At 37.2% G+C, this 461,849-nt stretch overlaps 20 protein-coding genes and 1 long non-coding RNA gene across 32 annotated transcripts; 7 read left to right on the top strand and 14 right to left on the bottom strand.

Moving 5' to 3' along the window:
- Positions 1 to 11,836: 11,836 nt before the first annotated feature.
- Positions 11,837 to 13,970, top strand: LOC131438084 (ubiquitin carboxyl-terminal hydrolase nonstop). The gene is made up of 3 exons (XM_058607882.1): positions 11,837 to 13,287; positions 13,351 to 13,727; positions 13,796 to 13,970. Exons 1-3 carry the CDS (start codon positions 12,103 to 12,105, stop codon positions 13,836 to 13,838), a joined length of 1,605 nt encoding a protein of 534 aa, XP_058463865.1. The 5' UTR covers positions 11,837 to 12,102; the 3' UTR covers positions 13,839 to 13,970.
- Positions 13,971 to 14,767: 797 nt separating this feature from the next.
- On the bottom strand, positions 14,768 to 15,576 carry LOC131438085 (uncharacterized). Its single transcript, XR_009230884.1, has 4 exons — positions 15,306 to 15,576; positions 15,168 to 15,246; positions 15,044 to 15,105; positions 14,768 to 14,990 (listed from the first exon to the last, which is right to left on the bottom strand). It is a non-coding gene; the product is annotated as an uncharacterized LOC131438085 (long non-coding RNA).
- A 54-nt stretch (positions 15,577 to 15,630) lies between these two features.
- On the bottom strand, positions 15,631 to 20,250 carry LOC131433814 (uncharacterized). The gene is made up of 3 exons (XM_058600416.1): positions 19,833 to 20,250; positions 16,121 to 19,493; positions 15,631 to 15,847 (listed from the first exon to the last, which is right to left on the bottom strand). Exons 1-3 carry the CDS (start codon positions 20,248 to 20,250, stop codon positions 15,631 to 15,633), a joined length of 4,008 nt encoding a protein of 1,335 aa, XP_058456399.1.
- An 872-nt stretch (positions 20,251 to 21,122) lies between these two features.
- Positions 21,123 to 22,163, bottom strand: LOC131433813 (uncharacterized). Its single transcript, XM_058600415.1, has one exon. The coding sequence runs from the start codon at positions 22,161 to 22,163 to the stop codon at positions 21,123 to 21,125; it is 1,041 nt and encodes a 346-aa protein (XP_058456398.1).
- Positions 22,164 to 33,867: 11,704 nt separating this feature from the next.
- LOC131438558 (uncharacterized) lies at positions 33,868 to 35,447 on the bottom strand. The gene is made up of 2 exons (XM_058608658.1): positions 35,023 to 35,447; positions 33,868 to 34,966 (listed from the first exon to the last, which is right to left on the bottom strand). The coding sequence occupies exons 1-2, from the start codon at positions 35,329 to 35,331 to the stop codon at positions 34,067 to 34,069; spliced, it is 1,209 nt and encodes a 402-aa protein (XP_058464641.1). The 5' UTR covers positions 35,332 to 35,447; the 3' UTR covers positions 33,868 to 34,066.
- Positions 35,448 to 36,555: 1,108 nt separating this feature from the next.
- On the top strand, positions 36,556 to 37,835 carry LOC131437815 (post-GPI attachment to proteins factor 2-like). Its single transcript, XM_058607405.1, has 3 exons — positions 36,556 to 37,108; positions 37,165 to 37,383; positions 37,438 to 37,835. Exons 1-3 carry the CDS (start codon positions 36,670 to 36,672, stop codon positions 37,572 to 37,574), a joined length of 795 nt encoding a protein of 264 aa, XP_058463388.1. The 5' UTR covers positions 36,556 to 36,669; the 3' UTR covers positions 37,575 to 37,835.
- A 183-nt stretch (positions 37,836 to 38,018) lies between these two features.
- On the bottom strand, positions 38,019 to 39,527 carry LOC131437814 (myoneurin-like). Its single transcript, XM_058607404.1, has 2 exons — positions 38,824 to 39,527; positions 38,019 to 38,766 (listed from the first exon to the last, which is right to left on the bottom strand). The coding sequence occupies exons 1-2, from the start codon at positions 39,421 to 39,423 to the stop codon at positions 38,203 to 38,205; spliced, it is 1,164 nt and encodes a 387-aa protein (XP_058463387.1). The 5' UTR covers positions 39,424 to 39,527; the 3' UTR covers positions 38,019 to 38,202.
- Positions 39,528 to 43,993: 4,466 nt separating this feature from the next.
- LOC131435417 (histone-lysine N-methyltransferase E(z)) lies at positions 43,994 to 47,628 on the top strand. 2 transcript variants are annotated; one of them, XM_058603277.1, is made up of 7 exons: positions 43,994 to 44,272; positions 44,455 to 45,326; positions 45,521 to 45,550; positions 46,059 to 46,159; positions 46,228 to 46,987; positions 47,047 to 47,229; positions 47,301 to 47,628. In XM_058603277.1, the coding sequence occupies exons 1-7, from the start codon at positions 44,148 to 44,150 to the stop codon at positions 47,525 to 47,527; spliced, it is 2,298 nt and encodes a 765-aa protein (XP_058459260.1). In that variant the 5' UTR covers positions 43,994 to 44,147; the 3' UTR covers positions 47,528 to 47,628. The 2 variants fall into 2 exon arrangements, with proteins under 2 accessions (XP_058459260.1, XP_058459261.1); XM_058603278.1 differs by lacking the exon at positions 45,521 to 45,550 and having other exon boundaries at positions 43,995 to 44,272.
- On the bottom strand, positions 47,586 to 68,633 carry LOC131435418 (chromosome transmission fidelity protein 8 homolog). The gene is made up of 3 exons (XM_058603279.1): positions 68,491 to 68,633; positions 48,021 to 48,150; positions 47,586 to 47,950 (listed from the first exon to the last, which is right to left on the bottom strand). Exons 1-3 carry the CDS (start codon positions 68,508 to 68,510, stop codon positions 47,630 to 47,632), a joined length of 471 nt encoding a protein of 156 aa, XP_058459262.1. The 5' UTR covers positions 68,511 to 68,633; the 3' UTR covers positions 47,586 to 47,629.
- On the bottom strand, positions 65,693 to 68,404 carry LOC131435416 (general transcription and DNA repair factor IIH helicase subunit XPB). The gene is made up of 2 exons (XM_058603275.1): positions 67,902 to 68,404; positions 65,693 to 67,843 (listed from the first exon to the last, which is right to left on the bottom strand). The coding sequence occupies exons 1-2, from the start codon at positions 68,297 to 68,299 to the stop codon at positions 65,797 to 65,799; spliced, it is 2,445 nt and encodes an 814-aa protein (XP_058459258.1). The 5' UTR covers positions 68,300 to 68,404; the 3' UTR covers positions 65,693 to 65,796.
- A 2,448-nt stretch (positions 68,634 to 71,081) lies between the features above and the next one.
- On the top strand, positions 71,082 to 82,422 carry LOC131435256 (rho GDP-dissociation inhibitor 1). Its single transcript, XM_058602939.1, has 5 exons — positions 71,082 to 71,460; positions 75,949 to 76,134; positions 76,194 to 76,303; positions 76,368 to 76,482; positions 80,983 to 82,422. Exons 2-5 carry the CDS (start codon positions 75,951 to 75,953, stop codon positions 81,177 to 81,179), a joined length of 606 nt encoding a protein of 201 aa, XP_058458922.1. The 5' UTR covers positions 71,082 to 71,460; positions 75,949 to 75,950; the 3' UTR covers positions 81,180 to 82,422.
- A 6,691-nt stretch (positions 82,423 to 89,113) lies between these two features.
- On the bottom strand, positions 89,114 to 92,506 carry LOC131437691 (uncharacterized). 3 transcript variants are annotated; one of them, XM_058607196.1, is made up of 4 exons: positions 92,082 to 92,506; positions 91,077 to 92,030; positions 90,764 to 91,003; positions 89,114 to 90,704 (listed from the first exon to the last, which is right to left on the bottom strand). In XM_058607196.1, exons 1-4 carry the CDS (start codon positions 92,109 to 92,111, stop codon positions 90,354 to 90,356), a joined length of 1,575 nt encoding a protein of 524 aa, XP_058463179.1. In that variant the 5' UTR covers positions 92,112 to 92,506; the 3' UTR covers positions 89,114 to 90,353. The 3 variants fall into 3 exon arrangements, with proteins under 3 accessions (XP_058463179.1, XP_058463180.1, XP_058463181.1); XM_058607197.1 differs by having other exon boundaries at positions 89,114 to 90,700; XM_058607198.1 differs by lacking the exon at positions 89,114 to 90,704 and having other exon boundaries at positions 90,817 to 90,912.
- Positions 92,507 to 102,020: 9,514 nt separating this feature from the next.
- On the bottom strand, positions 102,021 to 109,651 carry LOC131434691 (glucose-6-phosphate isomerase). Its single transcript, XM_058601686.1, has 5 exons — positions 109,505 to 109,651; positions 109,208 to 109,444; positions 108,227 to 109,049; positions 107,908 to 108,153; positions 102,021 to 102,726 (listed from the first exon to the last, which is right to left on the bottom strand). Exons 2-5 carry the CDS (start codon positions 109,336 to 109,338, stop codon positions 102,244 to 102,246), a joined length of 1,683 nt encoding a protein of 560 aa, XP_058457669.1. The 5' UTR covers positions 109,339 to 109,444; positions 109,505 to 109,651; the 3' UTR covers positions 102,021 to 102,243.
- A 9,783-nt stretch (positions 109,652 to 119,434) lies between these two features.
- Positions 119,435 to 123,385, top strand: LOC131433812 (uncharacterized protein K02A2.6-like). The gene has a single exon (XM_058600414.1). The coding sequence runs from the start codon at positions 119,435 to 119,437 to the stop codon at positions 123,383 to 123,385; it is 3,951 nt and encodes a 1,316-aa protein (XP_058456397.1).
- Positions 123,386 to 126,719: 3,334 nt separating this feature from the next.
- On the bottom strand, positions 126,720 to 127,639 carry LOC131435762 (MRG/MORF4L-binding protein). Its single transcript, XM_058603949.1, has 2 exons — positions 127,140 to 127,639; positions 126,720 to 127,083 (listed from the first exon to the last, which is right to left on the bottom strand). Exons 1-2 carry the CDS (start codon positions 127,513 to 127,515, stop codon positions 126,872 to 126,874), a joined length of 588 nt encoding a protein of 195 aa, XP_058459932.1. The 5' UTR covers positions 127,516 to 127,639; the 3' UTR covers positions 126,720 to 126,871.
- Positions 127,640 to 134,657: 7,018 nt separating this feature from the next.
- Positions 134,658 to 137,122, top strand: LOC131433871 (nuclear pore complex protein Nup75). The gene is made up of 4 exons (XM_058600478.1): positions 134,658 to 134,826; positions 134,889 to 135,707; positions 135,760 to 136,646; positions 136,720 to 137,122. Exons 1-4 carry the CDS (start codon positions 134,797 to 134,799, stop codon positions 137,042 to 137,044), a joined length of 2,061 nt encoding a protein of 686 aa, XP_058456461.1. The 5' UTR covers positions 134,658 to 134,796; the 3' UTR covers positions 137,045 to 137,122.
- Positions 137,112 to 160,102, bottom strand: LOC131433872 (pre-mRNA-splicing regulator female-lethal(2)D). 2 transcript variants are annotated; one of them, XM_058600479.1, is made up of 5 exons: positions 159,972 to 160,102; positions 158,620 to 159,005; positions 144,226 to 144,350; positions 143,808 to 144,141; positions 137,112 to 138,529 (listed from the first exon to the last, which is right to left on the bottom strand). In XM_058600479.1, the coding sequence occupies exons 2-5, from the start codon at positions 158,810 to 158,812 to the stop codon at positions 137,709 to 137,711; spliced, it is 1,473 nt and encodes a 490-aa protein (XP_058456462.1). In that variant the 5' UTR covers positions 158,813 to 159,005; positions 159,972 to 160,102; the 3' UTR covers positions 137,112 to 137,708. The 2 variants fall into 2 exon arrangements, with proteins under 2 accessions (XP_058456462.1, XP_058456463.1); XM_058600480.1 differs by lacking the exon at positions 159,972 to 160,102 and adding an exon at positions 159,451 to 159,925.
- An 8,823-nt stretch (positions 160,103 to 168,925) lies between these two features.
- On the top strand, positions 168,926 to 398,607 carry LOC131436515 (protein king tubby 1). Of its 4 annotated transcripts, XR_009230635.1 has the most exons (7): positions 168,926 to 169,445; positions 207,971 to 208,244; positions 216,751 to 217,152; positions 217,214 to 217,404; positions 217,467 to 217,601; positions 224,396 to 225,243; positions 398,556 to 398,607. XR_009230635.1 is itself a non-coding variant. In XM_058605258.1 (6 exons), the coding sequence occupies exons 1-6, from the start codon at positions 169,401 to 169,403 to the stop codon at positions 224,663 to 224,665; spliced, it is 1,314 nt and encodes a 437-aa protein (XP_058461241.1). In that variant the 5' UTR covers positions 168,926 to 169,400; the 3' UTR covers positions 224,666 to 229,749. The 4 variants fall into 4 exon arrangements, 3 of the variants coding, with proteins under 3 accessions (XP_058461241.1, XP_058461240.1, XP_058461243.1); XM_058605258.1 differs by lacking the exon at positions 398,556 to 398,607 and having other exon boundaries at positions 216,754 to 217,152; positions 224,396 to 229,749; XM_058605257.1 differs by lacking the exon at positions 398,556 to 398,607 and having other exon boundaries at positions 224,396 to 229,749.
- On the bottom strand, positions 280,158 to 282,228 carry LOC131436514 (chromosome-associated kinesin KIF4-like). Its single transcript, XM_058605256.1, has 2 exons — positions 280,780 to 282,228; positions 280,158 to 280,699 (listed from the first exon to the last, which is right to left on the bottom strand). Exons 1-2 carry the CDS (start codon positions 282,110 to 282,112, stop codon positions 280,578 to 280,580), a joined length of 1,455 nt encoding a protein of 484 aa, XP_058461239.1. The 5' UTR covers positions 282,113 to 282,228; the 3' UTR covers positions 280,158 to 280,577.
- On the bottom strand, positions 285,458 to 348,302 carry LOC131436517 (apolipoprotein D-like). 4 transcript variants are annotated; one of them, XM_058605264.1, is made up of 6 exons: positions 348,171 to 348,302; positions 340,771 to 341,052; positions 302,929 to 303,151; positions 302,398 to 302,549; positions 285,899 to 286,105; positions 285,458 to 285,660 (listed from the first exon to the last, which is right to left on the bottom strand). In XM_058605264.1, the coding sequence occupies exons 2-6, from the start codon at positions 340,900 to 340,902 to the stop codon at positions 285,553 to 285,555; spliced, it is 822 nt and encodes a 273-aa protein (XP_058461247.1). In that variant the 5' UTR covers positions 340,903 to 341,052; positions 348,171 to 348,302; the 3' UTR covers positions 285,458 to 285,552. The 4 variants fall into 4 exon arrangements, 3 of the variants coding, with proteins under 3 accessions (XP_058461247.1, XP_058461248.1, XP_058461246.1); XM_058605265.1 differs by having other exon boundaries at positions 340,771 to 341,047; positions 348,171 to 348,274; XR_009230636.1 differs by lacking the exon at positions 348,171 to 348,302 and having other exon boundaries at positions 285,799 to 286,105; positions 340,771 to 341,197.
- Positions 367,814 to 444,723, bottom strand: LOC131436516 (hyaluronidase Tab y 2.0101-like). 2 transcript variants are annotated; one of them, XM_058605262.1, is made up of 7 exons: positions 421,498 to 421,591; positions 407,938 to 408,230; positions 407,716 to 407,855; positions 395,722 to 395,900; positions 395,042 to 395,249; positions 369,228 to 369,316; positions 367,814 to 369,142 (listed from the first exon to the last, which is right to left on the bottom strand). In XM_058605262.1, exons 2-7 carry the CDS (start codon positions 408,194 to 408,196, stop codon positions 369,025 to 369,027), a joined length of 993 nt encoding a protein of 330 aa, XP_058461245.1. In that variant the 5' UTR covers positions 408,197 to 408,230; positions 421,498 to 421,591; the 3' UTR covers positions 367,814 to 369,024. The 2 variants fall into 2 exon arrangements, with proteins under 2 accessions (XP_058461245.1, XP_058461244.1); XM_058605261.1 differs by lacking the exon at positions 421,498 to 421,591 and adding an exon at positions 444,064 to 444,723 and having other exon boundaries at positions 367,816 to 369,142.
- Between the last annotated feature and the right edge of the window lie 17,126 nt (positions 444,724 to 461,849).

Here is a 461,849-nt window from a genome sequence, read left to right as displayed (position 1 = left end):
TTGTTTGATAGTTGTGGTTGAGTCGATTTTGGCTTTGCCAATTGTTTGGCAACGTTGGCATACGATTCGTTAGTTCGATCGGCCTCTAACTTTTGGTATAGTAGCTTTTTGTTCTGAACGCACGATATACCGCTGTGTACAAACTCACTACAGTGACGACATGTTTGCTGTTGACCGTGATATTGTAACGCTGTGCATTCCCCATCTACAGTGACAAAGGATGGTATATTTTTTTTCACGAGCATTTTTGCTACACGAACTCCGGACGAAATACCGCCGAAGGCGTATTTTTCATCCCACATAATCTCGTTAATCGAGAGCACTTCGCCGTATTCTCCTAGGAACTCGATAATTTTTTCGTCGGTTACGTCTTCGGAGAGATCAAACAGCTTCACTTCCACTGCTCCATCCTCCATCGTAATTCTTAGTCTGTATATCTTCCCTTCGATCTCGGTTTCGTGTACGTTGTCGTGTTTTTGGACGGTGTTTTGGGCTATCGTGAGTTCACTGACTTTAACAAAGGCACATCCAAGACTTCGGCTCGGTTGAATGCGAACCACTTGTTCCTTTTTAAGTTCTAGAACCTCATTTACGAAGCAATGAAGTTCTTCATAGGACGGTTTCCGCGGCAATTGCGAAAAATCGATGCGGAACGTGTTTTCGCGACGTCTCATCGCGACGACGCCGACTTGAGAAAAAAAAATAAAATAAAAGTATTGGCGGTTGCTTCACAGCTCTTCGCCGATGACGAAACGTGGTAGTAAATAGCCCGTGCACGACTTCCAGTAAAGTGCGTCTACTCAGCTTGGAAGTTGAGCGCTAACTGTTGATTCGCAACATTAAACTGACGAATCGAAACCACGGCATTTCGTCTATTCGTTCGTAAACGGGAATGGGACATTTCGTTCGTACGAATGATGTTCGAATACACGTATCTTTTGCAGCTAAAATGGCATACATTCTAGCGTTTCGCATATGCTTAATCACAAGAATTGGACTGATTTCATCAAGGTTTAGCATTTATTTGAAGAAGTTTACTGATATTTGAATATTTTGTGGGAAACGAGTCGCATTCAAATTCATTCGAGTGAAAATAAGAATGGCTTATTCGTATTCGTTCGAAAGTACCCGTTCGTCGTACTGCCGATACGGACGTAATCAAGAATGAGGGTGATAGTAATGTAAGTAGAATAATACAGGTAACATAGTTACTGACAGGTAGTAACTGTTGTATCGACTTGAGAAGCCAGGAATATTTGTTGCCTTGGTCATGATTTAATAAAGAAATTGAATTGTTGTTATATATTTTTCAACTTAATTGGCTTGAAATTTTTATGACATTTGTAGAAAGTTCACGATCTCTGATAAATACATGCTACTTTTGATTTAAAAAGGTATGGTAAACCCTTTTCAAGTTCTTTAGAGGCTTTTGTTTTTTCTGCGAAGTGCTCTTTGAACCGCATTTCCAAAGTCCTCTTCATCCTTCAGCTTGAGATTATTCTCGTGCATATCACGCGTTTTTTTGTCGTGAATACGACTTACTTTACTATGGGGCGCCTTTTCAAAATTTACCCTCTGAGAGAGTGATAAGTTTTTGATCGTGAATATCTCCTGTTATATCTAACGAATCAACATAATTCTTGCTACATGCCATCGGAAATATGATCACAATTTTATGATAAAACTTTCAGTTGTGTGACACATTCTTAAATAGTTCACAATTAAACTTTTCTGAAATGTTTGGTATAAACGAGTATCAAAGAGGATAATTCATATGGCGCGTTTGCCTTTCTCGTATTTTGAAAGCTCATAGCTCAGTGATCTGTAGAAGGATTTATATAATCTAACTACCAATAGAATCGAAAATATTCAACTTGAACGTGTATTACAACAATATTGAAGTTTTTCAATAGTACACTATTGAAAAACCTGTTTGATTTAACCCATGACAGCACCAGCCAATCAGAACGCGAGATGTCTGTATCTATACAAGAGCATCCATATAAAAGTTGAATGGTTCACTTTTCCTATCATTTGCTGAGCAACTCTCCCCGAAACAAGACACACGAGAGCAACATCGAGGACCTGTCGTCTCATTGTTTCCCGATATGAATGCACGAGACACCGTCAGCACAATGAAACCGAAAAAGGCAGCCAAAAAGTCCAGCAAGGCCCATTGCCGAAACAAGACACACACGAGAACCATCTCAGATCTCAATATTTCCTACCAAAAGATTCATCAAGATGGGAGTTAAAATAATTTGCACCGTCACTAACACATTCAATTACGAACGGCAATGCGAAAGCGAAAGTGATGATTTTGAACACATCTTTATACTAGTTTACAAATATGCCGTGCGAAACAGAGTTGCCACAGATCAATATGTATTTTTGTCGCGAGTACTTTAGTATGCGGCCGAAAACAAAAATTGTTAGAACAAATGTTTCCACTTGATTTGCGTATTCTACTTTCCAGGCGTATCAGAACTGGCTAAACTTAAAGCAATTCTAAATATTTCTTTATCACAGTGATGTGGTCATCCTGAAAAGGACGGGGTTTTCAACGGATGGCCAGCTGCAGATGGCGAGGGATGATTTTCGTTTTCGTTGTCATGGGCAGCATTACCGGTCAACTCCAACACTTCGGCAACCAAGTACTCCATCACTGCCGCCAGATAGACCGATGCACCAGCACTGACACGCTCGGCGTAGTTCCCCTTCCGAGGCAAACGATGGATTCTGCCGCCAACTGGGCACTTCAGACCAGCACGGTTTGAGCGGGACTTTGCCTTGCCCTTAATTGTTCCTCCACAATATGCTGTGTTGTTGCTCGACGACCCATTCAGTATTACTGGCTGCCGCTCATTTTTTTTTTTTTTTTTGCATAAATATCTGTTTATTAATCTTATTTTTGTGTATTACATCAACATTTTACAGTACAAGTGTTTTGACCCTTTGGCCTTTCATCTTTGTTGTTCATACGATTCGTTATTAATATTAGGTGTTTTAGTTACTCTTGTTTTACATACTAATGTTTAATCATAATATTTATTTGTATTTGGCTGCCGCTCTGCTAACTCTCTCTTTTATATCGTTTCACTGTTTCCCGTTCTGCGTATAGGAAAGGAATTCTAACAAAGGGGACGTCCTACCGTGCTACCACTAGCACGTATAAAAGGAAATGTGATGTGAGAAATAGCGTCATTTAAGTTAAAGCAGCTACTCTGTACGTACGAGACACCGTCAGAACGATGGCTCCGAAGACAGGTAGAAAAGCAGATTTGTACCGTCACTAACACATTCAATTACGAACGGCAATGCGAAAGCGAAAATGATGATGTTGAACACATCTTTATACTAGTATGGGATCGTGTGAAAATATGCCATGCGAAACAGGGTTGCCATATATACAGGTTAATCTGTATTATTATTATTACTATCATTATTATTATTAGAATCACTCTTGCATACCGAAGATCGTAGATACATTTCAGACCAGGCCATTGCAATTGTCTCGTACTGAAATTTCGAGAAGAATCAGATATCTTCGAACTTCATAGCTTCAATAAAAATAAACTACAAATTTGTCGTACCTAGCTTCCTATATTAGCAAATTAAAAAGGAATTGTTTCAAGTTTGGAATATATAGTTGTAGAATAGTAGCTGTTTAATGTAACTAAACTGTACTTTAATGTAGGTAAATCGCTTCAAATTCTATTAGTGAAAAAGAGGAAAGCTTGCACAATTCATACAATCAATCAACTAACTGATATTCGGAAAAGTGATGGGAGCGTGTCAGTTTTTTCGTATTCACGACATCCAGTTATGTCTCTGACATTACTCACCCGCCTTTTTTAGAACGGTCAATAAGCCTCCTGTCAACTTCCGCTTTCGAAAGAAATTGCAAGCGAGCTATGAAAGATAGAGTATTAAATTTAACACCGGACGAAAGAGAAAACCTTTCTCTGCCATTTACTATTATGACTTACTCTCAGCGAGTGCCGAGTCATTCGAAATTACTCTTCAAAGTGAATGTTGACAGATGGCTTATTGGCCGTTCTAAAAAAAAAGGTGTGATATCTTCCATATCACGCCACTCTTGTGATTTTTCCGTTTCAGGCTCGTCTTTCTGTTCGATTCGCTTGATTCTGCAACTAGCCGCATAACCCCGGTTTTTGAGAGTCCTTCTGCGTTGTTTCATACGAACGATCTCGTGACACAGTGATGTGACCATGATAAGTTTACCCCATACATTGTCCAACATATTTTTTCTCGCAATGAGAACACGAGATTTGATATATTCCGGGTTTTCTGAAGATCTCAAGATCATATAGATATCTTTTGTAGATCCTAGTACAGTTTTTAATTGATAGTTTTTACTACTGAGAACCAAATTCAAACCAAACTTTTTCAGTTTGGTTTTGAGCGGATGTGCAACATCTGGGTTAAAAAAAACTGAAATTCTCTCCAAATTTTCTGTTGTTTGGTTAATGTCCTCGGAGGATGCTCTGATTGACCATTGAACTTTCCAATATTGAAGATGAATTGTTTCTCTTTAATTGCAGTATTTTTCTGAGGGGTAAAATGAGCATTCTATGAATCATATGATGGAAGGCCGCCATTTTATGCTGGTGGGAGTGATTTGAAGTTCTTGGTATAATTCTATCCGTATTGGTCGGCTTACTACAAATAGTTTTTTCCTTCCCTTACGATAATAAGATCTAAGGTAAACCATTATCTTTTTCTGTTTCACAAGTGAATTTGATGTTTTTATGAAGCTTGATAACAGTTTCCAAAAATTTTGTTGAATTATCATGTTTGATGATGCAGAAAATATCATCAACGTATCTCCACCAGCAACTCAATAATAATTCCTGTTTTTCCTAACTTTCCTCAAGATTTGCCCTGAACAATTCGTATAAAAACAGTGTAGTAAAGTAAGTCGTATTCACGACAAAACCCGCTTGTGCCCGCTTGTGAGGAATTCTGGCAACCGTCTGAAGGCTGGCTGCATTCCGGCTGCTGTCAAAATTGTCCAGGCGAAATTGCGTCATTATCTCGCCGTACGTGTCTTGTTTATTTCCCTCCTCTTTTTATTTTTTTTATTCGATTTCATTTGATATTCGTCAATCTCGCATGTACAACCAAAAACGAATCTTGAGACGAGGTAAATGAGATTGAAATATGGGTATGTTTGGTAGTGAGAAAGCAATGTTATTGGCTATAACATTTTCCATGATTAGTATACATGAAGGGCAATAACTTATTGCCTTTCATATGTATCTTTTATTGAAAAACTAAAACTAAGACGCTTAAAATGTAGAAACGATTTAAAACGGTTCTGCCAATCTTGTATGGCAATAATCCGACAGAAAAGAACCGTTAATAACCGCTAGGCGAAATTCTCTGCCGGAAACGGTTGTTGCATTATTTCAGACTTTTGCCGGAATTCTGGCAGAATCCCGGCAAAAATGGCTGGCAGACAAAGCCAGCCGTCTGGGGGGAAATCTGCTCGCCGCGTACAAGTGGGAATTAGCGAATATTGAGGTTTCTATACCCGGTGAAAAATGAATGGCGGCCCTACTGAAAAATGGGTGGCCAACACGTTTCCTGATGAAAGCAAAACAATTTGTAAAAGCGATTCACACGCAGCATCAAGCGACCTGCACCTGCATGGAACGATTACGGAACAACAATATTAGTAGTATGCAATTCATATGAAAGGACACTACGTCAAGTCCACGGAACATTTTAACGTCGGATACGTGAGCAACATTCGGCTAAAATAATTAATAAATTCATCTGGACGTCGACCGAAGTTGATTGATCGTCTGAATCGTGTTTAATGCATGCGTTTCCTGATGAAAACAAACCAATCTCATTTGCATTTGTGGTTGTAAGCGAGCTGTCAGAGAGCCTAATTCAATGATATCTTTAATGCCACTGTCAATCGGGTTGATCGAGCGCCCAACTCAGGCGAAAATTTTAACACTAAACCGATCGAGCACTGAAAAAACATGCAGTCGAGTAAGAATTCATTGCTCAGCAGTTGCTTCTGGGCTATTGCGTTCGAGCTTCCATAAAATGGCAAATAATGCGTGTAAAGTCGTACGCAACGGTGATTTTTAACGGATTCTCACTTGTATACTTTACACAGCTTTTTAAAAAAAAAAAAAAGGCGGGTGGGTAATGTCAGGGACATAACTGGATGTCGTGAATACGAAAACAACTGACATGTTCCTTAACACTTCCGAATATCAATTAGTTGATCAATTGTATGAATTATGCAAGCATTCCCCTTTGCACATTTTTCGCAAAAACAAAGAAGGCTTCACTTTTTGTTGAGAGGCTTGTTTCTACCTGATTTCGTTTGTAGCTTTTGCACTAATGGGCGGTCCTAACGGCTATAAAAATAGCCGCATTCAGAATTTTTATGTTGATTATTTCATTTCAGATTTGCATAATTTATTGAAACAAACTATCAATATGCTGAAGGGACTCGTTTCTAGCATTCAGAAAGGTCAAATTGCGTAATTCTCTACGACATTAAACTCTGGAACATTTTTCGCAAAAACAAAGAAGGCTTCACTTGATCTCGTTTACTGTGAGTTTCACACAGCGAAAAGTGCACAAATCTAAGCAAACTGTTCTATATTTGCAGTAAACTGAGGATATTTCCCTACGATTTGCGAACAACAAATCCTAATAGTTCTTTAGAAAACTTTCAGAGCCATTAGAACGGCTGATTTTGTGCAATGCTCTCCACCGTTGTTTTTTCACCAATGCTAATGACTGGCAGCTGTGACGTAATCGCTCTTGTCGAAAGCGAAACTAATTGTGCAGACGACACAAAACACATCTGCTCGCAGTGGCGATACAATCCAAACTAATTCAAGTTTTGTTGAGAGGCTTGTTTCTACCTGTTTTCGTTTGTAGCCTTTTCACTAATGGGCGGTCCTAACGGCTATAAAAATAGCCGCATACAGAATTTTAATGTCGATTATATCATTTCGGATTTGCATAATTTATTGAAAGAAACTATCAATATGCTGTAGGGATTCGTTTCCAGCATTCAGAAGAGTCAAATTGCGTAATTCTCTACGACATTAAACTCTGGAACATTTTTCGCGAAAAAAGGCTTCACTTGATCTCGATTACTGTGAATTTCACACAGCGAAAAGTGCACAAATCTAAGCAAACTGTTCTTGATTTGCAGTAAACTGAGGATATTTCCCTACGATTTGCGAACAACAAATTCTAATAGTTCTTTAGAAAACTTTTAGAGCCATTAGAACGGCTGATTTTGTGCAATGCTCTCCACCGTTGTTTTTTTTTCCAATGCTAATGACTGACAGCTGTGACGTAATCGCTCTTGTCGAAAGCGAAACTAGCTGTGCAGACGACACAAAACACATCTGCTCGCAGTGGCGATAGAATCCAAACTGATTGAATTTTTGTTAAGAGATTTCCTTTTATGTGATTTCGTTTGTAGCTTTTTCACTAATGGGCGGTCCTAACGGCTATAAAAATAGCCGCATACAGAATTTTAATGTCGATTATTTCCTTTCGGATTTGCATAATTCATTGAAAGAAACTATCAATATGTTGTAGGGATTCGTTTCTAGCATTCACAAGGACCAAATTGAGGAACTCACTGCGATATTCACCACTTTTCGGAACATTTTTCCCGGACGATTTGTTGTACAGCAGCAGATATTTTGTTCTCTTCCTTAGAACGCGTTCTGATTGGTTGGTGTTGACATGGATCAAATGAGACAGGTTTTTCAATAGTGTACTATTGAAATACTTCAATGCTTTTGCTATACACGTTTAAATTGAAAAATTTCGATTCTATTGGTAGTTAGATTATATAAATCCTTTCACAGATCACTGAGCTATGAGCTTTAAAAATACGAGAAAGGCAAACGCGCCTTATGAATTATCCTCTTTGATACTCGTTTATACCAAACATTTCAGAAAAGTTTAATTTTGAATTATTTGAGACTATGTCACAGAACTGAAAATTTTATCATAAAATTGTGATCATATTTCCGATGGCATGTCGCAAGAATTATGTTGATTCATTAGATACAACAATAGATATTCACGATCAAAAACTTATCACTCTCTCACAGGGTAAATTTTGAAAAGGCACCCCATAGTAAAGTAAGTCGTATTCACGACAAAAGTTTGTACTAGCTTGGATGTCTGTTCTCTGTGAGATATGAGATTGTATATATCATGTGAGATATGAGATTGTATATATATTGTAAGCTTTGTATGTGCATATAGAGCCGATTTGGAACGATAGAGTCACAAAAAACAGATATACAGGCTCACATATGAACTGTGTGTAAAATTTTCTCAAACTTTATGGCGAACACTTGCAGATGTCACCACGATCGACAAGAGGTGCCACCCAGATTTGGGTGCCGCTTTCACATGAGACACAATTTTTGGTGCAGCATTCACTTCATAACAGATTTTAGTTTTGATGTTGGTTAAAATGACAAGTTTGTTTTTGTTTTGTTCCGATTGAATTGTCGTATGATTTTTGTGACATGAAAAAGTTGCTTTTAACACTTAGAGAAATCGTGTGATAAGTGTTAAATTTGTTGTAGTTGGAACATTTCTATAACAGGCAGGAGAAATTTGTTATCGTTCCGGACGTAGTCGCATAGTCGAGTAGGTAGCAGGAGTGTTTTCAACGTTTGGCAAATTTGAAATTTTTACAGGATTTTGAAGTCTATCTGTTATTTGTTATAGAGTCTTAAACCTGCTTTATATATGTCCACAGACTAACAGACATGACACTATGAGTAAATTATTATAAAAAATGTTTTCGTGATGCACTAGTTCCACCTATATTTAACTGCGCGAACTATTTACTAGCGGTACACACCTTGTGTTATGTAAAAGTTTTTTTACTAGCTGGTTCCCCCTCGCTTGTCAACACCGATCAGATGCTTGCAGGGATGCCTGATTTCATCAAACTTTGTGTAATATTTGATAATTAAACCACAAACTAACAGACAGGACACTCAAATTAGATTCTTCAATCATTTTAACTGTCATTTCGAATATTCTTTTATTTGGGACAGTACTCACATGTGTCATGATGGCGCCACGTTACCCTATCAAAAACATCCTGTCTGTCATCTAGACTGTGTTTATTTTTTTCATTTACCAACAGAGTTGCCATTTATACAGAATTACCTGTAATGTATTGATATGTATTTGCATTTGTATGCGAATTTCATGCAGGATACAGATTTAATACATATTGCCAAAACTATATACAAAATTGTGCCTACCTCTCATCCTTCAACGCAATACAAAATCGAACCCGTTTAGTGGCAATATTTACTTGCTTCTGATCTGCCGCCACTTAATTTCGGGTGAAAATTACCAACACAATAAAAAATAGTCTAGATGAACAATGTTGAGAAAAATAAATGGTTACCTTCCAACATCGCTAAAAAGTTTAATATATTATTAACGTAATATAATAATTTACTGTGACGATTCATTTCCAAATATTATGATGCAATCAGGCATCCCTGCAAGCAGCTGATCGGTGTTGACAAACGAGGGGGAACCAACTAGTAAATTAACTTTTACATAACACAAGGGGTGTACCGATAGTAAATAGTTCGCGCAGTATAATATAGGTGGAACTAGTGCATCACGAAAAATTATTTTTTATAAGAATTTACTCATACTGTCATGTCTGTTAGTCTGTGATTAAACTTCGCAATAAACTATGGGATTGCATTGATAATATATTTATTTTTTTTTTTAGCGATGTTGGAAAGTAACCATTTATTTTTCTCAACGTTGTTCATCTAGACTATTTTTGATTGTGATGGTAATTTTCACCCGAAATCAAATGGCGGCCGACAAGAAGTAAGTAAATATTGTAACGAAACATTTGATTCGATTCGATTTTATATTGCATTGGAAGAGGAGAAGTAGGCACAATTCTGTTTTTAGTTTTAGCAATATGTATTAAATCTGTATCCTGCATGAAATTCGCATGGACGTATACAAATCAATACATTACAAATAATTCAATATGAATGACAACTCTGTAGGTAAATGAGAAATATAAACGCAGTCTAGATGATAGACTAGATGTTTTTGATAGGGTAACGTGGCGCCATCATGTCATATGCGAGTACTGCCACAACTAAAGGAATATTCAAAATGACCGTTAAAATTATTAAAGAATCCAATTAGAGTGTCCTGTCTGTTAGTCTGTGATATATATGTCTGCGAAGCTAATAAAGAATGTGGAGAATTGTAAAAACCACTAGAAATGGGTTTCATGCAAAGAAAATTTGTATTAAAATAGTGACAAAAGACAAGCTGGTTTGATATACGAAATATTACTGCTTGAAACTACAAACCATGGAAATTAATTTTTCTCTGTGGATTAGTTTGTTTTTGTTGAAATCAGGCATGATAGATATATCATATATTTTTTTTATTTTACTCTCCCAACTAAAGGAATCCTAGCAATTTCATGACAAACATTTTCACAGTAAATTTAATTTGAAAAATTTGTTATGAATGAACTAACTTTAGACATCATATTAACAAGATATCCAGCTCTCACATTTCACGAACAAATCATAGGCAACATCCTTATTAGCGAGCATGGTGCCCTCAGGCGAGTCCTCATCGAATCTCGTACATAGAAGTAGGGGAGAGAAATGTCAAATTCGTGCGCGCCAAAAGCACTGTGCGCCCATACAATTGACATAATATGTTGAATGTGATGCCGTGCGGTGGCGTTGCTGGACTAAAGATTGATTTCGCTCCAAGCTAACAGGGTCTGCTTGAAATGAACAAATTTACGAATTGTTTTGTTATTTTAAACATGCTCAATTTCTTTGCTTGTATATTATACAATACACTCTAATAAATATTTACGTTCGAGTTACTTGTAAAAATCACGTAAAATAGTCTCAAACGTCAAATAGAATATTATACGTGATGAAGATGGAATCCTAGAGAAGACCTACCGTTTAATCCCATTGAACCATAGCTGTATTTGAGTTATTCATACATTTCTCCTCATAATATATTCCACATTTGTGCCACTTTTCAGAAATTACAAATCTCAGTAGTTTATTGTAATGGTTTGTAACAAGTGAAAAAATATCCCCGTATAAGTCGAAATAATATATAGGGTATGTTTGATTGTGTTGATGAATTTCACCCGAAATTAAGTGGTGGCAGGCCAGAAGCATGTAAATATCTGTAATTCTGTATGCATGGCAACTATGTTGGTAAATAAAAATACGAAACACAGTCTATTAGATGACAGACTGTATGGTTTTGATAGGGTGACGTGGTGCCATCATGACATACGCGAGTACTCTCCCAACTAAAGGAATACTCGAAATGACCTTTAAAATTATTAAAGAATTCAGTTTGAGTGTCCTGTCTGTTAGTGTGTGATAATATTCCGCAACAAACGATACATTTGCATACTTTTCTTTGTAATATTACACGAAACGGATTATAAATCTCTCAATAACATTACATTATTACTGAACCAACTGGTTCACGATTGCTGACCCAACATTTTTAATTGAATCGTATGAGACATTGTAATCTTGGGTTTATCTTTGCATTTATATAATCGAAAATTACAATTTTTTTTTGCTGTGCAAGGATGTTTTTTCGATAATGGAAATCAATTCTGTTCCAGTGTGAGAATCTTGTTTAATAGATTGAATAGTTTCGTTTGTGCGTGTACAGTTTATTTTCTTGTTTTGTTCTGATGCAAACGTCAACGTCACATTAAATGGTTGTGCTTTGTTGCTGTTGGTGTATTTTAGTAGAATGCGGCTTTCGGCTTTCTAGACATGGTTGGATTAGTAGTCGAATTTACTAATACGAAAATTACAGTACTTTTATGGTTAAATAATTATTTTATGATTTGCTGATTTTGGAATAAGATTTGATGATTTGTACGTCTTGACAGATATATTGCCGGTATGGGATTGCATCAATATTAAGTCCAATTTTTCGAGTAAAAGTCAGAAGTGCGTGTATTCAAATTAGATCAACTATATTAGTTATTTTAGTGATATGTCGGAACACGGTTGCACCCATTTCGTAGGTTTTGTCAAAGAGTTTGGGCTGGAATCGTTCAGCGTTGTACACGCATATTTCAGTGTATGTATTAACAAAGAAGCCCGGCGTAGAAAAGCATTGTCTTGTTTGTGCTACAAGTGCGGCAGTTCTGGTCCGCAACTATATTCGTGTCTGCACTGTATATTTTTCGGTTGCAAAGGCACTCACATCAATGAGCATTGCAAGCTAACCAAGCACTACATTGTACTGGAACTTTGCTATGGTATGATCTTTTGCTATCAATGTAAAGATTTTATCTATGACAACGAATGTCAAGCAATTGCTGAAAAACACATTAAGAAAGAAGCAAAAAGCTTAAACAAGAGTTTATCCTGGCGTCCGTGGTCGCCTTCGAAGCTTGAAATTGATTTGTTGCTGAAGAATCCCAAACGGAGGCACGTGACTGCTTTTACCAGTATTGGATTGCGAGGACTACTAAATCTTGGGTCGACGTGTTTCATGAATTGCATTGTGCAGGCTTTGATCCACACTCCACTACTAAGAGATTATTTCCTATCCGAGCGTCATGAGTGCCCTGCAAAGACGGCAGCCAAGTGTTTAGTATGCGAGGTATCTCGCTTGTTCCAAGAGTTCTATTCTGGAGCCCGAGGGCCACTATCATTACACCGACTACTTCATTTGATCTGGAACCACGCCCGTCATCTCGCTGGGTATGAACAGCAAGATGCGCATGAGTTTTTCATTGCTACTTTGGATGTGCTGCACCGGCACTGTAAAATATCAATGAACGAAATGGCAGCGGAAAAGTCCAAACATGCACAACAGCAACCACATGATACTAACCCAACCCAGTGTAACTGCATCATCGATCAGATTTTCACTGGTGGTCTTCAGAGCGACGTTGTTTGTCAAGCTTGCAACGGAGTATCCACTACTATCGATCCTTTCTGGGATATTTCGTTGGATTTAGGAGAAGCTCAGAATCAGGGATACGGCGGGCCACCGAAATCGTTAATCGACTGTTTGGAGCGTTTTACGCGAGCTGAACATCTCGGATCAAGTGCCAAAATAAAATGCTCCAGTTGCAAGAGCTATCAGGAGTCCACTAAACAACTGTCAATGCGAACACTGCCGATCGTAGCTAGCTTCCATTTGAAGCGGTTCGAGCATTCTAGTCTGGTATGTTCAGATTCGTTTCACTGAAGTACGATAACAGATATTTTTATGTTACTTTATTTGAAGATTGACAAAAAGATCTCCACATTCATCTCATTCCCTTCGGAGCTGGACATGACACCATTTATGTCCAAAAAGAAGTCTGAACAACCTCATTCGTCGTCATCAACGTCATCATCCCCGCCGAAATCTTCAAAAAGCTCTTCGGATCGGAAACATAGCAGCAGCGGGAGCAGTCAGAGTAATGACGAAAATTCTGCCGGTCCATCGCACCACGATGTGGGTGATTTCCGCTACTCGCTGTACGCCGTGATCAATCACGTGGGAACGCTAGACGCTGGCCATTATACGGCTTACGTTCGGCACCAGAAAGACATTTGGGTTAAATGCGATGATCACATCATAACGACTGCCACCCTCAAGCAGGTTCTGGATAGCGAAGGGTAACCACACACTGAGCTACTTAGTAAACCAATTTTTTTTCAATATATTTTTGCTTACATATTTCCAGCTATTTATTATTTTATCATAAGAAGATTTTGGAATACGAGTAATCAATTAAATTGAACATCGTTGGATTCAATGGTGATAAGTACTGCGGTCGTTGAGTCCGAAATCGCTAAAAAAAAGTGTGATTTAGAACATAAATCTTCTGTAATGATTTTGATTAAAAATATACTTTATTGATTAATTGAAAGAACACAAGAAATTTATTCCAATTTGGAAAGGATTTGTCATTCATCGACTAAATCATGCTCCACCTGTACAGTTTGGATGGGGTGGTTGAATTGAACTTTTGGTTGAGAGCAAAACCAGATTGAACATAACGAATTGAATGATTTTAGTATTATTCGTCTCGATCGTCACTCTCTATATGGCAGAGTGGTTTTCACAATTACAAAGTTCTATTACTACTATAGACTCACGTTTTTAACACATTTTGTCCATCTCTTTGACAGTTGATAGACACCATCTCAAATGAAATCGTCATCTTTCATCGAGTTATTTTCGTACATCCTCGAAAGTTGCTCGGCCAATTCGTGTCCCATCGCTGAAAGTTGTGATAAATAGAAGCTGCCAGATCTGAGGAATTGTGCGGTGGAAGTTCATATCAGTTGTATATGGAGTAGCATTGTCATGCTGTAGAATGGCTTTCTCGTGTCTTCGAGCCTATTTTGGCTGTTTTTCAATTAATGCGTTGTTCAAATTGATCATTTGGTAGCGAACCATATGACCTGTTTTGGCGGGTTCAAGAAGCTAGTAGTAAACTACTCCATTTTGATTCCACAACACACATAGCAGGTGTCGCAGCAGTGACGATTACGATCTCGAACACAATCACCACTTTTCTGTACTGATGTAAAAATTTGAATTCTGTAATTCAATCGAGTTATGGTTTTGTATGGAAAACTCGAACTCGATCGAGCTACAAAATGCAAAATTTCGTATTCGATCAAAACAATCCTATTCGAACGAAATACAGAATCGGGGTGAAAATATTGAAAGACAAATCAAACCTCCGTTGACCACACATTAGCTGAGATCATCAAATAGATGATGACGCTGATGTACTCCATAGGCAGCAAAAGGGGACAAAAACAAACCAACGTCTTACGGCAAAGCGGAGAGTGAAAATAGACTTGCTGTGAAGAAAAGCTGCAGCTATTCCAATTTTATAATCTTTATTGCAACGGATTATAAAATTTCTGAAATATATTTTACGTTAGAATACAATACAGATTTCAATCACATTTCTTACGTTTAGTGCTTTTTTTTAACCTTTCAACTTTTCTTGGTTTTGTTCCACGTTTTTTCCACTAGCTGTAAGTTAGGTTAGTTTTATAGCGAAATTATTATCATTCATACTATCGATCAAATATTACCTCTAGTCCGCTTAACGAACAATATACGACGTAGAGAGTATTGTTATATTAGAATCACTAGAGTATATAAATTTCAATCCTACAGTTATTTTTATATAATTAATATTTTAATGTTAAGTTCATGTTTTTCACTTTTACCTTAGTATTTAGAAATATAGGGAGCTTTACAAGCACGACAATTTAGGGTACGAAATAACAATTGTTAGGTTATAATTTAGATATAAATTCAAGATTAATTTGACGATAGTGCATTCCAAAATTAATTATCAGAATAAAACGGAAAGTTGCTTCACTGTTATAGTTCTGTTCTGTTCTATTGAATATCGCTTTATCACTGCTTTCTCAAATGTCACCGTCTATGCAATGACGTTCTATTTTATGTGTCGTAGTGGATCTATGTGGACGAGGGGCTTTGTCGCAACACTCCCCCCCCAGTACACTGTAGTCACGAAATCAGTCTACTCTAAGTTGCCACGATGTCCAGTACTGCAATCTTAACCGCGGGTCGCTCCATTACACCCACTGATGTTTGAACTACTGCGCTGCGTACTTGGCCATCCTTAGATTGTGAAACGGATAGCACTCGACCTTTTGGCCAGCAGCTTCGTGGTAATACGGGATCCACGATTATTACAATATCGCCTTCCTGAATAGGTTTTACTGGCAGAAACCATTTCGTTCTACGTGTAATACTAGGAAGATATTCGCTGAGCCAGCGTTTCCAAAAAATGTTTGCGTATACTTGAGACATTTTCCAATTTTTTCGTAATGTGTTTACACTATCGTCGAATAACACAAAGGGCTTCACACCGTTCGATGTCCCAAAAAGGAAATGGTTTGGCGTCAAGGCTGATGAATACTCATTATCGAGAGGAACATAAGTTAATGGTCTAGAATTTACGACCATTTCAACTTCCATTAATAGATTCCGAAATATTTCATCCGTTGGTAACCTTTGAGGTTTGATCTGTTCGAGTCCTTTCTTAACGGATTGTATCAGCCGTTCCCAACTGCCTCCCATATGCGGCGAGGCGGGGGGGTTGAATACCCAACGCGTTGAACACGTTGTGAAGACTTTCACCATTCGATCCTGGTCTACTGTTTTTAAGGCTTCCTTGAGTTCTCGTTCAGCACCGATGAAATTCGTTCCTCGATCGCTGTAAATTTCCAGTGGTATTCCTCTTCTTGACATAAAATTACGAATTGCCATGATGCAGGAGTCTGTCGTAAGAGAGTGGGCTATTTCGATATGGATGGCTCGAACAGTGAGACACGTTATTAGTACTCCCCAGCGTTTTTCTACTCGTCGTCCTAATACTACTTGTTGCGGTCCAAAATAGTCTATACCTATGAATGAGAAGGGTCTCGCGTAAACAGCCAATCTAGCCGCTGGAAGGTTACTCATCATTGGAGGTTGCGGCATCGCGTTTCGTATTTTGCATAGCTGACAGTTCCGTCTTATACGAGTATACAGAGTGCGTACTCTAGGAATGTAGAACTTTTGTTTCAGCTCGTTCAACACTGTTTGATGGTTTTGATGGTGATAACGCTTATGAAATTCGTCTACTATAAGCGTTGTAATGTAATGCTGCCTGGGCAACAATATAGGGTTCTTCACCGTTTCGCTAACGAACTTGCACTCATCTATTCGTCCTGGGATACGCAAGACTTGTCTTTCGTCCATTATTGGACGTAACTTGTACAGTTGACCTTTTGCGACGTGACGTTCGTACGCATTTAACTTGAAAGAAGGGGAGGCAAACAAATAATCTTCGGGATATATTTCCTTCTGGGCTAATTGATAGATGCAAGCTTCAGCACCCTGTAGTTCTTCACTCGATAGAGGCTCATATTGTAGTTGCTTGTGTCTCACTTTGCTATGAAGATTTACTACGTATCGTTTTGCCCACGCAACCGCGCGCAGCAATCGATTCCAACTCGAGTAACGTTCCCACGAGATTACTGGAGCGCTCACTGTGTGGTGGAAAATACTAGGACGTAACTCTTCAGTTGTTGATCCAAAACCGTTGTTATGTATTGACCAATTAACGGTTTTTGTCCACATGAAATCGGGGCCTTTAAACCAGCGACTGTTCGGTGAAAGGTCGGGCAACTTTTGCCATTTTGTACCTTCGTCTGCCACATTCAATTTCGTCGAAAGCCAATACCATTCGCATGTAATGGTGGATTCGAGTATTTCGCTAACTCGTGCGGCCACAAACTGGCTGTAACGTCGATGGTCCGAGTTTAACCAATGCATGACATCCTTCGAGTCTGTATAAAAGTAGCGCCTTACAATCGTTCGTTTGTGTTGCTCTGCGATGGTTTTAGCCAGACGTGCTCCTAATACTGCTGCCTGCAGTTCAAGACGAGGTATAGTAACGAGCTTTAAAGGTGCTACACGAGTTTTTGCTCCAGCGATTGCGCATTCTACATTATCGCCTTCATGAAACCTGAAATACGATACTGCGGCGTAGCCGTTTTCGCTCGCATCTACAAAGGTGTGAAGCTCAATCATGTTAGTATCATCAGACGCGGAAGTGCATTTGCGGTAGCACCTAGGAACAGAGACTTGTTGTACTTCTGGGAGCACTCGAAGCCATAGTCTCCACTTGTGTAGAAGTATGCCGCTTATTTCGTCGTCCCATCCCAGACCAGACCGCCACACTTCCTGAATTAGCACTTTCAAATACATCAAAAAATTGGCAATTAACCCTAAAGGGTCGAAAATAGTCATTAGAGTTCGAAGAGTCTCGCGCTTAGTGGGAGCTTTCCGTCCCGAAAGTAAATCGCTATCGTGTCGCGGTGACACTTTGAAAGTAAAACAGTCTGTTTTCGTATTCCACCACATGCCAAGTATCTTTTCAAAAGAGGTGTCTGCGTTTATGTTAAGACTTTTCTCTTCGGAATAGACCGTTCCCAGTTTTTTTAAAACGTAATCGGAATTCGAGTGCCAATTCCTTATCTCGAACCCCGCCTGCGAATGGATGTAGTGGACGTCTCTCGCTAAATCAATTGCTTCCTCGACTCGTTCCACACTCGCTAGCATATCATCAACATAGTGTTGCTTCGTAATAGCCTCGAAAGCATCTGGAAATTTATTTGCGAATCTTTCGGCATTGAGGTTCATGCAGTATTCAGTCGTTGACGGAGAACATGTAGCCCCAAAGCTTAGCACCGTCATAATGTATTCGCGAAACTCTCCCTTTTCAGTGGGCCAAAAAAATCTCTGACAATGTTGATCATTTTCATTCATCTTCACTTGATGAAACATCTCTCTTATGTCCCCCGTAATAGCAATTTTATACTCTCGAAACTTGAATAGTACTGAAACTAAGGAGTTCAGTAAGTCAGGACCTTTTAAAAGTTGAGAGTTGAGAGATACTCCTCGAACTTTAGCTGCCGCATCCCAAACAATGCGAAGCTTGCCTGGCTTGTTTGGATTGATGACGGTAAATATTGGGAGATACCATACTCTCGGTCGCGGTATCGTTAGCTCTTGAGGGGTTAATTCTCTTATATAGCCGCTATTTTCGTAATCAATAATTTTGGACCTGAGCAAATGCGCGAGTTCTGGTTCGCGAGTCATACGTTTTTCGAGACATTTCGTTCTTGATAGTGCCATTTCTCTTGAGTTTGGCAAACGAATGTCGTCGTATTTCCAAAGTAAACCGCTCTCATATTTGCCATTCTTAAGCCTAGTGCACTGTTGAAGAAGGTATAGGGCGCGTTCGTCCTCTTTTGATTGCAGGATTTTTCGAGGTGAAATAACTCCCATACTGTCTAAGGCAAAATACTCTTTGACCGCTGAGTGTAAAGCGTCATCATTATTTTTATTACATTCGCAAATATGATATGAACTATGGGATACAGGTTTAATTAAACTGGAATCACTTGAGCTAGAACATGGGCCGTACACAATCCAACCCAGCCTAGTTTTAGCAGCCGATGGCTCAATTTCATTGCCTTCTCTACTGTCCAGTACGTGGCCGAGCCGACAGTTGTTCATGCCTATCAGTATTTTTGGTGTGACTCTTGCATATGAGCGGATCGGAAGTCCTATCAGGTGCTTATATTTCTTAGCCAAATTTTCAATCGACAGTGACTGCTCTGGAAGATTAAGTTCTCCAACTGTATGAATATCGCGCAGGCAAAAACGTTTGTCAGGGTTGTGCACACTGGATATTTCGGCAGTTAGCTTAACCGAGTTCCTTTCCCATCTACTTGTTCCACCTGTCCAGTTTAAACAAAGTGGTTGAGGGGAACCTTCCAGTCCTAGCTCATTATAAAGTTCTTGTTCTATCAGGGTTGATGATGATCCATCGTCTAAGAACGCGAACGTCTCAATCGATATACCTTTTCCGTGTATAATTACCGGCACGTAACGAAAGAAAACAAGTCCTACACCACTACGATGAACATTGCAACAATGATTGTCTGTAGGTGGTGACGGTGGCGAAGGTCCTGAATCTTTATGCTTATTTTCGTTGTGAAGGAGTCTATGATGTAGAAACAGGCATCCGTTTTGTCCACATGGATCTCTGACATGACATGACGAGAAATGCCTTTTAAGACATCTACGGCAAAGTTTATTAGCTCTCAAAGTTTTCCATCGCGCGTCCACGGTCATAGCGCGAAATCGTTTGCAGTTCGCAACCGACTCACAGTCTTCGTGGCAGACCACACAGACTGGATTAGCTGTTTTGAACGTTTCCTCGGACGAGTACTCGGAATGGACGTTTAGGAATCCTTGGATTTTCTTTTTATCAGTTTTCCCGACGCATACGGCAGATAGATCTGGGGTTGTAATTTCACAGGCAGCTTCAACAATGGTTTTAAGCCATTCATTGAAATCCGTAATTTTTACTTTCTGAAGAGGTTTGCGCGTTAACGCCCAACTAAGCTTGATTGTTGGTGGAAGCTTGTCTTCGAGCTCCTGGAGCAGCGTCACGTTGTAGTAGTATTCATCAAGCTCGCAGGCTTGTATGGTTGCGCATAAGTTCTGTACTGAAATACCGAAATCAATCATTGTATTTAATTTCTCGATTTTTAGTGTCGGTTGATTCCGTATCTTCTGAATCATCGCCCCAATTATAAGATTCGGTCGCCCAAATAAAGTTCGAAGAGTGCTCATTACCGTACCTACATTGCCTGGATACAAAAGTAGGCTTCTCGTTGCATCGAGAGCTTTGTCCTTTAAACAGCGTCTTAGACGAAACATATTTTCTTCGTTGCTGTATCCACACATGGTTGTACCACAGACTAACAGACATGACAGTATGAGTAAATTCTTATAAAAAATAATTTTTCGTGATGCACTAGCTCCACCTATATTGTACTGCGCGAACTATTTACTATCTGTACACCCCTTGTGTTATGTAAAAGTTTTTTTACTAGTTGGTTTCCCCTCGTTTGTCAACACCGATCAGCTGCTTGCAGGGATGCCTGAATTCATCAAAATATTTGAAAATGAATCGTCACAATAAATATTGATAAAATATTTAACTTTTTCGCGATGTTGGAAGGTAATCATTTATTTGACTCAACGTTGTTCATCTAGACTATTTTTTATTGTGTTGGTAGTTTTCACCAGAAATTAAGTGGCGGCAGACCAGAAGCAAGTAAATATTGTAATAAAACGGGTTCGATTTTGTCTTGCGTTGGAGGATGAGAAATAGGCACAATTATGTATATAGTTTTGGCAATATGTATTAAATCTGTATCCTGCATGAAATTCGCATGGACGTATACAAATCAATACATTGCAGGTAATTCTGTATGAATGGCAACTCTGTTGGTAAATGAAAAAAATAAACACAGTCTAGATGACAGACAGGATGTTTTTGATAGGGTAACGTGGCGCCATCATGACACATGTGAGTACTGTCCCAAATAAAGGAATATTCGAAATGACCGTTAAAATGATTGAAGAATCTAATTTGAGTGTCCTGTCTGTTAGTCTGTGGTTGTACTACTTTCGAACGTTGCATGGAATAAAGGCCAGTCCTCAGGTTCACCAGAAAAGGTAGGCAGTTCCTTGGGCACAGCTTGACGAGCTGCTAGCTGATACTTTGTAGGGATTCGATTGACTTGAGATGAATCTCTTGTCGTGCGGTGGTCGTTTTCCGTTGTTTCGTTTAAAGTCACGGATAGAGTATCATTACTAGCTCCGGATGTATATGAACAACTTTGATCTCTCAGCCACTCATCTATTTTCTGCTTGCTGCCAGAATCATGTTCATCTTCATCGGTATTTTCATTTTCGCTGTAACTGTTTAATTCGTCACTCAGCTTGAGTTGCTCTTCGAGATGCTTTCTTTCCAGTGCTTGCCGCTCTTTCAGAGCCGCCAAACGTCGTTTTCGGTCTTTGATTGTGCGTTTCGATGATGCACTCGCATTTGATTTTACTGTCTCATTCTGTTGCGTATTAGCAGGCAGGCCCTGACCTTTAAGATTATCTATCTCTTTCTGGAGTTGGCTCTCACGTTCGTTCCATTGTACTTGAAGCCTTGAGAGTTCGTTGTGGATTATAGTGTTTTTTTGATCTTCTAGCATACCGATATGTTGCGCGAATTTAATACGTTGTGCTTCGAACAAGTGACGCAGCTCTTCGATATCTCGTCGAAGTTTAACGTTTTCTACATTGTCAGCGGATGGTGGTGTAATTTCCGTATCTCTGGTAACAAAGTTACTTGCATTATCTCCGGTTTCTGCTACATTGGCTTTGCGACCAGTAAGTATCGCTTTATCTACAATTGGCTCCTGTTTGCTAGGAGAAACAGGTGTCGAAGTTCCTGCCGGCTGGGCTTTTTTAGTCACGCAATCGTCACAGCTCCAATCGTAATCGGAAACTTCGTCATCCACCTGTACGCAGTCGTAGTGGTACCAATCGTTACAGTCGTCGCATTGTACCATCCTGCTATTGTCCGGGAAACTGCATTTTTTACAACTTGTGTTCACCGGCGGCACTACCTCTCGCATCTTCTTTGGTGGCATCTTACGCCGGTAGCTATTTTTTATATGCCGAGTGTGTGATAAACAAATTTTATAATTTTGTGAAGAAAAGCTGCAGCTATTCCAATTTTATAATCTTTATTGCAACGGATTATAAAATTTCTGAAATATATTTTACGTTAGAATACAATACAGATTTCAATCACATTTCTTACGTTTAGTGCTTTTTTTTAACCTTTCAACTTTTCTTGGTTTTGTTCCACGTTTTTTCCACTAGCTGTAAGTTAGGTTAGTTTTATAGCGAAATTATTATCATTCATACTATCGATCAAATATTACCTCTAGTCCGCTTAACGAACAATATACGACGTAGAGAGTATTGTTATATTAGAATCACTAGAGTATATAAATTTCAATCCTACAGTAATTTTTATATAATTAATATTTTAATGTTAAGTTCATGTTTTTCACTTTTACCTCAGTATTTAGAAATATAGGGAGCTTTACAAGCACGACAATTTAGGGTACGAAATAACAATTGTTAGGTTATAATTTAGATATAAATTCAAGATTAATTTGACGATAGTGCATTCCAAAATTAATTATCAGAATAAAACGGAAAGTTGCTTCACTGTTATAGTTCTGTTCTGTTCTATTGAATATCGCTTTATCACTGCTTTCTCAAATGTCACCGTCTATGCAATGACGTTCTATTTTATGTGTCGTAGTGGATCTATGTGGACGAGGGGCTTTGTCGCAACACTTGCGATATGACAAGATGCTGATGGAGGGGTAGCCTAGAGATATGACTATAATTTAATTGACCGAGCACAATGAAGCATGCTCGGTTCTTCTGTTCAATTAAGCTGTTCTTTCAAATATTTCTCATGCAGGGTAGTTTCATTGGATAAAACGATTTTCCGGTATTGGAGCTAGCTAGTCTGTTTTCATTACATAGTTGTAGATAACTTTAAAACGGAAGACTTTTCTAGTGACATTAAACTGCTTCGTCATCATTTGTCGTGTTTGTGTATTATTTTCGTCCAGCAACGATTGCGGTTCACAAATGTTTGGTCGATTTTTGCGTTTTTGACGTGAATACGTCTTACATTACAATAAGAGCCTTTCCAAAATTCGCCCTGTGAAAGAATAAATAGAACTTGATCGTGAATATATTGGGTTGTACTAAACGCAACAACATAGTTCTTTCTCCATTTCATCATCAGCAATTTATGATTAAATTTTCCATAGCGTGAGAAACCATAAATAGCTAGGTTTTCTCAAATTGCTCACACTTTCCAAGCAGTGTGTGAGATCAAATAGAAAACTCATTTGGATGTTGTGATGTTCGCATTTATGGATTACCTAATCAACTGTTGTGGTTGTTTTAAGTGTTAAAAATCAAAATCGAAAATAAAAAAACGTTAAATTTCTTACACGAATTGAAATCTCTAGTTGGATGTCTGTTCTCTGTGCTGAAATTCTAAATAATATATAGAATTTCTCGAGTCGATAACAAAACTTGTTCTTAATTTGACATTATTATCAAACAACTTTGCTTTAAAGAGACATTAGTGACAACTAACAAGTAGCGAGCGTAAGCTCGGATAGTATACGTTTAGGCGATATTTCTTGAATTTCTCATACCCGCGACGACAGTTTTGAAGTAGTTAAGCACATATTAGTTTCGAGATTTAACTGGACGAGTGTAAAAAGTCGATCATTCCTTCTTAAGCTTTACTCGGAATTAGACGTCTTGGAGCGGTAAAACTCGAAATGTGTGTGTAAATCCATAAAAAGCTACTATAACGCTGTTTGTTGTATGGTAGAATATATTTGTCGTTAATAAGTCGTACTTTGATGTAGATGCACCGTTACAATTCTGGACGGGAAGCAGTAAATGTTGCAAATTTCACACAGTTAACTAAAACGAACGATTATCATCTCTACAGGAGAATTGCTACTTGGTAATTGCTTTTTAAAACAACCATTAAATTACTTATACACAAGTGAAAACTTGTATGCTTTACACAGCTTTTTGCCTTTCTCATATAGAAAGGTTATTTATTTATTTATTTATTTATTTATTTATTTATTTATTTATTTATTTATTTATTTATTTATTTTCCATCTGACCTATGTTGGTCTTCATGAAATAGTGTATGGATGGGAAAAGCCCATTTGAAAATCATCAATCTTCAAATGCGCGCAAAAACCCATCACCTTTTCTACTTTTTTACAAACATACATGCTTACATAAATACATTTTCATAGTCTTACATAAATACATTTTCACAATTTTTAATAAATAATAACTAAATAAATAACATATACGTGTTTTAAAATTCGTTAGGTCTAAAAAGGTTATTATCTATTGAAGTCTCTTAAGCCTATTTTTGAAAACGGTACTAGACACGGAGAAATCAAAATGGTCATACACACTATTAAATACATAACACATTGCCCTGATCGGTTCATTCTGACCATACTCTGTACGTTGAAAGTCGAGCCTCAAGAAATTCCACGCTCTAAGGCTTCTCGGAGGAACATTGATATGTATTTGAGAGAGAATCTCCGGAGCATCGATTTGTCCACTTAGTAATTTTGTCTATAAATACCGCTCTGAATATAGTCCTTCGTTTGGCTAGTGTGTCCATACCGAGCAAACAACAGCGATCGGTATATGGTGGCAGTTCTAACGGATTACGCCAAGGCAGAGATCTAAGAGCAAATCGGAGAAATCGTGCTTGTACTGCTTCGATTCTATTGATCCAGACGCTCACGTATGGGCTCCAAATATGTACTGATGCTTCGAGGACAGACCGAACTAGCGAATAACATAATGCTCGCAAGCAGTACGGATCGTTAAACTCTTTGGCGACCCTTACAATGAAACCAAGATTTCTATTTGCCTGAGCTATTATATGAGCGTAATGATGTCTAAATGAAAGTTGGGAATCAAGATGCACGCCGAGATCTTTAAAGACTGATACTCTTTCAAGTGTTTCACCAGAGATGCTGTAGTTCCAAAGTATTGGGCTTTTCTTACGTGTAAAAGAAATTACCGAGCATTTTGACACACTTACAGTCATGAGGTTGAGATTGCACCAATTACAGAAATTGTTTAAGTACCGCTGAAGTTCCTCGCAATTTGCTGTTGATTGTACCACAAGAAATAATTTCAAATCATCTACATACATAAGTCTGTATCCTGGTGGTATGACGAGAGAAACGTCATTGAAAAATAGCAAAAATAGTAATGGACCGAGGTTGCTTCCTTGAGGAACACCCGACATATTGATGAAGTTGTATGACTCAACGTTTCCAAGCTTTACAGACAGAACTCGGCCTACGAGGTATGATTTAAGCCACGCAGAAAAGTTTGATGATACTCCTAAACGCTCAAGTTTTGCTAGTAATAGTGTATGATCTACACGATCAAACGCAGCTTTGAGGTCCGTGTATATTGTGTCTACTTGTGATCCAGTTTCCATATTTTTAATACAATAAGAACAGAATTGTGTCAGATTGGTGATAGTCGATCTGTTTGGGAAAAACCATGCTGATCCTTCGAGATATACGACTTTGTTTCACGAAATAGGACGTCACCAACTAAAATCTCAAGAAGCTTAGATCCGGCACAGAGTGAAGTTATACCTCGGTAATTTGTAACATCTTGTTTGTCCCCTTTTTTGAAGACAGGAAACATAAATGATTTTTTCAAGTTCAAAGGAAATCGTGACTGCGACAATGATAGGTTGAAAATTATTCTCAGAGGTGCACACAATATCCTTGAACATCTTTTCAGGATTATAGATGGAATCCCATCTGGCCCTGCCGATGTAGAGGATTTCAACTTGTTAATTGCCACCATAATATCCTCATCAGAAAAACGAATATTGTCGACATGTATAACACCTCAGGGTACGTTTTGTAGGCAACATTCAACCTGAGTAGAGTTAGCCGAATCGGAGTTGAACACACTCGAGAAGTGTTTTGCAAATAGATTACATGTGTCACTTATGGTGTTTGAAGTTTCGTTCTCAAGGAACATACAGGAAGGAAGTCCATAATGCACTGGTGTCTGAAAGTGTGAGACTTCTCTTAAAACGGGTGTAGAATCATTCCTAGCTTCAGTGGAGCATATACCACTCTTATATTTACCTGACCAAACAGATATTTCCAGTGAAGAGTGGATACATTGTGACATGACAGGTACACTAGTGTCTGCAGCAGTTGGATGTAAGACTGATTGCTACGTGGTGTAGTCAATCCGTTGTCGGGCCCAAGCCAGGCGCTTTTGGAACAATTGACATTCTGCGCTCCAACATGTGTGCTTAATATCCAATTGCTCATCCGGGGGAAGTTTTTGTTGCTGATTTAGGTTGTGACAATTTATACATTTTAGAGAATTAGATTGGCATTCCTGCACTTCATGTTCTCCTGCACATTTTGGACAGCATCGTTGTTTTTCACATGTAGATGCTTTGTGACCATACTCAGAGCAGTTGAAGCAGCGTAAGACGTTGATTGCTTCAATTACTCTACACCTCTCCCAGCCAATGTTAACGCGTTGAAGTTTTATAATTGTTTCAAAAGTGCTAGAATCGGTTTCCAAGACTACCGTCACAACATTATTTTTCCGAGCATTTTTTTCTATGCGAATTATTTGAATCTCGGCGGAATCGGGCAAATTATTTTGTTTTCTAAGCCGATCATCAAGGTTAGTAAGCACAGTGTCTTCGACAAGCCCCAGAATTTTTATTCGTGGTCTGAAAGCCTTCTGAATTTCGATGTCGTAGTTTTCCGCAAGTACCGTCTGTGCTGCAGAAACTAAGCTTACAGCGTTTTCTTTGGTATCACAACGTATTGTAACCTCACCACTGCCTCGGTGGCGGACATTCCTTACTGCGAATTTGACAGGATCAAGCTTGTTTTGTATATCGCGCATAGTAAAATCAGCAGTTTGAGTATTCTTTGGCTTAAATAAAACGGTCTGTTCTAATTTTGCGACAACTCTAGTTTTAGAAAGGGGATGTTTAGCAGGGCTTCGCAGTTTAGTTGGCGATTTTCAAGAGTGTTAGCTGGATCGTTATTTTGTTTATCACACATTAAACGTCTTTTACCAGATCTTAATAAACCACCTTCTTCGTCGGTGAGATTTTCTGTTGCTTTCCGTTTTGGGTTTTGCATGTGAGATTTTGTCACTGAAGCGTACGACTTCTTGGAAGATGTAGCAGAACTAAGAATATTTGAAGTGACCGAGACATTGGAGTTTGAAATTTGTTCGTTAGCAAGCGTTTGCTTGATCGCTGTCAAGATTTTCGTTTCGAAGCGATGTTCGAGTTTTATAAACTCATTCCGCATGCCTACTTTTATTTTATCCTCGAGATTCGTAACGAAAGCGGTGGTGTCATTTATTTTTAAAAGCATTTCCGTACAGGTTTTCTGCACATCATTAAGACAGGTTTGTTTACGTCTGCACGCAAAACACATATACTTTAAAGCAACATTCTCCCGCAAAGCACAAATGCCAGCCGCGTTGATATCCGAGCATTTTACATGGAGAATCTGCTCACAGCCGCCAAAGCAGTAAACTCTATCATTTTCAGACACAATTTTTAAAGCACACACATTACAAGTGACCGACGTCATAGGTAATCGGTTATTAGCCTTCCACCGCTTCTTCACTCAGCGGAGGCACAAAGGCCTGAAGAACAAAAAGGAGATACAGTGCTATTGTGTATCTTTCAATGCACTACGCGACTGTTAGATCTGGATCTGCTAATAACTTTACCGCACTTAAACGAAATGAGTCACTAATTACGGTTACTAAATGCACGTATATTCTACTATTCGTTGGCAGAATTTCGTGTAAATGTGTAATCGGTATCACTGTGAATTGATGATTTATTCGACGGTAACATAAACAAACAATCCATTCCAAATGTAAACAAGACTGAAATGCTATTTTTATGCAATCACATATACCATTCGACTCAGTTTTCGAGTACGCAAAATATCTGTGTGTGTATGTACGTATGTATGTATGTAACGTTTTTTTTTTTGCACTAACTTTTCTCGGTGATGGCTGAACCGATTTTCACAAACTTAGATTCAAATGAAAGGTCTTGTGGTCTCATACAAAATTCTTGAATATTATTTGGATCCGATTTCCAGTTCCGGAGTTATGGGGTAAAAAAATAAAAATATGTGTTCTAAATTTTCTCATAGATGACTGAAAAGGGAGAAAACCCGTAAAAAAATTTATAAACCGACCTCAAATCTTCTCCAATTGATAGTTTTTATCAGTAGAAGGTCAAACAAATCGATTTCGGTAATTTTTTGAAGAATCGAAGAAAATTATTATGAAGAATACCACAGTATTATATATGATAGTATGATTGATATGAGAAAGGCATCATTACACCACTAGGTGGATTAAAACAGGTTTTTTTAAGTTTATACTAGCTTGTTTGTCTGTTCTCTGTGTTTAAGCTTCGCTTAGTCACGATTGTAATCAAGTTTATAGTTCTTCTTATTTAAATTAGAAATTTATCTTAAGCATAAAAAACTCGATTTTCAAAAGTCTGCACAACAAAAACTGTCTGCAGCACTATGTACGAAATCTGCAGATTTACAGACAAATCTGCAGATTTGGCTCCTCTGCGAATGAGAATTGCTACCTGAGCGTTTAAGGTTTTAACCCCGCAGAAGGTGCACTCTCCGTCGCTGTTGTTTGATGACAGGCCGTACCTAGGATTTTATTTCGGGAGGGGCCCAAAGATTAAAAAATAATGTTACTGAATATTGCTTACGTACCTAATTCTCGGTGTGCCTTTTACGGCTGTTTTTAACATACACTTCAAATTTTTCCACTGGAACTGATATTGTATTACATTTCATTACGTTTACTGTCTTGTTATTTATGTAACACAGGTTTGTGACATTCCAAATAATTATTTATGGTTTTGATTTCGGAAGGGGCCAGGGCCCCTCGGGCCCCCCTCTGGATCCGTGATTGGTTGATGATATCGCTCCCTCGACGACCGGAAAGCAAATGATAAATCATTCTCACGACGTCTGCTTCCATCCAACACACAAGAAGAAACCACGGTTCCCCTTTTATACGCATTCAGATGAGGATATGTTCCTGACTACCTTAAAATCGTCGTCCTTGCGCGAAAAAGCCAAGCAAAAGTAAAGAGTTTTCCGCGTTGTTTTCAAAGTTTTAGAAAATTCAGTTTTTGAGTTGTTTGTGGTTATCTCACTCTGTTCAAAATATTATCCTAAATTCCTGATCATATTTTTGATGAAACGGTGAAAGAATTATGTTTCTGCCGTTAATACAAATCGAGGTATTCACGATTAAGTTCTGCCCATTCTTCCATATGGCTATTTTTGAAAAGGCACCCCATAGTAAAATAAGTCGTATTCACGACAAAAACTTTGAATGCAATACCCGGACAAAGCTTTGCCAGTTCTTCCAAAACAAATGCTTTTATTCGGTTTTTGCATTCGAAGATTTAAACTACTGCTGCATGGTTGGCATGGCGTGGAGGCATGGTTTGCTTGTTTGTTGCGGGTAATCTGATCTACGCTGCATTCTCACAGCGGCAATCGGTACTTATCCGATTGTTGCTCTTATCCGTTCAAATAATTAGCCATTCTAAAAAATTTTAATTTCAATTCATTTTAAAGCACTAAAAACCATGACTTTATTAAAAAATCATTTATTTAAAATTGATTTAATTAGTTCAATTATCTATTAAATTATTTGTCAGAAGATTGACAGGAACTTTGTTATTGAAATCGAATGCACAACTACACTTGTTACTGTATATTCCTGCTTATTGTTCCAAGAACAGTATGAAGTCTGATTTTCTTTTTGTCTTTCTCATATAGAAAGGTTATGCAATCATTTGAAAAACCGACTAGTGAAAATTGCCCGCATAGCGTTTTGGCTACCTGGGCAGCCATGGCCACCAGACGGCTACCAAAATTGATTCAGTGACGGTTGTCAAATCCTATTTGACAAAACAATGTCGCCTGTATCTAAGTTAGCCGAGCGTTTTCATCTTCTCACCTTCGCTGAAAATGTCAAAGATTTCAATGTGGAAAAATCCTGGTGGACACGGTTGTATCGTTTGAGTTGTATAACTGCCAGCGGTGAGGCAGTCGGTCACCAGAATGTCTGCCAGCTATATTTTACCAGCTGGCAGCGTTTAGTCAGCCGTCTGACAGCCATGCATATGCGGGTGGCCCGGAGGGCCAAGTGTCATATACCATTCGACTCAGTTCATCGAGCTGAGCAATGTCTGTGTGTGTGTGTGTGTGTGTGTGTGTGTGTGTGTGTGTGTGTGTGTGTGTGTGAGTATGTGTATCAAATAATCTCACTAGATTTTCTCGGAGATGGCTGAACTGATTTTAACAAACTTAGATTCAAATGAAAGGTCTCGTGGTCCCATACGGAATTCCTGAATTTCATCCGGATCCGACTTCCGGTTCCGGAGTTATAGGGTAAAGTGTGTTACATATTGTACACCGTCACTTAAACTGGCGGAACAAAAAACGTAAAAAAAAATCTAAACTTGTCTCAAAACTACACAAATCGATAGTCATTATCAGTAGGCAACTAAAAAAATCGATTCCGGCTATCCTGATTCCCGTTATCCGGTTCCGGAAGTACCGGAAATAGTGGTCATATATACCAAAATGGATGTCACTCACTTTTCTCAGCGATAGTTTGACCGATTTCCACAAACTTAGATTCAAATGAAAGGTCTTACGGTCCCATACGGAATTGCTGAATTTTATAAGGATCTGACTTCCGGTTCCGGAGTTATAGGGTAAAGTGTGTTACATATTGTACACCGTCACTTAAACCGGCGAAACAAAACACGTAAAAAATTTTCTAAACTGGTCTCAAAACTACACAAATCGATAGTCATTATCAATAGGCAACTAAACAAATCGATTCCTGATTCCCGTTATCCGGTTCCGGAAGTACCGGAAATAGTGGTCATATATACCAAAATGGATCTCACTCACTTTTCTCAGCGATAGTTTGGCCGATTTCTACAAACTTAGATTCAAATACGGAATTCCTGAATTTCATCCGGATCCGACTTCCGGTTCCGGAGTTATAGGGTAAAGTGTGTTACATATTGTACACCGTCACTTAAACCGGCGAAACAAAAAAAGTTAAAAAAATTTCTAAACTGTTCTCAAAACTACACAAATCGATAGTCATTACCAGTAGGCAACTAAACAAACCGATTCCGGCTATCCTGGTTCCCGGTATCCGGTTCCGGAAGTACCGGAAATAGTGGTCATATATACCAAAATGGATCTCCCTCACTTTTCTCAGCGATGGTTTGGCCGATTTCCACAAACTTAGATTCAAATGAAAGGTCTTACGGTCCCATACGGAATTGCTGAATTTTATAAGGATCTGACTTCTGGTTCCGGAGTTATAGGGTAAAGTGTGTTACATATTGTACACCGTCACTTAAACCGGCGAAACAAAACACGTTAAAATTTTTCTAAACTGGTCTCAAAACTACACAAATCAATAGTCATTATCAGTAGGCAACTAAACAAATCAATTCCGGCTATCCTGATTCCCGTTATCCGGTTCCGGAAGTACCGGAAATAGTGGTCATATATACCAAAATGGATCTCCCTCACTTTTCTCAGCGATGGTTTGGCCGATTTCCACAAACTTAGATTCAAATGAAAGGTCTTACGGTCCCATACGGAATTGCTGAATTTTATAAGGATCTGACTTCTGGTTCCGGAGTTATAGGGTAAAGTGTGTTACATATTGTACACCGTCACTTAAACCGGCGAAACAAAACACGTTAAAATTTTTCTAAACTGGTCTCAAAACTACACAAATCAATAGTCATTATCAGTAGGCAACTAAACAAATCAATTCCGGCTATCCTGATTCCCGTTATCCGGTTCCGGAAGTACCGGAAATAGTGGTCATATATACCAAAATGGATCTCACTCACTTTTCTCAGCGATAGTTTGGCCGATTTCTACAAACTTAGATTCAAATACGGAATTCCTGAATTTCATCCGGATCCGACTTCCGGTTCCGGAGTTATAGGGTAAAGTGTGTTACATATTGTACACCGTCACTTAAACCGGCGAAACAAAAAAAGTTAAAAAAATTTCTAAACTGTTCTCAAAACTACACAAATCGATAGTCATTACCAGTAGGCAACTAAACAAACCGATTCCGGCTATCCTGGTTCCCGGTATCCGGTTCCGGAAGTACCGGAAATAGTGGTCATATATACCAAAATGGATCTCCCTCACTTTTCTCAGCGATGGTTTGGCCGATTTCCACAAACTTAGATTCAAATGAAAGGTCTTACGGTCCCATACGGAATTGCTGAATTTTATAAGGATCTGACTTCTGGTTCCGGAGTTATAGGGTAAAGTGTGTTACATATTGTACACCGTCACTTAAACCGGCGAAACAAAACACGTTAAAATTTTTCTAAACTGGTCTCAAAACTACACAAATCAATAGTCATTATCAGTAGGCAACTAAACAAATCAATTCCGGCTATCCTGATTCCCGTTATCCGGTTCCGGAAGTACCGGAAATAGTGGTCATATATACCAAAATGGATCTTACTCACTTTTCTCAGCGATAGTTTGACCGATTTCCACAAACTTAGATTCAAATGAAAGATCTTGTGGTCCCAAGATCTTTCATTTGAATCATCATTTCATTTGGATCCGACTTCCGGTTCCGGAGTTATAGGGTAAAGTATGTTACATATTGTACACCGTCACTTAAAACGGCGAAACAAAAGACGTAAAAAAATTTCTAAACTGGTCTCAAAACTACACAAATCGATAGTCATTATCAGTAGGCAACTAACCAAACCGATTCCGGCTATCCTGGTTCCCGGTATCCGGCTCCGGAAGTACCGGAAATAGTGGTCATATATACCAAAATGGATTTCACTCACTTTTCTCAGCGATGGTTTGGCCGATTTCCACAAACTTAGATTCAAATGAAAGGTCTTACGGTCCCATACGGAATTGCTGAATTTTATAAGGATCTGACTTCCGGTTCCGGAGTTATAGGGTAAAGTGTGTTCAATATTGTACACCTTCACTTAAACTGGCGGAACAAAAACCGTAAAAAAATTATAAACTGGACTCCAAACCGTTATTCCCAATCTTAGGGTCAATTGAAAGGTCCTATGGTCCTACCAAAAATTACTGCATATTTTCGGATGCAACAAACATTTAAATCGTAATTTAGTACTAGTAGAGTTTGTATGTCATGTTAGTTGGTGACCGTACGAACCAACTTTGATTATACCGGTTTTCGGGTTCCGGTGCCGGAAGTGCATATAATAGTGAACCCACTTCGTTTTCTTAAGGATTACCTACGCAATCAAATTGAATTTTAAACCTGCTTAACAGTTTAGATTCAACTTCTAAGTGACAAAGGCAGTTCAATTCGAGTTCAATTTGCAACTGATAATGCACTGCTGAGACGAAGACGAAACGCGAAATAAAATAAGAAATCTGCGCTTTTTAAAAACACAATTTTTCATCGAAGAACCAAAAAACTCCCGAATGGTTTTTATAACACTTGAAACCCAAGTTCGATAGAACTTTACTGTGTTGAAAATTTTTATTGGCATGTTATATTCATACCTATATGCCCAAGACAGGTGCGTCGACGAAAAAAAGTTTTTCGAAACATTCATTCTTTCTAAACAGTCACTCTCTTTGTTTATTACGAATAACATTACACAGCAAAATATTTCCAATATTAACAGCAAAAGGTGTCGACAGTTGAAAACACATAATCATTTGGAGCTACGAATGTTGCGATCCTAATTATTTTAAACTTCACGAAATCGTCATTCGAAATCAAAACGATAATCATTCTCATCGGTACAATATCAGGAAGTCTGCGTATGGATCGAATTGCTTTCTGAACTGATCGCATTTAAAAATTCCATGCTGGCAGATGTCTGTGTATGAATAGAAGAAATCTTTTCCGGATCTCGGAAACTGTTGCTTGTTGTGTCCGGTGATTCAAACCGGCTTAAGTTGGTTTGCGTTTCGGCTGAAACTAAATACTCTCCCAAACCATCCCAGTTGGTTTGGGTTTCGATAGTAGCCAATTCGAGTTCCGTAAAGATATCGTCACAAGTTTGCGTATACATGTGCGAGTAGAGCATTGGATCAGCACGGTCCTCGTTGGGGAACATTGTATCGTATATGAGATCTGTTTGCGTTTCGCTGCATACGGAAATAACAGGATCGACAAGTGATGCTTGGAAAAGCTGCTGGTTATTGCAACTTGAGGAGTTGCTATCTTCAAAGCAAGTAGAATCTGCTTTCTGAAAGTAATTTGTCTGGCAGAAGTTATCCACTGTTACAGTATTCATGGCAGAAAGTGAATCAAGTCCAAATTTTAAAGTCTGGGTGGAGCATTCATTTTTTATTCCCATTGCACTCTCGTAGAGATGTTCTGTTTGAGTAGTTTGTGACTTTTTGTCGCCTAAAATTGTTAACACGAAAGTCGATTCCATTTGATCAAGCTGAGATTTGTTGAGTGATGCTTTAAGCGTTTTGTTGAACCTAGATTTTAGATTGGTTTTACGTTTATTAGCTTTTAGAGCCAGTAATTCTTTATAACCATGATTTTTTCGTTTACTATGAGTAAGCAATGCCTCTCTGCTGCCGTACGAATAGTCACAAATTTTGCATATAAACTCATGTCCACAATTTGCCTGATGTGCTCTCAGGAGGGATTCTGTAGCAAAAGATTTTTGACAACGAGTGCACGCAAAGTGCTGTATTGAAAAGAACAAAAATGAAAAAGAATTTCTTTGTGGGAAATAGAGCTTACCTTTTCCGAATGCATTTTCAAATAGTGCTGCTTTAAACTACGGAAACTTGTGAAATATTTGGTTCCACTGGCTCGAATATGATAAACACATGCCTCCGCGGGACAATGGAAGTGTTTTGAAGGTGCATCGCATCCGTAAGGATCAGTAGTTTTTGTCGGGGGTAATTTATGATGACGAGAGAGATGCATTTGCAAGTGAGCTGCATTGGAAAATTGCTCCCTGCAGTTGTTTACCTGACATAAAAACAGCTTGGTTGCAAGTATTTCTTCTGGAGGTAGCGTTATTTTAACTACTACCTCGGGCTCCATTGCAAATCAATGACCAACAAGGCGACTATCAAGTAAATTTTGTTATTGAAATATATATTATCACTTTTGTTTTGATTATAATATTCTGCATCAGAAGACTTGACGTCGACATTGAACAATCCAATCAGCGTGGTCACCACAAGGTAGCGTTATGGTGATTGTTTTGACATATCCCATGTATTTAGAAAAAAAATGACGAATTTTTCAATTTACTTGAGTTTGAAAGAATGCTGATTCACGTGTTGTCATCAAACATATGATTTCAAATTGTCCTATACTCTTGACAATCTAGGATGAAATTTGAAATTTTCAGTTCACATACAGATTTGATTTAGATGATAAAACATGAGTAAATAGACTAGTCATAAAACTTTTGATCATAATTTATCAATTAATCTCAAATTCCAACCCAAAAAACAAAGAATATCCCAGATATGAAAACAGTACCCAACCTCACTTCTTCGAATTTGGTATTTCATGTTACGATTTTTCCATAAATATCAATCAAACATACCACGGAAAGTTACTGAATCATTAATGATCGATTTTTTACCAAATTTTCACACGTTTTTGTATGTTAGTATTCGATTCATAAGAAAAAATAATAAAAACCCTGCATTTTGTTCGAATCTTCAAGCAAAATCTGAAAATTCTCGGTTAATTTTTCAAAAGGGCGTATAAGCAAGTGGCAGTTTCTCTTTGTTTACTATCTCTTCTATTGATTACCAAGCGGTTTCCACGTTTATCACTCAACTGTTTGCATGAAATGATACCCGAAACATTCGACTTTCGAACAGAATAGTGATATCAAAGAAAATCTTTTTAATCACATCACAATAATCGAAAGGGAGAGTGATTGAAGAGAAACTGTCACTTGCTTATACGCCCTAATGAAAAATCAACCGAGAATTATCACCATCGCTTAGTTCAAAGCTCGCCACCCAGGCAGCGCTGCGATCGCAAAAGAGTTGGTTGGATTCTTCAATTAATTACCAAGCGGTTTCCACGTTTATCACTCAACTCTTTGCATAAAATGATACCCGAAACTTTCGACTTTCAAACAGAGTAGTGAAATCAAAGAACATCTTTTTAATCACATCACAATAATCGAAAGGGAGAGTGATTAAAGAGAAACTTTCACTTGCTTATACGCCCTATTGAAAAATCAACCGAGAAGTGAGTGAAAACTGTCACTTGCTTATACGCCCTAATGAAAAATCAACCGAGAAATGTGAAATTTATCGTAAATATTATTGTGGTGAAACGTCATACAATGAATGTTTGTTCTAATCAACTAACGCGACTATCCACCCGTTTCAATTGAAACAGATCTCAGTAATGCTCCCCCAATATGAAAGATTTGGGGATAGCACTACCAGTTCGGTTGATCAAACTGGTCGAAGTGCGGTTCGAATTCGTTTTGGTAAACTGGCAGTGATTACGGTAATGTTTCCTGTGTTAGGATTCCTGTTCTGTGTAATTTGGTCTCTAATGTACAATTTTGAACAAGCCAATTCGACACACTGTCTTGTATATAATTTTTTGCCTTCACTATCGGCGGCGATTGGAAATTATCAGCCACAACGCTTTGTTTGGCAATTTTCCGTACTAGTACACGCACCACCGCGGTACGCAATAGCATTTCTCTACAAAAATTTTCACTTGGGTCTGCTACGCAAACGACGAAAGGAATTGGCCTATTTAGCATGTGTTCTAAATATCACCGAGCTCAGCTCGCTAGTCGGGCTTACTTTGTGGACGTCGATTGATAACTATGGTAAAGTAATGATCAGGATTGTTTTTTTCATTTGATTGAATCGGCTTTATTTGCAGAGGTGCACAAGTTTTGCTTCAGCACGTTTGTAATCGCTTCGATGAGCTACATGATAATACAAATTATCATCAATAAAATAACCCGAGAACAAGACATCCTTTCTACATCAGAACGAAAATCTTTAAAATACAAAAAAAGACTGTTCCTAGCAAATCTATTTTCAATTCTGCTGGCAGTTTATTTTTTTGTTAGGCACAATACTTATTGCGAACCTGGAGGTATTGAAAATTGACTCATGTTCTTTCATTTTAACTAACAATTTCATTTTATAGTCTATTCGCTCTTCGCTCTGAGTGAGTACGTGTACGTATACAGCAATATTGGTTTTCATATGACGGCCTATTGGGATTTTATTAGCGCAAACCTTTACTTCGACTGTAAAAACGGAATACATTTATCGGGCATTTAAACGAAGAATGGAGATAGTCCGTTACAATGGTGCATGCAAAACACTAGGAATTGACTTTTGTATAAAAAATCGTTTTCTCTTCTAAGTATTTGTCTACGTATCAGGTTTTAGCGGTATGTAAATGATGCTTACGCAGTTTGGGAAAGGCATCAGTGAAGAAAAAATGACAAGTATACATTTCGGTGTTGAGCTATATTGTTTTAGCTGTTTTTATTGGCTTTTTAATCAGCTAATAAAATGTTGGATTGTTTTTGCTTGTTATATAGTTGTACCTAGCAAATTTATGTCCGAAATCCTTCACGATATCATTAATTGTTTCGAAAAAATATTTTAAACGTATATTACTTTACCCCTACTGTGCAAATGTAGTCATCACTGACCAAACTATTTTTAAAAAATCACTAATCGTATTATTACTTTATTTATTTACAGAAGCAATTTAGCATCGTTATGAAGAAAAATGCTTTATGGTCTAAACTTACAAAAAAATCAGCATTCAACAGAAAATTCTTGAAAGAAATTGAAAATGTGACTCAATATTTCAGTTGGAAACATAAATCTGGATGCTATAGAGCTTATTCGGAATACTTAAATATGACATAATTTACCTTAAAATAACACGACTTTCCTATGGTCTAGTATTATTCTTTCTTTGTGAAACATAAGGAGCACACTCTTTTCTTCTTGCCTTAGAAAAATCCTCGAAAACATTAAGAAATTTATTCCTTTCGCTATTTCGTGAGTAACCCGATGGGTGATAAATGTTTTTCTGAACTGATAGTGTAGAGTCCGCTGCCTGCTCGGGGTTTGAATTGACTGATTTCAAACCTTTGGCTGCTTCTTGAACCCGGGGTGTAAAATCAATGTGCGTTGCTATGTGAAACTTATAATTTTGTGCATTTTTGCAGTCCAAATTACATTTTGGACAAACATAAATCCCATTTAATTTAATGTGATCAAGAATTTTGTGCACCAAATATCCAATACGGAAAGCATATTGATGATTACACTCGTCACATTGGTAAATTCGATGACCTGTGTGACCATTCAAGTGGTCTCGAAAACGTGCAAAATATTTAAATTTTCCATCGCAACTGTCGCACTCAAACAACTCAGTTTGAAAGTGCATTTTCTTTATGTGGTGATTCCATTCCCGTATGTTGGATAAAATTTTGGGACAATACTCACAAACCTGTTGAAATATAGATAATGAACATTTTGCATTTAGGATAATCAACTTTTACTATACCATGTTCTTCAATTGATCCTCAATCTGTCGAGCATCCACAATATGGTGTTTCAAGTCCTGTAATTCTAATAGGATTAGAATCTCCTGATTGGCAGTGATCAGATCATTCCAGATATCAGATAACTCCATAGGATTGACCTCGTAGTAATCATCTGCTTCTGGTAAGTTTTCCTTTGGAAGTATTATTTCCGTTTGAGATAAAGTCCGATCGATATCAGTTTCTGTTTCAAACTCAGCAGAGTTATGCTGCGATGTAAAACACTGCTCGTAAATTATTTCTGGAACCGCCACATTTTGCTGGGCAGCTCCGTCTTCCAGCTCTTCAATAATAAAAACATCTTGACCATTAACAATTACTGATTCATACTGATCTGGAGCTGACGGTGGAACACTTATTGTCGGGACAGACGGTTCAGTGATCAAAGGTAGCTCATATATATATGATACATTCGAATAAGATGCTGGTTGTCCCTGCTGGTCCTGTCTGATTAGTGTTCCATTGCGAGAGCGTTTTGTAGCTCTACGTGTATAAGGTCCCGGACGAACCGATGGTTGAATTTGCTCCAAATCATCATCGATGAAAATCACTTCTTGTTCCATGATTCATCTAGTTTTAAAACATTATGTTCGTACAAAATTTATTTAAAAACAAAATACTGATATTAACGTTTTATAGGTAGATAATGTTTTTAGTAATGGAAACAAAAATGACATTCTAGTTGCCAGTTTATTAAATCAACTGTAAACAGAGATGCCAGGAATTGTTTACAAAAATTGTATTTACCTCTGTGCAAATCTGTGTTAAAGCCAGAGATGCCAGATTTTTCATAGGAAATTTGTATTACTCTGTATAAAAAATCTGTATTATCTGTATTCTCTAATAAAATTGAATATCAACAATAAAATGATGTTCAAAGATGTTAGTCCAACACATTATGGCTGTAGAATTGTATATTCAATGAGCAATAATACTTTCCAACAGACAGTGTTGGAACAGAGAGGTCAAATTCCATAAAAGGAATGTAATGCCAAGACTTTGCTTCTTGTCACTGCATTCAAATATTAATAGTTTGCTCATACGAAAAAGCTTTTTATTTTGCTTCTTATGAAATCCGTATTAAATTTAGAAAATCTGTGCCAAATCTGTATTTTTTATGCGTATGTATAGAGTGACCATAATCAGAGTGGCGACAGCTGTTCGTTTGGAATGACAGCTCCCAGTTCCAAACGAGCAAACGACCTGTCAATTCAATGTAAAGCTAATGGAATGTTTTGAATTGTTGCCAAAATTACGAATGAGATGTCGTCACTCCGGTTATAGGCACTCTACGTATGTAAAACTCTGTAGAATACAGATAAATCTGTATAAATGGCATCTCTGGTTAAAGCAAAGACATCATATTAACAAAATATCCAGCTAACACGTTTCCCGAACAAATCATTGGCAACATCCTTTTTTGGCAGCACGGCGCCCTCAGGCAAGTTCACATCGAATCTCGTATCAGAGATGCCAGATATTTTCATAGGAAATCTGTATTACTCTCTATAAAAAATCTGTATTCACCAACAAAATTAAATTTCAACAATAAAATGATGTAAAAAAATGTTATTTCAACACATTATTGCTGTCCAATGGTAGATTCAATGAGGCCAAGACTTTGCTTCTCGTCACTGCAATCAAATACTAATAGATTGCTCATACGAAAAAGTTTTTATTTCGCATCTTGGGAGATTCGTATTAAATTTAAGAAATCTGTATCAAATCTGTATTCTGTATGCGTATGTAAAAATCTGTATAATACAGATAAATCTGTATAAATGGAATCTCTGGCTGGCGTATACTTATAACACGCAAAGAAATGGAGCATGTTTAAAATACTAAATTTCTGTTTGAGCTGTTAGTAGAATATTCTCACTAATAATACTGTTGTTGTACCGTTGAATTCCACTATGTCACGTCATAACACTCTCACAAAGTCACTATTTTCACAGTCAATATTTTTCCGAAAGTGTATCAAACGTTATAATACAGATACGTATTTCGGAATGTTATTTACATCCTTCTTCAGTGTATCTTATAAAAGCGTGTAAAACCGAAGAAAGATGTAAATAACATTCTGAAATACGTATCTGTATTATAACGTTTGATACACTTTCGGAAAAAATAGTGACTGTGAAAATAGTGACTTTGTGAGACAACAACTTAAGGAGGAGTGTGAAACTCTTTTCATATTGATTTATTCAGTGGATATAGAAGGAAAGTAATAACATTTGCGTGCCTTTTGAAGATAAACTAACAATTCATCGACTAATCATAAATTGATCTGAGAATATACGATAATTTCTAAACACGATTTGAAAGCAAAGTCGAAACATCATCGATTAATGTTTCGACTTTGGTTTCAAATCGTGTTTAGAAATTATTGTATATTCTCAGATCAATTTATGATTAGTCGATGAATTGTTAGTTTATCTTCAAAAGGCACGCAAATGTTATTACTTTACTTCTATATCCACTGAATGAATCAACATAAAAAGAATTCCGCCCTTTTTCGATTTGTTTACTTTTATGCTTTCTGTGTGAATTATAAAGATACGCTCTTGCGCATTTTTCATGAAATTGGCTGGTTTTCGCGACTAAGACAAATCTGCGAGTAATTTTATTGTCTCCTTTACTATTTCCAGTAGTAAAAGCACAGACTAACAGCAGACCCTGTCAGCTTGGAGCGAAGTCAATCTTCAGTTCAGCAACGCCATCGCACGGCATCACATTTAACATATCATGTCAATTGTATGGGTGCGCAACCCTGCTATTTTGGCGCGCACGAATTTGACATTTTTCTCCCCTACTTCTATGTATAAGATTCGATGCGGGCTCGTCTGGGGGCGACATGCTCGCAAAAAAGGATGTTGCCAATGATTTGTTCGGGAAATGTAAGAGCTGGATATCTTGTTAATATGATGTCTTTGCTAACAGACAGGACACTCAAATTAGATTCTTCAATCATTTTAACGGTCATTTCGAATATTCCTTTAGTTGGGACAGTACTCGCATATGGCATGATGGCGCCATGTTACCCTATCAAAACATCCTGTCTGTCATCTAGACTGTGCTTATTTTTTTCATTTACCAACAGAGTTGCCATTCATACAGAATTACCTGTAGTGTATTGATTTGTATACGTCCATGTGAATTTCATTCAGGATACAGATTTAATACATATTGCCAAAACTATATACAGAATTGTGCCTACTTCTCATCATTCAACGCAATACAAAATCGAACCCGTTTTGATACAATATCTACTTACTTCTGGTCTGCCACCACTTAATTTCGGGTGAAAATTGCCAACACAATCAAAAATAGTCTAGATGAACAACGTTGAGAAAAATAAATGGTTACCTTCCAACATCGCTAAAAATGTTAAATATATCATTATCAACGTAATCCAATCATTTATTGTGACGATTCATTTTCAAATATTATAATGAAATCAGGCATCCCTGTAAGCAGCTGATCGGTGTTGACAAACGAGGGGGAACCAACTAGTAAAAAAAACTTTTACATAACACAAGGGGTGTACCGATAGTAAATAGTTCGCGCAGTACAATATAGGTGGAACTAGTGCATCACGAAAAATTATTTTATAAGAATTTACTCATACTGTCATGTCTGTTAGTCTGTGGTAAAAGGTTCTGAAATTATCTAAAATAAAGAAAATAAATAGTTTCGCCCTTCCTTACTAGCAATTGAAGTATCGCCCTGTTTGTTGGTATGGAACACGGAGGGCGAAATTGGCGTAAACAAATGGAATGACAGTTTCGCCCTTCATAGTTCTTTGTACTGGGTCCGCCATCTAACATTTTTTTGAACTAGCGGTTATTTCGACATTGGTAACCTTAATGTCACTTCTGACATTACTTAGTTTTATCCTTCCGCTGAACGAAAATGGTTGTGTATACGCTTGAGGAACGCGTGAAAATAGTGCAGTTTTACTTTGAAAATCAGCCTGAAGAAAACGCCGATTTTGACCAAAAAATCATCTTCTCGGATCAGGCACATTTTCATCTCGGCGGGTATGTTAATAATCAAAATTGTCGCATCTGGGGGACGGAAACTCCGAACCTTATCATGGAGAACCCGATGCATCCTCAGAGAGTGACGATTTGGTGCGGATTTTGGTTTGGCGGCATCATTGGGCCATTTTTCTTCGAAAATAAGGCAGAAGCCGCCACGGTTAATGGCGAGCGCTACCGCGCCATGATTAGCGATCGGTTCTTCCCGTTACTTGAAGAGGAAGACTTGGACACCATTTGGTTCCAACAAGACGGCGCTCTGTGTCACACAGCCAACGCTACGATCGATCTTCTGCGCACAGTCTTCGAAGATCGAATTATCAGTCGAAATTCGGATATCGTTTGGCCGCCTCGAAGCTGTGATTTGACACCGTTAGACTATTATCTTTAGGGGGCAGTCAAAGATAAGTGTTATGTGGACCAGCCAGAGAAAATTCAAGTCTTGAAGGACAACATTCGTGCAGCCATAGCTGAAATATAGCTGCATACAATCGAAAATGTACTAAAAAACTGGACCGACCGTATGGCGTACTGCAAGGCCAGCCGAGGCAGCCATTTGAATGAAATTATATTCCACAATTGAAGACAAACACGAGAAAAGGTCCTAAATGCAAATGACAGTTTATCTTTGTTTACTTTCTCTTCTTTTTACTAATCTTTCAATCTAACAATTCCCATAGGATAATAGCAAAAACCATCAACTTTAGATATGCACTGTAGAATGTGTTGGAAATTATTGGAATTTGCCGTAATAATTGAAAGAGAAAGTAAACCAAGAGAAACTGTCATTTGCACTTGGGACCTTTTCTAATGATCATCTAGAATTAACCGGAAGGATTGTACTTTAATATGAAAAAATAAATTTTTGTGTTTTATTGCATGTTTAAAAAAAATGTTACATGGCGGACCCTATATTACTAAGAATGAGATTTTTGTAGAATACGAATTTTTAAGCAAAATTGTACGATTTTGAAGCATTTATTGGTAGGAGAGAGAAACTCGATTTGTTTATTTTTGTAAGATTCTTCCTTCTTGAAAATCATCTAATTTGTTTTATTTGCAAAATTAGCCACTTGGGGGAAATAAGATTTGTTTGACAGTTCGATTAGTGCCGGTGAGAAGTAAAGCGGGATAGATTTCAACGAGTCGACTTGAGAGTACGGAAAATGTCCGCGTTTTTGTGCGTTTGTTGGTGATTTATTCTATTTTCTAAATGTTTTAATGATATTCTACTGTATAAAGTGAAAATGGCGAACAGATCGAAATTAACGCTAGATTGGAAGAAACGGGTGAAATCTGAGTACATGAAAATTAGGGCCAGCAAGCGACACAAGCGAGCGGATGAGGTAAAGGCTGCTTGGAATCGAAATCGGTACGTTTATGGCAATTGAATAATAAATTTTGCAAGTTCTCTAGTTTAGAGTATTACGATTCAGATTGTTTTTTTTTTCTATTCATATAAAAACTTAAGCAATGTTTAAGTACGGTAGCTCCAGTTTTCGAAGCAGCTTCATTTTATTTTATCATTGGTTGACTTGTTTATTATTATCTTAGTCAAAAACTTTTGGAGCTTCTGGTAAAGGAAAACGACACTTGGTTGACGACAAATGCCGTTTGGACACAGAATGAAGCTGAGCTTCCGCATGTGGAATGCATGAAAAAAGCAGAAGTCATTAACCACGAAGGAGTTCATCAGACTGTTCCGATCCGGGTGATTAGTGCGGTCACTCCGATACCTACAATGTACACTTGGGCTCCGACTCAGCAAAACTTTATGGTAGAAGATGAAACTGTCCTGCATAATATCCCCTATATGGGCGATGAAGTGCTAGATCAAGATGGTTCGTTTATCGAAGAGCTGATCAAAAATTATGACGGAAAAGTACATGGTGACAAAGAAGGAAGCTTTATTGACGATTCTATTTTCGTGGAACTGGTTCACGCGTTAATGCAGTACACTGGCAGGGATGTTGATTCTAACAGCAATGACAGCTCGAAGTCGGTAAAGAGTACATCGAAAAACACATCGGAAGAAACAATTAAAGACCCACAGCCTTCCAGTTCTCGAACGAAATCGAAACCAGACAAAGACGAAAGTACGAGTGAAGTCTCGAAAGACGATACCCTTCCGAAATTCAAGTTGGAACCATTTGTTGTTGTGAAAAAGGAAGTCATCGACGAGAAACCATTTCCATCGCCGATCATTTTTCAAGCTATCAGCTCTCAATTTCCGGAGCATGGTACACCGGAAGAGCTGCGCGAAAAGTACATCGAACTGACTGAACGTGTCGATCCGGAACGACCCCCAGAGTGCACGCCCAACATCGACGGGAAGCGAGCTGAGTCCGTGTCTCGCGAGCAAACACTCCACTCTTACCATACTCTCTTCTGCCGACGTTGTTTTAAATATGATTGTTTCTTACACCGTAAGTATTGATTTTTATGTTGTTCACTGTGATATCTTTTGGCCAACAATTCACTGTTTATAAGCGTTTTAAAAGTTTTTTGCTCTACTGTTTTGGCTAAACATTTGTATTCAAATTTCGATCCTCCCAAACCTCTCGATCGTTAAATATCACAAAAACACGTGTACTAAAACACTGCTCATGTGGCGCCGCAGGAAACCCACTTGTTGGCGAGCCGCCAAATCGTAAGTTATTACAAAAAAAAACAACGCAAAGATCAGAAAATAAGTTCAATACTTCTAGCAAAATAGTTATTTAGTTTGATCAACACGCGTTTAAAATTTTCGTTTCAAAACTTTGTATCATCTTCCTAAAACAAATCAGTAACAAAAAAAACTCATTACTTTCCTTCAAATGTGCCCTAGTGTCTCGTGTCATCTCAGCGTAAGTCACACAAGCCTCATAACATCCATTTTACTTTACTCAATTCTCTTGATCCTCATGGTTGTGTTTCAATTGGTACACGAATTGAAGTGAATAGGGCAAATCCTTGTCTTTTTGTTTACAAGCACCACCAATACGAGCTTTCTTTGTTTAACCCGTTATCTACCTCTGGTCATGGAAACAAAATTATCATGAAAAGCTATGCACCACACAAAATTCATGCCTGTTACTAAAATTTAGCGCATCTTGCCTTGTTTCAAACAACTTTTAGACAATCGATTTTTATTTGTCATCATTCACGGCAAACAGGTCTGCAAGCGTGTCATCCCGGTCCCAATCTGCAAAAGCGACGCTGGCCGGAATTAAAACAATCCGCGAAACCTTGCAGTGCATCTTGTTACATGCTGTTGGTGAGTATGGGGAATCAAGCTATCTAAGTGTGTCAACCTAAATTCTAAACAAATGCTTTTACTTCTAGGAAGGAATGAAGGAACGTCTGGCGGTGGACAATAAAAACAAAACTCCAATGGATTCCGGCAACGAAGCCAGTTCCGAGGATAGCAACGATAGCAGCCGTTACAGCAAGGAAGCGCCCTTCGGTAGCAAAGAGGGAACCACTAGCGGTTCCAACGGGCAACGTTCCGGCAACGATTCTGTCAACAATTCGGCCAATCTTCTTACGCTGTTGGGTTTAGCGGATGAAGAGTGGAACGGTTCGGACAAATCGTTCTTCCGGACGTTACAGAAAACTTATTTGAACAATTATTGTGCGATTGCCGAGGCGATGTTGATGAAAACCTGTCAGCAGGTGTACATGTTTGCCCAGAAGGAGGCGGCAGACATTCCGTTGATTGAAACCAACAAGGATAACACACCACCACGGAAGAAGAAAAAGAAACACCGGTTGTGGTCCATGCACTGTCGAAAGATTCAATTGAAAAAAGATTCCAGCTCGAACCACGTGTTCAATTTTACACCTTGCGATCATCCTGGACAGTGCGATGCAAATTGTCCTTGTATTGGAGCGCAAAATTTCTGTGAAAAATTTTGCAACTGTAGTAGCGACTGTCAGAATCGATTTCCCGGTTGTCGGTGCAAGGCACAGTGCAATACCAAGCAGTGCCCGTGCTATTTGGCTGTTCGTGAATGCGATCCCGATCTGTGTCAGACTTGCGGTGCGGAGCACTACGAGATATCGAAGATCACATGCAAGAATGTCAGCGTACAACGAGCGTTACGTAAGTCCTACATTTCGCTCAGCACTGGGACAGTGAAGCTAATTTTTATTTTCATTTAGATAAACACTTACTAATGGCACCGTCGGATGTCGCTGGATGGGGTATATTCTTGAAGGAGAGTGCCCAGAAAAACGAGTTCATTTCAGAGTATTGTGGGGAAATTATCTCGCAGGACGAGGCCGATCGACGGGGAAAAGTTTACGACAAATATATGTGCAGTTTTCTGTTCAATCTCAACAATGGTTAGTAGTATTCAGGAAAACATTGAAGAAATTGGCTTTCAAACGAAGTTTTCATTGATCTTTGCTTACAGACTTTGTAGTAGATGCTACACGCAAGGGAAACAAGATACGTTTCGCCAACCATTCCATCAATCCGAATTGCTATGCTAAAGTAATGATGGTCAATGGTGATCATCGGATTGGCATCTTCGCAAAGCGAGCCATTCAGCCGGGGGAGGAGTTGTTCTTCGACTATAGATACGGACCAACCGAGCAGCTTAAGTTTGTCGGCATTGAACGGGAAATGGAATTTCTCTAGTTCGATCAATTGTTTCTTGACAATATTTTCAATTGATTGACTCTCGCAGAGTTGCAGGACTAAAAACGAAGAAATAAACATTTTTACTTTTACATTAACAAGCTACACGTTTTTGGCTACATTAGCGATGATCGGTTTTGGCCGTGCCTTGAACAGTACTTTATGCTTCACCACCGCTCGAACGATATACTCAGTTTTCGGAATAGTTTTGTGTTCGACGGCCAGCGTTGAGTCCAGTACGGTTCGGTTGGACGATGCAATCGTACTGTCAAGGTGACTGACTTGACTTACGTCCAACATCGTTTCGTCTACCTCGTCTACATTGGAACTCTTCGCGCTCAGATCCGTCTTTTCAATTACCAGCAACGGTTTATCTATTTTCTGTAGACGACCATGAAGTATGTGATGACCGATGATGAGGATCTAGTTGAATAAAAAATAGAAGATAGCATCAGGCGAATGTAACATAACAAAAGCATTGAAGTTATTGTACCGGTTGTCCATATTTGTTATAAATTAAATCTCCAATAAATTGGCCTGCCATGACGCGATCTCCACGTACTTCCAAATCACCCTGGAGCTCCACAATGCACCATTCTTCGATATCGCCGTCAGGATTAGGACTGTAAATGAATGAAAGTTATTGTTCAGACATCTGTTAGAACTGTCTCTCCGATACTTTCTCATAATTTCATACTCCTCTTAGCGGCTCTTTAGTATCACTACACGGTGGAAACAAAGTGAAGTGATTGTGGGTCCTTATTACGGAAGTCGCTTGAGAAAAATGTTACTTGGAAGAGTTTGATGTGACTATAAGCATCACGTGACCAACATTTTGTTGGAAAAACTACTTTACTACAAAAAATATAAAATGTGACATGTAAGTAAAGCGAATGTGGAAGTGGAAGTGAGAACGGTAATAAGGGCCAGTATTTAGTTTTCGTCTACAGCCATACAATTTGGACTACTGCAAACGTGAAGGTTATTCTACTTGAGTAACACTTATACCGCGTAGAATCTTTGTTTCGCTCGAGACTACAGCATACCAGGAACATTTTATATGAAGGAGTCTTGTTTGTTTGATATGACATCTGTTAAACATATTAGCCCTTATTACCGTTCTCACTTCCACTTTCACATTCACTTCACTTACATGTCACTTCACTTGATTCACCTATTACCAATATCACGCATAGTGAAGTGATCACTGTGGTGGAAAAAACAAATTTTTTCAACAAAATTTTGGTGGCGTGATGTTCATAATGACATCAAGTTCATCCAAATAATTACTTTTGTCTTTGGAGCGACTTCTGTGCTAAGGACCTAAATTCACTTCACTCTATTTTCACCGTGAAGTGATACCAATAATAAGGGTCACAATCACTTCACTTGGTTTTCACCGTGTAGTGATACCGGTAATAAGGGCCATTTAGTATACATCAAGTTATTGAATAAACAACATTATATATTTTCATCGTGTAAAAAATGTCGAATTTTGTGTTTGAAAGTAGTAACTTTTTATTTTTTTTTCTTAACGTTTCGTTTTCGACTGTTAGGACACCTAACACAAATATTGGATATCCCTAGATGATTATACCAGAATCGGCCAGTATAAGCCAAAAATAACGTTTTCGTTCAGAACGTTAGTAAAGACTTTATGTATGCTCAGCGGTTTATGTTGGACTGGTAGGTGGCATAACTGTTCAACATAAACTGTTATGCACTATGCTCTATCAGAAGCAACATGCAAAAGGTGGTTTGAACGGTTCAGAGATAATGATTTTGATATGAGATATTAAGAACGTGGAGGATCATCAAAAAAGTTTAAAGACGTCGAATTGCAAGCAATACTGGATGAAGATGATACTTCTAGTCAAAAGTGAATGGCTGCAATGTTAAAGGTTGCACAAGGCAACCAAAATTTTGAATAATCAATATTTTCTATTAAACAGATCAATCACTGGTCATAATACCGCATAATTAATGTGCAATTGTACGATGAACACATTTGGTCGATCGTTATTCACAATACAAAGCTGTAAAAATTCGAAGAACTTCGAGCATGCGAACGAGAACTTTTTAACAAAATTTATGTTCAATTTTTCATTGCGTGCAATTAGAATTAACGATTTGTCAGTCTTCCAGGCTTTCGTAGAAAGCAATTAAGTTTGCCTCATTATTACGATAGTCCCACGACAAAAGGGACTAACTACAAATGAGAGCCTCTCTTTGTTTACTTTCTCTTTTGATTATAACGGAGCCGAAGTGAGGCATCAACATAAACTTCATAACTAAATTGTTCCGACAAGAAGACAATACTCTGAGTTTGGTGGGATGTGTTAGCCCGGGGTTGGCCGTTCAAGGCATAGAGCGCAGTTCTTAAAAACCGGTTGTCGTATGTTCAAGTACTAGCCATGCAATGATACTGCACGCTAAGAATCGGCTGCGAAGTCTGTTGAAACAGAAGATTAATCAAACAAGTCAACAGAAAGTTTTAACCAGTAAAAAATAAAACAAAAAAATCTGGTTAATCTATCAGGTGTACATTCTTCTTAAAAAAAAACGACTGACAACCAAATATTCAAATATTTTGGATTTACTATCCAGGGATAATCAAGAAAATTTTCAACCCAGGAAAATCCTTGATCACACCTGATGTCCCTCGCATTGGTTGGTGGGCTTGACGGTATTGCAAACATCATCACATACAATCAATTAGCGTTACAATTTAATAAAGATATGCGTTACAGCTTTTAGTTTCATAATTGAATTAAATGAATAATATATGGAACGACTTGAATAAGATGTTGATTGCATTACGCTCCAACATCCGGGGTTGGAGAGGCCGGTAGGGCTTAACTGAGCTCTTTTTTATGTTTTATTTTCATACTACCGGCCCTTATTACCAGTGTGAAGTAAAAATTAAGTAGAGTAAACGTATCCCAATTGGGTTCCACACGATTACAATAAATGAACGGTAAATCGAGTCCATCTTTGACGTTTATTGGTGGTTTATGTACCATGGAATACTGTGGAATGAAATAGAATATTGTAGAATATAATAAAATAATAATGACCGAACCAATGAGCAAACCACTGATAGCTGTCAAAGGATGTTCATCCAGTTTGTATTGTGAGGATGTATCGTTTGGGACCTGATGGGTGAGATGATGTGTGAATGAAATGTAAGAGTAACTGCATACAAGAACGGTAATAAAGGCCACCGTTTCAGCTCAGGACTAACGATCGACCAATAGAAGAGATAGAAATTGGGTAACGGTACCCCCATTTATCTCAAATCCATTAGTCATTTCATGTACGAAAACCATTAGTTAGAGTGAGATCTGTTATCTCTGTTTGATAGATTAATTTCAAGAGTAAATGAAAGAGTAAAGAAATTTGGAGCATTTTTTATGTTTTTTTCGTTAAAACAGCAGTATTGAATCATTTCCGAACTACTTTTATGTGCCATTGCTTCTTACAGACGAGGCAAAGATTTTGTATTCGATTTTATCTCAATAAATTTATTGAAAGTCGAGTAATCGGTAAAATAACATGGTGACTCTACTATTGAGATGACTAAAGGCACACAAATTTTAGTTAGAATCTATTAGAATAGAAATAGTAACTCAATGTTGTGATGCTTGCTTGTGGAATACATGTAGGTATATATGCATGTGTGTATGCGTGTGTGCCTGTGTGTATGTATGTGTTTTTGTGTGTACAACATATATTATACCGTTCCCTCGGGTGCGTTGTATCAAATTGGTTGTGACACATTTAGATTGTGAGTCAGTGTACACCAGATGTTCAAAACTTGAGCGGAGCGTGAGCGGATGGAAATACTATCAAGGATCAATCGAAGATAACGAAATGTGAACATGCTGTAGCAATACTACTAAAACCCAAGTGTCAATATCATTTAAATAAAAACGCATGTCCTCAGTTCTTATCCGTCAAACCATGATGAGCTGCTCTACAATGATCAAACAAACACTAATTTTTTTTTTTGGAAACGGATGACTGGATGAAGAACAAGAAATACGAAAAAGCTGAAAGAATTAGAAAGGAATATTGGTCAGAACATAAACACCACTGTATACAACTAACTTCTACATTTAAGGCAACAACATAACAAGCCAGCAAAAGTACGGAGTGAAAAATGACAACAAGAAACACTTAAGAATGACAGCTGAATAGAACACTGGAATTGAGGTAAAACAGAATATAAACTATGAACGAAGGTAAGAAAACCAACATGAATAAATAATAGAAACTGTTGGGTAATAATATAATTTCCTCATATTGAAAGAGGCGTTTATATGGCGCGCATGCGCTAATTCGGCCTGATACAAATCACGGGGAGGGCAATACATTTTGGACAGGGCTGTAAAAAGCTGATTGGAACCCTTTCCCCACCAAAATGTAATATAAGGATAAGGATAAGGAAAATCCTGACATCTTTACCAGTATTAGACTGTAATTCACCTGGTCCTTCCTGCCGGACCAGTTCATCGCTACAAATGTCAGCTACGATGGATTAACGAGACTGCGGATGTGCAGAGCCAAGTCTAATTCCATCAAACGTTTGTACACTGAGCAAAAGCAATTAAGAGTCATACGATTAGGATTTATTAACCATGTAGAAATCAATTCCATTGAGAGGTAGGTGTTTTTTTTTTGATAAACAGTCTTATGATTTTTTTAATTGTTATCTATGCATAGTATAATTGTTCGCCTTATATACTTCATCAACAGTCCGTAATGATTTCATCATTGACAAAATGCGAACGAGGAAGGAATTTCGGATCAGAACTTTCCGGTTACTTCAAGACATGCAATAGTAATGTATAAACTGTTCTCGCAAATTTGTTTCACTCCAGCATTGGAACCAACTGTTAAAACTTAGATAGATAATCAGAACGAAAGGATAATGTATCACAACGAAAAGGAAAGAGGATAATGTATCACAACGAAAAGGAAAGAGGATAATGTATCACAACGAAAAGGAAATCAATTTCCTTGTCATGGGAATCACGAGCCATCAAAATTGTAAATAAATGTGATGTGTGATTAGTTCTTTTTAACAGTTGGTTCGTGAAATGTATGTATAAAAACAAGCTCTGAATTGTGGAACAAAATTACGATATTTATAATATGATCATAAAACGTGATAAAAAAAATCATTCTAACATTTGTATGAATTTCAAAAGACTATCCTATAAATATCTAAAGTAAAAGACTTGAAGAATTACCCCTGTATATCATAAAATAAACTTATGGAATACTTTTATAATCATTATGTCTGAAAGTCATAATTCGTTCTTATGACTTTCGAAGTTCATTTTGCCAGAGTGTAGACTGCTCATTATTTTAAACTTTTAAACAACAAAATGAAAGTCCATCATCATTATACCGAACACAGTAACTGAATACATCTTACAATGATGAATAAACACAAAAGAAAATACAATCTTCATATTTACTAGAGATCTGCTTACAAAAAAGATGTGTGAAATACAGAGCTAATAAAAGTCATTTTCATTGACTCAAAATAGACGAAAATGACGAGAAATTACTGTCACTCTCAGCTTCGCTTGCAAACTATGAGAACGAAATCCATGTCCAGTCAATAACATAAGCGGGAGAGTAGTTTCAAAATTGTGTTTTTTCTTTCATTTGCCCTTTCAGTCATTTGCAGTTTTCAGTGAAAATCCCATAGTATGCAGTGTCGATATTCAACCGAAGCTGTGATAATTGAAAATGTCAGTAAAGGTTTCACAATAACTTTTACCTGTTGGTACTCGAATTTGTAGTAGTTTTGGTTTCCAAAAAGGTAATTACTTCTAGTAATTACTTCGATTTGTCATTTTTTAGTCACTATTTACAGCGAAGCGTCACCGATTTTCATTTTTCAATACATCGATGAAAGAATAAGAATTGAAATTCTGCTGATGCTCCCTGAAGACGTTAGTTTGGTTTCGTCTTGTCATAGAAAAAAGAGTGACGTTGGCAATTCGACCGTCCCATGACAAAAGGGCCTAACTGCAAATGACAGTTTCTCTTTGTTTACTTTTTCTTTCACGATTTACCGAACAGATTTTATATTTGACGCTTTAATCTTCGCCAAACTTTCAAGGTAAAACTACAATCTTTCGATTTATATCAGAAACTTTAGAGAATTTGAAATAATGGCTCCGTAATAATCAAAAGAGAAAGTAAACAAAGAGAGGCTCTCATTTGTAGTTAGGCCCCTTTGTCGTGGGACTATCGAATTATTCTCTCTCATTTTTTCAATGAGAAACAAAAATGCTTCGTGTCTCTTTGTTTGTTCTGGTGTCGGTCATTTACGAATGAGACAGTAGAATATTGAAAATGAGGCTGTTGAATTGGATTCTTTCATTGAGAATGAGTGACAATTTTAAGCTCTGGTGAAATACATAACTTTTTGAACACCAACAATTTCGTTGCGCATTTGATCTGCCTTTGCATCGAATTGAAAAAACTTATTCCTTCGGACAATACCGAGTTTTGCGATCTAGTTTACAAAAAAGCTTGGTGTTCTAGCATCAGATGCGGTTCTAGCATTAGACTGACGTAAATCACTTCCTCTTTCAATACGATCACACAAATATCGAGGCAGTATGCCATTTAGGATTTTGAAAATGAATACCATGGATAAGTAGTAAATTCTCTGTTTCACTGAAAGCAATTGTAATGCGCTCATTAGACAACCTGAGGAAGTATATCTACTACATTTTAGAAATTATCGCAGATTTGTGTGTTATTAGCAAGAAACAGATGATTTCAACAATAGTCAAGTTCATGTTTACTATAAATGGTATCGGCTCTAGAATAGTAATATTGAACAGTATATTGTATGAATAACTAATACGATTGAGATGGTTAGGCTAACCATGACCGAATCTTTATTTACATTGTAGTTTTCGCTATAACCAGAGCCATGGTATTTTTAACATTTCACTTCTAGTTATTTCGAAACTAAAGGCAGTGGTTGATTCAACAATGCTGAAGATCAGCAGAACATGAGCTAATGTTAAAAAGTTTTATGAATTTGAATTCTAGAACAAGAACAACAAAATAGTTTCATGGAATTTTATTTTATTTTCACATCATATTAAATGATGACATGCCTAGTGAAATGTTGAATAGCAACGTGGACACTGAGGAGCATTGTTTAGTAGCAGCAGTTGATCAAAGGCTCTGATGTCCGGTGAATTTTTTCCTGAAGCAGGAATGAGCAGCATGAAAGAAATTAATAGCCAAGTCCAGATGTAAACCTCGTTACCCACCTGCGATATGTTGGATGTTATTTCTACAGCGACCGATAATGAATAATAAATCGTATACGAGACGTTGATTTCACTGGAAAACGTAGCCGTTGCCGGAAGAATGGTTGGAAAATTGAATTTCAATGACGAAAACTATTAAGGCTACAAACTTTACTCACCTGCAAGACCTACCAAATTACACAAAGTCATCATATAAAATATTTTTTTCATATCAATCACTGATGTGTTACCCACGTACGAAATTTTCTGTTATATTGTAACTTTATGTGACAATAACATAGAACATTCGTTTATTGACAATTTGTATAGTCAGCACAAATGAAATACATAGTCGGTTAAAAAACAAAAAATACACGATAATGTGATTACTACATAAATTCTGTTGATATGGACTACATGAATAGTGTTTTCAAACTTCATAATCGTCTATCAAACCATGTATCTATTTATGGTAACATTATTATACTGTGAACATATTCACATGGTAGCAATAACTATTTCGCTTCTCATATATCAAGGCTCAAGAGCAATTTCACCTTACTAGAAATTGTGAGTTTAACTATTTGTTCTTATATTTGAGATGACTACCATTGTCAGTATGACCATGCCAGAAAAGTCATTAATACAAATAGTTTAGTCAAGTCGTAGTCTTTGTTGTCTAGTAATTTATACAATACAGATGGTGAATAGTCATATATCATGCTCTTGGCTACTATTTTAACGTATAGTAGAAATGACAATGAAAAACAGTTTGCGGTTACTATGGTTCTTTTCTCAGTGTACGAACGAAATGTCCCATTCCCGTTTACGGACGAATAGACGAAATGCCGTGGTTTCGATTCGTCAGTTTAATCTTGCGAATCAACCGTTCGAACACATTGAAAAAAGTTTAACCGATTTCTAACAAAATTATTTTCGAATCTAAAGGTGATTTGTAATCAAATCATAAATTTGTGTTTTGCATAAAACATTTTGAAAGCATAGCTGTATAGTAAAATGCTGTTTTTTTTCTGGGGAGCCCTTTGAATATATGCGAGGTTCAAAGTTTTTACGCATCAATTTTACATCTATTCAGTACTTCATAAAAAAACGCCATGAGTAAACATGCTTTATTTTATATTAAATGCATGATTTTAACAGTTCGGCTGAAGAGTTCGTATCGTTTAATAGAAACACACATTTTTTGCCAAAATTCGTTTTTATTATTCAACATAATTGCCATCAGAGGCGATACTGCGATTATAGCGATCTTCCAAATTTTCGATACCATTTTCGTAGTACGATTTGTCCTTTGCCTCAAAATAGGCCTCAGTTTCAGCGATTACCTCTTCATTGCTTCTAAATTTTTTACCAGCGAGCATTCTCTTGAGGTCTGAGAACAGGAAAAAGTCACTGGGGGCCAAATCTGGAGAATACGGTGGATGAGGGAGCAATTCGAAGCCCAATTCGTTCAATTTCAGCATGGTTTTCATCGACTTGTGACACGGTGCATTGTCTTGATAAAACAAAACTTTTTTCTTCTTAAAATGAGGCCGTTTTTTTTAAATTTCGTCCTTCAAACGCTCTAATAACGTTATATAATAGTCACTCTTGATGGTTTTTCCCTTTTCAAGGTAGTCGATGAAAATTATATAATGCGAATCCCAAAATACAGACGCCATAACCTTACCGGCCGATTGTTGAGTCCTTCCACGCTTTGGGTTCGGTTCATCGCGTGCAGTCCACTCAGCTGACTGTCGATTGGACTCCGGAGTGAAGTGATGGAGCCATATTTCGTCCATTGTTATATATCGACGAAAAAAATCGGTTTTATTTCGATATAACAGCTCCAAACACTGCTCAGAATAATCAATTCGTTGTTGTTTTTGATCGATTGTGAGCTCACGCGGCACCCATTTTGCACAAAGCTTTCTCATATCCAAATATTCTTGAATAATATCACAGACTAACAGACATGACAGTATGAGTAAATTCTTATAAAAATAATTTTTCGTGATGCACTAGTTCCACCTATATTGTACTGCGCGAACTATTTACTATCGGTACACCCCTTGTGTTACGTAAAATTTTTTTTTACTAGTTGGTTTCCCCTCGTTTGTCAACACCGATCAGCTGCTTGCAGGGATGCCTGATTTCGACAAAATATTTGATAATGAATCGTCACAATAAATTATTGGATTACGTTGATAATATATTCAACTTTTTTAGCGATGCTGGAAGGTGAACATTTATTTTTCTCAACGTTGTTCATCTAGACTATTTTTGATTGTATTGCGTTAGAGGATGAGAAGTAGGCACAATTCTGTATATAGTTTGGGCAATATGTATTGAAACTGTATCCTGCATGAAATTGCATGGAGGTATGCAATTATGGAGGTAATCAATACATTACAGGTAATTCTGTATGAATGGCAACTTGTTTGGTAAATGAAAAAAATAAACATAGTCTAGATGACAGACAGGATGTTTTTGAGAGGGTAACGTGACGCCATCATGACATATGAGAGTACTGTCCCAACTAAGGGAATATTCGAAATGACCGTTTATATGGTTAAAGAATCTAATTTGAGTGTCCTGTCTGTTAGTCTGTGATAATATGTCGAACACGTTCCTTTGATATCTTTAGGGTGTCAGCTATCTCGATCAACTTCACTTTACGGTCATTGAAAATCATTTTGTGGATTTTTTTCACGTTTTCGTCGGTAACAGCCTCTTTTGGACGTCCACTGCGTTCATCGTCTTCGGTGCTCATATGACCAGTACGAAATTTTGCAAACCACTTACGAATTGTTGCTTCGCCCGGTGCAGAGTCTGGATAATACTCATCAAGCCATTTTTTGGTAGCGGCGGCACTTTTTTTCATCAAAAAGTAGTGTTTCATCAACACACGAAATTCCTTTTTTCCATTTTTTTCACAATAACAAAAGTAGCTTCACTCAAAATGCAATATCTCACAAACTAATAATCAGACAGCTGTCAAATTTATACACGTATCTTTTGAAGGTTGGTACTAACTGAAAATGGTATGGATTTAATTCTAGTGGCGCCCTCTCATAGAAACGATACGAACTTTTCAGCCTATCTGTTACCAATGTAATAAATATGAAGGCTATCGAAAACATGACAAAATTGCAAAAAAAAAGTGCAACATATTTTTCGCAGATACTACTGATCGGACTGCTATTTTGAATATTTTTTTTACTTTGCACGAAGCTAAATTTGAAAATTTCATTTACCGACTTAAATAAAGTTGGTCCTGAGCAAGGGTGGCAAAAACTCGCTCATAAGATTTGATTTTTTCTATTCATCAGCTCATCACATGATTTACGATGCAATCCGAAAAATGATGGTAAAGATGAAAATCATCGCTGATTTAAACAAACACACTCACCTATACAGAGCACCGCTGACATCAAATTATGATGGTATTGATGGTTCTCAGTTTTGATTTCATAGCATTTAACTCTCATTCCTAGTTTTAAAAAGTGAGTACTGAGTTTGGCATCACTTTACCGAGCTACACCGGTGAGTGTATTCTTAAACCACAGAGCTGCCAACACAACCCAGATTTTCGGTTTTGTTTTTGCTGGTACTCAAAACGAACACGAGCATTAATGTACGAAAACAAATGTCGAACCGTAGTGTGATGTATACCATAAACGATTGACTTTCATGTCTCGAGCTAAACACAACTGGCTACTAAAACGAATGCGTTCTCCAGCATGCGAGAACATGTCTTGAGAAATGGATTGAAATGGCATCGATTCGAACATTGGCCGCCCATGGCAACTCTGGTGGGTGGGGAATACAAGCGAGACAGTTTCATAAGAATCTGATTTAATGTGTTGATGTGCAAACCCATCAAATCACAACTCACAAATCGTGTCTCAGTGGGTTCTAATATTTGATGAGCAGTCAGCGCTCATCTGCTGATTGCTTGACACTACGATGTTGAGACGATGTTTTCTCTATACGAATGGTTACCCAGTTACTCAACTCGTTCAGTGATGCTTTTGAAACCGATTTGCAGGTGAGCTGAACTCGGTGATGATGAAGTACTGAGTTGATTATTGCCAGCCCTGGTCCTGAGTACGATATTTATTTATTATGTAGCATTCGTCACTTCCTTGATGCTTGGAATCTTCCTTAAAAAAGTACCTGCGCTACCGATCCTTCTTTTGCACAGGAATCGCGTACGTACACGTTCGAGTGAAAACAAGAATGGCTTGTTCGTATTCGTTCGAAAGCATGTGTTCGTCGAATAGTCAATACGGACGTGCACACGACTTTGCATGTATAAATGTCTGTTGGATATCTGTTCTTTGTGATATAATATAACATACAATAATATAATATAATATAATATAACACAGCATAATACAATATAATGATATAGTGAAATGCAGTATAATACCATACAACATAATATAACATAACAAAATATAATATTTCTTTTTTAATAATAATAATAATAATAATGATTAAAATAATAATAACAACAGTGTACAATACAATTTATTATAATTCAATTCAATATATAACAAATAATGCAACAAACAACAGAACCACATGTTGCAATATACTATGATAAATATTGCACATTAGGATGGACTTCAAACTTCAAGCCATTTCGCACCCTGTTATTCTACTACTAACGCAGAAGGCGATAGCACCCAGTCGACGCTGTTCTATTGACCAAATGTCATCATAGACGCTCGGGGAGACATGAGCTAGGAACTTGTGAGGACTTAGTTATCTCACCATTTGACGACCAGAAAAAAAACAGTCTAATGAGATCTACCACATAAATAGTTATCAACCCATTTATGTACCATTCCTCCGATGCCAAAACGTCTTTATGTCTGCAACAATAAAGGTTTAGAATTTGTTCTGAAGGCTCGCTACTGATCCAAGAACACTTCAAAAAATACTCTCATTACCCTCGATTTTCTCTTTCCATATCGCAAATACTAGGTTCAAAGTGGTTTCGCAACAGTATCCCTTTCGATATCATGATTGTTCCGGTATAAGCAAACTATTAGAGCTCAAATAGTTAATCAGCTGATTTTTAACAAGTTCCAGATTTTTCCCAGCGTGTGCAACACGTGTTCTTTGAATCAAGCCAATACTACTAACTACTATAAATTGTTAATAATTGTTTGATTTTAGTTATTAATTATATTATTATTATTATATTATTAGTTTTAGTTATAGGGTGCTATACGATATCTACAAGAAGCGTGAGCTAATTAAGCAAGAAAGTATTCATTATCATATTCTTTACAACGATTGACTTGTGATGCAAGGTTCACAGATTAATCTGTGTTTCACATTTATTTGGGGGGTTTAGTACCTCTTTTCAATATGTTGCTCAGATTTCTGACAGTAAACACAGACTAACACTGAATCTTCAAAATTACGCTCTAACATGACGAGACCTTTTTTTTCTCACAAAAATGATCCTGTGTTACAATGTTAACAAAAAATAGATGCAATATGAAATTATATCGTGAATAGTCAATGACCAAACCCAAAGATTTCCGACAAAAATCGATGCAATTTTCAATTGAATCGATTCGCTCTCTGTATTAGTGAGCGAGTTAGTATATAAGTTTCTTTTCCCCATTACACAATACAAGTAGGTTTACAATGTTCCCTACACAAAAATCACAGAATTGCGGAAGCAAATAATGTCTTCGTGGTAATAACCAAATCATGTATATAATAGGGCTGAAAAGTCACCACTTGTGGCTGAACACCCAATTTGAATCCTAATAATTTAATTTTAACTCATATTCCAATAACCAGTTATTAAAAATAACCAAAGATTTATATTGCTAACAAATGTTTATTCTATGTGAAAATGATGGGAATGGCACATTTCCCCCTGGCAGTCTTGCCCCACCTCACCCTACTAGAACTAAACACCATGCACTTGCTTCTAATAGAGCTTTAATGGAAATGCATGGTTATTTCTAGAAAATGAATGTTATCGTTGAAATTAAAAAAAATGAAGCTAAAGCTCCTCAACGCGTCCAGAAATTATTTATTTAAAACTAAAAAATTCAAAATGGTAGGTTTGTCAAAGTTCTAGGTTATCGAATCGAGGAAATGACTGGTTTGACGGCGAATGTCAGCAGTTGGTCGAAGAGAATAATGCAGCAAGGACGAGGATGCTACAACACCGCACTAGAGCGAACGTGGAACGATACAGACAGGCGCGGAACAAATCCGGTTTTCCCGGAGAAAAAGCGCTACCAGGAACACCAAGATCTCGAAGCGATGGAACAGCTGTACCGCGCAAATGATACACGGAGGTTCTATGAGAAGGTGAACCGCTCACGTAGAGGCTACACGCCACAGGCCGAAAGGTGCAGAGATAGCAGTGGTAACCTTCTCACGAACGAATGTGAGGTGATCGACAGGTGGAAGCAGTACTATGGCGAGCATCTGAATGGCGAAGCACAAGATACAGAGAACGGTACAGGAAACAATCTGGGTGCACGCTCCCCTGATCTGTCGGAGATAAGTGAGGAGATCGGCAAGCTGAGGAACAAAGCCGCGGGCAATGACCAGTTGCCAGGCGAGCTGCTCAAACATGGAGGAGAGGCACAGGCTAGAGCGCTGCACTGGATGATTTCTAGAATTTGGGAGGAGGAGATTCTACCGCAGGAATGGATGAATGGAGTGGTATGTCCCGTCTACAAAAAGGGCGATAAGCTAGACTGTTGCAATTACCGCGCAATCACATGGCTGAACGCCGCGTAAAAGATACTCTCCCAAATCCTTTGTCGTCGTCTATCACCAATAGCTAAGGAATTCGTAGGGCCGTACCAAGCGGGATTTACTGGAGCCCGCGCCACTACGGATCACATATTCGCGATAAGACAAGTACTCCAGAAGTGTCATGAATACAACGTACCCACGCATCACCTATTCATTGACTTCAAAGCGGCATACGACACAATCGATCGAGAACAGCTGTGGCAGATCATGCACGAATACGGTTTCCCGGATAAACTGACGCGATTGGTCAAAGCAACGATGGATAGAGTGATGTGCTACGTCCGAGTATCTCTCTCGAGTCCCTTCGAATCTCGGAGAGGGCTACGTCAAGGTGATGGACTTTCTTGTATCTTGTTCAATATTGCCCTGGAAGGTGTGATTCGAAGAGCGAAGATCGACACGAGTGGCACGATCTTCCGAAAGTCCGTACAACTTTTTGGCTTCGCTGACGATATTGATATTGTGAAAGCTGAAGCTAGGCGTATCGGACTGGCCATAAATGCGTCGAAAACAAAATACATGAGAGGAAGAGGCTCTAGAGAAGAAACAACGCCTCCCACCACGAATATTGATAGACGTTGACCATATCGAGGTGGTTGATGAGTTCGTGTATTTGGGCTCACTGGTGACCGCCGATAATGACACCAGCAGAGAAATTCATAGACGTATTTTGGCAGGGAATCGTGCGTACTTTGGACTCAGAAAAACCCTTCGATCGAGAAAAGTACGCCAACGCACGAAATTGACCATCTACAAAACGCTCATTAGACCGGTTGTTATCTATGGTCACGAGACTTGGACTATGTTGGCAGAGGACCAACGCGCCCCCTTAGTGTTTTCGAAAGAAAGGTACTGAGGACCATCTATGACGGAGTGCAGATGAAAGACGGAACGTGGAGAAAGCGTATGAATCACGAATTGCAACAGCTGCTAGGAGAACCACCTATCGTACGGACAGCTAAAATCGGACGTCTACGATGGGCTGGGCATGTCATAAGGTTGCCGGACGACAGCCCAGTGAAAATAGTTCTTGAATATAATCCAACTGGTACAAAAAGAAGAGGAGCGCAGTGAGCAAGGTGGATCGATCAAGTGGAGGGTGATCTCAGAAGCATCCGTGTCTTGAGTGGCCTGCGACGAGCAGCCATGGACCGAGTTATGTGGAAACGTATGCTTGACACAGCAAAGGACACCCCAGGCGTATAGCTGTTATTACCGTACTGCGCCGGTTGCCTTAGAATAATCCACAACAGCTCGCGAGTTATGAAAGTTGAGCGATGTTGATTGGAATTGACACACTGCATGTTCGACGTGATTTACACGTTGAAAACAAATCTAAAATTATTAAATTTCGATAGCCACGAACGCCACCTGTACATTGGGATTTTTGGATTTAGCAAAAATAAAATGGCATTACAATTTTAACTTTACCACCACACACTTCTCATAAGATGCAACCATTTGACAGAACTTCATTTACAGTTCATTTAAAACAGCTTACGACCATTCTCTGCATGCAGATCTTTGCAGCAACCATTTACAATTTACGAAATTGAAGAATGCGTGAATGCTGCGCATGGCACTGCAATTACTACAACGAATATAACATTTGGATTTCAAAAGACAGGAATTTTTCCTTTTAATCCACAAACATTTTCTGTATCAGACTTTCTAGGAAGTAAATTTACTTACAGAAGCTTTAGCACCGAGAACATCGTCGAAAATTCTAACATTGTTGCTACCATTGATTCAATTCAGTCTGACATGTTCTCTAACATTGACAATATTCCGATGGCATCCATAGTGCCAAAAAGGCAATAGAATTTCTGGTGTGGATTTCTACAAGGACAATCCCAAGAAAACATACGAGGGTTCCCAAGGGTAAACCAAGAAAATGTAGAGCACGAGGAAAAAATATTACCGCTACAGATTCGCAAACAAAGGCAGACAAAGTCATTTCATATATAATACTAAATAAATCTGATTTTTATTAAAAAAAAGAGACATGTTCAAAAATATAACAAAATTTTTTTCATACAGTTCTATGTATATTTGTTCTTTCCTTGACGGTGGTTCAATTATCCCCATGGAGTGGTTCAAGTATCCCCATGCATGGGGATACTTGAACCATCTGACATAATATTGTAAAAAGCTGCTATTTATGTCAAAAAGCGAATTTACATTTATTGATTACATTGTATATCGAAAAGGAAGGTGGTTTGTTTTGATTAATCGTAGGTGAAACATATTTTACCCCAAATAGTTTAAAAGATATATAAATTAACAAAAAAGTGGTACAAGTAGCCCCACTCTCCCCTATGGTATAACGAAATGAATTCCTTTTGGGGTTAGATTTCACATGCAACCCGGCTATCACCCTCATTCTTGTTTACGGCCGTATGCGATACGTTCGAAAGTATATCAAATTCGTATTCCCGTTTACGTTCGAATCCATCACTTTTTTAAACATCGTACATGCATAAAAACAACGCCTATCCATCTTTAAACTATCAGTTCTGTAACAGATTTGAGTTGTAATTAAAAATCTTTGATATCATTTGTTATTTGACTTGTTTTTTCGCTGATTTTGTATCATAATGCTTGCTTACGTCCGTATCGACTATTCGACGAACACATGCTTTCGAACGAATGCAAAAAAGCCATTCTTGTTTTCACTCGAACGTGTACGTACGCGACTCCTGTGCAAAAGAAGAATCGGCAGCGCAGGTAGATTTTTTAGGAAGATTCCAAGCATCAAGGAAGTGACGAATGCTACATAAGAAATAAATATCGTACTCCGGACCAATTTCATTCATGTCGGTAAATGAAATTTTCTAATTAAACTTCATGCAAAGTAAAAAAAAGCTTTTAAAATAGCAGTCCGATCAGTAGTATCGGCGAAAAATATGTTGCATTTTTCTTGCAATTTGTCATGTTTTCGATAGTCTCCATATTTATTACATTGGTAAAATCATGCATTTAATATAAAATAAAGCATGTTTACCCATGGCGTATTTTCCATAAAGTACCAAATAGATGTAAAATTTGATGCGTTAAAACTTGGAACCGAGCATATATTCAAAGGCTCGCCATAGAAAAAGAGCATTTTACTGTACTGCTATGCTTTCTAAATGTTCTATGCAAAACACAAATTTATGATTTGATTACAAATCACCTTTAGATTCGAAAATAAATTTGTTGGAAATCGGTTAAACTTTTTTCAATGTGTTCGAACGGGTGATTCGCAACATTAAACGGACGAATCGGAAACCACGGCATTTCGTCTATTCGTCCGTAAACGAGAATGGGGCTTTTCGTTCGTACGAATGATGTTCGAATACACGTATCGTTTGAAGCTAAACTGGCATACATTCTAGTGTTTCATATATGGTTAATCACAAGAATTGAACTGATTTCATCAAGGCTTAGCATTTATTTGTAGAAGTTTACTGATATTTTAATATTCTGTGTTCGAATTCATTCGAGTGAAAACGAGAATGGCTTATTCGTATTCGTTCGAAAGTATCCGTTCGTCGTATGGTGGATACGGACGTAAACAAGAATGAGGGTATATAGCATTTATGACGGCATATTATTACATTAACATCCTGCAGGAAAATCTAAAGGGATCGCTGATCTAGGCGGGTCGGACCAAATTACATGCAACAAGTGTTGAAGGAATCCGCGTAAAAAAAGGCAAAGCTAAAGAATTGCCAAATGTTTTAGAATTGCATGATACGTTCAGATCTGTGGTCAACTAAATTTCGTTTTGAAAATAATCGAAAATCAGAATTGGTTTAAAAAAATCGGGATAACACCAGATCTCGACGCTTTATACATTCCTAAAACAAAACAAGAAAACCGGATAACTTCGGAAAACCGCGCAAAAAAACAGCCGCGTAACAAAACCAAAAACTAAAACTACGTAAGAAAAGACCTCAGTGTACCAAAGAAGCGATTTTAATTTTTTTTAACCGAGAAATTCAAAAAATGATGAGATGGGCATTTTATTCTGCCAATCCTATATATGATAAATCAAACACCAGAAGTTACTCTGTTCACCAGATTTTATTTTGTTAACAAAGCCTTATCACATTTTCATGCTACTCTAATTTTCTTCAGTTTTGAGGACTCGATTCAAGCCGTTCGATTCTACTACAGAACGTTTTCTCACCCTCTAAATTTCTTAAACAGTGGATGCAAATGCTCCTTTCTTTTCCTGAATTCAAGGTATACAGCATCGTCTGCTCCGGACATAGAGCTAAGTCCTCCCGTGCGCTTGGATCCTCCCGGTCTCGGAACACCTACGCCTTCGCCAGGAATACGTTCATCCTCACAATCCATATCCGAAGCGGAAAGAACCTGCTGCAGCAGTTGTCCTTGCTCTTCTCGTGTTTTGTAAAACAAATCCGGATCACTGTCCATTCCCGCCAGGTGAGTAATAACTTTGTAGCTGTATCCCTGGTTCACCAGGAACCGTTGTCGCTTGCGCGAATAGCCCATTTCCAATGTATCCTGGGAAACGAGTGTATAGAAAAAGGCATTATATTCCTCGGCGATCGCTCCCTTCTTGGCTCGTAGAATTCGACCAAGACGTTGAGCTTCCTGTCGGCGAGAGCCACCGTGGGAGGATATCTGGACCAGCACGTTTGCTTCCGGTAAATCGAAACTGGTATCTGCCACCTTACTTACAAATATGGTATTCACCTTGGGGTTGAACTTGAAGTTTTGAAGGATTTGGATTCTTTCGCTTTGTGAGGTTGGACCGTAGATGTACGGTTTATTCATTTTGATGGCGTAGTGTTTCAAGGCAAACACGTTATCGCTAAAAACAATTGTTTTGTCACCACGTTTCTCATGATAACGGATCAAATACTGACAAGCACGGAACTTAGCCGGATTCATCACGTACAGCAACATTTTCTTGGAGGTCTTAGTTACCAGATATTCACGATAAAATTCCGGTGCCATCGGACACCACACTTCGGCACATTGAACTCGGGCAATGTAACCGCGCTTCTGAAGTTCCAACCAGTTTGCTTCGTACAGTTTGGGACCGATAAGAAAATTCAAATCTGCAATTTTGTCATCCTCTCGAAGAAGCGTAGCCGTAAGTCCCAGTTTGCAATGAGACTGAACGATGGTCAAAACCCGTCGGAACATTTTTGCCGGAATGGTGTGCACCTCATCCAGTACCATAATGCCCCATTCTTGCTCTTGAAGCCAGCGCATAGTTTGCTCTGCTTCCCATGAGCGTTTTTGGGTATGCGTAATCATGGAATATGTCGTTACCAGAATTCCACATCCCATGGGTTTGTCTTTAGCTTCGGACGTGAAACGGCAAATCATGCTATCGTCAGCAGTGGACCACATTTTGAACTGCTGTTTCCATTGTTCAACTGAAACGCCACTGTTGCACAAAATCAAGGCTCGTTTGCGAACCGTGCAACAAGCTGTTACTCCTACAAGTGACTTTCCCGCACCGCAGGGAAGTACAATAACTCCGGAGCGAGCTCGCCCATTGCCAAACATTTTCCGCAAACTTTTCTCCTGATAAGGACGCAACACAGCTGCCGGTTTCAAGTCAATGTTAATATCGGCATTGATCGTATCATTACGAAAATCATACTCCGCTAGAAGTGGGAATTCAATTTCAATGCACCGTTTTTGCAGAACCTCGATTTTCTCTTGGTTTACCTCAAATGAAACTGTGTTGAAATTCGATTCTTCTTCTTCCTCCTCATTATCCATTTTGTCATAAAAATTTGTTATATCCTCCGGAACTGCCACTGCCGTCGCTTCCGGATTTTCAGTTGCTTTCTCACCATCAGCAGCTGCGGCAGGTACCGTAGTTACTGGCCCAATCTTGGTTGTTCCAAACGCGGTTATCCCTTTTGTTTCCATAGTTTGCGTTATGAAGCCATCACCTTCTTCGTTAGTCCGACGCAACCGGCAGGATTGAATTACCGGATCTTTCAATAGCTTTTGCAGTACCTCTGGGTGTGGACTTTCTACAAAATATTTGTTGTGCTTCAAAACTAATTTCACTTTGCCGTAGGAAAGCGTACACAACCGAATGAACTCCTGAATACCATCCGGAACAGTACATTTGCTCAGTCGCTTCAGATATTCAATAATATCGTGTGTTTGAAGCCCGACGGATACGGCAGCGTACAAACTATACGCCGTCAGTTTGTATTCATGGATATGTTCCGGACTGAAATAGGTAAGTAGTTACTCCATCACATCTGAGGTTAATATTTATCGTTACATACCGACAGACAGGTTCTGAAATTGCAATCAAAAAATCGTGTGCATGTTTATAAACAGGGGAAAAAGATTCTAAAAATATGTGCCCATTAGGAGCAACCCATAGCGGCCGAGAATTATTGTCTGGTTTCAGCTCCATCTGCGACCGATAATCCTTGGCTCCATACTCATCCTCTTGGATGGCTTCGTCGATTTTCTCTGCGTTCTTAGTAGCCGCATCCGGAACAAAATCACCGTCCAGATTACTGTCGTCATCATCGGTGGTCAGCGAGGAATAAGCTTCATCTTCTGCCCGACGTTTTTTGTTCCACTTGTTTTCCACAAATCCACCGGCGTTAGCGGTGGATCCACTAGATCCACCGGCCGAACGATCCTTTTTCGATGATTTCTTTGGAGGTCCCATCACGGAACACTATCTATGCCAATTTTTTTTATTTATTACTCGAGTTACGAACTGCTATACGACAGAACGCGAGAACATGCACGAATCGAATGTTGACATTTATTTTCATGTTTGACAAATCGTATTGCACCAACAGTTGGGAGTCTGACAGTTTGGGACCGAGTATATTTTGAGAGTTATTAAGTACTTACTTTTTTATATAGACAGGCATACCGTATTGTTGATACTACGTTTATAAGTGGAATGCACTAATTAAAATAGTTAAACATAAAATTTTTCTACCACAACTTTTAAACACACTCAATGAACTTGTTGACGTTATTATCGTCTCATATTCAAGTTTATTTGGCGCCAAAGGCATCCACAAATAGATCAACTGTATAATAGATCCGCAAGGTCTGTCAATCCCTGGTGGCGTTTTTCAATAAATTGCAGCCCGGTGGCAACAATAAGACGCTCCAGCTAGTGCTATCGTAACCAACATCTCAGTCCTTCGGGGCCATCAAAGCTAGCAAGTCAGTGAGAGCAAAGTAAACAAAATGAAGTAAACTACAACACTTCATTGATTGTGAAAGTCAGTATTACAATTTGGCAGCGCACGTTTCATAACGATATCACATTTATAATCAAACATAAAAAAATCAACTTTCACAGCTAAATATCATAGATATTCAGCAACTACGAACTTATATACTTCTTCGTTGTTTTCGTCTTTGCGGAAAAGATGATGGTCACGAAAACATGGCGGCCTAGCAGGGACTTGAGTAAAACAGTAAAACGCATTATGCCCGCCGATGCATTTTTCCCAATTTATCAAGTCCCTGCTAGGCCGCCATGTTTTCGTGACCATCATCTTTTCCGCAAAGACGAAAACAACGAAGAAGTATATAAGTTCGTTGTTGCTAAATATCTGTGATATTTAGCTGTGAAAGTTGATTTTTTTATGTTTGATTATAAATGTGATATCGTTATGAAACGTGCGCTGCCAAATTGTAATACTGACTTTCACAATCAATGAAGTGTTGTATTTTACTTCATTTTGTTTACTTTGCTCTCACTGACTTGCTAGCTTTGATGGCCCCGAAGGACTGAGATGTTGGTTACGATAGCACTAGCTGGAGCGCCTTATTGTTGCCACCGGGCTGGTTTTACTTGTACCCAGAGATGCCATTTATACAGATTTATCTGTATTATACAGATTCTAACATGCGCATAAGCGACACGATCATTAAAAGTGTCATTACTAAAAAATAATGACACTTTTAATGATCGTGTAAGGTCTTCGAGTTCAGTAATGACACGAGTAATGATGGAATTCCGGATTTCAGTCAATTCAACGACGAAGTTTCATAGTTTTTTTTATCCACAATTAAATTGCAATTCCATATATATATCTAGTTTGAAATTGATGACTTTATTAATGGAATTGCAACGCCCAATATGCAACGTCAAGTCGGCTCATACAACTCTCAGTTTGACAGTAAAGTTCCATGATGCCATTACTTATACCTCAAATAAAGTACTGTCTCTGAGCGTATCTTTTTCCAAAAAATCATCTTTTCTTTTAGTTTTTCATTCATTTGGCTTCTCCAATATATGTTTTCACTCAGTCATTGAAAAAAATTGAATATCAGTTCAAATTGGTTTCAAATTATAATATAAATGGATTTCACAGATTTTCATATTAATTTGTGATTTGTCCGTTGATTGATAGACTTTTATATCGTCACTGGAATCAAATACTAAAAGATAGTTCAGGCAGAAAAGTTAAATTTGTTCTTTCTTACTTTTTGTGACATCTGTATAAATATGTATAAAATTTAGAAAATCTGTACTCTGTATTAAATCTGTATGCGTATGTAAAAATCTGTTTAATACTGATAAATCTGCATAAATGGCATCTCTAGTTGTATTAGATGAGAAAATTTGACAACCATGAAGTAAACATTATCTTCTGAACTGTACGTGAAAAAAAAATCTGGAAATGACAAACCTTAACGTTTCAATGGCAAATAAAATTTATTTTCAGCTAAATGAAGATAAAGCATTTTGCTTATATTCTTTAATTGCTGAGGGAAAGTTATTCTGGTTACAAGCCCCGTGCTGGAATAGTTACAAATACTCATCATTAATAATGAACGTGTAATGCTAAAAAGTAATTTTGTACAGTAATGCAGTAATGACGAGCGTTTGAGCAGAAGTGTCGTTACGTAGTAATGACACTTTTAATGATCGTGTAAGGGCCGCTATACAGATTTCATACAGAATACAGATTTTCTTAACTTAATGCAGATTTATACAGATTTCACAATAAAATTGGAAAAAATTGTTTTTTCATCTGAACTCTCTTCGGTAGCTCGAGACGAGAAAAAACTTTCGTAATCAATGGGCAAATCACAAACTGATCTGAAAATTTTAAAATGGTGTCGATATTTGAAGTTGAGCGCTTAGATCCAACATCAACTTCCCAAGACAAAATTATGAAAGTATATGAAATCGAGATTATTTTTAGTTGATTCTGATTGTTGATGAAAATTTAATGAAAATTTTATTTTGTTGTATATTATTGAATTTCTCATTATTAAACGAAGAAATTTTGGAATAACATTACCTCACCTTATTTTCATTATACAAAATTCGTTTATTTGGTGAATACAGATATATACAGATTTTTCATTTAACGTAATACAGATTTTCTATGAAAATATCTGGCATCTCTGCTTGTACTGTTCTTGCGATGTATTAACTGTCAAGAAACTTGAACTTCGTTGACAGCAAGAAGAAGATAGTCAATCCACCATATTTTTTGCAAACTCCAGCCAGGTAGCGCATAAAAGTGTTCGGAAAGCCGTGTTTCTGGTCGTGTGTTCTTTATTTCGAGTTTAATTGCGTGTATTTTGTTGTGTTTGTTCCATTTTTCGACTCCATCGGTTAGATCGAACCGATTTATTCTGTTGTGCATAGTTTAATTTGCTGACCGGATCCTATAACGGCTGCATTTTTTCTGAGTTTGCGTTTGCCTGGAGCAAAGGAAGAAAAAATCACGCAATACTCGTTGAAAGGAACGGAAAGTTTAATTTTTGGAGCAACTGTGTAGACCACGAAAAAAAGCATATTTCTGATCGAACTGTGTTCGAAATTACTAATAAAGGGTTAAAAAAGTAAGTAACATTACAAGGGAAATCGATTTGCAACGGATATTTCATGATTACTCATCACGGTTGGTGATAGGACACAAGGAAAGAAAAATACACTGATAATCTGCAAGTTTGGGTGGGGTCGAAGCAAGAGGATTGTGGGGGGCTGGAAAGCGTCATTATCTTAAATTAGATCGGTCGGTTTGTGGAAACACATGCCGAAAAATTCACATAGTGTAAAATTTTCTTCGGTTTTAAAAGTGTAGCTATGGTGAATTCCGATAATAGCAATTAATTGCTGAACGCATCAAACTGCTATATTAATCGTGAACATGAATCGATATTTAATGAAACTAGGAGGCATAAGAATTAAGCTGCGTACAACAGCTGTTTATTTCTTGTGTTTGGTTGTACTTCGTTTTCTCGAAAAATTATAAAATTCCAAGATTGATTTCCACATGCGAGGCGCAACCACTTCAAAGGTTGGGTTATGTTGTCCCATTGTCCATTAGTTGAACAAAATTTCAAATTCTACTTACAAAGTCATTGTTAGAAAACGTGAAAGTAATTTCTTCGTTATTGCTAGATAAGTCTTCGTAAAAAAACTTAATTTTAATTAGCAAAACTGTTTTTCAAAGGACGAATCTTACTTTTCTAATGTTGATATGTTCAGTTGATATAGAAGGCAAGCTGGAAAAAATTGCATACCTTTTAAAGATAAACTAACAATTCATCGACTTCTCAAAAATTTATCTAATATGCGATAATTTCTTAATAGGAATTGAAACCAATGTCGAAACATTCGCCGATATTTTTTTCCATTATCTGTTAATAGTTTCTCCCACCTTCGATAAACAGTTGATTTCTTTTTTAAAGTTTTACTCAAAAACAACAGAGAGAACATTTTGAATTTTTCAACATTGGCTGTTTTCCTAGGTTTTTTAAATTGCCTTCTAACGCTGGCTTTTGGTAATAGAATTCAAAATATTCCAATTCACTTTTCTGAGTGTTATCCTATAATTTTATAGTTGAGTAAAAAAAAGAGTCAAAGACGAAACGTAAAAATAATAAAAAAAATAGATGAGTAATTATTGCGAAAACCATTCGAATCGTGTGTATGTGTAAAAACATGCACTTGATTCACTCGATGATGGCTGAAGCGATCTTAAAAAACTTAGATTCGAATGAATGGTCTTACAATCCCATAGAATGTTATGGATTTTTCGTGGATACGACATTCAGTTCTGGAATAACAGGGTGGAAAGTAAAAAAATTGTTTGTTTCACGAGCATCAACGCCCGGGTTGGCGGTTCAATGCATACGGCGCTCGTCTTACAAGCCAGTTGTTCCTGGAAGGATTCATATTGTCAGTAGGATCGTAGTACTAGCCATGCAATGATTCTGTACGCTAAGAATCGGCTGCGAAGTCTGTTGAAGCAGAAAGGCCGAATTCCACAAATGAAATGTAATGCCAAGACTGCTTTGCTTTTACCAACGCAAAATTTTTGGAACTAGCCACTTAAATCTCATATTAAGTGTGTTTTGTTAGTTAAAGGTCAGAATGATTCATTTCCGATATGGCGGTTCCCAGTTCACGGTCCAAAGTTCCGGAAATAGTGGTCAAAAACTCCAAAACGAAAATCATTTAATTTTCTAAGAGATGCCTTAACCGATTTTCACTGACTTAGACTCAAATGAATGGTCAGACTTGCAAGGAAGAGAATTCATGTCACCTCAATACGATCAGAAGACGTGACAAGCTCGTCGTCTTGTTAAGTTAGATGTTTTCGAAGAGTTTTTCACCCTACGGAATTACACGAAGTAGGCACCTAGGACTTTTGATCTTCCCTCTTTACTTCAATGACGTCAATTTTGGTATGGAATGTCTAGGTGCACCGTTTGTCGATGATTTAAAAATGTATTACGAAATGCGAAACAGTGTTCTCCTACGACAACTAGAGAATCTTGGTACTAGTATTGCTCTGTTGTATGGAAACCTCATTATCGGTCTAACGGAGATTTATTCGTTTTGCACTGCGTCGTCTATCCCTACCGTGCATCACTATTTGGAGAAATCAACATTATAGTTTGACCAGGAGCTATTCGTAACAGCGCAAAAGATAACATCGATTATAGGCCGAATGGTGCTATCTTCGAACTTCATAGATCATTTAACCAACTTCGTTCGGATTTGATTTTGTTTTACCGAAAGACGAGGAACCCTTCCGAGAAAAATTGGAGTACGGTAATAATATATAAGGTCTGAGATGGCTACCCTGAGAAATGCCGGAACATGCGAGGAGCTCTTCGGGAGTTTGATCACCGATTTTATTTACTAAACGACGATCCCGGAGATATGACTGTAGCCAACGAAGAAAGATCGAATCGAATCAAAGTCTATCCAAATTCAATAAACAAAAGACAGTATCAGTTCGCGTTAACATCTCATCCAAATCAGTCGACGGAAGAAACCAAGTACAGTATTGTGTAGTGAACAATAGAACGATCTCGAAATGAGTGACCCAAACGAAAAAAAAACTACCGCTGATACGAGAGAATACAATTATTGATGATTTCAGACAGTGCAAAATTCGACCTTCGATACGAGAACTTGAAGGTTTGCTTAAGGAGCAAATGCATCTTGACATTAAACGTGTACATTTACTTCAATGCAATAAGACAAATAATGTTTACATCCAGTTTTATAAAGAGTTGGATGCAATTCAATTCGCAAAAGATAATAACAATGTGCACTATGTGGAGCACGAAAACATTAAGTACAACATTTCAGTATGTATGGAAGATAGTGCTATAGAAGTGCGTATGCATGATCTTCCCTCAAGCGTCATCGATCCTTATGTTCGCAAAACTATGCCCCAATACGGAGAGATTCTCTCTATGGAAAAAGAAAAGTGAAAGAACTTTTTCCCCGGTATTCTAAATGGTGTACGTTTGTTACGCATGCGCTTGAAGAGGTCTATACATTCTTATGTGACTTTCTGTCAGGATTCAAGAATCCCGTGCAAATCACTTGTTACATATGACAATCAGATGGCCACATGTCAATAGTGCTAAAAAGCTGTTCACTACGGTAAGCCATATGATAAACTGAACAAGGAGTCAACTACACCAAAGGACAACGGTGCTTCCCTTAAACCAACCCCAAGCAACCCCAGTACACCTGTGACAGCCACCAACAACAATGAAGCATCCCCTTCAACGAAACCATCAGTATCCCCTATAGAACAAAGTACACCAGCTGCAGCTAATAACTTACCTTCCAACCAACCAGCAACTGCAACCAATGTACAACAAGGCGCATCTACAGCAACTCTCAACGAGCCCAATACTACGATCAAAAAGGGAAACGAAAAGAAAACGGAAATCACACACAACACCGACGATGAAGCAATGGATGATTAGATAAGCCACGGACAAAGTGACCATCGATCCTCGTTAGATGGAAATGGAAGTTCATCTCCCCCTAGAGGTGACAACGAGATCCAATAGCAAAAAAAACAAAATGTAAGCCAATCGGCCACGTAAAGCGCGTACGCGAAAGGGCCTGAATAAAAATTTTTATTAAAAAAAAACAAGAGACAGTGGAAAGATCTGTGGGAAAATCTTTTAACATTGCATTAATCCCATAGGGCAAAAACGACTATTGTTTTGTGATTGTAGAGCGTTTAAATCGAGTTTCGACGATATATTTCTGTATAGGTTCCTTTTTATGGTGTGCTGGTGCTTTCTCGCATAATCTACTTTCCTCTCATCAATTAGTCGCTGACACTCGTAGACGTATCGGTGTTTTGCAACTCGGATCGTACTACGTTTATTCAGTCATCGTTGGGCAATTCAGCACCTGCTTCCATTCGCAATCGGTGTTCTTTAGAGAAGACCGTTGATGATGTGATTGTTGAAAAAAGGACCTTCTTTCTTCAATCTATATGATCGTTTAATGCTTCCCAGTTAATCGCATGATCTCGCAACTTACCCAACACCATGTAAAGCAATTTCTTATCCAGTACGATATTGCTGAGTAGTTGGACTACTCAAAATGTGAGTAGTTGAATATGACGAGCACACAAATTTCGAATTAAAAAAATTACAGGGTTGTGTACGAAACACGACTGGTCGCGATTACAAGCAACCTTCTCCCGCAAGTCGGTTCGATACTGATCTCTGAGAACCTAACAGTTGACAATTCATCGACCAGATAACAAAGCGAATATTTCACCCACCCACTCTGCACAAAGGCAAGCATTGATGGAGTAAAAAATGTGACAGAGTTTTGTGGATTCTTTTTTGTGCGAAAGTTCATACTGTGCAGAACGTTGGGGTATTTTTATATGAATCCATCAACAAACGACTAAGTTATAAACGTTCAAAAATATGACAGAAAAAGGTTACGCGATCAGTTTTGTATTTTTTAATTAGCCGGCCTCGTATAGTGAAGAGTAAGGCATTGATCATGAATTCCGTTTTCATTAATCGATCCATCCTTTCCCACAGCAATGGCCTCTACCAAACCAGCCGTGGACCCGGTGGATGTGGAGAGCGAGGAACATGATGCCAACTATCAACCACCGCCGCAGAAATCCATCGAGGAAATTGTCGCCGCCGATGCAGAGGACGAAAGTTTACGGAAGTACAAAGAAGCTCTTCTAGGCGAGGCTCAAAGCGAGAAAATTATTTACGGTAAGTTTGAGTTTAGTTTGAGTTTTCAGTAGAAATGTGATTTTTTTTCCTATTTTCAGATGACTCCGATCCCCGTAAAGTTATCGTCAAGAAGCTGTCGCTACTCGTGGCCGATCGTGATCCGATGGAGCTGGATCTATCCGGTGATATTTCCAAGCTGAAAAAGAACGTAAATATTGTAGTTCTTCCGAAAAGCTAGATCATGTTCGAAGTTGTTTGTTTAATTTCTCTAGGTATTTGTGATCAAAGAGGGTATCCAGTACAAGATTCGTATCGATTTTGTCGTACAGCGAGAAATTGTACACGGACTGAAGTATGTGCAGAAAACCTACAGGATGGGTGTGCCTGGTGAGTTTTATTAATGTTTTTACATTGACAATTTTTAACATTATAACAATCCAAAGTATGGTGTCAGTTTCCCTAAAGATGAATTGATCGGTGTTAAATCAAACCGAACTAACATACTTTTTAAATGATCAATTGAAAATGAGCTTATGCTATACTGTTGATAATTTGACAAAGAGTTGTCATATAGCGATTCTGATCCAGTTAAAATAGTATTCAAAAGTTGTTTATTTAATTGATTCCGCGTGAAACATATTTGTTGATTTTTTCTTCTTTTTTGTAAATTTGTTGGCATAGTTCATTAACATGTCCCTGAAGATTGAAATTGAATTAACACCGGTCAATTAATATTCCTAACTGCAATGTTCTTAAACTTGTTGTGTTATCGTCTCTTTGTCCGCCATGACAAACGGGAATCGTGATTTTTTTTTTTGACAAATTGTTATTTCAACTCTTCATTGATATACCGACACCTAGCGGTTCATGGTAAGAGAATACGAGAAGTTCGTGTTAGTCTATTGCTTAGTAGTTTACAGCGACTTCCGAATATTTGTAGAGCGTTGTGCGCTAAAGTTTTGATTCTTATCTGTTCGGTTTATGGTTTATTTTATCTTGTTCGATTCTTATAGTAAAAGTCATGTTGATAAGATAATAACGTAATCAGTATTCTTTTCATTTGACACAAAACACAATGAATCACAAACCGCAAATAGAAATAACTAGCTTGGACGCTTCAAGGATTAATTAAATTCGTATTAAATTGAAATCTGCATGTCATAATTTGATATAGAATAAGTGTGCGCTTTGCTTTGTTCGATTTTCTATATTATGGTGACGGTTTAGATCAGAGATTTTACTCTTCATTTTTAAATTTCATAACAAAGCATTGTTTTTAATGATTCTGCAAAATTTAGTAGTAGTTGTAGAAAGGCGGGTGTGTAATGTCAGAGACAGAACCGAATAACGTGAATACGAATAGAATGGATACTTCAGTTTCTTTGATGTCAAAGAATCTGAATTTCGGAGCTGAATGCTAGAACTGAATTCTGGACCTGGATTCAAAAAATGAATTCGGGAACTGCATTCTGAACCTGATTTTCCAAACTGAATATCCAATCAGAATTCCGGACAAGAATTCTGAAACTCAATTTATTATGCTAGATTCTGGAACTGAATCCTGAACCTGAATTCGGGAGCTGAATTCTAGAACTAAATTCTGGATTTGGATTATTAAACAACAAAAGGCCGAAATACGAAAAGCCGAAATACAAAAGGCCGAAAACACAAAAAGCCGTACATCATAGAAAGCCGAAACTCAAACGGCCAAAACTCAAAAAAACGAACCTTTGAAGACCGAAACGATTCTTTCAACGGGCAGGCCGGGTGAACAATTAAATCAACCTTTTTTTAGGCTCCCGGATTCTGGTTCAGAACTGAATTCTAAACTTGAATGCAGCACTGAACTCTGGACCTGGATTCTGCTGTGATCTTGAATTTTAGCCTTTTTATATTATTTATTCCCCGGCTTATGGCCGGTTAACATTACTTAACATTAGGCTCATTTGAAAGCTACTATTGGGCCATTGATCAAGTTCGAAGATCAAATGATTGAGACTTTGGGTTCCGAAGATATGATGATAAGTGACGTAACCGACGAAACGCGTTGATTTTTTACCGCGCAAGTTTCTCGGAGATGGCTGAACCAAATTTAATAAGCTTAGACTCGTTTGAAAGCTACTATTGGGTCATTGATCAAGTTCGAATATAAAATGATTGCGACTCTGTGTGCCGGAGATATGATGGTATAAGTGACGTAACCGACAAAACGTGTTGATTTTTTACCGCGCAAGTTTTTTGGAGATGGCTGAACCGATTTCAACAAATTTATGCTCGTTTGAAAGCTACTATTGGGCCATTGATCAAGTTCGAATATCAAATGGCTGTGACTTTTGGGTCCGGAGATATAATGGTATAAGGGACGTAACCGACAAAACACTTTGTTTTTTATCGCTCTAATGTAATAAGGGTGCCAATATTTTGGGATCACCTCTAATTTCGTTAAGCGCTATTGTTCAAAAGTTTAAACACCTCGAAAAAAGCTAAATGAGCTAAATCAGACATAGGTAAGGTGCTACCCGGCGGTTAAGGTTTGAAGATTTTCGATCTAGAAAAATTACCATATGGAACATGAGATTTTCGAAATTGAAAATATTTTTTTGATGTCAAACGTCTTAGAATTGCATGAAACGTCGAGATTTTGTGTCATCTTAAAAAAAATTGTTTGAAAAAATCGACTTTCTTTTTTTCTAAGTCCCAGAAAGTCGATTATTCGAAAAAAAATTCGCACTAAATCTCGACGTTTCATGCAATTCTAAGACTTATGGCATCAAAAAAAAAATATTCGATTTAGGGGTTTTATGTGGTGATTTTTCAAGATCTATGAAAATTCCATTAAGTGGACTAATAAGGGTGTTTTAGATTAGCATCACTCTTCTCTAAGGCAAAAATCAAAATAAAAAATGAGCCCAAATTGGCTCAGAAATTATTTTATAAAAAGATAAAAAAAAATCATGAGACTATTTTGAAGAAAAAGAAAGGCATTATCACACCACTAGGTGGATTAAGAAGGGTTCTTTGAGATTAGCATCACTCTTCTCATACAAATAGGCAACGCAAATGTCAAGCGCTTGGTTGAAAAAATGATGCCTACTATGTGATATAAACAGTGAAGAATGCTTTTGTGAACTACTCGATTCAATCTGAATCAATTGATGTCAAAAATTAGTGTCACAAAGTATTTAATAAAAAGATAAAAAATGTTTTTATGAGACAGTTTTAAAGAAAGAGAAAGGCATTATCACACCACTAGGTGGATTAAGAAGGGTTTTTTACTGATGAAATGATCGGTCGGGATTAAAGATTTCGTAAATGACGTAAAGAACAATTTCTAGTGATCATTTGCTTCGAGCGTCTTAATTGAAATGAATAGAAATTTTCATGTCAGCTTCTGAAATTAGAGTCATTTATTGTCTGCAAACAAAAAAAACTGATTGGAACTAATTGGTGTATAAAAAAAATTCGTGCCGACTATGAAAAAGTCGAATTTTGTGGTGAATAGTGTTAGCGAATAGTGACATTATTTTAATAATCAAACAGTCGCCGAAAGTCATAGTATTTTGGATGCTGAGCATGCTATAGCTGAACGAATGTGTCGGAAGTGGTTTGTGCGATTTAAAAGTGGCAATTTTGATTTGAAAAAGGAAATTTGAAGATGAAGCATTGCTCTATCAAAATGAAAAGTCTTACTTCACCGGCTGCGTAACTTAGACATTGCTCCTTCCTATTACTATTCGTTTCGGTCATTGCAGCATGACCAGGTAGATTAACACTTCTTTAATCAGATGAATCCAAACAATGTAACGTTTCGCTGCCCAACCGGTCGAATTGTTAATTTTTTTTTTTATTAAACTGAATTACGTTACAAATTAGGTCTATTGTAATTCTTTGCAAATTTGTACTAATTCTACACTATCCATACTCGCATATCAGTCCTATATGGGTGCTGGCCACTTTTGAGTTAGCCACTTAGTTAGGTTAATATGTATTTTTACCCTACTTTCAGTAATCGCAAAATAATTTGGAGTTAGTTCAGTAAAATTTGAAAAAATATCCAGTTGCGTCTGTCCCATATGAAAAATATTCGCATAGTTGTCCCACGCATGAAAAAGTACGTTTTAGTAACTAAAAATGTACAGGTTGAATTTTTTTTTCTTGCCAATGTTTCAATATTTAGCAATGGCAGTACATGCAAAACTTTAAATAATGTAAAATAAACTGTATTTGAATACATCTTTGGATATAGCCGGTAAGATATTTCTTCTTGGATATTTTGCGTTCCTTGCCAAAATAGCGCTCTTGAGAATCACACGTATTGCTCCTATTGATACTCACAATTTCATCTTCCGAATCTGATGTTAATTACAATTAATTACATGATATTATTTAGAAGTCTTTTGGAAGAAAACAGAGAGAAATGTTATTCGGTGAAATGACCCTTTCGGCGAAACGGCTTTCGGCGAAATGACTCTGACCCCTAGGATGAAGTATATTTTTGTGTGTGGACTCAGGTGTATCGTGCCTGGTTGAGAAACATTAGCGATTTCATTATACACAATGTCAAACAGTTCTCTTGACACTCTCGCACTCGACAACCGTCTGCTCAAGAAAGTTGAGTTTAGATCATTGCTTTTACGTAGTTATAAATTACTTGAAAAACATATTGGATCATTTGAGTTTCTATGTGAACAGTTATTGAAAACATCATCATTCTAGTACTACAAACTATCTAACGCAACTAACTAGCTGTAGATCGCTTTTTCGCTGCATGAAAAATAACACAAACACTGCCATTCCTACATTACCGTTTTGTATGCAATTGCAATAAACATTCACCAAGGGTAATTATTTTTCTACCTTTCCTGAACCGGTCACACCTTCAATCAGTGGACAAAATGACCCAGATGGTCGGTTCGTACCCGCCAAAGAAGGAAATCCAGAGTTACACTACCCCTTTCGAGGAGGCACCGTCCGGAATGATGGCCCGTGGAACCTACTCGGTGACTTCTCTATTTACCGATGACGATAAGAACGAGCACCTCAAATGGGACTGGAGTTTCGAGATCAAAAAAGACTGGCAGTAATGAATTTATTTTGAGAGTAAACACACGATGTATAAAACTATCTATCAACAAGTTAATATTATATACAAACTGATTTACTAAGACTAAATTTAACAACTTGTAGTGGAGATTATTGGAAGAGAGACGGGTACTAGGCTTTGTTAAAGTGCGCCTTGAACCGGGTAGGCATATAGTTCGAAAAAGAGGGAATCAACAATATTGTAATGAGCATCCTCGTGATGAGACAATTTTACCGCCGCTTCCAATTGTAGTCAGGAGTAATATACCCAGTGTAAAGTTTATAAATGTATGATAGAAATATGATAGTAAAAAAACATGCGGAGAAAATCGGAACCCTCAATTGCAAGCGTTATGCAAACCCTTGTTAAGCAGCAGCAGCAAATGCAAATTAACTTAAATGAAAATGTGACTGTTATACACCTCGTGTCTATTATCACCATTGCTATAATTCGTTTGCTATGCAAAACCATTCAACAAGCTATGTAATGGGTTAGTAAGTGTAAAAGCTTTCGAAGCGTTTTGTCTTAACGGTATTAAAAAGATGGTATTATTGTCGCTTCTTTTGCTCGTTTAGATTTCTTGACTATATCAGATGTTCCGTGAGTAGGAAACATTTTCGCCGTTTTGAGGTCAGTCTGTAGTAAGTAAATGTTTACGTTTGCTCACATCCCTTTCCTAGGTGCGTGTACCACTACGAGTCGTATAAATGCTCTGCCAAAAGTCTGCTTCATAAAGCAATAAAATCGTTGAACTGTATTCAAAGAAACCTGTATATCCAAAAGTGCTACCTTTTTATATAATATAAGAACTACAAACCGAACAAAATCAATACAATTCAATCATGATAGCAAGATTTGACCTGTTACAACCATGCAAAGTAAAACAACACAAATAAACCATAGTGCTTTTGTCGTATGTTTGTTCATTTTAAAACCAACCATCAACCACCAGTAGATTGGCCAGATGTTGCATTTATGACAATATTATTTTGAATTATCTATAAGCCATTTTAATTAGAATTCGGCCACAATAGTTTAAGCAGAATTGAATGCCATACAACAGGAAACAATCAAACATACAGTACGTTATAAATCATCTGATTGTGCTGCAAGAATTGGTCGCGGTCGAAGTACATCAACCCATACACCAATAGCCTTAACCGAATAGAACCGATAAACATTTGCATTAGTGCATATAATTCAAAGAATAAAGTCAGTTTTGTGCTCAACTTGTTCAAAAGAAAGTAACACTTCTAGTGATATGTTTTTTGTAGCAATCGTAGGTTGTAATATCACTTCCTCTAATCAGTCAGCTGTGCGATCGCCAATAGTGACAATTTTGTTTTGGCTTGTTGCTCATCTAGCTATCGTTCCTTTTTTCTTCACGTTTTTTTTCGAAAACGGCCAATGCCACCGGTCAACTTCTACTTTCGAAAGAAATTTCTAGCGAGTTTTGAAAGATAGAGTATTAAATTTAACACCAGACGAAAGAGAAAACTTTTCTCTGCCGTTTACTATTATGAATTACTCTCAGCGAGTGCCGAGTCATTCGAAATTACTCTTCAAAGTGAATGTTGATGGATGGCTTATTGGCCGTTATCAAAAAAAAAGAGTGAATTATGGCTTTAGCAAGCTATAAAATCAAAATTCAATCACAGAAGAAAAAACGCGTGACACGCAAAGCGAACCGACCGCCGAAATACGACTACTGATTAGTTTAAATATTCAAGCCTGGTACAAATACATTGCCTGGTGTACGTGGAAAAGCTCTTTTAATTTGGTTCGTGCTAATTCTGTTTCCATCATAAAATCAATACCGTTCCTGTCGTGTTCTCTTTTAACTAGATTGTTACATAGAATTTTTCTTAGTCTAGACACGCAGGAAAACATTAACGTGAAAGGCCAATTGGAAACTATTTTATTATATTTCCTCCCAACAATATTCATAACCAAGAATTTGAATAACGCGATTGATTGGGCATGGACGGTAATATGAATACATTTAATATATCTTCCAACTAGAACTATAGCATGCAAAAACAGAAGGTGCGAAGGTATCCGAACAGCTCGAATGCTAATGAGTCGTCTGTGTCTCAATGGGCAGAATGTTTCAGCCATACATTTTGGTTCATTTGTTTTGGCGGTTGTTATGCAAGAATATAGCAGTGTAATGTAGGTCAAATAGTAGCAGTTAAATCAATTCCTCAAATATAATGTTAATTAATTCGCGTTCTTCCAGGGACTGAATTTTGTTAGCGGCTTCTCGAACTAACGATTGGAAAAGCGCACTTCGCTTGTATGATGTCTAACATATCCAGCAAAAAAAAAAACCGTACTGTAGCTATTGTGAAACATGTCAATTTTAACAAGTTTTAATTGCTACCTGGGATATATATATATATATATATATATATATATATATATATATATATATATATATATATATATATATATATATATATATATATATATATATATATATATATATATATATATATATATATATATATATATCGGTAAAGAATTCGAAAATACGTGAAATTTTCGAGATATGGTTTTTTGAAATTTCGCGTTTTCGAAAAAAGAGCCTTTTTTCAACAGCCTATACTGTGAAATCTAATGAAGATACAAAAATTCGTCCAAGACATGAAATGTACGTCTTTGCCTTAGCTTTCAAATAAGCGATTCCATAAAACAACCTTTGAGGTTAATATAATGAAAAAAGTTAAAAATTAATAAACAAATAAAAAAAATTCAAACTTGGGCCAAAATTTTTTTCTTTTTTTGTTGAAAAAAGAAACCTTAGGGGTTTAACTCCATCTTGGCAAAGTTTCAGAGTGGAAAGAGCAATACTTTCGGAGCAGTGAATTTTTCAATTACGACCCGCACGCGCGTAGCGTACCGCAGCGCAATTCGCTCGGATACGTGCTTAGAAGGCTATCCGCATTATGCCGATCCGACCGATCCGATCTCTCCGGTGTTGACTTTTTTTCTGCTTCGGCTATGGCTGAGCTGCACATGCATTCTTTCATTGATCGGAAACAAACTTCATATTTTCAAAATGTGAAAAAAAAATTTGAAGAGTGACCGGAAGTTTATTAATTTGCGATTTTGCGGAAAATTACGCCTTCGTTATTCAAAACACCACAACTGGCTGGAACAACGACCAAGCGACTATTTTCCCCATTGTTTTCTATTATAAAATGAACAGCAAAATCGATCATAAAACATTAGTAATTATTTCTGATTGCAAGAAACATGACGCAATAGCTGTGTATGTTTTCTCGAAGCTCTCAATCAATATTTTTCACAATACTATCCACATATACGCAAGTGCATCCATTTTTCTGACGGCGCTCCTCAGCAATTCAAAAATGTAAAACACTGCGAAATTTTTCATCACGAGCATGATTTTCATCGTTTTTCACAGTGGAATTTTCATGCGACAGTTCATGGAAAAAGGCCATTGGACGGTGCTGGAGGAACTATCAAAAGAATGGCAAGTCGCGCAAGTTTACAAATGATCAATGATTGTCAAATGTCGACCGCGAATGAATTGTACGAGTGGACTAGGAACAAAGATAAACTCAAGATTACAATGTCCCATACGATCCATCGAAAAATATCAGATCAGTAATCGTGAACCAGTGAACTTAGTAATAGTGTAATTTGGTTGACCCTTCGTTAAGAAGCGTCGATAAACATTTGAAAATGACGGTAAATTACCATAGTAACAATACAAGTTTGGAAGGTGTAACCAAAGATAAATAATAAAGACATGTACGTGCTTATAAATATTTAAAAAAAAATGTGGTTCGTTCCCGGTACCTTCTGAAATGACCGCACTCACCGCTTGGTGGAGCGCGAGATTAATTGCATTGTTATCATTTCAACCAAAGTGTGCCATAAAATCTCAATATATACAAATGAGCTACCGAATCGAAAGAGTTCTCACGGTTTGACATTTGCATTATGGATGTATGATGGGATCTCAGCAGTGCAACCAATTTAGCACCATTGGTGCCAGTTTCACGGAGGACCGTAGATGTGTGCCAAAAAAAGATCGTGACTGTCATGTCTGGAAATTCGTTTGTGGTGTAACGATGTGTTAGTTACGTAACGTTATCACTTCATTTTCTGTTGAAATCGTTGCTACTGGCTACACTGGAAGGACTTCGCTGGTATCGAGAGAAGGTTGAGGATACTCAAAGACATCATATTAACAAGATATCCAGCTCTCACATTTCCCGAACAAATCATTGGCAACATCCTTTTTTGCGAGCATGTCGCCCCCAGACGAGCTTGCATCGAATCTTATACATAGAAGTAGGGGAGAAAAATGTCAAATTCGTTCGCGCCAAAATAGTAGGGCTGCGCACCCATACAATTGACATGATATGTTGAATGTGATGCCGTGCGATGGCGTTGCTGAACTGAAAATTGACTTCGCTCCAAGCTGACAGGGTCTGGGATACTTGACTGAAGCGGACGTGTAAGCCACGACAACCGGATAAGCAAGGAATTTACAGAAGGAAGTAAACCTTTGTAAACATATCACACAAAATATTTTGTTACTTCCATTCACTTTAATGCATCGTAAGATAAGATTATAGCTAATTGAATATATTCTTAGTAATAATTTAATTGATTTTTCAAGTACCAAGATCTACTCGATATGCAGCAAAATACCGAGATTTCTTCGATATTGCAGCTTAGGATGGGTACTACATAAACAAACATTGTTATAGTAACAACGCATGTAGCGATTCGACGCTTGATGCTTTGTTTCAAATAATAATTGAACTACAACTGACGGTGAACCGAAATCATCGAGGGGTCGTATTTGAATAGTACATAAGAAATCATAGACTGTTCCATCTTGAGTTTATCTTTGGTTTCACTATGTTGAGCCGCACGGGGAAAAGGAGTTAAAAATGAAAGTTTTCTCTTCCCAGGACACGTTTGAAGTATTGAGTTTTTGTAAACCAGAAAAACCAAATCATAGGAAAATTGAAACTGTGCAAACACTTTATGTCACCATTATTTTATTACTCACGTAAATCCTTTGTCCCAATTTTACTCGTTTTCTGCCTGAAATGTTGCTAACAATAAACTGACAAAGTTAGGATTCGATCTGTGGCACGACATGTGTCGACAAGTTAAGCCCGTATCCGAGCGAATTGCGCTGCGGTACGCTCCACGCGTGCGGGTCGTAATTGAAAAATTCACTGCTCCGAATGTATTGATCTTTCCACTATGAAACTTTGCCACGATTGAGTTAAACCCCTAAGGCTTCTTTTTTCAACAAAAAATAGAAAAAAATTAGGCCCAAGTTTGAAATTTTTTTATTTGTTTTTTAATTTTTAAGTTTTTTCATTATATTAACTTTAAAGGTTGTTTTATGGAATCGCTTAATTTGAAAGCTAAGGAAAAGACGCACATTTCATGTCTTGAACGAATTTTTGTATCTTTATTAGATTTTACAGTATAGGCTGTTGAAAAAAAGCTCTTTTTTGAAAACGCGAAATTACAAAAAATCATATCTCGAAAATTCCAAGTACCATATTGAAAAAAAATACGTGTCGAATATTTTCGAGTAGTAGTTAGATGAAAAAAAAATTTTGGTTGGCTGATTTTGCGTGGAATGCATATATATATATATATATATATATATATATATATATATATATATATATATATATATATATATATATATATATATATATATATATATATATATATATATATATATATATATATATATATATATATATATATATATATATATATATATATATATATATTAAAAATGGTCGGGTCTCGGGTATTTTACCCGAAACCCGACCCGTACTCGTACCCGACGGCTACGATTTTTTTTTATTTTTAATCGTGTACGGGTAAAAAAATTTACTGCTCACTCGGGTACGCGACCATTTGTACTTCACATAACCCGACCATTTGTACTTTTTTTTTTTTTTTGTTTCCATTATAGAGGTTTTAACATTGTTGTCATTCACCTCTTCGGACCAGAAAAGTTTTCTGATCCTATGTGCGGGGTTGGGAATCGAACCCAGGTGGGCTGCGTGAAAGGCATCGACTTATCCATCACGCTATACCCGTTCCCCACCATTTGTACTTATGTTAACACGTTGACGAGAATTTTTTTTGCGAAACAGTTCTTCCGAAAAATAAACAATTTGATTCAAGGGATTTCGACATTTGCGTCTAGGACCAGACGTGACAACTGGCATATTTTTCCCGAAAAAAACATTTCTTTTCTTCATTTAAAAAAAACGATCAATGATAGTTACGTGAAAAATTATGTGAATATTTTGCATACCGCCTTTTTATAACATATTTAATAAGACACACTGCCTTAGCTTTAATACCGTTTTCGGTTTTGAACCTAGACGCGGGCGACTCTGACTCCGAGTAAAACGAACACGTGGTACGCGCCCTAAACAACAACTCATGAAAAAAAGAAAAAATAAAGAAACTTGGATGGATGCGTGGTGCGACCCGAGAAAATTTTCAGAGCGAAACTACGCAATTGGAGTCCGATCTAGAGCGACCGCAGGTCATATAAAACGTTGTTTGGGCGACTCTAGGTCAGCTTTCGGGCTGATCTGATCAATAAACGAAAACAGTACAAGATGTTACGGCCAAACCCTACTTTTCACGAAGGTTTTAAAGCTGTTTAATGCACAATCCAGTAAAAAATATTTGATTCATATATAAAATGTAGGCCCTTATTACTGTTCTCACTTCCACTTTCACATTCACTTCACTTACATGTCACTTCACTTGATTTTCCCTATTACCAGTATCACGCATAGTCAAGTGATCACTGTAGTGGAAAAAACTCATTTTTTTAAACGAAATGTTGATGGCGTGATGTTCATAATGACATCAAGTTCAGCCAAATAATTACTTTTGTCTTTGAAGCGACTTCCGTTCTAAGGACCTAAATTCACTTCACTCGATTTTCACTGTGTAGTGATACCGATAATAAGGGTCACAATCACTTCACTTGGTTTTCACCGTGTAGTGATACCGGTAATAAGGGCCGTAGTGTAGTATTCATATCACATTCAGATACCAGAAAACTGTTATTTTAAATGTTGGTTGGAGATTTTCAAAATTTTCATATAAATTATTAGGATTCTAATCATAAAAACATGAACATTTATTTCAGAAAATCTTCTTATTCTTCACTTCTGGATGGTGTCACCTCACTTGAAATGACACCGATTGATGGTACAGCAAGTTGGGTTATATTGCCAGTTAATTTTCGTTTCTTTTCACTGGACTACAAGTGAAAATCTCAATGCGTGATTTTTCACCGTGTTCACTCGTTGAGGGTTCCACCGGAGGTGGCACAGAAGTTCAATGGTTGTAAAAACCACTGTTTCGTAAAAACCATACCTACCCAAAATTGAATACAACGTGTATCACGACATTTTGGGTAAATATACTTCTCGAAAAATTTGAGTAGATATTACTCCCTTTTGTTGATATTTGTAAATGAGTATAAAGTACCAAAGACATTGGAAATCTATTCATGCTTCACAGTGTATTTATATGTTTAAATGTAAACAAGCATGTTAATATATTTTACTTACCAACTAGAACCTGATACGGCTCGCTATCTAAAACACTTTATTTTTTCCATACTAAATTTTTACTACTCATTCGGGTCGGGTCGGGTACGGGTACAGGTAATTTTTAATCGGGTTCGGGTATAAGAATTTCTATATCCGACCATCTCATAATATATATATATATATATATATATATATATATATATATATATATATATATATATATATATATATATATATATATATATATATATATATATATATATATATATATATATATATATATATACCACTAGGTGAATTAAAACAGGTTTTTCTTTGAATAATTGCAGTCTTTACTTGTATTTTTTCCATTTTTTGCGAATACACCTTTTTTGAAATGGCCAGAATTTCTCACTTTACTAAATAATTGAAAATAAAGTTTTTTTTTTCAATTAAACGAATCAATTAGTCAGTTGTTAGCCAAGGACTTCAGCTTTCCATTGATGTATATATGTCTGCGTAATGTGAACGTTCTTCCCTACTTCTGCCGAATCGTGATTTCTATGACTAGAGAGAATGAGTTAATTTTATGTTTTAATAAAATAAAACTTGGTTCTCCTTCCTTTATGATACATTCTTCATGAATGACGGTTCTCTAAAAATCCTCTGCAAAGCATAGTTTGATAGTTGGATTGGTTGAAATAAAAAAATTGTGAGACTAATACATTTCTAATTATGGCATTTTCACATTACGGATTATTGATGAAACCATGCATAGATAACAAGAAAATCATAAGACTGTCTATTAAAATCACTACCACTTTGGAATTGATTTTCCCTAATCCTAGTCTTATGAAACTCTTAATTGCTTTGTCCTCAATGTAGAAAAATTCAACATTTTCCACAATGACCAATGACATTTGCGTCGATTGGTTGTAGTTCGAACTATTCAGAAAATAATATGGCAGCTCGACTAATAAGATGATTTTTACACTAAGTAAAAAGGCTGTGATAACTGATATCGGAGAAAATCATTCTTTATTTTTGTTGTGTTATCCTGAACATTTTCATTGGTCATTGAGTTGATTGTATTATAACTATCATCTAGCAGTAGCTTGTTATCCTTGCTTGTAAAAGTTCCGGACAATATTTTTGCTAAGAATTTTTTATTTATCTAAGTCTAATAATATCACGCTTTTGTTCATTTCATGTGATATGAACTCTGGTATTCACAAACCTTAAGTGTAATGCTCGAAATATAACGATTGATTCGTCTAGTATGAGCAGTACTTGGACTTGGTAGGGATGAAACTCAATCATTTCTTGACTCTGCAGATGTGATCGATTCTGCTAGAGTTGTCGTAAAGTAGTGTGTTAGAACACTTCACATTAGACCTTAACTGTTTGAATCATGCGAAATGATTGTTTGTTGAATATCGTCTCTCTTCAACAACCGTTCACGTATTCAGTCCAACTGGTAACATTTTCAGCTTACATGTCGTAGATAGAAATCACCTTATCTCACTACTGAATCCTGCATCCCGCTAGGATGATCGGTTAACGAATAAGCAATGACGTGGCCGTTCAATTTTCTAGCACATTGAAATTGTGCACTGCGGGAAAAATGATCTCAATTGCTGATGGTAGAGGCTTCTTTGGTTGCTTTCCATATTTGATATGATTTCAAAGCTTTTGTTAATGGATTCTTCATCCTGCTTTTCTATGTAGCACAAATCCAAAAATAGTTCACTGAGGCCGGGAAAAGGTGTGGTTATATGCTGGATCGTAGGAATGCTCAAAAAACCTTCATGGAAAGTTATTCTTCGGAGGCTGGGTACCACTGAACAGTGCTTCCAAAGTATTGCCTTTGGTTGACAATCGTAGAAAGTTATCGACTTTAGCTTCGTCAGTTTGCCAAGATATCGAAAAGATGTATTTACTAACTTTGAATGTGAAAAAATTTATGTTATTACCCGAAAACAGAACAGCGAATTTTTTTTACCTGTCTGTATAGAATTAATTCCAAATGTTCCAGATTCAGTAAATTGTTGCATATTTTGTTTAAAACTTTATTATTTCGTGAACCAATTGATAATTTTAACGATTTCAGCTCAGAAAGTCCTTTGTCAAACACAATATCCGATTGGTTGCCTATCAGAATAAGACGAGTAAGATTAGGAAAGTTTACCGTTGGTAGAGTCTGGGATTGTGTTAAAATTTTGCAACATTCGAATTTGAGTATCTGTGAGTCAAATAAATAGTTAGTGAATATTAGTTAGCCCAATGCAAAACTATATATATATATATATATATACCTTAATCGACATCGTTTCAACAACTTTGATTTGCTCTTGGTCTATCTGTAGATCAATCAGAGATAACTCTACAAGTTTATTGGGATATTTGGAGAGCCACGTACCCATTCTGAAAAGCATTAGATTGCTTCCTAATTCAAGATTTTTCAATTTGACCATACTTTTTACGAATTGTTCTTCTTTTTCTTCATCAACAAATTTATTACGTGTTCGAGCGTATCGAAGCTGCATGTCTTTATCGTCATGGTCAAATATCTGAGCGTCTAGGTGTTCGAGAGCCGGGAAGCTCAGTGACATCATGTCGTTGACGGTCTCGGCATCGACGAAAGTCACTTTTAGATATTGCAACTGTCTACAGTAAGATTCTATTATCTGATAAGCGGCGCGACAATTCGATTGCAGCTGAAGACTAGTTAAATTTGGCAGTATTGCTTTAAGGGGTAGTGATGCGCAAGGAAGTCTGATTCGGAGCTTTTCAATTTTATCATGCCGAATTACCCACGTGCATGGATTTGATTCTGTATTGTGGTATTCCTCGAACATCAACGCCAGTTGCTTAAGATTTACTATTTGTGGTAAACGATCTTCAAGAACCACTCGACAACTTTCGAATGAACTAGACAATTCCAAACTTTCCAGGTCTATATCCAATCCAAACAATAGCTGTATTAGACGGTTCTCTGAAGTTGGTTCGTACAGATACTTAAATTGAACGATGTCATAATCCGTTCCATCGTTATCTTGTTCGTCGTAGTGCACTATTGAAACATTCCGGTAGCACCGAATGACGTTTTTTTCCAACTCTCCCAAATCATCGTCGAACATATTACCTAGCGATAACTTGCATTTGCGTTGGAATCGAATGCCGTGGAGAATCTCATACCACAGATTGCAGACGGCTTTTGCATTCTTTATATCTTGAATATTGAGGTAGTTGAGAATGTGTTCTATCAGCTACAAAAATAGGCTCGTAAATCACACGATGATGTAGATAGCCAAACTTACCTCTACTGGAAGGTCATTGATGTTATCCATGGTAAGTTCTCTGAATCCTAATTAAATCCTAAATTGAGCTAACTGGAAGATATTAGTTCAATAACTATCCAAAATATGTAAGATTTTTAGTCACTTCAAACAGTTCGGGTCAATTGGTTGAGTACATAAATAACGTATTGCACCATATGTATTAATTCGGTACTATGAGTCACCGGTTGCGAAGAGAATACTATCAAATTATCACAGTGTACGTAGTTCCTTTTTATACAACTATTTTAAACTTTATCTTAATAATTTGGACTTTAGAACTGCCGTTCTGATATATTCTTAGAATTTAACAAATGTATCACACTATAGAACGATGAATTGAACCCGGTCAACCGAGTAAATACAGATCACTCTGTATCTACTGGCCTGCCACGACTGTTCGTGATGAGACGCGAGCGAACAATATTTATTAACGAACTGATATACAGTATGTTTTTAGAAAACACACACACAAACGAGAGAGCGGTGTAATCGAAATGATTCATCCATGCACAGAGACAACACTTTTAGCATGCGTGTGATGGGTTTGTTTGCAGTGACTAGATCAAAAGATATCATAGTCCTTGTTAAAAGTATATAATTATAAAAAACATAGGTAATATTGTTATAATTAATGTTAAAAAATGTTTTCCACGATGAAGCTTATACAAATTTTCTTCTATGAACATCCCGGCTTCCAAGTTTTCTTGATTGTTGTAACAAAGTACTGCCTTTGTTTGTTTGGATAGAAATAGCTGTCATTTGAATTCGCAAATGGAATTTTCATTTTTATCAATATTTAATTTTTTATGTACAGTATTATAAGACCAGCGGAAACCGCAATCGAATTTACAATGCTTTAGAAGAATTTGAAAAGATAAAAAGAGTCATGACATATGCAAAGGGGTTCGTTCCACCCTATTTTCACGTAGTTCTATTCAAAACCACTTCATCCGCTTACAAAGTTAGACGGATTGAAACAACAGGAAATAAACTGGAATAGATTCCAGTGAAGTTGATTTCATTTACATGGTATTTCTCAAAATTCAATTCAATTCATAATTTAAAACTTTTTTTTTTCATAAATACGTTTATTTCATAGGCAATATACATAAGTTTTTCTTCGCCGTGGCATCTACAATACATAGTACTTTAAACCTAATACATTTCGAATATCCTATTAGTATGTTGGTATTCATTAGTTAATCTAAACACTGTTTTTATCAAGCGAGTTGCTATTATAAATTACATTAAATGAAATACATTTATTTTGTACATGATCTTATAACTATTTCAGGTTTGTTTGTATCAGTTCATCACTTTTATTTAATATAAGATAGCTGGCTATTGGTTGAACTCATGTAAGAGAAATCAATCTAACATAAAATAAAATTTAAATTGGAACTCCAATGGACTTAATGAAATAATAAAGAAGTTTCATGTAAGGAACGTCACGACAAGCAAGAATGTCGCGAACTGGGACATTGGATAGTCTACCTTGGGTACGCAAGGAATTTATTAGTTGAGATCTGACATCACGATACTCCACGCATGTCCAAACAACATGGTCAATATCGCGGTAACCTTCGCCACAAGCACAATGATTAGTCTCGGAAAGTCCAATTCGAAGGAGATGTGCATCTAACGTGTAGTGATTGGACATGAGTCTGGACATCACACGAATGAAATCTCTACTCACATCCAATCCCCTGAACCATGCCTTTGTCGATATTTTAGGAATAATTGAGTGCATCCACCGACCCAGATCATCTTTATCCCAAGAAGCTTGCCAGCTGGCAAGTGTTCTTTGGCGAGACGCGCTATAGAATTCATTGAAAGCAATTGGTCTCTCATAAATTTCACCCTCAATAGCACCACGTTTGGCTAAAATATCGGCTCTTTCATTGCCTGGAATGGAGCAATGAGCCGGGACCCAAACTATTGTGATTTGATAATTATTATTCAATATGACGTTCAGGCACTGTTTTATTTTGCCCAAGAAAAAAGGTTCATTTTTGCCAGCAGCCTTTGAGCGAATGGCTTCAATTGCACTCAGACTATCTGTGAAAAGAAAATAATGGTTTGGAGATACTGTGACGATTATACTCAAACTATAATGTACTGCTGCTAACTCTGCTATATAAACAGATGCAGGTTCTTGAAGCCTAAAGGAGACCGAAACATTATTGTTGAACATACCAAACCCTGTCGCTTCTTCAATTCGCGATCCGTCCGTGTAAAACATTTTCTCAGAGTCGATATGCCTGAACTTACTTGTAAATATTTTTGGGATTTCCAACGAGCGTAGGTGTTCCGGAATTCCACGCACTTCGCGCTGCATGGATGTGTCGAAAAATAAAGTTGAGTCAGGGACATTTAGGAGGCTGACACGGATAGGAATATATCTTGAAGGGTTGATTTCCTGTGACATATGGTTAAAATATACAGTCATGAATCTTGTTTGAGATTGAAGCTCAACTAGCCTTTCGAAGTTATTAATAACTAGGGGATTCAGTACCTCGCATCTTATTAGCAGTCGCGACGAAAGCTCCCAAAAACGATCCTTCAATGGAAGAACTCCCGCCAGAACTTCAAGACTCATTGTATGTGTCGAATGCATGCAGCCTAAAGCAATTCGCAAACAACGATATTGAATTCGCTCTAATTTGATAATATGAGAGTTTGCAGCGGAACGAAAGCAAACGCATCCATATTCCATCACTGAAAGTATCGTTGTCTGATACAATTTTATTAGATCTTCCGGATGAGCACCCCACCAAGATCCGGTTATTGTTCGAAGAAAATTTACTCTTTGTTGGCATTTTGTTATCAGAAACCTAATGTGTCCTCCCCACGTGCATTTGGAATCAAACCACACCCCGAGGTATTTGAAAGTCAAAACCTGTTGGATCATTCTTCCCATCATATGAAGCTGAAGCTGCGCGGGATCATGCTTTCTTGAAAAGACGACCTCTGTTTTCTCCGCAGAGAATTCGATACCCAGATGGACAGCCCAAACGGACAAGTTATCTAAGGTATCTTGCAATGGTTTTTGCAGATCAATAGCTTTGGGTCCAGTAACTGAAACTACGCCATCAACTGCCAATTGTCTTAGTGTACATGGGGATACTAGACAGCTGTCAATGTCATTCACGTAAAAATTATAGAGGAGCGGACTGAGGCAAGAGCCTTGCGGTAGACCCATGTAGCTAATTCTGAATGTTACCAAATCGCCATGTGAAAAATGCATGCGTTTCTCTGACAAAAGGTTGTGCAAATAATTATTTATAACCGCTGGGAGTCCATGTTGGTGAAGCTTGTCTGAAAGAACATCAATGGAAACTGAATCAAATGCTCCTTTAATGTCTAAAAATACAGATGCCATTTGTTGCTTTTGAGCGAAGGCAATTTGGATGTCAGACGAAAGTAATGCAAGGCAATCATTCGTCCCTTTATTTCTACGGAAGCCAAACTGAGTATCAGACAACAACCCGTTCGTCTCGACCCAAGTGTCGAGACGTCGTAGAATAATTTTTTCGAACAATTTTCTGATGCAGGACAACATCGCGATGGGTCTATATGAGTTGTGATTGGAAGCTGGTTTCCCCGGCTTTTGAATGGCGATAACTTTCACTTGCCTCCAGTCAGGTGGAACAATATTTTGCTCAAGAAGCTTGTTGAACAATTCCAACAAACGTCTTTTTGCGAGGTCGGGCAGATTCTTCACCAAGTTGAATTTAATTCTGTCCAACCCAGGAGCGTTATTGTTACAAGACATGAGTGCTATGGAAAATTCCATCATTGAAAAGGGGCTATCAATGGAACCATTATTTGAAAAAGATTCCCTAATAATGCTATGCATAGGAACAGAATCTGGACAAACTTTCCTCGCAAAATCAAATATCCATCGGTTCGAGTATTCCTCACTCTCATTTCCTACGTTACGATTCCTCATTCGTCTGGCCGTATTCCAAAGAGTGCTCATTGAGGTTTCTCTTGACAAACCTTCGACAAAATGTCTCCAATAGCTACATTTCTTGGCCCGAAGTATGCTCTTGTACTTGGTTTCTAAAGTTCCTCCTCCTCGTTTTAAAAACGTCTTGAAGGCATTTTGTTTCGCGTGCTTAGCATCTGAGCACTCTTTGTCCCACCAAGGGTTTGGAGGCCTTCTGTTAGACGATGGACCAAGAAATCGTTTGGTTTGGGCTTGTTCTGCGGCCTCCAGAATCGCACAAACGAGGAAGTCATATTCTTCAAGTGGGGGGAGCTCTTCCATTGAAGTTAAGGCACTTGAAATATTACTTTGGTATTTAATCCAGTCAATATTTTTTGTCAAATCATATGGAATATTAACTGAATTAGCAATGCCTTTGTTACTGCTAATTGAGATGATGATTGGTAAATGATCGCTACCGTGTAAATCAGGAAATACTTTCCAGGTGCAATCTAGTCGAATTGAAGTCGAGCAAAGAGATAAATCTAATGCACTTGGACGTGCAGGAGGTCTTGGGATCCGTGTCATGCTACCCATATTTAGTACCGTCATGCTAAAATTGTCGCAAATATTATATATTAAGGATGATCTGCTATCATTGTAAACGGAACCCCACATCATTCCGTGCGAATTGAAATCTCCTAAAATCAAACGTGGAGCAGGAAGGGCTTCGACAATTTCATTAAGCTGTCGTTGTCCAACTTGAGCTCTTGGAGGAATATATACTGAAGCAATGCAAATGTCCTTTCCTTTAATGTTTATTTGACAAGCAACAACTTCTATACTAGAAGTCGAAAAATATATAATCTATAAAAGGAATAACATTTCTTAATTCCTAAAAGCACTCCTCCATACGGAGAGTCTCTATCGAGACGTATAATGTTAAAGTCATTAAAATTTAAGGCTATGTTTGATGTAAGCCATGTTTCGCACAAAGTAAATACATCACATTTTTGACTATGCAACAAAACTTTAAATGAATCAAGTTTTGGCATGATGCTTCGACAATTCCACTGCAGAACAGGGATTGAATCATTTGCGGCGGATGATAAATTATCCATCAAATGATACAAAACCTGAAAGAACTGGCCATTGAGTTGATAACTGTTTCAAAAAAGTTCTAGCTATTGGAAGGAATGCCGTTATGATAGTCTTTAGAGGTTCAGAAATATTGAATGCTGCGAAAATCCATTCTACAATTTCCGAAAACTTAAGTAATCCTGTTGGTGAATGTGAAACGGAGCCCACTGGATTATTGTCTTTTCTTGAGCTAGTTTCTGGATTGGTTTGTGAATTTGACAAACCAGGAGGCACAGTTTTTGGTTTTAAATTTGGCTTTTTAGCTTTAACACGGGGATCTTTTTTTGAAGATGTAATTTTAGGTGTCTTTTTAGGTATTTTGTGGTTTGTTAATCTCCTCTTAACAGACCCTTGAGGAGTGACAAACGAGGTATCTTCACTATTTCCGTCGGAGTCAGATTCCTCTGGCTCCATAAGATTTGAAAAACCGTTTTCGGTTTCCAAGGGGGAGACATGTATGACCGTTTTAAGCATTTCTGCATATGTGCGCATACTGAAAGATCATCATGAGGTCTCTCCCCACAATAAACACATTTTTCAACATCTTTATCGCAAAGATTATCCTTATGAGGCCCTTGACATTTGATACATTTGGACTTATTACTACAGTAAGTAGCTGTATGCCCGAATTTTTTACAGTTCGTGCAATTCATAACATGCGGTACGAAAAGCCGAACAGGAAGACGAATTTTATCGATAGACATGGCTAGGCAACGCAGATCCGGCAAATGTTACACGAAACGAATCTGAGGGACGATACGACTTTTTTCCATCGACAATAGATGCTGAGTACAATTGCTTGCACTCGAGTATCTTAACTCCCTCAAGCATGGAGTTTTTAAAACGACCAACTCCATTTTTAAGTAAATCATTGGCCGTCAGACTTGCTTCAGTCACAACACCGTCAATTTCCACCTCCTTCGATGGAATGTAAACTCGATATTCAACAGAAAATAATTTACAGGTTACAATTTCGTTCGCCTGTTTCAAGTCATTGACAACAACTCGAATTTTATCTCTATTAACTTTACATATTTCTTTAACTTCAGAGAAATGTGATGTCAAATCCTTGGTAATTTGCATCAAATTTAAAATCTTTTCTTTTTTTCAAAGATAGACTATCCATGGCCCAGTGGTACCCTGTGGATAATGTTTAGCCCTCGGAGTATTTAAATTCTTACTAGTATCCGGAATCGGATTCGGATGATCTTCCATGAGATCATCCATTACATTAAATTTTTTTGTAAATTAATAATACCAAAATAAAAACTTATGTTTAGTAAAATTTCAGATATAAGAAATAAAAAATAAATTAAATTAAATCTACCTTGTAGCTGATGTCTCTGTTCCTTTATCGTGAAGAACGACGTGAAGCTCTTCCAACGATTTCCAATTGGCAGTCTTCTGCTGTTTCCAATTGGCAGTCTTCTGTCGTTTACTGCTATCTCAGTTGCTCTGCCGTCGTTGTGAACACCACTGCACTTGCTGTGCTGACTGTACCTGACCCCAGGTACAGTGCTGTTGCTCTTGGTGGCGATCAAATGCGATGCTTGCAGTGTAGCACCTCGCGATATATGCCGTCTCTTTTGATCCTACGCAGCGTACAAATTCTGGTACCTGGTAGATCAGCACTGGGTTGCTTTAGCACCTTTGTGCCTTTGCACCCCTTCGTCTTCGCACCTTTATGCGATGGCACCTCTGTGACTCGTCACTTCTATGCTCTCGCACCTCTGTGTTTCTACACCTCTGTGCGTATGAACGGGATGGCCTTCGTTGCTAGCTTTCCAGTCGGGAAACGCCCCGAATATTGCGTTTGCTATGGGCAGTTTAACTACCTGAAGCTTAGAATTGTCTCGGTAGCAGCCGTTAACTCACGAGCCAGTACAATCGAAACACAACCTCTTCGCTTGAATGGTTTTTACTGAATGATTTAATACTTTGATCAAGTAAGTAAAGTGATATTTTTTTTTTCACTATACAGCATTGAGAATTAAGGGTTAAGGCTTGTTTGCGACAAAATATGGCCAGATTAAATTTGGAATAAAACAAAGGGTGTAGCCGGGTTTGCAGCCTCAAACAGAAATAAAATTGATATAAACTGTTTGAAAGGGTTTGTATTGGAGATGATTTTCCCAAAATTTTAACCCTTTAACTGCCACATTTGGGAAGTTAGGGTGGTTCTTCTGATTTTCATTTTATTTAAATTTTTCAAAAACCTCTTTAGCAAACAAATTGAGGAAGGAAAATCAGGAAAATTTTAGGAGTTATGGGAAATTTTACTGATTTTTTTTTAGAATTTTCCAAAATGTATATCATGAGAGAAAAAATGTTTAAAATTTTCGATTTTTTTTATTCGCACTTACAATTTTTATACCACTCTAGATTTTGCATAAAAAATAAGACATTAATGAGTACATTACTCTGTATTTTTTTTTTCAGATTTTTAAAAAATGTGGACGGGTATAATATCAGACTTAAAACAAATTTTTTTTTGAAAAGCCAAAATATTTTTTTTTGAAAAGCCTCTCCAAGTTGAGTTCAGGGCTTGAGTATTGACGTAATGATAAAATGATAAAATAATCCATATGTTATTTACACACACATCCGCACGCCCGGCTCGATTTACCAAGCAATGCTGTAGGGAATGCATTAATGAACATGTGTGCCAGCGGACGGATGTAATTCATAAGGGAAACATGAATCAGAACTAATGAATTGACAAATATTTAGTTTGTAATACACTAACCTGATAAGTTATTTTTTATAACATTTATTATATTCAAATCAATTCAAGTACACAGTAGTTAACTTTAATCACTTATTTTTGTTATTATTGAATATTATTATTATTTTGCAGACAAAATTATTCACCAGGCACTATGTCCATGCGCGAAGTCAACAAGAATCTAAAACCAAGTGAAATCCAAAAAAACTCTTCAGCTATCAGTTTTAGGGCGACGTTCCGTCGACGTTCTGTATCACATGATATGAATAGCCCAGTCTCCTGTTATTACTCTAGGAGACAATTAAAATCAGACGGCTTAAGATGAAATGTAGCGGAATGCGCGCGTTACGCTTTTGATCAATTATTCAAAAACGAGACCGATTTTCGAAAAATTAAAACCACTTAAGTTTTCGCAATTAAATATATCACAACTAAGTATTCTTAGAATTTTGAAATTTTGCTTTGCCGAGCCGTAATTGGATTTTGAAATGTATAAACGGTTACTGTTCCGTTCCACGGGGATGGTTTCAGAATTGAAAAGTAGTGCTTGTAGCAACTGAAAAACTTTTCCGCAATTTTTTATTGCTTGAATACAGTAAAATGGGTATTGTAAGAAATCGTTTATTTTCGAAGTAACTGTTTTATGATGCTAGTAATGTTCAAGTCTCTTGAGTTCAATGCATTGATGTTACTGAAGCAATAATGCATGGCTGTATAATATCATATAATACTGTGTTACTTCAGACTGTACTGTCAGATACCGAAAATACTTGAATGTCTTCAATTGTTCTTTTGATGGAGAATCCACGCTTGCTACTAAACTCAAGCGTATACATGGTAAGCAAGTGAGTCAATACATATACATATAACCTCATGCTAGTCAATCATAATTACTCATGATTCTAGTGTAATAGTAATCACTAACAATAACGATTGAATTAGGATATATTCAAAGTGTGAAAGATTCAAAAATCTATTACAAATCAATGAGTCATTTTTACAAGCCAACAAAACGAGTGGTAAGCCCACTGCGCTCAATCACTGAAAATATTCCTGGTTTCTATGTGTCGGTTTTTCTTGCTATGATTCGGTCAAATCAAGCGATTAAAATTTTGCGTGCCTTTTCGAGACTACATTTCACATTAAGCCACTATAGACGCACAGTGGAACATGAGGGCGGAAATTATTTGGTCTGGTGGAGCGTTTCACAAGAAGCCTCGTGAAAATCAACGGCAAAATCATGACAGTTTCTACCTTCAACATCTTGCGGGATAGCCTGGAGGTTACGAGGTTAGTTATTGTTAGTCCTAAGAAATACTATAAAACGTGCGAAAAGTGAAAAACATTTTTCACATGAAATACATTTTGAAAAATTCTGAGTAAAATCCGAGGGATTTCCCATAACTCCTAGAATTTTCCTGATTTTTTACAATTTTTTTTGCTAGAGATTTTTGAAAAAAAATAAATAAAATGAAAATCAAAAGAACCACCCTAACTCAAAAAAAAATAGCAGTCTTTTGATATCAAATTCTGATAAACCAGCTGTAAAGTCATGAAAATAAAAATAATGATTCATTTTTACATGCTTTGGGTTGAAAATTTAAGTGAAATTGCGCGCTCCTCCTATTTGCATCTATTGAGACGTAAGTTTACACGATTTTTTCTAAGTGAGAATGGAGACGTAAATTTACACGATTTTTTCTAAGTGAGATTGGAGATTTGAAATTTGAAAAAAAAATCGTTTTTTTTATGCCAGATGTCTTCAAAAAGGATGAAATATCAAGATCTGGTATTATATCGAAAAAAATTCAAATCTCGACTATCGTAGACAAAAATAGTTTTTGACTCCCAGAATGCTTGGGTCTTTAATGTTTATTAGATAACCATATTTCAACGATTCCCGCATTTGGGAGAAATTTGGCATCAAACTTTTTTTTTTCTCAATTCCGTTTTTTTTCGAATTTTCGTAGTTATGCGGTTTTTATACAAATTTTCTAAGTTTTGCTTGCGTTAAGTTCGCCTCTAGACCCGACTGTGATAGTTTCTCAACATTACTACGGTAATGAGTGGACATGACGGTTTACGGAAATGTGATATTCAAATTACTAATACTATGTTCAGCTGTTTTCATCAACATTTGTGATTTAATAAATTTCAAAAGCGTCGCTTTTGTCTACACTGCTATGCATGGAAATATAACCAATTTGCGTTTTGATGTGCTTGTTTATACCATTTTTAAATTAACAATGAAAGCAACTTTTATAGTTATTGTGTGTTTTCTAATCAGCACATATAATTTTGTTAATTTTTCAGTTGATAGTATTATTACTCGTTAAACTTTCGAATTAGTCAACTTTTTCCCAGTTGATTTTGATGAAATTTATTAGACCGTTGGTAGATGTGTCGTGGGAGGTAGTTTTGTTGGGATCTGCCAAATCCGCCTCGATAGCCTTGGCTAGCGCCTTTCCTAGCTCTACGCCCCACTGATCGAACGAATTCACATCCCAGATGACACCTTGGGTGAAGATCTTGTGTTCATACATCGCAATCAGCGCACCCAACGTGAACGGAGTAATTTTCTTGACCAGTATCGAGTTCGTCGGACGATTACCAGTGAAAACCTTATGCGGCAGAAGATTTTCCAGCTGTTCTCCGAACAAACCGGCCTTCTCCAGTTCGGCACGGGCTTGTTCCTCGGTCTTACCAGTCATGAGTGCTTCTGTTTGAGCGAGATAATTGGCCAGTAGAATCTTATGCATGGCACCATTCTCCACCGGGTTGTGAGTGAAGACCGGAGCAATGAAGTCGCACGGAATAAGTCGAGTGCCCTGTGAAAATATGGTATTGTTATTGTTGTAGAGAAACGTAACGGAAATGTATTGTACACAGGCAGAGACATTTTCGCCTTTCAACTTCTTCTTATTACGAGCTACAAGTCACAGGAATGAAGTCGATTTATATTGCATGAATAATCAAAATAATGCGCGATTTGTGTGGTACACCTCAATGTACTATAAATTTGTATGAAATGTAAATTTGGCATTTGTCCATTTCTCTCGCGCTTGTTCCGATGGCAATCGCGATGGTGGTCTACAGATCTCTGAAGAGAAAAAAAACGTCCGACCTTTCACCTTCTTTTGGAAAAGTACACGGTCAAATATACGGTCAAGTTAACATTTGGTTAGTTTTATAGCTTCAGTTCATGCGAGACCACTACGACATTCTATGGAGTAATCCGTCCGCTTGATTTGTTGAAACGGTGTGAGGCTCTTAAATTTTTACTTTAACATTGACGGTGCCCTCAATCACGAAGTAGTACAATGCCCCAGCAGTCATAACACTCCGGTGGGTACCAATAAGAAGCATGTTAAAGTATTATTAATTACCAAATCACAACTTCAGCACACCAGACGGGACCGGCAATAATTAACTTGACATTTAGACACAGCCAAGTGAAATAGAATTATATTTGAATAGAAAATCTCACCTACGAAGATGCGTGCAAAGGACAAAATACGAGTGAAATCAGCAGGTAGGAAAAAATGGAAATGTTTTATGCTAATTCGAACATGAAAATTGCTTTATCGTTTGAGACATAGTTTTTTGAGGGCCATTAGAAGCGATGAAGTGTTTTAGTTAGCTGTTAATTCATCGGCTAAAGGTTCAGAATCTAGAATCTACAAATAGAGGGGCTGGTGGTATAGTTCAAGTTTAATTTGGGTTAACGTTATTTTGTGTGTCGAATGATTTTTCAGTTGTGATGAAGTATTGTCATTCGTCACGAAAATGTTGAATGTGAATAATTTGTACGTTCGTTAACGATTAAAGATGATAACGAATGTCTTCACAGAGATAGAATTATCGAGAATCTCGGCTATTCCAAATTTGTCAAATGACAGTTATATCCGAAATTATCAATAAACGTTTCATTGAGGCGTAAAAATACTGTACGGAATAATCAACACGAAATCCTTCTTAACCGATTCTTACCGCCTCGGGCTTAGGACGATAAGCCTTAGGGTGCGTACTCCCAGTCAATTTAAACTTCTTACAGTGAAAGCAAATTTACAGTATTAGATGATTAAATTTCTCCAGTTAGAACGAAATCTCGAACCTTCCTCTTGATCAGCACCAGCACAGTGGAAACAGACTGTGCTGGTGCTGAATTTCATCCCGATCCGACTTCCGGTTTCGGTGGTATATGACACTCGGTTGGAAAGTCGGTTTTCACAGTAATTACATAGCCGGAAGTCGTATCCGGATGAAATTTGGTAGGATTGTATGGGGTTCTAAGAACTTTCATTTGAACTTACGCTTGTGAACAGAGAGAGAGAAAGAGACATGTGCTCAGTTCGTTGAGGCCTCGGTTAAAAAGTTAATTTTCACAGTGATTGCATAGCCTTTCTGTATGAGAAAGGCAAAAAAATAATTTATATACGACAAATCTAACAGTGCAATATACATACAGTTTCTAATGATTCTTTTGCGAAATTAATAATGCCTATAGTGGCGAGCATGAATGTATTCTATAATAAAATTCTTTACAGTATTACGTTGTTTTCAGTCATTACACATGATATATATACAAACTCCGGATCCCTCCAAATTATCTGGTTATTTGTCAACCTGATAAATACAATAATACTAGTGACAAACCAGGCTGAACCGCTTTTCACAAACTTAGATTCAAATTAAAGATCTCTTAGTCCCATAGGTTGCTATTGAGTTTTACTTGGTTCGAACTGCCAGGGAGTAACGGTGACCCCGTGCAAAAACAAATAAAAAAAGTGCACTCGATTTTGTCAGAGACCGCTTAACCGATTTTCTTCAACTCAGATTCAAATTAAAGACCCTATAGGGTCAGGGTTGCCACATTTAAATCTGTATTTTCAGCAGAAAAATCTGTAAATCTGTATAGAGAGATAAAAAATCTGTATATGTAAACGAAATCGAAGCTCAACGAAATAAAGTAGTCTTTAGAAATCAAATTTAAAGACATCGAAACTTTTCATTGTCTGAATTTTATGATGTATTTATTGATGAAAAACATTTAAATTGCCATCTGAAAATAAAACTTGCTCTGTTTATTTCCACCTTCGTTTATTCGACATAATGTAATCGGTAATATTTATACCTTACATTATGATCGAGGCCATCAACTTCCCATCTTAGAAGAATGTTTTGAAAGCATAGGAAATTAGAATACCGATCATTATTCAATTTTAAATTAATGCTATCAAAAATCTGTAAAATCTGTATTTCTGGCCGAAAATCTGTAATCTGCATATACAGAATCTTGGTCACAAATTTATCTGAAAAATTTTTCCTTAGAGACTGCGAATCCAAATTTCACAAGCTTAGGTTCGAATGAAAGGTCTTACAATCCCATATAACCCTGCCGAATTTCATCCGGATATGACTTCCAGTTCCGGAATTACAGACTGATAAGTATAAAAAATTCATTTTCAGGAGCGTTATTTTTATGCTTGACACGGAAAAATCGAGCAAAATTCTATAAATTAGCATTTCTTTAATTGAACAGATTTGGTTAGATGATGACTAAATATACATTTTGAGTGTACCGGATCTTCGTTCCCGGTTTCGAAAATGCCGGAAAAAGTGTTCGTGTACTCCATGACGGAAATCACTTCAATTTCTCGGGAACAGCAGGACTGATTTTCATCAGCTTAGATTCAAATTAAAAGTATTATGTTCTCATAAGTAAGTGGAGAATTTTGTACGGATCCGACTTCCGGTTCCGGAATTATAGAGAATTGTGGGACTTACAACGAACTGTTACATCTGATATCAGACCACTTAAGCAGTGTATAACCAGTAAATTTTGTCATGAGACGACACTGAAAGAAATCAATAATACGTACCTTTTTGTATATTGATTACAATTCGAAATCAAATTTATCATAACTAAGTATTCTTAGAATTTTGAAATTTTGCTTTGCCGAGCCGTAATTGGTTTTTGAAATGTATAAACGGTTACTGTTTCGTTCCACGGGGATGATTTTAGAACTGAAAAGTAGCAGAATTTCACAAAGAATCTGAAAATTATAAAATTTTAGCCAAAACAACCGAAATTTGAAAAAGTTTACATAAACTTTTCCGCATTTTTTTTTATTGCTTGCGCGCTGCTGTTTCGTATTGAGGTGGTGTGAGAAATGCACGGTGGGCACGGTGGCATTATATCTTGAGCAAAAATTACATATAAAATAATGACGCGAATTTATGCAGCATTGGGTTTTGTGTTGAAATAAAAACGAGTTGAATACAATAAAACGGGTATTGTAAGAAATCGTTTATTCTCTAAGTAACTGTCATTTATAATGCTAATAATGTCCAATTCTGTTGAGTTCAATGCATTGATGTTGCTGAAGCAATAAAGCTTGGCTATGTAATATCGTATAACAGGTATTATTTTAGATTGTAGCAATTTTTATAGCAAAACTAAAACTTCATCATTGACTGAATGAAATGAATACAAACCAAGTATTATCGTTCATTAACCTGATATACAAACAAAGTGATAAACATTGAGGGTCAGCTTCGAGCCAGTCAGCATGGAAAACTTAATGGGATTCATTTGTTTTTCAATTATTATGAATACAATGAATCAACGCTTGATTTTGCTTTCAAAATCGATTGAATAATAATGAGCTACGAAATAACTTTATATTTAATTTCGTGCCCCAAATATGTGCTTGAGAAAAGATTCACTAAATCATTTTAACTGCATGGTAAGATGAACTATTAGTTATAATTGGAATGTATTCCAATAATGTAATCTAAGAAATTATTAAACTATTGATGATTTCTGACACCGGAGGCCAGAGGACATTTGATCTTCGGTTCGTTATCGTTGAAATAGACATTTCTAGACTTATCATGCTATAATTCCGAAAGTCGCTTCCGAAAAAAAGTTAATGGTAGTTTATGGTACTATAAAGTTTGTTCATTTCAATCTAAATTTTCAAAACCCCAGCTAGTGATCTCCGAGAAAATGTAGTGAACTTATTATTGCGCACACATGAGTCGACCTCTTTCTTGGTTTGAAATTTCTTCGGCTGTCTATTTGAATATTTCATCATACCGGTTGCACAAAGTCGCAGTAGCATAAACCTAAGACAAGACCTGACAACTGGCTTCTTATTATTCATTACGTCCAGTCTTTTTTACAAGCCAATATAACGAGAGGTAAGCCCACTGCGCTCAATCATTGAAAAAAGTTCTTGTTTCTATGTGTCCGTTTTTCTTGGTATGCTTTGTGCGACGGTTCGTTCAACTGAAGCGGATAAAATTTTGCGCGCATTTTATGACGCTACATTTCACCTTAAAGGCACCGATAATTCTTCAAGGTCTGAATCGGCAATCTGATCATTTATAGCCTGTAAATCGATCAGTATTTAGAATTCCGAATGCACATTATCCAATAATTAGCTCGTATTGATCCAAAGTTGGTATCAAAGTACTTATTTTTTATAACAATGTTAATATATGTGCGCAAATGTTTTTCGTAGGTGACCAGTAATTTAACTTGAGAAGGAACAAGCATATTTCAATTAACAATACACCATTCAAAATACCAGAAAAAAAGTTCACATTTCTCTTTGATGGAAATAATATCCGTTGTGTGACTTGTTTTCTCGAAAAAGTTCTTCAATAACAAAAAAGATTTAGTTTACTCACTTTTATAACACAATAACTCATAAGCCTCAATATGTTGGAGTTTTTTTTACAATATATATTTTTAGGGCGCACTGCATTAGCTCTAAGAAACCAAAGCTATGCTTAACGTTTGTACGTTCAACTTAGTGAACATTGTTGTTAACGATAGCGCGAATTTAATTGTTTCGTGATCAGAAAAAATGCATACAAACTGAGTAAATAGAAATGTTACTTCAATACACCACAAAATCTTTTTCCCAAGAACTAGATTATTTCTCGGGTAACTCCTTTTCGGTAATGTTTTCACTATGTGGTTAATAAAAAAATCTTACCTGATGAATCAGCTGGTAAAATGCATGCTGCCCGTTGGTTCCGGGTTCGCCCCACACGATTGGACCGGTATTGAAGTCAACCCGTTGTCCGGCCTTGGTAACTCCCTTACCGTTGCTCTCCATGTCACCCTGCTGGAAATAAGCGGCAAAACGATGCAAATACTGGTCGTATGGTAGCAGAGCCTGCGTTTCGGCTCCATAGAAATTCGAGTACCAGATGCCCATCAGTGCCAAAATAACCGGGGCCTGTTGACAGGAGACAAACAAAAGTTGCACACTCTACATTTTCATTCATGCGTTATATATACTGTGAACCTACGTTTTCATTCAATGGAGCGCTCATGAAATGTTTGTCCATGTAATGGGCACCTTCCAGCAGTTTTTCAAAGTTATCGAAGCCGATGGATAACGAAATCGACAGGCCAATGGCGGACCACAGTGAGTAACGTCCTCCTACCCAGTCCCAGAACTCGAACATGTTTCTCGTATCGATCCCGAATGCTGCAACTTTTTCCTTGTTTGTTGACAATGCAACGAAGTGTTTGGCAACATCTTCCTTTTCTCCACAACGCTCCAAAAACCAGTTCTTTGCTGCAGTGGCATTAGTAATAGTTTCCTGTGTTGTGAAAGTTTTTGAAGCAATGATAAAAAGAGTTGTTTCCGGATCAAGCTTTTTCAGTGTCTCAGCTATATGAGTGCCATCAACATTGGACACAAAATGTGAACGAATCCCAGTATTGTAGGCCTTCAGGGCCTCAGACACCATTAACGGGCCCAGATCAGAGCCACCAATGCCAATGTTCACAACATCACTAATTTTCTTATTGGTGTAACCACGCCAAACGCCATTCAACACCTGATTAGTGAATTGCTTCATGTGATCCAAGACGGCGTTGACTTCCGGCATAACGTCCTTGCCATCAACTAGAATGGGATTGTTTGAGCGGTTTCTGAGAGCAATATGCAAAACCGCGCGATTTTCGGTTATGTTTATGCGTTCCCCACTGAACATATCATTACGAGTCTTGACCACATCACGTGACTCGGCCAGTTCGAGCAGCATATTCCAGGCATCATCGGTGATGCGGTTCTTTGAGTAGTCCAGCAAAATATCACCATCGGCTGGAGTGGATAGTTTTAAACTGAAATAAACCAGGAGACAAATCTATATTTAGCTAAGGTCGTCAAGTTCATTTACTTTCACTTTCTAACTGTGTGAGGGTCAAATGTAACAAGTAACAATGCTAGACGCTAAACGAATGCAATTGAATACACAACACCACCATTTGAACTAACTTACCTGAACTTATCAAAACGAATGTCATCCTCCTCAAAAAGTTTTTTGATATTGATTGAAGCACCATTCTCTTTATAATAGGCCTCGATCTGCCGATAGATAGAATCCTGAGACAATAGCACCTTACTGGACATCCTTGGCAATTGTTTGTAACAGCACTCAAAAACACAGGGACTAGCACAATTAGAATAACCTATGCACAAAATTCACCAAAACACGGATCGTCTATCGGCTGTAGATCTGTGGAGCAAGCCAAAGGATAATTCGTGCGAACTCTTGAAGCGTTACCCAACGACTGACCGGCCAGTGAAAGGATATCACGGCGTGTTTGAGTCCAGAAAGGATTATTTGGCACCGTTGTAGAGGTATAAAATTTACTACCGAAATGTCCAGAGGTGATGAAAGGAAACACCTCCGAGCACGGCGATTTTTGCTTGCTTAGTATCGGCAGTGTTCCTCAATGTCAAATGAATATCACACGCAACCGCTCTCTCGAGAAGAGAGATACACATCGCCGATTGCCATGCGAGAGCGAACGCGATGAAAGCCGTGCAACACTATTTATGCAGCTTAAAAAGGCACATCTAGCATGAGTGCGCAAAATCGTTCATGAATGATGAAAATTTCAATTTGGTGTAGAAAAAATTGACATAACAATTATCTACGGAACATGATTTCATGCATGATCTTTTTCAGAATAATTTGATTCGAACATAGAAATGTAGGGTCCCAAAAACCGGGATTTGTATCCAATTTGGGTTGAAAATAGTACACTCAAATAAAAATTCACGTTCGATTCACTTGAAAAATCACGTAGAATGGTTTCAAATGTCAAATTGGATATTTTACGTGACGAAAATGAATGTTATACGAACATCCCCTAAAATGAATAGAGTCATCACATAAGGTTTACATAAATTGACCAAACGTCAAACAATCTACGTGAATTTCCAGTGTGAAAAACTCGATTTTGAAAATGGCGAGCAGTGGCCCTCGAAGTGTAAGTAGTGTAAATATTTGCGAGAAAAGTTATTTAATTACAATTTTTTACTCCATCGACCGGACTATTCCAGTACGAAAGTTTCCATGTGTTCAACTGGACCGAGTGCCTGCGTGAGTCCGGAAGTTTACCCGCTCCTGCCGAATGCTTCAAACAGGCCGTCGGTATGAAGCTAGAGACAATGGAACCATGTAATGCGACTTCAACCTGCATCGGTAGTGTTGTGGGAGTTCTTGGATCTCGACTTCGGCTTCGGTTGGATGGCAGTGACAACATAAATGATTTCTGGAGGCTTGTCGATTTGAGATACGACGTTATTAGTTGCTTTTTAAGCCATTGGAATTATATGACAATTTTCTGAAATAAATATTTTATATTTCATGGCATTTTTCATTTCATAGATTTATATCAAAATCTGGAATCTCCCTTTTGACTTCAACCAATATATAAAATAGTAATTTTCTGGTATCTAAATTTGATATGAACTGATAGATAAATGTGATATGAACAGTACATTACATTTTACCTATGAAACACGTAACTTTTACTGGATTATGCATTAAACAGTTTTCAAATGCCAGTCCATTAAAACCTACGTGAAAAGTAGGGTGGAAAATATTCACATAACTTTTCACGTAATATGATTATTATTTTGAGTGTACATTTTTTAGGAGTGATAGGGTAACGGTGGTATTTTGGCCCATTTTAGGATTGATCTCATTTTGGACCACTTTGTAAAAATATCCACCAAATGTTATAATATCTTTGAAAAACCTTTCAGCAATAGGTCATTGAGATTAGCTTCAAATTCATGCAACATGGGTTACTTAACATCGATAAAATCTGATATAATCGATAAAGTTTGTTAGGTGGGCCAAAATATATGAAGTGGCCAAAATACCTCTGTTACTCTTTACTTGTAACGGAAGGTTGCAATAAAATTATTGAAAATTAAAGGATGTTAGTTTTACATAGGTAATCAATCCAACTTAATTATGATTCACGATTCGAAATAAAACCAATCTAAGATGACATTAGTAGATAAACATATACAGCTTATTATGCACTGATGAGTCAAAGACGAAACGTAAAAATTAGACTAACTATTCGACGCAGGATGATGTGGTGACGAGCTCAATTCGTTAGTTTCTTTTTTCATAATTTTGTTTTCACATGACGATTCGCCAGCAATGCTATGATTGCAAACTTTTCACAAATCTTATATGCGTAAATTTTTGTAGCACATTCGAAATAAAAAAAAAACAATAATTTTTTTTGTGTTTTTCAAATGCATATGTACTTACTCACTTACTCTTTCAGTCGTAGACCACGCGGGTCTCTGCTGTATATAGGATACGTCTCCATTCAACTCGGTTCATGGCTGTTCGCCGCCAGCCTCGGTAGCTGCGAAGGGTCCGCAGGTCGTCCTCAATTTGAGCGATCCATCCGCACTCCGCCGAAGATAGTTCGCAACACCTTCCGTTCAAAAACACCTCGTGCGCGTTGATCCTCCGCAAGCATTGTCCAGGACTCGTGCCCGTAGAGGATAACCGGTCTAATCAGCGTTTTGTAGATAGTTAACTTCGTACGACGGCGAATTTTGCTCGATCGAAGCATCCTGTGCAGTCCAAAGTAAGCACGATTTCCTGACAATATACGTCTCTGAATTTCTCTGCTGGTGTCATTATCGGCAGTCATCAATGAGCCCAAGCAATGTTGCTCGAATATCAAAAATACAACGAATGTCAATGATCATCGCTCGCTTTTCTTCGCCTTTGTTCGATAATCGTTCTGGTATTCGGACTTGTCCGTATATTCGGGCGCGAACGAAGCCGACGCTGCTTCGTTACTTGCACGAATATCTATTCCTTGCAGTTGTTATTCGTATTGCACTTACCCCCGAATGATTTAACGCGAATATCAAACGAATATTCATACAGCGATCATCGCCAAACCTAATTCGCGATGATCGTTCGTGCTGTCTTTGAAACATGCAAATTAATATGTTTCTCCCCGCACTATTACCATAGTCTTATGTGTATGTGATGAACCATATTCCAGCATTCTCCCATTGCTGCTACCCAACGAGATATGATGAATTTATTAGATGAAGAATGCTTCGCGAAGAATGGAAACCAACGATCTTCGCCGTGACGCTATTCGATCCAACTCGAAGAATAAAATAAATGAACGAATGACAAACGAATGTATAAAACGAACATGCACGATGTATACCAGTAGCGAAGAATGTATTAGTATATTCGGGTTCTCTACGATTATTGCTTATTCCTTTTGCACCCTTCTCTCTTTTGAGCAGTGAATAGTTCAACGTTGTTCGAGACTGGCATATTCGAAGGCAGTATAATCACATCGAGGATGCGTGAATGAATTAGTTACACGAAGAATATTTGCAACATTGAGCCCAAGTACACGAACTCGTCGACCATTTCGATTTCATCACCGCCAATCAGAACTCGTAATGGGTGGCTGACATTATCTTCTCTCGAGCCCCTGCTTTTCATGTACTTTGTCTTTGTACTTTTCTTTGTGTGTACTTTGATGCCTAATCCGATCCGCTTGGCCTCAACTTTTAGTCCGATGTACGTATCTTCCATCTTCTCAAAGTTGCGTGCTATAATGTCAATATCATCAGCGAAACCAAGTAGCTAAACGGACTTTCTGAAAATTTTGCCACTCGTGTCTATCCTCGCTCTTCTTATAACACCCTCTAAAGCAATGTTGAATAGCATACACGAAAGGCCCTCTGCGAGTTTCGAAGGGACTCGAGTTTATCCCCGATACTCGAACAACGCACATCTTTCGATCCATCGTAGCCTTAGCCAATCGTATCAGTTTGTCCGGGAATGCATATGTTATGTCGTGAATTTTTAAGCAAACCGGGTCTATTTTTGGTTGTCTTTTCTTATGAGAATGTAAATGCGGTTTTATTTATAATTGAATAAATTGATCACCCTTTGTATCGTTTTATTAACAAGACTCATAGCAAAAGGTCAAAGGTTAGAGCAGGAATTCTCAAGCTGTGGATCCTAGGGGCTGCGAAATAGTTGTTGAGAGACCGGTAACCGTGAATTTAAATATATTTCCTGTTGTACACGCAGAAAAAAATATTGTAAAAATGAAAAAATAATCCCGGGTAATTCTAATGAAATTTTGTTATGGATATAGTGGCAATAACAGTTTTGTTGTGATTCTATCAATGTGAAGCAACCAATATTAGTTTGAAATAACCATTAAAGCAAGCATAATTTGTTTGAATTTACGATATATCGGTTTGAAACTTTTTTGTTTGTTTGATGAACAACTAATCGTTTTGTTGTTTCAAACAACCGGGATTATCAGTTTGCTTTTACATCTCATCCCAGTCACTCAAAACCGCTTACGCTCGGGACGAAAGAAACCAAGTACGTATTGTGTAGTGAACAACAGAACGACCTCGAGAACGAGTGAGCCAAACGAACAAAAGCTACCGCCGACACGAAAGAATACAATTGTTGTTGACTTCAGGCAATGCAAAATTCGACCTTCGATACGAGAACTTCAAGGTTTGCTTAAGGAGCAAATGCATCGTGACATTAAACGCGTGCACAACAAGGCGCATCTACAGCAACTAGCAACGAAATCAACAACAATACCACGGCAATGGATGACGAGACACACCACGAACAAACTGCCCCTCAATCCTCGCAGGAGGGAAATGGAAGCTCCTCCCCCCCCTAGAAAATGGGTGACAACGAGATCCAATACAAAAAAAAGTTTAGCTAAAAACAGCTCAATCGGCCACGTAAAGCTTGTACGCAAATAGGCCTGAATAAAAATATCTTTTATTAAAAAAAAACCGGGATTATGAATGTGACGAATCTTATCAACAATAGAACAATATAACTGAATCCACGCGAGCCTCGATAAAAGGTAATATGTATTTCTCAAGACACTCTTGCTTATACAGCTAAGAGTCCATCGATTTGTCGGTGATGTAAGGTCTTGGGTACACGAGTGTTAATTCCTTGCCAGATATTGGTTTTCGAGTGATCGTCGAATAAATCTTCAAAGTGAATGTCAACAGATGGCTTCTTGTCCGTTATAAGGAAAACGGGTTATATATTTTTGAGGTGCATTTACATTTCATCTCGTCGTCTCGAGGGGTTTGAAAACTCTATCTCTCATTCACGGAGATTCAAACGAAGTGCAATATTCTCTCCCATTGATGTAACTAAATAATTTTGGACGAGTAGCCAATTGATAAGGCTCTGTGAGTGGGCAAACCATTGAAATTGACAAAAACAATTAATGTATAGCAATATCACCAAATGTACCAATAAACACAACCAATTATTTTTCCGCATAAGACCAGTGCTTCATTTCATTATAAAACGATAACCACCTCATCAAACTAAATGATTAGGAATTTACATTGCCGGATCAAGCAAAAATATTTTGCTTAAAATAAAATATTTTTCTTGATTCGACCATGTAAATTCTTAATCATTTAGTTTGATGAGGTGGTTATCGTTTTATAATGAAATGAATCACTGGTCTTATGCAGAAAAATAATTAGTTGTGTTTGTAGGTCTAACGTATAAAACAAATTTCACTTTCAAGGATCAAATATTTGTATCCTGTTATGGGATAATTTACAATATTACGGAACACTACGCAGTAGCTTAGTACATCTTCCTAAATAAAATGTTTGTTCTAGAATAAAATTCTGAAAATGATCGTTCTACTTGCTCTAATACCAATGAGTTCCATAGCCTCACAAATATAGAACCGTTAGTGTTACAAGCAAATTGAGACAAAAATCGATACTATAATCTACTGAATCAATTCGCAGTTCATGTAAACATTAAGTTTGAAAAGTAACCACTTGTGACTGAATACCCAACTTAACTCTTAACAACGGCATATTAAATAATAATTCAAATGAAAATACAGTACAAAAATGATATACTGACTCTTCGATAATATTTACCTATTGAAAGCTTTGTGAAATATCCGAAAGTAAATAATTATCTACTAAATAAATACAATTGAGTTTCAATGTAAAGCTGTATTCTTTTCAATATTTACTACTTACTTAATTAGTATCAATTGTGAAATTAATGTTATATTGTTCACCAACAGTTTTCTCATTTTGATTATACTTCTTAAATGTAGGACAGCTTTTGTCTAATATAGAATAATAGAATTTTTTTTATTTCAATTATAGAGGTTTAACATTAAGGTCATTCACATCTTCGCGGCAGAAAAACTTTCTGACACTATAGTATGTGCGGGGGATCCCAGATGGGTAATAGAATTGTTGGATAAACCGACTTTCGAACGGAGCCTCGGAGACCCATAGTGTTGTATACTTGATATGACACTAGGTGCCATATCCTATCTGACGTCTCGGACGAAAACAAGTGACGACCGACTACCGGCCGCCGCAGAATTTGAACATTTAGGGGATATGGCACCTAGTGTCATATCCTTAAAGGGTCACATAAATAGTGTGGACTTTGCGTCTGCTTAGCGGTTCAAATTGAACTGTTAGGCGGAGATGGCAGTTCAATTTGAACTGATTTAAGCACTGATGAGCCAAAGGCGAAACGCGAAGAAATAGCTACTATTAGGTTATTTGATAAGCTGACTATTGTTCCAAGGAACAAGATAGGCAAGAACTGTTCTTTATAGCAGATTTGATCATAATTCAATTTATTTCCGATTAATACAGCTTCAAGCTACCATGAGTTATTCACTTTAGGTTATGTTTGATAGAGGATTTTAGGACTACCTACATAACACGAGTGTCTCCCAGATGACGATTATATGTATCAATGGGTCCGCGAGAAACACCCCCACGCCACGGAGACCCCGGTTGTTGGCTGGTGGCCCGCATGTTGGTCATCGACTGCAGCAGTATTCCGTGGGCGATGATGGTGATGTTGCCTAGGAGATTGAAAGAAATATAGAGAAGTAATTTTGTGGAAAACGGAGTGAAAAAATGTGGTATGGGAACGAATGACTAAAAACGACAAAGATATAATTAGTTGACATCGAGACGGTAGAGAAACGGAGGAAGGGGGAACGAAAAGTTAGTGACAGCAAAAAGAACTTGTTATTTTCGACAGAGATGGTGGACAGGCGAGGGATTTGGAGAATTGGGCGAATGTTAGTCTCGAACCTGTAGGTTAAGATTATTCTTAGCGTCAACAAGAGAGAGGATACTACGGATTACACTTGTATACTAATGTGTTTAAGGTACTGGTATATGAGAAGCATATATAAACTATCCCGACTCGCCAACACATCCAGAACCGGAACCTTGGGATTCAAGATTTGATGATCAAAGAGATATCAATTTATGTCCTTCTCATATTAAATGCCATCAGGCCCGGATAGCCAAGTGTCATATACAATTTGAATTAATTCGTCGAGATCGCAAAATGCATGTGTATGTTGCAGTTAAATATATTATCAACGTAATCTAATAATTTATTGTGACGATTCATTTTCAAATATTTTGATGAAATCAGGCATCCCTGCAAGCAGCTGATCGGTGTTGACAAACGAGGGGAAATCAACTAGTAAAAAAACTTTCACATAACACAAGGGGTGTACAAATAGTAAATAGTTCGCGCAGTACAATATAGATGGAACTAGTGCATCACGAACAATTATTTTTATAAGAATTTACTAATACTGTCATGTCTGTTAGTCTGTGTTTATGTGTCTGTGTGTTTAACCTATCCCAAGCCCCACTGTCTCACAGCGGTTAGCAGATAAACCTTAAAACACCTATTGTTGGAATGATGGCTTTCTCATATGTCTCATATTATCATATGCAAATGTGTGGTACTATTTAAAATAATTTTCTTTGATTCTTGAAAAACAAAAAGGTTTGTCCATAAACTAGTATCACCTGCAGCACTCAGGTCGGTTAGGCCTTTTCTAAGGAAATGGAGTGATTTCCACTATTACAGGTACTTCCGTAATACCGGAACCAGTATAATCGAAGTTGGTTCGAGAGAAGTTACTGGGATCCATTTTTGAGTCTATGGCTACAATCTCCAGCCGTTAATCGAAAAACAGGAAAGACGAAATTAATTTGTTCGGCCGTCTACTGACAATCACTACCGATTGGAATAGTTTTGAGGCAAGTTGAGAAATCACTTAGTTTTTTACTTCGCTGCTTTCAGGAACGGTATGATTATTCAAACGATCTTCAACCTATAGTTCACCAATCACATCACATACAGACATTTTGCATACTCTGGATTGAATGGTATATGAAGTCGGTTTTCACAGTTATGCAATCACTGTTCTATATGAGAAAGGCAAAAATATGTTTCCATGTATTTTGGTTATACATGCAACTCGAAAACCTCGAGTAAATCCAACTTTACTCGCTATATAGTAGTTCCACTTTTAGCGAAAGTGAGTGAAATTTTACTCACTTTAGAGTAGCATTGAACGAGCGTGTAACGCTAAATATATATTAACAATGATTGCGAGAAAATGTACGAAGGTGCGAGCATCGAGTTAATGTCAATTTGAAAACATATTAAAGTGTTTAAATTCACATCAGCAATAGTACGTCAAGACGAAATAGTTGATCGATTTGAGGGATTTAAAATATTTTTTTTATAGAAGTTATTACATACAAACCAATTTACAACATCTCATTCTGCTACTACCGCAGAAAACGATAGCACCCAGTCGATGCCGTTCTTTTGACCAATACTAGACACACGGGCATGCATGAGATAGGAACATGTGAACACTTAGTTATCTCGCCTTTTGACAACCGCGAAAAGAATTTTCTAAATTTGGCTGAACTCTTTTTCAATTCGTAGGTTATGTTCATCGATGGCTTAACGAACCGACAACTCTTATACCGGTTCCCAGTTCTCGATCTTGTAAGTTCCAGGAACAGTAGTCAGATACTACAAAAAAAAAACAACTCATTTAAGGGGGGTAAGGGATAAACAGTTTCGGAAAATCGTATTTTTTACATTTTCTTGTAATTCAACATTTCAAAAATATTGTGCCAGAAATTCAAATCAATGGGAACAAAATTGTCAAAATACCAAGTCGAAGTCCGTGAACACGAACCTGCAAAATCTACTGAACCGATTGTTTTCAAACTTGGACCATTCTTTCTTGGTATGAAATGCCTTCCCCAACGTTTGTGAAATTTTTCTATTTTCATATTATTTTAGTTCATCACCTAAAGATTACCGAAGAATTTACGAACTGTTAAAAAAAATCAAAATAAAAACTTGAGAACGACGGAGGGGGGGGGGGGGGGGGGGAAACAACTCGTATTTTAAGTAAATTTAAGAACATTTTTGATTTCAGATAATTCTACGTCGAGTTATGGTGTTTCACACATCCCTAATACATAAATTTAAAAATATGGAACTTGAATTTCGACTATGCGTTTCTGAGTTTCGCTCCATCGTTGTCAATTCTTATGACGATGTCGAACATGAATTCTGTGTTTGTTTTTGGGTAACGTCAGACCCTGTCAGCTTGGCGCGATCTCAATCTTCAGTTCAGCAACGCCATCGCACGGCATCACATTCAACATATCATGTCAACTGTATGGATGCGCAGTCCTGCTGTTTTGGCGCGCACGAATTTGACATCTCTCTCCCCTACTTCTATGTACGAGATTCGATGCGAACTCGCCTTAGGGCACCATGCTCACAAAAAAGGATGTTGCCAATGATTTGTTCGGGAAATGTGAGAGCTGGATATCTTGTTAATATAATGTCTTTGGTAACGTGCATCAATAGCAATAGCATTAAACAGTTTCGGTCAAGAAAATTATTCGATCGAATTCAATCCTGTGCGGCCGGGCCAATTTCTTGCTTGACCTCTATCATTCTTGTTGTGATTGGTAATACTAGCAACACGGATATGCGGTCAGTTAATAAAGTGAGCTCCCAACTTACACACGTGGTTTTATTTAATCCCAACATTTTGGCGACGAGGATGGGATTTGTGATTAAATTCGGGGAGAGTCGATTAAATTCGGTGAGGAAATACTAAATTCGGTTCAACGGTACGATTAGATTCGATATTCAGCTGATAGCGGCGGAAAAAATCGTGTTTTCTGTGGAATTAAATCCGAAGTAGAAGCGTAGCACCCAGGGTTTGGTGCTATACGAAAAAAAAAGAAGAAGCGAAAACAGTGAACTCGCCTTAGTTGCGTAAAATTGAATATGGAAAAACCTTCGCTGCAACCTTTTGACATATCGGATACTTCATCGATTGGAACACGGTGGAGAAAGTGGAAAAGATCATTGGATCTATTCTTAGATGTAAGTTGTATCGCCTTGCCATCGAGAAAGAAAGCGTATTTACTCCACTATGCAGGACAAGAAGTTCAGGATATATTTTATGACACGGAAGGCAACGATAATCCCCCACCTCCGGGATCGGATGTTTACAAAGAAGCTATCCGGATTCTAGATGAGCATTTCGCTCCATTTGCGAGCGTTCCCTATGATCGGTTTTTGTTTCGGAGCATCAAACAGCAAGACGCCGAGACTGTCGAGAAATTTACTGCCCGACTTCGGGAACAAGGTCGACTGTGTGAATATGGTGCAGCACTTGATATGCGTATTACAGAGCAAATTTTTGATAATTGTCGATCCGAAGAATTGCGAGAAGTCATCCTAAGAAAAAAACTTATGACGGTTGCCGATATTTTGGAACAAGCACGAATAATAGAAACTGTGCAGAGAAACAGAGAACAGATGAAAAGTCCCAACGTGGTCAATGACACTGAAGTCAATCTGGCGAGAATTTCGAAAAAGGATGTATGCTATCGCTGCGGAAACACGGGACACTTCGCGAGCGACAAGCGATGCCCAGCAAAGGATAAAACGTGCGACCGTTGTAATATAGTTGGCCATTTTCATAAAATGTGTAAAACAAAACCCGAAACTCGACGATCTATGATGAAGAAGCACAAGAAGAAGATCTGGCAAATACGTGACAATTCGGATGAATCATCTCCTGTGGAAGACAGTGAATGCGAGACTGACGTAGAAGGAAGCGAAACCGATGTGCAACAAATAAATACAACTGGTGTGAGCCACGATAAGGTAACTTGCTATATAGGCGGCGTTAAGCTGGATTGGATTGTGGACTCGGGTGCCCACGTCAACGTAATCAGTCGCAAGACGTGGTCATTATTGAAAAATCGTGGATGTACGGCAAACAATCGACCAAATCCAAGGAAGTTTTTGCGTGTGTATGGAAATGGCAAGCTTAGAGTGCATAAAGTAATCAAAACTGATATCGCCACTCGTTCGAAGTCCGTTAATCACAAGGTATACGTTGTTGACCTTGAAGATGGTGCTAACTTGTTGTGCAAAAATACTTCAATTGCCCTCGGCATATTGGAGATTCATGGCGAAGTGTTTTCTGTGTCGAACGGAGAATTACCAGTCGGAAAAGTGAAGAATCTTCAGGTGGAAATCAAAATAAACGATAAAGTCACTCCCGTGCAACAACCATGCCGCCGTCTACCGATTCCTTTACAGAGCCTGGTTCAGGACAAGTTAGACGATTTACTGAAACAAGACATTATCGAGTCAGCTCCGTTGAAAATAACCTGGGCGTCACCGTTGGTAGTCACACCTAAAGACGGAGGGCGAAACGTTCGTCTTTGTATAGATATGCGGCAAGCAAACAAAGCTATTATTCCAGAGCGCCATCCTTTGCCGACGTTCGAGGAGATAATGCCACATCTCGAAGGGGCAAAAATATTCAGCAAGATCGATCTCATAAAGGCATTCCACCAGATTGAATTGGCCCCCGCGTCCAGGGAGATTACAACGTTTGTTACACCAAACGCCTACTACAGGTACAAAAGATTGATGTTCGGCATGAGCTGCGCGGCGGAGATCTTCCAACGCGAAATAGAACGCATTCTGAAAGGCTTACCAGGCACCAAAGTGTTCATCGATGACATACTGGTTTTCGGAGCTACGAAGGACGAACACGACAGGAGAGTCCTTGCAGTAATGACCAGGCTGAAAAAGCATGGCCTCACAGTTAATATGGAAAAATGCGAAATTGGTCAACATTCTGTGAATTTTATGGGACACACGTTATCCGAGAGCGGGATTCTTCCCATGAACGACAAAATAAGCGCGATAAAGTCTTTTCGTCGACCACGTAATGCGGTAGAAATGCGAAGCTTTTTAGGGCTGGCAAACTATGTGGGAAGATTTATCCCAAACTTATCCACGATCTCTTCCCCTCTTCGGGAAATGACTCTAAAAGGTTCTAAATTCCGTTGGACAGACGAAAGTGAACAATCTTTTGACAGGATAAAAACAGCGTTATCAAATCCCAAACACTTGGGATATTACAGTCCTACTTATCCTACCACATTGATAACGGATGCGAGCGACTGCGGATTGGGTGCTGTGTTACTCCAGACTATAAACAAAATGCCACGAGTCATTAGCTATGCGAGCAAGAGCCTTTCCGCCACAGAAAAAAAATACTCAACATTAGATAAGGAGGCTCTGGCTATCGTGTGGGCGGCCGAGCGTTTTCAGATGTATCTAAAAGGCCTCGAATTTATCATCATGACTGACCATAAGCCGCTGTTGAATATTTTCAACGAAAAGTCGACACCGAATCAACGTCAAGAAAGGTGGATTCTAAGAATGCAATCATTTCGATATAAAATTACTCACGTGCCCGGTAAAATTAATATCGCCGACCCGTTGTCTCGGCTCTCCGAAGTTCTGCGAGAAAACACATTTGATAGGCGAACTGAAAAAGAGTTATACTCCATTGTTCAAATTAATAAACCGCCCGCGGTAACAATGAACGAGATGATCATGTATTCTCAGGATGACAAGGAGATTCAAGAAGTAAAACGTGCTCTCCATAACGATATATGGAATGATGTAAAAAAGTACATGCCGTTCAAGTCCGAGCTGTGCTTCGCGGGAGAGGTGCTGCTGAGAAAAAACCGCGTTGTTGTTCCAAGTAATCTGCGAGAAACGGTCTTGTCGCTGGCCCATTGCGGTCACCCTGGCCGTGAGAAGATGAAAAGAAGACTTCGTGTAGCAGTTTGGTGGCCGGGCATAGACGCGCAGGCCGAGCAAAAGTGCAAAGAGTGTTTTGATTGCCAACTAGTAGCACCGTTTGATAAACCAGAACCCATGCGCATAAGAGAATTACCGTCTGCTCCCTGGGTACATTTAGCTGGCGATTTCCTCGGACCACTTCCAAATGGTAATTATTTGTTTGTATTGATCGATCTATACAGTCGTTATGTGCTCGCTGAGCCTATGAAACGGACTACCTCCAGCGACGTCATTCGTGTCCTGAAGCAGAACTTCACTAAGCTGGGATTGCCATACGCACTCACGTTCGATAATGCAAAAAACTTCTCGAGTCAGGAGTTAAAAGATTACTGTGTAGACCGTGGTATAAAACTGCTGCACACTACACCGTATTGGCCGAGTGCAAACGGGGAAGTTGAGAGGCAGAACCGATCGTTTCTTAAAGTACTGAAAATTAGCAGGCAACAAGGAACTGATTGGAAGGAAGCACTCCAGGAATACTTGTACATGTATGCGGTAACGCCGCACTCGGTAACAGGTGTATCTCCCGCACAGCTGATGTTCGGAAGACGTTTTCGTGATGTAATTCCTCATGTTCATGATGCCTGGGACGACGGTGAGTTGAGAGATCGCGATCTATTAGCAAAATGTCACGCAAAGGAGATCAGGGATAAGCGAGTCGGTGCCAAGGAATCCACAGTTACTGTTGGTGACACAGTATTAATGAAAAACACGACACTACAGGACAAACTCGCATCGAAGTTTTTACCGACTCCAGCAAAAATCGTTAGTCGTTGTTCAAACAGTCTAACCCTTGAAACACCAGATGGACAAAGTTACAAAAGAAACACATCTCATGTGAAACCATTTGTAAACACTGCAAAACAGAGAGAAACACGCTACGGGGTCACGGAAATTACACAAGCAGATAATCAGTCCGTAGCGGCATCAACGAAAAACAACATTCTAACACCCGTACGTCAATCTGTACAAGAAGAAAAAGTCCAAGGTAAAATTGAGTTACGACCAAGACGAGAAGTAAGGGCTCCCAAATGGTTTAATGATTACACACCGTAAAATTAAATAATAATTTCATTTCTATGCTTTTAATATATGGATTCTACGACTTTTAATAAAATAAGGAAGATATGTTGTGATTGGTAATACTAGCAACACGGATATGCGGTCAGTTAATAAAGTGAGCTCCCAACTTACACACGTGGTTTTATTTAATCCCAACAATTCTTATAAATGATACCACATTTAAATTTTTCTCTCAACGCTACTTACTATATCCGCTGTTCTTGCGTGACTTGAACGATACATCTTATTATTAGCAATTTATTCTAGTCGATAGGCCCCGTCAGCTCTACATAAAGTTCATATATCTATACACAGAAAATCGGTTTGTCGCTAATTCGCAGGCTACTGAAATAATTTTCCATACAAAAACCGTTAAGATGACCGATTGGTGAATTTATTATCCACACCGTCATGAAATTCGCTACGACGTACAGCAAAAAGGATTATTGAAGGTGTGAGTCAGTTGCGAATTGGTGTAATTAATGTATGCGACGTTTCAGAAAAAAAAATCCAGCTGGGTTCAAGGATGTTTTGATAGCGTGAATTAGGCACATTTCACGTTACAAGGTTTTCAAGAGTCTCACTAATTTACCAAGTTATCCACGAAATTCCATAAGTACTCAAAACTGGGATTTGAATTGATAATAAACGTTTTATCATTTAAATTTAACCACAACGAGGAGAAGCTTATTTTCAGATCTGCAAATAAATTTGGCTTATATTATTTTGATTGTCCTACACTAAATAGCCTGTGATTTCCTTTCCGCCAGCATATTGGGATAAGCAGTTTTTGGTTCACACTAGTTGCCTTTTTAGCTAGATGCAAAACTGATATTGTTTTAATGCCAGTTTTGAAATTAACAGATGGATCAATAAGTCCCGAGACTAAAGCAGAGATGGCGCTCGTAGTAAACCAGTAACCACGTCTTTCTAGAGTACTAACCTTTGCTTGAAACGGGTCAAAATTTTAAGTCGATCCGACCAGAAACAGCTGAGTTATCGAGGTTGGAGTAAAGTCGTTTTGTAGTTCGTTTAAAAAATGGAAAAAACCGAGTTTCGTGTTTTGATAAAACATTGTTTTTTAATGGATAAAAACACCGTGCAAGCGAAACAATGGATTGAAAAATGTTATCCGGACTCTTGTCCATCAAAAGCAACGATTTGTCGGTGGTTCGCCGAGTTTAAACGTGGTCGTACCGACACAAATGACGCGGAACGCACGGGTAGACCTGTGGAAGCCGTTACACCGGAAAATGTGAGTGAAGTGACAACAATTATAACGAAAGATCGTAAAGTGAAACTCCGTGAGATTGCTGAGATGACACAGATATCATATGGAAGTGTATTTACTATCCTTCATGAAAAATTGAGCATGAAAAAGGTTTTTTCCAAGTGGGTGCCGCGATTGCTTTCGATGGAACAAAACGCTCCCTGCCACAAGTCGATGAAAACAATGGCGGAATTGAACGAATTGGGCTTTGATCTTCTTCCCCACCCCCCATACTCGCCAGATTTAGCCCCCAGTGACTACTGGCTCTTTGCTGATTTTAAAAAATGCTCCAGGGAAAAAGATTTGGCTCAAATGAGGAGGTCATCGCTGAAACTGAAGCTTATTTTGAAGCGAAAGATAATTTTTTTTTATAAACATGGTATTGAAAAATTGGAAAAACGTTGGAACCATTGTATCACCCTAAAAGGTAATTATGTTGATGAATAAAAAAAAGTTTTGCAAAAAAATGTTGTTTCCATTGTTAGTCTCGGGACTTATTGATCCATGTGTTAGATTCAACCTAAGTCCAGCTGAATTCGAACTGATTGTTATATCGGGTTTATTCACACCAGAATTTCAACGACTGAATGCAAAAACCGGATAAAAACTTTGAGTATATCTTGCAATGCATAAATCGTTTAATAACGTCTTTTTGCAAGAATTGGACAAAACCTTCAAATGAATAATCCGGATCAAATCTTGTTTGTTTTTTTATCCGGTTCTTACATAGTTTTTTCGTCGACTATCGCAGCGGACGAATCATCGTTTGCTTATTTTTTATTTCACGTTTCGTCTTCGACTCATCAGTGCATAACAGTTAATTTAGAACTGCCATGCCACTCAACAGTTCAACATAAACCGCCTAGCAGGCGTGAAGTTATCTCTACTTGGGAAACTTAATTTGTACCAAAGTATAGAGTCTTTACTGATGAAGTCTCGTAGTTTGCTTGTATGTTACGGGTAGGCATGTCCAAACACTGCACTGCACTGCGTGCTCAATATAACCACTGCCATAGCGTGTATTCAGAATGCCATTGCGTGCCAGTGCACAAAGAGAAACACGAAACGCAATATCCTAAGCCACGGTGCTCGTGGCGCTGTTTTATTTTCGGCAGAGGTGTTTCAAGCTTCGGCATACACCGAAACCGCGTGTTGTCAGTTTCGTTAAACACCGGAACCGAGTGTTTTGAATTTCACGAAGCTAGTTTTTTTTTAATTGAATTCAATCAAACGCGTATTGATGAAAAAAGAATTAATCATTCAAACGCATTTTTCGTCATAAAGTGGCGCTATAGGCGCTTATAGTACAAGCAACGTATAAGGCAAAATCGGAAACACTCGGCCGAAGTCAGGAACACTCAATTTCAGTGCTGCCCGAAAATCCAAGCACCGTTGTTTGGCAATTACACGACTACCGCTACGGGTGCTTTTTCCGCTGAGTTTGGTGTTTGCTATTCAACACGGGCACGAAGCGTAGCATCCAATACTCCAGGTTGTGTGCTCACGAGTGAAGGTGAGTACCGTGCAGAACGGATCCGTGTTTTGCCATGCCTGGTTACGGGTGACCTGATCAAAGCGGCGGCCCCCGCACACAAACCTGTAATCTACTCGTTTGCCCGGTCTATTTAAAGCTAGGAGCTATCCCTTGGTCTCGCATTAGAAAACAGCCTTTAGAATTTATTTTCTAGTTTTAGATCACAACGAGGACAAGGCAACCTGGCGGCGCCAAGCCGCCGAGGTAACGCAGTCCGAGTCGTCCAATCACTAATCGGAAACCCTATAATCCAAGTGTTATCATACCGTTATGTATTTCAACCTTTTAAATTACTCCCAGAATAAAACGAATCAAATGAAAATATGCACAATTGAAATTATGCCAAATGAAAATTATGCCAAACAACAATTATGCCAAAATGAAACAGTATATCTTTTTTATTTTATGCCACACGACATTATGCCAAACAAAAGTTATGCCAAACAAAATTCGGCCAAATAACGTACATCCATCACACAGCTAGGTGGATTGAGAATAGGTTTTTATGAATCACAGAACTATCGTTTCGCTTATTCTACTTTTTTATTTTTATCAATCTACGTTATTACTACAATGGCAAGTATCCAATGACCAAGGAGTTTGCTTAATTTTCAACATTCGTTTTTACAGGAGCAACATACATGAGTTCAATAGGTTCGTTACATCAACATTAAACCTAAATGCGCCTTCGTTTGGTCATTTGCACACTTGGTGGCGTACTAGCTGGATTGCTTGCATTCGGTTCAAGTGACATCGATCCTCGGGTACGTTTCTGAGGCCGTTTGGGCGTACTGTCTACGACATCGAATTTTGTTTTTGTTGTTTTACTGTCTTTCTCTTTGTCATGTTGTTTGTCCTTTTCTTTATCTACTTGTTCCTTCTCTTTGGCTGTAAGTAAATTCTACTGTCAGACCACCTTGTATATTTGAATCATCTAATGTTACCTGATTTTACGACGGGCTCCAATTTTATCTCTGTTTTTTTGTTCTCTTCAGTGCTCTGTTCTTCTACGGATTTTTGTTTAATCACCAGAGAGAATTCAGTTTCTGGTAGACTAAAATCGCATTCTTCATTGGGGAATGGCAATTGCTCTTGTTCGTTCAATGCTTTGAGATTATACATGGTTTTGAGGTGGGACCAAACCGCATCACTGTTGATATCTCGATTTAGTGCTTTTGAAAGCCGGTCTACAACACAAACTATGAAAAAATGACGATTTATTCCGATCGGTTTGAGACCGTCCATAGCAAAGAAAAGCTGGATTTCCTCCTCCGGTGACCATTCTGGACTTTCTTCTAGTTTTTCTTTAGCAGTAGCCATTGATTGGATTTCCAGATAAAGTATTTGAGTAAGTATAGCTCAAAATCTTTTCCACAGGATTACTAAAAAAACGTCAATAACCGAGAAGCTTAATAATTATTATTATTTGTTTTTTTTTAACTTTTTTTTATGTCATAGGCAGAGATGCCATTTATACAGATTTATCTACAATACACAGATTATTACATGCAAATACATAGACAGATTACCTACCATATGATTCGATAATATATTGATGTTATTTGGAAAATAAATAAATTTTAACTGATATTTATGAAAGTTATCACACTTTGACATTTTTTTCTGACTAAGAGATGAATTACCTGACTTAGGCCGCAGACAGAGTGAGCGCGATAAGCTGATTCCGATTGTTGATGAAAAATTACAAAGATTGTATTTAATACTGCTGTGTATATCACCAATGATTGAATTTATCATTCTAAAACCATAGTATGTAGGAATAACGAAAAATGAGACGAATTGCTAACAGATGCAGATACTAGTATTTCAGTAGAATCTGTTACTATTCCGTAACATTCGTAACATCAGTAAAGAAATTTTAGTGTATTTGAATTCAAAGGAATTTATTTTGAAATGTTCATTTCGTTGTGAAATTGTGTACTTATCAGTGAATACAGATAAATACAGATTTTTTATTTAACGTGATACAGTATTTTTTATGGAAATATCTGGCATCTCTTATTCCAATACTTGGGAGGCCACCACGATGGTAAATGGACAGGTGGCGAGATTTCTCTATGTGTGATTGTCGTCATTTTTTTTTAACTAGAAGATAATATTATGGGAAAGAAAGGTGTAAACATCAAGCGGTTTAGGATAATACATCGAATCACTTCCAATTGCTATAACCGACAACAAAGTTTTATTTCATATATACCAAGATGGAAATACTTGATAATTTGGATAAATTCAACTACATATCCGATACACCACAGATGCCGAGATTTGCACAGCCGCCCGCTTGTGAGGAATTGAGCAATTTGACGTCTCATTTACTCACACCGATGCAGAGTGCGCAGATCTATTCATATACGAAATTAGAATGTGTGCGAGCCGAAGTCAAAGTTTGTTGTGGGTTCAATTTTACACTGAGGTAAAACATTTTTGACTCATATTCATACACTGCGAAAAATGCATATAGAATTTCGTAAGCTATGGACTAATAAACCAAGTAGAAGACAGTACCATTACGTGATATAAGCGGCCCTTACACGAGACAATATTATTGTCAATACAAGGAGTATTGACAATACTTTTGATCGTGTAATGGAAACTTTATTGGATTGACGAAAATATTGTCAAAAAAACCAAAACTGCTCATCAATCCAACAATACTTTCTCTCTAGAGAGAAACTGTTAAATATGTGCAATAATCTCTTCTCTCTATATTTTAATATTCATTTGCAATATTTGAAGCTCCAAACGCTTGATTTTCTCGAAAAATGCGGACTCAAGTTATGAAGTCAATTGGATTGACGGTATTGACAATACTTTGGATTGACAATAATATTGTCACGTGTAAGGGCTGCTATAGAGTTTCATGAACGATTTTAGTCGACGTCCAATCCACGTGCGAATGTGTTGGTGTGGCTATTCTCAGCAGTTGAAAGGTTAATGCAAGTGTGAGTGTGTCGAAATAACCCAGTGAATTTTGTCGAGCCGCATCGTGCCAATTATTGAAGACATATATGCAATAAAAAACACTGCAATGCCAAGAGAACAGTTGAGAAAGACATAAAATCGTTCATGAAACTCTATATCACGTAATGGTACTGTCTTCTACTTGGTTCATTAGTTCATAGCTTACGAAATTCTATATGCATTTTTCGCAGTGTATGAATATGAGTCAAAAATGTTTTACCTCAGTGTACAATTGAACCCACAACAAACTTTGACTTCGGCTCGCACACATTCTAATTTCGTATATGAATAGATCTGCGCACTCTGCATCGGTGTGAGTAAATGAGACGTCAAATTGCTCAATTCTAGCAACCACCAGCTGGCTGCATTCCGGCTCACAATGTAAAATACACTGGTGATCACGTTTTTCTATGTGTTAGTGCGGTTGCCATTTTCATTTTGGAATATAGTGGTTTTCAGCTAAGCATAGAATGCGACGGAATCGTCGCAGAATAGCGAAATAATGAGCGTCAGAACCACAGATACCAGATTTGCAGATTGGTATGTAAACTTGCAATTTCGTTTGTTAGCAGACTGCAATTAATTTACGATTTTTTGTAATAGTTTATTTTTATAGTTAAAATCGGCAATGTTTCGAATAAAGCACGAGGTTTTGAAGACCAAGGCGTCGATTAATACTAAAATGAATGAAAAGGAAACATACTAAGCACAAAATAACCATTATGTCAAATAAATAGCACACGTGTTAAAAAATCCGTGCAAGTTGTAGCCGATGGCAGATCACATACGCATTATAAAAAGGAGGTCATTATGATTGAAGCTTACTTAATAATTATTCTGCTAATAAAAATTTGTCATTTTAACGGTCAATTTAAAAAATATTTTTTCTGGCTGTGGTCTCGAAGGGGGTGAATCGATGCGAATGACAGTTTCGCTATCTTTGCGGCATTTTGTCGCTATCTTATCGCAATCTTTTCTAGCCGACAGTGAGAATTACAATGACAAAGAGAGACGTGAAGAAGAAAAAACATAAACAAGTGGCGTTGCGGGATTTGATTTTATGAAAATATTTAAAATTTATTTTGTTTGCGAAAATAATGACAGTAAAATGCGGTGCTTTGTTCCGGGATATTTCAATCGTCGAATTCGAGGAAATGATCCGTCTATTTCATATCATCAGACCCTGTCAGCTTGGAGCGATATCAATCTTCAATTCTTCAACGCCATCGCACGGCATCACATTCAACATATCATGTCAATTGTATGGGTACGCAGCCCTGCTATTTTGGTGCGCACGAATTTGACATTTCTCTCCTCTACTTCTATGTATGAGATTCGATGCGGACTCACCTGAGGGCGACATGCTCGCAAAAAAGGATGTTGCCAATGATTTGTTCGGGAAATGTGAGAGCTGGAGATCTTGTTAATATGATGTCTTTTATATCATCGAGCACCGAAGAACCCGGTTATTAGAAAAAACGTTTATTTTTTGCGGACTGGAGTACAATAGTGTAAAGAACTGGCGCGTATATTCTGCACATTTCAGGACGAAAGATTATCAGTCGAGCAAAATGCAGCGTAAATTTTGTGGATTTCAACGTCGGGTTTTAGGAAAGCATGGTAAGTTCAATATTTTCAATCATCACAGGTAATGAGGACACTCGTTTTAGCTCAACCTTCGATTTGCTGTAAATCCAAGTCGGAGTTGGATTTCATTCCATTTAATAGCACCGGTAAAGACAAATATTCCGAAACGGATTCGGTAGAAGCAAATGGCATTGATGTACCCAGACTTAGTGACCACAGCACCTTCCTTCTTAAAAAAAAACTAACAAGATCAGAAACACGTCGACCATCATTAAAAAGCACTCACGTAATACGGATAGAAACTTGAAATAAACCGTTCGTACTGTGTGTGTTAACGGGCGTACTGAAGCCTGTATCAATATTTTCAATCATCACAGGTAATGAGGACACTGATTTTAGCTCAACCTTCGATTCGCTGTAAATCCAAGTCGGATTTGGATTTCATTCCATTTGATAGTACTCAAACTTCGGCTGGTAACATTCTCCACCGATGGATTTCAGTGTAATTCCAGCGAACAAATGGATCGATTCGCTCGACCTCCATATGAACATCGGTAGTCTGAAATGTTTTCATCTGGTCATCTTCGGTGTTTCACGATGGAACCTGGTTAAGGCACAAATCTCCAAATATCAAGGGGAACGCGCCATTTGAGTCAATTTATTCTGAATTTTGAAGTGAAATCCCGATCTGATCTAGTCGTTTGTTTACGTTCACATGCTTGAATCCCGGTGCGCCATACTTAATTTCGTGAGAAAATTACCAACACAACCAAAAATGTCTTATCACGCCACCAGTGTATTTTACATCGTGTGACAACGCAATATTAACATAACCAGAGATGCCAGATCTGCAGATTAGTCTGTAAATCTGCAGAATTCGTATATCAGCTGTTTTTCAAAGAAGAACGAATCTTACAAAAGTAAACAAATCGAGTTTCTCTCTCCTACCAATAAATGCTTAAAAATCCTACAATTTTGCTTTAAAATTCTCAATCTTAGTAATACAAATTAGAGTGACTATAATCAGAGTGGCGACAGCTGTTCGTTTGGAATGACAGCTCCCAGTTCCAAACGAGCAAACGACCTTTCAATTCAATGTAAAGCTAATGGAATGTTTTGAATTGTTGCCAAACTTACGGATGAGATGTCGTCACTCTGCTTATAGGCACTCTAATACAAATAACTATAAAGGGCGAAACTGTCATTCCTTTTTGTTTACGCAAATTTCGCCCTCCGTGTTCCATGCCAACAAACATGGTGATACTTCAATTGATAGTAAGGAGGGGCGAAACTATTTTTTCTTCTTTATTTTAGACAGTTTCCGAACCTTTCATTACTGGAAATAGTAAAGGAGACAATAAAAATACTCGCAGATTTGTCTTAGTCGCGAAAACCAGCCAATTTAATGAAAAATGCGCAAAGGCGTATCTTTATAATTAACACAGGAAGCATAAAAGTAAACAAATCGAAAAAGAGCGAAACTCTTTTTATGTTGATTCATTCAGTGGATATATAAGTAAAGTGGTAATATTTGCGTGCTTTTTGAAGATAAACTAACAATTCATCGACTAATCATAAATTGAGCGGAGAATATACGATGATTTCTAAACACGATTTGAAACCAAACTCGAAACATTCATCGATGATTTTCTGATTTTTGCTGTCAATGTTAGATTCGCCGTTCTTTTAAAAACAGCGGATATAGTGCTGCAGACATTTTTTGTAGTGACTTGTGCAGACTTTTGAGAATCGTTTTTTGCAGACTTTCGTCAAAATTTACAGACTTTTGAAATTCACCGGGTTTGTAACAGTTTGGGGTAGGGATTTGGGGGTGGTTGGGAAGTGTAAGGTGAAAGATTTATAGGGAAAGGGGAGTTTTTGTACATCGAGTCTGTACATTGCATGGTATTTGATATTTAAATCTTCAGATTTCGTACATAATGCTGCAGACATTTTTTGTTGTGCAGGCTTTTGAAAATCGAGTTTTTCGCAGACTCGTGAAAATTTAAAACCTTTTTTTTTTGCTCTCCAAGTCAGTTTAGCGTATCATCAGACCCTGTCAGCTTGGAGCGAGATCAATCTTCAGTTTAGCAACGCCATCGCACGGCATCAAATTCAACATATCATGTCAATTGTATGGGTGCGCAGTGCTGCTATTTTGGCGCGCACGAATTTCACATTTCTCTCCCCTGCTTCTATGTACGAGATTCGATGCGGACTCGCCTGAGGGCACCATGTTCGCAAAAAAGGATGTTGCCAATGATTTGTTCGGGAAATGTGAGAGCTGGATATCTTGTTAATATGATGTCTTTGGTATCATACTTTATTAGCGGCCCTTACACGATCATTAAAAGTGTCATTACTAAGTAATGACACTTCTGCTCAAAAGCTCGTCATTACTGCATTACTATACATTATTACTTTTTAGCATTACACGTTCATTATGGGAGCGGGTCATATCGCCGAAAGTCGTTTCGCCGAATGCCATTTCGCCGAAATTCGTTTCGCCGAATAGGTCATTTCGCCGAAAGTTGTTTCACCGAATAGGTCATTTCGCCGAAAGGGTCATTTCGCCGAAAGGGTCATATCTCATGCATGTTATGTCTTCTGTATAACTGATGTGGCGCAGCCACATAACCGAAGCCAAGATGGCTTGGCGGCACAAAGTCGGCCGCCGACCCGCCGTCGGAAGCGGCTGCCTCTTGCGTACAAACCTGTAACCGCCACGTTTGCCCGGTCTTCTCAAAGCAATATTCTTTATCGTAGATTAGCTGAAAATAAATTTAATTTCCCATTGAAACGTTAAGGTTAATGAAACATTAATAATTTAAATCTACACTTTGTTATTTCCGGAATTTTTTTTCACGTATAGTTCTGAAGAGAATGTTTCCTTCATGGTTGTCAAATTTTCTCATCTAATACAACTGACGATATTGGGCACTTCCACAAAAAATAATAAAAAGAAATAATTTTGGTAATGATGGAAAATCCGGAATTCCATAATTACTCGTGTCATTACTGAACTCGCAGACCTTACACGATCATTAAAAGTGTTATTATTTTTTAGAATAGAGAAATTATAGTATATTCACATTAGCGCTGATATCAAGTGATATACCGATATACTTGATATCCGATGATATCATCTGATATCCCATACAATTAGATGTAAACGCGTATCACCATTTTGGCATGATATCCGGAATGTCATGTACGATACCATGTCGATTTGTCAAAAATCACAACTAGCAACACGGATAATGGCATTGAACCAGACCCTGTCAGCTTGGAGCGATATTAATCTTCAGTTCAGCAACGCCATCGCACGGCATTACATTCAACATATCATGTCAATTGTATGGATGCGCAGTGCTGCTATTTTGGCGCGCACGAATTTGACATTCCTCTCCAGCTTCTATATACCAGATTCAATGCGGACTTGCCTGAGGGTGCCAATGTTAGCAAAAAAGGATGTTGCCAATATTTTGTTAGGGAAATTTGAGAGCGTGATATCTTGTTAATATGAGGTCTTTGATTGAACGCACTCATTTATGGACTTCACTTCGAGAGTGATAATAAATAATCATTATAATTTCGAATTTTTCAACGAATACTAGCGTTCGGAGACCATTAAAAGGAAGACTTCAATCATTGATTGAATTGTAGGAGAGAAAAGCAATATTATTGATCTTACTCCTTATGGGAACATTCATTATGACAACTTGATTGTTTAACGATATCATTTCGATCATATGTGAACACTTCCACGTGATATGCATATCATCTCGTTGCAGATTTTTTTTCGGAAACAGATTTTTGCAACCCTGTGTGAAAATATTTGAAATTTTTATTTGGCATCTCTGCTGAACATAACCTTGTTCCGCTTACGGAATGAACATTGAGGAGGTACACAAACGCCCGCTTCCATAATTCGTCGGTTTGTTTGTTGTAAATTAACGTAAAGATCACAATATAATTACAAATTGTTGTATTTATTACTCCTCGGATATACCGTTAACGTATCGCCAGAATATGACAACGAGGGAAAATTGTTCTACATTTGTAAGTGTAGAAGAATCATTTTTTCGCATTATTTGTATCGTGTTTTTATTTGCAATTCATAGACTATCCCTTGCGATTTTGGCAAGCGGCACGGTATAACGGCATCTTGGATCACAGAGGATAAAATTTCGGTCACTGCCTACAGTAATCAATTGCTGCAGTCCATCAATAATCGTCAATCAAATACCTCGTCCGTAAATGTGTTTCATCTGTCTTCCAATTTTATATTGGATGAGCCGATCCTCCGCAGCTTAGTCACAGAGTGCAGCAATGTTTTCCTTAATCTGCAACTGGTCAAAAACAGTGCATCCGGTGCGTCGATTGATTATTTGAAAATTTCGCGCAGTTATCGCAGTGCGATAAGAGCTTGTTTGGAAAAGTTGCAGGATCTGCTGACCAACACAAAACTACCTGATTCAGAGCAGTACCAGAACTATGTAACTATTTTCTATTCAGTGGAATGCATTTGGCATTTAATCGAAATACTGATTATTGATACTAGTTCGGTCAATGCCGTGGTACCTAATCTGTTGGATTGGGTACGATTTCACTTTCCGACTGCGGAACGGTTGGCTGCCGAATTGCTTCAGCAGGGGCGGGAGGTTGATTCCAGTGATGATTACTGGCCGGTATTGAAAGGTTTAATCGTTCAGGGACAGCTCAATGTAGCTCGAGCGTTGCTCAAAATGCACACGAATTCGGAAAGTGTTTGCTTCGAAGTAGCCGAACAGGTTCTGCAAACTATGCCGGTATTTAGTGTTTATGGTGGGCTATCAGTGCAAAAGTTTAAATCCCAGTGGCAATATTGGACAGCAAATGCGAGGTCGAAAATTGATGCTGGTATTTTGGCGGTGGAGCCCGAGCTAGAGGAAATTATCAAGGTAGGAGGGTTTGGTTTGATAATACATGGCGGTAACTATTTTCTCGTTGTAGCTTGTTATTGGTGATCGTCAAACATGGGCTGATCAGTGCCAGTATGCTTCATGCTGGTATGAATTTTTCCCAGGATATCTTTTTTACACGGAATCTACGTGCAAGTATTACGAACTGGGTACTTTTGCTAACAACTGGTTATCTCAGTGGATTAGTATTGGTGGGACAAATCCCACATACAAGAACCTAGACAAAATTATTCTTTCGGTCATGGAGAACAATTTGCCACAAGTGTTGCACAACATACAGAACATTTGTGATAACAAATGGTTCGTTACTCATCTGGTAGATTTGCTGTATCACTGCGGCCATCTCACGCTTTCCACCGGTAGCAACGAAGATCAGGATTCGGAAAAATTGTTCCGCGAGTCACTGTTGTACGATTTCGGCTGCCTGCTGATGTCTCGCAACTGTTCCCTGTGGGAAGCGGGTTTGGATTATTTGGAGTTCTCTAGTACCGAAGGTTTGGGCGCACGGGAGGCTCTACTGGCCCGCATTCCAATCAAGAACGAAAAACAAGCGATGAAACTAATTGGTGTGGCCAAGAAAAATGGTTTCGTTTCGGTGGAAAGCGAAATTTGCAAGGTGCTGGTGAAGAAAAATCTAGCTAACAAACTGTACGGAAATGCTCTGGAGTGGTCGATTCGTTCGAAGGATAGTTTTTACGTGACGGCGGTAGCGAACATATTCCTTGAGCACTACTGTAACTATGGAGAAATTCTGTGCGAGGACGTTATCGCAAACATCGGCGCCAAGATGTTCATTTCGCCTAGGTTAATATTTTTGGTTAAATATTACGATTTTCGTCAGTTCTATCTTGAGCGATCATTCGCACAGGCTGCGGAATTGTTAATTAACCTTCTGGATTCAAAGATCACTCCCAGTTAGTAAGTATTGAATTATTTTTATTGGTCATTCTTACGAAGCTTGTATCACTGAAAAAAATCATTCATTTCGCAGTTTCTGGCCGTCACTTTTGGCAGATACTATTCCGTTACTGGAATTTAAGGAACCGGTCATCCCAACCAAGGAAACCTACACAATTCTGCATCATCTGGAGTGGGATTTGGTGCCCATGATGGAAAAACGCAAGGAACAATTAAAGGCTAACAAACGGATGGAAACCGATATCGACATGACCGACATTGACAACCAAGCGTTGATAAGCAAGTTTTCGTCCAATTTATTGAATAACTGTACCGAAGATTTAGTTAAGCTGTTGCGGCTGGCTTGTGCACGTAATTTGGCACGAGCATTTATTATTGAGAATACGGTTGCTGATTAGGTAGGTCGGATGTTTCACGTTTTTTTCTGTCTGAATAAATTCCACTAAGCCATTAATTTGATCTTCTGTAGTTTGACTTTTTCGAAGGAAATTCTCGGTAAATACTGAACAATATTTACGAATAGTTTAGTTCTATTTTCGAAATAATTTAAATTACTACACATTCTTTTTATGAAGTTTTGTTGCTTTTTTTTGCTTGATTTACAATTTTAAAATTATAGTTTCTTATCTCTAAAAATGTTTGACAAACGAAAATAATCCACTGTATTGTTTGCGGTACTTGTTTTGCTTTGTGTCACTATTTCCTTCTTAGATTTTTCGTTTTCACTCTACTACATTTCTCTCGCTAACCGATGGCGAAAGTAGCGGGGCGAAATAACAGTTCACCCGTGTGCTAGGTTTCAATGTTCGCGATAGTTCGACTGTACAATAATTATTATTGTAGTTAATCTTAGAGCTCTAATTTCAATGTGTTTTTGAGTGATTTTATTTTACTTTAGATGGACTTTCATTCTGGCTCTTAATCCTAGACTGCGCGTTTTTTTTTTCTAGGGCATTCTTGGTTTAAAAAAAAACAATACGCCACAGTACACGGTAAGAATGGGAGTCTCACGTCGTTGCGATCGCCTGGTAGGCATCATCTGGTGGTTTCAAGGTGGGATGTTTAGTTTGAACCGTTCGCAGGAAATCCCTCGGCCGTATCGTCGTCTTCGGTTGGTTCCGACGAAAGTACTGACGCCCTTCGCAATTTTTTCACGCTCAACGTTTTGGGTGGGGCCTTACCTTTACCGGACCGGGTCATGCGTTTATTACTGCTCACAATGATTTGTTCCTCTTCATGCTGCTGCTGTTGCTGTTGTTGCAGTTCAAGACTGTCGGGAGCCAACATCTTACCATTGTTGGAACCTTCGTCGTAGTGACCACTGTCTCCCTCATCATCACTTCCCGCTGCTCCTTCGTCGTCTTGCTCGTCAGTGTAATTTCGTTTCTTGCCACCAACCGTTTTCGCAGTCCTGTTGTTGTTTACTTTCTTATTATTACTACCAGTACTAGTGTTACTATTACCGCTAAGTCTACTGCTACTATTGTTGCTGCCACCAGAGACGTTGCCGATCGTTTGATCTTGCTCATTAACTAACTCATCACCACCGTTCTGTAACAACCCGGGGTTACTATTATTGCCACCACAGTGCGTCCGATTCTGATACACCAACAACGATTCTGATTGATCACTTGAACTTTGCATTAACTTATTATTTCCATTCACTAGATAAACCGAATCGGACGGATCCGCATCCATTTCCATCTGGGACGAACCATCCTCGACACTGCCACCTCCGTTGACGTACGTCCGCAACTGCACAACCTCTTTCTCTAGTAGCTCCTTTTCCTCCTTGGTGCTCTTTAGTTCCTGCTGGAGGAACACGATGGTGCTCTGCATTCCTTCAACATCTTCGTCCATTTCTTGCAAAAAATCGTCCAGCTCTGGAATAGAGGAAAACGGTTTGGAATCAGTGATGTTTGAGTTAGAAAGCTTACTGATAGTAATAGCCAATCAAATGAACAATACTCATCCAAATGATTGGTCGCGATTCTATAACATTTCCGATTTATGTTTACAGTCCAGAAGAAGGGTGATAAAAGAGATATAAACAACTACCGATGTATAAGGGCTATCCCTAAGCAGCTAGATAAAGTAATACTGGCTCTAATGTTCAACCATTGCAAGCAGTATAGTGATGATTCCCAACACGTCCTCAGCTACTAATCTCTTATCTCTTACATCTATTATGAACAAAGTCATGTCAAACGGTTTTCAGACAAAACAACCCATGAAATCACACTTGCTAAATTGGATCGACTTGGTTTGGTACAAACGTCCTTTGATGGATTACATTATATCACCGGAATTGTCATTTTGTGGATAAAATTGACGATTATATTTCGGTAGAATTTTTTGCAACATCTGGAATTTCTATGGGGAGTCATCTCGGCCTTTTGTTTTTCTTGCTGTATGTTAACGAAAACCAACTTTTCACTTAGTATTAGAAACAACAACAACAATAGGCCGAAATGTGCAGAGATACCAGTGGTAACGTTTTCATGAACGAATGTGAGGCGAAAAGCAAGATATAGTGAACGACACAGGAATCAATCTTGGTGCACGCTCAGCCGACGACAGTTTCCCAGCACCTGATCTATCGAATACAAGTGGGGAGCTGGGGAACAACAAAGCCGCGGGCAATGACCAATTGCCATGTGAGCTGCTCAAACATTGAGGAGAGGCACTGGCTAGAGGGCTGCACTAGATGATTTCTAAGATTTGGGAGGAGAAGATTCTACCGCAGAGAAAAAACACCATGCCTCCCAACAGGAATATTGATAGACGGTGACGATATCGAGGAGGTTGACGAGTTCGTGTATTCGGTGTATCACTGGTGACTGCTGATGATACCAGCAGAGAAATTCAGAGGCGTACTTTGGTAGGAAATCGTGCGTACTTTGAACTCAAAAAAAGTCTTCGGTAGAATAAAGTACGCCACCGCATGAAATTGGCCATCTACAATACGCTCGTTAAACCGCTTTTTCTCTATAGCCACGAGACGTGGACTTTGTTGGCAGAGGATCAAAGGTGAAAAAAGGTGCTGAGGGACAATCTATGGCGAAGTGCAGATGCAAGCGGAACGTGGAGATGGCGTATGAACCACGAATTGCAACGGCTGCTTGGAAAACCATTTACGGTGCGGACAGCTAAAATTGGACGGCTACGACGGGCTGGGCATGTCACTAGAATGTCGAACGACAGTCCAGCGATAATGGTTTTTGAATCTAACCCGGATGGGACAAGTAAAAGTGGAGCGCAGCGAGCAAAGTAGATCGATCAAGTGGAGGGTGATCTACGGAGCATCCGTGTCTTGAGTGGCTGGCGACGAGCATGTTACGTTTTCTTGAAGATTCAAAAGCCTTCAAAGAGGAAGAGCAATTCTCATCTGCGGAATATATGCGATTTCTACAAAAATGTTTGTGAAACCAAAGAAAGTTTTTACATCAGAAGCAGAATATATGGTTCGTTTGGCATAACTTTTGATATGTCAAAAAACTGTTTTTCACTTACGCGCTCAGTTAACGGAAAAGTACAAAAAACCTTTTGTATTCCTTATATTCCTTGGAATAAGTGATTTATATAAAAGGTGACGAGTGAAAGAACTTTAACTATAAGCTTGTTCTCATAGAAGAATGGGCAAAAATTAGCTAATTTATTGAAAATTCTCCGGTTTATAGGTCTGGTAAGTTGACAACCATATAAGCTCATATCGGATATACCCGAAATCCGGTTCTGGAAATACCGAAAACAGTAGCAAAAAGTCTCCAAAACGGACCTTTACAAAATTCCTGAATTTTGTTCTGATGTGAATTTCGGTTCCGGAATTACAATGTGCTGAGTTTTTTTTTATGTAAAACCGTCGTATAGAGCAAGGATGCAAAATAAGGAAAAAAATCATCTAAATTGGACTCAAAGCTGCTGCCGGCCATACAAATCGACTTCGGCCATACCGGTCACCGGAGTGCATTTCCGGAAGTACTGCAAAATAGGGATCTCAATTGATCGCAAAACTGTTTCAGAACTTTCCTGTTCCAGAAGTACCGAGAACTGTGTTCAAAAGCTTTAAAAATGAACTCACTACTATGGTATTATTCCTAAGAAATCTGAAACTGGTTCCTGAACATAAACCCGCAGGTTTGATATGTCAATATATAATATCAATATAATATGAGAAATTTTATCGAGCAATAGCGAAGAGACTGCTTTCGCGATTTGAACAATGATTGTTTTCCTAAGATTGTAAGTAGAACACCTTAATGTTTCGTCTAGCAGTTGAATGTGAGAAAAAATTGATATGAAATATATACTCATTGTACATATAAAAAAATCCTAAATGTTCAAATTCTGCGGTGACCATTAGTCAGTCGTCACTCGTTTACGTCCGAGACACTAGGAAGCATATTGCACCTTGATGCAAAATCTATAAAGCGTTGCATAATTAGTGTAAACTTTGCGTCTGCTTAGCCGTTTTGAATTGAAATGCTAGACGGAGATGAATTGTTTTATGCACTGTTGAACCGAAGGTGAAACTTGAAGAAATCGATACGTAAAAGTGGGAGGGTAATGTCAGAGACATAACCGGATAACGTAAATACGGATAAAACTAACGCGTTTCTTTACACTTCTGAATATTTTTAATCATTCTCATAAGTTGATTTATTGTAAAATTGTGCAAAATTCCATAAGGCAGAGCAAAAGAAAGTAAAAATTTTATAGTCCCACGACAAAAGGGCCTAATTGAAAACGACAGTTTCTCTTTGTTCGCTTTTTCTTTCGAGATTTACCGGATTGATATTTTCACGTTTTATATCTACCCAGTATGCAAAGTCGTTCACTGCATCAAAAACGTCGTCCAAGCACGAGAAAGACAAACAAGTGTCATGAGTTTTCTTTGATACTCGTTGATACCAAACATTTTAGCAAATTTTGCGTTATTTGTGGTTAGTGCATAGTACTGCAAATTTTATCATAAATTGCTGATCATATTCTCGATAGCATGGAGAAAAAATTATATTGATGGGTTAAGTACAACAAATGATATTCACGATTAGGCCCTACCCAATTCTTGTACAGGATAAATTTTGGAAATGCGCCCCTTAGTAAACGAAGTTGTAATCACGACAAAAAGTCGTCTAAACTGATTCAACATATTGATCATGCTAGCTGATGACTATAAAAACCTACGTGGCTATTCCGAAATTGGAAATAGTGTCAAAACTCTGAAAATGAACTTGCGTCAATTTCTCATATTATTGATTATGAGAAAAGCATAATTACACCCCTAGGTGGAGTAATGAGCGTCAGAACCACAAATGCAGACTTTTAAAGAGGTTTTCAAAGTTTTTGTTAGTAAATCGTCCAATTTACAGACTTTTAAAATTGTGTGGGGTTTTTTGTTTGTTTTTGTCTTCCTCATATAGAAAGGTTATGCAATCACTTGAAAAACCGACTAGTGAAAATTGGCCCGGAGGGCCAAGTGTCATATACCATTCGACTCAGTTCATCGAGCTGAGCAATGTCTGTACGTATGTGTGTGTGTGTGTGTGTGTGTGTGTGTGTGTGTGTGTGTGTGTGTGTGTGTGTGTGTGTGTGTGTGTGTGTGTGTGTGTGTGTGTGTGTGTGTATATATATATATATATATATATATATATATATATATATATATATATATATATATATATATATATATATATATATATATATATATATATATATATATATATATATATATATATATATATATATATATATATATATATATATATATATATATATATATATATATATATATATATATATATATATATATATATATATATATATATATATATATATATATATATATATATATGTGTGTGTGTGTGTGGGGGGGTGTGTGTGTCAAATAATCTCACTAGGTTTTCTCAGAGATGGCTGAACCGATTTTGACAAACCTAGATTCAAATGAAAGGTCTCGCGGAATTTCATCTGGTTCCGGCTTCCGGTTCCGGAGTTATAGGGTAAAGTGTGTTCAATATTGTACAACGTCACTTAAACCGGCGAAACAAAAAACGTAAAAAAATTTCTAAATTAGTCCTAAAACTTCACAAATCGATAGTCACAAACAAACCGATTCCGGCTATCCTGGTTCCCGGTATCCGGTTCCGGAAGTACCGGAAATAGTGGTCATATATACCAAAATGGATCTCACTTACTTTTCTCAGCGATGGTTTGACCGATTTCCACAAACTTAGATTCAAATGAAAGGTCTTCTGGTCCCATACGGGATTCCTGAATTTCATCCGAATCAGACTTCCGATTCCGGAGTTATAGGGTAAAGTGTGTTCAATATTGTACACCGTCACTTAAACTGGCGGAACAAAAACCGTAAAAAATGTTATAAACTGGACTCTAAACCGTTATTCCCAAGCTTAGGGTCAATTGAAAGGTCTTATGGTCCTACCAAAAATTACTGCATATTTTCGGATGCGACAAAAATTTAAATCGTAATTTAGAGTGCGTATTAGTAGAGTTTGTATGTCATGTTAGTTGGTGCCCGTACGAACCGACTTTGATTATACCGGTTCTCGGGGTTCGGTGCCGGAAGTGCATATAATAGTGAACCCACTTCGTTTTCTTAAGGATGACCTACGCAATCAAAGCACTGTTTTATTTTGTATGTTATACTAGTTAAGGCACAAACAATCTCTTGGTTTCTTTCAAAAATCAAAGAAATTTTTTTTGAAAAGAATACCACAATATTATACATGAGAAAGGCATTATTACAGCACTAGGTGGATTAAAACAGGATTTTTTTTCTCGTCATTCTAGCGACAAGAATTATTTGTTTGTTCATTAAAAGCATCAACAAATGTATATATTTATCAGACGACCCATTTTTTCGAGTAGAAGAATTATATTTTCACTCCAGGATTATAGTTATTTGTATGTATAAAAACACATGGGAAAATGATACACAGATAAAAAACTAGTAACTAGTTCGGTTTGACAAACGCAAGTACGTGGTTTGGATTTCGCTTGGCTTGTTAAAACAAAATATATATCACTAATTTAAAAGTGTTATGCTCGCGTCGTTTGTTATACGAGAAATTACTAAAACTGGACCTGATCATCAAATAATTTCACCTAGCCCCAATAATCGACCATTTAAACACTTACCCAGTTGTGACTTTTTCACCTCCTCGTTGTAGCTCTTCTGCAGTGCCAGTTCACCCTCCAACTTGGCCAGCCTTCCGTTGGAGGTCATTTTGCCGAGTTCCTCGTTCTCCTGATACAGCAACCGACATTTCGCCATCAGCCGTTTTCCCGTGTTTGAATCGGGCGTAAACTTCCAGGCCGACAGTTCGTTCTGTGTTTCCTCCAGTTTGGCTTTCGTCTGTTGCAGTTCACATTTGAGCTTCTGAAAAAGAATGTTAACGGCCGGATCCAGCAGGGCCGACCGAAGGGCAGCTTGACCGGGGGCTTGGGCGGTTTTAAGTTCGGCGATTTGACTCTGTGGACGAAAGAGGTCCGAATGTTGTACAACGTCGTAACCCAGAAAATGGAGTTTGCTTTGATCAGAACTGTGGCAACTTACGGCAAAGTCTTGCATTTCTTGCTCCTTGACGGCAAGCCGCCTCGCCAGGATCCGTTCCCGGCGCTGAGATTCGGCATACTGTAGTTTGAGTTTACCTTCCGAGTCCTTTATAGTTTGAAGTTCTTCTGTGAATTTCGAGAGATCAATAGACGATGTTAGACATTCTGTCAGTTTGGTTTCTTCTATCTAACGACAAGTTGAAAGAATTAGAACGAGAGAGGAACAAAGTCTTGGTAGGAAGTTATGGACTAAGAACATCGTGCAAGTCTGAGCCGTTGATTCAAAAGTAATAAGAAAAAATATTAATAGGATATAGGATATTTATACACAAAAAATTTTTTTTCATTGCATAAAATAGCAATCAAAAACCTATTCATTCAAATTAAAAAGTTTGACTTCTTTACAGTGAGATTTAAAGAAAGATGGCTTGTCACTTAGCAAGAATTTTCATGCTAAGCTGAGTAACTATCGTGAAGAGTTCAAATAACTCAGATCAACTGTTATAGTATAATAAAAGAAAGTCAAATCCTATTACGACTACCAGCAGCAGTTGTGCTAGATATATTGATGAATGAGCCATTGTTCGGTCCTTTTGCTGGTTTTCCTTTAATAGTTTTTTCTACAAATGTTGGATTGTTTTGCGGTCTTCGAAGATTTTATTCCTAGTTAAACTTCCAAAGGAAATAATATATGCGCGGATTTTTAGAGTCTATAAGGTGATCTAGAGCCAATTTTTTTCTGCAAAAAGTCATGTCATATAGAAACCCCATGAAACGTTGAGATTTCATATCATTACCAACAAAAAATCCTCTGATATGAATGAAAGAATGTTTTCAACTCGGTTCTGAACAAGTGGTCTTAGAACTCCGATTATTCAAAGGTTTTTCATAAACAGTCCCAAAGTAATGCGAAAATTCGCACTCATGAAAGTCTGGAGAAATATATATGCATTGTACCTACTGCGGTTTCAGTTGTAACCATAACTCATAAACGTCTAGAAGGAAGTTTGTTGAGTTTGAGGGTGTTGCTACTCCGTGACTGATCGGGATTAGCTGAAGTTGTACAGAGAATCTCTAGATGATCAGGCCTGGGACTAGCGAATCATCCTTTAATGTACATCCATCTTCTGGTAGCCCCAGAGTTCTTTGATCAGTACCGGTGCCGGCCAGACCCGAACGTAGATCGACTATGGACTGGGAAGGGATGTTAGTCCAACACTTGTTGTTACTAGAGGCCGTATATACAACTGCGCACTCCACAAATGACACGGGAGAAGGATACACTGAGGTCTTTTTTTATGCGATCTTTTTTTATGCGGTTTTTTTTTACGCGACTTTTTTTATGCGAATTTTCAGAGTTATGCGAAGTTTCAGAGTTATGCGGTTTTTTTTATGCGAATTTTCAGAGTTATGCGGTTTTCCCTTCTGCGGTTTTTTTTATGCGAAGTTTCAGAGTTATGCGGTTTTTTTTTATGCGAAGTTTCAGAGTTATGCGGTTTATGCGGTACGGAAATTCGCATAAAAAAAGACTTTTTGTAAATTTCAATTATGACAGTATTGCAGTAATGGTAGTATTCGCGCGCGTATGTTCCGGTTTCAAGATGCTCGTATGCATCACTAAACTCACAGACTTCCCGAGTGAGTGTTTCAACGATTTTTTGATACTGAAGTCCCGGGAAGTCTTGATTCACAGTTCTTATTCGTGAAAACTGAATGAAAATTTGCGTAACGAAAAAAACTTATTTTTTTCTAAATGGAATTACCTGCTACAACATAAACGAGTGAACAGGATTTAGACAAAACAGTTGATTCGTTGTAGTGACATACCTCATGATAAAAAAAAGAGCCGGAATTTTCATTTTAAAATTCCCGCGCTTGTCCAATCGGTAAAGTTTTATTCTCTCAACGTTGGCAACACTTTTATACACATTCTGTCAAATTTTGACGCATATCGTACGATTAGTTTTTGTTTGGCGTCTATACTGCCCATACTTGCATATCAGTCCCATATGGAAAATCGGCATGTCGAGAAAAAAACGATTAAAATGTTATTTCCGATTTTTTTTATTTATTGTGCTACCTAATGTTAAACCATGGTCTTATTACTTGAAATATCGGTAATACACCTTTACTATTCCAAGATTGCAACAAATGAAATTATTGAAATTTGCACTAAATGGGACTGATATGCGGGTACTTCACATATGGGACAGACATGAGTTGATATTTTTTCACATTTTACTGGACAAACCCTAAACTTTTATTGCAATTTCTGAAAGTATATTGAGGATAGATTTCATTCCTCAAGCTAACTCAAAATTGACGAAAATCGATATGGGACTGATATGCGAGTATAGGCAGTATACAAAAAGTTGAAAAATTTTCGTGTGGCGATTTTTATAATGGATGGTTTCGGCTCGCCTTCAAAGCGCCATTCGGACGCTTAATTGGTGGTTGATATTTATTCAATACACCGATCTATGTTATCTCTGTTATTAACATTGTAATATTGACGGATGTTTGCAATAGTTGATTTTTATCATTCAATTTATAATCTTGAACGACAAGGAATAACATGGAAGAAGAAAAATACCACATTAAACTTTTCTCAGAAGATACCCGGAAATCGATAAATTGAATGAAATGAAATGCTGAAATAATTTAAAGAAATAGGGTAATCAGATGTGAAACGTTGTGAAAATCTGATAACTGAAGGGGAAAAGAAACTCCTGAAAAAACGTTTAAAAGAAAATTTATTGAAAGTTCTAAAGTTTAAATAAAATAAATGAAAACAATGTGCATTTAACACAAATCCGCCGGAACCATTTCGCTTCGGTGTAATTGTAAACTTTTAAATGCACAATGTTGTTTAAAAACTTGAATTTCGTATTTACACGTTTCTGGTAAAATTAAATTAAACCAAGAATAAATCGAGCTTGTGCATTTAGGGGTTAGCTAGTGTTTCTCAAAAAGAATCTTCAAAAGGGTACAAACTAAACTGTTATGTTGCGCACAAGTAGACTAAATTGAACTGCTAATGCATTGATGAGTCGAAGACCAAATGAATTTTTTATTCAAACCGATTCGTTTATGGGGTCGGGTATAGCGTGGTGAGGTGTCTTTCACCCAGCTGGGTTAGATTCTCAACTCCGCGGCACATAGGGTCAGAAAGTTTTCTTAATCCGAAGAGGCGAATGAGCTTAAGGTTAAAGCCTCTATAATAAAAAAAAAAACAAAAAATTATTCGTTTATGTCGAATATGGTTTGGATTTGTATATTCCATCTATTACACTGTTTTTATCTAACATCAAAAGCTCAATTGAATTGCACCACGTTTTTGTCTTAGAAAGTATCGACAGGAAAGGGATGAAAGGCCAACAATGTGATATATTTTCCTTTACTGTGAATTTATTTTCCTATAATTTTACCAATTGTATTGTAACATTTTCAAGCGCGGATGAAATAACAGAATACATGTTTGATGAAGAAGAAAATGTTTGTTTCTGAAGGGATGCGTATATGAGGCGTGTTTCGGTATAAAAAGGGAATACAACACAGCAATCGATTGAAAATCTGAAATCAAATGCACAATGCAGAATATTTGAGCAGTGGATTATCTGCCTTAATTTGTTCTGTCCTTTGTATTCATTAACTATCTAATAATTATAAATCATACCAAAGGTACACCAACCACACACGTCTGTAAGAATTCGTGGAGGTCTCGCGCGGTAGAACAACGGCGTGCGGCGCAGGTTGGCTTAATATTTTTGCGTGATAATCTCAACCAAATCAACCACCGACACATATATCCGATCGGACTCCGACCAGACAGCAGATGGATCAGGGAATCCTCCGGACAGGCTGGGATCGATCCGCTGATATGAAACACTATGATTTTCCGATACTAGCGGTTACACACTGCAGACACTGTTTGAAACTCTCTTGATTAGCTTTTGGACGGTGCACTGATTATCTTCGGGACTCATTTTTTCTCTGCGACTTTCCGTTGAAACACTAGGATGCAAATTTACTATTAAGGACTTTATTACTAAAACGATCTAACACATACGCACACGTCGGTGTGATTTTGATGGATGTCGTTGCTATTTATCTTTTTTTCCACATGCACTGGCATTCTAGGCCACGTATTTGCACCTCATCCCATTTAGCTTTTTCGCACAGTTCATTGGCTTTTCGATTTCACTTCAATTTGCTTATTGATTCTTTTATTTTTTTTTGTAATACTTCATCATATCAAACACAGTTCTGTTTCACCTCTTATTTTTTTCTTTCTTTGCGCTAGCACCGATTACAGCAAAACGACGACCGTTGGATCAATGGAAGCATAATTCTCTTCAAGCATTCTAACGTAAAGATGGAATTCAATGAACTAACGTCGCTACTATTGGGTACACTTCTGGTGTGGAACCAAATTTTCGTTTCATTCGGAAACATTTTGGAACGACACCCGACACAACCCGAAAACCACTCGACGTAATAGAAATGTTCACGATGGCTTAATATCATTGTATCGAGCACAACAATCACACGTCACTGTATTAGCTTTTACAAATGAAACATGGAAGGTTGGATGCAGTATTGCTTCCAAGTATTTCCGTCGTTCGTTGCTCCCCAATTTAGCTCGCTGGCGAAACACTTTCTTTTACGTACGGTTTGGTGCTTGCTAAGTCTCTACCTTCTACACAATCGAAATCGAATCGAAGCCAAAGTACGGATGCACTATTTGACATTCCTTACGTCGTCGCCGGGAGAGTTGAATAATGCTTGGCGTTGGTGGTGCACTGAACCGATACCAAGTTACACTTACCGGAAGTTGTCGAGTGTGCTATTGATTTAACTGGTAAGTTACTAGAGATACTAAGATTGTGCATTTCTGGAGTAATTGAGGGATATGAATGCGGTTTCAATTGTACCGAAACGACTATATGAACATTTTGGTGTTAGTGTATTGCTAGATTTGGTAGGTTCCAGTCAAGTGTTGTTATCTGTATCGATCTTAACAGAATTGAAAATAATATCTTTAGCTTATATCACATATTGCAAGAACACTGTCCAAAACGCCGAAACCCTGTGGACTGTTAGACGAATGAATTTGCCGAGATATCAGAGTATCAGGAAATTTATAGCCTTTGGAAATCGACTCACTCAGCTAGAGTTCAGTACGATTACCGTACAGTACGTGCAGTAGAAGTAAGTTATTCAGTACAACAAAAATTGGCGTTGCGTTTGAACTCAGTTTTTCAAAAACTATTCAGAACGCTAATAGGCACTGAGATCCCTACAATTTTGCTTGATTAGATCTCAGATTTCCATCGAAACGATGATCAACAGTCTTAATGATTGCTTTCAATACTCAATTATTTGAGCACCATTGGGGTAATAAGAGTTCCTAAGAACAGTGTATTCCGAATTGAAAAGATATTTCTTTGGTCGTTAATTTTACGGCCATTACACTTCATACTATTCCTAGAATATTGCTAATTGATAGAAGAAAGATAGTATCTTCTAAATTGTGGACTCTCCAAAGACAGTAACATCGTTGAAGTACAGTAAGAATATCAGACGTCCCAGAGGGCTCCTCTGTGGAATTCAAGAATATGTGATGTCTTATTTTTTCAACAGACACGATGCAGTCCTGATGATGATTTCTGATAAAAAAAAACATTCAAGAAGTACACCATCTTATGCTTATTTCAGTGCATATTCAGTATCTAACGAGAAAACCCAATTGCAACAACAAAATGACAAATGCAACAGGGTAAACTGAAATCTATGCGGCGGATATGTAGCGCACAAAGAATACGCGATAAACATCAGCGAAAAACCGCAAAACTATAGGAATGTTTTTTTGCCAAATGTTGTCAAAAAATCATTTCTAAAACAAAACAAGAAAATCGTAGAACTTTGAAATTTCGCATAAAAAACGCTTAACTTCGGAAATCCGCGGTCAAAACTGTATTGAAAAACCGCATAAAAACAGTGTAAGGTAAATTTAGCAAAAGTTACCGCTGAGACGTTCAGGGAGAACGTTTTATCAATTAAAGCACTCGATGAAATCAAGCACACTCCGATTCCGATCAGTTCCGATTATCTACTGGACGAGTATAAAAAGTAAACTATGATCAAAAATCGTTCATTTCATTGAGTGCTTTAGACGGAGCTGGATGTCGAGGTGAGATTTCCCACCAACACCAGTAAGAACAAACCAAGTATAAAGCGTGACACGCTTAGGTCGTGCATTCATTTGTACATCGATCGTCGGGAGCAGCAGTGGTTAGTAATGATAACAGACCTCTGGCGTGGTACAAAACCTCAAACGCTCAGGTCGTGCTCTCATTTAGATTTTTGTCGCCAGGAGGAGCAATCGGCAATGAAAGTAGACCTTTTGCGTTGTATAAAGCCTGAAACGCACATGTCACAGAGCCAGTTTCCTTTCAAAGAAGATCGATTACATCATCCTGCTGCTGGTCGTTTGTATTGGAGCAAAATACAACAAAAAACATTGTGCAATATCAACCCTTCTAATGGCTCCAAATGTTATTCAAAGAACTATAAAGATTACTTCTTTGCAAATCAGAAATTAAAACCATCAGTTTAGTGCAAATCTAGGATAATTTGATGAGCTTTGTGCAAAATTCGCAACAGTGTTTAATATCTTAGAGATTTACACAATTTGGCCCTTCTAAATGCTAGAAATTAATCCCGTACAGCCTTTTGATAATTTCTTTTACTGAAATATTCAAATCCGAAATGAAATAATAGACATCAAAATTCTGTATGTTGCTATTTAGAACCAAAATTGTATACCCAAATAATTATGCGAAATTTTACTTCACTATACTGTATACGGCCCATTTTTCAGCTAGTTGTAGTTTGTAGTAGAGCTTGTTGCTGATTTGCTATTTAAAATGCATAGCACCGATTCAGAAGTCATTCATTTCGAATTTGGCTGTCGTTGTCAACGTGCTGATTATGGCGCGATCGAAGCATCTCCAAGCGAAATACAAAGCTTGCTACCGCAAGCGGAAGAAGCAGGAGACTCCAACGGAACCCATATCAGTATCGCACCCATGGACAACAGGTCAACCTGGAAATAGATGACGGGATTCGACGGTGTCCATCGGAATTCGAACTGAACTCGACACTCCCACAACGCCTTCATAAAAGGTTCAGAACCACCATTATTTTATCATAAAGAACTATACTGATTATTTCGAAATATTTATTTGTATATCAGAATGTTTAATGTAACTAATCTGTACTTTAGTTCAGATGTATCGTTTCATATTCTATGATATTCGGAAGTATAAAGAAAGAATGTCAGTTTTATTCGTATCCACGACATCCAGTTATGTCTCTGGCATTACATACCCGTACTTTTTTGCTATAATCACCATAGTTCATCTCCTCCATATTTCATATATTTTTCAATTAATTTACTACAATTCTATAGTTCTAATAATTTGAACTTACCCGCCTGTCCCACATACATTTGAACAAATAGGCATAAGTAGGGATGACAAATGCTATTATATGATTAGCAGAAATGTGCAAGTGCCGCATGATATTTTTTGCCTTTCTAATATATAAGGGCTATGGTACCACTTCGAAAACTGAGTTTTTATCTGAGGCTCGGATGGCCGAATGTACCATTCGATTCAGCTCGACCAACTGAGCAAAAACTTTTCTCCGATTTTCACAAACTTAGATTTAAAGTCTATTGGTCCCATAGCCTGTTATTGAATTTCATTTGGATCCTACTTCCGGTTTCGGAGTTGTAGGGTAATATGTGAAAATAAGGAGAAAAACAATTTTCTCGATTTCTAGGATATGGCTTATGCATACTAACGAAGTCCCAGGTAAAGACCTAAAACGTTAGATATCATCTGAGCTCAGATCAACATGGGCCACCGACTGGTGGAAAAACAGAACCCTTTTCATACGGAAAATCAAAAACGATGTCGAGCGTTGGGAAGACGTCGGAGACAAAAAGCAACAAAAAATCTTATCCCGCTTACGAACAGGACACTGTAGAGCATCACACAACATGGGGACCGAGGGTCCCTTCCGGAAATCTTGCATCGTGTGTAATCAGCATAACTCAGTAGAACACTTTATATGTCACTGTCCACAATATCAAGGCGCCCGAACGCAATGGAACATTTCAGAAAACATCCGAGAAGCTCTGAGTAACGATCCTACTTCCTTAGCCGCACTTATAAACTTCCTCAAGGATACACATTTATTCGAACAGATTTGATTTAAGCAGTGACATACTACATGTACTATACACACCTAATTGTTTATACCACCTAGCTTCTAAGCAGAGACGAACCAGCCACCGGCTGAAAGTCTCTTTAATAAAGAAAACTAACTAACTATGGCTTATGCATTCAATTTTCTCGAAAATGGCTTATCATCACAAAAAAATAGATTCAAATGTAAGGTCTTGAAGTTCTGTAAAAATTTTCATCCGACTTCCAGTTTCGGAACTAAAGCGCGAATAATTGGAAATTTTCAATTTCATGAGTCTTTTTTCACAAACGATGGCAAAAACAGATACAAATCCAATAAAATTGACTTATAAACTGTTCAAGTTTGCAGAACTTGTTAATTTGTGGGCATATAAACTTAATTCGGCACTACTGGTCCCGCATTTCCTGTTCCGGAAGCACCGAAAAAAGTGAAGAAAAACTCCAAAAACAGAACTCATTTCGATTTTCTCAGAGATGCATTACAAATCTTGATTTAAATTGAAGCTCACATTACCTCGAAAGCTACTGCGAAATTTCATTCGGATCCGACTCCCGGTTCCGCAATTACAGGGCGATGAGTGTTAAAGCTTTTAAACCGTCATATAAAATGACGATACAAAATACAACTCGCCTTTACCAACAATGCACACAGCGTGTTTTGTTCAATTTCGTATACACTGTAAGGAAAACGAAAACCACCACCGAAGCTGATTACTTACTCACTTTTCTTAGATATAGCGTGACCTTCACAAAATTAGGTGACCTTCACAAAATTAGGTTCAAATAATAGGTGTCATGGTCTCATACAAAACTTTAGAAATTCATCCGTATACAACTTACGGTTCCGGAAAGAATGTTAAAAAAAATTATCGGCACTTAGAACGACGAATCAAAAAACGTAAAAAGATTTCTAAACTGGACTCGAAACTATTCGTATCGTTAGTCATTTTAGTTACCTATTCTGGTTCCCGATTCTCGATTCCGGATGCACCGAAAATAGTGTCTAAATACTCCAAAATGAAACTCAGTCTATTTTCTCAGAGATGGTATGACCGATTTTCACGAACTTAGATTCAAGAAGGAAATCTTATGGTCCCATAAAAAAATTTGTTTGAATTTCATCTGGATCGGACTCTCGGTTCCGGAACTACTGGATTAGGCGTTAAAAATTTCAATCCACCTCTTAAAGCTACGAAATGAAAAAGCAACGATCGATCCTTTGCGCACAGTCTTCGAAGATCGAATTATCAGTCGGAATTCGGATGTCGTTTGACCGCCTCGGAGCTGTGATTTGACGCCGTTAGACTATTATCTTTGAGGGGCTGTCAAAGATAAGTGTTATGTGGACAAACCAGAGACAATTCAAGCCTTGAAGGACAACATTCGTGAAGCCATAGCTGAAATAAAGCTGCATAGAATCAAAAATGTACTAAAAAACTAAACCGACTTTATGGTGTATTGCAAGGCCAGCCGAGGCATCCATTTGAATGATATTATGTTCCACAATTAACCGGAAGGATGGTACTTTAATATGAGAAAATAAATTTTGAAATCGGATGAACCGTTTGTGTTTTATTGAATGTTTAAAAAAAAGTTCCATGGCGGACCCTGTAGATTCAATCTAAAAGTCTTGCGGTTTCATACGGAATCCCTGAATGTGTTGTAAATAATACTTCCGGTTCCGGAACACTATTTTTTAACAGTCTTATGATGGTATGAGAAATTTGAGAAAGGCATCATAACACCACTAGGAGAATTAAAAGTTTTTTTTTGTATTTTTTTACATAAAAGTCTTGTTGATATACCATCTACATATGATATTTTTATATCAACATATAATATTGTTCGAACTTTCCGCCCCTGATCACGCAGATCAATCAATAGTCCATACCCGTACGTTCTCACACATTGAGATAAATGAAAGGTAAAATTGTCCTGTGCAAAATTCCCGAATTTTATTTCGATCCGACTTCCGGAGTTACAGGGTGTAAAATTGGCGCGACAAATTTCAACAAACTTAGGTTCAAATGAAAGGTCTCATAGTTCCATACAAAACTTACAAATTTCATCTGGATCCGATTTTCGGTTCCGGAATTATAGGGTAAAGTGCGTTTAAAATTCGATACCGTCGCTTAAAGCGGCGAAAACCAAACAAACCGATTTCAGCTATCCTAATTCCCGGCTTCCGATTCCGGAAATAGACCTCACTCACTTGCCTCAGCGATTGCATGACCGATTTTCACAATCTTAGGTCCAAATGCAAGGTCCTATATTGAATTTCTGAATTCCATTCGTATTCGACATCTAGTTTCAAAATTACAGGTTGAAGATCGTTCTAATAATTATACCGTCAATGAAAGCGACGAAGTAAAAAACGTAAAATAATTAAATTAAGTTTACGTTTCGTCTTCGACTCATCAGTGCGTCAGCAGATTATGCTGACGCAAACCCCCGGATCAACATAATCCGCTGAGCAGACGTAAAGTTAATGCTATTTGCAAGACACTTTTTTTGTACACAAGAAGTGTAACGTCTAAACTGACGTCTCGAACGAAACAAGTTTCGGCTTACTGGCCGTACAGATTGTGATAATTTGAAGAGGAAAAAGCTTGCTTTTACCCCCAAATTTATGCTAGGTGCACATAACCATTTTAAATTAAGTTTACGTTTCGTCTTCGACTCATCACTGATGAGTCGAAGACGAAACGTAAACTTAATTTAAAATGGTTATGTGCACCTAGCATAAATTTGGGGGTAAAAGCAAGCTTTTTCCTCTTCAAATTATCACAATCTGTACGGCCAGTAAGCCGAAACTTGTTTCGTTCGAGACGTCAGTTTAGACGTTACACTTCTTGTGTACAAAAAAAGAGTCTTGAAAATAGCATTAACTTTACGTCTGCTCAGCAGATTATGTTGATCCGGGGGTTTGCGTCAGCATAATCTGCTGACGCACTGATGAGTCGAAGACGAAACGTAAACTTAATTTAAAATGGTTATGTGCACCTAGCATAAATTTGGGGGTAAAAGCAAGCTTTTTCCTCTTCAAATTATCACAATCTGTACGGCCAGTAAGCCGAAACTTGTTTCGTTCGAGACGTCAGTTTAGACGTTACACTTCTTGTGTACAAAAAAAGAGTCTTGAAAATAGCATTAACTTTACGTCTGCTCAGCAGATTATGTTGATCCGGGGGTTTGCGTCAGCATAATCTGCTGACGCACTGATGAGTCGAAGACGAAACGTAAACTTAATTTAAAATGGTTATGTGCACCTAGCATAAATTTGGGGGTAAAAGCAAGCTTTTTCCTCTTCAAATTATCACAATCTGTACGGCCAGTAAGCCGAAACTTGTTTCGTTCGAGACGTCAGTTTAGACGTTACACTTCTTGTGTACAAAAAAAGTGTCTTGCAAATAGCATTAACTTTACGTCTGCTCAGCGGATTATGTTGATCCGGGGGTTTGCGTCAGCATAATCTGCTGACGCACTGATGAGTCGAAGACGAAACGTAAACTTAATTTAAAATGGTTATGTGCACCTAGCATAAATTTGGGGGTAAAAGCAAGCTTTTTCCTCTTCAAATTATGTAAAATAATTTCTTAACTTGCCTCAAAACTTTTCCAACCGGTAGTCATTTTTTTTTTTTTTTTATTTAAAAGACATCTTTATTCAGGCCTATTTGCGTACAAGCTTTACGTGGCCGATTGAGCCGATTTTTTAAATAAAAAATTCTTTGTATTCGATCTCGTTGTCACCCTTTTTCTAGGGGGAGAGGAGCTTCCATTTCCCTCCTGCGAGGATTGAGGGGCACTTTGTTCGTGGCTCGTCTCGTCGTCCATTGACGCATCGGTGGCATTGTTGATTTCCGTCTTCTTTTCGTTTTCCTTGTTATTCGCAGTCTTGATCTCGTTGCTAGTTACTGTAGAAGCGCCTTGTTGTACATTGGTTGCAGTTGCTGTTTGGTTAGATGGTGAAGGTGATTTTGAAACAGGAGCACTGCACTCACTAGTTTCCGTTGTTGAGCGGTTGTCCTTGTTTTTGTTTGTTTTGTTTGTTTTCGTAGTTTCAGTGCAAGGTTTGCCGTAGTGTGCAGGTTGTTCACAAAACTGACATGTAACCAGTTGATTTTCATACGTAATCAGCGATTTACACGGATGTTTCCCGTCTTGATTAAAAATGATGTAAGATGGAATTGCTTTACGTAGTTGCATACGTACCACTCGCACGCCATTCCGGATACCCGGAAAAAAATTCCGCCATACTTCCCTTTCGATGGAAAGAACTTCACCGTACTGCGACATACCTTCCCGAACATACTCTTCGGTGCACTGCGGGGGAAGGTCATGCACGCGTACTTGTATGGCATTGTCCACCATGTGCACAGGAATTTTGTATTTAATGTTGTCACACTCAACGCTGTGCACCTCGTTGTTAACCGAAGCGAATGCAATTGCATCGCTTTCACGTTTAAACATAATGTACACACAGTTAGACGCCTTGTTGAATTGAATCTCAGTTACATTATTAGCGTCTAGATGCATTCGTTCTTTAAGTAAGATTTCAATTTCATTTGCTGCTGGTCTAACTTTGCAACGCTTGAAATCTATGCAAATTGAATTTGGCCTTGTTGGCCAAGTTTCAGGCTTTGTTAAATCGTATTTGACCATTCCGTACACTCTATTGTTCACTGCACTGTATTGTCTTTGTTTCTTTTGCTTCGACCGCAAACGATTTTCGACTGCGTTGGCTGAGATGCGAGCACGAACTGACCGGTAGTCATTGTCAGTAGATGACCAAACATATCAATTTTGGCTTTTCTGGTTCCCGGGTTTTGATTAACGACTGGAGATTGTAGTCATAGACTTAAAAATGGATCCAAGGTACTTTCCTCGAACCGACTTAGATTATACTGGTTCCGGAAGTATATACAGTAGTGGAAATCACTCCGTTTCCTAAGAGATGACCTAACTGACATCTTTTTATTTCAATTTGTTAAGTAGAGACTTTGCTGATTAACAATTTAAACTGTTTCAAACCGTTTTCTGATAGTTTATTGATAGGTAAAGAAAGTTTCTTGCTGATTGATATTCAATCGTTTAATTCAAGTCCAGAGCGTTCTAATGCAATTGAGTCGGGGATATTTCGTCAAGTACGTAGTAAACAAATTTTCTTATAAACGAATTGTTGAATTTCATAGACACTTCAGAAATGGAAATTGCGACAAAAGCTTAAACGAGAGTTGTATAGTAATATATGATCACATGAGAAATAAATGAATCAAGACTACAAATGAAAAACGATAATAACAAAAACGAAAGATTAGAATAGATGATTTTGATTACATTCCGAACTGAAAAATGACAAGCACTTTAGAAAAGAATTGATGATATACGAAATAAAGAAACTACGAGGGTACATAAAATGTCATTGAACTCTTGTAGAAGATCGCCGATAGTCAGATTTTTTTTGTGTTACTTGTGTCTGTAAATCATGTTCATATAGTACTTGTGAGAAATTAACATTGAATTTCGCCAACCCGATAGCAGTTGACCCACATCACAAATTACTCCAGAATTTAAATGCACGTAATACGCACCCACCTACTTACATTCAATTACTTAATTGTACAGAAGTGTATCGTCCAAAGTGCCACAAGTTCAGCATAACTAGAGTTCAAACTGTGTCCACGCATGTATACCCCGTTCGTTTAGTTACCGTTTAGTTTCACATCACATGTTCGCTGCTGTTCAGTGATAAGGTTTGATTGTAGCATACGCGGTTACCACACTGCCGACCGCCGAACCGCGGTATGATTTCGTTCTTTCGCTAGAAACAAACCGGCACCCCCGCGGATTTTTACCGAACACTGACCAAACTTAAATTGAAAGAGAAAACAAACCGAAAACCGCGATACTGTTCTCAATATTTGTCTAACGGCTGAGGAAGTGGTTTTCCCTGTATGGCTTAAATCATACAAAACAACGATTATACCAGGGAGGTAGTTTTTTGTTCTGTTAAAAATGTCAGAAGGCAGATGATTATAGTTTTGTTCTGCTCTTTAGATGCTTAAAGAAGAAAGATAGTGATTTTGCGAGTCTGTTACGAGGCTCGACGGTGGGTACCTTCCAGCATGCGGCAGTGGTATTCCAACGATTCAACGGTACGACCGGTTGGTACGGCACCGGCTATTGCACCGGATCCAATTGTTCCTGCTGGAGCCGTCGGAGCGGCACAGTTTAGCGGCGGCGATGACGCACACAACGACGCATTGCGATCGGTGTCCATAAGGTTCGAAGTGTCTTCGGCACTCTGCATTGCCGTCTGTTAACTATTTTTTTCTCTTTCGGTGAAGCTGCTATTGTTCCAGCTTCTCAATGATTTGTTTTGACTTTAAAATGAGACACTACTATATTCACTTGTACTTTTTTTCTCCGATGCACGGCACTACATGTGTTGCTTAGCTGATTGCGTTTGAGCGGATTCGTACGTAATTAATTATTTTGGTGATCTGTAAATGAGAGGATGAGACATTTAAACATTTGTTTTTATTAATAGTTGATTGAATTTCTAATGAATTAGAGAAGATATTTCTAAACCACAAAGAAACTTATAAATTGCGAATTAGATTGATACTAAACTAACCACGAAAAGAGGTGAAATAAACAAAAAGTCGGCACATTCTACATTCTCCCGGATTCGAAACGTGCATCAAATTAAAGCATATTAAGTGATCAATTTTGCGCTAATATGTAAACAAAAATGATCGTCTACAAATTTTCCAGAATAGACAATATTTCTATATTGCAAAAATATCACAGTGAAAAAACTTAAAAAAAACGTTTATTTTAACCGTTTCACAAATTCAAAACCAAAATTGCCAAACAGTAACTGTTCAGATAGCAACAAACACCTAACAGCAAACAAACAAATGAAAATATTCTGCAAATTCTAACACATAATACACATTTTGAATTGGTTCACTGCAAGTTGTCCGAGTCTGATAAACATTTCACTTATAATCACATCAGGTTTGCACATCGAACAAGTCACGTTGGCATGTTGGCGTTCGCATTACACGGGTTTCGCTGTGATCACTTTTTTCTCTGCTTTTGTCATGCCCTAGTTACGCATGAAAATGGTGACGCCTTGCGAAAAATTTCCATTTAAGCCACATCACAGCGTAAATTTGATTACATCCGAAAATTTCCTATGTTGGTATAATTTTTGCACTGTTAGCTGCCAAAACTTTCGCTAGCAATTCACAAACGGCAACCATTTTCTAAGCCACTCTTAGCCAGAGTAGACGGGATACGTTTTTGACTTGAGCACCACCAACCAACCATCAAGCACTTCGAACGGATCCCCCATTTTAATGTGAACTGAACTGCCTTCACTGGGCATTACTAATTTGTCGAATTTTGGTTCAAAATAAACTTCTCAGTGATGGAAAATACTCAATTTGAACGTTTCTCACCTTTCACTTCACTTTATGAATGTTGCAAAACGCTTTTTCGCTAGATTTAGTCTAGAATTTTGCATAAAACGTACCACCGTTGGCTCAGCGTTGAAGCCACTTTTACCATTTTCAGTTCGCGATTGATTTGATTGCTCTTTCTCGCCTGTACCGATTGAACAGGGAACAAAAATTTCCCTTGTGAACATGTTGGTATATGTGAGCTCGTTATATTATATCAAAGACATCATATTAACAAGATATCCAGCTCTCACATTTCCCGAACAAATCATTGGCAACATCCTTTTTTGCGAGCATGTCGCCCTCAGGTGAGTCCGCATCGATTCTCATACATAGAAGTAGGGGAGAGAAATGTCAAATTCGTGCGCGCCAAAATGGCAGGGCTGCGCACCCATACAATTGACATGATATGCTGAATGTGATGCCGTGCGATGGCGTTGTTGAACTGAAGATTGATTTCGCTCCAAGCTGACAGGGTCTGATTATATCTAACACGCGACACGATGTATAATAAAAGGTAGTTTTAGACATGAACATAATTTCAGATGAATTAAGTGATTATTTCACCAATTTATCAAGAAATTGTTTTGTTATCAACATAAAATACCAGATCGACTCAATACAGTGTACACACTCGTATCAATGAGCCATTGCGAGAAAATGAATTCGAAAGTAAATGAAAAATTTCACCTCTTTTTTCCATCGTATTGTACAGTTACGTTATTAATACGAGCGACGTTTCATCACACCCGAAAGAATAGCACGGGTGATGACTACGTTTGGCAGCATTTGGTTGATGTTTTGTTGCTATCCTGCTCTCTCTCTCTTTCAATTCAAATTTAGAGCACCTGACAATCGAACGCATACATTTAACTCTTTGCAGGAATGTGCGTGTTCGAAAACGTGAGAAAGTGGTGTCGTGAATCAATTTGATCCTCTGTATCTTTAGGTACCCATGAAGCATAAATAGAACAGTTCGACAGTCCAACGGCAAAAGTACCTAACTGCAAATGACAGTTTCTCCAAATACAAATTATAATACGGAGTACTCCGACAAATTTTCAAGGACACATTTTGCATCGTGCGGTACATTGTCATGATACACTGTCAGAGTGACAATGTACTTTAACGAATTTTCTATAAAACTAGCAACACTGAAGGGTAAGAACAAGTTCACTATAGTTACTGTTTATTATAGTGAAAAATATGTAAACATATTACTTACATATTTTGATCCTTAGGAAAACTATGAAGCGAAATTTCGGACGACCCTGTTCGTGTGTCACATCCCTCTACTAAGAAACTTCTCACCATTTCGAAAGCTTCTCGGTTTATTAGCCGGCGATATTTAGACTAATTGTTGCAGTTTAATACAGCAACGATAAACAAACAAGTTTGTTTTGCACCGTAGCAACTAGCATAAAGCGTTGCCAGAAACGATCTCCTTTCACATTTTCACGCTATCGCAACGAAAGGGAGATATTTGCTAGGCTTACTTGTTCATGCTGTGAACCAAACATTGGCGATTCGTTTATATGGGACTTAGGGGTATTATTATTTGTATTTGGTTTCTTTTTGTTCACTTTTACTTTCACGCTAAGACAAGACCTGACAACTGGCTTCTTATTCTTCCTTCCGAATCATCCTTCTCGTCATTTTCGCCCTGTGGAATAAATAACGATTTTTTATTAACTATGATAGGAAAAATGTTACATTTAAATTTTTAGACTTTAGGTTTTTGATTAGAAATGAACATGAAAAATGTTTTGGTGAATGCATTTCTTTATTATATATTAATGCTTAAAAACAATTAATTTAGTTTTGATGACAAAACACGAAATATCTCATGTTTACACTAAAAATATCCGAGTTTACACTAATTTAACAAATCTTTTTTGGTTACACTTTAATTCACTAAAAAGAAAAACGGTTGATGTCTATTTTAATTACACTGTGCTGCCGACGACACGACGTGCCACTCGTTTTTAAAACTGTATCGCAAATCGAGCTACCCCTCAGTAACTGGTAATGTCAAAATGATATCTTATGAAAAAAGTTTGAAATTGGGAACGCGGTCAGAGAAATTGTTGTTTTCGAAATAACAGTTACAGTAACCCTAGTTACCATTGTTTATCTTTTCAAGGTAATCGTTCTCGGTTTCATTATTGCACATGCTCAATCTAGAGCATCTCAAAAGTTCTCATCGTCGACTGCAGATCTAAATCGGAATTGAGAGTTTTTATGGCTTGCTAATTTTGTATTTAATTATATATTCTGTTCACTAATAATATGTATTCTTGTAGCCTCTCTTCAAAGTGCGTAAAAACCCGAAACTAACCGCTTTTGCGTTTATCTACGGCGTGATGCTTAGAGGGTGAAGAAAATCTCACCGTGAGACCAGAATGATCTTCAACCCATTGCATTGTAGTACTCAGATGAACAGTATGACCGCGAATGTTGGTGTTATGCTGCAATTTTGATGATGTTGCTACTTGTTAGATCATTTCGATCGTGATTGCAATTATTTATATACTTTCAAATGTACTAATCAGCATTCACAAATTTTATATGACTTTTTCACCAAAATTTCAATTATATAAAAGTCCTACACAAAATAAATGTTTAGTTACCGGTGAAATATGCTGCGACAACAATTTCATTCAACTGTGATCTGCGCTTCGCTGACATGGATTGCATTTAATGATATATGTACGTAGCTACATGCCGTTGTGTGAAAGAACCAAAAGAAGTGGACGAAACCGTAGGTCGAGTGGCCTACGCTAAAATGCGGAAACGGAGTGTCCCTTTTTAATTCTTCCCTTATATCGAATTCATATAATGAGGCCCTTATTACCGGTATCACTTCACGGTGAAAATCAAGTGAAGTGAATGTAGGTATTTATCACGAAAGTCGCTTCAGAGGAAAAAGTAATTACTTTTATGAGCTTGTGGTTATTACGAACATCACATCATTTTTTTTTGGAAAAATGAGTTTTTTCACTACGTGACTACTTCAGTGTGCGTGATACTGGTAACAAGGAAAATCAAGTGAAGTGATATAAGTGTGAAGTGAAAGTGAAAGTGGAAGTGAGAACGGTTATTAGGACCTGAAATTCTTTTTAAACACCAGTAGAAGACGAGACAATCCGTGGGAACGACTTGACAGGGTATTTTGATTATTAGAATGAAATGCAAAATCGCGATTCTGAACATTAAGCAAAAAATCAAAATCCCGAAACGACATTATCATTCCTGTTGTCATTCAAATATTTTTGATAGATACATAGATTGCAAACGAAAAATTCAGTGGCAAATATATACGGATATGTTCCATTTTGCTCGATCCTCATTACATCGCTTTATTGTTAGCGCCATGAAAACTGGTTTATTCCTGCAATCAATATAATAAGCCTAACTTGAAATATACTGTTTTACTTATAATACATCTTTTAAAGTATTACCTGTTTGTTTATTATGCTGTGCATGGTGACTATTTCGTAGCAACCACAGCAGTGATACTTGTAAATTATATTTTTATTATTACCTAGGGGTCTTTCAATACTTCGGTAGCTGATAGTGATCACGCATGAACACTTTTTATTGCGATTTTTCTTCGAAGTGCCTGGTCGTGTCGTCGGTGCTGCCACTATAAACATTTATTACCAATGAGATTGAAAAAAAGTGACATTCTCCGAAAATTTTCATTTTCATTGGTGAGCTAAAATCAGAGATGTCCATCTCCTCTGTGTGACGAAGAGCAAGCAAAATTTCTCCCCTCGCACTGATGGTTATGTAATGTATACAACTTCAACGAGAGCTCTGCTCTTTCACATAAATACACCACTGTTGTATAAAGTGTGCACGCATCATGAGTGCGTTTGTTTATTTCCTTTTACCACAGACTAACAGACAGGACACTCAAATTAGATTCTTCAATCATTTTAACGGTCATTTCGAATATTCCTTTATTTGGGACAGTACTCACATGTGTCATGATGGCGCCACGTTACCCTATCAAAAACATCCTGTCTGTCATCTAGACTGTGTTTATTTTTTTCATTTACCAACAGAGTTGCCATTCATACAGAATTACCTGTAATGTATTGATTTGTATACGTCCATGCGAATTTCATGCAGGATACAGATTTAATACATATTGCCAAAACTATATACATAATTGTGCCTCGTTCTGCCTACTTCTCATCCTCCAACGCAATACAAAATCGAACCCGTTTTGTTACAATATTTACTTGCTTCTGGTCTGCCGCCACTTAATTTCGGGTGAAAACTACCAACTCAATAAAAAATAGTCTAGATGAACAACGTTGGGTCAAATAAATGGTTACCTTCCAACATCGCGAAAAAGTAAAAAAAATTATCAACGTAATCCAATAATTTATTGTGACGATTCATTTTCAAAGATTTTGATGAAATCAGGCATCCCTGCAAGCAGCTGATCGGTGTTGACAAACGAGGGGAAACCAACTAGTAAAAAAACTTTTACGTAACACAAGGGGTGTACAGATAGTAAATAGTTCGCGCAGTACAATGTAGGTGGAACTAGTGCATTACGAAAAATTAATTTTATAAGAATTTACTCATACTGTCATGTCTGTTAGTCTGTGCTTTTACCTCTTCCACTGAATCGCACCAAAGTGCTAGAGCATTAGCTAATAAATTCTCTTAGGTGGATGCAGATACTTTCACGAGGTGAGCACTCTGGTGTATGGTTTGCTTAGAAGAAGCGTGGACACGCAAAATCAGCAAAATAAAATAATTTATCTTAAAATTTTCGGTTTTCCTTGCAAATTTTTCATAGCAAGGCCAGATCTACTCTCTATTAATTGAAGTTCACAGAAGTGTTCGCTCACCATCACGCGCCAGTGGTCACTTGGGTGTATTTAGACGAGAGCGCGTGTGAGCGATTCATGCGAAGAGAATGTGTTTCACTCGCACCAGCTGCTTTAACCACAAGCACACACATAAATGCTTTCTATTCGACACTGAGAAGAAGTGCGCTTTCCTCTTTGTGCGATGCTTCGTTTTTTGCATCCTCGGTGTGGACAAGAATCTGACGCCAGCGCGTATCACTCTGGTGAAATGCCATCTCTGGCTAAAATTATACATTTTAATAAACTTGTTTTCTGATTTTCTTTATACTTGGCATCATTGCTCGCGTACCCTGCAAAAGTTTTTTCTTTTCACAATGTGCAGGTAGCAACATCAAAATCAGCCAATCAGAAACTGGTCCACTTTGGAACAAAAGCAGTTTTGTTGTTTTTTTGCTGGTTAGAAATATTACCATGGTGACTACGTTGTGATCACAATATTTTCTAATGTGGGCCTTCAAATTCGAGCGTATGTCAGCTATTTTTTTCGTCTTTTCATCCGTTGTGCCAGGTACATAAGAGAGGTCGCTGTTTTGGAATTTCTGGAATAAATTATATAAATTTGAATACATACTTACATCAGAAAATATCGATACCACGCGATATCACCAATTACAAATAATAATACCCCTAAGTTCCAGCGGCATACGACACAATCCATCGAGAACAGCTATGGCAGATAATGCACGAATATGGTTTCCCGGATAAACTGACGCGATTTGTCAAAGCAACGATGGATAGAGTGATGTGCTATGTCCGAGTATCTGGGACGCTCTCGAGTCCCTCGAATCTCGGAGAGGGCTACGTCAAGGTGAGGAAGTCCTTGTATCTTGTTCAATATTGCCCTGGAAGGTGTGATTCGAAGAGCGAGGATCGACACGAGTGGCACGATCTTTTGAAAGTCCGTACAACTTTTTGGCTTCGCTGACGATATTGATAATGTGACACGTAACCTTGAGAAGATGATGGAAACCTACATGCTGAAGCTAGGCGTATCGGACTGGCCATAAATGTGTCGAAAACAAAATACATGAGAGGAAGAGGCTCTAGAGAAGAAACACTACGCCTCCCACCACGAATATCGATAGACGGTGACGATATCGAGGTGGTTGACGAGTTCGTGTATTTGGGCTCACTGGTGACCGCCGATAATGACACCAGCAGAGAAATTCATAGACGTATTTTGGCAGGGAATCGTGCGTACTTTGGACTCAGAAATACCCTCCGATCGAAAAAAGAACGCCACCGCACGAAACTGACCATCTACAAAACGCTCATTCGAGCGGTTGTTCTCTATGGCCACGAGACCTGGACTATGCTGGCAGAGGACCAACGCGCTCTCAGTGTTTTCGAAAGAAAGGTACTGAGGACCATCTATGGCGGAGTGCAGATGGAAGACGGAACGTGGAGACGGCGTATGAATCACGAATTGCAACAGCTGCTAGGAGAACCACCCATCTTACGGACAGCTAAAATCGGACGTCTACGATGGACTGGGCATGTCATAAGGATGTCAGACGACAGCTCAGTGAAAATGGTTCTTGAATCTAATCCGACTGGTACAAGAAGAAGAGGACCGCAGCGAGCAAGGTGGATCGATCAAGTGGAGGGTGATCTCAGAAGCATCCGTGCCTTGAGTGGCTGACGAAGAGCAGCCATGGACCGAGTTATGTGGAGAAGTATGCTTGATACAGCAAAGGACACCCCAGGCCTATAGCTGTTAGGTAAGGTAAGTAAGTCCTATACAAACGAACCGCCAATGTTTGGTTCACAGCATGAACAAGTAAGCCTAACAAATATCTCCCTTTCATTGCGATAGTTTGAAAATGTGGAAGGAGATCGTTTCTGGCAACGCTTTATGCTAGTTGCAACGGTGCAAAACAAACTTGTTTGTTTATGTTTATCAGTCTAAATATCACCGGCACTAGCACAAAAGATGAAAAATGAACACAAATACCCACGAATCTACAAATATCAATACAATCGAATATACATACAATCCGCTAAAAGTATATTCATGGTGGCTTAACCGTTCTAGATTATTGTTTAACTTACATTTCGCTTGTAATCTTGATTATCAGATAAAAACTGTTTGTTTATTTATTTTGCACTATAATGTTGTTACCCTTCAGTGTTGCTAGTTTTATAGAAAACTCGTTAAAGTACATTATCACTCTGACAGTGTATCATGGCAGTGTACCGCACGATGCAAAATATTTCCTTGAAAATTTGTCGAAGCTGCCGATGCTACATTTTAAGCGTCTTAGTTTTATTTTTTCAATATAAGATACATATGAAAGGCAATAAGTTATTGCCCTTCATATATACTGATCATGGAAAATGTTATTGCCAATAACATTGCTTTCTCACTGCCAAACATACTCATATTTCAATCTCATTTACTTCGTCTCAAGATTCGTTTTTTGTAAGTACATGCGGGATTAGCGAATATCAAATGAAAATAGGAAAGGAGGAATAGGAGGGAAATTAACTTGTAACAAACTTGTAACAGAAAATATCAAAACTTTCTTGGCCACCCGGCCACATTGAGAGTCATTTTGCACATTTGCGAGAGAGCATGGAGGGATATGTAATACGCAGAACGAGCCACGTGGTTATATGCGACCTACTGGCCTCAGCCCTTAAGATAACATTTGGGGACATTAGAACGGCTGATTTTGTATAATGTTCTCCATCGTTGTCCACTTTCGCTTTCTTTTTATCCAACGCAAACGGCCAGCAACTGGTTGACGCAGTCGCTCTTTTTTTGAAGCGAAATTCACTTTGAATTCAAATTGAAGAATTCTTAGTGTCAGTAGAACCTGGAAGGATTCTTAGTGTCAGTAGGATCCATAGTACCAGCCATGCAATGATTCTGTACACTAAGAATCGGCTGCGAAGTCTGTAGAAACAGAAAGGCCAAATTCCACGGAAGGAATGTAATGCCAAGACTTTGCTTTACGTAATAAATGTGGTATTAACAACAATCTTACACTTTCTTCTATTATACTTTCGTGTTTTGAAATTTTGAAAATGCACAAAGGTGAGCATAGCATATAAAGACGTAGTTCTACGTCGAAAAGAAACAGCCACCCAGCAAATACGCAATGTCGGGAACTGATATCCGAAGGCGAAGCCTAATTCTGCCATTATGCACTCGTCTGAATTACAGCCAAGTGAAAAATTTCGCCAAGATTGCCATTGCTGGAACTTTTGCATCGTGGCACCGAAAAACTGATCAAGTACACAACGTATACATTAGCACTGCCTTACAGCATGTTGGATACCGGTGAGACCGTTTCATTAGCTTCCACTCTTGTGTGTATATACGTTATTATATATTTAAACTCGAAATTTGAATATATAATAGATGGTAAATGGTCCATCACTAGCCTAGAGCGAATCCTAGATCCCTTGCCTATTCATATCTTTAACTCCGCGACCCCTACGGAAGAGAAAGATCGTCGTCTTACGGAAAGTAGGTGAAGTATCAACATTTCCTCTCTTCCGTAGTAGGTGAAGCATCAACATTTCCTTCCTATCCCTCCCTGTGAACGATGGGAAAGGGGGTGGCCGGCGAAAGTGGCTATCATGCTATTGCAATGTTCAAAACGAGTTGGAATGGCCTCAATTCCCAATATTATTTCCTAAGCCACTCTTATTTGTCAATCTGCTGAAAATGAGATAATATCAGTGTGCAATCCGCCAAGATCATCGTCACAACGCAACGCAACGTCACGCAGTATGCTGTCAATGTGAGTTTCGCCCTCCTTTGAAAAACAGCGATGTATCGTGAACAGATTGCACCAAACCAAATTTTATTTCTCTCCGTGCTGCCGTAATGCATGACGTTTCTCCATAAACTCAGCCAGAATAGAATGATGGAAAAAGAATACACAGCACTCAGCCAGTGTGTTTGTTGTGGACCGGTTTTTTACAGGTGAGTCCAAATAAAAGCTCATTTCATTCCGTTCATTCTATCACTCTCTCGACATTTACCGTTCTCCAGTCGATAGACGCTGTATAAGTGTTTGTTGCAGAACCTTCGCGCATTGTTTGAAAAGGCGTGCATCCGTAAGGACGCAGAAAACGGGCTGCTCCGGGTTTGGTTTGCATTTTGTGTACCGTTTGGTGTGTGTAAATAACTGGCTGAGGCACAGTAGTAAACTAGCAACAACAAAAATAACTAGTTTTATATAATCTCGATATACTCCTGGTGCATATGGAAATGGTTAAATCACCTCGGAAGAGACTGTAAAAATCTCCGGTAGATTTGTACCACCGCGAATGCGTTGTCCGTTTGACTTATTGACAAAATACAATTGAGTTCGATTTCGGTTTCGCGTGTCCACAAACGTTTGGATAGCTGCAAGATTGTGCTGGTGCGACGAAGCTAGGGTACAACCGGTGTGGACGCGGTGTGAAAGTGTTTTTAATTGCGGAGCGAACAGGGCTCTGCAGAGGTTTTATTCATATACATAGAGGCAACATTTGCCTTTCTGGCGATAGACAGCTGTGAATTTTTACTGGTGAACGAGCAATGAGTACGATCAATAATAGTCGACATCAGAAGCTGGAACAGCAAGTAAATATGCAAGAAATGGTTTACTTTTTTTCTTTACATAAAAGTAGCCTTACGGAGGCATTTGTTTTGGTACGGTCGGAATCGAATATTCAAATGAGTAATCATCGCTGCTGCGTCAAAACAAATAATGCGTGGATTTGGCCGAGTATGAGAATGAAACTGTCGAAAAGGAAATGAAAACGAGCCGTCGGTACCACGACGTTTCGCTATCAGAGCGGACTGTCCTGCATAGCCATTGATTGGATATTAAACCCATAGCTCATCCTGCAACTGTCTGTTCTTCCTGTCATCGTTGCACATTCAAATTTGTTGGAAAACGGTCCCACAAATGGGTCACCGTAATCGATTTTTTTCACAGCCGTGTACATCCTGAATTTCTTTTTTGTGTAACACGAATATTTTTTATATATGTAGAATGATAGTTCTAACGGAAAAATCGTTGCAGTAATCGAGACAACTTGTATGTGTAATGACGATGACATGAATATGATGTACCTTTCATGAATGAAAATGATGAAAAGGTGTACTGTATAGGTATTGCATATGTTTTGTTAATTTTAAAATCAGATTGAATCAGCTGTGTATAAAACTACAAGGGACATTTATATGAAGTTTTCCGTACTGTTGATGTGATGCTTAAACTTCAAAAAATGAGCTATCTTAAACTGTGAATATTTAAATAATCTTGGATTATCAATAAACTTTATCCGAAATCAAATATATATTTATTTCAATTTAATTTGTAGTTTTTTCGAGAAGAACAGTTGATCTTTATTCTATATTCAAAGAATACACGTTTGGTTTATGCGATTTAAAAAAGCATTTGGCGGTGATTTTTCAAGATCGAAAATTACTTTGACCGCCGGGCGGCACCATGTACCTATGGTTTAGCGCAAATGTTGCTCACATTATCAATTCAGAATCAATTCCGAATCAAATTCTAGTGGACGAAATATTTTTATACAGCAGTCTATGTGCAATTCAGTATAAATTGCACCATTCAATTTCATAAGAAGTACATTTAGGTAAAATCTGAAAATACCTCAACTTACTAAGTCTTGAGTTAAGGAAGAAGCTTAGTTAAAATTTGAATTTGACTTAAATTGATAAGTGTCGTAATTTTTACTCGAAATAGAGAAAAATTGTTTTCCTTCAATTTGATTGAAATTTAACACAAAATTTGCATTCCCAAACTCATAACTAAGCATTCCTTCTTATATCTGAGTATATAGTTCATAGAAAGTGCATTTGAAGAAAGTGCAACGTGAGTAATTCAGACGATTTCATCGAAGCCGAAATATAAAGAGTATGCAAACTCGATTATGTTATTAACCCTAAACACAAAAATAGACTAATCAATAAAAATCATTCATTTTTTTGTTTCATACAGATCTAGCAAAAGTTTTAATGACCTTTTTGGAATAAAATGTGAATGATGATGGTTGAGAGGATTTAGAATCGCTACTGGAAAACAATTTGAATCGATATGTACTTGAGTTCTTGAATTCGATTTGTTTATATTCCGTGAATAAGAACGCACCGAAAAACACCATGAGATTGAAGCTTATTTTTCATTCAAAAGTTTGAAAGCTTAACGGTTACTATACTGCTGTTCCAAGTCTAACTACCCCATATACATAAGAAATCCCATTGAATATAGGACAGTTATGCGTAGAAGGGCAGTATAATGCATTAAATGTGGACTTGAGTAAATTTGTCAATAATACTCAAATTGTGATATACAGTTTATAAATTTGAGCAATCGCAACGCAAATCATGAGTTATGCTCTATGACCGAGTAATTAATCGGTTCTTTCAAGAACCAGTAAATCAATCCCAAAGAACTAATTAAAATATTTGGTTTTTCGTGTGTTAGCAGCTCATATAACTGCTAGCGTGACTCAGCAATGCAACATAAACCGTAAAGCAGATGTGAAGTTGATGCTTTCTGCAAAATACTCGCCTATTGCTCCGAAGTGCAATGTCTGACGTGACATCTCGAATGAAACAATGGCAGTATTTTTTCCATTGTATTAGCATCTAACGAGAACAACAGTTTGTAAAAAAGACCTTGAATAACTATGTAATGAAAATTGCGAAAAAGTTAGTTAATAATTAGATATTTTGATTATTAAATTCGTTTCGGCCCACTTTAGCTTCTCTATTTACGATACTTTCGGAATCGGAATTCGGAAATCGGTGTATCAAAAGTCAGTTAAATTCACCTAATGAATTGTTAACCATTTCATTAGATTCGGAGCTTTTGTCAGTGTAGCCATCTTGAAGAAACCGTAGTGCGTTCCACATAAAGTTTTTATGTAGGGGAAGATGTTCGGTTGCCGGCACCCCACCGTAACTTTTGACAGAAAGCAGATAGTATCATTTTTTTATAGTAGCATAAGTTGAAGAGCATCAATCGGAAAGGTGAGTGGATTAAATATTCATGAGGTGAAATCGATCTATTTCGTGATTTAATACCGGATCCTATCAACATTTTCGCAACCAAAAATTTGTTTTGTCATTTTCAAAATGGCACCCCAAGGTGTTCGATTACCGGCACTCCATTTTTTTCGACAAATCGTGCAAAATTGTCAGAGATATGCAGGCTGCTGTCGAGACAAAGCAAGTCAAAGTTTTGGCCAAACACCTAGCTGCTCATACAGCTGATGGACCGGCTAAGAAAAATCGTGGAAGACCGGTCAAATCTACACCAAAGGCTTCACCTTACAAATCATCGACCAAAAGAGCCAAGGCGAAGTCATCATCGGACAATGAAGACTTTTGTCCAAAACGCTTCCAAAAAGAAAAAAAATCTGTTTTTTCTTTGAATAACTGCAGTCTTTACTTATATTTTTTTCCAATTTATCGCTTTACTAAAGTGATAATTTTTGTTTCAATCAAATGAATCAACTTAGTTTCTAAATCAATCGTTAGCTAGGGACTTTAGCTTTCCATTGATTCCATGACTTTTGTCCAAAACGCTTCCAAAAAGAAAAAAATCTGTTTTTTCTTTGAATAACTGCAGTCTTTACTTATATTTTTTTCCAATTTATCGCTTTACTAAAGTGATAATTTTTGTTCCAATCAAATGAATCAACTTAGTTTCTAAATCAATCGTTAGCTAGGGACTTAGTGTGCACTAAGTCAGAAGTTATGAGCTTAACACAAAAGGGTGCCGGTAACCGAACACTCTTCCTTACCTTTCAGGATCGAAAACCGAATACCGGTAAAACTGAAATAAGCTTATTTGGTCTTTGACTCTCAAAATCTGTGAACCCGATAAACACGATAAATTTATGTGAAATTTTTACACTAATCACACTGTATCTCCTGACCCGGAAGTCGGATCTGATAAAAAACATGCAGTTTTTATGTTTTATCGGTTCAGCCATCTACTAGCAAAAAGAGTGACATTATTTTAATTTCATTACATATATCATACTGTTGTTTCGGAACCAGAAGTCGGATCCAAATGAAACTCAGAAACCTTATGCGGGAGCATGTTCATATGAGTCTAATTTTGTAGAAGTCAGTTAAGCCTCACACAAATTTGCTTATCTTGAATGGTACAAGGGTGTAAGAAGTTGTGTTCTTCCAGCAATTATTTCTGCAAGCAGTATAAATCAATAACAATATTAAATTGTTTTGAATTTGAAAATACTGTCATCTTTCTAATAAATATCGCATGTTCGAATGATTATATTACCAAAAACGAACCGTGCTAAAATTGAAACGTCATGAAAAAGAGTGCGGTGCATAGTCTTATAGGAGTTAAGAAACAATTGCATAAAACAGTATTGAAAATCGTGTTTCACTTTCACTACTGGAATAAGACGAAAAGTCGCTTAGACAAAACTATCGAATCCTCGTGAAAAATGGTCGGATTTTAACAATTTAAATCTGCGTAATCTAAGTCTAAAAACCAATTCTGCTTTCAAGATCAATTGTGCATTCCCTCCGGGCGCTACGTTTTTTTAGGGGGAGCGGCAAACCAATCCTTGTGACCTTTTTTTGTACAAATCATCATTCTGGAGATGGAGTTCAGCTTTTTTTGTTTTTGTTCACTAAACCGGGCGCCAAATTTCCTCGGTACACCACTGTCCGTAAAAAGCACTCACTAGAATATTCAACGTGGAAATTTTCAATGACAATAAATATATATGAATATGTTCAAATTGGTTTAAAATTGTAAAATAAATGTTTGTCAGTGTTCTTCATAAAATATCTGCACAAAAGTTTTCCATTTTAACATGTGATTTGTCTGTTGATTAATAAACTTTTAAAAAATCACTACAATCTAATACTAATAGATACTCAGAGAGAAAAGTCTAATATTTTACTTTTAACTTTTTATGAACCTGTACAAATCTGTATTAAATTTAGGAAATCTGAATTAAATTTGTACTCTGATTTAAATCAGTATGCGAACGCAAAAATCAATCTATAAAATACAGATTAATCTGTATAAATGGCATCTCTGGCTCTGCATTTAGATTTTTTTAGAAGGGCTTATGCCTAAATAGTAACAATTCCTTTTTTTTTTGTTTTTTTTTAAGTTTACCAACTGCACAATAAAATTTTGAATTTAAAACGAAAGGCAACGAAAACAACCCAAAAACGTCGAAATTATTCAAAACTGGTTCTAATCGTGTGTTGTCTTATAGTTGGCATTAGTCTGTCATTTTGAACCGGAGTTTGGAATAGTGCATTGTTTTGTTTTAATTGCTGTCGCCATTACTATTTAATATAATGATCTAGATGATATTTTGAATATTACTTTAATTTCCAAGGAATGTGAATCAGTTCTCAATGTGAAGCAAGACGAATGAAGCAGAAATATGAAAAAACCATTGTGATTTTAGTGGGTAAATCAGGTTTTTAAGATAACGTTCTCACAAATGAGATGAAATAGGAAGCCCTTACCCTACAAATTTTCTGATTATCGTTAGGAAGTAATATTAGGATTTTTTCTTCACTATATAAGTCAATATAGAAGCTCCGTTATGGCAATTTTCATATATTTTTGTGTGGTTTCACATGTCAAGTATTTCAGATATTAGCAGGCAGTCTTTAAATCCAAGTATCTGCACTGGATTGTTGTTCGATTAGAGTATGATGTTATTTAATCATGATAAAACTGCATACAATAGTCAAAGGATCAACCGTCATTGCAGTTTAGATTCTATTGAACTTTCATCCCAATTGTCTTATGTTCGTAACCAAATAAACTGTGATGCGTCACACTTCTCCATTTTGTACTAGCAATTTTCCACTGGTACACCAAACATCACCCAAGTTGAAAACAATGAACGTTGATTGTTCACATGTTTGTTTAGACTTCAGTAGCACAGGGACCGGTTGCTTTGAAGAAAGCATTTATCTAATATTCTCATTCATAACATTAATTCTTTTGTTGACGTCGAGGTGCCTAACTCCCGCTTGCAGTTTTGATATCAGCGTCGTCAAAACGACAGTGTTTTACCTGTTTTGCATAGGAAATGGGAAAAAAGGGGGAATACGGGAAGCAATCAACCCTCAAGCCTGCCTTGGTTTCCATCTACCGATCGATTTCCGTTGGGGACTGAATTTCTATAAGCAACAACAAAACTAAAACAAATATGGGTAGACGAGGCAAAGCGTGCCTCTCCTGTTGTTGAGGATGCCTGTTAGTTTCGACGAAACTAACAAAACAAGAAGAAAGTCTTATTCACCTCAGCTCTGCAATTTATCTCAACTTTTAAAATCATCAGTTAGAGTGGAATTTGTTATTTCTGTTCAATTTATGATCGGTTCAAATGACACGACGTGAACATTTCAAATGGTTCTAAACGCCAATGTCAGAATCTCTTTGTTTACTTTCTCTGTCGATAATTTCTGCACGGTTGAGCAAATTCTCGTTAACTTTTTGGTATTGATAGCGAAATGAAAATTCATTTTAGACAGAGCGTTAGGAAGTAAACGTGAAAATTGATGTTAACAAAAGAGAAAGTCTACATAACAGAAGCATTGCTCATTTTGCCCACATGTTTTTGCAATATTGATTCTTAAAACCAAATCGAAGATATGAGATAAATTATTGGTACAACAGCCCTACGTCTTTTTACTTTTATGTCTATAATTATCCGCATAACTGTAGCAAAAATATGACGTTATTTGATTTGGGGTGTGTGCATTTTACCCCCCACTTCCGATTGAACGGAAAGCGACGGAGAATCACTTGGCAGCGGTCCAAACAACTATTGGAGTATTGACGATTCGGATGGTTGGTTGCAGCCTTGTAGGCTGGTTGAGTATGAATAAAATAGAGCAAGTGTTCGTGAGAATAAATATTTTATTAGTTATTATATTGGTTGGTGGAATGGAATGAAATTGCTTTATTTTCGGCGTAATCCACCATCATTTGATAAATATAGACTGCTGAGAGATTTGCTCGATAAAATTGTATAATACCAACTAAATGCAATAATGAATGAATCCTTTCATTCGAGATAAACCCAAGACGTTTATCACGTACACTGTGAATTGGCAGCCAATGTCTAATCTTAGAACATAGTAACGAAGGGTATAAGTATTTCAGTTATTCGAGTTTTCATGCTCTTTGCATTGTTGTCGTTTACGTTTGAAGCCAACGCTAATCCTGTTCCATACCTAACTACTGTCAAATATCGAAACTGGGTTGGGGTTTGTTTCAAATAAAAACGCCCTATGTTACTGTTGAAAATAATAACGTGTACTACAGTAGGGTGGGACAAATATTGATTTCTGTGCCACTAAACTTTTCGTGTTCCTTTTGGGTCCCATAAGCACCATGCAAAATTTAACATCGATAGGAGAAACTATATTTTCGCGCCCGAGGTTTAAAGTTTGTATGAGATTTAGTATGGAGAAATTCACTCTTTACAAAAGAAAAATCACCTAGAGATCAGCTTATGAACTCTAAAAATCAGAGTGTATGAACTTTTGTAGGAAATTTAACGAGGAAGAAAAACTTCGAAGACTTCAAAACAATGCGACATTTGTAAAAAAAGTTATTGACGGAAAACCGACACAAGGTCCGAACGATGGATCATTCCTTAATATGCTAGATCCACTGCTAGATGGTTTTGCATGGTGCTTATGTGACCCAAAAGAAACGCGAAAAGTTTGGTGGAGCGATAAAATAAACCTTTTCATCTTTTTCTCATAAAACCTTGTCCCACCCTAGTGTACAGCGTAAAGCATCAAAAACGTCAAATGCCAGATTTCAGTGCGTGTTGATGGCGGGCTGACGCGAGTACATGATACTTGTTCAACAGTTAACGAAGTATTTGTTTGTGAAGCATGAAGAGATACTTCCATAAAAAAGGACGCATGTCTCTCAATTTTCTTGATTTTCGTATTTCGTTCTTATAATATCCTTATAAAGTGGTACTTATAAAACCCTTATAAAATTAATTTTTACTGATCGCAAAACAATGAAAGCTTTGTATGTTCGGGAAATATTAGAAATACGGATTAAGGGGTTATATACAAAGTTGAGAGGAAAAAGTGAGCCAAGTATGCTAATTTTTTCAGCTATTTTTTTTAACAAGCGAACGACGATTTGTTGATAGTACACTAAGGTCTTTTTATGTGGTTTTTATGCGATTTTTTATGCGAATTTTCAGAGTTATGCGGTTTTTTACACTGAAGTCTTTTTATGCGAGTTTACGTACCGCATAACTCTGAACATCCGTATAAAAACGGCATAACTATGAAACTTCGCATAAAAATAACCGCATAACTCTGATATTCGCATAAAAAAAGTCGCATGAAAAACCGCATAAAAAAGACCGCATTAAAAACACCTTAGTGTACTGTTGAAGAATAAAAACAAGTTGATTTGTAAAAAAAAAACAGCATGTTTTTCTTGCCAACAGAGCAAAAACCGAAACCAAAAAAGTTAAAATAATCTTTAAAAAAAGTATTTTTGTGTACTTGATCAAAAACATTTTTCCCAATTAAAAAGTTATGTTGAGAAAATCGATTTTAAAGGTGTTCAAAATTGAAAAATATTTTTTGCATGCGATCGAAAATTTTCATATGAAATAAGAATCTTCAAGTACAAGAGCATGTAAATACGAACCATTTTTAAACGAACAAAGATAAACATATTTTGTGAATTTACATTTATTTTCATGCACATATTTGGAGCAGGCAACTGAATGGAAAGTCACATTACAAAACTAAGCAGTTTGTAAATATACAGTCTTATTCAATGAAAAACTAAATGAATCTTAATGTAATTTTACATCAATCACGGTTTTAAATCAGATTTTCGTTTCAACTGATGTATATTTCATAGTCCTATCGGTTTACATGTCGTGTAAGTTTCATATTTTCTTTTTGTGAAGTTCATAAAAATCGGTTTGAAGTTGAAGTTTTGCTCGGCATATGCCTATGGGTGGAACCAGCGCACTAAGAACTGCTGTCATTTAAAATCTAGCGCTCCGATCTGGATGAAATTTTTCACAGCTATTTTCGAAAGTATGTTTTTTCAGAGTATGCAATTTAATTTCGTTTATGTTTTATTCGAATCATTGTATATAATCCTTCAAATTATTTTTTTTGGTTCAGGCATCAGAAGTTGTTGTGAACTCAGTTTTCACTGTCAGCCATAAACAGACTGGAAGAAAAGACAGATAGTGTTTTGCGCTGCTTAATCAGGTTGCCTTCTAGAACATGTTTTTTCAACCAGAGTTTAAGGAATCGATTGGAAAAAGTGACCAGCTGTTTCGTACGGGATACAATCGTGCATCAAACTAAAAACCAAGGCGGTCTGTCGATTTATAAGAATTACGATTACGATCGTGGAAGCTGGACATGAAGATGGTGACGAAATATGATTACGTGCAATAGAATGTTGACACCTACGTCAATACAGACATTAATCAGTTTCCTGGAATATTTTACGGAATATTACACGGCAGCTGTAAGAGGAAAGATGGGCAAGATTTTCATACACAATAAGTTGTCGAAGTTCGCATTTAAATATTTGAAATTATAAGTGCCTGAAAAATCGTCTGTTGCCTTTATTTAAGCAACACAATTGTACAGTTCTATTGTAGTCGGCTTTGACATCTTGCCGTTACGGAAAAAAAACGAAGGAACACGACATGTCGCGAACAATATTCAGGTGGCACCTAATGACATAAATTCTGCCCATACGCCAGAGAATCGCTCGTTCAGGTTCTAGAAGAAGATGCGACTAGACAGCTGTTAGTGAGATACAATTCAAAGTGACGGTAAAGACTGTCTCAGAAAGTATGGACGCACTTTGATTTCGCTGTAAATAATTCACAAGTGTTAGATATTCAAATTTTATTCGATATACTGATAATATTAGATTACAACAACAGCATATTATTCTCAACATTTGCAACTTAGCCATTGTAGACTAGCTGGCGCACCTTCTTGCGAACGTTTCTCATTAAATTTCGTACAGACTTGGCGACAAGTTTTGACACTTTTTTCCAATCTTTTTCGAACTGTTGAATGGTTTCGTCTGCCGAGACATGTTTCCTAAGATGTGCCTTCGTTAATGCCCAAAATTCCTCAATTGGTCGAAGTTGTGGTCAATTTGGTGGATTCATGTCTTTTGGGACGAAAGTGACATTTTTGATAGTATACCATTCTACCGTTGATTTCGAGTAGTGGCAAGAAGCAAGATCTGGCCAGAAGATAACAGGATCCTTGTGGCTTCGAATCATGGGTAGAAGTCGTTTTTGTAAACATTCCTTGATATATATTTCGCTGTTCATTGAAGCAGTGGTGATGAAGGGTTTCGAAATCTTAACGCAGCTACAAATTGCTTGCCAGACCATAGCTTTCTTACCAAATTTTTCGACTTCAATCGATGTCTCGGACTGGTTTAACACTTGCCCTTCTCGCACTGTATAATATCGTAGTCCCGGCGAGGATTTGTAATCGAGTTTCACGTAGGTTTCGTTGTCCATGATTATGGTTATTCTTTAGCACGAAGAACATTTGACTTCGAAGTGTCCACTTTTTTGACCACATCCCGAACTGAAACCTCCTTCTTTTGCTCGAACGCCTTCAGTATACGTTATCCAACTGAGGGTTAGCAGGACCTATTTTTCGAACCGTTTTCGGTTTGTCCTCAAAGGTGTTATTCTCACCGAACTTCCTGATTGCATTTCGTACGGCTTTTTCACTTACTCCTTCCATTGTTGCTATCTTTCTCAGTGACAGTCCGCGTTCTGTGCACCATTTGTACACAATTTGCTGAAAGGCCACGCATTTCGAAACAAACCAATGAAAACGAATAAACAACAGCACAAGTGGTTAGAGAAGAGTGTAAACAACAGGACGCAGCCATAAAAATTGACAGATTCTGAACCATTGCGAAATGGCAGCGGTTTTTGGTTACGCCCATACTTTCTGGGACAGTCTTTATGAGCGAACCACAACTGAGATTCCACTTACATATTTCTTCAAATAAGTCTGAATATATCACGTGAAATAGCTACTGCAATTGAATAACATAATCTTTCATGGAATGGAACAAAATTTCCGATGTAATATGAACTCTAATGAGAGTTTTGTGGAAGAGTTATGCTATCTTTATTTTAATTTTTTTTTCAATATTTCAATTTTTTCATCCACTTCAAAAGTTCAACACGTTTTTATCACTTTTTGGAGTGAGCAATTTTCACAACAGTTTAATCGATCGTTCTTTACAGATTAATTTACCTTTAGTGATGAAATATTCTGCATGGAAAGATTGGAAGACTCATATTTGTGCTTTTGAATTTTTCCAACAATCCATATATCAAAAACGGATTCATTTTTAATTCATTACGCTTCGATATTATGGAAACTAACGAATCTAAACTACTTTTGAACAACTACATTTCAAACTTCATAGTTTTTGAAAACAATGAAAACATATTTATCTAATTCTCATCTCAAACATTATTTCCGCTCCAAGTTATCCGTAACTCTATTCCCTTATCTACCGTTGTCAAAGAATGTAAGAAAAAACTGCGTGATTTATGAGTGCGTTTCGGCTAGTCGATACGTGCGGAACTTAACAGTAGCAGTTGGTGAATTACCGGTCCAAAACAGTTTTGCTACAGAATTTACACGCCAAAAAATAAAATGAATACGATGCAAATCATAGAGATCTAATTGGTCAAAAGACGGAAAATTCCATTTGTAATGACTGGATGTTGGACTACACTGAATTTCACTGGTTCCGACATGTGCAACTGTATGAATTTATATATACCATTTTCCAGCCAAACATATGTGTGCTTCTGTGGCTCAGTCGAATAAAGGACGTACTTTGTGATTCAATGATTCTTGGTTCAAGTCGCCACTGTCAGTATTTATTTTATTTAATTCAATAGATTTGTGACCCACCACTTATGTGCAATCTAATAAGATGTAAAATCACAAAGTTTTTTCGAAGTGAGAGTTTTCTTTGAATTTGAAGTTTCAAAATTGACTGATAAATCATTTCACATTTCAAGTCAAATTTGCATTTTGCATCGAGAGAAGTAGGCTGTGCAAAATGGGATTGTAAGAGTGAAACGAAAGCCTTGGCAATTCGTTTTCACTAAAATAAAAACTTGAGTGATTATTTTTTCTCCTTATTCTGTAAGCATGACTTTATTTTTCAGTAAAAAGTTTAATCGCGTTATACCCATTCTAGATTGACCAATTTTTGATCGTAACACTCTTTATACAAAAACGCATCCTTAAAAACCGTTGACACGTTAATAAACGAGACTAGTGATTGGCAGTTTCGATAAATAGAAGTACATAATAGAGAAACGGAATTCGTTGCTAAGGGGTGCAGTAGGGTACTCACACGGTCGGAACTACTGCTTGAGTGACTTGTACAAAGCACATGCAGGGCCTACATTGTACGTCGATGACACCAGCAGACTTGCTCACGGCCGCTGTTTTGAAATGCAATGCGTGTGGATGCAGCACTTGCTGTACTTACAGGTACACTGTTGGGCAAAATAAAGTGCCCATCTTATGATATTTTTAATTTCTATCATTTATTATATTTTCGGAACGAATTTGAAAAGTAGATGCTGGAAAACTATGTTTGAGGTTGTTTTGAATTCCATTATGGTGACTTCCGATTTATCGGATGTTCTTTGAAAACCCTTACAATGTCAGTAAGGGCTTTCAAGAAATGTCTATAAACTGGAAGTCCGATTTATCGGTGTTCTTTGAAAACCCTTACAATGTCAGTAAGGGCTTTCAAGAAATGTCTATAAACTGGAAGTCATTATATTGAATTTCGAAACGAATCGAATCCGTTCCTAAAATACCCTTATTATAAGGGTTTTCAAAGAATATCGAAAAACCGAAGGTCGTCATCTTGTAATTCGAAACGACATCAAACATCGGTATCTGCTCATTAAACCCCTTCCGAAAATACAATAATTATAAGTTACATTCGGTTTACTCAGTTGGTTTCCTATGAAATCTGGGCACGAGTAACCGATTTTTTAATTAAACTCTTTTAGTATGTCATAAGTGAAACGTTAAAAAAAGGAACAACAAAACTACAGTATTTTCACTTCAACTGCTCCGGGTTCATTATTCCGTCTATCACTGTAAAACTACTACCGGTTACATGGTGTGATCAAAGCGCCTGAATATCGTCAACCACACTCGACTTTCAGGCAGTTGGCTTTGTAAGGCTATGGAGAAATATGCTTGTTTGTTTAGGATGCTCTTTTGTGGATAGGTTAGATTTGAAAAGGGTCCGACACTGAAGAGCTTTTTTCACACTTACTTGGCTCTCATTTTTTCTTATTTTTGTGGTACTGCCGCGTGTCAATATTAGTGCCACATTCTATTGATTTATTAAACCTGAAGATTTTAACGTCAATGCTTGAAATCGTCTCCATAATGAAGTTGGGGTATGGAGTTGGGACCTTAGTTTTCATGGATGGAATAATGGATCAAAAAGTGTATTTAGATATATTGAGATAAAATCTTAAATCAAGTACCGAAAAAATGGACTTAAATAATCGTTTAAATATTACTAAGACAACGATTCCAAGCATGAGGCTTACAATGTCCGATTGTGGTTGTTACACAACTGTCAAAAAGTTATAGAAACTCCACCACAATGAACCGATATCAATCCCATTGAGAATTTATGGAAGCAATTGGATAAAAAGATTAGAAATCATCAGGTTTCTAATAGAAATTTCATAAAGAAGCATTTACTCAACGAAATGAACAATATATCTACTAAATACACTAAAAAACTAGTAGACATCATCTCACGACGTTTGAAGGCAGTTTAGTTTAGTAAAGGATATCATACTACATACTAAAATCCTAGGTAAAATACTGTACCACTGTAGAGTTCAAATGCACTGGAGACAATTGCTTGAAATGGCTTGCATGTGAGTTGTTGTGGTTATCATCAACTTGCAAGATCTGTGAACTACAGAATTTTTTTACTGGTTTTTTAGAAAATAGCATATATTTAAATCTTTATATAGAAAATTATAAAATTAACCGATTTTTGAACTCTTCGATCTGTAATTCCGGAATCGATATGAAATTCAGCATAAATTCTATTGGGTAATAGTGCATTTCATTTAAGCCTAAGTTTGTAGAAATCTGTTCAACCATCTCGGAGAAAAGAGAGTGCATATTTTAATCACATACACACACGTATACACCTACAATAGATGGTCGGGTAAAAAATTTCTTGAACCCGAGCTCGAACCCGACCTGTATCTATCCGACCTGTTTTTTATCCGTACCCGACCTGAACCCGAGGATATTTTTTCTTCCAAACTCATATCCGACCCGTACCCGATAAAAAACAAATATCTTCACCCGTACTCGACCCGAAGCCAAAAAAAATCCAATATTTTTTGCGTTTTTTTGCATTATCGACAGGTTGCAATTTCATACATACCACCCTATATTTCCGGAACCGGTAGCCGGAACTGGATAAAACTTTTGGAAATATTTTTTTATTTAAAAGATATTTTTATTCAGGCCTATGTGGCTTTATGTGGCCGAATTAACCGAATTTTTAAATAAGAATTTTTTGAAGTGGATCTCGTTGTCACTCTTTTTCTAGGAGGAGAAGAGCTTCCATTTCCCTCCTGCGAGGGTTGAAGGGCACTTTGTTCGTGGCTCGTCTCGTCCTCCATTGCCGCATCGGTGGTTTTGTTGTTGATTTCCGTCTTCTTTTTGTTTTCCTTGTTGTTCGCAGTCTTGAGCTCGTTGCTAGTTGCTGTTGAAACGCCTTGTTGTACATTGGTTGCAGTTGTTGGTTGGTTTGATGGTTAAACAGGAGTACTACGCTCACTAGTTTTCGTTGTTGAACGGTTTGACCTTGTCTTTGGTTGAAGATGTTCTTTTCGCAGTTTCAGTGCAAGGTTTACCGTAGTGTGCAGGTTGTTCACAAAACTGACATGTAACCAGCTGATTTTCATAGGTAATCAGCGTTTTACACGGATGTGTCCCACCTTGACCACAAATGATGTAAGATGGAATTGCCTTACGTAGTTGCATACGTACCACTCGCACGCCATTCCGGATACTTCTCTTTCGATGGAAAGAACTTCACCGTACTGCGACATGATCTCCCGAACGGACTGATCGGTGGCCTGCGGGGGAAGGTCATGCACGCGTACTTGTATGGCATTGTCCACCATGTGAACAGGAATTTTCTATTTAATGTTGTCACACTCAACGCTATGCACCTCGTTGTTAACCGAAGCGAATGCAATTGCATCGCTTTCACGTTTAAACATAATGTACACACAGCTAGACGCCTTGTTAAATTGAATCTCACTTACATTATTAGCGTCTAGATTCGTTCTTTAGGTAAGATTTCAATTTCATTTGCTGCTGGTCTAACTTTGCAACGCTTGAAATCTATACAAATTGACTTCGGTCTTGCAGGCCAAGTTTCAGGCTTTGTTAAATCGTATTTGACCATTCCGTACACTCTATTGTTCACTGCACTGTATTGTCTTTGTTTCTTTTGCTTCGACCGCAAACGATTTTCGACTGTGTTGGGTAAGATGCGAGCACGAACTGTACTTTTGGAAATATTATACTTTCCATTTGAATCTGGTACCGCTTTCGTTTTTGAACCTAGACGCGGGCTACTCTGACTCCGAGTAAAACGAACACGTGGTACGCGCCCTAAACAACAACTCATGAAAAAAAGAAAAAATAAACAAACTCGGCGTGGTGTGACCCGAGAAAATTTTCAGAGCGAAACTACGCGATTGGAGTCCGATCTAGAGCGACCTCAGGTTGCGAAAACAAACATATCAAACGTTGTTTTGGCGACTCTGGGTCAGCTTTCGGGCTGCTCTGATAAATAAACGAAAACGGTATGAGCTTGCAAAGATCGGTCTAACCGAGTCGGAGAAATTGGAGTGATATCCGGTTTGGAGCATACGAGCACTTTGCCGAAACTTCCGGAAACAGGAACGATGATCCAGTACATCCAAAATCACCGTATTTGAACAAAAACGCTCCATACCTGCCCAATTGACAAAAATATACGGCAATTTGATTGTATTTGACTCAATTTTCTCGTGTGATGTGTAAAAAAACCCGCTCTTGAACGTGAAATTTTTTTACCTATCTGTCTGTAATTCTGGAACCGGAAGTCGTATCCGGATGAAATTCGGTTGGGTTTTATGGCATTGTAAGATCATTCATTTGAATAAAAGCTTGTGGCAATTGTATGAGTGGTATCTGAAAAAATCGATTGCACCTTGTAAGTTTATTTTGTATATTTTAGTCCGTAACTCCGGAACCTGACGACGAATTCTTATAAAATTTAATGGTAGGCTATGGGTAAAGTGTTATAATATCCTCCCTTAAGAAAACATTGAGATATTACTAAATTTGCTGATATATTTTTTTCGAGAATGTTGGTATTTCTTTGCGATACAATTGAGGAACATAATTTTCAATGATTTTGGTAGAAATGATGAGAATTGATTGATACAAACACATTTTCCAGAACTTGTCGTAGGTACAATGCCCCAGAAACCGTATAATATGCCTCACAACAAATCAGCGGTATGCCCCTCAACAATGATGCCATATGTCCCTTAAAAAGTCGATATAGAATAAATGCAGATAAAGAAGATATTATTTGCATCAGAAATCAATTGCATCAATTAATTACAATTGGAAATCAACACTTTTGATCCTCTTAATGCTACATTTTGTTTTAATAACCGTTATAAATTTCGAAAATTCGTTTATCAAAGAAATGGCTTTGTTTCTCTGGATTTTTAAACTGTAAATAGAGACATTAGCACTGCTAAAAGTTAATTACTAAGCAGCAACCGACCATTACACGGTGAAAATACTAGTTTATTCGAAGCAAAACTTTACATCGAAAAGCTGCCTCATGATTTTTTCAGTTCTTTCATACTTTTCAGCAAACGACAACTGCCAAACTTGCATAGCAGAAAGATCTTACGAAAAGATAGTGTTAGTGATAAAATTTCTGTTTAGAAAAATTTTGAATACTTTAAAAAGGAAGAGGCGTTTTGGCCAGCAGGGACGCTTCACACTTAAAAAATGTTGCATCTTCTTTGATGCACATAAAAGGAGCGTCGCGATTCACTTACATTCACAATACATAGCATGTAAAGATAAGTCATATCATTAACTTCACAGTTATTTTAACTGAAGTTTAGATCGATACAGACGCAAAATTTATATTTACATGTTAGTACATGTAATATTGTGTCATCACCGAAGAAATTACGGCATAGTTGAATTTACGTCAAGCGTAAATTTCATTTTTTCTAAGAGTGTTTATAATACTTTCCCACATAAGATCCTTAGTTTGAATCTTAGTTGAAGAAAATCGGTGAACTTTTTTTAGAATTTTGTTGCACATTTTTGCCCGTTACTCCCGAACTGGACGAAAGGACCGATTCTCTCTGAAAGAAAAATCTAGTGCTCATTTTTGTTACATACACACATGCACATACAGACACATTTCCCGTACTCGATGAACTGAGTCGAATGGTATATGAAACTCGGCCATCCGGGCCTCGATTTAAAAGTTGGTTTTCACTGTGATTGCATAGCCTTCCTATATGAAGAAGGGAAACACGTAATTTATTTCTTGGGCAAGATCAGAAAACTCTGTATCAGCCAGTTTTGAACCTGCTCGCGATTGGCATAAGGTACTAGACCAAAACCTAAATTTACGCGCCTTATATATGTATATATGTATCCATGTAGACACGTATTTATTAAAAAACGCAAAATTTCAATTTTTTTTTCAAGTTTATTTATTATCGCCTTCAAAGTACTCTCCTCCTGCGGCAATACATGCATGCCAACGCTTGATCCAATTTTCCATACAAGTTTTATAGGCCGCCAAAGGTATGGCCTTTAGTTCACGCAGCGAATTCTCTGTTATGGTCTCTATGGTCTCAAAACGCGTTCCCCACAATGGCAATTTGAGTATGGGGAAGAGGAAAAAGTCACACGGGGCCATATCTGGAGAGTACGGTGCTTGGTTAATGATATTGGTTGAGTTTTTGGCCAAAAACTGCGACACAACCAACGCTGTTTTTGAATGAATTTCAGCTTTTTTGGCACCAGCCGAGAAGCGACGCGTTTCAAACCCAAAACATCAGTTAAAATGTGTTCGGCTGATCTATAAGAGATGCCCAACAACACAGCAATCTCTATAATCGGTACAAAACGATTTTGCAACACGATTTGCTTCGCCGATTCAATGTTTTCTTCAGTAACAGATGTTGTTGGGCGGCCAGGGATCTCATCATGATCCAAGCTTGTACGACCACCTTTGAAGCGTTTATACCACTCGTATGCCTGTGTATTTCCTAGACATGATTCACCAAAGGCCGTTTCTAATATTTTCAACGTTTAGGAACACTTAAATCCATTTGCAACACAAAATTTGATGCACGCACGTTGTTCTAAATTTTCATCCATTATAAAAATCGCCACACGAAAATTTTTCAACTTCTTTGTATAGACGCCAAACAAAAACTAATCGTACGATATGCGTCAAAATTTGACAGAATGTGTATAAAAGTGTTGCCAACGTTGAGAGAATAAAAGTTTACCGATTGGACAAGCGCGGGAATTTTAAAATGAAAATTCCGGTTCTTTTTTTATCATAAGGTACATGTATATGTACATATACATGCATATAATAATACATATATACATATATAAGGCGCGTAAATTATGGTTTTTGTGTACTCGACTTTTAAATTAATGGTACTGCAGATATAAATAAGTGTGTGGTCATGTCTAGGATTTGTTTGACCCAATGTGTGTGAAATCGAATTGTCTTGGTGAAAAATTATTCTTTTTTTCTTACCTATTTTTTGAAAACTTCTGGCAAAGAAATGGTTTTGGACAATTTAGAGCTGATGGTTCTACGTTACTATAATGAAGCGGTGGCGTTATGCTCGGTTCTCCCAAGACAGACAATCATTTGCTTCTAAGTTTGCGAACATTTTTTGTTGAATTTGGTTCGTCTTCAGACCCCCTACTGTGGGCTCGAATGTCAAAGTGCTCTGAGCACGCATATTATTGGAAATTCAGTTATACGATTGAAAATTCAGTTATACGATGTGTTGAAATAAATATTATCTTATCTCAGAACGCATAGAGGAAAACACAATTTTAAAATAAGCGTTAATATTAAAATTAGTACTCGCAAAGTGTTGCATTATATCTCTGAGGGCTTGTGCTGGACGATTTTAACAGTTGGTAGCAAAAAGTAATAAATCGTTGTTTAGGTCCTTAACTGCAAAACCATTGATAAAAAATTCATTAAGAATTTGTATCTTAACGTCTGCAAATTAGTTCGGTTTTTCCTACTGAAGTGGGGGCTTCAGTCCGTTTACTACAGGTAGGAGTCAAATACGGTTTAGCCGAAGTTCAAGGAACAGTCTTGAACTTCGCGTGAGCCACGCAAAATCAATCAATTTAATTGCATGTTTCCCCCCTCACAATCAGGTCTACGGCATTTGCATATCTGAGATACCTAAAATTGCTTCCAGTATAGTACGACTAATGTTTCCTGAACGGACTATGTGTGGTGACATAACATATGTACCTCCTTGAAGAACAAGTTTTTTTGATTGCTATATTTGTTTTAGTAATTTCAAATGCTTTTGGAAGTACTTTTCGGTGTTGCAAAAAGTTCAGTGAAATAAATCCAAAATATATTAAATCATTTTTATTGATCGTACAGATTTCCTCGACAGCGAAGACGATAGAAAAATTACAGTTCCTCATAGTACCTCATAGTAGTTATCTTGTCATTGACAAATTGCATGCCACGTTGGTTCTAAAATTCACACAGGAACATTCTCACCTCCCACCTCCGGGAACGACATGCTGAGCAAGACTTTTGCCAATTAACATGTAGCACTGAAGAATGAGACTTGGTGTGCTTCACTGAGTCTAACTGCAGCACAGAGAGGCACAGCAGCAAACTAAATCCGAACGGTTGCTAGCGTTACAAAGTACACTGTCAAACTTACAAAGTATAATCAAACATTCTGTTTGTAGCTTAATTGGCCTACTGTGAACCAGAAAGCATAAGAAGGGAAAACATAAAACACACGTCCAGGATAACATGATGACTAGTCTCACTTGTGTCCTAGTTGATGCAGGAGTTGGTTAAAAATAAATGGTAGCCTTGAAGGAACAGCATTCGTTCCTTTGCCTAAAATTATGTAACCCAAGTATTTATGGAGTACAGTGCACTTAAGTAGTAAAATGAACTCGTTGTGTTTTTTTTTTTTCAAAAGTTGTTTGGAGTGTTTTACAATATACGAAATAAAATTACAGTCCAAAGTTTCTATTAATCGTCATTGTTTACATTTCAATCTATAACTGTGGCTTTAGTTTTCATGGAAATGTAAAGCTTTTTTCCGAAAAAAGCACACTTGTAACATGCACAAATGATGCCCTAATTCCAATGTTCACTGAGTGGACTGGTGAAAGCTGAAGGTATGAACATCGGAGCAGTTCGTAACGCGATTCATGTAAATCTGACAAATCCAATATGAAGCTTAAATTTTCCAACATTACTGAAGAAGCTCAAAACCCCGAAGAAATCTTCGATTTGGCGACACTGAGGTAGATTTATCGGGTTGTGGTTTTCGGGTACAAATGATATCGAATGGGTGTTCAGGAACGATTGTGTTTTTTGGCGCAATGCGATGACGCTTCATTCGGCCAAAACACGTATTGTCCATCAGCATGATGGTTTTTAAAAAAACGGAATCAAAACCTTCTACAAACATTCGTTCTGGCACACATCTTGATTGATTGCCAACCCAGATTGCTTGAACCATGGGGCCATACTCGCAAAAAAGGATATTCCCAATGATTAGTTCGGGAAATGTGAGAACGGGATATCTTGTTAGTATGATGTCTTTGATGAATTTGAATTGTTATGCTCTGATGAGTTGAAGTCGAAGATGAAATTAGAGCAATACAAAAAAATCAAGTTTACTTTCAAATCATATCAGTTAATATTCTGAAATTCTAAATCCAATAATCCACTTGTTAATCGCTGACGGTTGGTAGCATTTGTGGGTTTTCAGTTGCCCCACGATGTCGTGATTGTCGCTCGCTTCACATGGCTCGGCTAGACAAAGTGTTAACCCGTTTACCGTAAACCTAATACCTAGCATAATTGAAAAGCCGTAAAACACATACCTGATTGAACCTACACACAGGTGTAATATCGTATTACCGAAGCAACGCCATCGACTAGCATCCGTTGCCGGTGTTTATCTACCTAATCTCGTAATTATAATCGCGTAGAATAGAGCCCTATTCATGACGTGTTTCGCCCGTTTGCTTTAGCCTTAATATACGCAAACCATTTCATAGAAGGGGTTTATCCGATTAAGTGTACTCTCATTAGGTCGGGTCAGTCGAGATTTATTCCATTATAGTGCACTGACCCTAGTACAAGTGGGACGTCTCGTATAGTAATATGAAGAATTGTTGCATTGAATGTAATCAATAAGCTGGTTTGAAATGAGTTTAGAACATGGTGTAAATAATCTCTTTTAAGTTAATCTAGAATGGTTTAGAACCAAATCTTATGTTCATTTCAATATAAATGTCAATTATATAGCACTATTGTGTAGACACCTGCTGTCAAATTTTGGCCATAGAAACGGAATAAACTTGTTGCAACTACAGGGTCCGGCACTCGAAGTGTAACCAATTAAAAAGGCCATAAATTCAGTTTGGAAAATTACTTTTACTTAATTCAAAGTACAAAGTGTGTAAAAATAATACAAAATTCAGAATCAATTCACTTTTGATCGATATGACCACCTTTTGCCTTGACTATGGCCTTGAGACGGTCAAAAAACGAATCGCAAGCTGCCCGAATGTGACTTGCAGGTATTTTGGCCCACTCGCCTCGAGACTGCTGTATCTTTTAGTTCGGACTTTGCTCTCCAAAATGGCCCAAAAAGAATAATCCATTGGATTCGCATCTGGTGAATTCGAGAGCCATTGTGTGGACGTGATGAAGTTCGGAACGTTGTTTTTCAGCCATTCTTGGTTCACTCGAGCTTTGTGAGACGGTGTCGAGTCCTGCTGAAACGTCCATGGTCTGCCACCGAAATGTTTGTCTGCCCACGGCTTCAAAGCAACCTCCAGAATAATTTCCCGATAATATGTCGCATTTAAGTTGACGCCAGGCTCGAAGGTCTGAAGTTAGTTACACTTCGAGTGCCGGACCCTGTATTGATACCTGGCGACATGACAATTCAGTACTACACTTACTTACGTTATCTATCAGCTCTAGTCCTTTAATGGTTCTTTGCAGTATCAGGAGTATTTGGATAACTTGGTCAATGGCCAGTTCGTTGCCATTTGGCTCGTCATTCTCATTGCACTGCTTTTCTTCTTGTATCAACAGGTTAAGATTCAAGAACCATTTTATCAGGTAATTAGTAGTGATTCAGAATTACAATAGCTAACCTGGAGAGTACGAACAGGTAACGTTTGCATTAACAGGGTGACAAGTTACCGGGAAAATCGGGAGAACCGAGAAAAGTTGGGAATTTGATTTCACCGGGAAAATGCCGGGAATTTTAATGAAAAACCGGGAGAAACATAACTAGCTCAAATATGAGTATCAATTGTTAGCATTATGATTTTTTTATTCAACAAGTAGGAGACAATACCCAAGTTAGCGTTTAGGCGAAATCTTCAATCAAAGTGTTGAAACAACTTATTGTCCCACACAGGTTCTATGTTAAACAATCCATTGAAAATTGGACCAACACCGCAAGTCTCGTCCAACGATTTTTAAGGACGTTTAAGCAGTTTTAAATCAATCAGAAAGCATCAGAACTTTCTTAGCTGTTTTCAAGAATAGCACAATGAAAGTTCGTCTTGAAAAATAAACACAATTTGGATGCTTCTGTTGGATTTATTTGGTTTTAGAATACGTATTCAACACACTTGGCAAAGTCAAAAATTTTTTATAACATAATTCACAATCCTTCATGTTTAAAATTTGCTGATGATGATCAACTTGAGACAATACTTGTGTTATGCTCATATTTGTGTGCGATTTCAATAGGACTCACAAAATTGGAAAAGTTATGACCATATATTATGATTTTATCCACCGTTTGCAGGGAGTGTTCGATTACCTTCTATGAGAGCTGATACTGGTTTCTTAGGACCAGTATAGAATCTTAAAAAGATTTAGAATATGGTTTGATTTGTTCAGTGAATCTGTTTAATTTTCTTTTGAAGGTCCCAAACTATTCCATAGTAGAATCACAAGAACGTTGATGTTGATGTAGAAGAAGGAGAACTGAATTTAGTTTGAGCTTTTGGAACTGATAGACACCTAACTTCAATAATGTATAACTGTATCGATATTTAAAACAAATGGTTCACATTGCTTCCGATATGAGATCTGTATCCTAGCCGATTAGTTCTAAGGTGGTAGAAAATATAACTAATTGAATTAATCATTGCTTCATTTGAAATCCTGAATGTTATTTGTAGATGATCTGAATTATAATCAGTTCTCTACAAATGTGACATTGATCTTCTAGAACTAGATCAATTGTAGAAGGATTTCTCATAGAAGATAAATTAGTTGGGCCATTTGAAAACAAAACTGACTAAAAACCAGCGGAGAGTTAATGAAGAACTCCGGAACCTTCTGGTTATTTTTTGAGAAATGTTTAGCATATAGCAGCATGTTATTAGGAAAAAGTAGATCGATATCTTGTGCGTTTTTGCAGTTATCATTTGATTTATTTGCTCATCAACGCATTGAAATCGTAAACATGTTGCATTAAAAAAGGGTTTGATATGACGGATGTACCTATTGTTTATTGATTAACAGATACATTAGAAAAAAATTGGGGTTTTAGAAGAGCCAGTCGTTTATAGAGCTGTCAAATTTTGTCTACTGACTCATTGGTTACTATGATTGATGTTGCATGGGTAGTTTCGCCTGTGCGGATGCGGTTGAAGCTATGAATAATCTTTGTTAAATAAAACCTTAATTTTAAATGAGAAAATACAATATTTTTATTGGATTCTGCACATTTTGACCAACTCTTTGTCACCTGAGCCAATTTGTTCGTTCATAACCTTATGACTGGGTTAAGGCCAAGGTTCTCGAAATCGGAAATAAATTAAATGAATTATTCTAAACACTAAATTGAATTGTTTATTTTTTGTCCCTGAAAATTTGGTGATAATCAAATAAAAGGTCAAATTATGGGGAATGAATGTTGTGTGTACAGATTTTAAATGGTACACCTTTAAGGGGCGGGTAGGGTTCAACATGTTTGAAAAATCATTTATTATTTGCTTTGCATTTTCGTATAGTAAAACATTTCAAGAATATTCTGTGAAATTTTCAAGCCTATCGGAATAAAACTTAGCAAGTTATGGGCCTTTATCTTTACAGGCCCAACATTTCTGCTTCGATTGACTTATAAAACTTGACAAAACTCCCTTGAAATGTTTCATTATAATAAGTTATAAAAGATAAAATATGATTTTTTGAAAGTGTTAGACCTTACCATGAAGTAATAATTTTTTCCATAGATTTTATAGACAAAAACCTGTTTTAATCCACCTAGTGGTGTAATGATGCCTTTCTCATATCAATCATACTATTATATATAATACTGTGGTGTTCTTCAAAATAATTTTCTTCGATTCTTAAAAGAATAACCGAAATCGGTTTGTTTGACCGTCTACTGACTATCAATTGGAAAAGATTTGAGGTCGATTTAGAAATTTTTTAAAGGTTTTTCCCCATTTTAAGTGATGGCATACAATTTATAACACACTTTACCCTATATTTCCGGAACCGGAAGTCGGATCCGCATGATATCTAGCAATTACGTATGGGTCCTCAGGATCTTTCATTTGAACCTAATTTTGTGAAAATCGGTAGCGCCATCTATGAGAAAAGTTAGAACCCATATTTTCTTTTTTTTGCACATTTTACCCCATAACTCCCGAACCGGAAGTCGGATCCAAATAATATTCAGGAATTTTTTATGGGACCTCAAGACCTTTCATTTGAATCTAAGTTTGAGAAAATCGGTTCGTCCATCTCTGAGAAAAGTAGTGCACTTATTTTTACAATTTTTTACACATTTTATCCCATAATTCCGAAGCCGGAAGTCGGATCCAAAAATATTCAGGAATTTTTTATGGGATCACAAGACCTTTCATTTGAATCTAAGTTTGTGAAAATCGGTTCAGCCATCTCCAAAAAAAGTTAGTGCAAAAAAACGCTACATACACACATATGCACATACACACACAGACATTTTGCGTACTCGACGAACTGAGTCGAATGGTATATGAAACTCGGCCTCGGTTCAAAAGTCGGTTTTCACAATGATTGCATAACCTTTCTATATGAGAAAGGCAAAAACTTTAAACGCGTTTTTCTCGAAAGCAGGTTTTGAAAGTCCGTGTCCATCGTCATTAAAAACTACTGCACCAATTTTTGCCATTCTCATATAGAAAGGCTATACAATCACTGTGAAAACCGATGAACTGAGCAAATTTCTATGTGTATGTAGGTAACAAAAAATGCACTCACTTTTATCAGAGATGGCTGAACCGATTTTCACAAACTAAGATTCAAATGAAAGGTCTCACGGTTCCATAGCCTGCTATTGAATTTCATCCCGATCCGACTTCCGGTTCTGGAGATATAGGACGATATGTACCAAAAAAAAATGTAAAAAATATGCACTCACTTTTTTCAGAGATGGTTGAAACGATTTTCACAAACTAAAATTCAAATAAAAGGTCTAATGGTCCCATAGCCTGTTGTTGAATTTTATTTGGATCTGACTTCCGGTTCCGGATTTACATGGTAATATGTGGAAATTAGACAAAAACTGCGCACTCAATTTTCTCTGCAACGGCTTAACTTATTTCCACAAACTAAGATTCAAATAAAAGGTCTTATAGTTACCTGAAAATTTCTAGAACATTTTATCCGAATCCGTCTTCCGGTTCCGGAACTAAAGCGTGATAAGTGGAAAATTAACAATTTCATTGGTATTTTTTCAAGAAAGATGGTCAAATGGGCTGTTGATAAACATTTTAGTTATTTTATGACAAGTGCAACCGAAAGAATAAAATAATGTAAAGCCGGTGTAAAATAAATTATATAAAAAAATTTAAGAATGATTTACAGTTTATTTGAAAAGTTAGTTTCGTTTGTTAAATTTTGTTTCATTGGTTTAATCGAAATAGAGCATGAGATAGTAAGTCTAGGTTTAACTATGTTCAAAACTGTTCCAATTTGGAGGCCATATTTGTTACTGGCATACTTCGGCTATTCCGGTTTCAAATGAATTGGAAATGGTGATTAAAATAAGCAAAAAGGATTTCACTCACTTTTCTTCAAGATGGTCAGATCGATTTCCGCAAACTTATAGGTTCAAAGGAAAAGTCTTAAAGCTTGCTTCAGACAGAATTGGAACAAAGACAATTGGCTGTATTTCAGTTATTTATTATTCAATTGAAGATCTTTTTTTCTACAAATGTAGCGTTTTCTTCATACTTTTAAGAAAAAATACATAAAATTATTCGTCACGGTTTCGAAGGAATTCTCGAATTTTTCCTGTAACACGTCTAATTAGGCGGTGCACACCTTCTTCGTCCATCAATTTAGCTATCTTATTCCACCAGGTCGTCATCTAATTAATGTCTTTGACAACCTTTCCCTTTGCCTTGAGTCTCCTCTTCATGATTGCCCAGTATTTCTCAATAGGGCGGAACTAAGACTAGTAGGGTGGGTTAAGGTTTTTCGGAACAAACTGGACCCCTTTCTCTGCATGCCATTCTTGAACGACTTTGCTGTAATGACAGCTTGCCAAATCTGGCCAAAACATTACGGGATGGTCGTGGGATCGAATGAACGGTAAAATTCGTTTTTGGAGACACTCCTTTTGGTATAGTTCCGATGTCATTGTCTTATTTGTAACAAAAACTTTCGTTTTTTTTGCCACAGCTGCGATATCACAAATTTTCTTGCAAATTTGTCGGCAAAAACAAATTTAAATTTGGCTGGAACATCCCCTCGAGCCGTTGACCAGTAAATTTTGTTACCTGGAATTTGCTCGAAGACAGCCTTGATATAGGTTTCATCGTCCATCAGAAGACACCCGTCGAACATGGTCAGCATCTGGTCATTGAGTTTCCGAGCACGAATTTTGACCACGATACTTGATTCCTTCCCGGAGTTGAGCTCTCCTCACGGTACTATGGGCAGCACCGAATTTTCTGGCCAAATCACGGTCCAACATATTAGGATTCCTCTTAATCGTCTTCAAAATCTTACCACGCAGTTTCCGGTCGACAGTTCCACTCCGACGATTGGCTTGAGGCTTCCGAATCGTCGTCAATGTTTGATAACGCGCCTTACGGTATTTCTGAGCAATTTCAGCTGTTTAGCTAGCCTAGATGCAGACCAATTTTCCAAATAACTGTGCACAATTTTTTCCCTTCTTTCGGCTTCCATGTTGATTGTTTACAAAGTGCAGTCGATTTGCGGAATGTCAAAAATCATACGTGAAGCTGATAAAATTTCCGACACGTGGGCGCCAAGAACTTCCAAATCCGTCCTCCAGAAGCGCCACAATATGAGCAAAAGTTTGTTCCAATTCTAAATGAAGCAAGCTTTATAGTTTCATACGGAATTCCAAAATTTGTTGTGGATACTACCTCCGGTTCCCGAACTGCAGGGTAATCAGAATTTGTAGAGTTTGTTAGATTAAGTCCGAGCAATAAGTAGTATGAGAAAGGTATCATTACACCACTAGGTGGATTAAAACAGTTTTTTTAATTTTGCACACACTTTCTACATAAAAAAACCAGACCCCAACGTTTTCCTTTTCGTTGTTTGTTACTTTGGGGAGATTTTACAGCTACAAAGTGGCTGATTTTTTCGTGAAAAATCGTAGTTTTGACTATAAACAACCGCCAAAAATACAAAAAAAAAATTAAAAATCAAACAGAAACGTTGGGGTCTAGCAAAACATTTACTCTATCTATGCCTCTTTTATTTGTTCACTTCTGATTAGTCTGCACTGAGATACAGTGGACACCGAAAATAATGATTTTTGGAAGCTTTCTCAAAAATACCTTTTCACCGACTTATTTCTCAATATTTTTCCACAAAAAATTACAAAATGTTGTTCGAATGATGCCTGTTATCATGCAAAACAATTGAATTTATTTTGTTGAACGATAATTCTAAAAATTTTTCAAAAATGATGACTTTTTTCATCGCTTAGACCGAATGAAATGAAATCGGATGAAATTCCATGTTATGTCGTTTTTGCCTGAGAAATTTACAACTACCCCAGGGTAGTTGACGAACTCGATTAATAATGAGAAAAACTTTATGGCTTCAACCGAAATCGCGGAATGGTAGTAATGGTAGAGAAACTTAAGGCTATAAAAATAACTACGTGCATACAGGACTTGAATGTACAATCAAATCCGTATCGCTAGTATGTACAAAGATATTATGCAATATTTGGGATATTGATGTAATTTCGTCGGTTACAAAATCAAGACAAACCGAGTCTATATTCTGGGTTCGCGTGTTCGGTGTTGGTTCCTAATAAAGATCTCGTGCAATTGCGGACTCAAAAGTGTGACGATTGATTGAACTGTTTGATTGAAAATGTCGATCATTAGAAAATTTTGGTTGCCGTGTTCCATATCAATGACTCGAACAACCCCATGGGGCTCGATTTTGAGAATTTAAGAAATATATCATAGGTCGGTACAATCCTAGTCCGAAAGAGTATCGTGTATGTTTGTTAGAAGGAATGGGTTCTACTGGAGTACACGGAAAGAAATCCGTTACAATCATTTTAATTTACCATGAAACCATGAGCAATAACTCTTCTTCCATGAAACTTAATCATGGTTCGAAAATGCGTTACCTGAAGAATGCATTTCTTTCAAAGCTCGTAGCTATATCATTTTGAACCCTCTGCCTCAAGTGATGTGATAGATTGCTTAATAGATTAATGGTAAAGCAAAAAGCAGACATTGAAAAGCAAGACCTACTGAAAATGTTTACTTGATCCTGAAGCATGTTCATTTAATAATCGTGTTGTTTTACCCACCGGCTAATAGAGAATTAAACATAACATACAAATAAAGATAATGAACCGAAAATTGACATCATAAGATACTAAACACGGCTACGCTTTTCATTTGACAAACATCAATGTTACATTTTGTTTGAATGTATTCTTACATTTTTGATGTGACCGTTGTTGCTAGAATAATATTCCGAGAGCTAGCGTAAACCAAAAAATAAATTTGATTGTGAATTTGGAAAACCATCTAACGAAAATCAGAAAAATATTTTTTTGGATTAATTTGTTTTATAGATATAACAAAACAAGCTGTATTGATTTACCTAAATATTATAAATAAGACGATTTTTTTGCAAGAATTCGACATAGAGTTTCTTTTCAAGAGGTTTGATTCACACGTGTTTTTTCATGCAGTTCGTTTAAGTGTTTAAATTCTGAAACACAAATTCAAAACTGGAGCAATGAACGCAAGTAAACACGTTATTTTAGGCGTTGTCGTTTTTCAAAAATATAATATTTTAGTTGTTAATGATTCTAATTAGAAAAAGTTCGTCGTGCTTTTCACTGAATTTATGTTGCAAAAATTGACATCGTTGCAAAAATCACACATAACGCCTGAATTTATGTTGCAAAAATTACCATCGTAGCAGAAACACGCTGAATTTATACCCAACAACTTAAAGTGCGTTACGTTCAAATTTCAGCGAAATCAGTCCAAATAGATCATGATCCGAGAAGTTTTAATCGTGGTGTATTATCATAGCATGAAAATATATTATTTTTTCCAAATCAAGACTCGTTTTGCTCACTTTTAGAATCGGAATTTTGCCCGTGTAGTATTCTTCTATTGTTAGCCCTGGCCATACTTCCTTGCTGGATACACCAATGAATTTTTCGAAGTACACGAATTTTGCTATGCTGAATTCGAATTGGTCTCTCCATACATGGAAAACCAATGGTTTTCCACATTGAAAATGTGGAATATGTGAACTCTAATGACTTGCTCTCCATTTCTTGGATTGCTCTAATGAACACAGAAATTCGAAAATTGATACTTTCTTGGACAGGAAAAATTATAAATTACAACAAAATTGAATGTAAATTAAAGTAATAATATGAATTGCGCATAATTTAAATTTTTACTGAATTTCGTTTTCGTCTTTCTCTCAGAGGTAGGCGTACTCACCACTATCCAGCTATGGGCGAGGGGTAGTTGGTGTTGCTATAGCGAATCTAATATTCACATGGAAGGCCTTTGCTTCCTTGTTTTACAGCTGAAATTTTTGTCGAATCATTTTTCCATGCGGCACATGAATCAGTTACCAAACCACGATGTGTCAAAGCATCGCACAGTGCTGCTTTTCGGAAGGGAAATAGTTCAAGGTATTATCATTTTTAGAGGTTTTTTCTGTTATTTGGTACCTTGTTCTGTGTACTACTCGCATGCTACACGGTGTCCTTTCAACGGTCATCCACTCGGTATCGATTTTTATTCGCCTCAAAATCGGACCGGGTGCGTTCGTTCGGTGAGAGTGCCTTTGCTGATCATTATTTCCCCGATTGCGCGACTAGAGAACTGGTTTCGTCATTAATGGTGTGAAGTAATGTTGTAGGGTACAACACGACCCCGTTCCTTTGATGGAAGATCCTTTCGAGGTAAGCTTTACATGGTAATGTGTGTTGTCACCATTCGCAATGGACCAATAACATTGATCGAACGTGGTTGCCTTTCTCATATAGAAAGGTTATGCAATCACTGTGAAACCGGACTTTTAAACCTGTGTGTGTGTGTGTGTGTGTGTGTGTGTGTGTGTGTGTGTGTGTGTGTGTGTGTGTGTGTGTGTGTGTGTGTGTGTGTGTGTGTGTGTGTGTGTGTGTGTGTGTGTGTGTGTGTGTGTGTGTGTGTGTGTGTGTGTGTGTGTGTGTGTGTGTGTGTGTGTGTGTGTATGTGTGTATGTGTGTGTATGTGTATGTAACAAAAATGTGGCGAGTTATGGGGTCAAATGTGCAAAATGAACTAAAAACGTGCAATCGATTTTCTCAGAGACTGCTCATCCAATTTATATAAACTTTGATTCAAATGAAAGGTCTTACGGTGCCATACGGAATTTCTGAATTTCATTCGGATTCGATTTTCGGTTCCGAAGTTATAGGGTAAAGTGTGTTAAATATTGTGCACCGTCACTTAAACCGACGAAATATTTTTTTCCCATAAATACGTTTATTTCATAGGCAATATACATAAGTTTTTCTTCGCCATCACCACAATACAGAGTACTTTAAACCTAATACATTTCGAATATCATATTAGTATGTTGGTATTTTTTAATTAATCTAAACACTTTTTTTATCAAGCGATTGGGAATTATAAATTACATTAAAAAAAATACATTCATTTTGTACATGATCTTATAACAATTTCAGGTTTGTTTGTATCAGTTCACCACTTTTATTCAATATAAGAAGCTGGCTATTGATTGAACTAATGGAGGAGAAAGGAGTCTAACATAATATAAAATTTAAATTGGAACTCGAATGGACTTAGTGAAGTGATAAAGTAGTTTCATTTAAGGAAGGTCACGACGGACGGAATGTTGCGAATTGGAACATTGGATAGTCTACCTTGGGTACGCAAGGAATTTATTAGTTGAGATCTGACATCACGATACACCACGCATGTCCAAACGACATGATCAATATCGTGATAACCTTCGCCACAAGGACAATGATTAGTTTCGGAAAGTCGAATTCGAAGGAGATGTGCATCTAACGTGTAGTGATTGGACATGAGTCTGGACATCACACGAATGAAGTTCCGCGGCGAAATAAAAACCGGAAAGAATTTTCTAAACTGGACTCAAAACTCCACAAATCGATATCCATTATCTGTAGGCAACTAAACAAACCGATTACTGCTATCCTGGTTCCCGGTCTTCAGTTCCGAAAGCACCGGAAATGATGGTCATATATTCCAAAGTGGATCTCACTCATTTTTTCAGTGATGGTTTGACCGATTTCCACAAACTTAGATTCAAATGAAAGGTCTCACGGTCTACGAAATTCCTGAATTCGATTTCCGGTTCCGAAGTTATAGGGTAAAGTGTGTTAAATATTGTACACCGTCACTTAAACCGGCGAAACAAAAACCGCAAAAAAATTTCTAAACTGGACTCAAAACTCCACAAATCGATAGCCATTATCTGTAGGCAACTAAACAAACCGATTCCGGCTATCCTGGTTCCCGGTCTTCGGTTCCGGAAGCACCGGAAGTAGTGGTCATATATTCCAAAGTGGATCTCACTCACTTTTCTCAGCGATGGTTTGACCGATTTCCACAAACTTAGATTCAAATGAAAGGTCTCACCGTGCCATACGGAATTCCTGAATTTCATCCGGATCCGACTTCCGGTTCTGGAGAGCCAGAACCTGGTTCAGAATCTGTCAATTTTCATGGCTGCATCCTGTTGTTTACACTCTTCTCTAACCACTTGTGCAGTTGTTTATTCGTTTTCATTAGTTTGTTTCGAAATGCGTCGACTTTCAGCAGAACAACGTCGAAATATTGTGTACAAATGGTGCACAGAACGCGGACTGTCACTGAGAAAGATAGCAAAAATGGAAGGAGTTAGTGAAAAAGCCGTGCGAAATGCAATAAGGAAGTTCGGTGAGGATAACACCTTTGAGGATAAACCGAAAACGGGTCGAAAAAAAGGTCCTGCTAACTCTCAGTTGGATAAACGTATACTGAAGGCGTTCGAGCAAAAGAAGGAGGTTTTAGTTTGGGATGTGGCCAAAAAAGTGGGCACTTCGAAGTCAAATGTTCTTCGTGCTAAAGAACGTTTGAATCTTCGAACCTATAAGAAGCAGAAACAACCAAAACGTAGTTCGAAACAAGAAGCATCGATCAGGCCGAGGATTCGAAAGCTGTACAATACGATTCTTGCTGGAAATTTGAACTGCATAATCATGGACGATGAAACCTACGTGAAACTCGATTACAAATCCTTGCCGGGACGGTGCGAAAAGGGCAAGTGTTAAACCAGCCCGAGACATCGATTAAAGTCGAAAGATTTGGTAAGAAAGCTATGGTCTGGCAAGCAATTTGTAGCTGCGGTAAGATTTCGAAACCCCTCTTCTCCACTGCTTTAATGAACAGCGAAATATACATCAAGGAATGTTTACAAAAACGACTTCTACCCATGATTCGAAGCCAGAAGGATCCTGTTGTCTTCTGGCCAGATCTTGCTTCTTGCCACTACTCGAAATCAACGATAGAATGGAATACTACCAAAAATGTCACTTGCGTCCCAAAAGACATGAATCCACTAAATTGCCCACAACTTCGACCAATTGAGGAATTTTGGGCATTAATGAAGGCACATCTTAGGAAACATGTCTCGGCAGCCGAAACCATTCAACAGTTCGAAAAAGATTGGAAAAAAGTGTCAAAACTTGTCGCCAAGAAGTCTGTACGGAGTTTAATAAGAAACGTTCGCAAGAAGGTGCGCCAGCTAGTCTACAATGGCTAAGTAGCAAATGTTGAGAATAATATTCTGTTGTAGTTTAATATTATCAGTATATCGAATAAAATTTGAATATCTAACACTTGTGAATTATTTACAGCGGAATCAAAGTGCGTCCATACTTTCTTGGACAGTCTTTTGTTCGCAGTAAGCGAATTTCATAATGTTGTGCGATAACGACAGGGACAACTCAATTTTATGAATCCTTAATATTTATTGCGATTATAAAAATCCTATTGAATAATAAACGAGTATCAGTTTCACTCATGCTTAAAATATATACAATATATACGCTTATTACGCTTAATGTTTCTCGTTATCGTACAAAGTTCTTGTGCTACGCGTGCTTCAATAGTCGATATCTGTCAGACCATAAACTGTTAGTGAGGTTGATCGGTTGATCACTGTTAATAACAGAGGGCTCACCTGGTTCAGTACTAGACACTACCTGGAGCATATCATGCAATTAGCATGTGCCTAACTCGTGACAGCCCGAGGAAACAGCCTAAGTTTTAACATACCATATGAAAAGTTCAATGATTGCTCACACTAGCCAGTGTTCCGAGGCCAACAAATAGCCAAGAAGTTTCAGTTACTTCTATAACTGTTATCGATTACTGTAAATTCACGTTAGGTGAGTATGATACAATGCACAACTTTATAGTAATTCATAGTTTCTCACCTTTTAATCTACTTTATATCTAGGCAGCTAACAGTTGAGTATAAATAGGTATATTAATTATATCAGCGGTAAAGTTTAAATAAATTCAAATTCAACACTAAATTAATCACACGTATGGCGCAATGAGTCATACAAGGTCACCTTTAAGGATGATAACAATCCTCCGGTGACATACTGTGCGGTCTAATCGTTATTTTCCTTTTGATAGGGTAGAGTGGGGATCATTGCTCGGTGTAGCGCAATTAACAGGTAAGGTATTTGTTTATTTGTTTATTTGTTTCTTATGATTCATCTGACATAGTTTGTCTTAATGAATAAAAATTAATGAACTAAGTACACTAAATTTAATTTTCACGATACACAATATGAAAAAGGTCAAGTAGACGTTGATGAAACACACGGGACGACACATTAAAATCGAAATACTGGAAAAACTCGTTGAATCTCGTACAGACAGAGCGAAAAGGTTCGTGCTGTCCATAAACCGTATTCCTCGATTCCAGGAGCAGAAAGTTGCGTTGACGAAGTGATCTTTCCGGTGCGTAGAGATTTAACCGCATTAGCAAAGGTGGGCAGTCAATATCCCCCAAAAGCAGTTTAGCAGCAAATGTAGCTTGAGCAATGATTCGTCGTGTTTCCAATGGCTCAAGATTCAATAGACGAAATCGATCGGTATAGGGCGGTAAATTCATGGGGTCACGCCACGGTAGCAGTCGCAGAGCGTATCGCACAAATTTTCGTTGAACAGCTTCAATCCTAGTTTTCCAGAGAGCATGGTAAGGACACCACACCACAGCGTTTGACTCGAGTATACAGCGTACAAGTGAGCAATACAAAGATCTCAAACACAACGGATCCCGAAACTCTGAGGCAATCTTCATGATGAAACCGAGTTGACGATTGGCTTTGGCTAAAATTTCGTCATAATGAAGTCTAAAAGTCATTTTTTGATCCAGAATGACACCAAGATCCTTTATATTCTCCACTCGTGTCATAGATCTTCCCGCAATGAAATAATCGAATATGACAGGATCAGTTTTACGATGGAAGGAGATGATACAGCATTTCTCGATACTTAAACATAAATAGTTCTTTGAGCACCATTCAACGTACGTTTGAATCATTTCCTGTAACTCAATGCAATCCAGGAGACATTTGACAACTTTAAAGATTTTTGTGTCATCGGCATAGGAGAGTCTGCATTCCGGTGGTAATAGTAGCAGAAAATCGTTCATGAAAATCGAAAACAGCAGCGGTCCAAGATTACTGCCTTGCGGAACTCCGGACAGGTTTGAGAAAACTTCTGAAGTCGAGGAGCCAACTTTTACACTGACATAACGGTTTGTTAGGTAGGATCTGAACCATTTCACGCTCATCGATGAGATTCCCAGTCGTTGCAATTTTGATAGAAGAATTCCATGATCCACTCGGTCAAATGCTGCTTTGAGATCCATATATGCTGCGTCGATTTGCCATCCGCATTCCATACTCTGCACACATTTCGAAGTGAACAACATGAGATGAGATGACACCGAACGTTTCGGATAGAACCCATGCTGCTCGTTATCTATGTAGTTCCTACAGCTGGCAAAGAGGGAATCGTTCACAATAATTTCGAACAGCTTTGAGCAAGCACACAAAGACGTTATTCCTCGATAATTGGAGACATTGCGTTTATCACCTTTTTTGTGAACAGGAAACAGATAGGAGAACTTCCATCGAGAAGGAAACTCACATTGTAGAGTTGAAAGGTTAAACAGTCTTGCTAGTGGATAACTGAGAGCGCCTGCACAACGCTTCAGCACAGATGAGGGAATACCGTCGGGTCCAGCAGCGAACGACAACTTCAATTTGTTCCATGCGACTCTAACCATTTCTTCGGTTACAAGCGGAATATTGAAATTAAAAATATCACGAGGCACATCTGTGACTGCTTCGTCTATTTGCATCAGTGTAGCAGAACTTTCGTTGAATGTTTGTTTAAAATGACGGGCAAATAAATCGCACTTTTCCTTTTCGTTGCGGGCCGTTTCATCGGTTAAGTACATAGAGTGCGGAAGGCCAACCTCTCTCCTTTTTGAGTTAACGAAGGACCAGAAACGTTTAGGGTTTCGACGAAGATTCATTCCAATACGTTTAATATACACTTGAACCGGCGAAACAAAAACCGCAAAAAAAAATTGAACTCAAAACCGTTATTCCCAATCTTAGGATCAAATGAAAGGTCTTATGATCCTACCAAAAATTATTGCATATTTTCGGATACAACAAAAATTTTAATTGTTTAAAGTACGATGGCAAAATTGTATAAAATCTTCTAAATCAAATAAAAACTAGTAGAGCTTGTACGTCATGTTAGTTGGTGGCCGTACGAACCAACTTAGATTATCCGGTGCTGGAATTACATATAATAGTGAACCCACTTCGTTTTCTTAAGGATGACCTACGCGAACAAAGCACAGTTTCATTCTGTAGATTATACTAGTTAATGCACAAACAATCCCTTGGTTTCTTTCAAAAATCGAAGAGAAACATTTGAAAAAAATACCACAGTATGAGAAAGGCATCATTACACCACTAGGTGGATTAAAACGGGTTTTTTTTCTTTCAATATTACAGTTTCTCTATAGAAGGATAGTATAGTATTCCAGTCGCTGCACTAAAAATAGTCATTGCTTATGTCAGACCAGGGTCGAAACAAATGTTGGCTGAAAAATGAATAAATATTTGGCAAAAATTTGGATAACGTCGACTCAATGTAGATCTTTAAAAAAAATAATAGAAATTATGAATTTTGGGAAAATTTAGTTTAGATTGTAACGTTTACATGCGCTAAATTTCATTACACTCTGTGTGTGTTGGTCGCTGTTTGCAGTCCACCAGGCTGACGACCGCTTTGACTCCGGAGTATAGTGAAGGATCCAAGTATCGTCCACTGTCACATACAGACACAAAAAATCAGATTTATTTTGTTGGAATATCTGGGAGTTCTGGTTCACCGTGAGTAAACCTGGATTCCACTTTGACAACGGCCTCCTCATAGACAAATGTTCATGCGAAATAGTTTACACACTGATGTATGATAACTTTAAGATATCAGTTTTCTCACGCAAATTTTGATATACGGTCTCCGAAAACGATTTAGTGGACATTTTACACAGTTTCCGGTGGAATTGCCTCATTTGGCCGGTCGAAGTGTTAAGCATCATCAGTGTCAGTACGAGCACGTTCAAACTCAGCATACCATCGACAAATGATTGTTTCGGCGTAACACTTTTCAAGCCATTGCTGAACCTGCACTGTGTTTGTTCATTAAAAAGCAATGATAATTTAACGAAATTAATTCGAATTCATTGTTTTGAGAATATCAAGTTTAGTTTCACTTGAATCACTGCAACTCGTGGACCAAGCATCGGAATGTCATGAAATTTCGACAGGTATCATGAAAAATAATACAGAAGATTACAGTTCTGGTACTTATTGATCGAAGTGTTATATTGATGGACGAAGTGAAATCACAATTTATTGTCATAATTGTGAATAAGTGTTGCCTGCCTCCTCTTACGGAATACATTTTTTGTGAATTTTCATTAATTTGACATAATTTGATATCACATCAACAGATATTTTAAAAGAAATTTTCGTGGCTTTTTTTGGCTCTGTTCAATGAAACAAAGTCGATTGACAAACGAGTGCCTTCTTGAGCGCATAGGGAATAAGTTTCCTCGCACGGAAAGAATCTGTTCGTACTTTGATATATTTTTTCGGATTCGCTTGCACTCGAAGGAAGAACGATTACACAGACATTTGTTTCGTTGCTGTCCCGATTAAAGGTTTATGAAGGTAACAAGCGAGACACGAAAACAAACTGTCTTCGATAATTATATAACATACTAAAAAGTATGATTTCAAAGCTATAAAATAAACTGTATGTGCATGCTAAGTGGTCACGGACAAAATAACCGGGACCGAATTAGTTGATACCGCCAATGACCGTGAAGTTCCTGTTTGTAAGTTTTCGCTTAGTTGAATTCGTGCTCGACTATCTTTAAGTCGGTGTTTGCTTTTCAAATGAATCAAAATAAATACAGAATTGAAGCAAAGTTCGCCTTGACTGCAATACCATAAGTAAGCCTGAGTGTGAATGAACGGAGAAAGTTGAGAAGTGATTTGATTACATTAAGAGACTAGTTCTAGGACTTCCTAGCTCTTCCTAGCAGTTATTAATTCTCTAATGTAACGTCTTACTTTTTTATGAAACGTAGAACGTAGTTGCAATAATTATTCTATTTTTTTTTGATAAAACTTCCAAAGTATGTTTTTTGAGAGCGTCTGACAAACGAATCAAAAGTCGTCCCTGGAAATTTTCCAATCATTCAAGCTTGTCAATTTGCTTCAGTATTTATTCACGTTTAATTTGTGACAGTTTTCGGTTTCTTCATCCCGTGTTTAATTTTGATTTTAATTAGCAAGAGTTCAACTAACAACAACAACAACATTGCAGTGTAAAAAGAATTATAAACTGTGAATAGATTAGGCAAACATCTATCGCCAACCAAATAGTCAAATAATTACAAACATGTTTTTCTCTCAAATTTTGCATCTCTTTTCCGCTCCGTCTCGGATCGCCTTGCGTAGCGCCAACTGATGGAGGCCTATATCAGACAGAAACGAGCAACGCCTGGGATGGTACAGGCAAGTGACTTACAGTTAGTGCGACCGATGTCGGCAGTGAATAGAAACGGACGGGAAGTGCATGCCTACGATGGCCCGATGCAGTTCATGATGTCTCCCAGCAATCCGGACCAGATTATCAGCTCATCGCCGGTGCCGGTGGCTGTGACCAATATCAGTGCCACCACGACCGGAAGTACATCCATCACGACGACACCGACCTCGCCGTACAGCGACGGTGAGTATCGATTTGCGGTGTGAAGTGTGTTAGACCTAGCAATTATAATATATCGGCCGGTCAATATTTAGTTGGTAACATGAAACGGTTCGCTAAGCTGGTATTAGAGTACCGTTGTTTGTTTTTGAGTGATTCGTAACACGAATTAGTGAATGGAATCTATTGGTTTCACACGTGAGTGTTCGCGATTTGTGGCATTAGCATTATGTGAATGTTTTGTTGATGAGCTGCTTTGAAGTTATGGGAATTGCTTCGATATTATGTCATTGGCCTAATTATTGTACCGGCGTTAATCATCTGTAATATAATTAGGTAGAATTTGCGTATGACATTTGTCTGATGTTACGTACATTTCAGTTTTATTGTTCTTTCTGGTATGATCCTGGAATATGTTTCTTCAACTTGTTATGCAAAGCAAGTTTTACTTTACTATACGTTTATTTGATAAAGTGAATCAGAAAGCATCCGAGCTTTCTTAGTTGTTATCAATAACAGCACAATGAATGTTCATAATTATAAATAAGGATGCTTCTACTGGATTCTAAAAAAAAATTCAGAATAGGTATTCAAAATTTTTGGCAAAAGTAACATCGGAGAGATGTTTAATAAAATTAAAAGAATTCTTAGGAGCCTTCATGATTGCCTTAATGCCATCATAATCAAAAAGCTATCGACTTTGACCTTCTCCACCGTTTGGAAGGAGTATTTGATTTGCTTCTTTGAGACATGCAATTGGTTTCTGAGGACTAGTATAGAACTTTGTAAAGGCTTAGAGTATGGTTTGATTTGTCCGGCGAATCTATGGATTCCATAGTAGGATCACAAGAATTGGACCTGATGAACTCCTGACTTCAATCAAGTAATGATTTTTATGGTCTATTGTTGTATCGATACCAGCAAAATTCCTCAAAACCATTTCATAGTTCACATTGCTTTCTATGTTCGATCTGTATGTAGTGTAGTTCTAAGGTGGTAGAATATAGAACTAATTGAGCCAGTCATTGCTTTATTTGAATCTGTTCAATTAGTCATTTCACAACAAATGTGACATTGATCTGTTAGAACCAGCTCAGTTGTTAAAAGTTTTTTCCCAAGAAAAATAAACTAGTTACGCTATTTGGAATAAAACTGAATAGAAACCGTGTAGCGGAGAACGTACATCTAATGATTTTAAATTGGATTTGATTGGATGAGAATAGAAAATGTTGTACCTGACAGGACACGGCCAGTAATTGAATATATGGTTTCCATCCAGTGTTGGTGATTGCCGAAAATTTGACAGAAGCTGCTCGAATTTTATCTATATTGTATACAACATTTTCAATCCGGTAGAAGATGCTACAAAAACTCGAGTCGACTCATACTAGGTTGTAATATTTCAATACCCTTGTGTGGAGTATTCACATACATTTTCATAGACACAACTTATACAAAGGTTATATGCACATAGTTAGAATAAGCGGCAATAGTAAAATGATTCTATCGCAATTATCCACTGCCCATACAGAATCGGAGAAATTCGCTCTCGCACTGGTATCTATTCTATGTTAAATGAACCATGTCGGTTTTTTGTTGCTGCGATGATATCCGTCTCTCTTTGATGGCACTCTTTGAATCGTGTGAAGAGTTGCGAGTGATCGTTCTTTGATACGATAAAATCCATCCTTGTTTCCATCACAATCAGAGCATGGAAATTCATCTGAGGGTTTCGTTCATTGAACAGTGTTTGCAATTTACCGCAATTTAAACAGCGTATGTCTTGTATTGCCCCGGTTGGCGGTTTAATGCATAGGGCACTGGTCTAACAAACCAGTTGTCGTATGTTCGAGCCCCGACCTGGAAGGATTCGTAGTGTCAGTAGGATCGTAGCACCAGCCACGCATTGGTTCTGTACACTCTGAATCGGCTGCGAAGTTTGTTGAAACAGAAGGTCAAATTCCACTACAGGAATGTAATACCAAGGCTTTGCTATATCTTGTATCATGACTGTTAGATTCGCTGTGCCATCATGACGTTTATAATTTTCCCATCGAACTGAAATATTTACTTTCACTCCTGGAACGAAGAAAGGTACTCCTCGACTCCTAGTTTGAATAAGTCTTAAGAAAGGCTGATTTTCCAGATAGCCTTAACAAGACTGCTTTAGTGATAGTCTTGCAAAAGAAAATAATTATTTGAGTAAATAATATTCAATATGGCAGATTAATTATTAGGTTTTGAAATAACTCATGGTATTTCTGGCAACCTTGAAAAAGGCTGTTAAAATCGAATTAACTCTAGGTAGCCACTAATGTTTCCATTTCACCAACAATAATCGAATATGGTGCAAAAGCTGCACTTAAGAGAATTATTGGAGAAAGCATGACATTTTTCGACAGAATTCCAAGAATTTTAATGCTTCCTTCCTCCGTAAAATCCAAGAAAGACTTCATAATATCCGTTGTTTCTTTTTTTTGCTGTTACTGTTACATCAAATTCTTTTAAATTAGCCAAAAATTCATTTTATCTGGAAGCTTTGGATCGGTTTTCACAGTGATTGCATAATCTCTCTATATGAGAAAGGCAAGAAAGTCATAATGAATATTTCCATATAACATATGGAACATAAAACACTTGTCATTATGAATATTTCCTATTTCTAAATCGATATATCCAAAATATACTCACTTAAAATGGATCTCACTTCATTTTTCTTAGATTACTGGACTGATTTTGACGAACTTATGTTATTATTAAATGAAAGGTCTTATGCTCCCATAGCTTACTAATGATTTCCAGATTCAACTTCCGGTTCCGGAATTACAGGGTGAAGTATGTTTGAAAACTCCAACCGTCATTTAGAGCGACATATTTTTTTCTAATTTACAGTTTATGTTATTTGTCGGCCAAATAAACTGATTTCGGTTATAACATACCAACTCCCAGTCCCGGAAGTACCATAAACAGTGGTAAAGAATATCAAAATGGATCGATTTTTTTTGGGATCCGACTTCCCGTTTCGAAACTACAGAGTTAAATGTGTCTAAAAAACATAACTATTCTTCTATATCTGGCTCAAAACTGTTTTTTTTTGTAGCTTATGTTATGCAAACTTTTCACCTTTCTCATGTAGAAAGGCTATGCAATCACTGTGAAACCCGACTTTTTATCCGAGACACGGAGGGCCGAGTGTCATATACCATTCGTTTCAGCTCGACGTCGGATTCGGATAAAATTCAATAGCTGACTGTGGGAACATAAGAAATTCCATTTGACTCTAGGTTTGGGAATATCGGTTCAGCCATCTCTGAGAAAATTGAGTGCCTATTCTTTTTACATATATACGTCCATTTATATAAATCTACATATACCTACATACATTCACACTCTAACAAACACACATACAAACATTCTCTTTACTCAACGAACTGATTCGAATAGTATATGACACTCGGCCATACATGTTTATGTTAATATAAATAACCAATTCAAATACGATAGCACAGTGATGCCTCTATATACGTTGACAAAAACGCTGAATAGGCTGATAAACGTCTGCTGGATGAGTTTTTATTAAAAATATTCGATCCACCTAAAAGTAACATGATGCACTTGAAAATGCCAAAATTTTAAATTTATTTTTTATAAAGACTGTCCCAGAAAACATGGACGCAACCAAAAACCACTGCCATTTCGCAATGGTTTAGAATCTGTCAATTTTTATGGCTGCGTCCTGTTGTTTACACTTTTCTCTAACCACTTGTGCAGTTGTTTATTCGTTTTCATTAGTTTGTTTCGAAATGCGTCGACTTTCAGCAGAATAACGTCGAAAAATTGTGTACAAATGGTGCACAGAACGCGGACTGTCACTGAGAAAGATAGCAAAAATGGAAGGAGTAAGTAAAAAAGCCGTGCGAAATGCAATCAGGAAGTTCGGTGAGGATAACACCTTTGAGGATAAACCGAAAACAGGTCGAAAAAAAAGGTCCTGCTAACCCTCACTTCGATAAACGTATACTGAAGGCGTTCGAGCAAAAGAAGGAGGTTTCAGTTCGGGATGTGGCCAAAAAAGTGGGCACTTCGAAGTCAAATGTTCTTCGTGCTAAAGAACGTTTGAATCTTCGAACCTATAAGAAGCAGAAACAACCAAAACGTAGTTCGAAACAAGAAGCATCGATCAGGCCGAGGGTTCGAAAGCTGTACAATACGATTCTTGCTGGAAATTTGAACTGCATTATCATGGACGACGAAACCAACGTGAAACTCGATCACAAACCCTTGCCGGGACCACAATAATATACGGTGCGAGAAGGGCAAGTGTTAAACCAGTCCGAGACATCGATTGAAGTCGAAAAATTTGGTAAGAAAGCTATGGTCTGGCAAGCAATTTGTAGGTGCGGTAAGATTTCGAAACTCTTCATCACCACTGCTTCAATGAACAGCGAAATATACATCAAGGAATGTTTACAAAAACGACTTCTACCCATGATTCGAAGCCACAAGGATCCTGTTGTCTTCGGGCCAGATCTTGCTTCTTGCCACTATTCGAAATCAACGGTAGAATGATATACTACCAAAAATGTCACTTTCGTCCCAAAAGACACGAATCCACCAAATTGTCCACAACTTCGACCAATTGAGGAATTTTGGGCATTAACGAAGGCACATCTTAGAAGACATGTCTCGGCAGCCGAAACCATTCAACAGTTCGAAAAAGATTGGAAAAAAGTGTCAAAACTTGTCGCCAAGAAGTCTGTACGGAATTTAATGAGGAGCGTATCGAACAAAATTTGAATATCTAACACTTGTGAATTATTTACAGCGAAATCAAAGTGTGTCCATACTTTCTGGTACAGTCTTTAAATCAACTTTTGTATTTTTTTTGGATTGAAATAATGATTCAAACTGTCTGGAAAATGTATACACTGAAAAAAATGCTTTTTTTAGTACAAAGGGTGTATTTTAAGAGCTTGCAAATTTTTTTTATTTGGTAGATAATTTCTTGACATTCTACATATAAACATGATCAGTATCTAACGGGGAAAATTGACATACAAATGCAATTATGTAATGAAAACCGCGAAAATGTTACCGCTGAGACGGAACTCGAACCCGTAGCTAACTCCGTATGCCGTAGTGACCAGGTACAGCGAAGCATGCGTGGTTTCCGTCTAGTCAATTGGACTTTCTCTTTATGTGTTTTCGTATGCACTTGGTTAAATAATTGGCCCGGTTAGGAGTTAGCCGCGGGTTCGAGTCCCGTCTCTGTGGTAACATTTTCGCTGTTTTCATTACATTACATACTCTACAAAGACTAAAACACAAACTGTTGATTTAAATATAATTTCGGGCATAAGGTCGCCACAACTATTTTTCACTAAGGTCACTCTGGAGGTTCAATTTCCGACCACTTGTTCAAGCATTTGATGGCGTATTTCAGCAATGGCACGTTGAATATGGGTTTCGAAAGCATCTCTGGTCTCGTTTCTGGTTTATCCATATAAACCAATGACTTCACTTATCCTCACAAAAAAATAATCGAAATCACACGAACACCGCGGCCAATTTCTCGGTCCATTTCTCGAAATTATGTTGTTGTTGAAATGTTCTTTCAATAAGTCGATTGTTTCGTCCGCAGTATGACAAGTGGTACCATCCTGTTGAAACCACATTTCGTCCACAGCGTCGTCTTGAAGATTTGGCAACAAAAATTCATTGATCATGGTTCTGTATCGATTTCCATTCATGGTAACGCGTCGACCTTCCTCATTTTTAAAGAAATAAGGACCGATGATTCCACCAGCCCATAGACCGCACCAAACAGTACAGTTATTGAGATGCATCGGTAATTCTTGAACGGCGTGTGGATTATCATGTATATTATACGGCAATTTTGCTTGTAGAGGTTTTCATTTAACTAAAAATGCGCCTTATCGCCTGAAAGGAATTTTTCGTTGTAAACAGATTTAATTGAACAATGATTTTGAAAATAAATTTCCACGAATTGGAAGCGTTGTTCTGCGGTTAACCTATTCATGATGATTTTCCGAACAATACTGAGTAAAAACGTCAATTTACACTGTCAAAACAACTTTCAGACAATAGAGTAATCCCTGTTGAAAATCAAATCTCCTGAAACACCCGTTATTTTGAAAATATCATTTCAATACCATTTTTTAGAAAGGTATTATCTTCATATTTTTAATTCTTATATGTGACTTCTGGAATCAGGAATCAGAACTAATTGGCTCAAGTGGCACGTTCCCCTAGTTATATGAGACTTACAATTGATGAAGTTATTTTTTTCATACGAGTAATGATGGGAGACAAAAAAGTTTTTTACACCAAAATTTGAGCTTTTGAAAAATTTTCAACATGCATATTTTTAATTTCTCGACTTGATTCTATGAAATTTTTCAGTAAATGAAATAAATAGATGAATTTTAAGTAAAAGAAGAACAACAAATTTTGGTTAAATACTATAGATTTATTTTAATAATAGAGGATTTTTTTTGTGTTGAAGTATCTTACTAAATTATGCTCTTTCCATGGTTGGTGGGCTTGACGGTATTGCAAACATCATCAGATTCGATTAATTATCGTTAGAAATTCATATAAAAAGGTGTTATATCTTTTAGTTTTATTATTGAGTTTATTGAATGAGATATGAAACGGCAGTTTTCTTGGAATTGAAAGTGGAAACTTAAGTTTGTTTTTGTCCATGGTCCAATCTTGTAGTAGAATGACAACAAAAGTCACCTACGAAACATAGTTGAATAGAACCTCTGGAATTAAGGTAAACAAGATATAAACTATGACCCAAGGTAAGAAAATCAACATAAATATATAATAAAACTGTTGTGTAACGATATAATTTCCTCATATTGAAAGAGGCGTTTAAATGGCGCGCATGCGCTAATTCGGTCTGATACAAACTAATAATTTTGGACAGGGCTGTAAAGCCTTTCGTTATCAAAATGTACTAGAAGGAAGAGACCAGCTTTTTATACTTTGAACCACCAACCCAGGTCATTCATTGTTAGTACTCGTATTGTTAGCGCAGATTTCTGTCTCACAATTGCTGAAATTCGTAGTTTAGGCCGGGTTGATGTAAATAGGAAAGAAAGATCAAAATAATTACAAATTTTACCATCATATCTTGTACTGATGTTTCTGTACTATCATAGCGATACTTGTTACCTCTATGATGTTACGATGACAGAATTTTATATTTTTTTGTGATTTTTGATATTTTAGCTCTTATTTCAGACAAAATAATGTTAATTGACATATTAGTTTTAAATCATAAAATTTTCTATTGGTTTTCAAATCATTTTTACCCGGGAAAACATTTCCATCCAAATGAAACGGTCAACTGAAGAAGAGTTTAAAATACTACTATGTGAAAATGCGTTCTATTATATGAAGGGTGATTTTTTGATGGAATCATTTTTGCTACACTGTTTTTGACAGATCACGCGTGAATCATGTCTTGTGTCATTGTCAAACTCGTTCAGTTTGGTCTATAATTTAATCATGAATTGTCGTTTCTGGTTGAATGGATACGTTAACAAGTAAAATTGGCGCATTTGGGGTGAAGACCAGCCAGAAGCATTGAAAGAGCTACCAATGCATCCCAATAAAGTTACTGTTTGGTGTGGATTATGGATCGGTGGCTTTATTCGTGAAATACCGACCGATATGTTGAAGGGAGTGTAAAAAAATTGTACCTTGCGCATGGGTCAGCTAAAGCGGAGCAACGGCGAACATTTGCCTGAAATCATGTTCAAACTTTAAATTATATTGATCGTTCTATCGATTGCAATAAAGATTGAAAAATTTTTCTTAAATTTCTTGTTTTTTTTTAAGTCAAATCCTATACCTCCTAAAAACTCACCCTTTAGATAGTTCAAAGATTGGGTTGTGTAAATAATTACTTCTTAAAATTGCTGCTTTCGTATCGAAATGGCTGATACACAAGCATAATTTTCTCAAAGACAACGTCAGACGGTGTTTCGATACAAATAATAAAATCCTATCCTTCACCAACAAACATGTAGTACTAAGTCACTTTCGCTTATGGCTTGTGCTTTTCTATGATGTGACGACGAGAATTTAATTTTTATTTTTGGCTGAGTAGAAAACCAAATTGTTCAGTACCGTTATTGTGTTTAGGGTGATTAAGCTGGCGAAGTGATTATATTGTAAATGATAATTGCCGAGTTGTAACTTTTTTTTATCGAATTCTTCAGAAGATGGCTTTCAACGTTCTGCAATGAAGACTTTTTCATTAGGGATTCATTTTTTGATCTAGACTTATGTACTCGAACCTTTGCATCGTCGTCGAAATTATCATTAGTGCTACGGCAACGCATGGTAGACAAGACATTCTTTCTGCAATCAGTAGCCAGGCGGCTCCATCGAAATATCAGCTAGCAAACGATCCAACGTGCTTATGTTTAATGAATGAAGATTAATGTGGCAGAAAATTGCACCTTTCTAATGCCAGATGTTTTCTATGTTTTAGCAGCTCTGGAAAAGCTGACTCCCTCGTCGCAGGACAGCGAGGACGAGGAAAGCACCCCGGTGGACATACTGCCGTCGCAGAATAGCTTCGACCGGCACACCGACCATCTGGCCCACTCGGCACCAATCTCACCTGCCTTGAACAACAACAGCCATCACAGCGGTAGTAATAGTAACCTTAAAAATATCGAACATTCCTCACCTCAAGCGGGCAGCGGTCAAAACGACACCGAAGGCGATGTCAACGGACCGATGGAACAGTGGGTGACCCAGCCGGCACCTCAGGGAGTACTGTACAAGTGTCGAATCACGCGGGATCGGAAAGGTATGGACCGGGGGTTGTTCCCGATCTATTACCTCCATCTCGAGCGCGATTATGGAAAAAAGTTGTTCTGTTTAGCGGGTTCGAATTACCACTGTAACGTGTTTGTGTCGCGTTTACTATTATTTTTTGTTTCCTACAGGGAGAAAACGTAAAAAGAGTAAAACATCAAACTACATCGTCAGCTGTGATCCGACTGATTTATCACGTCAGGCAGATGGTTTCGTGGGGAAACTTCGCTCGAATGTGTTCGGCACGACGTTTTTCGTTTACGATAACGGTAAAAAGGAGGATCTGGCCAATCCTCGGTTGGATCTGGCCGTAGTGATATATGTGAGTGGATCGGACGTTATTCCGGAAGTAGCGTTGCAGATTTATGTTTTGCTTATTTTTAGGACACCAACATTCTAGGATTCAAAGGACCTCGCAATATGACAGTTCTCCTGCCAGGTATGACCGAAGACGACCAAAGAGTGAAGATTAGTTCAGCAGATAATAACCACGGATTGCTCGACAGTTGGAAGTCAAAGGTAAGTACAGCAGCAGAACGAGTTATTTTTTCGATATCAATTTTTTCGTCTGTTCTATTTTGGTGCGAAACACGTGTTCTGTAGCGGGGAAAACCCCAGTCGAGAAAGTCTAATGTCGGGCAATTTATTACTTCTGCGTGTTTGCTCAAGATAGAGTTGAATGAAAAAGTAGAAACTTGGTTTGAATGTTTATTTTCTCTCACCGCTTCAGCTGGGCGCTTGAAAAAGTCTCCTGCTCAGTTTTGTGGGCTGTATCGTTGCGATATGTTTTTATTGCACGCGAAACATACGAAACCGCTTCCTTATGGTACGAATAGTGTTGGTGATTGCTGAAAATTTGACAGAAGCTGCTCGATTTTTATCTATATTGTATACAACAGTTTCAATCCGGTAGAAGATGCTACAAGAATTCGAGTCTCTCAATGCATGAACCTCGAGAGAATTTTTCTACATTTCTTTGCTCCACTTCATACTCTGAGTATTTCATGGCCCTTAAAAAAAATTTCAGTCTGATAATGATCGCCGCTGTGTGGAATTTACCAAGAGAGAATCGCAAGTTGATAATTATCGCAGAAAATTGAATCGATGATTCGACTTGATGATTCTCATACTAGGTTGCAATATTTGAAAACCCTTGTGTGGAGCATTCACATACATTTTCATAGACACAAATTATACAAAGGTTATAAGCACATAGTTAGAATAAGCGGCAATAGTGAAATGATTCTATCGCAATTATCCACTACCCATACAGAATCGGATCGCGAAACGAGAATAAGCGACCGTTTGTTGCTTCAGAGAGAATCCCCACAGCAGCGTGATAGCCGTTGATTCTCAGACGGTTCACCGAGAGAAATTCGCTCTCGCACTAGTGTCTATTCTATGTTAAATGTACCATGCCGGTTTTTTTGTTGTTGCGATGATTTCCGATTCTCTTTGATGGCACCGATTTCATCGTGGAAGAGTTGCGAGTGAGCATTCTTTGATACGATAAAAGCCATCCTTGGGTACGAATTATCGTGCGAGACTTTTCTCAGCAGATTCGATGCCGAAGAAATGTGTGTCGTTATTCGTAGCAAGCAGTTTATTATAAATGATTATTATAAAGACATTTCAGATTTTATATCTGCCGTTACCTATGATCTTTTATGCATTCCACGTATGTTTCTCCAGTTTATGGTCGATAGAAAGCGATAGCTAAGATTGTTGTGTTTATAGACTCAGTATATCGCTATGTGCAGTTTTTTTTTAAGTGAAATCATGATTCGAAGGACATGTGTAAACAAAAATATCTCATGGTGCTTCGATTTAGGCTGTTGTTTATGTTTTTTGATGGCCGAATATATTTTATTCGACTCCTTAATCGGTGGATAGAATGCATTTGGTAAGCATTTAAACTCTAGTTCAAATGAATGAAAAGTAAAAGTAGGTAACGTCATGACAAAATTAGAAATAGTAAAGCAACTTTCAACTATTGGTAAGAATATATGGAACTTGACATTCAGTTTCGACAGACTTCGCAATTGATTGTTTGTGTAAAGGACAACAATCGCATGGCCACTGCTACGGATCTTCTGATTCTAAGGCTTCTAACTATCGATCCAGAACAGTTATTTGAAAAAGAACAGATCTACAGATTTGGACAGAGTTCTGGAGACCGCATATAAAGGGTCCGCCATGTAACTTTTTTTAACATGCAATAAAACACAAACGGTTCATCCGATTTTAAAATTTATTTTTTCTTATTAAAGTACAATCCTTCCGGTTAATTGTGGAATATAATTTCATTCAAATGGCTGCTTCGGCTGACCTTGCAGTACGCCATACGGTCGGTCCAGTTTTTTAGTATATTTTCGATTGTATGCAGCTTTATTTCAGCTATGGCTGCACGAATGTTGTCCTTCAAGGCTTGAATTGTCTCTGGCTTGTCCACATAACACTTATCTTTGACAGCCCCCCAAAGATAATAGTCTAACGGTGTCAAATCACAGCTCCGAGGCGGCCAAACGACATCCGAATTTCGACTGATAATTCGATCTTCGATCGATCGTAGCGTTGGCTGTGTGGCACGGGGCGCCGTCTTGGTGGAACCAAATGGTGTCCAAGTCTTCCTCTTCAAGTAACGGGAAAAACCAATCGCTAGTCATGGCGCGGTAGCGCTCGCCATTGACCGTGGCGGCGGCTCCTGTCTCATTTTCGATGAAAAATGGCCCAATGATTCCGCCAGACCAAAATCCGCACCAAACCGTCACTCTCTGAGGATGCATCGGCTTCTCCATGATAACGTGGGGGTTTTCCGTCCCATAGATGCGACAATTTTGCTTGTTAACATACCCGCCGAGATGAAAATGTGCTTCATCCGAGAAGATGATTTTTTTCGCACACATTCCGCAACATCACCATGATTTTCAAAGTAATACTGCACTATTTTCACGCGTTCCTCAAGCATATACACAACCATTTTCGTTCAGCGGAAGGATAAAACTAAGTTTCTGTCAAATCAGAAGTGACATTAAGGTTACCTATGTCGAAATAACCGCTAGTCAAAAAAAAAAAATGTAAGATGGCGGATTCTGTATATCACAGAACAACCAAATTTTGGTCAAAAGTCCGAGACTAAGGAATGGAAAAATGTGTGTTTTCCTCTTATAGAAAGGCTATGCAATCACTATGCAAACCGACTTTTTAACTGAGGCCCGGATGCCCTGGGCTGACATTATACATCTCGAATCGAGCTGCTCGAAACGATTATTTTTGAAGTCGATTCGACTGAACTGTGGCATTACGTATCGCTTTCGACCTCGTGATCGAGATCCTAACAATGTATTACTAGATCTCGACTGACGCTGCTCGAACTGTCATAACAAACATAGGTAAACAAACCCATATACATTGCAATCATGAAAAGAAATTAAACATTGCAATCATGAATAAAAATTAAACAAATATTGTTTGGGTATTTTCGATTACATTTATTCGGTTCAAGTACTGAAAAGAAGAAAACTTTTTGTAATACTGCGGTTTCAAGTTACGACGAAATTAACATGAACACTTTTCTGAAATTTAAATCAAGAAGCAGATTCGTTTCCACTCCATTTGAAAACGTAAAGAATTTTGTCAAGCGTGTTCTTGTACACAATTTATCGATGAATTTTTGAAATTATAATAATTCTGTGTTTTCCATGTATTGTGGCAAGTCTAATACAATTTACGTCATCCATATGTGTAGTTTTAATCAAAGGCTTTTAGGTTCTTCAGCTTTCATTGTAATATTTTCTCATGTTTATTAGGAGATATTGCTTTAGCTTTCATATACCAGGAGCAACCCATTCTTTGTAGTATTCATAATCTATTTAGGTACTATTGAAGAGTCAAATACACGCTAATAGCACGAGATTGTGGTACTTTTGGCATATTCTGAATACTTTCAAGGTGTTTGGACAAATTTTTCGATTTACTTGAGTTAGATATATGGGTAAAAACATTATTCGCTCATTGTTATCAGGCGAATAAACATTTTTCCACAATCCGTTTGAGCAACGTTTTCTGTCCACAGAATTCAGAAATTTGATTACAAACTACAGTTACTGGGCATAGGTTAGTTTCGACTTACTTTTGTTATTTTAAATAAACACCACGAAGCTTTCAATTAATATGATTTTTAAACAGTTCGATTTGTGTATAATATGCCAAACACACAAAATATATAATGATATACAAAACAATGCATTAGAATAAAGATGATCAATACTAATATGTTTATGAAAATCTACAATGTTATCGATAACTACCTTTAAATAAAAAAGAAACGTATTCGAAAACTTATAGTCGATAGTAATAAGGCTTTCGACCATTTCTTATCGAGTTCAGTCGTTTACGAGCTCGATTCTTTTGGTTCCATAATGCCAAAACTTCTCTATAATCTAATACTTCTTCGAGTGAAGTCGAACGAAGCTCGATGATCGACTTCGAATCGAGAACCATAATACGAAACGTGGTCGATTCGATAAAATTTTAGTCGAATCGAGATACACAATGCCACCCCTGATGTCATATACTATTCGATTCAGCTCGACAAACTGAGCAAATGTATGTGTGTGTGACAAATATTGTCACTGAATTTTCTCGGAAACGGCTGAACCGATTTGCACAAACTTAGATTCAAATGAAAGGTCTTTGGGTCTCATGCAAAGTTCCTGAATCTCGTTTGGATCCAATTGCCGCTTCCAAGATGTCAGGGTGATATGTACCGAAAAAATGAAAATAAAGTCAGTAATTTTCTTCGAAGATGCGGTTTTCAGATACAATAAGAATATCTTGATTTTCATTAAGATCCAACTTTCGGTTCCGGAGATAGGGTGCTTAGAGTAAAAATGTCACTTTCAAGAGCATATCAAATTAACAGGTCCCATAAAAATATCCAAGTCCGGCTTACGGTTCTAACATTGACCAATTATGCGCTAAACCGTATTCAGAGTTGGCAGCACCCTCTCAGATTTTAATGAAACTTTCTGTACATGAGACTGTCACAAAAAACACTTTGCATACTTTGTTTTTTTTTTTCAGAAATGATCTTGATTGTCTTTTGAAAAAGCAACAGTTTTTTAAACAATTTTGTTCAAATTGTAATAGTCGAAAAATGACATTTTACAAAACTAGTCAATTTTTTAAATAAAAATATTGAAAAAAATTCTAATGGACTTCTGTACTGAAAAAAATCGATTTTAAAAATTTGAAGTTAATTTGCAAGAAAAAAAAACATTTTTGATTTGGACGAAATTTTGTGACAAGATAGGTCAACAATTTAAGTTGGGCATTTTAAGGAAAACAAGTTATTTGAAAAAAATCTTTCCCTCGTACAAACTGATTTTTTTCAGTGAAATTTTATCGAAAACGAAATCAACGAAAGTCATAATTATATCAAAATTCAATGAAACTCAGTTTGTGAGAAAATATTGTCTAATATAACAACTAGTTTTATTTTTATTGATCAAGAATTCAATTGAACAGAGTTCGTCACTAAACAAACCTTGCATTATTACTTCTTTTTGTCTCGTTTAGATATGAGGATAGGGGAAAGAAATAACCACCGCAATATTATGTATTGAATTTTACACAAATATTTATTTAATTTCATATATAACATATATGATTAATATTGCAATGTAGAATGGTCTCTGATTTATAAGCCATTTCACATCCTCTCATTCTGCTACTAATGCATAATGCGATAATACTCAGTCGACGCCGTTCTATTGACCAAATGTCATCATAGACACACGATGAGGCATGAGATAAGAACTTGTGACGACTTAGTTATCTCACCTTTTGACGGCCAAAGTTTATACCACAATTTTACCTTAGTCTAAAAAAAACGCTTCAGACTCTGCGATGACCATTCGATCATTCGATTCAAACATGAAAACAGAAAATAGTCGCTTGGGGTTAAATCTGGTTAATATGGTGGATACGGTAGACAATTGAATTTCAATTTATGAAATTTAGCCACCGTAACGATTGTTTTTTCAATTTTGTTTTTATGTTTAAGTGCTCATGCTATCTTTACGATATCAGCTATATCCTGCAACTTCACTTTTCGATTTTCTATAACGATGCAATGAACTTTTGGAACGGTTTCCCGAGTAATCTCATTTTAATGACTAGAATGTGGTACATCATCGGTTTTTGTACGACCACGTCTAAATTCAGCATAGCAGTCAATAATTATTGAATTTCTTGAAGCAGAATCCGGGTAATGCTCCTATTATTCTTTAAAAAGCACACGTAGTTCGGTTTTAGCTGCTGAATAATTGGAACTTGTTCTGTACTTTAAAATTGTCAAAATTTCCGCATGTACTTTCAAGCAGAAATAAAAAAGTTTATGTTTTCAATAATTGTGGATTTTTTGGTTGCTTGGAAATAGCACAACTAGACTCGAATTCGATGAGAAAGTGCTCTGAGCATACCAATCAAAATACTCGTTCTGACGCATTGAAATAATTGTTGTCATATCTACCATTGTGTTTCGCAGATTTCATCTTAGTATATACCATGATTCCCAAACTCTCCCTGCGGCAGCAAAGGGAAACGTCTTGGGCCTTACCATATGTTGTCGTGCGTTGGTGGGTTGTAGGGACTAGTTTGGGAATCACTGGTATATACCAGTCATCTAATTCGACGGCCTAGACAATGAAACGGGTTGGCGGTTCAATGCATACGGCGCTATCGTAGTACTAGCCATGCAATGATTCTGTACGCTAAGAATCGGCTGCGAACTCTGTTGAAACGGAAAGGCCAAATTCCACAAAAAGGAATGTAATGGTAAGACTTGGCTTCGCCAATGGAACGATGGCACTGATGTGTGTTTGTATACTATCTCAAAGCTGTCATCTTTTCTTGAGAACGTGAGTAAGCTAAATTAGATTTTGTAATTTAATTTTTTTAACCCTAAGGTCATTTACCTCTTCGGGCTAGAATCTAGAATCTCTAGAATGAGTGAGGTTGGGAATCGAACCCAGGTGGGCTGCGTGAAAGGCATCGACCCATCACGCAATAACCGTCCACTATATTCTTGTTTATCTTCTACAAATCAAAATTTTATTAATTCTCCACAGGCCGAATTTTGAAACGGTACAATTAAGAAAATAAATTGTTCACGTAGAAAAGTTGTGTCGATATAATCCATAAATTATTTTTTTACTGGACAAATACAACCCCCAGAGTGTGTGAAAATTACATAATCATTCGGACCTTTTAATTTTTCTGCTAACTCGATTTCTTTCCACATTCCACAGAACATGGACAACGTCGTGGAACTGCACAACAAGACACCAATCTGGAACGACGAAACGCAATCGTACGTGCTCAATTTTCACGGTCGCGTAACGCAAGCTTCGGTGAAAAATTTTCAGCTCGTGCACGACTCCGATCCGGAGTATATCGTGATGCAGTTCGGTCGAACGTCGGACGACGTCTTCACGATGGACTTTCGTTATCCGCTGTGCGCGTTTCAGGCTTTTGCGATCGCACTGAGTAGCTTCGATGGGAAGCTGGCGTGCGAGTAAAGCAGCTGGCACAGCAATTGTTATTTAGGAAGTAACAACAGAAATAAAACACCATACACATACAACCATACTATTGGGATGTGTGTTAACGCGGGGAATTGATGCAACCGACTTTAATATTCCGGGTTAAACTGACTTTGCTCGATCGTGTTATTGAAAGTGTACAAGTATGATTTGAAGTGAAACATTTCAGGTAAATTTAGTTGGAGAAAAACAATTAGCAAGATAGAAACAACACATAGTAAACAAGCCAGAGATTAGATGTGAGGATAATGTTAAGATTTAAACTCGATGAATACAGCTACAAACTAAGAAGAAAAAAAAAGATTTCTACAAGTACTTTCAGCGAAATGGCACGCTTAAGAATTATAAAGTGCAACTTAGTGATAGAGGGCGTAAGAAACTAAAAAGAGCTTTTGTGTAGGGCCGCGATAAATAGTATTTCTTTGAGTTTTTTTTAAAGATTTTATTTCAACTTGAAATAAACTAGTAGAAAAGGCATGCTAATTCACGATTTGTGATAAGCAGGGAAATCGAAAAAACCGACCGAAAGATCTCGGAGTTGAATTCACATCAAGGTACGATAGAAGTGGTAATAGTTTTAAATTTTTATTTCTCGCTCGTACTCCATAACAGTTCACCTTAAACTGCTAGGCAGACGCAAAACACAACTTTATTTAACTGTCACTTGTAAGAATGTCTATTCTGACGTTAAGAACGAAGAAAATAAGTGGCTAATAGTTTCCCGTGTTTTATATCAGCGGTTTTTTTTAAATCAATAAATCAATAATTTGATTAACAAGCCTCCGGTTTGTCCAGCGTCTGGTGCATCATCAACCTCTAAACAACATTTGTTGAACCAGATGTTAATTGTCATCTACATGTTGGAGCGTTAATCTAGAACACGAAAGTTATCTATTGTAAAAATCCGGTAGGACTCTAATCAGTTCAATAAAACTGGAAAACAAAGCCCATTATCAACTCCGGCAACGGTGTGCTGTGTGACGAGAGAGTCAATTGTCTCGATGAATTCATATTGCTAACTAATCTTCTATGGATTTTATTATTTTGGAAACGATCCTTAACTAGATCAAATATTTGTTCTGAGAAACTTGGTTTTTTTCTTCCTCCTGATATGCTCCTCTACGAGTGAAATATCGAGAGAATTTTAGGTTTGACATACCGGCTCTCAGACACTCAACACATGGTGATTTGTAGAGCCTGGTTGGCAGCTGTGACTGGCTTGTAAGCTCCTATAGCGAACCTTGGTAACTTTCCATAGGATATTTGAAACTTTCAGATCCCATTTAAACTCCTGCAATTATTCAGTCATCGATACGGAAATACACATTCACTTAGGAGCTCCTATTTTTGTGGTCTTTTACGACAAGAAAAAGGAAACTTATGGATCAGTACTTTTTATTCAATAATATAGTATAATTTTTAGGCACACTGCTTAAGCTCTAAGATACCAAGGGTATTTTTTATCTTAATTAACCACTAACTTAAACTAGAAAAATATCAATAGGTAATTGCGTCAGATGGCGTTGGAGAATATCTATGTTGGCCGCATCCTTCGGTCCGTGTGGGTCCGCGGGAAACACCCCCAGGCTACGAAGGCCCGGCGGGTGGCCCGCATGTTGGTCATCGACTGAGGCGGCTTTCCGTGGGCGATGATGGTGATAATGTCAAAGAGAATGAAAGAAATATAAGAAGTAAATTTTGTGGAAAACAGAATAAAAAAGGGGGTATGGGAACGAATCGACTAAGAACTACAAAAAATCTAGTTAGTTGACACCGAGATGATGAAGAGAGAGGGAAGGGGGAACGAAAAAGTTAGTGATAAAAAGAAGATCTTGTTGGTTCCAATGAAGATGGTGGACAGGGACGGGGATCGAGAGAATCGGGCGGATGTTAGTGTCGAACCTGTAGGTTGAGATTATACTTTCTGAGCAAGATATAACAAATTACACTTGTATGTTAATGTCTTTAAGGTACTGGTATATGAGAAGCATATATAAACTATCCCGACTCACCAACACATCCCGAACCGGATCCTTAGGCGGTCTACCTCGGGCCCTAAGGGATTCCAGTAGCTTCGACCTGACGTCACGTAACTCTACGCACGACCACACGACATGCTCGATGTCCTGATAACCGTCGCCACAGGTGCAGAGACCGCTTTCCGCGATCTCAACACGCCGGAGATGTGCGTTGAAAGTGTAGTGATCTGACATGAACGGCGACATAACACGAATGAAATCGCGACTCACGTTCATCCCCCTGAACCAAGGTTTCGTCGATACTCTAGGGATAATGGAATGTAGCCATCGTCCCAGGTCACCATTGCTCCATGAAGTTTGCCAACTTTCGAGAGTTTTCTGACGAGAGATACTAAAAAGTTCATTGAAGCAGATTGGTCTTTCATGAGTCTGCCTTTTCATTTCCCGGAATGGAACAATGCGAAGGGACCCAGACTAACGATATTGAATAAGATCGTTCAGATAAAGTTCTTAAATGTTCCCGTATTTTCCGCAGGAAATATGGGGAATACTTTCCTGATTTCATTGCCCGGAGAGCTTCTATTGAACTTAGACTGTCCGTGACAATGAAGTAATGGTCTTTGGGCAAGGTTTCCATAATCTCGAGGGTGTACTGAATAGCAGCTCATTCTGCGACGTAAACTGAAGCCGGAGTTTGTACGAAGCGGTGATGTTCTGATTGAATATGCCGAAGCCTGTAGACTCGTTGATGTTTGATCCGTCAGTGTAAAACACATTTTCACAGTTGACTGTTCTAAATTTATTATAAAAGATATTAGGGGTCACTTGAGGGCGTACGTGATCCGGAAGTCCACGAATCTCTTCTCTCATGGATGTATCGAAAAACACAGTAGAATAAGAAGTATCCGAAAAATTAACACGGTTTGAAAGAAACGAAGAAGGATTAATATTCTGAGCCATGTAATCAAAATACAAGGACATAAAACAGGTCTGGGAATTGAGCTCGACAAGCCTTTAGAAGTTTTCAATCACCATCGGATTCAAGATTCGCATCGGACTAGCAATCGATATGAAAGATCCCAGAATCGATTTTTCAATGATAAGACGCCCGCGTGCACTTCGAGACTCATCGTATGAGTCGACTGCATGCAACCTAAGGCAATACGCAAACAACGATACTGATTTCTTTCCAGTTTAAAAAATGGGTGTTCGCGGCGGATCGGAAGCAGAAGCATCCATATTGCATTACGGACAATATCGTTGTTTGGTACATCCTGATCAGGTCTCTTGTGTGGGCACCCCACCAAGTTCCGGTTATTGTGTGAAGTAAATTGTTTCTCTGCTGGCATTTTTGTTTCAGATACCTAATGTGACATCCCCAGGTGCCTTTGGAGTCGAACCAGACCCCGAGATATTTAAATGTGAAGACCTGAGCTATGGTTCCACCCCCTAGTTGAAGCTGTAATTGTGTAATTTTGCTGGTTCTCGCTTCCTTGAAAATACAACCAGCTCAGTTTTCTCCGTAGAGAACTCGATATCCATTTGAAGAGCCCATGTCGACAAGTTGTTGAGGGTATCCTGCAATGGTCCTTGGAGATCGGAAGCTTTGGGTCCTATAATAGACACAACGCTATCGTCGGCAAGTTGTCTTAGCGTGCAAGATGTGTTGATACATTCATCAATGTTGTTTACGTAAAAGTTGTTTAAAAGGGGGCTTAAGCATGAGCCCTGAGGAAGACCCATGTAACTGAATCATATTGTCGACAAATCACCATGCGCGAAATACATGTATTTCTCGGACAATAGATTATACAAAAAGTTATTCAAAATTGGTAAAGGACCATGCTGATGCAACTTCTCAGATGGGATGTTTATGGAAACTGAGTCAAAAGCCTCCTTGATGTCTAGGGAAACTGACGTCATTTGTTATTTACGAGCAAATGTCATTTGAATTTGAGTTGAGAGCAACGCAAGACAATCGTTCGTTCCTTTACCTCTGCGGAATCCGAATTGTGTATCTGAAAGTAAGCCATTAGTATCGATCCAATTGTCTAGACGAAACAGAATCATTTTTTGAACAATTTCCGGATACATGAAAGCATAGCAATCGGCCGATACGAATTGTGATCGGAGGCTGGTTTCCCTGGTTTTTGAATGGCGATAACTCTTACTTGTCTCCAGTCATGTGGGACAATATTATCCTCAAGAAGCTTATTAAATAAATTCAATAATCGTCTTTTGGCAGAGTCAGGCAAATTTTTCAACAAGTTAAATTTGATTCTGTCTAACCCTTTTATTGTTAAACGTCGGTGCGGGAAGGAGCTCAATGCAGAGCTAATAAAAGTCATATTCATTGACTGAAAAATAGACGAAAATAACAAGAAATTACTGTCACTCTCAGCTTTGCTTGCAAACTATGAGAGCGAAATCCATGTCCAGTCAATGACATAAGCGGGACAGTAGTTTCAAATTTGTGTTTTTTCTTTCATTTGCCCTTTCAGTCATTTGCACTTTTCAGTGAAAAACCCATAGTATGCAATGTCGATATTCAACCAAAGCTGTGAGAATTGAAAACGACAGAAAAAGGTTTCACAATAAGTTTTAACTCTTGGTGCTCGAGTTTGTAGTAGTTTTGGCTTCGAAAGAAATTCTGGGATGTAATTACTTCGATTTGCCATATTTTAGTCACTTTTTATAGCCAAGCGTCACATATTGTCAATACATCGATGAAAGAATGAGAATTGAAATTCTGCTGTTGCTACCTGAAGACGTTAGTTTGGTTTCGTCTTGTCACATAGGAAAGAGTGACGTTGGCAATTGTGCTCTCTCATTTTTTCGATGAGAAACGAAAATGCTTCGTCTCTCTTCGTTTGTTTTGGTGTCGGTCATTTACGAATGAGACAATAAAACATTGAAAATGAGACTGTTGGAATGGTTTCTTTCATAGAGAACGCGTGACAATTTTAAGCTCTGGCTCAATGATATCACTGAGCCGCTGATGCCCAACCGAGGCTCTTGGGGGAATGTAGATGGAAGCAATGCAAAGGTCCTTGCCTTTGATTGTAACATAACATGGGGGGTGGGGGGGGGGGGGGGGTCAAGTGTAGGGGCCCGGGTCCTCCTGAAATCAAAAACAGATATATAATTATTTAGAAGGTCTAAGGCATGTGTTGCAGAAATAACAAGACAGCAATCGTAAAGAAATGTAATACAATAACAGATCCAGTGGAAAAGTTTAAAGTGTCTGTTAAAAACACCCTTGAGAGGCACACCGAGAATTAGGTACATAATCTTCAGTAACATTATTTTTTTACCTCGGGCCCCTCCCGAAATGAAATCCTGGGTACAAGCCTGACTAGGAATAAAAGCCATTATCAGGCATTTAAGAGGTTCAGAAATATTGAAAGCAGACATGATCCAGTCCACAATATCAGAGAATTTAACAAACCCAGTATCTGGTAAATTTTCTGACTGATCTTTAGGGGCTTTCGGGGGGTTTGAAGTCCCAGGAAGTGATGGAAATTCTTGCTCGGAATTTAATTTTCCAAGCCTGGAGCTTTTTTCTCCGGTTTTTTGCCATCACTACCAGTTGTTGTAATTTGTTGAGACCCATCAGAGGACACCTTCGAACCCTTACTAGGGAGCTTTTGAGAAGATTTATTTCTTTTCTTTCTGTATGATGAGCTAAGAGGGACAGTCGAAGATGTACCTTCGAGGGGTCATCACATTCGCTCTCGTCAAACAAGACAAACAAGCGTATAGGTTTACTGGAGGTGTAGCACTCTTCAACATTTCAGCAAAAGAACGCTTTGAATGTTGCTTAAGTGAACGCCTCATTTTATCCTTGCGCAATTTGTACGCGGGACATACCGAGGTATCATGCGGTCCCTCCTTACAGTACAGACACTTTTCAATATCTCCGTCGCAGGAGTTATCCGCATGACTTCCTCCGCATTTGATACAACGGGATTTAGTTCAACAATGGGATGCTGTATGTCCCAATTGTTTGGAATTGGTGCAGTTCATGACCCGCGGCACAAAAAGGCGAACAGGTAAACGAACTCGGTTCAGGAGGACGTAATTAGGCAAAGCCGAGCCAGCGAAAGTCACCCGATACGATGGGGTATAGGTCTTAGTTTCATCCCCAGCGATTGATACTTGGCTTTGGTCCGGATGTAAACCGCATACGGTCCGGCCGGGAGTGCAAGTCCATCGGGATAGCTTCTAATGCGAAATTTATTGCCATCACACGCAGTTCTGCTTTACAGAAGCTCACAGTCGGCCTTGAGAATGGATGAAGTTTTCAACTGATTTTATCTATATTATCTATCCGCCTTTCATTTCATATCTTTATCTTCTCTAGTCGTTACTTACCGAAAAATACCAATGAAAGTTAATCGATACAGTGAAGGCCAACTTCCATCGGTGGTCCAGAAGCCGCATGAGCCAAAAGTTTTTCTTGTAATATAATAATGAAAATTATTATTGTTAATTTTATTGAGTTTAAGAGTAGATGTGAAAATACCGGCAGAATTGACTACGGAATTCAGTGTGTTTTCTGTGAAACAGCATAACCACAAAATAAATCATAGCTCACGAGGGGAGTGCCATGATTTTCATTTAGTTGACATACGAAAAAATCATTCCGGATAGTTTCGCTAATCGTGAACTAGCATGTTTCCTACTAGCTAAGCAAAACAAATGCAGAAAATCAAACTAAAAAACAATAACGAAACGATTCGATAAATCAAATCAAGTGAAACGACTTGCGTATACTTAACATTAAACAGTAACTTTCGTCAGTATTAGCGACTACATAAAACATTAACGGTAAGATAACATAAAATTGCTCACATTCGAACAAAGGCCTAATTTTTGCGATAAGGGAATACGGATTTCATGTATCGATTAATTGCTAGTATTCGGATACAGTAAAAACTATCCTATCGAAGTGAATAGCAGTGGAAATACAGTGAACAAAATGAAAACACAATGCCAGAAACCAAAAAGCTTGCCCAGTTTCAAGGTTAACAAGGTGGGTAGTCCCGCTGTTTGTTAGCGTTGGTAGAACAACGATACTGAATATTGTGAGACAGTACGCATACAACTAAGAGAATTAACAGAAGCTAGGATTTTGAATTTTTGTAAACTGGAATGACGAGGTTGTGTCGTAATCAAAAGCTAGTAGTGTGTAATTCTCACCGAAAGAAAAACATGTACATAATTCTGCACTTTATCATTAGCGGCGCTGAGTAGACAGTATTCTGAGGATTGTTCTTCGAATACCTTCAGGTTACAAATTAGGCCATATGCGTGTGTCGAAAAAAGAAACTATCGATTGCAAATTAAGTTCTGTTGTTTGTTTCTATTTTCATCTCGTTATCACAATCCATAGCCTTATGAAAGCGGTAAATATAACTACAAGCATTAGCCTAATGTTGTTCGAACTGTTGATGTGTAGATTAATTAGATAAACAAAATATTAAATGATTGATATTTTCTATGAAACAGTGGATATGGATTGGCGTTGTCGTTATGCATGTAAGAGGTTTGAAAGTGTGATTGATTCGAACATAAACGGTAGTACGAATTTGACATACTTTCGAACATATCGCATACGGCCGTAAACAAGAATGAGGGTGTTCCACTGTTTTCACTCGAACGTGTACGAACGCGTTTTCCTGTACAAAAGGAGGATCGACATCGCAGGTAGTTTTTTAGAAAGATTCCAAGCATAACAAGGTGACAAATCAATAATAATCAATAATATATAATCAATAAATATCGTACAATTTTATTCAAGTCGATAAAAATTTTGAAAATTGAACTTCGTGCAAATTGAAAAAAACATTAAAAATAGCATACTAGATCTATGTATATTCATACATACATAGATCGGTTGAGTTAATGTGTTTACGAATATGTATAAATATATGCATATACAATCACATATACGTGCATATATGTATACATACATACATATATAAGGCGCGTAAATTGAGGTTTTGGTGTATCTGCGAAAAATATGTTGCTTTTTCCACGTAATTTCGTCATGGTTTCGATACTCTACATATTTATAACATTGGTAAAATCATGCATTTAATATAAGCTTTATTTTGTATTGTCCATAAAGTAGGGCAGAGTGTTCGGTTACCGGCACCCTTTTTCTTTCAAGCATATAACTTCTGATTAAGTGCACATTATGCGGACATATATACATCGATGGAAAGCTAAAAGCTGTCCCAGAAAGTATGGACGTACTTTGATTCCGCTGTAAATAATTCACAAGAGTTAGATATTCAAATTTTATTCGATATACTGATAATATTAGATTACAACAACAAAATATTATTCTCAACATTTGCTACTTAGCCATTGTAGACTAGCTGGCGCACCTTCTAGCGAAAGTTTTGACACTTTTTTCCAATCTTTTTCGAACTGTTGAATGGTTTCGGCTGCCGAGACATGTTTCCTAAGATGTGCTTTCGTTAATGCCCAAAATTCCTCAATTGGTCGAAGTTGTGGGCAATTTGGTGGATTCATGTCTTTTGGGACGAAAGTGACATTTTTGGTAGTATACCATTCTACCGTTGATTTCGAGTAGTGGCAAGAAGCAAGATCTTGCCAGAAGACAACAGGATCCTTGTGGTTTCGAATCATTGGTAGAAGTCGTTTTTGTAAACATTCCTTGATGTATATTTCGCTGTTCATTGAAGCAGTGGTGATGAAGGGTTTCGAAATCTTACCGCAGCTACAAATTGCTTGCCAGACCATAGCTTTTTTACCAAATTTTTCTACTTTAATCGATGTCTCGGACTGGTTTAACACTTACCCTTCTCGCACCGTATAATATTGTGGTCCCGGCAAGGATTTGTAATCGAGTTTCACGTAGGTTTCGTTGTCCATGATTATGCAGTTCAAATTTCCAGTAAGTTCGAACCCTCGGCCTGATCGATGCTTTTTGTTTCGGACTACGTTTTGGTTGTTTCTGTTTCTTATAGGTTCGAAGATTCAAACGTTCTTTAGCACGAAGGACATTTGACTTCGAAGTGCCCACTTTTTTGGCCCCATCCCAAACAGAAACCTCCTTCTTTTGCTCGAACGCCTTCAGTATACGTTTATCCAACTGAGGGTTGGCAGGACCTTTACTTGATCCGTTTTCGGTTTATCCTCACCGAACTTCCTGATTGCATTTCGCACGGCTTTTTCACTTACTCCTTCCATTTTTGCTATCTTTCTCAGTGACAGTTCGCGTTCTGTGCACTATTTGTACACAATTTTTCGACGCTGTTCTGCTGAAAGTCCACGCATTTCGAAACAAACTAATGAAAACGAATAAACAACTGCACAAGTGGTTAGAGAAGAGTGGAAACAACAGGACGCAGCCATAAAAATTGACAGATCCTGAACCATTGCGAAATGCAGCGGTTTTTGGTTGCGTCCATACTTTCTAGGACAGTCTTTAAAGTCTCTACCCAGCAAAAAATTCTTAAATTTCCTGGTGACGTAAATCCGCATATGCCTCAAATCATAAGAACATAATTCGTAAAATGATTGAATTTTACAAGAATGATTCACATATGTGTCGAAAATACACTACTTTTAAAGCAGACGTGTAAATTTACATGCTTCAATACTTAAAAATATGTCAGAATGCCTTAAATATGTGTTAGATCTACTGTAAAAATGAGTCATTTTTGACGCTCGTATATGTCGGTCTCAGAAGACGTAAATTTACACGATTTTTTCTAGGTGTGTAGCTAACAACTGAATAAGAAACTAAGTTGATTCAATCGATTGAAAAAACTTTATTATCAATTTGGTGAAGTGATAAATGTTTGCCATTTAAAAAAAAGTGTTCGGTTACCGGCACCCCAAAAAATTTCGGTTAAAATGGAAAAATGTAAGTGAAAACCTGTTTTAATCAATCTAGTGGTTTAATGATGCCTTTCTCATATCTCTCATAGTCTCATATATAAATGTGTGGATTCCGGGAAAAGTGACGAATCCATTTTTGAGTCTATAGTCACAATATCCGGTCGTTAATCGAAAACAGGGAATCAAAAAAAAAAAACGACATCAATTTGTTTGGCCGTCTACTGACAATGACAATCGATTGGAATAGTTTTGAGGCAATCTTAGAAATTAGTTTACGTGTCTTACTTACCGCTTTTAATAACGGTATAAAAATTTTAATAATTTTCATCTTGTAACTCCGCAAACGCATGTAACGCTTCGTAACTCCAAACACTTATACAGAGTAATACAGGTCACGCTTCGTAACGCCTGTAACTTACAAAAAGTAGCGCTTCGTAAAGCCTGCAACTAAGAAAAGGTAACGCTTCGTAACACCTAAGACTTATTGAATTATAACTCATCGTGACGGTTATAACTTACAATTGAGTAACACTTGTAACGCTTCGTAACGTCTATAATTCAAAAAAGTAGTGCAAGTAATGCTTCATAACAATAAGTAATGCAAGTAATGCTTTATATAGTTCACAAAAAAGTAACGCATGTATCGCTTATTACTTATAAAAAAGTAAAGCATGTAACGCTTCGTAACGCCTATATGTTACAAAAATGTAATACTTCGTAACGCTAACCTATTGAAAAGTAACGCATGTAACGCTTTGCAACGCCTATGACTATAAAAAGTAACACGGTGACGCTTCATAACGCCCATAACGTAAAAAAGCACATGTTAACCAAAAACCAAAAACTTACGCTTCGTTACGCCTAGGATTCACTATGTAATGTTTATAACTTACAAAAAGGTAACGCTTCGTAACGCCTATAACTTACTAAAAAGTATGTAACGCTTCGTAACGTCATAATTCACAAAAAATAATGCAAGTAACGCTTCGTAACGCCTATAACTTACTAAAAAGTAACGCATGTAACGCAGACTCTCTCACTGAAAACATTAAGCACTCGGAGAGCAAAAACCTAATACAAGTAGTACACTGGACGGCGTAGCCCAGAAGGTTGAAAGATACAAAAAACATAATTGGCCATATACAACTAGAGTGCGACATCCGAAACCCTCTCACTGTTCCGCGTAAAAACATTATTACGCACAATCGCTTCAAACTCGCACAAATTCAGAATAAATTCACTTTCATTTTTGTTTTTTTCAGCAATGATAGTGATAGATAAATATAGACAAATTTTCTGATTTAAGTCACAAAATTAGTTATCAATGAGAATTTCGTGTTGGATTGAAATATTGCTGGTTTGTGTCCAGGATATTCGCCAACTAAGGACATTTTCTAAAAATAAGTAAATTCTCAATTTTAACTAATTTAATAGTTATTTTGAAAATTTTGTTGTTAAAATCAACTAATTCAAAAAACAGTAATACGAATTAGGTGCAGTACTAATTTCGGTCGTTCCGTGTACATATACACCAGCGGCAATAAGATACAGTGATTCTCAAACGTCTTTACCGGATGAACGACAGGAAAAAGAAATTTTCCGCAAATTTGCACTTCAGCAATGCTATACATTTTCTTTTTTTTCGAATCTGACTTGCTTCAGGTAAAGCTAAGCTGATGAAACATAATTTTGGCTTGGTTGGCTGATTTAAAAAAACCTACCTCGTAGACAAACGTGGACTTTCATGAAGCTCTCTCTTCTTTCCCACAGAGTGTCTACGTGGTTTATGCATGGCTTACTTAAATAACAGTAACGTTTTTAACGCTTCGTAGCGCCTGTAACTCACTAAAAAATAACGAATGTAACACAAAAGTAACGCATATAACGCTTCGTAACGTTCACAACTTACTTAAAAGTAACGCATGTAACGCTTCGTAATGCCTATAACTTACAAAAAAGTAACACACAGTAGCACGCATTGTAACTCGTTCACCTCAAGAATCTAACCTTTGATCTATCCCGTATAACGGTTTTAACATTGATAATTTCCACAAAATAACCAAAACGCCCATTTCCTTTTTTTTAAGTGTTCAAGACTTTTCTAAACAAAAGTTTTATCACTAGCACTATCTTTTCGTCACTATCTTCTTTCTGCTATGCAAGTTTGACAGTTGTCGTTTGCTGGAAAATATGAAAAAAACTGAAAATATCATTAGGTAGCTTTTCGATGTGAGGTTTTACCAAATACAAATTATAATACGGAATACTTCGACAAATTTTCAAGGACACATTTTGCATCGTGCGGTACACTGTCATGATACACTGTCAGAGTGACAATGTACTTTAACGAGTTTTCTATAAAACTAGCAACACTGAAGGATAAGAACAAGTTCGCCATAGTTACTGTTTATTATAGTGAAAAATAAATAAATAAACCGTTTTTATCTGATAATCAAGATCACAAGCGAAATGTAAGTTAAACAATAATCTAGAATGGTTAATTTGCTAGGCTTACTTGTTCAGGCTGTGAATCAAGCAATGGCGGTTCGTTTGTGTGAAACTTAGGGGTATTATTATTTGTATTTGGTTTCACTTCGACTAAACAAGCATTTTAACCGTGTAAAACGTCTAATGGTCAGTTGCCACTTAGTAAATAACTTTTAGCAATGCTAATGGGTCTATTTACAGTATAAAAATCCAGAGAAACAAATCCATTTCTTTGATATACGAATTTTCTCATAATAGTCACTCTACGGACATTATGCCTCACTTTCGATTCAACAGTATGCTTCGAATTGAAACATTGTTTTAGAAATTTATAACGGTTATTAAAACAAAACGTAGCGTTGGGAGGATAAAAAATGTTTGTTTCCAATTGTAATCAATTGATTATACCATTGATTTCTGATGCAAAGAATATCTTCTTTATCTGCTTTTCTTCAGTATCGACATTTCAAAGGGCATATTGCATCATTGTTGTGGGACATATCACTGTTTTGTTGTGAGGCATATCATACGGTTGCTGGGGCATTATACGACAAGCGAAAAAACTGAGAATCATGTCGTTTTGGAAAATGTATTTTTACCAATCAATTCTCGTCGCTTCTACCGGAATCATTGAAAATTATGTTCCTCAGGTGTATTGCAAAGAAATACGTATATTCTCGAAGAAAATATATCAGTACATTTGACTTGTTTTTTCGCTTATTTGACTTGTTTTTTTCGTTGATTTTGTATCATCATACACATACTTTCGAACAAACGCGAGCTAGCCATTCTTGTTTTTCACTCGAATGTGTAGGAACGCGTTTCCTGTTTCAAAAGAAGGGTCGGCATCGCAGGTATTTTTTTAGGAAGATTGCAAGCATCAAAGAGGTGACAAATGTTACATAATAAATAAATATCGTACTCAAGATCATTTTTATTCAAGTCAGTAAAAACAATTTTGAAATTGAACTTCGTGCAAATTTAAAAAAGCATTGAAAATAGCAGCCCGTCAGTAGTATCTGCGAAAACTATGCTGCAATTTGGTCATGTTTTCGATAGACTACATGTTTATCACATTGTGCAATCCCAGGAATGAGTAGACGAAAAAGTGATACCAAAATGATTCCAGGCACACAGAAATACCATTCTTTTGTTCCGATTTTAGAAACCACAATCGTCACAAGACTGTATTCGAATGACGATGCACGTAGTACTCATACAATTTTCAAAAACTTAAAACCTTGAATATAATTAAGAATTATTCATGTAAATGTAATAATTGTAGATAAAGCAAACAAATAAACAATTCATGGGAATATAAAAAATGGTGTTATAATTAAATATCCAAGCATCTCAAGAACAGTTACTTTTAGAAGAAAGGATATCATGAACAAATTTATTGCCTTTAGCCTGTAGAAAATATTCTACTGTTTAAATGATTATTTTTCAACGAGAACTTGAATATATCTGTAAATTGTTTTAGCTGTAACTTCTTCATTTTTCAAAAGGCACGGATGGGATAGCCATCAATCTGTAGGTTTTAATAAGAGCATGAAAATAAAAATTATCAAAAAAAAATTGAAACCCTAATTTTTTCTATTTAACTTTTTCGGATTATTTTGTGATTATTGAGAAAAAAAATCAAAATTTTTTTTTCAGTGTCTATTTTTTTAGAATGCCCAATCGATTCCGTACAACTTTTTCCTGAACGCCATTTTTGTACAATTAACGGTTTCCGAATTACAAAAAGAAGAACTTGATCATTTGCATGCACCCTTAAACTGTTTTAGCTGTAACTTCATCATTTTTCAAAAGGCATGGATGGGATAGCCATCAATCTATTTATTTATTTATTTATTTATGTATTTATTTATTTATTTATTTATTTATTTCGTCAAACAAATGTAGACTACATATAAATGGTTTACAATGTTCACTTACATACTACGCATTATTTCTACGACAAAGCTGAGATTTTATTTGATTTTTTGACATAGTATGGTCAAGATGTTCGCAGTATTGATTGTAATGGTGCATTATTCGATTGACTGGACTGTATTTTGCCTAATTTGTTCTAGCTTGTTTTTCTAAAACTAATTTCCTGGAACGTAGTTGACGGCTAGGTATATAAAAATTTAATTGCGATAATAATGGAGCTGATTGAATGCGTTGAGAAATAATGTCGCTGATAAAATAAAGCATTGCAAGGTCGCGGCGTTCTTTAAGTGTTTGAATATTGATGAGCATGCAGCGTGCTTCATATGATGGTAGAGGAAATGCTGTCCAGTTTTATTTACGAAGTGCATATAGAAGAAATTGTTTTCGTATCGATTGAATGCATTCTTCGTGAATAATGTTATATGGATTCCATACAAGGCTTCAATATTCCAAGATGGGTCTGACATATGTACTATAACAGTTCGGCTGAAAAGTTCGTATCGTTTAATAGAAACACACATTTTTTTGCCAAAACTCGTTTTTATTATTCAACATAATTGCCATCAGAGGCGATACAGCGATTATAGCGATCTTCCAACTTTTCGATACCATTTTTGTAGTACGATTTGTCCTTTGCCTCAAAATAGGCCTCAGTTTCAGCGATTACCTCTTCATTGCTTCTAATTATTTTACCAGCGAGCATTCTCTTGAAGTCTGAGAGCAGGAAAAAGTCACTGGGGGCCAAATCTGGAGAATACGGTGGATGAGGAAGCAATTCGAAGCCCAATTCAATTTTGATGAAACAAAACTTTTTTCTTCTTCAAATGAGGCCGTTTTTTGAAATTTCGTCCTTCAAACGCTCTAATAACGCTATATAATAGTCACTGTTGATGGTTTTTCCCTTTTCAAGGTAGTCGATGAAAATTATACCATGCGAATCCCAAAATACAGACGCCATAACCTTACCGACCGATTGTTGAGTCTTTCCACGCTTTGGGTTCGGTTCATCGCGTGCAGTCCACTCAGCTGACTGTCGATTGGACTCCGGAGTGAAGTGATGGAGCCATGTTTCGACCATTGTTATATATCGACGAAAAAAATCGGTTTCATTTCGATATAACAGCTCCAAACACTGCTCAGAATCATCAATTCGTTGTTGTTTTTGATCGATTGTAAGCTCACGCGGCACCCATTTTGCACTAAGCTTTCTCATATCCAAATATTCGTGAATAATATGTCCAACACGTTCCCTTGATATCTTTAGGGTGTCAGCTATCTCGATCAACTTCACTTTACGGTCATTGAAAATCGTTCTGTGGATTTTTTTCACGTTTTCATCGGTAACAGCCTCTTTTGGACGTCCACTGCGTTCATCGTCTTCGGTGCTCATATGACCAGTACGAAATTTTGCAAACCACTTACGAATTGTTGCTTCGCCCGGTGCAGAGTCTGGATAACACTCATCAAGCCATTTTTTGGTATCGGCGGCACTTTTTTTCATCAAAAAGTAGTGTTTCATCAACACACGAAATTCTTTTTTTTTTCATTTTTTTCACAATAACAAAAGTAGCTTCACTCAAAATGCAATATCTCACAAACTAATAATCAGACAGCTGTCAAATTTATACACGTATCTTTTGAAGGTTGGTACTAACTGAAAATGGTATGGATTTAATTCTAGTGGCGCCCTCTCATAGAAACGATACGAACTTTTCAGCCGATCTACTAGAAGTAATGGTGTGTCAGTACGGTCGAAAGCTTTACTAAAGTCGGTGTAAAGAGTTTCTACGTGGTTGCCAGCGTCCATTGCGTTCAGAGTGAATGTCACAAATTCAAGGAGATTTGTTGTAGTTGAGCGGCCTTTGAAAAAGCCATGCTGTTTGTTAGTTATTACGTTCTTCAGTTGGTGAAAAAGTTTTTCGTTTACAATTTTTTCAAATAATTTTGTAATGCAAGAGATGATGGCTATTCCACGGTAGTTCCGAATGTTAGATTTTGAACCAGATTTTAATATTGGTACAAGAAAAGAAGATTTCCATGCTTTAGGAAAAGTACATTTATTAAGTTATGGAGAGATGGAGTTGGAAAATGCAGGTATGAAAGAAAAGTATTCACGGTCACGGTCAGTTTCTGAATACGATGTGTATACTTCCTGAAAAAAGTTTGCAAATTGTTTGCAGATTTCTGTACTATTGTTTCCTACATGTCCGTCGAGATGCATTTGGGATGGAAAATTGTTGCTTTTTAGTTAGGTTTTCGTGTAGTTTGTGTTTGTGTTCTCCATGTGCTAGTTTTGTGTTTATATTCTTCATGTGCTGCATTTATGGCTATTTTGAGTTGATTGCAGAGGTCTATGTAATTTTGAAGATGAGTGTCACTTTTTTCTTGTTTGTAAAACTGTAGGTTTTAATAAGAGCTTTAAAATAAAAATTATCAAAAAAAATTAAAACTCTGATTTTTTTCTATTTAACTTTTTCGGATTATTTTGTAATTATTGAGAAAAAAATCAAAAAAAATTTACAGTGTATACAGAGTACCCAATCGATTCCCTACAACTTCTACCTGAACTTTCTGAGTAACGATTTGAAAAAGGCAATTTAAAAATTTTTAAATTTTTTTAAAAAATCAGTCGTGAGTCGGATCGGTTCAAAACTTATGGTTTGCCATACTGAAGCCATGTGCATAGTTTCATCCAAATCGGAAAAGGTCGAGTCTGATGATCTGCTAAGCATTTCTGGAATTGCTCCTTTGGTAAAATCTTGCATTTAATATAGAATAAAGCATGTTTACCCATGGCATATTTTCCATAAAATACCTAATAGATGTAAAAATTTATGCGTAAAAACTTAGAACCGCGCAAATATTCGAAGGCTCGTCAGAAAAAAATACTGCATGCGCAAATCAACTTTAGATTCGAAAATAAATTTGTTGGAAATCGGTTGGAACTGTTTTGAATGTGTTCGGACGGTTGATTCGCAACACTAAACTGACGAATCGAAACCACGGCATTTTCTCTATTCGTCCGTAAACGAGAATGGGACTTTTCGTTCGTACGAATGATGTTCGAATACACGTATCGTTTGAAGTTAAACTGGAATACATTCTAACGTTTCGCATATAGTTAATCAAGAATTGGACTGATTTCATCACGGCTTAGCATTTATTTTAAGAAGTTTACTGATATTTGAATACTTTGTGGCAAATGAGTCGCGTTCGATTTCATTCAAGTGAAAACAAGAACGGCTTATTCGTATCCGTTCGTCGTATGGTCGATACGGACGTAAATAAGAATGAGGGTGTATAACACTTTTACCTACATACAAAAATACAGTGGGAGGATTTCCCGGCAGTGTTCAGATGCAGGGGAGGGGGTACAAAAAATATTAAAACTGCGTAATCAGCAATTCATGAATGAGCATATCGTTCATTTTTATCCAATCAAATCAAATCATGTTTTCATGAACGTCGGCAATTATTTGTTACCCAGCGCTGTTTAGCATTTCATATAATCAAATTTCTTCTCTAGCTGCCAATTTGCATTTTTTTTCCTTATTATCCGCTCGCGGTCTGGCAACATGCTTTGTCTCATTGTGGTAGGAAGAAAATCCAAATTGAAATCAAATTGCCGAAATTTTCGAATCCGCTTAGCTACCGAGAATAATGAACCGTTGATCGCGCGCTGTCGTTGAATTAACAAGCTTGAATACAATATTCGTCTTTACAAAGTTCTCCGTTCAATAAATCCTAATCGATACGGTGACAATGCTTCAAATTATTCGAAAGGAAGAAATTCTACCACATTGGGATCGTTGTGCATGATTTGCAATTGTTCTGGAGTTGGCGAGTTGATTATAATAGGACTATAAAACAGACGACATTAACATCTAACGATTAACTAGAATGAATCATAATTCTCTACGATCCGCGAGTTAGCGGGTGTATGATACCGATGCAGACAATCATTCATCAGTCATGAATTATCACTACTACGAGGAAATGTGGGTGAGCTTTGTGACAATAGGATTTGTTTCGTTCCTGTGGTAATATGAGCTAAACCTCTTGTGCCGAAATTGTTTCGGAGGCCCGTACGTTTCTGAATGACGATGGTAATGAAGATAAATCGGTTAGGCTATGATATGGCTCCTTCAAATGGTGGGTCCTTAGACAGACCCCGCAGCAATGTGCCATCGGCAACCCGCTAGTGTCAAAACAGACAGTGACGAATTGGTGAGTATTAATTACAAACCGCACTGGATGACCGTCGTTAAATTGTTTGTTTGATGGAACGCAAGGATTCGAAATTCATGTCTGGTAATGTAATGACATCATGGGAAGTAATTATTCCATGAAGCGTCACAGCTGGATGGGAAGTGTCGCATCCATCGATTTTGTTTTAATGAGAGATAATTTTGTTAATTCCAACTGATTCGTTGGATTTTTTAATCTTTCTGGTTCATTAACATACGACTGGGGCCGGTGCTGATTAACTCTGCCATTATTGCTCGTTCCTTTATGATTTTTCATACACTACATCATTGATTCGAAATTTTTTTTTTTTGTGATTGAAAATTCAGTTCTCTCCATAATGGAAAATAATTATCACCCATTCCGTGGCTCTTGTTTATCGATAAATATGAATTTCATAGTTGGATATCACTTTTCAGATTGAAGCTACTGTTGGCAACAGATGTTGATTTTTTTGCACGTTGGATTTGGATTTGGTCGTCCTGTCCATGTGAGGAAGGTCCCAAAATTTTCGAAGACGCTGAATTGAAGGAAATTCGTGTCAATCGAAGGAATTGTTTCTGCATTCAATTTTACCCACTTAGAAAAATCATTTCCTATGTTTATATTTTTATAACATTCTCAAATGAACAGAGTTTGTTGAAGACTCTGAAATTTCTACAAATCATTGTGATAACATGGATGATGCGCAACGTGGATTATTTAAATGGCACATCTACGATGAAATTATGTGTAGTTGGGCTGCTCATGTGGAGCTGACAAATAAGCAGGAAATTTTTAAATGAGGTCATATTTTAAACAATTTGTAATAATTTGTTTTTTAAATATCATATCATAACTAGTCGACTTTTTTTTGTTCTGAGATGGTATTGTAGATTTTTTTAGCTTAACGTTTATTTTACCCCTGGGGTGGGTTAACCCATTATAACCCGTTTTTTTTATTTTAGAATCGAATGAACTGATATCATCAGTTCCATCATATTATGTGTTGAAATCTTTTCTAAACGAAATTATTCCACCGTATGATATATCATACACACAAATCAAATCAAATTTTACATTATTTTACACATCATTTGGGATTTTTTTTCCTTTTTAGAGTCTCTGCTAATGTTTTCTCACAAGATATAAAAAGATATAATAATACAAAGCAATATATAACTTACTTTTGCACTGCCATTTCAAGACGTTAGTAGATCAAAGGTCAAGGATCAAAATACAATTAAATTTTGAAAAACAAACAGCAGATTTAACACACAAAGAAGCTGCGTAGTACAGTTTATCTGTTTTTGTTATTATGAAGCTGTTGGGTAGTGCAGTTTCACAGTAAACATTTTTTTAAAAATACATATTTCTGCGTATGATATATCATACGCTAGGACATAATGGGTTAATACCGATTGTAATTTAGTGTACCAAAATTAAAAGTTGTTTTAGAATGGAGCATTATAATTGGACCAAAACTACTTTCAAGTTTAAACGTGGCATCAACAAAAAAATCCTAAATCAAACCTTAATCACTTTTGGAACTACGACTAAACGTAGATTTTATCTACACCGATTTATCCACTGCGCTCGACAAGTTCAATCATTACATAACAATCTCAAAATTAAGTGGACTAGGATTTGACGGGTTATTCCTGAATTGGTACATTCATATCTTACTGGTCGCAAAATGATAGTGGAAATAGAAAACTGTACAACCTTACCATTCGCTGTTACCTCTGGTGCTCCTCAAGGAAGTCACCTTGGTCCGTTTATATTTTTACTTTATCTCAACGATTTTACGATCAAGTGTATCAAAGAATCGTTCGCCGATGACTTTAAATTATTTCATAATATTAAATCAGCATCTGACACGGAATTCCTACAAGAGCAGTTGAATGATTTGAATGATATTGGTGTAATATCAACAGAATGGTTTTGATCGCCTCCTAATGTTTCGTCATCTCTTTTAGTAGGACGATTAATAAAAACAGTGTTTAGATTAACTAATGAATACCAACATACTAATATGATATTCGAAATGTATTAGGTTTAAAGTACTATGAATTGTGGATCCCACGGCGAAGAAAAACTTATGTATATTGTCTATGAAATAAACGTATTTATGGAAAAAAATCTCTTTTAGTCGAAAACAGTCTGTAGCAGTGCGGTAAAATTTCATTTTCAATCGAATAATAAAGGATGAAAATGAAATTTATGGCCGCTGACAGTCAGCATATCTCTACTAATTCATTTGACTTTTGCTGCCATTTTCAAGTGAAGCTCCCGGCATTCATCGTCAGTTGATTATTCGTACCTAGTCATTTGAAGTTTTGTTTGCTCAGTTTCGAGTGCCAAGTAATCTACCTGCTTCATCGCCTTCGCTCTTGGTAGTAAGCAAATTCGAACGAATAGAATTATAAATGGAGTAAAGTATGAAAAATGAAAACTAAAGGAGGAAACAATTAATTTATGTGTATTCTGTGATTGATATTTCAGCTATCTGGTTTGTCTTTCATCTATTATCTTGAACCAATTCGAATGTTTACATGAACGTCATTTGAAGGCCGTTCTCCCACTATTGAAAGAGATATTTTGTTACTTCAAGAGATCAACTGACGGTAATTAAACTGAGCCTCGATTGAAGAGAAACGAGTGATGAACTGAATGCTGCTCGTTCGGGCCGTCAGCAAACATTGTGTGTGTCAGAGATTGAAGTTTACTGCAGTGGAGAGATCGTGAATGTGTTTCACATTCAGTTTCAATTGAATTGAATGAAGTTTTACAGCACTGGTCTGTAGTCAGTTTCGACCAGACCTTATGCACGCGCGCTATTTATTTTGCGCTGAGACAAATTTATTCTCATTCTCATAAGACAACCACGCGCATGCGACGTGCTTATGCCGCTCTCAAGAGAACTCTTTGGCACATTTACGTTCCGCACCAGAAACTGATGCACGCTTCGTTGTATAATCTCATCGCATTCTGCCAAGAACGAGACTCAAGCGCTCTTGTCGCATGAGATAGCGCGGCGCGCTCGTTTCATGCGATCTACGAGCGGTTTGCGTGTCATTTTCATCCTCTTCCTTTCTTCCTTACACTTAGTTGCAAATAAATAAATGCTAGCGAAGAAAGCCGTGCACGTATGGCGCAGTTCGTAGCGAGAGATATATTCAAATCGAAGATACTGTATTCGGTATTCGTGATTCTGAAATGCTAATAGCGAATGAGTGTTATTCTGAAATGTTAAATAATGAATCAATCAATTTTCCAATGAGAAGAGCCAAATGTCGTACTTTTTATGCGACTGCATAGTAAATTATGAACATTAGATGATTACAAATTTCAGTATATCTATGTATCCACTTAGTTTTAAAAACCCGATTAAGTATTCTTGAAACAAATAATCTTTCCATGTCAGGACTCAAACATATTAAGCCTGCCTTGTTAGACCAGCGTCTTATACTCTAAACCGCAAATCGAATGAAAATATCCAGTGCAAAAGCCGGACACGAGTTTCGCAATGCAAAAATCATTTAAAATCATCTTTTTTGCAAGAACCGTAAAAAAACTTTCTGCAAAACCCGAATGAAAACTCAGTCAGCCGAAATAAGTGATTTTATATTGTTCTTGTATTTATATTTATTTTGTCGACATCATTCGAGCTGATAATCTGGGAATCATTTTCTTCCTGTTTTTGTAAAGAACTAGAAAGTTGTACTGGTATGGGAAAAATCCTTAACTTAATGTTGTCTGCAACAAATATTTGGTTTCCGTATAATAGAAACTGTTGCTCAAATTTATTTAACAACTACCAAAAGTATTAATTCAAACTTCGAAAAGTCTCTTGATCATGTCTTTTTTTTCAGGCTCAATCCAATTTTGGAAATGTAGATGTTGCAATCACTGGGTTTTGTTCTGCTATATATTTTTAAAACATATACACTGTTTTGTTAGAAAGCTGTTCATTTAAACTAAAGCTAAGTCTCGTAATGAACTTATGAATCAACTCTCCTTCGGTTAGGACGAAGAACTGAAAATTTCTTTCTGAATAATAAATGAGGATCTGCAAGATTGACAAAATAATATTCACATACTTCCAAAAAAGTATTCACATACTTCCTGAACTGATACTTGAAGAGTATTCTTATTATCAATCACTCGTGATATGTAACTAGAAATGGCCCTTTCAATCAAATCATCAATTGCCCGTCGTTCCTACCGATTTTTCAATTCTGAAATTGATCATATATTTGCTGTTGCATATTTAGACTGATTTTCACAATCGCTATAAGAGTTTTAATAAAGCCAATACCCTAAACAGTCGAACAAGAAAATGAATTGTAATTATGAATAGTTATACCTACAAATTGTAATAAACAGTTCCCAAACTGAACTTTCGTTGCTATTCGGTTTTGTTACCAACTTTGAAGGGGAGAGAAAATGAAAGCTTTGGAAAAATGCTACGGTCTCAATAACATTGTCATTTCTCGTCACCTGTATTTCTATTAATCGATTACAGGGAATATAATATATTCAGTTTTCTTTGTGATCGTGACAAATGTCGTGATCTTTTTTTCATTTTTGAACATAATTATCGAATCACCAAAATGTTATTCAAAGTTTTTAATATGTACATAATGTACTTCACTTCATTATGCAACACGTGCAAGGTTCTTCTAGTATCAGGATTCATAAAAATCTATTTCGCTATTACTGAGAAACGTATAAAAGTTAAAATTGGAAGACATTAGATTCTATGGATTAGATTAAAATATTTTACGTACTGACAAAGCTTTACTCTATGAGTTGCGTTAAATCAGTTTTCAACACCTCAAAGAAATTTAAAAATGTACAATGCTTGCAGTAAACATAATTCCTTTTCTGTTTTGAATATGGAGGTTTTAACCTTAAGGTCTTTTACCCCTTTGGGCCAGAAAAAGATTCTGACCCTATGTGCGGAGTTGGGAATTGACCCTGGCTGGCTGCGTGAACATAATTTTATATATAATGTTATGTTATGACAAAAATAGTAATATAAGAAAGACACTATATAACTTTTGGGTGCATCGAAGTTTTTTATATTAAAAAATGGGTTTTTTGTTGACTTTGATATAAAGAGGTATCGTTGCACATGCCGTTCATGGTCATTTATTTGTAAATTCAAATCTGCTACTCTGATTCAATTGTATTAAAAATGCTCAAAAGTTTCTATTTCTAGACTGCATTATAGCGTAATAATAAGAATTATTCAATATTGGACAATTGTACCAATATTAATCTTTCCTAGCCACCACAACATTTTCCATAAATACGTTTATTTCTTAAGGCAGTTTACATAAGTTTTTCTTCGCCGTAGCATCACTTTTACATAATATTCTTATCCTAATTTAATTCTAACATAGTCACAACGTTTTGAATTTATTGAAACATATTCTCTTATAGCTTAAATATCAGCTTAGGTAACTCGTCATTAATTATGAAATCTACTCGGAAATATTATTTGAACCAAACGATTAACTTCTATAAATTATAAAATAAGCTGTTATTTTCAGACATTTTGTTGATAATTTAATAAACTGTTTCGAGTTTGTTTGTATCATTACATAATTTTTATTCTAATTTAGCTATTGGTTGAACTCATGGACGCAGCTGGGATCAGAACTAAGTCTTAAAAGGGGCCTTTATTAAATTGAAACTCCAATTTTCTTTATGAAATGATAAATAAGTTTCATGTATGAAAGGTCACGACAAGCAAGAATGTCTCGAACTGGGATATTGGATAGTCTACCTTGGGTACGCAAAGAATTTATTAGTTGAGATCTGACATCACGATACTCCACGCATGTCCAAACGACATGATCAATATCCCGATAACCTTCTCCGCAAGCACAATGATTAGTCTCGGAGAGCCCAATTCGAAGGAGATGTGCATCTAACGTGTAGTGATTGGACATGAGTCTGGACATCACACGAATGAAATCCCTACTCACATCCAGTCCCCTGAACCATGCCTTTGTCGATATTTTCGGAATAATTGAGTGCATCCACCGACCCAGATCATCTCTATCCCAAGATGCTTGCCAGCTGGCAAGTGTTCTTTGGCGAGACGAGCTATAGAATTCGTTGAAAGCAATCGGTCGCTCATAAATGTCACCCTCAATAGCACCACGTTTGGCTAAAATATCGGCTCTTTCATTGCCAGGAATGGAGCAATGAGCCGGGACCCAGACTATAGTGATTAGATAATTATTGTTCAATATGTCGTTCAGGCACTGTTTTATTTTGCCCAGGAAAAACGGTTCATTTTTGCCAGCAGCGTTTGAGCGAATGGCTTCAATTGCACTCAGACTATCTGTGAAGAGGAAATAATGGTTTGGAGATAATGTGACGATTACACTCAAACTATAATGAACTGCTGCTAGCTCTGCTATATAAACAGATGCAGGTTCTTGAAGCCTAAATGAGGCCGAAACATTATTGTTGAACATACCAAACCCTGTCGCTTCTTCAATTCGCGATCCGTCCGTATAAAACATTTTCTCAGAGTCAATATGCCTGAACTTACTTGAAAATATTTTTGGGATTTCCGTCGAGCGTAGATGATCCGGGATTCCACGCACTTCACGCTGCATGGATGTATCGAAAAATAAAGTTGAGTCAGGGGCACTTAGGATGCTGACACGGATAGGAATATATCTTGAAGGGTTGATTTCCTGTGACATATGGTTAAAATATACTGTCATAAATTTTGTTTGAGATCGAAGCTCGACTAGTCGTTCGAAATTATTAATTACCATGGGATTCAGCACCTCACATCTTATTAGCAGGCGTGATGAAAGCTCCCAAAATCGATCTTTTAATGGAAGAACTCCCGCCAGAACTTCAAGACTCATTGTATGTGTCGAATGCATGCAGCCTAAGGCAATTCGCAAACAACGGTACTGAATTCGCTCAAGTTTGATAATATGAGAGTTTGCAGCGGAACGAAAACAAACGCATCCATATTCCATCACTGAAAGTATCGTTGTTTGATACAATTTTATTAGATCTTGCGGATGAGCACCCCACCAAGATCCTGTTATTGTTCGAAGAAAATTTACTCTTTGTTGGCATTTCGTTATCAGATACCTAATGTGTCCTCCCCACGTGCATTTGGAATCGAACCACACCCCGAGGTATTTAAAAGTTAAAACCTGTTGGATCATTCTTCCCATCATATGGAGCTGAAGCTGCGCGGGATCATGCTTTCTTGAAAAGACTACTAATTCTGTTTTCTCCGCAGAGAATTCGATACCAAGATGAACAGCCCAATCGGACAAGTTATCTAAGGTATCTTGCAATGGTTTATGCAGATCAATAGCTTTGGGTCCAGTAACTGAAACCACGCCATCATCTGCCAATTGTCTTAGTGTACATGGGGTTACTAGACAGCTGTCAATGTCATTCACCTAAAAATTATAGAGGAGCGGACTGAGGCATGAGCCTTGCGGGAGACCCATGTAGCTAATTCTGAATGTTGCCAAATCGCCATGTGACAAATACATGCACTTCTCTGACAAAAGGTTGTGCAAATAATTATTTATAACCGCTGGAAGTCCATGTTGGTGGAGCTTGTCTGAAAGAACATCAATGGAAACTGAATCAAATGCTCCTTTGATGTCTAAAAATACAGATGCCATTTGTTGCTTTTGAGCGAAGGCAATTTGGATGTCAGACGAAAGTAATGCAAGGCAATCATTCGTCCCTTTATTTCTACGGAAGCCAAACTGAGTATCTGACAACAAACCGTTCGTCTCGACCCAAGTGTCGAGACGTCGTAGAATAATTTTTTCGAACAATTTTCTGATGCAGGACAACATCGCAATGGGTCTATATGAGTTGTGATTGGAAGCTAGTTTCCCCGGCTTTTGAATGGCGATAACTTTCACTTGTCTCCAGTCAGGTGGAACAATATTTTGCTCAAGAAACTTGTTGAACAATTCCAACAAACGTCTTTTTGCGAGGTCGGGCAGATTCTTCACCAAGTTGAATTTAATTCTGTCCAACCCAGGGGCGTTATTGTTACAAGACAAGAGTGCTATAGAAAATTCCATCATTGAAAATGGGTTATTAATAAAACCATTATTTGGAGGAGATTCCCGTATAATGCTCTGCGTAGGAACAGAATCTGGGCAAACTTTCCTAGCAAAGTCAAATATCCATCGGTTCGAGTATTCATCACTCTCATTGCCCACGTTACGATTCCTCATTCGTCTGGCCGTATTCCAAAGAGTGCTCATTGAGGTTTCTCTTGACAAACCTTCGACAAAATGTCTCCAATAGCTACATTTTTTGGCTCGAAGTATGCTCTTGTACTTGGTTTCTAAAACCATAAGTCATTCAGTAATAGCCGTTAAACCGAGAAGGTTGTGTATAGAAGCGTACAGTTTAATAACGCTGGTTGGTTTACACGCGTTAAATACGACAACGGTTGAACTGCAGGTAGAAACCTGTTTGCAGCAGCCGTTAAAACGTATAGTCCTGCTGCATAAGAGAGCCCTAGTGCTGGGCCAAGCTGGTGAAGGAAACAACAAAGGGCGTTTCCCAAACTCTACCCAGGCCGCAATATACAGCCACAAGTGCTGAGCAGGAGAGTGCAAAGGCACATCGAAGAGGAAGAGTGCAAAGGCACATAGAAGCAGGAGAGTGCAAAGGCACACCGGTGCGAAGGCACTTCGGTGCAGAAGCATATCGGTGCGGAGCACTAGGAAGAAGGAGACAAGACAACTCGGTCTTTCCACTGCCATACAACACGCAGGTATACACCGGTGACCTGCGCTGGTTACAGCTGGCGAAGACGAAAGCAAATCGGAATTCGAGTGGTGCTGGATGTCAGGTAGCAGTAGCATCACATCATATTCTATCGCTACAGTGAGCTTCAGCATTGTATCAACGTCCAGATACATCCAACAAGAACATCTAGAGCAACGAGGATCTACACGGCAGTGCAACGGAGATAGACAACAATTTCAAGGTAGAAGTTTTTTCTTTTCCTTTTGATTGAGTACTGTGTAGTGTTGGTTTCAAATTTTATTTTAAAGTTTAGTTAAAAATTTTAATGTAATGGATGAATCCATGGACGTAAATCCTAGCATGAATCCGATACCCCCACGAACGAAAAAATATCAGGAGAGCTCTTCTGGGCCTTGGATAGTCTTTTTTAGACGTATATCAAAGCCATTAAACATTTTTCAAATTAATAAAGGTTTGACATCACGATACTCTTCAATCAAAGAGATCATAAAAGTAAATAACGATAAAATTCGTGTTGTGGTAAATAATTTGAAACACGCGAATGATATTGTCTCTTCGGAACATTTCAATAAAGAGTATAAAGTTTACATACCCTCCAAAGATGTCGAAATTGACGGTGTTGTTACCGAAGCGAGTCTTTCGGTAGATGATTTACTCAAGCATGGTGTTGGTCGTTTCAAGAACTCTATGCTTGAGGGTGTGAAAATACTGGAGTGCAAACAACTGTACTCAGTAGTTTATGAAGAGGAAAAAAAAGTTTATCGCCCATCAGACTCGTTTCGAGTGACATTTGCCGGGTCTGCGTTGCCGTCCCATGTCTATGTCGATAAAATTCGCCTCCCTGTTCGGCTTTTTGTTCCAAATGTAATGAATTGTACGAAGTGCAAAAAATTCGGCCACACAGCTACTTACTGTAGTAATAAACCAAAATGTATTAAGTGTGAAGGGCCTCATAAAGATAATGATTGCAACAAGGAAATTGAAAAATGTATTTATTGTGGGAATAGTCCTCATGATGATATTTCAGTATGCACTGCATTTAAAGTGCACAAAGACAAAATTAAGCTTTCTTTAAAAGCACGGTCTAAGCGCACATATGCAGAAATGCTTAAAACGGTCATTGATGTCCCCCCTTTGGAAACCGAAAACGGGTTTTCAAATCTAGAGGAACCAGAGGACTCTGACTCTGACGAAAATAGTGAAGGTAATTCGTTTATCACTACCCAAGGGTCAGTTAAGAGAAAGAAGTCTTCCTCCAAATTACCAAAAAAGACACCTAAAATTTCATCTTCAAAAAAAGATCCCCGTGTTAAACAAAAAAAGTCAAAACCAAAGACTGTGCCTCCTGGTTTGTCAAATTCACAAACCAATCCAGGATCTAGTACAGAAAAAGATAATAATCCAGTGGGCTCCATTTCACAGCCACCAACAGGATTACTGAAGTTTTCGGAAATTGTTGAATGGATTTTCTCAGCATTCAATTTATCTGAACCCTTAAAGACCCTCATAATGGCATTCCTTCCAATAGCTAGAACCTTTTTGAAGCAGTTATCAGCTCAATGGCCAATTGTCTCAGGTTTTGTATCTTTTGATGGATAATTTATCACCCGTCGCAAATGATACAATTACTGTCCTGCAGTGGAATTGTCGAAGCATCATGCCAAAACTTGATTCATTTAAAATATTATTGCATAGTCAAAAATGTGATGTATTTGCTTTATGCGAAACATGGCTTACTTCAAACATAGCTTTAAATTTTAATGATTTTAACATTATACGTCTCGATAGAGACTCTCCGTATGGTGGAGTGCTTTTGGGAATTAAGAAATGCTATTCCTTTTATAGATTAAACATCCCTTCAACTTCTAGTATAGAAGTTGTTGCTTGCCAAATAAACATTAAAGGCAAAGATATTTGCATAGCTTCGGTTTATATTCCTCCAAAAGCACAAGTTGGACAGCAACAGCTTAATGAAATGGTTGAAGCCCTTCCTGCACCACGATTGATTCTGGGGGATTTAAATTCACACGGTATTATGTGGGGTTCCGTTTACAATGATAGCAGATCATCTTTAATACAAAACATTTGTGACAATTTTAGCATGACGGTATTAAATATGGGTAGCATGACACGGATCCCAAGACCTCCGGCACGCCCAAGTGCATTAGATCTATCTCTTTGCTCAACATCAATTCGCCTAGATTGCACCTGGAAAATACTGCCTGATTTACACGGTAGCGATCATTTACCAATCATCATCTCAATTAGCAGTAGCAATTGCATTGCTACTTCCGCTAGTATTCCATATGATTTGACAAAAAATATCGACTGGATTAAATACCAAAGTAGTATCTCTAGTATTTTGAATTCAATGGAAGAGCTCCCTCCACTTGAAGAATATGACTTCCTCATTTGTTCGATTCTGGAGGCAGCAGAACAATCCCAAACTAAACGCTTTCCTGGGCCAACGACTAACAGAAGGCCTCCCAACCCCTGGTGGGACAAAGAGTGCTCAGAGGCTAAACTCGCAAAACAAAATGCTTGCAAGACGTTTCTAAAACGGGGAGGAGGAACTCCTCAGAATTTTGAAAAACTTATGGTTTTAGAAACCAAGTACAAGAGCATACTTCGAGCCAAAAAATGTAGCTATTGGAGACATTTTGTCGAAGGTTTGTCAAGAGATACCTCAATGAGCACTCTTTGGAACACGGCCAGACGAATGAGGAATCGTACCGTGGGCAATGAGAGTGATGAATACTCGAACCGATGGATATTTGACTTTGCTAGGAAAGTTTGCCCAGATTCTGTTCCTACGCAGAGCATTATACGGGAATCTCCTCCAAATAATGGTTTTATTAATAACCCATTTTCAATGATGGAATTTTCTATAGCACTCTTGTCTTGTAACAATAACGCTCCAGGGTTGGACAGAATTAAATTCAACTTGGTGAAGAATCTGCCCAACCTCGCAAAAAGACGTTTGTTGGAATTGTTCAACAAGTTTCTTGAGCAAAATATTGTTCCACCTGACTGGAGACAAGTGAAAGTTATCGCCATTCAAAAACCGGGGAAACCAGCTTCCAATCACAACTCATATAGACCCATTGCGATGTTGTCCTGCATCAGAAAATTGTTCGAAAAAATTATTCTACGACGTCTCGACACTTGGGTCGAGACGAACGGTTTGTTGTCAGATACTCAGTTTGGCTTCCGTAGAAATAAAGGGACGAATGATTGCCTTGCATTACTTTCGTCTGACATCCAAATTGCCTTCGCTCAAAAGCAACAAATGGCATCTGTATTTTTAGACATTAAAGGAGCATTTGATTCAGTTTCCATTGATGTTCTTTCAGACAAGCTTCACCAAAATGGACTCCCAGCGGTTATAAATAATTATTTGCACAACCTTTTGTCAGAGAAACACATGCATTTTTCACATGGCGATTTGGCAACACTCAGAAATAGTTACATGGGTCTCCCGCAAGGCTCATGCCTCAGTCCGCTCCTCTATAATTTTTACGTAAATGACATTGACAGCTGTCTAGTAACCCCATGTACACTAAGACAATTGGCAGATGATGGCGTGGTTTCAGTTACTGGACCCAAAGCTATTGATCTGCATAAACCATTGCAAGATACCTTAGATAACTTGTCCGATTGGGCTGTTCATCTTGGTATCGAATTCTCTGCGGAGAAAACAGAGTTAGTCGTCTTTTCAAGAAAACATGATCCCGCGCAGCTTCAGCTCCATATGATGGGAAGAATGATCCAACAGGTTTTAACTTTTAAATACCTCGGGGTGTGGTTCGATTCCAAATGCACGTGGGGAGGACACATTAGGTTTCTGATAACAAAATGCCAACAAAGAGTAAAGTTTCTTCGAACAATAACAGGATCTTGGTGGGGTGCTCATCCGGAAGATCTAATAAAATTGTATCAGACAACGATACTTTCAGTGATGGAATATGGATGCGTTTGCTTTCGTTCCGCTGCAAACTCTCATATTATCAAACTGGAGCGAATTCAGTATCGTTGTTTGCGAATTGCTTTAGGGTGCATGCATTCGACACATACAATGAGTCTTGAAGTTCTGGCGGGAGTTCTTCCATTAAAAGATCGATTTTGGGAGCTTTCATCACGCCTGCTAATAAGATGTGAGGTGCTGAATCCCATGGTAATTAATAATTTCGAACGACTAGTCGAGCTTCGATCTCAAACAAAATTCATGACAGTATATTTTAACCATATGTCACAGGAAATCAACCCTTCAAGATATATTCCTATCCGTGTCAGCATCCTAAGTGCCCCTGACTCAACTTTATTTTTCGATACATCCATGCAGCGCGAAGTGCGTGGAATCCCGGATCATCTACGTTCGACGGAAATCCCAAAAATATTTTCAAGTAAGTTCAGGCATATTGACTCTGAGAAAATGTTTTACACGGACGGATCGCGAATTGAAGAAGCGACAGGGTTTGGTATGTTCAACAATAATGTTTCGGCCTCATTTAGGCTTCAAGAACCTGCATCTGTTTATATAGCAGAGCTAGCAGCAGTTCATTATAGTTTGAGTGTAATCGTCACATTAATTCCAAACCATTATTTCCTCTTCACAGATAGTCTGAGTGCAATTGAAGCCATTCGCTCAAACATGACTGGCAAGACTGAACCGTTTTTCCTGGGCAAAATAAAACAGTGCCTGAACGACATATTGAACAATAATTATCTAATCACTATTGTCTGGGTCCCGGCTCATTGCTCCATTCCTGGCAATGAAAGAGCCGATATTTTAGCCAAACGTGGTGCTATTGAGGGTGAAATTTATGAGAGACCAATTGCTTTCAACGAATTCTATAGCTCGTCTCGCCAAAGAACACTTGCCAGCTGGCAAGCTTCTTGGGATAAAGATGATCTGGGTCGGTGGATGCACTCAATTATTCCGAAAATATCGACAAAGGCATGGTTCAGGGGACTGGATGTGAGTAGAGATTTCATTCGTGTGATGTCTAGACTCATGTCCAATCACTACACGTTAGATGCACATCTCCTTCGAATTGGGCTCTCCGAGACTAATCATTGTGCTTGTGGCGAAGGTTATCGAGATATTGATCATGTCGTTTGGACATGCGTGGAGTATCGTGATGTCAGATCTCAACTAATAAATTCTTTGCGTACCCAAGGTAGACTATCCAATATCCCAGTTCGAGACATTCTTGCTTGTCGTGACATTTCATACATGAAACTTATTTATCATTTCATAAAGAAAACTGGAGTTTCAATTTAATAAAGGCCCCTTTCAAGACTTAGTTCTGATCCCAGCTGCGTCCATGAGTTCAACCAATAGCTAAATTAGAATAAAAATAATGTAATGATACAAACAAACTCGAAACAGTTTATGAAATTATTAACAAAATGTCTGAAAATAACAGCTTATTTTATAATTTATAGAAGTTAATCGTTTGGTTCAAATAATATTTCCGAGTAGATTTCATAATTAATGACGAGTTACCTAAGATGATATTTAAGTAATAAGAGAATATGTTTTAATAAATGCAAAACGTTGTGACTATGTTAGAATTAAATTAGGATAAGAATATTATGTAAAAGTGATGCTACGGCGAAGAAAAACTTATGTAAACTGCCTTAAGAAATAAACGTATTTATGAAAAAAAAACCATAAGTTTTTCAAAATTCTGAGGAGTTCCTCCTCCCCGTTTTAGAAACGTCTTGCAAGCATTTTGTTTTGCGAGTTTAGCCTCTGAGCACTCTTTGTCCCACCAGGGGTTGGGAGGCCTTCTGTTAGTCGTTGGCCCAGGAAAGCGTTTAGTTTGGGATTGTTCTGCGGCCTCCAGAATCGAACAAACGAGGAAGTCATATTCTTCAAGTGGAGGGAGCTCTACCACAACATTTTGCTTATCAACAGATTAATGTTCAATGATTTCCAATATCTTCGCCTCGCATTTATAGTATTTTCACATAACCGCTGATATCATATAATATTCGGATTTACTTGATATCCGAGGAAATGACGTGCCATATCACTTGACATTCCATACAATTTAATGTAAACGCATAGCACCATTTCAGCATATACATTGCAACCATAATTTGAGTCAATGTCTTGAGCTGCGATAGAAAATATTGTTCTTGGGAAGGATGCATTAATAATGTTTTTTTTTTCCAAAAATCATATCATAATCAATTTATTAAGATTATTTTATTTTGAAACCGATCGCCAACTCTGCCCAACTTGTACCGTGCTGCGACACAAGCCGCACGAACCGCTCTAGGCACGAAAAAAAAAATCATAACAGCAACTTTTACTGTGGCTCACATCGCACACACGCTGCGCTCATAAAAAATCTCGTGCGCTGTCTCGTGAGACCGAAGCGCACGAGTCGCGCGCAGAAGAAAATGCGATGCTCTGAAATTTCAAGCAGCACATCCCGTTTCTATGTGCTCGCTACGCGTCTCGTACAGGCTTTTGGTTTGCTCTTTTAGTCGGCGCTCACGCTCACAGGATATACAAGCGACACACACATTTTCGGTGCGCTCTCGCTGTCGCATTTGTGCACGCATGAGCATTCGGAAGGCCTGGTTTCGACTATAGTATTTCACAAATTGTTCTGGAACGTTCGTCGTCTGTAAAAAACCTTGGTGTCCTCTTGGACTCAAAGTTAAATTTTAAGGAGCACATTAAATTTGTTATCTCGAAAGCCTCTAAGCTACTTTTTCCGTGTTACTAAAGATTTCGATGATATACATTGCTTGAAAATCATATCCAACGCATTGATGCAATCCAACGATTTGTGGAAAACCTCCTCCAATCACGAATAGATTGTGTTGAATGGATATAACAAGCAAAATTACCGCATCTTGAGTAAAAAACAGCCAGAAGCATTGCAAGAGCTACCAACACATCCCAAAAAAGTCATTGTTTGAAAGAGAACCAAAATTTGATCTTGCGCATGGGAATCAGAATCAGGAATCAGAACTAATTGGCTCGAGTGGCACGTTCTCCTAGTTATTTGGAGATTTGTGCCTTCCTTGCACATGGGACATCTAAAGCGAAGCCACGGCCAACATTTGCATGAAATCTTCAAAAATTAAATTATATTGATCGTTCTATCGATTCCAATAAAGCACGCATATGAAGTGTGTGTTAAAATTGCTTAAGCACGTGGCGAATACTTTTGCCTTTCTCGTATAGAAAGGTTATGCAATCACTTGAAAAACCGAGAGTGCGTGCGCGCGCGTGTGTATAGTTATATAGTTATAGGGTTAAGTGTGTTCAATATTGTACACCGTCACTTAAACCGGCGAAACAAAACACATAAAAAATATTCTAAACCGTCTCAAAACTACACAAATCGATAGTCATTATGAGTAAGCAACTAAAAAAATCGATTCTGGCTATGCTGGTTCCCGGTATCCGGTTCCGGAAGCACCGGAAATAGTGGTAATATATTCCAAAATGGATCTCACATACTTTTCTCAAGCGATGGTTTGACCGATTTCCACAAACTTAGATTCAAATGAAAGGTCTTCCAGTCCCATACGGAATTTCTGAATTTCATCTGGATCCGACTTCCGGTTCAGAGGTTATAGGGTAAAGTGTGTTGAATATTGTACACCGTCACTTAAACCGGCGAAACAAAAACCTTAAAAAATGTTGTAAACTGGACTCAAAACCATTATTCTCAATCTGTGGCTCAAATGAAAGGTCTACCAAAGATTACTGCATATTTGCGGATACAACAAACATTTAAATCGTCATTTAGAGTGCGATGGAAAAATTGTATAAAATCTTCAAAATTTGAATAAAAACTACAAAGATCAGCCCCATGGGGTTGTTCGAGCTATTGATGTGGACCAAGGCAACCAAAATTTCTAATGATCTACAATCAACAAGTTCAATAAATCGTCACACTTTTGAATCCGCAATTGCACGAGAGTCTGCCTAGATTGATCTTGTTTAGGAACCAACACCGAACATTGTTTGTTCTATAGCCGACGAAATTACACCAAGATCCCAAATGTATGCAATTATATCTTTGTTCATACCTGCGATACGATTTTGATATTAAAGCTTCTCTTCGCCAAGCTTGTGTTCAAGTTTTGTATGCAAGAAGTTATTTTCATAGCGTTGTTTCTCTACTATTCTGCGATTTCGGTTGAAGTGATAAACTTTTTTTCTCATTATCAATCAAGTTCATCTTATATAAATTAGAAGTTAATCTTAAGCACTCAAAATTTACCCTGGGTAGCTGTCATTTTCTCAGGCGAAACGACATAACATGGAATTTCATCCGATCTTGCATGACACAAGATCAGAGCATACCAATTAAAGCTTCAAATCGTTTTATAGCACTTTTTGTCTTGCTATCTAAGAACAACCTACCTCTAGCATGCTACGCGTAGGACTGAAACGTGAGCTATAATTTTGATTCTAGTTATAAATTCGCGTGCTTCCATCAGCTTCGCTTTTGCATCTATTGACTAATCAGAGCGATGCTTTCCCTTTGATATATCGCTTACTCCTTCAAAACCGTCGTCTATTGCAGGGAAATCCGGCATGCCGGAGATTTTTAGCAGACAAAATAGGACATTGTTCGCTACTAATCGAAATTTCATTCATTTATAATTGAAAATACGTGGCTTGATACATTCAAATCGAATCTTAGAAATTTGAGTTTCTGATTTGCACCTCTATATAGAAAATAGAGATGTGTTCCACATCAAAACTAGTAGCGTTTGTACGTCATGTTAGTTGGTGGCCGTACGAACTAGAGATGGTCGGGTATAGAAATTCTTATACCCGAACCCGACCCGTACCCGAGTGATCAGCAAAAAAAATTACCCGTACCCGACCCGTACCCGATTAAAAATTTAAAAAATTACCCGTACCCGACCCGTACCCGATCAATAATAAAAAAAAATTACCCGTACCCGACCCGTACCCGATAAAAAATAAAAAATTTTACCCGTACCCGACCCGTACCCGATTAAAAATTACCTGTACCCGTACCCGACCCGAATGAGTAGTAAAAAGTTTACCAAAATTCAGGATGGAAAAAATAAAGTGTTTTAGATAGCGAGCTAGATAGAGCGTATCAGGCTCTAGTTTGTCAGTAAAATACATTAAAATGCTTGTTTACATTTAAACATATAAACAAAGACAAATAATAAAGACATGTATGTGCTTACAAATCTATATATATAAAAATGGATGTAAGTTTGTATGTTTGTAACGCGATAACTTCGGAACTACTGAACGGATTGCCACCAAACTTGGCACAGGTACTTCTTGTATTTCAGAGATGGTTTAGGGAGTATATTTATATGGGAGGGAGCGTAGCACGTGTCATTACCAAGGGGGGGTCATGAAAAAATTCATATAACTTGACAAGAGTCGATACGTTTTGAAGACCGTAGAAACATTTTGCATACCTTAGATATGACTATATGGGGGTGGATGTAGCAAGTGTCTTTAAATAGGGGGGTGTAGTGTTTAAAACGGCATAATTCCGAAACTACTGAACGGATTGTCACCAAACGTGGCACAGATACTTCTTGCTCTTCTGAGATGGTCATAAGGATATTTTAATGGGGGAGGGAGCGTATTAAGTGTTCTTAACAGGGGGAGGTCATGAAAAAAATTGACTAATTTGACGAGAATAGATACTTTTTTAAGACCATAGAAACATTTTGCATGTATTAGATATGATTATATGGGGGGTGGATGTAGTAAGTGCCTTTAAAAAGGGGGGTGTAATGTTTGTAATGACATAACTCTGGAATTACTGAACGGATTGCTATCAAACTTGGCACATGTACTTCTTGCTCTTCAGAGATGGTCATAAGCGTATTTTTATGGGGAGATGGAGCGTAGCAAGTGTCATAACAAAGGAGGGGTCATGAAAAAATTCATGTAACTTGATGAAAACCGATATTTTTTGAAGATCTTAGAAACATTTTGAATACCGTAGATATAATTTAATGAGGGATGGATGCAGCAAGTGCCTTTAAAAGAGGGTGTAATGTTTGTAATGGCATAACTTCAAAACTATTTAACGGATTGCTATCAAACCTGGTACATGTACTTCTTGCTCTTCAGAGATGGTCATGAAAATATTTCCATGGGGGAAGGGAGCGTGGGAAGTGTCCTTAACAAAGGTGGTCATTAAAATATTATCTAATTTGACAAAAATCGGTACTTTTTGAAGACACTTTTGCACAACTTAGATAAGATTATAAGGATATTCTGTGGAGAGAGGCTGTAGTAAGTGCCTCTAAAAAAGGAGTGTAATGTTTGTAACGGCATAATTCCGGAACTATTGCACGAATTGCTATAAAATTTGGTACAGTTATTTCTTGCTCTTCAGAAATAGTCATAAAGGTATTATTATAGGTGAGGAAGCGTAGCAATTATCATTAACAGGAGGAGGCATGAAAAAAAATTCAAAAATTTGACAAGAATCGATAATTTTTGAAGATCATGCAAACATTTTCAATACCTTAGATATGATAGATATGGGGAGTGGATGTAGCAAGTGCATTTAAAAAGGGGGATGTAACGGCATAGCTCCGACACTACTTAACGGATTGCTATCACACTTGGCATAGGTGCTTTTTGCTCTTCAGAGATAGTTGTAAGGGTATTTTTAAGGGGGAGAGCGTAGCAACTATCCTTAACAGGGGTCATGAAAAAATTTATTTAATTTGACGAGAATCGATACTTTTTGAAGACCATAGATACTTTTTGCGCAACTTAGAGAATCGACATTTAGACTAGAAGGAGGGTTTTTGAAAATAAATTTTATTCTCCCATTTTTTATAAAACAAGAGAGTGGCAAGAATTTCAAGGTCGTATTTTTCTTTAAATAATTTTAAAAGTTCTGGTTCCATTTTGCGGGGAATTCAAAGAACTAAGGGAAAATAGTCTTTGTCTGTTTATGAACGTGAGTGTATTCAAGTCTCAGCATAACTACAAAACAACTAAACGAATCGCCATCAAGTTTGGCACATGTACCAAAGGTGGGAATCGATATTTTTTGAAAAGCATAGATACTTACTACACTACTCAGGGTAATCATGAAGGAGATCTGTAGTACGTTCACTGACAAATTTCTAGCAACTAAATGAGGTTTGTCGAGAAATGAAATTTATGATTATTGAGAGATCTGAGATGGGGCACTGATCATTCGCAATTTGAACATGAACGGAGTATTGTTCGATCGGGGTTCCGTCTAAGTTATGTTTCACTACAAGAGTATTTCACTAAGCAGGACAACTTCGAGAAGTTTTTTCGGTCATCCCTTCACGAAAAATTTCCGAGCAACGCCGGGTAATTCAGCTAGTATTAAATAAAAATCTGGTCCGTTCCCGGTCTTCTGAAATGACCGCACTCACCGCTTGGTGGAGCGCGAGATTAATTGCATTGTTATCATTTCGACCAAAGTGTGCCATGAAATCTCAATATATACAAATGAGCTAACGTATCGAAAGGGTTCTCACGGTTTGACATTGGCATTATGAATGCGATGATGGGAACTCAGCAGTGCAACCAATTTATCACCATTGGTGCCAGTTTCACGGAGGACCGTAGATGTGCGCCAAAAAAAGATCGTGACTGTCATGTCTGGAAATTCGTTTGTGATATAAATACACTGTGAAGCATGAATAGATTTCCAATGTCTTTGGTACTTTATACTCATTTACAAATGTCAACAAAAGGGAGTAATATCTACTCAAATTTTTCGAGAAGCATATTTATACAAAATGTCGTAATACCCATTCTATTCAATTTTTGGTAGGTATGGTTTTTACGAAACAGTGCGACTTTTGATCCAATTCTTTAGAACCACAAGTAAGCGTGCTCATTATCTTGACACACAAATAAAAATTCACATTAGAATCACTTGAAAAATCACGAACATCCCCTAAAATTGATAGAGTATCATCGGTTCGTTTACGTGAATTGACCAAACATCGAATAATTCACGTGTATTCCCGGTGTGAAAAATTCAATTTTGAAAATGGTGAACTGTGAGTCCTTCAAGTGTTAGTAGTTTGAACATTTGTAGGTACTTTGTAGGTACACGTGAAAATTAAGGAGATATTCACAAAAGAGAAAGTAAACAAAGAGAAACTCTCATTGGTTTATGTGCCCTTATGAAATGTTGACATCGAACTGGCAATATAGCTCAACTTGCTGTGCCATCAATCGGTGTCATTTCAAGTGAGGTGACACCACCCAGAAGTGAAGAATAAGAAGAACTTCTATGCAGATTTTCTGAAATAAATGTTCATGTTTTTATGGTTAGAATCCTAATGATTTATATGTAAATTTTGAAAATCTCCAACCAATATTTAAAATAACAGTTTTCTGGTATCTGAATGTGATATGAGTACTACACTACATTTTATATATTAATCAAATAATTTTTACTGGATTGTGCATTAAACAGCTTTAAAATGGGAGCCCGCCTGGGTTCGATTCCCAACCCCGCACATAGGGTCAGAAAGTTTTTCTGGCCCGAAGAGGTGAATGACATTAATGTTAAAGCCTCTATAATTGTAACAAAAAAAATGGGAGTCCATTAAAACCTACGTGGAAAGTAGGGTCTGACCGCAACATCTTAGAGCTAAGGCAGTGTATCTTATTAAATATGTTATAAAAAAGTAGGGTGGAAAATATTCACATAACTTTTCACGTAACTATGATTGATCGTTTTTTTTAAATGAAGAAAAGAAATGTTTTTTTCTGGAAAAAGATGCCAGTTTTCAGGTCTGGTTCTAGGCGCGAATGTCAAAACCCCTTGAATCAAATTGTTTATTTTTCGGAACAACTGTTTTGCAATAAAAAATTCTCGTCAACGTGTAAACATATTTATGTGAAGTACAAATGCTCGGGTAATCGATCAGAAAAAAAAATTTACCCGTACCCGACCCGTACCCGAGTGAGTAGTAAATTTTTTTACCCGACCCGACCCGTACCCGAGTAAGCAGTAAATTTTTTTTACCCGTACCCGACCCGTACCCGATCGAAAATAAAAATTTTTACCCGTACCCGACCAAAAACCCGTCGGGTACGGGTACGGGTCGGGTTTCGGGTAAAATACCCGATACCCGACCATCTCTAGTACGAACCGACTTCGATTATACCGGTTCTCGGGTTCCGGTGCCGGAAGTGCATATAATAGTGAACCCACTTCGTTTTCTTAAGGATGACCTACGCAATCAAAGCACTGTTTCATTCTGTATGTTATACTGGTAAATGCACAAACAACTCCTTGTTTTTTTTAATCTAAGAGAAAACTTTTGAAAATAATACCGCAATATTATACATATGAAAGGCATCATTTCACCACTAGGTCGATTAAAACAGGTTTTTTGTTTTGCTGTTGTTTAGAATGCCTAGTTTATTTTGTTTTATTCCGATTGATTCACGTGTTATGAAAATAAAGTTGTCTTTTACTTTTAGAGAAATCGCCTGAGAAGTGTTCAAATGGTTGCAGTTCGAATATTTCTATAACAGGTAGAAGAGTTTTGTTATCGTTCTGGAGCGTAGTAGAACGTTTTGAAAGCTCGCGGTGAACAGTCGAGTACGTGGTAGTGGTGTTACTTACGTATAGCAAAAAAAAATTTACACAGGATTTTGAAAAATTTGGTTCGAGTCTGTATATCTGCTACCTGTGAATAAAGATTCCATCAATTTCCTAAATTTTTCGTTTTTTTATGAAAACAGAATCATTTTAAAAATTACCCTTCACAATTAGATATCCATCGCCGTAATCTTCAAAACTATTATTTTTTTCGGATTCCCTATGCATGAGCTAAGCTTGTTCTACGGGTTACTATTTAATTAATTTTTGTTTTAGTTTTTTTATGTCGTTTTCGTTTTTAAATTGCACTACACCGGTGTAGCGAAAGCTGCACTGAAACCGCTATTTCCACTACTTCCCGAACCGAAGACTGGTATAGCTTCAGTCGTTTTGTTATCAATTAACATAACCTTAAAATTGGAGCAGTTTTGAGCACAATTTAGAAGATTTTAGACTTTTGCCTTCCATTAGAAAATAAACAGAGCCAGTGAACCAATAGTCATCTCATTAGTAACCACACCATGTTATTGCCAATCACTGGACCTATTTCAAATTGTGATAAAATCGGATACAAAATGTTAGCTTTGGCTCTAAGAAAACGCAGAAAAAATTCGAGAATAGGGCAATACTGCTGCTATAGCAACGCAAAAACTCGAAGCGAAAGCATCTATTTTCATCTTACCCTTAAGGTCAATATATGGAACATAAACAGAAGATCTCATTCTAACTAATGGAGTTGGTATGTGAGATGACCACTTGAGCTGAGATGAATAGGGGTACCGTTACCCTACGTAAAAATCGATCAAACGTCTTTGCGAAAATGAGACGAGTCCCATTTTGAAGTTTTTGACTACTATATCCGGGGTCCGGTGAGTTTTTGGTTGGTCATCAGTTAACAAAACCTGTGACTAAAAAAACTTAATAACAATTTTTGTAAAAAAAAACATAACTTATATAGATCGGAACGGATCTATGTAGAAAAAAAAATTTTTTTTTTTAACAATTGTTCGTGTGAAATTAGGTTTGTTGAAATCGGTTCAAATTTCTCGAAGAAAAGTGCATATTTTGTCAAACATATACGGCACCTACTGGCCTCGGGTCAAAAACTCAAAAGTCGGTTTGCATTGTGTCTGCATATCTTTTCAGGATAAGACAAGTGAAAAGAGTACCCAGATTTGGAACATACAAAATCTGTTAACTGAAAATAAGGTTAAAGAAACTCTTGCAATTGTGACCTTATGCGACATGGAAGCCACATTCCACACGACCTCTAGGCTGGTTCTGTTCGGCGGAAAATGAGAGGCACTATCAATCTCCCAGTTCTAATGGCGTTTTCGTTTTTAATTTGCACTACACCGGTGTAGCGAAAGCTGCACTGAAACCCTTCGTTTTTGCCAATTGCACTACACCAGTGCTACACTTTTTCTGCACCGATACCACTGGTGTAGCACTCATCAAAAGTTTGGTGTAGCTCTGTGCAATGGAATCATGTATTGTAGTCAATGGTTACTGTTTATGTTTTCGTCATTTTTGTTCGTTTATTCATGCCTCAGTGTAGCACTGCACCGGTGCAGTGCAAATTAAAAACGAAAACGCCATTAGAAATACGATATTGAAATGAACTGTATCATTTGGATGATTGTAATTAAACATTAAAACATGATTGATGCAAACGAAGATGCAAATTTATTTCTATTGGAAAGCAGGTTTGACAGAAACTAACTCCACCGGACTTTTCCCTAGTCCAAACAAACGATTTCACATATATGTTTGTGTGGTTGTACAGATTTCTGAAGATTTTGAAGTTTAATATTTGTTTACACTAGAAAAGCAGAACTAATCACTTTCAAATCCATTTTTTTGCTCAAAGTAATATATTTGTTGTTAATAATAATTCATAAATATAATATAAAAATAAATAGTGGAAGAGGGGCCAAAGCAGGGACATTTTGGTTTGATGATTGTTTGTGTATTTTAAATGAGATAGCACTATGAAATACCACGAAATTTTTTTTTCTCAATATGGATTGAAATAACTCACGGGCAATTGAAAAATTCGAACGATTATAACGACGCACCGAAACTTGAAAATAATACTTCTGCCACAAAACTGACGAAAACATCTCTTTTTTCAGTAGATGGTACCATAATTCAGAAAGGGTATCAAGCACCTCGTTCCTGTCCAAACTTTGCCCTCATTACTTAAGGAAAAAACTACAAGGATCAGCCCCATGGGGTTGTTCGAGCACTTGATGTAGAACAAGGCAACCAAAAATTCTAATGATCTACAATCAAACAGTTCAATCAATCGTTACACTTTTGAATCCGCAGTTGCACGAGTGTCTGCTTATGTCGTTTTTGTTTTTAAATTGCACTACACCGGCGTAGCGAAAGCTGCACTGAAACCGTTCCTTTTTATCAATTGCACTACACCAGTGCTACATTTTTTCTGCACCGATACCACTGGTGTAGCACTCATCAAAAGTTCGGTGTAGCTCTGTGCAATGGAATGTTTATTGTAGTCAAGGGTTACTGTTTATGTTTTCATCATTTTCGTTCGTTCATGCATGCCATGGTGTAGCACTGCACCGGTGTAGTGCAGTTTAAAAACGAAAACGACATTAGATTGATCTTGATTCGGAACCAACACCGAACATTGTATGTTTTATAACCGACGAAATTACACCAATATCCCAAATGTATGCAATTATATCTTTGTACATACTTGCGATACGATTGTGATAGTTAAGCTTCTCTTTGCCAAGCTTGTGCTCAAGTTTTGTATGCAAGCAGTTATTTTTATAGTGTTAAGTTTCTCTACCATTCTGCGATTTCGGTTGAAGCGATAAACTTTTTCTCATTATCAATCGAGTTTATCTTATATAAATTAGAAATTAATCTTAAGCACTCATTTACCCTGGGAAGTTGTCAATTTCTCAGGAAAACGACAGAACATGGAATTTCATCCGAGCTTGCATGACACAAGATCAGAGCATAGCAATTAATGTTTCAAATCGTTTTATGCACTTTTTGTCTCGCTGTCTAGCAACAACCTACCTCTAGCATGCTACGCGTAGGACTGGAACGTTAGTTATAATTTTGCTTCTATTTATAGATTCGCGTGCTTCCAACAGCTTCGATTTTGCATCGATTGACCAATCAGAGCGATGCTTTCCCTTTGATATATCACTCACTCCTTCAAAACCGTGGTCTATGGTAGGGAAATTCGATATGCCGTAGATTTTTAGCAGACAAAATAGGACACTGCTCGCTACTAATCAAAAATTCAATCATTTATAATTGAAAATATGGGGCTTAATACATTCAAATCGAATCTTAGAAATATTTCCAATCAAATAATGAAATAATATTAATAATTGATACAAAATATACTGAGCTGTAAGTGTTTAAAACCTGACCACATTTCCGCGTGTATTTTCCTTGAGTTTTTGATTTGCACCCCTATATAGCAAATAAAGATGTGTTCCACATTAAAAATCGTTTCAAATATCTACTGCCGATATGAAAAATATATAAGAATCATTCTTTGCTTAAAAACATGTAAGGCGAGGCACAAGCCTTCGATAGACATGGGGAACGTTCCATATGAGTCAGTTTGTTCGATTCCTGTTTCCTTTTCTGTGTTGTTCCCGGTACTTGAGTATGGCGGCTAAATGTAAAAAATTTGTAAGGTGAATACTCAACGGATTATTTTGTTTTTCTTTATCGAAAGGCAATAGAATTGTTGGAAAACCGACTTTAGAAATGGAAGACTCATAGTGTTATATACTATTTAACTCAGCTCGACGAGATCGTAAAATAATCGTAAATGTGTGTGAGCATTTTTCGAAGACTTTTACCCTCTCATATAGAAAGGTTATACAACCAATGTGTAAACCGATTTTTGAATCGATGCCCGGAGGTTCTCCTCAGTTCGTCGAATACGCAAAATGTATGTATGTTTGAATGTATGCATGTGTGTATGTATGCATGTAACATATTTGTGAACTCAATTTTCTTAGAGATGGCTGAGTTTTACTCGAATCCGACTTCCGCTTCCGGAATTATAGGGTGTTTTTTTTTTTCATAAATACGTTTATTTCTTAAGGCAGTTTACATAAGTTTTTCTTCGCCGTAGCATCACTTTTACATAATATTCTTATCCTAATTTAATTCTAACATAGTCACAACGTTTTGCATTTATTAAAACATATTCTCTTATTACTTAAATATCATCTTAGGTAACTCGTCATTAATTATGAAATCTACTCGGAAATATTATTTGAACCAAACGATTGACTTCTATAAATTATAAAATAAGCTGTTATTTTCAGACATTATGTTAATAATTTCATAAACTGTTTCGAGTTTGTTTGTATCATTACATTATTTTTATTCTAATTTAGCTATTGGTTGAACTCATGGACGCAGCTGGGATCAGAACTAAGTCTTGAAAGGGGCCTTTATTAAATTGAAACTCCAGTTTTCTTTATGAAATGATAAATAAGTTTCATGTATGAAAGGTCACGACAAGCAAGAATGTCTCGAACTGGGATATTGGATAGTCTACCTTGGGTACGCAAAGAATTTATTAGTTGAGATCTGACATCACGATACTCCACGCATGTCCAAACGACATGATCAATATCTCGATAACCTTCGCCACAAGCACAATGATTAGTCTCGGAGAGCCCAATTCGAAGGAGATGTGCATCTAACGTGTAGTGATTGGACATGAGTCTAGACATCACACGAATGAAATCTCTACTCACATCCAGTCCCCTGAACCATGCCTTTGTCGATATTTTCGGAATAATTGAGTGCATCCACCGACCCAGATCATCTTTATCCCAAGAAGCTTGCCAGCTGGCAAGTGTTCTTTGGCGAGACGAGCTATAGAATTCGTTGAAAGCAATTGGTCTCTCATAAATTTCACCCTCAATAGCACCACGTTTGGCTAAAATATCAGCTCTTTCATTGCCAGGAATGGAGCAATGAGCCGGGACCCAGACTATAGTGATTAGATAATTATTGTTCAATATGTCGTTCAGGCACTGTTTTATTTTGCCCAGGAAAAACGGTTCAGTCTTGCCAGTCATGTTTGAGCGAATGGCTTCAATTGCACTCAGACTATCACTCAGACCACACCCCGAGGTATTTAAAAGTTAAAACCTGTTGGATCATTCTTCCCATCATATGGAGCTGAAGCTGCGCGGGATCATGCTTTCTTGAAAAGACGACTAACTCTGTTTTCTCCGCAGAGAATTCGATACCAAGATGAACAGCCCAATCGGACAAGTTATCTAAGGTATCTTGCAATGGTTTATGCAGATCAATAGCTTTGGGTCCAGTAACTGAAACCACGCCATCATCTGCCAATTGTCTTAGTGTACATGGGGTTACTAGACAGCTGTCAATGTCATTTACGTAAAAATTATAGAGGAGCGGACTGAGGCATGAGCCTTGCGGGAGACCCATGTAACTATTTCTGAGTGTTGCCAAATCGCCATGTGAAAAATGCATGTGTTTCTCTGACAAAAGGTTGTGCAAATAATTATTTATAACCGCTGGGAGTCCATTTTGGTGAAGCTTGTCTGAAAGAACATCAATGGAAACTGAATCAAATGCTCCTTTAATGTCTAAAAATACAGATGCCATTTGTTGCTTTTGAGCGAAGGCAATTTGGATGTCAGACGAAAGTAATGCAAGGCAATCATTCGTCCCTTTATTTCTACGGAAGCCAAACTGAGTATCTGACAACAAACCGTTCGTCTCGACCCAAGTGTCGAGACGTCGTAGAATAATTTTTTCGAACAATTTTCTGATGCAGGACAACATCGCAATGGGTCTATATGAGTTGTGATTGGAAGCTGGTTTCCCCGGCTTTTGAATGGCGATAACTTTCACTTGTCTCCAGTCAGGTGGAACAATATTTTGCTCAAGAAACTTGTTGAACAATTCCAACAAACGTCTTTTTGCGAGGTTGGGCAGATTCTTCACCAAGTTGAATTTAATTCTGTCCAACCCTGGAGCGTTATTGTTACAAGACAAGAGTGCTATAGAAAATTCCATCATTGAAAATGGGTTATTAATAAAACCATTATTTGGAGGAGATTCCCGTATAATGCTCTGCGTAGGAACAGAATCTGGGCAAACTTTCCTAGCAAAGTCAAATATCCATCGGTTCGAGTATTCATCACTCTCATTGCCCACGGTACGATTCCTCATTCGTCTGGCCGTGTTCCAAAGAGTGCTCATTGAGGTATCTCTTGACAAACCTTCGACAAAATGTCTCCAATAGCTACATTTTTTGGCTCGAAGTATGCTCTTGTACTTGGTTTCTAAAACCATAAGTTTTTCAAAATTCTGAGGAGTTCCTCCTCCCCGTTTTAGAAACGTCTTGCAAGCATTTTGTTTTGCGAGTTTAGCCTCTGAGCACTCTTTGTCCCACCAGGGGTTGGGAGGCCTTCTGTTAGTCGTTGGCCCAGGAAAGCGTTTAGTTTGGGATTGTTCTGCTGCCTCCAGAATCGAACAAATGAGGAAGTCATATTCTTCAAGTGGAGGGAGCTCTTCCATTGAATTCAAAATACTAGAGATACTACTTTGGTATTTAATCCAGTCGATATTTTTTGTCAAATCATATGGAATACTAGCGGAAGTAGCAATGCAATTGCTACTGCTAATTGAGATGATGATTGGTAAATGATCGCTACCGTGTAAATCAGGCAGTATTTTCCAGGAGCAATCTAGTCGAATTGATGTTGAGCAAAGAGATAGATCTAATGCACTTGGGCGTGCCGGAGGTCTTGGGATCCGTATCATGCTACCCATATTTAATACCGTCATGCTAAAATTGTCACAAATGTTTTGTATTAAAGATGATCTGCTATCATTGTAAACGGAACCCCACATAATACCGTGCGAATTTAAATCCCCCAGAATCAATCGTGGTGCAGGAAGGGCTTCAACCATTTCATTAAGCTGTTGCTGTCCAACTTGTGCTTTTGGAGGAATATAAACCGAAGCTATGCAAATATCTTTGCCTTTAATGTTTATTTGGCAAGCAACAACTTCTATACTAGAAGTTGAAGGGATGTTTAATCTATAAAAGGAATAGCATTTCTTAATTCCCAAAAGCACTCCACCATACGAAGAGTCTCTATCGAGACGTATAATGTTAAAATCATTAAAATTTAAAGCTATGTTTGAAGTAAGCCATGTTTCGCATAAAGCAAATACATCACATTTTTGACTATGCAATAATATTTTAAATGAATCAAGTTTTGGCATGATGCTTCGACAATTCCACTGCAGGACAGTGATTGTATCATTTACGACGGGTGATAAATTATCCATCAAAAGATACAAAACCTGAGACAATTGGCCATTGAGCTGATAACTGCTTCAAAAAGGTTCTAGCTATTGGAAGGAATGCCATTATGAGGGTCTTTAAGGGTTCAGATATATTGAATGCTGAGAAAATCCATTCAACAATTTCCGAAAACTTCAGTAATCCTGTTGGTGGCTGTGAAATGGAGCCCACTGGATTATTATCTTTTTCTGTACTAGATCCTGGATTGGTTTGTGAATTTGACAAACCAGGAGGCACAGTCTTTGGTTTTGACTTTTTTTGTTTAACACGGGGATCTTTTTTTGAAGATGAAATTTTAGGTGTCTTTTTTGGTAATTTGGAGGAAGACTTCTTTCTCTTAACTGACCCTTGGGTAGTGATAAACGAATTACCTTCACTATTTTCGTCAGAGTCAGAGTCCTCTGGTTCCTCTAGATTTGAAAACCCGTTTTCGGTTTCCAAAGGGGGGACATCAATGACCGTTTTAAGCATTTCTGCATATGTGCGCTTAGACCGTGCTTTTAAAGAAAGCTTAATTTTGTCTTTGTGCACTTTAAATGCAGTGCATACTGAAATATCATCATGAGGACTATTCCCACAATAAATACATTTTTCAATTTCCTTGTTGCAATCATTATCTTTATGAGGCCCTTCACACTTAATACATTTTGGTTTATTACTACAGTAAGTAGCTGTGTGGCCGAATTTTTTGCAGTTCGTACAATTCATTACATTTGGAACAAGAAGCCGAACAGGGAGGCGAATTTTATCGACATAGACATGGGACGGCAACGCAGACCCGGCAAATGTCACTCGAAACGAGTCTGATGGGCGATAAACTTTTTTTTCCTCTTCATGAACTACTGAGTACAGTTGTTTGCACTCCAGTATTTTCACACCCTCAAGCATAGAGGTCTTGAAACGACCAACACCATGCTTGAGTAAATCATCTACCGAAAGACTCGCTTCGGTAACAACACCGTCAATTTCGACATCTTTGGAGGGTATGTAAACTTTATACTCTTTATTGAAATGTTCCGAAGAGACAATATCATTCGCGTGTTTCAAATTATTTACCACAACACGAATTTTATCGTTATTTACTTTTATGATCTCTTTGATTGAAGAGTATCGTGATGTCAAACCTTTATTAATTTGAAAAATGTTTAATGGCTTTGATATACGTCTAAAAAAGACTATCCAAGGCCCAGAAGAGCTCTCCTGATATTTTTTCGTTCGTGGGGGTATCGGATTCATGCTAGGATTTACGTCCATGGATTCATCCATTACATTAAAATTTTTAACTAAACTTTAAAATAAAATTTGAAACCAACACTACACAGTACTCAATCAAAAGGAAAAGAAAAAACTTCTACCTTGAAATTGTTGTCTATCTCCGTTGCACTGCCGTGTAGATCCTCGTTGCTCTAGATGTTCTTGTTGGATGTATCTGGACGTTGATACAATGCTGAAGCGCACTGTAGCGATAGAATATGATGTGATGCTACTGCTACCTGACATCCAGCACCACTCGAATTCCGATTTGCTTTCGTCTTCGCCAGCTGTAACCAGCGCAGGTCACCGGTGTATACCTGCGTGTTGTATGGCAGTGGAAAGACCGAGTTGTCTTGTCTCCTTCTTCCTAGTGCTCCGCACCGATATGCTTCTGCACCGAAGTGCCTTCGCACCGGTGTGCCTTTGCACTCTCCTGCTTCTATGTGCCTTTGCACTCTTCCTCTTCGATGTGCCTTTGCACTCTCCTGCTCAGCACTTGTGGCTGTATATTGCGGCCTGGGTAGAGTTTGGGAAACGCCCTTTGTTGTTTCCTTCACCAGCTTGGCCCAGCACTAGGGCTCTCTTATGCAGCAGGACTATACGTTTTAACGGCTGCTGCAAACAGGTTTCTACCTGCAGTTCAACCGTTGTCGTATTTAACGCGTGTAAACTAACCAGCGTTATTAAACTGTACGCTTCTATACACAACCTTCTCGGTTGAACGGCTATTACTGAAAATGAATTATAGGGTGTTATATGCAAAAAATTATAATAAGAGCACTCACTGTTGAATAAATCAGAATCATGTTGCGGGTAAATGTCGGTTACCGTGTGAAAACGGTGCTGAGATTGAGACAAATCATAGCTACTTTACAGCCGGTATCAAATAGAAATATTTACCTACACCATTCGACACAGTTCGTCGAGCTGATAAATTTATCTCTCCCTCTCTCTCTCTCTCTCTCTCTCTCTCTCTCTCTCTCTCTCTCTCTCTCGATGTGTGTCAAATAATGTCACTCATGTTTGTCAGACATGGGTAGACAAATTTTCACTAACTTAAACTCAAATTAAAAGTCTTATAGTATCATAGGTTGCTTTTGAACTTCATCCTGATTCGACTTCCGGTTCCGGAACTAAAGGATAAAGTGTGTTTATAATTGCAAACCGTCATGAACCGTCTTTTTAATTTGACATTAGTGTTTACAAATTGATAAGGTTATGTTAGTTTATTCCCAAAGAGATTTTCTAATTTTATTTAAGTTTGGAATAAAATTGTAGTGACAGAATCTTCTAGTGATACTTCTGACAATACAGGTAATATGAGAAAGGCATCATTTCACCACAAGGTGGATTAAAACAGGTTTTTTACCGTTCAGTTTACTCTGAGATGAACCTATTTCCGCAAGTTTAGGATCGTTTAAAGGTAGCGCTTCGCCGGTGTCAGGTCGAAGCGAGACAACTCAATGCTGTAGTCGAAATTTCAACCTAAATTGCAAATTTCTCCAATACTAATCCGATTCAAAAAAAAATCAAAAACATACGATTGTAGATAAATGATTTTACTATGCATTTGGCGAAAAATATGTCATTTAAGGGTTGTGCAAAAGTACACATGATTGATTTAATTTTTTTACGTTTCGCATTCGGCTCATCAGTGCAATTAGCAGTTAATGTTGATCTGCTAATCCCGATCAACAAGGGAGAACAAAATTGTATCTGGGGTTGTTTCGTTTTTTCTATCTAAATTAGTCATATTCTTGGCCTCGTTAATAGTTAAAATAACAAAAATTATAACTCAATTTAACCTAGGTGATAACAAAATTGTTACAAACCTTGATATAAAAATATCAATAAACCTAAATTTGTTACAAATTTATGCGACTTTCCAGCTGTTATTACCGATTTTTTTGGGGAAGAAGCTTTACCGTGCAAATCTAAAAATAGATTTCGCGAAGTAAGATGGAAATTGCATGGGAGCGGGTCATATCGCCGAAAGCCATTTCGCCGAAAGTCGTTTCGCCGAATAGGTCATTTCGCCGAAAGTCGTTTCGCCGAAAGGGTCATTTCGCCGAAAGGGTCATCTCGCCGAAAGGGTCATTTTGCCGAAAGGGTAATTTTGCCGTAAGGGTCTTATCTCCTGCATGTTATGTCTCCTATATAACTGATGTGGCGCAGCCACATAACCGAAGCCAAGATGGCTCGGCGGCACAAAGCCGCCGAGCCGACGACAGCTGAGTCGGCCGCCGACCCGCCGTCGGAAGCGGCGGCCTCTTGCATACAAACCTGTAACCGCCTCGTTTACCCGGTCTACTCAAAGCTAGGTTTCTTTGCTTTAGTTAGGTCCGAACGAGCGGTAGCGAGCTCGGACAGCACATGAACTAAAACGATGTGGCGTAGCCGCATTAGTATTTTATCATTTTCACTTAACAAACGTAAAATACCACCTACATTTGCCTGGTAGATACACCTATGCAATTGCTTTGATGCTTACTAGCTAATAGTCAACAAGTTTTCTTGGAAACTACTTTCTGAGGTTCATGAATCAATCTTTATTCAAGAGTACAACAATCAATCATTATTCAAGAAGTACAATGGTAAGTTAACAAAACGGGCGTTAACGCTATCATCTTTCGTTTGTCTTTAATTTAAATCAATTCTAATTACGATTTCAAGACGATTTCAGGATTCGACGAAATTACCCTTTCGGCGAAATGGCTTTCGGCGAAATGGCATTCGGCGAAGTGACCCATTCGGCGAAATGTCATTCGGCGAAATAACCCTTTCGGCGAAATGACTTTCGGCGAAACGACTTTCGGCGAAACGACTTTCGGCGAAATGGCTTTCGGCGAAATGACCCTGATCCAAATTGCATACCTTTAGGCGATTTGATTTGCCATGAAAAAAGTCATGCGCAATATAGGGACTGGTTCCGAACCGAGAAGTATTGAGTTGCCAACATACGCGACGATTGCATCGGGGCATGAGAACCAACTGAGATTGAAAGGATATATTGGCATCGTATAATAACTAGTGTAAGTCCATATTGCTACAAACATAATCTATCGCCCTCCACCTCTTTCGTCGTTTCCTTCCAACCGGCATATGAATGACAAAGGGGCTATTTTAGAACTATGAGCAAACTTCTTTTTGGTACTAAAGAATAGTTGTAAATGAACGGAAATGACTAAACTCAGTCAAACAAAATTACCTTATAGAATCTGAGGAAATTAACTAATGGATGATAGTTCTTCAGTTTTTTCTTCTTTTTATCAAGAGGGCCGACTTTCAAATAACATTCGAATCAGTTCGCTCGTTCAGTTGAAGTAGTGAATTTTCTGTACGTGTATGTGTGTCGATTAGCGGGTATATTTGATTAAAATTTGCACTTAATTTTTTCGGAGATGGCTGAATCGATTTTCGTATATTTAGATTAGAATAAAAATTTGTTTGAAAGGCAGTGAAAAATCTGAAGAAGTGTATATTATGATTGATGATCAACCAATTGCCTATTAGTCACATTAGTTTGCGATATCCGCAGCCAGAAGCCCAGCAAGTAATGTTCAAAAACCATCAAAATTCAACTTTCATTTCGGTTTGATTGTTTGATATCTAACTAGATTGACTCACAGAAAAATGATTCAAATGGAAAGTCTCATAATGCGGGTCGGTTACTTTGAACTCTACATTGCAAATTTCGAATTCCAGCTCATGGTTTCGGATGGGAAGTAATCAAAATACTACGAAATGAAACTATCATAAATTTATCAGATATGGATAAATAGAACTTTCCAAATCGAAGGTATTATGGTGCGATAAATCGTTTTTGTCTGATTCATGCAATGATATAGATGAAAACGGGCAAAATGTGATATCTGCAATATGTAGATCTTATTAATTGATGACCTAACCAACTCATTTCGATTTTATTGATTTCGGATTCAAAAATTGTGAAAGTTATTAGATATTACTTCAGTTTGCTTTAGGTCATGATAATATCATCAGCGCCACCAGTGAAAATTTTCCAATGTTATATTAACAAAGTTTTTTTTATTTAGAACTACGTAAAAAATCATCAGATCAACATAGTATAAAATACAACAAGAACTAAAGATAAATCGATACAAATTTGTTTAAGAATTTAGTTTCTCTATTTCCAGTACATCCGGGGTCCGGTAAAACTATCGGTCACTATTTTCAACCTGCAACTAAAAGACCTAGAAATCGAAAAAGTATTGAGCTGAGTTTAGATTTTGGTTTTGAGCCCAGTTTACATTTTGTTTTTCGTTCATTGCAGCATCCTTTTTGAAGACGTTTTGAAATTTTGAACAGTTATCACTCTGTGTTTTCGGAAACAAAAATCGGTCACCGATAAAATTGGAAAATTCAAGCATTCATTTGACTTCAAGTTTGTGAAAATCATATCTGAGGAAACATTGTAGAATTCAATGAACTGAGTCGAATGCTATATCACTTTTTCCAATATTTATTAGTCGAGTTTTAAAGCTTTTGCTTTCCTTTTAATGTTCGTAAAAGAAAAAGCGCAAAATCATCTTGAAAAATATTTATTTTCAATTTAAAATTAATATTTGAATAAAAACTTTACACAATTTAAGTAGGAATTACTTAGGAACGTTCTCAAATTTAAAATTTAGGCCGTCATTCCAAAATCAAATATCAAATTATTGTTTTCAAAAGCATCTTCAGGTATACGAAATTGGACAAAATGTTTGTTACTGCTTGTTTTTGAAGCATAGCATTTTTCTGGTTGAAAATCAAAAACATGATTGACAAAAGTGTTTGAACCCTTTTTTTCTAAATTCTCTAGAAGAGTTTTATCTGAAATATAACGGCCCTAAAGAGCTGAGGCCAGTGTGTTTTAGGGTGATTTAGAGGGTTATTTTCACGCGTCAAATCTCTCAGAAACGGTGACAAATATAAAAAAACCCAACTGACATTCTCTTAGAAAATTAGTTTAGATTATTTTGTGAAAATTTCAGAATGATTCATTGACTTTAGCGGTCGGGAAACTCTTTTTTCTGAAGGAAGAATTGCTCGGCTGAGAACGCCGTCTTTCAACTTGTTCATTGAATATCTCGCCCTCAAAAGCATGGATCAAAAATCTAATCTGTGGCGGCGCCATTTTTTTCTACTCTTGTATCCTGGTAACGTAACGAAACATGAGAGAGAAATAAAATCGGCTCAAGAAGGCTGCCAAACAAGCGGTAGCTTTATTGGTTTTTATGTGATGTAGTCAAACTTGTAACCGAAAGTATCAAAACTTTTTTGGCCACTCGGCCACATCGAGAGTTATTTTGCACATTTGCGAGAGAGCATTGAGAGAAACGTAATACGCAGAGCGAGCCACGTAGTTTTACGCGACCTAGTGGCCTCAGCCCTTAATATATCTGGACTTGCTATAATCTTAATAAAATCTGAATGTTTGCTTCTGATTTGGAATCATATTTATAACATAATGAGATATAAATAGAATCCTGTTATGGTAGAATCCTGTTATGCTCTGTTAATCGGGATGCCACGTCACTGATCAACATAATCCGCTAAGCAGACGTAAAGTACTTGCTATTTATAAGTCACTTTGTTTACACCGAGGTGTAAGGTCTTTCCTGACGAAGGCGAAACGTAAAAAATTGAAAAATATCAGTTAGAAAGCATTTTTTTGGCGAGATTTCGTGCGAGTTTGGTTAAACATTTTGTTTTCTTGTGTGTTGACATCGTGAGTGTGCGAAAGAATAAGGAAAAACTAATTTTTTTACTACTCGCACAAAATCTTTCGATAAAAACGTTTCTCAGGCACAATTTTTATACAAATCGATAGAAAAACTAATTATCTAGAATCGTGTGTTCTTGGAATTTCAGTTTTCTTCCCCGTTCTCTCGTAATTTTGGGTAAAGTGCGTGAAACTTCAAATGACCACGGCTAAGCGCTACCTTAAAAGCTACAATTGAGTCATCGATCAAGTTCGAAGATCAGATGGCTGTCACTTCCGTTCCTGGAGATATAATGGTATAAGTAACGTAACCGACAAAACGCGTTTTTTACCGTTCAATTTTCTTAGAGATTGCAGAACCGATTTAATTAGCCAAAGCTCAAGTTCGCGGTAAGACAAATACTAAAACCCTTTACTTTATGTCTGCTTAGCGGATTATGTTGATCCGTGAGGTGGCAATTAGTCATGTGCGCTTTGAGGTACCAAAACTCCTAAATGGCTAGGTAAGGTAAGTTTTTCAAGACAAAATCTAATGAATAGGAGGAAATTGGTAGGTAAACATTTATCGAAAACTATCTGGAATTGATCATTCTATTTCCAACGAGAAACGAAACATCCATCATACAGTCGTAGACCCAAGTGGAAATATTTCGTACCTCGACAGGCTGATTCTTCTTTGGATCTCAATATACGGTGGGGGCTCATTGTGATCACATATAATGATTAATTTAAGGCATGGCTCTGAAATAGATGGAAAATATAAGATATCGACACAATTCACACTTTATTAGATTTTTTATCCATCGCGTGCCATGACTCACTTTCCTGGCGATACCGCGTCAAAGCTTCGTCAGTTTTTTGCTTAAACTCACTGCTATCATGTAGAGGTAACAGTTGTAGAATGGTTTCTAGTATGCTTTCGGCGTGCGTGGCTCGAAATTCAAGTTCGGTGGTTTTCCTGGCTATACTTTGTAGCTGGGCGTTGCTGTTCCGAACTTCCTGCTGAAGTTTATGAATCGAGCGATCGCTTTTGGACGCCGCCACAGGTGTTTGCTGCAGTTGCTCCACGACGACACGAAGCTCTTGATTTTCCGCTTTAAGTCTTTCGATTTCCTCTCGAATATTTACTTCACCACAGTTGACGATGGGTTTGTTGCGAATCCTGAGTGCCCGATCCGCGTACCGTAGAGTACTCAATGTCTCGTCCACATTGTAGTCCGACGGAGAAATGCATGCGAGCATTAGTGTGATGGAGTTGCCACCAAGCGAATTTTGCAGCAGTCTTGTCAGTTTGGAGTCCCTGTATGAAATGTATCCTTTAGTGTTTTTTGCTGATGCCAAGGCTGCTATCACGTTCCCGAGTGCTAACAGACCCTTGTTAATCTGGATGCTCTCACGAAACCGATCTCCAATGGTTTGGGTCTTTTTGGATCGTTCCGAGCCCGCCAGATCTACCAGATGTAATTTTGAAACGGAAGTTATTTGATTATTTTTGATTTTTCTCACTGTCAAAGTGAAAATTGTATGACTTCGGTTTGATTCCTTGTTCATCGGAGTTGGCGCTACCGCTCTGGCACTAGCACCTTGTATCATCCAGCGCAGTGTTTCGTCAGCATTTTTCACTGGAATTTCAGTCAATCCAGGTATTATGACACCATTTGCATCCTCTCGAATGCCAACCAGTTTCTCGAATCGATTCCTAAACGACAGTAGATCGTAGACATTCTCCTGATACAATTCCACGAAAGAGCAACTCACAGCACATTGAAACTCACTGCTCGCCAGAATCTGATCGAACAAATCAACCATTGCTCGCGGAATGATTCCCATGCGATCGTCATACTTTCCTTCGAAAGAGGTTCCCATGGTGAACGTTTTGCCGGAACCCGTCTGTCCGTAAGCCAGAATCGTAACATTGAACCCGTCCAGTATCTTATCCACCAAAGATTTGACACTTGTCCCATAAACATCACGCTGGCTGCTGGTCGGATCGAACACGTGAGTGAAGGTAAACAGCTCGGTACTGCGGACACAAATTTGCGGCTCGCCGGGGCCGGTTTGTTCCGCAATCGTTTGGCAGCCCATTCTGGTTTCCGACTGCGACAATGGGCGAATTCGTACGGCAACCTGTATCGTTTCCGGGACAAAGCTCATACCACCAGCATCCACGGATGGGATTGGAATTTGAAATACGGCAAACCAAATACCAGTATACAAATAAAATACCGGAATATGACACTGATAAACAAACTGTAGATTATGACAATGACCGAATTGTTGAACGAGGTTGAAACAGTAGGCGGAGGCTGATGCAATGCGTATGTATGTATGTTTTTCGAAGGGTTGCTGAACATATTATAGGGTAATGTGTTATGAAAACATTAAGATATTTCGAAATGTAGCCGTATGATATGCCTCACAACAAAACAGTGGTATGTCCCTTGGAATGTCGATATAGAAGAAAAGCAGATAAAGAAGATCGTCTTTGCATCAAAAATCAATTACATAATCAATTAATTACAATTGGAAACCACCATTTTTGATTCCCACAACGCTACATTTTGTTTTAATAATCATTATAAATCTTTAGAACAATATTTTAATTCGAAGCATACTGTTGAATCGAAGACGTTTTGGCCAGTGGGGACCGCTTTATAATACTTTCCCCCCTTAATTCGGAAAAATTGTATCTGATTTAGCTCTGGTAAAATCTGGATTTGTATTCCCGGATGAGGATGAATCCAGTCTTAGCTCTCTTGTTGCCTTTCTCATAACTACATTACATTCCTTTTGTAGAATTTGACCTTCTCTGTTTCAACTGACGCTGCGCGGGTGCGAATTATTGCATGACACTATAAATCCTTCTAGGTCGAGGCTCGTACATACGACAACTGGCTTGTAAGACCAGCGCCCTATGCATTGAACTGCCAACCCGGGATATTCAAATATTTATAATATAACAGTATAGTAATTGAAAAACGTGCTTAATCAACCTAGCAGTGAGATGATACCTTTTTTCATCAATCCGCATAAGTTTTTTGCATGAATATTCTTCGGTGTTTTAGTTCTCATGACATTATTTTAATGATTGTCGTTTTGAGCGGCAATTTGTGATTTTAATCACATCATCACAGGGTAGTCCCTGTGTCGAATGTCGAAGCTGCAAACCGGATCGAATTTGAATCTAAACGTGTGACAATCGATTGAACATTCCATGAGATGTCGAAGTAAGTTGCACTTTAGAATTTTTCGTCATTATTTACGGTGCTTCCAGAGCCGGTATTCAGCAAACCAGCATAACCCAAAACGATTCGTATGGCTGAAAAAAAATATATGACGAAATTGCAATAGTTTTGAGCCCAACTTTGAAGCTTTTTGGAATTGTCATTTTCTATATCGGCTTGAATTTTAAAAACTCATCACCTTGTAATTCCAGAATCGGAAGTTAGAATCGGATATAATTCATTAATTTTATAAGGGGTCATTTATCCTTTATTTTGAAGCTTTGTTTTCGAAATTCGATTTTACCTTTTTGAGCAAAATGATTGAGCTTTGAGACGTTTCTCATACCGGAGCCGAAATTCGAAAATCGATGTAGCCGAAGTCAGTTAAATTAACCTAAGGAGCTGTAAAGTTTACATTTGATTCAAAATTTTTGAAAATCAGTGCAGATAATAATAAGTTTATTTGGTTATCCACTATCCAAATCTGCTATCGGGTACGCAACCTGATTAATTTATGTGGAATGGACACTTTTGTACTAATCACCGTGTATCCCCTAAACCGGAAGTTGGATCTGACTAAAAGCAAGATGTTTCATAGAATCTCAAGACCTTTCATTTGAATCTTAGATGGTTCTTAAATTTCATTTCGGTTCAGCCATCTATAAGAAAATTGAGTTACACTATTTTAATATCATTTGACATATCATCTTGTAGCGCAGGAAACAGAAGTCGAATCCAGACGTAATTCAGGAACTTTGTTTGGGAGCATACGACTTTTCGTTTGAATGTGAGTTTGTAGAAAATGGTTGAGTCATCTCCGACTGACTCTGATCTCGACGAACTGATTCGAATGGTATATGGGTGTTATGTTCTTCCAGCATTCATTACTGTCAGTAGTTTAAATTAATATAATTATGGAATTGTTTTCAACTCGAAAATGCTGCCATCTTTGCCATCATCTGATTTACATACCCTCCATTCATAATTTAAGATCATGGACAAAATAAATCTATTTTATTTAAAGTAATTTATAATAGAAAATCGCTTGATAAAAACAGTGTTTAGATTAACTAATGAATACCAACATACTAATATGATATTCGAAATATATTAGGTTTAAAGTCCTATGTATTGTGGATGCCACGGCGAAGAAAAACTTATGTATATTGCCTATGAAATATACGTATTATTGAAAAAAAATGAAGATTGGGCACCCTATAGTTTTTGTCTTTCTCTATAGAAAGGTATTCGAATGGTGTGTACGTGTGTGGTGTGTATGTGTGTGTATGTGCGTGGGTGTGTGCGTGTGTGTACTTTTAGGAGATGTTTATACGCGCTCAATTTTCTCAGAGATGGCCGAACCGATTTTAACAAATTTAGGCTCGTTTGAAAGCTACTGTCGAGCCATTCATCAACTTTAAAGATCAAATGGCTGTGACGTTTGGTTCCGGAGATATGATTGTATAAGTGACGTAACCGACAAAACACGTTGTTTTTTACCGCTCTAATGTATATAAGGGTGCCAATATTTTGAGATCACCTCTAATTTCGTAAAGCACTATTGTTGAAAAGTTTAGGCACCTCGGAAAAAGTCCTCATGCTAAATTTGAGCTAAATCGGACATGGGTAAGGGGTGCTGCCCAGCGGTTAAAGTTTGAAAATTTTCGATCTTGAAAAATCACCATAGCATACCAATTTCATGTACCCCCCGGTACATGAAATTTCCGAAATCGACAATAGTTTTTGATGCCAATAATCTTAAAATTGCATGAAACGTCGAAATTTAGTGTTATCTCAAAAAAACATTTTTTTTAAGTCGACTTTCTGGGACTATTAATATCTGGGACTATTAATATCTGGGACTATCAATATCAAAAATATCAACTAAGTGGATTAAGAAGGGTTTTTAGATTAGCATCACTCTTGTTATACAAATAAGCAACGCAAATGTCAAGCGCTTGGTTGGAAAAATGATGCCTAATATGTGATATAAACACTGAAGAATGCTTTTGTGAACTACTCGAATCAATCTGAAACAATTGGTGTCAAAATTAGTGTCCAAAATTATTTAATAAAAATATGAAATATATTTTCCTGAGACTGTTAGAAAAGAAGAGAAAGGCATTATCACACCACTAGGTGGATTAAGAAGGGTTTTTAAATACACTCTCGAAATGGAGGTAGGAAAAACTAATTTTACAAAAGAAGCTTCCCAAATACATAGTAAGACGAGCTGGATGTGCGTTCGTGGTGGTAACCATTAATACTTATCAAATTAAAACTATTTGTATTCATTTTATTGTCATAATGATCGAAAAAGATAAGATAATAATCCATACTACTTTTCAAACTAAGCTTGGAAGATCAGCTTTAAGGAAGCCACTCGGAATCGGCGTTGGGTTTCATGGTCAAACGTTCCGTTCGAGTGCCACTGCTGGTTTCCTCTTCTGCGCTGGAGGTCGCATATTGGTTGTAAATCTGCACAGAAAAAAATATTTTTTTGTAAGCAAACTTAATTCGAGACTAATGATTTTTGGAAGTGTTAGGAAATCGGGAGTTAAAAGGATTCTAAAAATCTTATCTAGAACAAGAGTGGTAAGTAAAGCAACCAATTACATGAACACAAAGGATAAGCTGTAGTTTTGCGTTTGTTTTTGCTCTCTCGCTCGTCGAGTGTTTAACGCATTTCTGGATGGGATGATTAAAACAAATTGACCTTTTTGCCGGCATTCACAGCATACTCGAATCCGTCGCCGATCTTCTCTCCGGCTTTGCGGAATACGTTGGCAATGTTTTTCGCCGAGAATGTGTCCGAATCAATGTGAATGTTCCAACCGGCTTCTCCCTCCTTCGGACATCCTGTCTGATCGATGATGCTCAAATCGAACGGATCCACCGAGAAGCTGGCAAGTCGGTTGCGAATCTGAAATAAGAGGAAATACGGTTCAACTTCGTGATTTTGTTTTCATCTAATGAAAGAGTTAGCTTCGTTTCCCGAATTATAATCTACTTGGGAAGTTATTTCGTTTCAACAACATCGGTATGCTTAACACATTTTATGCACAATGTGACTTTGAAGTGGTCAGGTTAGCGCTATTTATGCTAAAGAATTTAAGTTTAATATATAGTTTTTGCATGGATCTCGGATTTTATTCAAAAGTTCCCAGGAAAACATTGCAATTGAAACTTGCTGGTATCATTCAATGAAGGATGCTTTCAAAGGTGATATAAACCACACATCAGGTGGGCAAACAGATAGCCCAAGAAAAAAAATATCCCCTCCGGCGGAAGAGCGAGTTATCACGTGAAAGCGATGATAAAATATTCATGTCCGGCTTGATGTTGGCAGTGCCGTCGGTTCGTGGGAAACTGTAAGCTTGTACTTATGCTTAAGTTTACTCGCTTTTTTAATGATATTACGGTCTGACGCTTTCGAAATACGACATGGAGCGAGAAAAGTTCCGTGTATGGTGGAACACTCGTTCCAGTGTACGGGTTGCAAAATAAAAAAAACGGAAAAATAAAACAAGATTGTTTGTTCAGGTCTGCATGAAGAATAGGTACTTTTTCAGGCAGTTCATAAATGCATTTGGATGGTTGTTCTTAGGAAAATAAATAATTTTCTGCCTCTCATTCCATAACTCTAAACAAAGTTATACACAATTTTGCTTATTAAAAGCTTCATAAGGCCACTAAACCAAATGACATGTTGTTTATTTACTTTCTCTTCTGATAATAATTCGTTCAGTTTTACTTTAACTTCCTTATGTTTTGTGTATAATTAGATCCAAGACATTTTTTTTTTTCATAAATACGTTTATTTCTTAAGGCAGTTTACATAGGTTTTTCTTCGCCGTAGCATCACTTTTACATAATATTCTTATCCTAATTTAATTCCAACATAGTCACAACCTTTTGAATTTATTAAAACATATTCTCTTATTGTTTAAATATCATCTTAGGTAACTCGTCATTAATTATGAAATCTACTCGGAAATATTATTTGAACCAAACGATTAACTTCTATAAATTATAAAATAAGCTGTTATTTTCAGACTTTTTGTTGATAATTTAATAAACTGTTTCGAGTTTGTTTGTATCATTACATAATTTTTATTCTAATTTAGCTATTGGTTGAACTCATGGACGCAGCTGGGATCAGAACTAAGTCTTAAAAGGGGCCTTTATTAAATTGAAACTCCAATTTTCTTTATGAAATGATAAATAAGTTTCATGTATGAAAGGTCACGACAAGCAAGAATGTCTCGAACTGGGATATTGGATAGTCTACCTTGGGTACGCAAAGAATTTATTAGTTGAGATCTGACATCACGATACTCCACGCATGTCCAAACGACATGATCAATATCCCGATAACCTTCTCCGCAAGCACAATGATTAGTCTCGGAGAGCCCAATTCGAAGGAGATGTGCATCTAACGTGTAGTGATTGGACATGAGTCTGGACATCACACGAATGAAATCCCTACTCACATCCAGTCCCCTGAACCATGCCTTTGTCGATATTTTCGGAATAATTGAGTGCATCCACCGACCCAGATCATCACTATCCCAAGAAGCTTGCCAGCTGGCAAGTGTTCTTTGGCGAGACGAGCTATAGAATTCGTTGAAAGCAATCGGTCGCTCATAAATTTCACCCTCAATAGCACCACGTTTGGCTAAAATATCGGCTCTTTCATTGCCAGGAATGGAGCAATGAGCCGGGACCCAGACTATTGTGATTTGATAATTATTGTTCAATATGACGTTCAGGCACTGTTTTATTTTGCCCAGGAAAAACGGTTCAGTCTTGCCAGTCATGTTTGAGCGAATGGCTTCAATTGCACTCAGACTATCTGTGAAGAGGAAATAATGGTTTGGAGATAATGTGACGATTACACTCAAACTATAATGAACTGCTGCTAGCTCTGCTATATAAACAGATGCAGGTTCTTGAAGCCTAAATGAGGCCGAAACATTATTGTTGAACATACCAAACCCTGTCGCTTCTTCAATTCGCGATCCGTCCGTGTAAAACATTTTCTCAGAGTCAATATGCCTGAACTTACTTGAAAATATTTTTGGGATTTCCGTCGAGCGTAGATGATCCGGGATTCCACGCACTTCGCGCTGCATGGATGTATCGAAAAATAAAGTTGAGTCAGGGGCACTTAGGATGCTGACACGGATAGGAATATATCTTGAAGGGTTGATTTCCTGTGACATATGGTTAAAATATACTGTCATGAATTTTGTTTGAGATCGAAGCTCGACTAGTCGTTCGAAATTATTAATTACCATGGGATTCAGCACCTCACATCTTATTAGCAGGCGTGATGAAAGCTCCCAAAATCGATCTTTCAATGGAAGAACTCCCGCCAGAACTTCAAGACTCATTGTATGTGTCGAATGCATGCAGCCTAAGGCAATTCGCAAGCAACGGTACTGAATTCGCTCAAGTTTGATAATATGAGAGTTTGCAGCGGAACGAAAGCAAACGCATCCATATTCCATCACTGAAAGTATCGTTGTCTGATACAATTTTATTAGATCTTCCGGATGAGCACCCCACCAAGATCCTGTTATTGTTCGAAGAAAATTTACTCTTTGTTGGCATTTTGTTATCAGAAACCTAATGTGTCCTCCCCACGTGCATTTGGAATCGAACCACACCCCGAGGTATTTAAAAGTTAAAACCTGTTGGATCATTCTTCCCATCATATGGAGCTGAAGCTGCGCGGGATCATGTTTTCTTGAAAAGACGACTAACTCTGTTTTCTCCGCAGAGAATTCGATACCAAGTTGAACAGCCCAAACGGACAAGTTATCTAAGGTATCTTGCAATGGTTTATGCAGATCAATAGCTTTGGGTCCAGTAACTGAAACCACGCCATCATCTGCCAATTGTCTTAGTGTACATGGGGTTACTAGATAGCTGTCAATGTCATTCACGTAAAAATTATAAAGGAGCGGACTGAGGCATGAGCCTTGCGGTAGACCCATGTAGCTAATTCTGAATGTTGTCAAATCGCCATATGAAAAATGCATGCGTTTCTCTGACAAAAGGTTGTGCAAATAATTATTTATAACCGCTGGGAGTCCATGTTGGTGGAGCTTGTCTGAAAGAACATCAATGGAAACTGAATCAAATGCTCCTTTAATGTCTAAAAATACAGATGCCATTTGTTGCTTTTGAGCGAAGGCAATTTGGATGTCAGACGAAAGTAATGCAAGGCAATCATTCGTCCCTTTATTTCTACGGAAACCAAACTGAGTATCTGACAACAAACCGTTCGTCTCGACCCAAGTGTCGAGACGTCGTAGAATAATTTTTTCGAACAATTTTCTGATGCAGGACAACATCGCAATGGGTCTATATGAGTTGTGATTGGAAGCTGGTTTCCCCGGCTTTTGAATGGCGATAACTTTCACTTGTCTCCAGTCAGGTGGAACAATATTTTGCTCAAGAAACTTGTTGAACAATTCCAACAAACGTCTTTTTGCGAGGTCGGGCAGATTCTTCACCAAGTTGAATTTAATTCTGTCCAACCCAGGAGCGTTATTTTTACAAGACAAGAGTGCTATAGAAAATTCCATCATTGAAAATGGGTTATTAATAAAACCATTATTTGGAGGAGATCCCCGAATAATGCTCTGCGTAGGAACAGAATCTGGGCAAACTTTCCTAGCAAAGTCAAATATCCATCGGTTCGAGTATTCATCACTCTCATTGCCCAAGTTACGATTCCTCATTCGTCTGGCCGTGTTCCAAAGAGTGCTCATTGAGGTTTCTCTTGACAAACCTTCGACAAAATTTCTCCAATAGCTACATTTTTTAGCTCGAAGTATGCTCTTGTACTTGGTTTCTAAAACCATAAGTTTTTCAAAATTCTGAGGAGTTCCTCCTCCCCGTTTTAGAAACGTCTTGCAAGCATTTTGTTTTGCGAGTTTAGCCTCTGAGCACTCTTTGTCCCACCAGGGGTTGGGAGGCCTTCTGTTAGTCGTTGGCCCAGGAAAGCGTTTAGTTTGGGATTGTTCTGCTGCCTCCAGAATCGAACAAATGAGGAAGTCATATTCTTCAAGTGGAGGGAGCTCTTCCATTGAATTCAAAATACTAGAGATACTACTTTGGTATTTAATCCAATCGATATTTTTTGTCAAATCATATGGAATACTAGCTGAAGTAGCAATGCAATTGCTATTGCTAATTGAGATGATGATTGGTAAATGATCGCTACCGTGTAAATCAGGCAATATTTTCCAGGTGCAATCTAGTCGAATTGATGTTGAGCAAAGAGATAGATCTAATGCACTTGGGCGTGCAGGAGGTCTTGGGATCCGTGTCATGCTACCCATATTTAATACCGTCATGCTAAAATTGTCACAAATGTTTTGTATTTAAGATGATCTGCTATCATTGTAAACGGAACCCCACATCATTCCGTGCGAATTTAAATCCTCCAGAATCAATCGTGGAGCAGGAAGGGCTTCAACCATTTCATTAAGCTGTCGCTGTCCAACTTGTGCTTTTGGAATATAAACCGAAGCTATGCAAATATCTTTGCCTTTAATGTTTATTTGGCAAGCAACAACTTCTATACTAGAAGTTGAAGGGATGTTTAATCTATAAAAGGAATAGCATTTCTTAATTCCCAAAAGCACTCCACCATACGGAGAGTCTCTATCGAGACGTATAATGTTAAAATCATTAAAATTTAAAGCTATGTTTGAAGTAAGCCATGTTTCGCATAAAGCAAATACATCACATTTTTGACTATGCAATAAAATTTTAAATGAATCAAGTTTTGGCATGATGCTTCGACAATTCCACTGCAGGACAGTGATTGTATCATTTGCGGCGGGTGATAAATTATCCATCAAAAGATACAAAACCTGAGACAATTGGCCATTGAGCTGATAACTGCTTCAAAAAATTTCTAGCTATTGGAAGGAATGCCATTATGAGGGTCTTTAAGGGTTCAGATATATTGAATGCTGAGAAAATCCATTCAACAATTTCCGAAAACTTCAGTAATCCTGTTGGTGGCTGTGAAATAGAGCCCACAGGATTATTACCTTTTTCTGTGCTAGATCCTGGATTGGTTTGTGAATTTGACAAACCAGGAGGCACAGTCTTTGGTTTTGACTTTTTTTGTTTAACACGGGGATCTTTTTTTGAAGATGAAATTTTAGGTGTCTTTTTTGGTAATTTGGAGGAAGACTTCTTTCTCTTAACTGACCCTTGGGTAGTGATAAACGAATTACCTTCACTATTTTCGTCAGAGTCAGAGTCCTCTGATTCCTCTAAATTTGAAAACCCGTTTTCGGTTTCCAAAGGAGGGACATCAATGACCGTTTTAAGCATTTCTGCATATGTGCGCTTAGACCGTGCTTTTAAAGAAAGCTTAATTTTGTCTTTGTGTACTTTAAATGCAGTGCATACTGAAATATCCTCATGAGGACTATTCCCACAATAAATACATTTTTCAATTTCCTTGTTGCAATCATTATCTTTATGAGGCCCTTCACACTTAATACATTTTGGTTTATTACTACAGTAAGTAGCTGTGTGGCCGAATTTTTTGCAGTTCGTACAATTCATTACATTTGGAACAAAAAGCCGAACAGGGAGGCGAATTTTATCGACATAGACATGGGACGGCAACGCAGACCCGGCAAATGTCACTCGAAACGAGTCTGATGGGCGATAAACTTTTTTTTCCTCTTCATGAACTACTGAGTACAGTTGTTTGCACTCCAGTATTTTCACACCCTCAAGCATAGAGGTCTTGAAACGACCAACACCATGCTTGAGTAAATCATCTACCGAAAGACTCGCTTCGGTAACAACACCGTCAATTTCGACATCTTTGGAGGGTATGTAAACTTTATACTCTTTATTGAAATGTTCCGAAGAGACAATATCATTCGCGTGTTTCAAATTATTTACCACAACACGAATTTTATCGTTATTTACTTTTATGATCTCTTTGATTGAAGAGAATCGTGATGTCAAACCTTTAGAAATTTGGTAAATGTTTAATGGCTTTGATATACGTCTAAAAAAGACTATCCAAGGCCCAGAAGAGCCCTACTGATATTTTTTCGTTCGTGGGGGTATAGGATTCATGCTAGGATTTACGTCCATGGATTCATCCATCACATTAAAATTTTTAATGAAACTTTAAATAAAAAATGAAACCAACACTACACAGTACTCAATCAAAAGGAAAAGAAAAAACTTCTACCTTGAAATTGCTGTCTATCTCCGTTGCACTGCCGTGTAGATCCTCGTTGCTCTAGATGTTCTTGTTGGTTGCTGATTGTTGGATGTGATGCTACTGCTACCTGACATCCAGCACCACTCGATTTCCGATTTACTTTTGTTTTCGCCAGCTGTAACCAGCGCAGGTCACCGGTGTATACCTGCGTGTTGTATGGCAGTGGAAAGACCGAGTTGTCTTGTCTCCTTCTTCCTTGTGCTCCGCACCGATATGCTTCTGCACCGATATGCTTCTGCACCGAAGTGCCTTCGCACCGGTGTGCCTTTGCACTCTCCTGCTTCTGTGTGCCTTTGCACTCTTCTTCTTCGATGTGCCTTTGCACTCTCCTGCTCAGCACTTGTGGCTGTATATTGTGGCCTGGGTAGAGCTTGGGAAACGCCCTTTGTTGTTTCCTTCACCAGCTTGGCCCAGCACTAGGGCTCTCTTATGCAGCACGACTATACGTTTTAACCACCCATCTGACACCGGCATGTGAGCACCAGCCATTTGAAAGTATACCGATTACGTTGAGCCCCTCGCGTTTCGAGCCCCAAACACTGCGATGTTTTGATACTCATCGCGACTCTCAAATTGTGAAAATTATCTCCACTCAATGTCCTAAAACACTGTCTGCTGTATTTTAGGTAAACCGACAAGTTATTGGGAGAGAGTCGACAAAAAATTCACTAATTTTCGTGCACTAAACAAGGTAAACGCGTATAACAAATGTATTACTGTTTGTTTGTTTACGTTGCAATCAGCTGATTTTGAAGTTTCGATTTTGATCTCTTCAAGATGGCGTCGTGACAGGGGGCCGGTTTTAACGGCTGCTGCCAACAGGTCTCTACCTGTAGTTCAACCGTTGTCGTATTTAACGCGTGTAAACCAACCAGCGTTATTAAACTGTACGCTTCTATACACAACCTTCTCGGTTGAACGGCTATTACTGAATGATCCTAGACATTTGTTTGGCAATCAGTATTCGAAACGTAACAAATATTTGCATGATTGGGCAGAGATGCTCGAGAGAGAAGATAGGCGAATAGAAATTATTTGGGGTCGGCACGGTCGGTGAGGAGCTAGATTATCCATTATCTTGTAATCTATGTGGCTTCGATTTCCACTTCAGAAATCAGATTCTCAAAATGAAGAGTCGAAACGACGACACGCTCTGCACGCAACGACCGAAATTAGCTCTGCGCCTAATTCGTATTACTGTTTTTGAATTAGTTGATTTTAACAACAAAATTTCCAACATAACTATCAAATTAGTTAAAATTGAGAATTTATTTGCTGAAAAAAACTCTTAGTTTTAGAGAATGTGTTTAGTTGGCGAATATTCTGGACACAAACCAGCAATATTTCAATCCAACACGAAATTCTCATTGACAACTAATTTTGTTTTTAAAATCAGAAAATTTGTTTCTATTTATCTATCACCAGTTTATTAGCTACAAAGTTCATGAGAAGTGTCAAAACAAAACAATCCATTAAAAAGCTAAAAGGGACAGTCTTGTTGAAACTGCTTGCAAATTGTTTAGATGTTTTACGCATGTGTTACGATATATCCATATATAAATTTCTAAACCGGTATGTAAAAATGACGTAAACTGTTAGTGGAAAGTGTATTTATTCAGAATTTTTGCGTATTTGAAGCGATTGTGCGTAATAATGTTTTTACGCGGAACAGTGAAGTGAGTTTCGAATGTTGCACTCTAATTGTACACGTCAAATGATATTTTTTGTATCTTCTAGCATTTCGGGCTACGCCGTCCGGTGTACTACTTGTATTCGGTTTTTGTTTTCCGAGTACTCAAAGTTTTCAGTGAGAGAGTCGATTTCGCGAAGTCGAATGAAGAAAACAGCGTTTTAGAAGAAAAATTTCTAAAAAAGTTTATGTTTCGTTTACGTCTTTTTTTCCATTACAACATCGTATTTATACCTACCAATATAGAAAAGAGAACCGCGACTGAAACTTTTTTTCGGTAGTAGTGTGCCATCTAGTGGCTAGTAGTCATTACGGTGTTAGTGTTATTTCGGCGACAGAGCGCCATATAGCTGCAAATTGCAGAAACCAATTCAACCATTTATGTTGGTTGAAAAAAAAAACGTTTTATTTCTCTAATTCTACTAAAAAATTAGTTGAATGGATATGAAGTGTGCCTTAGCTAAGAAATGACAATTGGTGAATTCAACTAAAAAAATAGCCATTTCAATAAATATTTCATTACTAGCTGAATGACCCGGCGTTGCTCGGAAATGTTTCGGGAAGAAAAGGCCGAACAAAATTCCCGAAGTTGTCCTACTTAGTGTAATACTCTGAGCAGTTTTATGTTGCTATTCAATCAATTTTACCTTGCACTTCCCATGTTTGAGGCACTTGCTGCCCTCCCTCTCCCTTAAAATAACCTTTTAATCTACATTGACATAAAAGTAGTATCTGTGTTTGTCAAGATGCATCGTTTATCGTAGAATAAATTTTATATTGAACTTTCCTTTTATTTGTGAGCTTACTACAGCTCTCCTCCATGATATCCCTTATGAGCACCTCTTAGTAGTGTACGAAGTATCTGTGCTCTTCAAAAAGTATCGAATAATTCATTAAAATTAACAATAGCAGTACTACTTAATTCAATTTAACGATAGCAATACTATCTAGCACAATCGTGACATTCTTATCTTTCTTATTTTATAAAAAAAATCAAAATGAAAATTGATTTTCAAGATCCCTCTTCTCCTAGTCTGAATCCGCCCCCATATCTTGTTTGACGACGAATCAGAAAATGTTACAATAAACCTTTGTCATGAATATCTAAGCTTGTCGTGACCACTTCTGAATAGTAAAAAGTACCCCCCCCCCACTCTTCCCACCTTAAAATATCCAACCTAGTTAGGTGTGGTGAGTTTGAGTTGTTTTGGAGATACGTTCGATTATATTAACAATTTGAACTTTGCTTCTCCCTTGGATGAGACCCTTACTTTATCCACCCGCTCCCACTCTCTTCTTAAAAATGCTCTTAGGATCATCTGAAGCGCAAATAATATCTGTACTCAGCAAGAAGTATCGTTTTATGGAAAATTCTATAAACTTCACATTAAACTTCCTTTTTTAGAGGCACTCATTATATCCACCCCCCATAAATATACTTAAAACCATATTTGAGTTTTTCAAAATGTATGTATGGTTTTCAAAAGTATCAATTCTCTTCAAATAAGATAAATTTCGAAATGGCCTCCTCAAATTAAGAACGCTTGTCCTAATGATCATCTCTGAAGAGCAAGAAGTACCTATGCCAAATTTGATTGCAATACGTTCAGTAGTTTTGGAGTTATGTCGTTAAAAACATTACACCCCCCTTTTTAAAGGTTCATCCAACCCCCACATAATGATACCTACGGAACGCAAAATGTTTCTATGGTTTTCAAAAAGTATCTATTCTTGTCAAATTAGACACATTTTTTCATGACCACCCCTGTTAAGAACACTTGCTACGCTACCTCCATCACAAAAATACCCTTATGACCATCTCTTAAGAGCAATAAGTATATGTACCAAGTTTGATAGCAATCCGTTAATTAGTTCCGGAGTTATTACATTACAAACATTACACCCCCTCTTTTTAAAGGCACTTGCTACATCCACCACTCATATAATCATATCTAATATATGCAAACTGTTTCTATGGTCTAGAAAAGTATCAATTCTGGTCAAATTAGACAAATTTTTTCATGACCCACCTCCACCCCTCCCTGTTCAGGACACTTACTACACTCCTTCCCCCATTAAAATACCCTTATGACCTTCTCAGAAGAGCAAGAAGTATCTGTGTCAAGTTTGGTGGCATTCCGTTTAATAGTTTCGGAATTGCGCCGTTTCAAACATTACACTCCCCTTTTTAAAGCCACTTGCTACATCCACCCTTCGTAAAGTCATATCTAATGTATGCAAAATGTTTCTATGGTCTTCAAAACGTATCGATTGTCGTCAAATTATATGAATTTTTTCATGACCCCCTCCTGCAAAATACACTTGCTACGCTCCCTCCCCTATAGAAATGTTCCCTAAACCATCTCTGAAATGCGAGTAGTACCTGTGCCAAGTTTGGTGACAATCCGTTCAGTAGTTCCAAAGTTATGGCGTTACAAACATACAAACTTACATCCATTTTTATATATATAGATTATCAAGGAAATTAGAATTAAAAAATCTAAATTAGCAAAAGTAAGACTTTTTTAGTTGTCTCAAAAAATAACTAACTAAAATCAGAAAATCAACTAATTTTTTCGCCAAAATGCTGATATCGGTATTTCCGTGTGGTATTGCGTTGAAACGTCGGAAAAAATATTTTCAAAAGAAAGAGGGTGATACTACTAAATGTTTCACAGATCCGCAACGTTAGCATCACGGTAGGAAATTGGACAACTCTAAGCAATAAATTCTACTTCTAGCTTCGCTGCAATGTGCGAATGCATGCATGGCCCTCACTGCTTTAGGATTTTGTTCATACACGTAACGACCGAAATCAGCTCTGCGCCTAATTCGATTTACTGTTTTATAATTAGTTGGTTTTAAACAACAAAATTGTCAAAATAACTAATAAATTAGTTGAAATTCAAAATTTACTTTGCTGAAAAAAGCTTATTTTTTAGAGAATGTGATTAGTTGGCAAATATTTTGGACACAAACCACCAAACTTTCAATCCAACACGAAATTTTCATTACCAATTAATTTTGTGTTTGAAATCATAAAAAATTGACGTTGTTCAACTTTCACCATAACTGCTTAAAGACAGCCCAAAGAGAGGAAAAATGAAATTGGTTTAACAAGATTATTCATCAAAAACTCTTGAGAAAAAATTAAATTAAATTTATTAAAAAGTTAAAAAGTAAATAACAATGTTTTTTTACGTGAAGTGAGTTTCGTGTGCTGCACTCTAATTGTATATGTCAAACCAAAGATATCATATTAATAAGATATCCAGCTCTCACATTTCCCGAATAAATCATTGGCAACATTCTTATTTGCGAGCATGGCGCCCTCAGGCATCGAATCTCGTACATATAACTAGGGAAGAGAAATGTTGAATTCGTGCGAGCCAAATTAACAGCACTGCGCGTCCATTCAATTGACATGATATGTTGAATGTAATACCGTGCGATGGCGTTGCTGAACTGAAGATTGATTTCTCCCCAAGCTGACAGGGTCTTGTCAACGTAATTCGTTGTATCTTCCAACATGACAATATTGCAGCTGGTTACGGTTTATTCAGCAGAAAGCTGCATCGAAACAAGAATAAAGGTAAGTTTTGTTCTGTTAACAACATAGCCTAGAAAATAAGATCCATTACAGTTTGCGTAGAATATTCGTAGTGAGCGAATGCTTTTATCTGCCGCTCCTTGCTGTTTTCGCTCGGGCTACGCCGTTCGGAGTACTACACCTAAATCTCCATTTACGTAATAATCGAGACTTCGTAAATCGAGTTATGACGTAAAAAAGTTTACGTTATTTGGAATTTTCAACATAAAAATTGTTTTCCCTTGGTATATATATTATTGGACACGTATAATATAATGGATAACTATGGAACAAAAACTATTAGTATTTTCGGAAAAAGGATGTTCTAGGTCGCATCAATTTCCAAGATGGCGACTTCCGGTTCATCGGTATTCGTGACAAACCATCAGAATCTGGGTATTTTCGGAACGGGTTTCATGAGCACATGCCGAAAAACGATGTTTGAGGTGGTTCTGGATTTCAAGATGGCGACTTCCGTTTTATTGATATTCCTTGAAAACCTTTACAGTATGGGTATTTTTGGGACGGGTTTGATGAGTACATGTCAGAAAACGATTTTTAAGGTGGTTCAAAACTCCAGAATGGCGACTTCCGGTTTATTGATATTCCTTGAAAACTTTTACAATATGGGTATTTTTGGAACGGGTTTGATGAGTAAATGTCGGAACAGGATGTTTGAGGTCGTTCTGGAATCCAAAATAGCGGCTTTCGGTTATTTCTTGAAAAACCCTTACAATTTGCCATCAATCTGTAGGTTTTAATAAGAGCTTTAAAATAAAAATTATCAAAAAAAATCGAAACCCTGATTTTTTTTTAATTCAATTTTTTTGGTTCATTTTGAGAAAAAAAATCAATTTTTTTTGAGTGCATATTTTTTCTAGAGTGCCCTATTGATTCCCTACAACTTCTTCCTGGACGCTATTTTTGTACGATAAACGGTTTCCGAATTACAACGAGTCCCGTAAACTGTTTCAGCTGTAACTTCTTCATTTTTCAAAAGGCACGGATGGGATAGCCATCAATCTATGGTTTTAATAACAGCTTTAAAATAAAAATTATCAAAAAAAATGCTTTTTTTTATTAAACCTTTTCGGATTATTTTGTAATTATTGAGAAAAAAAATCAAAAACGTTTTTCAGTGTATATTTTTTTAGAGTGCACAATCGATTCCCTACATCTTTTTCCTGAACGCCATTTTTGTACAATTAACGGTTTCCGAGTTACAACGATTTGAAAAAGGCAATTTTCGTGATATTCAAAAATACATACGCCCTTTTTAAAAATCAGTCGTGAGTCGGATTGACCTCTCCATCGGTTCAAAACTTATGGTTTGCCATACTGAAGCCATGTGCAAAGTTTCATCCAAATCGGAGTAGGTCGAGTCTGATGATCTGCTAAGCATTTCTGAAATTGCTCATATGTAAACCAGATGATGGCAGCATTTTCGAGTTGAAAGCAATTTCATTATTATATTATATATAGATTTATACTACTTACAGCAGTAAGTACTGGAAGAATATAACACCCATATACCATTCGAATCAGTTCGTCAAGATCAGCAAATGCGTGTGTGACAAATAATTCCACGCATTTTTCTCGGAGATGGACCGATATAGAAGATGACAATCCCGAAAGGCTTGGACTCAAAACTATTGCAATTTATTTCGTCATATGACCATACGAATCGGTCTGGGTTATGCTGGTTCCTGAATACCGGCTCTGGAAGTTCCTTAAATTACCGTAAAGAATTGAGCACGTTTTTTTTGTGGAAATCAAAATTTTAATCACTTTTTACAAGTAATATTTTTCACTTTAAAAATTAGTCGAGTTGAGTCGAGTCGGTCGCTGTAGAAAGATAGCCGATCCTGATTTTGCCAACTTTCCTGCTGATTATTTCTGAAATTGCTCTAGGTAGATTCGATAAGTTGAATGTAGGTGAATAAGAAATCGATAAACCCATTCATTTCTAGGATTAAAGGAAGTATGGTTTCGTATCAAGGTATGAACATCATAAAACTAAAGACTGTCCCAGAAAGTATGGACGCAACCAAAAACCGCTGCCATTTCGCAATGGTTCAGAATCTGTCAATTTTTATGGCTGCGTCCTGTTGTTTACGCTCTTCTCTAACCACTTGTGCAGTTGTTTATTCGTTTTCATTAGTTTGTTTCGAAATGCGTGGACTTTCAGCAGAACAACGTCGAAAAATTGTGTACAAATGGTGCACAGAACGCGGACTGTCACTGAGAAAGATAGCAAAAATGGAAGGAGTAAGTGAAAAGCCGTGCGAAATGCAATCAGGAAGTTAGATTTGAGGATAAAGCGAAAACGGGTCGAAAGAAAGGTCCTGCTAATCCTCAGTTGGATAAACGTATACTGAAGGCGTTCGAGCAAAAGAAGGAGGTCTCAGTTCGGGATGTGGCCAAAAAGTGGGCTTTTCGAAGTCAACTGTTCTTCGTGCTAAAGAACGTTTGAATCTTCGAACCTATAAGAAGCAGAAACAACCAAAACGTAGTCCGAAACAAGAAGCATCGATCAGGCCGAGGGTTCGAAAGCTGTACAATACGATTCTTGCTGGAAATTTGAACCGCATAATCAAGGACGACGAAACCTACGTGGAACTCGATTACAAATCCTTGCCGGGACCACAATATTATACGGTGCGAGAAGGGCAAGTGTTAAACCAGTCCGAGACATCGATTGAAGTCGAAAAATTTGGTAAGAAAGCTATGGTCTGGCAAGCAATTTGTAGCTGCGGTAAGATTTCGAAACCCTTCATCATTACTGCTTCAATGAACAGCGAAATATACATCAAGGAATGTTTACAAAAACGACTTCTACCCATGATTAGAAGCCACAAGGATCCTGTTGTTTTCTGGCTAGATCTTGCTTCTTGCCACTACTCGAAATCAACGGTAGAATGGTATACTACCAAAAATTTCACTTTCGTCCCAAAAGACATGAATCCACCAAATTGCCCACAACTTCGACCAATTGAGGAGTTTTGGGCATTAACGAAGGCACATCTTAGGAAACATGTCTCGGCAGCCGAAACCATTCAACAGTTCGAAAAAGATTGGAAAAAAGTGTCAAAACTTGTCGCCAAGAAGTCTGTGCAGAATTTAATGAGGAACGTTCGCAAGAAGGTGCGCCTGCTAAAGGTTGCTTCATATAGTATTGGAACAAAGACAACTGCCTGTATTTCAGTTATTCAGTATTGAATTCAAGATCTTTTTTATACAAATATAGCGTTTTCCTCATACTTCTAAGAAAAAAAAAAAACGGATAAAATTATTCATCACGGTTTCGAAGGAATTCTCGAATTTTTCCTGTAACATGGCTCATTAGGCTGCGCGAACCTTCTTCGTCCATCGTTTTAGCTGTCTTATTCCACCAGGTCGTCATCTGATTGATGTCTTTGACAACCTTTTCCTTTGCCTTGAGTCTCCTCTTCATGATTGTCCAGTATTTCTCAATAGAGCGGAACTGGGGGCAGTAGGGTGGGTTAAGGTTTTTCGGAACAAACTGGACCCCTTTCTCTGCATACCATTCTTGAACGACTTTGCTGTAATGACAGCTTGCCAAGTCTGGCCAAAACATTACGGGATGGTCGTGGGATCGAATGAACGGCAAAATTCGTTTTTGGAGACACTCTTTTTGGTATAGTTCCGATGTCACTGTCTTATTTGTAACGAAAACTTTCGTTTTTTTGCCACAGCTGCAAATGTCCTGCCAAATCATAAATTTTCTTGCAAATTTGTCGGCAAAACCAAATTTAAATTTGGCTGGAACATCCCCCCGAGCCGTTGCCAAGTAAAATTTTTGACCTGGGATTTGCCCGAAGTCAGCCTTGATATAGGTTTCATCGTCCATCAGAAGACACCTGTCGAACTTGGTCAGCACCTGGTCACATAGTTTCCGAGCACGAATTTTGACCACACTATTCTGTTTTATGGTCCGATTTGGCTGTTTACTAGTTCGATACGACTTGATTCCTTCCCGGAGTCGAGTTCTCCTCACGGTACTATGGGCAGCACCGAATTTTCTGGCCAAATCACGGTCCGACAGATTAGGATTTCTCTTAATAGTCTTCAAAATCTTACCACATAGTTTCCGGTCGACAGTTCCACTCCGACGATTGGCTTGAGGCTTCCGAATCGTCGTCAATGTTTCTTTATACCGTTTGATAACGCGCTATACGGTATTTCTGGGCAATTTTAGCTGTTTAGCTAGCCTAGATGTAGACCACAATGGATTTTTCAAATAACTGTGCCCAATTTTATTCCTTTCATTCGGCTTCCATGTTGATTGTTTACAAAGTACAGTCGATTTGCGGAATGTCAAAAATCATACGTGAAGCTGACTGAATTCTCGACACGTGGGAGCCAAGAACTTCCACCAGGAGCGCCACAAAATGAGAAAAAGTTTGTTCCAATTCTAAATGAAGCAAGCTTTAGTCTACAGTGGCTAAGTAGCAAATGTTGAGAATAATATTCTGTTGTTGTAGTCTAATATTATCAGTATATCGAATAAAATTTGAATATCTAACACTTGTGAATTATTTACAGCGAAATCAAAGTGCGTCCATACTTTCTGGGACAATCTTTAATTGCTGTTTTTTGCTTTGAAGCTTGAATATTGTATACTTCCGAACTTACCTTATCAACATAGATCTTGTCTAAATCCTTGGTCCTCGACAGAATGGTAGCGCTTTGGCGATGGCCAAACGGAATTTTCTGACAAGAGAATATGCCTCCGAACGTGCTGTAGTCGGTCATAAACACAATAAATTTGGCAGATCCTGCCACACCTGCGGTGATGCGAAAGGAAAGAACAAAAAAATTATTAGTAGTTGGAAATACCGGTTACCACGTGTGGAGTGAAAATCACTGTATGGATGCCAGAACCTGATTAGAAGATTGTAACAGAACTGATTCGAAATTGTATCTCTCTTTGATACTTGTGATAAGTGAATGTTATTCTGATTACTAATGAGACCTAATTAACAACAGAATTTGTTGCGAAAACTGCTTTCCGTAAAAAATATGTTATTGTTCACCGAACGGAATTGGCTATCAATTTCTTACTGAACGATTTGTGTGAATTGTCATAACATTCCAGCCTTCATTCGGTGTTGCATTAGAGGAACTCAGGTACTTTTTACACCGTACACTTTCAACTGGACTTACTCAACGGAAACCGGACAGTCATCCGTGCCGGGATGTCCTTATCGGTTGCCGTCAGCTTTCCGGTGTAGCTGTATTCGTGCTTGATGGGAGCAATCGACAGCGGGGCCTTCTGGGACAGTTGCTCGATGTTGTACTCGCCCGGATCCTCACCCTTGGTGATATTGTAGACGACGCAGGTGGATGCGGTGCCCGTTTTCTGAATCACGTACCAAACACCCAGGAACTGTGGGCGAAAAGCGAGAATGGAGACAAAAGATTAAAGCACTTTGCTGTTCCTTTGAAGTGCATGTTCGGTTAAAAGCATTCATAGGACAATATGAATTAAGGCAAAAAGATGTTAACATTCTGAAAATTCTATTCGCGCTGAACAGAAAAAAAATCTATCAAACCTTTCTTCATGCTTTTATTTACCCGACGTGGACTTTAGTGGTTTTTGGATCATTTTTCGGCAAAGGAAAAAAAAACGATTTGGGTGTTTCGCATGCATGTGAATTGGGATTTACACCACCGTGCGACATCAGGTACCATAAAAACACCCATTTATATCAATTTGTAGTGGTCATGTTCGCAGCAAAAAAAAAAAAAAGAAAACGTGAAATAAAAAACTGTGGCAAGGTGTTCTAGTGCTGATGACAGGACTAACCCTTGTGTAGTATCACTTTTTTTTACTTGCTGTGTGCCGTTGTCCGAAATGTGAGAAAATAATAATAAAAAGCTTTTGTTTTCCCTCCGAAAACATCATGTTCGATAGATTGGCAAGTTTATGAAATATTTAACAACAGCATGGTCTATCCCGGGTGAAGCATTATTTTGGGATTACTTTTATATTGAGTGAAAAAAGGCATCTCAATTCATGCGTACGTTAAATGGTTGTCAGTCTTCCGGATGCGGTATCTCTGGGTTTCTGTTATAGAACTGAGCTGCACTGCATATTCAACCTTGTATACAACAGTTTTCAGCGAAACACAATTTCCCGGCAATGTGGGCAGCGTGAATGAAAATTCCCAGCACGGTATCCGGTATCGCAGTTTTTGCTGCACCAAAGAAAGATTACTTTCTCTAACAGGATATTGGATGCAGGAGGTCGCCGGAATTTCATACAGCGTTGTGAGTGGCCCTTGGAAAACTTTTGCGGATTATAATAGACTTGAGTTAAGATAATTGATGGCATTATGCAATAATTTAGAATGGTCTTGACGCAGCAAAACGCTGTAAGGAGCAAAGTTTCAATTGAAAAATGAATGGTGCAGTTCGGCGACCGATGCGATGATTCACTCTTGTTATCAGTCTGCACAGTGCACATCTGCCGGCGAAAGATGATAAACGACAGTCTGTCAGGAAGGGGGAAGAGTAACTTGTCACGTTGCATTTGAAAAGGTTACTCGGTACTAAATAAGGCAAATTGAATTTGCTTCCATTTAGTCCAATGTTCTGACGTCGCCGAGGTAGAACCGACGGAATTAAGAAACAGTCAACATCATTAGAACTGAGAACTGAAAACTCCTTGAACGCTGCTTTGAAGCACTAGTCGCAACTATCGCACACGCAAGTTCAGTCTTCGTTTGGAGCGTCCCCCCTCCCCCAGGCCAATGAAACTATCAATTGATTCCGATGCGACGAGGACACTGATGTACTATCGAAATACAAAACTTCCGCCGGTGCAGTCTGAATTGCGGCAAATTAAGCGACAAATGGCGCAGAAAATTGGATTCGTAACTTCGTCGTGATCTGGTCCTGAGAGGTAAGTAGAGATGTGACTCACGGAAATTCGGAAGGAATATGTTCGGTTTCAGGGTAAGTCACTTTGTGGATGTACACTTGGACCTAGCAAAGAGTAAATTCTCAGAGAGCAAACCACTTGAAGAGCATTTTAGCAATTAAATTTTCCAAAAGCAAAAAACTCCACTGATTTGAGTGTCCTCTACAGTGTGCATTTTAAAAGTTTAGCTCGCTTAAAAAGGACATCTTTTGTGATTGAGATGCTCGAATTGATTGAATTGCTTGAATAGAACCGTGCAAACAGTGGTCAGGTAGCATAAATTCGAGTAGATAACATGGATTTTGTGAATTTTTATGCGCCGTTCGAGAGGCAATGATTTTTGTCAAAGTTCTACTGATTTTTCGCATTCGAGGTGCTGAACGACATCGACCTTAAAGTGCAGGATGATTTTGATCATTGGTGACATGCATTCAATTCGAAATAACTTGTCCGTACAAGCGCACATACAAAAAGTCTTTCGTTTTGGGAACCCAGCTCCTCTCATCACCAACATCAACTGACCTACGGTACTTTTCAGGAAATTAAAAATTCTGAAAGAATTTATCCCAAGTCTACTTCGCAACAGATAACTGCTACCTGTTCAACACAAAAATTGATTGTGATTTTGATAATAGTTGTGTAGTCAAAAGTTCGAACACACCCAAAGAACTATTACTTCCAAGGGTGGCAAAAAGTTGCTCATGAGCAATTCCACCGCAAATGACAGATTTTTTTTTAAATTTTATTTTTGTATTTTTTGGTTTGGCTCTAATTTTGCATGAGCGTTATTCATGGCCAAACGAAACAATTTGCATCATCGGTTTTCTTTTTTTACTCTAGCCTTACTTTTGAGAAGGGACTAAGCAAAATAATCCCTTGAAAATTTTTAATAATATATGTTTAACACTCAAACGCTCGGGTAAGGATTTTCAACGGATTTATTTTTTCAATAAATCATAACTCCTGATACCGTTGATCAATTTCGATGCATCCAGTGTCAAAAAACCAAATTTTCTTCTAGTCCATGCTGACTTATATGGAACCGCAGCGGTCCAAAAACACCGGAGTTATTCCAGATGGCGTTGGGGTATGTCTGTTCTGCCGTTAGAAGTTCTTGATACATAAAATTTTATATAAGTATGGGATTAATACGGAAATTGTATAAAATGTGAAGGATTTACTAGAGCTCATAAAATGCAATGTCCAATTCCGGTAAATCCGGATTGTGGTCCCATAGAGTTGTGCTTGAAATTTGACATGGCATTTCATCTCAGGACTTTTCAAGTTTTTGAAAGACTTTCAAAACTAATTTGGGAACTCCAGTTTAGTTGATCTGCATATTTTCGAGATTTTGAGGTAAATTCAAAGTACTTTCCACTTAGAGCTGTTTGATCAACTACTTTTTGCTACCTTCATAACATACTTCTAACGGCAGAACAGACATACCCTAACGCGATCTGGAATAACTCCGGTATTTTTGGACCGCTGCGGTTCCGTATGAGTCAGCATGGACTAGAAGAAAATCTGTTTTTTTTTGACACTGGACGCATCGAAATTGATCAACGGTATCAGGAGTTATGATTTTTTGAAAAAATAAATTCGTTGAAAATCCCTACCCGAGCGTTTGAGTGTTAAGAAACGGTGGATCCGATCGATTTGGTGTCTTCTGCAATGTTTTAGGTAATGATAAGGATTATGTTAAAATATAGCAGTGTTGACAAAAATTTTTTGTTTGATTTTTATTTTAAAAAGAACACTTAAAATTTAGATATCTCATAGATAGCTTCTTCTACAGGGATTCTAAAAAGTGTTCCAAAAATGGCCGAATTCTAATGGAAAGTAATACACTGAGGTCTTTTTTTATGCGGTCTTTTTTATGCGGTTTTTTTATGCGACTTTTTTATGCGAATTTTCAGAGTTATGCGGTTTTTTTCATGCGAAGTTCCAGAGTTATGCGGTTTTTTTATGCGAAGTTTCAGAGTTATGCGGTTTTTTATGCGCATAAAAAAAGACTTCAGTGTATTACCAAATTAGTTGAATTAGGATTTGTTGGAAAAAATCTGCTTAGCAAAAGATTTAAAATTTGCGATTCGTATAGTTAGGAGTTCTACAAACGAACTGCTATATCTAGTAGTGAAGAGGAAGATGCTTGTATGGATGTTCAGAGTCAGGAAGCAACAACAGAAACACCAATAGAGTCAAAAAATTCCAACATGATTGTTTTCAGTCAGGAAACATTAGAAGCGACGTCAGCAACATCAATAGAGACAACGGACTCAAACGTTCCAGAATACATCCAAAAAGTTAATATTGCTATTTTCGGATCTGGGTCATTTCGCCGAAAGGGTCATTTCGCCGATTATTGCAATTGTCCTAATATTATAATTGTAATTGATTTAAAATAAACATAAATGAATACGTTTACTCCCGTTTTGTTGACCTACAATTGTACTTCTTGAATGAATATATAGTGTTGTACTCTTGAATAAAGATTGATTCATTAATTTCAGAGCGGAGTTCCCAAGGAAACTTGTTGACTATTAGCCACTAAGCACCAAAGCAATTACATAGGTATATCTACCAAGCAAATGTATGTGGTATTTTCCGTTTACTAAGTGAAAAAATATGCCGCCGAGCCATTTTGGCTTCGGTTATGTGGGTGCGCCACATCAGTTATACAGGAGGCATAATAATATAAAAAATAATAATATAATGTATTCGAAATTACCGTTTCGGCGAAATGACTCTTTTGGCGAAATGACCCTTTCGGCGAAACGGTTTTCGGGTCCCGCTATTTTCAATTAATTAATCTAGAGTATTGCCGTGGCCAAAGTATTGACAAAACAAAAATTAGTTCTGTTGAAGAAATATCACGAGACAATAAACAGCATTAGAAGACATATATTTGCTTCAAACAAAGAAGTTAGTTTTCAATTTGTGCTTGCATCTCAACCGACACAGTCGAAAATTGCTTACGGTCGAGACGATAGAAACAAAGACAATACAGTGTAGTGAACAATAGATTGAACGAAATGGGCAAATACGATTTAACAAAGCCTGAAACTTGGCCTACTAGACCAAATTCAATTTGTATTGATTTCAAGTGCTGCAAAGTTAGACCAGCAGCAACCGAAATTGAAATCTTGCTTAAAGAACGAATGCATCTAATCGTTAATGATGTAAGTGGGATTCAATTCAACAAGGCGTCTAACTGTGTGTACATTATGTTCAAACGTGAAAAAGATGCTATTGCATTTGCTTCGGTTAATAACGGGGTGCACAGTATTGATCATGATAATGTTAAATATAAAATCCCTGTGTACATGGTGGACAATGCCATAGAAGTACGCGTGCATGTCCTTCCCCCGCAGACCAGCGATGAGTTCGTTCGGGAAAGTATGTTGCACTACGGTGAAGTTCTTTCCATCGAAAGAGAAGTATGGCGGAATTTTTATCCGGGTATCCGGAATGGCGTGCGTTTGGTACGTATGCAACTACGTAAAGCAATTCCATCTTACATAATTCGTGATCAAGACGGGATACATCCGTGTAAAACGCTGATTACGTATGAAAATCAACTGGTTACATGTCAGTTTTGTGAACAACCTGCACACTACGGCAAACTTTACACTGAAACCGCGAAAAGGACATCTTCAAATAAAAACAAAAACAACCGCTCAACAACGGAAACTACTGAGCGCAGTACTCCTGTTTCACCATCAAACCAACCAGCAACTGCAACTAATGTACAACAAGGCGCGTCTACGGCAACTAACAACGAGCCCAAGACTGTGAATTACAAGGAAAATTAAGAAAAAATGAGAACCAACAACGATACCACCGATGCGGCAATGGATGACTAGACGAGCCTAGAACAAAGTGCCCATCAATCATTGCAAGATAAAAACGGAAGCTCCTCTCCCCCTAGAAAAAGGGTGACAACGAGATCCAATGGTAAAAAAATTATTTTATCTAATAAAAACATGGCTCAATCGGTCACGCAAAGCTTGTGCGCAAAATGGCCTGAATAAAAATACTTTTATAAAAAAAAGAAGTTAGTTTTAATGAAGGAAGAATCAACGAGTTGTATGAAATAATTGAGCAGCTCGAAGAAAAGTTTTCTAGTGAAGGTACGACAGGGACTGAACAAATTCATAAAAAGGCTAATGACCACTACATAGCGAGAAGCCTACAACCGATTTAAGGAATTTTACACTGAAATACAAGTTGGATTTTCATTCTTTGCTCAACTTTGGCCTAAGAATTGCAAGCTATTGACAAGCTCAGGGACTCACAATGTATGTGTATGTACCATTCACGAAAATGTGAATTTCATCATCATTATCATCATCATGAATTAAAAAAAAATTTAATTAGATTACACCAGATCTCGAAGATTCATACATTTCTAAGACATATAAAAAATCGATTTGTCTCAAAAGTCGATTTCCCCGATTTTTTCCAATTAATTTTTTTTCTGATATTACACCAGATCCGAACGCTATACGCATTGCGCATTTGTTTTGAGATTACATCACCAGATCTCGACGTTTCATGCATTTCTACACGGAACGACCGAAATTAGCTCTGCGCCTAATTCGTATTACTGTTTTTGAATTAGTTGATTTTACCAACAAAATTTCCAAAATAACTATAAAATTAGTTAAAATTGAGAATTTACTTTGCTGAAAAAACTCTTATTTTTAGAGAATGTGTTTAGTTGTCGAATATTCTGGACACAAACCAGCAATATTTCAATCCAACACGAAATTCTAATTTTTCTAATTTCGTCAATAAAATCAGAAAATTTGTTTCTATTTATCTAACAGATCGGCTGAAAAGTTCGTATCGTTTCTATGAGAGGGCGCCACTAGAATTAAATCCATACCATTTTCAGTTAGTACCAACCTTCAAAAGATACGTGTATAAATTTGACAGCTGTCTGATTATTAGTTTGTGAGATATTGCATTTTGAGTGAAGCTACTTTTGTTATTGTGAAAAAAAAATGGAAAAAAGGAATTTCGTGTGTTGATGAAACACTATTTTTTGATGAAAAAAAATGCCGCCGATACCAAAAAATGGCTTGATGAGTGTTATCCAGACTCTGCACCGGGCGAGGCAACAATTCGTAAGTGGTTTGCAAAATTTCGTACTGGTCATATGAGCACCGAAGACGATGAACGCAGTGGACGTCCAAAAGAGGCTGTTACCGATGAAAACGTGAAAAAAATCCACAAAATGATTTTAAATGACCGTAAAGTGAAGTTGATCGAGATAGCTGACACCCTAAAGATATCAAAGGAATGTGTTGGACATATTATTCACGAATATTTGGATATGAGAAAGCTTTGTGCAAAATGGGTGCCGCGTGAGCTCACAATCGATCAAAAACAACAACGAATTGATGATTCTGAGCAGTGTTTGGAGCTGTTATATCGAAATAAAACCGATTTTTTCGTCGATATATAACAATGGACGAAACATGGCTCCATCATTTCACTCCGGAGTCCAATCGACAGTCAGCTGAGTGGACTGCACGCGATGAACCAAACCCAAAGCGTGGAAAGACTCAACAATCGGCCAGTAAGGTTATGGCGTCTGTATTTTGGGATTCGCATGGTATAATTCTCATCGACTACCTTGAAAAGGGAAAAACCATCAACAGTGACTATTATCTAGCGTTATTAGAGCGTTTGAAGGACGAAATTTAAAAAAAAAAAAACGGCCTTATTTGAAGAAGAAAAAAGTTTTGTTTCATCAAGACAATGCACCGTGTCACAAGTCGATGAAAACCATGCTGAAATTGAACGAATTGGGCTTCGAATTGCTCCCTCATCCACCGTATTCTCCAGATTTGGCCCCCAGTGACTTTTTCCTGTTCTCAGACCTCAAGAGAATGCTCGCTGGTAAAAAATTTAGAAGCAATGAAGAGATAATCGCTGAAACTGAGGCCTATTTTGAGGCAAAGGACAAATCGTACTACAAAAATGGTATCGAAAAGTTGGAAGATCGCTATAATCGCTGTATCGCCTCTGATGGCAATTATGTTGAATAATAAAAACGAATTTTGGCAAAAAAATGTGTGTTTCTATTAAACGATACGAACTTTTCAGCCGAACTTTTAACACTGTCATTACTGAAGGGCAGCACAAAGAAAACAAAAATGAAATTGGTTTAATCACAACCAGCTAAAATCAGAAAATCAACTAATTTTTTCGCCAAAATGCTGATATCGGTATTTCTGTGTAAGATATTCGGCATTAAAAAATTCTTTAGTTTTGCGGTTTTTTACGCAGATTTCCGAAGTTACGCGTTGTTTCTTGCGCGGTTTTTTTACGCGGTACGTATCCCGTAAAAGAAGACCTCAGTGTAAATGCATATTAGCATATCTATACATTAATTAATCTGACATCACTGTAACCGACACGTAACTTTGTAGTTGAAATATTCTGAAGTGACGAAAATACGACCACATTGTAAAAAAAATATATATCAATATATTAAGAAATTTAAATTTTTCAGAGGGGCATATTGTAACAATTTGCCCTATACGTTAAAGCTCATTCCGAAAAGTGAAAACAGTCATCAGCAAGCTTTTCCGACGCCGTTATGCCACACTGTATCATGTCTGGCTGGAATTTGATGTGGTATGCTTTAGAACATTAAATATTTTTGCCCTACATTTTTGGGCTGACTTTTGCGGTGGAATGGTGTAGAGGATGACCAAGTGATACTGGACAAAATATATATCACGTTGTATTTTATTCAGTTACCGTGGAAATTTACAGCTGAGAGTGTAAATGAAAACGTTGAATAATTTGATCTGCAGTTTAGACGCAGAGTATTAAAAACAAATGGCAACTACCTCGAATATGACGCATGTGATTGTGGTTCTGCATGTTTATCATGTTCAAGCTACCACGTCACAGCGAACACGCGCCAAACAACGCCCACGATCCCACCGACGAGCCACACGCTCGGCATGAATAACAAACACACTGCAGGCAACGGAACCCGGGTTGCAGTAAAGTGTCAAAATTGAATTACCACACAGTAAAACATCAGTTGCATCGGTTTTCGCTTTCGCTGATATGTCTACACGCCAGCATGGTGTGCCACTGGAAAAACTCTGCAAATCCCTTAACGGTTCATGGTCAAGGGAGCAACAGGGCAGCGAAGCACTGACCCGGTCCAATAGAAATAGAAGTGTTTTTTTTTCAAAGTAGCAATAAAAACGAGAAACTTTACAAGGCCCGGACGTGCACGGAACCAGCTGAGCGATGCTACTGCGTTCTGTGGCCATGTTGATGGGTGGCGATAAATAAAATCCTGTTCTTTTTTGCTGCTCTCCAAGTTCCTCCGATGATGCAACCCATGAGGCTCAATACGAGAAAATGGATGGACTCTGATTCGTTGTTGGCAAGAGCAACAACAGTTTGCTATAATCATTTGAAAGCTGCCAGCAACAGATGAGGCTTCCGATAGCAGTATTCCGAAGTGTCTTCCAGAGACATCCTTTGAAATGTAAGTTAACTGGCTGGAAGGTGTTTAGATAGCTCTCGAACAGTTTCTCGGAACTCAAGACGTATTTCATTCGCTACAAGTTTGCAAACGACACTTTATTTGAGTGAGCTAGGGTAGCAAAATTTTTTTTGGAGACTTTTTGGACGATTCGTCAGAAAGTACATGGTGCGAGAGCTATCATTAGCCGACATGCCAATTACATAATATTCGGAGCGATGCACTAGAAATGCTTTTCACTTTTATACTTCACTTCGTTTCATTACACGTTGGCAATAGGGAATTTTCCGAATAGATAGCTTCGTTCATTCGCTCTACTTGTCAAAACAAGTTAATTGCTGGAGGTGTCGAGTGCAGGTAAGTATAGCGAAAATAAGTAATTTTTTCGCTATCCTCGTTCATGGGAATCTTGTGCATATCTATGTCATTTAGGGGTTAGCCAAATTTTAGCTAGGGCACATAACCGTTTTTATTATTTTTACGTTTCGTCTTTGACTCATCAGTGCAGAGCAGTTCAAATTGAACTGCTTAGTACTAAATTCGGCAGTTCAATTTGAACCGCTAAGCAGACGTATAATTTCTGCTATTTACAGAACACTTTTTGTTTTGCAACGGAGTACAATGTCTTTTCTGACGTGCCGAACGAAAAAGTGTTTTCGACTATTTCTGGCCGATGCAGGTTTGGTCATTTAGGGTATAGCCCTAGTGAAGCCTTCTTTGTTTTTGCGAAAAATGTTCCAGAGTTTAATGTCGTAGAGAATTATGCAATTTGACCCTTCTGAATGCTAGAAACGAATCCTCACAGCATATTGATAGTTTCTTTCAATAAATTATGCAAATCCGAAAAGAAATACTCGACATTAAAATTCTGTATGCGGCTATTTTTAAAAAGCTTGCTTCATTTAGAATTGGAACAAACTTTTGCTCATATTGTGGCGCTCCTGGTGGACGAATTTAGAAGTTCTTGGCGCCCACGTGTCGGGAATTTTGTCAGCTTCACGTATGATTTTTGACATTCCGCAAATCGACTGTACTTTGTAAACAATCAACATGTAAGCCGATAAAAGGGAAAAAATTGTGCACAGTTATTTGGAAAATCCATTGTGGTCTGCATCTAGGCTAGCTAAACAGCTGAAATTGCCCAGAAATACCGTATGGCGCTATATCAAATGGTATAAGGAAACATTGACGACGATTCGGAAGCCCCAAGCCAATCGTCGGAGTGGAACTGTTGACCGGAAACTGCGTGGTAAGATTTTGAAGACGATTAGGAGGAATCCTAATCTGTCGGACCGTAATTTGGCCAGAAAATTCGGTGCTGCCCATAGTACCGTAAGGAGAACTCGACTCCGGGAAGGAATCAAGTCATATCGAGCTAGCAAACAGCCAAATCGGACCATAAAACAGAATAGTGTGGTCAAAATTAGTGCTCGGAAACTATATGATTAAGTACTGACCAAGTTCGACGGGTGTCTTCTGATTGACGATGAAACCTATGCCAAGGCTGACTTCAGGCAAATCCCAGGTCAAAAATTTTACTTGGCAATGGCTCGGGGGCATGTTCTAGCCAAATTTAAATATGTTTTTGCCGACAAATTTGCAATAAAATTTATGATTTGGCAGGGCATTTGCAGCTGTGGCACAAAAAAAAACGAAAGTTTTCGTTACAAATAAGACAATGACATCGGAACTATATCAAAAGGGTATCTCCAAAAACGAATTTTGCCGTTCATAGGGCGTCTGCCATTACAGCAAAGTCGTTCAAGAATGGTATGCAGAGAAAGGGGTCCAGTTTGTTCCGAAAAACCTTAACCCACCAAACTGTCCCCAGTTCCGCCCTATTGCGATGTACTGGGCAATCATGAAGAGGAGGATAATTTTATCCGTATTTTTTCTTAAAAGTATGAAGAAAGTATAAAAGAGATTAATTCAATAATTAATAACTGAAATACAGGCAATTGTCTTTGTTCCAATTCTATCTGAAGCAAGCTTTAGCCGTTAGGACCGTCCATTAGTGAAAAACGCTACAAACGAAATCACGTAAAAAGAAACCTCTTAACGAAAATGGGATCAGTTTGGATTCTATCGCCACTGCGAGCACATGTAACGGTTCGGCTGAAAAGTTCGTATCGTTTAATAGAAACACACATTTTTTTGCCAAAATTCGTTTTTATTATTCAACATAATTGCCATCAGAGGCGATACAGCGATTATAGCGATCAACTTTTCGATACCATTTTTGTAGTACGATTTGTCCTTTGCCTCAAAATAGGCCTCAGTTTCAGCGATTACCTTTTCATTGCTTCTACATTTTATACCAGCGAGCATTCTCTTGAGGTCTGAGAACAGGAAAAAGTCACTGGGGGCCAAATCTTGAGAATACGGTGGATGAGGGAACAATTCGAAACCCAATTCGTTCAATTTCAGCTCAATTTTCATTGTTGTTTTTGATCGATTGTGAGCTCACGCGGCACCCATTTTGCACAAAGCTTTCTCATATCCAAATATTCGTGAATAATATGTCCAACACGTTCCTTTGATATCTTTAGGGTGTCAGCTATCTCGATCAACTTCACTTTACAGTCATTGAAAATCATTTTGTGGTTTTTTTTTCACGTTTTCATCGGTAACAGTCTCTTTTGGACGTCCACTGCGTTCATCGTCTTCGGTGCTCATATGACCAGTACGAAATTTTGCAAACCACTTACGAATTGTTGCTTCGCCCGGTGCAGAGTCTGGATAACACTCATCAAGCCATTTTTTGGTATCGGCGGCACTTTTTTTCATCAAAAAGTAGTGTTTCATCAACACACGAAATTCCTTTTTTTCCATTTTTTTCACAATAACAAAAGTAGCTTCACTCAAAATGCAATATCTCACAAACTAATAATCAGACAGCTGTCAAATTTATACACGTATCTTTTGAAGGTTGGTACTAACTGAAAATGGTATGGATTTAATTCTAGTGGCGCCCTCTCATAGAAACGATACGAACTTTTCAGCCGATCTGTTATTTTGTGTCGTTTGCAAAGCTAGTTTCGCTTCCGACAAGAGCGATTACGTCACAGCTGCCAGTTGTTTGCATTGGTGAAAAAATAACGAAAAGTGGACAACGGTGGAGAGCATCACACAAAATCAGCCGTTCTAATGGCTCTAAAAGTTTTCTAAAGAATTTCTTAGAATTTCTTGCTCACAAATCGAAGGAAAATATCCTCAGTTTAGTGCAAATCTAGAACTGTTTGATTTGGTTTGGGCACTTTTCACTGTGTGAAATTCACAGTAATCGAGATCAAGTGAAGCCTTCTTTGTTTTTGTGAAATATATGAAAAAGGGAAATGCTTGCATAATTCATACAATTGATCAACTAATTGATACTCGGAAGTGTTGAGGAACATGTCAGTTGTTTTCGTATTCACGACATCCAGTTATGTCTCTGACATTACCCACCCGCCTTTTATTATAACGAATTTTCAGTGAAACTTACTACAAATGCAGTAACATTTTACAGCTGACGAAGGTATTATATTTACGAATTATTTTAAAATTTAACGGAATATCGTCGTTGAATGATGAGCAAATCTGTATGATTATGGCAGAAAAATGTTCAGTGCAACACGAAGCTTGAGCTGTTTGAAAGTTAGTAAAAATTTTACCGATATGCGAAAAAATTAATTGGTGTGTAAAACTTCATCAGATGACAGCAATTTACATACCCAATACCAGTGATCACATTATGCTAATTTATCAGAACCTACCACAGTCGATTAACATCAGTAACGATTCACAAAAACCACTCACTTGCATAGTCGAACAATCCCCCTCCTAGTATACCTAGTATGGATTGCTACCTGACTAATGTGTGATCATCAATAGGGACCCGCCATCGTGCCTCGTCGATTGTCGAAAAGCGTAGCCGATTCTACGCAAACCAACAAACGAGCAAATCGCACTGAACCGGTTCAATGTTTATGTTTTGCTAAAGGACGAATCCAATGTATCATCAATCAAAGTCAGACCCAGCCTAGGTTTAATGATTCGATTTCTCGCCATTCCTCGATTAACCCTCACGTGGTTGTTATCGTCGAAGAAAGACATCCCAACACGGTGTTAAATTAAAAGGAAAAGATTCGTCATTTGGAATAACTCCGTTTGCACCGGAAGCATGACATGCGAATCATTACCTCTTGTCGTTATCGGTGACATGCGGTGCGGACCCTAGCGGGTTAATGTTGTTCTGCACGAGAAATGTGATAACTTTTGGCAGCATCTGCATTTGAACTTTCTTTTTTCGACGGTTCCTCCAGTACGATGGCAAATTGAATTGAATAAATGTTTTGGTTGATGAAAAAAGCCCGGGAGGCCTTGAATGATGATTTTTCCTCTGCTTTGGGAACAAAATGTGCTTTCTGTTCTGAGAAGTTATAAGCCAGCAAAAGGACACTCATAACGTAGTAAATCGTTAGTTGAAATCAAAGCTCTCCAAATGGCTCGGAAAGTCGTTAGCTGGTCCCAAATGTATTCTAGCTCCTAACAGTTCGTTCATACATTAATCAAATCACGATGAAATGACATCTCTAGAAAGTAAATTTTTCCTTTGTGAGTCACGAAAAGGTAGTTTTTCGGATTGCCTAATTACGGTTGGCACTGAGCGACGAAATACAGTTTCTAAATCCAACAACTTTGTTCCCAATTATATTAATTATTTTGTAAACACGAGACGCGTCTCGACTGATTGACATAACATTTTATGACCTCTTTCGTTAGCGTTAAATGGGTTTCTGAAGAACACTTACTGCTCATTTCCATTGCTTTTTAGCAAAGACATTATATTATCAAGATCCTTAACTTTGAAATAGTATGAACTTTTTTTGTGAGCATGACGCCCGCGGTTGAGTTTCAATGGAAATTCGTGCATACAAGTGGATGTGAGAATATTGTCAAACATGGGTACGCTAATGTGAAGCACTACACTCTGACAACTGAGTGACACCTTTAACATCATATATTAAAAGTAATGCTGTGCAGAGTGTCCCAGTTGACTGAAATTGCTTTTAGTCTGTTCGAATTTAACGACACTCGAATCGTTCACTTAAGGGATTTGATGGGTATCAAATCGTTTGTTGTTAAAAGAGAATCTATTCGATCGGAGATTATAGGAAGTTTAGACTTTGAAAAACACAAACACACGAGAACACTGAGTAGCATTTGAGGTTCTAGTTACAATGTTGGGAAACCAGCAGTTTTTATGCCCCCGCTAGATGAATTTTAGAGCAAAAAGTATTAAGTTATTTGAAGCTATTGTATCAAAAGCCATCACAATAGTAGAGCCGCATTGTTATTTCGCAAATTACTTTTTTTTTAATAACTATTTATTGGAATATGAGTTAAATTTAAATTATTAAGATTTAAATTGGGTGTTCAGCCACAAGTGGTGACTTTTCAGCCCTGTTATATATATATATGATTTGGTTATTACCATGAAGACATCATTTGCTTCCGCAATTCTGAGATTTTTGTGTAGGGAAAATTCTAAACCTACTTGTATTGTGTAATGGGGAAAAGGAACTTATATATTAACTTACTAACTAATACAGAGAGCGAATCGATTCAATTGAAGATTGCATCGATTTTTGTCGGAATTTGATTATAATATTATGTGACATTACATCTAATGGTTCTATATTTGTGAGTCTGTGTAACTCATTTGTACTAAACCAGGGAGGACGCTTCAAAATCATTTTCAGAATTTTATTCTGAATCCTTTGAAGCGTTTTCTTCCTGGTGGAACAACAACTTGACCAAATTGGTACTGCATAAAGCATGGCTGTTCTGAAAATTCATGACGAAATCCAAACTGCTCTGGTAAAAAAATTGAATTCTCATTTATATGAGACATCATTCTCAACAAGATAATTTTTTCAAAAAGTTTACTGATAGAAGAAAGTAAACTAACTGGTCGATAACTTGACACTTCTGCTGGCTTTTCATCAGGTTTGAGGATAGAAATTACGTTAGCGTTTTTCCATCTTTTTGGGAAGTACGCTAAAGAAAAACAATTGTTGAAAATTTTAACCGAGAGTCTCAAGGCAAAATCGGGAAGATTTTTAATAAGAATATTAAAAATTCCATCATTACCAGGAGCCTTCATAGTTTAAGTTGAATTGAATAACACTTGAGTTGAAATATGATCATATTTCAGTGAGACTTCATTTTCAATAGGACTCACGACGTTCAAATTAAAATTGTACACACTCTCGAACTGCTGAGCAAGTTTTTGAGCTTTTTCGCCATATGTAAGAAGTATTTGATTTCCTTCTTTGAAAGCAGGAATTGGTTTCTGAGGTTTCTTAAGAACCTTAGAAAGTTTCCAGAAAGGTTTAGGATATGGTTTAATTTGTTCAACTTCTTTAGCGAATTTTTCATTTCACAAATAGTAAATCTATGTTTAATTTTTTTTTTGTAAATTCCTAACTATGTGTTTCATACGAACATTCTTCAACCGAATGAACAGTTGAAGACTGTCATGGATGATAGGAGAATTTAATTTAGTTTGTGCTTTGGGAGCTGAAAGATTTCTATCTTCGATAATGTAATGATTCAAATGATCAATTGCTGTGTCGTTGTCCGTAGAATTTTCGAAAATAGTTTCATGATCCACATGATTTTCAAAGTGAGATCTGTAATCCAACCAATTAGTTCTATGATAGTTGAATATAGAACTAATTGGATTAATTATAGCTTCGTTGGAAAGTCTGAATGTTACAGGAAGATGATCTGAGTCAAAGTCAGCATGTGTAATCGGTTCACTACAAATGTGACTTTGATCTGTTAGAACCAGATCAATTGTAGACGGGTTTTTCACGGAAGAGAAACAAGTCGGATTACTGGGATGAAAAACTGTGAAGTAACCAGCTGAGAGTTGATTATGGAGTATTTTACCATTACGATTATTTTGTCTACAATTCCACTGGACATGCTTAGCATTTAAGTCCATTATTACGAAAAATTTCGGTCGATATCTTGTGAGTTTTTGCAAATCGCCTTTAAAGAAATTTAATTGATCGCCGGTGCATTGGAATGGCAAATATGCTCCAGCGATGAAATAAATTCCATGAATGGTTTCAACTTCGATTCCCAAGCTTTCAATAACTTTAGTATTGAAAGAAGGTAAAATTCGATGTTTAATTTGCCGTTGGACAAAAATGGCAACTCCACCACCCATTCCAGTAAACCTGTCAAATCGATGAACCACATAATGTGGATTACTTTTCAATTTGACATTTGGTTTAAGAAAAGTTTCTGTCACAATGGCAATATGAATTTTGTGAACTTTGAGAAAATTATAAAATTCATCTTCACTCGATTTCAAAGATCGAGAATTCCAATTTAAAATATTCAAATAATTATTTAACATCACTGTTAAATTTTAAATTCATTATAATATTATTTGCGAATTGCCATCCGATTTGAAATGCTTCAAAAAGTGATGAAGTAGAATTCAATCGGATGATCATTTGAAAAAGTTGATCTTGTAGGTAGATCATTTTATTTTCAGTTATATCGCCTAAATCGACTTCATTTAAAGAAGCGAATGGCATTGAAGGAATATTGGTAGGTAGACTGCCATTAGAAGAAAATGATTTGGCCGATCTACCTATGTTTTGATTATTTACATTAGAAGAAATAGGTGGTAGATTTCTACCTAATATACCAGCATAACTGACATTAGTAGAAGATGATGACGAGGGCGATCTACTTGTCAACAAATCGTTTTCGTTAGAAGACGAATTAACAGGCGTACCTGTTTTTTGTTTCAAATTCGAAGAAACAAGTGCCTTAGAAAAATTAGGCGTGGCACTTGTAACGGTTTTTTGATTTTCAGGTATGTTCTGTAAAATTAAGCTCGTTGATTTGACTTGTTGTCTAAGCGAACGAGCGTTTAAATTTTTTTCCCTGACAGGACATTTCAAATAATTGGATTTATGATTTCCATTGCAATTAGAACAAGAAAATTTATCAGTGGTTTCGTTCATTGGACAAATGTCTTTCGAATGCGATTTACCACAATTCAAACACCGTATATCCATATGACAATTTTTGGTTCCATGGCCGAAGCCTTGGCAACGACGACATTGCGTTAAGTTTGCAATACGATTATGCCGTTTATAATGTTCCCAATGAATTTTAATGTGGGAAATGAAACGTACTTTTTCTAAAGTTTTCAAATTATTTATATCACTTCGATTAAAGTGTATTAAGTAAAGTTCATTGGAAATTCCAGAGCGTGGTTTAGAAGTACCATTCGCTCTTTTTTTCATAAGTATCACTTGGGAAGGAGCAAAACCAAATAATTCTTTTAGTTCATTTTTAATTTCATCAATACTTTGATCATTTGATAAGCTTTTCAAGACAGCCTTGAAGGGTCTGTCTGATTTTATATCAAATGAATAAAATTTATGAAGTTTCTCGGTCAAATATCGGATAAGACGTTCATAATTCCGATTTGAAATGAGACTTTTACTTCCGGGAGAAAAGTAGAAAGCTCAGTACGGAATGCTTTGAAGTCGGAAATCATCACCGTCACTGGTGGCATAGATTGATGTTTCTTCCCAGAACGACCATTTTGGAAATTTTCGAAAAATTGTCTTCTATGTCGCTACAATCGGATTCAGGAAGAATCTCGTAAATATTGTTAGACGGCATAGAATCAACGGAAGGGAAATCCGCCCGTTGTCTTTTATTTTAGAGATGGTCGGGTATAGAAATTCTTATACCCGAACCCGACCCGTACCCGAGTGATCAGCAAAAAAATTTACCCGTACCCGACCCGTACCCGATTGAAAATTTAAAAAACTACCCGTACCCGACCCGTACCCGATCAATAATAAATAAAAATTACCCGTACCCGACCCGTACCCGAAAAAAAATAAAAAATTTTACCCGTACCCGACCCGTACCCGATTAAAAATTACCTGTACCCGTACCCGACCCGAATGAGTAGTAAAAATTTTACCAAAATTCAGTATGGAAAAAAATGTGTTTTAGATATCGAGCCGTATCAGGCTCTAGTTGGTAAGAAAAATACATTAAAATGCTTGTTTACTTTTAAACATATAAATACACTGTGAAGCATGAATAATGTAATGTAACTTTGTTTTAAACATGCATAAAAAAACAAACGGTTCATCCGAATTCAAAATTTTTTTTTTCATATTAAAGTACAATCCTTCCGGGTAATTGTGGAATATAATTTCATTCAAATGGCTGCCTCGGCTGGCCTTGCAGTACGCCATACGGTCGGTCCAGCTTTTTAATACATTTTCGATTGTATGCAGCTTTATTTCAGCTATGGATGCACGAATGTTATCCTTCAAGGCTTGAATTGTCTCTGGCTTGTCCACATAACACTTATCTTTGACAGCCGCTCAAAGATAATAGTCTAACGGTGTCAAATCACAGCTCCGAAGCGGCCAAACGACATCCGAATTTCGACTGATAATTCGATCTCCGAAGACTGTGCACAGATGATCGATCGTAGCGTTGGCTGTGTGGCACGGAGCGCCGTCTTGTTGGAATTAAAAGGTGTCCAAGTCTACCTCTTCAAGTAACGGGAAGAACCAATCGCTAATGATGACGCGGTACCGCTCGCCATTGACCGTGGCGGCGGCTCTTGCCTCATTTTCTAAGAAAAAAGGCCCAATGATGCCGCCAGACAAAAATCCGCACCAAACCGTCACTCTCTGAGATCGGCTTCTCCATGATGACGTGCGGGTTTTCCGTCCCCAGATGCGACAATTTTGCTTATTAACATACCCGCCGAGATGAAAGAGTGCCTCATCCGAGAAGATGATTTTTTTGCACACATTCCGCAACATTACCATGATTTTGAAAGTAAAACTGCACTATTTTCACGCGGTCCTCAAGCGTATACACAACCATTTTCGTTCAGCGGAAGGATACAACTAAGTTTCTGTCAAATCAGAAGTGACATTTAGGTTACCAATGTCGAAATAACCGCTAGTTCAAAAATAAATGTTAGATGGCGGACCCTGTAGATTTCCAATGTCTTTGGTACTTTATACTCATTTACAAATGTCAACAAAAGCGAGTAATATCTACTCAAATTTTTCAAAAAGCATATTTACCCAATATGTCGTAATACTCGTTGTACTCAATTTTGGGTAGGTATGGTTTTTACGAAACAGTGCGACTTTTGATCCAATTCTTTAGAACTATAAGTAAGCGTGCTCATTATCTTGACACACAAATAAAAATTCACATTCGAATCACTTGAAAAATCACGTAAAATAGTTCCAAATGTCAAATTGAATATTATACGTGACGAAAATGAATGTTATGCGAACATCCCCTAAAATGATTAGTGTGTTATCAGTTCGACCAAAGAATCAAACAATGTACGTGTATTCCCGGTGTGAAAAATTCAATTTTGAACATGGTGAACAGCGAGTCCTTCAAGTGTAAGTAGTTTGAACATTCGTAGGAAATTTTTTTGGTTACAATTTTTTACTATAAAGCAAAATAATTATGATTTTGATTTAAATTAATCTGTCAACTATGCCCGTTTTGTAAACCTCACAAACCCACACCCACGATGTTATCGGTAGCTGGTGGTTTTTACAGCCATTGAACCGGTGGAACCCTCAACGAGTGAACACGGTGAAAATTTGAGTATTTCACGAGAAAAGATTTTCACCCTTACTTTTGCGACTCCACGTTGTCACGCATCGAGATTTTCACTTGTAGTCCAGTGAAAAGTAACGAAAATTAACTAGCAATATAGCCCAACTTGCTGTGCCATCAATCGGTGTCATTTAAAGTGAGGTGACACCACCCAGAAGTGCAGAATAATAAGAACTTCTATGCAGATTTTCTGAAATAAATGTCCATGTTTTTATGGTAAGAATCCCAATGATTTTTATGAAAATTTTGAAAGTCTCTAACCAATATTTAAAATAACAGTTTTCTGGTATCTGAATGTGATATGAGTACTACACTACATTTTATATACTGCCCATACTTGCATATCAGTCCCATATGGGAAATCGGCATGTTGAGAAAAAGACGATCAAAAGTTTATTTCCGATTTTTTTTATTTATTGTGCTCCCTAATGCTGGTCCCGGGTTGGCGGTTCAATGCATAGGACGCTGGTCTTACAAGCCAGCTGTCGTATGTTCGAACCCCGACCTGGAAGGATTCTTAGTGTCAGTAGGATTCATATTACTAGCCATGCAATGATTCTGTACACTAAGAATCGGCTGCGAAGTCTGTTGAAACAGAAAGGCCAAATTCCACGAAAGGAATGTAATGCCAAGACTTTGCTTTGCTCCCTAATGCTAAATCTTGGTGTTATTACATGAAATATCGGTAATACACCTTTGCTGTTCCAATATTGCAACAAATGAAATTATTGAAATTTTGCACTGAATGGGACTGATATGCGGGTACTTTAGCATATGGGACACAGAAATGAGTTGATATTTTACTGAACAAACCCTCAACTTTCATTGCAATTTCTGAGAGTTTATTGAGGAAAGGCTCCATTCCTCAAGCTAACTCAAAATTGGCGAAAATCGATATGAGACTGATATGCGAGTATGGGCAGTATATGAATCAAATAATTTTTACTGGATTGTGCATTAAACAGCTTTAAAATGGCAGTCCATTAAATCCTACGTGAAAAGTAGATTCCGACCGCAACATCATAGAGCTAAGGCAGTGTGTCTTATTAAATATGTTATAAACAAAGTAGGGCGGGAAATATTCACATAACTTTTCATGAAGAAAAAAATGTTTTTTTCTGGAAAAAGATGCCGTTTGACAGGTCTGGTCCTAGGCGGGAATGTCAAAACCCCTTGAATCAAATTGATTATTTTTCGGAAGAACTGTTTTGCAATGAAAAAATCTCGTCAACGTATAAACATATTTATGTGAAGTACAAATGGTCGGGTAATCGATCCGAAAAAAAAATTTACCCGTACCCGACCCGTACCCGAGTGAGCGAAAAATTTTTTTACCCGTACCCGACCCGTACCCGAGTGAGCAGTAAAATTTTTCACCCGTACCCGACCCGTACCCGATCGAAAATAAAATTTTTTACCCGTACCCGACCAAAAACCCGTCGGGTACGGGTACGGGTCGGGTTTCGGGTAAAATACCCGATACCCGACCATCTCTATTTTATTTTCACATTCGGATTCTATAAGATCGTGAATGTTAGTCGAAAAATGTTGAATAACGGATTGTGATTTATTCCGTATTGAATTATTTTTAGCCTTAGGCTTGCTGCCTTTCCGGTTGGATGCAGACATTTTTGAAGTGAATGAAATTTTGAATTTGAATAATAGTTCTTTGAATAGCTAGCCTTAAAAAGGCTGATTAATTTCTTAATCACTCTAATATCACTCTTTGTATCACTTAGTCACTCTAATATCACTTAGTCACTCTAATATCACTCTTTGTATAGCCTTGAGAAAGGCTGACTAATTTTTAGTCTTTAAAAAGACTGTTAGTGATTCAGGTAGCCTTGAAAAAGACTGAAGACTGAATCAATGAAACTCTAGGTAGCCAGAAAAAATTTCCAGGAGCCAAGAGCTATACGCGTGCGGTGCGAACGACTGTTCAACACCGACTGATCGCCGATTACTTGAAATCGAAGACAATGGGCCGTATGAATGATGTACGATTCAGACGATCCGGCTTCTTCCGTCACCGTCTCCGGAACGTCAGCCTCCGTCAAAATTAGTCAAATGAGTTTTCCCTTTACGCAGTCACACGATCCAGCAGAGATCCGGTACGTCAACGTCCGTCAACGGCAAGCTCCGTCAACATTTCTCCGAAAGAATATTTGACGGACTGTGATTATCGCACACATGCACGATTCATATGATTACGGTATTGAGCTGACGTTTGTTATGTATGTATTCGGTGTCAAGATCCCACTCTTAAACGAAATATATCACATATAAGTAATTAAACTTATCAGTAGATTTTCAAAGTACGTTACGTTGTTGAGTGGAACTGATTGTATTGTTTTATCCTTTTTCTAGTTAATTTTGAAAGTTATTTATTCGATTAGAAGGTAGGAAAACAACAGATCGATTCTCTTCAAAAGCTCCCAGATTTCGTATTAGTGGAATAAAATTGTGCGAAACTAAGTTCTTCAAATTCAACATGTAAGAAAATGACATGACGAAAACGGATAGGAAACCGGATCGTGTGAATCAGAATGACGGTTATAGACGTTGACGTTCCGGTGACGGTGACGGAAGAAGCCGGGCCGTCTGAATCGTACTTAAAACGTAGCATGCTTGAATTTCGGTAGTAAATGCTACATGTGGATCACGTTCCTGTCAAAAGCAGAGACTTTACTACACAACAACGTTCGAACATGTAGTATTTACTACAATTTTTCGGTAGGTAGCTCCAGAGGTTGCTACTCGTGTGTTTGCTGATAAAGTGAAGTAGAAAAATTAAATAAAGTGGCATTTTTGCAGCAGTAAATACGTTTCTTGCCTTGTGCATATTTATTCCAGTTGTTCCGGCTCCGAGTCCATACGACATGTAATAATGCTCCAATTCGAAGGTATCATTAACTACATGTTAGACCTTATTTTTTTATTCATACCAAACGCGTTTTACTCTGTAGACTATGTTTTTGAGAAGATACTACAAACAACAGACTTTACTACATTTTATTCATACGGCCCAATGAGCTACCTACCGAAAAATTTTAGTAAATACTACATGTTCGAAAGTTGTTGTGCAGTAAAGTCTCTGCTTTTGACAGGAACGTGATCCACATGTAGCATTTACTACCGAAATTGAAGCATGCTACGTTTTATTCATACGGCCCAATATCTTTGCTTCGGCTCTAAGAAGCAATACTGTGGAAAAAGTAGTTCGAAAATTTTTCGATAGTTACTGCTGTTATAGCGACGTGGCCGTTTGTTGGAATTTATCCATCTTACAATTAAATTAAATTTAGGGAAAAGAGTTTTCATAATATAAGGGAGACCGTGGCTAAACCGGATACTTTTTGGAAATTGAAAAAAAACATCCATTCCAACTAGGTTTTACGCAAGATATCTCTATCGTTGTGTAGCTTCAATCTTCAGCTAAATCAAAGTCTTGGCATAACATACCATTTGTGGAGTTTGACCATTCTTTTTCAACAAAAACTTCGCAGCCGATTCTTAGCATTGCATGGCTAGTACTACGACACTAAGAATCATTCTAAGTCGGGACTTGAAAATACGACAACTGACTTGTAAGACTAGTGACCTATGCATTGAACCACTAAGCCGGCTATCTTACCACCAGCTTACTGACGTCTGCCTGTCAAATGTTCTTGTACCAAACGAAACATACGGTTTCGAAGACTTGAAAGAGCTTTCGAGTGTGGCTTTTTATAGCGCAATGCGAAGCAACGCCGTTGTCGAGCATGTCCGGATAAAGAAGGTGCTCGAATTTCCGAAGAAGTAATTTGATCTGGTAGTTTCGTAAAAACTTCGTTTATACTGGCGCTATCTATAAGGATGTGGACGAGAAAGAATGTCTGCTAAAGCAGTAGCCATTACTTATCAGAAGCCACGACTCTTTAACTTTGTTTTGGTCAGATTTGGCCTTTTGTCGTTATGCGAAATCCGTCTTGGAAAGGTATAAAGTACAAGAGGTCAAATACGTGCCAAAAACAGCCAATCCACCAAGCTGTCCATAATATTGCCCAATAATCTAGTACCACAGAGAACAGACATCCAAGTAGAGATTCCTATGTGTGTAAGAAATTTAACGGTTGTTTGGTAAATACGCAACAGTGATTTTTAACGAATGTCCACTTGTATGATTTACACAGCTTTTTGGGACAAAGTTTGTTCTATCCTGGATGTCTGTTCTATGTTCTTCAAAACTACATAGAAAGCAAATGGTACCGATAATTTCAAGAGAAGATGGAAAATCGTCACCGCTGGCGTATCTGAGAATATCGTACGACACTTAAATCGGTGAAGAAAAATGTCGGATAGCCCTTAAGGAATGTTTTAATGGTTCTGAAAAGAACGGATATGAGGTATTTATTCAATGTTTACAACACTGTTGAGATTTTTTTGCCACAATTTATTTATTTACACCAGAGCCTGAATTCTGGGTATTCAGGAACTGGAACTGGATTAACGTACTAAATTCGGAACCTGCGGGATTGACTCCGCATTCAGTTGCAAAATTCAGGTTCGAAATCCAGTTCTCAAGAACTCAGTTCATGAATTTAGTTATATAGTTCTGGAACTGAACTCATTTTCAGAATTCTGTTTCCGAATTTAATGTTAGAACTGAATTCCGAACCTGAATTTAGTTCCAAAATTGAGTTCCAGAGTTCAATTCTAGCATGCTGGTTCTGAATTCGGAAATTGAATTCTGGAAATTAATTCTAAAACTTAATTTTGGAACTAAATTGTGAGACTGAATTCAGGAATTTAATTGTGGTTCAGAAGCCAGTTCCAAAATTCCAGTTCGGAGTAAAGCTCTAAGATCTTGAATTTTGTTCCATAAAATTGAAATTGAAATGCAGAATCTGAATTCTGGTTAGGGATTTAAATTTGATGCACTAAATTCTGTTCAAATCTTCAAATGTGATCTTTCGCCGGGTTAGTTCCATAATCTAGAATTAGGATTCAGTTCCAGAGTCCGTTCCGTTGAAATTTAACTTATTATCGTTTTTTTGAAAACTCATATTTCATTATACAAAAGGCATAAGCCATTTAGATTAATTTGCCTACCAGACAATGCGACTCCTAAGTGTTCTAATTTTAACTTGTCATCCGGGGTAAAAAAATGATATAAAAAAAACTCGTCATCCAATGTGTTTTATCAAGGATAATTATACCCTTCTCGTAACTTAAGACTGGTTTTTAGATTTCAGTTTTTTATGAAGTAACAGTGACTTGCTAACCAGAGCTAATAGAAGTCATTTTCATAGGGAGTGTATCGAAAATAAGCTATCCACATACATTTGTGTTATACGCATGTATTTGTGATGGTTTGTTATACTCAGATCACAGCATGCTGTGCGTTTGGCTGTCAGCTTTCGGTTGTATACTTGTTTGTGCGGTTGGAATTCTGCGTTTTCAAAATGTCGCGTATTTCAAATGAAGTGAAAATTAAAGTTCTGGACACGTGGCTAAGTGAGAAGGTATTACTATGCGAAAATTGGCGAAGCGATTTGGAATTCATCATGCCAGTGTTATAACCATCAATTATAAGTTTGGGGAACATTATTATTTGAATGAGCTACCAGGAAGGGGCAGAAAACCCGGTTCGTCCAACCTGAAACTGGACCAGAAAGTGGTATCTCCAATCTTGAAGAACAAATCAATGTCAATACGTGATTTTGCAAAAAAAAAGTAGGAACGAGCATCGGAGTGATCCAGCGTATCAAGAGGCGAAATCACCTGAAGACCTACAGGAAGCATAAAATCTCGAAACAAAGTGTAAAACAGAAGAAACGAGCAGCAACAAGGGCCCGGAAATTGTATTCGCGTCTTTTGCAGTGTCCGAATGCATGCGTTTTGATGGATGATGAGACTTTTATAAAGGAGGACTCAAAAACCCTTCCAGGTCCACAATAATTTACTGTCGACGTTGGGGAGGAAGTGAGCGATGCGGACATGTCGATTCAAGTGGAGAAACTCGGTCGAAAGGTACTGGTATGGCAAGCAATATGTTCCTGTGGTTTGAAGTCAATCATTTTTTACACTACCGAAACTATAAATGCACAAATCTATCGTCAATCTTTTTTTACACTACCGGAACTATAAATGCACAAATCTATCGATCTAAGTGTCTTCATAAGAGATGGCTGCCTTTATGTAAGAAGCATAGTACACCTCCACTGTTTTGGCCGGATTTAGCGTCGACTCACTATGCCAAAACCACTATCAATTGGTTTACGGAAAAGGGTATAAATTTCGTTGAGAAAAATATCAATCCACCAAATTGCCCACAGCTTCGACCCATCGAACGTTACTGAGCAATCGTAAAGAGGGTCTTCAAGACAGCTGGGAACATTCAGTAGTTAAAAAAAATTGGGGCACAAGCGTCCAAACACTTGTCCGGAACTTGATGAAGAGCGTTCGATCAAATATTCGAAAATTCGTGAAGGAATAACTAAAATTTCGTTTTTATCACAATTTGAAAGAAAAATTTGTGGATAGCTTATTTTCGATACACTCCCTAGACGAAAATGACAAGAAATTACTGTCACTCTCAGCTTCGCTTGCAAACTATGACAACGAAATCCATGTCTAGTCAATGACATAAGCGGAACAGTAGTTTCAAAATTGTGTTTTTTCTTCCATTTGCAGTTTTCAGTCATTGGCAGTTTTCAGTGAAAATCCCATAGTATGCAGTGTCGATATTCAACCGAAGCTGTGAGAATCAAAATGACTGAAAAAGGTTTCACAATAACTTTTACCTGTTGGTGCTCGAATTTGTAGTAGCTTTGGTTTCCAAAGAGGTTCTGGGATGTAATTACTTTGAATTACCATATTTTAGTCACTTTTCATAGCCAAGTTTCACAGACTTTCAATACATCGATGAAAGAATGAGAATTGAAATTCTGCTGATGCTCCCTGAAGACGTTAGTTTGGTTTCGTCTTGTCATAGAGGAAAGAGGGACGTTGGCCATTATACTCTCTCATTTTTTCGATGAGAAACGAAAATGCTTCGTCTCTCTTCGTTTGTTCTGGTGTCGGTCATTTACGAATGAGACAGTAAAACATTGAAAATGAGACTTTTGGAATGGTTTCTTTCATTGAGAATTCGTGACAATTTTAAGCTTTGTTTGCTACAAACTCCACCCTTTGAACAACTCTGCAATGAATATCTAAGCGCACCGAGAAATTAAAAAAAACCCTTACCTTGAATTGCAAAAAAGTACCCGTGCCAAGTTTGGTACTAATTTACTGAGTTGTTATGGAACTTTGCCGATATAAACAACACTTTGACATTTTGCCTTAAATTCTTTTTTTTTTTTTTTTTATAATAAAATTTTTATTGGGCTCATTTGCGTTAGCTTAACGTGGCCGATTATCTTGTTGTTAGGTGGATATGAGTGGAAGCCGTATTATGGGGCGACCTGCTCCCCTAAAGTTAGTAAAGGAGTGTCAGGAGGGTGGGACCTATACTGTATTGATTTTGAACATATTTTGGTATTACAAATCATTCATTAATAGCTTGCATCTTCTTAACACACTTTTCATTTCCGAGTTCTTGACGTTCTCCAGATTGTATCGAGGAAGAGACTGTACTAGACTCGGATGCTTTGTTGGTGTACTTTGATGTCGGTGTGTCATTTATGGATGGTTTCCAGCAATTCAGCTTGACCAGTGTTTAGTTCATTTGGGGTAGGACCACTGTAGAAGAAAGAAAGAGAAAGAGAGGGCACTAGATTTGCACGTATATAGCTTTGAGGAAGTTATAGAGGTAGGTCATGTAAAGGAGATCTCGGGTTGCCAAAACGTCACGGACTGGAACATAAGGTGGTCTACCTCGGGCCCGAAGGGAATCAATTAGCTGGAGTCTGACGTCGCAATACTCGGAGCACACCCAAACAACATGCTCGATGTCATGATAACCGTCTCCGCAAACGCAATGATTACTCTCACTAAGGCCAACACGATGAAGATGCGCTTTGAGCAAAGAGTGGTTGGACATAAGTCTTGACATTGTGCGAATAAAGTCCCGGTTCACGTCCAACCCTCGGAACCAAGCTTTCGTCGATACCTGCGGTATAATGGAATGTAACCACCGTCCTAGATATCCATCATTCCAGGAGGTTTGCCAGCTGACGAGTGCCTCTTGACGAGAACGACTGAAAAATTCATTGAAGCAGATTGGTCTTTCATAGGTTTCACCTTGTAATGCGCCCACCTTGGCCAGTGAGTCCGCCATCTCATTGCCCCTTACGGAACAATGTGATGGGACCCAAACCAAGGTAATCCGATATGATTTTTCAGATAAAGCACTCAGTTGTTCCCGTATTTTCCCCAGGAAATACGGCGAGTACTTTCCAGGCTTCACTGAGCGAAGAGCCTCGATAGAGCTGAGACTGTCCGATACAATGAAGTAGTGGTCTGTGGGCAAAGTTTCAATGATCTCAAGGGTATACTGAATTGCAGCTAGTTCTGCGACGTAAACTGAAGCCGGATCACTGAGTTTATAGGAGGCGGTGAAATTTTCATTAAAAATACCGAAGCCAGTGGACCCGTCGAGATGTGATCCGTCAGTGTAAAACATTTTATTACAGTCGACTTCTCTAAATTTGTCATTAAAAATATTTGGGATCACTTGAGGGCATACGTGATCCGGGATTCCATAAATATCTTCTTTTATGGATGTGTCGAAAAACACCGTAGAATTAGAAGTATCATAGAAACGAACACTGTGAGGATTATATGAAGAAGAATAATTGTTACGTGACATGAAATCAAAGTACAATGTCATAAATCGGGTCTGAGAATTAAGCTCGACTAGCCGTTCAAAGTTATCGATAACCAACGGGTTTAAGACGCTACATCGAATGAGTTGTCGATATGAGAGATCCCACAAACGGTTTTTCAGCGGTAGAATTCCCGCTAGTACCTCGAGACTCCCCGTATGAGTCGACTGCATACAACCCAAGGCAATACGCAAGCAACGATACTGGACTCTCTCCAGCTTGATAAAGTGTATCTTCGCGGCTGAACGGAAACAGAAACATCCATACTCCATCACTGACAATATCGTTGTTTGGTACAGCCTTATAAGATCTGTTGGGTGAGCTCCCCACCAAGTCCCGGTCACTGTACGGAGAAAGTTGATTCTTTTTTGGCATTTTCGTTTCAGATACCTAATGTGACATCCCCAGGTACCTTTGGAATCGAACCAGACTCCGAGGTATTTGAATGTGAAGGCCTGAGCTATGGTTTGACCCATTAGTTGAAGCTGTAGTTGTGCAGGTTCACGCTTCCTGGAAAATACTACCAATTCAGTTTTCTCCGTGGAGAATTCGATACCTAGCTGTAGAGCCCATGTAGACAAAGCGTCTAAGGTAGTTTGTAATGGTCCTTGCAGGTCGGTAGACTTGGATCCTGTAATAGACACCACGCCATCATCTGCAAGTTGCCTTAACGTGCAAGAATTTTCAAGACATTCATCGATGTCATTGACGTAAAAGTTATAAAGAAGGGGGCTGAGGCATGAGCCCTGGGGAAGGCCCATGTAACTAATTCGTGAGGTCGCAAGTCTTCATGTGTAAAAAACATGTGCTTTTCCGATAATAAGTTGTGCAAAAAATTGTTCAAATGTGGGGAAAGACCATGCTTGTGCAGCTTCTCCGAGAGAATTTTTATGGAAACTGAATCAAAAGCCCCCTTTATGTCCAAGAATACTGATGCCATTTGCTTCTTGTGAGCGAATGCCATTTGAATTTCTGTAGAAAGCAGCGCAAGGCAATCGTTCGTTCCTTTGCCTTTACGGAAGCCAAATTGTGTATCTGAAAGCAAGCCACTTGTTTCCATCCATTCATCGAGACGAAACAGAATCATTTTTTCCAGCAGTTTCCGAATACAGGAAAGCATTGAAATCGGCCGATACGAGTTGTGGTTGGAGGCTGGTTTGTCCGGTTTCTGAATAGCGATAACCCTCACTTGTCTCCAGTCTTGAGGAACAAAGTTCTGTTCGACGAACTTGTTGAACAAGTTTAACAGACGTTTTTTCGCGATATCGGGAAGATTTTTAAGCAAGTTGAATTTAATTTTATCACACCCTGGGGCATTGTTGTTGCACGATAAGAGGGCTAGAGAAAACTCCGTCATCGTAAAGGGGGAATCGTTTTCACTGTATCGAGAGGACGCGACGCGATAGACATTCGATTCGCGAACAAAATCCGGGCAAACTTTCTTGGCGAAGTCAAATATCCAGCGATTTGAATATTCTACGGATTCGTTATTAGTGGTTGCATTTCTCATACGACGGGCTGTATTCCACAGAGTGGTCATCGATGTTTCCCTAGATAGGCCATTGACGAACCGACGCCAGTAACCTTTTTTTTTTGCTTTAATCAGATTTTTCAGGGTCTTTTCTAGTGATGCATATTTCTCGTAGTCTTCGCGCTTGCCACTGTTCCCGAATTTTTTATACGCGGATGATTTTGTTTTATATATTTCCGAGCACTCTTTATCCCACCATGGGGTTGAGGGTCGCGTAGTGATTGTAGTTTTGGGTACTCGTTTGGTCTGGGCTTGAATCGCGGCGTTGAGGATCAAGTCAGCTAGGGATTTGTATTCTTCTTCTAGCGAATCTGGTTGTTTCGTTTCGAGAGCTTGGGATATCGCGGTCGAGTAGGAACTCCAGTCGATGTTTTTCGTGAGATCATATGTCATATCGACTGATGTCGGTGTTTGTGCACCAGTGGATATTGAAACCAAAATCGGCAAGTGATCACTACCGTGGGGATCAGGGATTACCTTCCACTTGCAATCTAGCTGTAGTGATGTCGAGCAAAGGGATAAGTCCAGCGCACTAGAGCGGCCTGGCGGTCTTGGATTGCGTGTCATTTCACCCGTATTTAAAATTGTCATATTGAAGTTGTCGCACAGATCATAAATTAACGAAGAACGGTTATCATCATATAGGCAGCCCCACCCCGTACCATGCGAGTTAAAGTCTCCTAAAACTAACCGCGGGGTGGGAAGAAGCTCAATGATGTCTGCCAGTCGTCGATGCCCTATCGAGACTCTGGGAGGTATGTAGATAGAAGCTATACAAAGATCTTTGCCTCTAATTCTGATTTGGCAAGCAACAACTTCAATGCCCGGGATCGAGGGGAGGTTAATTCTATAAAACGAATAGCACTTTTTGATCCCTAAAAGAACCCCTCCATAGGAGTCTCCTCGATCCAGGCGTATAATGTTGAAATTGTGGAAGTCAAAGTTTATATTTGAAGTGAGCCATGTTTCACACAATGAAAATACGTCGCAGTTACGCGAATTTATCAAAAATTTGAAAGAATCTAATTTTGGGATGATACTTCTGCAATTCCACTGCAGTATAGTGATCATATTCTCGATTTCTGTAGGTATTTCAGCCATCGATAGATACGATCGCTGCAAGGAGGGGCCATTGTTCTGTCAACTGTTTTAAAAATGTTCTTACTGTTGGTAATAAAGCCGTTAGAATACTTTTAAGAGGATCAGTTATATTGAAGGCTGTTAATATCCAGTCCACGATATCAGAGAATTTTAGTAATCCAGAGTTTGTCGGATTTTCTGGTTGTGTTTTGGGATCACCTGGGTTTTTCGGTGTCCCTGGAAGCGCAGGAAATTCCTGGTTGTATTTTAGAAATCCAGGCGGTATTGGCTTGGGTTCAACGGAATTTTTCTGGTTGAACTTTAATGTTTTATTTTCATTTTGATGTAGTACTTTTAGACCTTTGCGAGGAAGGTTAGGAGAGGACATAATTGGTCTTTTCCTATTTGTTCCTAGCTGAAGAGAAGAAGGTCCTACGCCGGGGTCATAAGAAGCATCAGCGTCAGTCGACAAAAGAGCAAACGGATTGTTAGGGGTAGGGGGAGTGGCTCGTTTAAGGATTTCCGCGTAAGATCGTTTAGAATGCTCCCTTACGGTTCGCTTAAGCTTTTCCTCGCGTTGTTTGTACTTGGAGCATTCAAAAAGATCATGCGGATTCTCGCCACAGTAAATACACTTTTCGGTCGTTTTCCTGCATGAGTCATCCCCGTGTCCCTCGCCACATTTACCACACCGTGGTTTGTTACAACAGTATGGTGCCGTATGTCCCATCTTTTTGCAGTTCGAACAGTGCATTACCCTCGGTACATACAACCGGACAGGTAGACGAACCCCTCCCACTAAAACGTAATTCGGAAGTGCAGAACCGGCGAAGGTCACACGAAAAGAGTCTGATGGGTAGTACTTCCCATCTTGTGCCGATTTAGAGTGCAATTGCTTGCACTCCAATATCTTCACTGGTTGAAGATCGACATTCTTGAAGCGGCCAATCCCATCCTTCATAAGATCTTCAACCGTTAAACTCTCCTCGCGAACCACACCGTCGATCTCCACCATCCGAGAAGGTACGTAGACGCGATGCTCCCTCGTGAAGATCTCATTGCTAGCAATATCGTTTGCTTGTTTCAGATCAGTCACGACGACGCGCAGTCTATTTGGTGACACCTTGTCAATGTGTTTCACTGCCGAGTAGTACTTATACAGATCTCGAGCTATATTAAGGACTCTAAGAGATTTAGCTATGGGCCGGAAGTATACCACCCACGGGCCAACCGATCCGTCATCCTGATAGACCTTCCGACGGAGGGGTGGTTTTTCCAAAGGGGTTGCGGGGATATCCATGTAAGATGTGTCACCATAAGAGTATTCATCTAAATGTTCCACCTCTTCAGGTACATCATCATCTTCCCCGGGGTTCCCCCCATCGGAAGACATATCTCCCACAACAACAAGATAAATAGAGCAAATAGATAGGGTAGTAAGAAATAGAAAGATAAAAATAAGGAAAAAACTACTTCACCGGTATGGTTTGTTGAGCCGATAGATGAGTTCGCTTCGATTGTTTCCCTCGCGTGACCTTGATGAATCAACCACTGCTGGTGCCGATGCTATTCAAGCGACAGGTAGAAACGCTGAAGCACACAACTGTCTGCTGCCGGTGTGTATCACTGCCGATCACTTATTAGATCTAAGAAAGATCTCACAACAGAAATGTTTCCGCTAGCCCTTGCTAGGGAAACACCTTCGCACTCGAGATTTTGTAATTAATACCGTCCTGATACGGAGCAGAAAAAAAACAAGTGTATCGCGGACGACTGCTCGGATACGAATGCCTTAAATTCTTGTTAGCAAACACTTACTACACCCCTTTCCTCCAACTGTAAAATATCCTTATAGCAACCTATGAGCAGCAATAATAACTTCAGCCAGGTTAGGTGTGGTAATCCATTGAGTTGGTTCGGAGTTATGGTCTACACTCAGGCTCAAATATATGGAATTTCAGCCAAAAGAATATCGTATGCGAATCAGAAGACCGCCTTATGTAGTCACGAAAATTGGAAATCCAATAAAAAGCCTTAAGAAATTTATACGAAATTTTTAGGAAAGAATTTTCTATGAATTTCTATGACAAACATTACTTCATTCGTATACTGTGGAATTCATAAGTTGCTCGCGTGAAAATTACTGTAGTGGTAGATGAGCTGTATATTGCAGAATCATAAACAGGTATATTTTTCATATTAATGTTTTGAAGTGGTGATTTTTGATTCATCATAAGATTTTCACTAATCATTTAGCCTCAGTGTTTTGTATAAACAATTTGAACTTTGCACCCCCTTTGGATGAAACCCCCCATCCCTCCTTCCTTTGAAATGTTCTTAGGATCAACTGAAGTGTAAATAATATCTGTACTTATAACGAAGTATCGTTTTACAGATGAAACTTTATTTTCTAGAGGTACTCATTATATCAACACACCGCCCCCCCCCCCCCTTCAAAATATCCTTAAAACCATATTTGAGTTTTACTAAAAGTGTATGTGGTCTTCAAGATGTATCGATTCGCTTCAAATTAGATATTTCGCTATTGTTTAAGATACTTGCTATATACTCTCTTCCCTGAAATTATCCTAATGATCATTTCTGAAGAGCAGGAAGTATCTGTATCAAGTTTGATAGCAATCCTTTCATTAGTTATGAATTTACGCAATTACAAACACAACATAGCCCCCCCCCCCCTCTTTGAGAGGTACTTGCTATATCCACCCCACACGAATATCCATATAATCTTATCTAAGTTGTGGAAAAAGTATCTTTGATCATCAAACAGTAACGATTGTGGTCAAATTTGATAAATTTTGTAATGACTCCCCCTGTTAAGCACATTTGATATTCTCCCACCCCTATAGAAATTACCTTATAACCACCTCTGAAGAGCAAGAAGTACATGTGCCAAGTTTGGTGGCAATCCGTTCAGTAGTTTCGGAGTTATGTCGTTACCTACATTATGCCCCCATTCTAGAGGCCCTTACTACATCCACCCCCCTTATAATCATATCTGAGGTATGCAAAATGTATCTAAGGTCTTGAAAAGTATCGATTACCGTCAAATTATATGAATTATTTCATGACCCCCCACCATGTTAAGGACACTGACTACGCTCCCTCCCGTATAAAAATACCTTTATGAGCATCCTTGAAGAGCAAGAAGTACTTGTGCCAAAGTTTATAACAATCCGCTCAGTAGTTTCGAAGTTATGTCGTTACATACACTATATCCCTCATTATAGTCCCTTACTACATCCACCCCTCGTCTAAGGTATTCAAACAATATCTAAAGTATCGATTCTCGTCAAATTAGATAAATTTTTCATGATCCCTCTGATAAGGACACTTGTTACACTCCCTACCCTATAAAAATATCTTTATGTCCATTTATGAAGAGCAAGAAGTATCTGCGCCAAGTTTAACAGCAATCCATTTCAGTAGTTTGGGAATTATGCATTTACAAACACCACACTCTCCTTTTTATATGCACTTGCTACATGCACCTCTCATATAATCATATCTATGGTATACAAAATGTTTCTATGGTCTTCATTAAGTATCGATTCTCGTCAAATTATATAAATTTTTTTAAGACACCTCCTTGTTAAATACACTTGCTAAGCACCCTCCCCTATAAAAGTACCCTTATGACCATCTCTGAAAAGCAAAAAGTACCTGAGCCAAGTTTGGTGGCAATAGATTGTGTAGTTCCAGAGTTATGTCGTTACAAACACACAAACTTACATCTTTTTTGCCTTTCTCATATAGAAATTATTGCAATTATTATATGCAATTACTGTGAAAACCGACTTTTGAACCGAGGCACGGAGGGCCGAGTGTCATATACCATTCGACTCAGTTCTTCGAGATCACAAAATGTGTGTGTGTGTGTGTGTGTTTATGTATGTATGTGTGTGACAAATAATGTCACTCAATTTTCTCAGAGATGGCTGAACCGATTTTCACAAACTTGGATTCAAATTCCCATACAAAGTTCCTGAGTTTCATATTGATCTGACTGCCGGTTCCGGAATTACAGGGTGATATGCACCAAAAAGGAAAAAAAATAGTCACACACGTTTCTCAAAGATGGCTGAACCGATTTTCACAAACTTAGATTCAAATAAAAGGTTTTATAACCTTATACAATTTCCCTGAGTTTCATTTGAATTCGATATCCGGCTCCGGAATTACAAGGAAATATGTGATAATTTGTGAAAAAATATGCAATCAATTTTGACGGAAATTTCTTGACCAATTTTCACAAACTAAGCGAATAAAAGGTCTTGAAATTCCTTAAAAAGTCCCCGAAAAGTTGATCCAGATCCGACTTCCGGTTCTGGTATTACAGTGCGATTAGTGGAAATTTTCAATTTTATGAGTATTTTTTCACTAGCGATGGCGAAACGAGGTGCACATTTTTATAAAACTTACTGCTAAATTGATCTAGTTGACGGATCTTATTAGTTAGTGAATTTATGAAACAACTTTGAATCTACTAGTCCCCGGTTTCCGCTTCGAAAGCACCGATAATAGTGAAGAAAATATCTAAAATTATTCAAATTAAGGCTCTCATTGTCTCTAAAAATACTGTGCAACTTCATCCTGATCCGACTTCCAGTTCCGAAGTTATAGGGTGAGGAGTGTCATAACATTCAAATTCAAAATTACGATGCAGGGGAACGGGTATAGCGTTATGGGTAAGTCAATGCCTTTCACGCTGCCCACCTGGGTTCCATTCCCAATCCCGCGCACATAGGGTCAAAAAACTTTTCTGGCCCGAAGAGGTGAATGACAACAATGTTAAAACCTCCATAATCGAAAAAATGACGATGCAAAACTGGTACGCGACAGTACGTGCGGCTTTGCTCCATTCACAGCGTGCTTTGTTCAATTTCGTATAGCGTGCAGGGTAGCCTCATTAAAATATATATTTTTCAGGAGAAAAATATGTAAATTTCTAATCCTTTTGTTCAATTTGTACCTACTTGTAGGTGTTATTACAAGATCATGACAACGATGCTTTTCAATAAAAGTGCACTTATTGGCTTTCTCATATAGAAAGTTTATACGATATGTTCTATATAATTCGACATAGTTCATCGAGCTGAGCAATGTATGTGTCTGTGTTTGAGTATGTGTTAATAATGTCACTCATAAAAAAAAATCTCGTAGTTCTGTAGGTTGCTTTTGAATTTCACACCGCCGTTTAGAGCGACGAAGGGTAAAAATTTTCTAGATTTGGCTTAAAACTGATTCAATTCGTAGGCTATACTAGTTACTTACTAAACGAACCGACTTCAGTTATACTGATTCCAAGTTCCTAGTTCCAAAAGTACTAGAAGTAGTGGTCAAAAAGTTGAATACGAGGATCGATTTCCACAAACAGACTCAAATAAAAGTTCCTACAGTCTCATAGGTTGCTGTTTAATTCCATCCGAAAAATGCGAAATAAAGAAAAATTCTTATCAACTTGACATAACTGTTTAGAATTTGAAAAGGTTATGTTATGTATCAAATGATTTTAAAAAATCCAAAGAACGTTTTTTAAGACATATTCCTTATTATTATAATTACCTTAAACATTGCAGAAGATATCAAATTGATCGAACTTACCGTTTCTGGGATGTATATTATTGAAAATTTTCATGGGATTTTTGCTTAGTCTATAGAGTAAAAAGGGCAAACCGATGATGCAAATTGTTTCGTTTGACCGTGATTAACGTTTATGCAACATTTGAGCGAAATCAAAAAATACAACAATAAAATTTCAAAGAAAATCTGTCTCTAAAGAGTCGAAACAGAAAATAACTAAACTTCCCTGGAGGATAAAATTCTCTTTGCTCTCTGCTGCCTGAAGAACCGAGAACAATGTTATGAATCCTTTGTAAGTAAAGTGCTTCACTGTTTGACTGCGGAATAGATTTCAAATTTGAAATAAATCTAATATTCGAAAGGAAAGCGAAAACTTTTCTTTCTACCATAAAGCAGTTATGAATAATAGATTGGCATCTAACGAAACAGAAGAAGTTTCAACGCCATTATCGCCGAACAAAGAGGGATGGATGTCTGTACGGAAGCAGTTAGTTGATTATTCAGTGTATACAAAGCATCCATAAACAAGTTAATCTGCCGGCCAAGAAAGAGTACATCACAGTTACCTTCGTGTGAAAATTACTGTAGCGCAAATCGCATGTAACGCGAACAACACGGAAAAACCTTCAGCATAGAAACTGAATCTAGCTATTCTAGCCGTGCATAATAAAATCATTGCTTCAGAGTAGAAAAAAAATCAAGAAGGTAAGCAATTTTTCAATTTACCAGTCGACACACCGCACGTTCAACTAAGTTCCCAACTAGCTTAAAAGCTCAGAGTCGAATGATCGAATTAGTAAACCCATGCTGCTAATGAATGTCGATTATTCACACTTACCTGTTGCATGTTAAACCCGCTCATCGGTTCCACGGTTGGACATTCGCCCGTTTTGTAGGTGTGTCCGTACGAGACGGCGGCCAAACCGCACAAAATAGCGCCGAGCGCCAACACTGCAGGAAACTTTGTCATCGTGGATTCCGATCAGAATCCTTTTAACTCACTCTTAATCGCCCTAGACACTGGTGGGGTTGAATATGTTTACAAACTGTTTGGTTATTCAAGAGCCGGCAGATTTCAGGGTCAAAAACTTCACTCTTCCTTGTCCAATTTCCTGCTATTCTAGGGGGGAAGGAAGACAATCTAATTTCACTTCTTGAAACAACGCGGATTCGACGTTTCTGAGAGCAGGAAATAGTCCGTAGCGGAGACGACGATCCAATCGAGTTCAGCGCGAAAGTTAAATTGAATCACTTCAAGCACGTTACTGCGTTCTGTACGCGCGAGAGAGGGAGACAGCGAGAGAGCGAGAGAGGTCACTGATTTCGTCGAACGTGAACTCAAACAGTAAGTGTTTGTCTGTTAGGACTGATTGCGCCTTGTTGCAGGGTGGTAGACAACGGATGCTGAGCAGTGTGCCGTGAATGTTTGCGTTTGGTTACTACACTTGACTGATTGCTCGGATGATGCAAGTGGTCCGGAGAGGCGACGGAATCAAACGAAAACAAGACGTGTTTGTGTGGTTAGGGTCGTTATTCAGTCAGTTTGTTTGATGAAGAATACCATCGGCTGTTCTTCACTATGTTTCCGCACAAATCACACACCGGGTTGCCTGCATTTCCGCCCTTAAACGACTAATATTCACCGTCATCCATAAGTTAGACTGACTGAACGAATGGATGACTAGATTATACCCGCAGGTTGTTTTGTGTCTTTGCGTAGCTCTTCGTCATCGGTGGTAGCTGCGGTTATTCCACAGGGGAACTTTTTTGTGAAAACAGTGAATTGTGCTAAGGCATAGCTTTTCATTATGCCTTGGATTTTTACATAAGTCAAAATTCTGGTTCTTGGTTTTTCTCTGCTAAGTAATTTCTTTACATATGTGGTATATAACCCTTACCATAGAACAGAAAATGAACTAATGACCTCATAGAGAAACATATAAATAAAAAACTGGTATTCTTCAGATTTTGATTAATATTGTTTTTCGCTGTGGTCTTATGAACTCATGAACAGTAATATTTAATCATTTTGATTTGATTTGATTCTCATATTACTTTTTTTTGTACAGTGTTTTTGATCAAGGTTTTCGGTACTTTCGGAACCGAGAACTGAGAACCGGTTTAACCGAAGTTGATTCGTTAGTAAGAAACTAATAAAACATACAAATTAAATCAGTTTTGAAAAAAATCCAGAATAATTTTACCTTTTTGCCTTTCTCATATAGAAAGGTTACGCAATCACTGTGAAAACCGACATTTGAACTGAGGTCTGGAGGGATGAGTGTCATATACCATTCGACTCAGTTCGTCAGAGTACGCAAAATGTCTGTATGTGTGTATGTGTGTGTATGTTTGTATGAAAATTTTTTTTCACTCACTTTACTCGAAGATAGCTGAACCGATTTTCATGAACTTAGATTTAAATGAAAGGTCTTGTAACCGTATACAAAGTTCCTGAATTTCATTCGAATCAGACTTCCGGTTCCGGAATTAGAGGGTGATATGTGCAAAATACCTGCCTTTCTTATATATGAAAGAAACCAAGGGATTGTTTGTGCATTAAAGATTTTTGAAAGAAACCAAGGGATTGTTTGTGCATTAACTAGTATAACCTACAGAATGAAACAGTGCTTTGTTTGCGTAGGTCATCCTTAAGAAAACGAAATGGGTTCACTATTATATGTAATTCCAGCACCGGAACCCGAGAACCGGTATAATCTAAGTCGGTTCGTACGGCCACCAACTAACATGATGTACAAACTCTACTAGTTATTATTCAAATTTAGAAGTTTTTATACGATTTTGCCATCGTACTCTAAACGACGGTTCAAACTTTTGTTGAATATGCAGTAATTTTCGGTAGGACCATAAGACGTAACCTTTCATTTGACCCTAAGATTGGAAATATCGGTTCTGCAACCTCTGAGAAATGTGAGTGAGATCCACTTTTGAGCATATGACTATTTTCCCCCGTCGTTGATCGAAAACCGGGAACCAGGATAGCCAGAATCGGTTTGTTTAGCTGGCTACCGATAATGGCAATCGATTTGTGTAGTTTTGAGATCGGCTTAGAGATTTTTTAGCGTATTTGGTTTCACCGGTATAAGTGATGGTGTACAATATTCAACACACTTTACCCTAAAACTCTGGAACCTGAAGTCGAATCCGGATGAAATTTAGGGATTCCGTATGGCACCGTGAGACCTTTCATTTGAATCTAAGCTTGTGTAAATCGGTCAAACCATCACTAAGAAATGTGAGTGAGATCCATTTTGGAATATATGATCACTAATTTCGGTGCTTCCGGAACCGGAGACCGGGAACCAGGATAGCCGGAATCGGTTTGTTTAGTTGTCTACTGACAATGGCTATCGATTTGTGGAGTTTTGAGTCCAGTTTAGAAAAATGTTTGCCGACTTCGTTTCACCGGTTTATGTGACGGTGTACAATATTGAACACACTTTACTCTATAACTCCGGAACCGGAAGTCGGATCTGGATAAAATTCAGGAATTCCGTATGGCACCGCGAGGCCCTTCATTTGAATCTAAGGCAATAAAAATTGGATGAGTGGTCTCTGAGAAAATCGATTGCACGTTTTATGTTCTTTTTGCACATTCAATAGCAATCTATGAGACTACAAGGCCTTTAATTTGAATCTTAGTTGCAGAAAATCGGTTGAGTGGTCTCTGAGAAAATCGAGTGCACTTTTTCTTCATTTTTTCACATTTTACCCCGTTACTCCCGATCCGGGTAAAATTCGAGTTTTTGTTACATACACACATACATACACACACACACACACACACACACACACACACTTGCTCAGTTCGACGAACTGAGTCGAATGATATATGACATTCGGCCCTCCGGGCCTCGGTTAAAAAGTCGGTTTTCACAGTGATTGCATAACCTTTCTATATGAGAAAGGGAAAAATGAAAATAAGTGCACTAACTTTTCTCAGAGACGGCTGAACCGATTCTCACAAACTGCAATTGTCCTATACAAAGTTCCTGAATTTTATTTCGATCCGACTTCCGATTCCGAAATTACAGGGTGATTGGTGTAAAAATTCCTATTTCAAATTACTTCTTCTTTTTTCCATAGATGGCGCGACCGATTTCAACAAGTTTAGGTTTAGGTTCAACTGAAAGGTCTCATGGTCCCATACAAAATTTTCAAGTTTCATCCGGATCCGACTTTCGGTTCTGGAATTATAGGGTACATTGTGTTTAAAATTGGATACCATCAGATAAATTGGCGAACTAAAATACGTGCAAAAATTTATAGACAACCAAACTAACCGATTCCGGTTATCCTGACCACTTTTTCCGATTCCGGAAGCACCGAAAATAGTGCTCATATTTTGAGAAATGGATCCCACACACTTTTCTCAGCGATGGCTTGACCGATTTTAACAAACTTCGGTCCAAATGTATAGTCCCATATTGAATTTTTGAATTACATCCGGATCCAACATCTGCTTCCGGCATTACAGGTTAAAGATCATTCAAATAATCATACCGTCACTAAAAGCGGCGAAGTAGAAAACGTAAAATAATTTCTTAACTTGCCTCAAAACCAAACTTGCCTCAATATTCCAATTGGAAGTCATTGCCAGTAGACGGCCAAGTAAATTATTTTCGGTTACCACTTTTTGATTAACTTCTGTAGATTGTTGCCATAGACTCAAAAACAGATCCCAGTAACTTTTTCGAACCGACTTCGATTATACTGGGTCCGGAAGTACCTGCAGTAGTGGAAATCATTCCATTTCCTTAGAGATGACCAAACCGACCTGAGTGCTGTTGAACCCTGTAGGTTATACTAGTTTATGGATGAACCTTTTTGTTTTCCAAAAATCAAAGGAAATTATTTTAAATAATACCTCACATCTATATATAAGAATATGAGGCATCATTACACCACTAGGTGGATTAAAACAGGTTTTGCATCCTCGCTCTAAATGACAGTGTGCAATTTTAAACACACTTTACCCTATGGAAGCATGATGAAATTCAATACCAACCTATTTTGTTGCTTTTGGCACGTCCGAATATACATTGGACTTTTTGTGTAGATAAGTGCGTTGCACAGAAAAACCGAAATCAGCAGTTTGGCGAAAAAATTAGTTGATTTTCTGATTTTAGTTAGTTATTTTTTGAGACGACTATAAAAATCTTACTTTTGCCATTTTAGATTTTTTAATTCTAATTTCCTTAAAAATAATAAAATATTTGTTAAAATGGCTATTTTTTTATTTGAATGCACCAGTTAAACGTGCTGTAATTTCTTAGCTTAGGCACACTTTATTTCCATTCAACTTTTTTTTTAGTTGAATTAGAGAAATAAAACGTTGTTTTCAACCAACGTGAATGGTTGAATTGGCTTCTGCAATTTGCAGCAATATGGCGCTCTGTAACCGAGAAAATGTTAACACCGTAATGACTACTAGCCACTAGATGGCATACTGTTACCGTAAAAAAAAATCAGTCGCGGTTGTCTTTTCTATATTGGCAGGTACAAATACGATGTTGTATTGGAGAAAAAGACATAAGCGAAACATAAACTTCTTTTTGAAAATTTTCCTCCTAAATCGCTGTTTTTTTCATTCGACTTCGCGAAATCGACTCTCTTACTGAAAACTTTGAGCACTCGGAAAACAAAAACCGAATACAAGTAGCACACCGGACGGCGTAGCCCGGAAGGTGGGAAGAAACAAAAAACTTCGTTTGACATATATAATTAAAGTGCAACATTCGATACTCATTTCACTGTTTCGCGTAAAAACATTATTACGCACAATCGCTTCAAATGCGCACAAATTCTGAATAAATACACTTTCCACTAAGAGTTTACGTCATTTTTACAAATCGGTTTAGAAATTTATATATGGATATATCGTAACACATGCGAAAAACATCTAAGCAATTTGCAAGCAGTTTCAACAAGACTGTCCTTTTTAGTTTTTCAATGGATTGTTTTGCTTGTTAATAAAACCCATTTCATTTTGGTTTTCTTTGGGCTGTCCTTCAGTAATGTTGGTGATAGAAAAATAGAAACAAATTTTCTGATTTTAATAACAAAATTAGTTGTCAATGAGAATTTCGTGTTGGATTGAAATATAGCTGGTTTTTGTCCAGAATATTCGCCAACTAAACACATTCTCTAAAAATAAGAGTTTTTTCAGCAAAGTAAATTCTCAATTTTAACTAATTTTATAGTTATTTTGGAAATTTTGTTGTTAAAATCAACTAATTCAAAAACGTTGATACGAATTAGGCGCAGAGCTAATTTCGGTCGTTCCGTGTGCAAACAGCAATAACTTAACTGTGCTTAGCGGATTATGTTGATCCGCCAGGTAGCATTAGCAGTTTAATATAATCTGCTAACGCACTGATGAGCTGAGTGCGAAACATGAATAATTATTATTCAGTCCTTTTAATAAAATGAAGCATAGTTGGAATCAGGTTGTTTAAATTTTGTAATCAGGCCAAAGATTTTTATCTGTAATAAAGAATGAACAATTTCACTTTGGGCAAGAAATTCACTTGCACTTGAAAATTGCATGAATGTATTAGTCAATTAAAAATACTTATGGTTTATAATCATACATAGTTAGTGCCGAGTTTATTAGTGAACCAAACGTGTCGTAAGCCCACTGCGTTCAATGACTGAAAATATTCCGTATTGTTATGCATAAGTTTTGCACGATACGCTTTGTGCGATGATTCGTTCAATTCATGCGGTTAAAATTTTACGCGTCTCATTTCGGCATTGAATTTAACTATGATGATCGTTCATACCAACTATTTTAGAAAACTACAATTTTGATTTATTTGTGGTTATCTCACAGTACTGAAAATTTTATCATGAGCTGCTGAATCCTATATCTGATGGTATGGAGAAAAGAATATGTCGCTGCGTTAAATACAACGCAGATATTCACGATGAAGTTGTGCCCATTCTTGTACAGTGTGAATTTTGAAAAGGCGCCTCATACTAAAGTAAGACGTATTCACGTCAAAAGATCTGTAGTAGATCGCGGCGGTAAAGCCAAATCGACCGCAAGGTCAGATCGCTCCGCACCGAAGGCCATGATCTGTATTTGCTGGAATCAGCGTGGTGTCATCTTGTATGACTTTCTGAAACCTACGGTAAACGGTTAACGGTGAGCGCTACCATCACACATCACACTAGAGCCACCAAAAATTTGGTTGAGTTCTGCTCATGCGATTTACTTACTGGACCTGGGGCCATTCAATTATCACATGTTTTCATCGATTGGGCACGCACTTACTGATAAATGCTACACTTTTTACGAAATTGTGCAAAAATGAATCGAAAAATGGGTAAAAAACATACACTTGATGTTACCCGAGAAATGGGAAAAATGTGAATAAAACCATTTTCTCAGAATGAACTTGTTTTAGCAAAATAACAACTTAATTCGGTATGCTGAGCCAACCTGTATTCTGTCCTATAAACTCAAAATACATGTTGAAGCGAAATCTAAGAAAGTTGTGCTCACCGAACGTCCACGGCAGAGATCCATACTGATCAATAGAGGTGTAATTTTTAGTGCTTTTGAATTATTTGAAATAACTTTCGATTCGGCATATAAATTTATGTCTCGGTAATTCGTTGCGTCAATACGATTGCCGCTTTGGTACACGAGAAAACATAAAAGACTGTTTCCAAATCTCCTACAAAATACATTGCTCTGCAGATTTGTTGATAATAGTGTACAAAAGTTCGGCTAAAGCAGAATTACCACTACTTCATTTTCCGGCAAAAAAATTATTGTTTAAAACGCCTAAATTTAATTTTTTTTTTCAGAACTCTAAATGCATAACTCATAATAATTTGAAAAAAGATGAGTATTTGAAGCTAATTTTGAGAAAAAAATCGATCTTAGAGTCCAGTCATCCCAGTCACTCAGCACAGATTTGGTTTTGCAATATATTTTTTTTTTGAATTTTATACGCGCTCTTGAAACACCGTTCCGGTGACGTATTTCTAACGGTGCTGTTCAGTGTATCATCGTTCCGAGAAAGCGATAAGCCACTAGATTCGTCCACCAGAAAAACACACAGCGTCGTCCTGTTTTCGCCTGAACGGCTTATCAGTTCACCACACACTACATCATCATTCCAAGAACACGTTCTATCTGAGGGCTGCCTTTTGTTTTCTACACAATTCTCTGTAACAGTTATTGATAGATGAATCAACACAAACCACTGCTTCACTTGGAATATGAGCTCAGGTTTTTCTACGCCGGAACGTTCTGACGTCTGCGAAGCTAGACAACGACTGGTCGACCGATGGCTAGTGCCACTATAGCTTTCGCTGCCGCCAAAGACCAATCCGGTTAGTTGTTTTATATCGTACCGTAGTACAACACACGGACGAGCGCAAACTACGATGAGTCACCCAGTGAACCGGTCAGCTCTGGCCAATCGAGCACATTTGTTTGTTTATTTTGCCGTTTTTTCTTAGTTTATACACTGACCATTTAGCCAGAAGTCTGGTTCTGGTTCGATCAGTGTTCTGCTTCGTACTACTTGCCGTGTTGGGCAAGGAACTACGATATTGATTTTACCGTACCGGTCAAGATTCGGATCGGTCGTGTTTAAATCGTAAGCATCGACAGCTTTAGCTAGCAACTATAACTCGTTTAAATTTCACTTGATTTAACTTAGTATAAATCAACCCGTCTTGGTTTACTATAAATTAAATGTTCAAAGAGAATTTAGCTGACCTTTGCTGGAGCTAACAAACACATTTTTCGCATTGGCCAGTTTCTTTCGAGCTTCATTATGACTTCCATGACGCAAAAAAGCAGGCAGCTTAAATACCTTTGCGGTGCAAATGAAACCAACTGAAATTGATGCGCTTGATTATCGCACCGAATGCAATTCGAACGTGAAATCGTGTAAATAACTCATTAGTTGAAATTAATGTAGACCCGAGGTCGATGGTCGGTCTAGGTTAAAAGAATATTTTTTTTTGATTGGTTGATGATTTAAGTTAAACTTTGCACAGTGGGGAAAAATGGACCAAAAACGCGACGATTTTTTTGGAGGCATGATATAGCTGACCAAAAAGCACCGCACAAAACGCTATCATGGTTATTTTACCCCAAGTTCCCATTTTATACGGTATCGTATTCAAGCTTAACTATAAAACATAAAACCGAAGTACTTGCAGAAGAGCGAATAGAGTGTTTTTGATGTAAAAAAGTCTAATAAATCGATTGCATATAGTTTGAATGACAGCAGCAAACTCGTTATAACTTTTTACCCTTTTTTATTTAGTTATAATATTCAGTTGAAATATGATCCACAATCAAAAAGCAGATCCAATACGATCTATCAATATTGGGCCGTATGAATAAAATGTAATAAACTCTGTTGTTTGTAGTATCTTCTCAAAAACAAAGTCCACAGAGTAAAACGCGTTTGATATGAATAAAAAAACAAGTTCGAATATGTAGTTAATGCTGCCTTCGAATTTGAGCATTTATTGCATGCCGTATCGAATTGGAGCCGGAATTAGCTGGAATAAGTACGCACAAAGCAAGAAAGGTACTTACCGCTGCAAAAATGCCACTTTATTTAATTTTTCTACTTCACTTTATCAGCAAACACACGAGTAGCAACCTCTGGAGCTACCTACCGAAAAATTGTAGTAAATACTACATGTTCGAACGTTGTTGTGTAGTAAAGTCTCTGCTTTTGACAGGAACGTGATCCAAATGTAGCATTTACTACCGAAATTGAAGCATGCTACGTTTTATTCATACGGCCCATTAATTCATATTAGGTACAAAACATTTGTGATCCAATTAAACACTATGGGAATGACAATACTAGTTTGTTTCCCACGTTTTACCCCAATTTATTCCATAAGTAGTATTTCTGGTTGAACTTTCTTTCGCATACCGAAAGCAGGCTGATTGCGGTTTATGAAAACCGATTGATATTACGAAGAAAGACCTAAAAATAAGATTACAAATAGATTCGATGGCTGCACGAATCATGTTGTACCGTTTTACCCCAATTTATCCTCTAACAGAGTCTTAAGATTTCGCTCCACATTTGGAAAATGGTTCGAATGTGACTAAGAATAAAATAAAATTGATATGCTGTCTCTTTGATCGGTAGCAGAAATATGGTATCTATGGTTCTTTATTTCATTAAACATTATAACAGAAAAAGTAAAAATTGAGGTTAAGCGGGATAAACGGGCTAGTGTGTGTGTGTGTGTGTGTGTGTTTTTTTACAAGGTGAAATGCAGTTACGCACGGAGTGTGGGACTCTCCACAGGACTACCCAACTGTTGATTGGAACTACCCACTAAAACACCTTGGAACTCCAACCCTACCTCCCCGGCACCACCGCTAGGTATTACTTCGGTGTGTGTGTGTGTGTGTGTGTGTGTGTGTGTGTGTGTGTGTGTGTGTGTGTGTGTGTGTGTGTGTGTGTGTGTGTGTGTGTGTGAGTGTGTGTATGTGTGTATGTAACGTTTTTTGCACTAACTTTTCTCGGAGATGGCTGAACCGATTTTCACAAACTTGGATTCAAATGAAAGGTCTTTAGTTCCCATAAAAAGTTCCTAAATATTATTTGGATCCGACTTCCGGTTCGGGACTTATGGGGTAAAATGTGCAAAAAAAAAAGAAAACATGTGTTCTAACTTTTCTCATAGATGGCGCGACCGATTTTCACAAACTTAGGTTCAAATGAAAGTTCCTGTGGTCCCATGCGTAATTCCTGAATTTCATGCGGATCCGACTTCCGGATCCGGAAATATAGGGTAAAGTGGGTTAAAAATTGTATACCATCACTGAAAATGGGGAAAAACCTTAAAAAAATTTCTAAATCGACCTCAAATCTTTTCCAACTGATAGTTTTTATCCGTAGACGGTCAAACAAACCGATTTCGGTTATTCTTTCAAGAAACGAACAAAATTATTTTCAAGAATAGCACAGTATTATATGTGATAGTATGATTGATATGAGAAAAGCATCATTACACCACTAGGTGGATTAAAACAGGTTTTTCTGTAAATTCATAGAAGATGATTTAGGGTAAAACAGAATACAGTTATTTTTGATCAGTTTTATTTAAAACAATCCATTTATCAAACTTATGAACATGTCAGGAGTAGCTTCCGATTATTTGAATTCATTTTTTCAGAGTTTCACAGTTAGTCTTCAAAATAAATTAAAAAAGAAAAGAGAAATTGAAACAAAATGAATCGATTCCTCGATAATTTTTGCAACTTTGAAAATATTTGCTTAGGTTTTTATTAAATTATTTAGTAAAGTCGGATTTTTTATCGTATTTTCCCACTGTGCACTGGTTTAAAAATTGTATATAAAATCGTCTTATTATGCCAATTAATCTAAGAAATTAAGGAATAAGAATAATGGGACAAAATGGAAAAACAACCACCGAGGAACACAAATGAATCTTTGGGTAAGGCTTCCTAAGAATGAGACAGGAAAAAAGTGGTCATAAATGTGGTGAAATGACCGAGAAAGTTGTGCAACACGTAAAGAATCGTCCAAACATGTCAATTCGAGATGTAGCTAAAGAGTTCAAGCTATCAGTAGAATTTGTGCAGAAAACAATTAAGCGGGAAGGTTGCAAGTTTTGTTATATTTGCACAGCAAAAAATTATGAAATTTACAGGTGACGCAAATCCACATATGACACAATTCATAAGAACATTATTCAAATAAAGGGTGATTTTGTGCTGGTATCTTTTCAACACCACTGTTTTTGACAGATCACGCGTTAATTGTGTCTTGTGTCATTGTCAAACCTGTTCAGATTGGTCTATAGCTTAATCATAAATCGACGATTGGTCTATAGTTTAATCATGAATGGAAGCTGGCAAAGTTGGAGGAAGATCTCCATTTTGATCGAATAATTGTGTTCAGCGACAAGCTCATTTCTGGTGGAATAGATATGTCCACATGTAAAATTGCTGCATTTTGAATAAAGACCAGCGAGAACCATTACAAGAGTTACCAGTGCATCCCAAAAAAGTCACTATTTGGTGCGGATTATGGGCCGGTGGTATTATTCGTTAAATACCGACCAATGTGTTGGAGAGAGTGTGCCAAAATTGGACCTTGCGCAAAGGCTATCTAAAACGGGGCTGTGGCCAACATTTGCGTGGCATCATCTTTAAACATTAAATTATACTGATCGTTCTATCGATTTCAATAAAGATTTCATCAATTTTCTCAATTTTTTTATTTGTGTTTTTATTTAATCAAATCCTATACCACTTAAAAAAATTACCCTTCATATGCCAAGCAGGCGTATAAACTTACATGTTTCAGTATAATTTATCATAATGCATAGATATTGTGCTCGATCAACTGTAACATTTAGTCATTTTTTATGCTTGAATATGAAGATGTTAATTTACAATTTTTTTTTCTTGGTGTGTGTATAAACTATTTTTGAATAGTTAGTGTAAACCATCATTCATCACAGGTAAATAAATCGATTGTAAATATTTTTTTGATTTTGAAAACAATTAACTGCTTACCGTTACAGATCTTTAATGAAATTTATAAAAAAATAACCAATTCCTTATCAACCTAGTGGTGTGATAATGCCTTTCTCTTTCATCGACACAGTCTCATTAAAATATTTTTTGTCTTTGTTGCCTTTTTAAGGCGATTATTTCTGACACTAATTAGGGCCACATTTGAACGTCATCACCATGTTGAAACAACCGTGTAAAAGAAAACCTTGTTAATTGCGGAAACCGTGCCGAAAAAGGGGCACATGTACTCAAGGCCAAATGTGACGATTTACGCGATATCATTTTCAAAAACGTTCCTTATCCACCTAGCAGTGAGGTGATACCTTTTTCCCTTTCTCATATAGAAAGGTTATGTAATCACTGTGAAAATCGATTTTTTAACCAAGGCCCGGAGGGCCGAATGTCATGTTGATTACGAATTATTTCATATGTGATGTAGATGAATTATATGTATGTATTGATTTTGTTGATGTTTTCGTCGGTTTTCGAAGTCGATGGCCTATCGCTTCTCTCAGCATCATTCACAGACCCACGGCCACTTCTGAAACGTTCGTGCCACTGATAAACGACTGTTCTCTTCAGAATATCACTGCCGAAACACTCTTCTAACATTTGCAATGTCGTCGCACCATTGAAACCGTTTTTAACGCAAAATTTTATCCAAACTCGTTGTTGCAAATTGTACAAAATTGTACAAAATCGAGAACACGCACAATCGCAGATGTACTCAATATAGCATAACTTTCACAAATTTCCAGGCATCAGCACTCAGTCGACGCCACTTCATTGACCAAAGGCCACCACAAATACACGGGGAGACACGAGATAGGAATTTGTGAGCACCCCGCTATTTCACATTTTGACGACCTTGAATACTGATTTTGTTATTATACGCTCTAAATTCCTATATTTCGAATAACGTGTCACTTTAGCCAGTTGGTTACAATACTACATGAAATCGAAAATGCTTCTATGACACTTGAGCAGCAATTCAAAAGTGAAAAAATCCTACCAAAATATTCGTGCAATGCCGCCAGTAGTAAAATTGACTGAGATACTCGTCGAAAGACTTTGTGTACCCTTGGATACGCTGCTTCACCACATGCCATTACAAGGCTCCTGGCAAAGATACTCCAATCAAGTGGCGTTGTTTTCGGTTCCGACACGGATTTTCATATCAGCGGCAATAGAATGCGGCGAGGATAGAGCTTGAATGAAGAATGAATTTTCCTACCCGCGATAGATATTGCCGTTCGAGCTTCTTAGAGGCCTCTTCAACTTGCTCGGCATTTTGATGTTTTGATTGCTATAACTTGTGAGCTTTTCGGAACTGAACCGTCTCGGACCGATAGCACAATGCGAAAGAAATCGACATGGTGAGGTCAAATATGGCTTATAGTTCAAGTGAATAAGTAAATGTAAGGGATTTATAGGTTCATTTATCACATCTACGGAAGGGTTAGAGTGAACCCACGCTTTTTTGAAATAGTTAAATATGTAAGTAATCTCATCTGCACCTTTCTGCGCCTTTTGATGATAGACAAGTTGGAATTTTGTAAAAAAAAATGAAAAATGGCTCTATTTCATCAAACTGAAATGATAGCAGCATAGTATGTTTGAGAAAGTAGTGTAGTTTTTAATGATAAAATACTTTGTAAAACATGAAAAACTATTAAAAAATTGAAAATATATGTGTTTTCGTACAAAAACTGGTTTTAGGACACCCTTTTCAGAAAATACATTATATCAAGATTTACACTCAAGTTATGGTTGCAAATTTGTTTGAAATAGCTTTCTGCACAACTTTGTCGATGTAACTTAGCCCCTATGTTGGCCCTGATCTAAAATAATATTTTTATCTCACTTTTAGGGGGATTATTTACTTAAATAAAATTTGCCAAAAGATGGCGTCTATCATTCTGAGAAACTAAAAAAATACTGTACCTCAAAAACCACGTTTCTGTGAGTTATCAATTAAGATCGTGAAATTGCGCTTTTGAACCACTGTGCAATGAATAGACATTATTTCAGTTTTTCTTCGACAGCCTCATGTCCTATTATTTGTCTATGGTAGCACTTCAATCAGTGAGATACAACATAAACCAATTAGTTATCCAATCAAAGAATCCGCTTCGCTTCAATTTTTCCACTGTGAGCTGATCAGGAACACGATCGAAAGTCTTTCCTTTTTCCACTACACTGGGAAACACTGTTCAACAAAAGAGCGGTTGAAAAAGTTGAAAAACAGATATTCAGGTAAATCCAAAGCAGAAGATCACGTTCGATTCATCGACTTGTCGGAGATTATTTTGCACCTCGCGTTCAGAATTAGCCGTAGCTGGTAAGCTCAGTTAGTACATCAGTAGACTACTCAGGTACGATTCTGACTAAGGCGGTGAGTTATTACTTAGCACACTTTGAAAGAATGACGAGAACAGTTCAGCTGAATCTGAATCTGTCGATGAAGTTTGGTCACGGTTGTGAACATTAAGGGGCGGGTAGGGTCTAATACTTTTGAAAAATCAATTATTTTTTCCTTTATATATTCTTATAGTAAAACATTTCAAGAATATTCTTTGAAATTTTCAAGCCTATCGAAACATAACTTAACAAGTTATGGGGCTTTATCTTTACTTATCTTATACTGCGAAGAAGTAAGAGCTAGGCACACAGGCCCAAGATTTCATTTTCGATTGACTTAAAAACTTATAAAAGAAAAAATATGATTTTTTTTGAAAATGTTAGACCCTACGGGCTCCCTAGAGTAATAAATTGTTTCCATTGATTTCATAGACAAAAAACTTTAAACGCGTTTTTCTCGAAAGCAGGTTTCAAAAGTCCATGTCCATCGTCATTCAAAAACTACTGCATCAATTTTTTTCAAATTTTGCACACACTTTCTGCATATCAAAAAACCAGACCCCAACGTTTTCCTTCTCGTTTTTTGTTACTATGGGAAGATTTTACGGCTGTAAAATGGCGGATTTTTGTGAAAAATCGTAGTTTTCACTTTGAACAACCACCAAAGATTTATAAAATTTAAAAAAAAAAATCCAACAGAAAAGTTGGGGTCCAGAAAAACTTCTACTCTAACTATGCTGCTTTGGTTTGTTCACTTCTGAATAGTCTACGCTGAGATACAGTGGACACCTCTTTACCGACTTATTTCTCAATATTTTCTACGCAAAAATAACAAAATGTTTTTCGAAATATGCTTTTTATCATGCAAAACATTTGAATTTATTTTGTTGAACGACAATTCTGAAAAAAAATGACAAAAATGATGATTTTTTCATAGTTTAGACCCTACCCCTCCCTTAACTTAGGGCATATTCAGGAGTGTTCTAGTGCTAGATGCATAATTTATGTCAGTTTTAAAATTTAAATCTAGAAATTATAACAAAATAAACTGGCAGCCCCAGCAGCGCTTTATCTGTGTTTAAAATATAGAAAAAATAGAACGGCAATGTATACCAGTTTTAAATTTGACAGTAGAACTGGTCGAATAAATAAAACTAAATCGGATTGCTGGGGATACATTTGTTTCAGTTTCATTTACATTATAGACCACCCATATGAATTGCAGCTGCTGAATTCGTTGTTAGAGCAACTTCAGCAGCTAGAAGTTCTATATGGAAGATCTATAATAGAACAGAAACTAGAACAAACGTATCCCCAGCAAGCCGTTCTAGGTTTATTTATTCGACCAGTTCTTCTGTCAAATTTAAAACTGGTCTACGATGCCGTTCTATTTTTTTGTATATTTGAAACACGAGTAAAACACTGCTGGGGCTGCCAGTTTTTCTTGTTATAAAATCCAGATTTAAATTTTGTAACTGACATAAATTATACATCTAGAACTAGAACACTACTGAATATGCCCTTAACGTTTTATTCCGTTAATAAGGCTAAAATTATTTCGTCCGGTCCTTCAAGTAGGTCTCTATCCGAAAAACGTACAGTCAAAAACACGTTGCGTTTAATGATTCAAATTGATATACCAAATTCCGTACTAATTGGCTCAAGTGGCAATGCTCACATATTGAATTCCTGAATTTTGCCCGGATCCGACTTCCGCTTCCGTAGTTACGGGGCTAAGAGAGTCCAACATTAAGTACCGCTATAGAAAGCAAAGAAACAACAACCTCTTCTTATTTCACTTAAGGCTTGCTCGCGACAAAATCTGGACAGATTAAATTTGTAACCTTAAAACTAATTGCAGTTACCTTATTAGGCTGAGTGAAGAAACTGCGAACTTTTGAGTTCCCTCTAACCATTAGGCTCGGTACAGACTTCTTCTGACAACCGTTTTAGCTGCCTTTATTCAAGATTTTCGAATTTTTTCTATAGTTGTAGTTTGTTGTTTATACTGGAAGATTGCTCGATAGGTCGCAACTCCGGGCTGTTAGATGGATTCACCTCTTTCGGTACAAAAAGGACTCCATTAGTTTTATACCATTCCGAAACATTTTTGGCGTAGTGTCAAAATGCCAAATCAAGCCAGAATAATGAGGAAGCATCATGGCTGCGTAGTGCGTAAGAATGGTTTCGTTTCGTTAGGCATTCTTGTTTACCGTGATGACTTGCTCGACCAGCGCTGCATATTGCCTACCAAATCGAATATATTTGGAAAAATTGAACGTTTTCTTCGTGCTGAAACGTTCCTCTACGCCATTCTCATATGCTGCAGAATGAAAATACATTTCGAGAAGCTGCTCTAAGTTTTCGAGCATATAAATTTCATCATATTTGCTATACAACTTGCAAAGGTGGGTTTTAGCCGTCACATTCTGTTTATCATTACGTTTCGGTACAGTTTTTACCTTGAACGACTTCATACCTTTGCCGTTGCTTCAAAGTATGCACGAAAGTTGACATTGTATTTTTCTAGCCACAGTACGTACCCACAGTTCTGGTCTCTTCTGCTATATTTATTTCACCTTCGCGTCCTCCTAGTAGTTCCTGCAATCTGTTTTTCTTTCGCTCACAGTATTCCTTCCTGTTTTTGGCATTAAAAATGCCTTACTCTTCACTATATGGGGCCGGGTGTCAATTAAAAGTTTCAAAAATAGTCGCGTAACCTTTTTGTGTCATAATTTTGAACGTTAATAACTCGGTCATTTGTTGATGGATTGTTATAATTTAACAACCAATCGATTCGGAAACTTTTACCTTAAACATGTATGGCAATGTCGTTTCAGTATTTCAATAGCATACTATTGAAAAAATGGTTAGAATCGACCTATGTTTTCATCCACCAATCATAGTTGTACAAAATGACGTCAACTTCTTGTTCGGCATAGGAGGCTTTGCGTCATGCAATAAAACACCGCATCGTTCTGCGTAGTATGAAGAAAAATCTATAAATATATGCTGCACAATATTAATTTGCCTAGTTGATGATTGACTGCGAATGAAACAAGTAGCTCGTCCAGTGAGCTGATGACTGGATTGTATATGCGTTCACTTACTGGATTGTCGCTTTTGCATTATGTGTTGGTGAAATTTCCTGTTGTCTGCACTTCGTGTTCGCTCGAATATCTTATATATCATCTAGCTATTGAAGAACCGAATCAGCGTGGTTATCTGTTCTTTTGAAATATCCCATGCATTTAGCAAATTTTTGGTCGATTTTGCCATTAAAAATGCCTAACACTTCACTTCCCGAGGCTGGGTGTCAATTTAAAACATGCCAAACTAATCGCCTAACATTTTTCTGTCATAATTTTGAACGCTCATACCTCAGTCATTAGTTGATGGTTTTATATAATTCAACAACCAATCGATTCTGAAACATTCACCATAAACTTATGAGCTAACTTCATTTGAATATTTCAATTGCATACAATTGAAAGATTGGTTTGAATTGAGTATTTTATTTTGGTTCTCTGGTAACTATCAGGCTAATTTAGAATTATCGGCGATAGATCTAATTCGGATCTGATTTTCAGCGCTTGTTCCTCGATGATTTGTTAATGGATTTTCCTCATTCGTAGAATTTGGTTATTCGCCAGTTTCAGTTTAATTATTATTTACTTCAAAACAATAAGCGTCTGATGGCTACACGCGTTGTAACTATGACAATGTTCATTTATGTGTCAATAGCATCAAGCTACGATATGAACAAAATTTCTGAATTTTGTTGCGTATCCATTCCGTATATTTCTAATATGTCAAAGCGAAAATCAATGTAAGTAACTAAATATTTTATGCGGACTGTTTCACATTTTTCTTCCTCGTATTGTTGCTGGTTTACTGGTTTACTGGTACAACATTTTTCGTTAAAATAAATAAAATCTTCTCTTGGATCGATTAACTGTTTATAAAATTAATAAGTTTGTACGTTTCTCGAAGATTATTATCATAAAATAAAACAGTTTCATTTGCTCAGGTTCAAATCTTTAGGTTGTTTGTATCTAAAATTGAGCTTTCAAGTAACTTTGAATTCTAGTTAAAGGACGTTATTCAAAATCTTAACAATGTAAAAAATTGTGGAAAGGGATCAAAATTGAATAACAATCTAAGCGCTTAAACTAGAGCAAGTTTGTAATTAGTCAATTGAAAAAGTTTTTAGTTTAGTTTAATGGTTTAGTTCCATGTTTAATGTTATTGTGCTCGGTCGTGTCTTGAATACAACCCTCTAATTTTTATTTAAGAAGCCTTCCTGGCTCTTGTCAAACGTGTATCGAAAGATTTAAGAAAATTATGAATAGTGCTTGAAGGAAAACTAATCATGTTTTCTTGCTGACAGATCCGGATTTTCATTGTGACCGCACGCAATTGCTTTTCGCAAATGTTTTTCTTTCGACGCCGTCTTCGATCTAAAAGCTTATGTGTTCACGGAACGACCGAAATCACCATTTTCGCGAAAAATTTAGTTGATTTGCTGATTTTAGTTAGTTGTTTTTTGAGACAACTAAAAAAATCTTACTTTTGCTAATTTAGATTTTTTATTCTCATTCCCTTAATAATAATAAAATATTTGTTGAAATGACTATTTTTTTAGTTGAATTCACAAATTAAACGTGCTGTCAGTTCTTAGCTAAGGCACATTTCATTTCCATTCAACTAATTTTTTAGTTGAATTAAAGAAATAAAATGTTGTTTTCAACCAATATGAATGGTTGAATTGGCTTCTGCAATCTGCAGCTATATGGCGCCCTGTCACCGAACGGTAACACCGTAATGACTACTAGCCACTAGATGGCACACTACTGCCGAAGAAATTTCAGACGCGGTTGTCTTTTCTATATTGGCAGGTATAAATACGATGTTGTATTTAAAAAAAAGACATAAACGAAACATAAACATCTTTTTGAATTTTTTTCTTCTAAATCACTGTTTTCTTCATTATCACTGAAAACTTTTAGCACTCGGAAAACAAAAACCGAATACAAGTAGTACACCGGACGGCGCAGCTCGGAAGGTTTGAAGATACAAAAAAACTTCATCACAATTAGAGTGAAACATTCGAAATTCACTTCACTGTTCCGCGTAAAAACATTATTACGCATAATCGCTTCAAGTGCGCACAAATTCTGAATAAATACGATTTCCTCTAACAGTTTACGACATTTTTACATATCGGTTTAGAAATTTGAATAAAGATATATCGAACACATGCGAAAAACATCAAAACAATTTTCAAGCAGTTTCAATAAGACTCTACTTTTTAGCTTTTTAATGGATTGTTTTGCTTTGACACTTCTCATGAGTTTTTGGCTAATAAACTTGTTAATAATACCTATTTCAGTATTGTTTTCTTTGTGCTGCCCTTCAGTAATGATGGTGATAGATAAATAGAAACAAATTTTCTGATTTTAAAAACAAAATTTGTTCTCAATGAGAATTTCGTGTTGGATTGAAATATTGCTGGTTTGTGTCCAGGATATTCACCAACTAAACAAATTCTCTAAAAATAAGAGTTTTTTCAGCAAAGTAAATTCTCAATTTTAACTAATTTTATAGTTATTTTGGAAATTTTGGTGTTAAAATCAACTAATTCAAAAACAGTAATACGAATTAGGCGCAGAGCTAATTTCGGTCGTTCCGTGTTGATTTTACGCAATGAACATGCGTGGTATTCATGTATTTTCAAAAATATTTAGGGGTGTCCAGATTTTGTCGCAAATAAGCCATAGTTGTTTGACAATGCCTTTCTCTAGTCATTAAAATAGTCTCAAAAACATTTATGCCATTTTATATCTTCTGGACAAGAAGCGTTCAATTTGTGCATAATGTGAACTTATCAATTGACCTAATAGTAGATTTTATTTTTTAAAGGCGTCTAAAATTTTCGATTTCGATTCGGCATCTACGGGAAAATTCAGAATTTAGAAAACACTGTGATTGATCGGTTACGTCATTTATAAAATTACAGTACCCGATTAGGGAATAACTGCCATAACTCTCCCGAAGTTGATCATTAGCATCGATGTTACTTTGAAATAAACCTAAATTTATTGAAATTCACTAAACCATCTTCGAGATAGTGTTCACCAGTAGATGTTTGAACTTGATCAATGGCCCAATTGTAGCAATGCCAAATCCGAAATATTTCAGGAGTTCACAGTTGACGCTTAGAAAGAACAAGAATCTGCAGCTGTGCGAAAAAATTACAGGATTTGTATCGCTAATAATCACTGAAATACGCATGTAAATATATACGCTTCCATTCAGTTCTGTCGATATTAAAATATTGATCAATTAAGTTATATGTATAAACTTTTAAGTTACTCAAATCATCGATAAATATAGATTGAATTGCCGCCTACCAGGGAAATGAAATGTGTAGTTCACAAGCAAAACACAGTATGCGACAAACGGAATCAAATAATACTTGATAACACCACCGCAGTATTCGTTCGAACTCACCTATTCGAGGGAGAATAACAGTGCACGTAAAAAGCATTCGGGTTGTTTCATGGCCTAGCCTTAACTGAGATAGAATATTATTTTGTATTTGATATATGTACTCATCAGCTAGACGACCTGCCTAGTTCTGGATCAGGCACTTACTAAACGGAAAAATTATTTATAAATTCCGTTTGATGCGAAAGTTGCAGCGGACTCCCTATACCGACCGAAGCAGAAGTACTTTCGAATGAAATATGAGGTGTGAAGCAACGATTAAAACCGTCTGCCGTGTTGAAGGAATCAAGAGGTTGACATCATTACGGTATGCCGAGATTGGCTCGTGGAAACATGGAACAATCTGAATAGATTTTTTAATGATGTACTATTGAAGTTATTGTTGTAGCATCAATTTTCCTTTTTGATGCTCGTTCATACCAAACATTTGAACAATGCAAAAACATATACGTAAGATACAAAAAGAGATATTCACAATCAAAAACATATTACTCTCTCAGAAGGAAAAATGTGAAAAGGCGCCCCATAGTGAAGTAAGACGTAATCACGTCAACGGTATCTTTGATTAAATGCAGATTTCGGAAGATACACGATCCCGTCGACAAATCAATTTATTTTTAAGTGTACAGTATTGAAGTAATGCATTCGAATGAAGTTAATTGTGGCACATCCATTAGCATATCACCAAGATGCAATCACGTCAAATAAGGTTAAAAATATCTATAGGCGAGAGTTCAGAATTGGCTTGCTAGTTGCCGAAGAGTCAAAATCAACAGCTAATTTGAATTCAATACACGCAAGTGTTCACGATGTACAGCAGACGGAAAACGGCATCCACACACCACACACAGTGCAAAAGTGACTATCCAGCGAGCCAGTGGATAGAACTTTCAGTTTTGTTATTCACTTGCTAGTCGAACTATCTGCCTCGCTCACAGCCAGGCGTTGACTAAGTAAAAAAATAAGAGGGTTGTATTCAAGACACGACCGAGCACAATAACATTAAAAATGGAACGTTTCTAGGGTTTTGTTCGTATGGGAATGGACATTTAAGTATGCAAACCGATCCGTTGACAAATTAAAGCATTTTTAAGCTTACAATATTGAAGCTTTGGAACCGATAATTCTAAATTGGCCCGATAGTTACCAGAGAACCAAAATAAAATACTCAATTCAAACCAATTTTTCAATGGTATGCAATTGAAATATTCAAATGACGTTATCTCATAAGTTTAAGTTAAATGTTTCCGAATCGATTGGTTGTTAAATTATACAAAACCATCAACAAATGACTGAGTTATAAGCGTTCAAAATTATGACAGAAAAATGTTACGCGATTAGTTTTGCTTGTTTTAAATTGACACTCAGCCTAGGGAAGCGAAGTGAAAGGCATTTTTAATGGCAAAATCGACCAAAAATTTGCTAAATACTTGGGATATTTCAAAAGAATCGGTAACCACACTGATTCGGTTCTTCAATAGCTGGATGATATATAAGATACTCAAGCAAAAACGGTGTTGCACAGACAGCAGGAAATTTCACCAACGCATAATGCAAAAGCGACAATCCAGCAAGTGAACGCATATACAATCCAGTCATCAGCTCACTGGACGAGCTACTTGTTTCATTCACAGTCAAACATCAACTAGGCAAAGAAATTTTGTGCAGCCTATATTTATAGATTTCTCTTCATACTACGCAGAACGATGCCGTGTTTTTTATGCATGACGCAAAGCCTCCTATGCCGAACAAGAAGTTGACGTCATTTTGTACGACAGGGATTGGTGGATGAAAACATAGGTCGATTCCAACCATTTTTTCAATAGTATGCTATTGAAATACTGAAACGACGTCGTCATACATGTTTAAGTTAAAAGTTTCCGAATCGATTGGGTTTTAAATTATATCAATTCATCAACAAATGACTGAGTTATTAACTTTCAAAATTATGACGAAAAAAGGTTACGCGGCTATTTTTTGAAACTTTTAATTGACACTCGGCCCCATATAGTGAATAGTAAGGCATTTTTAATGCCAAAATGTGACGGTGAATATATTTATAGATTCTGTGATTGGCTCGTAAAAACATAGATCAATCAAAACCCATTTTTCAATGGTATACTAGTGAAATATTGAAACTACGTTGCCTCATATGTTTAAGTTAAATATTTTCGAATCGATTGGTAGTTAAATTATATAAACTCTTCAACAAATGTCTGAATTATAAGCGTTCAAGATTACGACAGAAAAAGGCTAGTTTTGCATTTTTTAATTGACACCCGGTCCCGTATAGTGAAGAAGCGCCATCTGCATATCATTGTCAGTGTTATCAGATTTCTCTGGAATGTGAGAACATTTACAAGTCAATCGCGTTATTCAAGCTGAAAATCTAAAATTGGTCTGCAGCAAACCCACCCGCGAGTGTTTATTTTATATTTTCAGTAGTTGTGTTTCATCTCGTGTTGTTAACAGCAATGTGAATTGGAGAAAAAGGATACTGGCGAGATCGTTCCTTAGAGATATTTTATATTTTTCTTACTTATAATGCCTTATTATATTTCTCCTGAATATCGAAATTCAGCTTTTGTTGAGATCTCTTTCTCCCCCTACTAACACATCTCCTATCCCGTGATGCTCGTGGAGATACAGTGATACCTGCGGTCTCTAGAAACAACGAGTATCGGACTCACATTCCTTCGTTTTCCTCAGTAGCACAGCCTTTGGTCGTAACCGGCGTCGTTATTGATCATTTAAGGAAAAGTTAGGAGTGAGTGGGTACGTACAGTGAAAATGAATAGCTTCTCCCAAGCTTCCTCCTGTATTTCAGCATTTTGAGATTTTACCCAAGTAGAAGAAAATTATAAATCAATGGCATAATTCTCACGATCTCCAATGATAACAACATAACACTATCAACAGAGCTCATGGCTAGTTTCTTCAAGTATTCGTAAATTTCACTCTTGCTGCTTATTAAACAAGCTCACCTTAGACTTCCGACCATAGCTAGTCAAATATAGAAGCGATATTCCCTTCATCATATTCCATGATGTTTACTTACAAGTTACTGAATGAAAAGTGGGGTAATATAGAACGTGAACGATGTGAGCTCATCACCCACTGTACAGCAACAACGTAATCGTGTTCATCATCATAAAATAGAAAATTGCATTTAACTTCTTTCGATGGTAAGTAATTAATGTTTGCACACTAAAGTTTTTTTCGAGATCCAGTTTGATGGGCAGTCTCTTTCGTCGTATCCTTTTCAAAGTGAAAAGGCAAGTTCAATCATTCATCTGGTACATCAACAGTGTTTACCCAATCGTTTCAATATATTTCGTTCGCCTCTCGGCAAAAACGTTTTTGTTTTTCTTTAGTGAAAGGACTTTGCAATCACTACAAACATCGACATTAGAACCAAATGCCTTAAAGCATATATAACCTGTGTGTAAGTGAGTGCCAAATAATGAAGATGACTCATCCGATTATCACAAACTTAGATCTAAATGAAAGGTCTTATGGGTGCCATTCAATGTTATCGGGACCCGGCTTCCGGTAACCTTTCGGATTCACCGGGTACACTGTAAATATAATTTAAAAAAATGTCACTACATTTTATCTGATACTGCTGGACCGATTTTCACCAACTTATATTCAAATAAATGATCTTATCCACAGACCACTAATGAATTTCATTCGACCTTTGACTCCGGAATTACAGGGTGATAAATGTGAAAAATATCGATCTGTAGAGTGTATTTTATATGTGACAATATACTACTGTGGGCAAAAAAGAGAAGCACTCTGTTCTTAGCTTCAAAACTCTTTAGTTATTCTTTTAAATCGATTTCGTCATCCCCCCGGCCCTAATACACTTGTACCAACGTTTTTTCTCCAATACTCGAAACAGCTAAGGACTGTATCGAAAAATAGTTTGCAACATTGATAATTGAATAAAAAAGCGAAAAAAACATATTTTGACATCAGTTTTCTATATATTGTAGAAAAATTACATTTTTATGCATTTATATATTGTAGAAAAATTACATTTTTATGCATTTCACTGATTATATTGAAGAAAATCCTAGTTTCTGTGAAACGCTCGCACTTTGGACTTGACATTCTTCATTAAATTCTGCACAGTTACTTTTGTGACTTTCCTGGTGGCAGCTGTCCAGTTTTTTTTAACTCCTGCATGTTTTGGGACACTGTACCTTTCTTCCGAAAGTGCCGCTTGACAATTGCCCAATACCTTTCAATTGGGCGAAGATCAGGGCAGTTCGGTGGGTTGATGTCCTTTTCCACGAATTGTACATTATTTTTCGACAACCACTGTAGAACGGAGTTGGCGTAGTGGGCTGAAGCCAATTCCGGCCAGAAGAGAGGAGGAGCCTTATGCTTTCTGTACAGTGACAGCATTCTCTTCTTCAAACATTCTTCCTCGTACACCTTGGCGTTAATTGTGCCCTTCGTTAAGAAAATCGACAACCGCAAACCACAGGTACAAATTGCTTGCCAGACCAACACCTTCTGCCCAAACTTTTCCATCGCTACCGTGGTGTCAGCGTCGTCCAGGTCCTGGTACACCGATTTCGTATAATATTGCGGTCCGGGTAGCGCTCGAGAGTCTTCCTTGGCGTAGGTTTCGTCGTCGATCAGGATGCATCCGCCTTTATTCTGTAGAATTCGGTTATACAGTTTTCGCGCTCTTGTTTTGGCCTGAACTTGCTGTACCAGAGACTTTTTCGGCACCTTCTGTTTCTTGTACGTTTTCAGGGAGTTCCGAACTTCCGAACGTTTTTCCTGAACCACTTTTAAGTACCGGTTTTTCCTCGACCACTTTTAAGTCCCGGTCGGGCTGGCTGGGACCCGTTTTCCTACCGGATCGGGGCAAATCCTTCATGGAAAGGGTCTTACCGAACTTCTCGAAAATATTTTTGACACTGGTGTGGTGCACTTTCACCCGTTTTGCAATTTCGTTGTACGTGACACCACTTTCTGAGTACCAAGTGTGCAGAATTTTCTTTCGCGTTTCCGTATCAATTCATTCAAACGATAAACCGTACCGAAACCAATCGATTGCGCAGCTGTTATTGACATGTAAACAAACATGTCACCGCAAAACACGCTGCAAAAAATTAAGCCATTTCAGAGTAATAACTGTTTGAATGTTGCTAACTACTTATCGATACACTCCTTAGTAAAGTCAATTTCCGGAATAGCGTTCAATGCGCGTATCGATACAAGTTTGATGTTTTCAATTGACTCAAAACGGTTCCTCCGTAGTGATCGTTCGAGTTTGCTGAATAGCCAGAAGTCGCACCGAGCTAAATCAGGCGAATACGGTGGTTGCGGAACGATAGTGGTTGAATTTGTCAAAAAAAAATCATGAAGTATCAATGCAGTATGCGACGGTGCATTATCGTGGTGCAAAAACCAAGAAGCCCGTAATTCCGGTCTCTTTTTGCGAATAGCTTCGCGCAAATCAACACAGACTTGAAGGCAGCTTTTGATCGAATTAACCATGACATTGCGTTAAAAAAATTGGCCAAGCTCGGATTCTCCCCAAGATTGTGTTGTTGGGTCGAATCTTATCTCAAAGACCGTACCGTTCAAGTGAAAATTGGCGACGCACTTTCAGACGAATTCTGTAATTGTTCCGGCGTACCCCAAGGTAGTATTTTTGGACCCATTTTGTTCGCTTTATTCTTTAATGATGTCACATCGATCTGTACCGGAAGTTGTAAGTTATTATATGCTGATGATTTCAAAATATTTGTTGTAGTTTAAAGTCTAGCGGATTGCTATCTGCTTCAATCGCGATTATCTCGATTTATCGAATGGTGTACCGATAACCACATGACAGTGAACAACGAAAAATGTGTTGTGATTTCATTCCATCATAAAACAAGCCGTGAGGTGTTCACCTTCAACTACACCATCGGAAATCATGTATTAGATAGAGTTGAATGTGTGAAAGATCTCGGTATATTACTTGACTCAAAACTCTCTTTTCGAAACCATCAGTCTATGATAGTAGAAAAAGCCAACAGACAATTAGGTTTTATGTTTAAAATTGCCAGAGGATTTGATGATCCACTATGTCTTCGATCATTATACTGTGCACTTATTCGCTCGCATTTGGAGTCTTCAGTTGTGATTTGGGCTCCATATCATCAGAACTGGATTAATAGTATCGAAAGTATGCAACGCAAATTTGTTTGGTATGCCCTAAGAAGCCTACGTTGGACGAACCCATTGAACTTGCCTCCATATGAATCACGCTGCCGATCATTAGGTCTAAATACGCTCGAGAAAAGAAGGAAAATTGCAAAGGCAGTATTTTCAGCGATAATATTAACATCTGAGATTGACAGTACAAATCTTTTGGCGCAGTTGAATGCTAGTGTTCAAGCTCGTTCTCTTCGTACTAGACCGGGTTTCTTTCATCGGCTTATAGAAAGATTGGAGTTTCAAAGAAATTCCCCGTTTCGGTCAATGTGTTCCTCTTTCAACGAGTTCTTTCATTTATTTGAGTTCAACGAATCTGCCAGACTTTTCCACAAGGAACAGGAACTGATACAGGAAATGCGATGAAATCTATGACGATCTAACTCTTCATATACACACATATATACTGGCTAATTATTTTATCATTTGTTTAAGTTTTTCAATGTAATTTGTATCTGACTGTTTTAGAATTGTTTTTGAATGTGAGTTATTGAAAAAAGACATGTTTTGTGCCTATTTAAGAATTGTACATTGTACACCAACTCAAACGGGTTTTTCCCTGTCAACAGTTTTTAGAAAATCATTAAGAGATAAGTCGGATGATAAAACACAAATAAATAAATAAATGACGCATAACACTAAAGTTTTTCTATAATCAAACAAAAGAAAATGTTGATGGCTTTGGATCCTCTTTGAACAACTTGTACCAATCTAAAACAGTTGATCGCGACATACAATTATCATCGAAGGCTTTTCGCAACAATCTGAATGTTTCGGCACCAGAAGTTTGATTCCGCACACAAAATTTATCCTGAAAGTTTGATGCCTTGTGTCTCTCTCCTTCTGCATTTTATATTCATTTATCGAATTTCACGTCATTGATATTTATTTGAATTTTTGAGCAAGTTGATTTGAAATTCAAATTAACTCACGTATGCAGAAGTATCATTGAGACTTCGGTCTAATAAACATTCGTTCTGTTTTCTCAAGTGAATCACTTTTATGCCACTGCGTTGCAGATTTTTCCCCATTTTTGAAGCGTATGCTACCAAGCATGGTATGAATCATTTGCTCAGTGAACATGAAAATACTCCTATTTCGGATAAGGATGTAGGTACTTGATGAGATTGAAGAGCACAATGAAAAAATCAAATGGGGAATCCGTTTTCAAGCATTTTTTTTCTAGAGTGTGGGCTGAAAATGTTTTATACACACAGATCCTCTTCTGTAAACTAGTTGGTCGGAACATATATGTTTTAAAAATATATTTCTAAAATTTTCGCTGCTAATAAATAGTATTACTGTATGTATCTAAAAACAACTTAACGCTAGACTAATAAAAAAAATGTCGAACACAAAGTGTGGCATTCATTGACGATGAAATACTGGTTGGTCGATCGTTTTGTGGTCCGCGGCCTAAATTCAGCACAGTGGATCATCATTCGCTTTAAGACTTTCGACAAAGTAACGCTGCTGCAAGGACTGAAGAATTGGGCCCAGTGTGTGATCCAAGTAGGCTTTGAAGTCGCTGCACTTTTTTCTGTGAATCAAGAGAAATGATAAATCAAAAGAATTGGGTTACTATGGATTGTTCACTGTTTTTTTTTTGCGGAACTGTAACATACCTAGAGTTGAGATCATACGAACTTCCCCACAGAATTACTCCATCCGATCCGTACTGCTTCATAGCGTTCAGAGCGTTGATCCAGTCCAACTGTGTAAAGAAAGCAACCGAAATTAGCTTTTTGCTCCCTGTATATTTTTGTTGATTACATATTGGTTGAAATAAAACAGGATTATGCTGAATCATAAAAATCCGTTCCCATTATTGCACTCAAATCCTTTTTCTCGTTCTGTGACTTTCCCCTATAGGATGTACCGTCAGCTCAACCAGAAAGTTTCGAAACAGGCGCGGAAAAGAACAAGATAGGCATAATTAAAACTTATCATAATTAACATTTCCATTCGCCCATGAAAATTGAGAGCTGTTAGACAGACGGTTTTCCTTGCCGAATTAGAGTTTTCTATTTTCGGGGTACATCATTTCGTTTTTTGTGGGCAAAAAGTATATAACGAGTGTTTCTAAGTTTTCTAAGATTCGTCCAGTAGTTTTTTTACTATTACTGATTAACATTATTTCGACTTTGGCATTTATATTATTTTATTATTTATATTATTGTTTTATATGTATTCATCGAGATCAGCAACTAAGTGTGTGACAACTAATTTCACTTATTTTTTTTCGGAGATGACTCAACCGTTTTCTACTAACTCAGATTCATATGAAAAGTCGTATACTCCCAAACAAGGATCCTGATTTATGTTTGGTTCCGACCTCTGGTTCCGGAACTACAGGATGATATGTGAAACGAAATTAAAATTCATTTTGCTCGTAGATGGCTGAACCGATCTAAGATTCAAATGAAAAGTTTTAAAATTTTATAAAACAGATTTCTTTTCAGTCAGATCCAACATCCGGTTTCGGGGATACATATTGATTAGCATAAAAATGTCTATTTCACATAAATTAATCAGGTTTATCGGGTTAGTAGATTTGGATAGTTGATAACCAAATGAACTTATTTCAGTTTTAGTGGTATTCAGTTTTCGATTCGGAAGGTGTCCAAAAATATAATTTGCACTACGATTTCTCAAAGATGTCTACACTGATTTTCAAACATTTTGAAACAAATGTAAACTATACAGCTACTCAGGTGAATTTATCTGACTTCGGCTTCACCGATTTTTAAATTCCGGTTCCAGTATCGAATCGTTTCTCAAGAAAAGTCAAATCGAATTTCCGAAACAAAAATTCAAATTAAAATAAACTTATAGTCCCATACAAAATTAATTAATGTTATCCAATTCTGACTTCCGATTCTGGAATTACAGGATGATGAATTTATAAAATTCAAACCGATGTAGAAGATGACAATCCCGAAAAGCTTTAAAGTTGAACTCAAAACTTTATTCGTCATAGGGCCATACGAATCGGTTTGGGTACTGCTGGTTCCAGAATACCTGCTCTGGAAGTACGTTAAATTACCGTAAACTCTAAAGTGGAACACATCATGGAATGTTTAATCGATTGTCACACTTTTAGATTCAAATTCGATCCGATTTGCAGTTTCGACATTACCGAGCAATGAGTTATTAAATTCTCATATTGCTGCTTAAAACGACGGTCATTAAGATAATGTCATGAAAACTGAAACACCGAAGAGTATTCAAGCAGAAAACACATGCGGATTGATAAAAACAAAGGTATCATCTCACTGCTAGGTGGATTAAGAAAGTTTTTTACAAGGATAAATTTTTAAATATTACCATTTAATTCTGTTATAAGTATATCACGTCACTATACAAATTCACTATGTATCTCACGACACTTGGGAATAAGGAGGCTACATCGAAAGATACCATTATTTCGTCATCTTCGATTTCACCTGAGTTCAGAAGTTGAGTAGCGAATTCTTGTGTATTGGGAGTGGATCTACTAAAAAACTTTTTCGGCATATTTTTGAATTCTTCCACTAGCCATTTGGAGATTTTTTGGGTAGGGGCTCCTACTGAAGAGATGATTTCCCTTATTTCATTCCCAGGTTTATGGACATTAGGTAATCCTTTGATTTTTGGTAATGAAGGGTTAGGAACTTTGAGGCGGTTGAGATTGATATCGAAGTTAGGGTTACATTCTATGAGAGTTTTATCTATTTTTTTGATAATTTCTGGAAGGGGGTCGGATCTTTGTTTCCTATATGGTCCGTCATTAATTTTTTAGATGATTAGATTGTCATAATCATCCTTATCTATAATAACAACTTTGTTTCCTTTGTCAGCTTTAACATAAAAAACTGGCTTTTCCCGCAATTGTTTAACTAGCTCTCTTTCATTTTTAGTTTGTTCATTTCTTAATGGAGTATTTTTAATGACTTCAGCTACAATAGTCCTGGCGTCATTTATTTTCGAAAAAGGAAGGTTACACCTATCTAGACCTGTTTCAACGTCTATAATAACCTGTTCGAGATTAACTTTGGAAGAAATGGCATAATTTAACCCCAAGTTGAGAAGATTTGTTTGTTCGTGTGTGAAATTTTGTGATGAACGATTAACTAGGAAGTTTTCTGAAAACTGTACCGAAGGTTTTGGAGGATGGATGGATGGGATGGACAATACTGTAAATTAAAGAGAGCTAGTTAAACAATTGCGGGAAAAGCCAGTTTTTTATGTTAAAGCTGACAAAGGAAACAAAGTTGTTATTATAGATAAGGATGATTATGACAATATAATCATCCAAAAAATTAATGACGGACCATATAGGAAACAAAGATCCGACCCCCTTCCAGAAATTATCAAAAAAATAGATAAAACTCTCATAGAATGTAACCCTAACTTCGATATCAATCTCAACCGCCTCAAAGTTCCTAACCCTTCATTACCAAAAATCAAAGGATTACCTAATGTCCATAAACCTGGGAATGAAATAAGGGAAATCATCTCTTCAGTAGGTGCCCCTACCCAAAAAATCTCCAAATGGCTAGTGGAAGAATTCAAAAATATGCCGAAAAAGTTTTTTAGTAGATCCACTCCCAATACACAAGAATTCGCTACTCAACTTCTGAACTCAGGTGAAATCGAAGATGACGAAATAATGGTATCTTTCGATGTAGCCTCCTTATTCCCAAGTGTCCCGGTGAAGGACTCAATCAATCTGTTGGAAGATTGGTTAGTTAAACAAAAGAGTAGTAGTTTATGGAAATGCAAAGTAAGGTCTTACCTTACTCTAACCCGGCTTTGCATGGATGTAAATTATTTCAAATTCAGAGGGGAATTTTATAAACAATTACAAGGGGCCCCAATGGGTAATCCGCTCTCCCCATTTTTATGCGAATTATTTATGGCAAACCTCGAAGAACTTTTAAATAAACAAGGATTACTACCTAATCGCTGGTGGAGATACGTTGATGATATATTTTGCATCATCAAGCGTAACGATTTGGAAAATTTTTTGGATACAATCAACAATTAACATAGGAACATAAAATTCACCTGCGAGAGGGAGACAAACAACAGTTTACCTTTCTTAGATGTTCTTATTATACGGGAGGCGAAAACTTTATCTTTCGAAATATATAGGAAGCCAACCAATACAGAGCGAGTTATACCTAATATTTCTAACCATTCTCACCAACACAAAATGGCAGCATTTCACCATATGTTTCACAGAATGCTAACATTACCCCTCAGAGATGATGCGGTAGTGAAAGAGAAAAATTTTATCTTCGAAATTGGAAAGCTCAATGGATATCCGGAGCGCTCAATCCAAACAATCCTCGATAAGAAATTAAGATCATTGAAAAAATTATCACTTACAACTTTGACCCCCCTATCAGAAACCTTGAAAAGAATATCGGTAGACTTCAACTCTAACATGGCATATCCACTTAAATCAAAATTAAAACCCTTTGGCTTGGATTTAGTGTTCAGTAGTACTAGCAACCAGTTGAAAACTTTACTAGCAACCAGTTGAAAATTTTACTAGGATCTACTAAAGATCCTACTGACAAATTGAAAAAATCGGGGGTATACAATATTTCATGTTCTCATTGTGATAAATTATACATTGGACAAACAAAGAGATCATTTGATATCCGTTTCAAGGAACACATAGCAGAAATAGGGAAAGCATCCAAGGATCTGGAACGGGGTTTATCACACCATTTCAAGTCGAAAGTAGCTGAGCATGCCTTTTCCGAAAACCATGATTTCACTACAAATGACATAAAAATTTTAAGACTAATTTCCAACCCATGGAAATTAGATTCGGCAGAAAGTCTAGAAATTTTCAAACATAATTCCACTTCTTTACTAAACAGAGACCAAGGAAATAGGTCTTCCTGGCTCTTTAAGTTACTACCTACACACAGGGGACAGACAAACATAGAAGACACTTAATCTCTCCCTACCCTAAACAAATACAAAATTTGTTGTAGGAATCTACCTACTTCCGTTTCATATAAAAGGAACAACATTGCAGCATTCTTTCAAAAACTAAACAAAACTATCACACTGAAGAAGAATATAAATTTTATTCGAAATGTGCATATGTGATGTGACGTTTATTATACAAGATTTATAGTGTCGTGAGATACATAGTGAATTTGTATAGTGACGTGATATACTTATAACAGAATTAAATGGTAATATTTGAAAAATTTATCCTTGTAAAATCATTCTGTTCAAACACTCAAACGAAAAGTTAAAGTTTTTTTAGTTAATATACCAACATTGATTTCTGTGTATGATAAGATTGAACTCTACAGAAAACTGCATTCGAATATCCATCTGATCAATCGAATGTTGATTTAAAAACAGCATAGGACCGATACCAAATTATTGCTACATTTACAAATGGCTAACGACGATTCACTAACTTCCATCCCGATTCAACGATTCACTAATTTCCATCCCGAAGCTTACGGCACGCGCTGTATTACAAACATTGCAAACTGTTTCAATGTTCCGTTAAAAGAAGATACTATTTTGGATAAATTCAGCTTCATTTCGAGTATTCTAAAAACTATATATTGCGTGAACAAATTAGTACGGTCTTAGATTGGCTCTGGTTGTTATGAATAATGAACAGTACCAACTGATGTCGATAGTTTCAAAGGTTAGACATCTGTCATTAATATCCAGTTCATATTACTTCGGGTTTGTTTTTTTTTAACTTGTCTTTCACTGAGTTAATTATGAGTAATTTTACGTTAACTAAGCAGCATTTGCGGTAAGTTTTAGTTCTCTGTTTCAATTGGAAGAAGAGTGCAACTGAAGCGCATCAAATGCTTGTGGATGTTTATGGTGATAATGCTCCAAATGATAAATCATGTAACGAATGGTTTCTAAGTTTCAAGAATGGAAATTTCAGCGTTGAATATAGTGTTGTAGACGCTCTGCATCCACAAAAACGAAGACAAACAGTTGGAGGCAACACGCGATGAAGATCCGAGTTGAACGCAAGAGAGTGATTTGAAGTGAATCAACAAGCAGTTTCTGTATAATTAAAATCCATGGGAATGATTCAAAAGCAATGCAGTTGGGTGCCTTATGAACTGAAACCGAGAGACTTTGAAAATCGATTTTTCACTTGCGAGCAACAAAGAAAGGGTTTTTTACATCGTATTATTACTGATGATGGAAAATTGATATTCTTTAATAACTTCAAGAAGAAAAAATACTACGCTATGCTCAGTCAATTGTTGTTAACGTCCTCAACATCATCGCCAAACGGTAGAGACTGCAATTGATGCGTTTGAGTCGTGCATTACGAGAAGAACGGCTGGAATACAGGCATGGACATGATACAATTATTTTCCTGCATGACAACGCTCGGCCTCATGCCGCAAAAGTCGTGAAAAATATCTGAAAACGCTCAAATGGCACAATTTGTACTCCCAATATGTGAATTTTGTTTACATCGAACGCGTGACTGACCATTTCTATCCAGTGAACCGTTTCTGTTCGCCACACACACCGTCAGTGATGCCACGTTCACGTGCGTGAAGTCAAATTCGTAGATTTTACTTTTAATCTCATAAACGTGCGCGTAAACACATGTACATCAATATTATCAGTAGCTAGGAAAAAGGCAGGTTAATGGTTGATGTTGATAAAACGTATGACTAACGTTCGTATATTAATTTATGTCGTTTATTTATACTCGGCTTTAACCTAGTTACAGTTGTTCGCCGGGCGTTCGTATATATTTTTTGACGAACAACAGTAAATTTTACAGAAAGAATCGAGTAAATACAGTACATCGACTTGAAAAAACAGTACATTTTGGAGGATGCATTTGTGCTGTTTTTGTTTTTGAAAGGCATTCCAGAACAACAGCTGCTGCTCACAAGTTTTCCTAGATAATTCGATAGAAATGTTGATTGCTGATTAGAAATGAAAATAATTAAATAATTTTTTGAATTCAAATTGGGTTTATTGAACCAATAGTCATCTCATTAATATAGTCGAATTGCGACAGAATCGGATACAATATCTTTATTTTTGCTCTAAAGGTAAAACCGTAGAAAAAATAGTTAAAAAATACGAATGATTAATTTTTAGTTGGTTTGACGTAAAGACGCCATAACTAAGTTCAGTTTTTGCAATGACTGAGTGGAAACACATATTGGTGAAGCCTAATTAATGAAAAACTTACAGAAAAGACGACAGTCCTGTCTCTGAGCGTACCTTTTCTCAAAAAAACATCAGTGTTTCATTCATTTGGCTCCTCCAATATATGTTTCCATTTAGTCATTACAAAAACTGAATTCAAAAATAGTTGATTATTGCTGTTGAAGCGACGCGAAAAATCGAGTCGAATGTACCTGATTTCATCTTACTCTTAAAGGCAATCTATCGAACAGAGACAGCAGATCTAACTCTAACTAATATTTATCGTATATGAGATGACTACTGGAGCTGAGATGATAACTGGGGCCGTTACCCTATGTTGAAACAGAAAAACCAGGAGAGTAACGTCTTAATTTTCACATGATCCTTAAGAATTTCTAAGTACACACCTGTGTTCACTTTCAGGCCTTCTAGGACCCAGGATTTCGTTTCGGGAGGGGCCCTAAGATAAAAAATTATGTTACTGAGGACTGCTAATGTACATAATTTTCGGTGCGCCTTTTACCGGTGTTTTCCACCGACACTGAAACTATCATTGGTACGTATTTAAATTTAATTTGTAACTGTGACCGAGAGAAGATTATTAGCTCTTTTACTCCGATTCGTGGAGAACAGAAAACATGTTCTAAATTTGTAGGTCATGTCAGTTGATGGCCATACAAACTTACTCTACGCTATACAGTTTTCGGTATCAGGTCCCGGAAGTAGCGGTCACAAATTCCAAAACAAAACTCACATCGATTTCTCAGAGATGACTTGAGGTTTGGGAACAGATAATAGTTCGAAGAGGCCAAATCAGGTAAACAAGGTGGATGGGCAAGTGACTGGAGCCCTAAACCGTTGATTATAACCGTAGTAGCGATGCTCACGTACTTCATGTAAGGCCCTTTCACGGCGATTTCGGGCTCAATTAATGCACGCTAATATTTGCATAGAGGTAATCCTCCAAAAGTATACCACGACAATTCCAGAAACCCAGCCTTCCATGCACTCGTGTCGCTTCGAAGCACGACTTCAGTCTATTGTCGAGTAATCATTTTGTTCTCTAGCGTATAGTAATGAATCCATCCAAAGTTATAGTAATGTATAGTAATGAATCCATAAAACATACTCTTCTGGAATGGCTCAAATCATACTTAACGAATCGTGTACAGGTAGTCCGCTTCCAAAACATTCTGTCTGAACCAATTAATGTAACATCTGGCGTACCTCAGGGTTCTCACTTAGGGCCTCTCCTTTTCATTTTACATATAAACGACATTTCCTTCATACTCAAAAATCTGAAAGTGCTTATATATGCAGACGACATGAAACTCTTCATGGAAATTAAAAATATCCACATTTGGTGCTGCAAAAGTCTACTCCAACTCAATGTAAAAAAATGTAACTCAATAACTTTCAGTAGGAAAAATGAAACTATACCCACAAACATACATCTAGGAAATCAGCTTGTAGAAAAATGTAAAATTGTAAGAGATTTAGGCGTAATCTTAGACTCCAAGCTCACTTTTGTGGAACACTACAATACCATAATCAATAAAGCAAATAGCATGCTGGGCTTTATTAAACGCTTCAGTCATAACTTTCAGGACCCATACACAATAAAATTATTATACACTACATATGTCAGACCTATTTTGGAATATTGCAGCCTAGTATGGAATCCATATAATATTATTCACGAAGAACGCATCGAATCTATTCAAAAACAATTTCTTTTATATGCACTTCGTAAATTAAACTGGACAGCATTTCCTCTACCATCATATGAAGCACGCTGCATGCTCATCAATATACAAACACTTAAAGAACGCCGCGACCTTGCAATGCTTTATTTTATCAGCGACATTATTTCTCAACGCATTCAATCACCTTCTTTATTATCGCAACTAAATTTTTATACACCTAGCCGTCAATTACGAACCAGGAAATTATTTTTAGAAAGAAACACTAGAACAAATTATGCAAAATACAGTCCAGTCAATCGAATAATGCGCCATTACAATCAGTACTGCGAACATCTTGACCTTACTATGTCAAAAAATCAAATCAAATCTCAGCTTTGTCGTAGAAATAATGCGTAGTATGTAAGTGAACATTGTAAACAATTTATATGTAGTCTACATTTGCTTGACGAAATAAATAAATAAATAAACATGAACACGAAGTGCACTTGCGTACGTCTTTTTGGTCCTAAATAAGTACATGCGGGATCCAGCGGCAGGATAACGTCCTCATCTGCAGAATCTTGCCAACTATGGTAAGTTTGCGCACTATCTCTTTCCGGTCATCCAGTACAATTAAGTATCTTTTTTACTATTGTCGTTTATTGTGGCCTGGACTTAACCTCCATTTTATTTAGTTTTGACACTGTTCGCTTCGCATCTTTCATTATTATTCATATTATTCTGATTTCGGGAGGGGCCAGGGCCTTCGCCTTTGATTCGCTCCACTCTAGCTGCTTTAATTCTGTTAGTAATCAAGTGTCTTTTAACTCGAGCACTAGAATTTCCTTTTAAGTCACAGTTTACAACTTTTTGCCTTTCTCATATAGAAAGGTTATGCAATCACTGTAAAAACCGACTTTTGAACCAAGGCCCGGAGGGCCGAGTGTCATATACCATTCGACTCAGTTCGTCGAGTACGCAAAATGTCTGTGTGTGTGTATGTGCGTATGTGTGTATGTAACGTTTTTTTGCACTAACTTTTCTCGGAGATGACTGAACCGATTTTCACAAACTTAGATTCAAATGAAAGGTCTTGTGGTCCCATACAAAATTCCTGAATATTGTTTGGATCCGAGTTCCGGTTCCGGAATTATGGGGTAAAATGTGCAAAAAATTGTGAAAATAAGTGCACTAACTTTTCTCAGAGATGGCTGAACCGAATTTCACAAACTTAGATTCAAAAGAAAGGTCTTGAGGTCCCATAAAAAATTTCTGAATATTATTTGGATTCGACTTCCGGTTCGGGAGTTATGGGATAAAATGTGCAAAAAAGAAAATATGTGTTCTAACTTTTCTCATAGATGGCGCGACCGATTTTCACAAACTTAGGTTCAAATGAAAGGTCCTGTAGTCCCATACGTAATTCCTGAATTTTATGCAGATTCGACTTCGGTTTCCGGAAATATAGGGTAAAGTGGGTTAAAAATTGTATATTATCACTGAAAATGGGGAAAAACCTTAAAAAAATTTTAAATCGACCTAAAATCTTTTCAGATTGATAGTTTTTATCAGTAGATGGTCAAACAAACCGATTTCGGTTATTCTTTTAAGAATCGAAGAAAATTGTTTTGAAGAATACCACAGTATTTTATATGATAGTATGATTGATATGAGAAAGGCATCATTACACCACTAGGTGGATTGAAACAGCAATAATTGCTGCAAAAGGAAATCCATATAGGAATGTGTTTGTTGCTAATCAAATGTGTTAGTGGATGTAAGCTGAAATTGAAATATTTGTTCTCGAGCAGTTTTAAGGAAAGCGGAAGAATTTTAGACTAAGATTTTCGCTTTACTTGAATTGCAATTTTAAGCAGAATGATTCGATTGATTTATTTTTCGCATATCTACCATATGGAAGATTTATTGATTAAAATTAGGAAAAGAAGTACCGGAATTTGTTCTTACGCACACATTGTTGACATTACTCATACGCTTGCAAAGAGTCTTGCTCCTTAAGTGACTTGAGCAGTAAGATAATATTAGTGAGAGTCTCAGAATTTTCTGACGCATACTATAGGTAAATGCAAATGTAGTGGTGTGTTACTCTTCATAGTTATTGCATTGGTGTTAAAACTCGAGTATCCACAGTGCACTATGGTCCGAAACGGAAAATTAGCGTGACAAAAATATTTTCACTGTTAAATATTAGTTTTTCGTAGTTAGTGTCTTCACAAAAGTTGTTTGTAATCAAATGGCGCTCCTTTTGATTAAAAAAGTTACTAGGGTGGTCCTCATTTAGATTGAAATCTGAAATCTAACTTTCTTAATTCAACTCAAAAATGATTTTGTTGTACAACAAAGTTGTAGAAAATTTTATTTTGAGCAACTTTGTTAAAAAAAGCACCTCTCTAGCTCTTCATTCGATCGAATTACATTAATTTTCCCGAGTAAAAGTATTGTGGCTCCCAAAACATCACTTTTTTTGTTCTAACTTTTTTATGAAATGTTCTATCGAAAAGTTGTCTTTAGAAGAGTTGTTGAACTAATCATTGCGCACAATTTGGCTCAACCAAGGTTTTTCATATGAGCTACCAGTAAGAAGTTATGATTGTTTTTCATCAAAAACTAGTCAAGTTTCAAATATCAATATTCATTATATGCCAGATCGATAAAAATGTATCCTATGCGGTTCCTGAAAGGTCATAATATAAGTAAAATTTAAGAGAAAATTTGAAGGGTGTTATTTTTTTAACTTACTTAAATTAGTTTTAAAAATACCCTAAAAAAATCAAAAACGTTGCATAACTCTTAAGCGCCTTAACGTATCAACATACTTTCTTGAGCAAAATAATAGTATCAAATCAGTTCCATAAATGTTCCATACATTGATTTTTCGAGAAATGAGACACACAAAAACGAAATCGTTTCTGAGTTAAATTAAGAAAGTTAGATTTCAGATTTCAATCTAAATGAGGACCACCTTAGTAATTTTTTTCATCAAAATGAGCGCCATTTGATTACAAACAACTTTTGTGAAGACACCAACTACAAAAAACTAATATTTAATAGTGAAAATATTTTTGTCACGCTAATTCTCCTTTTCGGACCAGCAGTGGCAGTTAGTGTTCTTTGTCTGCTCAAAAGAACTCATTTTCGTTGAGCTAAATAATATCAGGTAAGTGTTTTTTCAAATAAAATCTCACGTTGAGTACAAATCCGACGGTGTTTTGTTGATATTTAGGATCGGAATGGAGATTTCGAAGGTCAAGTGACAAAAGTGCTTTGGGGCAATGTTGTGAACGTGCTTGACTTGAGGGCAATGTTGTAAACTATTAAAAATATTCCTTTTAATCAAAATCAACGTAAGAGCAGCCACCTAGACTGCAATCAAACGTAGATGTAGAAGTCACCGTTAAAATGATTATTATTTTGTTGCAGTTTATCACAAACTCGCATTTTTTTAAAGTTTTCATAACTCCATATAAATATACCATATACTTCCATAAACCTACATTCTAGTTTTTGAGTTTTTTGTCCTTTTTTTAATAACAACGTCATAATTACGGATACATTTTGGTATGGTTATTTAACATATAACACCCCCCCCCCACCACTCTCAAAAATGTCGAGAAGCCAAAACAGTTACTTATCGTATTTCAATCGTAGCTTACCGTTTCTATTATCTAATATCTTAATAAATAAATAAATAAATAAATAAATAAATAAATAAATAAATAAATAAATAAATAAATAAATAAATAAATAAATAAATAAATAAATAAATAAATAAATAAATAAATAAATAAATAAATAAATAAATAAATAAATAAATAAATAAATAAATAAATAAATAAATAAATAAATAAATAAATAAATAAATGAATAAATAAATAATTAAATGAATAAATAAAATAATATAAAAAAAAACAAACTCAAGCACGTCAAATCGTAGGTGGAGTATTTTTCTATTTAACGTATATTCATTACATTACCCCCTTCTACTCTGTAATGTATTACTTCTTAGGTTAAGTGAAATTTGCATAAAGCAAAATTTCCTGGCCGCCATTTTGGCCTTCTACTCGTAGCATTTATAGACTGACATCAAATAAATTTTAAAATACAAAAAAGAGGAAAAATTTATGACATTTAGTATTCGTTTTGAGAACTTCTGCACAATTTTTATGCAGCAAAACTGATTTATACCTAATCTACGACGAATCACTGAAATTAATTTTTATAAATCAAGCGGACTTTTGTAAAAACCACATTTTGTTCAAAGTGATTAGTTGTAGTTCTTATTTTCGTCTATTCAAGATATAAATAAGAGCGCTTAAATGTCGCAAATAAAACCTAAAATATTATTTCTATGTAATCATCAAAACGGCATATCACACACATGTATTCAAGAAAAATATTTTCAAATGACAAATGACAGTTTATTCATTACGGGATTTATTTCTCCCGGATAAATTAAATATTGATCGTAAAGCCGCTTTTTAAACTTGATTCTTGAATCATTTTGGAATAGATCTTATAGTGGTTTTCAGTAGGTTTAGCGAAGATTAAAGTTTTAATGCTAGTTTTTTCAATGTCACACTAAAGACTGCTACAAATATTCTTTAAAGTTAGAAATGTAACTTGGGCGACGAAGCATTCAAAAACTTGAAAGCAGTTGTGTGCCCTTTGAGTGCGCCAGTGGCATAAAATCGATCAAAGTGACACCTGTAAATGACGTTTTGTTTTAAAGAACGGCCTATAAGGCCTTTAAACATCAATCAAACGTTACATACCAAGTACTGTAATACATTTCATGGTCGAACGATGAGCAGCGAAACATGGACGTAGCCGAAAAGAAATCGATAGCATATCTTTCACAAATGTCTGGTTGGGTGCGTTAGGCGAACTTCAGGCGATGAAGAAGTTTCTACTTCATATATTATTTATTTACATGATGGAGCTTCGCTTTTCCTTCAGATGAACTCATCCACTTTCAGTCTGTCTGGACGAAGTGAACCGGGACGAGTGGTGGTAGACAGTAAATTATTTCTGCTTATTTTCTTGGGACTAGGAAATACCAAATGGAGTGGAGAACTTTTTTTTCGTGCATCTGTCTCTATCAGGCTTAATCCCTTCTCATGTTCGAATGAGAAACAGTGACATCTTGGAATCCGGGAAATATTCTACAATAGTGATAGAGGAACAAAAGGGAGATAGGAAAGTCGGTTTTTGATAAATTTGCGGAAGTTGTCGGCAATTTAGTAACATGTAGTAATGTGTTTAAATTTTTTTACAAATTTGTATATCATGTTTGAAAGTGCATCCCGGGTAGATGTGAATAACAAACAAAGATCAAAGTAACAATAAATTCTGCCATCATATCTTGTCTTCATGTTTCTGTGCTGTCATAGTGATACTTATACACAGTTCGAAATATTTTTGTGATTTAACATCTTATAAGATGCACATAAATGAAGCGTCATATTTCACATAAATCTATATTCAAGAACATGTAAAATTGTGTGATTTGAAAGTTACATGGCTCGAATGAAATAAAAAACAATAGCTCGATAGCAACAGTGCGACTTGAACCGAGAAACATTAGATCACAAAGCACTTCAGTTAATCGACTGAGCCACAGAAGCACATATCTACCTAGTGAGTAATTGATACATACACACCAAAAAAATTTGAATTTTACAGATGACAGATGCATGCTTCTGTGACTCAGTCGAGTAACAGACGTATTTGCGATCCAATGATTCTCGGTTCAAGGTTGCTCTCATTCTTTTTTTATTTTAATGAATCTCATGTCCTGGAGTTTTAGACACAATATTAAATGTTCTTCCACGTGAATTTGCGTGAGCTGCGACGCTCTATTTATGTGCATCTAATAAGATGTAAAATCACAGGGATTTTTTTAAGTGCGTAGTTATGAATTGTATCTTTTGTAGAACTATTCATAATTTCTTTCTGTGTATTTTCAAATCGAATACAATCGAATAAACTGCATCAGAATCAGATAAGAGAAAAGCTTTTGATAAAATTCTGTTTTGAATGTTAGAATATCGAAAAACTGAAAAATTAAGTGCTCACAAGTTACAACCTCATGTCTTCCTGTTATGACCTTTGGTCACTAGAACGGTGTCGATTGGGTGCTACCTCCTTCTGTGGGTTAAAACTGGTTCGTATGTAAAACTCATTGGATGTCCACTCGTATGAATATAGTGATTGTTTGGGTATGCATGAGTTTTCTATATTCTGTATAAAGCTTGCTTCAGATAGAATTGGAACAAGGACAATTGCCTGTATTTCAGTTATTTATTATTGAATTCAAGATCATTTTTTACACAATTTTCTGGCCAAATCACGGTCCGACAGATTAGGATTCCTCTTAATCGTCTTCAAAATCTTACCACGCAGTTTCCGGTCGACAGTTCCACTCCGACGATTGGCTTGAGGCTTCCGAATCGTCGTCCATGTTTTCTTATAGACTAGCTAAACAGCTGAAATTGGCCAGAAATACCGTATGGCGCGTTATTAAACGACGCGCCATACGGTATTTCTGGCCAATTTCAGCTGTTTAGCTAGCCTAGATGCAGACCACAATGGATTTTCCAAATAACTGTGCACAATTTTTTCCCTTCTTTCGGCTTCCATGTTGAATGTTTACAAAGTACAGTCGATTTGCGGTATGTCAAAAATCAAACGCGAAGCTGACAAAATTCCCGACACGTAGGCGTCATGAACTTCCAAATCCGTCCACCAGGAGCGCCACAATATGAGCAAAAGTTTGTTCCAAGCAAGCTTTAATGATTTATGTAGGAGCATTTATAAAAGAAATATTCAGATGTGCGCCACATTATACTATGTTCCAAGAGTATTATTTGATAGTTACGAAGACTGAAGTTTTGGATACGATCGATAGGAAATGGCACATTGAATGAAAACTGGAGTATTGGCATGTTGGGAAAATGTTAATTATTTATACAAATCTGAAGAGCATAAACTAAGCACGTGTCGATTGTTAGCCATTTGCAAAGAGGTCGAACCTGACACATTTTGTTCTCCGGTTACACTGGAACCAAACAAGGGAGGAAGATAGGGAACACGGCATTGGAAAGCAGAAGAACTAAGATTTATTTTCGTCTAGCAGTTTCCCATCATGGAGCACTGGAGTATCGCTCATCGCGTTTTTATTGATAACTCGTTACGTTACAACCATTCGTGAGTTTAAAAAACATATTAAATTGAAGTCATAAATGCCAGTGCCTTCGTGTAATACTGTGAAGCAAAAAGTAAAAAGGTCCAAGTTCTAGTTACTTGATTCTCTCTCTTATTCTACTATTAAATCGTAATATAGGAAATGTATAAGAATTTATTTTCAATTTTTTAGATGAGTTCGCTTTGCGTTCAAGAAAAGTGTCATGTTATTTATTAAAATGATCAGGCAAATCAGCTTCTGCAAAAATCCGCAATTGTTTTGGTAGTAAATATTCGAACACACCATAATTACATAAACACATTACACATATTCTCCGAAGTCGGCTGCCCATACTTTTTTTTTAACTAATCACAGCAATTTCATATGTGATTGGTTGTTGGTTCAAAGCACAAAATTTCAAACAAACTTGTTGATCAACTTAATTTGTCACATTGAAAATAACCAAATGCACTTGAGGTAGTCTGACATTAAGGCTCTACTTACAATCATAACAAAACATCCATTGTGGAAAAATGCAAAAGCAGTTTTCTTTCTGGCGAGGGAAGAACTTAAGATTTATTTTGTGCACCGTTCACAGTGTGAGTTTCGCTTTAAACAAGAACAATTACATTAGTATTCAGGTCGCTGGTCGTTTGCATTGGAGCCAAATATACCGAAAAGTGAAGAATGACGAGTAGTATGTTTACAGAAGAGCTATTCTGTTGAAATATGCAAATCGAAAATGAAAATAATGAGTTTGGTGAACCGTTCGCAGTGCAAACTTTGTACCAAACGAATGCACGGAACGACCGAAATTAGCTCTGCGCCTAATTGGTATTACTGTTTTCGAATTAGTTGATTTTAGGAAAAAAATAACAATTAAATTAGTTGAAATTCAAAATTTACTTTGCTGATAAAAACTCTTGTTTTTAGAGAATATGTTTAGTTGTGTGAATTTTGTGATTAAAATCAGAAAATTTGACTATATTTATTTGTCACCTTCATTACTGAAAGGCAGCACAAAGAAAACAAAAATGAAATTGGTTTTATTAACAAAGTTTATTAGCCAAAAAATCACAAGAAGTGTGAAAGCAAACCATCCATTATGAAATTTTTGAAATCGAAAAAAAAAAATTTTGATGCCAAAAGTCTTAGAATTGCATGAAACGTCGAGATTTAGTGTCATCTCGAAAATAATTTTTTTTTGAAAAAATCGACTTTTTGGGACTTCGAAAGTCCCAGAAAGTCGATTTAAAAAATAAATTTTTTTTGAGATAACACTAAATCTCGACGTTTCATGCAATTGCCAATAAGATTTTTGGCATAAAAAAATGTTCGATTTCAGAAATTTCATGTACTCCCCCCTGGTGCTTTTTTAAGATCGACAATTTTCAAATTTTAACCGCTGGGCAGCACCCCTTACCTATGTTCAAATTTTGCATGAGGACTTTTTTTCGAGATGCTTAAACATATGAACAATAGCGCTTTACGACATTAGAGGTGATCCCAAAATATTGGCACCCTTATACACATTAGAGCGGTAAAAAACAACGTGTTTTGTCGGTTACGTCACTTATACCATTATATCTCCGGAACCAAAAGTCTCAGCCATTTGGTTTTCGAACTCGATCAATAGCTTGACAGTGCCTTTCAAACGAGCATAGGTTTGTTAAAATCGGTTGAGCTATCTCTGAGAAAATTGAGCGCGTTAAAATACAACGCGTTTTGTCGGTTACGTCACTCATATAATCATATCTCCGAAACCAAAAGTCACAGCCATTTGATCTTTGAAATTGATCAATGGCCCGACAGTAGCTTTTAAACGAGTCCAAGTTTGTTAAAATCGGTTCAGCCATCTCTGAGAAAATTGAGCGTGTATAAATATCTTCGAAAAGTGCACACACAGACATTTTCCTATCTCGTCGAACTGAGTCGAATGGTATATAACACTATGGGTCTCCGAGGCTCCGTTCAAAAGTCGGTTTTTCCAGCAATTCTAATACCTTTCTATAAAGAAAGGCAAAAAGGTGTTTATGAGAAAATTTATTGCCCTCGAGCTGTAGAATAATATTTTTTAGTTTACTACTCTGTTTTTTTGCAAGTGCCTTCAAAATCTTTTAGGAGTAACTTCTTCATTTCGAAATTGACCCTAGTCAATTTAACGTCAAATGTAGGTTTAACGAAACCGATTTAAAATAGATATATAGTGAAACTTGTTTTTTCGGGTTATTTTCTGATTCTTTAGAGTGTCCAATTGAGTTTCTGAAATTTTTTCTTGGGCTCCATTACAAACAACAGTTTGTGAATTTTTCCGTTTCTATTTAAGAGGTTTTAACGTTAAGGTCATTCGCCTCTCTGCAACGATTTATTAATCACCCGATTTTAATAGATTTGAAGAAAGTGCATTAAAAATTTGCCATCAGTCTAGTGTCGGTACAGTTTCTCTATCCACGCAAAGTTGATAGCTCGCTATACTGAAAACTGGTACAAAGGTTCGATTTAATCAAGGTAAGTCAATTGTGTTATCTTTTCTGCTGTTGGCTTAGGTAATTGCTTTCTCACTAGTAAAGAGTGTATTTGTTATAATATTTTAATTGTGACTCTATTGGATTATTGGATTATATCCAGATCTGATTTCCGGCTCCGGAGTTACAGCTTGATGAGTGTTGAAAATTTTATACCACCATGTGAAGTGACAAAACAATATGACAATATGGGTCGCGTTGAGTATAAATTTGTCTATTCCTTAAAATGCGCCTTACATTGCTGATAAAATCTTGAGAAACGTTTTAAGCATCACTCCCAATTATGAAATCGCAAAAACCATTCATGGATTCATGATAACGAAAAGAGTTCAGAATATTATTAAACCCACAAAATTAAGGGTAAAAGCATTTCACGGCAGGTATCAATAACAGATCATATTTTCAGTTTACCCACAATCTAAATGATTAAATCGGAAACAGTCTAAAAGTGTCAATCAAAGTATGACAAGATTTCTCAATTTTCATACAGAGAACGTGATCGTCGGAATCACGGCAGTTTTCTTTACTATCGGTTGAATACCGCTGGTCTGGATGATTCGGAAAAGTTTCGCTAGAAGACTAATGACGGCAAGCTACGGCTGCGATTTTAATATTACATCGCTGCTACCCGACAGGGATAAAAATGTCAGTCCTGCCAATCACTCAAGGTCAACTGATTAACCCACTGATAAGTGAAAGTTAGGCCAATGTTAAATAAATTATTCACCTTGGCGCTCAAGTTATGAGTTCTAGCCGTGAGTCAGTGTCAAAACTAATTAAAGAAACCAACGCATTTTAGCTTGCGAACAAAACAAATTTTTTGAAGGAATTTCTATGTAATCATGCGGGAAGGAAAATAAACACACAACATTTGACGATTAAATGCGAAAGGCTTTCATTTGTTTCTTAGCTACCTGTCGACCATACCCAAATCATTCGATAATGGAGTACCCTTTTCTCGGATTGCATTAAGCATGACACATTTCCGTGCCGCTTGATACATTTGACCGTAACTGATTGTCGAGTTGTTTTCAAATTCTAGGAAAAACTTTGATGAATAGATAATCACATAACGCATCGCTCAATAAGTCTTGTGACTAACTTAGAAAAATATGTAAACTTCTTCAAGAGCAATACAATCATTCTATCGTTCTCGATACCGTGCTTGTAGAAGGATTTGTCTTTTGCCGTAATATAGGCTTTGCATTCAGCAATCGCATCTACATTTGAATAGAATTTCTTATCTGTGAGCATTTCTTTTGAGATCATTGAATAGCCAAATAGTTACTGGGGGACAGATCTGGACTACACGGTGAATAAGGAAGCAATTCGAGGTGTAAATCGTTCAATCTAACCATCGTTGTCATCAAATTTAATCATAAATTGCTGATCATATTTCTGATGCATTGGAGAAAGAATCATGTTGTTGTGATTAGTACAGTTCAAGATATTCACCAGTTCTACTTATTAGAATCTTGATAGGGCGCCTCATAGTAAAATAAGACGGCAATAGAGAAAAAAGTTCTCTGAGTGGAAGAAAAAAGTGCGTGTTGTTTCATTGTTAAAATCAGCAATCTTGTTTCACACTAACAAGCCCTTATTTCATCGAATTAAATATTCCGCCTTACCAGAGGCGGATATCAGTTCCAGAAAAGGAAATCCGCCAGCAGCTGATTTTCTACGCTGTCACTCACCGGAACATGTCAAAGCTAAAAGCTCAAAGACGTTGAAGCGTTCGATAACGTTTCTTATAGCAAAGTAAATAAAGACCATGGATTCAACAGATTGTACTTTTGCTTGTTTTAAACTAGAATATGGCTGTTCTAAACAAACAACTAAACAGGATTGCTATAGTTACTATAGAGCAATTCCAGAAATGCTTAGCAGATCATCAGACTCGACCTTATCCGATTTGGATGAAACTTTGCACATGGCTTCAGTATGGCAAACCATAATTTTTGAACCGATTGAGAGGTCAATCCGACTCACGACTGATTTTTAAAAAGGGGGTATGTATTTTTGCATTTCACAAAAATTGCCGTTCGTTGTAACGCGGCAACCGTTAATTGTACAAAAATGGCGTTCAGGAAGAAGATGTAGGGAATCGATTGGGCACTCTTGAAAAAATATACACTGAAAAAAATTTGATTCCATCCGTGCCTTTTGAAAAATGAAGAAGTTACTACTAAAACAGTTCACGGGTCTCGTTGTAATTCGGAAACCGTTCATCGTACAAAAATGGCGTCCAGGATGAAGTTGTATGGAATCAATAGAGCACTCTGAAAAAATATACACTAGAAAAAATTGATTTTTTTCTCAATAATTTCAAAATGAACCAAAAAAATTAAAATAAAAAAAATCAGGGTTCCCATTTTTTCGTTGATAATTTTTATTTTAACGCTCTTATTAAACCTACAGATTGATGGCTATCCCATCCGTGCCTTTTGAAAAATGAATAAGTTACAGCTAAAACCATTTACAGATATATTCGAAATTTCATGTTCTTGTTGAAAGATAACCATTTAAACCGTAGAACTAACGTAACTACGTCAAAACGAATAAACACATGAAGAATCAAAGAGGTGTGCCAGTTGACTACCTACTGTTTACAACCAACGTACGTGCATCGTAGAACAGATATCAGTTTATAACAAATCTCTTTCGAACCAGTTAAAATACAACAATATGGTTTTCCCAAAGTGTTGTAAACCTTTTCCTGATTTTGTGTGTTCCGGAAAATTTTTCAAATTAACAGAAACCATAATTGGAAAATTAGAAGCTCAAAAGTGCAAGGTTAAATTGAATACCACGTTAAGCATTTGTTATCGCTGTCGCAGGCGGGCTTATAAGGAAAGTCATACGATCGTAACCCAAGTAGCAAATGTAACTTATTGAAATTTCAAGAGGTTCTACAATTGTTTTAGAATTGTTTTTTTATGTTACATAAGTTCAGAAAGATTTTCAAATATACTAAAATCGGTTGTGCTACTTATCACTGTTAAGTTTTACAATACTACCCAAAAAATCACTATAGGACAATTTAAGGTACATCTGAAACATTTGTGCAGCAAATCACCAACTTGCCCACGTTGCACTAGCAGTTATAGAAGCTCAGCAAAAATTTTCACATCGTCATGTAAAAACGAAGTAACTAAAACAATTGTTCAACTTATCAAAAATTTTCCAAATGACTGTCATAATTGTATCCGACTCAATATATGCCGAAATGGCTGTTTATCTCTTGTGAAGAAAAAAATAGTGAAATTATGCTCTCCGCAAGGAAAAAAATGGTAAGCCGAATTGGAAACCTCGCAGTAAAAACAAATTTGCAGCCAAGTCCGCATAGTCTTGTTTGCCTCATGAAATATTAGGTTAGTGTGTGCAGATTTCTTCATTTTTAGAAACACAATTCGAAACTTGCAAATAAGCTGTACCAGGTTTATCTGCTTGAAATGAACGCAAAACTTGCCAAATTGAGAATATTATCATAAAAGTTCCAGAAATACAGCATTACATATGCAATGAAAACAAAAAACAATAAGATAATTTGTATCCGGTTTTTATCTCGCGAAAAAAAATGAACAGACTTGACATCACTTTTTAAAGATATTGAAAGAAAAGTTAAGTTCATCATAGTTATATATTACCGCTTGAGCAACTTGTTTTTGAAACTAGAGCACACCTACAGTGTATATCACAAAAGTCGGGTTCACTAAGACTAAATTGTATTGTTGTTTAAGTCATTGAGTTTGATAAAAATATTTATTTTTTTCATTTACCAACAGAGTTGCCATTCATACAGAATTACCTGTAATGTATTGATTTGTATACGTCCATGCGAATTTCATGCAGGATACAGATTTAATACATATTGCCAAAACTATATACACTGAAGTCTTTTTTTATGCGAATTTACGTGCCGCATAAAAAAACCGCATAACTCTGAAAATTCGCATAAAAAAACCGCATAACTCTGAAACTTCGCATAAAAAAAACCGCATAACTCTGAAAATTCGCATAAAAAAAGTTGCGTAAAAAAAACCGCATCAAAAAGACCGCATAAAAAAGACCTCAGTGTACATAATTGTGCCTACTTCTCAATCTCCAACGCAATACAAAATCGAACCCGTTTTGTTACAATATTTACTTGCTTCTGGTCTGCCGCCACTTAATTTCGGGTGAAAACTACCAACACAATAAAAAATAGTCTAGATGAACAACGTTGAGTCAAATAAATGGTTACCTTCCAACATCGCGAAAAAGCTATGTTAAATATATTATCAACGTAATCCAATAATTTATTGTGACGATTCATTTTCAAATATTTTGATGAAATCAGGCATCCCTGCAAGCAGCTAATCGGTGTTGACCGATGATAAATAGTTCGCGCAGTACAATATAGGTGGAACTAGTGCATTACGAAAAATTATTTTTATAAGAATTTACTCATACTGTCATGTCTGTGGTAGAAGTATTAGGTTTTGCACGATGGCGACACAAATGACCTGCCGATGAATTAAGTTCATCTTTGACAGCTGCCGTGTGTTTGTTTTGACTGTTAAAAACGTGTTCCACAGTGAAATAAACTAAAAAGATTGTCCTGTATGCGTTTCCAGCGTTAAGGAGCGATATTTGTATAAACCTGTTTAGTGTGAGGCGACTTGCAATTATTAAATTTAAACGATTAACCTCTGAAGAACTTTTAAACTGTAAACCAGCGTTGCCAGGTCATATTTACAAAAATCTGTTTTTGTCGCAAAAATCTATCTGTATCATATCGGTATCAGGAACTTTGCTGCAGGTTTCATAAAGAAAATGGCACGGAAACTGGTTTGAGTAAGTAAAAAAAATGTCACACGACAACTTTTTTTTCTGATCCACGTAGGGTAAGGGCTCCCTATTTCATCTCATTTGTAAGGACGTTACCTTAAAAACCTGATTTAGCCATCAAAATAATTCCGATTTTTTCATATTTCTGCTTAATTCGTCTTGCTCCACATTGGGAATTAATTTTTTTTCGATTATAGAGGTTTTAACCTTGGGAATTGATTCACATTCCTTGGAAATTAAAATAATAATTAAAAAATCAACTAAAAACACTTCTGATATGTTCACTACTGTGCTCTTAATTTCATCTCAAAGGTTTTATATTCATCCTATCGTTGGTCCTTTATTCATCCCATAAATTAGCAATGGCGACAGCAATCAAAACCAACATATTGCACTATTACACTCTCAGGTTCAAAATGTCAGAATTTTCCTTAAAAAGGGCCTAATGCCAACTATAACAATTTTTTGGATCGTTTTTATTACCTTTCGTTTCAAACTTGAAATTTTACTCTGCAGTTAATTTGGAGAACTTAAAAAAAGAATTGTTACCATTTAGGCATTTTTTTTGTTTTGATTATAGAGGATTTAACATTGTGGTCATTCACTTCTTCGGGCTAGAAAAGTTTTCTGGCCCTATGTGCGGGGGTTGGGAATCGAACCCAGGTGGGCAGCGTGTAAGGCATCGACTTACCCATCACGCTGTACCCGTTCCCCAACCATTTAGGCATTGACCCTTCTAGAAACAAAATGCAGAACCAGAGATGCCATTCATACAGATTTATCTGTATTGTAAAGATTTTTGCGTTCGCGTTCGTTAAATCAGATTACAGATTTTCTAAATTTAATACAGATTTGTAAAGGTAAAAAAGTGAGAAGTAAAACGTTAGACTTTTCTCTCTGAGTATCTATTAGTATTTGATTGCAGTACTTCTTTAAAAGTTTATTAATCAACGGACAAATCTAACAAATGACTATTTTTTCAATTGGAAAGTGTGGCCTAAAATTAATGTTTTAAAACGTTCCACAGTTTTGTTCAGGCACGTTTAAAGATATGATTATTGTTCAAAGTTATGAGGTGAAGGCATGAGATGGAAATTGGAGCTGAGATGAAATAGGGAGCCCTTACCCTATTATCGGTATTTTAGGAGAACATATCGGTATTGCGGTGTGGAGGTAAAAAATCTGTACAAATACCGATAAATCAATATACCTGACAACGTTGTTGTAAACAAATGCACGGCGGTTGTCAAAAAAGTTAATTCTGTTCATTTTTGTGAGGTTATGTTATGTTTCTCATTTTATTCCGATAAAGTTCATTATTCTTTGCAAAAAGCCATCGGACTTGAAGTTTAAAGGAGTAAATACATATGTATATATATATATATATATATATATATATATATATATATATATATATATATATATATATATATATATATATATATATATATATATATATATATATATATATATATATATATATATATATATATATATATATATATATATATATATATATATATTATAAAAGGTGATTTTTTTGAGGTTAGGATTTTCATGCATTAGTATTTGCTCAGATTTTTTGAGGTTATGATTTTCATGCATTATTATTTGCTCAGTATGCTCTGACATTTCATCATGAATAGACTTACTAACGAGCAACGCTTGCAAATCATTGAATTTTATTACCAAAATCAGTGTTCGGTTCGAAATGTGTTTCGCGCTTTACGCCCGATTTATGGTCTACATAATTCTGGTTGAATGACTACGTAAATAAGCAAAATTGCCGCATTTGGAGTGAAGAGCAACCAGAAGCCGTTCAAGAACTGCCCATGCATCCCGAAAAATGCACTGTTTGGTGTGGTTTGTACGCTGGTGGAATCATTGGACCGTATTTTTTCAAAGATGCTGTTGGACGCAACGTTACAGTGAATGGCGATCGCTATCGTTCGATGCTAACAAACTTTTTGTTACCAAAAATGGAAGAACTGAACTTGGTTGACATGTGGTTTCAACAAGATGGCGCTACATGCCACACAGCTCGCGATTCTATGGCCATTTTGAGGGAAAACTTCGGAGAACAATTCATCTCAAGAAATGGACCGGTAAGTTGGCCACCAAGATCATGCGATTTGACGCCTTTAGACTATTTTTTGTGGGGCTACGTCAAGTCTAAAGTCTACAGAAATAAGCCAGTAACTATTCCAGCTTTGGAAGACAACATTTCCGAAGAAATTCGGGCTATTCCGGCCGAAATGCTCGAAAAAGTTGCCCAAAATTGGACTTTCCGAATGGACCACCTAAGACGCAGCCGCGGTCAACATTTAAATGAAATTATCTTCAAAAAGTAAATGTCATGTACCAATCTAACGTTTAAAATAAAGAACCGATGAGATTTTGCAAATTTTATGCGTTTTATTGTTTAAAAAAGTTCTCAAGCTCTTAAAAAATCACCCTGTATATATCAATATTTATGCTATTCGATTATTATTGAGTTACATCGTAATCAAGCAGTGACAGGAGAAATGAAGATAATATCATTTGCATCGGCAATCAATGAGCGTCCTGACGAGTGAAATATTGAGAGTTTTTTAGGTTTGACATACCGGCTCTCAAACACTCAATACATGGTGATTTGTATAGCCTGGTTGGCAGCAGTCCAGTGACATAAGCTATCCAATCTTTTTCGTACAATGTTGCTAGTTGATAGTGACAAATATCGGCTTTGGATGGGATCTCTAAATGGACAGGCCGAAACATCTTTACTGTTCGTTGTTGTCGTTATCAATCTAAAGTTTTCATTGATACTGACTAATAATATCATAAATTTGTCAAAAAATTACTATTCTTTGTTTTAAGTTTTTCATATAGCTTCAACTGAAACATGCAAACTTAAAATATATTGAAAACAATGAGCTCTCTAACCTAGAATGTTTAACCAAGGACAAGTTCAACTGAGTTCAATTTAGAACACCAAATTCCAACAAACCGTCATCATTTTTCGTACACTTTTTCAGACTTACCTCCGTCAAGTAGTTGATGCTATCCGTGTAGACGTAGCGGATGTACGTGAGCACCCGGGGTTTTGGCTGCACGTTTGCCCTCCGGGCAACCCGAACGGCTTCCTTCACTCGTCCCCGTACCAGCTTCTGGCGGTCTCCGGGGCTAAGCTTTTCCCGCAGATATACCGACGGAAAAATGATGTCCGATCCATCAAACAGCCACTGGATGCTGAAAGTAATTGTAACATGTGCTGAGCGATTAAAACAGGAATTCTTTTCCGTTGGCTTTCCCGCTGGAATCGCGAGGATTCTTTCCGAAGTTGGATGAGAATTTTGGCTTAGTAGAAAGGTTTTACGTTCACTAAAATCTGTATAGAATTTAAAAAAATAGCATAATTTAATGTTCCCTACTTGGTATGCCTGATAGAGACATGAATCGGTGCTAAACATTGGCGAACAGAGTTGGCTCTGAAACCACAAAACAGTGGTAAGTTCCATTTGTCTAATTGCTATCAACCACAGTTGGCCTTCCAATTTTTTCACTTTGACCAAACACGATGCCCCAAATTCAAATATTATATTGGTTTTTCATGGTTCAAAGATCAAACAAATCATCGTTGGCGGAGGCCGATGAACCCTCCCGTCGTGTAATATTTAACCAGACAGTTGCTAACGGGACCCGACTGCTTCCCAGTACCTACCGGTCATTTTCTCGATGAACTTCCGGCGTGCAGTCTTCCCGGCTGCTGGATGCTCCGTTCATGTTGAAACAATACGGAAAGGCATAATAGCCCCAGGATGCTTGAGGACGCAGTTGCTTTGCCAGCACCAACGTTCGGGCCATGAAGTCCTGGCCTGTTGATTCGAATCGTTTGGTGGCCTAGTGGGAAGAGAAATGAGAGTGAGCGAAGTGTGAACGGTTCGGTTTCGGTGGGAATTGTGGATGGTTCGGTATCGGTTCGAGTAAAGTAATTGCTATTTTGATGATCTCGAAATTTTGGATATAGCATCCGAAGAGATTTATTGATTGATGTCATGCTTGACCCAATGGGACAATGGACGATATGTATGAGAATTTCGGCTTTGCGGAATTGTGATATTTTTGTTTTCGTCAGTCTTTATTGATTGATCGATAGAATATATACAGGGGCGGCACTTTTTGCTCTTCCAAAAGATTTATTGGAGTGGCCATGCTCTCCCAATATTTTGACAACTGTAACAAATATTTGAAAAAAATTCCTAGAAATACTTTATGATGTAACACTTTTTTCTGTTATCTCAGTAATGGTTCATATTTCTTATCTAATGGCGTTTTCGTTTTTAATTTGCACTACACCGGTGCAGTGCTACACTGAGGCATGAATAAACGAACAAAAATGACGAAAACATAAACAGTAACCATTGACTACAATAAACGATTACATTGCACAGAGCTACACCAAACTTTTGATGAGTGCTACACCAGTGGTATCGGTTCAGAAAAAGTGTAGCACTGGTGTAGTGCAATTGGTGAAAACGAACGGTTTAGGTGCAGCTTTCGCTACACCGGTGTAGTGCAATTTAAAAACGAAAACGACACAAGTTACTAAAATGTTTACACTAATTTACTACAATGTGAAATGTATTACACTCTACCTCTTCCGAATATTGATTATTACTCGAATAGTAAGGAAAATGTTTGTGATCGTGTCACAACATTCGGAAGAAAAACTGAACTTGCTTACTTGGTTGCTGTCTATTTGTTCTAACCTCTCCTCTTCTTCCCTTCACAAATTTTTTTATACATTGCTAAATTTAATAATATTTTTTCCTTCACAAAATTTTTTATACATTGCAAAATTTAATAATATTTTGTGCCAACCACCACCCTCAACCCCCACCCACCCATTATTTCATGGAACTTGCCGCCCCCGAATATACACATATGTATATTTTAAGAGAGGGAAACTTTAATTTAGTTCAAGTAACGTCAATCTTGAACCCAATAGAATCAAATTTGAGGGACTCGCTTCTTTCTTATTATGGCAGCCCCCTTTTTGTGAACGATTCCTTAGGCGCTTTAATGAGATGTATTTCCCCATCTACCGTTTTTGCATGGCTATCGTTTGTCTCGTTTGATGTTTCTTGGCTTATCTGAGCAGCAATTCATTTCATGGTCGAGGACGCCAATTTTACATTTCTTCCAATTAAAAAATTGAAATAAAAATAAATGGTAGAATTAAATAGCGACTAAAACAGCCACATGAGGTTGTTCGAACCATTGACGTAGGACTACACAACTGTTGTCAAAATCACTGTTAGCTCTAGATACGGGTATTTTAGTTTTTGGTGTATCACATATAATTATTTGTATCTTTGTGAAAAATACTTTTGATAATGAATCGAATGCTCTGAAAAGGGCCATTTACTTTGTTGGTGCAGAGAGGTGCTGACTGCATGATCACACAGCATTATTCTCGAATGCGAAGAATCTGTAGAACTGAAAGATTGATGATTGCCTCTCGTGCGAAACGAGCGGTGCATTAGTTTATTTCTTAAAATAACTCATCTGCCGATTAATAGTCTTAATGAATAACACAAACGGTCAAATAGTCGAAATATACAAAATAGTCGTCACTGTTAGGGCAAGAAATGATAATAGCTTGAAAAAAAATTGAGAAATTAGATATGACTCGTGCGAATAAAAACCTGCATTTGCTTAAGAGTTAAGCTCCAATCTTCATGCTTTTGTTAAGTTCGCAAATTAGCGAGTTCGAATCTCTAGCATAGCTTCTGGCCCGTCATTCCGTCATTCTGTCGTTACCCTACACAGAAAAAAATAATGAAATTTACACGACATGTATTTCAATGATTCTTTGAACTAGACATCAATTGAATCAAACATTTGATTGAAAAGCAACAACAATTGCGTAAAACCACACGAAACACGTAGTTTTACGGGAACGAGATGTGATTTTACAGGAGTGATAGCAGTGGCCTTAAACATTGAATAAACTGTTAAGTTTATTCGAAAAATCTTTTTGAATTAAAAGAATCGTATCATGAATATAAATCAGGAAAAAACAGTTCTGATTTGATTTCACATATACTCACTTATGTTTATTTCGAACGTGCTCCCGATAGGAAGCGAAGGAACACACACAGAAAGAAATAATGCGATTTACACGACATGTAAGTAATATGGAATAGACATGAGTTGGATCGAAAAATTGGTTGAAAACCATCATCGATGCAAAAATAAATTGGATTGCATTGAATTTTCAATGAATATAACTCTACCTTTCTATTGACGCTTAGTTTTGCGATTAAATTATATTGAAACGTACAGAATTGTAAAGTAACATTATGTTTATTTGTCTGCTCAAAATATGTGCATGAAAATAGATGTAAATTTCATATCTGTGCAGTTGGCAAAAGTCAATTTTACATCTTTTAAGATACACATATGTGGAGCATAGTATTTCACACAGATTTATATTCAAGAACTTGTAAAATTGTGTGATTTGAAAATTGCAGGAGTTTGATCAAATCAAAGACATCATATTAACAAGATATCCAGCTCTCACATTTCCCGAACAAATCATTGGTAACATTTTTTTTGCGTGCATGGTGCCCTCTGGCGAGTCCGCATCGAATCTCGTACATAGAAGTAGGGGAGCGAAATGTCAAATTCGTGCGCGGAAAAACAGCAGCACTGCGCACTCATACAATTGACATGATACGTTGAATGTGATGCCGTGCGATGGCGTTGCTGAACTGAAGATTGAGATCGCTCCAAGCTGACAGGGTCTGATCAAATGAAACGACTTGAACCGAGAAACACTACACATTTAAAAAAATCCCTGTGATTTTACATCTTATAAGATGCACATAAATGGAGCGTCGCAAATTCACGTGCAATATTACATTTAATATTGTGTCTAAAATTCCATGACATGAAATTCGTTGAAATAAAAAAAGAATACTGATAGCAACCGCCGCGGCTTGAACCGAGAATCATTGAATCGCAAGTACGTCTGTTAATCGACTGAGCCACAGAAGCATACATCTGCTTGGTTAGTAAAAGGTGCATTTAAATGCATACAGTCGCACCTGCTAGCAGAATGCAAGTTACAGTCGAAACCAGTAAAATTCAAACTAATCTAACATTAAGTCATCACACATTAAATTTTCCGTCATTTGACAAATTAGGTCGTTATGAATTACATCGTATGAGGAATTAAGTGGACTGTATTATTCTTTTTTTTGTGTGTAGATCTCAACTAGGATAATTGATACAAAAAAATTCACTTGGTAGTCGAGTGCAAATTACACTCGGAGTTATTTGAAAAGTTAAGTAGTTATGCATTGTATCGATTGTAGAATTATGTCGCCGGAAAAATTCAAATTTTTTTTTGCTGTTTAGAAGTGTTTCGTTCCACTTTTTTTGTACGACAGATCGTGCCATCAATTATCCATTTTTTTTTATTTATAACAATTTTTTATTCAGGCCAATTTGCGTATAGCTTTACGTTGCCGATTTACCCATGTTTTTGTTACATAAAATTATTTTTTTATTGTTGGATCTCGTTGTCACCCTTCTTCTAGGGGGAGAGGAGCTTCCATTTCCTTCTAGCGAAGATTGTTCGTCATTTTGTCCGTTGCTCATATCATCCATTGCTACATCGTTGGAATTGTGAGTGGTTTCCGTTTCCTTGTTTTCATTGTTGATCGCAGTCTTGGGTTCATTTGCAGTTGCTGTAGATGCGCTTTGTACATTGATTGCCGTTGATAGTTGGTTAGATGGTGAAGGTGCTTTTGAAACAGGAGCACTGCATTCACTAGTTTCCGTTGTCGGGTGGTTGTCCTTGTTTTTGTTTGTTTTGTTTGTTTTCGCAGTTTCAGTGCATGGTTTGCCGTAGTGTGCAGGTTGTTCACAAAACTGACATGTAACCAATTGATTTTCATACGTAATCAACGTTTTACACGGATGCATCCCGTCTTGACCACAAATGATGTAAGATGGAATTGCTTTACGTAGTTGCATACGTACCACTCGCACGCCATTCCGGATACCCGGAAAAAAATTCCGCCATACTTCCTTTTCGATGGAAAGAACTTCACCGTACTGCGAAATACATTCCCGAACATACCCCTCGCTGGTCTGCGGGGGAAGGTCATGCACGCGTACTTCTATGGCATTGTCCACCATGTACACAGGGATTTTATATTAAACATTGTCATGATCAATACTGTGCACCCCGTTATTACCCGAAGCAAATGCAATTGCATCTTTTTCACGTTTAAACATAATGTACACACAGTTCGACGCCTTGTTGAATTGAATCTCACTTACATCATTAACGTTTAGATGCATTCGTTCCTTAAGCAAGATTTCAATTTCTGTTGCTGCAGGTCTAACTTTGCAGCGCTTGAAATCAATACAAATTGAATTTGGCCTTGTAGGCCAAGTTTCAGGCTTTGTTAAATCGTATTTGCCCATTTCGTACACTCTATTGTTCACTGCACTGTATTGTCTTTGTTTCTGTCGTCGCGACCGTAAGAAATTTTCGACTGTGAATTATCCATTTGTAAATTCTCAAAACCGAAACGTCAAACCGTTCAATAAGGCGGTTCTTAAACTTTGACGTTAGAATAGCATCACAGTATTGATGCTCCAGGCAAATGTAAAATTACATATGAGTTCGTTGAAAATTTAGCAAAAATCTTCTTAAAGCCGTCAAAAATTTGCGAAATCAAGCTGAAATTTACATGATTTGATCCATTCACAGATGAGCATATACAGAGGTTCTGTTCAAGTAGATTGATTTATGTGTAGTGTTTCATATAGTATTGGTAGTCCAATTGGTAGAACGACTCCACCGGATGGGAAAAATTACGAGTTCAAGTCCTGTCTCTGCGGCAATTTTTTTTTCGCGAAATTTCATAGCTAGACATTTCGTCAGTTCTTTCGTTGGCTGGTAAAACACAAGTAGTTAATCGAATTATTGTTTTGCACCTGAACTGACGCGACTAAGTGAATTTCTCACTGGATTAACTGTTATATTTAGTGGTGGTGAGCTCACTTCATGCGCGTCCCTTGTCATCATTTTTTTCAAGTAGCGATTCGTCAGCAATGCCATCGTTTTTCATCAGTTCATATCTCATTGAAATAGTAAAATGTGTAGTAATTGAAGTATTACAATAGTACACTATTGAAAAACCTGTCTCATTTGACCCATGACAACACCAGAGAATCAGAACGCGTTCTGAGGAAGAAAACAAAATATCTGCTGCTGTACAACAAATCGTTCGAGAAAAATGTTCCGAACAGTGTTTAATATCGCAGTGAGTTCCACAATTTGGTCCTTCTGAAAGGCAGGAATGAATCCCGTACAGCATCCTGATAGTTTCGTTCAATGAAATGCAAATCCGAAATGAAATGTTCGAAATTAAAATTCTATATGCTCCTATTTTTATAGCCGTTAGGACCGCCCATTAGTGAAAAAGCTACAGACGAAATCACGTAAAAAGAAACCTCTTAACAAAAATTGGATCAGTTTGGATTCTATCGCCACTGCGAGCAGATGTATTTTGTGTTGTTTGCAAAGCTAGTTACGTCACAGCTGCCAGTCATTTGCATTGGTGAAAAAACGACGGTGGAGAGCATTACACAAAATCAGCCGTTCTAATGGCTCTAAAAGTTTTCTAAAGAACTATTAGGATTTGTTGTACGCAAATCGAAGGTAAATATCCTCAGTTTAGTGCAAATCTAGAACAGTTTGGTTAGATTTGTGCACTTTTCGCTGTGTGAAATTCTCAGTAATCGAGATCAAGTGAAGCCTTCCTTGTTTTTGCGAAAAATATCCAGAGTTTAATATCGTAGAGAATTACGCAATTTGACCCTTCTGAATGCTAGAAAAGAATCCCTACAGCATATTGATAGTTTCTTTCAATAAATTATGCAAATCCGAAATGAAATAATCGACCTGAAAATAAATAGAGCTTTCGGATGATTTAAGTATGTCACTGCAATGAACAAACGAAATTGTCTAAATTCTATTCACTCGTTTCTACTGTAGCGGTCAAGTTTTCATTTGTTCCGCGATAGCGTTTTCAATTTCCCGAATAAAAACTGCGAATCAACACTTTCCGGGACTTCGGTATCGGATATTGTTGAAACGTTTACCCGGGAAGTCCATGAGTTTTGTGGTGCATTCGAGCATCTTGAAACCGGTACATACTAAGTCGTGCGTGGCAACTCTGTTTCGCACGGCATATTTGTATACTAATATAAAGATGTGTTTAAAATCATCACTTGCACTTTCGCATTGCCGTTTGTAATGGAATGTGTTAGTGACGGTGCAAATTATTTTAACTTCTCGTGTGTTGCCGAAACAAGGGTTGCTTAGAAAATAGAAACAACAGTTGCTCAGAAAATAGTAGGAAAGCGACAAAATTCAACTAGTTCTTTATGATAATCTTTAGCACTGAAAAGTGCTTTGAATTGTCTGAGTAGCACTGAAAAGTGCTTTGAATGGGCCTTGCTGGACTTTTTGGCTGCCTTTCTACCGGTTTTCGGGGCCATCGTGCTGACGGTATCTCGTACGTTCAGAGTAGCTGCTTTAACTTAAATGACGCTATTTCTCACATGACATTTCGTTTTATACCTGCTACTGGCAGCGGGGTACGGTCATCACCTTTGCCAAAATTCCTTTTCTTGTTCGCAGAACGGAAAACAGTGAGACAACTGGTCCTCGATGTTGTGTGTCTTGTTTCGGGAACAGTTGCTCAGCAAATGGTAGGAAAAATTAACCACTCAACTTTTATATGGATGCTTTTGTATAGAAGCTGACATCTCGCGTTCTGATTGGCTGGTGTTGTCATGGGTTAAATCAAACAGGTTTTTTAATAGTGTATTATTGAAAAACTTCAATGTTGTTGCAATTCACGTTCAAGTTGAAAGTTTTCGATTCTATTGGTAGTTAGATTATATAAATCCTTCTACAGATCACTGAACTATGAGCTTTCAAAATACGAGAAAGGCAAACGCGCCTTATGAATTATCCTCTTTGATACTCGTTTATATCAAACAATTCAGAAAAGTTTAATTTTGAACTATTTGAGATTATGTCATACAACTGAAAATTTTATAATAAAATTGTGATTATATTTCTGATGGCATGTAGAAAGAGTTATGTTGATTCATTAGATACAACAGGAGATATTCACGATCAAAAACTTATCACTTACTCAGAGGGTAAATTTGGAAAGGCGCCCCATAGTAAAGTAAGTCGTATTCACGACAAGATGGTGTTATAATTATATATCCAAGTATCTCAAGAACAGCTACTTTTAGGAGAAAAGATATCATGAACAAATTTATTGCCTTCAACCTATAGAATAATATTCTACTGTTCAAATGATTATCTTTCAACGAGAACTTGAAATTTCGAATATATCTGTAAATTGTTTTAGCCTTAACTTCTTCATTTTTCAAAAGGCACGGATGAGATAGCCATCAATCTATAGGTTTTAATAAGAGCTTTAAAATAAAAATTATCAAAAAGAAATCGCAACCCTGATTTTTTTAATTTTTTTTCATTTTGAAATTTTTGAGAAAAACGTGATTAATCCACCTAGCAGTGAGATGATACCTTTTTTTATCAATCCGCATGTGTTTTTTGCATGAATATTCTTCGGTGTTTAAGTTTTCATTACATTATTTTAATGACCGTCGTTTTAAGCGACAATTTGAGATTGTAATCACTCATTACTCTGTAATGTCGAAACTGCAAATACAATCGAATTTAAATCTAGAAGTGTGATAATCGATTAAACATGCCATGATATGTAAGTTCCACTTTAGAGTTTACGATAATTTAAGGTACTTCCAGAGCCGGTATTCAGGAACCAGCATAACCCAAACCGATTCGTATGGCCATATGACGAATAAATTACAGTTTTGAGTACAACTTTGAAGCTTAATTGGATAAAATTCATTAATTTTTGTATGTATGTATAAAACTAATTAATTTTGTATATAAGTTTAATTCAATTTGAATTTTTGTTTCTGAAATTTGATTAGGCTTTTTTGAGAAAACGATTGAGCTTTGAGAAACGATTTTATACTGGAACCGGAATTCTAAAATCGGTATGGCCGAAGTCAGATAAATTCACCTGAATAGCTGTATAGTTTACATTTGTTTCAAAATATTTGAAAATCAGTGAAGACATCTTTGAGAAATCATAGCACGAATTAAATTTTTAGGTGCCTTCTGAATCGACAACTGAATACCACTAAAACTGAAAAAAGTTAATTTTTTTTATCGACTATCCAAATCTGCTAACCCGATAAACCTGATTAATTTATGTGGAATAGACATTTTTATACTAATCACCCTGTATCCCCGAAACCGGAAGTTGGATCTGACTGAAGAGCAAGATGTTTTAAAGAATCTTGAAACTTTTCATTTGCATCTTAGATGATTCTTAGATTTCATTTGGATCTTAGATCGGTTCAGCCATCTACGAGAAGAATGAGTTACACAATTTTGATTTCGTTTCATATATCATCCTGTAGTTCCGGAACCAGATGTCGGAACCAAACATAATTCAGGAACTTTGTTTGGGAGCATACGAATTTTCGTATGAATCTGAATTTGTAGAAAAGAAATTTTCAGGGAAAATTGAGTGAAATTATTTGTCACACACGCATTTGCTGATCTCGACGAACTGATTCGAATGGTATATGGATGTTATGTTCTTCCAGCATTTATTGCTGTAAGTAGTTTAAAACAATATAATTAAAAAAAAATCTGCCATCATCTGGTTTATATATGTCATATTCGAACGATTATGTTACCAAAAACGAGCCGTGCTAAAATCGGTCCGAGGCAAATTGTCATGAAAAAGGATGCTGTACACAGTCTTTTTGGTATTTAAAAACAATTGTATGTAACAGAATAAAAAATCGTGTTTTCCGTTGCTCCCAAGCATTTCTTTGTCATACAGCGCTCAAAACTCCTACTGCTGGAATAGGGGGAAAAGTCGTTTACACAAAAATTTCGATATCTCCGTTAAAAACGGACGGATTTTAACAATCTATGGCTTGTTGAATAGGTATTATCGTGCGGAATCTAAGTCTGAAAACATATTCTGTTTTCAAGGTCAATTGTGACAGATACTGTCAAAAAACTGGAAATTTTGACAGAAAACTTCGAATAACTCAAAAAGTAAACATCCGATCTCAAAACCATTCAATAGCGTTTTGGGTGACGGGGAGACCTTTCATTTGCGACTAGTTTGATCAAAATCGGTCCAGCCATCTCGGAGATCTGGACCTCTTAGTTGACAACACACATACAGACACACACACATACACACACACATACACACACACATACACACACACACACAAATACACACAGACATTTGCTCAGTTCGTCGAGCTGAATCGATTGGTATATGTCATTCGGCCCTCCGGGCCTCGGAAAAATTTTCGAAAGTTTGAGCGAATTCTATACCTATTTTTTATATATATAAAAAAAAAGGTAAAAAGTGTATATTTTTTTAGAGTGCCCAATTGATTCCCTACAACTTCTTCCTGGACGCCATTTTTGTACGATGAACGATTTCCAAATTACAACGAGATCCGTAAACTGTTTTAGCTGTAACATCTTCATTTTTCAAAAGGCACGGACGGGATGGCCATCGATCTGTAGGTTTTAATAACAGCTTTAAAATAAAAATTATCAAAAAAATATTAAAACCATGCTTTATTTTTATTTACTTTTTTCGGATTATTTTGTGATTATTAAGAAAAAAAATCAAATTTTTTCAATTTTTTTTTTAGAGTGCCCAATCGATTTCCTACAACTTCTTCCTGAACGCTATTTTTGTACATATAACGGTTTCCGAGTTACAACGATTTGAAAAAGGCAATTTTTGTGAAATGCAAAAATACATACGCCCTTTTCAAAAATCAGTCGTGAGTTGGATTAATCTCTCCATCGGTTCAAAACTTATGGTCATGTCAACAATGTCGTTTTCGCTTGAAGCCATAACGAACCCAGTTTCAACCACTACTGTTGTCTATTTCATACAGTTGATAGAAGTTAGGGTAGATATTGGGTTGGGTTTATCTGCAAGCGAAAATACCACAAATTGAACTTTTACAGCAAAAATTACTGGAAGCAAATTATATATCAATGGTAATAGAAGAACCATGTAAATATTAGGACAAAAAAGTCACTACACCGATAAACATACTTCATAATCCAATATATGTTTCCGTCGAAAATGCCTAAAACAACTCTTAGTAGTCAAACTACGAATTCCAGAAGTCATTGCACAACTCGTGTCCGGATAAGTAACATCAGAGCAAATCCCCCATTCGTCCATAAAAAGACCCGGCTACTAGAATATTGGATTTGTTGTGTTTTTTCCAAACTGTCATTTTTGTATTATGATGGCTTAGCTTAGCAACGGCATGTACTTTGAATCGTTAAATTTTAGTAGATCAGCCGGGGCAAGAAACAATAAATGTCGAGATCTGGGGATTTTCCGTGTCCAATAACTCGAGTTGACTGTTAAACTTCCAGTAGTGAACTGATATCCCACTGAGAAGCCAATCAAATTAATTTAGTGTTTTAGTTTTTGGCTTGCTTGCTCGGTCCTCGTACCTACGCACCCGTTAGCATATCCATCGAACAAGAGCTCGGAAGTAATCCGTTAGTAGGATCAACTACGGGAACTAAGTTCTGCCAAAACTGCTAGTTAAACATCAATACGCCAGAAGCCGTGGGAGGTGGCTGACGATCCGGTTTAATTTCTAAAAGTGTTTCATTTATCGATGAGTTTGATTAACGTTTGGCAAATTGGCCAAGCCGGATTGAAGCCGCAAGGGGTAAATTTGAAACGAAATTGGAGCCATTAAATTCGCTACATGGGTTTTGTTTGCCGGGGTCTGTTAATGGGTAATTTTTCTCGGATGCCTAATCAGGAAAATATTGGCAAACTGCGGCTTTCGCGAATGGATTCGTAATGTGTATTAGTTTAGCTTTTGGATCTGAAAAGTATGATTGAAATTTTATTGCTTTGTGGTTCGACATTGTTACTGAATAATTAACTAAGACCCTATAATTGTTTAGATTGTAAATGTCTAGAGACTATCTAGTAAAACATGATAATTACGACAAGACGACATGAAACACTCTTCGCAATAGATGAAAGTTAATCTGCAAGCAGCCATTCTTATCGCTATCTCATGAATTAAAAAACTTAACATCTGGCGATTTCGGTTTGCTCATCTGGAGTCTACACGAGCTGTAGCCAGTGAAATACTAAATTTATGCCTGTTATTTACGGTACTCACTACGGAGAATATTTTATCCTCTGTTTATGTTTATTCATCTCATCCCACCGAAGCCCCAGGCAACGTCGGTTCGTTGGTAGCTCTGCTAGATTCTGGGCAATCTTGGCTGGTTAGCGAAGCTACGACGGTTCATAAATTCAAAACCATACTCATTCTTTTTTTTTCTTCAACCGAATGGAACTGCTAAAGCTTACCCTTCCTATGATGCAAACACAATATGATTGAAAGGATAAAACCGTTTTATCAAATATTAAGCATAATTGGCAGCCTTTCCGACCACAAAAAGAAAATCCCAAAATTTAAATGGATAGAGGTTAGCTCAATTCGTTATCCCACTCACCTCGGTTTCCAACCATTTTTCCGGCCACAGAGGATGTCTCTCCTTCTCAATTTTCATCGACAGATCCTTGTAGGGCTGCAGTGAGCCGAAATTCTGTCGGAAAATTGGACGCCAGGATTCGAAATCGATGCAGCCAACACCTTTCAGGATGAAAGCGAGAAAATTGATATAAGTTCCAGGTGGTTTTTTAAATGCTCTGCCGGGAGTCTCGAAATGCTTTACCGGAAAAGTGCGGATCCGTCACCAGTTCACTGATGTGAGCTCGGAAAATTTCCAAGTGTTCCGTTATGTTCCCTTCCTGGGGCACCCCTCCGTTGCGCTTGTAGAGCGCCCGGTTTGAGCTTCGTTCCAGCAAAGCCGGAAACTTGCCCGGATCGTACAGGATGGAGATTACGTTGCCACGGAATGAATCGTTGCTGTTTTGACTGACACCGTAGGCTGACCCAACACCGGAGAAGTCCATCTGGTATCGATTGCACATGAAGGTGGGAATGTTCCAGTAGACATCGAAGGCTCTGGAATGTGGAAAATGCAAAGAATATTTTAGGTGTTTTTTTTTTGTTTTGCTATCGGAGCATGCAAAATCGAAAATGTCACATGTCACAACGGTAGTTATCATCACCTTTTTCGATTTATGTTTAAAAGTGAGATATATTGAGTTGAGATAATAGGGTGATCCGAAAATAGTAGAAGAACATCGAAATATCGCCATATATCACTAAGTCGAGAGTACTGATTGCATCGTTTCATATTCTACAGTTGTTGTTCTCGGATTATTTTCAGCTATCATAAAAAAGTCATCGAGATATTCACACTGTTTTATCAGGAAATTAAAATATATTTTTACAAGAAATCACCGAATCACGAACATGACAATTTTGATGTATGATGTGGAAAATACACGTAGAAATATGGTCAACTTTTGAACGCTTACAGCTCAGTCAATTTTGCATCAATTTTAAATATTATTTCACCATTTTATTGGAAATATGTCTAAGTTTCGATTTGAGTGTATCAAGCCATGTATTTTCAATTATATATGATTGAATTTTGATTAATAGCGAGCAGTGTCCTATTTTGTCAGATAAAAATCTAAGACGCTTACAGGATTTCGCTTACGCAGACGATGGTTTTGATAGAAGTAAGCGATCTATCGACTGGGAAGCATCGCTCTGATTGGTCAATTGATGCAAAAGCGAAGCTGTAGGGAAGCACACGAATTTATAAATATAAGCGAAATTATAGCCAACGTTTCAGTATCACGTGTAACATGTCAGATGAAAGTAGCTGCTAAACAACAAGACACAAAGTGCTATAAAACGATTTGAATCTTTAATTGGTTTGTTTTGTTATTCTGTCATGCGAGTTTGGATGAAATGCTTTGTTATGCCGTTTTCACCTGAGAAACTTGTTAGTATCCCAGGGTAAATTTTAAGTGTTAATGATTAATTATCGAAATCGCAGATTGTAGTGATGGTAGAGAACTTAAACTATTCACTTAGGCATAATTGTTTATATTGATGTAATTTCGTCGGATACAAGCCAAACACGAATCAAGGCAAACAGAGTCTGGGTTCGTGCTGTTTGATGTTGGTTCTTAATACTCTGGGATCCTTTGTTACTAGGGGATACGTACCGCGTAAAAAAACCACAAAAGCTGCGTAGCTTCGGAAATCCTCGTAAAAAGACGCGTAACACACGCATATAAAAAAAAAACACGTGTAATAGATTAATCGACAGAGACTCCCGTGCAATCGCGCATTCGAAAGTATGGCGATTGATTGAACTGTTGGATTGCACAGTGGTTCAAAAGCGCAATTTCACGCTCCTAATTGTGGTTTTTAAGGGACAGTATCTTTAGCAAAGATACTCAAAATGATAGACGCAATCTTTTGACAAGTTTTATTTATGTGATCCCCCTAAAAGTGACCAACATAGGGGCTAAGTTACTTCGACAAAGATATGCAGAAAGTTATTTCAAACAAATTTGCTGAAGGTACTATTCCCATAACTTGAGTGTAATTCATGATATAATGTATATTCTGAAAAGGGTGTCCTGAAACCAGTTTTTGTAAGAAAACATATATATTTTCAATTTATATGAGTTTTACATGTTATACAAAGTTTTTCATTATTAAATACTACACAACTTTCTCAAACATGCTATGCTGCCATCATTTCAGTTTAATGAAATAGAGTCATTTTTCCTTTTTTTCAGAATTTCAATTTGGCTATCATTAAAAGGCGCAAAAAGGTGCAGATGAGCCTACTTACATATTAAACTACTTCAAAAGAGCTTTATACCGTGATTGAATTACTCGTCTGCGATCGTCTGCAGGCGAAATATGTTCTTTTCAAATATCCTTGTCTTTGACATTTGCAATGATAAGGTTCATTGTATTTCAGATCAGACTTCAGTATATATTCGTTATCGTAATCATTACAGACGATTTTTGAAAGTAACTGTCAGACGTTTTTTGAAAGTGAGACAACAAGCCACGACTTTGAAAAAAGGCAATCATCATGTCGAATTACGTTATGTCATTTTTTGGTAAGTTTTTCTATAGAAAAGCTCTGCGGATAAATATCCTTTATTTATCAATTGAAGTGGAGATCGATAAACGCTTGCTATATTGTACTATTTACAATGATTAAGAAGTTTCTTTCATACAGATTTCGAGATACACGCGAGCAATACAGATCACTTACGAATCGGGATCTCATGAATTGGTTATTAGTTTCATCAAATCCTTTGGTTACAAATATTTGTGAATGGCCAAAACAGTCAAAGAAGAATCTGTTGGACGATGCTAGGAGTCTTTCGGCTGGTTAAAAACATTGTCAGTTATCATAAAATAAATACAAATAACTAAAAAATGAGTTTTGATCATACTTTGCTCTACCAGAAGATGACATAACTCTATACGATTTGTTGATTGTTTTTTTTAAGTCGTGACAAAACAGTTACTAAACTATTCAATTTATAAACTTCGATGTGCAAATAAAATCATATTATGTTGCAAGTACCATAGTAATGAATATATACTGAAATCTGATCTGACATGAAGTGAACCTTATCATTGCAAATGTCAAGGACAAAGATATTTGAAAAGAACTCGCCTGCAGACGATCGCAGACGAGTAATTCGGACGATCGCAGACGAGTAACTACGGTATGAAAGCTCTTTTGAAGTAATTTAATATGTAAGTAGTCACCCTAACCTTTGTCTAGCCTAAAATGTTTTGATAATTTGAAACTGATTTGACTGGTATTTTAGTATTTTTTACCAAATCCGGCTATATTTTAGATCTACCGCAGATATTGTACTCTGTTTGAACACTCCGAATACCAAGGGATAAAAAAAGTGGGAACGCTAATTTTGACTGACTCTATCTATCATTTTTTGACCGATTCCAATAAATTTTTTACCATTAGAAAGATAAATTCATTCGGAATAAAATTCATTTGAAACGACGGAAAACCGAATATTCTACTAAAAGTTATTATAAAAAGTTGTTGAAAAAAGTGGGAACGCTTACTTTGGCTGGCCATATCTCAGCTGTTAGAAGTCCAATTTTGAAAATATGTTTATCATTAGACAGATACGTCTATCGCAACATAAATGGAACAGAAAATTTTTCAATTAAACTTTGTTAATGAATGTTATGATCTTTTGATCGTAACCAAAAATCCAAGCATAAATTATCGCGAAATTCGTATTTTCGACATATCTTTAAATTCAAAGCAACGACATATGCATTTCTATATTTAATCAATATCATATTCGAAGAATGCTAAACACAGCTGAGCATTTTTGTACACCAATCGATTGAGTTTGATATCAGCTATAATGCACGGGAAAAATAGTGTCACATTTACTAAAGTAAATCCAGAAATCAGATATTTCACAGAAATTTTTAAATTAAATTAAAATTTAACCTGCTTTACACTTAGCATGAAATTCATGTCGAACATTTAGACATTGTTGATCACCAATCGATTAAATATTGCTTCAATTAAAATTTTTAACAGGAAATTCCATCATATTTACTAAAAATCTTAAGAAATTTTGCATTTTTCAGAAATTTTCGAATCTTAGGGTTTTTTGTGGCTAAGCTACATTCAAGAATGTTCGTGTACCAATCTACTAAATTTACTCTCAGCTAAAAGGCTATAGCAAGATAAGCATGTGAAATCTGCCCTCAAAAGAAATTCATATTGTTATATCACATTCGAAAGGGCATAGACTGGAAACAATTTTCTCAAATTTTCAATCCTTTAACTGCCATATTGTCGGAGTCAGGGTGGTTCTATTAATTTTTATTTTATTTGATTTTTGAAGAAACCGCTCCTCCGAAAATTTAAAAAAAAATCAGGTATGTTTAAGGCATTATGGGGAAGGTTTACAATTTATTTCAAAATTTTTGAAGATGTATTTCTTACATAAAAAATACATGAAAATTTTGAAACATATATTTTTCCTCTTCCAATTTTTGCACCACCCCAGATTTTTTAGTGATAAATAACAAATTTTTGGACATGTTAAAGCGGTATGCTTTCATATTTTTAAAAAATGTGGACGACCACAATATTTAATTTTTTTCTAAAAAATAAATAACAGTCGACCATGCGTCCCCATCAAGTTCTGATAGAAGGAAATGCATTGTGCTTTGTTCTAGTAGTTTCTAGTAGTAGTCGAACATGCGTCCCCATCAAGTTCTGTTAAAAGGAAACGCATGGTGCTTTGTTCTAGTAGTTTATGCAACTCAAGCGCAGGGCTTAGGAATCAAAGAACGGAAAGGATGAAATGAGTACATAATACATACACGATCATGTTTCGGGTACAACCTAGAAATCTACAAAGCAAGAACTTACTGGTATGTTGTTCATATATGAATGGTAGCAATATATGAACGTCACGAGTATCACACATATGAAATTCGGATACGGCAGTCAAGAACTAGAGCGGGTGTTAGTTTTTCATATGTTACTGATGGATGTAATGAAAGAATAATGAAAGAAAGAAAATTTAAATTTCGTTACAGTTTCAAAAGAGAATGCATATAATTCAATAATTTTATTTTGTAAATGAAATGGTCAAATCGTTTTGCACTGTGAGGTCTCGTACAACGTGGTTTTCTTTTTGCCAGCTCTGTACATTTCACTAAATGCATATCGATTTGAAACAACAGCGAATTGAATTTTTCTTTTTTATATTGGTGTCAAACAGAAGTGGCCGTTGATGAAGGTTGGAATCGATTACTTAGAATTATTGACTGTATATTTCATTTAAATAGGAAATGGGATACAAAGTATTATAAAAATACATTGCTATTTGAAAGCACACATTTTGTCTCTGATTATTTTCGTTTATTATATAGACTTATTATCGTCACTTCTTTCATTGATCGTCGTTTGTAGCTGTTCTGATTTAAGCATTTCTGACAATATTTCCGCCGGTCTCACTATTCTGGATATAAACCGAGCTTGAGATAAGTGGTAAATAATGGCGGCCACGTGTGAACAGCAACCAACAGTTCTATTGCCAATAGCGCATTCACAGCAAAGACGCTGGATTCCCAAATATCCAGTCGAATTTGAAGTGTACTCGAAATAGCATATTTAAGCTTTGGAAAATGAGATACAACTTATTACGGGCCCGAATAGATTTTTTGTGATATGTGTGTCTCAATTAGGTCATCTCGTGATCCAAAATTGCTTGGCAGAACATCCTTCTTAAAAACTTATATTCCAGAGCTACTATATTCCGATACTTGCTTATATCTGTTGTTGCTTCAAACCATGAGAACCATCCTAAAGATTCGATTGACGTTTTTAAACACAAAACTCTTACTTTATCTTTATCACACATTTTTCCAGAAAGCTATAGACATCCCTCGATAACATATCTTTATGATAACTTTTGACACCGTGATGAAATTTTCATTCTACTTTACTTTCATTATTCTTTTATTACATACATCAGCAACACGTAAAAACTGACACCCGCTCTAGTTCCAGACTACCGTATCCGAATTTCATATTTGTGAGACTCACGACGTTCATATATTACTACCATCCATATATGAACCACATACCAGTAAGTTCTTGCTTTGTAGCATTCTAGGTTGTACCCGAAGTACGATCGTGTATGTATTATGCATAGGTTGAAACTCATTTCCTCCTTTTCGTTACTTTGATTTCTAAGCCCAGCGCTTGAGTTGCATAAACTACTAGAACAAAGCACCATGCGTTTCCTTCTAACAGAACTTGATGGGGACGCATGGTCGACTGTTATTTATTTTTTAGAAAAAATCAAATATTGTGGTCGTCCACATTTTTAAAAAATTCGAAAACGTACCACTTTTACATGTCCAAAATTTTTTTATTTATCACTAAAAAATCTGGGGTGGTGCAAAATTTTGAAGAGGAAAAAAAATTGTTTCAAAATTTTCAAGTATTTTTTAATGAAAGAAATACATCTTCAAAAAATTTGAATAAAATTGTAAACCTTCCCCATAATGTCTTAAACATACTTGATTTTTTTTCAAATTTTTCGGATAAGCGGTTTCTTCAAAATAAAAATCAATAGAACCATCCTAGCTCCGTCAATATGGCAGTTAGAGGGTTGAAACTAGAAGGAAATTGTTTCCAGTCTATGACCTTTTGAATGTGGTATAACAATATGAATTTCCTTTGGGGGCAGATTTTACATGCTTAACCTGCTATAGCCTTTAAAGAGTGAAATAGTTGATATATTTTATACTAGCTGAATTATCCGGTGCTGCTCGGAAATGTTTCGTGAAGGCAAGCCAGAGAAAATTCTAGAAATTGTCTTGTTCATTGAAATACTCTAATTGTAATGAAACACAACTTAAAGTCTATCCGCACTATGCCGGGACGGCCGATCCGGGACTATCCGGGACGTTTTTTTCCTCATAGGCGATGACTGAACCTACGGCACGGGAACTAAATTGCAACTGAATTCTGAGCCTATTTCAGAGTTCTTGTGCTCAGGTCCAGGTACTAAATCATGAATTCTTCGAATCGGTTCATTTTAGATCCGCTACCATATTCCCAAAGAACTATGCGAAATTTTACTTCACTATAACATATCCGGCCATTTTTTCAACCAGTTGTAGCTCGTAGTTGTTGTAAGAACTTTCTATTGATTTGCTATATAAAATGCATAGTATCGACTCTGTTTAGGTGCATCGTTCCAAATTTTCGTAGTGAGAAAAAGGAAAGCTAGCACAATTCACACAATCGATCAATTAATTGTTATTCAAAAGTAAGAAGAAAGCGTTTCGATTTCATTCGTATTCACGACATCTAGTTATGTCTCTGACATTACACACCCGTACTTTTTCTACAAGAAAACGAAATTATTTCACTTTTTCCAGTTTCGAAGTTCAATCGAGTTCAATAATTTTTTTTACAAATTTTAGCTAATACCAAATTTAATCTACATAAAAGATCATAGATGTTCGTTTTACATTTTCCAATCTATTAAATTCGAAAACTTCCACGAAAATGCTGATTTTTTGAGATTTTGATGTAAATATAAGATTTTTCTCCTAAAATTATTGCTAAGTTCAATTAGTTGGTATGCAAAATTTCTTAGACGTGCACTTACGTCAAATCCACGTAAGTGCCTACAACTTTTTCAATTTTAAAAACTTCTGTGAAAAAATCGATTTTTTTAAGATTTTGGGTAAATATAAAATATATATTCTTGAAATTTTAGCTGACAGTAAATTTAATCGGTTCGTACACGAGCATTCTTGAATGCGTGCTTAGCTAAGTCACAAAAAACTCTAAGATTCAAAAATTTATGTAAAAATACAAAATTTCTTAAGATTTTTAGTAAATATGATGGAATTTCCTGTTGAAAATTTTATTTGAAGCAATATTCAATCGATTGGTGAGCAACAACGCCTAAATGTTCGATATTAAATTTATTTGATGCGGGTGCGACCAGGTTATGTTGTTTCAAATAAAGAGATGGCTTTTTGGTCAATTGGTTTCTCATCAAAACATTTATTTTTCGTTGAAGGCCAACGTTTCGAAGGTTAATAGTTGGTTGAAAAACGGCTACTCTACACTAAAACACAAAAACGAGACATACGAATGCAATTTGTTTAGAAATTTCAATTCGAATTATTTGTTTTGCCGAGAAATTTTTGTGAAAATTTTTGAGACATTTTCAGTAAAGTTGAAATTGATTTCTTCTAAAACATATAGTTGATGTCAAATGCAATCTATTGGTATATAGAAATGCTATTGAATGAAATTGTCGTCGCTTTGAATTTAGAAATATTTCGAAAATACGAAGTTTTGGATAATTTATGCTTGGACTTATGGTTAAGTTTTTGATCATAACTTTCATTAACAAAGTTTAATTAAAAAAATTTCTGTTCCATTTATGTTGCGATAGACGTATCTGTCTAATGATAATCAAATTTTCAAAATTGGACTTCTAACAGCTGAGATATGGCCAGCCATTCTAGGCGTTTCCACTTTTTTTTGACAAACTTTAGTTAGAACTTTTTATAATAACTTTGAATAGAATATTCGGTTTTCCATAGTTTCAAGTGGATTCTATTCCGAATGAATTTATTTTTCTAATGGTAAAAAAAGTTTTGAAATCGGTCCAAAAATGGCTAAGTCAAAATTCAGTCAGTCAAAATTAGCGTTCCCACTTTTCATGGTACCCTTGGTAGTCAGCGTAACTTTTTACCCTCTTGGTATTCGGAGTGTTAAAAACAGCCCGGTGGCAACAATAAGGCGCTCCAGCTAGTGCTATCGTAACCAACATCTCAGTGCTTCGGGGCCATCAAAGCTAGCAAGTCAGTGAGAGCAAAGTAAACAAAATGAAGTAAAATACAGCACTTCATTGATTGTGAAAGTCAGTATTACAATTTAGCAGCGCACGTTTTAACGATATCACATTTATAATCAAACATCAACTTTCACAGCTAAATATCACAGATATTTAGCAACAACGAACTTATATACTTCTTCGTTGTTTTCGTCTTTGCGGAAAAGATGATGGTCACGAAAACATGGCGGCCTAGCAGGGACTTGGTTAAAAATGTAAGCGCCTGCTCATGAAAACCGTTCCGAAAATTTGGATATTGTGAAGGTATTCGAGTAATATCGAGTAATATCGAAATATCGAGTAATATGGAAAAAGCAATTAACCGGAAGCAGCCGTTTTGAATTTCGGAACGACCTCAAACATCGTTTTTTTTACATTTATTTGCACTACATCACATTTAAGATAACACATAATCAACAATAGTATGCCACAATACTCGGTTTGTGGCTGCCTCTCTCCATCCTCGATCACGCACAATACTCGCCCGATCACGTTCTACCTGGTCCACCCATCTTGCCCGCTGTGCTCCCCGCCTTCTTGTTCCAAACAGATTCGTGGCGAACACCAGTTTAGCAGGGTTGTTGTCTGGCATTCTTGCAACATGCCCTGCCCATCGCATTATTCTTCCGGCTTTGGCCACCTTCTGGATGCTGGGTTCGCCGTAGAGTGAAGCGAGCTCGTGGTTCATTCTTCGCCGCCACACGCCGTTCTCCTGGACACCGCCGAAGATCATCCTTAGCACGCGTCGCTCGAAAACTCCAAGTGCTTGCAGGCCCTCCTCGAGCATGATCCATGTTTCGTGTCCGTAGAGGATCACCGGTCTTATAAGCGTTTTGTACATGGTACATTTCGTGTGGGGGTGAATCTTTTTTGACCGCAGATCCTTTTGGAGCCCGTAGTAGGCACGACTTCCACTGATGATGCGTCTTCATATTTCACGACTTGCATTGTTGTTAGTCGTTTGTAAGTATCCGAGATAAACAAATTCTTCCACTACCTCGAAGGTATTCCCGTCTATCGTGACATTACTTCCTAGACGAATCCTGTCGTGCTCGGTTCCGCCTACTAGCATGTACTTTGTTTTCGACGCATTCACCACCAGTCCAACCTTTGCTGCTTCGCGTTTCAGGCGTGTGTACAACTCTGCCACCGTTCCAAAGTTTCTCACGATAATGTCCATGTCATCCGCAAAGCACACAAATTGACTGGATTTCTTGAAAATCGTTCCCGGCTGTTAAGCCCGGCTCGTCGCATTACTCCTTCCAAGGCGATGTTGAATAGTAGGCATGAGAGTCCGTCACCTTATCGCAGTCCTCGGCGAGATCCGAATGAACTGGATAGTTCACCCGAGATCCTTACGCAGTTTTGCACACCGTCCATCGTCGCTTTGATCATTCAAGTCAACTTCCCAGGAAAGCTGTTCTCGCCCATAGTTTTCCATAGATCTATGCGGTCGATGTTATCGTACGCTGCCTTGAAGTCGATGAACAGGTGATGCGTTGGGACCTGGTATTCACAGCATTTTTGGAGGATTTGCCGCACGGTGAAGATCTGGTCCGTTGTCGATCGGCCATCGGCGAAGACGGCTTGATAACTTCCTACAAATTCATTCATTTTAGGTGATAGACGACGGAAGATGATCTGGGTTAACACTTTGTAGAAGGCATTCAGAATTGTGATCGCTCGGAAATTCTCGCATTCCAAATGGTCGCCTTTCTTGTGAATGGGGCAAATTACCCCTTCCTTCCACTCCTCCGGTAGCTGTTCGGTTTCCCAAATCCTGGCTATTAATCGGGGCAAACACGTGGCCAACTTTTCTGGGCCCATCGTTATGAGTTCAGCTGTGATGCCATCTTTACCAGCTGCTTTGTTGGTTTTGAGCTGGTGCATGGCATCCTTAACTTCCCTCAATGTGGGAGCTGGATCATTTCCGTCTTCTGCTGCACTGACGTAGTCGTTTCTCCCGTCATCTTGAACCCTCATGCCTACGTTCTCCGCGCCGTTCAGGTGCTCTTCGAAGTGCTACTTCCACCTTTTAATCACCTCACGTCCATCCGTTAAGAGGCTCCCGTCCTTATCCCTGCACATTTCGGCTCGCGGCACAGGGCCGTTGCGAGATTTGTTGAGAATTTCCGTGTTTCTTGAGAGCGGTACAGCAGTTCCATTTCCTCGCACTCCGCTTCTTCCAGGTGGCGTTTTTTCTCCCGAAAGATGCTCTTTCCGCTTCTGTTTGTATTGTTTCACGTTCTGCCGGGTTCCATGCTGCAGCATTACCGCCCGCGCTGCGTTCTTCTCCTCCAAAATCACTTTGCACTCTTCGTCGAACCATTCGTTCCGTCGACTCCGTTCCACGTACCCGCCGGTCCACTCGGCTGCGTTGTTTATGGCTGCTTTTACTGTACTCCAGCAGTCTTCTAGGGAGCCACATCGAGCTCGCCCTCGTCTGGCAACGCTGCCTCGAGATTCTGCGCGTATACTGAGGCGACATCCGGTTGCTTCAATCGCTCTCTGTTGTACCGTGGCGGTAGTTGGTACCGTGCATTGTTGATGACGAAGAGTTTTGGGCGCAGTTTCACCATTACCAGATAGTGGTTACAGTCGACGTTAGCGCCACGATAGGTCCTGACGTCGATAATGTCGGAGAAGTGCCTTCCATCAATCAGAACGTGGTCGATTTGCGGCCGTCTGCTGTGGTGATCTCCAGGTGTAACGATAAGGGAGGCTATGTTAGCAGAAGGTGCTACGAATGGCCATGTTCTTGGAGGCGGCAAAATCGATGAGTCGTAAGCCGTTTTCGTTTGTCAGCTGGTGGGCGCTGAATCTTCCAATCGTCGGTCTGAACTCCTCCTCATGGCCTACCTGAGCGTTTAGATCTCCTATGATGATCTTGACGTCGTGGCTTGGGCAACAGTCGTACTCACGTTCGAGCTGCGCGTAAAATGCGTCCTTGTCATCATCAGTGCTTCCGGAGTGAGGGCTGTGCACGTTGATTATGCTAAAGTTGAAGAAACGGCCCTTGATCCTCAACCTGCACGTTCTTTCGTCGATCGGCCACCAACCGATCACGCGCCTCTGCATATCACTCATCACGATGAAAGCTGTTCTCAGTTCGCGTGTATTGCCGCAGCTCTGGTAGATGGTATAATCACCTCTAAACGTTCGCACCATAGATCCTGTCCAACACACCTCCTGCAGCGCTACGATGCCGAACCCGCGGTCCTTCAGTAGATCGGCTAGTATGCGGGTGCTCCTGATGAAGTTGAGAGATCGGCAGTTCCACGTACCGAGCTTCCAATCGCAAGTCCTTTTTCGTCGCAGGGGTCCTTGCCATTGGTCTCGATTCGTATTACTCTCTTGCTGATTTTCCGTTGCAATAGTTTTTTTACGGCTGGCTCGCAGGGCCGGACACCAACCCCCTAAATTTCCGGAAGACCATAGTGCATAGTTGAGCTTAGAGTCCTTCACTGGTACTCGGACGTCGATCAGCCGCCCCTAACATAGGGAACAGACGCTGTTGTAATCCGCTCCTAACCTGGAGAACAGACGCTCACGCTTGCAGAAGCAAACCCCCCCCCCCCCCCCCCTTCCCTGTCAGCCTACGACCAAAGTTCCCACCGGGGTTGGTTACCCGATCTTCCCTAAGGTTGCTCGCAGCCCAGCCGGTTCCACGGGGAGGTAGGGATAGGAGTTACTGGGAAGAGGCTGATGACCTCAATGGGGTCGTGTTGCCCGTTACCCAGCCTTTACCAACCAATGTTTTTTTTATATCATTTATTTATACCCGGCTTTAACCTAGTTGCGGTCGTTCACCGGGAGCAAACATCGTTTTCCGACATCTGCTCATCAAACCCGTTCCGAAAATACTCATATTCTGATGGTTTGTAACGAATATCGATATACCAAAAGTCGCCATCTTAGATATTGAAGTGACTTAGAACATCCTTTTTCATTTCGTTTTTCGATGATTTTCGTTCTAAAATTATCCATTATATTATACATATCCAATAATACGTATGCGTAACAACAACTTTTCTTACGTTGAAATTTCAAAATAACGTAAACTTTTTTTACGTATGATTCGATTTACGAACCCCCGTTTGTTACGTAAATGGAGGTTTGGGTGTACATCAACCGTCGAAAAAATCTTCTGAATTTGATCAAAACCTAATCCAATTTAAAGGTTGTGTTACTTAGTTGATGGTCATGTAAACCAACTTTTTTTTTATTTAAAAGATATTTTTTATTCAGGCCTATTTGCGTACAAGCTTTACGTGGCCGATTGAGCCGATTTTTTGAATAAAGTTTTTTTTGAGTTGTATTTCGTTGTCACCCTTTTTCTAGGGGGAGAGGAGCTTCCATTTCCCTCCTGCGAGGATTGAGGGGCACAAGTGATTTGCACGGAATTCTTGTACCTTGACCGAAAATCAAATAAGAAGGTATAGGCTTCTTCAAGTGTATGCGTAATAAACGTACGCCATACCGGGGAAAAAATTCTTCCACTTTTCTTTTTCGATAGAGAGAATCTCTCCGTATTGGGACATAGTTTTGCGAATATAATAATCGGTGACACTTGAGTGAAGATCATGCACACGCACTTCTATAGCACTATCATCCATATATACTGGAATGTTGTACTTAATGTTCTCGTGCTCCACATAGTGCACATTGTTATTGTCTTTTGCGAATTGAATTGCATCCAACTCTTTATAAAACTGGATGTAAACAACATTATTCGTCTTATTGCATTTAAGTAAATGCACACGTTTAATGTCCAGCTGCATTTGCTCCTTAAGCAAACCTTAAAGTTCTCGTATCGAAGGTCGAATTTTGCACTGCCTGAAGTCAACAACAATTGTATTCTTTCGTGTCGGCGGTAGCTTTTGTTCGTTTGGTTCACTCACTTTCGAGGTCTATTGCTCACTACACAATACTGTACTTGGTTTCTTCTGTTTCCAACGTAAGCGGCTTTGTTTTATCGACTGACTTGGATGAGATGTAAAACCGAACTGCATATAAACCAACTTTGATTACATCGGTACCGGAGTCCGGACTGCACAGCGCATACAGTCAAACACATCACAACCACTCAGTGACGCATTTGCGCAGGTGTTTTCCATTTGTAGAATTGGTTCACGTCGATTTAGTCTCGGTTGACTACTACCTCATAGTGCGAGCGCCAACAAATCGAATGTGCCGTGCTCAGTTTGGAATTTAATCCAAAAGTGATTTTTGTATCGCTTGTTTGCAAATAGAAAAAAAAAGAAAATATTTAGGTCAGTGTTTAGCTAGAAATACTACCTGGCTGCTTCTACTGTTGATTGTCAGTGTCATCATCCGATGTCCTTCGAGCAGAATTTTGTCAATGTCGCAGCTGCTGGTGGTACATTCAATGTTCATTTTGTTAATCCAACACCAAGCATATACAGAAGATGTACTGTCCGTACCACTGGTTAAATTATTCATATCGCGCACTCTGGGTCACAAAACGTGAATGAATATTCCCACAGTGCTTTCATTCATAATCACATTTTCCCAAAAGCACCATGCCAAAGGGCCATGGATCGTGGCGCTTGCTGGAACAGCACTGCTGTATTGGTTTCTATCTACTAGACATCATTCGCGCGATGCAGTGAGAAACTGATTAAGATTTTCCTTGCCAAAACCTTGCTAAAAAATAAACATTTCAATTTCTCGAACTAGATTTTGTCATAATGCTCAAAACTGTGTCATGGTGGAAGAATTTCGTGACACTATTCTTATTCAGTCGAGAATATTGAAAACTCTATTAACATCACACGGTCCTATTGCTTAACGTAGTTGTCAAAAGACCATCTCTTCAACTTTTATTTCCCTGTAATGCGTCAATGTAGCGTACCTTAATGAGTTCGATAAATCTATACTCGAGGCGTACAAGCCGTACGGAGCGCACAGATTGAATTCTGCCGACAGAAAATAATCATGCATAAATTTGCCTATCAACGATCAATCACTTCTGGCTCGAACCGACCCGAACCAGATTGCCGTTGGTTTTGTCGAAGTCAATAGATTCGTTCGGTGCCATTGTGCCCTAGTTTCGCACCGATAGTCGTCCCTGGTGCTGGTGTAATCGACTGGTATTACAACCCCAACTGTCAAACCCCCGCTCGGCGGCTTTCTTGTATGTATATACTAATGTGCAAAACGGGTAAGATGGCGGATGAAATCTTATCGCTAAATCACACGTTGGAGAAGATTCGCTCAGAATGTAGAGCAGTGCGTTCCTAGCATGTTGACGCGAGTGTTGACGTTAACTTGCAATCAGCTTGATGTGGTTTCAGCAAAACGTGGATGACAATTAAACTTCGACACAGATTGGTGGGTATTGAGTTTATTGGCAGTTGCAGGCTTTGAAGTGCTGGTAAATTCCGGTGTCACAATTCTGTTTGTATTGTGTTTCGGTCCTGCTTCATCAGCTAGTTTTGCATAGGTAACATGATGTATTGCTTCCGTTGGTGGAAGGCTAATTAGTTTTCTAAATCATCATGTTCCAAATAAGGAAAAGCATACATCATCAGCACTGTTACTTCTGAAATTTCAATTGAATTCAGTTGCGATAAAATATCAAAAACCTGTTTGATTCCACCTAGCCTTTCTCATATAATTCATATTTCCATAAATATTACTAAGAGTAGTATAACCTTCTCAATTTGTAAACAGTTTCGAGCAAAATTTTTTTCCGTTTAAAAGCTTTTGGTTACAATTTTCGGTGCTTCCGGAGCCGGGAGCTGGGAATCGGGTCGTTAGGCCAACAATCGTCGGAATCTATAATCTGAAATTGTTTTGAGCTAAATTTAGAACAAAAAAACAAAACCTGTTTTAATCCACCTAGTGGTGTAATGATGCCTTTCTCATATCAATCAAACTATCATATATAATACTGTGGTATTCTTCAAAATTATTTTTCTTCGATTCTTAAAAGAATAATCAAAATAGATTTGTTTGATCGTCTACTGATAAAAACTATCAATTGGAAAAGATTTGAGGTCGATTTAGAAAACTTTTTACGGTTTTTCGCTCTTTTCAGTGATGGTATAAAATGTTTAACACACTTTACCCTATATTTTCGGATCCGGAAGTCGGATCCGGATGAAATTCAGGAATTACGTATGGGACCTTTCATTTGAACCTAAGCTGGTGAAAATCGGCCGCGCCATATATGAGAAAAATTAGAACACATATTTTCATTTTTTTGCACATTTTACCCCATAAAGTTAGTGCAAAAAACGTTACATACACACATACGTACACACAGACATTTTGCGTACTCGACGAACTGAGTCGAATGGTATATGACACTCGGCCCTCCGGGCCTCGGTTCAATCGTCGGTTTTCACAGTGATTGCATAACCTTTCTATATGAGAAAGGCAAAAAAAAATTTTCTTCGATTCTTAAAAGAATAACCGAAATCGGTTTACTTGACCGTCTACTGATAAAAACCATCAAATTGGAAAAGATTTGAGGTCGATTTAGAAAATTTTTTACGCTTTTTCCCCATTTTCAGTGTTGGTGTACAATTTTTAACACACTTTACCCTATATTTCCGGATCCGGAAGTCGGATCCGCATGAAATTCAGGAATAACGCATGGGACCACAGGACCTTTCATTTGAACCTAAGTTTGTGAAAATCGGTCACGCCATCTATGAGAAAAGTTAAAATACATATTTTCTTATTTTTGCACATTTTACCCCATAACTCTCGAACCGGAAGTCGGATCCAAATAATATTCTGGAATTTTGTATGGGACCTCAAGACCTTTCATTTGAATCTAAGTTTGTGAAAATCGATTCAGCCATCTCTGAGAAAAGTTAGTGCACTTATTTTCACAATTTTTTGCACATTTTACCCCATAATTCCGGAACCGGAAGTCGGATCCAAATAATATTCAGGAATTTTGTATGGGATCACAAGACCTTTCATTTGAATCTAAGTTTGTGTAAATCGGTTCAGCCATCTCCGAGAAAAGTTAGTGCAAAAAAACGTTACATACACACATACGCACATACACACACACACACACACATACACACACACAGACATTTTGCGTACTCGACGAACTGAGTCGAATGGTATACGACACTCGGCCCTCCGGGCCTCGGTTCAAAAGTCGGTTTTCACAGTGATTGCATAACCTTTCTATATGAGAAAGGCAAAAACACACGGTTGATATATTCTCGCGCAGTGATGTCAAGGGACAGTAAGTCAAAAATAAGATTATTAATTTTAGTATTCATTAATGCTATAAATTTTTATCAAGAAATCAAGAATCATAGCTCGAAATTTGACAATGTTTGAATGAAAAATAAACTCTCCAGATTTGTTTCAAGTTGGGGATCTGTGAAATTTATTGTTTTATTTCTATAGTTTCAAAAGGACCATACACCAATCGATTCAGCTCGACGAACTGAGCAAATGTCCATGTGTGGGTGTCAGTATGTGTTTTGTCAACAAAGAGGATGAGATATCAGAGATGACCGCTGTATAAACCAAGGTTCCCAACAGCTGCGAATTAATACGATCTTTTTGGGTCTTCGGCATCTGCTGCAAACGCTTTGACTTGATTTCTATCTGGTTTATAGTATTTCTTAGGGGGCTGTCCCCGTCACGCCACAAGGGGGAGGGAGGTGTTCATAAAACGTGACCTTTTGTGACAAGGGGAAGGGTGGGGGGGGGGGGTGTTTGGAATGTGACGTCCAATATTTTCAAAGAGCGCATTTTTGAAATACCTAATTATATTACTGCTTTTGCCCTATTCCCTGAAAAAAATCTCCACAATAAACGTTTACATTCTATAGGGAAACGTGTATTTGTTGATGTGAAAGCTTCTGCTTGTAAATTCGGAAATGAATGATGCAGGAAATCATTTCTGTTGTGATTAGCAAAAGTGCACGGAGGAGCGAGTAAATTAGCGATATTAATAAATTTTGCCTAATATTAGTAAAAAAGAAAAAGATGCCTTCAAACGGTTTAACTTAAGTTATGCACTGACAATTTTTTCAGTAATTTGATTTTCTAGCATTGATAATAGTATATCATAAGAATTTCTCTTATCTGATTCTGATGCAGTTTATTCAATTGTACTCCATTTGAAAAAGGGCGGGAGTCAACTATTTCAGACGTCATGTCATGTCTTATCTTGATCATATGTGATTTTGCTCCACCAAAATCAAAGCTTATCGAATCATCCAATGATTGAACTTACATAAATCAAGAATCATTTTAGTTCAAAATCACTACCCATTGTGTGACGGAAGATCAGTACCGATATTGATCGATATGATTCACTGATCAACTGATCTTGAAAAGATTCTTCGGCAGTGATCTCGTTTTTATGAGGTCTTTATTTTCTTTATTTTCTCAGCCCTGTATGCTACACTAAGGAAATATTATTCTTTACCTAAAACAATAATATATCTGTGCACCCCTAGGAGGAATAAAACAGATGATTTAAATGTTCATCAATTCCAACCAAATACTTTTGTTAATTTATATACTTGATATTAATAAAATAATAAAATGGCACACATGTTCACTAATGCATTCCCTACATCATTGCTTGGTATATCGACCCAGTCGTGCGGGCGTGTGTAAATAACATAAGGAATAAAGTTCTTTTATCATTATTAATTACGTCAATACTCAAACCCTGAGCTCAAGTTGTAGACGGAAACGCATGGTATTTAGTTCTAAGGGCATGTGATATATGATTTTAGAACTAAATACTATGCGTCTCCATCGGATGATGACAATTTGATGGAGACGCATGCTTTTTCTAATGAATTATTTTTTTATAGTCTGATATTATACCCGTCCACATTCTTTTAAATTTTGAAAATATACAGCGAAATGTACTCATAAATGATTTATTTTTGATGTAAAATCTAGAGTGGTACCAAAATTGTAAGTGCGATTAAAAAAAATAGAAAATTTTGAACATTTTTTTTTACATGAAATACATTTTGAAAAATTCTGAAAAAAATCAGAGAGGTTTCCCATAATTCCTAAAATATTCCTGATTTTTTTCAAGAGGTTTTTGAAAAAATTGAATTAAATGAAAATCAGAAGGTCCACCCTTACTCCACGAATATGACAATTAAAGGGTTAAAATTATGGGAAAATCATTTCCAATATAAACCCTTTAAACAGCGTATATAAATTTTTGTTCTGTTTGGGGCAGTTTTTGTATGAAAACCCGGGTATACCCTTTATCGGGTTTATCGGATTCACAGATTTTGAGAGTCAACGACCAAATAAACTTATTTCAGTTTTACCGGAGTTCCCGGAAGGCACTCAAAAATTGTATGTGGAACGCACTACGATTTCTCAAATATTTCGAATCCCCACAATCCATTGGGCGAATCTAACTGACTTCGGCTACACTGATATCCGAATTCCGTTTCCGAATGCATCGGGAATAGGCTAAAACGAATAAAATGAACACCTACTAATTTATGGACATACGAACTATTTTGGTGACTATAAATAAAGATAGAAAAAATTAAAGAGGAACTCGTTTCTACATCTTATGAAATGCTTAATCGATTGTCACACGTTTAGATTGAAAGGAATTATTTTAAGGTTTCATATAATTTCTATCTTTCTATGCAAGACGAATTTTGCAGTTTCAAAGTTTTAATAACAATTTATTTAAAACGACGGTCATTAAAACAATTTCATGAAAACTAAACTAAACACTTGCTGATTGATAAAAAAAGGTATAGCCGCACTGCTAGGTGGATCTATCACGTAAAGACTTTGTCACCAAAAACCACTTTGCATGCTTTATTTTACCAAAAATCATCTAGACTGTGTTTTGAAAAGGGCCAAATTTTTTTTACCATTTTTTTTTCAAATGGCTGTAACCGAAAAATTACAAATCATACAAAAAAGTGTTGTATGAGTGATTTTTACGAAATTGGTGAAGTTTTTGGACAAAAACATGAAAAAAAACGTGATTAATGCACCTAGCAGTGAGATGATACCTTTTTTTTTATCAATCCGCATGTGTTTTTTTTTGCATGGATATTGTTCGGTGCGTTAGTTCTCATGACATTATTTTAATTATTGTCGTTTTAAATGGCAAATGTAATGTCGAAACTGTAAATCGTATCGAATTTCAATGTTAACGTTTGACAATCGACTAAATCGATTCCATGAGATGTTGAAGTAAGTTCCACCTTAGAGTTTTTCGTTTTTCGTTTTTGGAGAAAATGATTGAGCTTTGTGAAACGATTTGATACTGGAACCGGAATTCTAAAATCGGTGTATCCGAAATCAGTTAAATTCACCTGTTTGGGTACCTTCCGAATCGAATATTGAATACCGCTTAAACTAAAATAATCGACTATCCAAATCTGCCAACCCGATAAACCTGATTAATTTATGTGAAATGAACAATTTTATACTAATCACCCTGTATGTCCTAAACCGGAAGTAGGATCTGACTAAAAAGTAAAATGTTTGATTTGAGTTTTATTTTAAGACCTTTCATTCCAATTATAGATGGTTCTTAGATTTCATTTGAATTTTAGATTGGTTCAGCCATCTACGAGAAAAATGAGTTGGATTATTTAATTTCATATCGTTTCACATATGATCCTGTGGTTCCGTGGTTGATCTTTTTGGTACTTAGAAACAATTATTTGTAACAGTATAAAAAATCGCGTTTCATTTGGCTCCGAAACAGCGCTTTATCATCAAACGCGTAAGACTCCTACTACTTCAGTAAGGCGAAAAGTCGTTACACAAAAATATCGATATCTCCGTTAAAAATGGATGGATTTTGACAATCTATGGCTTGATGGATAGCTATTACCGTGCGGAATCTAAGTCTAGAACCACATTCTATTTTCAAGGTCAGTTGTGATAGATATTGTCAAGATTTTGCAAAGCATAACTCAAAAAGTAAACATCCGATCTCAAAATCATTCAATAGCGTTCAGCAATGTTGCTCGAATATCAAAAATACAACGAACGCCAATGATCATCGTTCGCTTCGTTTCGCCTTTGTTCGATAACCGTTCTGGTATTCGGACTTGTCCGTATATTCGGGTGCGAACGAATCCGACGCTGCTTCGTTGCTCGCACGAAGATCTATTCATTGCAGTTGTTATTCGCATTGACCATACCTTCTAATGAATTAATGCGAATATGGAACGAATATTCAGACAGCGATCATCTTCAAAACCTAATTCGCGATGATCGTTCGTGCTGTCTTTGAAACAAGCAAATTAAGACGTTTCCCCCTGCCTTATTACCATAGTCTTATGTGTATGTGATGAATAATATTCCAGCACTCTCCCATTGCTGCTGCCTCACGAGATATGATGAATTAATTAGATGAAGAATGCTTCGCGAAGAATGGGAACCAACGATCATTGCAGTGACGCTATTCGAACCAATTCGAAGAGTAAAGTAAATGGACGAATGTCAAACGAATGTATAAAACGAACATGCACGATGTATACCAGCAGCGAAGAATGCATTAGTATTTTCGGGTTCTCTACGATTATTGCTTATTTATTTTCACCGTTATCTCTTTCGTGCAGTGAACAGATCAACGTTGTTCGCCCTTCTCGTAAGTAATAGAAGAATATTCGTTGCGAAGATCGATGAATGAAATAGTTTCAAGAAGAATATTTGCAACATTGGCGTTCAGGGTGACGGGGAGACCTTTCAGTTACGACTAGTTTGATCAAAATCGGTCCAGTCATCTCAGAGATCTCGACCTCTTTGTTGACAACACACATACAGACACACACACACACACACACACACACACACACACACACACACACACACACACACACACACGAACATTTGCTCAGTTCGTCGAGTTGAATCGATTGGCTTCGGAAAATTTTTCTAATGTTCGAGCGAATTCTATAACTATTTATTATATTTATAAAAAAAAGTTAAAACATTTATAATTTGGATGAAATATCGTTACAAGATTTTTAGGTGATTATGTTCGGTACCTATAGTCAAAAATTCAAGTTGGACACTTTTAAGGAAAAAAAAAAGTTATTTAAAAAAAACTTTTTCTTGTCTAATCTGACTTTTTTTTCAGTGTAATTTTATCGAAAACTAAGCAAATGAAAGTCATAACCATCTAAGAAATCAATGAAACTTAGTTTTTGAGAAGGTATTGTTTAATATAGCTACTAAATATACATATTTTTTAATAATCAATAATTCCATTGAAAAGAGTTTATGTCAAAATTTTGCATTATTGCTTCTTTATTATAATATTATTGCATTATTACTTCTTTATTTTACTGTTTAATTCTGAGGAAAGATCAGGGATGGCTACCTTGATTTCCACAAACTTAGATTCAAATGAAAGGTTTCTTGGTTTCATAGATTGCTATTAAATTTTATCTGCATCGAACTTCCGGTAACAGGGTAAAATGAGCAAAAAAATGAGGAAAAAGTGCACTCGATTTTCTGAGAGACCGCTTAACCGATTTCCTTCAACTTAGATTTAAATTGAAGGCCTTATAATCCCATAGCGTGGAATTAATTTTCATCTGGATCCGACTTCTCGTTCGGGAGTTGCGGGATGAAATGTGCCATATGAACTAACAAAGTTTACTCGATTACTTCAGTGACCGTTCATCAAATTTTCACAAACTTAGGCTTAAATGAAAGGTCTTACAACCCGATATAACACTACCGAATTTTATCCGGATATAGCTTCCTATTCTGGAATTACAGGCTGATTAGTATAAAAATTCCATTCCAATGGTTAGTTCATGGCCAAATACGTTGACTTTGAGTATACCGAATCATCGTTCCTGTTTCCAGAAATATCGGAATAGGGCTCGTATGTTCCAAACCGGAAATTACTCCAGTTTCTCAGAAACGGCTGAACCGATATTCGCAAATTCAGATTCAAATGGAAAGTATTATGTTTCCATAAGTTAATAAGTTTATCCAGATCGGGGAATACAGGGTAGTGTGTATGAAATTGCAAGCTGTCATATAGAGCGATAATGCGTAGAAATGCTTCTAAATATGATTCAAAACTGAGTCAAATAAAAAGTCAAAGTATATAAAAATATACTGCTTTTGACCTTTGTTCGAACCTCATTCCCGGTTCCGGAACAACAAAGTGAGATATATAGCACTACAAGGAGGATTAAAACAAGTTTTTTTTTCCTTAAATGCGTCCATCTTGCAATGTATGAGCGGTTCGTAGGGAACGTAATCATCAGTCTTAGGACAAAATTTTTTTAAAATCAAAAATGGGGTTTTAATGTAAATCGATTTAAAATGCTTCAAATCAATTTTTCCAGTGTAGGATTCGATAAGAATTTTTTTCAGTATTTTTACTCGGAAATTTTACTGATTTTATGAAAACCACTACATTTTTTGTAGAATTTGTAGTTTTCCCACTATAACGATTTGGAAAGCATTGGTTAAAAAAGTTTGGTCAAAGATCAATTGTGAAAAAATGGCTGGTGGGTAATGTCAGAGACATGACTGGATTTCGTGAATACGAAAACAACTGACATGTTCCTTAACACTTCCGAATATCAATTAGTTGATCAATTGTATGAATTATGCAAGCATTCTCCTTTTTCACATTTTTCGCAAAAACAAAGAAGGCTTCACTTGGTTTAGATTACTGTGAATTTCACACAGCGAAAAGTGCAAAAATCTAATCAAACTGTTCTAGATTTGCATTAAACTGAGAATATTTGCTTTCGATTTGCGAACAACAAATCCTAATAGTTCTTTAGTAAACTTTTAGAGCCATTAGAACGGCTGATTTTGTGAAATGCTCTCCACCGTTGTTTTTTCATCAATGCAAATGACTGGCAGCTGTGACGTAATCGCTCTTGTCGGAAGCGAAACTAGCTTTGCAAAAGACACAAAATACATCTGCTCGTAGTGGTGATAGAATCCAAACTGATCCTATTTTTGTTGAGAGGTTTGTTTTTACGGCGGTCCTAACGATTATAAAAATAGCAGCATATAGAATTTTGACTTCGATATTTCATTTCGGATTTGCATTACATTGAAAGAAACTATCCGGATGCTGTACGGGATTCATTCCTACCTTTCAGAAGGACCAAATTGTGGAACTCACTACGATATTAAACACTGTTCGGAACATTTTCACGAACGATTTGTTGTACAGCAGCAGATATTTTGTTTTCTTCCTCAGAACGCGTTCTGATTGGCTGGTGTTGACATGGATCAAATAAGACAGGTTTTTTAATTGTGTACTATTGAAATATTTCAATGCTTTTTCTTTATACGTTTAAGTTGAAAAATTTCGATTCTATTGGTAGTTAGATTATATAAATCCTTTCGCAGATCACTGAGCTATGAGTTTTAAAAATACGAGCAAGGCAAACGCGCCTTATGGATTATCCCCTTTGATACTCGTTTATACAAAATATTTCAGAAAAGTTTAATTTTGAATTATTTGAGATTATGTCACACAACTGAATATTTTATCATAAAATTGTGATCATATTCCCGATGGCATGTAGCAAAAATTATGTTGATTCGTTAGATACAACAAGAGATGTCCGCGAACAAAAACTTATCACTCTCTCAGAGGGTAAATTTTGAAAAGGCACCCCATAGTAAAGTAAGTCGTATTCACGACAAAAAAAAAAACAAAGTATGCAAAGTAGCTCTTTGTGACAGTCTACACATTCAGAAATTTTTGTTCAAATCTTTTCAAATATTATCAAACAACTCATACTTAAATAATTGGTCGAAACAGTTACTTTGAGTGATAGTTCAGCTGCGGCAAGTGTTGATAAGTGTTATTTATTGAATATTATTGATTCGCAAAAAAAATTCAAGCAAACGGCAACTGCGAATTTACCACCAAAAAATAAACGACGTCAACCGATCGAAGCGCCATTTGCAAATCACTGTCGGTGTTATCAGATTTCTAGGGAATGTGCGAAAATTTACACGTCAATCAAGCTGAAAATCTAAACTTGGTCTGTAGCAAACCTATCCGCGAGTCTTTATTTTTTTTTTATTTTTTCAGTAGTGGTTTCGAAAGATATTTCGTATTTTGATGGAAGTATTAAAAAGACTGTCCCAGAAAGTATGGATGTAACCAAAAACCGCTGCCAATTTTTATGACTGCGTCCTGTTGTTTACACTCTTCTCTAACCACTTGTGCAGTTGTTTATTCGTTTTCATTAGTTTGTTTCGAAATGCGTGGACTTTCAGCAGAACAACGTTGAAAAGTGAAAAAGCCGTGCGGAATGGAATCCTTTGAGGATAAACCGAAAACGGGTCGAAAAAAGGTCCTGCTAATCCTCAGTTGGATAAACGTATACTGAAGGCGTTCGAGCAAAAGAAGGAGGTTTCAGTTCGGGATGTGGCCAAAAAAGTGGGCACTTCGAAGTCAAATGTTCTTCGTGCTAAAGAACGTTTGAATCTTCGAACCTATAAGAAGCAGAAACAACCAAAACGTAGTCCGAAACAAGAAGCATCGATCAGGCCGAGGGTTCGAAAGCATAATCATAGACGACGAAACCTACGTGAAACTCGATTACAAATCCTTGCCGGGACCACAATATTATACAGTGCGAGAAGGGCAAGTGTTAAACCAGTCCGAGACATCGATTGAAATCGAAAAATTTGGCAAGAAAGCTATTGTCTGGCAAACAATTTGTAGCTGTGGTAAGATTTCGAAACCCTTAATCATTACTGCTTCAATGAACAGCGAAATATACATCAAGGAATGTTTATAAAAACGACTTCTACCCATGATTCGAAGCTTCAAGGATCCTGCTGTTTTCTGGCAAGATCTTGCTTCTTCCCACTACTCGAATTTTGTGCATTAACGAAGGCACATCTTAGGAAACATGTCTCGGCAGCCGAAACCATTCAACAGTTCGAAAAAGATTGGAAAAAAGTGTCAAAACTTGTCGCCAAGAAGTCTGTACGGAATTTGATGAGGAACATTCGCAAGAAGGTGCGCCAGCTAGTTTACAATGGCTAAGTAGCAAATGTTGAGAATAATATTTTGTTGTTGTAGTCTTATATCATCAGTATATCGAATAAAATTTGAATATCTAACACTTGTGAATTATTTACAGCGGAATCAAAGTGCGTCCATACTTTCTGGGACAGTCTTTAATAGCACACATTAATACAAAACGCAATTACGATAAAATTGCAACGTATTCTCGGGAGCCGACTATCGATAGCAATAAAGACAAAACGAAAATTTACTAACAAACAACCCCTTCCTGAGATGCGGAGGATTTCTCGGTTTCTAGTAGCAACATGCATTGAACTAACAATCCTTCCTTCCCAAGTAGATCTGCATTCGGACGTGGCCGGCGTCGGTATTGATCAACATGTAGGGATCAATACAGTGTACACAACGTTAAACTACGTGCTATTCCCAAGCAAGTTATGTCAGAAAAAAACCTTTTTTAATCCACCTAGTGGTGTAATGATGTCCTTCTCATATTACTTATATTTTCAAAAATAGCACAGGAAAATTCTGTGAAGAATTTTTTTGTCCAATCTTGAAACCAATACGAAACTTTCTTTGGGTGTGAACTAATATAACCTTTTTAATATGTAAACAGTTAAGTCAAATTAATAAGAATTTGTCTTTATTTTTCATCGTTGCACTAAATGATTAATCACACTTTGCTCTATTGTTCTGGAACCGGAAGTCGGACCCGGATGAAATTTAAAAGCAACATATGAGACTATGGGAATTTTTATTTGAGCCTGTTTGTGGAAATCGATCAAATCATCTCTGAGAAAATTGAGCTATTTCTGGCACATCTGGAACCGGGCACTTGGAAGCAATATAGCTGAAGTCGGTTCATTTAGTAAGTAACGAATATAGTCTACAAATTGAATCAGTTTTAAGTCAAATCTAGACTAATTTTACCGTTTTTTGCATCGTCCCTCTAAATGACGGTGTGCAATTTTAAACATACTTTACCTTATGAAAACATGATGAAATTCAAGAATATTGTATGAGGCCATAAGGCGTCTCATTTGAATCTAAGTTTGCAAAAATCGGGTTTTTTTCATTTTTTTGTGTATATCACCCTGTAATTCCGGAACCGCAAGTCGGATCCTAATGAAACTCAGGAAGTTTGTATAGAACCTTAGGACCTTTCATTTGAATATAAGTTTGTGGAATTCGGTTCAGTCATTCAGTGATTGGAAGATTTTACCATTTATTTCTTATTTTTATTTTTCCATGATTGTTTATAGAAAATACTCTAAAAAGTAATTTTTTTACATTCAGTATCCAGTAACTTCGGAGCCGGTAGTCGGATAAAACTGAAATTCAGGATTTTTCTATGGATTTTCTATCATCCTGAATTCGTTGTGAGAATCGGTTTTGAAAAGTTTGTGAAAATCGGTTGAACATTTTTAATAATCGATTCAGCCTTCTACGAGAAAAGTTAGTGCATATAGGTTATTTGTTTTTGCGTTAACAACCCTGTAATTCCGGAACCGGAAGTCGTCGGATTCGAACAAAATTCAGGAACTTTGTATGGGACCACGAAAACTTTCATTTCAATCTAAGTTCGTTGAAATCCGAGAAAAGTAAGTGCTCAACGATGCATACACACACCTATTTTTTTCTAGCGATTAAATAAAAATTTTCTATGGGAAAGTAGACAAGATTTTCGTGCAAACAAAATCCAACAGGAAAATGATGGCATCATTTTAGTAACTGTAATATAATAGCATATGCAGCAAACATTTGTTATTTGTTTCCCATAACAATTCTGGTAAAAGCGAATGGAAATGACTGCATGTGGAATCATTTCTGTATGTGCTTGAAATAAGCAGAAGAGCAGCACTCACAGAAGCTATTTGATACAAAGCACATTTTCGGCGATGAATAGTTTTAATTAAATTACTGCTTTCGTGCACAAACGAGTCGAAAACTTTTGCTGCATCTTCTCGGTATCGTGCAAGTAAAGTCGGTGAGGCTATATGTGCTGTGCTGGTGCAGGAAGCTGTCAGCTGACATTTGCAAAATGTTCTTACTTGCCGCCTGTTCCCATCTAGCTGTTTGCCGAGTGGGAAGTCGTAATGATATTTGTGCAATGTACTACACGTAATAATAGAGTAAAATGTTCGGGAAAGTTTCCTCTTGCGGTTGCATTGAATGACACAGCTGATTTACTGAAGCACCTTTTTTTGTTTAAATTGAAGCTGCGTTAACCCCTTAACGCTCAAGGGAAATATTTTTCCCTTGTATAAAAACCGTTATCGATTCTTCAATTATTATTAAATCGACTATTTTTTTACTGAAGTTTTTTCTAACAACTTATTTCCAAGGCGAATTTCTGAACCAATATAAAAAAAGAACTGTCAATCTGTATTGCAATAAGATGTGCAAAACGACGTATGGAAAAGAGAACACATAATAAATGTGTTATGTGCAACGTCCATTTGTGCTAAATAAGTACACGAAATCGTTTCGTAGAATACCATAACTATTTATTTTACTATTCTGATAATTAAAGCAATTGAAGCAATAAATTGAATTACGATATAAAAAACCCAACTCTTCGTTTGTTTATTTCTGAGGATCATAGGAACAGTTTTTCCCATGAAATTAGAGGAAACTTATTTACCCTGCAATGTTTTTTTGAGATACTCTCCTACTTTACATCCACAATAGCTAAAATATTGTACTGTACTGACATATTTCGTCCTGGGCATCTTATGGCCGTGAAATGGTTAAGGTGGTTTATGTTATTGGCATTCGTTTTAATGAAAATTAGATAGCCATTGAAGAAAAATAAACTACAAGAATCAATTCGATGAGGTTGTTCGAGATATTGATGTGGAACAAGGCAACCATAATACTTCATTATTTCGAAATGATAATTTCAAATGGATATTAAAACCCATGACAATCACTCTTTGTTTACTTTTTGTTACGATTATTTTGGCATTATTGTACATTGGAACCTAAATTTACGCGCAGAGCCGGGTGTGCGTAAATTAAATTAAATAAAACATCGCGTTATTTCAATTTTTTCGCGTAAAAAAAGGTTTTTCAAATTACATTTGATTTTAGTGTAAATAACATGAAAAATCCTACTATGTCCGATACTTCAGCGCCTGAGGAGCCTCTGAGTATGTTCTGGAACTATGGAAATGCTTAAGAGATGTTCCAAGATCCAAGAACAGATGGTACAGTGTGCTGGTGTTAGAGTCTTCATGAAGCACAGAAGCCGTGAATATAATTTTCTCTTTCGTTGGTCTGAGCGTCGTTCTTCACACAAAATATTTAACTGCAAGCGAACAATCTTCACGGGGCTAGGAAGTGATGAAGATTATATATTCAGTTTTCGCTAACAGACTGATGACTAGCTCTCCGAGCGCGAACGGATGTTATGGATGACTTTATGTCACGAAAACTGTTGCATATCACTTATTTAATTCGTGTCAATTTAATAGAGGGTGAGAATTCTTAGTTATACTTGAATATTATAAACAGAAGTAGCAGGAGTGTAGCAATTAGCAATGGCGATCTGGTGATCTCAGTAAATATTGCGCACAAACAAACGCTTCGTTTGCTGGGTGTTCTAGAGAAACTAGCTCCTGCACTCTTGTTACTTCTGTAAATCAAGTTCCTGCTGAATAGCTATTCGACAGTTAAGAGTCAGTCATCAGTCTGTCAGCAAAAACTGAATATGTAATCTTCGTCACTTTTTAGACCCGTGAATATTGAGAAACCGTGAGAAGGAGAAACAGTAGTAGGGGTGAATATTGTTTGCTCTCTTCCATTCTCGTGCATGGACAGCCATTTCAATAAATCAACAAAGCTCACGTTTCTTCAAAAGCGAATTCATGAATATCATACGCCGTGAAGCATGTATACACATCTTCACTGCTTCATTCATCCAAATGATTTCTAAGACATATGGCATCCAAACAAAATTTTCGATTTCGGAAATCACAAAATTAAGTCCAAAAGTTGATTTTTTTAAAATAAATTTTTGTCGAGATAACACCAGATCTCGATGTTTCATAAATTTTTGAACACATTTAGTATAAAAAAAATCAGATCGCAGATAAAGTCCGAAGCTACGCTTTTTTGTGCGTACGTATCCTCCGCGTAAAAAAGACCTCAGTGCATATCTATTATTCTAAACTTTCTGAGAAAACGTCGAATACCCCCTTGGCATTTGAAGTGTTAAAACAGTTTTTTAATTAGTATCCTGAGTTCACTGTATTTCCATGAGACAGTATCAGAAGTATGCTTGGAAAAAATTTTCAATTTGAACATCTTAAATTCTTCAAACCGTTTTCAATATAATGTTAGTTAAAAAATAATCTATGGAATTAATACAAAAATTATGGTAGTTATTGTTATAGCTTTAATTAGTCTGACTATTCATATGGAACAGCATTTTTTATTGGGTATTTTTGGGCAGATCAGATATAATCGATATCGATTAAATACTCTGCATATTATTCTTATTTATTTAATAAAACTGCATAGTAAGTCTCATACGTTGAAAATACAGAAAAAAACGATTGTGATAATGCCTTTCTCTTTCGTTGAAACAAATTCATTAAAATATTTTTTGCCTTTTTACCTTTTATATATATATATATATATATATATATATATATATATATATATATATATATATATATATATATATATATATATATATATATATATATATATATATATATATATATATATATATATATATATACATATATATATATATATATATATATATATATATATATATATATATATATATATATATATATATATATAAATAGGTATAGAATTCGTTAAAACTTTAGAAAAATTTTCCGAGGCCCGGAGGGCCGAATGTCATATACAAATCGATTCAGCTCGACGAACTGAACAAATGTCTGTGTGTGTATGTGTGTGTCTGTATGTGTGTTGTCAACTAAGAGGTCGAGATCTCAGAGATGGCTGAACCGATTTTGATCAAACTAGTCGCAAATGAGTTACACGAAGTTTTTTGACAGTATCTGTCACACTTGACCTTGAAAACAGAGTATGTTTCTATAATTAGATTCCACACGGTAATAGCTATCTAACAAGCCATAGATTGTGAAAATCCGTCCATTTTCAACGGAGATATCGACATTTTTGTATAAGCGACTTTTCCCCCTATTCCAGCAGTAGGCGTTTTGAGCGCCGTATGACAAAGCAATGCTTGGGAGAAACGTGAAACACGATTTTTTTACTGTTACATACAATTGTTTCTAAGTACCAAATAGACTGTGTACAGCATCTCTTTTCATGACAATTTGCCTCGGACCGATTTTAGCACGGTTCGTTTTTGGCAACATAATCGTTCGAATATGGCATATGTTAACCAGATGATATCAGCATTTTCGAGTTGAAAGTAATTCCATAATTATATTGATTTAAACTACTTACAGCAATAAATTCTGGAAGAACTTATCTTCCATATACCATACAACTGAGTTCGTCGAGATCAGCAAATGCGTGAGTGACAAATAATTTCTCTCAATTTTCTCGGAGATGGTTAAACGTTTTCTACAAAACTCAGATTCATATGAAAAGTAGTATACTCCCAAACAAGGTTCCTGAATTACGTTTGGATTCGACTTCTGATTGCGGAACCACAGGATGATATGTGAAACGAAATTTAAATTATGCAATTCATTTTACTCGTAGATGGCTGAGCCGATCTAAGATTGAAATGAAACCTAAAAACCATATATGATTCAAATGAGAGGTCTTAAAATCCTATTAAACATCTTACAGTTTAGTCAGATCCGACTTCTGGTATAGGAGATACAGGATGATTATGCAATTCATTTTACTCGTAGATGGCTGAGCCGATCTAAGATTGAAATGAAACCTAAAAACCATATATGATTCAAATGAGAGGTCTTGAAATCCTATTGAACATCTTACAGTTTAGTCAGATCCGACTTCTGGTATAGGAGATACAGGATGATTAGTATAAAAATGTCCATTTCACATAAATTAATCAGGTTTATCGGGTTTGCAGATTTGGATAGTCGATTACAAAATAAATTTATTTCAGTTTAAGCGGTATTCGTTTTTTTTATTTGCCTACCACACTCCCCCACACCAAAGAGCTTCAATTTGTGAAGCACTCTGGTAGTGGACGCAAACTAATCTCAACTCAAAAAAAAAAAATCTGGCAAAATACTACTAAAAGAAACTCTTAAGTTACAATAAATATAATGAGAAACGCTGAGATGTTTGTATTTTCATGGTGTGCAATTAAACATTATTAATAAATATTGCGGAATCCCAGTGGAATTGATTTCCTTTTAAGGGATCCACAATGATACTGGTTATCTAAACAAAAATTATACAAGAATAAATTACTGTTGACAGTTTATATAACAAGGAATATATTAATACATTAAGGAACTGCATCAATTAAATATCTCGTTCAGTCTATGCTAAAAATGAAACTTCAGTCTAGCCCCGAATAAGGCACGGCTGGATGTTCTTTGAATGCCAAATGGAAGTGCGTTATATTTTATTGGAGCAACAAAAAGAATTCTTCTTTGACCAATGTTTGTGACTGCTCGAATGCGAAGCAGGTTGTTACTACGACGTGTAGTTCGAGAGTGAGTTAAAGTTGGTTATTATGGTGAGTTGAGGGGTTGTGTAGGATATCATGAACGAACAGTAATGTTTGAACATCACATAAGTATGCTAGAGGTAAGATGTTATGGGTATTATAGGAGTATAACAATAAGCTTGAAAACAGTAGGGGTTTATTGAACATGATTATAGAGATGATTTTTAGATGAGAGCTAGCGGCGCGACCTCACACCGATACCAAATAAATGAGCTATGAATGGATGTAAGCAAAATAAAAGTTTAGAAGTGCACACTTAGGAACATATGACTTGACCCTCCACAAAATACCGCAGTAGGATGCCACATGTTTTTCAATAGATTTAATATGGTGAGTCCAGGTTAACGTGGGGTCAAAAAAAAAATATTTGAAACAGTCCACTTTTTCAATAATATAATGTTCCAATTTATAATGACAATGGATTGGTATTATTTTCCTTATGGACCGGAAAATCATATATTTAGTTTTTATGAGATTTAAGGACAATAAATTTGCACTAAAATATTGATCTAAAATACTTAAATCGCTCTCCATTGAGTTTATAATAGGATTGATGTCATTGTTAGGATAAAATAGAGCTGTGTCGTCGGCAAATAACCGCGGAGTCCCTGTGAGTTGCAGGTTACCTATATCATTAATATACAAAAGAAATAATAGTGGTCCTATATTGCTACTCTGTGGCACTCTAATGTTTATGGCAGTAAGATTGCTACAGTCGCCCTCGATGGACACGAATTGTTTTCTGTTTGTCAAGTAGCTACTGATAATAGAGTTCGCGATGCCCCTGATGCCGTAGCACTGAAGTTTGTCCAAGAGAATACTGTGATCCAAAGTGTCAAAGGCTTTTTTGAAATCTAAAAATAAGGCACCAATCATTATCGCTCATTATATTGTCTACTAATTCTATGATAGCGGTATGTGTGCTAGATCCTTGTCTAAAGCCATACTGAAATTTATAAAGGACACTATGTTTGTTTAAAAATTCGAGAAGTTTATTAACCAATAGTTTTTCGAAGATTTTGTTGAAGACAGATAGAGTCGATATAGGACGATATTTATTACAATCATAACGATCACCAGACTTGTAAGCAGGAATAACTTTAGCCATTTTAAGGCAGTCAGGGTAATAACCAGTCTGAACAATTACATTGAAACATTGAGAGAGAATTCTAGAAAATATAACAGGGTTACTTTTTAGCACACTTGCAGAGATGTTGTCGGGGCCACTGCTCTTTCTATTGTCCAAATTTTGTATCAGTAGAATGACTTCGCTAGAAGATGACGGACGTAGGAATATAGAGTCATTAACACGACGAACATTATCAGTAGGACAAACAGTTGGGTTTATACGAATATATCAGCTAATTCTTGGCCGACATTGGAGAAAAAATTGTTGAATATCTCACAAACTTCAGAGTTTACATTAACTTTTTAACATTGCGAATCTTGTCACTTTTTTTTGTTATTCCGAATGTATTTTTAATAATTCTTCAGAATTTTGAATGAGGTGTCTTTGTAAAAAGGTTTTCATAATATGCTTTCTTGCTAATTCTTTTCATGATATCGATTTTTTTAGATATATGTAATAGCATTTGTTTAAGGTGTTGGTCTTGTGGGTTTGATTCAACACGATGGAGATAATTACGTTTAATTTTTACCAGTGTCCATACACCCAAATTCATCCATGGACAATGAGAGTCTTTCATTTTAACTGTTTTTGAAATTATTCTCGTATGTTTTTCAAGTAGGGAGCACATGCACTATATTCTGTAGAACAATTTCAACGTCGTCTATGACATCAATACTATTAATGAAATTGAAGAACTCTTGATTCAATTGCCGATTGTTAACGATTTTTTTCGTTAAGGTCATTGGTTCCCTCTCAACAAATAATTTGAAGGTCGTTAAGATTAGAGAGTGGTCACTAAACTCATTATAAATTGTGTCGTTACGAATCCGGATAGTGTTTTTGGATTCGGAATGTAAATCTAAATTTTAATTCGCACTACAATTTCTCAAAGATGTCTACACACTCCTCAGGTGAATTTAACTGGTTTCGGCTACACCAATTTTAGAATTCCGGTTCCAGTATCGAATCGTTTCTCAAAGCTCAATCATTTTCTCAAAAAGGCCAAATCGAACTTCAAAAACAAAAATTCAAATTGAAGGACTTAAGGTTCCATACAAAATTGATGAATTTTATCCGATTCTGGAATTACAGATAATGAGTTTTTAAAATTCATACCGATATAAAAGATGTAAATTGTAAGGCGTATTAATTTAGGGCCATTCGAATCATTTTGGGTTATGCTAGTTCCTGAATACCGGCTCTGGAAGTACCATAACTAATGACGAAAAACTCTAAAGTGGAACTTACTAATGTTCAATGATTGTCACACGTTAAGATTGAAATTCGATACGATTTGCAGTTTTGGCCGTACACGGTAATGAGTGATTAAAATATCAATTTGTCGTTTAAAACGACGATAATTAAAATAATGTCATGAGAACTAAAACACCGAAGAATATCCATGCAAAAAACACATGCGGATTGATAAAAAAAAGGTATCATATCACTGCTAGGTGGATTAATCTCGTTTTATTAAGTTAATTCCACTGGTTTTTTTATGTTTAGTTTATTAGGATTGATTCTGGTGGTTCACAAAAGCATGCCATATATTTTGAAACATTTCTCAGACCAAAAGTATCAGCAATAAAACATTTGAACGTGGTCATAGGTCACTATCTAAAATATTTATGCAGATAAAAAAATTGGTCGGTTACGTCACTTTAACGATCATATCTCCTAAACTAGAAGTTTTTACTTCATGATATGCGAAATCGCTATTATTTATATCGGTTAAACAATATACAAGAAATGAGTTTTGACGTTTACGTCACTTATACCATTATACCACCGGAACCGTAAGATACAGCCATTCGAACATCAAACCTGTTTAAAGAACCAATATTAGTTTCCAAACAAGCCTCAGTTTCTTGAATTGGTTCAGCCATCTTCGAGAAAATTGAGGGGAATAAAGAAACACGTTAAGTTGGTTACGTCACTTATACCATTATATTACCGGAAAAAAAAATTCCACCGATTCGATCTTATAATTTGGTCAATGGCTGAAAGCTATTAGCTTTCAAACGAGCCTAAGTTTGTTGAAATCGGTTCAGTCTTTTTTGAGAAAATTGAGCGCCAAAAAACAACTCATTTTGTCGGTTACGTCACTTATACTATCATATCTCCCATTTGATCTTTAAACTTGATCGGGGTAGCTTTCTAACGAGCCTAAGTTTGTTGAAGTCGGTTCAGAAATCTCTGAGAAAATTAAGCGAGAAAAAAAATTGTTGATAGATGCACACACATACATTTTCCGATCTCGACGAGCTGAGTCGAGAGTCGGTTTTTCATAAATTTAAGTGACTTTCTATAGAGAAAGGCAAAAAAATGAATTAAAATTCATTTGAAAAATATCCTTATTCACATAGTAATCTGTCATTGTACGATATTATAACCTTATACAAATCGTACGAGTTATCAAACTTCACCAAAAAGCACAAACTCATTAAGTGCCACCGGCCTTCGGTATCATTCAGCTTGAAAACACACACGCACCACACTGACACAATGTGCTAATTCACTTTACACCGTATGTCACTGACCTTGAGCAGTGTCCTTGAGTCTATCCGACGTACTATGCACGCAACTAGGGATTCGATCAACCTTGAACTTAACTTGTTAACTTGTCTACATTCATCGCAAGCACACCGTAAAGTTGTACGAGGACTCACCTGGATCCGGTAAAGTTGATACACACAACCGCCAGTGCCGACAGTATCGTGCCTCTGCACTTATCGAACATTTTCCCACATCTGCCAACAGCTGTTCTCAATCCGGACTGCATCGGGAATTTATGGGCGACGTTATTGGCCGCACTACACTTTGATTTAGATTAATGATCACTCAATTTATTTTCACTTAAATTTGCCCTCGACAAGGAAGCCCTGCCATTTAATTACTCTGTGCACACATCACTGATTGTTTCACACGGTCACGGAAGCTCCTAGCCAAACACTTCAGTTAAACACTCCAAAACCCTCTCCAAACGGTCACCCGTGTTACGTAATAACTTCCTTTTCGAATGTGACAGTCCTCCGGGCAATTAATATTTGAATTGTGATAAATTACTGGTCGCTGTGTCACTGACCGGACCGGCACCCCGCACACAGTCGATTCTCATCGGTCAGCAGCCGGATGCGCCAATCTGAGACCGTGTCTACCGCCAAAAACAAAAAAAAGCAATCACAAATCGCCAACCGAATCTTCATTGGAACTGCCAGCGCTGCCGAGTGGTGCAGCGAATTTGAACTGTATCAACCGCAGCAGCCGCCAGCGCGGGAACATATTTTAAATTCATTAGAATGGAGTTTGCTCTCTCACTCTCTGTTTTCTTCGTTCGAACGGCGAGTCGACCACCAACAGTCTGAGCATACATGTGACGACTTCGACAGCGACAGCAACAGTCGAACAACGATCAGAATCGGCAAACATCTTGGTCTTGGCGTCACACTACCATCCTAAAGGGAATCGAATTTTCAATCATAATACGACCGACTAGCTGCCGGCTGATTGAATCTTTCCCGCGCGGGTTCGATCGCACCGCACCGCAGAACGAGCGCGCAATGCTGTCTGCTTCGGCTTCTGTTTCTGTTCGCGGGTGCTCTAAAATAACAACAATAGAAACAACTCACAAGTATAATTGGAGCACTACTGACGATGCGTTGTTGTTGTTGTCGTCGGTAGAGTCGGCGAGTCTACTTGACATTGTGTTATCTTTGTATGCAAATTGGGCTACTGCACAGAGTCAGATAGTAGCTTCAAGTAGCCAGCAGGCAAGTACATTGGTATCGGAGCGTCTAAGGCGCGGTACGAATGGATGAGTAATCGCACTAGACTACGTAATTATCATCGCTACCGCATTGCATCGCGCTCGGACCGGTCGTAATACGAACGGGACGGATTAAATCTGCTGATGAGGCAGAGAATGTGGCATTGTGTTGTTGTTGTTGGTGTTGTCATTATGCGCGACGGTAGCAACGGTGGCGCTAAGTTAAACAGACCAAACAATGGCCTTCCTGGTTGATGCAACCCAGCGAACAGTGCGAACGAACTTGCAACTGTGAAAACAGTGATAAAAATAATAATATTGTAAGGCACTGGACGTACCTTTGCGGGAAGTGACGGAGGTAGAAATCTAGAAATATGATTTTCGAATATTTTACTGGTTAGCGGTTTGATCAAGGAGCGGGTAGGGTTTAGCAGTTTTGAAAAATCATTTTTTTTCTTTATATAATCTTATAGTAAAACATTTCAAGAATATTAAGTGATATTTTCAAGCCTATTGGAATGAAATTCTGGAATTTATCTTTGCTTATCTCATTCTGCGAAGAAGCAAGAGTTCGTTAGACTCTGTGCACGGAACGATCAATTACGATCGCTAAGCTAATTACAGCTCTGCGCCTAATTCGTATTACTGTTTTTGAATTAGTTGATTTTAACAACAAAATTTCCAAAATAACTATAAAATTAGCTAAAATTGAGAATTTACTTTGCTGAAAAAAACTCTTATTTTTAGAGAATGTGTTTAGTTGGCGAATATTCTGGAACCAGCAATATTTCAATCCAACACGAAATTCTTATTGACAACTGATTTCGTTATTAAAATCAGAAAATTTGTTTCTATTTATCTTTCACCGTCATTACTGAAGGACAGCACAAAGAAAACAAAAATGAAATTGGTTTTATTAACGAGTTTATTAGCCAAAACCTCATGAGAAGTGTCAAAGCAAAACAATACATTAAAAAGTTAAAAAGGACAGTCTTGTTGAAACTTCTTGCAAATTGTTTAGATGTTTTTCGCATGTGTTACGATATATCCATATATAAATTTCTAAACCGATGTGTAAAAATGACGTAAACTCTTAGTGGAAAGTGTATTTATTCAGAAGTTGTGCGCATTTGAAGCGTATGTGCGTAAAAATGTTTTTACGTTTAACAGTGAAGTGAGTTTCGAATGTTTCACTCTAATTGTATATGTCAAATTATGTTTTTTGTATCTTCCAACCTTTCGGGCTACGCCGCACAGTGGTTCGAATCAATAAAAACGTGGACATAAATCAGTAGCTGCCAAACCGTTCTTTCAATGCATATAGTTGCTTTTAAGAAATTATTTACAAATATATATCGCGTAATTTGATCCTATCATTAATTGTTCATGGCCTACTTTGACAAAAAATGTAACCATAACTTTTTTTTCTGAACAGATAGAAATTTTTTTTCTTCTGCAAAGTTTTAGAAATATTAAAAATAATTTACTTTGTCAAATATACCAAAAGTCTAGGTCGCACCGTTTCGGAGATACAAAGCGTTTTTATGGCAACCCCCTTAAAATCAGTTTTTTATTCATAAATTGTTTCGAGTTATTTTGTTATGCATACTTTGTTTGGAAAAATTGTAGAATTTATAAAATCGCATAGTTTTGTTGAAGATAGTGCATAGGTTTGTTCTTTTTTGGGAAAGTTATGCAACATTTTACCTCTTTTTTACCTAGGATAAAACCTTGCACCGAAGCGAAATATGCAACTTTATGCAGCTGATTTTTACAAAATTTGTAGGAAAAGATGTACCCAATATCATAAAAAAAAATCTAAGTGGAACTCGGTGGAACTTTTTTTTTAGGTCTCTTCAAAGTTAGCTTTAATTACTGAATTATGGCAACCCCTTAAAACTAGTTTTCTAGTCATAACTTGTTTCGAGTTATTTTTTATGCATACTTCGTTTGGAATAATTGTAGAAAATATAAAATATCATAATTTTGTAGAAGCTAATGCATAAGTTTATTCTTTTCTGGAAAATTTATGCATAATTTTACTTCTTACCTAGAAAACCTGGTGCCGAAGCGAAATATGCAACTTAATGCAGCAAACTTTAATAATACTTATAGGAGAACATGTACCTTATCCAATTTATTTTCCAATGAGAATATCTTGAGTAATATTCGTGTGACTCATTTTCACTATGGCCATGCTGAAACCATGAATGGTTAGGAAACAGAGGGCGCACAATAGTCCAAAACTGGAAAAAGACGGTCACAAGTCTGTACAGACTTTCACTGATTTTTAAGAGCTAACGTGTCTTCGAAGAAGTTTTACAAAATTATATAACGCTTTTTTTGAAAGTAGCACCTTGATTTTTGTTAAGGGGGTAGTACCGATTTCGAAAAAATATAATTTTGTTTTCGACGAAAAATTTTTTTTTCTATCTCATTTCAAAGAAAAAAACATTTCAAGTATTTTTGCTGCAGATATGAATAATGTAAAAAAATATTTTTTGAGATATTCGCTTTATTTTAAAAACAGTTTTTTTGGATTTACCTTCGTAGAATTTATCTCTATTACCTAAGTATCTACTACAAAGTTAGCATTTAAATGAGTAACTTTTCCCAATACTTTTCACAACCTAATCAATCAACTAGGTAGTTAATGTTACCTAATAAATCATTACAATATGTCACTTAGTCGCATTGCATTCGATCAATCAGTATCAGTCACGCTATCGTCCGAGTTTTCCGTATCGCTAATTTCTTGTTCTGTTATAAGTTCTAGCATATCATATGGTTCCAGTGACAATTTCTTTCCAGTTTTGATAGGTTTGTAATAAATATTCGAAATGAGTGGGTCAGACGCAACTAGGAGTCTAAAAAAACATCTGTCATCGTTTTTTCACGGCTGTTTTTGCTCGTGCCCAAGTTTGGATTTTTTTTATTTGTTTATAATTTTTAACTTTTTTCATTCAATAAACTATAAAGGTTGTTTTATGGAATCGCTTATTTGAAACCTAAGAAAAAACCTTACATTGGACGAATTTTTGAATCTTTGTTATATTTTACAGGCTGTTGAAAAAAGGCTTTGTGTGAAATACCCCATGGATTATTACTATACATGCTATGCGCGTATGCAAATATATGAAAGATATTTATATCCTATTTCCGACTACCAGTCTGGACGCGCGTAAACACGCATAAACAAGCTCATGCTTGCACGCGCAACTTAAGCAAATTGTTGCGATTTTTATTTTGTTACTTTTTACAATTGACAATATTAGAATAAATCTAAGTGGAACTAGATGCAATTTTAGGCCTTTTCAAATTTAGTTTTAATTATTGAAAATCCGAAAAGTTATCGAAACTTCAACACATATTTAAAAAATGGAAAAATGTTTTCTAGACAAAATATGATAAAGTATTGTTAAAGTACACACCTTTACGAAGAGATTTCATGTTTAAACGTGTAAATAAATTGAGTAATCGTGAAGCAACACGAATTTTAAGACGAGATGTTGATCGGGCGACGCTCACTGCAAAAAAGAGTTACAGAAATAGCAGACGCGTGACGCCCTCTGTTTCTTAACCATTCATGGTTTCAGCATGGCCATAGTGAAAATGAGTCACAGGAAGAGTACTCAAGATATTCTCATTGGAAAATAAATTGGATAAGGTACATATTCTCCTATAAGTATTATTAAAGTTTGCTGCATTAAGTTGCACAAGGTTTCCTAGGTAAAAAAAGGTAAAATTATGCATAAATTTTCCAGAAAAGAATAAACTTATGCATTAGTTTCTACAAAATTATGATATTTTATATTTTCTACAATTATTCCAAACGAAGTATGCATGAAAAAATAACACGAAACAAGTTATGACTAGAAAACTAGTTTTAAGGGGGTTGCCGTAATTCAGTAATTAAAACTAACTTTGAAAAGACCTAAAAAAAAGTTCCACCGAGTTCCACTTAGATTTTTTTTTATGATATTGGGCACATCTTTTCCTACAAATTTTGTAAAAATCAGCTGCATAAAGTTGCATATTTCGCTTCGGTGCAAGGTTTTATCCTAGGTTAAAAAAAGGTAAAATGTTGTATAACTTTGCCAGGAAAGAACAAACCTATGCACTATCTTCAACAAAAATATGCGATTTTATAAATTCTACAATTATTCCAAACAAAGTATGCATAACAAAATAACACGAAACAATTTATGAATAAAAAACTGATTTTAAGGGGGTTGCCATAAAAACGCTTTGTATATCCGAAACGGTGCGGCCTAGACTTTTGGTATATTTGACAAAGTAAATTATTTTTAATAGTTCTAAAACTTTGTAGAAGAAAAAAAGTTTCTATCTCTTCAGAAAAAAAAAGTTATGGTTACATTTTTTGTCAAAGTAGGCCATGAACAATTAATGATAGGATCAAATTACGCGGTATATATTTGTAAATAATTTCTTAAAAGCAACTATAAGCATTAAAAGAACGGTTTGGAAGCTACTGATTTATGTCCACGTTTTTATTGATTCGAACCACTGTGCGCCGTCCGGTGTACTACTTGTATTCGGTTTTTGTTTTCCGAGTGCTCAAAATTTCCAGTGAGAGAGTCGATTTCGCGAAGTCGAATGAAGAAAACAGCGATTTAGAAGTAAAATTTTCAAAAAGAAGTTTATGTTTCGCTTATGTCTTTTTCTCCAATACAACATCGTATTTATACCTGCCAATATAGGAAACATAACCGCGACTGAAATTTTCTTCGGTAGTAGTGTGCCATCTAGTGGCTAGTAGTCATTACGGTGTTAACATTTTCTCGGTGACAGAGCGCTATATAGCTGCAAATTGCAGAAACCAATTCAACCATTCATATTGGTTGAAAACAACGTTTTATTTCTCTAATACAACTAAAAAATTAGTTGAATAGATACGAAGTGTACCTTAGCTAAGTAATGACAGCACGTTTAATTGGTGAATTCAACTAAAAAAATAGCCATTTCAACAAATATTTTATTATTATTAAGGGAACTAGAATTAAAAATTCTAAATTAGCAAAAGTAAGATTTTTTAGTTGTCTCAATAAATAACTAACTAAAACCAGAAAATCAACTAATTTCATTATTTTTAATGCTGATTTCGGTCTTTCCGTGTGGGCTCCCTAGAACAATAAATTGTTTCCTTCATCTTGAAGAAAGAAATGATGGTTTCTTTGGATTCCACTTTGTAAAAAATCTATTTCGTTATGATACTAAAGACTGTCCCAGAAAGTATGGACGCACTTTGATATCGCTGTAAATAATTCACAAGTGTTAGATTTTCAAATTTTATTCGATATACTGATAATATCAGACTACTACAAGTTCAGAATGTTATTCTCAACATTTGTTACTTAGCCATTGTAGACTAGCTGACGCACCTTCTTGCGAACGTTCCTCATTAAATTCCGTACAAAGTTCTTGGCGACAAGTGTTGAAACTTTTTTCCAATCTTTTCCGAACTGTTGAATGGTTTCGGCTACCGAGACATGTATCCTAAGATGTGCCTTCGTTAATGCCTAAAATTCCTCAATTGGTCGAAGTTGTGGGCAATTTGGTGGATTCATGTCTTTTGGGACGAAAGTGACATTTTTGGTAGTATTCCATTCTACCGTTGATTTCGAGTAGTAGCAAGAAGCAAGATCTGGCCAGAAGACAACAGGATCATTGTGGCTTCGAATCATGGGTAGAAGTCATTTTTGTAAACATTCCTTGATGTATATTTCGCTGTTCATTGAAGCAGTGGTGATGAAGGGTTTCGAAATCTTACCGCAGCTACAAATTGCTTGCCAGACCATAGCTTTCTTACCTAATTTTTCGACTATAATCGATGTCTCGGACTGGTTTAACACTTGCCCTTCTCGCACCGTATAATATTGTGGTCCCGGCAAGGATTCGTAATCGAGTTTCACGTAGGTTTCGTCGTCCATGATTATGCAGTTCAAATTTCCAGCAAGAATCGTATTGTACAGCTTTCGAACCTTCGGCCTGATCGATGCTTCTTGTTTCGGACTACGTTTTGGTTGTTTCTGCTTCTTATAGGTTCGAAGATTCAAACGTTCTTTAGCACGAAGAACATTTGACTTCGAAGTGCCCACTTTTTATCCAACTGAGGGTTAGCAGGACCTTTTTTTCGACCCGTTTTCAGTTTATCCTCACCGAACTTCCTGATTGCATTTCGCACGGCCTTTTCACTTACTCCTTCAATTTTTGCTATCTTTCTCAGGGACAGTCCGCGTTCTGTGCATCATTTGTACAACATTTTTCGACGTTGTTCTGCTGAAAGTCCACGCATTTATTAACAAACTAATGAAAACGAATAAACAACTGCACAAGTGGTTAGAGAAGAGTGTAAACAACATTACGCAGCCAAAAAAATTGACAGATTCTAAACTATTGCGAAATGGCAGCGGTTTTTGGTTGCGTCCATGCTTTCTGGGCCAGTCTTTAGATGAACTTTATTTAATCCATTTTGAAGTATTGATTTTAACATCAGACGAAAGATAAAACATTTCCATTTTAATCAATGTTCTGAATGACTCTTAGTGAGCATCGAATCATTCAAAATCTTTTTTTTAAGTGAATTTTGGCAGATTTATTTGCAGTTATCAGTATAAAAAGTGCGCGATTTTATGATTCTCGGTAGATATCTGAAGAAATAATGCGAAATCTGAAAATTTCCGGAGAGATAAGGAAAAATCCATAGATTTTAAAAGGATCCGTAGATCTACGAATAAATCCGTAGGGTTGGCATCGCTGGTTCGGTGTGTGTTTTTCAACACGGGCACGAAGCGTAGCATTCAATACTCCTGGTGGTGTGCTCATGGTGAGTACCGTGCAGAACGGATCCGTGTTTTTGCCATGCCTGGATGCAATATCATTTGCATTGGTTCCTAATATGCAAAAGTGCAAATCAATGAAAGTAACAAAATATGTTGTGCGTGCTGTGTCACAGGTTTTCTTCCTTGTATTGCTGCCATTGCATTTTCAGAGATCAATAAAATTACATTATTACTTAGTTTATTGATTCACGGTTACTAATTTAACATTTTTCGATCAAAATATATAAAATCTTCTACTGAATTACTGTTTAGAAAACTTATCAGTCTGATCGTTCTGTTTCTTGAAAATTATGATTATTATATGAAATCGTTTCATTTGTCCATGTTTATATCTTGAAGTTGTTCGTATCTTACTTTGAAATGATCATAATTGATTTATATTGGAAGTTACTAAGTTACTTTGAAATGATCATAATTGACTTATATTGGAGAAATATTTTTCAAAATCTTTAAAATGTACAAATTTATGGAAGGCATCAAAGTAGAATAGAATATATTATTTTGAAAGAATCTATCTGTCAATTTTATTATTCGCAACAAATCTAAACTCTTAAAATAGAATAAATTTGTAATTTGTCACAGTTCAGAGCATCCACCATCATCTTTTTTTGTATTTATTATGGAAACCTTAGAATTAGTTCATTTTTAATGTAATCGTGCTCGGTCGTGTCTTGCATACAACCCATTAATTTTTTGTTTGACATACATTTCACGCACATATGATCGTTTATCACTTGCCATGTAGTAGTAGTGCACTGAATAACTTACGGGTCGGTTGTGAAATCTGCAAAGAAACGGAAAGCTATGTTTCGCATCGGAAAGCAGTACCCGAACCTGATTAAAAATAATATTTGCGGAAGACTCAATTTGTTTGATACTAACAGATTCAGTTTGATCCGTTGATAAAATCAATTAAATAATGTATTTGTTCTAGGTTCTGAAGTTGAGTTAATGCATGAACGCCACTTAAACGCGAATAAAACTTTCCTAGTGGTGCCGCACCATCGACTGCTGCAGCCGTTGTTGAGCCCACCTCTGTAAATCGACCGATGGCAAAAAATGTTTCATGTTTGTCCTCTTTTTTACCAATTTGTTTGGGAATATTGGCACAAATTACCAATTCATTTGCTCGTGGTGACGCACAAGTGCGCTTGTTATTTGTGCTATCAATAACTCGATGTTTTTTGTGTTGAATGGATGACACTTGTTTGATTGGTTGGCCGTGACCGAGCTCAAGGCAGCGCTGAACTTGAGTTTATTGGTGACAATTTGCTTCCAACTTCGACAGGAAGCGGATGGCGAAAGTAATTATGCTCTACTTAAAGTTTTCATTGCTCACAACTAGTTTTTCTAATTATAGAATGTTTGACAAATAGACATTATTAAGTACATTCAATGGTTTTCAAACTGGACAGGTGAAAAACTGATTTGAAAGTGTTCGCAATATTGAATGATTAATTCTAGAAATAAGTAGACTTCACCTTCACCGAAAAAAAAAACTTTAGTTGCGTAAATTTTGATAGCATCCGGTATTAAATCACGAAATAGATCGATTTCACAACACCTTTCAAACCGCTCACCTTTCCGATTGATGCTTTTCAATTTATGATACTATAAAAAAGTCATATAAATTTTTTGTGTTGATTTTCACGCAATTAAAATTTGTTTTAAGCGCAGCTAAAAGTACAAGCGTCTGTTTGCTTTTTTTTTTTATAACAATTTTTATTCAGGCCAATTTGCGTATAGCTTTACGTGGCCGATTTACCCATGTTTTTGTTACACAATATAATTTTTTTATTGTTGGATCTCGTTGTCACCCTTCTTCTAGGGGGAGAGGAGCTTCCATTTCCTTCTAGCGAAGATTGGAGGTCATTTTGTCCGTTGCTCATATCATCCATTGCTACATCGTTGGAATTGTGAGTGGTTTCCGTTTCCTTGTTTTCATTGTTGATCGCAGTCTTGGGTTCATTTGCAGTTGCTGTAGATGCGCTTTGTACATTGATTGCAGTTGATAGTTGGTTAGATGGTGAAGGTGCTTTTGAAACAGGAGCACGGCATTCACTAGTCTCCGTTGTTGGTTGGTTGTCCTTGTTTTTGTTTGTTTTGTTTGTTTTCGCAGTTTCAGTGCAAGGTTTGCCGTAGTGTGCAGGTTGTTCACAAAACTGACATGTAACCAATTGATTTTCATACGTAATCAACGTTTTACACGGATGTATCCCGTCTTGACCACAAATGATGTAGGATGGAATTGCTTTACGTAGTTGCATACGTACCACTCGCACGCCATTCCGGATACCCGGGAAAAAATTCCACCATACTTCCTTTTCGATGGAAAGAACTTCACCGTACTGCGACATACATTCCCGAACATACCCCTCGCTGGTCTGCGGGGGAAGGTCATGCACGCGTACTTCTATGGCATTGTCCACCATGTACACAGGGATTTTATATTTAACATTGTCATGATCAATACTGTGCACCCCGTTATTAACCGAAGCAAATGCAATTGCATCTTTTTCACGTTTAAACATAATGTACACACAGTTCGACGCCTTGTTGAATTGAATCTCACTTACATCATTAATGTTTAGATGCATTCGTTCCTTAAGCAAGATTTCAATTTCGGTTGCTGCAGGTCTAACTTTGCAGCGCTTGAAATCAATACAAATTGAATTTGGCCTTGTAGGCCAAGTTTCAGGCTTTGTTAAATCGTATTTGCCCATTTCGTACACTCTATTGTTCACTGCACTGTATTGTCTTTGTTTCTGTCGTCGCGACCGTAAGAAATTTTCGACTGTGTCTTTTGCGATGCGAGCACGAACTGTCTGTTTGCTTTGGTATTCGGCACAAAAAAACGTGCTGCTATAACACACATGACATTTGTCGGAATGACGCTATCTGCTTTCTGGCAAAAATTACGGTGGGGTGCCGGTAACCGAACATCTTCCTCTACCATCGAAGAATTAGAAAAAAACTTAAAAATTACATTTTAATTTAAATTTGAGGAGCTATAAGATTTAATTTTCAAACAAAAAATTGAGAAAATTGATGAAATCTTTATTGGATTATTATCGATAGAACGATCAATATAATTTAATGTTGGAATATGTAAATTGGTCCAATTTTGGCACATTTTGGTATTTCACGAATAATGCCACCGGCCCATAATCCACATCCAACAGTGACTTTTATGGAATGCATTGGTAGCTCTTGCAATGCTTTTTTCTGGTCTTCACTCCAGATGCGTTAATTTTGCTTATTGACGTAACCACCCAAGTAGCACGTTAAGTTGCTGTCCTGTATTTTTCTACAGATTGTTCAATTTATCAAATTAGTTCATATTACTATTGTAGTAGGGTAACGGCTCCCTATTTCATCTGAGCTCCTATTTCCATCTCATCCCTTCACTTCATTACTTAGAACATGAATAATATTTTTAAACCTACCTGAACCAAACTGTGAAATGTTTTAAAATGATTATAAAAGCTATTGTCACACTTTCCTATTGAAAGAAATGGTTTTAAGTTCTTCGGTTATCGTTTTTTCATTTAAAATAAACTCACTTTTCAATTTAGGACACATTTTCATCTCAAGATTTACAGTTCGTCATGTTTCTGATTATCTACTAATCGATTCGTCTCAAAACATGATCACTTTTTCGCACAATTACACTACCATTGAATGCTGGATGACTTCATAATTAGTAATGTTCACTTGCTACATGTTTAATTAACGATTTAATACTTCAAAAACTACCCGACAAACAATAAAAGTCTTTAAAAATATGAGATGAAAGTTTTTCACTTAGTTCACTTGATTGCGCTTTGTTTTCATCTCATTTGGTTTCGCAAAGTTGCCAAGTTATCTCATAATGTTACAAAACAAAAATTGTTTTTCTTCTTCAAAATCTCATCAAAAAGTATGTCTTTTGGTATCCGTGACATTAGTTTAATTATATTATTGATATTAATATTTCAATAAAACTGTTTTGGCTTCGAATATTACCAGGAAGAGCATGTTAAATACTATTGAAATAACCATTGTGGCAAATCTAGTAGCACTGGTTTCAATCCGCTATACGTCAACATAACGCTGTGAAGTGTGTGTGTGTTTCATCGGCTGTGCACAGAGATGCCAGATATTTTCATAGAAAATATGTATTACGTTGCATAGAAACTCTATATCTGCTCTATCTGTTTTCACTAATAAAATGATGTTAAATCTGTTTTCACTAATAAAATCTGTTAACATCATTTTATTAGTGAAAACAGATAGACCAGATATAGACTTTCTATGCAACGTAATACATATTCTATGAAAATATCTGGCTTCCAATAGTTCAAATTGGTTCCAAATTTTAATATAAATGTTTGTCAGTGTTCATAATCAATTATCTACATAAAAGATTTCCACTTCAACATGTGATTTGTCCGTTGATTAAACTTTTAAAGAATCACTGCAATCAAATACTAATAGATACTCAGAGAGAAAAGTCTAATTTTTTACTTCTTTCTTTTTATGAACCTGTACAAATCTTTATTAAATTTAGGAAATCTTTACAAAATCGGTACTTTGATTTAAACCAGTATGCGAACGCAAAAATCTATACAATAAATATAAATCTGCATAAATGGCATCTCTGGCTCTACACTTTGTTTTAAGAAGGGCTAATGAATAAATAGTAACAATCACAGTTTTGTTTTTATTGAAAGTTCACCAAATTAACTTTTCAGTTAAATTTTAAATTTAAAGCGAAAGGTAACGAAACGACTGAAAAAATTTTAAACGTTGAAATAATTTCAAACTGGTTCTAAAAATATCGTATATTGTCTCATAGTTGGCATTAGGCCGTTTTAAAGAAGAATGCTGACATTTTGAACCTGAGAGTGTAATAGTGGAATATTTCGTTTTGATTGCTGTCGCCATTGCTAATTTATAGGATGAATAAAGGATCGACGATAGGATGGATAAAAATCCATTGAGATGAAATTAGGAGCAGAGTAGTGAACATTTCATAAGTTTTTTTTGCTGTTTTATGAACATTATTTTAATTTCCAAGGAATGTGAATCAAATCTCAATGTGGAGCAAGGCGAATGAAGCAGTAATATGAAATAGTTATAGTGATTTTAGTGGCTAAATCGAGGTTTGAAGGCGACGTCCTTACAAATGAGATGAAATAGGGAGCCCTTACCCTAACTGTTGTGTTATGGAAAAAGCGCAATTTTCTGTGTTGTGTAAGTTCTTCCGTTGTCACGAACATTTATTCACAATTATTGTGCAACTAATACAAAAACTCATGCATCGACCCCATTACAAATGCAGCGATTAAATCAGCGAAAAAACAATTGTGAAACTCATGGGAACTACTATGTAATGTAAACAAGAATTGAATTGATGTTTACAAAAACATAGCAAACATAATTTCTAATGAATAAGTTTCACATTTGATTTTCAATACAACTGCCCGTAACACAAACTTGGAACTTTAAAAATATTCTGCACATGAATAAGTGGTAATACTACATATTGTAAAATTGATCTTTTATGTTTTCGTAAATATAAAATCGACAACGAACTGCATTTTTATGATGAAACTTGTCTTCGTACGCCTGAAATTTTCAAGCGCCTTTGAATGTACGTGTTTTGATGATTGCACATCAATTTCTATGCAAATAACAATCTATTCTGTTCAATGAATATGATCGGGAGAGTGTTTAAAATATGTACATGAAAGTTATCAAACATTCATACACCTCTTCAGACGATTTTAATCATATTGATGTTTCAATTAATCTGAAAAATCTTGAAATGAATTGTTCTTCAATATTTTCCAATATGGCATCGAGGGTTGCACATCTCAAACAATCATCTTTACACCTCGCAACTAGGCACTTTTTTTTACTAAATCTTTAAATAAATCGAATTGTCAACAAATGTTTTTAAACTCTAATTAGGCGAGATCCGTCTGTCAACAGATAAGCATAGAAATACTCCATTTACAAACAGTACTGCTGAACTGTCAAAATGTGTTCATCCGGTTGAGGTTAGCAGTGATGGTAAGAAACCTGATGAAGTTGAAGCAGTTCGTTTCTGAAACATTTTCACCACGCACGATGCTATTAGGTTTTGCAGGATCACAAATGCACTCGCGATGAATAACGTTCGAATTTGACATGCACCGACGGTTTGTTTACATTTCCAATAACACGTATTTAAATTAGAGTGAACATGTAAACAGGCAACTGCGAGCTGTCAAATGATGAAAATTCAGTGAATTTTGTGAGGTTATATTGTGTTCCTGAAAAACCTAATTAGGCCTTTCATTCTGACGTCACAAATAAACTTAAGTTCATTTTTGACAGTTTAGTAGGACTGGTTTTATAGCTATGTATAGAACTAACTTGACTCACGAGCATTCACATAGTAAATGAAGAATTAACAATGAATCGAAGTTATCTGTACTGTGATGACAAAACAACTCAATAACGGATTAGGTTTTCCTTTTTTCCGCTCCACTGTTTCTGGTTGTATTCGTTGCAAGGTATGTGCCAAGTACTTCCGAGGGGTGCAAAGTTGACAAAAAAAAAACTAACTGACCTAGTCGAAACAGAAAGGAAACGAAAGCTTTCGAATAATGAAGTCAGCTTGTGAAAATAGACGCACGGTCATCCGTCTCCCGAGCGGATCGTCAACTCAATATTGTTCCTTTGGATGAATAATAAACATTTGCCAGCATACGCAAACAAGCCTTCTTTTCTTTTGGCATTCGGTTTCGGGTTGACCCTTTCCGCTTTTGTCGTTTGCGCAGCTTTTCCATCAGCATTCAAATTCAAACTCGCACAGGGAGCCAGTCATGCTCCGGCGGAGTTTCATCAAAAACAAGTTAGTTACGGTATCATAGGCCTAATAAAGTCCAAATTTGCTTGCTTCAGACGGACATCGGCTGGAAAACCGAACGAATGGGTAATGTACAATTCGGAAAGAATGGATGGAAATATGCTTCGACCGTGATGCAATTCTGGCCGTCGTCGCTATAAAGATGTACTAGGGGCACTGCCGCAGCAGGAGTACAGTATTATAATTGAATAACCTTTGGTACAAAATCATATTAAATTTTCTTGCAACAATTTGCTGGTGCTCTATAGGGATGCTTACGGAGCTGAAATCAGCCGTAAATGTGTATATCGTTCTAGACAAGATTTCGGATCGACTTTGGACATACCCGAATTCAAACGCATGTTATTTATTTCATTGATTTTAATAGATCCAATGTAATGAATTTTAGAGCTTAGTTGTTTTGCGAAATCTTGTTAAATTTCTCAATAGAGCGAAAATCTGTCGAGTGCGGGGTTTAACGTTTTTTGGTACGAAAACAACATTGCTGTCTCTGTACCAATCTAGCTCCGATCACGCAAAGTCACAAGATGCTAAATCCGGCCAAAACAGCATATATACTCTACACATTACGGAAAACAAAACTGTACGAAAATTGGGCATTTTTTGAGCTTTTACTTATCGCTAAACTTTGAATCGAGCTTTTACTTATCGCTAAACTAAACATCTGAGTTACACCTTTCTCCGTATTGATTCAAGAAGATTAAACTTTATTTTTCTTGCTTAGTACCTGTAAATTCAGAATTTCGAAAGGTAATTCATGTCTGGAGAATATCCCGGCCAGCCAAGAACTGTGATATTTTCCTTTTCTAAATACATTAAAACGTATTTAGAAACGTTTAAATCATTGGCGTGGTGCATCGCGATTTTTAGGCCATTTTTTCTTCGTTCGAAGTAACAAAATTTCAGAAAAATATTAATTTTCAACCATGGATCTATTAATATGGTCAGGGACTGTACTATCCATGCAATGGTTTTGTAAGCTAATAATAAGATGTGAGCTCAGTTGAAACTAGACCTGGGCGCCGAATACAAAAATCGGCGGCGCAGGTTCATTGTTGACCAGCGGCGACGAATTGTTGTGACGCCGTTAGCATAAGTGATCGGCAGCAACGGCGGTGTCATTCGGCGTAGGGTATTATTAGTGTGTAATGTTCTATTCCCTTACTTACTATGAAGACTTTGCAATACTATCTAACATTAGCATACAATCCGACAAAAATCGATGCAATCTTCAATTTAATCGATTCGCTATTCGTATTCATTAGTAAGTAAGTTCCTTTTCCCCATTACAAATAACAAGTAGGTTCTCAATTTTTCTACAAAAAATCACTGAAAGGTATGTTAACTACCAATAGATTCGAATTTTTTCAACTTGAACGTAAATTGCAACAACATCGAAGTGTTTCCAAAGTACACTTTTGAAAAACATGTTTGATTTAACCCATGTCAGCATCAGCCAATCAAAACGCGTTCTGAAAAAGAGAACAAAATATCTGCTGCTGTACAACTGCATCGGTATGAAAAATTAACATTCCTTTTTTCCCATTATTTTCTGAGCAGCGGTTGTCGAAGCAAGACATACGGGAGAGCAACATCGAAGACCTCATGCTTTTGGAATGAAGCGAGCGCCGAACAGCAGAATTGTGCCGAAGAACAGTCGCAGCCGGGAACACAGCAAAACTACACCAAAAGCCTGCCAGTGGAAGTTATATGTCGTCATGGGAGCGCTTTACAGATAAGTTGTTCGGAATTTGACTCGGAATTCATTGTGAGTTCCAAATGCACCTACTGATTGGAACCGAAATGGATGGTTTCAACTTCTTTGGAATTCAATTTTCGGACGAGCTTACCGCCAAAATTCGGACGAGTTTACCGAGTGTATACGCCAACAGCCATTAAGTGCTGGGGACAGTACCCTAAAGTGGTAGTACCCTAAAGTGACTGAAGAATTGCTGAAAATTGGAACGCTCGGAAATGCATACCTCTACTTGTTCATCGAATATCTCGGCTTTGAAGGCTTGTATCATAAATCTACCGTGACAAAGTCTAGATTATTTAGTTTAGATGCGATTAGTACATAAAAACATATATGTTATCGCGATAAAAATAAAGTCTTGTATTTTTCTGTGAAACAAAGTCAGTTTCAATGCATCTGCCATTTTATTCGCTTTGGTTTCCTGATAGCATTCTGAAAAAGGAGAGAGAAATAAAATTGGCTCGACAAGGCTGCCAATCACACAGACGTTTCATTGTATATAAACACATTTTTTGTTTCGCATTCAATCATTGTGAAAGTTGAATATTTTTTCATTGTTCATTGGAATCTATGTTCAACCCATACGATAGATTTATGTGATAAAACTTCTCTTCAAAGTAAAAAAATGTATGCTGGCAACCCGGTACAGTTTGCTCATATACGAGAGAGTACAAGAGAAATACGATGCGCCAAGAGAATTGAGCGAGCAACGTGATCGATTTAAAACTCAACACGCGACCGTCTGTCCTCAGACCTTAAAGCTCTGTCTAAATGCAGATCCTGTTGGCCGTGACAAATCAAGGCATTTTTCAGTCCTAGTCATTAAAGATTATGTGAATTTTGTCAATTTTTGTTCTTATTATATATATTATATTGTATTTATCAAAATGGAAGTTGAAATAGTTTGCACCGTTACTAAGACATTCAATTACGACAGGCAACGCTTTGACGAAATGCGAAAATGAAAGTATTGATGTACAACACGTCTTCATACTAGCATGGCACAATGGTTTGAGTTGATAAAACCTTTTTTTAATCAACCTCGTGGTGTAATGGCGCATTTCTCATATTACTTATATTTTAAAAAATATCACTAGGAGATCTTGAATAAAATAAGAAACTTTCTTTGAGTATAAACTAACATAACCTTTTCAATTTGTAAACAGTTATGT

The sequence above is a fragment of the Malaya genurostris genome, chromosome 3 (genome assembly GCF_030247185.1).
Source record: "Malaya genurostris strain Urasoe2022 chromosome 3, Malgen_1.1, whole genome shotgun sequence".
NCBI classification, from domain to species: Eukaryota; Metazoa; Arthropoda; class Insecta; order Diptera; family Culicidae; genus Malaya; species Malaya genurostris.
Note: the sequence above shows the minus strand (reverse complement) of the source record. Positions and strands in the feature narration are given on the sequence as shown.

Coding starts and splice junctions, on each gene's coding strand:
- LOC131435418 (XM_058603279.1), bottom strand. CDS start 68,510: ATGCCTGTCTATATAAAAAA. Junction 48,151..68,490: donor ATGCCTGTCTATATAAAAAA/GTAAGTACTTAA, acceptor ATTCATTTACAG/TCCTAATCCTGACGGCGATA. Junction 47,951..48,020: donor ATAACAAATATGGACAACCG/GTACAATAACTT, acceptor TTATTCAACTAG/ATCCTCATCATCGGTCATCA.
- LOC131433872 (XM_058600479.1), bottom strand. CDS start 158,812: ATGCAGAGTGCCGAAGACACTTCGAACCTTATGGACACCGATCGCAAT. Junction 144,142..144,225: donor AAGAAATGCAAGACTTTGCC/GTAAGTTGCCAC, acceptor TTTCGTCCACAG/AGTCAAATCGCCGAACTTAA. Junction 138,530..143,807: donor GGTGAAAAAGTCACAACTGG/GTAAGTGTTTAA, acceptor CCTCTATTCCAG/AGCTGGACGATTTTTTGCAA.
- LOC131437814 (XM_058607404.1), bottom strand. CDS start 39,423: ATGGAACAAGAAGTGATTTTCATCGATGATGATTTGGAGCAAATTCAA. Junction 38,767..38,823: donor AGGATCAATTGAAGAACATG/GTATAGTAAAAG, acceptor ATATTTCAACAG/GTTTGTGAGTATTGTCCCAA.
- LOC131433871 (XM_058600478.1), top strand. CDS start 134,797: ATGACAACGAGGGAAAATTGTTCTACATTT. Junction 135,708..135,759: donor AGCTAGAGGAAATTATCAAG/GTAGGAGGGTTT, acceptor TTCTCGTTGTAG/CTTGTTATTGGTGATCGTCA. Junction 136,647..136,719: donor TCAAAGATCACTCCCAGTTA/GTAAGTATTGAA, acceptor TTCATTTCGCAG/TTTCTGGCCGTCACTTTTGG.
- LOC131433812 (XM_058600414.1), top strand. CDS start 119,435: ATGGAAAAACCTTCGCTGCAACCTTTTGACATATCGGATACTTCATCG.
- LOC131435256 (XM_058602939.1), top strand. CDS start 75,951: ATGGCCTCTACCAAACCAGCCGTGGACCCGGTGGATGTGGAGAGCGAG. Junction 76,135..76,193: donor AAGCGAGAAAATTATTTACG/GTAAGTTTGAGT, acceptor TCCTATTTTCAG/ATGACTCCGATCCCCGTAAA. Junction 76,483..80,982: donor CTACAGGATGGGTGTGCCTG/GTGAGTTTTATT, acceptor ACCTTCAATCAG/TGGACAAAATGACCCAGATG.
- LOC131433814 (XM_058600416.1), bottom strand. CDS start 20,250: ATGATTCAGAAGATACGGAATCAACCGACACTAAAAATCGAGAAATTA. Junction 19,494..19,832: donor TGTGGTCTGCCACGAAGACT/GTGAGTCGGTTG, acceptor TCGCGTTCTTAG/ACGATGGATCATCATCAACC. Junction 15,848..16,120: donor GAACAGATCAAACCTCAAAG/GTTACCAACGGA, acceptor TATTACACGTAG/AACGAAATGGTTTCTGCCAG.
- LOC131437815 (XM_058607405.1), top strand. CDS start 36,670: ATGCTCCCCCAATATGAAAGATTTGGGGATAGCACTACCAGTTCGGTT. Junction 37,109..37,164: donor GACGTCGATTGATAACTATG/GTAAAGTAATGA, acceptor CTTTATTTGCAG/AGGTGCACAAGTTTTGCTTC. Junction 37,384..37,437: donor TACTTATTGCGAACCTGGAG/GTATTGAAAATT, acceptor TTCATTTTATAG/TCTATTCGCTCTTCGCTCTG.
- LOC131435417 (XM_058603277.1), top strand. CDS start 44,148: ATGGCGAACAGATCGAAATTAACGCTAGATTGGAAGAAACGGGTGAAA. Junction 46,160..46,227: donor CATCTTGTTACATGCTGTTG/GTGAGTATGGGG, acceptor TTTTACTTCTAG/GAAGGAATGAAGGAACGTCT. Junction 46,988..47,046: donor CAGCGTACAACGAGCGTTAC/GTAAGTCCTACA, acceptor ATTTTCATTTAG/ATAAACACTTACTAATGGCA.
- LOC131437691 (XM_058607196.1), bottom strand. CDS start 92,111: ATGGATAACATCAATGACCTTCCAGTAGAG. Junction 92,031..92,081: donor TCAATGACCTTCCAGTAGAG/GTAAGTTTGGCT, acceptor CTATTTTTGTAG/CTGATAGAACACATTCTCAA. Junction 90,705..90,763: donor AATTAATTCTATACAGACAG/GTAAAAAAAATT, acceptor TCACATTCAAAG/TTAGTAAATACATCTTTTCG.
- LOC131436517 (XM_058605264.1), bottom strand. CDS start 340,902: ATGACAAAGTTTCCTGCAGTGTTGGCGCTCGGCGCTATTTTGTGCGGT. Junction 286,106..302,397: donor ACAAGATCTATGTTGATAAG/GTAAGTTCGGAA, acceptor CTCTTATTTCAG/ATTCGCAACCGACTTGCCAG. Junction 285,661..285,898: donor CTGTGAATGCCGGCAAAAAG/GTCAATTTGTTT, acceptor TTTTCTGTGCAG/ATTTACAACCAATATGCGAC.
- LOC131438084 (XM_058607882.1), top strand. CDS start 12,103: ATGTCGGAACACGGTTGCACCCATTTCGTAGGTTTTGTCAAAGAGTTT. Junction 13,288..13,350: donor GGTTCGAGCATTCTAGTCTG/GTATGTTCAGAT, acceptor CTTTATTTGAAG/ATTGACAAAAAGATCTCCAC. Junction 13,728..13,795: donor CAGGTTCTGGATAGCGAAGG/GTAACCACACAC, acceptor ACATATTTCCAG/CTATTTATTATTTTATCATA.
- LOC131433813 (XM_058600415.1), bottom strand. CDS start 22,163: ATGCCACCAAAGAAGATGCGAGAGGTAGTGCCGCCGGTGAACACAAGT.
- LOC131434691 (XM_058601686.1), bottom strand. CDS start 109,338: ATGTCCAGTAAGGTGCTATTGTCTCAGGATTCTATCTATCGGCAGATC. Junction 109,050..109,207: donor ATTCGTTTTGATAAGTTCAG/GTAAGTTAGTTC, acceptor GGTTTATTTCAG/TTTAAAACTATCCACTCCAG. Junction 108,154..108,226: donor GCGCTCCATTGAATGAAAAC/GTAGGTTCACAG, acceptor TCCTGTCAACAG/GCCCCGGTTATTTTGGCACT.
- LOC131436516 (XM_058605261.1), bottom strand. CDS start 444,176: ATGCAGTCCGGATTGAGAACAGCTGTTGGCAGATGTGGGAAAATGTTC. Junction 395,901..407,715: donor AAAAATGGTTGGAAACCGAG/GTGAGTGGGATA, acceptor TCTTCCCACTAG/GCCACCAAACGATTCGAATC. Junction 369,317..395,041: donor GCATCAACTACTTGACGGAG/GTAAGTCTGAAA, acceptor TTCTTTACACAG/TTGGACTGGATCAACGCTCT.
- LOC131435762 (XM_058603949.1), bottom strand. CDS start 127,515: ATGGCTACTGCTAAAGAAAAACTAGAAGAAAGTCCAGAATGGTCACCG. Junction 127,084..127,139: donor GGAGCCCGTCGTAAAATCAG/GTAACATTAGAT, acceptor ATTTACTTACAG/CCAAAGAGAAGGAACAAGTA.
- LOC131436514 (XM_058605256.1), bottom strand. CDS start 282,112: ATGAGCTTTGTCCCGGAAACGATACAGGTTGCCGTACGAATTCGCCCA. Junction 280,700..280,779: donor GACGCGGTATCGCCAGGAAA/GTGAGTCATGGC, acceptor CATCTATTTCAG/AGCCATGCCTTAAATTAATC.
- LOC131435416 (XM_058603275.1), bottom strand. CDS start 68,299: ATGGGACCTCCAAAGAAATCATCGAAAAAGGATCGTTCGGCCGGTGGA. Junction 67,844..67,901: donor ATTTCAGAACCTGTCTGTCG/GTATGTAACGAT, acceptor TACCTATTTCAG/TCCGGAACATATCCATGAAT.
- LOC131438558 (XM_058608658.1), bottom strand. CDS start 35,331: ATGGAGCCCGAGGTAGTAGTTAAAATAACGCTACCTCCAGAAGAAATA. Junction 34,967..35,022: donor TGAAAATGCATTCGGAAAAG/GTAAGCTCTATT, acceptor TTTTCAATACAG/CACTTTGCGTGCACTCGTTG.
- LOC131436515 (XM_058605257.1), top strand. CDS start 169,401: ATGAGTACGATCAATAATAGTCGACATCAGAAGCTGGAACAGCAA. Junction 217,405..217,466: donor ATCTGGCCGTAGTGATATAT/GTGAGTGGATCG, acceptor GCTTATTTTTAG/GACACCAACATTCTAGGATT. Junction 217,602..224,395: donor TCGACAGTTGGAAGTCAAAG/GTAAGTACAGCA, acceptor CACATTCCACAG/AACATGGACAACGTCGTGGA.